Source organism: Alligator mississippiensis, chromosome 15 (genome assembly GCF_030867095.1).
Source record: "Alligator mississippiensis isolate rAllMis1 chromosome 15, rAllMis1, whole genome shotgun sequence".
In the NCBI taxonomy this organism is placed as follows: domain Eukaryota; kingdom Metazoa; phylum Chordata; order Crocodylia; family Alligatoridae; genus Alligator; species Alligator mississippiensis.
The window spans coordinates 6962389-7482245 of record NC_081838.1 but is presented as its reverse complement, the minus strand read 5'-3'; the positions used below and the strand labels follow the sequence as shown (position 1 = coordinate 7482245).

Genomic DNA, 519857 nt, shown 5'->3' with positions numbered 1-519857 from the left:
CCTTGCCAGCGGCCCATCTTTGCCCCTCTCAGGACCTTTGTTGGCTCTAGTGTCCCTGGTTTTCCCAGGGTTTATCATGTGCCTGGAACGGGTGGCGCTGCTTACAAACTGCCCCCCTCGAAGGCTGATCTGTTGTAGCCCCTGGGTGCAGGTTACCTACTGCCTCTGGGAGCAGTTCAGTCCTCTGCTTTCCTGGAGTCACACAGGGAATTTCCTTGACCTCTTTTTCCCACCCACTACAGAATTAGTTCAAGGGCTCTGAACTGTTGTGACTATGCCACGCATGTGCCTTGCATCAGGGAATCCCCTGGTGCTCCGGTGTGCCTTGCAAGGGGGGGAGGGGGTCCATGGTGCTCACGAGCGAGCAGCTCACGTGGGGGTGGGGAGGCTGTGACAGTTGGTATTTATATGAATTAGTTCTATGAAAAGCACATTATGAATTATGAATTAGTGACGTTTTCTACCTGCTCTGCAGACACTGCCATTCCAATAAAGGGCAGTGGGGAGGGCTTGGCCCAGCCCCGCTCCGCTCTTCAGGCTCTTGGCCCTGTCTTTGTCCAGCTGGCTGGGGTGGGGGGCCTATTCTGGATTGTCGCGGCACCAGGTGCGCAGGGAGGGGACGCCGATCGGAGTTGTGCCCAGCACGAAGGGATGGGGTGGTGAGTGAGAGCCGGAGCCTGGCTTGGCAATCAGGTGTTTATTTCCAAGGGGCCGTGACAAGGTACCCAATCTACAGCAGTGTTGATAGACACACAGCGCGGAGCCCCCCCAACCCCACCGCACCTCCCCCGCCTGCTCTGGTGCCTCGAGTGTCTGGGGTGGGGGTCAGGTCCAGGTCCCCATTTCATGCCAGGAACCTGCAAGCTGGGAGGCAGGCTCCCCCTGCTCCCGCCTGGCCTAGGGCCATGCCCAGTGTTAGCACTTGGGCCAAGCTTAGAGCCCAGCGCCTTCCCCCCCAGGCCACAGCATGAGTTCCCTGCTACCCTGTGGCAGCTCAGGACGTGGCTTCTAAGGCCGCATGACACCACGGGGGAACAGCAGGCATCTCCCTGGGCTAAGCACTGCCTAACTCCCACCAGACAGAGGAAGGGGCAGGGAGTACCCCCCTTCCCCCCCACCCCCCCATCAGTACTTCAGGGGGGGAAAAGGGGACACCTGCTGGGACTTGAGCACATCCATACCATGTCCTGCAGCTCCTCAGCCCCTGAGATGAGTAGAGCTGGCTGCTGGGAGACTTGGACAGGGGGTGGGGGATGCCACCTGCCCACTTGGGCCAAACCTAAGGCTTTGTCTGCTCTGCCCAGAAAGAGGTGCCAAGGGGCGGGGCGGGGGAGAGAAGGAGGGGGGTGTCCCAGTCCCCTGCACCAGGCTCAGCCAGTGCAGCCCCTTGCCAGGCTGGAGCTGGTGGGCAGGGTGATGGGGGGCAAAAGCCAAGGGTCAGAGGTCATGGGCTCGGGCAGGGCCCAGTCCCAGGCTTGAGATGACGCTTGGCTGCCAGTGACGCCGCTTGCCTAGCTCACTGACAACAAGACCCTATCTCCACTCAGACCCCCTAGCCCCCACTTCAAGCCTGGGACATCTCTGCCAGTTACCGAAGGCTTCATACCGCAGCCGGGGCCGCACTCGGCAGCTTGGGACCCTGGCAGAGGCCCCACACGATGGGCAGAGCCGGGCGCCCCTTCCTAGCAGCTATGGCGAGGGGCAGGGGGGCACGCAGGGGGCAAAATCGGCCTACAAGAAGGCGCTGGGGTTGGCTCGGGGGTCCTTCTGGTTGCGGTACCGCATGGCAAGCCACACACCCAGGATCTGGAAGAGAGACATGAGGGTGGGGGGGGCAGCTGGGGCATGGGCCAGCCCCCAGCTCCCTCCCACCCACCCTCCTGTACCCACCATACCTCCGTGAAGCTGAAGAAGAGCCCAACACCCCCCAAGATCTTGAGGGCCTCGTCCGAGTGTTTGAGCATCTTCTCCCCACAGGTGAGGCAGACAACACCCTGCTCCCGAGAGCCGACACATTTCTGCAAGGCAGGAGGGGCCACAGGGGTGAGATGCTGCCATGGGACGGTAGAGCCCCCCCCAGCCCCAAACTCCTCTCTCTGGTCCAGCCAAGAGAAGGCATCAAGGTCCTGGCAACCCCGGGCATCTCAGCCAGTAGCAGCACTAGCAGCTCAGCGGAGGCAGATTCCACCCCCCCCCAGACCCCCACTCACTGCGTGGCAGAGGCTGAGATCAGTCTGGAAAGTGCAGAGGGTGTCTGGGTCCCTGGTGTTGTTGAAGAGCCCGCAGCAGTCCAAGCTTTCCTCCACACTCTGCCGTGTCTGGTTGCTCAGCAGGTGCCAAGTGGTGTTGAAGAGGCTCTCCTGGGGCAGCCGTTAATTAGCGCTCATTAATTGGCATTCAATCCGGACCTGCAAGCCAGTGCCCTCCCTGCCTGCTGCCCCCACCCTGGCAAGGGGGTGTTGGGGTATAGCCACTACCAAGTGCTCATCTCTGCCCCCATACGGGTAAGATATGAGAAGGGGTGGCAGTAAAATCGGAGATGAGGGTGGGGGTGTCTGGCTGGATCTGGGGGGCTGTGCCCACCCTGCTGGGACTCACCTGCCGGCTCCGGTTCAGTGCCAGGCACGAGCAGGAGATGCCAAACTGGAAGATGAAGACGAGGCCCAGGATGATCATGTACTGGGGACAGAGTCAAGGAAAGAGGTGACGGCTCCCTGTCACCAGCCCCCCTCCAGGGTGCCTGGGCACAGCATCTGATGCCCATGGGCTTGGTACTCTGGCAGGACTCCTCTCATGATGATGGGACCTCTCTTCAACCCATAGAGGTCTCATCCCAGGGCTTTGTCCCCTTGGCCCAGGTGCCAGCTACCAGCTGCATAGTGCCCAAGTGACTTGCCCAAAATGGGACCCCTGCCTCATACCCAGCAGGGCCCTGGATGCCTGGGTTCTTGGGTGGGGTCTCCAGGGTCCCTTAAATCAGCACAGCTGCCCACAGGGCCACAGCTTCTACCCCTGCCACCTCAGGTAGGTGAGGTCCTCTGCCATCCATGGCATCACAGCATTGCCTAACAACCCCCATCCTCATTTTAGGGTATCCCCCCAACCCCCCTCTGGGCATCTGACACACCGTGACTGCATCTGCCATTGGCACAGCAGCCAGAGGGAGGTCAGTGCCACCTCCAGCACCCAGTGGGCAGTTTTGCCAGAGAAGCAAGGTGCCAAAGCTGGAACTCAGGACTTGTGCTGGTCCCAAGGGGGGGTGGAAGCAGCATCCCTGGGAGGGAAGAAGGGGATGGAGGTTTCATAGTTTCATAGTAGCTAGGGGCAGGAGGGACCTGAACAGATCATCTAGCCTGACCCCCTGCCACAGGCAGGAATGAATGCTGGGTTCACAAGACCCCAGACCATCCAACCTCCTCTTGAATTTGCTCAAGGTAGGGGCGAGGACCACTTCCCTGGGAAGCTGGTTCCAGATTTCGGCCATCCTAACTGTAAAATATTACCTTCTGATCTCCAACCTAAACCTATTCTCCATCAGCTTGTGACCATTGTTCCTCATTGAGGTGGCAGAGCTCTCCCCAGTCCGAGCTGCAGTAGGGTGTTGATTTAGGAGGTGCCAGGTCTGTGTGTTTATTGCCCCCCCCGGGTGCCTTTGGCCAGCTCCAGAGCCCCCCTGTGACATGTCACGTGTGTATGTGAAGGGGGTCTTCCAGGATCAGGCCCTGGTCACCAAAGGATACGAAGAAGAGCAGGACCTGATGGTGGTGGACGGCACCGACTAGGCCCACGACAGCAATAAGCAGCAGGAAGATGCCCACAGCAAGGACGCCGCCGATGATGCGAATGCTGGAGACAATGTCAAAGCCCTTGCCCCAGGCGGCCACACCAATCAGCAGCAGCCCCACCAGCTAGAAGAGACCAGGACAGGGGTCACCAGCATGACCTTGGCCCCCAGGCTGGGGGAGGGAGGAGCACTGCCAGGACCCTGGCCCCAAGACTGGGGGAGGAGGACTGGTAAGACCCCAGCCCTAATGCTGAGCTCTAGTCCCAGCCTGCCATTGCTCTTCTCGGTGCCTCAGTTTCCCTTAAGCTCCCATACGAGCTGCTCAGGGAGAGGAGTAGGGTGCTCACTGGCTGTGTGGAGCCCACTGTCCCTGGACTGTGGCTAAAGTGTATCCTAATAATGCTAGTTTGCCCCCAACCCCAAATGCCCCCTCCTGCTCTATCCCTGCCTCATGGGGGGAATAGCTCAACCCCTTCCAACAGGGCTGCTTGTGCAGACAGGCAGCACCAGCTGGATAGGGGCCTTGCCTCATGCTTTATGACTCCCTTTCTGCTTTCGCCAGGGGCTCCCCACCCTCCTCTCCTCCCCAGCCCGTCACACCCAGGCCTGAGCCCACATCCCAGCACTGCGTCAGCAGCTTAATTACTGACGCAGGCACAGGAGTGAGCCGGGCGGGGTGGGAGCCCCCAAGCCAGGCCCCCAGCATGGCCCCTTTGTGCTGCAATAGCTTTGGGTCTCATGAGGATTCAGCTTCTAGCAGTGGCCAGACCGAGCCGTGCCCTCCGTTTCCAGATACCCGACGTCCTAGCCTCAGGTCCTGGCACAAGGTGATACCAAGTACCTGCCTGCTCCAGTGCCCACATCATGGCTGCCTGGGGGGAGGGGGTCCTTGCCAGCTATTTTGACTCCCCTTCTTCGAGGAGGCAGACAGAGGCATGGGGGGGGTTAGGTCCCTACTGAGGTGCAGGGCAGGACACCACAGCCCCTGGCCCCTGGACTTTATCAAAGGTGCAAAACCCCCAGAGACCAAACAAGAGCTGGGGAAGGGCACGGAGGCAGCTGAAGACGTGGATGCCTTTGGCCAGGACTCCCTGCTGCCCGGGACCTTGGATCTGGCAAGAACGAGAAGCCTCCGAGCTCAGGCTAGGGGTGGGCAAGAGGTCACAGCTGGCACACACACAGCGCCAGCTTCTTTCCGAGAAAGCCACTTGTCTTCTTTGCTTGGGACTCTCCTTGTGTTGCTACGACGCAGGTTTCACTTCCCATTCTACGGCTGGACACTAAAAGCAACGGACTGCCCAGGCCAGGCATGGCAAGCCCAAGGGAAAAAGCCTCCTCGCCCCGAGCTCTGGCTCCAGCAGGACCCCTGCAAGCAACAGGGGCAAGCGCCGGCATTGCCGCTGAGTCCATGGTAGTGCAAGAGCTCCCTGGCACCGGGGTAGAGAACAGATCTCATCTCCCTGGAGAACAAGCCACCCCCAGCCACATAGGTTGCTTCTCCGCCACTGTTTTGACCATCAGGAGTCCCCTCTCCAGCCTGCGAAGACTGCTCCAGGCCTCTGGGTGCGGGTCCAGCTGCACCTGGCTCCGTCTCGGTGTTGGGGCCACGGCCATCAGGGCTGCATGTGCGGGCCCCAGCCCATGATACCCGCAGGCAACCGCAATAGGAGACACTGGTTGTGTTTGCAGGCAAGCGGGGGAGGATCTGGTTTTGCTCCCAACCCAGCCCCGCACCAGGTGCGGGCTCAGGCGCGACGGTCACACGAGGACCCTAGGGCCCCACAGGGCACTCCCCGCTGATGCCCTGCATCACAGCTTGCGTGGACCACCCCCCAGTCCCCAAGCAGAGGTGTGCAGGGAGCCCACCCCCCCAACCAAGGGCAAAGCCCTTTCCTCTGGGGAGCAAGGAGTTACCTGCCCCCCCCAGGTGAGAAGGGATCCCCAAGGTGCTTCAGGACTGCAGAAATCAACCCCCCTCCCCCCCAGCACCGGGGCAGGAAAGGGGGGCTCATCACAGCCCCACCCACCCCAGCAGGGGGAGGTCACAGGCCCCCCCTCACTCACCCCCTCCAAGCAGGGGGTTTGGAGCCCCCAGGGGGAGACCCTGAGCATCACCCAGAGCAGGGGGCCGAGGCCTCAGGGCCCCCCCAGCCCAGCCCCAGGAAAGGGCATCCACCAGGGCCCCCCACAGCCCCCAGCCAGGCCACTCCCCCCAAGGCTCCAGCCCCCCTCCCCGCACTGACCACGTAGACGACGTTGAGCGCGCAGAGCGCGTTGCGCGTGCAGGCGAAGCCGCCGCACCCCATCCCGCCGCCGGGGGGCGCCGCGGCGCAGGGGGCAGCACAGACGCGGCCGCTCCTGCCCCTTTAAATCCCAGCCCAGCGCCGCACCGCGCCTGCGCGTTACCACCGCGCCGCTTCCGCCCGCCCATGCGCCTGCGCTGGGCGCGGGGCCACTACGCCTGCGCGCGGCCCCGTCTTTGTCTGCTCCCCGCCTCCCCTGCGCCAAGCGGCGCGCATGCGTAGCACGGCCGCGCCCGGCCCCCAGGCAGCGCCCTCCTCCGGACCGCAGCGCGCCTGTGCAGAGCTGTCGGGCGGGCTGCGGCCGGAGCGGGGCGCGTGCGCGTGTGCTCTCCTGTAGCTCCTGCGGCTCTGCCCGGGGACCCGGATGAAAGTGGTTCAAAGCCCCGGATGATGGGGCAGCTGCCAATGCCAGACCCATTGCCATTCCCCCCCCACCCCAGTGTTTCCCCTCCTCCCATGCATGCCCTGATGGCCGCCCACTGCTGCCCCCACCCCATAGCTGCGCCCTGGTGCCCCCCCATCTCACAGCTGTGCCCTGATGCCCCCCCAGTACTGCCCCCCCACCCCACAGCTGTGGCCTGGTGCCCCCCAGTACTGGCCCCCCACCCCACAGCTGTGCCCTGGTGCCCCCCCCCACAGCTGTGCCCTGATGCCCCCCAGTACTGCCCCCCCCACAGCTGTGCCCTGATGCCCCCCAGTACTGCCCCCCCACCCCACAGCTGTGCCCTGATGCCCCCCAGTACTGCCCCCCCACCCCACAGCTGTGCCCTGATGCCCCCCAGTACTGCCCCCCACCCCATAGCTGTGCCCTGACGCCCCCCCAGTACTGCCCCCCCACCCCATTGCTGCGCCCTGGTGCCCCCCCCACAGCTGTGCCCTGACACCCCCCAGTACTGCCCCCCCACCCCATAGCTGTGCCCTGGTGCCCCCCCACAGCTGTGCCCTGATGCCCCCCAGTACTGCCCCCCCACCCCATAGCTGTGCCCTGATGCCCCCCAGTACTGCCCCCCCACCCCATAGCTGTGCCCTGGTGCCCATCTCACAGCTGTGCCCTGGTGCCCCCCCACCCCACAGCTGTGCCCCCCAGTGCAGCACGCACGCCCCCCTCCCCAGAGCAGCGCCCAGCCCTGCAGGCTCGTCTCCTCCCTAGTGCCAAGACCTAGACCCCGTCCCTTGTTCTCTCTGCCGCCCCTCGCTCCTGCCCCGCTTGGGGACCGGGGTTGCGTCACCCCGCAGCTTCAGGAGGCGCCAGGCAGGAGGAAGGAAGGGATCCCGAGCAGACGGCGAGGAGGAGACACCGGAGGGTCCTTATGGCACAGCTAAGGTTTGTTCGGAGACCATGGCGTGAAGGGCTCGGGGGAGCTTCCAGATTTCCTTCCGTCCTCCCCATCTTTGTACATCCCCTCTCTGTCTGTCTGCCCGCAGCCTGGCTAACCCCAAATGCTCAAAAGCCCTCAGGTAACCAAGAAAAAAATTCCCCACCCATGCAATGTCTTCAAAGTAATGAGCGTTTCCAGGTTGTGCAAAAACCGTCGGGTTTTGAGTCTTTCGAGTTCTCTCCAGTTGCAGCCGGGAGGTTTCTTTGCTGCCGCAAGGGCTGTAAACTGACTCAGAAAGAAAAAAGAGGAAGCTGAAATTCTCACGTAAGCACCTGCTGCTGGAGCCAGGGCTTCGACCAGCCCGGGATATGTCTGAGGGCTGCCAACGCTGGCATTTGGCTCCTTGGCACCCCGGGAGGAGAGAATCTGTCTCCAGCGCCACGGGGGGGACGACAGGCCTTCCCTGATGGAAAGAGCACTGACAGTGAAGGGGAAGCCGCGGCTGACGGGAGCAGAGCAGCTGCCTGGGGGGGGGTGTTGGATGGCAGTGCCAGGGCAGGGCCGAGGAAGGGACTTAGGCCCCTGCTGGCTTATTGTCACCAGCGCTCGTGTGCGGTCAGACCAAGGAAATGCTGAGCAAGGAAGATGAAAGGAGAGACTCCCAGAATTACTGATCTCTTCCAGGCTCTGTCCTCCCTGCTCGGGTGCCCTGTGCAGTGTCAGTCTCCCGGGGTGAAGCACAAAATGGGGGTCCCTGATGCTACCGACGGGACCTTGTCCTGTTTCCCGAGGGCAGTGCTGCAGCCTGGCAGGTTTCCAGGCACTGGCAGTGTCAGCGCAGCCCTGTAAACCCCGAGCCCTGGGGTAAAAATGCCGGCCTGGGGCCCCATGACAAAGGAGATCCAGCAAAATCTCCAGCAGGGCTGGAGACACGAGGAAGGGCAGGGTGAGGGAGAGAGGGGTGGGTCCTGCTATGAACCCAGAGCCCTTGGTGGGAAAGTCTCAAGCTAGTGGCACATGGGCACTTAAATATTAATCCAAGCTGGGGAGATAAGTTTGGACCTTCGCTGCTGCCAAGTAGAGGGAAGGATCATTTGCTCAGGGAATGACGGGTTGGGCGTCAAATGCCACCTAAGAGAGGTCCCCCTGCCCTTGCTCTGGTCCCAAGCCAGGGGGTTGGGGTAATTAATAGGTAATTAACTGGTGGAACTTCCTGCAGCCAGCTGTTGGGTCAACAGAGCATCTCAATATCTGTGGTCCCATGCCCTAGCTGGTCTGGGCTTGATTCAGAGACGGGAGAAGCAGACCCCAGATTGATGCCTGTTTCCAAGAGGGGCATATAACAGAGGGGCCCCCACAAACTTTCCCCTTTGAACTCGAACCCCCAGCTCGCAATGAAGCTGGGCGCAAAGGCAGCCCCCAGGAACCGGGGGTGGAGAAGAGGGCCAACTCGCCAGCCCAGCTCCATCCTGGCTCAGGGGACTGGCAGCGCAGCACCCGCACGGCGTGTCCCGGAAGCCGCCCCCGGGAAGCGCTCGCAGATGTGTGTCTCCCGCCTCCGCCTGCCAGTTTGCCGTGATTAATCGCTCTCAGGGCTAATCCCGGCGCGGAGCCGCATTGGCAGGACTCTGCTGGCAGTGGGTACATTGGGATCCAGCTCCAACATCAGGCTCTGGGGCCAGCTCCGGGATAAAGATGCTCCTTTCCCCAGCAGGCCTGAGATCCCCACAGCAATGAGTCTCACTTTGCCATGGAGAGGGGATTGCCCTCGTCATTTCCAGGACAAAAAAGACAGCTTGATGGGGCCCTTCCCGGCTGCATCGGGAACCCCAGAGCTGTCTCCCTGGCCTGCCGTGGTGGTGGGTTGTGATCCCAGTGTGGGCTGGACTGGGAGGTCATCGTTAGAGAAGGGAGGAGGCTCCATTTTCTATCCCCAGCTGCTGGACACCTCCCTGGACTCCCTTCTCCTGACCCCTAGCAGAGACTTCTTGTATCTTAGCACCCACCCATCCAGTCCCTTGGGCTTTCCAAATCCTCCTCTCCTACCCTCCCCCCCCCCAACCCCCAGGCACCCCAGCAGCTGCACCTGGCTTTATCGCCTTCCATGGACAGTGGCGCCACCTGTGAATTATCCCACGTGTGAATATTTCTCCTGAGTTATCTACGCGATATGACAAACCCATATAAACCCAGGGCTGCCCTGGGGCCCACACACTGGCCATGATGAAGGCGCTGCTGGCTCTGCTCTGTCTCCTGCCCTGTTTCGGGCATGGGGCTCACTTCACCTTCCTGGGTAAGGACGGATGCATCCGTATATGCCTGTTTGAAGCCCCGATGGGTATTGTTAAGTGGTGATAAGAAAGATGGGACTGGGGAGGTGGGGTTCCTCTCCCATCTTCCAGCCTGGCAAAAGAATCGGAGTAGTTTTGGAGCAAGTCCAGAGCTCTGGTTTGGTCCGGGGAAAACTCAGCCCTGTTCAGACCAGAGCAAAGCCACTTATTAAGATCCGCTGATTAATGAGGGAGGTTGTTCAAGCGCCTTCATTGAACACCTTCAAGATGAAACTGGATGCTTATCTTGCTGGGATCCTATGACCCCAGCTGACTTCCTGCCCTTTGGGCGGGGGGCTGGACTCGATGATCTTCCGAGGTCCCTTCCAGCCCTAATGTCTATGAAATCTATTAAATTTTCCTGCAAGCTGCCCACGCAGGGGTCATCATAGCCCCTGAACTAGCAGAGCAGCTTATGGGACTTGGAAGCTTTTGCCTGGAGACTGGGTGACTCTGGAAGCAAGCGTGGGAAGCCCAGATGCCCCCCAAGGACCCCTCCGGCCCCGGGCGATGCCACCACAGACAAGTGTCCAGAACAAGTTGCCTCTTGGCAAGGCAGGGAAAGACCACCTCACACATGGGCCAGGGTTTCTGAAGAGACCTCAACACCTAATTTATCATGGATTTCACCCATGGTCCCTGGCAGCAACTCTTGGGTTCTGCGCCAATAGCTTGTGAGCCAGCCTGGATCATCTGCTGGTACCCCCCCATCTTCCTCCTAGCATCCGTGTTGATCTCATAGCCTCTCCCCCGAGTGTCTAGGGCACTGTGGGGTGAAGTTGGGGGCAAGGCCATGCTGGGGGTCAGGATCTTCCCCCCCATCCAAGACCCCTAGGGAAGCCCCACAGCCGAGTGGCAGAAGAGCACCAAGAACCCAGGAGTCTGGGTTCCTGACCCCAAAGGGGATCCCAGGTGATGTTCAGTGCCCTGTGAAGGTGCCAAGAGCCATGGGGAGCCGTCTCTTGACCCAGCCAGGCATGGGGGATAGCTCAGAGGGCAATGCCTGGGTTGAGCAATGAGGAACAGTAGCTAATTAATCTCTAACTGGTGTCTCCAAAGACAGGCCCATTAGCCATGTGAGCTGGGCGGGCAGCAGGGCAAGGTCTGCCCTTGCTGCCCGCAGTCCCGTTCTAGCCCTCTGGCCTCCTTCCAGGGAGAAACAGCGGGCTCTCCATCTCGGACCAGGAGCTTCAGCACGTCTCTGAGGAGCTCTATGCTGCCGATGTGAACCGGGCCACTGGCCACCAGATCATCCTTGACCTGCAGCACAAGGTGCCTGCCTCAGAGACCAGCACCGGGCACGACTATGCCAGCCACAAGTGAGTGCAAGAAAGGGGGAAGGAATCCAGAGGCTGCCCTGAGCTGATCCATTGTCTTTCCTAGCAGGGGTAAGAGCCCCTGGAGTTGGGAAGACCCTGCCGGCCACTGCCCCGTGCAGAGGGAGAGGAGTAACATGGAGGATACACAGGCAATGGCGGTGGGAGGGGGAGGTTGTGCCAGGGCTTGGCACAGAAGCAGGAGGGCATATGGACCTTGCTTCTGCGGTTTTTCCGGGTGGGATTGGTGCCCAGCCTTGCTCTGGCTTCTCTGCACCCCAGTGGCATCCCTGTCATAGAGCCCCCCAGCCCCAAGGACCAGGTAGCCCCAGGGAGAGGGCACCAACAGACCTGGGTTCAGAGCTACGACCCAGATAAACTGCACCCCCTACTCCAAGCCCCAACCGCCCTGGCCCAGCCCTGGGTCTCAGCCCCATCTCCTGTGGCATCGCCAGGCTTTTCCGCTACGTGGACGAGGGCACGCTGTTTACCAGGCCCACCTTTGCCCGGCTCCAGGCCCTGCTGGACAACTACGACCGCCAGACGGGGCAGAAGGAGGTGGTGACGGCAACTGAGGCTGAAGAGCAGGAGGCCTTCCTAGCAGAGATCTTTGCCACCCCTGTGCTGGCCACCCTCACCCGCTTCTTCCTCGCCAAAGGTGAGGGGCACTGTCATGGGTACTCACCTGGACACATCCCCCCCGACAGTTCCCTTCACGCCTCAGGCCCAGTGCCCAGCTGTTCACAGGCAAAATACCAAGCGTGCCCTCAGCTGGCACCTGGCACAGCACATCTTGGCAGCTCCAGGCACAGGATGGGCTTTGCCCCTGGTGAATGCACAACTGGGCAGGCGTGCAAGGGGATGTTGGCACACTCAGAGCAGGGTGCAGAGGGAAAGGAGTTGCACACACAGCCCAGGCCCTGATGCCCACCATGCCCCAACCAGGCCTGTATGCTTCGGAGGCCGAGTTCCAGGAGGACCTGAAGACAATGTGGTTCGGGATGTACTCACGCTCCAGTGGGAAGGCAACCGACTCTTCTGGCTTCGAGCATGTCTTCCATGGTATGTGGCCCCCTGGGATGGGGGTTGGGGGTCTCTTTCCTACCCCTGCCAGGTTGCTTGGAGTCCAGCCTCTTCCTGCCCCAAGGTGAGATCAAGAAGGGGAAAGTCTCGGGCTTCCACAACTGGGTCCATTACTACGAGCTGGAGAAGACTGGGCAGATCAACTACCTGAGCTACAGCTACGATGGGCCTGTGAGTGTGCTGGGGGGGAGCAGGGGGTAACTCCTAGCCCAGTAGAATCCTTCCCATCCCAGTATAACCAGTCCAGTAACACCCAGTCTAGTCTGATTTCCCCCGTCCTAGCAGGCAGCAGGGGCTCCCTAACTCTCAGGCTGGGTTCTTGGGGGGGCACCTGCCCCAGCTGCTTCCCCTCCAAGCCCCTGTGTGCTTGCAGTGGACTGCCTACCCTGACATCCTGGCCATCCAGTACCGCTGGAACAGTTATTTGAAGAGCGTTGGCTCCCTCTTCATCGGCTCCAGCCCCGAGTTCGAGATGGCCGTCTACACGCTGTGCTTCAAGGCCCGGCCCGACCGGCTGTGAGTGTCCAGGGAGGGGAGCTGGGGCTGGGGGTTGTGGCCAGTGCCATCTGCCCTGATCCTTGCAGCAGGGGCCATCAGGTGTCAAGGCTCTTGGGTTCTCATCTCAGCTCCAGGAGGAAACTGAGTCTAGTGATTAAAGCACAGGGCTGGCAGCTAGGACGCCCGGGTTCTCCCCTGGGTGCTGGGAAGGAGTGGGGTCCAGTGGCTAGAGCTGGGAGCCAGGACTCCTGGGTTCTCACCAGTGCCAAGTCCCAACTTTGAGAGAAGCACAGAAAGCCCCAAGCTGGGGGGTCACTGCCTCTGAGACCCCCTCAGGTCCCCTCTTCCACCTCCTTGGTGGGCGGGGGGGTGACAGGGCCTGCTCCAGCCTTACGCCTGGCTCCCTCCAGGTGCACCCTCAGCCTCGCGGGGAAGCGGGCACAGATCCAGACCTACTCGTGGGCCAACACGGAGTATGGGCCCGGCCGGCACTACCTCGCCTCCTCCTACCCCTTCAGCCCCTAGCACCCGCACCAATAAAGCCTAGCTCAGCCCTTGGCCCCACCAGCTGTTTGCTGTGCCATTGCTTCTCTTCTGGAGGGTTTGGGGTGGAGGGACACTGATTTCAGTTGCATCACATGTACCAGTCCTGGGACAGCAGTGGTCATCGGCTTGTAGAGAGGCAGTGCTCTTGGCTGTGTCCGGGGGATCCAGGCCCTGGCTCTCCTCAGGGACTGAGCCCCCACCTTGCTCTTGCACTAGCCTCTGGGGAAGGGTGTGCGTTGCACAGTGGATGAGGATGTGGCAACCCAGTGCCACCTACCGGGGGGGGGCTGCACATCACACCCAGGCTAGGCCTGAGCCTCTGAGCCTACAATCAAGATGGGAGCCCTGGAGCCCAGCAAATCCCAGCTTCCCCAGAGCCCTTGCCTGGATGCTGTGACCCTCCCCCAACACACACACGCACTCACCCTGCAAGGCTGAGCCCCCCAAACCAAATGGAAGGGACCATTGGGCCACTTCGCAGTGCTGTCAGGGCCGAACGCCTGGCAGGGCCCCTTGTTTGCGGGCAGGGATGAAGCATGCCTGTGTGTGTACATGTATTTGTGTGTGTGCACGAATATGCGTTTGCATGCAAGTGTGTGCACACGCATGTGGGTGTGCATGTGTGTGTGTGCACATGTATGTGGATGCATGTGTGTGTGTGCATGCATATTTGTATGGATGCATGCATATGTGCACACATGTACATGTGTGTATTTGTGTGTGCACGCGCATGTGTGTATACATCCCTGTGCATGTGTGTTTGAATATATGTGCATGTGTTTGCATGCACACATGTTGGTTGGGTCTGTGTACATGTGTATGTGGATGCATACATGTATCATGCATGCTCCTGTGTGTGTGCATGCGTGTGGAGGTGCCGTCCCCAGCAGGGAGCAGGCTGCCTGGTGCTCTGGCTGCGGGCCCAAGCTGGCAGTCCTGCCCACGCCCCCAGCCCTGGCACTGAGTGATACCAAGAGCCAGGCCCACACCCCAGCGCCCGCAGTGCCACGTCACCCAAGCACAGGAAGCCGCCGAGACACCAGACGCTTCCTACCTGCATGCGCGGCAGGCCTGGCCCCACCTCCAGCATCGGGAGGGGGATGGGAGCCCTGGGAAGGGAGCCCCCCACCATGACCACCTGCCCCACACCCCGCTCCACAGCTTGCTCACAGCACGGGCCATGGGTTGGGGGGGGAAGGGGAGTGGGGGAGCGGCTCTGAGCTGCTCTCAGGATCGATCCCAGGGTGCCCAGTGATGGGCAGGCTCCTGCATTCGGGGGCTTCAGGCCCCACAGAGGCACTGGGTGAAGGGACTCACCCAAGGCCCTGCAGTGAAGCAGTGGCAGAGCCAGGCCCAGAACCCAGGAGTCCCGGGCTGTAGACGACCCCCAAGCGCTGCAGCTGCCCCCCTGCTGGGTGTGCCCTTCCCCACCCCCAAACCTGTTCCTGGGGCAGAGAGAGCCTGAGATAGGAGAGAACCCAGGAGTTTGGGCACCCAGGCCTCAAACCACTAGGCCACCCAGCCTGCCAGTAGCTGCCTGACTGGAGAGGCAGGGCCAGAGGGCAGCGCAGGACAGGGAGGGACTGGGGGGACAGCTACAGGGGTGTGAGCATGGGTGTCAGTATGTGTGCGTGTGCACGCATGTGTCTGTGTGTACATGTATGCACATGTATGTGTGTGTGTATATGTGTGTGTGCACACCTGTACGTAGGTATGCATGTGTGTGTGTGTGTGTGTGTCCCAGGCACAGGCCAGGCCAGGCCCGGGTGTGAGCATATGCATGTGCTTCTTCCAGGGGCCCGTGCAGAGGCCTGGCATGCGTGCATGTCCCAACAGGCCCATGCCGCCAGGTGCTCACACACGCACTCCCGCGTGTGCACGGGGCAGGGTGTGTGCGTGTGGGTGGGCCGGCCGGGTGCGTCCCTGCCCCATGCCGCGGCAGGTGTTTACCCCGTATGTTCGGTGCCTGCCCCAGCCACGGCGCTGCGGCTTGGCGTGACGCGCAGCTCAGGAAGTGCAGCCGCCAGCGCGAGGCCCCGGGCCGGATGGGCTGGGGGCAGGTTCTGGGGCTGCGCTGTGGGTGGCGCCACTGGGCTGAGCCCCACCAGGCCTCTGCGCCCCCCACGCCTGGGGCCCGGGCGCCATGAGCACCCCCAAGCAGGCGCTGGCCAGCGCCATCCGGGCCGAGGCCAAGCGGCACGAGGGGGTGAAGCAGCACCTGGCCAAGCTGGGGCGCCTGGTGGAGCGCGTGTCCGACCCCCAGCTCCGCACCAGCCTCCAGAGGACCGTGGCCAGCCTCCGAGGTGAGTGGGGTCCTTGTGGGGCCGGGGGCTGGTCTGCTTTGTCACCCCACAACTGCAATTGGCAGCATCCCCAGGTGGGCATCATGAGATCAATGCAGGGCTGCCCCCCACTTTTGCACCTGCTCTTGGGGAGCACCCCTCAGCTGGGTGTTGCCCCCCTCCCTTTTTGGCCCCTACTGTGTTTGGACCTGCCAGCCCGGGTCCTGGAGCCATGTTGGGTTTGGGTGCTGGGCTGGGATGGGGGGGAAGTGATGGGTGCTGGGCCCTGCTGGGGGTGGTGTTGCCAGGGGTCTGCGCCGAGCTGGGGGGGGCTGGACTGGGCCGTGCTGCGGGGGCTAGACTGAGCCGTGCCATGGGGGTCTGTGCTGTGCTGGGGTGGGAGAGGGGCTATGCCATGCTGGGGGGCTGGGACAGCTTGGGGAACGCCTCCAGGAAAGGACAGAGACAGCCCATGCCGGGGCACTCATGCCAACCCCGGGGACCTTTGCTTCTAGGGTTGGGGTACAGAGGGGGTGGCGTTGGCAGGGCCCAGCAGCTCCATGCCGGGTGGGGGGGCACTAGCGTATTGTGTCGCCCGCGGCTTCCTGCCGGGGACACCTGACTCCTGTGGTCTGTGACGTGGCCTCTTCCCCCAGTGCCGCCTGACATGGGCGGGAGAGGAACTGCCCTGCGCCCCGGAGCCTTGCCCCTCCCCCCCCCCCCCCGACCCCGTGCCAAGCAGGTCACTATGGCCCCAGGCCCAGCTCAGACCCCAACGGGGCCGCCCGACCCAGACAGCTCTGGGGGGCCCTGGGAGGCCCGATCCTGGGCTGCAGTGCTCTGGGGGCACAGGCTGGAGACCCCAGGAGAAGGGCGGGGGGGTCCCCATGCACCCCTCCCCTGGCATCGACCTCGCCTCCCCCTTGGAAACCATCACTAGCATCTCCCACGTAGCAACCCCATGCACGGCTGCCATGGCAACAGGGTGAGCATGGATGGTTGCTAGGGAGATGCCTGGCACCTCCATCAAGGTAGCAGCAGGCCCGGGGCTCCGGACAAAGGGGCTGCCCCAGCAAAGGGGGTCTTGCACACGCGTGTGCACATGCATGCTGAGTCAGCACAGCCCTGCCCGGCAGGGAGGGGAGCACCACGGGCGCGTCCAGCGCCACCCTGGCCGGGCGGGGCACCTGGCCCAGCAGGATGAGCCGGCGATGCCAGCACGGTGCCGCCTGCTGCACCTAACAACCAGGAGGGGCCAGGGGTCTGGTCCCTCGTGTGGCACCAGCAGCTGGCGTCACAGCAAGGACACATGTGGCCGGATCGGGGCCCCGTGCATTGAGCGCAGATGGGCCTCAGGGGGCCCCGTGGGGCCTCGGAGTTGCCCAGGGGCCCTTGTGCCACCCCACCGCAGGGCCACGGCCAGGCCTGCAGGGGTCCCCACTGGCAGGAAGGGGGGGCCCTTCCCCCCAGGCTCCGGCTGGCATGGGGGTGGGCGCGAGCTGCGCGTCAAGCTACAGCAGCACGCGTGGGCGAGTCGCCATGGCGACGCGCCCGGCTGTCACGCGCTGCCCGCCCATGGGGGCTGCAGGGCCTCGTCCCCCCCAGGGCACACGTGGCCCCAAGCAGCGCCCACTGCACCCTGGGGCTGGCACATGGCAGGGCCAGAGTGGGCGCCGCAGGGTGCAGACCTGGGCCCAGGCAGCCTGTCTGGGTGGGGGGTCTGGGGTGGCTGCTTCTGGGTAGGGGGGCAGCAGGGGAAAGGGCTGATTAACCCCACGAGGCCTGGCAGGGGCTAGCACAGGCCTGTCCCTCCCGCCCCTCTCTCCCATCCCCCAGCCCCTGGCCCTGCCAGTGCCTCTCTCCCCTGACCCACAGCTCCCTGCCCTGCCGGTGCCCCTCACTCCTGACCCACATCCCCCTGCTCTTCCAGTGCCCCTCACTCCTGACCCGCAGCCCCTGCCCTGCTGGTGCCCCTCACTCCCGACCTGCAGCCGCTTGCCCCAGCGCCCCCCACCCCCATACCAGGCTGCAACTCTATTTCTAGTGCCCGCTGGTCCCCTGCGGGGCAGCTGAGTCACAGCCCCGCGGGGCAGGTACCCGCCAATCACCCGCCCACGGGCAGGGAAGGGGTGGCTCCCCCCACCCGCTGGGCCCATCTGCAGCTGATGCCAACCCCCTTCCCCCCCATCTCCCCACCGCCACAGGCCGGGCGCTCCCCGGCGTAGTAGCAAGTGCTCGCAACGCAGTTCGCAGCTCGGGGAGGAGGTACCAGGCAGTGGCTGGCACCAGGCACCTTGCAGCCTGCGTGGGAGGGTGGAAGAGCGGGGTCGCATGTGGCTGGCTGTGTCGGTGCCCCTCACTCCTGACCCGCAGCACCATGCTGCTGGTACCCTAGGCCCAGCTTCCTCTGCTGGGCTGCGACCTCTTCCTGGCACAGCCCCTGGCACAGCCCATCCTCCCCAGCTGCCCCCTGGCACCTCGGCCCATGGGTGCCCCCTGCCAGCCATGCCCACCCCCCCAACCCGCCTCTCCCCTTCCTCATTTGCAGCCTCTGGGCTCCAGGTTCCTCCTGCCAGAGGCACATCTGCCTCCCGGGTGCGATGCCCAGCGGTGCCCGGCTCCGGCCGGCCGCGGGGGGTTGGGGGCGGAGCCGGGGGGCGTGTCTGGCCCTTTAAGGGGGGCGGTGTTGCGCGGCCGGTGCTATTTTTGCAGGGCGCTGCGCTGGCGCATCCCGCTGCGCGGCTATAAATAGTCCGGGGGGGCGCAAAGGGTTAATGATGAAGGACGGGGGGTCGGGAGTGAGGGGTACCAGCAAGGCTTGGGGGGCTGCGGGTCGGGAGTGAGGGGCACCGGTAGGGCTGGGGGGCTCCCAGCTGCCCCCCCCAAGCAGTGCCTGGGTACCGGTGCCCACCCCCGCAGCCTCGAGCCCGCCCCGGCTCCCTGATGCCCGGGGCCCTGGGGTGCAGCAGGGCTCTGGGCCTGCCCCCTTCCCCCCCCAGCATCTCCCCCCGCCCCCAATTAGCCCGGCTTTTGCTGCATTTCCAGGCCCGCTGTTGCCATAACGACTGAATGCAGATCCGCCCTCCCACCCCCAAAAAACCCCTCTAGGAAACGTGGTTGGCGGCTCGCCTGGCCCGGGGGGGGCCCTTCCCGCCGGCTCCCTGGTCCCTGCCCCCCATCCCTGCCCCCAGGCCCGCGTGCGTCCCGCCTGGGCAGCACCGTGCACCGCCCGGCCCGGCCCGGCCCCCGCACCGCCCGGGCGGGCCCCTGCCTCAGTTTCCCCACATGCACACACGTGGCAGAGCCGGGCGGGGGGGGGGGGCTGGAAGCTTTGGGTGCAATTAGCAGTGCTGAATGGCAGGAGGGCTGCGGGTCGGGACTGCGGGGCACCGGCGGGGCTGGGGGGGGCGGGTCGGGGCTCCCGCACGGGGGGGGGCCGCCGCACAGCCCGCCCCCCACCCCGCGCCCCGCCCCCCCGCTCCGCGCCCCCCCCGCGCCCCGCCCCGGTCCCCGCTCGGGCTCCGCCGCCGCCGCCGGCTCCAGTCCGGGTTTTGCTCGCGCGGCGCCGCCCGCAGCCGCCGGCTCCGCTCCCGCTGCCGCTCCGCTGCCGCAGCCGGTGCCGGTGCCCGGAGCGCGGGGCGCGGTGCCCAGGGCCGGTGCCCGGGTCCCGGCGGGGGAGGCCGGCGCGGGGCATGGGGCGGCGCTGAGCGGGGCCGGGGGCGCCGTGGCCGGTGCCGCCCCCCCGGGCCGCCCATGAGCAGAGGCGCCGGCCTGCAGCGCCGCACCACCTACCTCATCTCGCTCACGCTGGTCAAGCTCGAATCGGTGCCAGGGCCGGTGGTGCCCGGGCCGGTGCCCCGCGATGGAGCCGCCCTGGAGCGCAGCCCCCCGGCCCCCCGGCTGAGGCCCGACGAGCCGGGCAGGGCCAAGCGGCCCGAGCGCGTCTTCCAGCGCCAGGACGCTCTGTGGGTCAGTGCCGCCGGCCCCGACGCCTTTGCGCCGCTCTCGCCCGGCAGCCCCGTGAGCCTGTGGGCCCCCCCTGAGCCCGACGCCAGCCATGGGTCCCCGGCTGAAGCTCCCCGTGCGCCCCCGCCGGTGCCGCCCAAGCCCGATGCCGCCCTGCTGCCGCCGCCCAAGCCGGAACTGCCCCCCAAGCCCGACGTGGCCTGCACGCCCCCTGCGCCACCTGCCGTGCCCCCCAAGCCGGACCCGGGGCTGCCGCCTAAGCCAGACACTGCCGCTGTCCCAGGGCTGCCTGCACTGCCACCCAAGCCAGATGCTGCCGCTTTTCCAGGGCTGCCTGCGCTGCCACCCAAGCCGGATGCTGCTGCTATCCCAGGGCTGCCTGCGCTGCCACCCAAGCCGGACACCGCCACTGTCCCAGCGCTGCCTGTGCTCCCTCCCAAGCCGGATGCTGCTGCTATTCCAGCGCTGCTGGCGCTGCCACCCAAGCCAGACACCGCCGGTATCCCAGGGCTGCCGGTGCTACCACCCAAGCCGGATGCTGCCGCTGTCCCAGGGCTGCCTGCGCTCCCTCCCAAGCCAGATGCTGCTGCCATCCCAGGACTGCCTGCGCTGCCACCCAAGCCGGAGGCTGTCACTGTCCCAGGGCTGCCGGTGCTACCGCCCAAGCCAGACGTCGCCACTGTCCCAGCACTGCCTGTGCTGCCACCACTGCCGCCCCCGAAGCCCGAGGTGGCCCCGCTGCCCCTGGCACCCACCGTGCTCCCCAAACCAGAAGCTGTCCCGGGGGCCAAGGAGACGCTGGAGGTACCTGGTGAGAGGTCCCCGCCGCCGCTCACCAGCACCTGCTCTGCCACGGCCGCGGCTCCTGCTCGCCGCCTGCTGCTGAGCCATGCCAGCTGGGGGTGCCCGGAGGGGCGGGAGCCCGAGGTGATGGTGGGCCGTGCCGGAGCCTCGTCCCCGCACCCTGGAGCGGGCGCCCGGCGCCTGCGGCTGGCCAACAAGCCCTTCAAGACAGTGACCACCAGCGGAGCCAAGGTGGGGGGTGAGGGCAAAGCAGGCAAGGGCACGCCCAAGGCCGGCAGCAACCGGCTGTCATGGCCCGAGAGTGAGGGCAAAGGCCGGGCCAAGGCAGGTGCCAAGGCAGGCGGCGCAGAAGCTGCCCCCCGTGCCACGGCTCGAGCCAAGCTGTCGCCTCGCAAAGGCAAAAGCAAGACCCTGGACAACAGCGACCTGCACCCAGGGCCCGGGGGCTTGGCAGCGCCCAGCCCTGGTGCCCCTGAAGTGGGTGCAGGCCTGAAGCGGGGCCGCGAGGGCGGGAGGGCGTCCACCCGCGACCGTAAGATGCTCAAGTTCATCAGCGGCATCTTTACCAAGAGCCCTGCATCCACGCCCACCCACCCCGCACCTGGCTGGGGGCTGGGTGGCACTGAGTCGGGCAGGTTGGCATCGCCCAGTAAGTACCAGGCGTGCCGGTTTTGGAGTGGGGTGGGTCATGGTGAGGGCCAGGCTTCTGGGCTCCCTTCACAGAGGGGCTGGGAGCCTGGACTCCTGGGTCCTGTGCCCTGCCTGGCTCTGAATTCCCCATTCTGCCACCCTCTGGGGAGTGACAGCGCCACTCCCTGCCTCAGTTTCCCCTTCTGTGTGATGGTGGCATTGGTGGGGGAGGGGAAACAGGACTGTTGAGGGCCTTGACCTTCAAGGCTGAGGGGCAGGAAGTTGTCTCTAGGGTGGATCCGTGCTGGGGGGGCCTGCAGGGCAGTGTAATGGGATGCAATGGAACCGCAACCTGGACCTGCCCCATGCTGTCACCCCGGGTGTGTTTGCACATGTGTGTGCATGCAAGCATGTTTATGTGTGTAAACTCGGCTGCATATGTAAGTATACATGCTTGTGTGTGCAAGCATGTCAGTGTGTGCATGTAGATGTGATTCTGTGCACCCGGGTGCGCAGGCATGCTTGTGTGTGCCTGCGTGTGGGAGCATGTTGCGTGTATGCACATGCTTGAATGTTCCTGTGCGTGTATGCATATGTGTGTGCTTGCATACTCTGGGGTGTGCAAGCATGTGTGTGTGTGCACACATCTGTATATACACCCACTTGAGTGTGCTTGGGTATGGGTGCTTGCATGTGCAAGGGTGCTTCTGTACATGTGTACTTGCGTGTGCCTGTTTGCATGTGTGTGTGTAAGTATGTGGGAGCCATCATGTGCACTGGCATCTGCATGTGCAGGCCTGTGTGTGCCTCTGCAGGCAAGTGTGTGGGTGCTTCCGTGTGCGTGTGCATGCCTGTGCGTGCGCTGGCGTGTTCCCAGGCAGGCAAGCGTGGGGGGGAGCATCCGTGTGCACTTGCCCGTGTGTGCGTGGGTGCGTGCCCCAGTGTGCGCATGTATGTGTGGGCGTGCGCCTGTGTATGGCTGTGATGGCAGACGTGCGTGCGTGGGGAGGGCTTCCCCAGCCTGTGTGTTCACAGGGGGCGCCTTCGAGTGTGCACACACATGTGTGCATGCGTCTAGGGTGGGGGGCTCTGGCACTGAAGGTGCCAGCCCAGGGGCTGCCGGGGGTGGGGGTCCTGTAGGCTGCTTGCCCACAGACCTGGCCACGTGCTGCGCCAGGGGCTGTACACGTCTATGACAAGCGTGATCCCTACATGTTCCGGGGGACCAGCTGCAGGGGGCACCTTGGCTTAGAGCACACGGATCCATCGGGGCCAGGGAGACCCCAAAATCCACACACATGCACCCCCCCACACACACACACAGCTGCCCCTTGGAACCTCCCCCCCAGCATCTGGAAATTGCCATGGTGACTTGGTGGGGGGGGGTGTCTCCTAGGAAACCCTCCATGCATGAAATGGAGCAGGGGACCAGCCACTCCCTGTCATGTGTTGGCGGGGGGGCGTGGGGCAGCTGGGCTCTGTGTGTGTGCATGTGTGTGCTGTGTGGCACCTGGAGTTGCCATGTCACGACATTTGTGGCAGGACTTGAGCACCTGGGCATCACCTTCCGTGCCCCCCCCATGCCTGGTGGGGGGGCACATGCGTGTAGATTCACATGCTAGCATGGGGCAGGGGGCTGTAGGGGATCCAGGAGGGTGCCAGGGAGGGTGCACACACGTGTATATCCACACGCTGGCATAGGCTGCGCCAGGGCCCAGGACACGTTACGGATAGAAGCCAGGCATTCGGGCCCCACTTCCCTTCTTGAGCTGGGATAGGAACCAAGTGCCCGAACTCCACTCCTCTAAAGGAGTTGGGACACTGAGCACAAGTGTATGCCTGCAGTGTGTGCAGGCATGTGCCCTGTGTGTGCATGCGGGCGGCCTGCACTGTCTGTGTGCAGCAGGTGCACGTGCCCTTTGTGTGCCCTGGGTGAACACACAAGAATGGGCGTCATATGTGGGGGCTGCAGTAAGTGTGCATGAGCAGGCCCTATGTGTGAATGTGGTGTGTGCGTGTGTGCAGCACTTGAGTATGTAGGTGCATTGGGTGTGCTTTTGCTGTGTGCATATAATGTGCGTGTGCGCAGTGGTACTGCGCAGCATGAGTGTGCAGTGAGCACATGCAGTGCGTGTACATGTGCTCCGTGTGCATGTGCAGCACGCGTGCACAACACATGTGGGTGTGCAGTGCATTTGTAAGTATGCCAGGTGCATGCATCAGGCGAGTACATGGAGAATGCACTATATGTGCGTGCAGTGAGCGTGCCCTGCATGTGTGTGCAATGCAGGTATGTAGCATGTCCATGTGTGCAGTGTGAGCATGCAGGGTGTGTGCCCGGGCCGCGGGGCAGGGACGATGCCCCCAGCTCTGGCGGGGAGCAGCTCTGGCGCCGCACAGAACTGCAGCCCCCCATGAGCTGCCCCCTCAGGGGCACCAGGACTGTGACGGGCAGGGGGTACCAGGGCCCAGGGCCCAGGCTGGGCCCGGGCCACTCCATGCGCCCATGTCAGCCTGAGCCCCTCGGAGCTGCCTGGCCTGGGGGCTGGGGGGGCAGGAGTTGGGGGGGAAGGGGGCTCTGTCTGGTCTCACCCCCTCCGTTTTCCCCCCAGAGACCTTGGCCAGCAGCCAGGAATGGACCCTCGGGCGCTCGGTCCCTGAGATCCGGCTGGTAGGTGGCCCCCGCCTGCCCCTGCCAGTGCCCCTCACTCCCGAACCACAGCCCCCTGCCCCCCTTGGCATGCATCAGGCTTTCTGGGGGACACCCCCCGCAGCGACCACCTACCCCAGAGAACTGCGGGGGGGGGGGGGGCATTGGAAGCTTCAGCTTGATGGGGTGGGGGCTGGTCATGGCCAGGGGGTCCTGCCTGCCCATGACTGTCTCTGAACTCTGCCCTTTGACCCCGCAGGGTGTCCTGGGCAGCCCCAAGAGTGGGAGGTCATCCTTGGTGCATCGGTTCCTCACTGGCTCCTACCTGGGCCTGGAGCCAGCGGAGAGTAAGTGCCTGGGGCTGCGGGGGGGGCAGTTGGGGGGGCAGCAGGGGAGCTGAACAAGCACCCCTGCCTGCCTGCACTGCAGGGCCCTTGACCTTTGACCTCTGCCCTTTGCTCCCCACCCTTTAAAGACTTATCTGGAGCATGCCAGCCCCCCCCAGCCTAGCTCCTACCCCCCCACCCCCACCCCCCGCCACCCCAGCCCTGGCACCACAGAGCCAGGACAAAGCCCCATTGAGGCTGCAGCTGGCAGCAGAGGCTGGCACTGCCTGGGCACTGCACAGCCCCAGCCAACCCAGAATGGGCATGGGGGCAAGTCAGCAAAGCCAGGCCACAGCCCTGCCCCCTGCCCCCGTCCCTTGGCACCCTCCCCCCAGCTGTGCTGGGGCAAAAGCACCCGCAGGGGAGTACCTGGTGCCCCTCATTCCCAACCTGCAGTCTCCCCCACAGCCCTGCTGGTGCCCCGCACTCCCGACCCACAGCCCCCTGCACTTCCAGCCCTGCCGGTGCCCCGCACTCCTGACCCACAGCCCCCTGCACTTCCAGCTCTGCCGGTGCCCCGCACTCCTGACCCGCAGCCCCCTGCACTTCCAGCTCTGCCGGTGCCCCGCACTCCCGACCCACAGCACCCTGCACTTCCAGCTCTGCCGGTGCCCCGCGCTCCCGACCCACAGCCCCCTGCACTTCCAGCTCTGCCGGTGCCCCGCACTCCCGACCCACAGCCCCCTGCACTTCCAGCTCTGCCGGTGCCCCGCACTCCCGACCCACAGCCCCCTGCACTTCCAGCTCTGCCGGTGCCCCGCACTCCCGACCCACAGCCCCCTGCACTTCCAGCTCTGCCAGTGCCCCGCGCTCCCGACCCACAGCCCCCTGCACTTCCAGCGCTGCCGGTGCCCCGCACTCCCGACCCACAGCCCCCTGCACTTCCAGCTCTGCCAGTGCCCCGCGCTCCCGACCCACAGCCCCCTGCACTTCCAGCTCTGCCGGTGCCCCGCACTCCCGACCCACAGCCCCCTGCACTTCCAGCGCTGCCGGTGCCCCGCACTCCCGACCCACAGCCCCCTGCACTTCCAGCTCTGCCGGTGCCCCACACTCCCGACCCACAGCCCCTAGCAGTGCTGAGCCCCGGCCCCCTGCCCGTCTCTCCCCACAGGTGGGCAGTTCAAGAAGGAGGTGGTGGTGGATGGGCAGAGTCACCTGCTGCTGATCCGGGAAGAGGCGGATGCCCCCGATGCCAAGGTAGCCCCCTGGCAAAGTGGGGGCAGCCCCAGGCTGGGGATGGGGGTGGCACAGAGATGCCCCATGGAGCATCTGGGGCCATTGCAGGGGGCATCTCTAGGGCTGGGTTGTGCAGGGAGCAGGCCTTGACCCCCTGCCCCTTCCCCCCAGTTTGCTGGCTGGGTGGACGCGGTGGTTTTCGTCTTCAGCCTGGAGAACGAGAGCAGCTTCCAGGAGGCAGAGCAGCTCTATGGACTCCTGGCCACCCACCGCAGCCCCGGCGACATGGCCCTGGCACTCGTGGGCACCCAGGGTGAGAGGGGGTCCGGCAGGGGGCGCTGAGCTGTATGGGGGTGGGGTCTAGCAGGGGATGCTGGGCTGTATGGGGGGGGTCCCGCAGTGGTGCTCTACCCTGGCCAGCCACAGTGCCCCCAGCTCCTGGGCATGGGGGGCCATGGGGCATTAACCCTTCACATGCCATCATAGTTTTGACTCCTGGAGGTGCTGCCCACCCACCTTGTCCCTGAGCTCAGAGCCCAGGGATGTGGGTCCTGGGGGGGTGAGGGGAGCCTCTCCATGCATCCCACTGAGCCAGTGCTACCCCCCCCTCCACAGACAAGATCAGCGCCTCAAACCCGCGGGCTGTGCCCGACTCCCAGGCCCAGACACTCTGCGCTGACATGAAGCGCTGCCTCTACTACGAGACCTGCGCCACGTACGGCCTCAACGTGGACCGGGTCTTCATTGAAGGTGCCACGGGGCTGGGGGGGCGTGAACCTGGATGCTGCTGGCCATGGCCCAGATCACAGAGGCCCCCGGGCGGGGGGGACCGTGGCCAGAGCGACCCCCTGACTCCCCCCCACCGTGTCTCCACAGTGGCGCAGAAGGCCGTGGCCCTGAAGAAGCAGCAGCAGCTCCTGGCATCCTGCAAATCTCTGCCCAGCACCCCCAGCCACTCGGCCGGCTCCACCCCTGTGGGTGGGGTGCACCCGGGGCAGGTACCAAGAGCAGAGGGGGCATTAACCCTTGTGGGGCCCCAGGTGCCCCCATCCCCCCCACATCCCACTGCCCCCGCTCTCCACCCACTGCCAAGAACCCAGGCGTCCAGCCCACCCTCCCACCACCGCTGACAGCGTATCTCCCGCAGGCCAACAACGGGGGCCACACCAGTGACTACTCGTCCTCGCTGCCCTCCACGCCCAGTGTCAGCCACCGGGAGCTGCGGGGCGAGGCCACGGTTTCGGCCACGGCCACTCTGGGCACACCCAGCTCACTGCACCGGGGCGCCAAGCGCCGCACCAGCCTCTTTGCCGTGAGTGGCACCCAGTGCGGGGTGGGGACAGGACATGGGCACTGGGAGGGGGGAGCTGGGGTGTCCTCCAGGGCAGGGTGCCTGGTGGGGCTGGTACATGGGTACCATGCCCTGACCACCCCCTTTTCCCACCGTCTCGGTGCAGAACCGCCGGGGCAGCGACTCGGAGAAGCGGAGCCTGGACAGCCGGGGGGAGGCAGGCAGCGGCCGCGCAATCCCCATCAAGCAGGTGAGGCCCCTGCATCACCAGGATCAGGCCCTGCCCAGGAGGGAGCGCCTGGCATTGGCTTGGCAACAGGGACAGCCCAGGGGGGGCACGTGCCTGTGCACATGCCTGGGGCACACATTTCCCCCATGCATATGGATGCCTGGCACAGATACATGTACCTGGCACATTTTTATAGGTGCACACTTCTGCCTGGTGCATGTCTTTGTAGGTGCACATGCCTGGCACACACATCCTCTGTGGGTGCATACATCTGGCACGACCCCCTGTGAACGCACACCCCTGGTGCATGAACTCCACTGTGGGTACACACACCTGGCACCCGCTTCTCCCATGGGTGCAGACACCTGGCACAACCCCCCGTGAGCACACATGCTTGGCATGCTCACCCCTCTGTAAGCACACACACCTGGCACACGCACCCTAGTGTGAGCTCACACTCTTAGCACCCACACCCCACTGTGACCACATATGCCTGGCACACACACTCCACTGTGGACACACACCCGGCAACACCCCCCCCCCCCCGGGTTAGTGCGCACACCCCCATGCTCAGGCTGGGTCGCATGCCCGCGGCTGCCCCCAGTGCACACCCCAGGCTCCGGGCAGGAGCCAGCTGCCCCGGGGTAGGTCTCTCCTGCCCCTCCCGGCCTAATTGCCCCTCTTGCCCCCCCCGCCAGAGCTTCCTGCTGAAGCGCAGCGGGAACTCACTGAACAAGGAGTGGAAGAAGAAATACGTGACGCTGTCGAGCAACGGGCTCCTGCTCTACCACCCCAGCATCAACGTAGGCCGGGCCGAGTGGGCAGGGGGCACGGGGCAGGCCAGGTCCCCCCGGCTGGGCACAGTGGGGCACAGTCCCTCACTGGGGGACATGCCATGTGTAGACCCCCCCCAATGCACCATGTGCCCCCCCCCAGGACTACATTCATAGCACCCATGGCAAGGAGATGGACCTGCTGCGCACCACGGTGAAGGTGCCTGGGAAGCGCCCGCCCCGCGCCATCTCAGCCTGCGGCCCCTCTGCCAGCATCAACGGCCTCGTCAAGGATGTGCCCGTGCCTGAGGGTGCTGGTCAGTGCCATGGGGTGGGGGGTCTATGGGGTTGGGAGATGGGGTCTTGTGGCCCTTGGGGGCCACCCAGGCTCCAACCAGTCCCTACATGGGACTGGCACAAGACCCTGTATGGGTTCCAGACCCTTGTGCCCAGACCCTGTATGGGTCCTGTGGGCTGCCTGACGCCCCTCTCCCCGCAGCCAGCGCGTCGCCCGCCACGCTGAGCCTCCCACCTGAGCCCAGGGGCGGGGGAAAGGACCGGACCCTGCAGCGCTGCCACTCGGCCACCAACCCCAAGACAGGCAGCCTGGGTAGGAGGGCAGGGGGTTCTGGGGGTCGGGGGTGCTGGAGGGGCGCAAAGGGTGCTGGGGGTCTAGGTGGGGACACTAGGGTCTTTTTCAGGAGGCTCTAGGATTCCTCCCTGGGGGGTGGGGGGGTCCTCAGGAGGTGGGAGCTGCTTGGGTCTTTTGGGGGGGCTCTGGGGGATGGGGGGGGTCCCCGGTGGGTGGGAGTTACCTGGGTCCTTTTTGGGAAGTTCTTTTTGTGGCTGTCAGGGGGCACTGGGGGTTAGGGGTTGTTCGGTGGCATCGGGGGTATTTGGGGGGCAGCAGGGGGTACAGAGTCTTCAAGGGGGGACACTAGGGGTCTGTCTGCGGGTCCTTCATTGGGGGGGCAATGGCAGAGGCTCCACAGCCCTCACTCTGCCCTGCCCCCCCATGCCAGAGGGTGTTGAGGGGGTGCTGAGCCCCGGGGGCGGCTCCCGGGACCCCCTGCCCTCGCCCATGGTCGACCGGAAGAAGCACCGGCGCAAGAAGCTGACGACACAGTCCAAGACCGAGGGGGCGGCTGGGCAGGCTGAAGGTGAGGTGGCGGGGCGCGGGGCTCCAGGGGCCTTCTGGGATGTCTGTGGGGGGGGGCGGGTACCACAGAGACCAGCAGAGGGGAGGGGGCTTCCTCTCACGGCCACCCACTCCCACCCCGAGGATGCTCACGGCGCTTCCTGCTTCGCACTTGGCTTTCACCCCCGCTCCTCTCTGCCCTCCCCGCCCGGCCGGGGGGTCCCGCTTTGCCCCCTGCCCACCCGGGGACGCCGGCTGACGCTTCGCCTCTCTTCTCTCCTGCTGCCGGACCCGCCGCAGCCAAGCGCAAAATGTGGAAGCTCAAAACCTTTGGTAGCTTAAGAAATATTTATAAGACAGGTAACGGCCTGGCCCCCCTTGCCAGCCCCCCTGCATGCCCTGCACCCCCGTGGCCGGAGGGGCAGACGCTGGGGGTGGCAGGGGGTAAATGCAGGCACAGGCGGGGTGGAGGGGTAGACATCCAGGCCTGAGTAGGACTTTGCAACCTGCTGCGATTGCTGTACCCCCCCCCCACACCCCCCGCGGGCTTTTCCACCTCATCCGCCCCCACCCCAGCTCCGTGGGTGCTGACGTGTCCCCCCCACCCCTCGTCCAGCAGAGGAGGAGAACTTCGAGTTCCTCATCGTGTCCAGCACGGGGCAGACGTGGCACTTCGAGGCCGGCAGCTTTGAGGAGCGGGACGCCTGGGTGCAGGCCATCGAAAGCCAGATCCTGGCCAGCCTGCAGTGCTGCGAGAGCAGCAAGAACAAGGTAGGACCCACACCCCAGCCCAGCCACTGCCTCCACCCCCTGCCCCATGCCCGTCCACCCCTGCTCCCTGCCCCCTGTGCACTGTGCAGCCCTCTGCCCCCCTCCCACCCCCTCCCAGCTGGGAGAAGGGTCCGGGGGCACTGAGCAAGGAAGGGAACCCATGTCTGGGCTCCCCCGACCCCCCTACTCCCCATCTGGGGGTAGAAACCAGGCTTCCAGGCTCCCCCGGGCCCCTCCCACTTCCCAGCTGAGGGTAAAACCCAGGCGTCCGGACTTCTGGTCTAGGTGCAACAGCCCAGAGTGAGGGGGTGGCCTTCTGCCTGGTGCCCTTGAAACAGGAGAAAAATGCGACCACCTCTGGGGTGGAGCCTAGTTGACCACTGCCAACATAACCGTGTGCTGGGTGGGAGGGGGGACACAGGCAGGCTCTGGGCTGCCTGGGGGCCTGGAGCCTAGCTCTGGGCTTGTTGGGGGGTGGGGTGGGTAAAGGTGCCTGGTGCCCTCTGACCCCCTGGCCCGGTGCCCGCAGGCCCGGATGGACAGCCAGAGCGAGGCCGTGGCCATCCAGGCCATTCGCAACACCAAGGGCAACTCCCAGTGCGTGGACTGCGGGGCCCCCAGTAAGTCTGGGGAGAGGGGGCTGGGGGGGAGGGGCCGTCCTGGGCTTCTGGGGGCTGGCGGGGTCCATGCCCACATGGATGTCTGGGGCCTGGAGGGGCGGTGCAGGCTCCCGATGGGGCTGGGAGAGTCCAGGCAGGATCTAGGGGGGCCAGGGCAGTCTCAGGGGTAGGGGGTTCACAGGATCCGCGGGGCTGGAGCTGTCCTGGGGGGCCAGGATCCAGGGCTGTCTCTGGGCAGGGGGTTCGGGAGGTTCAGGGGAGCCCTGCCAGGCTCTCACTCTGCCCCCCCACGTGCCACAGACCCGACGTGGGCCAGCCTGAACCTAGGGGCCCTGATCTGCATCGAGTGCTCGGGCATCCACCGCAACCTGGGCACGCACGTGTCGCGTGTGCGCTCGCTGGACCTGGATGACTGGCCCTCGGAGCTGACGTTGGTGCTCACCACCATCGGCAATGCCACGGCCAACGGCATCTGGGAGGCACGGCCCCAGGGGCGCCGCAAGCCCACACCCGATGCCTCCCGGTGAGCTGGGGAAGGGCACGGCGAGGCAGTGGGCGTGGGGCGGCTCCGGGATCCCGGCCCTCACCCCTGCACCGTGTCCCGCAGGGAGGAGCGGGAGGCGTGGATCCGCGCCAAGTACGAGCAGCGCCTGTTTGTGGCGCCGTTGCCGGAGCCCACAGCCCCACTGGCCCCGCGGCTGCTGCAGGCGGCACAGGAGCAGGACGTGGGCACTGTGCTGCTGCTCCTGGCCCACAGCACCCGCGAGCTCGTCACCGCGGGCACCGGCGACCCCGACCGGCGCTCGGCCCTGCACGTGGCCTGCGACCTCGCCCACGTCGTCATCACCCAACTCCTCGTCTGGGTACGGCCGTAGTGGGCATGGGGAGGGGGGGGCCGGGGGGTTGATTGTGCCTGCGTGCCCCTGTGGCGGGGGCTGGGGGCTGGCATCACAGCCCTGCCCACTTCCCGCTGCAGTGATGTCATCACTGGGGCATGCCACCTCATGGGCACAGGGGGTGGAGGCTTTGCCAGGGGACAGGAACCAGGCCTGGGGGTGCTTGTTACCGCATGGCTTTTGGGGGGGTGGAGACTTCCTGTGGCAGCCAATGGGAGCTCAGGAGCAATTGCTCCCCACCACCACCGCCTGGCACTTTGCTAGGGGCAGGGGGCAGGAGCCAGGCCTGAGGGGTGTGGAGCCCTTATTATTTTAATGATGTCATCACTGAGGCTTGTGACCTCACAGCCCATGTCTCTGAGGGGACAGAGACTTCCCTGTGGCAGCCAATCGGAGCACAGGGCCCTGCCCCAGGGCTGTTTTGGGGGTGGGGGGCAGGAACCAGGTCCCCTATCACTGTAGTGACATCATCAGTGGAGCTTGTGACCCCACGGTCTGCATCTCCAAGGGCATGGAGACTTCCCCATGGCAGCCAATCAAAGCCCAGCTGCCCCCAGGGGCCCATGGGGCAGCAGCCAGGCTGGGAGGTGGGGAGGCTGCCCTGTTGCTGCCCCCCTCACCCCCTTTCTAACTACCCTGCAGTACGGCGCAGACGTGACGGCGCGGGATGGGCTGGGGCGCACGGCACTGTACTATGCCCGGCGCGCCGGCAGCCAGGAGTGCGCTGACATCCTGCTGCAGCACGGCTGCCCCGGCGAGGGCCCCGGCCCCGCTGCCGCAGCCCCTGGGCCTCCCGCCGTGGCCCACGGCCCCGCTGCCACACCCGGCGTGCGGCGCAAGAGCAGCTCGGCCAGCATGGGACGCTGTGACCTACGGACTGCCCTGGTATAGCCCCCAACCTGCCCCGTCATGGGGGCCGCGTGGCCTGGCATAGGGCAGCTCTGCTCTCTGCTGGCTGGGGGGGCCGGTGCCCCCCCCCCCACTCCCCTCCCACCCCCGGGCGACGTGGATGGTTTGTATTTTTGATGCTCTATTTATTATTCGCCCGTTGTCCTCAGCAATGCCAGACCCTGCCCCGTTTTCTGCCTGCCCCCCTGCACCAGCGACTTTCCCCAATCCCTGCCCCCCTGCCACCACCCCCAGCTTCATGGTAGCCTGGGCTGGATGCCCAGACTCCTGGGTTCTAGCCTTGGCCCGGGAAGGCAGCGGTGGCCAGTGGGTAGAGAGTGCGTGTGCATATGTGTGTGTGCGTATGTGTGGGCAGGGAGGGGCAGGCCCAGGACTCCTGGGGTCTCTGCCACTACCCCCCCCCACCTGGCTGCCAGCCTGGCTGGAGGTTTGAGGGCCCCTGGGCACGGGCTCAGCCCCCCCAGAGCAGCTGGGAGCCCGGACGCCTGGGATCTCTGCTACTGCCACTCCTTGCTCCATACCCCAGACCCCTCTGCCAGCCGGGGGGGGAAGAGGGGGCCACACGGTGCCCAAGGGGCACAGACGGGCATCGGGGACCCCTCACTCACCCCACCCCGGGGCAGCATCCGCCCGGAGCAGAGCGAGCCCCGGGTTTTAACCATCCCCTTTTCTAGACGGACCCTTTTGTACAGACCCCTCCCTGCCCCGCTCCTCCCCCCACCCCCGTGGGACCCTGTTTTAATTTATTGCTTCGTTTAGGATTAGGATAGAGCCAGATTCTCTCTCTCTCTCTCTTTCTCTCTCTCGCGGTGCCCTGGGGCCGTGGCAGGCTGTGCCCTGGCCCCGTGGCCCCAGGGCTTGTGGCTCCGTGCTGTGCGGTGTGTGGAGGCCGCAGACGTGGCCCTTGTTGTGAGTGATGTGGTCTCAGGCTTTATTTCAATCTGTGATCAGGGTAATTCCCCCTCCCCTCCCCCCACCCCTGCCAGGGGGTGTCCATGGGGCATCGTGGCTGGCACCCCCCAACCCCCCTGCCCTGCTGCCTTTGCTCCCGCCGCTCTGGAGGCTCGGGGGGCACAGTGGCCAGTGGCCCCCTTCCCCCTCCATTCTTCCAAGCCGCCGGGCTGATGAGCTCATGAATGTATCCGCGACCGTGTTGCACACAAGCACCCGCCCAAGCACCAGGCGCGGGCTGTGGCCCAGCCCACGGGAGGGCACCGTGCCCCCCGCCAGAGCCGGGAGGGGGCTGCCGTGGCCTAGGCAGCGGATCAGGGAGTGGAGGGGAGGATGTGGCCTCTGCCGTGGGATGCTGCCCCCCACCCCAGTGTGGAGGGGTGGGCCAGGGAGGGGGCGGGGGTGGGGGGGGACATCCAGCCACCAGTGCCCACCGTGGCCATGTACAGCATTTGAACCTCTTGGATTGTAACTGTAAGTACGTAATGTCTGACTTACGCCTGTGGCTTTTTCTTTCTGCTCCGGAAGTGGGGGGCAGTGAGGGAGGGCCGTGGCCATGTAGCATCTGGATGGTGCAGGGACCGGCCGAGCCCCCCAGGCCCCAGTACTAGGAACGAGGGAGATAAGTCACGTGGTTGTGGTTGGCACCACGGGCAAAGGGGCCAACCCCAGACCCCTGCGTCCGTCCACGCTCCGGCTGGCTCAGCTGCACACGGTCCTTGGTGGCAAGGGGAGTCTGCCCAGCAGGCACCGGCTGCCTCCGGGGCCGGTAGCCATAGGCGCGGAGGTGCCACGTGAAGTACTCCAGCTCATACATCTGCTCCGGGCTCACGTAATGGAAGGAGATGGTCAGGTCTGAGCAGCTCTGTGGGCCCTGAGGGGGCAAGGGGAGATGCCAGGCTGAGCTGGGGTAGGGAGGCAATAACCCCCCCCCCCAGCACTTCTCCTACCGCCTAGTTCCTGGTGCTACAGTGGGGACTCTATTACCCCCCACCCCCCATCCCTCACCCCATTGTGCTGAGTGCAGCCACAGCTGGGGATGGCACCACGATGGGGTCGTGAAGGGACTTCACCCCCCTGCCCCCATCACTCCAGACTTGGGGAGGGGGCTTCGCTTTACCCCAACCCAGGCCCTGTTTAGGAGCCCCACAGGGCATCACCGCCCCTCCCCTCCAGCTGGGCCTGGGGAAGATGGGGACAGTTGAGGATGAGACAAGGATGGGACTGAACCCTAGGGGCACAGACCCCCCCCCCACAGGGCACTGCCACTGGGCAGGGCTTATCAAGTGGGTGGAGCTAATGGAGGGCAGGTGGAGCCTGCTTATTAATGAGGGGCAGGGCAGTGAGCAGCCACAAGTGCCCTGGAAGCTCGGGGGGCAGCGGTGACCTGGGGGCACTTACCCCCAGCACGGGGTAGTAGGAGTAGCTGAGGTAGGAGGGATCCTTGGGGAAGGCGCCACGCAGGTGCCGCTCGGGCGGGAAGGCGTGGAAGGTCTCTTGGCCTGTGGCGTCCCGGGAGTCCCCAGCCTCCACCCCCATCTTTTCCATGCACCGGCCCAGGGCCAGGTCCTCCACGGGGCTCGTGTGGCTGCAGACCTGGGTCTGGAAGCCGGCCACAAAGCGGCGCAGGGCCTCGCGGCTCAGCACGTAGCCGGCCCCGCCGCTCATGTAGCCCTGTGCCACGAAGGGCCGGAAACGCTTGCCGAAGTAGATGGGGCGGTCGGGCGCATGGGCGGACAGCAGCCAGCGCAGGTTGTCCACAGCCACAAAGGTGTCATCGTCGGCTTTGAGGAACCAGTCGGCCTGGGCCAGGTAGTGCTGGTGCACGTGCTGGAAGGCCCGGATGGTTTTCCAGTACAGCTGGTCGCGACCCTCGCGGGTGCCCAGCCCCACGGCCGGGAAGGCGGCGTCAGCCTGCGAGCTCATGAACAGCACCACATTGCAGCGCCGTGCCCATGTGGCCCGCACGTGCCGCGCTTTGGTCTCCAGGCTCTGGGGCGCCGTCATCACCCAGCACAGGATGCGCACCTTGGAGAACAGCTCGGCCGCTGTCGTGTTGTCCTCTGGGGACACACAGAGATGCCGGCGGTGGCTTACACGGGTGCCCAGCTGGAAGCCTGCCCAACCCAGTGGCCTGCTTCCTCCCTCCCACCCCACAACAGGGCCTGGCTCATTTTCCTGGGTTTTGCCCACCATCATGTTGGGCTAGGAAGGGATTTTATCCCTTTCTTGGTGCTACAGGAGAAGATTTTTCACCTCCTCCCCCCACAAGTTTGGGGCTCTTGCTCCCATTCTGCAGCCCAGGAAAACTGAGGCAAACAGTTGGGAAGATGCCTGTAGGCCCAAAATACAACCCAGGCATCCTCTAGGCCCCCTACCCTGTGTGCATGGGTCTGGGTGGCAGGGAGGGTGGGCTCTCACCTGTGGGGTGCTCATGGATGACCCTATGGGCTAGCACAGGGAGGGACTTTAGGGTCAGCACTTTGGGGTCCAGCTGGGGCAGGAAGCTGAAGATGACAGTGAATCCAGCCACTATGCCCAAAGCCGTCCACAGCAGCTGCATGGCAGTACGGCCGGCCTGCAGAGGCAAATCCCGGCACAGGGAGCGGCTGTGTGGGGGGGGCACAATTAAGAGTCAGGAACAGCTGCTGCAAGGGTCAACCTCCCCCTCCCCCCCCAACATCAGAGACCCCCGCCCCAACCCCCAAAGCAGGTGCTCACACAGCAATCACCATGGAGTAACTCACCTGGGTTTACTCTGGGGTGAGGGGGCAGACGCACAGGTGCCCCCCCCCCCCCCCAACAAAGAGCTGCTATTGCAGCACACAGCCACTGGGGGCAGCCAGGGTGTGGGCACATGGGGTAAATGGCCCTGGGTGGGGGCAGGGGAGGGGGCACATCCCATGCTTGTGGCCCATAGCTTTAGCCACATGGGCCTGGCTGGGGTGGGGGGTCTTGTTGGGGGTCAATAGAGCAGAGGGCTTGGGGGGGTGAATGTGGGGGGGGGTGCAATGGAGACTGGGACCCTGACCATGGCCCCCTTCTCACCATGGCTATCTGTGAGGATGGGGGGCAGGACCTTGTGGTTCCCCAGACCTCACCTAGGGGTTGGGGGGGCTGTGGCTGGCAGAGCAGGGGGGCACCCCCAACCCCCAACCTCCCAGACCCTAACCCTGTACTGCCCCCCCCCCCCCCCCCACAACCCCCGCTCACCTGGCTGGTCTGCGCCCTGCTCCGTGCCTGGAGCCAGTTTCCTAGGCCCCTCCCGGAGCGGCACCTACTCCAGCGATGTCACTGGGTGCTCCTGGCTTGCGAAACCGGCCTGGCCCCGCCTGCCATGCCTGCGTACCGGGGGTGCTGGGCGGTGCTGACGCCAAAGGGCAGGCGGCAAAGGAAGGGCAAAAGGGCATTGCTTGCGGGGGGGCAGGATATGGGGTGGGGTTTGCACTTACTTATGTTGCAGGTGCCAGACAGGGCCTGAGCTGGACCTATTGCCCAACTGTGTGTGTGTGGGGGGGGGGCTGCCTCAAGGAGGTGTGGGGGTCTGCACCCACCTGTGATTAAGGGGAGGGGGGTGCCCAAGTGTTGCCAGTTGCAGGTGGGGGGGAACAGGAGGGCAAGCTTGGGTGAATGGGACACAGCTGGAGGGGGTTGGGGATGAATGCCCCTAAACCCCAGCCAGGTCCCCGAGGGGGCGCAGGGGGCAGCTCTTACCCAGTGTTGACACCGTGGGAGTAGTGCCAGGGCGGGGCTATCTGCCGGCTGTTTGCCCAGGGTGAGGCAACCCCGGGAACATCCCTGCCGTTGCCTGCCACCACCCTGCCCCCCCGGAAGCAAGACCTGGGCTAGGGCTCAACAGGGTGATTGGGGCTGGGGGAACGGATATGCCCCCAACCCTCCTGCCCCCATCATGGAGGCACAACCAGCAGCACCCTCTGTGGCGTGGCCAGGGGCATCAAGGCAGAGGCCAAACCAGGGATCCTGAGGGGAGGGCAAAAAGCCAGACACCAGGTTTATTCTTGTACCAAAGGAGCATTTATTCATAGAGACACCCCCACTGCCCCCCGCCCCCAGGGCAGGGCTGGACAGCCCCAGGTGCCACAGAGGGAACAGCCAGTGGGGCTGAGATGCTACAGATCAGTCTATGAAGTGCTATGATCCACAGTGCTATCCGCTTTGGTGTGGCCCATGGCAGGCCCCCTCATCCCCCATCGTGGGGGAGCTGTGGTCAAGTGGCCACTTTTGCCCCCTCCCCCCCACTTTCATCCCAGGGCAGATTCTCCCTGCAAGTCTGCCCCCCCAACCACCCTCCTTCCTTAGGAGCCACTCACCCTGGCATCCCAGCTCCCACGCCTCATGGCCCAGGGGAAAAGCCCCCGCTCTACTGGGTGCCACAGCTGGGGGGGGCCGCACACCAGGCTCACTTCTCTGGAGGGAGGGCAGGGGAAGGCACTGCTGCACGCCCTTGGCTCACATGCCATGGAGCTGTGCTGCCCCACTCTACCGTCTCCGGCTGCCCTTTGCCAGCTGCGTGGCATTGCCCCCATCCCAGTCCTGGAGGCGCGGGGGTGGCTGGTAGCGGGGGTGGTAGCCGTAGGCACGGAGGTGGTGGGCGAAGTACTCCAGTGTGTACATCAGCTCCCCATTCACGTAGTGGAAGGACACGGCCAGGTCTGAGCAGCACTGAGGCCCCTGCGGAGAAGAGAGGATGTGGCGGGGCAGTAAAACAACAGCTCCCCCACTCCCAGCAGCCACGTCCCAGGCCAGCACCCCAGGAACCCCCCACCCAGGATCAGACCACGGCTCATCGAGCCCCCTCCTGCTGGGAGCCCATCACCGTGGCCTCTGGGCTGGGGGTGTATTGTAATGGGAGGTAATGAGGGCCACGGGGAAGCCGCTGGGCAGCCACGTACCTCCACAATGGGGTAGTAGCAGTAGTTCCAGTACCAGAAGCTCTTGGAAAACTTCCCAGTAAGGTGAGATTCGGGCGGGAAGGGGTGGAAGGTCTCGCGGCCCAGCGTGTCCCGGGAGTCACCCGCCTCTACCCCCATCTTCTCCAGGCACTGGCCCAGGGCCAGGTCCTCCACGGGGCTCGTGTGGCTGCAGACCTGGGTCTGGAAGCCGGCCACAAAGCGGCGCAGGGCCTCGCGGCTCAGCACGTAGCCGGCCCCGCCGCTCATGTAGCCCTGGCGGGCAAAGGGCTTGAAGCGTTTGCCGAAGTAGATGGGGCGGTCAGGTGCGTGGGCGGACAGCAGCCAGCGCAGGTTGTCCACAGCCACAAAGGTGTCATCGTCGGCTTTGAGGAACCAGTCGGCCTGGGCCAGGTAGTGCTGGTGCACGTGCTGGAAGGCCCGGATGGTTTTCCAGTACAGCTGGTCGCGACCCTCGCGAGTGCCCAGCCCCACAGCCGGGAAGGCGGCGTCGGCCTGCGAGCTCATGAACAGCACCACATTGCAGCGCCGTGCCCATGTGGCCCGCACGTGCCGCGCTTTGGTCTCCAGGCTCTGGGGCGCCGTCATCACCCAGCACAGGATGCGCACCTTGGAGAACAGCTCGGCCGCTGTCGTGTTGTTCTCGCCTGGGGGCCATGGGAGCATGGGGATGCATCCAGAAGATGCCCATGGCCCCCTCCACCCACCCATATTAACCCTGCCACAGACTGGGCCAGACATCCGGAGATGGAGATGGTGATCAGGAAATGGCACTGGAGCTCAGTCCGATGTTAGTAAATGGAGCTGGCAGGGGTGCTGTGTGGGCCCCACCCCAGCTCAGGTGCCCACGTGTCCCCCCCAAGCAGGGCCAGGCACATCAAGCCACCCCCGTGAGCCATGGGGTGGCACTCACCTGGGAGGGGCGGGTGGAGAGCACCAAGGAGAGCTGGCCCAGGGGCAAGGGTGGCACGGCGCGGTGAGTCCTTGGGGGGCAGAGGGAGCGGCGCGCTGTGCAGCAAGTAGAAGGCGACGGCGAAGCCGGCCACAATGCCCGTGTTGAAGGCCAGCCATGAAGACTTGAGACCCAGCACAGCCATGGCACCGGCTGCTCTGGGCACCTGGCGTGGCTTTGTGAGGGGTGGGAACAGCGCTGGGTCAGATGGTTTGAGCCAGCACCACCTGCTCCACAGATTAATGGTTAAGCTGCTCGTTAAAGTGTCACCACAGCAAGCAAAGGAAAGTTCACAGCTTGCGCCAGCCTCGGATATACTCCCTTGCCCCTACCTAGGGTGGCATCGAACTAGCCCTGTGCCCAGCTCGGAACTGGCGTGCAAGTGAGGCGGATGCCCGTGGAGAAACCCAGAGTCATCGCAGCGGGCTGGGGGAGGGGGCACAGGAGCAGCCCGCCAGGCCTGGCAGTGCCCCCCTGGCAGGGATCTGGGCATCCCAGGCAGCTGGGCCCAGCCAATGCATTATTAATTAGCATTGAGCTGCTGCTAATGACGCGGCAGGTCCCAGGGGGCAGCTGGAAGCCAGCTGAGAATTGGGGGGCACCCCCTAGCCTAGATGGGGCAAAGGGTGGGAGCAGAGAGGATGAGGGGGTTGAACCTGCCCCGTGGGGGGTGGAGCACGACGCCCGCCCCGTATACCCCTCCCCGGGGGCCCCAGGGATGGAGGTGTTTGCATGGCAACAGACTGGGGGATGCCCCAACACACTCCTGCCCCCCCCCCCCGGGCCTTATACCCCTTCCAATGCAACTGCCCCCCCCACGACTTACCCCCCTCGTGCCCGCAGCCCAGCCTGGGGCGGGGATTGGGGGTCCCCGGGGGGGGGGAGGAAGGGCGGGTTACCTTGCCGGACCGGACACGCCGGGGGCTACATTGTATCCAGCCAGCAGCGGGGCCCCAGGGCCCCGCCCTCCCCCAAGGTCATTGGCTACCGCTGGCCGAGCCCCGCCTCTGATTGGTGCTGAAGCCCTGCCCCACAACCAGGGTGGGGGGGGGGCAGTGCCGTGATCGGGCCCCCCCCAGGGCAGGTGGATCCGGTCCGGCCAGATTCCCGCCTGGGGCTGGGTGCGGGAGCCGTCCAGCCCTGCCCCCGGGGCCTGGGCCCCCCCACAAGCTGGCAGGGCAGGGCTGGCACGGCACATGCCCCCACCCAAAAGGGCAGGGGAGAACTCCCCCTGCCGGTGGGCACAGCCTGGCACCCACTTGCCCCCTCTCCAGGCATTGGAGGTGCGCACTGCCCAGGTAGGCCAATGAGGGCAGAGCCCCGGCTTGCGGGATACAGCCTGGCCCGGGGGGCATGGGTCCAGATCTGGGGTGGGCATGGCAGGTTGGCTCCTGGCACCCAGGGAGCTGAGCTGGGGGGGGGAGGGGGGCACACAGGGACAGACCCATGCCAGGCCCCAAGGGACTGGGGGGGGGGGGGTACCAGTGCCATCCCACGGAGCAGAGATAGAGACAACCGCACTTTATTGATGGAAATCCGATACAGGCCACAGCTGGGGGAGAGGGAAATGTCCCCCTAGCCCTGCCCCTTCCCACCCACCCACCCCGAGGACTGGGGGGTAGACAGACCCCTGCCCCAGGCAGGCACAGCACCCCCATTCCCCTCCTCTCTCCCTGTGAGACCCCTGTGAGGGAGTGGGGGCCCCAGTCTAGCTGGGGTGGGGACCCAGCACCCCAAAACAGAGGCAACAAGTCTCCAGGAAGAGGTGCCTCAAACCCAGAAGAGGGGGCACCACAGGGTGATGGCCCCTGGGCACCAGCCTGGCTCAGCCATGACACCCTGAGTTACAGCATTGCCTAGGGATCCCCCCCCTCCATGATGCCCCAACCAAGCATGGGCACCCTGCTCCAGGCCTTGGCATGAGGGAGAGGGGCTAAGACACTCCCTCACAGCCCGCCCTGGAGCAAGAATCTCCCCCCACCATATCCCTGCCTGTGCCCTCCCCCAGGCTGGGGGGAGAAAAGGCCAAGGCCAAACCCCCCCCCAGCTCTGCCCAGACAAGCAGCTGGCAAGGTCCTGGCGCCCCTTAATAGCTGGCACCATCCTGGCCTTTTCATTAGTGCGTGCAAGGCAGATCACACCCATGTACAAATGCCACCATTGGGCATGGCGGGGGGGCTCATAGCAGAGGGCACTAGAGAACACGCTCCCCCACCCCCTCAAGCAATTGCCATAGTAACAGCCCGATCACTCCCCCCCCCAGCCCCCGGGGTGGGGGGGTGCCAGGCGTGGGTGCTCAGAAGTCCGGCTCCTCAGGGTCAGCACTGGTGGGCACAGGGGGGTCGTCCTGGCGCCGGCCCCACACCAGGCGGTAGTTGTCCTCCAGCTGCTGCTGCCGCCGGCGCTCCTTGTGGGCCTCCTCTGTGCCCTGGATCTGGAGGGCAGGGATGGCGGGGGGGGGGTCACAGTATGCTCCCCAACAGGCTATGATCTCCCCAGCCCCTGAGGTGAAAATGGCACCGTCCCTTTAAGCCTGGGTGCCAGGGCAGAGACATCCCCCCATAACCTCTTCCCAGAACCAGAAAGGGGGACCCCCCCACCCCTGCAGACCACACAGCCCTCCCAACAGCCCAGCTGCTCCTCCCCAGAGCTGGCCGCATCAGAAAGGGATTGTGGGGAAGGGTGGAAGGGGCACGGCTTTGTGGGTAAAGGAAACTAAGGATGCCCAGACTCCTGGATCCCTTCCCCCACTGCTTGGCTTGGGCCTGGTTCCCTGGAGGGGTCAGCCAGAGCCAAGGAAAAATCCCTGATAGAGGCCAAAAGAGGGGTCAAGGTCATTAGGAAGCCCCGCCCCCTGCCCAGAGGCCCCACCCCCTCACCAGGATGTTGAAAAAGATGTCCTTGAGATGGCGGGTGTCCTCGTCAGAGAGCCAGTGGGCATCATCCTCGTCCCCAAAGCCGCCCGGCGTCATGATCTTGATCTCGATCTTCCCTGCCAGGCAGCAGCACCCACAGGGTCAGGCAGGTCTGGACCCCCCCATGCCTGCCAGTGCCAGGTACAGAGCCCCGGAGCCAGTGCTGCCTGGATGCCAGAGTTCCCCAGGATGTGGCACCTCCCCATACACCCCCCCCCCCCCAACAAAGCCCAAGCCCAAGCCTTAGCTTGCCCCAGACAATGAGCAGTTCTGGGTGTCCCCCGGGCAGCACCAGGCCCCACGCCCATGCCCTCACCTTCAGCCTTGAGCCCCTCACGGTCCAGCAGGTCCCGGACTTCACGCTCGAGGTGGCGCAGCCGTGGGCTCTCATTGCCCTGCTCCCGCACGCGCAGCTCCTTCTGCAGAGTGCTGCCCGGGCGCACCCGGGTCACCCGCACCCTCACCCGCTCATCCGTACCATCTAGGGGAGGAAGAGAGGGGATCAGTGCCCGGGGCAAGGCCCAGGGGCCCCATAACTAGCGGGGCACAGGCTGGCACCCCCCAGCTCCTCCCCAGGGTGCTGTACCAGCCTCCGGCTTGGTAGCAGGGCTGATGTCATCTTCAGCCTCCTCCTCCTCCTTGTGCCCCTTGGGGGCACCGGTGCCCGTGTCCAGGCGGTCGATGAGCTTGTTGAGGGTGGAAGCCAGTGACTTGGAAGCCCGGGTGCGGTCAAACTCACCCTTCAGGCCCTCGGTCTCCAGCTCGTCCTCGACCTACAGAAGATGCAGGGCAGGTGAGAGGACTCCTGGGTCCCTCCCCCACCAGCCAATAGTGGTTACAGGTGCAAGTGGCACCCCCTTGGGGCGATGCCCAGGGAACAGCAGTCCCCAAGCCGGCTGAGGGGGGCTGGGGCTCACCTCGTCCAGGATGTTGTCAAACTCCTTCTCCACGCGGGCCCGCACCTCGGCCCCCAGCCGTGGGGAGCGGGCACCAGGCAGCAGCTCCTGCAGCTCCTTCTCGAAGGCGCCCAGCAGCTCCGCCTCGGCCTCATCCTGCTCCTCCTCAGGGGGTTCAGGCCCTGCTGTCACCTCCTCGGGTTCAGGGGGCTCTGGGCTGAGGTCCGCTGCCTTTGCCTTGGCCTGAGTGTGTAGGGTGAATCAACAGTGAACCTGGCACAGCATGCATGCACTCCCCCCGGCACAAATGAATTCAGGCCCTGGGCTGGGATCTACCAGCTGGAACAAAGAGCCGGCAAGAACCTAAACCCCCTAGGCAGGGCTTGGTCCCATAGCCTTGGAGCTGCGGGTGCTCAAACTGCGTCTCAGGGTGTGAACATTCCTGTAGGGAAACTGAGGCACGGGGCTGGGGTAGGCCCTGAAGCTGAGCTAGAATCAGTTCTTAAGGGATGGGGGGCACCCAAGGGGCATTAGCCCCAGGACTTAGCTGGACACCTGGCAGCAGCGCCAATTAGCATGGGCACAACCCCTCACCAGTGCAGTTTAGTCACCAGAGGGCAGGGGGCCGCACGGTTGGTTTGCAGCTCCTCCCCCCAGCATGCCCAGCCCCATGCCAGCCCCTCCCAGTCCATGCCCACCTTCCGGGCACTTGCTTTCAGCTCTTCGATGAGCTGCACCAGGTCCCCCGGGCTCCGAATCACCTTGAAATGGATTTTCCGGTGGAAATCTGCAAGGGGCCAAAGCCCCAGGGGTGGGGGAGGAAGGGGCACATCAGGGTAGAGCTGGTGCCAGGGACCCCAATGCCCCCAAATCCTCCAGCTGGATGAGGCCATGGCACAAGCCCTTGCCCCGTGCCCCCCACACCTACGCGGAGGCACTCACCTGCCAGGGGGCCATCAGGCGCCTTTACTGTGGGTTCCTCCTCCTGTGTGGGAGCCAAAACAACACAACATGGTGGGGGCACGGCTGGGGTCACATGCCACCAACACCTTTGCAGCCAAGGCTGCTTAACCCCATGCTGCCCAGCCAGGGCTTTGCCCCCCCCATACCTGGCTGGACACAGACACACAGTGCCCCCTGCTGGCCCTGCCAGGAAGGAAGCAGGAGCCAGGACAGGAGTCAAGGGCACCCAGAGGATGGGCAAGGCACAGCACCCATGGCCCATGTACCTTGGTGGGGTCCAACGGGTCATCTGCTGTGGGTGGGGGGTCTCGGGGGCCAGCATTCTCTGCCGGGCTGGGAGCAGAGGGCTCACCTGGAACCAGACAGAGCAGTGCTGAGCGTGGCGCTGGGAGTAGGGGGGCCGTGCCCGCAGCTGCAGCCCCATCCCTACCTGGCACCTCCAGCCAAGCCTCCCACCCCCACTCAGGGAGAGAACCTGCCCCGCCCCCCCACCATAGTGAGTGCCTCCAGGTGGGTGTGGGTGTCCTTAAAGGGGCAGCGCCCCATTTGCAACCCAAGGATGCTCTCCAAGTGGCCTACACAAGCCAAGGCTCTTCCCCATCCCACACAGCTGAGGAACCCAGGAGTCCGACTGCCGTACCATCGAGGGAAGGGTCTTCCCTGGGTGGGGGCTTGGCCGGGCTGGGGTCCTGCTCACTCCAGAGCCGTGTGTCCAGCGTCCGTAGCTCCTCCGAGATCTCCTCCACCTTGCGCTTAGTGTCAGCTGAGGGAGGCCGAGGGCAGAGATCACACATGGGTGGGGGGGCAACCAGGCCCTGCCATCCGTATTGCCCCCCTCCCCCAGTCCGGATACTCACAGACTTGGGCCTGGACATACTGGAGGTACTGGGCAGGGCTTAGCGCAGGCTGGCAGCGGATGGGCTGGGGTGTGGCAGCTGCGGGTGGGCGTAGGAAGGGGTGGTGGCAGATGCGGGTCGTGTGCACTGTCAGCACATAGGAGCACGACTGTGGCTCATCCACCCGCGCGATGTAGTCACCCGAGCCCTCCTCGCACAGGAACTGGGGGGGAGGTGCAGGGGACATTAGTGTGGCCAGATCCCCCTACCCCCCAGGACCCCCCCCAACAAAGCACCCAGCCCCCCCCCCCCCCCCAATGCCTCCTCTAGCCAGAGCCCCTCACCCCCAATGATAACCCCTGCCCAGAGCTCCCTGGCCCACCCCTCCCCTCCCCTCCAGCCAGAGGCCCCCCACAAGCCCCTTCCCAGCCAGAGCCTCCCTGAGCCCTTTTCTAGCCAGATACCCCCACCTCGCAGGGTGTAATGACTCCTGGCAGCTAATTAGCACCCCCCACCCAATCACCACCCCTATGCCCACCCCAGAGGCCAGGAAAGCAGCACTGGGGGAGGACGCTGCCAACCAGCCAGGCAGTGAAAAGCCAGACCCTACCCCCCACAGCTGTTCCCCACCTTACCCGGACCTCAGCCTCTCTGGCGCGACCATTGAGGTCACACTTGGAGCCGTTGACGTAGGTCTGGCTATGATAGCGCTTGAGACGGTGCTGCTTCGAGGCCTGGGGGTGGGAAACCACAAGTCACTTCCTGCTTCAGGTGGAGAAACTGAGGCACACAGGTCACGGAAGAACCATAGAAAGTACATAGGTTCTGCTGCCAGAAAGCCAGGCCCTGCCGCCACTCACGAGCCAGCCTGTCCAGTCCCCCCAAGCCCACAGGAGACCCCAGCCCCCACTTTGCCCCAAAGAGCCCAGCCCCTGCTGATGCCTTCCCCTCATCCCACAGAAGCCCACCCCCCCATAACCCCCTATGCCCCGCACCTTGGCAGTCTCATTGTCCCAGTCAAAGGCAGATTGATAGTAGCCCAGGTACAGGACATCCCCCTTGATCTCCGACTCTACAGAGCCAAGGGCAAACAGTTACAGCCCGCACACCTGCGTGCGTGCAGCACCAGCATGCACGTGCATGCAGGGACACGGGTATTGGCAAGCCAGGCTCAGCTCTGTTATGACACTCGGGGATCCCTCATCCCATCTGGGCAAGGGAAGGGGAACATTAAATAAAGTGCGTGTAGGGGTGGAAACTGGCCACACAGGGCAGGGACACACGCATGTATGCACATACATGTTGCTGGGCCGGCAACATAACCCTAGCAGGAGTGTGGCCGGCCCGTGGTACCTTCAATGTGGTACTGCTGGATGTGCCTCCCGTAGCAGAACTCATATGTCCACCAGTCCTTGGTCTGGGGGAGGGAAGGTGGGTAACACGTGTGACTCCGGGCCCCCTCCAGTCACACATCACCCACCCCCCTCTCTGAGCCTGCCACGGCCTGCCTGAGCCTCGAACCAGTGGGCGCAAAGGGGGGGGGGGGCGACCCCCACCCGCTCCCCAGCAGGCTTTGTGGTGGGCACCTCCCATCCCACGTCCAGCCTCCGGTGCAGGCAGGTGCCTTACCTTACGGAGACAGGGCGCAGCACCCATGGGCCGCAGCAGCTCCATGATGCCCAGCCCGCTGTAACCCCGGGGGTCATCTTCAGGCTCCCGGTGGATCTTGATGGCAGCCGGCGGCAGGCGGCATTCGTACTTCTGCTTGTACTTGGAGGAGATGGTCACCACGTCCTCGGCCCGGCTCTGGGGGAGTGGGATACAGGGCCATCAGGGTTCTCCTGGGCTCTGTGTCCAGCCACCGGCACCAGGACCAGGGCAAAGGGCACCATTGGCTCCTCCCTGGCCCATCTGACCCATGACCCTCATCAGCAGTTTGCTCGTAGCCTCATGCAGCAACCCTGGCTTCCCATGCTGCTGCCCCCATCCCTCTTGTACAACCCGGCCCAGAAGTGCAGCCACTTCTGGGGTGAAGCTCCAGGGGCAGAGCACAGGCCGGCCACCAAACCTGACGCGGCAACCTCAAAAGTCTTGCTTCTGCTTTCTAGAAAGATTTGCCTACAGAGCACCGCGATCAGATGACTTTAGGAAGGAGGAAGCAGGGGCCAGCAAGATACCGTTATCTCCAAACCCAGGCACAGTTCACCTTCTCTACCCTGCGCTTCCCCATCCGGACCCAGGCAGCCAGAGCCGCCAGCAACAGTCGCTGTTGGTGCCCAGCCCAGCTGGGGGTTTGCGCCCTGCCCTGCCACAGCCAAACAGGAGGTAAGGGACAGGGGGCACGGCACGTGGGGAAACAGAGGCACGAGGTGGGGGGGTTAGTGAGACCTAGGGTGGGCTCGGGAAGCAGCTAGTGATGGGTGCCCCCACCCCAGGGCACAGGGGAGACGGGGTGATGGGAGGTGCTGGGACCAGGTCAGGATGAAGCCCCCTCAGGGAGTGCCAGGGTTTCATAGACGGTAGGGGCTGGAAGGGACCTAGCAGGTCATCGGGTCCAGCCCCCCCCCCCCCGCTCTAGGCAGGAAGACGACTGAAGTTAGATAGACCGCAACCAGGTCCAGTCTCCTCTTGAAAGCCTCCAGGGTAGGCGACTGCATCACCTCTGGAGGAAGCTTATTCCTCAGTCGGGACTCCCTGACCGTGAAGTTTTCCCTGGAATTAAGCCTGAAGCGGTCTGCCGGGAATTTGTATCCAGTGGTCCTGCCCTTCCCCGCGCTGCCCTAGCGCACAGCTGTTCACCCAGCTCCCCACGCACTCCTCCTCCCGGAGAGCGGCAAGCCGCTATCAGGTCCCCTCGGCCGTCTCTTCTTCGGGCTACAGACGCCCGGGTCCCTCAGCCTCTCCTGGCGCGTCCCCGACCAGGCGGGTGGCTCTTCTCTGCACCCGCTCCGGTTTGCCCACGTTGAAGCGCGGCGCCCAGAATTGGACGCTGCCCTCCCGCTGCGGCCTCACCAGCGCCGAGCACAGCGGGGGGGGGGGCCCTCGGGCAGTCTGACACGGGGGGGGGGGGCGTGTCCCGGGGGGGGCGCCCACCTCCCCCACAACCCTAGCCCGGCCCCTTGGTCCCACCTGCCCGGCCAGCACGGGCTCGGCCGCGATCTCGATGCCGTACTTGAGGTCGCTGAGCTCCTGCAGGTTGAGCGCGGCCCCGGCGCGGCCCGGGCCCAGCAGCGCCAAGGCCAACGCCGGGAGCAGCACCCACCGCGCCGCCATCTTGCTCCCTCCCTCCTACCCGCCGCCGCCGCTGCTTCCGCCCGTCCCCGCAGGGCCTCGCGCCGCCTCTCCCGCGCCGCCGCGGAGCGCCGTGCGATTGGGTCTCTCTCCCTGCCAATCACCGCTGCCGCTTTTTCATTGGCCGCCAGCTAAGAGCGCGTGAGGCCGGACAGGGACTGTCACCCGGGAGGCTGGGATTGGTCCGCGTCTACCCTCGCAGCGGCAAGGAGGAGCTAGTGGCGTGATTCTGAGCGCTTTTAAAGGGCCAGCGGCATCAGGGAGCCGAGTCCCTGGCGGCCGCTCTGCGGCCGCGGGAAGGAGGGGATTGGTTGAACGAGATCACATGACCCAAAGGAGCTGTCACCGTGCTCAAGGGCTGGGACGAGGCACGTGGGCGGGGCCCTGGGGCAGAGGGCGATGGCCGGCTTGCATTCAGCCTGGGGCTGGGGCTGGGGGGCCACCAGCTGAGATGGAGAGGGGGTCTCTGGGTCCCCCAATGCCCTCTGACCTGACTCAGGGGTGGGATCCTGCTCCGGGGCAGTGGTGCTAGGGCAGCAGCCCTGGGGTAGGGGGGTGATGGCAGGCCTGAATCCAGCCTAGGGCGGGTGGCCCACCAGCTGAGATGGGGAGGGGGTCTCTGGGCCCCCCAATGCCCTCTGACCTGACCCAGAGGTGGGATCCTGCTCCGGGGTGGTGGCGCTGGGGGCAGCAACCCTGGGACAGGCTGGGCAGAGGCCAGGCGAGGCAGCTGGTTACTTCCTCCACAACTGCATGCTTGCTCGCATGCCAAAAAAAGAAGCAGCCAGACCAGGGAGGAAACACGGCCTGCTGAGCACACCTCACCATGGCCCCAGCCCGCTGTACCCAGAGGAAGGGCGAAGGCCGGCCAGGGCCCATCTCACCTGGGATCGGCCTCCGGGTCGTGGGGGGAACCCCCCACCCACACCCAGCGCCACCCCCTTGCCCTGGGCATGGGGTCACTGCGGATCCCAGAGTGCCCGAGGCCACGTGCTCACTCCTGGCCTGGCCACCCGGCTTCAGGGATGTAGCAGCTCCGCACTGCCGGCCTGGTAACTGGAGCTAACCCTGCTCCTGTCAGAGCCATCCATTAGGAGCAGCAAATTAAAAGCTTTTTTCTATGTAATGAATAGAAGATGCGGTTAGGGTCAGGGCCCGGGTGATGCCCTCACCTGCTGCTTCCCAGGCCCCAGATTTGTGGGCACCAGCTGGGCACCAAAGCTGTGGCTGAGCTGGGTACCCCAAGGCTCACGGGCCAGGCCCAGGGGAGCTCCCCTTTCTCCTTCATTCAGCAATAGGAAGGGAAATTCCTTCCCGCTGGTCCACCCCAGAGCTAGCCGCATTAGCAAAGCCTGGCCCCCGGTTCAATGCTAGGAGGATACATGGAGGGTTAAAGCCGGGTGTTCTCCACTCCAGAGACACCCGCCGCACAGCCTGGGCCCAGCCCAGGGAGCAGCCACCCACCCCCGGGAGCACAATGAACCCCTTTGTGCCCAGCCCCAGGGCCACTCGGCACGGACACAACGAGGGGGATTGTTATCTGGGGAGAACATCTGCATCCAGGCCCGGGCTCCCCTGCGGCTCTTGCCTGCCCGCGGCCTGCCAAGCCCCGCCTGGCACCCTGCCCGGCTTAAACACCCGGGCTCAATCCCAGCTAGTTATGAGACTGCGGTGGATCAGGGCCTCTGGGAGTGGATGGAGGGGAGCGAGCAGGGGAGGCCCCCGGGGCAGGGGAATCAGCCCCATCCCTGGCAAGGAGCCTAGGAGGTCTCAGCCCTGGGCCTTGCCCTGCCCTGCTCCTCCAGGCACCCATCCTGCTGCATGCCTCAGTTTCCCCACTTGGGACAGCTGCATTACACATCCCTGCATCCCGCTGTGTCCTCCCCAGCTGGGAGCTGACACGAGCCCCTACTTGGGGGTCCTGACAATATCTCCCCCCACCTCCAGCTACAGAGAGGGGCCACGCAGACCCTCGGGACACCTGGTCCCACTCCCAGCTCAGCACCCGCCCAGGGGATATTGTCTGTGCAGGGCCTGGCGCTGCACCCCTGGCTGGGGGCAATGCACCTAATAATACCCCAGCCCCCCCACCCCCCGGGGTGGACTCCCCCCTCCCCACCCTCTGGGAGCTCCTGGGGGGCCCCGATCCTGGGCACTGCCAAGCAGGGGGGCAAAGGGGGGGTGTCCCAAAATAGCCCCTCCTCCTCCCTTTGTGCGGGGATCCCTTTGTCTGAGCCCAGGAAGCCCCCCCCCCCGGACCCCCGGAGCCAGGCAGGGGCTGGGGGGGGCGGGGACCCGCAGTCAGTCCCGCCGGGGGCCGCCAGGGGCGCCGCCGGTCCCCGGCCGGGGCCGCGCATCCTGCATCCCTCCCGCATCCCGCATCCTGCATCCCGCCCGCGCCGGGCCCCGCCGGGAGGATGTGAGCGAGCCCGGGCGAGCCCCTCCGCAGGGCACAGGTAGGGCGCGGGCAGCGCGCCGGGGGGCTGCGGTATTGCCCCCCCCCCACATGCCTGGCATGGGGCAGGGAGGGGTGGCAGCACTGGGGGGGCTGGATTGGGTCCTACCTGCCCCCCCCCCCCCGGCCTTGCACTGGAGCCAGACAATAGCAGATCCCCCCGTACCCTCTCCTGGCACCCCCCCCCCCCCACACACACACACATAGTGGAATCGGGGGGGGGGGGCTTGCTGGGTACTCTGCCCTCCCCCTCCCCAAAGCCTGGCAGGGGGCAGGGGTGGTAGCAGCCCTGGGGAGGGCCTGGATTGGGTCCTACCTGCCCCCCCCCCAGCCTTGCATTGCAGCTAGACAATAGCAGAGCTCCCCCCCCCCCACACACACACACACACAAGGGGGGATTCACCGGGCACCACCCAAAGGCAGCCGCCATCCGTGCCCAGGCAGGGGGAGCATGGGAGGGGCATTTGGGGCTCTCCCTTCTCTGGTTGCATTCACCCTGGGGTGCTTCATGGGTTATCTGGGTGCCTCCCGCTTGGGTACCTGCCCCCCTTAGGTTCATCCAGAGGCAAAGGGGCATGGGAAGGTGCCTCCCACCAAGGTGGCACCAGGCACCCCCCCCATTTGCCATAAGCCAGGAGGCTGCAGAGGCTGCCCTGGGCCCCAGCCAGGCCCGGGGAGGCACAGACAATGCCGGGTTTCAGCATTGTTCCAGTGCCTGCCCCTGCCCAGGGGCACTGCAGGACTCTGCTGGTGGGGGGGCAGGGCAAGGAGAGTTGGCATCAGAGAGGGGCTTTGCCCAGCTCTGCTGCACCCCACTGAATGGGGGGTCCCCACTCCACCCCCCTGAGCAGGAGACAGGCACTGGAAGCCCAGACAGCCCCTGCCAGGCCCTCTGCACCCTGGGGCTGCACGGTCACCTGGCCCCAGAAGCCCCCCACCCAGCCCAGTGTCTTTCCCCCAGGCTGGTGCTGCCCAGAGGCCATGCCCGTGCCCAAGTGAGGTGAGGGGCTCCATGCCCACGGCCCGACAAGCCCAGGAAGTGCCAAGCACGCGGACCAAGGTGAGCATGGGCAAGGCTGGGGGGAGGGGGCGGGTGAGCCAACCCTTGGCAGGGATGGGGAGCACCCAGCACTGGGGGGGTGGGGCGGGTGGCTGGAGGAGGGTCAGCCCTCCCAGGGCCTTCCTACAATGCCCTGCTGCAATCGCCCCAAGAGCCAGGCATGAGTGAGCAAGGTGCCAAGGGAGATGCCACCCCCTCTGCATCCCACAATGCATTGCAGCTGTGCCCCCACAAGGCAGCAAAGGATGCTGGGATGCCTCCCCCAATGCACCATCGCCTATGAGCTCCTAGCCCTGCCTACTCCGTACCTGCTTGGTGGAGGGGGTCCCTGGGGCCTGGCTGCGGCCCTTGCCCCCCCACCTTGCCAGCCACACCCTCTGGCTGCCTCCCCTCCCCTGCATCCAGGGCTGGGCACTGATTTATTTGAATTGCAAACTCCAGGCTTCTCCTTCCTGCCTAAGCAGCGCAGGGCTGGGTGAGAAGGCATGGAGGGGAGACCCACCCACCCTGCAGGCCCTGTCACTGTCCTGTTGCCCTTGGTCCACCTCCTTCAGGCTCGTTGCAGTGGGTGGGAGAGCTTCTCCTCCCCAGAGCTGGTTGGTTGCATCGGGGTGCAGCACTGGATGGGAGCAGCATGATCCAGTGCCAGGCCACGTGCAGACCTCTTATGGGTGCCAAGGGAGAGTCGTGGGGAGGGAGGGTGGGAGCCAAACAACCGCACCAACTAATTAGCAAATGAGGGCATTTGAGCCAAGAGGTTGCTTGGCATTTTTGTGTCAGTCCCAACCTTCAGCAAACAGGATTGGGGGAAGTGGGGGGGGCTCACTTCCAGCAGTGGAAACTGAGGCACGGAGCAGGTCGGACGGGCACCCCTGGATTCCCCCCAACCCCTGTGGCTCTGGTTGGGGGCAGGGCTGTGCCACTGTTGCCCCTCGCTCCTCACCCCCTGGCAGGTAGGATCCCCTCAGGGAAGCGGACGGGTGACACCCGGGAGTCTGCAGCCCAAAACCTGGCACCTCCCTTCCCTGCCCCCCTCCCATGCAACACCCTGGGGGGTGCTGGGCACGGAGGGAGCCTGGCACACCCTGCAAAGGTGTCCTTGAGCCACAGTTCCAGTGGGGGGGTGAAGGTAATGTAATATGGGGGGGGCTGGCATTGCCCCCCTGGCCACGTATGGGGCGAATAGCAGGGAAGAGTGGGGGGCACTGGCGTTCCCTGCTCCAGCTGCTGTTCCCCTCCTGCCAGAGGCCTGTAGAGGAGGGGCAGCTGCCCCTGCCCAGGGGGCTCCAGCTGGGGCCGGCTGGGGGGGCCGGACAGGCCCATTAAAAGACTCCTGGCAGCTGGAGCAGCAGTTTCCAATTTCCTGTCTCTGTTGATCGCTTGCAGCAGCGGGGGTTGGGGGGCGGCCTCCGGCCTGGTGCCTCCCAGTCCAGTCCTGGAGCCAGCGGGGGGGGGGGGGCACCGCTCAGCTGCCGGCAGGGCCCGAGGCCGTGGGGCAGGAGGTCCCGATCTTGGGCTCTGGAACAGAGCCTGGAACAGCTGGCTTGGACTTGCCCATCCCCTGTGCAGCTGGGCTTGGCAGCGGGGCCGGGACCCATCCAGGTGGGTATGGTGCCAGGGGCAGCGGGAGCCGGGGATGGAACAAAGAGGCTGTGTTTGTACAACACCAGGTACCACGGCGGGGTCTGGGTGGGGATGGGGAGGCTCCCTGAGACCTGCTGGAGTGGGGGGATAGCTGGCAGGCCTCAATTTCCTGCCTCTCCCTGCGCAGTTTGGCGTGGAAGGGAGGGATCCCTCCTGGTGGGAGGGGTGGGGGCAGATCCAGCGAGCGGGGGCAGAAGGGGGAAGGCATTTGTGCAGCGTGGGGCAGAACTAGGCCCTGAGCTCGGGCCCTACCGTAATGCATCTAATACACACAGATTCCAGCAGGAGCTCCTAGTCCAAGCCAGTTGGCTCCATAGCACTGGGATGGAGGACTAGCAGCCAGGAGACACCCGCCCCCCTGCAACTCCCTGGCCAGCCCTGCTGTCCTCCAGCCCCTACCCTGGGCCCTCCAGGCCTACCCCCACCCCGCTCTGTGGGACTCTCACAGGGCTCCCAGCAGGAAAGATGATGGGAACTGGGAGGCGTTTCCCTCCCACGCCCTACCAGTCCTCATGGGGCAGAGCCCTTGGGAGCCAGAAGCAACCGTCCTGGCGCCAAGCGCATATCAGAGCCCGTGGTGCGTCTGTTGAGCTCTGCAGAAAACACGTGTAGGCAAGAGCAGTGCCCACAGGTCGGGTAAGAGCAGCACTCCCCATTGGACCTGCCCACCCCACCCCAGACTCATCCGCATTGCGCTCACCACACACGAGCTTCCCAAGGTCTCCCACTGGGCTAAGCAGGGACCAGAGGCCGCAGCAGGCAAGAGCCTTCCTCTCCCCCCCCACCCCGCAAAACTCCCCCCACCCCTCTCTGCTGCCCCCACCTTGGCCTTGGGGGCATTTGGGGGCATTCCTTCACCTTTTTGCTACCAGGAAAGGGCCCGGGGGGGGGGGGGGGGGGGCTGTAACTGTGCAGGCCCCAGCACCGGAGACCCCTAAAAGGGGCCCATCGGGATGCATGTGCATGAGGCTGGGCTATACAGACCCCCGCCACGGTCAGCCCCCCGGTGCCAGTCAGACTCCCCCCCACCACCCCCAGAGCCTGGCAGGCGGGGAGGAAGGGGGGAGGGTCTAGAGGGCACCTCAGCCCCGTGCCCCCAGGCCTGGACTCCACAACCCCCCGGACCTGCCCCCACCCCCCCCGGGGGCATCAGAGGGTCGCTACTCGGCAGGCAGGGGCAGATGGGCCAGGGGGTCCTGAGGGTCTATTGGGCAGTATCGGGGGGCTCTGGGGAGAACTGGGGGGTCCTGGAGGATATCAAAGGGTATAGGGCAGTCCTGGAGAGTACTGAGAATATAGGGGGGTCCTGGGATGTCCAGGGAGTCTGGGGGTCCCCGCACCTCGAAGTAGGTGTCGATGAACTCGGAGACGATGTGTTCAGACTTGGGCTTGTTCTGGCAGTAAACCACGTACATGTGCAGGCGGCGCTCCTGCGGGGCCAGGGGTGAGCAGGGACACGCCAGGTGTGCGCAGCCCCGCACCCCTGCTACACCCGCGTGGTCCTGCACTCCCGCTGCACCCCAGCACCCATGCGGCCCACACCGCCGCAGGCACCCATGGGGCCCCGCACCCCTGCTACACCCATAGCACCAGGTACCACGGCGGGGTCTGGGTGGGGATGGGGAGGCTCCCTGAGACCTGCTGGAGCGGGGGGATAGCTGGCAGGCCTCACTTTCCTGCCTCTCCCTGCGCAGTTTGGCGTGGAAGGGAGGGATCCCTCCTGGTGGGAGGGGTGGGGGCAGATCCAGCGAGCGGGGGCAGAAGGGGGAAGGCATTTGTGCAGCGTGGGGCAGAACTAGGCCCTGAGCTCAGGCCCTACCGTAATGCATCTAATACACACAGATTCCAGCAGGAGCTCCTAGTACAAGCCAGTTGGCTCCATAGCACTGGGATGGAGGACTAGCAGCCAGGAGACACCCGCCCCCCTGCAACTTCCTGGCCAGCCCTGCTGTCCTCCAGCCCCTACCCTGGGCCCTCCAGGCCTACCCCCACCCCGCTCTGTGGGACTCTCACAGGGCTCCCAGCAGGAAAGATGATGGGAACTGGGAGGCGTTTCCCTCCCACCCATGACCTACCAGTCCTCATGGGGCAGAGCCCTTGGGAGCCAGAAGCAACCGTCCTGGTGCCAAGCGCATATCAGAGCCCGTGGTGCGTCTGTTGAGCTCTGCAGAAAACATGTGTAGGCAAGAGCAGTGCCCACAGGTTGGGTAAGAGCAGCACTCCCCATTGGACCTGCCCACCCCACCCCAGACTCATCCGCATTGCGCTCACCACACAGGAGCTTCCCAAGGTCTCCCACTGGGCTAAGCAGGGACCAGAGGCCGCAGCAGGCAAGAGCCTCCCTCTCCCCCCCACCCCCCTCTGCTTTGTCCTGCTGCCCCACCTTGGCATTGGGGGTACCTTTTTGCTACCAGGAAAGGGCCGGGCGGAGGGCGGGGAGGGGCTGTGACTGTTCAGGCCCCAGCACCGGAGACCCCCAAAAGGGGCCCATCAGGATGCATGTGCATGAGGCTGGGCTATACAGACCCCCGCCCTCCCCACCCCACAACTGCACAGCAGGGCATTGCTGCTGGGAGTGGCCCTGGGCCCATGGGCAGCAGCACAGAGGCCCCTAGTGCGAGGCCTCGCCCATGTCTTTCTCATACCGGGAAGGCGCAGCAAGAATGTAGAGGGGGCAGGATAGTCCCCATGAGTCACAACTTGCAGGGGGCAATTCTGAGGATAGGACCCGGGTATCTGGATGCCAGGCGCTGAGGCCGAAAGACGCACGCCGGAGAGCAGCCATGGGCATTGCAAAGGGGAGGGGGAGGGCTTCTTGTGACTATGCAATGAGATTGTGGGCAGCCCCTTTCCACTGACCCTTGTCCCCCCCCAGGATGCGGGCGGTGCAGAAATCAATGTGCGTGCTGCTGGTGGCCGCGGCCTCGCTGGCTGCCCTGTACCTGCACGTCTGGACCCCTAAGGGCCCCGGGGCCGTGGACCTGCGCCGACGCCCCCTCGAGCCCCCCCCGGCACTCCCGGGCCCCTCCCAGCAGTATGCCCACATTGCCTTCCACCTCAAGCAAGACGTCCTCGAGTAAGGGCTGGGTAATGTGTGTGGTGGGGGGCGGGGGGCATGCCGGGGGGGGAGATTGGGCTGGTGGGGCAAGCTAGGAGGACTTCAGGGAGCATGAGTGCAGGGGGGGCTGGGCCTGGAGGGGTACAGGCAAAGTGGGGGGGATTTGGGGAGGTGGTTGGTGCAGGGGGGGCTGGGGCAGGAGGTGGGGGAGTCGGGGGGCAGGAGGGAGGATACTGGGGTGGAGGGATTGGGCTGGGGGGGTAAGCTAGGAGACAGCAGGGCTGGGGGGGCTGGGCCAGTAAAGGTGTAGAGGTAGGGGTGCAGGGGAGGCTGGGCCAGGGAAGGTGGGGGGGTAGGGGTGCAGGGGGGGCTGGGCCAAGGGAGGGGGTTGCAGGGAAGGTGGGGGTAGGGGGTGCAGGGGGTCCTGGCAAGGGGAAGGTCCAAGGGCGCAGGGGCCCAGATCTGGCCCAGTGAGGACCCCCCGTCCCCTCCAGGCAGCTGCCGCGGAACAGCTGCTCGTGCACACCAGGCCTGGGGCTGCGCCTGTTTGGGCCAAGCTACACACTGGATTTCACCACTGCCTTCGGCCCCTCCGAGCTGCCAGGTGTGCATGGCCAGCGCGAGCGCCAGTACCAGAGCGACCAGCTGCGGTGAGCCCCCCACCAGGACCCCCACCTCCCCCTGCTGCATCATGCAGACCCCCTGAGCACCACCCGCTACACGTCACAGCCTGGGGGACCCCCCTGTGAAGGCTCTGCCCCCATGGTGTCACAACTGGGGAGACCCCGGGGAGCCCCCCTACATCAAGGCCTGGGACCCCCCCAGACTCCCTAGGGAGTTCCCAACCCTGAGCTCCCCACTGGTCCCCGCCTGAGGGACCCATCCCCCAGGTATAGCCCCACCCCAGGGGGCTGGGTTGGGAGTGGGGGGCTCTCACTTCTCTGCCCCCCAACCTGCACCCCAGAGAGGCAGGGGCAGGTAGGGGTCTCAATCTCCACCCCCCCAGGGCCCAGTCTCCAATAGACCAGCTCCTCATCGTCCGTGCCAACTCCCCGCTCGAGTACCCAGCACAGGGGGTTGAGGTGCGGCCCCTCCACACCATCCTCATCCCAGGTGAGACACCCCTGGAGCCCCCTTCAGGAGGGGGGCAGCCCCTGCCTGGGGCAGGCCAGAGCTATGGGGCTGGCCTGGGGGGTGGACACAGGGGCTGGGCACCCCAGGGGGGCACTAACCCCCACATCTCTGCCCCCCAGGGCTCAGTCTGCAGGCAACCGGCAGGAAGCTGTACCAGGTAAGGAGGCAGTGCCGGGGGAAGGGCTCAGAGGGCACTGACTTTCTGTATTAAACCCACACTGCCCGGGCAGGTGAACCTGACGGCCTCCATGGGCACCTTCAACATGGCAGCCACGGTGGAGGCCGTGGCAGTGCAGGGTGAGGGCGAGCACAGCCTCTCACTGGCAGGCACCCACCTGGACCACCTCAACCGCCAGCTGCAGTTCATCACCTACACCAACACCCTCTACCACCCCAACACGGCTGACACAGGTGGGGCTGGAGGCAGGGGGCACTGCGGGGTGGGTACTAGGCTCGGATGCCAGTATAGGGGTTGTTCCCAGACCCCCTGTGCCCACCTCCTCCTTTGCTTTCCAGTGCAGTTTGCCACCGACGGGCACCAGGCCACGTTCTCCATCCGGATACGCCACACGCCCACCCCGAAGCTGTATGACCCCGGCTACCCAGCCGACGGGGGTGAGTACTGGGGGGGTCCCCTCCTCCCACTCCTCTGCAGCCTGGTGCACCTGGCACTGACCCCTGACCTCTGCCCTCCCCCTCAGAGGACTACAACATCAGTGCGCTGGTGACAGTGGCCACCAAGACTTTCCTGCGCTACGACAAGCTGCGGGCGCTGATCGCCAGCGTGCGGCGCTTCTACCCCAGCATCACCATCGTGGTGGCAGATGACAGCCCCCAGCCCGAGCGGCTGGTCGGCCCCCACCTCGAGCACTACCTCATGCCCTTCGGCAAGGTGCAGGAGGCAGGAGGGGCTCGGACGCCTGGGTCCAGGGGTCGGGGCCGGGGGGAGCTGGCCAGGCTGGGCAGGCACTGACCTCTATCCCCCACCTAGGGCTGGTTTGCGGGCAGGAACTTGGCCATCTCGCAGGTGGCCACCAAGTACGTGCTGTGGGTGGACGACGACTTCATCTTCACGCCCCGCACGCGGCTGGAGAAGCTGGTGGACGTGCTGGAGAAGACCAGTCTGGACCTGGTGAGTGGTGGGCAGTGCCCAGGCCGGGCATCACCCCCTTTGGACGCTGCCCGGCCAGCACCCCATGACTTTTGACCCTGCAGGTGGGGGGCGCGGTGCGGGAGATCACGGGCTACTCCGCCACGTACCGGCACAAGATCAGCGTAGAGCCGGGGGGACCCGAGGGCGACTGCCTGCGGGTGGTGCCGGGCTGGCACCACCCCATCGCCGGCTTCCCCGGCTGCGTCGTGGCTGACGGTGTCATCAACTTCTTCCTGGCGCGGACCGACAAGGTGCGGCAGGTCGGCTTCGACCCGCGCCTCAGCCGTGTCGCCCACATCGGTCAGTGCAGGCACCCGGATACCTGGGATGGGGGGGCGAGAGCAGGGGAGGAGGAGAGCCCTGGGGTGGGAGCCTGGGCGCTGGGAAGAAGGGTCTGGCAGGTTAGGAAAGAGGGGGGTCTGGGGGCCCAGACACCTGGGTTCCCTCCCCGCCAGGCAGGGAGGAGCAGGCTCTAGCAGCTGCCCTGCCCTGCCCTACCCTACCCTGCCTGCAGAGTTCTTCATCGACGGGCTGGGCGTGCTGCACGTGGGCTCGTGCGAGGACGTGGTGGTGGACCATGCCTCCAAGCTGCGGCTGCCCTGGCGCCAGACGGAGAGCGAGCGGCAGTATGCCCGCTTCCGCTACCCACCGCCCGCCGACAGCAGCATCAACACCAAGCACGGCCTCTTCTACTTCAAGAACCGCTTCAAGTGCATGGCAGGCAACTAGCCGCCCGGACGCCTGGGTCCCCTCCCTGTGGCAGGGCAGGCCCGCTCCCCGGATGCCTGGGTCCTCTCTCTGGAGAGATGGGGCATAATGCTGCTGTGGCTTCTTACCTGTTTTGTACCACCCGGGAGCATGGGCCTGCTGCCCCCTGCCCCCACTAAGGTGAGAGGGAGGAAACCCCAGTCCACTTTTCCCAGAGGCCTGGGGGGCGCTGGGCTGCCCGGAGCAGAGGCAGGACCCAGGTGTCCGAGCCCTCTCCCGTGCCCTGCATACAGGAGCCATGTGCCAAAGCCACCATGATGCCCATCATACCTGTGCATGTGGGTGGGGAGGGTCTTAGCAGGGACCCCCTGGGCTGGGGACCTTGTGCCAGGTCAAGCCCCAGGGCACCCAGATTGGGGGGGGGGGGGCAGTGCCAGCTACTCGCATGCCCCAGGTGTGTTTCACATCTGCGTGTCAGCAGGGGCAGGGGCAGATCGGGGTCTGAGCTGCCCCAGGGCAGCTCCAGAGCCCGCCACCTCCCCTGCCCCGGAGTTTTCTACCCTTGACCAAAATCGTGAGATTCTAGACAAACAGACGTTTGTATTTAAAAATGGAGAGTCTTATGTACAGAGGACCCCCCCCACCCCCCATTTGGGGTTAAAGTCCCGACTCCCTCAGCCCCGCCCCCTGCCTTGCTGCTCTCCCCGCCCCTCAACTTTCTACCTACTTTTTTCTTGTTTTGCGAGTAAAGGGGCGTGGCGGGTGCAGTGACGTCATGGGTGACGTCACCGGCAACGGCCAATCAGGGCTGGGTGTGCAGGCCTCCTAGGGGCTGCAGTGTTGCCCTCCAGTGGCCCAGCAGGGAAGTGCAGCTGGGGGGCTCGGACACCTGGGTCTTGCTTCTGCGGGGGGGGGGGGGGGGGGGTCACTGGTGCCAGCCCCAGGCTGCAGGCTTGGGGGGCAGTGACGGGCAAGGGGGAGCCCCCCAGGGGCCTGAGGCCTTGTACATTCCTTCTTGCCCCCGCTTGGAGGGGGTCTCCCCCCTGGACCCCCCCAGCAGGTCCAAAATAAAGGGACTTCCCTGCTCTGTGTCTTCGAGAATCCTTGGTGGGGGCACGGGGCGGGCAGGATTTCGTGGGGGCAATAGGGTCCCAGGAGTTGGGGGTGGGGCACTGGGAGGGTCCCAGGAATTAGGGGGATGGGGGGCAGGAGTTTGCAGGGCTGTGGGGTCCCAGGAGTTGGGAGGGAGACGGGGGGGGGGGGGGGGGGGCTGAGGAGTTGGTGGGGGGGGAGATGGGGCAGCTGAGGAGTTGGGGGGGGCAATTCCAGCTCCTACCTGCAGTAGGGATTGCAGCTGGATGGGGGGGCACCCATACACGTCTTGCCCTCCTACCCAGGGCTCCCCCAACCTGCCCCCGCCCTTCCTGGGTGCACACACTGCGCCCACAGGGTACGAATGAATGGAGACTGCCCCGACTGCAGGGTATAGCTTGCCCTGAGCCCCAGGACCCCGTCCCTCTTCACACACACCCCCCGAACTGGGGAAAGGGACCCAGGCATCCAGGCTCCCACCCCCAGGGGGCCGGCCCTGGGTGGGGGGCACTGGGTTCCCCAATACCCAGCGCAAGATCAGGCCCCTTGGAGAGGGGGGCAGAGAGAGACAGGATTGGGCCCTTCCCAGCCTCTGCCCCCACCAGGGGGGACTGCCTCACCGTCTCCCACCTCTGGGAGACCCCATGGCCAGAGCAGCGCAGGACATCTGGGTCTCCTGGCTGGGGGGAAAGGGGAGCAGGTCACCTGGGTTAAAGCCCCATCTCCGGTGGGATGTGGACCTGTGCCTCAGTTTCCCCAACACACATATGGACCAGCAACTCCCACCCTCCCCCCAGGAGTGGGTCCTGAGCTGCCCCCAGGGACCTACTGGCTCCAGAGGGGTCAGGGGTGGGAGCAGATCCTTGCAACCATCCCTGGCCCCAATCCTGTGGGCACAGGCGCATTCCCCCCCGCCCCCGCGGCAGGGCCTCACGATGCCCCCCCCTGCAACCCCCGGGGCTGCTGCTGGTGCCCCTCACTCCCAACCCAGGGCCCCCCATGACTCCTGTGTCTGTCTCTGAGAAACGAAAACCTTTATTATTAAACCCAAAGTAACGATGCTGTCGCGACTCGGCCTCTGCAGCCCCCCTCCCCCCCCACTGCATGCATGTACAGGTCCTGGGGGGGCATGCAGGGCCTGTGCACGCCCTCTGCTCCAGTAAGGAGCAGTCTTGCATGGGGGGGCAGGTCCTCGGTGAGGTCAGAGGTCCCCCCCCAGCCCAGCTGCTGGACCCGGGTGGGCAGGGTGAGGCAGACAGACCCCAGCTGGGGGGTGTCCAGGTCCTTCCCTTGCCCCCCCCAGGCCATGGGGAGGGGGTGCACTGCCTCCAGTCTCTGAAACAGGATCCAGCCGTGGTCTGTGCTCCACCCCTGTGGGGGCGGGTGGCTCCCATGGAGGGGGCGCTGTCCTCTGGACCCCCCAGCAGGCTCGTGTCGGGGGTCACAGCTCATCCTCATCAAGCTTGGCCAGGCGGGCAAGGCGGGGGGTGCCTGGGGCATCGGGGCCCAGCGTGGGGGGGGCGGCAGGCGGAGGGGGGACAGCCTGCAACGGACAGACAGGGATCACGTCCTGCCCCCCAGACCTCCCCCAGGAGGCCCCCTCACAGCCCAATGCCCTCCCGCCCCGCAGCTTCTGCCACCCACCACCCTGCCCCTGCCCCTCACTCCCAACTCTCAGCCCCCTGCCCCCCCCCAACCCTGCTGGTGCCCCTCCCTCCCTCCCTGCCACCCCCAGCCGTGCCCTACACAAGATCCCCCCACACTCCCTGCCCTCCAGATCCTCCTCACAGCTCCTGACCCCCCATCTCTCCCCTACCCCTCCATGCCCAGCCCCACCCCCAACACACACCCCCACCTTGCTGTGGGGGGGCTGTGGCTGGGGGCTGTCGGGGGGTTGCACATCAAGACGGTCGTGGGCTGTGGGGGTCCCCGTGGGGCCAGGGGAGCTGTGGCTGCGGGGAGGCTGCAGGGGGCAAAGAGGGGGTGAATTAGACATCCGGGGCCCCCCAGGCCCCTGCTCCCCCCAGCTCCTTCCACAGCCACGCCCCCCATTTTAGAGACCCCTGTACCTGTGTGGGGGCCGGGCCGAGGCGGGGCTGGCCCCCGGGCAAGTGTAAGGCGGGCAGGGAGGCGCGGGGCTCGCCCAGGCCGAGGGTCAGGGCCCGGTCCATGGAGGCCGAGGAGCGGGGCCGGGGAGGGGCCCGGGGGGTGCCTGCCCGGCCCAGGCTGTGAGACTGGCTCTCCCGGCGCTGGTACTCAATGGGTGACTGCAGCGCTGCGGGTACAGGACATGGCGCACGTTACACACCGGGCACCCAGGACACAGCGCATGTTACACGTTAGGCACGTGGGACACCTTGGACACCCAGGACACGGCACCCAGGACATGGTGCATGTTACACGCCAGGCACACGGCACATGGGACACAGCACCCGGGACATGGCACAGAGCACGTTACGTGCTGGGCACCTGGGACAGCACATAGGACATGGACCACATTACATGCCAAGTACACGGGACACAGCACACATTATCTGATGGACACACTGGGCACCCAAGACACAGCACACAGGACACAGCACATGTTACACACCAGGCACACAATACATGTTACATGCCAGGCACACAGGACATGGCACATGAGACACATTAAACACCGGGCACCCAGGACACACTGGGTACCCAGGACACATGCCAAGCACGTGGGACGTGGTGCACATTACCTACCAGGGACACAGACCACGGGAACAGCACACGCTGCCAGCATGATTCACATGGGTGTGAAAACCCAACCAGCATCACATGACCCAATGCACACATCATGCAGGCATCATGCAGGTGGGAACATGCTACAGACACGTTACAGACAGCCAACAAACAGCGGTGCCCCATACGGTGTGGCGTGCCACACGCCTCCCATACAGCTGGATGGGCCACGCCAGACAACAAACATCCTCCTCCCCCCACGTGTGCCCCCCCCCCCCCCCCCGGATGCACACGTGTGTGCCCGCACCATTGAGGAAGTCTCGCTGTGTGTCCAGCAGCCGGGCGATGTCGCGGGCCCAGGCACTGGCAACCTCGGGGGTGGCCGCCTGCAGCACATAGCGGGTGCAGGACCCGTCGGCCGCCCGCGAGCTCAGCGCCAGCCGCGTCCCGTCGCCGTCCACCGGTGCCTCCAGACCCAGACAGCTCATCTGCACACAGCCCCGTCAGACCTGACCTGGGACCTCCAGCCCACCCCCCATAACCCAGCCCTGCCCCCAGCCCTGGGGGGTGATGTCAGGGGTCAGGCCCCCTTGGTGGTCTTCTAGTGGATAGAAGAGGGGCTGGGGGTCGGGCACCCCTGGGTGCTCTTGTGCACAGAGGTGGGGGTAGGGGCAGAGATTTGGGCAGAGGTCAGGCCCACCTCGGTGGTCCTCTCGGTGGTCATTTGTCTCTACAAATGGGGCTGAGGGTTGGGGGTCAAGCACCCTGGGTGCTGTTGTGCATGGAGGTAGGGGGCGGGGGGCAGAAGTCAGGGCTGGGCCCAGCTCAACATTACCCCAAGGGTCATAGGGCAGGGGTCAGGGGTTGGGGGTCAGACCCACCTTGATGCTGCTCTTGTGCACGTAGGCCGGGGGGGTGAAGCCGCGGCGCCGGTCCACAGCCTCGCTCAGGATCACGACCTGCTCGAAGAGGAAGACGCGGCGCCGGCGCCCACGGGGCAGGAGCCCCCCGTCGCCCTCAGTCACCCAGAACGTGTCCTGCTGCAGCAGCTTCCCCTGCGCCGTCAGCTTTCCCTACATGGGAGTGGGGGGGTCACACCCTCCACACGGCCCCCCAACAACCCCCAGCCCCTCCCACCTCTCCGGGTCCTGCCATACCCCCGCATGCCCTCCCATCTCACCAGGCCTCCCCAAAGCCCCCCAGGCCCAGTGGGACCCCAGGGCAGCCCACCCCCCAACCTGGGAACAAGAGGGGGGAGTTAGGGACCCCCAGGGCCAGGACCCCCTGCAGCCCCAGCCCTGGTACCCCCCAGCTGTACCTCGAACCCCTGCAGGCGCCCGACGTTCATCATGTCATTGCAGCGCTTGGGCACGAAGCACATCACCTCCACCGCCCTCTGCAAGGGGGGGCAGAGGGGTGGGGGGGGCAGGCTGGTTGCCCCCAGATCCTGCCCCAGCTGGGGCCTTGGGGTGGCCAAGCTCCGCAGGGGCAGCAGGTGCTAGGGCTGTGGGTCGGGAGTGAGGGGTACCAGCGGGGCAGGCAGGGGGCTGCAGGTCGGGAGTGAGGGGCACTGGCAGGGACCGGTGGGGGGAGAGGGGCGGAGGGGCTGTGGGCCTTTGTGCTCCAGGCACAGCACCCGCCAGCCCTGCGACCGGGGGGGGGGGGGGCTCACAGGCTCGTTAGAGCCTGTTGTGACGGAGTAATTGCCGCCACGATTAGTGCCGTGATTAGCGCTTCCGTCTGCTGCCACCTCCCACATGGCGCTGAGAGTACCGGGATCTCCCCTGCAGGCTGGCAGTGGGGGGAGGCAGGATCGGGGCCCTGGGCTCAGCCCCTGTCTGCTAGCAACTGTCCCTGGCCCCATGGAAACACCCCCCCGGGTGACACCTGTACCGTGGCCCCCATCCCGCCTCCATGGAAACACAGCATCTCCCCCCGCCCCCACCCCCCATCCTGAGCAATACCTCCAGCTGCACCGTGTCCATCCCAGCCTTGCCATAGTACTTGAGGAAATCCTGGGGGGTGGGGGGGTGAGGAAGAGGCCTGAGATATGGAGCTGGACTCCCCCCAGGCTAAGAAGAGACCCCCAGGACCGACCCCTGGTGGGGGGGAACCCTCAGCCCAGGCAACTCTTGCCCCCCCACCCGGGCAAGCCTCCCGCCTCCCAGACACCCAGGTTTGCTGCTACTTTCCCCAGGGTCAGGAGAGCTGCAGGTCAGGAGTGAGGGGCAGAGGGGCTGAGCATGGGGGAGGGGGGCTACAGATGGCGGGGTGGGGAGGTGCACAGCACCCGGAGGGGTGGGGAGCAGGGCCTCACCTTGAGCAGCAGCTGGTACTTCATGATCCGCTGCACCGGCTTGATGAGCAGGTCGTTGAGCTGCAGCCGGTGCCCGAGCTCCTGCTTCAGCTCCTGGGGGCCCAGAGCCACGGTCAGCCCCACGGTGCCAGTCAGACTCCCCCCCACCACCCCCAGAGCCTGGCAGGCGGGGGGGGGGGGTCTAGGGGGTACCTCAGCCCCGTGCCCCCAGGCCTGGACTCCACAACCCCCCGGACCTGCCCCCACCTCCCCGGGGGCATCAGAGGGTCGCTACTCGGCAGGCAGGGGCAGATGGGCCAGGGGGTCCTGAGGGTCTATTGGGCAGTATCGGGGGGCTCTGGGGAGAACTGGGGGGTCCTGGAGGATATCAAGGGGTATAGGGCAGTCCTGGAGAGTACTGGGAATATAGGGGGGTCCTGGGATGTCCAGGGAGTCTGGGGGTCCCCGCACCTCGAAGTAGGTGTCGATGAACTCGGAGACGATGTGTTCAGACTTGGGCTTGTTCTGGCAGTAAACCACGTACATGTGCAGGCGGCGCTCCTGCGGGGCCAGGGGTGAGCAGGGACACGCCAGGTGTGCGCAGCCCCGCACCCCTGCTACACCCGCGTGGTCCTGCACTCCCGCTGCACCCCAGCACCCATGCAGCCCACACTGCCGCAGGCACCCACGGGGCCCTGCACCCACACTACACCCCAGCACCCGCATGACCCTGCACCCCCACGCATGCCTCCACTCACGTGCTGGATGAAGAGCTGAGCCAGGCGGTCGGGATCCTGCAGACACTTCTCCAGCTCCCCCATGAAATAGCTGGGGGTGAGGGTGGGATGGGGTAAAGATTGGGGAGGACACCTTGGTCTCCTCCAGCCCCATGGGCAGCCCCTGCCCCCCTAGGATGCCCCTCAGTTCTGACCCACATCCCCTGCCCCCTGCCAGCCTTGCCGGTGCCCCTCACTCCCGACCCACAGCCCCCTGCCCCCCCAGCCCTGCCAGTGCCCCTCACTCCCACTCCTCACCCCCGACCTGCATCCTCCTGCCCCTCCCCTGCTCAACTCACTCCTTGTGCCAGTCGTAGATCTGGTGGATATTGCCAAAGACAATCTGGTCCTTGCCTCGCAGGTCCTCGGGCACCCCCCGCACCTGCATGGCCGCCATGTACCCCTGGGAGGGCAGGGGGGTGTCAGGGAGGGGTCACACCAGCCCCCCCCCCGACACCTCTGACCACAGAGCGGCAAGCCAGGGGAGGGGGGCATCTGGACTGGCCAAGGTGGCCAGTGAATGAGCGGGGCTGGGACCCACAATGGGGAGCCCAGGGAGCAGGGTTTGGTGGCAGAAAGGTGCAGGGTTCTCCAGGGGCAGGGATCATGAGGGCACACCTCCACAATCTGGCCCAGATCCTCCACGTACATCTTCTCTGTCTCGATCAGCTCTGAGAGCACGAACCTGGGGGGTTGAGGGAGCTGTCACTGCTGGGGGTGCCTGGCAGGACCCCCACCCCAGAGGTCTCCAGGACACCCTCCCCTTACATGCCCCTCACTTACACGCTGTCCCCCCACCCCCGCTTACATGCTCTTCTCAAAGGCGGCCGCCTGCTCCTCCTCACTGCCCAGGCCCTCGCTGGGGGGGGGCATCTCAAGGGGGTCACCAGGTGCAGGGCAGGGGTTGGGGTCCTGGGGGGGGGGGTGGAGAGACCCACTGAGATGCCAGCTGGGGGAGGCAGCAGCTCCCTGGGGCCACTAACAGCCCCCCTGCCCCCTCTGCTTGTCTAGGCCACAGCCCCCACCCCCCCTCACCTGGGTACCGGCATCCTCCCCCTCCAGCAGGCTGGACAGCAGGGCCAGATCCGGGAGCTGCGGGCCCCCCGTGGGGCCAGGGTCCTGCAATACAGGGAGGATCACCCTTACCCAACCGTCCTTGGCCACGTGCCTCAGTTTCCCTCCAGCTGCCGCCTGGAAGGAGTGGGGGGCATCACTAGCCCCCAAGACCCCCCCCCCAGCAGCTTGGGGACCATATCAGTGCCCCTCAGAACACAACCCCCACCCTAGCTGTGCCCCCCCTCCCTCCGTGGTGCCCGCCTCACCGTGGCCAGGCTGTCGGGTGCTGCCAGCAGCCCCAGGTCGATGCCAGGGAGCCCAGGGGGGCCAGGGGGGCTGTGGCGCGGGCGCTCGGCCTTGCCCAGACTGCCGGCACTGAGCTTCCGTACTGGTGTCGTCAGCCACTTGCGCAGGGAGCGGACGGGGCGGGGGGCACCTGGCGAGGGGGGGGCCGAGCCCAGCAACGAGGGGGGCTGGCCCGAGGCCCCCGACACTGACAGGCTCCCATCGCTGCCCGTCGCTGCATAGGGCTCTGAAGGATGGGGAGGGGGCGGCTTCAGGCCAGAAGGGCTGCAAACTCCTGCCTCAGACCCAGCAGGATGCCCCCAGGCCTGGTGCCCCACAGAGCCCTGCCCCCCATACTCCCAACTGGGGGAGCTGGCAGGGCCTAGCGCGGCTGGGCAGACAGCCATCCCCCCCCACCGCTGTCAGTGCTGTTTACGCAGCACCCAGCTGGCACCGAGCAGACCCGGGCAACAGTGCCAGCTGGGCCGGGGAGGGGCTCATGGCCCCCCAGCCCCCATGTCCCAGCCCTTCCACACCAGGCAGTGCAGCTGCGGGTGGAACGAAGGTGTCTGGGAGCCCCCCGAAGCCCTGGGGTCTCAGCTGCTGGAGCCCCCCAGCCCCCAGGGAACTCCAGCCCCCCCCCCCCCCCCAAGCTTGCAGAGAGGACCCCAGCTCCGGTGGCTGGGAAGGGAACCCAGGAGGCCCCATCCTGAGATGGGGGGGTCTGGAGCCGAGGTGGGGTTGGAGGGCTCAGGGCCCCCTCGGGCAGCTGGCCCCCCCCAGCAGGCAAGGGGTTAATGGGATGCCCGGCCTGGCTGCCAGTGGTTTCCCATCCCGCTCTTGTTTATTTTAATGAGGCTGCAAAAAAATATTGCTTTTATTATTGTATAAACAGGCCGTGCTGTGGGGGGACGACAGGCCTGGGGGGAGCACAGCGTGTGATACTGATATCCCCCCCAGCTGTAGGGACTGGAGCAGGGAGCTGTGGGTCAGGAGTGAGGGGTCCTGTCAGGGCTGGATGGGGCAAGGGGATGCGGGTTGGGAGTGAGGGCCATGGACAGAGCTGGGTGGGCAGGGGGCTGCGGGGGGCACAGGGCTGAGGGTTGGGAGTGAGGGGCACCGGTGGGGTTGGAGGCAGCAATTATACCCACCCCCCACCATGGCACTGGAGCTGGGGGCTCCCAGGGGAGGTGGTGCGGAGGCTGCTTGACTCCACAGTTTGGGGCTCCCCCCCACACCGATCTCATTGGCTCTGCCCCTGGGGTGGCTATGGCAGACCTGGCCTCATGCCCTGTGACCCCCTATAGCGTGGCCCGCTCCCCACATTGGGACCCAGCAGAGCCCAGAAAACCCAGGCATACAGCCCCCCCAGCCTTGTGCGGAGGGCAGAACCCAGCATCCAGAGCTTGGGGGGGGGGGGGGGGGGGGCGGGAACCGGAGATGGCAGATGGAGGCCTGGGATGGCCTGGGCCAGAGCCAGTGCCTGCATCCGGAAGGGGGAAAGGGAGGGGTGGGAGAGTCAGCTGGTGCCCCCCACCGCCCAGAGCCCCTGCTAGTGGGGTTGGGGCACCCCCTCCTGGCTGCCCCTTGGACCTGCACCAGCACCCCCAAGTAGGGGCAGTCCAGGAGGGCAGTGACCTAGCACCCCCCTTCTGTCCCCACCCCTGCCCTGGCCGTGCCCCCAGTTGCCCCCAACCTGGCAACCCTCTCTTCTGGGCCTGGGGCAGAGGGCATGGGAGGGAGGGCACAGACCAGGGCAGGGATGGGGGGGTGTGGCTTAGAGAAGGAGCCTCCAGGGCAAGTCCATGGGGGCTTGTTCCCCCCCCCCCTGCCCCCCACAACACATACAGACAGCCCCCTCCAGCCACTGGGCACAGGGGCCATGTACACACACACACACACAGTCCTCCGCACATGCACACGCATGCAGACATGCACAGTGCCACCCACACTGGTCCCCCCCTCCCATACTGGGCCTCCTACACACGGGGTGCCACAGGGGCCCCTGGTGTCCCACACACGCGCGTGTGCCCACCCCGCTGCCCCCCTGCGGCCCGTGCCCATCGCTTTCGCCCCCTGCCCGCATCCCCGGAGGGCAGGGGAGAGGGTGCCAGGGCAGGGGCTGGGGAGGGTCAGTCCTAGGGGTCCGCACCGGAGTGGGGGGAACTCGGGGGAGGGGGCACTGGGAAGATCCGGCGGGGCGGGGATGTCCCGGGCGGGGGCCGGGGTCCCGGGCACTCACCGGGCGCGCGGGGCCGGCAGCAGCGGCACTTGGCCAGCACCTTGCGGACGAGGCGGGGGCAGGCGCAGCCCCTCGGCCGCCCCCCGCGCATCCTGCCCCATGGACCGGGGGGGCCGGGGCCGGGGGGGCCGGGGGCGCTGCGGGCTTCGCACCGGGCCGGGCCGGGCTGGGGCTGCGCGGGGAGGGGCCTGGGCGCCGGCCCCGCCCGCCCTGCAGCATCCTCCGGCCGGGGGGGGGGTCGGCTCGGCCCCGCCTCCCCCTGCAGCGGGTGCGGGGGGGGGTCCGGATCGGGATCCTCTAGGGACCGCCCCCCCAGCCCGGATCGGGCCCCTGAAGCGTGAATCCCCCCGTCCCAAGCGCCACGGATCGGGCCCCGGAACCCCGGATCGGGCCCCTTTGGGAACTCGCCCCCCCCCGTGTTCATCACAGCCCCCCCTCCCACAGCCCGGATCGGGCCCCCATAGCTATGAGCGCTGCCTCTTTCCCCAGCCCCCTCCCGGCTCCTCCCCGGATCGGGCCCATCTTGCCCCCCCGGTATTAGTCCCTCCCCCATCCCCCGGATCGGGCCCATTAGGGACCGCCCCCCTATTCATCCCCCCCCCCCCCCCCGAGCTGTTCCCGAGCCCACACGGCAGCGCCATCTGCGCCCCCCGCCCCCACCCGGGGCCGGAGCCAGCGCCTGAGTCACTGCCCGGCCCTGCCAGCCGGGGGGGGGGGGAGCGGACCCCCCGTGTGCCCCCCCGGCCCGGCCCCCCCTTGGGAGCCTGGCACCGGCCCTGACATCACAAAGCCACCTTGTGACATCAGGGGGCCACCCCGTGACATCACAGCCTGGCCCCGGCAGAGCACTGGGCTGGTTGTGGGGGGCAGGGGAGCGGGGAGGGAGCGGCACCGCCGGCTCTGCCCGGGCCACGGGCGTGAACTGAGTTCGGGCGGTCTCAGCCCCCCCGCCCGGCGAGCCCACAGACCCCCTAGGGGGGCACCCACCCCGCCCCTCATGGGCGCCCCCGGAACCCCCCCTCCCCGCGGGGGGGAGCTGGAGCTGGACTCACCGTCCTCCGGAGCCCCCGCCCCGCCGGGGGGGTCTCCGCCCGGGGGCTCGGCGGGGCGCTCCGGGGGCATCTCCCCCGCGGGCGCCTCGGAGCACAGGGCGGGCAGCTGGGGGGGGGGACAGAGGCGTCAGGGGGGCGGGGTGCCCCGCACTCCCAACCCGCAGCCCCTACCCCAAACCCGCAACCCCTGCCCCTCCCAGCCCCGCACTCCCGTGCCCTACCCAGTGCTGCCCGGGCAGTGCCAGCGAGGTGAGGATGTCGGCCATGGCCCCCAGGGTCCGGTCCGTGCGCCCCGTCGCCCGCTCCGGGGCCTTCATGCTGAAGCCGGGGGGGGGGGGGGGGGTCTCTCCGGCCCGGCTGCCCCACGGCTCCGGGCTCCGCGGTGGCCGGACGGGACGGGACGGGACGGGACGGGGCGGGGCGGCCTGGGGCTACCATAACTTCCCGCTACCAGCAGCTGCTGGAGCCCCCCTTCCCCTCCAGGTCCCGGGGAGGGGGGGGGTCTGTCCTGCCTAGGGCATGAGTGAGGTGAGCTCGAGGGGCCAGCGCCATGGGGAGGCAAGAGCAGTGTGGGGCCCTGCCTCTCTCCTGCGGTGACACAGCCTGGTCTGTGCCCTTTGCCCCTCCCACGCAGAAGATAGGGACCCCCGGAGCAGAGAGGGCCATGGTGGGCAGGGCTCTGTGCTTGGCTGGGCTATAGAGAGCAGCTGTGGTAGGTCCCAGCTCATCTAGTGATTATGGTAGGGGGCTGAGCTCCTAGTCCTATGATTACAGCATGGCCCCCATACCCCTGCCATTACGGTAGGAGTTGCCTTATAAAGGCCCTCCATACTCCTGCCATTACGGTAGGGGTTGCCCTAACAGGGCCCCCATACCCCTGCCATTACGGTAGGGGCTGCTCCAGAGTGGCCCCCATAGCCCTGCAATTACGGTAGGAGCTGCCCCAGCACGTCCCCATAGTCCTGCCATTACAGTAAGGGCTACCCCAGGGCTGGTCCTTTAGCAGTGTAATTGCAGTAGGGGCTACCCTAGACCCCATCGCAAGACCCTCTCTTCTCCCGGCTCCCCCACCCAGGGGGGGCAGGTCTGGCCGCCCCTTCTAGCCCTGCAGTTACGGGCGGCCCCATCGGACCCGCGCTTCCGCTTGCGGCTTTTTCCCACTTTCCAAGGGAAAAAAAAACACATTTTTGGAGCTGGAGCCCCCCCACCCCCCTGCCACGCAGGCACTGCCCCTCCCCGCCTGGTGCCTGCCTCCCATCCTTGGGGCCTTCATGCCCTGTCCTGGGGGGGCAGGGGGCTGCGACCCCTCCCCAGGGGCTGCAGACCCCCCCAGGCTGGTTCTGCCTGCAGGGTGCAGGGGTCCTGCCCCCCATGCACTCACCCTATCCGGTGGGAGGGGGATCCTCCTACCCCCTTCTGCATGGGCCAGCTAGGCCCGGAGCTAGATTGATCCCCAGGGGCACAAGGAGAGGGGGCACCCCCCTGCCCCCCCCCTACCCCAAGTCTCCCTTCCAGGCCATGGCTTGGTCCATCTCTGCCTAGCGCCAAGCCACAGGGTCCCCTGTGCCGGCCACTGCCAGGAAACAGGCCCAGGACCCACCACCCCTAAACGCCTTGGGCCCAGCCCCCCCACCTGGGCACCACCCCTCCAAATGGGGGATGACGCCAGGGCCTTGTTTTTCAGTAGCTCCAATCAAACCCAGGCCTCCCACGCCAGAGCCAGGGGAGAGAAGGAGAGGAATGCACTGGATTGGGATGGGGGAGAGCTGGCAGACAGCCCCCCCCTCCCCCCCCCATAGGGGGCAGGACTTGACCCAGGTGCTGGGGGAGCCTGGAAGGCTCAAGCAGAGGGTGCAGATCCAGGCCAAGCCTGTCCCATGGTCAGTGGGGGGGGGACCTATACACCCCCTGGCCCCCCCACCCCATGTCCCTAAACCCCTTGGCCCCAGCCCCCACCCACAAAAGTCTCTCTGTGGCTGGCTGAGAGCCAGCAGCACCCCCCCCAACCCCTCCTCCCATCCCAGAGCTAGGCACAGAACCCAGGCATCTGGGCTCTCCATGCACCCTCCTCCCTCCCCTTGCTGGGATAAACCCAGGCATCCTGCCACCCCCTAGTCACCCCATTGTGCCCCCCCAAACTACCCCCTCAACAATGGAGGGTCCCACTGCCCCCTAGGGCTGACACCCACCTGGGAAGCGCCAGGCACCCAGCACGGGGGTAGAGGGGCCACCCGGATGCCTAGGTTCCCCTCCAGGATCCACATGAGCGTGATAAGTGTGTTCCCCCCACACACTGGGTCCCCACCACGTTGCATATGTTTATTGGGGGCATCCCCAGCTCCTCGGACGGCCGGAAAACCCCAAAACTGACATGACTGGGCCCAAAATGGGGGGGTTTGGGTAGGGAGAAGGGGAGGGAGCCGGGCCGGGGGGTGAGGGTCTAGGGGTCTATGTGTCATCTCTAGCACAGGGCACACACGATCCCCCCGCACCACGGCGGCATGCGGGACACAAGCAACACAAGGGGGGCCCCCACATTTGTCCGCCCGGCCCTGTCTGTCCGTTCAGGGGGGCATGTCCATCCACTGGGGGGGCACGTCCAGGCCACGAGGCCACGGCGACGATGGGGGTCTGGCGAGGGCGATGTCCTGGGGCTGGGGGAGCGGGGGCAGGGCTCTGCACGCACACACACACGGCTCCTTTCACGCATGCACGCACAGGGGCACATGCTGCCAAGAGCTCACTGGCATGCACATACCCCCCGCCTCTCAACGCGGGCTGATTCGCACACGCGTGGGCACACATGGAACCCAGGCATCCGGGACACACACACACAAACACCCACACACAAAACCCAAATGTCTGACACGCACACCCACATGCGCACACAGAACCCAGGAGTCCAGGATCACATGCACACAGAACCCAGGCATCTGAGACACACACAAGTGTACACACAGCACCCAGGCACCTGGGACAACACATACGCACCGCTTGACACACCGATTCCCACACGCTACTGCACGCAGCCCTGGTTCACACAGCTCCCCCCCTCGCCCCCGTGTGCACGCAGACACACATGCCCCTTGCCCCCAGGCTCTTGCCCCCTGTGCCCCGCAAGCCGGGAGGGATCCTGCGGGGGAGTCAATCCTCAGTGATGCCCTTGGCCCGCAGCTCCTCCTGCACCCGGGAGAGGTACGTGGGGTCGGGGTAGCCGAACCTGTGGGCAGGAGGGAGCAGAGGTCAGACTGGTGCCAGGCCCCCAGCACCCTCCATGCCCCCCACAACCCCCTAGAGCCCCCAGCCTGGTGCCCCCCTACTCCCACCCATGCCCCAGCCTGGTGCCCCCCACGCACAGCTGGGGCCCGCCGGTACAGTTGGTCTTGTGGTGGATGTCATTCCAGGTGATGACGTTGGCGCGGCCTGTGGTCATGGAGGTGCCGATGGTGAAGGTGAGGCGCTGGTCGAATGCCTTCCGGAACAGCCCCAGCACCTTGTTGCCCTCGGGGCAGTCGGGCAGGTAGGCCACACGTGTGGTGCCTGGGTACCGCACGCCTGGGTTGGGGTGCTCCGCCTGGGGTGGGGGCACGAGGGCATTAGGGCCTGACACAAACCCCCACACCCCAGGCACCAGCATCCAGGGCTGGGGGAGGGGACAATTTTCCCCACCAGCCCAACACAACAGGCATCATGCCCCTGCCCCTGGTTGTCTGCCCATCGCCCAACACCCTCAGAGACCAGGATCCAGAATAGGGCCCATTGCTTTGCCAAGGCCAAGAAGGGTATCAGGGGAATAGAGAGAGTCTTCAGAGAGGGGAGAGAAATTAGCAAGGGTTGGGGGAGGCAGGGGCTGCAGGTTGGGGGTGAGGGGCACCAGTAGGACTGGGAAAGTGGGCAGGGGGATGTGGATGGGAGGGTGGGGTCCCATCAGGCTGAAGGGAGGCATAGGGTCAGGAGTGAGTGGCACAGGCAGGCCTGTGGAGGGCAGGGGGGCTGCAGGTCAGGAGTGAGGGGCATGGGTGGGACTGTGAAGGGCTGGGGGTCAGGAGTGAGGGGCACCAGCAAGGCCAGGGGGAGGCAGGGAGCTGCGGATTGGGAGTGAGAGGCACTGGCAGGCATTGGGAGGGGGGTGCTGGCTTACCCCCTGCACGCCGGGCGGGAAGACGTACTGGATGATGATGGTGCCATACTTCTCGTAGCCGGGCAGCAGCAGCCCCGAGTCCTTGGACACCAGCATGCGCCCGTTCTCAGGCTGGTTGCCCACCAGGCGCCCATAGAAGCGCCCACACATGGGGCAGGCCCGCTTGACCTGCAGGGCACGGGTGATGCAGCCCTCGCAGAAGGCATGGCGGCACTGCTCCAGTGTCTTGCGGTTCTGGATCTCGCCCAGGCAGATTGGGCACTGGCTCTCGGGCTCCTCCTCCCCGGAGCCACCCGGGCCCTGCCCCGCCGCCGGGCCCGTGCCCACGCCCGCGGCTGTCCCCCGCGGTGCCCGGGAGCCCAGAAGGGCCACGCAGCCACCCAGCTCGGCCTGGCGCTGGGCTTTCTTGAGCTCCTTCTCGGTCTCCTTGAGCAGGGCCTTAAGGGCCTTGCGGGCGGCATACAGGCCATGGGCAGGTGCAGGTGCGGGCGCTGTAAGCTGCAGCACATAAAGCTCAGCCGTCTCACCGTCAATGAGGATGCTGACGGGCGTAGCCTCGCGCAGCCGCGCCAGCTTGCCCGGGCTCTGCTGCGTCAGGAAGTCCCACACCGGCTTCGGCACTGTCAGGCGGCTCTTGGCCCCTGCACCCCCACAGGCCGCCATGCGGGACAGCACAAAGGACACTGTGGGGGGAAAGGGATCAGTGTGGGGCGTGGGCACACGCGTGGAGACACACGTGGCTATGGACGCACCTGTATATAGGCACCCACATGGACGTGCATGTGGCACAGGCATGGAGATGTCCATGGCCATGGGCACAAGTGCCCGCAAGGACTCACATGGGCACATGCGTGAATGGACACGCAAGGACACATAAATGGGCACACACACAGACACGCACACAAGCACATACATGTGGACAAGGGCACACATGTGGACACATACACGTGGATGATATGCACATGGACGCACATGCTTGGAGACGTGCATGGCCACAGGCACGCATGTGGACACACCTGTGGGCATGAGCACATATATGCACCCGCATGGACTCACATGTACATGGGCACATGCGGGCATTGGCATGCACAGGCATACGCATGGACATGCACATAGACGAGGGCACATGTGGGCACATGCATGGATTCATGCATGGACATGCACGTGGGCATATGCAAGGCCTCAACTTTACATAGCCACATACATGGATGGGCACACACATGGACACATGTAGGGATAGGCACATGAACACACATGTGGACACATTTCTATGGACTCACATACATACATACATACATGTAGGCACACACATGTACAAGCACATGCAGGGACATATGCACAGGGACACACATGGGCATGCATACGGACAAGGACACATGGATATGCACATGGGGACACACATAGCCTCATGCATGGACATGCACATGGGCACGTGTGTGGAGAGATACATGGCCATGGGCACACACATGGACATGGGCACAGGCATGGATGAGCACAAATATGGGTGGGCATACAGGCAAACACACCAACTCACGCATGGACTTGCACATGGGCACACATGTGGACGCACACACAGGAACATGCACTCACATGGGTTCACACATGTACAGGCATGTGAGCACGTGCATGGAGGGACATGTACATAGCCACATGCATGGACGGGGACACGGCACGGACTTGCACATGGCCGTTCACACACAGAGGCAGACATGTGCCCACATGAACACAGGCCCAGACACACACAGGGATATGGGCATACACAGACATCAACCCCATGCCCATCACCATCCTGTCTAGGCAGGTGCAGGGGGGACAGGACTGCGATGGGCACACAGCTGGTCGGGACCCCCAAGAAGGGCCCTTCTAGCCCCCTTGGCCTCCCTGCCCCTCCCCCGCCATGCAGAGAGGGCAATGACCCCCTCCCCAGCTGCTGCCATTCATAAGGGGGGCTGCCAAGGGGTGCAGAAAGGGACTTGATAGGAGGGGGCGCGGGGCAGAATCTACCAAGGCCCAGTACAGAGCCTTGCCCCGCCCCTGGCAGCCCACCAGCCTGGCCTAGACCCCCCCCGCCCCCCCCCAATAGGGCCCAATGGCATCACACTTGCGGGGGGCACGGTACCCACCTGGGGAGCCCATGGAAGAAGCTGCAGCCAGAGGCGCTGGGGAGCAGAGCTCAGCACAGCCGGGCGCCGGGAACCCCTGGGGGGACAAAAGGGGGTAAGGAGATGCACCCTTCCCCCACCCCAGACCCCTGTCCTGTGCAGGCCCCCCCAGGCCTGTGGGCAGAGCCCCCCAGCAATGAACTACCCATGCCCCCCAAGCCTGGCACACAAGGGTCCCCCAGGCTCTCCCCTGGGCACAACCTGCTCCCTGGAAACTGGCCCCTGGCCCGGGCTGAGTCGGTGCTATATGGACCACGGGGAGGGGCCTGGGACGGGGCCCTACCCTGCACCCGCCCCACAAGCCTGACAGCTCTAGCCAATCTGGGTCAGCAGCCACATGCCCTGGGGGCGGGACTATCTCATAGGCTCCGCCCCTGAGGCAGGGGTCACCCTCCCAGTCCATACAGCACAGACTGAGCCCCAGGGGAGGGTCTGCCCTAGACCCCCCAACCCACCCCGGAGACACAGGCAAGCCTGGACCCCCCAGGTGAGACGGGGGCACATGTGGGGGTCTCCACTTCCCCTCCCAAATGCTTGCGCGAGGACCCTGGGACCAGGCCTGGCACCACCCCAGAGCTGGCTGCATTTCAGCGCGGTCGGGGGGGCACTGGGGGACCACTGCCGCCCCCCCGGACCCCAGCAACGCACCCGCCAGCACCCTTGGCCCGTACCACAGCCCCAGGGAGCCACGGGGGGCACATCCCGCCCGCACCACCTGGGCTGGAGGCAGCTCCCCCCCACCCCCGGCAGCCTCATTGTAGGAAGGAGGGGGGGGGCTGTGACCCCCAAACCCCCCGGCACAGAGACCACCCCCCCTTGTGAAAGGGACCCAGGAAACCCCAAAACACCCCCGGCCAGCCTGTGCCCCCCCCACAATCCCTATCATAACAAGGCAGTGACTATGACCCCCCCAGTGCCCCCAGCCCATGCAAAGGGGGCAGGCAAAGCCCATACAAAAACGGGGGGGGGGGGGAGTGCAGGCCGCGGCCCAGAGCCGGCTGCATCGCGGGGAGGGGGCTGGGGAGGCCCCCCCCATACAACTACACCCCCCCGGGTGCAAATGCCCCCCTCCCCGGCTCGGGCCCCTCCCCCCGGCCTCCAGGCCTGCAAACGTGGGGGCTCCGAGCAGGAACAAAGGCCCGGGCCCAGCGCCCCCCCCGGCTGGGAGCGCCCCCCCCACTCCAGGGGGGCTGTCAATCATTCATCGCCCCCCCACACACAATGGAGCCCGGGCCGAGCCCCCCCGCCGCCCGCCCCGCACGGCCCCGCCCGGGCCCCCCAGCATCACCGACCTGCCCTCGGCGCGGCCATGGCGGGGGTCACGTGGCGCCGCGTTGCCGGGGGACGGGCCCGGCCATGGCAACGGGGGGGCGGGGGGGGGGGGCCGGGCCCGGATCAGGTGGGCGACGGGGCACGCGCGCAGCAGCAGCAGCAGCGGGGGGGGGGTGTTGCTATGGAAACCCCCGCGGGGGGAAGGGGAGGGGTCAGGGCAGCGTGGACCCCCCCGAAGTGGGGCAGCCCGGCGGCGGGGGCCCCAGGCCTCTGAGCCCTGCCCCCCCACAACCCTGCGGTACCCCCCATTGCTAACACCCCGCCAGCTGCTGCCCCCCCAAACCAAGGGGGACCCAGCTCCCCCCACCCTGCAATACCCCCAGCTGCAACTATTGCCCCCCATTGCTATTAGCCCCCAGCTCCCCCCCCACTACAGCTATTGCCACCCCCAGCTGGGAGGCACCCAACTGCCCCCCCTACCATTACTGCCCCCCCCACGTTCCCCCCAAAAAACCTAGGGGCAGTTACCTACCACCCAATAGCAGCTATTACCCCCACAGCTACTGCCCCCCCCCCCCCCCCCGGCACTGCCCCCCCTCCCCCACAACAGCACACACAGCCTCATAGTCAATAATTTATTTCTATCAATAGAGTGAACAGGAATGTGGCCCCCCTGCCCCCCCCCCCCAACAGCCCCCCTCCCCTGAGCATGCCCCCCCCAGGGCATAGCCCCTGCTCCCAACACAGCCTGGGGGGGCACTGGGACAGCTTCGTGGAGGTGAGGACTTGGGGGCAGCCCCAGGGGCTGGGGGGAGGTATTAGTGTTTGTCAGACCCTCCCCACTGCAGGGTGGCAGGGCCTTAGGACCCACTGCCCACAGGTGCTGGGGGAACCCCCTCTACCAGCAGCCCCACAGCCCATTGAAGTGGGCAGGTGGGGGCCTTTGCCTAGGCTGTGACCCCAGATCCAGGGAGCAGCGGGTCAGTGAGTCAATGGGGGGGTGGGGGGCAGGATTCCCCACCTCTCACTAGCAGCACAACCTCCTCCTCCTCCACCACCAACAGCAGCAGCAGCAGCTCTGAGTAGGGGGCAGCCCTCGCCCCCCCTCCCCCCCCAACCAGGGGTTATAAAGATAAGGCACTTGATCCACACCAGGACACTGGGATCCGCTGCAGCCAGGGCAGGGGGGGCCGGCTCCCCGCGTCTGCCCAGCAAACACCAGGGAGTGTGGGGGAGGGGGGGGTCTAGAGGAGCAGGGGAGTGACCCAGTGGCCATGGGGCTAAGCAAAGATGTTGGTGATGAAGTCCAGGAAGCGCTTGGCGTACTGCTCCGGGTGCACCGTCGAGATCTCAGCGCCGGCCTGTGCAGGGGGCAGCGTCAGCACCCCAAGACAGGCCCAGCCCCCACCCCAGCCAGCTCTTACCCCACTCCCCCAGCCACAGTCTGCACTCGTGCCCCAGCCCCTCCGCCCCTCACTCCAAGGCCAAATGCTAGCAGCTACCTGCAAACCCCCAGGCCCACGCACTGCCTGCCCTGGCCTCAATCCTGGGCAGCTTCTGGCAAACCAGGGATGCCTGGGAAGCCACAGCCCCTGCAGGGGGATCCAAACCTCCCCCCCGCAGCTCACCCCATGCTTGACAGTCTTGGCTGCGTGTGCCGCTTTCTTCTTGGCATCGTACTGGGTGAGGATGTCGATGAGGCCCATGAAGTACACCTCACAGCAGGGCCCGCCTGAGTGAGACGGGGGTGTGAGACAGGTACAGACCCCTCTTCCCCCGTGCCACCTGAGCCCCCCACCCACCTAGCACCCCGGTGCCTGCTCACCCTGGCTGCGGACAGCATACACATCCACACGCGAGTCGAAGTCGCCGGGGCCCAGGGCGCGGTGGGCGCCAAAGTCGCCGGCAATGCCGAGGCCCTCGGGGGAGGCGCCGTAAAGGCCAGCAGTGCCATTGTCTCCCCCGTCCTCATCCTCAGGCTCATCCTCCTCCTCGGCCCGCGGCACCTCGTGGATGCCCAGCAGCAGGCTGTAGTCCATGATCTTCAGCTGCACCAAGAACTGCGGGGGGGTGGGGATGATGAACAGGGGGAAGGGGGCCAGACCATGAGCCAGCACTGCTTCACTTTCATGAGGCCCAGTGGCAGATGCCAAAGGTCTTTCTTCCTGTCTGCCCCCACCACAGGCCTCTGCAAACCCCATGGGAGGTTTTTGCCCATGTGGCCATTTGCCAGGAGCCCCCAGCCCCACAGCCCCTGCCCATGTCTGCACAAACCCCTCATCTCAGGCTGGGACAAGCCCAAGGGCCCTTGCCCTCAATGCCACCAACCTCCACATCCCTCTTGAGCTTCTCCAGGAACTCCCGCTTGGCCTCCTCGCCCACGTAGACCCTCTCATTTTTGTTCAGGAAGTCCATGTCCTTCAGCGTGGGCAGGTCCTTTCCCTGGATTGGGAGGGAGGCTACACGTGAGAGCACAGGAGGAGCCCACAGCCTCACACAGAGCTGTGCAATGGGGGTGGAGGGGCACATCACTGCCCCTGCATCAGAGCCAGGCACCGCAAGCTGCACCCTCTCTGCCAGGAGACCTGGGAATGGGTCAGGCCACAGCCTAGGAAGGCAGCAACCTCGTTGTGGGGTGGTGGGGCCAGGTGGGCAGGGGGCAGCAGGGCTAAGAGCCCAGAAGCACTCAGCTTAGTCTGCAGTGTGGAGGGAGAGAAAAAGGATCCCCCCCCACCATTACCTTCTCTTTGTCACTGGCTTCTCGGGACACTAGGGAGCCCTGCAAAGGTGAGGGGGGAAACAGACACAGTGTTAGCTCCAAGGCAAGGTACTAGGGGGGAGTGCAATAAGGGCTGCGGCTGGCAGCTGCAGGGAAGGGGGTCATGGTGGGGACTGTTCCCAGAGCCAGCCCGTCCACCCCGGGTGTTACCTTGAGGTCATACTTCCGATGCACGGGCAGGCGGTGGCTGAACATGTTGCGCATGGCCAGCACGTAGCGCTCCTCGCTGTCCACGCCTGTGCGGAACATGCCCAGGAACTGTGGCAGCAGCGTGTTCCCGTGGCACTGCACCACGTACTGCAGGGGGAGGGGGGAGCACGTCAGAGCCAGGCACCTCGCCGCCCTGCTCCAGGCCCCAACCACATACCTCTGGACCCCTGGCCTGGCCACATCCAGCTGGCCCATCTCCCTGACCTGCCCCACTCCTGGTTCCCAAGCCCCACCCTGGCTGTACCTGGTGGTAGTGCGAGAGCAGGCTGTGCACATCAGCCACATCCTCACTCGAGATCTCTTTAACCACCAGCGTCCGGTCCCAGGAGAGCAGGAAGCGCCGGTCGCTGCCCTCACCTTCGTACTGGGGGGGGCTGCGGGTCAGTGACACCTGGGGGCGGGGAGCACATGAGCCCTGCTAAAGTCAACTCTGCCTGGAAAAAGCCCAGCCTGCCCCTCGAGTAGGCACAGACATTGGCATGGCACCAATGAGCCCGGAGAGGGGACACTGCTGCTACCTGGTTGGGAGGCTGCAGTGAAACCCAGGGAACCCCTAACCCCTCCCTCACCATCACACCACACGCCATGCCCAAGCATGGTGGGGTGGTGCATGTGTGCACACACATGTGCAGGGGGGTGCATGTGTGTGCGCATTTGTGTGCAGAGGGAGAGGCTGGGTGGTTCCTAGGGGATACTCACTGGGGGGGTCCATGTATGCATGTGAGCACACACACATGTGGTTATGCAGGAGGGGGCATATGTGCATGCAAGCGCACACACAGCCCCAGCATGACGCCCCCACCTGGAAGTCCTGGTCATCGATGCCAAAGCGCTCGCGCAGGTTGCGGAAGACTTGGGGGCAGTACTCCTTGAACTTGAAGTGGCTGGGCAGGTTCTCCCTGGGGTGGGGGGGTAGGGTCAGCATTCAGCTATAGGCCTGGATGCCACGGCTTGTGGGACCAATGCCAGGGGAAGCAGGGTTGGGCTGGCTCCGACATGGCCTGCGGTTGCCCCTATCCATCCCACGCACCCCCAGCCTGGATCACTGGGAGTGGGGGGGCAGATGAATGGACAACCCACGGATTCTGGCCTTGGGGGCACTCAGAGCTCAACCCTGCCCAGGGGTGGCAGAGGAGGGTGGGACTCACCGGTTGAAGAGGTGGTTGTTCACCTTGATCTTAGAGTTTGCCTTGAAGTCATCGGGCAGCAGCATGATGGGCAGCGGCACCTGGCTCAGCTCATTGATCTGCCAGGAAGGAGGTACCACCTGCTGACTCCCAGGCTTGAGCCCCAGAGAACAGATCCCCTGCCCTGCCCAGCTCATACCACACTGCCCTTGGCCGTGGGGAGACCAGGCCTTGGTGCCAGCATGCAGTTAGCGCCCCAGAGCAGAGGCAAATGGCTTTCCCCTCCCCACCCTGGAGACCCCACGAGCTGTTCAGAAGGCTCCTGGAGACAGAGGAGATGGGTCTGTGCCTAAGTGAGCCCAGCCAGATGCCAGGGGCAGGAGCTGGGTTGGCCCCAGATCTGAGCAGGCCCTGCTGCCCCTCAGCCGGGCACTTCACACGTGTTGATACATGGGTCACATGGCACCAGCAGGCACTTGGCCGAGCCCACAGTGCCACACAGGGAGCTGCTCTGGGGTGGTCCTGTGGGAGGGTGCCTATGGGGAGAGACCACAGTCCCAGCTAGCCACGGTGAGGGGGCCTCATGCCCACTCAGGGACCCACAGCTCCAGGATACAGGGGTTGGACAGACCAATTCTGAGGAGGCCAAGGCCTGGACTAGCCACAGGGACTATGGTAAAACTCCATACTTATTCCTCCCTCACAGGAATGCTCTGCTCAAGGCTATTCCACCACCGGCCCCAGAACCAGGCAAAGGCGAGGTGGCTTGCCTGGCAGAGGCAGTGGGGAGGGCACCCGACCCAGCCACGCCCCTCAGGGTCACGCTGTGGACAGTGTTAATGAGCAGAGAGGCACCATGCAGAGGCAGTGGCTTCCTCAGCCACTAGCAGGGGAAGTTACGCTGCCCGCTCTCCCCTGAAACCATTACTCTCCCCCCACCCCAAAACTTCAAGCCAAGCTCCCAGTTAGAGACAGGGTGTGGGGGAGAAGGGGAGACTGGGCGCAGGCTTCCAGGGCTGGCACAGCACCACACAGGGCCACATGCCACCCACCTCCTTGGCCGCCTCCAGGCTGGCCAGCACCGCTGAGCAGGGCCGCGGGGCTCCTGGAAGCAGAAGGGGGCACTGAAGGGAGCCTGAGAGCGAGAGCATGGGGCTGGGGGAGGGTTCCTCACCGGCAGGGCAGGCCAGGCTAGCTGCCCCTTTCCCGGAGAGCAGAGTCAGAGCCCGCAGGCACAGCCCCAGTCATCACCATGCCCCTGCCATGTTGCCAGGGTGCCTGAGGGCATGGGCACCCCCTGCTCACCCAGGACACAGTGATGTTCAGCTGTGCCCGTGTTGGCTTCGCTCCCTCAAGCTGCCCAGGGAGGGGAGCACAGACCTGGCTCCTCGTCACCAGAAACAAATTAAGCTGCTCCAAGTTTAGACCAAGAAATGCCTAGATGAACACCCCCCCCCCCGAGACACAGGGCTCCACATCCCAAGGAGATTCTGCCCGTGACCCCCACCCTGGCCAGGCACCGGACAGGAGGGGGGGGTCACGATGCTCTGGCTCCAGGACAGGAGACCTCTCCAGCCCCGAGGTCCTGCCAGAGCCCCCCGACGCCCATCTTGGGGCACCAGCCCCGCAGAGCCCAGGGCATAGAAGCAACACTTGCAGAATTGGGGCCGTGACTCACTGGAGTGATGGAAGCAGCGGGTGCTGGGGCAGGGAGAGGGGACACTGCCTCCGTTGCCCCTCCCCAGCCCAGGGCAAGGGGCAGTGGAGACCCCAAGCCCCTGGCACCTACCCCGTCACAGCCTGGACTGGGGGTGGGCAGTGCAGCCGGACGCAGAGCAGGCAGCCAGGCCAGGGTTGGGCGCAGGCCCAGAGTCTCCATCCTGCCCCCACCTGGGAGTGGGCACCCCAGGCCAGCACCATGCGGGGGGGGGGGATAGAGGTCAAGGGTCATGGATCACCCCTACTCCCTGCTAGATTCCCAGGCCAGCTCTGGGATGGGGCAAGACTCACCTGGGTGGGAGGGGATCTAGGCATCCTGGCACGGGTCAGAGGTCAGGGCGGGGTCAAGGGGCAGCCCGGCTGGGGGTGGATGCCCCAGCTCAGGAACAGCTTCCGGGGTAGGAGGGTCAGAGGTCAGCTCACCTGGGGGTGGATGCTCCAGCCCAGCAGCGGGCCCCGGGGCGGGGGAGGTCAGAGGTCAGCTCAGCTGGAGGTGGATGCCCCGGCCCAGCAGCCGCTTCCGGGGCGGGGCCCAGGGTCAGAGGTCAGGGGTCAGCTCACCTGGTGGTGGATGCCCCAGCACAGCACGGCCAGGAAGGGGTCGGCGGCGCGCGGCAGCTTCACTCGCTGCGGCACGAAGTGCTTCCGCTTGGTCTTGGTGCGCGCCCCGGCGGCCGTGGCGGGCCCGGCGGAGGCGGCCATGATCCCCACGAGCCGCTTCCGGTTCCGCTTCCCACCCCCGGCGCCGGAAGCCGCGGTCAGCTGATTCCCCCGGCACGTGACGTGGGCGCGGACGAAGCCGGGCGTAGCCGCGCATGCGCCCTGGAGCCTCGCGGGGTTCTTTGGCTTGGGGCGGATAGAGGGCATCGGGGTCATGACCTCTCGTGGCGGCAGGGGGTCAAAGGTCGTGTAGGGCCTCCACAGCCATGTCCATACACGTGTAGGGATGCACAGTGGCACGTCCACATATGCACACGTGTGTAGACATGACCAGCGCCATGTCCAGATGTGCCCAGGTGTCATTCCCCAATTTGGGGGACGATGACTCCTCAGGGAGGGAGGGCACAGTGAGAGCCGGAGATGCCCCTCCTGCCCCCGCCCCCTCCCACCACACCCAGAGCCCTCCAGATCCATTTCACAGCTGGGAAAACTGAGGCACAAGGGGCAGAGCTGGCCTTTCATACCGCGGCTTGCCCGCCCCCAGCCCCACCCCGCACTGGGGAGCCCCCCACTCCCCTGGGCTGGCCCCAGCGCACCAGGCGCTGTCTGAACCCAGCCCGGCCCCTGCCCCAGCCCCTCCAAGTCCCCACAAGACGCGGCACCGGGGCTGTTCGACTGGTTTCCTTTATTGGTGTACTATGACGGTGACAACGATTATAATTCCTGCTTAAATAAACACTCGTGGGAGTCCAACATGCAACATTTGGTGTGATCCCAGCACACGGGCCGGCGGTGGGGGGGGAGAGCAAGGGGGAGCTGGGCCCCGGGTCTGCTCATGCCCAGGGCCTGGAGATGACCCCCCCCCCCCAACCACCCCCCAGCTCTGCTCTGGGTGAATCGGAAGTGGCGACAGGATGGGGGACACACAGGGAGCGCAGCCCGGGGTGGGGGGCGCTCGGGGTGACGGGGATGTAGCAGCTTCAAGCGTTGAGGGTTCGAGCCTCGTGTTAAACCAGGGATTGGACCCCCCCAGGATAATTCAGAATGGGGGGGTTGCCCCCCCCCGAGCTCCAGGGACCTTCCCAGCCCCCCTAAGCTCCCTTGGGGGGGAGAAGTCAAGGAGAATCAAGGTGGCAGCCCCCCCCACATTGAGACACCCCAAGTGGGGGGTGGGGAATTGGGGTGGGGGGCCTGATCCAGCCCTGGACATTCACCATGACGTCTGCTTAAGGCATTGATAAATCAAGGGGGGCCGAGGGGGGGTAGGGGGCTCCCATGGTGCCCGCTTCCAGGCCAGGCACAGCCCCCATGCCCCCCTCACCCCACCAGGGGCTGCCCCCCCAGCCGCGCCGTGTGGGGGTGGGGGCGCAGAGCGAGCGTGAGCAGCAGCCGGACACGACACGGGACACGGAGCAGGACACAGGACACGGCAGCAGTGGCGGCATGCGGAGGCCTCGGCTGGTGGGGACCTGTGGGGGAGGGGGACATGAGACAGGCCCACGGGCACCCAACCCCCCTCGCCCAGGACATCCAGACCCCCCCTCCCGCCCTGGGACATGCAGCCCATGAAGGGCGGGGACGGAGGGAGGTGACTCTGTGGCAGGGAGCAGAGAGGATGTGGGGTCCTCCCCAGGGGCAGGAGGGGAAGGGGTGGGGGGGCAGTATGGGGTGCAGGGGGGCAGTATGGGGGGCAGTACCTAGCGCCATTAGCTCGCTGCTGCCTCCTGGTGCAGGGGGAAGAGCTTGGCCTGCTCCTCGGCCTCACAGCCGCACGGCAGGTCGCTTCTGCAGGCAGGGGAAGGGAGTCAGCTCTGCTGGGGGGCACCCACACCCCACCCCATGGACACTGCCCCGCAAACCCCCATGGGAGGCTAGGCAGAGCCCCCCAGCTGCAGGGGGGGCACCCCAGCCTCCCCCATGCTGCCCCCCCCCACACTCACCTGTTGTCATTGATGTCTGTGGCGTTCCCTGCAGGGGGGAGAAGCAGCAGTGTGGGAGGTAGGCAGGGGGGAGTACTCACTGGCCCTGCCAGGCTGGGTTGGACTGGGATGAACTAGGCTGAACTGGGACACACTGGGCCAAGTGGGCCTGAAGCCAGCCTCTGGAGCTCCCAAAGGTGCTGAGACTGCCCCCACTCCAATCCCATCCTGCCCCCCAGCCCAGTCATGCCCTCCCTCACCATTATCCACGTTGAGCTGCTGGTAGGCGGCCAAGGTGGCGCTGGCGGAGCTGGAGCTGCCTGAGGAGACGCTGGCAAAGCTGGGGCGGTGGGGACAAAGGTGTCAGGGCGGGTGGGGTGTCACCCCCCCCATTACCCTGGGCAGGCTCCTGGCTGCCCCCCTACCCCCATCCCACGGTCTGCAGGGCTGGATGGGGGGCAGCAATCCAGGGGGGTCCCAATGGCAGTGGTGCTGGGGAGGGGTCTCGGGGTGGGGGGCTGGGGCAGCGTGGGGCAGTCCGGGGGCACTCACTAGGCGTCGGCGGTGGTGCTGGGGGGAGCGCCAGGCTGGTAGCTCTGGAAGAGGCTGTTACTGTAGCTGACACACTCGGGGTGGCGCCCGAAGGGGCTGGTGGGCGACGCCACGGGGAAGTGCCCTGGCCGCACCGGCTTGGCTGTGGAGCGACAGCAGCCTCAGCCCCAGCCCAGGACCTCGGGCACGCGCACACGTGCGCAAGGACATGCGTGCACCATGTGCCTCCACCCTCAGGCCCGCCCCCCCGCCTCTTCTCCGCACACGCATGCCATAGTGCATGTATGCATGCCCACCCCCATGCAGGCACATGCCTACAACTTCCTACACGCCCCACAATGCACACACGTGTGCACAACTGTGGATACCACCTTGCACCCCCCCATCCCTCCCTGCCCACACACCTATCTACAACCACTTGTTGCACACCCAGGCCCTCTCCCGAGCCCTCAAACCCACACCTGTGCACGTGTACACGCCCCCACATGGAGGCAGTTGGGCACGCACCGTGGGGCACTCAGACCCACAACCAAACCCTTGGACACACGTGTACATGCACATATACATGGAAGCACTCACCCCCCCCCATGAAGCACACTCTCAGGGCTGCGTGTACACACACGCATGCAGTTGTGCACCCCCTGTTGGGCACACACATCTCTACACACACTCACACCCAGACCCAAGCTCTTGGACACACGTGTACACACCCACACACATACATGGAGGCACTCATGCACCCCGTCTCAGGTGCACACACACACACACCTGCATGCACACTTGCAGCACCAGCACATGCACGTCTGTGCTCGCAGGCCCCAGTGCCACACCCCTCCCCCCCCCGCACCGATGTGGGCGTTGTGGCCACGCCGGGTGGCACCCTTGTAGCGCACGGCCTCCTTGATGCGGTCGACCTCCTGCTGGTAGCGGCGCTTGTCCTTCATGGCACCCTCCTTGGCCTCCCTCAATGCGCCCTCCAGGGCCCGGACTCGCTCAGCCGTAGCGCGAAGTCGTTTCTCCAGCTTTGGAAGCTCGCAGCGCAGATCTGCATTGTCACGAACCAGCTGGGCCGCAAGGGCACCAGGCGTGGGCGGGCGCAGGGGCACGGGGCGCTGCCCCCCCCACACCCCGGTGACCTGGGGCAGGAGGGCTCCTGCCCTGTGGGGGCTGAGAGGGGTGGTAAAGCCCCCTCCCCTCCAACCCAAGCAACAGCCCCTCTCTGTGCACAGGTCCTCGCCGAGACCCCCATTGACATGGCGGGCCCTCCTCCCTGCCCCCCCCAGCACCGTGGAGCCAGGCCAGCCCTTCTCTGTGGGACTGGGGGGGACACCCGGAGCACCCCCATGCCGCCCCCCGGGTGGCAGGCAGCAGGCAGTGGGCACGGGGCAGGGGGTAGCAGCAGCTCAGGGGTGGGGGGTGAGCGGAAGCAAGGGGGGGCGCAGCCAGAGGCAGTGAGATGGGGGGGCCCATTTGCATCATAGGAAACAGGCGTGGGCACACACGTGTGCATGCGTGTGCTGGGCACCCCCCCAGCCCAGGCTGCCCCAGCTGGGGAAGGAGGGGAAGAAGGGGGGCTGGGGGGGGGGCTGGCAGCCAGGCCTCAGGGAAGGGGGGAGGGTCCAGGGGGCATGGAGGGGGGGCTCACACACGTGTCCTGCCGGCCCGGCCCTGCTGGGGGGGGTACGGTACCTTGGAGACCCAGAGATCCAGCTAGGGAGGCAGCGAGGGCGAGAGGGCACAGAGTGGACACTCAACAGGGGGCAGCACCCACGGACAACCCCCCACCCGGGCTGGCACTGGGCGCCCCCCCCCACCCCCACCTGGCCTCCCCCATGCCATGCGGCTGGGGGGGGGGGCAGGGGTAGAATGAGGCTGGAATGAGGGGGGCAGGACAGACAGGGATGGGTGGACAGACAGACATGGTGGGGCAGGCAGGGTCCTCCCCCCACATATTCACCCACCCAGGCTGCCAGAGGGGCAGGGGTTGCCCGGGGGGCACAAGGAGAGGGGCAGTGCCTGGGGGGGCTCTATCTGGGGTGGGCATGAAGCAGGGGGGGCACGGGCTGGGCAGCTGGGGGGGTCCAGGCATGGGAGGTGGGCAAAAAGCAGCAAACATGGTGACTCTGGAGATGCAGACAGATGGATGGCGGGGGCATGACCCTGGCGCTGGCACCTGCCCCTGCCCCCACAGCCCCCCCTGGGCCTCCCCAGCACCCACCTGCTTGTGAACCTTTGTAAGCTGCTCCAGGTTGTTCTCAAGAAAGGAAATCTTCTGCTTCTGGGAGTGGGGCCCCCCACTGTCCTCGGGCTCCATCTCCGCGCTCTGGGGGTGCATGGGGGGGCAGGGCTCAGGGGGCCGGGCCTGCCCCCCCACGGGCCCCTCTGAGCATGAGAGGGGGCGGCGGGCAAGTGCCAGCAGTGCCCCCCCCCAGCCTGGACAATGCCTGGGTCTGCTCTGAGGCCGCACGTGCGATGTGTTGGCCCGGTCTCAGCCTCTGAGCAGCAGGTTGGCACGGGGGGTGCAGATGGGGCTGCCCAGAGCAGGGCAGGGGGCTGAAAGCAGTGGTGGGGGCACATGGCTGGAGGCGGGGGGCGGTGAGGCTGGGAGGGATGGGCTGGGAGGTGCAGGGCTGCACTAGGGTGCAGGCAGAGGTCGAGGGGGCAAGGCTATGCTGGGGGTGGGTGTCAGGACCTGTGATGGGTGGGCTGGGGGCCGTGGGGAGGGGCTGGGGGGGCCAGGGAGTCACTCACTTTCTTGACTCGAGTCGTGACGTCTTGAACGAACAGCTTGCGAAGGTTGTGAAGGGTCTGGAGCTCACGGGCCTGGAGCAGATGGATGGGGGTCAGGGGGGCAGAGCCCCCCCACGCAGACCCTGGGGTGGGAAGGGGGCTAGGGGGTACTCACCACGGTCTCCTCCAGCCCCTTGAGGTCCTGCTTGGACTGCTCATGGCGCTCGTACAGAAATCTGGGGGAACAGGGCGGGTGTCAGCTCCCCGCAGGCACGGGGCTGGGGCACAGCACCTGGGGGGGCACAGCCCAGGCTTTACGGGCAGGGGGCTGCACCCTGGGAGAAAGGAGCTGGGGGTGGCTGGGCCAGGGGAGGTGGGGCTGCCCTGGGGGGTCCGAGGGGGCTCACGTCAGCTCCTGCAGCCGCCCAGCCTTCTCCTGCTCCTCGCTCTTGAGCTTCTCGTAGTCGGCGCGAAGCTTCTCCAGCTCCAGCTCCAGCTTCTGGTTCAGGCTGCGGGCAGGGAGGGTCGGTCAGGGGGGGCTGGGGCCTGCCCGCCGTGCCCAGCCCGGGGGGTCGGGTGGTCACTCACTCCTTGAGCTCGTCGATGACCTTCTGCTTCTCGTTGATCTCGTCGCGCAACCGCGCCAGCTGCTTGTGATGGGCCTCGCGCTGGCACTCCAGCTGCAGCTCCACCGCGCCCTGCGGGCACCCCCGTCACAGCCGGCCTGGACCCCCAGACCCCAGCCTGGACCCCCCACCCCGCATGCACTGATCATCACACCCAGCTCGCCCATGCCTGCCCCCCGGCTCGTGCCCACTCATGGGGCACAATGGGTTGGGGGGCCACGGGCCTGCCCCCACCTTGGCATCCTCCTTGTCCTGGGCGATGTCCTGCTCCTTCTCCTTCTCATGTGCCGTCTCTGCGGACACAGATGAGGTCAGGGGGGAAGTGCCCAGCTGCCCCCCACCCCCAGTGCCTGGCCGCCCCCCCTGCCCAGGCACCTTGGGCCTGCAGCCGGGCCAGCTCCTCGCTGAGGTTGTCGTAGGAGTCCTCCAGGTGCCGCTTCTTCAGCTCCACGCTCTGCATGTACTCGGTCAGCGACCGGATCTTGGCCTCGTGCTGCAGGCGGGCAGGCAGGTCAGCCCTAGCGACCGCCCTGGCAACCACTGCCCCGGCAACCGCCCTGGCGACTGTCCCCAGCTCCCAACCTCCCATGGTAACGTCCCTTAGCAACACTCCATGACCCTGGTAATGCTTCACAGCAACACCCCACTGCCCCATGGCAATGCCCTCTAGCCCTGGCAACAGCCCCTAGCAGCCCTCCACAGCCCTGGCAACACTTTCTGGCCCTAGCCATCCTCCACAGCCGTGGCAACACCCCACCACCCCATGGCAGCACCCCTCGGCAACAAGCTCTGGGCCTAGCAACTTTCCACAGCCCTAGCAACACCCCACCGCTGCATGGCAACACCCCTTGGCAACACCCTCTGGCCCTAGCAACCCTCCACAGCCTTGGCAACACCCCAGCACCCCATGGCAACAGCCCTCAGCAACACCCCTAGGCCTAGTCACACCTCACCATCCCCTGGCAACAGCCCTTAGCAACACCTCCTGACCCTGACAATGCCCCACAGCCCTGGCAACGCCCCTTGGCGACAGCGCCCAGCCCACCTGGGAGATGAGCAGCTGGCAGGCGGAGAGCTCGCGGGCGGTGACCTCCATCTTGCGGTGGCACTCAAGCTGCAGCCCCTCGAGCTGCCGGCACCGCTTCACCACCGACTTCACCTCCGACTTGATCTTGCTGATGTAGAGCCGCGCCACGGCAAACTCCTCCTCGATGGCCCCGCTCACCTCCACCGGCTGCCAGCCCAGCCGAAGGGGTCAGCCAGGAGGACCCCCCAGCCGTGTGCCCAGCCCACCTCCATGTCCACCCCACCCCTACCTGGAGGCGGGGGGGAGGGGGGAGGCTGTGGGGACCCCGTCATGCACTGCAAACACCTCCCTTTGCCCCCTGCCCGTGCCCCCCGCCTGCCCTCACCAGCTTGATCTCGCCGTTGCCCACGATGAGGCTGAACTCGCTCAGGTCCTTCATGAGCCCATTGAGCACCTCAGCCGCCCTCTTGCGCTGCTGCGCGCCCAGGTCCTGCAGCCGCTGCAGCTCCGTCTCCAGCGACAGTGTGGCAGCCTGGAAGTGGGGGCAGCTCGGGGGTCTGCAGATCCCCCAGATCCCACCCCCCCATGGTCCCTCCCGTGCAGGCAGAGAACCCAGGGGTTACGCGGGCATAGGCTGGTGCATGGGGCAGTGGGGGCAAAGGTCAGGTGTGCCAGGGGTACAGGGGTGTGGGGACCAGGAATGGGGGGTAGGGGGCAGGGTGGGGAATCAGGGGCAGGGGGTGCAGCAACTAGAGGTGGGGGACAGGGCATGGGTGCAGATGCTGGGTCAGGGTGCAGAGAGGTCAGGGTGGTGGGTGCAGAGGTCAGAGGACTACAGAGTGCAGGGGTCGGGATGCAGGGGTCAGTGGCAGGTGATGGGTGCAGAGCTCAGGGTGACAGGCACAGGGGGCAGGGGTCAAGGTGATGGGAGGCAGGGTGATGGGTGCAGGGGTCAGGGTACAAGGGTCAGGGATCAGAGTGCAAGGGGTCAGAGTGATGGGTCCAGAGATCAGAGGGGTACAGAGCGCAGGGGTTAGGGTAGATGAGCAATAGGAGCAGGTGTCAGGGTGATGTGGGCAGAGGTCAGAGGTCGCCCCCTCCCCCCCACAGCTCACCACTTTCTGGGCCAGCTCGTCCAGCAGGCGCTGGTTCTGCTGCCCGCTGTCGGCCGCCTCCTGCGCCTTCTGGTCGTAGCTGAGTGCCAGCTCCTCCAGCGCCTGCAGCACCTCACGCACCTCCGCCTTGGCTGCCTCGTTCTCGGCCTGCAGCCGCCCCAGCTCCCGCTGCACCCGCTCCCCGTCCCCGCGTGTTGACACTAGCAGCTGTGCAGAGAGATCAGGTCAGGGGGTCTGCAACAGCCCCCCACAACCGCCCCAAGCCCCCGCGGCCTCTCACCTCCTCCTGGTCCAGCATCTGCTGCTTGAGCTTCTCCAGGAGCTGGCTCTGCTGGTTGATCTCCTCGTCCTGGGGCACAGGGCAAGGATCAGTGCCCCCCCGGCTCCTCCAGGAGCTCCGAGGGACATCGGGGGCCCCACATAGCTGGGGAGGGGCACAAGAGGCCTGGCAGGGTATGGGCTGGGGGCAGTGCCCTGGGGTGGGGGTCCCGTGGAAGGGGACCAGGGGTGGGGGCAGGGGGCACCTTGTCATCCAGCTGGCGGTAGAGGCGCCGGATCTGCTCCTCGTACTTGCGCCGCTCATCGTCGGCGATGCGTACCACCAGTGAAGTGGCGGTCGCTGGCACCACCCCGTTCCTGTTGTCCAGCCCCGGTTCCTCCACCCCGGTCCCGGTCTCCGTCCCGGTTTCATCTGCAACCTCTGGCTCCGGCGTGGCCTCCTCCTCACTCAGCTGCTCCGTCTCTGGCACGTTCTCCCCTGGGGGTGGCAGGGGCTGGTTATCCCCCACAGCAGGCATCACAGCAACAGCCCAGCCTTGGAGACCGCCTGGTTGCCTGGGTTCTCCACCCTGGCATCACCATCCCTCCAGCAGCTGGGCACCCTGAACGCCTGGGTCCCCTGGGCCTCACCACTGCGCCAGCGGCTGAGCTCAGTCTCCAGCTTGCCCACAGTTTCCTTCAGCGTCTTGTTCTTCTCCTTCTCCTTCTCATACTTCTTCTTCCACTGCTCTGCCGTCAGCTCCAGGTTCACCGATGCTGTGTTCTTGATGGTCTTGGCCCTGGGGGGTCACACGGGGCAGGGGTGACCTCACTCCCGAATGCCTGGGTTCCCCACCCCAGCCTCTCCATCCCTTCACCAGCTGCTTGACCTCCCCACCCGGGACCCCACTTCTTTGCAGCCATGTCCCAACCCCACAGGGTCCAATCCTGTGACCTGGGGGGGATCCTGGAGACCCCTCCCTCCCCCTGGGGGAAGCCCAGAAGGGGCTGCAGCCTCTGACCCCTGACCTCTGCCCCCCGGTTACCGCTGGCCAAACATGAGGGTGGACTTGGTCTCGGCATCGTTGTAGCTGGACGGGGAACAGCAGATGAACATGGTTGTGCGGCAATTCCCACCCAACGAGTCCTGCAGGATCCGCGTCATCTTGCTGTCCCGGTAAGGCACGTAGGCCTTCTGCAGGGGAGGGAGTGGAGGGTCAGGGGGCCCTCAGAGCCCCCCCGAGAGAGGGTGTGGAAGGGAGATGGGGCAGGGACTTAGGGGGCTTCAGAGGCAGTAGCAGGGTCTGTGGCTGGGCCAGGGTAGGTCTGGGGGCCTGAGGGGGGTCAGAGGGGTGGGGGCAGGGGGTCTCAGGAGGCTGGGAGGTGGGGGGTCAGGGGTATTCAGGAGCTCAGGGCAGACGGAGGTCCTGGGGCAGGGTGGGGCCTCACCGTGCCCTCGGCCAGGGCTGAGATGACGTTCCCGAGCGCCGACAGCGACTTGTTGATGTTCTTGGCCTCATCCAGCACGGCCCCCTCAGCCCCCGTCTTGCTGACCTGCACAGGGGGACAGTTACTTAGGGCCAGCCCCCACCCACATACAGCCCCAGGCCTGGCTGAGGGTCCCCCAAGAGGCAAACTGGAGGCCTGGAACTCAGGCATCCGGGGACTGTCGCAGGCCCCCCACCCGCACCTTCTCGCTGCCGGCCAGGTCGACCAGGTAGAGCTTCCCGCTGAGCTTCTGCTCCGTCTCCACGTTCTCCTGCTTGATGTTGATGAGGAAGATGCTGTGGCTGCGTGAGCTGTGCTCGTTCATGTCTGCAGGGACACGCGGTGTGGGGCGTGAGGTGTGGGCCGTGGGACACAGGGCACACGACATGGCATATTAGGCCACAGGACATGGGGCGTGGGACACAGGGCACATGATGGCACGTGGGGCATGGGCCACAGGTAATGGGGTGTGAGATGTGGGGCATGGGACACACAACACAGGACATGAGACAGGACATGGGGCGTGGGACATGGGACACAGATCCCCCCCACCCTGGGCTCAGAGCCCCCAGCCCCTCCAACCCACCCATGCCACAGACTCCCCCCAGGGACCCTGCCAAACCACACAGACCCCCTCCTCAGGCTAGGGTCCCCCACCCCCATCCCCCAGCTGGGGGTCCCTGTGCTCACTGGTGACAGCCACGTGGCGGTTGGACTTGCCCTCATCGATCACATCTAGGATTTCCTCAGGGCTGGACACAAAGCGCTCGGTGCAGCCCTGGGGGGGGGGGCAGTGTCAGGGGGGGCTACAGGTGCGAGCCCCCCCACCCCCCCCAAGGGGCCAGAGCCCCCAGCCCCAGGGGCCCAGGACAGCCACAGCCCTCCTGCTCCAGGGGGGCAGCACCTCCAGCCCCCCCAGCCTCCCCCTGCCCCTGCCCATGCCCCATCCTGCACACCTTGACATAGGGCACCCGGTTCTTGTCCTCATGCACCGACAAATTGGTCTTGGTCACTGGAGGGGGGAGGAGAGCAGAGCTGTGGCCGTGGGTTGGGGGGGCCGTGGAGCAGCCCCAGCCCCAGCTTCCTGCCCAGCCTGAGCCCAGGACCACGGCCCCCACCGCCCCACCCCACTCACCATCCAGCAGGTCCCGGATTTTGTCCAGGTAGATCTCAAAGTAGGAAACCTGTGGGGGGTGGGGAAGACAGGGCTGTGGAGGGGGGGGTCTAGCCAGTGCCCAGCGACCTCCCAGCCCCTCCCAGGGACCGCCCCCCCCAGCTCCCAGACACCCCCAGCCCTCTCCAACAGATCCCCAGGACCCCCCTGCACCCACCCCAGTGCCCAGGGACCCCCCAAAAGAGCTCCCAGAGATGCCAAGCCCCTCCCAGGGCCTCCCCTCCAGCTCCCTCATACCCCCGAGCTCTCTGTAATTGGTGCCCAGGGCCCCCCAGCCTCCCCCCAATTATCCCTAGCCCCTCCCAGGCATCCCCACAGACACCCCCCAGCCCTCTCCAACCAGCACCCAGGGACCCCCCAAAGCAGCTCCCAGCGCCCCCAGCTTGGGCTGACTCCACCAGGAGAAGCGACTGCCACCCCCCCCCGAGGGTTTGGGCCCCCCGCCCTCCAGGGCCCCCCAAGCGGCACCTTGATGTGGAACTCGAGGTTCTCGTCCATGGCGTAGATGTGGTTGAAGATGTCGCGGGCGATGCGGGGGATGATGCCCATCTGCTGCGGGTCATGGAGCTTCCCCTGCGGGCAGCGCGGGCTGGGACCGGCGGGCTCCCGGGACCCCCCAGACTCCCTCTGCCACGACCCGCAGCAGAGGGGCATCATCCCCCCCAACTCCCGACCGCAGCCCCTGCCCCTGCCCCGCGCGGGACCCGCTCCAGCGCTGCCCTGGCCCTACCTCCATGGTGTGGGTCTTCCCTGACGAGGTCTGCCCGTAGGCGAAGATGGTGCCGTTGTACCCAGCCAGCACGTCTGCGGGGGAGGGGGGGGGCAAGGTCAATACTGCGACCGGAGCCCCCCGGCCTTGCCCCCCCACCCCGGGCCCGGCTCCCCCATCAGCCCCCCATACCCACAACCTGGTCTATCCCTGCCCCCCCCCCGCCCCAGACTGGACCCTTCCCCACCTCGCAGCCCCCATCGTGCCCCCACCAAGTACCCCAGCCCCCTCCGCGCCTACCCCCCCTCACCCTTGACGATCTGCATGGCGCACGCGTGGTAAACCTGCTCCTGCGTGGTGTTGGGGGGGAAGACGCGGTCGAAGACATAGGGCTTGCCCTGGGGGGCAGGGGAGGGGGCGTCAGGGCTGGCAGAGCCCCCTGCCCCCCCGCAGCCGCGCCCGTGCCCCTCACCCCCGACCGCAGCCCCCTGCCCCCCCCGGCGCCCCTCACTCCCGACCCGCAGCCCCTGCCCGTGTGGACGGGCCCCGGGAGCTGTCCAAGTGCTGGAGCCGGCGCGCCGCTGGCCCTGAGCCCCGCCCGGCCCGGCCCCGGGCGAAACCTGGGGGAGGGAGGGCAAATAGAGGCCGTGGCTGCCCCCCCGCCAGGCCTTGGGGGGCGCTCCCCAGCGACCCCCCCCACGGGGCTGCAGCCCCTCCAGCTCCCCACACCCCCCATCATTGCCGGGGGGCCCAGAGCTGGAGGAGCCCCTACCCCCCCGGGTGTGCTCAGGGCTGGAGGGGGCAGCCTGGGGTGGGGGGGATGACAAAGCAAGGCCGGGCGGAGCTGCGGGCACAGCCGGGGCCTCTGCCGCAGCCGCCGCCCCGGGCGCAACATCCCGGTTTGGGGGGGGGGCACAGCTCCAGACAGCGGGCAGGGGAGACCCCCCCTCCATGATCCCCCCTCCGAGATCCCCGGGTGTGTGTGTGTGGGGGGGGGAATCCCTCCGCATCCTGGCCCAGTGGGGGGGGTGGGGTTGAGCGGCTGGGCTCCCCGGTCCGGCCCCGATCCCCGCCCGAGCCGCTGCGGGGAGGGCGTCGGCGCCTCTGTGTAAACAACCCGCACCTGCCCCCCCCCCCGGGGGACCGGCGGGGGCAGGTAGGTACAGGCAAGGGTGGATGTCCATGGGGGGGGTGATGGATGCCTGCGGGGAGGAGGGGGGGGGCCGGCCACACCCAGCTCCATCCCGGCTGCAACAATGACCCCGAGCCGGTGCACGGGGGGGACCCGCCGCCGCCCCCCTCACTCACCCCCAGGACCACGCTGTCGTCCCCCTGGAAGACGGGCAGGAACCGGTCCCCGCGCAGGATCTCGGCCTGGTTGAGCGGCCGGAACCGGCAGAGCACCTTGATGCTGCACTCGTTGGCGGCCTCGGTCATGGCTGGACCGGGCTGGACCGGGCTGGACTGGGTCGGGCTGGGCTGGGCTGGGCTGGACCGGGTCGGGTCGGCCTGGGCTGGACCGGGTCGGGCTGGGCTGGACCAGGTTGGGTCGGGCTGGGCCGGGTCGGGTCGGGCCGGGCGCTGCGGTGATGCTCGGAGCGGCTCCCAGGCTCGCAGTGCGGGCGGCTGCGGCTGCGGAGCTCAGACCCTCCCCGCAGCGCTGGGGGCCGGGCCGGGCTGGGCCGGGCTTAAGGTGGCGCGGTCCTTAAGGCGGACGGGGGGCGGGGGGGCAGATCCCGCGTCTCCCCCGAGCGGAGCCCGCAGCTGCTGACTCATGGATGGGGGGGGAGCCGACTTTCGGGGGACACGACCGCCCCAGGCAGCAGGACGGAAAAAGTGCTGGCTAAATGGCTCCCAGCCCCACCTTGCAGTAACCACTAGTCCCCCCTGCTGTCCCCCAAACTGGAGTCCGAGCTGCGAACCCCTCGCCCCAACCCTCCGGTCCCAGAGCGGGGGAGACAACCCAAGAGTGTCGGCTCCCAACCCCCCTGCTGTAACCACTAGTCCCCCCTGCCCTCGCCCCAGGGCTGGAGAAGAGAGCCCAAGAGCCTGGGCTCCCAGCCCCTCCCTCCCCTGCTCTAACCACTAGTCCCCCCTGCTGTCCCCCGAGCTGGAGTCTGGCTGCGCACCCAACACCAGAACCCTCCAGTCCCAGAGCGGGGAGAGAGTCCCGGTTGCCAGCTCCCCTGCTCTAACCACTAGTCCTCTAACCCCCCACTCCCCTGCTTTAACCACTAGTCCCCCCCGCCCTCGCCCCAGGGGTGGAGAAGAGAGCCCAGGGGTCCGGGCTCCCAGCCCCCCCACCCCGCTCTAGCCACTAGTCCTCAAACTCCGTCCACTGCTCTAACTACTAGTCGTCTAACTCCCCCCGCTCTAATCACTAGTCCCCCCTACTCTCCCGGCGCCCCCACTCCAGTCCCAGGCCGGGAGAAGAGACCCAGGAGTTCCGGCTGCCTGATCCACTGCTCTAACCATTAGCCTCCCCCGCCCTCGCCCCAGGGCAGTGGGGATAGGACCAGGCTGCCCTAACCCCCCCTCTCTCACCCCATTCCCTCCCAGAACTGAGACCGGACAAACTCATCCCCCCCCCCCTCCGCGATGCTCTTCCCATGGACGCGTCCCACTTTCCTGGGTCCCCCCTGCGCGCCCCACTCGTGGGAGAGGGCATCTGAGGACCCCCAGCACCCATCAGGCCCGCCAGGACCGGCTCGGGGCAGGATCGGGCCCCTCTGTGGGGCGCAGCGGGCTCCTTACAATGGGCCCGTACAGCGCCGGGCACCGCGGGGCAAGCGCGGATGGGGGGGGGGCTCTGCAGCCCGGGCGTGTACAGCCGTGTGCATGAGTGTGCAAGCCCGGGGGTGCGGGCATGTAACGTGTGAACCAAGCCAGGGGTGTGCGTGCGTCTACCCGTGTGTGCAAACTCAGGGGCGTGCATGTGTGTATAGCTGTGCATGTGTACATGCATACATGTGTGTGCGAGCCCGGGCCCGTATACGAATGCACGAGGCCAAGGGCTGTGCAAATCCAAGGGTGTGCATGCGTGGATACATGTGTACGCGTCTGCAAGCCCGGGGGTATACATGTGTATGCGTGCGTAGATGCCAGCCTAGGAGTGTGCATGTGTGTGTACGCGAGTGTGCAAGCCCAGGACTGTGAACGCTTGGCCACACACGTGCAAGCTCGGGGTGTGCCTGCGTGCATACGTGTGTGTAAGCCCAGGGAGGGCACGCACGGGTGCAAATCCAGGGCCGTGGGGGCGTGTGCGTGAGTGCAGACGCGTGTGCAAGGCCGCCTGTGCCCGCCTCCAGCTGCTGCGATGCCGGGCCGGATCGCGCAGTCATCACGGGGGGGGGGGGGGGGGGGAGGGGGGTGCACGTGGCCCCCCTCCTCCAACCCTCCACTCCCAGCATCCCCCCTCCTCCAGCCGAGAACTACAACTCCCGGCCTGCCCTGCGCGGCGTTATTACCCCCGCCTCCCCACCCTCCCCGCTCTCGCGAGACTTGCGGCTCCGCCCGGCCCGGCAGCTCCAGCCCCGCCGCGCCCGGCCCTGCCCGGCCCCCCCCGCGCGACCCCCGGCCCCGCCGCCATGGCCGACCCCAAGTACGCCGACCTGCCCGGCATCGTGAGTGCGGGGCAACTGGGGGGGGTAGGGGCACCTGGGGTCCGGGCTGCAGAGGGGCTAAGGGTGACTGGGGGGGCACCCCCGCTCCTTGCCCCCACCCAGGGGCGCGGCGTCCACGGGGGTCGGAGCCCCAGATGCCCCCAGTATGGGGGGAGGAGGGAGGGAGCGGGGGGGGGGGGGCTGTGCTGCTCCCCCCCCCCCCCCCCCACAAGGGTCTCCCGGGCCTGACCCCCGCTCTGCCCCAGGCCCGCAACGAGCCGGACGTGTACGAGACCAGCGACCTGCCCGAGGACGACCAGGCCGAGTTCGACGCGGTGAGGGGTCGCGGGGCACGGGCATCCGGACACCCCTTAACCCCCTAACCCCCCTCCCGTCCCCCCCGCGCCCGGGCCGGCGGTGCTGAACGGGCCCTTTGTTCCCCTCCTGCCAGCCGGGCGGGCCCCGGGTCGCGTCGTGTGGTCACGCTAAGGAGCCGGAGCTGGGCACCGCCACGCGTGGCGGGGGGGCCGGGGGGTGGGAGCGAGCAGAGGCTGGGCCGGAGCAGCCCCGGGGTGTCTGGGGGGCCGGGAGCTGGGTGCCAGCCTTGGGGGCTTTCCCCCCGTCCTGCTCCTAGTGGGGTCGGGGGTCGTCACCCCGCAGCCCTGCCCCAGCCCGGCTGCAGCTGGAGGCCGGGGCGGCGAGAGCTGACTAAGGGCTTTGTCTTCGGGCCCGATCCATGCCAGGGCTCCCAGGGGAGTGTGGCGCATGCTGGGCTGAGGTGGGGCCAAGCTGCTGCCTCCTCCCCCCCCCCCCCCCCCCCGGCTCCTGCGGGGTGGGGGAAAGACAGGAACGATGCTCTTGCCCCAGAGGGTAGGAAGGGGGCAGCTGACTGGGGTCAAGCTGGGTGCAGCAGTGCTTGCCTGTAAGATGGGGGGCGCTTCAAGCCTGTACGATGAGGAGGGGCAGGAAAGAGCTCCCCTGGGGTAAAAGCAGGAAGCCAAGTTCTTCACAGGAGCGAGCGAGCTAGAAAGTAGGTCAGAGCCGAGGGGAGCCGGGGGGCTGCTGGGAGGAGAGAGATGCTCAAGTGGGGGGGGGGAATACGCCTGGCTGGGGGTCCCGCAGAGCCCAAGGACCCCAGGTCCCAGCCCTCCTCCCCGATACTGGTAGCCTGAAGGGCGAAGCAGGTGGGAGCCAAGCAGGGCTCCGGCCCCCAGCGCCCAGAGCCGGGCAGACATGCCACAGGGTGGGCTCAGCCTCCGGCTGCTTCGAGGGGGTTGGGGAGGCGGCTCGGGGAGCGCACTGCAATTGCAGCCCCTCCGGGCGATGCCGGTGCTTGGTGCATGCGACGCAGCTCTTGCAGGTTGGCACAGCTGGGCAAGGCAGCACGTTGCGTGCGTGTGCGTGTGCGTCCATGCCAGGCCCCGGGCTGCTGCCAGGTGCATGTCCCCTGTGTCCGGAGACCCTGAGGAGGCAGCCCCACACCCTTCAGTCCCGCCGTCGGCTTCAGCCTGCCCCGTGCCCAGCCCAGGGGTGCCATGAGCAGGGCAGGGAGTTGGTCCCGCTGTCCCTCCCAAGCCATTGCAGGGGGTCTGGGGTCTGAGCAGCACGCTGGAAGGACGGGGCAGGGGCTGGTGGGAGGAGCATAGAGGGGTTGCAGGAACCTGAGTTGGAGGACAATCCACATCAGTGGCTGAGTCAAATCCACATCCGTAGTCAGGGCTGAGCCAGGGGCCGGGGTATCCAGGACCCCCAAGCAGGGGAGGCCCACGTGCTGCAGGCTGAGAAACCAAAGCCCCCCACCAAGGCCTGGGCTTTTATCCCAAGCTCAGTCTCCTCTGCAGCCGACGAGCTTGCCCCTTGCAGCTAGGGCTGCTCTGAACCCAGGCATCCCCACTGCTGCGTGACCCGGGGCTCCATCAGGGCATTAGTCAGTGGCCTTGCTCCCAGCCCCTCGCCCCAAGCCATGCGCTGGCCCCTTCTCCGTGAGCCAGCCTGGAGAGTGGCACCAGGCCTCTTCAGCCTCATGCACCCCCCTTCGCCCACCCTAGCTGGTCCCTGCTCCCCTCCCGGGGGAGCCCCCCCACACCGCTAACACAGCTTAATTGTGTCTCTTGAGCGTCACGCAGTGGGACTTACCTGTGTTCCTCCGCTCTTCCCCCTCCACCACCCTGCTGGGACTAGTTTGCACAAGTAAGCCCCTTACAATGCTTCTCTCCTGCATGCCCCTGTCCCCTGGGCACGCATGTGCTGCCTGTCTGCCTCGCCGTGCTTTCTGCCTGCTCCCCGGTCATGTAGGACAGCAGGGGGGCGGCAGGTGGGGCTGGGGCTGTAATGGGGAGGGAGATAGCCAGGGAGTGAGCCGGAGCTGTGGGCACCCATGGTCAAGCCCAGGAGCTTTGTGAGGTCATGGGGGGAGGGGTTCAAGGGGTTTGGAAAGCTCCCAGCATGCACCTAGGCACTGTGCACCCCTGGCACAGAGCATGGCATGCTGGAACCCGGCCCTTGGGGGCACCTATGCAAGGGACTCAGGGTGAGGGACAGGGAGCCCCCCTGTCTGGGACGTTCCAGCTTCACCCAGGTTAAAGTCAGGAGCCCGAGGCAGTCTACCCACTCCTGCCAAGGCTGCCAGCTGGGCCAGGGCAAAGCCAGAGTGGACGTGGGTAGGACAGCAGGCGGCTGAGCTCAAGTGCCAGCCTGTGCCCCATCTCCTGGGACCCTCAGGGCTGATGGGGGTGTTGCAGGCAGGCAGGCGGGGGCAGAGGTGGTGGGAGCGCACCACGGCCTCTTGGCTCAGACTCGGGGCCCTTGGGTGGTCCTGGGGTTCAGCACTGGCTCCCTTCAGATCTCCCCTCTCCTCTGCTTGCCCCCCGCCCCCTCCCTGCCCTGGGCACTAGCAGCAGGGACCCTCCCACCAGCATTTCCTCTGGAAACACTGGGGGCGCTTGTTAGCAGCTGCTCATGAGGGCGGTCTGGCAGAGCCCAATCTTGGCCCAGGCTGGTGCCAGTCTGATTGCCCCTTAGCTGCCGTAGTCAGGCTGGGGGGGAGTCTGGGCCTCTGTGCGGGGTCTCTGCGGGCATTCTTCAGCCTCTTGTGAGAGCCCCGGCCCTGCCGCTTCCCTGCTCCTCTTCCTGCCCCTTCACCTCTGCTACCTAACCCCGTAACCCCCGAGGCACGCCGGACCTAACAGGCTCTAACCCCCCACCCCGGATCTCCCTACTAACTGGGCCGGGCCGCGGCGGGCACTGGGGGCACGTGACACGGGGCCCAGTGCATGATGAGCTGCTAATCCGGTTTTTGTCTCTCTCTTTCCCCTCCCTTCCCCCTCTTAACTCTCTGCCTCTCACCTCTGGGGACCAAGGAGCTGGTAAGGACCCGACTTCCCCTCTGCGCAACCCCCCTGCTGGTGCTGTGCCCGCTAACCCTGTCCTCCTGGCACCGTCTGCTCCAGGCTCCTCTAACCCCGCAGCACTAATGCCTCCTGAACCTAGAGCCATGGGCGTGCTGGTGACCTCTGCCTTGAGCCCTGGGATGCACCTGGGGCTTCTGCCAGCTGGCACCGGCCCTGCAGGTCACCCCCAGGCCTGGGAAGAAGCCCCCTCACCCTCCCCTAGTCCAGCAGGAACCTGGAGACTCTTGTGCAGCCATGACTCTGAGCTGGGGGCTTTCAGGAGAGATCCAGGTGCCTGTAGGAGACCCCCGAGTCTTCCAGCGGGTGTTTGGTGCCCTTCCTGTGAAGACCAGGCCCTTAAACTCAGGGTCTCGGCAATCCAAGCTCAGGGGAGCCTCACGGTGGTAACATCCCAGCCCAAGCCATGGGGAGCACCCTTGTGTCAGCCCCACAGGGTGTGGAAGCAGAAGTCTAGGCTAAATTTGTTCCACTGGTGGCATTTAAAATGGAGCCAGTGGGACCCGGGTTGGGGCCGGGGCCAGGGCCAGGGAGCCCTTCCCTGGCAGATGGTGATGGTCTGAATTGGGACCTGAAGCTGGCAGCACTGTGTGATTGGGGAACGGAGACAGCTCCTGCTCCGATGGGCTCAGGAGCTGTGTGGCTCTTAGCCTGGCAAGCGGAGGAGCTGGCCCAGGGGCTGTGGCTGGAGGGGTTGATGCCCTCCTGGCACTAGGGAACGCTGGGGGCTGGCTGGAAAGGGCCGGACACAGGGCCTCTCCCTGGCTGCTTCATTAAAACCCCCCAAACACACTTGTTAACCTTGATTAACCTTCCCTTAGCCACCTCACAGCTCTTGCCACCTGTCTGAGCACTGATGCTCTCAGGGCACTTCAAAAGCCCCTGGGGACCACCCTGCCCTCTCAAGCTGGCTCTGCCTCACCCCCCAGGCACAGCTTCCTCCCACCCCACTTGCCTAAGCCCTGGCCCCTCCTGGCAGCTGGCAGGCTCCCAGCCCGTCTGGCCAGCCCTGGCACTGCTCCAGGTGCGCCTCTGCAGAGGGACAGTGAGTGCCAGGTCTAGGCTGGCTCCCAGGACCACCCCCTCCGGCCCCCCCCAACATGCGGGGCACCTAGAGTCACCCCCCCATCACCCCACAGGAGCCAGCGTGGACATGAGGGCAGCAAGGAGGCGTTAGAGAGCTGGGGCTCACCCCAACTATCCTGGCCAGATTGGGGCATCGAGTCCTAGGCTCCCAGTCCCCACGGGGCTCTGCCAGCATCCACCTGGCCCTGGCTCTGGTGCTGGTCCTTTCCCTGCTGGCTGACGCCTTCTTCCACTTCTGTCCACAAGGGGCGCTGAAATAGCCCCTGACACGGGGTCCCACTGACCCTGGAAAGGAGGTCCAGAGGGCGCCAGGGCCTCAGGGGAAGGGGCAGGGTGATCCCGGCCTGCTAATGCCGCCTGTCCCTACAGGAGGAGCTGACGAGCACCAGTGTGGAGCACATCATCGTCAACCCCAACGCCGCCTATGACAAGTTCAAGGACAAGCGTGTGGGCACCAAGGGGCTCGGTGAGATGGGGGGCACCAGGGTAGGGGGGGATTGGCAGCTGTGTCTGTGGGCCCCGGGCACTGCCCCCACTGACTCCCACCCTCCCATCTCCTTCCCAGATTTCTCCGACCGCATTGGCCAAACCAAGCGCACAGGCTATGAGTCGGGCGAGTACGAGATTGTAAGTAGAGCCCGGCTCCTTCTGAACCAGCTGGGCGCATGCGCCCCGCTCCCTTCCCAGACCTACTCATGGCCCCCACAGCTTCAGCTCCATCACAGGAGCTCCTATGAGTGTCCTCTTGGGCCCAGGCCGAGGTTTATCCCCCCCGCTGTCTTCACCCCATCCCTTAATGGGGGGGCCAGGGTTTCTCTGTTACCTCATTAGCAGGCTGGCGCTTGCCCACTCTCACAAGGCTTTGGGGGCCTTGTGACAGCCACAGACCTGGCTCTGCTGTTCACATCCAGGCAGGGCCTGTTTCCCCCTGTGCGGGGTGTAGCAGAGCTGTTCAAACCCCCTCTGCAAGGAGCAGCCGGAAGTCCTGGCAGCTCCCGTGTGCCCCAGCTTCATCACGGGCTCCGTGACCCACTGCCCTCTGACCCCCAACAGCTCGGGGAAGGCTTGGGCCTGAAGGAGACGCCCCAGCAGAAGTATCAGCGTCTGCTACACGAGGTCCAGGAGCTGAGCAGCGAGGTGGAAAAGATCCAGGTGAGCACTTGGCCCTGCTGCACCCAGGGTCAGGGATCGAGGGTTGGCTCCAGGGCTTACTCACGCCCACCGCTGTTCATGGCAGAGCACTGTCAAGGAGTCAGCGGCCGAGGAGAAGCTGACGCCCGTGGCCCTGGCCAAGCAGGTGGGCGCCCTCAAGCAGCAGCTGGTCTCCAGCCACCTTGAGAAGCTGCTGGGCCCGGAGGCTGCCATCAACCTCACCGACCCTGATGGCGCGCTGGCCAAGTGAGTGGGTTTGACAGGCAGATCCCCCCTGCCAGGCCCCTGGAGGGCACTCAGGCAGGTCTTGGCACTCCTCTGATCACCCAGATGTCCCCTCATCCCCCACCAGGCGCCTGCTCATCCAGCTGGAAGCCTCCAAGAGCGCCAAGGCAGCGGGAAAGAGCCCAGCCAAGGGAGCGCCTGCCCCTGGGAACCTGGTCACCTACGAGCTGCACTCGCGGCCTGAACAGGACAAGTTCACTCAGGCTGCCAAGGTGAGGCCAGGGTAGAAGGGGTGGGAGGGCCCAGCTGCGTGGAGGTATCACCATGCCTCTTGCCCAGGCCTGTGCTTGGGGGCAGGGGCCCTTCCTCTATGGCTCTGGGCACCAGGCCATGGGCAGGGCGCTAAGTGGCCAATTGGATGCCTGCCCAAGGTTTCCAGGCAGCACTGGGCACCGCGTTCCTGGCAGGTACCAAGCCCTGGTACATCCTGACCTTGCAGGGCTGGAGGGAGGGGTGGGGGAAGGTAACCTGGTGCCTCTGATTTTGCCTCCACCAAGGTGGCGGAGCTAGAGAAGCGGCTGAGTGAGCTGGAAGCCACTGTGCGCTGTGAGCCAGATGCCCAGGTGAGCGCTGCCCTGCTGTGGGAGGCAGAAGTGGGGGTGTGTCTGGCCCAGCCTTGCAGGTGGGGGGGGGTCACCAGTGCCCCCTTCATCATAGCCTGTCTCCCTCTCTCCCCAGAACCCCCTGACTGTCGGGCTCCAGGGAGCTAGCCTGATGGTGAGTGATGGGGGGGGCTGAACCCTCAACTGGGGTCACAGGTCTGGCCTGGTGGGGTACAACCCTGCTGCTGTCCCCCCCAGCCCTGGGGGGTGGTATTTCTGATATACAGCCCCTCACCACCACCCCCATCCACCCCAGGAGACAGTAGAAATCCTGCAGGCCAAGGTCAGCACCTTGGACATGGCTGCGCTGGACCAAGTGGAGGCCAGACTCCAGGTGAGCAGGTTGTGGGGTGAAGTGCACAGGCTTGTGCTAACCTCAACCCCCTTGTCCCCCCCATCCCCTCCCCATGGGCCTGTTGGGGGGGGGGTCCCTAGGGTGAGTTTGGGGGCCTCACACTCTTTCCCCACCCCAGAGCGTCCTGGGGAAGGTGAATGAGATCGCCAAGCACAAGGCAGCTGTGGAGGATGCCGACACCCAGAGCAAGGTGCAGCCGGGGGGGGGGGGGGGGTAGCAGCCAGGATCTGGGAGCACAGCCCTGCATCTCCCATGAACCTGGGGAAAAGCAGGAGGGCACTAAGAGCTTCCCCTACTTACTCCGGTCCCCCCCCCCCACCAGGTGCACCAGCTGCATGAAGTGGTGCAGCGCTGGGGGCCACTAGCCAGTGCCCTGCCCCAGGTGGTACAGCGCCTGTGTGCCCTCAAGGACCTGCATGAGCAAGGTAAGCCCTGGGTGGGCAGGGATCCACCTCCCAGCTGAGAGGGGTGGAGGGGGAAAGGGGCTCTACCTGCAGCTGATGGTGCCTCCATGCCTTGCAGCCATGCAGTTTGGGCAGCTGCTGGCACACTTGGACACTACCCAGCAGCTCATCGCTGGCTCCCTCAAGGACAACAGTGCTCTGCTGGCCCAGGTGAGCGCTGAACCTTGTACCGCCCCCCCCCTCCTTCCTCCCCCCAGGGTCCTCCCTGACCCCGTTCTCACCTGCAGGTGCAGAAGACCATGAAGGAGAACCTGGTAGCTGTGGAGGACAACTTTGCTGGCATTGATGCCCGCATCCATCAGCTTGCCAAGTGACCCCCCCCCCCCATAGCCACCCCTGCTGCATGGGACACTGCCCCAGCCCCACTTTTCCTGGGAGGGAACAGACCCCTTCACCCCATGTATGCTGACAGCCATTAAAACAACTGTGCTCACCAGCCCTGCACCTTCTTTGTTGTGGGGGGACTGAGGACCGCACAGGATAGTTAATGGGGGGTGGGACAGGCCCTGCCCCAGGGCCAGGAGCTGAGAGATAAGTAGGCCAGGGCAAAGAGGCAGCAGGAGACTGGCCAAGGGGGGCTGGATCCCTCTACATCCATGTGCACTTACACACAGGCACACCATGTGCATGCATGCATCTGGGCACATGTATACATATGTAAGAGCACCCCCCCCACCCCACTGTGCACATATACAGGGGCACGCACATACACACCTGCGCATATGCAGGGGCACACAGGCACACCCTGCCAGCACAAACATGTGTGGGCACACATCAGAGGCTTTTAAATACATATTTTAATACTTGATACAAAAACGCAAAACCCCCGTGACCCCCAGGGAGGGGCCGGGGCCGGGACCTCAGCGACGCCAAAATAAGTCCATCTGTTAAATTAAAGCCGTGCCGGGCCTGGCCCCGGCTACCCCCCGCCCCGGGAAGGGTTTTTATTTCTTTTAAAAAGTCTTTTCTTCTGTGTACAAAACAAGGCCGAGTTGGTGCGGGGGGGACGGGGGGACGTAGTGTCGTGGGGCTGCGTCAGCCCCGCCGGTGTGAGACAACCTGAGTGTTCTCCGAGTGGGCCGGGCCCTGCCCCGGGGGGCCCTCCTGCACCCCCCCCAGCAGGGCAGGGGTGGCTGGAGATGATTATTGCTTTGTACCTTCCTCCCCCTGGCACCACCGGGCTGGGGGCTGCCCCACCACCCCAGGGGGGGCACCGGGGGGGATTTTTGGTGAGTGAACCTTGTGCTAAACTAAACCCTGAGGCGTTTTGTGCCCTGGGGCAAGACACCCGCAGGCCTGAGGTAAGGGGGGGGGCCCCTATCACACCACCTAGCCAGTACCAGCCCCCCGGGCCCGCTCTGGCCTCGCTGCCCCCCACCAGCCTGCGGCCTATTGCAAAATGGCTTCCGAAGTGCTTTATCCCTGCGTTGTCCCCCCCACCAGCAGTGCTGTGGGGGTGGTGGTGCCCATGTGCTGCCTCTTGCAGTGGGGGCCGAGCCAGGACTCCGGCAGTCTGCGATGTCCAAGGCCGGTGCCCCCCTTCCCGGGCAGGGGATAGAGATGGGGGGACAGGGCAAGCAGTCCAGGACCCCTCCGGCCCCGCGGCTGTGCTTCTGCAGGGGGGGCCGGGGCCAGTGCTACGTCAGCAGCTTCCTCCGGCGGTTCTTGACAGGGCGGCCAGGCCGCGGGCGCCGTGCCAGAGAGCTGTCCACCTGGAGGGCAGGGCAGCAAGTCTAGGCCTGGGGAAGGTGCCAAGCACTGCTGTCCCCCACTCCCATCAAGCTAAGCGGGGGCAGCCCATGACACTTACCGGCGGCACTGTGCCTGGCTCGGTGCTGGGGCCCCGGGCACGCGACGTGTCCACACGGGGGCTGGGCCGGGGTGCGCTGCAAGGAGATAGGGTTGGGGGGGTGAGAGTAGGACCAGAGGTCAGAGGTGACCCCCCAAGAACTCCCCACCACCAGGCTCACCTAGCTTTCCTCCTCCGGCCACGACGTGATGGGCGCAACCTCACAGGGGTCCCCTGCGGGCACCAAGGAAGCAGCTGGAGGGGGCAGGAGATAGGGACCCCCTCCCCAAACAGTCCCCCCAGACCCCTCCCACGTACCTTGCCATCCTCGGCTGCGAGAGGCCCAGGGGCACCAGGCACCAGCAGGTCACCATTGCAGCGCCAGGCGGGGTGGGGGGGGGCCATGGCAAGTGCTGCCTTCTCACCTGCCTGCCCATTGAAGCAGCACCGGCCCCCCCGGCCCCGCCCACCCCCACGCCGCGGCCCCTTGCTGCCCCGGGGGGGCCCAGCCCCATTCAGTCCCTCGCCACCCCCCCTCCGTCGTGCCCGCTTGAGCGGGGACCGGGGGTAGGCAGCCTCCAGGGGAGGCTCCGGGGGGGCATCTAAGGCACTTGGAAGGGCGATGTCCAGGCCAGGGGGGGCCAGGGGCTCGGGCTGCGGCAGGGGCGGGGAGGCGACTTCGCCAGGGGCCAGCAGCGGCTTCTCGGGGCCTGCAAAGCCGGAGCTCAGCTGGGGGAACAGGAAGGAGCTATGAAATGGGTGAATGTCTCCATTTCCCCATCCAGGCCCCCCCACAAAGCCCCGGCACCCCAGCTCATTTGCATATGCAGATGAGAGAGACCTCCCCCACCCACCCACTCACCTGCAGGCTCTGGAGCAGGTAGGCCAGGGGGCCAGGGGCTCCTGGCTGCCCCAGCAAGGGAGGCTGGGCCTGAAGCAGCTGCAGCCCCAGGGCCCCCCCCAGAGCAGGGGACAGTAGCGACGGCTGGCTTGGGAGCAGGGGGCCGGGGCCCAATGCTGGCAGGTCACCTGGGGGCAAAGCAGAGGTCAGCAGGGGCCGCAGCCTGGGGCACCCCCAGGCATCACCTGGGGACCACAGCCCAGACCTAGCCCCCAACTCCCCACTCACCCAGCAGCGTGGCGCTCAGCAGGGGGCTGACGAGTGGGGGGGGCTCGGCGCGGGGGCCCTCAGTAGTTGCGGCCGTTGCGCCAGTCGAGGTAGGTGCCGCAGGGGGGCTGGCCAGGCTGGGCTGGGGGGAAATTTTAAGGATCCAGCAAGCACCAGGGACCCCTACCCAACCAGTGTGGACCAGTCCCCCCTGCAAGACCCAAAATTGGGGGATACACCCCCGTGTGGAGCCCACCCAGGCCCACCCCCCCCCCGCCCATACCCTACGCAGAGCTTGTCCTAGAAGCAAGATAGACACCGCCCCCCAGCCCCAGCAGCACCTCACCTGGGGGGGACCAGGGCCAGCGTCAGGGGCCCCCAGGCCGGCAGCCAGCAGGGCTGAGTTGAGCGCCAGGAGAGCAGGGGCAGGGGGCAGCAGCAGGGGCTGGAGAGGGGCGTCAGGCAGCTCCGGGGCACGGGCAGGGGGATCGCCGGGGGGGTCAGGCAGGGGCAGCAGGGCTGACAGCAGGCCCCCGGGTGGGGACAGCAGGTCCAGGCCCAAGGGCAGGAGAGGCCCCGGTGGCTGTCCCTGGAGCAGCGCTGCCAGCAGGAGGGGCGGGAGCCCTCCCAGCGCCTCCGGCTCCCCCGGCAGCCCCAGCAGGGGCAGGGGGGGCTCAGGCGGCCCCCCCAGCGCCCCCAGCAGGGGTACAGCCAGAGGCAAGAAGGCGCAAGGTGGCAGCGCCGGTCCCAGTGGCAGTCCTGACTCCGGGCCCAGGAAGGTCAAGGGCTCAAGGCCCAGAGATGGCGCGGGGCCTAAGCCCCCCTCCTCGCCCCCGCCCAGCTCCATACAGGCTCTGGGCACCACAGGACACGTGCCAGCACCTGCACAGAGAACAGGTGGTTGGGGGGATCATAGGCCACCAGCCCACTGCCATCCCCAAACAGCCCACACCCAGCTTAGCTAAGGACCCTGGACCCCTCCCCATAGCCAGACCCCACCAGGACCCTTGAGACACCCCACCTCCAATGCCCCAATATCCAGCCAAATCCCCCTCCCACCCAGCTCTGCCAGTGAACATGGACAACCCTCCCCACAGCCAAACTCCAGCTCCCCACTGGGGACTAGGATCCCTCAAGACCCTCACCTCTGACACGCCCAACCCAGCCAATCCCCCCCCTCAACTCAGCTAGGGGCCCTGGACCCTCCTAACACCCCCAGGGAAAGCACAGCCCCCAGCCCCACTACCCAGCTGCAGAGCCTTCCCCCCACACACCTAACCCAGCTGGTGACAGAAGCCCCAGACCCCTGCCACCCTGCTCCACGTACCTGTGGCCCCAGGGGGGACGGGCGGCTTTGGCTGCGGGGAGCTCCCTGATGCCGGCTGCAGGCTGTCGGCAGGGTCCGGGCCAGGCGGCGGTGAGGGCAGGGGAGGTCCCAGCAGGCTCAGCAAAGCTGAGAGGGGCTGGGCGGCGGCGGGAGGGGGCGCCCGGGGGGGCTGTGGCTCACGCGCCCGGGGCCGGCGGGCATCGGGGCCCTGGAGCAGGCGCAGCACAGTGGGGGCGCGGCGGGGGCGCCGGGGGGGCCGCGCCAGGCCCCGGCCCCCCGCCACAGACAGCAGCACGCCGGGTAAAGTGCTCGAGGGTGGGGGCGGCTCCGGGGGGGCCTGTCCGGCCAGCTGGGCCTTGGCGGCCGCACTCAAGAGGTGGCTGGCAGGGAAGGCGACACCGGGCACGGGCGGGGGCAGGAGGGACGCCCCCACACCTAAGGCCACAGGTGGGTTATTGCTGCTTTGGTTGGTTAAGGCAAGGCCGGGGGGGACCGGTGAGGCTGGGGGAGGCCAGGGCCGCAGTGGGGGGGGAGAGGCCGTGGGGCCCCAGCTGGGGGGGGTGCCCTCCGGGGGCGGCGTGGCAGGAATGGGGGGGCCGAGCCGGGACACTGGGGGGCTGAGAGCCCCATTGGGGGCACTGGTGGGAGGCAGGAAGGAGGGGGCCGGGGTGCGCGGTTCGGGGGTCTTGGCCAGGCGCTCGGGGGGCCCCTGGCTCAGCCCTGGAATGAAACACACGAGGGGGGGATGAGCCCAAGAACAGCCTCTTCTCCACACCCCCCACCCCAGCAGAGCTAGGGGGCCGGACTGGGGAGATGGGTACCTGTGGGGGGCCGGAGGCCCGGGGGGGCGGCATTCTCCATGCTACGAAAGAGCGTGGCCATAGCGACGGTTTTCCGGCGGTGGTTGCAAAGCTTGGTCATGTCCTGGGCGCCTGGCACTGGCCCCCCCCGGCCCTGCACCCGTGCTCTGGGATCAAAGTTGAACACCTGCAGGGGCAGGGGGGCGCAGGTCAGGGCCATCGCTGCCACCCCCTGGCCTGGTACGTACCCTGACCCCAGGCCCTAGTGCCCCCCCCGACTCCCCCAAACCCATGCACCCTCCCCACCTCCCCGATACCTTGTGCATGTTGAGGGGACACTCGAGGCCGCACTTGCAGGTGCCGTCGGCCAGCAGGTAGGCCCGCGTCTGCTCCAGCGAGGTCAGACTGGTGCCGCTGGGGCTGGGGGGCAGGGACAGGGGTCAGGGCCCGGCTGGGCCACGAGCAGGGGGCACGAGATGGGGGCGGGGCAGGGCCCTACCTGACGTAGCGCACGGCGCCCGCCTCCACCTTCCGCTGCCAGCCCACGGGCACGGCGGGGGCGCACCCCCCCCCATCGCCATCGCCATCACCGCCGGCGGCCTCATCGCCGCCCGTCATTGTGCTGCCGCCAGGCACGGGCGCCTAAGCGTGGGTCAGGTTAGCGCGGGGGGGCGGATCTCCCCTACAGCCCCGCGTTGAGGGAGAGCAGGGGCAGGAGGGTGGAGCGGGGCATCGGGGGGGCTGAAGGGCAGGGATGCGCCCCCTGCCCCGTGCCCTGCAAGCGCTCTGCCCCGGGGCGGGGGAGGTGCCATGGGGGGGCGGGGGGGAGGTACCTACCTGCTCATGGCAGCAAACATGGTGGCTCAGGTGCGTGCGCGGCTCCCCGCGGCGCTCCCCGCCGGCCCCGCCACGCCAGCCCGCGCCTGCGACCGAGCGGGGATCAGGGCCGGGCAGGGGGCCGCTGTCAGCCCGCGCCCCCGCTCCTGCCCCGCGGCCGGGGCCCAGGCGTGCAGGCTGCCCCCGTGCGAGCCATCCCCCGACCCGGACGGCACCCGGGTGTCCGGGCTGCCCCTGGCGCCGCCCCCCGCCCCAGCCGGGCCTGCACGTGGGGCCCAGCCCCGGCCCCAGCGCCCCCCGGACGCGGCCGGGCCGGGCGGCACCTACCCGGGCTCCTGGGCCCGGCGCCTCCGGCCTCGGCCCCGACCCGCTGCAGGAAGAGGAGGGGGCTGCGCCGCTTCCTCCCCGCATGCGCACTGCGCCGGGGGCAGCCCTGGGGATTCCTCTCCCGGCATACCCCGCGCGGGGGGAGGGGGGGCGCTCCCGGCATGCACCGCGCGAAGCGCACCACCCAGGGGCTGACCCCCACCCTCCCGCATATGGGAAGGGCCAAGGTGGGGCCGCCGCAATGCATGCTGGGAATGGGAATGGGGGGGCAGGTGCGAACTTGGGGGGCAGCCGCAGTGCATGCTGGGAAGGGGAATGAGGGGCAGGTGGGAACCTGGGGGGCAGCTGTAATGCATGCTGGGAATGGGACGCGGCGGGGGTCCCAGTGGGCCCCCGCCATGAGTTTGACCGCTTCTGGCCTCCCCAGTCCCTCTCCTTCCCCTTTGGGGGCGCCGCACTGTGGGGGTCCTCGCTGCCTCTGGCCCTTTAAGCGGGAGGGATGGGGGGGCGCGGCGTGACGTCATGGGCCACCCCCGGTTGCCAGCGCTTGCATCACCCAGCCGCGTGACTTGTCCCCTTTAAGACCGAGGCCGGGCGGCCGCCGCTTCCGGGTGCGTCGTGGGGCGGGGCTCCCCGCGGACTATGCGGCGCGGATTGGGCGAGGGCAGCGGCGGCGGCCGCGGATTGGCCGGGGCTGGCGCAAGGGTTGCGTCATGCGGGGGTTCTTAAAGGGCGCGCGGCGACGACGCAAGGGCAGCGGGCGAGGCCGGAGTAGTGAGCGGACGATGCAGGCGAGGATGAGCCGGGGGCAACGGAACCGGAGCGGGGACGAGCGCTGGCCGCGTAGGAAGGTGCGGTTCCCTCTGACCCTCCCCCGCCACCTGGGTCCCTTGTCCAAGCTTCCGGGGGGGGTCCCTCCCCCCTGCCTAGATGACATTGCATGGGTGCCCCCCCAAACACCCCCCGGCTCCGCGCGATGCACCCGAGCCTCTCCCCACCCCTAATCTCCTCCCAGGGTCCGGAATGCCGGTAGCTTTGCACGGGGGGAGAAGCGGTGACCCCCCCCACCACGTGTTGGTCCCAACCTGGGGCCCCATTCCCCCCACCTGGCTGGGGCAGCTAATACAATTCCCGTGGCCATCAGTGGCAACAACTGCCCCAGGTCGGGGCGGAGGGGGGAGGAGGAAATGGCCCCGCTGGGGGAGCTGCACCAAAACACCCCCTCTTGTGTGACGTCACAGTGGGCGCGCCTGCCAGCATCAGGGGGGCTAAAAATAACCAGCCGGAAAGAGAGGGGGGGAGGGGGACTGGATCTCAGCAGCCGGCCTGATCAGAACCAGATGTGGGATCAGGACCAGATGTGCTGGCCTGGCCCAGCCCTGGGGGGAGCCAGATCAGGCTTAACTCTACCTCTTCCCCTTCCCACCCCCCCCCAGTCTTCACGGAGGAAGTGCATCTTCATACATCACCACACCTGAGAGCAGGTGAGGCATGGGGGCCACCCCAGGGAGGGTGGCTGGAGGGCCCCTAGGACCCCAAGGTGGGGGGGCAGCCACACTGACTCAGTGCCTTACCCGCAGCGAGGCTTCTTGACCCACTTGGACACAGAAGCTGCTGATGGCGGCTGAGCCGCTACCCCTCGGGGTGGGGGCCACAGGGCCCCTACCCAGCTGGGAGCTGGAGGCCTGGTACGAGGACCTGCAGGAGGTGCTGTCCTCAGAGGAGACTGGCAGGCAGCCCCAGCTGCCTGGGGTAGCTGAGCAGGTAAGTGCCAGGCCTGGGGTGGGTGGACTACGCCACTTCCATCCCACCCCCATCCCCATTCATCCTGTGTGCGCCTGCAGGAGGAGCTGAAGGACCTGGCCACGCTGGACACCACAGCTCTGTTATGGGGCCTGGACACGCCGGTGCCCGCCGAGACCCCCGAGTTAGACTCTGAGCTGCTGGAGCTGCTGAGTGTGACAGCCCCCATGCCTGCTGGCCCCCTAGGCTCTGACTCCAGCCTCAGCTCCCCGACCCACACGGGACCTGAGGATGAAGAGGGGGGTGCTGGATGCCGGCGGGGCAAGCAGCTGGTGGGAGGCCGAGCACGGCGTCGCCGACGGGAGCAGGAGCAGGAGGCAGAGCGACGCGTGGCTGAGTTGACAGCGCAGAACGCACGGCTGCGGGCTGAGATCGACCGCCTCAGTACCCAAGTGGAGGCCACGCGGGCTGCCCTCATTGAGCGCATGGTGAATCTCCGGCAGGCCTAGCACCCAACGGACAGACCCTGGCATGGCCCCTGCCACGGGGCAGCAGACTGAAGGCCCCTGTGGGACATGTTTCCCCACCCCCGCTCCTGCCAGAGCTGGGTGCAAGCGTAGGCACTAGGAGCTGTATTTATTGTACATATATATCACTCTTGGATCCTGGCTACCACCTCCTGCTGTCTCTGGGGGGGGGCTGTGCCTAGCCCACTCCCCTTTATTTCTTTCTCTTGCCCTTAGGGGCAGGGGGCTCCAGGGGACGCCCTTCCACCAATACCAACTGCCTCTTCAGCTCTAGCAGCTTGGCCACCTCTGTGTCGATCTGTCCCTTCTCCACCTTGGCAGCTTTCAGCTCCCGCACATGGGTGCCCTGGGGGGGACACAGACTGTATGAGCCTGTGTGTGGAGGGAGGGAGGGGGGGACTATGTGCTTAGGGTAAGGGAAAGGGGCACTCACCTGCTTAGCCACCTCCTCACTCAGCTCCTTCACCTTCTGGAGGTCCACACCAGGTGTGGGGGGCTTGGGTGGGGCAGCTTTAGCCTGCAGGGGGGCAGATGAGTCACCCCCAATACACAGCTTTCCCCTCCCTATGCTTAACTCCATGCACTGTTACCCCCCCACCCCCACCAAAATGGACCTGGCCCTGCCCCCTGGAAAGCAGATGGGGGCTTTACCTGGGGCTCTAAGGCATCGTCTTCAGGCTGGGAGAAGAAAGAGGAGTGAAGCAGAGAGAGCAGAGCAGAAAGGAAGAATGGGAGGGATGCTTCCCTAGCCCCTGCTGCCAGGGTGCAGATACCCCAGGCACCAGCCTAGACTGATGAGACCAGAGCTGAGGAGCAGAAGAGGGCGGGGTCCTGGGGCAAGCCCCACATTAGTGAAGGGGGCACTCACCTGCCCACCCCCAAAGCGCTTGCGCAGGGCTTCCACCTGGTCGTTCTCCAGCTTCTGGAACAGGGGGGTCACCTGGGTGGGGGAATGAGGATGTTAACCCTCCATGTACTGTAGCCCTTTCACTGCAAGCCCCCCTCACTCTATATATACCGTGCCAATGCGGTGCCCAGGGGGCAGGGTGCAGACGAAGGCAGATGGCAGCACACAGCAGGCAGGAGGGGCGCGCAGCTGGTCCTGGATACTGGCACTGATGCTGGGCATGTAGGGCTGCAGCATGATGGAGAGCAGGCAGGCCATGTTCACTGCCACGCCCGTCACTGTGCTTGCCCGGCCCCTGCAAAGCAAGGGGGCACTCAGTGCTGGCCTCGGGCACAGCCAAATCGGTGGCCCTCCAGGGCAGGGGGGCTGAACCTCCTACCTGTCAGCATCGTTGCCCTTGATGCGCTTCCAGGGCTCGTTCACCTGGATGTACTGGTTACCATGGCGGGAGATGTTGAGGACACAGCGCAGAGCATCCCGGATCCTGCAGGTGCATGGGATAGGGTGAGGCCAGAACCCAGAGGAGGGGACCAGAGGAGACCCCCCCCCTTATCCCCCCCAGCACTCACCGGACCTTGTCCAGCAGCTGTGTGTAGTGGCGCAGCTCCAGGCCCACCCGTGCCAGCAGCCGCTTGTCATCGGGGCTCAGCTCCATCTCTGGCACGCAGCCCCCAAAGAACTTGCACACAAACATCCCAGCCCTGGGGGAGAGGACAGCCCGTGAGCCCTGCCCAGCCCAGTCCCCCACGCTGCCCCTGCCCCCCACGGTCCCCTCATTACCGGTTGACGAAGTTGCCCAGGTTGTTGAGCAGCTCGGAGTTGTTGCGCAGCAGCAGATCAGCCCAGGAGAAAGCGCTATCCTGGCCCTCAGGCCGCAGCGATAGCAGGTAGAAGCGCCAGACGTCAGCTGGGATCCCCGTGTCCTTGGCCATGTCCCCAAAGACACCCACGCCCCGGCTCTTGGAGAACTTCCCATCCTCATAGTTGAGGTACTCTACGGGGGGAGGAGAGGGCAGGGGGACCGACCTGAGCAGGAGGCAGGATCCCCCTTCCCCGATAACCCCTCTACTTGGGGCAGAATTTGAACTGGGGGCTGGGTGTACCTGTGGCGACGAGGTGATTCACCAGGGTGTAGCCATCCTCAGCACCCAGCAAGGAACAGGGGAAGACGACGCTGTGGAAAGGGACGTTGTCCTTGGCCATAAAGTTGTACAGCTCAACCTAGGGGGAGAAGGGAGATCGGGGCTCAGGGCCAGGGATCTGGGGTATCTCCTTCCTCTGCCAGCCCAAGCCCCAAGACTAGTTTCAGCCATGAGCCGGAGAGAACCCAGGAGGAGTCTGTGTCTGGCCACATCCCCCAGGGAAGGTCTCACCTGCTCAGGGTTCTTCCACCACCGCTCCCACTGGTCTGTGTAGTTGGCTGTGATGGACAGGTACCCAATGGGGGCGTCGAACCACACGTAGAACACCTGGGGGGAACATATGTGAGCTCTACCACATGGCACCAGAGCTCAGCCACAAGCTGGGTGCCCCCTCCCAGCACCCACCTTGTCACGGAAGCCATCCAGGGGCACAGGTGTGCCCCACGCCAGGTCCCGTGTGATGCAGCGTGGACGCAGCCCATCCCTGAGCCAGGAGCGTGTGATGAAGCGGGCATTAGCTGTCCAGTCCCCTGTGGCCCATGACTGCTCCAGCCACTGCTCCAGGCGCTGCTCCAGCTGGGGGTGGGGGGTTGGGGGTCAGCAGGGCAGGGCTGGGCCCAGATTCCCTCCCTGGGAACCAGGTGAAGTCCCCCACCCCCAGTTTGAGTCTGAGGGGTGGCACTCACCTTGGGCAGGTCCAGGAAGAGGTGCTGGGAGGACTTCACCACTGGGGAATCGTGGCAGATCTTGCACTGAGGTTTCTGCCAGGGGCACAGAGCCATGAGCAGGGGTGGGAAGGATGGCAGGCCCCAGCCACCTCCTGTATCCCACAATGCCCCTTTCCCAGGCCAGGAGGGTGACTATCGAGTGTCACAGATGGAGGGTGATGCACCCCCAGCCAGATGCACCCCAGGCCCATTCCTGAGACTCCTGACCCCAAGGCAGCCACGGTCCCATCCCAGCCCCACCTTGAGCTCAATGGCGTTGATGAGGCGGCCACACTTGTCACACTGGTCGCCACGGGCCTCCTCGTAGGCACAGAAGGGGCAGACGCCTTCCACAAAGCGGTCAGCCAGGAAACGCTGGCAACGCTCGCAGCGCAGCTGCTCCACCATGTCCGACCGCAGGAACCCGCGCTCCAGCAGGCGCCCAAAGATGTCTTGGGCGATCCTGGAGTTGGGGAGGGGGCGGCTGAAGGGGGCCGGGACCACCCCTGCCTGCCCCAGCGAGGCTGGGACCAGAACCTCCCCTGGCAGTGAAAAGGGGGATGCCCCAACCCAAGACTGAGGGCACCCTCAGCATAGACCCACCCCCACCATGGGCTCCCTAATCCCCCAACAGTATTTACGTGGTCTGCTGCGGTGTGGTGGTGCGGCCAAAGTAGTCGAAGGAGATGCCAAACCAGCTGTAGACACGAGCGTGGATAGCATGGTACTTATCGCAGATCTGCCGAGGCGTTAGCCCCTCCTCCATGGCCTTGGTCTCTGTGGCTGTGCCGTACTCATCCGTGCCGCACACGTACAACGTGTTCCAGTTCCGCAAGCGGCAGTACCTGTGGGGGCAGAGGGCTAGCACATGCGGGCACCTTGTAGCCCCCTCTGGCCTGGGCACCCCTGGCATGAAGCCTCCCTCATAGGCTGCAGCCCAGGCTGGGGACAGGGACTGGGAAAGGAAGGACACGAAGGTCCATGTGGTTCTCCAGGAGGGGCCCAAGGGGGCTGGAACCAGAGGTGGGGGGAACCCATGGGGCAAAGTCCAGGGGCTCCCTGAGAGTTCGGGTGCAGGAGGCTTGGTGGGCCAAGGGGACTGTGCCAATGCTCCTGCTGGGCATCAACCCCAAAGGGTCCTGCTCCTCCACTAAGGGTCAGGAAGCAATCATCCCCCCCAGTCAGACGGCTACAGACTGGAGGGGCTTTGCCTTCCCCTGTAGCAGGGAGTACAGCCCCTGCCTGGAGGCACTTCCACATAAGGAGACTTAGAGGCCAGGCCTGTTCAGCATCACAGAGAGCAGGAGAAGAGTTTACAACACCCCGAATGGCGAAGAGCAGGTCACTAGGGATTTATTCCTGACTGTCTCACCAGACAAGGCCGTGGGGAAATGAGACCAGCAGGTTGCTAATTTAAAACTAAACACCAGGAAGTTCTTTTTCACCCCATGTGTAATGAAAGGGGGGATGGAAGGGACTTGTGGCAACCAGAGGTTGGGGGAGCTGAGAGTTCAGCCAGATTCCCAGAGCCTGGACCCCACTTCTCAGAGAAGAGGGATATTGATGCAGATGCCGTGTCTATCAGTCCCAAGCTCAGTAGCTCCCAGAGTGTCCTGGGCCTCCAAGGCTGGAGGTGAGAAAGGAATAGGGGGAAAAAACCCATGCTCAGACCCTGTCTTCCTTCCAGCCCCTGCTCTCCACCACTGCGCGACACAGGAGACAGGGAAAGTGGACCCAGGCTCTGATCCAGTACCCGACAATTATTTCTGGAGAACACATTAACAACTTTTTGCAACAACAGGCCGCTGTGGCTACCTGCTTTCCCTGTGGCAGGGCTGGGCATGATGACTCGTGTCAGGTCAGAGCTGACTGGTTTTACCACAAGTTCAGATCACAGACATGCCCGGGCTGGTTTACACAAGACTGATCCTGCCTCAGGCCAGGCTGGCACTGGTTACGGCCTCTGGAGCTCCCTGCCAGCCCTGCTTCTCTATGGCTCCATGTAAGGTGCCTATTGCCAGAGCCCCATGCAGCCCCAGGGAGAAGTGCCAGCTGCGCCCCACAGGCCTGGGGACCCCGGGGCAGGTGCTGGGCAGGACCTTACCTGGCGAAGACGTCGGCACTGAGGACGCAGCCAATGATGTTGCCCAGGTGGGGCACATTGTTGACGTAGGGCAGCGCGCTGGTGATGAGCACATTCTTGCGGCCGGCCACAGGCAGCCTGGGGGGGAAGGTGGGGGCCATAAGAAGTGGAGGGCTTGCCCCCCACATCCGTCTATGCAAGCCAGCGGGGAAGGACACAGGGCAAGGGGGCATGTCCCCGCACCCATGCCCCTGGATACTCACACGGGATGCTGGGGCTGCCAGGGTTCAGGCAGCGCGGCTGTGCCCTGGGCCCAGGCGTCGGCAGCTGCAGCGATGTCCTCTTCCGAAAGGGCATGCTCGGCTGACTCCTCCTCCTGTGGGCACAGGCAGCTGAGGGGCAGCACTGCAGACCGGCGAGGGCCCACGTGGGCAGGATACAGCTCCAGTGCCATGCTCAGTGAGGAGCCAGGTGCCCTGCCAGTGGGGCCCAGAGCCACCCGCTCTCCCAGAGTGCCAAGGTGGGACTCCCCACCCAGGGCTGGTACCTCGGGCTCATTGGTGGCCGGGCGCTTGGAGGCTGGGCTAGGCACCGGCTGCCGCTGCAGGTGGGCTCGGAGCTCCCGCGCCCCCTCAGGGGTCAGCACGGCTGCGGCTGCAGCGCGGCACGGCGCCAGCTGGCTCATGCTCCGGAACCAGCTGCCCAGCAGCCCCAGGTTGTCTGCAAGGGAGGGGCAGGGGGGTCAGCTCTGAGCACACAGCTGCCCCCCACAACCCCTCAGCCCCCACCCACCACCAACCCCCCCTACCTGGCAGGCAGGAGCCATCCTGGAACAGCGGGAACAGGGCCCCCCACACGACCACGTCGGCCACTGACTCCGCATCCTGGCAGGGAAAGTGGGGAGCGTCACAGGGCAGCGAGAGCCAGGGGATGGGGGTCATGGGAGTGACATCACAGGGCACATCGAGGATGTCATGGGGTGTCAGCTGACATTGTGGGAGGTATTCTAAGAATATCATGGGGGCAAGATGGCAATGCCACGGTGCTCTGGTGCCACCACAGCCCGAGGCCCCTTCCCAACGGGCACAGCCACTGTGCACACCCTGTGGCACCCAGACCTCACCCCCCCCACCTGCCTCAGTTTCCTCGCCCCGCTCACCCCAGTGAGGTAGGTCGTGCCACGCTGGGCCAGGCCCTGGTCCACGTGAGCCAGCGCCTCTCGCACGGGCGCAAGCGCCTCCTCTCCCGGCTTCCCCTGCACCAGCTGCAGATACAGGGCGGCCGAAACAGCCGGCTGGGGGGACACAGACCAGGGTGGGGGAATGAGGGTGGGCAGGGCTGCAGCCAGGGAGAGGCCCATGCCCCCCCCACTGGCCCCACACCCACCTGCAGCTCTGTGGCCTCCCACTCCAGCCACTGGTTGGCCACATCATCCTGCTCCTTCCCGGAGAGGAGGAAGAAATACCTGTGGGTGCAGCACAGCAGGGGTGAGCGCGGCCCCCATCGCCCAAAAGACCCAGGAGTCCAAGCCCCCTCCCCTCCATGCCCAACACCCCCAACCTGATGCCCCTCACCGGCAAATGGCGTTGGGTGAGAAGAGGACGGCGCCGCTGTCCAGCTGAAGGGCCGGCAGGCACGGCTGCGTCAGGAACGGAACCACGTGCTCTGTGGGGGGCCAGCGCCAGGCAGTGAGGGGGGGCCTATGGGCAGGGCCCAACCCAGAGACATGGGGGGTGCGTCTGAAGGGTGCTGGGGAGGGGGGTGGGGGGAGTCCAGGGCCTCCGAGGGTTGGGCATCTGGGGGACAGTTCCAGGGGGGGTCAGGGGCTTCCTGGGTCGGAGCTGGGGGGGCTCTATAGGGGGTCCTGTGGAAGTCCTGCAGGAGGGCTCTAGCAGGGGAAGCCATGCAGGGGGGCTCCCGGGAGGTGTGGGGGCGGAAGCAGTGGGGGCCCAGGGCTGTTGGGGGTGGGGCTGCAGGGGACGCGAGTGGGGGCGGACGGGGGCCTTGGGATTAGGGAGGGTCTCTGGGAGTGTCAGAGCAGCCAGCTGTCCCAGGGTAGTGGGGGGGGGGCAGTCGCACTCACTGTTGGGGGGGCCCCAAGCGAGGCCGGGGGGGGGGGGGTCTCACCGCCGGGGGGGGGGGCCAGGCAAGGCTGGGGGGGTCTCCCCGCCGGGAGGGGGGGGGCCAGGCAAGGCAGGAGGGGGGGGGTCTCCCTGCAGGGGGGTGGGGCACGCAAGGCCAGGGGAGGAAGGGGGGTCTCACTACGGGGGAGCCAGGCAAGGCCAGGGGGTCTCCCTGCTGGGGAGTGGGGGGGGATCTCACCGTGGGGGCCCCAGGTGAGGCCGCGGGGGGTGCGGAGGGGGGGGTTTCCCTGCTGAGGGGGCCAGGCAAGGCCGGGGAGGAGGGGGGGGGGTTCTCCCCGCGGGGGGGGGCAGGCGAGGCGGGGGGGGGGGGGGGGGGAGGGGGGTCTCCACGCGGGGGGGGGCGCAGGCGAGGCCGGGGGGAGAAGGGGTCTCCCCGTCGGGGGGGGGCAGGGCAGGCAAGGCCAGGGGGAGGAGGGGGGTCTCCCCGCCGGGGGGGGGGGGGCAGGCGAGGCCAGGGGGAGGAGGGGGGTCTCCCCGCCGGGGGGGCCGGGCGAGGCCGGGGGAGAGGGGGGGGTCTCACCGCCGGGGGGGGCCCAGGCGAGGCCGGGGGCGGTGCCGGGGGGGCCCCAGGCCGCGGCCGCGAGCACTTTGGCCCCGTGCGGCCCCGCGCCCACGTGCAGCCGCATCTCCGGGAGGGCGGGGTTGACCGGGAGCCCCCCCCCGGCCGGCATGCACCGCGTGGCCGGAAGCGGCGCCAGGCGGAAGCAGCCGCCGTCACCAGGGCGACCGAAACGGGGCGGGGCCCGATACGTCACACCCCTGCGCGTCTGGGAGATGTCACTGCAGCGTGATGTCACCATACGCCCTGTGACATAACCACCTTGTTCCATGACGTCGCCGCGGCGCCTGACACATCGTGACGTCACCAGCACTCGTCATGATGTCACCAGCACACCCCACCCCCAGTGTCGGCTGCCACCCCGTGATGTCACCAGAGCACTGTCCTGCCAGTGATCCTCACTGTCTTGTCCCATGATGCCAGTAGATCCACTGCATGACACCATCATCCCTCGCCATGATGTCACAGCACCCCATGACGTCACGATACCCTGTGATGTCACTCTGTGTACCCAAAAAGCCTCACAATGTCACCACAAACGTCATCCTAGAGTGCATGACATCACAGGGAAGCCTCCCCATGCCGACAACACACCACGGCTGGCTGCCACATCACCTATGATGTCACCGCGCCGGCTGTACACTGAGGCTGATGTCACGGGTTGATGTCACGCGTGGGCGGGGGGCGGCAGCCCCCTCCCCCCATGGCAGAACCCAGGTGCCCGGCTGCGGCCCCTGCTCCTGGCCCCCCACTGCGCCCCCGTGACCCCGGCGTCCGGGCCCGCTCTAACCACTGCACCTGGCTTCCCCCCAGCAGAGAACCCAGGCATCCTGCCCCCCCCCCCCCGCCGCGGGGAGCTGGGGGGGGAGGAAGTCGCAGCAGGCCTGGCAGCTGTCACATGGGGGGGCGGACCCTCCTCCCTGACAGACACGCAGGCGACGGGGGTGAGGTGAGTGGGGGGGGGGTTGCGACACAGGGACCCCCCCATGACGGGTCTGGTAGCGCCCAGCATCACAGCTGGCGGGGGGGATGCACACACGCGGCACTGAGGTCACGTCTCCTTTTATGGGCATCGGCGGGCATTGCTGCCCCCGCCCCTGCAAGTCAGGGCTGCCCCCCCAGCCTGGAGGGCCCAGGGGTGGGGCTGGGAGCCCCAGGGGAGACTCCCCCCTTGCCCGGGGAGCCCAGCAGGGCTCCGGGCCTGGGTGCCAGCATGCCTGGGTTCTCCCTCCTTCGCGGCCCCCTCCTCTCCCAGCCTCAACCTTGCCACCTACGAAATGGGAAGATGGGGCTTCGGGAATGGTGTTGAGGGGGCTGTGACCTGCTCGGGGCTGTGTCCTGGCCCCCTGCCAGGCTGGAGAGACCCCTGCCCAGCTCAGTCCCAGCACCCAGGGCACCCATGAGTGCATTAACCCTTTGGTGCCCGCCTTCCCTCCAGCCAGGCCCTGCCTCTGCACCCTGAACTCCCAGCCTCTGGCCTGCCCCCCACCATAACTCGTGCCCCCCAGCCCGCGGCCCTGCCCCCGCCAGCGGCTGCCACGCAGCTGAGACACAAAGCCGCAGCGCGTGCCGGCTTCCTCTTACAGCAGCCTCCGGCTTCCTGTAGCTTCGGGGCCCCGGAGCAGGGCCCCCCCTCCCCCCAGTGCCCCCTAGACTTAGCCGTGGGTCCCATTTCTCCCTGCAGGTATCCAGTCCACCCCTCCACCCCACCCCGGCCACGATGCTGCCCGCCCGGTGGTGGCTGGAGGGGCGGACGTGGCGCCGGGCACCAGCCCCGGCCATGGGGCTGCAGGCGCTGTATGACTACGCCTACGTGGGTGCGGACGGGCGCCCCGTGGCCATCGCGGCTGGCGAGCGCTTCCGGCTGCTGCGCCAGGCCAATGAGGACTGGTGGCAGGTGCGGCGAGAAGGTGCCTCCCGCCGCACCCGCCCCATCTTCGTGCCCGCTACCTACGTGGCCCCGGTGCCCCCTGAGGGCATGACGGAGCCAGGGAGTGGGGCCAAGAGGGCCAGTATGGAGCTGCCCAGCTCCGCAGGTGAGTGCTAGGGGTGGGGGGGAGCACCGGCCTGGCCTGACACAGCCCTAGGGGCACTCGGCCATGAGGCCAGCCCCAGGGTCACCCCGCAGGGGGCACTGGGCTGCGGGGTGTCCCACAGAGGCTGCAGGGAGCTCTGATGGGTCTCTGCCCCCCCAGGGCTCCCACTGCCACGGGTCCGGTCTCTGGAGAACCTGCCCACAGCCATGGTCATGGCCACAGCCCCCTGCCAGTCCCTGCCTGAGCGGCGCCGGTCACAGGGGGATGAGGGGGGCCAGGGAGTCTGTGCCCCGGAGGTGAGTGGGGGGTCTAGGCATGAACACATGTGCCACAGCTGCCCCGAGCCCCACCCCTGCCCCTCACTCCAAACCCACAGCCCCCTGCCCTGCCCAGCCTTACCGGTGCCCCTCACTCCCGACCCACAGCCCCCTGCCCACCCTGCAGCTCCCCACTGCCAGCCCTGGTTTCATATAGGAGCCTCCCCCCCACACAACTTCCTCTTCCCTATTTTCTATGCCCACGGAGGGAAATGCAGCTTGCGGGGGGGAGGCTCGCACAGGATGTGGGGAGTGCAGGGGAGGGGCAGTTCCTGGGGTGCTGCCCTACCAGGGCCCTGCTCAACTCCCCTGGCCTCATGGCCCCTCGCTGATCCCCGGCAAGGCCCAGGCCAAGTGAGCCCTTGCCCCAGACTCCGGGGTTCCCTGGGCTGGCAGGGTGCTGGGGTGGGGGCCAGGGCAGGAGGTGGCCATAGCACACAGGGGGAGCTGGGGAGGGACAGCAGGGCACTGGGGCGGGGCTGCGGGGCAGGAGTGAAGGGCATGGCACGGGTGGGGTTGAGGGGGCAAGGGGCAGCGGGTTGAGACTGAGGGGCACCAGCAGGGCTGGAGTCACTGGCTTAGACCAGATCAATGCCCTCACTTCTGCCCATCCCCAGCCCTGCCAGTGCCCCTCACTCCTGAGCCACAACCCCTTGCCAGCCCAGCCCTGCCGGTGCCCCTCACTCCTGACCCGCAGTCCCCTGCCCTCCCAGCCCTGCCGGTGCCCCTCACTCCCAACCTGCAGCACCTTGCTGTCAGGGGCCCCTTGTGAAGGAGTGACTGGTGGGAGGACAGGATTTGGGGCCCACAGGTAACTGCCCCTCCCCACAGGCACTGCCCCCCCACTCCGCCATGGAGCCCTCCCCGCTGTACTACAACCTGGCGGAGCTGCAGCGGCCACAGGGTGACCCCCCCACCCCCAGCCCCGGGTGCCCCCCGCTGCAGGTGCTGGATGCTTGGGAGCGGCACTTTGACCCGGACTCTGGGCGCTGCTACTTCTACAACCGCCAGACGGGCGACAAGTCCTGGAAGCCACCCCGGCGCCACCGTGAACCGGTGGGCATGGGGTGGGGGTTGCGGGCCCCCTAGCTTTGGGGGAAGGGAGGCTGGGGTGACCCACCCCCAGCACAAGGATTGGGCTGCTGGCCTGGACGCATGCACAAATGCATGCAAGCCATTGTCCCATATGCACACACACATGTGATCACACATGCATGCAGTGGACAGTCCCTGTGCACACACGTGTGATCCCATGTGCATGCAAGTCACTGCACCCATGTGAACATGCACAGGTGATTACATGTGCATATAGTGTACCACCCCATATGCACACACGTGTATTAGCATGAGTGCATGCAAGCCACCCCCCCATGTGCACACACATGGGATCCTGTATGCATGTAACAATGTATTGCTCCTGTGTGCATACATATGTGGGATCACATGTGTGTGCAAGCTACTGCTCCTGGGTGCACATGCGTGTGTGTGTGATCACAAGTGCACAGAAGCATCCCCAGACCAGACTGTGCACACCTGTCCTGTGGACTCACACATGTAGTGCCCCCTCTCCTGGCATGTGACAGCCCCCCCCCCAACCTGCCTGGTCACTGGCTCCCAGGCTGCCCACCAGGTGCTGGCTGGTTCTGTGCTAATTACTCTGCTGGGGAGCTGGGTGCAGGGTGCACTGGCAGGGCGGGCACCCGTTGTGGGGGCTGTGGGTCAGGAGTGAGATGCACTGGTGGAGAGGGCACCTGGGAGCCGCAGGCTGAGCTGAACTCTCCCGGCAGAGCCTGGTGCCCGCAGATCCCAGCAGCAAAGATGCCTGCTCAGAGATCCCCCCAGATACCCCCCCAGAGAGCCCCCCAGAAGCTCCTCTGCAGCTGGCAGGAGAGGGGAGCCGAGGCCGGCTGGGGCGGCTCAGCTATACCAGGTCCATGATCCTGCCTGAGAGCCGTACCCCCAAGGTGAGACCCCCGGGGCCTGGGGGGTATGGGGGACTGGGGGGTCCCTGGGGGGCCGGACCCATCACCCCTGTCCCTCCAGGCCACGCACCGCCGCAACCGCTCGCACCACGGCCTGGAGGCCTGGCTGGGGCTCGAGTCTCCCACCACCGACGCCAGCCCCCGGCTCCCAGACCTGCCCCATGTGAGTGACCCCTGACCCCTCTCCGGACTCACCCGCACAGGCCCCCCCCCAAGCCTGGGACTGGGGAGGGGGAGCCAGCCTGGGCAGCGGGGTTGGGGGGAAGAGCTGGGGGCCCATGGTACTGGCTATGAGGGTCAGGGGGGCTGGGCCTGATCCCTGCCACCCCCCCCCCCCCCCCCCAGGAGGTGGAGAGATTCGGGCTGCTGAACAAGACCAAGATCGCGGAGGGTGGCCGGAAGCTCAGGTACGGGGGTCTTCATGGCCACAGTGTCCCTGAGGGGCTGGGGGGACCAGGACCCCACAGCTGGGTGCTGCCCCACCCCCAGGACCAGGAAGCTGGGCCTGGGCTGGGGGCCAGGAGGGGGCCCTGCTCACATGTCTCCCCACAGAAAGAGCTGGGGGGTCTCCTGGGTGGTGCTGGCCGGGAACAGCCTCATCTTCTACAAGGACCCCAAGGCCCCGGTGCCAGCTACAGGGGTGAGTGGGGGGCGCTGGGGAGGAGGGCCAGGCAGGCTGGGCCTGCAGGCCAGGGGTCACAGACCCTGACCTCTGACATCTGCCCCTCAGAAGTCGGGCTGCAGCCGACCCGAGAGCAGTGTGGACCTGCGTGGGGCAGCACTGGACTGGGCACGGGACCTGTCCAGTCGCAAGAACGTCATCCACGTGAGCGGGGGCCAGGCTGGGAGGGGGCAGCCAGCCCCACCTGCCTCTGCCCCCCCACACCCCGCCCAGCCCTGACCCTTGACCTGCCCCCCCAGTTCCGCACGGTGACAGGCAACGAATTCCTGCTGCAGTCAGACGACGAGGCAGAGATCCAGGGCTGGTACCAGGGCATCCGTGCTGTGATCCGCCGCCTCGTGAGTCCACGCACCCCCACCTGCACCCCCCCCAGCTAGTGCCCCTCCCTCCGACCTGCAGCCCTCTGCTCCCCCGCCTGGCTAGGGCCCCTCACTCCCGACCCACTGCCCATCCCCCTCCACTCCTGCTGGTGCCCCTAACTCCTAGCCCTCAGTCCCCTGCCCCCACCCTCTGTCTGGCCAGGGCCCCTTACTCCCTGTCCCCACAGCCTGGAGGGTGCCCCTCACTCCCAACCTGCAGCCCCCTGCCCCAGCCCAGCTGGTGCCCCTCACTCCCCTGCCCCCCAGACCTGCCAGTGCCCCTTACTCCTGACCCGCAGCCCCCTGACACCCTCTGCCCCCAGGACCGGGAGAACCCCCTGGACTCCCCCCTGTCCTACTCGTTGCACCGGGCCGGCAGTGCAGAGCTGCTGGACTTCAGTGCAGATGAGGACGATGAGGGACCGAGGCTGAAGGACAAGGACGGCAGCAACTTCCCAGGTAGGCGGCAATGTGAGGGGTGTTCGGGGTGGGACTTGGGGGTCCCTGGCTACTCTCACGCCGCGGCCCCCCCCCCAGGCGCCCCCCGGAGCTCAGAGAAGAAGCGGGTCAAGAGCAAATTGCGGCGCTTCATCGCCAAGCGGCCGCCACTGCAGAGCCTACAGGAGAAGGGACTCATCCGAGGTGAGACCACCTCCAGACCCCCCCGCCCAGGGACCTTGACCGGGACCCCTCCCTCACCTCCCAGGACTCTCCCCGATCATCCCCCAGGACCCCTCCCCAGGAACCCCCCCTGGGACCCTCCAGGAATCCCACCTGGACTCCACCCAAACCCCCCCCCAGACCCCTCGGGGACCCTGCCTGGAGCCCCCGCCCTTCCCTGGCCCCTGGTCAAGCCCTCCCCACTTCCAAGCCCCGCACCGCCCCCTGCCAGACCCCCCTCCTTCACTCCTCCATCTGGACCCAGCCCTTGCCCAGACCCCCTGCCCCCCCCGGAGGGATTTCTATGCAAATCCTGCAACGAGCCCCCAGACTCTGGCAGGGGCAGGAGCGGGGTCTTGCAGGAAGGTGACCCCTGGAGGGGCTGCGACAAGGCGGGGGGGAAGGGTCCAGGTAGTAGGTGGTGGAGGCATGGGGGTCATGGGAGGTCTGTGGGGTGGTGGGTCCTGGGGGTCGGGGGGCTGCTTCAGGGGGGTCTGGAAGGCCGGGGGGGAGGGGGGTGCGGAGGGGATGAGGGCATACCCCTCAGTCAGCCCGCCCCAAGCCGGCCTGCCCCCCTAGACCAGGTGTTCGGGTGCCGGCTGGACGCGCTCTGCCAGCGCGACGGGGACACGGTGCCGCGCTTCGTCCGCCTCTGCGTGCGCGCCGTCGAGGAGCGAGGTACCGGGACCCCCGAGACCCTCCCCCGGGAGCCCCGCCCCCGGGCCTGTGCCCCCAGAGTGGTGGGGGGGGCGGAGACGGCTCAGGCGTCTCAGCAGTGCCCCCTCCCCAGGTCTGGACGTGGACGGGATTTACCGGGTGAGCGGGAACCTGTCTGTCATCCAGAAGCTGCGCTTCGCCGTGGACCGCGGTGAGCAACGGCCCCAGCCCGGGGGAGCGGGGGGGGGTGTCCATTGCCGCCCCCAAGGCCCGTGGGCAGCACCGCTCACCCCCCCTTCCCCCCCCCACCGTGTTGCAGAGCGAGCCGTGACCTCGGACGGGCGGTACGTGTTCCCTGAGCTGCCGGCACAAGGTAGGGACCCCGGAGCCGCTGGGCCCCCTGGGATCACCCCCTGGGATCGCCCCCTGGATCCCCCCTAGAGCCTCCCCGGAGCCCTCCTGGGACCCGCGAATCCTCTGCAACCGGCCTTGGAGCCCCCCGGACCCCCGAGAAGACCGACCCTCCAGGACCCCCCGAGAGATCCCAGACCCCCCTGGAGACTTGACCTCCCCAGAATCCCCCCCCCCGGGAGCCCCCAGGTCCCCCCCCCTCTACGGAACCGCCCCCTCCCCCCGATCACCCATTCCTACCTCCCTGAATCCCCCTAATCGCCGTCCCCCCGCCGCGCCCCCCTGCTCCGACCCTCCAGCCACCCTAGAGCGGCCCCCGGCCACTCAGGACCCACCTACCCCCGGGTCCCACCACATCACCCGTCCCCGTCGCGACCCCTCCAGGCGCCCCCTCCCCTGCCAGGCCCGGCAGGCTGGGGGGCAGGGTCCCCGGCACAGCTCGGCCCGCGGAGCTGGTGGGGTGGGGCTGACGCCGCCCCCCGCTCCCAGGGGAGCGACTGAGTCTGCGGGAGCCCGAGTGGGACGACATCCACGTGGTGACCGGAGCCCTGAAGCTTTTCCTGCGGGAGCTGCCCGAGCCCCTCGTGCCCACCGAGCCTGGCCTTGCCCTCGCGGCAGCCGCCAGTGAGTGCCGCGCGCCCTCCCGCAGGGCAGGGAACTCCGGGGAGGGGGGCGGCTGGAGGCACCCAGGCGTCCGGGGGGCGGGGAGCGATGATCGGAGGAACCCAGGAGTCCCGGCGGGGGGGAGAGGACGCGGGCCGGGGGTCCCAGGTGCAGGCTTGGAGCTGTCCCCCTCCCCGCAGAGCTGCCGGACGCCGAGGAGCGGGTGCTGCAGGCGGCCGAGCTGGTGCGGAGCCTCCCCGCTCCCAACCGGGACACCCTGCGCTACCTCCTAGCTCATCTCCGCAGGTGCGGGGGAGCAGGGGCTGCGGGTGGAGTGAGGGGCACCGGCGGGGCTGGGGGGGCTGCGGGTGGAGTGAGGGGCACTGGCCGGGCTGACCCCTCCCCCGCCCCCCAGGGTCACGGCCCACGCCGACACGAACCGGATGACGAGGCAGAACCTGGGCATCGTGTTCGGCCCCACGCTGCTGCGGCCCGAGCGGGACGTGTCCAGCCTGGCCGCGGCCGTGGACGCGCAGCCCCGCGTGGTCGAGCTGCTGCTCAACGAGTTCCCGCGTGTCTTCCCCGAGCCCTGACCCCCCCGCTGGATCGGGGCCGTGTTACACTCCCCGCCACCCCCAAGTAAAGCGGCGCTGCCGGCTCCGGACGCCCAGTCTCTGCTCTGTGTGTCTTGGGGGGAGGAGGGAGGAGAGGGGAAGAGCCCCCAGGGGCGAGGGGAAGGGCCGGGCCCGGAGCCATCCCCCGGGGGAGTCCCGCAGAGCCCAGGTCCGTGTCACAGCGGGGTGGAGCGCACCCCACCTAGGCCCCCGCGCAGCTGGGGGAGAACCCAGGCGTCCGGGGTCTGCCCTCCCCGCCCCAGACTCCTACTTCTCCCCAACCCAGGTCTGCAACTCCCTCCACCTGCAACTCAGGGAGAACCCAGACATCCTGGGGTGCCCCCCCGCCCCCACGTCCCCACCATCCCCGACCCAGGCTCCCCCGCTCTCCGCAGCTGGGGGGAACCCAGGCGTCCGGCCCGGGCCGCATCCGGAGAAAGAGCCCAGGCGTCCGAGCCGCTCACTCCTTTATTGCTCTGAACCATCGCAGACCCCTCCAAATCCCCTCCACGCGCGTCCGTGGCTTAGAAGAGCCCGGGGGCTGGGGGCGGAGCGGGGGGCGCCCCCCACATCCACTGCGGGGCGGCGGCGGCGCGCTCCCGGCGCCCCCCGGGCTCGGGGCCGGGGCCGGGGTCGGGGTCGGTGCAGGTGCCGGTGCGGGGGTTGGGGCCGGGCAGGTGGCGGCGTTTCACGTGCTGCGAGTAGGAGCCGGAGTGCGCGAAGCGGCGGCCGCAGCGCTGGCAGAGGAACGGGCGCTCGCCCGAGTGCAGCCGCGCGTGTTCCCGCAGGTGATGCTTGTGCTTGAAGGCGGCCCCGCAGGCCCCGCACTCGTGTGGCCTCCGGCCTGGGGGGTGGGGCAGGAGCAGGGTCAGTGCGGGCCGGGGAACCCCCAGCCCCAGCCCCCCACGGGACTCACCCGTGTGCTCGTACTCGTGCCGCAGCAGCGAGCTGCTCTTGTGGAAGGTCTTGGGGCAAAGCCCGCAGGCGTAGAGCCCGTCCCCGGTGCGCTGCAGCCTCCGCCGCCGCGGCCCCGATCCCGGTCCGGGCTCCGGAGCCGGAGCGAGAGTGGGCTGCGACGAGGGTCTCACGCCCCGCGCCGCCCCGGATCGGGGCCGGGGCTCGGGCAGCAGCAGCGCGGGGCTCGCGCCCGCCTTGGGCAGGGACAGGTCCAGCGGCTCGTCGGCGGGGACCCAGGCCCGGATCGGGGCCAGCGGGAGGCAGCGGCGGGCGCTCAACGGGCCCGAGGACGGGAAGCGGCGGCGGCTGGAGCGGGCGACCGGGTCCGGCCCTGCGGGGACCCCGCGCTCAGCACCCGCCCGGCCAGACCCTCCCCCCGGTGCGGGGCAAGGGCAAGGGAGGGTCTTGCGAGGGGGGTGGATCTCACCGCCGTGCAGGTGCTGGTGCTCCCGCAGCTCGTGCTCATCCTCGACGCCGGCCCCGCGGGCCCCGCACCTGAACTTGCGCGTCCCGGCCCCGCGGGGCTCGGCCTGGGTGCGGCCGCAGCCGCACTGACAGGACGGGGAGGGCAGCGGGGGCGGGGGGGGCTTCAGCATCGCGCCTGGCGGGGTGGGGGGGAACAGCCTCAGCGAGAGGCCTCCCGCACCGCCGGTGTCCCGCACTCCCGACCCGCAGCCCCTGCTCCCGCCCTCCCCCACCCCAGGCCCTGCTGTGCCCCTCACTCCCAACCTGCAGCCCTGCCTATGCCCCCACCTGCCTGCAGTATCTGTCCCACTCTCCCGGGGGCGCAGCCCCACCCCTACGACCACATCACGTGCCCCTCCCAGCCCAGCCCAGCCCATGCTTGGGGGGGGAGCACAGCTCCCTGGGGCCCCTCCCTGGCTGCCCTCCCCACGAGGGAGCCCTTCAGGGAGCAGTGTGAGGGACCCCCAGGCTGCTCCCTTGGCCTGGTGAGTGGGTGGAGGCAAGAGGGGCTTCATCTGGGAGTCCTGAAGCCCCTCACACCCCCATCCCTGGGGCAGGAGCCCTTCCCCACCAGAGGGCACTGACTAGAAGGGGGGGTGGGCATTGGCCTTTTCCTTTACAGCCCTTTGATGGGGCATCAGCAGCCTGCGGGTCAGGAGTGAGGGGCACCAACAGGTCTGGGTGCTGCAGGTCAGGAGAGGGGCACCGGCAGGGCTGGGTGCCATGGACTCAACCGGGCTGGAGCTGGGGTGGCCACGTCTCTGCCACCCCAGCTCCAGCCAGGGAGCTGCGGGTCTCCCAGGGTGGAGCTGCGGGTCCTCCCAGGGTGGAGGGTCTATGGGGCCGGGTCCCCCACTCAGGCTGATCTCCAGGGGAGGCTATGCAGGATCTCACCTCTCCCAGGGCCTCGAAGAGCAGAGCTGCAGCAGGTGAGAGCTGGGGGGTGGGAGCTGGTGAGAAGCCTGTAGCCCCTTGGGCCTGCACCCCCACCCCCTGCAGAGCCCTGGTGTCCTTGCATGACCCCAGAGGTCAGCACCCCCCCCACCACAGCCCTGTGATGCCCGCCTGCCCAGGGTGGAGCTCGGCAGGCATCCGGCCCCCGCCCAAGGCAGCGCAGTGGCTGCAGGTGAGAAAACTCCCCTCGCAGGAGCTGGCCCCACACCCAGCCTACGGGCCCCAGTGTGGGGTGGGGAGGGGGGGGGAAGGGCAGGAAACTGCCCTTGGCCTGGGGAGATGTCTGGGCTGGGCTCGGGTGGAGACAAACCAGGCCCTAGCCCTGGCTCCTGCCAGGCCTGGGGCATGGGGAGGCAGAGGAGCAAAGGATCCTGGGATTGCAGCCCCCCGACACCCCTACCCAGGGTTGGACAGGTCCCAGACAGCCTGGGAAGTGGAGGCAGGGGGGACCCAGCTGCAGAAGTGCATGCCTGTGGGGGCTGCTGGCAGGTCACACACGTGTGCGAGCACACACAGAAGTACACGGAGGGGCCTGTGCCCCCATTCCCGCTCCTCTCGGCCTCGGACCCTGCTGGCCTGGACCATGTGGACGGACACCCCTTGGCCCCCCTGAGGCCAGGAAAGCTGGTGCTGCCTCCCTCACTCCCAAGAACGGGGTCTTTCTCTGCGCACCATCACCCCTAGGACTGTGCCTAGGTGCCACACACCCCAGCAGCCCCAGCTGCAGAGACCCCCCCTGGGGGCCAGGCAGAGACCCTCTGGGGGCTGGGCATGGACCCTTGGTGCGCTTTCCCTCCACCCCCAGCTGCTTCTCTGGGGCTGCCCTTTACTGGGCCCTAGCCCTGTCCCCTTTGCAACCTCCACTGCAGGGAGCGGGACCTACAGGGGCTGCGGCTCGGGAGTGAGGGGCACCGATGGGGCACGGAGCTGCGGGTTGGGAGTGAGGGGCACTGGGGGAAGCCTGGGCCCAGCTGCCCCCCCAGGCTCCTTCCCTGTGTCCTCGAAGCCTCGCCTGCACCCAGGGGCAGCCCAGCCCAGCCTGCCCCGTCATGCTGGGAGCTGTGGGCGGGGGCTTCCAGGAGATGCGCTCTCACTTCCTGGCCAAGATGGGTTTGAAGCTGCTGTAGGGGGTGGGGGCCCCCCCCAGGGCAGCAGGGTGTCTGGGCAGGGGGGGGTCCCAGGGTTGGTGGGGGGGTCCCAGGGCCTGTTCTCTCTTCATTCTAGCTGCTCTGCTCCAGGGAGAGGCAGCTCTGTGTCCCTTGCTGCTGATGACATCACATTTCTTCCCCTACCCTTGGTGCCCCCCCCCCGACCATGGGAAGTACATGGGGAGCAGGGGCTGGACCTGACCAAAACCCAGGGGTGCAGGTGACACCTCCCCAGTCCGGAGTAGGAGCCTATGGTGGAGATGCCTTGGGGCCCAGGCCTGGGCCTGACGACTCCTGGGGGGCAGTGGGGGGACCATGAGCCAGGCCCCAGCTTCAACTGGGGAGGGGCGTGGAGGCCAGACCCAGCTCACCTCCCTCCCCACCCCGCCCCAGGCCACAGCTCCAGACCCTGCCTGGGCCTTAGGGGGCAGGACAGGGGCAGCCCATCACTCAGGCCTCTGGGTGCATGGGGGCAGCCCCAGCCGCATACGGGGGTCACTGTCAAGGGTGTCAGGAGGGGGGAGGAAGTCGAGGAAGGGCTTGGCCGGGAGGAAGTGGGGACCACAATTCACACCTCCAGCGGGACTGGGGGCGGGGTGCGGCCGTGGTTGTGATGGGGGGTGGAGGCAGGAGCGCGGGACCTCCACAGCCTGGAGTAGCCCCTGCCCCCGCCCCAGCTCTGCCGGTGCCCCTCACTCCCCACCCACAGCCCCTACCCACCCAGCCCTGTGGTGACCCTCACTCCCGACCTGCAGCCCCATGCCGGGCAGCACCAGAGCTCGGCCGGTATGAACCACCTCCACCTGCCTGGGTCAGCAGTTCAGCCCATCAATCAGGTGCCTGCCCTCCCCCTGCCCCCCCCCCCGGCCATGCCACCTCTGTGGCCTTGCACAGAGTGTGCCCAGTTCAGGAGGGGCTCATGGGGTGGGCACAGTGCCAGCTTCCACCAGGGTACTGGCAGGCCAGACACCTGGGTTCTCTGCCTGGCTCTGGGTGAGGTGTAGAGGGGGTGGGAGGTAGCAGGATTCCTGGGTTCTCCCCACCCCCGCCCCAAACCCGAGGCTGGCCGAGCCATGTTCCCTTCTGTGCCTCAGTTTCCCCAGCTGTGGGTCGGTGCTGGGTGGTGTGGGGGGATCCCAAGGCCGCAGCGGGCCAGGGCCCGGGTCTGCCCCAGGAGGGAACCCCCCACCCTCCACCATCCCTGGGAGTTTCCAGCAGGGCTCCCACCCCGCAGCCAGGAAAGTCCGAGCAAGATGGGGGTGGGGGGGAAGGTCTGACATGCATACACATGGATGCACACACATGTGCACACATGTACATGCATGTAACACACCCACCTTGCACACACCAGGCGCTGGTACCCACTGGTGACCCCCACCCCCAAACCCAAGGGTGAACCCAGGCATCCGGGCTCCCAGCTCCTCTGCTCTACCCCACTGCCCCATCCCCTGTGGCTCGGCCGGGGGCTCCACTGCTTCTGTGCCATCCCTGAGTGGCTCTTTTCCCCACTCCCACCCCTAGTGTCATGGCCTTGTGGGGGGGGGGCGGGACACCCGGGTCCCATCTGCCTCCCTGGGTGCTGCCACGATCTGTGCCTCAGTTTCCCCCTCTGTCAGATGGGTGCATGACAAGGTTAATCGCCACTGCCCAGTTGGGGGAAGGGGGGGGGCAGGGTAGCTGTGAGCCCAGTCACCTGGCTTCTCTCCCTGTTCAGCTCCGTGCCCTGAAGTTTCCAGCCCAGGCGGTGGGAAGGGCTCTGACTGCCCCCACCTCCCCACAAGCCGCCCCCAGACTGGTGGTGGGGCAGAAGCACGGGGGACAGGGATCAAACCGTGAACCAAGAACGGAGACACCAGCAAGGGTGAGGGCTGCGGGTCGGGAGTGAGGGGCACCGGGGACTGTGGGTCAGGAGTGAGGGCCACCTGCAGGGCTGGGGGCTGGGAGTGAGGGGCAGCAGGAGCAGGGGGATGTGGGTCGGGAGTGAGGGGCACCGGGGGGGCAGGAGGGGCAAGGGGCTGCGGGTTGCGAGTGAGGGGCATCAGCAGGACCAAACGCAGCATCCCTTTCCCTTCCCTTCCCTTCCTTTTCCAGGGCTGGGGAGAGAACCAAGCACTTGAGCTCCCAGCTCAGTCTGGATCCTGCCCAGCAGAGGCCCTGAGAGACTCCCCCAGGCCCCAGAGGCCCCCCCACACGTGGCCTGGTGACTAACCTCTGCTCCCCCGGGGGCAGTGGGCACCTGCGGGACCCATCAGCTGGCAGCTATGAGCTAGGTGCAGCCGAGGAGAGGGGGCTGGGACCCCAAATCCCTGGGTCCACTCTCCCCCTGCCCTCAGCCTAACCACATCCCCCCCCCCCCCCCGCCCTGCACTCCTGTGCCTCAGTTTCCCCCCCTGAGCTGACAGGATCATAAGGCACACGCAGCCATGGGGCTTCCCTGAGGAAATCTTTTTCATTTAATGGTGCCCGGCAAAGCCAGCAGGCGAGCGCCCTATGTACAGCGCCAGGAGCGGCAGGGGCTGGGCGAAGCCTGGCCACGGGCACCGGGTTTGGCCTTTTCCCTTCCTTTTCTTTGGCTTCTCTCCGCTCCCAGCGACCAGCTCACGACAGAGAGTTGAGGAACTGGCTCTCCCCGGCCAGCGAGCTCAGCATAGAGCTCATGTCACCCACTGCCATGTTGGGGGCACCAGGAGGGCTGGGGGGGGGCAGCAGCCCACCGGGCTCAGCCTCGTCCAGGATGGCGGTGAAGTCCAGCTGCGTGTTCTCCAGGTCCAGCGAGTCCAGGCTGGAGCCACCCGGCGCCCCCAGCCCCCACGGGCTGTCTTTGAGGCCTTCGGACCCCGGCCCGTAGCCAGGATCGGGGCCCCCGCAGCTGGGGGGATGGGTGCTGCCCTTGAGCGGCCCGTGCCCAGGGTAGCACATGAGGGGGGCATCCCCAGGGGGCGCCGCCAGTGGGGGCAAGCGCAGGAAGCGGCGGGGGCTGGTGCCTGGGGGCTCATACCCCGGGCTGGACTGGTAAGCTAAGCCGGTTGGGCGGGCAGGGGGCTTGTGCTGCCCAGGGGGGTGGGGGCCCAGCTCCGGGGGGAAGCCCTGGGCACTGGGGGGCTGGGCTGGGCCACGGGGGTAGCCAGGGTACCGGGGGCTGGGGCAGGGCTGGGGTGGGCAGGGCATGGGGCCCCCCCGTGGCTCCCCCCACAGCAGAGCCTGTTGGGACTGCACGTAGCTTCGCACCATCATCTCCTTGACCTGCAGCGTGGGCGTGGTGGAGCGGCGAGCACCCGGCACCCCCTCACCTGCATAGCCTCTGCTGGCCGTGGAGCAGGCGTGCCCGTAGGGCGTGGGCAGCTTGGCCGTGGGGCAGGGTGGCAGGGCTGGGCTGGGCGTTGCGAAGTGCTCGGCCTTGACAGGGGCTGGGGGGAAACGCGGGCCCCCCCCAAAGCTGCCACCCAGGCACGCGCCCGCCAGCCGGGGCGGGTCGCAGGTGCTGTATGGGGCACTGTGGCCCATGGTCCCGGCCAGGCCCGGTGGCCCGGAGCTCACGTCCATGGTGCCCCCGGGCTGGTCCCACGGCGCGGGAAGGCTGCCCCGCACGTGCTGGCAAGAGGGCAGCGAGTATTCGGGTGGCGCCAGGCCAGCCTCCCCGGTCCGATGTGAGGTGCCATAGGGAGTCTCACCCGGCAGCGCTGGGCCCTGAGCCGAGCAGGGGAAGCCTTGCTCAGGGTAGCCCAGGAAGGGCTCTGCATCCAGCAGCCCCTCCATGCCCAGGCTCTCCAGGAAGACTTGCTCGCTGATGCGTGGTGCACAGGGGGCGAAGCCAGGGGGCGCCAGGCTGGCATCGGGGGCCCGGACAGCGCCCGCGCTCCGGTACCGTGGCACACGGGCGGTGGCAGGGGGCAGCTGCCCGGGCGCCTGGGCGGGGTCACTGGCCCGGCGGGGCCCAGTGCCGGGCGCCAGGCCATAGCCCGGGTACTCGTTGGTGCTGTGTCTCCGCAGAGAGGTGCCAGGGAAGCCGCCAGGCCCCGTCAGGCCCGCACCTGGCAACGGGGTGGGTGGGGGGCCACCTGTGGCCGCGGCGTAGGTGGCCTTGAGGCGGTACTGCTGGGCCGGTGTCAGCCCCGGCAGTCCCCCGGCCTCGACACTGGCGTCGGGGGACACAGGGTCGTAAGCGTCGACGCCATTCGGGACCCCCCCGGCTTCACCTGGACGCAGGAAGGGGGAGGCGGCCGAGGACCGGCGGCTCACGGTGTAGGCCGAGCTCACCGTGCTGGTGGTGCTGGCCCGGCGCTCGCTGGCTCCATCGCCCGACGTCTCCAGGAGGCGGCGGTGCGGGGCACCAGGCAGGGCACCACACAGCCCTGGCATCTCCCCTGGGGGTGCTGTGGGAGTAGGGGGGGCATTAGCATGGAGATCCTGTGCTGAGCAGACCACAGCAAGGGGCACTTTGGGGGGTGTCTGGCACTGAGATGCTCCCCCCACCACACCCGGTGCAGCAGCCCAGGGAGGAGCGTGGGGGTCTCGCCAGTACCGGGCAGTGCGGGCAGCATGGGGGCGCGAGTGGGTGGGGGGCGGCGTAGTTGACGCAGCTGATCCAGGCGCAAGCTCTCCAGGCGGCGCAGCGCCGCCAGCCCTGAAGCGCCCATGGGCTCTGGCACTGCCTCGTCCAGCGCCGACAGGTCCTCGCAGCTGCCCCCAGGCGGTGCATTCATCTCCACACCGCTGTCCGTGCCCAGTGGCGACCGCTCACTGCTGCACGACGACTGCCCCCCAGGGCTGGGCTGCGGCTTCTGGGGGGCATGGGGGGTACTGCATTAGTGTGGCCTCCCCCGCCTACCAGCCTCCCCCCCCCCCCCCACATGGGCACTGCACCCCCTGGCAGTGACCAGGGCAGGCACAGCACCCCCGGGTGCCCCAAGTTCTTCCCCTCACCAGGGTGGCGTCTGGGAGCAGCAGCTTGGCCTCATCGCGACGACCCCCATCCCGCTCCGGCAGCGCCTCGATGGGTGGTCCCAGGGGGACCCCGGCCCGACCCAGCCCTGTGTCCCCCCGGTGCTTCTTGGTGACATGGGCATCGGGCCCGTGCACCGTCTTGACGTGCTTGCGCAAGGAGCTGGGGTCCGTGTAGCGCTTCGTGCAGCCCGGCAGCTTGCACACGTATGGCTTCTGGTGGGGCAGCTGGGGTTAGCATGGGCCTGTCTTCCCCACCCTTAACGCGGGCCCCGCCAGGGGTCCCCATGCAATATGAGAGGGATGTGGGGGTGTATCTCCAGCACAGGCAGGTGGGGGCTCTGCATGGGGTGATATCTGGGAGGGGGCAGAGGGTATCTCCAGCATGGGTGAGTGGGGGGTCTGCATATGGGGGTATCTGGGAGGGAGCGGGGAGGGTATTTCCAGCGTGGGCAGGCAGGCAGGTCCAGGCAGGGGTTTATCTTCTGCATGGGCAGGATTTGGGTGGCAGGGTATCTGGGAGGGGGTGGGCGGTGGGGTCCAAGTGGGGGGTTATCTGGGAGAAGGTGGGCAGAGGGGCCTGGGCAGGGTTACCTCATTGGAGTGGGTACGGTTCTGGTGCTTGGCGCGGTCGGAGGCGTTGGAGAAGGCCTTGCTGCAGCCCTCGTGCTCGCACACGTACGGCTTCTCGCCCGTGTGCGAGCGCAGGTGGGTCTTGAGGTTCTCCAGGCGTGAGTAGGCCTTGTGGCAGCCTTCAAACTGCACGGCACCACGTCAGCACCTACCCATGTTGCCCATGTGCCACTGTCCCACCACGCCATTGCCATGTCACCCATCTGCCCTGTGCAAGCCATGCCCGTGCTGCCGCCATGCCAGCATCACCCCGTGGCCACACCAGTCAAGCCACAGTCACACTTCCACCACCACAGCACCATCACGCTGTGGCCACACCATGGTCACACCATCATCACGCCATGGCCATGCCACAGTCACCACATCACCATCATGCCATGGCCATATCATGGTTATGCTACCATCACGTTACAGACACACGAGTCACACCATGGTCATGCCACCATCACACCATGGCCATGCCAGTCACACCACAGCTACTCCACTATCATGCCATGGCTACACTACTGTCACACCACCATCCCGCCATGCCCCTGCCATGGTCACCTACCCTCCACCTGCCAGCCCCATACCCCCGCGACACCCAGCCCTGCCTCACCGTGCATTTGTGGGGCTTCTCTCCCGTGTGCCGCCGCATGTGCACCACAAGCATGTACTGGGCCTTAAAGGGGCGGCGCTCCCGTGAGCAGGCCAGCCAGTGGCACACGAACTCCTTCTTCTCCCCGTGGATGTGCTCGTTATTGATGTGCTTCAGGGGGAGATGGGGGGGGGGGGTGTCAGGGAGCTGTAGCCAGGGGTCAGGGAGCAGTGGGGTGGGAGACACGGGGATCCCCGAGCACGGGATGGGCAGGCTCAGGTCACAGGTGAAGCGAGTTTGGCAGGTCTCAGCCCAGCTGCTCTGCAGGAGGGGCCCATTCATGGGCTTCCAAACCCAGGGAGGGTGGGCAGGGGGCTGCAGGTATGAAGTGAGGGGCAGAGGCAGGGCTGGTGGGGCAGGGGCTGCAGGTTGGGAGTGAGGGGCAGCGGCAAGAGAGGGGAAAGCAGGGGCTGTGGGTCAGGAGTGATGGGCACTGCTGGGCTGGGGGGACGGGCACCACAGGGTGGGGGGCTCACGTGGACGAGCTGCTCCTGGGTGTCGAAGTCGCGGGCACAGGCCTCCCAGCGGCAGCAGGTCTCATACACAGCCTCGGCCTCAGCCCGGCCCTCCTCCTTCTCCAGATCCTCCCGGGGGTCCAGCAGCCCCAGCAGCAGGTCCTGGCACAAGGGGGGGCACCATGACAGCTCCAGAGTGCCTCCCCCAAGCTGTGCCCCCAGGTGCTGCAGGGGGTGGGGCAGGGGCAGCCAACTGGAAGCACCCCCTGCTGCCCACAGCCGGTCACTGCAGGGGGGGTTGCCCAGTGGGGGGGTTGTGCATACCTGCGTGCCTGTAGAGGCCGGGCTGGAGATGTCGCCCTCAGTGCAGTCTTCCAGGCACGCAGGGCCCAGAGCGTCCAGGGGGCTGCCCATGCTGGGCTCAGCCTTCAGCTGGGGGGGAGAAGGGGTGAGCGCCAGCAAGGGGGGGCTCCCCCCACCCCACAGACTGGGATTCGAACCCCCCTCCCACCCAGAGCAGCTCCCCAGTCTTCCCCCCCCCCCAATCTCGCTGGCTGGAAGAGGGGGTCTGTCTTTTTAAATGCACTTGCATCGAGCGATGACAGTTCTCAATCATGATGCCCGGGGCTTTGCCACGTGGCCCTTGTGGGCTGGGGGGGTCTGCGGCCCCTGTAGGGCGAGGCGAGGGGGTGTCTATCTTACCTGGCAGTGCTTGAGGGCTCCACGGGGCAGGGGGGGGTGCAGGAGCCCGGGGCGGGGGGGCAGGTGCTCGTGGGCGCTGCAGGGCGGCATGGGGGGGTGGTGGCCGAATGCGGGGCCCTGCCCCTTCGGGGTTGCCAGGGGGCTCTGGTAGCTGAGGGATGGGCTGGGGGGCAGGAGAGCAGATGAGTAGGACCCCCCCCACCACAGGGAGAGCATCCAGGTGTCCTGGCTCCCAGCAGCCCCCCCGCCGCCATCCCAGGAGCCAGGCCTGGCCCCCAAGCTCCCCCTGCCCGCGCACGCACCTGATGGCGCCCACGGAGAGGTGGCCGTAGGAGCCGGCAGGCGCGGGGCAGCGGGCGCTGAGGAAGGCCACGAGGGAGCTGGGCGAGGTGCGGATCACGCTTTGCAGGTCCAGGCTGGCGTCGGACAGGGGCGAGATGGACAGCGCCCGCTTCTTGCTCAGCTTGGGCCCCCCCCGGGGCGCAAACCGGGCACTGCCCGTGGCCTCTGAGCTGCCTCCCGGCTCCCCCCCCAGCCCCGGCCCTGGGCCCGGCCCATTGGGGGGTGGGCAGGGGGGGCACAGCGGGTAGTCGCCCAGGCCTGCAAGACAGAGGCAGCCCCGGGATGGGGGTCAGTACCAGAGACCCCCCTCCCAGCCACCCAGAGCCGGGCCCGAGTCCTTGGCGCCTGCGGGAACCAGCCGACGTGGTGGTGCAGGACAGACAGACCAGGGGTGTGCAGGAGTGGGGGGAGCAGGGACAGACGGACACCCGGGGGGGACAGGACCCACCTTGCGCGGCACCAGGCCCGTGCAGGGGTCGCAGGTAGCAGTGCTCGGCGTAGCTGCCCCCCGGGGGGGCGGCAGGGTCGAACATGCTGCGTCACGTGTGGGCCGGCTCAGGCGTGCATCCGTGCTGGGGTAGGGGGGAGCCTGTGAGGCAGAGGGCAAGGGGTCAGCACCACACACACCCCAGCCCCCCCTCCCCGCTTGTGCAGCACACGCTCTGTCACGCCCCACGGTCTCCAGTAGAGGGAGCCCCATTGCCTCTGGAGTGGGGGTCTCTCCTGGGGGGCAGAGCCAGGACCCTCCCACCCCCTGCCGGCCTTCCCCACACTGCTCTGGTGCCTCAGTTTCCCTCAAGCTCCCCTCTCAGCCACCTGGAGCCCCCTCTGCCCCAGCTCCAGCTGTACTGGGGATGGGGGCCTCTCCCCTCTGGGCCTGGCCCTGCGGGGAGTTCTTCCACAGGCCCCAGAGCCCCCCCGAGGGGGCTCAGCCTGTGCGCAGGCCTAGCACACGCGTGCACCGCACCATGTCATCGCATGATGACGCCGCGCCACCCACTTCATGATAGCACGTGCACACTCGCGCGGACACCACGCCATCCCATTGCATGTTGATGCACGCACACACGCACGTGCACACACAAAGACACACATACGTGCAGCGCACCAGTCCATTGCATGACGACGCACGCACACATGTGCACACACAGAAATGCACATGCTGGCACCACACCATCCCATGGCATGATGCTACACACACATGCACAGACACGTATGTGTGGTGCACGATCCCAATGCATGGCAGTGTGTATGCCTGCACGCACAGGCACACGCACACGTGTGTACCGCACCATCCTGGTGCATGCCTGCATACACACACACACACACACACACACACACACACACACATGCACGCACATAGCACACCATCCCATCGCATGCTGAAATGGGCACGCGCACACACACGCACGCACACACATGCACACCCATGGTATGTCACAGCCCCCCCCCTGCAGCCCCCCTCCTGCCCCAGCTGGTCGCCATGGGAACAGGGCCTAGCGAGGGCCCGGGCCCGATCCAGCGGCGCGGTGGGTGTTCTCGCTCCTCTGTTATGACTTGGCCGCCGCCGGGGCAGGCGCTCGCCGCCCGCGCTCGTCTGGCCGTGGCCCAGAGCCCGTTTGCTTTGGGGCCAGGCCAGGCTGGGCGGGAGGGGCGGGGGGGGCTCAGGACAAGGCCCCCGGGGCAGGAGGGGCTACAGCCATTCAGAGACCCCCCCCCCCCCCGATCATGCTGGCAGCGGGGTTCAGAGACTCTCCCGGCCAGGCCCTGCAATACAGGGGCTAGGACACGCGCCCCCCTCCCAAGCGAGGCTCCGCCTGGGCCCTCCAGGGTGGGGCTGGCTTCCAGTGCAGCCCACGGCCAAACTGGGCTGGGCTGGGAGCTCCCCCAGGGTTGGGCTGGGCAGGATGCACCCCACATCTACCCCTGCTCCCCCCGCAGCCCACCAAAATGGGGCAGTCCCCATTCTCCTGAGCCTTTCAAGTGTGGGGGGGGGCCACAGCTGGGACACAGCTGGCAGACAGCTGGGCAGCTGGGGGTGGGGGTGGGAAGGAGCATGGGGCTGGGGGGTGGGGGTCACGGCTTGACCCAGCCCTCAGTGCCCCCCACTGCCACTGGCAGGCACTGGTGGGGAGGGGGGACCCTGGGGGGTGGAGAAGGGCTGGGGGGGTCCCCAGGAGGACTGGCCCCTGCAAACAGAGGGGAAACTGAGGCACTGAGCGAGCAAGGGAGGGCCCAGCCCAGCCAACCCCCCTGGGCGCAGATAGGATCCAGGTATCCTGAGACCCGGGGCTCAGGGTCTGACGCAGCCACGGCGCCCGTGGGCTTCACGCAAAAACACGCAACACAGACACACGTGCACGCCCCTCACGGACAGACATGCCCACGTGCACCCACATAGGCGTGCGCACACACTCGCGTCCCCTGGATGCACTCTGCACACGCAAACACCCCCATGTGCACCTACATAGGCACGCGCGCGTGCGCACACACACACACACACACACACACACACATCCTCTTGTATGTCCAGACATGCCAGCACACCCATGTGTGCCCATATAGGCAAGTAACAAGGGTGTAAGCTGTAGCCATGTACACACACACAAACGTGTACTTCTGTGAGCAGAGATGCCTCCGCATGTGCACGCACCATCACACATCGTCGCATGTGTGCACATGCTGGGAGAAACCCCCTCCCTCCATTTTACAAAGAGGGAAACTGAGGCACGGGGTGCCGGGTCCTGTCAGTAGTCAAGGGATGCAGCTCCCTGTGCCCCCAATCCCCTGGCCCTGGCAGGGCGGGCAGCACAGCCCGCACACGGAAGGGGGGGCTGCATGTGGGTGGCAATGGCTGGGGGGGCTGGAGCCCCCCGCCCCGCAGGGAGGGGGAAGGGGCGATTCTTCCGCTTGGTTTCCCCCTTTGAGCGCCCATCGCGGGGCTTTGTCCAGACGTCACCGGGGAAGAAAGGCTGGGAGGGGAGGGCGGGGGCAGCGCGGGGTGATGGAGGGGTTGGGGGGGCTGTGGGGAGGAGACAGGGTGGGGGGAGGGGGCTGGCGATTCTCTGGGGGTGGGGGAGGGCTCTTGCCACCTTTGGGGTAACAGCAGGATGCGGGGGGATTGCATGGGGAGAATGCATGGCACACACGTGTCACATGCTGTAGCTGTGTGGGCAGCAGGTCACGGGGGACAGGTTGCGTGTGGCAGGCGTGTCCAGGCGGCGTGTGACATGCCTGCACTCATGGGCTTCCTCGTGTCGGGGGGGTGTGGGGACAGGCTGGCGTGGTTGGGGCGTGGGGGGGCTCTTGTCCCTCTGCTCGGCCCATACCCTGGAGCCCCCTCCCTAAGCCCACAGGGCACCCCACCCCTTATTAACCCCTTCCATGCCCAAGGGGCAGAAAGCCTCAGGTGCCCCAGCCCCTCACCCTCCCGGCATTGGTTGGGGGCAAATAGAGGAGCAAGGGGCTTAGGTGGGGGGCAGGGGGGCTTGGGGCCTGTGCATGGCAGAGATGCTGCATCTCCAATCCCCACATTGCCTCTGCCCCACCAATCCAGCCTGGGCCCCCCCAGCCCAAGGCAGGCCCCAGCCTGTGCTCCCTGCATCCCATCAACTTGACTCACCCTCATGCCCCCCCCCGCCCCCTCCCAGCCCTGCTAGCACAATGGATGGGGAGCTAGGCATGGCAGGGGGGGCTGAGCCTTGGACTTCTCACCCCCCACCCCATCCGTCCATCCCAGGGTCCTGGGGGGGTGGCATCCACGGAGCAGCACCCTGCCCCCCCACCCCCCACACCCGCATTTTAGGAGCTGCGTGACCCATTAGGCAAATGGGGCTGGCAGGCCGCCCAGCCCGAGCCCAAGGAGGCTTCCCCGCGCCCGGGGCAGGATCACGCCTCACCCTCGCCCACGCTCACGGAGCCGGCCCGGAGCACGGGGTGGGGCTGGATCCATGCTCGGCCCGGCCTGGGGGAGCCTGACACAGCCCCCCATGCCCTCCCCGCAATGGCATATGTGTGGCACATGCGGTGCACACACTGCGGGCACGGAGCACACGCAAAGCTTGCACACAGCACACATGCGCGTGTCGGAGCACACGAGAGCTGCAAACCCCAAGCAGGCGAGTGTCGCCTGTGCCTGCACGTGTAGGCTGCGAGCCCTGCCCACAGAGTGCACGTGGATGCAGAGCTGATTGCGCACACGTGTTTCCTGGGCACTGCCCAGCCAGGCCTCTGGCACATGGCAGAGGTGGCACACGCAAAGTTCATGCTCGCACACAAATGGTATATGGTACATACACATGGCATCCACACATCAACTACACAGCACACACCCAGTTCACACACCAGGTGCACAGCACACCACATCTTGTGTATCACAAACACAGCACACACCTGGTTCACGCACCATGTACACAGCATGTGCACAGCTCACCCATGCCTGGTGCACAGCACACATATGGCTCACTTGTATCATGTACACAGCACACACATGGCTTGTGCATCACATACACAGTACACATTCAGTTCACATGTGCATCACGTACACAGCACACACACAGCTCACACGCATCACTTACACAGCGCACACATGGCTCATGCATCACATGCATAGCACACATACGGCTCACATGTATCACATACACAACACACACACAGTTCACACACATCATGTACATAGTGCACATGCAGCTCGCACGCATCACACGCAACACACACAGCTCACACGCATCATGTACGTAGCACACATGCGGCTCACACACATCACATATGCAGCACACACACCGCTCACCTGCACACAGCACATGCACAGCTCATGCATCATGTACGTAGCACACACGCGGTTCACACGCATCACCTACGCAGCACACACAGAGCTCACATACATCACACACAGCACACGCACAGCTCACGCATCACGTACACAGCATACATACAGCTCACACACATTGCACACACAACATATGCACAACTCACACACATCACCTTCATGGCATACACACAGCTCCTGTGCATCACATCCACTGCACACACACGCACGCATGTCCCGGACACTGCACACACTCAGACATGCAGCCACCGGCTCCCCCCGCTGCCCCCACTCCCCCCATAGTGCCCCCCCCCCCACTGCCTGGGGCTACGGGGAGCCCCGGAGCAGCGCCTGCCCCGGTAGCCAGGGGTGCAAAGCCAGCTCCGCCCCGCCAACTCCCATGGGCACCCCCGCCCTTCCCCCTCCTGCCCGCCGCCACGGCCCACCCACGTCGGGCCCATGGATATGAATTTGAGCGCGCGGGCGGGGGCTGGAGAAGCAGCCACCCAGAGCCCAGGGCCTGCAGGGAGCCAGGCATGCCCCCCCTCACTGCACACAGCTGCCCCAGGCTGTACTGGGGGGTCTGGGGGGGGCATGGCTGCCTTCAAACACCCCCGAAAGGCAGCAGCATCCGTCTGGGAGGACCCCAGAGAGGAAAGGGAGAGGCGGACGAATGGAAAGGGGGCGCCCAAGATGGATAGATGGAGGTGGGGGGGTCCAGTAGACAGACAGATGCACGGAGCTGGAGGGTGCGTGGACAGCCGGACAGACAGGCAGAGCCAAGGGGGGCGGTGGATGGGGGGCTGGACAGGGGGGTGTCTGGGACCAATAGGCAGAGGGTAGAGGGTTTAAATGGAGATAGATAGATAGATAGATAGATAGATAGATAGATAGATAGATAGATGAAGGGGTGTGCAGGCAGGCAGCTGGGTGGGGGGACAGATGGACAGGGGTGCCCAAGTGTGCCCAAGGGATGAATGGACGGACAGACAGGCCAAAGGGGTGTCTGCCCCAGGATGGAGGGACAGGCGGTGGGCAGACAGACAGCCTGCCCGGGTATCTGAACAGCTGGACAGGCCAGGGCAGGGGTTGGGGGGGTCTCTGGGGCCAGCAGGCACCTACAACTGTGAGCACGGATAGGAGCAGCCCCCCAGCACGGCCACGAGGCTAGGGACTGGGGAGGCCCTGTGATTCCTGGCTGGCATCAGGGCCCTCCCGGGGACACTGGCTCTGATCTGCCCCTGGGGAACTGGTCACTGACCTGGACCCAGACAGAGCCGGATGGGGGGGGCGGGGTGGAGGGGGGGCACTCTCGCTGGCCTGGCCAGGGCAGAGTTAACTAATGCAGGGGGGTTAGCCCAGACCTGGCTGCATTGTGGGGAGGCAGATGGGGACAGACAAGGGGGTCTGAGCACAAGACAGACAACGAGGGGGGGCCCAGACCAACAGACAGACAGACAGACAGAAGGTGCTTCCAGGATCAGGAGTTTCCTGGCATGTGCACACACCTGCACACGCGTGTGCTGTTCCCTGCTGAGGGTGCGGGGGCTCCCTGCGCTGGCAGGTCCCCATAGGGTACACCCTCCCCCCTGGTGGCGCCTGGCCCCCCGCAAGCCTGGGATCCCAGAGACTCTGGCACATGCGTGTGCACATGTAAAGGGCCAACACGCACACGGCTGCAGGTGGGGCGGGTGGAGGGGACCCCCCAGTGACTCTCACAGGGCAAAGACGGGGCCAGTCCGGCCCCAGGAGCCCCCCGGAGGTGGGGAGCAGGCCTAGGCCCACCTGCTCCACAAAAGCACGCGTGGGAGCTGGGCACATACGTGTGTCACGGGAAGGGCCAGGGGCCGAGGCGCAACACAGAGCCGCATACACGCAAGCAAAAAAGCCTCCAATGCAGAGCAGGGGCGGGTAATGACAGGTGACGGGGGGCCTGCCCTCGCCCTGCCCCCCTTTCCGTGCGGGGCGCGGGCCATGCCCTCACCCCGGGCGCAGCAGAGGCGGGCGGGTTTTCCCAGGCCCGGACGCCTGGGTTCCCTCCTGTATCGAATCAGACCAAGCCCAGCATCACCGGGGGGGGGGGCGCTGCCCCACCCAGTGTCCCGTCCCCACAACCTGCCCCATCTGCCCTGCCAGGGCAGTCCATGGGAGTGGGTGCTGAACCCAGGAGTCTGGGCTTCCAGCCTCCCACTCCTCTGCGGGCCTTGAAATCACCCTCAAGCCCCCACAAAGAGTCCCCCCAGCCAGGACCACGAGCCCCCCAGATTCCCCCAAGCCGCCTCGGGACCCAAAGCAGCAAGAGCCACCTCCCTGGGGCAGCCCAATTAGCAGGGCTGAGTGGAGCCAATTAGCTAATTAATTAAAGCGGGCGGTGCCCGGTTCTGGGGCAGGGCCCCCCCCTGCCTGGCGCCAGGCAGCTCTGGGGCTCCCGAGCAGCTGGTTAGGATGACGAGGGGAACGATCCTCCGTGGTGCTGGACCCAGGGCTCCCAGCTCAGTTGTGGGAGGCAAGGGGAAGCCCCCCCAGCATTGGCAAGGCCTAGAGTCCAAGGCCAATGCCAGGGTGAGGGGCACCCAGCCGGGACCCAGGGGATTGGACTCAGCGCCACAGCCTTCCCGACAAGCCCCCAGCCTCCAGGCTGGGGTCCAGCATGGAGTGGGGGGGCAGGCCCCGATCCTGGGCGGGGTCTGGTGATGCCCGGGTGCGGCCGTGGCTCGTGGGGCCGGGCAGGGCGGGACGATCCCTGCCTGCGTCATGGGGCCTGGGAAGCGCCTGGGGCCTATGAGATCCCCAGCCTCACCCCAATGGGACGCAGTGCCAGGCGGGGGGCAGGGGGGCCAGAGAAGCCAGGCAGTGGGCACCACGGGGGGAGGGTTAGGGTTAGGGTTAGGTGTCCTGGCAGTGTCCTGGGCCAGGCGGAGGGATGGAGAGAGCAGGCCTGACCCCAGGCATCACTGAACCCGTCAGCTCCCAGGACAGATGCTCTGCTGGTCCCAGTTCCAGCAGCATCTCCGGGCGCGGGGCAGGGTCCCCTTGCAGCCCCCCCAGCACCGAACCCCCCGCCCAGGCCCGGTCCCCCAGTAACATCCCAGCAGCTCCCCCCCTCCCCAGGCAGCAGGGCGGGCACGGACCGGCAGACTCAGCTCCTGGCGGGGAAGTGCAGGGGTCTGTGCGCACATCTACATGTGTGTGTGCGTGTACATACAGATGTGTGTGTGTGTGTGTGTGTGTGTGTGTGTGTGTGTGTGTATGTGTAGGGATCTGTGTACACATCTACATGTGTGCGCACGCGCATGCAGTGTGTGCACATAGAGATGTGCATGCCTGACTGCAGGAATGTGTGCCCACACATGTGTGCGCTTGCAGGGGTCTGTATATACATACACATAGGTGTATCTGCACATACAGATGTGTGTGTGCAGGGGTCTGTGTACGTGTCTACATGCATGTGCATGCGTGCGTGCGTGCAGTGTGTACACAGAGCTGTGAGGGCCTGCATGCAGAGATGTGTGCCCACACACATGCACATGTGTGCAGGGGTCTGCACGCACATACATATGCATGTGCACACACATCCACATGCATGTGTCTGCAAGCAGGGCCGTGTGCACACAAATACCTGTGTGTGCATGTGCAGGGGTGGGCATGTAAGGATGTGTGCACACATACACATGCATGTGTGCGCGTGTGTGCAGGGGGTGCATGCCCATACACCCGTGCACATCTGCAGAGATGTGTGTACACACAGACACATGTGTGCCTGTGTGCAGGGGCCATGTGCCCACACACACAGGCATGTGAGCTTGTACATGAGCGTGTGTGCACATCGCATGTATGTGAGCAGTCCCGTGTGTGCGCACGTGTGTGTGCAGGGGTGTGGGGGGTCCTTCCAAGCCGCAGCAAACACACGGGGCCCTCCCAGGTGGCTGCACACAGGGTCAGTGCCCCCCCTGCCATGGGGCTCCCAGTGTCGTGGCTCCAGGGAGCTGATGACTTTTCCAGGCCGAGGGGGGAGGGTTCCTGGGCTCTTCCCAGAGAGGGGGGTCTCCCCTTTCGCCCCCCCTGGGGCAGGAGAGCCGGGCAGGGGGAGCCTCCAGCTCCCCAAGAGGGCTCGTGGCCCCCGCGAAGCAAGTGTCACTCTCCAAACCCTCGGCATCACCCCCCTCTTTCCCCCCTCGGCCCACCCAGGAGCCTGGAGCCGAGACGCGGCCTCCGGGCCAGCTCCGGCGAGGACTTTCCAAACTCTGGCCCCCCCTCGCCCCTGCACGCCTGTCACCACAGTGCCCACAGACCAGGCATCCCCCAGCCGCCGTCCCGCCAGGCACCCGGGCACAGCCATGGGGACCCTCGCTCCTCTCCTGCTTCCTGGGGACAGGGTCTTGCGGCCCCCACTGAAACAGAAGACCCGGGGGGAGGGACAGGACCCCTATGCACCCCCTGAAACTTTCCCCTGCAAAGACGCAGCAGCCAAGCCAAGCTCGTACCTCCAAGCGCCGGGGCCGGTCTGAGCCCTTCCTCGACCCTGGGGGTAACTCCACTCTTCGGGGGCCACGAGGGTCTCCCCCAGCGCTGAACATCCAGGGAAAAGCCTTGCAAAGAGACGGGGGGCAGGGGGGGAGCACCCCCCCCGAGAGCCACCGGTCGCTGTGGCCTCCCGGCTCCCAAACCCAAATCTCCTCCAAACCCAAATCTTCGGACGAAGATGATGAATCAGATGAAGATTTTTTTTTTTCCTCTCCCCCCCCTGGAAATCCAGCAGGAGAAAGTCCTGGGGGGGGGACGAAGAGGGAGCCGGGAACTCCGGGCGCCTCGTCGCCACGCCGCGGCCCCGGTTATAAATATTCCTTCCCCGCGGCCGCCCCGGACCACCTCGGAGAAGGAAGTTTTGTTTTTCTTTCAAGAGAGAGAGAGAGAAAAAAAAACCCTTTCCCGATGCTTTTCCACCCGGGAGAGCGGCTCCGGGCCCTGCTCTGGCGCTTTGAAGCCGGGGCTGGGGCAGGAGGGGGGACAAAACTTCGCCCGCTCTTTCTGGGCTCTGCTCAAGCCGGTATGGGGGTGGGTTGGGGGGGGGGGGGCTTCGTCGTCCACCACCCCCCCTCCGCCCCTCTCTTTTTCCCCTTGCCCCCCTTGCCGCTTGCTCAGCTGCGAGGTCTCTGGGGGCCGGGGGGAAGCGGGCGAAGGGAGCCCCTGAAATTGGAGGCACGCACCATGCCGGCCGCAGTGCTGGGAAAACCTGGGCTGGATCTCCACGCCCACGCCCACGCCTGTGGGGCACACGCGTGTGCATGCCCGCCCAGCCCCGGGAAGCAACGCCTGGCCTGGATGGACCGGCTGCAGGGTGCTTTGGGCTGGGGCTGGGGCTGGGCAGGGAATGAACCCCTGCCCCACTCTGGAGGTGCCAGGATCGGGGCCTCCCAATGCAGGAGGGGTTTGGGGGATAGGGAGCGAGGGACACAGGTGCCCCCCCGCCATGTCCTAGGCTTGGGGGCCGCACATGCATGCAACATGCCCGCACACGCGGAGCACGGGCCATCCTGCGGGCCATGGCCCCGTGCCAGGCTGGGACCCGGCAGCTTGGGGCTTACCTGGCCAGGAGGCAACTTCACCGGCTGCCGTGACCTCACGGGGCACGGCAGTGATGTCAGGCCTTGCTGCAATGAGGTCATACGGCCATCAATACCCTCCCGACCCCCGTAACACTGAGGGTCCTGCAGCCGCCCCGCCCCGGGGGCTCACCCTCTGCACGTCTGCCCCCCAACAGTGAGAGCTGAGATACCCCTGTTGTCATGGAGACAGGTTTCGGATGGGGGGGGTGGCATTTGTGGCGTGGGGACATGGGTAGGACAGCCAGGAGGGGGGACCCAGCATCCAGGCTCCCAGCACCCCGCCCCCGGCTCTAACCACTTAACTCCACTGCAGACCCCCAAACCCGCGCTCCCAAGGGCAGGGACTGAACCCAGGTGTCCCGTCTTAGCCCCGCCCCTTCGCTAACCACTCAACCCCCCTCCCCCGCTGAGCACTGAACCCAGGTGTCCCGGCTCCCAGCCCCTCTCTCCAGTCTGACCAGTAGCCCCACCTCTGCTCTCCCCAGTCCCCCTGCCCCTGCCCCCACTCTCAACCCCTGGCTCATGACATCACAACACAGGCTGTGACATGACAGAGGGGCCAGCAGCCAATGAGGGGATTCCTCAAAGTTCTGCCCCCCCATGACGCAGTCGCAGGGGGCAAGGCGGGCACTGAGTGCGGAGACTGCGCTCCTGGGTGCCCCCCACCCCTGGGCCCTGCAAGGAGAGGGGGCAGGGCCGGGATTCCCGGGGTCTCTCCCCAGCTCCAGGTGCGCAGGGCACCCCCAGGGCATCCCCTGAGGGCTCCCACTTGCCCCCTTGGTACCCAGCTGCCCCGGTGGGGGATGCCCCAGGCCTGTGGCTGGCTCTGCCCAGGCCAACCTGTCAGCTTCTGGCATGACATCACTGCCCTGCATGACATCACAGCATGACATCACCCAGGGGGCGGTCCAGACGCAATGCCTGCTGCCCTCTGCTGGACTCAGCGGGCACCACAGCTGCCTGCCCAGTCCCTCCCCCCCTTGTCTGTCCACCCAGGATGACTGGGTTCGATCCCCGAGCCCAGAGCTTCTGGGCTTAGTCCCTGCTCCGTGCCTCAGTTTCCTCCTCTGGGCCCCCACAGCCTGGGCATCATGGGGGGGGCACCCTGGGCTGGCCATGCTAGGCCCCTGACCCCTGACCCTGCTGGTCCCCAGGCCTGAGGAGGGGGCTTCACACAGGGGATCCCCCTCGCCCCGGGAAGCTTCTTTAAGCATCATTAATTGCAGCTGCCCCAATTAATGGGGGTCACCTCTGCCTTCCCAGGACTCGTCTCGCACAGGCGCCCGGATGTGTAGGTCCCGTCGGGGCTGGGGCAATGCCAGGGCTGTGCAGACCCCCACTTCAGCTGGCACCGAGAGGCTGTAATGGGGGGACCTGGGCTGCCCTCGACCCCCCTGGCAGTGCCCTGATGATCACCCCCCCAGCTGTTCTGTCCAGCTCCCCCCACGTCCTTCAGCCGTGGCATAGCATTCACGTGGCTCCCCCCACCCCCGGGGAGTTTTCCAGTGAGCCGGCAGCCCCAGGATGGGGGGGGAGAGGGGGCTGGGCAGGGATGCCCATGGCCCCCCTGGGCGCCAGCCTGGGGGGCTGTGGAGCGTGGCAGGAGCCCAAGTCCAGCGCCACGTCGCGGGCACGGGGGGTAAAGGGTAAGCAAACAGCGGGGCTGTGGCAACATGGGCTGGGAATTGCGACTCCGGGCCCCCCCCATGCGGGACGGTTCGTTCCCACCCCCCAAACAGGCCCTTTGCCCCCCTGCCCCCAGGCCGTTTCTCCTCAGCCCTGGGGGACCTGACACTGCCACAAGAGGCCAAGGGGAAACTGAGGCAGGGAGCAGTCACCCACCTGGGGTGGCCTCCGGGGAGCCTGGGCTGACCTGGGACCACCCCCAAAAGGGGAACCACATGTCCCAGCCCCTGCCATGCACACCCCCACTCCATGCCTGGGCGGGGGACCCAGGCATCCAGGCCAGTCCTGCAACCCCCCCCTATCCCCTTCCAGTACAGAGGTGGCCACGGGACCCAGGTGTCCTGGGAACTTTGCAATGGGGTAAAGCTCAGCTGGGCGCTGCCCGGTTACTCTGTGTTTATTTTCACCCTCAAGGCTGCCCCCCCCGTGCCCCCCCATGCCCCGCTGGACAGTTGCCATGGTGACTGAATGCAGGGGAAAGGGCCCCCGGGGCCGTGCTGCTATTTCGGGGCCTGTGGCCTTTGCTTGCCGCGGCCACAGATGACATCACGCCCTGCTGGCACGAGGCGCCAGGGCGAAGGGCACGTGCTGGGGGGGCACGGGCTGGGCAGCAGCTGCACACCAGGGACCCAGTGCCCCCAGCCATGCTGGTGCCCCTCACTCCCGACCTGCAGCCCCCTGCCCCTGCAATCCAGGGCTCCCTTTGGCAACCTAGTTTTGGGGGTGGCATTAGGGGACATCTCCAGAAAAACCCTGGTCTGGGGGAGAGCAGGGAAGGTTTGGGGGGGGCACATGGACCTGGCCTGGCCTGATCTCCAAACTTCTTAACTGGATCACGCTGGGCTGGGGCTTTCGCCTGCAGCCTCATCACCTCCTGACACCCTCCTGGATGTCTTGGTTCTGCAGCCAGCCCTGCTCAGTGCCTCAGTTTCCCCTCCTGGCATGCACCTGTCCAGCCAGGGGGGGCTCCACAGGGCAGGGATCCCCATGCCCAGCCCTGCAGTGTCCCTTGGGGCTGCTGGAGCCCCCCACATAGGTGGGGCTGGGGAGGGCTGGGTCTGTGCCCCCCGCAGCCCCTGCCTCACAGGATCGGGCCCAGGCAGCAACTGCGGGCATGTGTTGTAACTGTCCTAAGCAGCTTAGCCCGGTTTTGGCCTGAGCTGGGGCCGGGTGGCCAGGACCCCCACCCTGGGGACCAAGACCCTCAACCCCCCACTCCCCTGGTCAAACTCTGCACCCAAGTGGGCTGGGGCAGGACACCGTGAGTGGGGGGGACTGGACAGACTGGATAAGGGAGGGATGAACGGATGGACGGATACTGCCCCCCCCGCCCCCCTCCTACCCCTAATCCTGAGCTCCTGCACTAAGAAAGCCCAAGCAGCTCAGGGGGAGATTAATGTCTTAGTGCCCCCCCACCCCCAGGGTTTGGGGTTAGTGTGTCATCATGTCACTGAGTCACTGTGCCACACACTGCCACCCAGCCCCCTGCCTGGCATCGCTAGGGGGCAGCAGGACAGGGGGCTTTGGGTCCGGAGCGAGGGGCACTGGTGGGGCTGGGGGCTGCAGGTCAGGAGTGAGGGGGACCAGCAGGGCTGGGGGATAGGGGCTGCGGGCCGGGTGTGAAGGGAATTTTCACTCTGCCCGAGCAGGTGCATGGTGCGGGTCCCGCTGGGCTGTTCCCAGAAGGGGTGGGAGGGGTAGGAGCGGGCAGGAGCTGCAGTGTGGTCCCTGCATGCCGGCAGGGGCTGATGAAAGCCGCCCTTTGCCCCCCACGACCGGGCTGGGGCCGTGAGAGTGGCCAGGCCTCGGCCCCAGATAACGCTTTGAGTTGGTGCTTGCACAACAGACCCCCAACGGCGCCAGGGCAGAGCAGGAGGGACCAGAGCCCCACACCAGGCACCCCAGGGACCCTGAGCAGAGGGCTAGAGGCCTTGGGCCAGGCTGGCAGGGGGCTGCAGGTTGGGAGTGAGGGGTACCAGCAGGGCTGGGGGCTGCAGGTCGAGAGTAGGGTGCACCAGGGGGACTGGGGGCTGCAGGTCAGGAATGAGGGGCACCGGTGCAGGGCATCAGCCCATCTCACTGCAGCGGACCCGATCCTGTTTACGTAAACATATGCACGCACAGACCCGAGGCCTCGTTAGACGCTTCCACATCTTTATTAGCTCCATGTAATAAAATAAATTAACCCTGCCCTGTCCCCCCCACCCCCAACACCAGGAGACCAAATGAAAGGTTGGGCCAGGCCTGTGCCCAGTGCTGCCCTGGCCCCTGTGGCACAGTAAAGCCCCCTTTTGACCAGCGATGCCACAGCAGTAACGTTCCTGGGCTGCAGGGACAGCACCAGCCAGGCCACAGCTGGGTTTCCGCAACCCCTGCCCACTCCCCTGCTGGCCCCCAACCCAGCTCTGGCCCCACTAGTCCCGGAAACTGATGCCCTCTAGTCCCGCCAATGCTGGGCCCACATACCATGACCTCTGCCCCACTTGGCAGCCAGCCCCGGCCTCCGGGGGGGGGGGGGGGGGGGTTGAAACCAGCAACCTGCCCCCCCACCACACTGTGAGCTGCATTGCATCAGCTGTCTGTGCACTTGGCCCATCGCAGGCACTGGGGACCCAACCTGGCCAGCAGGGACCCACAAGGCTCCCCCCACGCCAGAAGGCGGCAAGTCTGGCAGGCTCCCCCCATGCCCCATCCCCAGGGTCCGTGTCTATAGGGGGTCTGCAGGTGCCCCCATACCCGGGGGGCCATGTCTATAGGGGTCGTCATGTCCATAGTGGGGTTGCGTGTCTGTAGCAGTCCCCGTGTCCATAGTGGGTCCACCCCCCCGGAGGCCGCGTGTCCGTGGTGGGACCCCTCCACCAGCCTAGCTGCACCCACAGGCCTCCACAATCATGTCAGGGATGTCGGTCTTGACTATGTTGCTGCCACGGTCAAAGTAGAGCACGGAGAGCGGCTGGCGGTGCGTGGGCACGCAGCACGCGTGGCCCGCCCCAGCAATGCTGTTGGCCTTGACCAGGTTGAGCACGGCGCTGTGGAAGGAGGCGGCCATGCCCGGGCTGCCAGCCACATGCAGTGGGCACTGCCCCACACAGTAGTTGAGCTGGTAGCCCTCGGGCTTGATGATCCAGTCGTGCCAGCCGATGGCGCGGAAGTCCACGTAGTAGTCCTGCAGGCAGCACAGGGCCGAGTCGGGGGCGCAGTGCAGGCTGCGCTTACCCACCCGGCGCCCCCGCGCCCGCGCCTGTGCCCGGGCAGCCACGAAGGGGCGGCGGGCAGGGCCAGGGCTCAGCAAGCGGGCGCCGTCAGGGTGCAAGCAGCCATGGCAGTGCAGCGCCAGGTGCAGGGAAGGCAGGCTGTGCAGCCCGGGCGGCAGGGTGAAGGTGTGCCAGCCCCCCGTTCCAGCCGCCAGGCGCCGGGTGCTCAGTGCCGTGCCATCAGGGCCCATAACCTGCAGGGTGACGTTGGCACTGGGTGCCCGCAGCGGCAGCCACAGCTGGGCCTCCACAATCTCCACGTCGCGGGCCGGCGCTTGGGACAGCTCAAACCGCAGCTCTGGGCCAAGGGTGCCCGTCGTATCTGGGGGTGGGGAGAGGGCAGAGGTGAGTGGGGGTACAGCAGCATCAGTGCCCCCAGGCTTGGTCCCAGCTCAGCCCCTGCCCCCATCCTCTGAGGTCATTAACTAATGAACAGGCAGGGGGGCAGAGCCCTAATCCCCACAGCAGGCAGTACAGGGGAGAGAGGGGGGCAGCAGGATGGGGTGCCCTGGGCATCAAGAATGGGGTTCTTGGTTCTTGCCCCACTGGGGGTAGCTGCAACCCCTTTATCCAGGGCAGGGATGAGCTGCAGAGGGGACCCAGGTGTCCGGGTGCCTGGACCCCGACTCATAGCTGGGGATGAAACCCAGGCATCCTCCGGGGGCTCCCACCTCCCCCCTGCTGCCCTCAGGAGACCCCCTGCTTTCTTGGCTAAGACCTGGCAGCAGATGCTGTTCCCACAGCCGGGGTAGCAGGGAGACCGGGGGGGTGTGGTGCCCGTGGGAGGGGGCAGAACAGGAGCCCTCAGATCTGGGTACTAGGGAAGGTGACAGCATCCCCCCCCCCCCCCTTGCAGGGCACCCCAGACACTCCCAACCCCCTGCCCAACCCGGCCCTGGGCACCCGGTCTAGGACACCACCCCACCCCCGGCACAGCACGGACCGGTCTCGGCGAAGCTGACGATCTCGTAGCCCTGGACCTCAGCGGCGGGGCCATCCCAGGCGGCGAAGGGGCCCAGCAGACCCTGGAGGCGGGCACGACCTGGGTGCAGGTGGCGCAGGGCACTAGCCACTGCGGCACGGGGCACGGCCCGGGTCACGTTGGGCCTCTCACTCAGGTGCAGCCGGTCCAGCAGCTGCCGCTTGGCCAGCTCCAGCAGCGCGGGCCCTGGCACTGGGGTTGGCACCCCACACCCTGGGCACCCCACAGCTGTGCCGCCTGGCCCCAGCCAAGCCAACAGCAGGATCAGGGCTGCAGCCCAGGACCAGTGCCCACAGCCTGGCACCATGCCCACGCTCTGCCCCTTGGGCTCACACCCTGTCATGGGGCTGGAGGGGGCATGTGCCCTGAGCTGCACGTCCCGCAGAGCCCGGTGCTGGACTCCCTGCCCTGCTGCGTGCTGGCACCTGTCACCCACGGGGGCGGACCCTGCCCTGCCCTGCCACCCACTGTGATTGGCCAGCTAAGCTGCCTGTCAGGGCAGTGCCCCACACCTGCCCCGCCCTTGGGAGTGGGGGGGGGGATTGTGGCTGCATGATGCAAGAAGGGATAAGTGGGGAGGGCAAGGGGCGCCAGGGCTCTAGGAGGGCACCCCTGGAGACTGCTCTGGGGACCCCCTCCCACCCCAGAGGCGTGTCAATCGCGGGGCACAGGTGGCAAAGTTGGGGCCTGGTGGGACTCCACAGGGGCTGCTGTAGCTGGCAGCTCTGGGGGGCTTGAGGGTGTCCCTTGCTCTCTGGCCCCCTTGCACAGGGCTCCAGTTGCCCCCACCCTGCCCCGCCCCCTCCTTATCACCCTGCTAATTAACCCGGCACTTTCACCACCTGTTCCACGCCGTCCCGTGGCATCACCCGGCCAAGGTCCCCGCTGCGCTGCACCCGCTTGTGGCCTTTGCTTCCCTGGGGACACGGGCCCCCTGCAGCCTGGCCCTTCCCCCTGGCGGGGGTGGGGGCTCCGGGTATCTCCAGCTCAGCCCCCTCATGTCAGGGCACGACCCCCCCCCCCCCACCTCTGTGCTATGCTGGCAGCCACATGAGGTTGGGGGGGGTCTCAGGCTGAGCAGGGCTGGGGGGATCCCAACAGCCAGGACCCCCTCCCCACTGCCCCCCTTGGATGGGGGAGCCCATAGGGGGGTCTGGCAGAGACTGTGGTCCTGCAAGGGTTGGGGGGAGCCAGGAGACTGCAGGGGCAGGGTGGGCACCCCACACACACAGGCACGCAGGCCCCACGGTGGCACATGCCCGGCTGCCGGAGCCTGGGCCAGGCGAGGTGTAGGGGTCCCGGTGCTCCTCCTCGCTGCGTGCCCCCCAGCCTGGGGGGGTGGGCAGGGTAGGGGTCAGTACACTGCTGAGCGTGGTCTTGATACAGCACTGGACACCAGGGTGTGCGCTGCATGCCCCCAGTCCCAACAGGACTTGGGGTGGGGGCCTCAGTCCTGGAGGGGCAGGGGGATGGTGAGTCTGGGGGTGGTCCAGCTGTTGTCCCCCCAAGAGGCCCTGTAAGGACCCCGCTAGTCTGCCAGATGATGCTAGTCTGCCAGCAGCCCCCAGGCACACCCAGGCTGCCCCCCACTCCCCCACCTCAGCACCACAGCTGGGACAGGACTAGAGCCTGGAGGGGCACAGGTCCATGGCACAAGGGGAGCAGGCTGGCAGCCTGGATGCCTGGGTCCTCTGGGCGGGCAGGGTTCTAATAACTTGGAGCAGCAGGTGGGGAGGGGAGACTTAAAGTCAGGACTCCTGCGTGCTGGGAGGGCAGTGGGGCCCACTGGTTAGAGCAGCAGAGACCTGAGCCACTGCGGGACCCCAGGGACAGGGGAACGTACTGCAGATGGATGGGTTCTGCCTTTGCTTGCCCCCTGGGGGAGTGGATCTTGCTCCAGGAGGGCTTGGATCTTGCCCTGGGGGGTGGATTTTGCCCCAGGGTAGGGCTGCAAGCAAGGCAGCTCCATCATCCCCCACCCAGCTGCCAGGCTCCACCCCAGAAGCAGCTGCATCTCCGCTGGGTGAAGGGTCCTTGTGCCCAGGAGCCACGGGGAGGCAGCTGGCTCTGGAGGGGGACCCTCCACCCCTGCATTTCTGGCTCCTTGCTCCTGCTTACATCAAAGCTTCTCCAACACCCGCGGGCCCAGGCCCAGGCCCGTCCCACCACGCCGTTAGTCACTTTGCACGTGAAGCTCATTAGGGCTATAAATACACCGCCATCTGCCTTGCGCCCGGGCCTGCGGGAGGCCTGGCTGTGGGTGGGCTCTGCAGCCGGTGCCAAGAGGGTCTCAGCAGCCGTAGAGGGCAAGGGGGAGCAGGGCAAGGGCAAGAGCAAGGGCACCCCCCCCCCCCCCAAAGCTGGTGGCTAATGCCAGCTCAGCAAGAAGCTCCCTCCCCCCTCCCCCCCCTTGCAGCCATCTGTAGAGGAAGGGGATGCTTTGGGGGGAACTGAGGCACACACGGTGGAGGGGGGGTATGCTTTGCCCCGGGTGAGAACCCAGGTGTCCTGCAGCCCAGCTCCTTGCCTTGTGCTGCCCCCCTGCTATTAGAGACCCAAGTGAAGAGCCCACTCCCCTCCTGGCAGTGAAATGCAGCCACCTCTGGGGTGCAGCGCAGCAGCAGCTAGCTCCAGACCCCCGCCCCCCCCCCCCCATCCCAGGCCTCTCGGTGGCATGATGCCCGGGGATCCCCTGTGCTCCTGGCCCCTGCTGCCTGTGCCCGACCCCCCTAACCCAGGGTGTTTGCTGAGCAAACACAGACTGGGGGGGGCGCGTCAACATGCAGGCATGGCCTTGGAGTCCAGACAGTATCGACCCCCGGGCATGGTGCCACCTGGGCACTGGGCCTCAGACAGGACACATGCTCCCCCACTGGCTGGAGGGTCCCCCCAGCCTCCAGCCCGGCACTTGGGGCTTCCCAGAGCTGAATGCATCAGGCCCCCCCATCCTTGGCTCCCCACCTCTGATGTCATCCCTCACCTGTGATGCGATCCACCTGCTGCTGTGATGTCATAGCCCTTGCAGCTGCCCCCTGCCCAGGGCGGTGGGGAGAAGGCAGATTGCCCCCTTGGACAAGGAGGCAAAGGAGCCCTCCTTGCCCCCAGCTGTGCAGTGAAGCCCCCCCACTCCTGCTGGAAACCTACCTGGCCCTCGTGCCAACACGTGGCAGGAACCCAGGCATCCAGGCCCAATTACATAACAGTGGTGGGACTACAAAGGGACCCTTGCCCCCGTGTCCCAGACACAGCCCAACCCCAGCGAGCACCTGCCCTGAGCAGATAACGGGCAGCCCCGTGCCCCCTGCCCCGACTACCCCCCAGCGGGCGCTGCCCCCACGGCCAGGGACTGGCACTGCCAGTGGGCCAATGGGCAGGGGGGTGTGAGCTGGACCTGGTACAGAGGGGTTGGGGGGTGACCCAGACTCCTTCCCACTGGGGCAGGAAGGGCTGTGGGGAGTGGGGGTGTTCTGGGTCTGGGGTGGGGGGTCGACTGTGTCAGGTGCCCCCAGCAAGGCCCTGCCCTGGGGAGCCCTAGTGTAGACGTAGTCCTACCGCCCCCAGCGGGGATGACATTGGGCAGCTGAGCCCAGCCTGGAGGTGCCCTCCAGGCCCAGGACACCTGGGTCCCTGGGTTGGCGGGTGGCGGGCTGGGGCCTGGGGGCGGGGAAGCCTGGGAGGCAAGAGGGGCAGGTGCCCTGGGGGGCCAGGGGGAGTCAGGGTAACTTGGGGGGCTGGGCATGTGAGGTGGCCCCCCCTTTAAAGAGCCAGTCCCCATTTAAAGATCAGCCGTACCCCTAATTTAAAGAGCCCCCCATTTAAAGGGCCCACCCCCATATAGTCCTGACCTTTTAAAGGATCACCCCCCTCCATTTACAGCCTCCCCCATTTAAGGGGTCAGGCCCCCATTTAGAGTCCCCCCCATTTCAAGGGCCACTCCCCATTTAAAGGGTCAGCCGCCACCCCCCCCTAATTTAAAGGGCTCCCCAATTAAAGGGCCAGGCCCCATTTAAAGGGCCACCTTTAAAGGACCAGCCATCCCCCTAACATAAAGGGTCCCCCCATTTAAAAGATCAGCCTCCATTTAGAGACCTCCCCAAATTAAGGAGCCAGCCCGATTTAGAAACTCTCAAATTAAAGGGCGAGCCCCCATTTAGGGACCCACCCCAAATTAAAGGACCTATTTAGAACCCTCCCAATGAACGGGCCACCCCCCATTTAAAGAGCCTACCCCATTTAAAGGGCCACCCCCCTTTAAAAGGCCACTCCCCATTTAAAGGACCAGCCATCCCCTAACATAAAGGGTCCCCCTATTTAAAGACCCCCCCAAATTAAAGGGCCAGCCCCCATTTAGAGACCCCCCAAATTAAAGGCCAACCCCCCATTTAGAAACCTCCAAATTAAGGGGCCAACCCCTATTTAGAACCCCCCGAAATTAAAGGGCCAGCCCCCATTTGGAAACCCCCAAATTAAAGGGCCAGCCCTCATTTAGACCCCTCCCCCCATTAAAGGGCCCGCCCGCATTTCTTGTCCCCGCGGCTTCCCTCCTCCAGGCCGCCAGGGGGCGCTGCGACGGCGGGGGAGGGGGTGGGGCCGCTCTGGCTTGGCCGCGCGTCGGCCGGTCTCCCTTGGCAACGCGGCGCGAGGGGCGGGGCGAGCGGGGGCGCGGCGCGGCGCGGCGCGGTGACGCCACACGTAGGGCGCTGACGCAGCGCGCACGCCAGCGGGGGGGGAGGGGCCGCAGCTGCTTTTCCCCTTTTTTTTTTCCCCCCCCCCCTCCCGCGTCTCGCGGGTTTTTTTTTCCGGGTCCCCCCCTCCCCCCCCCCGTTTTTTCCCCCCCGCCTCGTCCCGCCCCGGCCCGCGCGCCCCGCGCCCCTCCCCCCGCGGCCACGCGCCCCCCCCGCCCCCCCGGCGCCAGGAGGAGGAGGAGGAGGGGCCGCGCCCCCGCCCCCGGGTGAGTCACCCCGAGGGGCCCGTGGCGGCGCCCCCCCACGTGGATGGTTTGGCCCTGGGGGGAGGGGGGGACCCCCCACGTGGGTGGTTTGGCCCTGGGGGGGGAGGCCCACGTGGGTGGCTTGGCCGGGGGGCCCCCCCACGTGGGTGGTTTGGGGTGGGGGAGGGAGAGACGCCCCCCCCAGGTGTGGGGACAGTGGCTTGCCCCAGCGGGAGCGGTTGGGGGCAGGGCTGGGACCCCTTTGCTGGCTGTGGGGTCAGAGGTCACGGCCCTGCGCTGGGGGTCCGTGGCCCCGGCACGGCTCCTTGCTGCCATGGGGCGCCGGGTCTGTGCCCGCTCCTCTCGCCGACCCGCCTGCCCGGCCTGGGCAACGGGCTTGGGCTAGGGCAGGGGCCGCCGGGTCTGCAGGCACCTGGAAAGTTAGCTGGCGGTCGGGGGCTGGCACCGTGTCGGGGGGTTTGTCTCCCCGGGGGCCGGGGCTGCTGGGCCCCAGTCGTGGAGCAGGGCCCCGGGTCTGTGCAGAGGGAGCTCCTTGCGTGTCGGGTCCCAGGTCCCTCCATGCAGCCTCCAGGACTCGAGCTCGTCCCCGGTCCCCACGCCCTGGGGTCTCGCAGGCACCCTAGCCCCAGGGGTCATAGGTCATGACCTGCTTGCTCAGGAGGCCGGGCTCCTCCGGCCACAAGTTGGTAAGACCCGGTCCCGGCATCTCCCCTCCCTGCCTCCGCGCGGCCTCTGCCTGCAGGCCCCCTTCTCTGTCCCGTCCCCGGATCCTGGCGGACGCGGCCCCTCGCCTCGGGCACACGTGCCAGATGCAAACGCAGCTGCCCCCGCTAATTTTAGGTTGCCGGCTCCACTGGCCGAGCTCCCCGGACTGGGCAGCAGCATCCCGGACACGGGACCGGCTGCAACCCGCAGGCTGCACCTGTCCTCTCCGGTCGCTCCCCCCATGCCTCGGCCTCCACCTAGAGCGCGGAGCCAGGGTCTCGCTCCATCCTGGGGGCACCACGGACGCCCGAGCCTGCCTCCACCCCGTCGAATATCTTCGACCACTGTCGAACCTCCCCTCCCCTTTTCCCCAATTTGCGCCAGCTTCTTTAATGAATGTCCTCCTGCTTTAATGAATGCCCCCCGGCAGGGCAGCAGGGACGGCACCCACGTGAATGCGGCCTTCCCTCGCACAGTGCCAGGGCGCAGATGCTGTCACGTTTCAGGGCAGGTCGCGCTCGCGCCAGGTCTGGCCTCAGTTTAGTTCAGGATGTCCCGTCCTGGGAGTGCAGCACGGGTTTCCCCCCCGTGTCGGTGTCTTGGTTGCTGGGGAAGAGGCACATGGGGTCTCGTGGCCCAGTGTGGGGACAGCATGTTAGTCTAACGACCAATGGTACCTGCTGGAGGGGTTTTTATGGCATGGGGCTTGCGTGGAGCCTGGGATGGCACCGCAACAAGAGTGGGTCTCTGGGGCCTGGTTCCTTGGTGGGTTTTGCCACCAGGCGTGAGCGTGGAGCAGTGCACAAGGCACCCGCCACTTCCCCCTGCAGCCAAGGGAGGCCAATCTCTGACCTCCGCTGCAGGAACGAACTCTGGTGTGACATCACACCACCATGTCATAAGCGTGAGGACAGAAACAGGGCCTGAAGTCCAACTGTGTTTAGTTGCCGGCACCTGGCCCTGCTCTGCAGAGGGGCTCCTCTCTGCCCCCACCCTGCTCAGGCCTGGTGTGCACCCACTCGCGGCCCCGACTTGGCTGGGGTGGCCCCAGGCAGCTTCCTTCTCTCTGCAGCTGGCCCCGTGCTGCTGGAGTGGGGATGGGGGCCACTGGCGGCATCCAGCAGGGATCTCCCAGGCCCCGATCTGTGCCGGCAGTGAGGCCGCCGGGCTGCGTGCCCGCCTGGGGCCCTGCCGGGCGGTTGCAAACAGGAAGTGCCGGTGCGCGGCAGGAAACGCAGCCGGGCAACCGGGTGCAGGCGGCTCCGTCGCGCACCTGCTTTCGTCTTCCCAGAGCCACCCTGGGGAGCAGGACCCTGCTGGCACTGCTGTCCCCCGGCCCCTCCGGCATTTCCTCTTCTGCCGTCTTCACTGGCAGCCGGGCGCCCCGCTGAACTGGGGACCCTCCGGCCTATGCGGGTAGGCTGTGGGGTTTGGGTTCAAATGCTGGCCTCCTGGTTCCTGGCCCTGGTGCACTGGAGCCATGGAGCGGGGGCGGGAGTAACAGTGGCCCTGAATCCACTCTTCCTGCCCTCTGCCTGGGAGGTCTCAGCCCAAGCATGTGGGGAGGATGGGGGCTTGTGGGAACCAGCAGGTTTGCTGGAGATGCAGCCCAAAGCCAGGCAGGAGCAGAGCCCCAGGGTGTCTGAAACCAAGATCTCCCTTGTCTAGCTCCTGGCAGAGGTTGGGGGGGTGGCTTTGGGGCACCTCCATGTTAGCCTGTGAGAGCCGTGGCATGTCCATGGGGTGCAGCCCTTCCCGGCAAGCGCAGCATCCCCTCATCACCGGGCGCCCATTCATTGCGGCGCTGGAGAGACTCCTTCGCCTCCTCCCTCGCTTTTGTGAATGAACCTTGCTCTTCCTGGCAGCTGCCCCTTTAAAAGCCGGAGCTTAATGAGCAGCAGCCTCCAGGCCTGGGAAGAGCCCAGCGCCCCTGCCCTGCCCTGGTCCAGGGAGGGGGGGCACTTTGGGCAGTGGCAGCACTGAGCCTCCCCCCTGCCCGGATCCACCTCAGCACCAGCTGCAGCCCCCAGACCCCATGACTCTGTCCGGGGGAAACTGGTGGTGTCCATCTGCCCCCCGCCAAGTGCCCACGAGGATGCAGAAGGCTGGGAGGGCCATGGCCCGACAGCAGCCTCCCAACTCTACCCCATCCTGGGTAGCAAAATGCCCCCAAGACGCTGCTTTCTCTTGGGCCCAGGTGTATGTTTGGCCCTTCCAGAGTCCGGTGGAGTGTGGGGCCAATGCCTCCATCAATAAGTAATCAACCCCCTCCTCCTCCCTCTATTGCTGGGCGAGTGTTTGAAGCTCACTCGGAAATTAGCTGCCTGGCAACACGCGAGTGCAGATATTCCAGGGCTGCGCCTGCCATTCCCGGCTAAATTTAGCCGGCGTGGAGCTGCCGCAGGCTGGCGGGTCCCCGAGGAGCAGGGCGGGCGCTGGGGAGCAGGGCTCCAGCCTCCCCCCACCCCAAGTCTCTCTGGCGTCTCCCATCCCGATTGCTGCAGTGACGCTGGGTTCAAGCACCCACATGTAGAGGCAGGGAGACCCCTGTCGTAGCTTCGGCCTCGGGGTGGGCAGGCAGATACCCCCGCAGAGCTTTCCTCTGCCAGGCACCCCAGTTCAGCCTCCTCTCTCCCGAGCTCCTGGCCCTCGGGCGCTGCAATGAGGAGACCCCTCCTGGCATTGCTTGATGCCCCTCTGGGCTGAGCGCACCCTGAGCCAGCTGGGAAGGGGCCGGTGAGTCCAGCATCCGGGGACTGCTGTGCCACGTGGCCACTGCCCTGCCATCCTCGTGTACAGCACCGAGCGCGGCCGGCCCTACTGCAACTGTCGTCTGTCACATGGCCGGGGTCCTAATGACCCCCCACTGTGCAGGTGCAGGGGCTGGTGAGGTTTGTTGACCACCCCCAGCAAGCTCCCTCAGGCTTCCTACCCTGGACTGCAGCAGGGCTCGCCCTGCATTTATGAGGGAGCAGCATGCTGAGGGGTCTGGGTCATGTCCTACCAGGCCAGGAAGGGGCCTGGAGCTCCCCGCGGCCTGTCCTGATGCCCCGGCAGCCTGGAGGGCAGGCTGGGACTTCCCTGTATCTTCCAGGAAGCCTGGAGCCTGCAGGGGAGCTGTCTCAAGGCCCCAAAACCAGGTTCCATGGGTGAGCTGCTGCCAGGCCCCTTCCCTGCCTGAGCCCTCGGTTCGGCCTCTCCTGCTTCCCTGCCCTCTACCCTGGCTCCATCGCCTGCGCTCGGTGGCTCTCGCTGGTCAGATGTGGGGTCCCCCAGCCGCCATCTGGCTGGTCCCCTGGGCCCGATCCTGCAAGTGTGGGGAGCTCCAGCCCTTGAAGCATCCCTACATCACTCAGGGACATGCTGGGGCCTCGGGAAGGGGCCCAGCTCCCAGGGAGGCTCATGGAGCCTGGGCTCAGCTCCCCGCTGCCCCGTGCAGCCATGGTCAGTCCAGAACAGGACCCCGGCAGAGACTTTCTGGACTGGTCTCTTCTACCACTGCTGCCCTGGGCTGGGAGCACAAGGGGATGGGACACCCGGCTGCTATCAGAAGGACCCGCCTGCTTCCGTGGGTTGCGAGTGGATCTGAGAAGCACTTAGGCCTGTGTGTGTGTGGCGGGGGGTGGGGTCTGTGTCCCGGCCCCGCGTGAAATCTCAGGTCCCATCAGCCTCGCAGTGACCTGCAGCCTCCGCTTTGGGGGGACTCCTCCAGGGTCTGGTGACATCAGCCCTCCCTGCGGGCTAGCATGCAGAGCTGTCTCTCTGGGTCCCAGGCTGGCTTCTCCCCCTGCTTTGCTGTGTCGGAGCGGCCGGAGCCCCCGGCAGCAACGCGGCGCCTACGTCTTTAAAGCTTTCCCCAGCCCCGTTTGAATGAGCGCGAGGGAGGGGGGCGCCCGGCTATTGGCAGAGCTCCCCGTGACATCCCTCCCGACAGCCCGGCTGAGCTGCGCTTCCCTGCGCCCGGCACAGCCGTCGGCTCCGAAGTGGCCGCGGATCCAGGGCCGGAGGGAAGGAGGGGGTCAACTTCCACCCAGCTGACCATTCCCCAGCAAGATCCCTCTCGGGGCAGGGCCGGCCATGGAGTCGCCGTTGAGCTGGGGGAAGAGGTGACGTGCCCGAGCCCAGAGCGCCGGTGAGTGAGTGGGTGTCGCGAGTGGTGTCTCTGGTGATTCGGGGCCGCGGCGCTTGCCTGGAGATGGGGAATCTCTGCTTCTGGGGCTGGGATACCAGGACATGGGGGCAGGGGCAAAGGCGTTTGACCACTGGGAATGGGCAGCTCTGGCTTTAATGGGGTTAATTCCCCCCCATCCTATCCTCAGGCTGGCATTGGGGTCTCCCCCCATATCCCTAATGGTCACATTACATTGGGGGTGCTGGAGCCGGAGCTGGGGCTGTGCTGGGTGAGGGGGGATGGAGGGAATCCCCCGCCAGCTCTCAGTGTCATTGGGATTCCCCGTGACGGGTGCTTCAGCCCGGCTGCGTCTCGGTGCTCACGTCACTCCTCCTGGCAGGCGCCGCTCGCTCGGGCTGAGCCGGGGAAGCCGCCCAGCCGCGGCGCCCAGGGGCAGCCGCACTGCAACCCGCCTCGCTGCAGGGCCCCCGGCTTTCTCTAGCATGGCCCCGAAGCTCAGGGCGCCATCCCACACACTCCAGCCTCTGTCCTCATCTCGCCTGGAGGGTGCTGGAGAGTCTGGGCTGGGGCTGCCTGGGCCTCGCTGCTTGGGCAGGGGGCAAGGAGGACACCTGTCATGGCACCCCCCTCTCCGCCTCCTCCAAAATAAGGCAAGCAAATTATGGGGGAGCATCTCTGGGGCTTGGTGGGGGGCTGGAAGGCAACAGAGATGTGCAAACCCCGAACTTGTCTGTACCAGTGCCATTCCCCCTGCCCTCCCCCTGGCTCCCAGCCCCTTGCCTTGTTTCTGGAGCATCCCAGACTCACAGGTGATCTGATTTCCACCCTGTCCATCCAGCCCTGGGTTTATTCATTGGACACCCCCCCTCCCCGCCCCCCACGTCTCCCGTGGGAAGCAGCCAAGACCTGGGGGACTCTTTAAAATGTCAAGTGGCCATGAGCAAGCTGCTACCGAGGTGGCGGAGGAGTGGGGGCGGCTGGCGGGGGCAGCTTCTCTATCAGCAGCAGGGGAGTTTCTGTGGGACTGTGCGAATGCCCGGGCCATAGCAGGGACCCAGCCCAGGGCTGCTCTGCGCCTGTGGCAGCAGCTCCCTCTGGCCGCGAAGGGGTTTGGAGCTATTTTTACCCGCTGCGGGCAGCTCTCCCGAGAGGAGCTGGCAGCGTCCACCAGCCCGTCCTGCCTGGCACAGCCTGGCTCTGCTCCCGCCTGGCTCCTCCCAGCAGGAATGGGGACCTTGCCCTGGTCCCAGCCCCTGAAGGGTTAAAGGGCATCCCAGAGCCATGACGTGAGCCGCTTTTCAGGAAACCCCGTGGTGGCTGCCCCCCCCTTCTGCATTGCACATGGTTGTTGCCAGGAGACTGCTCTGACGTCAGGGGAGCATTCCCGGCCTGCAGGCGAATCCCGGCGGAGGGGTGAGGTCTTTGGGGCAGGGACTGGTGGCAGCTCCAGTGGGTCATACAGCACCTGGCGCAGCAGGACCCTGGGTGCCGTGGGATGCAGCTGCCACCAGGCCTCTTCCTGTGGGTTTCAAGGTGCCTGCCCTGGCACCCCTGTGCCCCTTGCCCCCTCCCCCCCCAAGCCAGGATCCCTTCTCACCTCCCAGAGTTTTGGTGGGGGGGGCAGGGGCTGGCCGGCCTGAATCCAGCCCAGAGCCAGGCACCTTTTGGTGGGCCTGGGGGGCCTGATGGAGCAGGTGGGAGACGCTGCACTGTCTGCTCAGGGAGAAACCACCCGGTTCCCATTCGCCCTCAGCACTCCCTTGGCCCCACACCAATTCCCCCCAGCATCACTTGCCAGGTGCCCTCAGTGCCGGGACCCCCGGGCAGCTCTGCCTCGAAATCTGGTGCTGGCCACCACACAGGCCCCTAGGCATGTGGCTGCCCCAGCACATTTGGTTACTACGTTCTGGTGCAGGGGCAAGAGGGCAGGCGGGGGTGCTGGGTACCAGGCCTTGCCCTGCCCTCCAGGCAGCAGCACTGAGTTTCTCCCGATACAAACCCACGAGTTACAGCCTAACCGAGCACACCTGCGCAGGCAGCATGCAACGGCTGCCCACTCGCATGCCCGGCGTCGCTGTCACGCCAGCGTGCGTGGCGGGCGGCACCCAGTCAGGACCTGGGCAGGGCCGGGCTGTTGGTGTTCGAATGACTTGTGTCCAGGAGAGATAAGAGCTCCTCTCTTCCTCTGCAGCTCTGTCACTTCCCTCAGAGTTGCGGGTCCTGGCTCGTAGATTGAGGGGAGGGAAGGATTCCTGGGAGGCAGAATTATGGGTCCCCATGGGGACAGAAGGGTTAAATTGCTGGCTGGTACCCCCCCCCCCCCCCCAAAAAAAAAAAAAAAAAAAGATGGCTTGGCTGGCATCTTTGAGCTGGCTCAGGCAGCAGAGCTGAGGCTCGCAGGCCTGAGACTCAGGGTAGGGTCTGGCAAGGACCCCCTCCCGCCCATCCCGCAGCCTCAGAGCTGACCTGGCCCTGCCCCCGGGGTGGGCATTGCAGCTGGCAGCCGGGGCTGAGCCCGGCTGGAGCCCCCAAGCAGCAGCTGGCAGAAGGAGCTGGAGGGAGCGATCTAGCACGGGGCGCAGGCCTGGGGGGGCTCCACAAGACATCTGGCCCCGCGTCATGACCCTCCGCCGCACCTCGGGCCTCGTCAACCCGCTCGTTCGCCGCCTCTCGGCACCTGCCCGCATCCCTTCTGCACCCCCCGTCCGGCCATTCGTGGGTGGGGCTGTGGCCTCTCCCAGCCCATTAGTCCCTGCCCGGCCCTGATGTGCCGCAGAGTCAGTCCTGCCCCAGTGCATTGTGGGAAACTCCCTCGCCCTGGTCCTGTTGCCCCGACTCTCGGCCCAGCCCAGCCCTGGTGCCGGCAGCACCAGCAGCCTTCCCGCTCCCCCCAACTCTTTTTTTTTTCTTTTTTTCCTTTTTTTTTTAAAGAAAAGCGAAATCATCATCATCATCATAAAAAAAATCCTCAGCCTTGCCTGGTTGCTCATAGTAACTGCGCCCGTTGCCATGGCACCAGGCTGTAGATTGGCCTGCCGGAGGCCAATGAGCACTGAGAATGAGTGGAGGCGTCATTCAACCTTGCAGGATGCGCCTGGGAGGGAGGGGAGAGGCGGGGGGAGGTCGTCTTTGCCCCCCCTCGTTAGGGAGCTGTTAATTGCCTGGGGCATGTGGGGGGGGTGCAAGCTCCTGCCCCTCAGGACCCTCCTGGCATGTCTCAGTGGGGCTGAGCAGGGGGCTCCACTCATCCCAGCCTATTAACCCTGCACCAAACGGGGGGGGCACCTTGCAGTCCCGGCTCTGCCGCCCCCCATCACTTCCGCTCCTGACCCAGATTTGGCGGCTTCCCTCATGCTCCATCTACGTCATCCCGAGTCTCCCCGCCCGCCCCCAGCTTCCGCCAGGGGCCCGGGAGCTTGCGCTCCCTCCTCCCCCCCCCAGCCGCCGGCTGTCACCGTCACGGCTGCCGCGACCGCCCCCTCGCCCACCCCCGCGGCCCCAGGAGCTGCTGATTCATTCACCCCCAGCCGGAACACAGTGTCTCGGCTCTGCCCTGCGTGGGGCCATGGCTTTTGTGAATGAGGTGGAGGCTGCCAGGACCCTCCATGCCCGGGTGGAGCAAGGGGCTGGGGGGTGGGAGCTGCGCTGCGCAGCCCCTGGTTTCAGCACAGATGCACCCACAGCCGCTCCCAATTGCACAGGTTTATTTACCAGCGGGCCCCCCCCCTCCCGTCAAGGCTGAGCAGGGGATGGGCTAGCATTTTGGGTAGCAGCCACTGCCTTGCACCCAGTTGGCCCTGGCACGGAGCTAGCTCGATCCCTGCAAGCCACTGCCTCAGGGTGAAGCAAGGACCTTGGGTGACCCCCGCGGCCCAGACTGGCCCCTCGCTGGCTCCATGCCTGGAATGCCACCAAGGGCTCAGATGAACCAGCCTGGCCACCTGGAGCCCTCCTCCCCCTCCGGCTCCTGGCCCTCGGTCACCTCCCGAAGCTCAAAGTCGGAGGGTCCCATGTCCCTCAAGCCTGGCATGGCCTGTGTGGGCTAGCCAGGCCTTTGCAGGGCACCAACCATAGCCAGCACCCACCTTGGCACATGCCCAGCAGGGGCTCTCCCAGCATTTCCCAGTTGTTCATGCCTGGCCTCACCCAGCAGCTCTGGGGTCTGCCTCAGAGCATGCTCAGCTTTCCGCAGCCCCATCTCTGCCACTGGCCACGGAGTGGTGGCGCTGGCCAGTCCTTCTCACCAGGCCGGTAGCCACAATAAAAGTAAACTCGGGTTTCCCCCCCTCTCTTTCCTCCCATGTGGCTCTATCACAGCCTCTGGCTTCAGCAGGGCACAGACATTGCCCCAGCACCACCCTCCATCCTGGAGCCACTACTGCCCTCTCCAGGCTGCCCATCCCTTCCCCAAGCACAGGACTGGCACTAAAGTTTCCTCCCTAGACTGGTAACATCCAGCAGAGACGGGCAAGCCAGGCAAGGGATCCCTCTCAATTTGGGTGACTGGGACAGTCTGATTCCACCCTCCCTTCCTGCAGCTCCAGATCCACGTGGCTGCAGCGTGGCCTAGGCTAGGCTTGGCCTCAGGGCTGGGGGCATTTTGTCAGATTGTGTGTGGTGGCCAAGGGGTCTGCATTGGGTTGGGAAGGAGGATACAGCCTCATGCCATGCTGAGCCCCCCTCACCTGGAGCTGGTTGTCGGGGTGTCCTTGAGCAGGAGACGTGAATCTAGAGCTAGCTCCTGACAGCAGCGGTTCCTCTGTTCGCAGTTCGGGTGATGGGGGAGTCAGGAGGACATGACTGTCTTCCGCAGCCAGGGGCAGAACTGGGCATTGAGCCTCCAGGCCCTGATACCCGCAGCCTAGAGGCAGGGGGTAGCCGGCTGGGGGTGAGGGACCCCAGGTTTGCCCAGAGCAGGATGATGGAGCCCCTGCCTAGCCAGGAATATGGAGGTGGGGGTTGTGTATGTGTGTGTACGTGGTCTCAATCACTGCTTCCCCCCCCCGTGGTGAGGGCAGGGGTGGCCAGGGCACTCAGAGGTCCCTGGGTTGTCCTGTTTCAGCCCTGCCACCAGCTCTTTGGTCTTGGAGGGGCCCCAGCCTCATACCAGGAGCCAGCTGCTTCGAGGCATTGAGGACCAGGGGCACTGTTGCATGATGCCCCTGACACCCCATGCCCCGTCCCTGCAGGCGCCCATCACCGCGCCGCGCTGTGCCCGCCATGTCGAGCAGCCCTGCAACACCAGAGAACCTGGAGATCATGAAGGAGGCGGAGAAGCGGCTGGGGGACGAGCCAACACACAAGGCCAAGTTCGCGATGCGGTCACCGAGCAAGGAGGAGGCAGACAAGGACGGGGAGGAGCCCGGCGTGCGGCAGGAAGCTCAGGTGGGCCTGGTGGGGCAGGGGCAGTGCAGCATCCCCTACTTGAGCCTCGTGTCTGGGGCTGAGCCTAGCCCCAGTCACGGTGAGGAGGCTGCAACTGGCTTTGCGGGTTGAGGGCAGGTTCGGGAAGGGGTCTCAAGACCCCAAAGGCGGGGTCCGCACTGGGCTGGTCACTTGTGGCTGGAGACGGAGCCCTGTGGGGAGGCAGAGCTTGTGTGTGTCTGCTCCTCTGAGCACCAGGGCCTGGCAGGGTGGAAAGCCAGGCCAGTGTGGGGCCAGGCTGTTCCAGACCTACTCGTTTTGCTGCTGCCTGGGCAGCTCCGGGCATCCTGCTACCCACGCACTCAGCCCCCTTCCCCTATTGTCTCCACAGAGGCGACCGTCGAACCACGGGCACAACAGGAAACGAGCCAAGGTACGAGGTCCCTGGTGCTAAGTGCCTGAGACATCTGGCATCCAGCTATGGGGCGTGGGGGGCAAGGGGGCAATCTCACAGCTCACCCCCCTCCCTCCCCGGGTTTTTGCACGACTCGGCGACACTTCACCTCTGCTGCTACCCATGACGTGGCTCCAACCCAGTCCAGAGGCACTGGGGGTTTTTTATGCCCCTTTCCCCCCTCTCTTGGAGGCCTGCTCCATCCTGGCGTGGCCCAGCTGGCCCGAGGATAGGGCCAGGCTAGAGGCCTGCTGGCTGGGCCCTGCAGGCTCCGTGTGGTGAGGAGGTGATTGGGGGGCTGCAGACAAGCCTATGAGGGGCCGTGGTTCAGTAGGTTGGAGGTGTCCCCTGTGCACCCCCCAACGCCGACCATTCTCCCGGTCTCTTCCAGTCCAACTCGAAGCTGAAGCTGGTGCGGAGCCTGGCCGTGTGTGAGGAGTCCACCAGCCCCTTCGCGGATGGGCCGCTGGAGCCCCAGGTAAGTGTGAGCACCAGGGTTGGGGGCAGAGATGTGGCAGCTCCCAGCAGGGCCCCCCCAGCCATAGCCAATGGCTGTCGGCATCCATGTTCACCCACAATGCACCAGGGAGCCATGGCCATGGCAGAGGCACAGAGGAGACTTCTGGCCTCGGCCATGGGGGACATTATAGGCCCTCTCGCATTGCCCGACATCCCCTGCCCTGTGGCCCAGAAGCAGGGGTCCTTGGCTGTGTGGGGCCTTGGCGGCATAGGCCCTGGCTCCTGGCCTCCTGCAGGGTTGAAGGGGGTAGCTCACTCTGTTCCCTGAGTACAGATGTCCCCATCTCCCTTCACATCCTGCTCCAGCCTCAGCAAGCCCCACTTCAGTGGAAGCCAGGTCATTACCCCCACCCCAACAAGCCCCAGGCTGTGCGTGGAGCCCAGGGCTCAGCCCAGCACCTGTGCCCCCTGCCCTCCCGCAGGACATCATCCAGCTCCATGTCAGTTGCCCCTCGGACAAGGAGGAGGAGAAATTGGCAAAGGACGGAGCCGAGAAGGAGGAAAAGGGCAAGGAGAAGACGCCACGCAAGATGCTCTCACGAGGTCAGTGAGGCTCCAGGGGCTGGGGGGGCGTGCAAAGGCTTGGCTTGTTTGAGTGGCTCATTGAATGGGAGTCCCCTCCCTCTCCTGGCTCTGCGAAGCTCCCACGGGGCCCAGCACCCACCCCCAGGGCCCGGGTTGGGCAGGGTCTCTTCCCCCAGTTCACAGGCAGAGAAACTGAGGTACAGAGCCAACAAGCAGCTGGCTGAGATTTCACCAGGGCAGAGCTGGGTACTGAACCCAGGCCTCCAGGATCGCAGGCGGTACCCAGCCGTTCGTGGGACATGGGCACCACCCCTGCATCCAGGGCTCACCTGTGCTTCATGCTCTTCTTGCCCTCACCCCATCCCACTCTCGTTCCTTCAGACTCCAGCCAAGAGTACACGGACTCCACCGGCATCGACCTGCACGAATTCCTAGTAAATACACTGAAAAAAAACCCAAGGTCGGTACCGGGTGGGGGGGCAGAACTTGGGGGTGAGCATGGATGTCAGGGGGAGGCTGGGAGCAGGCACCTGGCTTGGGTTGGCATGAGATCTAGGGCACAGAGGCACAACCTGCCCAGCCCCTGCAGGGGTGGGGGGTTATCCCCTATGTTCGGGGTAGAACTGGCCTCCCCCCTGCTCCCAGAACCCAGGCATCTGGGCTGGGAAGCCGGGAGTCACCAGCAGGGAGATGGACGTGCTCCTGTCCCAGCCTCTGTGCCTGGAGCAGAGGGAGCTGCTGCTTTCTGGGGCTGGGGGCTGGGGTGGGGCTGGTGGCAGCTGCACTTCCTTGTTCTTGAGTGTGATTCCAACCCCCCACCTCTGGGCAGGGATCGAATGATGCTGCTAAAGTTAGAACAGGAAATCCTGGAGTTCATTAGCGATAACAAGTAAGTGGCTGCAGAGTTTGTACCTGGGGAGGCAGACTGGGGGGTGTCCATGTCTGGGGGGCATGGGGCTCTGCCTCCGGCCCCCTTCTTTAGTGGCCAAGCCCCACAGAGGGGTCCTGCAGCAAGGGGACTCTAACCCACACCTCCCGAGCCCCCATCTGGCACCCAGTGCAGCCTCTAGGCCTGGGGTGGAGGGTGCAGCTGGGAGTGTCCTTCACCTCCCGGCTCAAAGCTGGGCTGACTGACAGCTGTCCCTGTTCTCTCCCCACATGAGATTAAGTTGGGGGTCAGCTCGGTTCTCAGCAACCATGTGGACACACTGGAGCCGCCCCTGGCTGGCAGCCAGCCAGCCCCAGTCATGAGGGCAGGCGGGGGGGGGAGCATAGAGGGCATCAGGCCTCGGGGGGGCCCCAGCATGCATTTGGGGGTTAGTCTTAGGCTGGGCTGCGGTGAGCTGCAGCAGGTCCGAGCCTGACTGAACCCCACCCCCACCCTTCCCAGCAATCAGTTCAAGAAGTTCCCTCAGATGACCTCGTACCACCGCATGCTGCTACACCGCGTTGCCGCCTACTTTGGCATGGACCACAACGTGGACCAGACCGGCAAGGCCGTCATCATCAACAAGACTGGCAACACCCGCATGTGAGCGCCCCGCGAGAACCCAGGAGGCCAACCCTCCCCCACGCTCCCAGCCCAGGCCAGAGCAGCCCTCACTTTGTGCCCGGCCTCTGCAGTGCGGGGAGCTAGAGAAGTGCCCCCCAAATCCATGCACAGACCTGCCCACCGCTGCATGCCACTGATGGCACCCCCCCCCCCCCCCAATCTCTGTTCTATCGTGGGGATGGGGAGTGTCCCACTGGCCTCGGCCCCCCCCACTAACAAGGCCCCTTCCCCCACAGCCCGGAGCAGCGCTTCTCAGAGCACATCAAGGATGAGAAGAGCGCAGAGTTCCCCCAGCGCTTCATCCTCAAACGGGATGACGCCAGCATGGACCGGGATGAGAACCAGGTGGGATGTGGGGGGTGAACCGCTGGGGTGGATGGGGTGCAGATCCCCCAGAGGAGTGGGGGGTGGCCATCTGTCCATGTGCAGCCACCTGATGCCATGTGCCCAGCTCGTGTCTCGGGGTCCTTCCCAATGGGCGACCTCAGCCATCAGAGGCCCCGTCCCCACGTGCCAGCCCTTCCCATCACACCTGACCTGGGTGGCAGCCCCCCTCCTTACACATGTACCTCTGTGTGTGGATGTGTGTGTCTGTCTGTGTTTGTTTGTGTATCCGTGTGTATGTGTGTGTGCGCACACGTCCATGTGGGTCTGTGTCCACATGTCCGTGTGCAAGTGGCCTTGCGCACCAGGGAGCTTTAACGGTCGACTCCCCCCCACCCCACAGATGCGGCTCCCATTGCAGGATGGGCGGCGGAGCAAGTCCATCGAGGAGCGCGAAGAGGAGTACCAGCGCGTCCGCGAGCGCATCTTTGCCCGCGAGGTGAGACCCACTGCCTCTGCAGAGCACCAGACCCAGATGGAAGAGGCGGCATGGATGAGCAGTTAGAGCCGGGGGAGGAGTCTCCAGGACTCCTGGGTTCTACTCTCCACTCCAGCCACCCCCACACAAAATTAGGGGCTGGACTCGAAGATCTTCCAAGGTCCCTTCCAGCCCTAATGTCTATGAAAATAGCTGCAGGTGTCGTCATCGTCGTCGTCCCTCCCCCCCCCCCCCCCCCCCCCGCCCCTCTCAATTCCTGGAGCAGAAGGGGGTGGGGGGTGCCCTGATGCCCCAGAGTGGGGCTGGGTGCTGTGGAGCACCTCAGCCACTGACTGACTCCCCTTTCTCTCCCCTCCCAGCAGACAGGCCAGAATGGCTACCTGACCGACAGCAGGTGAGTGCTGGCGCTGCCTCCCCCACTGCCCTGTGGCCGCCCCCCGCGCCCCATAACAACGCTTCTCTCTGCTGTTAACCCACAGACTCGCCCAAGACGCCTTGTCCTGTAGCTCGCACAAAAGGCGCCAGATCTTTAGGTACCTGTGTGTGCCCCCCCATGCTGCCCCCCACCGCCCCCGCATGGCTTCTGCTTGCTCCGTCCTCCAGTCGCTTTGGCAGTTCCCTCTGCCCCATCCGGCGGCCCCATGGCCCCATCTCCCTCAGCACGGCTTCTCCAGCCCCCATGAGCCCTTCTCCTCCAGACGGACCAGGGACTCCACTCTGCCTTTCCTCTGCTTTCTGCCCCAGTCGCTTCCCAGCCGGTGAGAGGTGCCGGCTGGGGATGGATGTTCTGTTCAGCTGGGATGTGCTGCTCCCAAGTTATTCCACTGTGACTCCTGTCTATCCCAGGATAAACCCCTGCCACTTCAAAGCCACTGGGTTTTGGCTCCTCTTCTTGTGTCAGAAGAGCAGACAGGCACAGCCCTTAGATTAGAAAGGGGTATATCCGTATACGTGGTATTGGGGTAACGGCTACATCCGTCCACAAGCCTGGGCCAGCACTGACTGATGCCCACACTGGCCGTCTAGCTCCATGCTGTGCAGGGGACCCATGAGGGGGAAGCTGAGTCTCTGGCTCAAGGCCACGGCCCCAAGCAGGGCCAGCTGCACTGTGGTTATCCCACAGACAGTGCCCAGTGTGGCTCCAGGTCCTGGTGTTGTCCTTACAAAGCAGCTGCAAGGCTGGGGACTTGGCCTGTAGGCTGATGGGCACTGGGCTGGGTTGGGGGGGCAGCAGAGTGCGTGGGGGCTCTTGGGAGCAGAGCTGAGGTCCCTCAGTCCCCAGATGTACAACTGGGGGCCCCGTGACAGGACCCTGCTGTCCCAGGAAGTTGTGGCTGTGGGGCATCAAGACTGGCAGGGCAGACGGCAGTGGCTGGCGGGTCCCAGAGCAGCCTTGCCATGTGCAGAGGAGGTCCAAGGTCCTGGCTACAGGCAGCTTCTGTGCCCAGTACTGCCAGGACTCAAATGATTCTGGGGAAGAATGTCCCACACCAGGGGGAGTTACCCCAGGGCAAACGTGTTCATCCAGGGGTAACTAGTCCCTTAAGGCCTTATGGGTTCTTACCCACGGCCCTGTCCCCTAGGGACCAGGTGCCATCGTAGCCGCTGGGGACTACTGCTGCCCCAGGGTAGTGGCCATCCATTTGTGCCAGCCCGGGGGCAGGTGACGGGTTGCAGTCCTGGTGTGGGAGCTGTGCTGGGTCTGGGCCTCAGGGTCAGGGCCTGAGGTGGGGCTGGGCATCCTGTCTCTGCAGCCACAGAGCAGAAGGATGTCTGGCAGGATTGGGAGGTCATGGGCCCAAGAGCCCCTGGCCAGGCACATCTAGGGGAGCCCCAGCCCCCTTTACCTCCCCCACTTCCCTGCCTGGTGCTCGCTCTGCTTGCCGGCTCCAGCGCAGCCCCCGCTCTTGGCAGGGGAAACCGGGACGGGCTGCCCCGGCCCCCGGGCAGCCGGCAGAGCAGCACAGAGAGCGAGCTGAAGTCACTGGAGCCGCGGCCCTGGAGCAGCACTGACTCAGATGGCTCGGCCCGGAGCCTGCGCCCACCCGTCACCAAGGCCAGCAGCTTCAGCGGCATCTCCATCCTCACCCGCGGTGACAGCATCGGCAGCAGCAAGGGTGCTGGGGCCAGCCGGGCGGCCAGGCCAGGTACCGCAGGGTGGCGGTGGGGACTTGAACCTGTGCCCAGGTTGCCCGCGTGCTCCTGACCCGGCCCCAGAGGGATCCCAGCCCCGTCCCAGCAGTCTGGTTGCATTCCCTGGCTACCAGGTGCAGGGAGCCAGTAATTAGCCCAGCTCATCATGGACTAATTACCCATCTGGAATGGTGTCTCTCTGTGCTCACCAGAGCCACTGGGCATGGGGCAAGTGGTACCAGAGGGATTTTAGGCACGTGGGTGGGTGTGGTCTTGCCAAGGGCAGGACTTAGGGCTTGGGAGCTGCCTGGCAGGCCAATACCCCACCCCTAGCCTGACCCAGGATGCCTGGGTCCCATCACCAGCTCTGCCACTGGTCTCTGGGGCTGAGTCCCACTCTGCACCTCAGTTTCCCCATGTATAAATGGGGGAAAGAGAGATGAGTCCTGGGCTCTCACTCAGTTGTGGGAGCCTCACTGATGCCTTCCCCCTGCCCAGGTCTGATGCTGGCCACCCCGGAGCCTGGCAGCCCAGCGGCCACATCGCAGCCAGGGCGCGGGGGGCTCCTGCCCTGTTCTGCCCAGCCCCAACCACAGCCCCCGCCGCCCCCACAGCCGCCAGCGCTGCCCCCCACACCCCAGCAGCCGCCAGCGATGAGCAACCACCTCCTGTCGCAGGTGAGTCATTCACTGGGGGTGGTGGATCATGGGGCCACCGAGCCCTTGGCCTGGCAGGTGTGCCCCGCCCTTAGCCCCCGGGAGGCTGGGCTACCCCTCTGGGGATCTCAGAGGGGGGTTGAGTGCCCCACTCCCTTCGGCTCAGTCGTGCTCCTAACCCCCCTTGGCTTCCCTGCCACATTACTGCTTGCTACCTTGGGCCTTAACACGCTCTCTCTGCCCCTTCCCCATCCCCACTGCTCCTAAAAGGCTCCTGCCCCAGCCATCGGGGTGTAGGCAGCCTGGGGCTCTTGCAGGGGGTATCATGGCCTGCCCCTGCCCCCAGTTTGGGAGTGTGTGTGTGCATGGGTTCTCTTGGCAACGAGCCCCCCTCCCCAGCTTCCCCAAGCCCCTGGATCCTCCCCCGGCACCAGCTCTGCAACTAACCTTGTCCTTCCTTTTCTCTCCCCCACCCTCCCGGCTTTCCCTCCACCCCCCCATCTCTCTGTCCCCGCCTCTCTGCCCGACGCAGCCTGTCCCAGCCCTGCAGCCTGTTCAGTACTCTCCAAGCTCCTGCCCCCAAGTCCTCCTGCCCGTGTCTCCGTCCCAGCAGTACAACATGGTACCAGCTCCGCTGCCTCTCGCCTCGCTCTGTCTGTGCTGCGTGAGCTTTGCCACCCTGGGGGCAGGGGACACCAGCCTGGCCGTGGAGTGGGGGGGCTGTGGCAGGAGCTCCAAGCCAGCCGCGGCCTGCAGTGATTGGACCCCAGCATTGGGGTCATTCAGGGGTCTGGGCCATGGCTTACCCAGCCCCAGGGTCTTGGGGGGTGTCGAGGCAATGCAGGGCCCCCCCTCCAATGGGAGGAAGGGGGCCTAGGGTAGTGCCATCATGGCTCCAGATGCATCTGTTCCCCCCAGCCACCAGTAGGTGGCACCCTTGGCTGCGTGGACATGCACCACGCTCTGCCCGTGGTCCCGGGCACCCTATGGACACAGCTTTTTCTGCCTGGGGCTGTTCTCCAGGAATAGGGCCAGGCCCAGGCTGGGAGATCCAGGGCACTGCCAGCCCCACCCCCAGCTGGGATGCCGGCTGCCCTGGCTCGGGGGTCCCAGCCTGCTCCACTCCAGATAGGGAAGAGGATGCTGGTGCTGGGTAGCCCCATGGCAGTGCCCTGCCCAAGGACAGCCCTGGCCCTGGGGGGGTCGGGGCATTGGGGGTTGCAGGCAGAAACTGTTCAGAGCTAACATGCCCCCTTCTCCCCCCACCACAGGCCGAGGAGCTCAGCACCCCTTTCGGGCAGATCAGCCTCAGCCGCCAGGGGTCCACGGAGGCTCCAGACCCCTCCCCCAGTGCCCTCTTCCAGCCCCCGCTCCTCTCCCAGCCCCCGCAGCAGGCAGGCTTCATCATGGCCTCACCCGGGCAGCCTGGAGCCCCCTCCAGCTACTCCGCCTCAGGGCACACGGCCACCACCCAGCAGGTCCTGCAGCCCCAGGGCTACATCCAGCCGCCCCAGCAAGTGAGCTGGGGGTGTGGGGTGCGGGGAGGGGGCATGGGCGCAGCAGACTGGGGAGGCACCCACTGCTGGCTTGTGGCTGCAACAAGGCAGGCCCAGGGGCACTTGGACATCACCTGGAGCGGGAGCAGACAGATGGCGGCTTATCCCGGGGGAGCTCAGGGGCTGCAACTGCAGTGTCCCACCAGCAGGTGGGGGGGGGGGAAGGTGGAAGTTACCCTGCGGGGTTCAGACAGGCAAGTCTTCTTTGGGGGTGGAGGGGCTCCGTGCCACCCCACCCAGCCTAGTCCAACTCGTCCCCCTTTTCCTTCACAGATTCAGGTCTCGTACTACCCTCCTGGGCAGTACCCCAGCTCCAGCCAGCAATACCGCACCCTGAGCCATCCTGTGGCATACAGCCCTCAGCGCAGCCAGCAGCTCCCCCAGCAGTCACAGCAGCCTGGTGAGGGGCAGGGGGACTGGGGCAGCAGGGCAAAGGAGGTTGGAAAATGAACCTGATGTGGGTGGGTGGGCGGGCAGGGAAGGGGCTTAGCCTCTCTGGGGACCCCGTGAGACCTGCCCTCACCCAGCCACATGGCCTGTCTCCTGCTGCAGGGCTGCAGCCTGTGATGTCTGGCCAGCAGCAGCCATACCAGGGTGTGATGGGGGTGCAGCAGTCCCAGAACCCTGGCCTCCTTGGCAGCCAGCGCAGCAGCGTTGGGGGGCAGATGCAGGGGCTGATGGTCCAGTACACACCACTGCCTTCCTACCAGGTAAGCTGCAGGGCAGCTGCCTTATCCCCCCTGCCCCAGAGGTTTGAGCCCAGACACCCCCATTCTTTGTGAGCTGTCACCACCCAGAAAAGAGACCTGGGTGTCACGAACAGGTTTCCAAAACCATCAGCTCAGGACCCGGCTGCTACCAAAAAGGCAAACTGCTTAATAAGGTTATTAAGAAGGGAAAGTATCGCTACACCCCTTTATACATCCATCCCTTGCATCCTGTGCCTGGTTCTGGTCCATGCACCCCCAAATGGATCTAGAACCAGAGAAGGGCACCAAGGATAATGCACGCTGCGGAGAAGCTGCCCTATGAGGAGAGACTGAAGCCAGGCCTGGGCAGTGTCGAAGAGACACTGGAGTGGGGGGGACAAGAGAAGGGTTTACAACCCACTGAATGGCAAAGAGAAAGTGCCTGGGGATGTTTTCCTGACGGTCTCTCTCAATACAAGAACGAGGGGTCCCAACACAAGACCATGTTGTCAGTTGAGAACGAACACCAGGAGAGGCTTTTCCCCCCAGCGTGGCATGAAGTGGGGGGACTCGTGGCCACCATGTGTGGTGGAAGCTGAGAGCATAGCCAGGTTCACAAGGGACTGGACCCATTTTTGGAGGAAAGGGGCATTGGGAGCTATTGGGCATGGGGGAGAGGGGCATGGCATCTGCATCCGAGCATCCTGGCCCTTCAGTGCTGGGGGCTGCAAAGGGGAGAGGAGCAGGGAAAACCCTGCTCAGGCCCAGTCACTCTCCCTTCCAGCCTCCGCTCTGCCCCTGTGTGACACCAGAGACTGGGCACGATGGATCTAGGGTCCCCCCGCCACCAATCCTCCCTTTCATCAGGGTGCTGGGTGCTAATAGCCACTGTGGGTATCTATAGTCTGAACTCAGGCAGGTGGGGGGGGGCAGCTCTGGGCTAAGGGGTTCCCTGATGCCCACCCCATCTGTCTTCCTCCACCCATGGGCATCCATGTCCCTGACTGCCCCCCCCTGCACTGACACTGCCCACCTGTCCCCAGTGTCACTGCTGGGGTGTCATGTCCCCTGAGCCCCCCCAGCCTGGGCTAACGGGGTCTCCACCCCCCACCAACAGGTGCCAGTGGGCTCAGAGGCGCAGGGCGTGGTGCAGCAGCCGTTCCAGCAGCAGGTGCTGGTGCCTGCCAGCCAGTCGGTGCAGGGGGGGCTGCAGGCCGGGGGGCTGCCTGTCTACTACAGCGTCATCCCCACGGCCCAGCAGAACGGGACCAGGTATGGGACAGGCTAGCTGAGGCTGTGGTGGGGTTAGTCAGCCAGTGTGGCCCTGCTGGGCTGGGAGGACCTGGGGCGGGGTCTTGCCTGTGACCAGGGGATCTGTGCAATGGGGGCTCACACAGGAGCCCTTCAGCTCTCTCCCCAGAAGCAGCCGCATTCCTATCTCGAGGATGCATGAGCTGAAGGTGCTGCGGGTCCTTGTGGGGGGTGGGGGAGTTGGCTGGTGTTGTCCCCTGCTCCATCACCATCCACCCCCTTCTTTGCAGCTCGTCTGTTGGGTTCCTGCAGCCGCCCGGCTCCGAGCAGTACCAGCTGCCCCAGTCCCCATCGCCCTGCAGCCCACCGCAGATGCAGCAGCAGTATTCAGGTAGCGAGCCCACCTCATTGCACCCCGGGGGTCCCTCTGCTGCCCCTGCCTCAAGCAGGGGCCAGATAGTGATGCCCCCCGCAGCTGAGCCATTGCCAGGCCAGGGGAGTTGGGGCCACGTTGCACCAGCCCCTATCTCACCCCCCCCCCCCCCCCAATGTCCTCCCAGCAGGGGTGTCGGCGTCGGGGCCCGGCGTGGTCGTCATGCAACTCAATGTGCCCAACGGCCCCCAGCCCCCCCAGAACCCGCCCGTGGTGCAGTGGAGTCACTGCAAGTACTACGGCCTGGATCAGCGGGCACAGAAGCCCGGAGAGCTATACAGCCCCGACACCAGCGCTCAGGTACAAGGGGGAGCGGGGGGGCTGGGCCCAACGCATCCCTTCTGTGGGGAAGCCCTGGGCCCTGACCCACTCCCCCCCCCCCGCCCCCCCCCAGGCCAGCACCCAGCTGAGCAGCCCCATCACATCCCCCACCCAGTCCCCGACGCCGTCGCCTGTCACCAGCCTCAGCAGCGTCTGCCCGGGGCTGAGCCCCCTCCCCGTCCTCGCCCAGTTCCCCCGGCCCGTGGGCCCAGCACAAGGTAGGGGCAGGGGCAGGAGCTGTGGGGCAGCTGCCCCCGTGCAGGCCCAGGGGCTCTGGGACAAGGAGGGAGCCCCTAGTCTCTGCAGGAGGTGGGGCTTGGAGCCCAATGGGCCAGACCATTGGTCAGTCTCTGCAGGTGGCAGAGTTTGGAACCCCATGGGGCAGGGGCATTGGCTGGTCAGTGCTAGGGGGTGGAGTCTGGAGCCCCATGGGGTGGGGCCATTGGCTGTTCAGTGCCAAGGGGTGGGGTCTGGAGCTCCATGGGGCAGGGGCATTGGCTGGTCAGTGCCAGGGGGTGGAGTCTGGAGCCCCCTGGGGTGGGGCCATCGGCTGTTCAGTGCCAAGGGGTGGGGTCTGGAGCTCCATGGGGCAGGGGCATTAGCTGGTCAGTACCGGGGACGGAGTCTGGAGCCCCATGGGGTAGGGCCATTGGCTGCTCTGTGCCAAGGGGTGGAGTCTCCAGCCCCATGAGGTGGGGCTATTGGCTGGTCAGTGCCAGGGGGCGGAGTCTGGAGCCCCCTGGGGTGGGAAGCACAGGCTGCTCCTGTGGTGGGGAGCTGACAGGGACCCCCACCAATCTCTGCTCCCACCGGGCAGGCGACGGGCGCTACTCGCTGCTGGGGCAGCCTCTGCAGTACAACCTGGCGCTGTGCCCCCCCCCGCTGCTGCACAGCCAGCCCAGCTACACCTCGCACCAGGTACGGGCGCTGGGCGGGCAAGGGGTAGCTCCTACCATGGGAGGGGGCATCTTGAGGGATGGGGGGGAGCTTGGGGTCACCACTGCCCCCTCAGGAGCTCTGGGGAAGGGGGGACTGAGCCCTGCCACCCTGGCTAGCATGGGGGTGGGGGGCAAGTTGGCAAGGGAGTAGGGGGCAGCATCTTAGGGAACACCTCTTTTAACTCTTGAAGAGCCAGACAGGAATGAAGCACGGGAACAGGGGCAAGAGGCAGGCCCTCAAGTCCGCATCCACTGACCTCGGGACCAGCGATGTAGGCAAGTGATCCCCCCCCCGGGGTATGTCTGGGAGGGGCACGGGGTGTAGAGGCTGGTACCTGGACTCCTTTTCCCTCCCTGCCTAGCCAGGGTATCTTGGCCTGTCCCTCTCCTGCTCTGTGCCTCAGTTTCCCTGCCCACAAAGCTGCGCATGGGGCAGCTTCTGCCACAGCTGAACCCTAATGCATGGGCAGGGAATGCCACCCCCTCCCCCACTGTCCTTGCTTCCAGCTTGGGTAGGGGGCAGGGCATGGTCGGGGGCTGGGAGCCAGGATGCCTGCGTTCTCTCCTGGCTGGCTTCACCCTAGGAGCTGGCTCAGTGCTTGCTATTGGGACCATCCATGACACCCCTGTCCTGCAGGACAGCTGCGGGCCACGTTGCAGCGCCATGGTGGAGCCTCTTGCTCTCTCCGCCCCCTGCTCCCCCCCCCCCCAATGAAACTGGAGCCAGGAGGGGGAGTTTGCTGCGCCCGGGTTAATATTAGCAAGGAATTCAGCTGGCCGGGTCCGGGGCCAGCCGGGGCCACAGGTGGGGGTGGCTGGCACGGGCTCTGCTGGGATTTGTCCCCAGCCACAGCCGTCACAAAATCACCGCCGTGCCCAGGCCTCGCCCACTGCGCCGGGGGAGAACCCAGGCGTCTGGGCTCCTAGATCCCCTCAGGGCCGGGGATGGGCCCCCCGTGGCCCCCCTGGCTGACACCCGTGTCCCCACAGTGCCGGGCCGTGTGCTGGAGGTGACGGACCTGCCCGAGGGCATCACGCGCAGCGAGGCCGACAAGCTCTTCACGCAGCTGGCTATGGCGGGCGCCAAGATCCAGTGGCTGAAGGAGACGCGGGGCCGGCGCGGGGCAGGCGCGGGGGCCGGGGACGGGCGCGTGGGGCCTGAGAACGGGCGGCACCCCGACCTGGCGGCGCTCTACACGGTGGTGGCCGTGTTCCCCAGCCCCCTGGCCGCCCAGAACGCCTCACTGCGCCTCAACACGCCGCTCAGCCGCTTCCGCCTACGTGGTGCCAAGCGCCACTACGACCTGCGCGTGCTGGAGCGCGCCAGCTCCCAGTAGGGCCCCTGCCGGGCTGGGGGCTGCGCTGGACTTTGGCCCCCGGAGCCTCCCCGCGCGCCTCTGCTTTCGTTCACCCCGTTTCTTTCTGGAGATATTTATATGGACGCGATGAAGAGGAGACAGTGATTTGTTCCTGCCACTGCCCTTTGATTTTGGAGTGAGAGGTCCTCGCCCGGACCCCCATAACCCCCCTGGCCTGGCCTGGTTCCCCCTTGACCCAGCCTGGACCCCCCACAGACCCCCCCCTAGCCTGGGCTGGAACCCCCCAGCCTGGCTTGGTCTGAACCTCCCCACATCCCCTGTGTCCTGGTTGATCTCCCACAGCTCCTGGACACCCCCAAGCCTGGTCTGGTCTGAACCACCACCCCCCAACAGACCCCCTGGCCTGGCATGGATCTCCCAAACCACCCCTAGCCTGGCCTGGGACCCTTGCCCCCACAGACCCCCACAGCCTGGCCTGGACCCCCATAAACACCTCAGCTTACAGCTCCCAGATCTCCCCCCCCCCCCCCGAATCCCCTGGCCTGGCCTGAACCCAACCCCACACACAGCTGTGATCCCCACCCCCAGGCTCAGTCTGGACACACATCCCACCCTGGCCTGTCCATGCAGCCTCCAGGCCATAGCCAGGACCCCAGCCCCTCGCCTTTCTTTGAGCCCGTCACAGCCAGGTCCTGACCCTACAACCCTGGTCCAGACGCCCCTCCTCCCAAAGCCCCCAGACTCTCCCAGCCTGGCCTGGACCCTCCACCCCAGCCCAGATACCCTCTCCCCACCACCACCGCCACCACCCCTGGGCTGGCCCTGATGCCCCCAGCCCCATGTCCGTTGCTCTGTCGGGCGCCGCGTGGCCGCACTGGGTTGGTCACTGTACATTTTATTTAATGGGTTTATTATTATTATTGGGGGGGGGCGGGGGGATTTTTTGATTTTTAAATATAAAAAGAAAAAAAAATCGTCTGTCACCAAGGCGGTCTCCGAGTCTGACCCCTGGCCTTTGACCCCATCTGCAAGGGGCATGGTTACACTGTGGGGGGTGGAGAGGAGAACTGGGTTTGACACCCTGCCCCCCTCCCCCCATGCAAGGAGGGCAAGGGGGTGTGACCCCCATCCATGGGGTTATGATCTCATGACCCCCCCCCCCCAAGATGACATATGTCATGGGCTGGGCCCTGGCTGTGCCCCCCCCCCCATGGGGCAGTCCCCCAAGCTGTGCCCTGGCCCCCATGAGCGTGGCCAGCCCCCGCCCAGCTCGGGTTTCGCTGTCATGCGGGCGCAGCTGTCCTGGCCCATCCGCGGGCACCGCCTGGAGCTGGAGTGAGAGGCCCCTGCCCAGCCCGGCCACAGTGTGAGTGCCCCCTGCACCCCAGAGCCCCTGCACCCCTCCCCGTCACCCCCCTCGGCCTTACGAGAGCTGCGGGGGCCCCAGGGGTCTGCTGTCTGTCCCTGGGGGTGGGAGAGGCCCATGGGGGGGGCCAGCTCTGGCGCTTTCCTTGTACAAGCGTCTGGGAGAGCTGGCGGGGAGACCCAAAGGTGGGCACATTGCAGGGGGGGGGCAGTGACACTATCCCCCAGAGGGGGGAGCCCCTGCAGCCCTGGCAGTGCCTCTCCTGCCCCCCAGCCCCAGCCATGCCCCGCACTTCTGACCCGCAGCCCCCGAACAGTGGGACTGGGACTGGGGGGCCAGGTAGATCTTGGGAGTGGGGGGCACAAGAGCAAGGGAGCCAGAGCCGTGACCCCTACCCTGCCTTGGCAGTATGACGGAGAAGGAAGCACTGGAGCCACCGGCCTCACCGGGAGAGATGGCCGAGGGCCAGGTACGTTCTGGGGCCAAGGGGTCCTGGGCAGCCCTAGTGGGGCAGGGCAGGGCCTTGCCACTGCTCCCCCCCCCCCACTTGAAGGGCCCTGGGAGAGTGTTATTTGTGTCTTCCTAGCAGCCAGCATCTCCCCAGGGGGCCGAGTGGGCCGGAGGGCTTGGAGCCTGGATGCCTGGGTTGTACCCCGGCCTGGACGAGGGGGAGCGCCTGGTGCTTTAGGGCAGTGGGAGCTGGTTTCCGTGCCCAGCTGGGGAAGGGCTGTGGGGTCTCCTGGGTTCCACCCCTGCCTCCATCACTGCCATGCGGCCCAGGACACTCCCCCCATCTTCTGTGCCTCAGTTTCCCTGCTGAGCCCCATCTCCCCCAGATCCAGCGGCTCCGGCACCTCTTCCAGCGCAAGGCCCCGGAGCCGCCGCCTGAGACGCCCGAGCCGCAGCCCGAGAACGGGGCCCTGGTGAGCCCCTCGGGGGGGCCCCTCTACTACATCTACGAGGAGGAGGAAGAGGAGGAGGAGGAGCCCGAGCCGCCCCCGGAGCTACCGCCGCCCGTCAATGACAAGCCCCACAAGTTCAAGGAGCATTACTTCAAGAAGCCCAAGTTCTGCGACGTCTGTGCCCGCATGATTGTCCGTGAGTGGGGACCTCCTTCCCCTACCCACAATCCCCTGGGGCAACTACGGGGCCACTCGGCCCTGTCCACAATCCCCTGGGGAAACCATGGGGCCACTCAGCCCTACCCAGAATCCCCTGGGGCAACCACGGGGCCACTCGGCCCCACCCAGAATCCCCTGGGGCAACCACGGGGCCACTCGGCCCTGCCCACAATCCCCTGGGGCAACTACGGGGCCACTCAGCCCTGTCCACAATCCCCTGGGGAAACCATGGGGCCACTCAGCCCTACCCAGAATCCCCTGGGGCAACCACGGGGCCACTCGGCCCTGCCCAGAATCCCCTGGGGCAACCACGGGGCCACTCGGCCCTGCCCACAATCCTCTGCTCTGGCTGGGTGTCCGGGGGTGCTGGCAGAAGGGGGCTCAGGGCTGGGGTGGGGGTTGCAGGGGCTGCAGGGGACCAGGATCTGGGGGGTGCAGGGCACCAGGGACCAGGGGCTGGGGGACCGTGAGGGGCCGCAGGGCACCAGGGAACAGATGCTGGGGCTGGGAGGCTGCGGGGGCCATGACCTGGGCCTGGGGGGCCATAGGGTACCGGGGGCTGGGCCTGGGGGGCCGCAGGGCACTGGGGACCAGTGGCTGGGTGCTGGGGGACCAGGGCTGGGGAGCCAGGGGCTGGGGCTGGGGCTGGGGGACTGTGGGGGGCTGCAGGGTGCCAGGGGCTGCAGGGCTGGGGCTGAGCCGTCCCCTCCTCACAGTGAACAACAAGTTTGGGCTGCGGTGCAAGAACTGCAAGACCAGCATCCACCAGCACTGCCAGTCCTACACCAAGATGCAGCGCTGCTTCGGCAAGATCGTGAGTGCGGGACCCCGCATAGCCCAGGCGTCCGGGTGCTGCCCCGGCCTGCCAGGGCCACCACCTTGCAGGGCCGGGGGCAGAACCCAGGTGTCCGGGCTGGCCCCTAACCCCTATTCCCCCGCAGCCGCCCGGCTTCCGGCGGGCCTACAGCTCGCCCCTGTACAGCGACCAGCAGTACGCCTGCGTCAAGGAGCTGCTCTGTGAGTACCTGCCCCCCCCCGGGGGCGCTCGGGGACTCCCCAGGCCCTGCCCCACCATGCTCAATGCCCCCCTGGGGCATCCCCCCCCCCACAGCCGCCACCAACCGGAGTGACCCCGTGTTCGAGACCCTGCGCACAGGCGTCATCATGGCCAACAAGGAGCGCAAGAAGGGCCAAGAGGAGAAGAAGAACGTGAGGGGGCATTTGGGGGGTGCTGGGGCACTGGGGGGTGGGGGGACATCCATCTCCCCAAGGCATCGCGCTGTTGTGATGGGCCCTCCACTGACCCCCAGGGCATTGTGGGAAACTCCAGCCTGGGAGTAGGCTGGGGCAGGGCCTCCCCCCAAGTCTGAGAGGCCCCAGGAACCAGCTGCCCAGAGCTGCCTCGCCAGTACCCAGAATCCCCTGGGGCAGCCACGGGGCCACCTCCCCTTACCCACTGTCCCCTGGGGCAGCCACGGGGCCACCCCCCCTTACCCACCGTCCCCTGGGGCAGCCACAGGGCCCTATTCCCCTTACCCACAATGCCCTGGGGCAGCCACGAGGCCACCTCCCATGAGCCACAGTCCCCTGGGGCAGCCATGGGGCCACATTCCCCTTACCCACAATCCTCTGCTCAGCCTCAGTGCCCCCAATCTGGTTACCCAGGATCCTCCAGGGCCCCACTCATTCCCAGCCCCCCTCCCCCCTGACCTGCTACCCAGAATCCCCTGGGGCTCTCGCCCTGGCCATGCCCCTGCCCTGGGGCCAGAATACTTTGGGGCTGCCCCCTGCCCTGACCCTGCCCCCCTGCCCCCAGCCCCTGGCGGCCATGATGGAGGAGGAGCAGGAGCCGCCCAAGCCAGAGGGGGACAAGGCAGAGGGAGGTGAGTGTGGAGCGGGGGGGGGGTCCTGCCCCCCACAACTGCCCCAGGGCTGGGCCAGGACCCAACTGACCCGCCCCCCCTCCCCGGTGCCCCCAGGGAACCCTGAGGGCGACAAGAAGGCAGAAAAGAGCACCCCTGATGACAAGGTACCGTCCCCATGGGCTGGGGGGGGGCCCTGGAGGGACCCCCAGCCCCCAGCCCAGCCCCGACCTTCTGGCCTTGCCCCCCCAGAGCAAGAAGCCGCAGGCCGGGGTGCGCGGGGGCTTCGGGCAGTCCCACTACTTTGTGGCCCTCTATCGCTTCAAGGCACTGGAGAAAGATGACCTGGATTTCCCGTGAGCGGGGCCGAGGGGGGGTGTCTGGGGGCGTCACTGCCCGGTGCTTGGGTCACCTGAGGGAAGGGGGCAGGTTTGCTGGCCCCCGTGTGGCCGAGCTCAGGCCCATGGTGGCTCCCTGGCCTCTCCATTGGCCAATCCCAGGACTCCAGGGGCGGGGGATTGATGCTGGCGGTAGCCCCCCCCCCCCCCCCCCGGCATGGCACGGACCCCGGACCCCTTCCCCAATCGCGGTTCCTTGCCTTGCAGCCCCGGGGAGAAGATCACTGTCATCGACGACTCCAACGAGGAGTGGTGGAGGGTGAGGGGGCCACAGCCGTGGGCTCGGGAAGGGGGCATAGTGCAGGGGTCGCAGTGTTTGCAGAAGGAAGAGGGTGGGGCCCCCGTATCCCACCAGTGCCCCTCGCTCCCAGTCTGCAGTCCCTTGCCCCCATCCCACCAGTGCCCCTCACTCCTGACCTGCAGCCCCCTGCCCCCCCACCCCTGCACCGTGGTGCTTGTCACTCCCAACCCACAGCACCCTGTCCCCCAGCCCTGTTGGTGCCCGTCACTCTCGACCCACAGCCCCTGCCAGGCTCTGAGCCCCACCCCCTGCCCCCTGTATCTTATCCAGGGCAAGATTGGCGAGAAGGTTGGCTACTTCCCCACCAACTACATCATCCGGGTGCGGGTGGGTGAGCGTGTGCTCAAGGTGACCCGCTCCTTTGTGGGCAACCGCGAGATTGGGCAGATCACCCTCAAGAAGGACCAGGTGAGACCCCAGCCCCAGTCCCCTGCCCCTGCCTCGGGCACCCGCCAGCATCTTGGTGCCTCCCGGGGCCATGTGCCCCAGCCCCTGTGGGTGCCCATCCCTGCATCTCTGCTCCCCCAGATCCTGTGCCCTATCTTTGCCCCACCCTGGGCTCCTGCCAAGTGTAACCCTCCCCCCCCCATCACCCCCAGATCGTGGTGCAGAAGGGCGAGGAGCTGAACGGCTACATCAAGGTGTACACGGGGCGCAAAGTCGGGCTCTTCCCCGCTGACTTCCTGCAGGAGATCTGAGTCCCCCATGCCGGACGGGGGCCATGCGTGCTGGGCATGGACTCCCCCCCTCCCAACCCCCCCCGGCACTGGGGGCAGAGGCAGCTAGAACCACCCCCCTCCCCAGCCCCAGGTGCCCCCAAGATGTCCCTCCCAAGACTCCTGGCTTTGCTGGCAGGCCCCAGATCCGCCCTTCCCCCCTCAGGGCCCCATGCTATGTGGGACTGGGGGGCTGAGTGGGTGTGTGGGGGGGGTCTGGGCTCTGGTGCTGGGGGACTGATCCTGTAACACTTGAGCAATATATATCTGGTCCCAGCCTGGCCTCTCTGGTGGTGCAGGGGTGGGGGGCACAGGCCCATATGGGGGGGCCCAGACTCGCACAGAGGGTGAGGGGCTGTCCCCCCCCCTTGCAGGGCATTAAGCCAAGGGCAGTGCCAGGTGTGTGGGGGGCAGTGTTAGCCCCCCCATGCAGTTGCAGCCCCCCACTGATCCCCTCCCTTCCAGCCCTCTGTTGGGGGTCTGCCCCTGCCAAGTCCTGGCACCCCAGGAGCAAAGCCTTGCTGACCTTGCCCCCCCCCAAGGCCTGGGGTGACCTGAGGCGGGTGTCGGAGCTGAGTGCAGTTTAAAGCTCTGGCCACTGGGTGGCAGCAGGAGACTGCAAGTGCCGCCCCCCCCCAGCTCCAGGGAGGAGCCTGTTGGGGGGTGGGGGGGGGTCTCTGGGTGGTGGGGAGTTTCCAGGGAGCCCAGTTCTGCTCTTCCCCTTGCTTTAGGGCCAACCTCTGCCCAATGGGGCCCAGGGGTCATGACCCCTCTGCTCCCCCCCCAGCTGGGACCTAGGGAAATCCCCCCAGGGGCTGCAGGGAGCACAGGGGTGAAGTGGGGGGGCCCCAGGGGGCTGGTCCCAGGGTTTGTGCAGGCCTTACCAACACAGTCCAGTTGGGCTGAGACCCCCAAACTCATCACATGTGAGTCCTTGTCTTCAGCCAGTGCCACCCTCCCCACAGAGCCTGACTGCAGTCACCCCCTCTCCCCCCCCACAACTTTAATCTCCCAGCAATCAGGAGCTAATTCAGTTAGTAGCTGGGCCTGGCACTGATTGTGTGTGTGTGTGAGAGAGAGCAAGCAAGCATTTGGGGGGGGGGGCTCTGGACAGGGCAGGACCCCAACATCCCTATGCCAGGGCACCTGGGGGAGGTAGGGTCCTGGCAGTGCCCCTGGGAGCCCGGACACTTGGGTTCTGTGCCGGGCCGCGGAAGGCAGAAGGGTTTCGGGTCAGGAGCCCCGGGGGTAGGCGTTGGAAGGAAGGAGCTGGCGCTAATTGCTATTCCCAACTTTGGGGGGCCAGCTGGATGCACGTGTGCACGTGTGTGCACGCACGCACATGTGCAGGGGGTCCCAGCCCCCCCAGCAGCCGGGCTGCTTTCCGGCTCCCAGCTCGGCCCGGCTGCGGGCTTTGATTTCTCGATGCTTTGAGCCTCCGGGCTGGGTAATTGGAGGCGACGGGCACTTGAAAGCAGCGCCGCTCGGCACATCTATAATGCAGGGTGCCGTCGCCCCTCGTTAGCACCGGCTCATCCCAGCCCCGGGGCCAGGGGCCCCCTCCGGGCAGGCCCCACAGCGCAGGGCCCGACTCCCGGCTGCCTCAGGGACTGTGGCCTAGATCTGAGCTGGGCTCTGCCCTGAAGCTGGGGCATCTGCCCCCCTCAGCCCAGCCTGTGGGATTGGGGCAGGAAGGCGTATGCCATTTGCTCCCAGGCAGCCCCCCCAGTATCCCAGGGGGCCGTGTGCGGGGAGCGAGGCCTGGAGTCAGGCTCCCATCCATGCCTTGGCTTGGTCTATTCCTGCTTAGCGCGACCCTGGAGCATCTCCCCTGCATCAAGGAGCTGCTCTGGAGCTCGGCAACCGGTTGCTAAGGGTGGTTGTTGGGGGAGAGGGGAGCCCCCCTGGCTGTAATGAGGCCTGTAACGAGGCTTGTCAGGCTGATTCGCACCTGAGTGGCTCCCACGGCTGCTACGGTCAGGCCAGATGCAACCAGATTCACCCCCCCCCCCAAAAAAATCCCACCCCCCCATGCTCCCCTCCCCCCACAACTGGGCCCTGAGGTGGGAGGGGGCAGGGGCAGCTGATGTGGGGGGAGGCTTCTGGGAACCGCGGTGACATGCCACGGCAACAAGATGCCACAGCAATGGACACTGCTGGGAGCCATGGCAACCGCCGCACAGCAACCAGGATGCTGGGGTGGTGGCAGGGACCACGGCCACCTAGTCCGCCGGGTGCCATGGTGACGGATAGATGCGGCTAGGGGCCACGGTGGTGGAAGCCACTGGCACCCGGTGAGGGCATGGGCAGGGTCAGGCACTGCAGCACGTGGCCACGGGACCTCCGGTGACCACCGGGGGTGTCTGTGGGCACCGTGCCCCCCAGTGCCTGGCTCTGACCCCCCAAAGTCTGCCCCCGGGCCCAGCTCAGAGGCTGCAGGAGGGAGAAGGGCATCTCATAGGTGGGGGGCAAACAGCCGCTGCCACTGGGGGTGGGGGGCAGAAGAGAGTGGCCAGAAGGCAGCAAAGGCAAATAAAAAGCCGCTATGCAAATATTTTCATTTACATATGCAAACATGCAAATCAGGCCGCCGCCTCCTCGGCGCCAGGTGCCCGGCGGGGACGTGCCAGGCTGGCGGCTGCCCGCAGGGCCCGGCCCGGCCCCCCCCGCCCCGGCCCGGGGGCCGCAGCGGGGGGGGCGCGGGGCTGCTTGAGATGCAGGTGGCGGCGGCGGGGCCCGTCCTTGTCTCGGGCAATTAGCGTCAGGGCGGCACTGCCAGGCCCCGGGGCCCCCCCGGCCCACGGCACGGTTGCGGGGGTTCAAAGGCAACAGCAAGCCCCCCCCCAGCACAGGCAGCCCCGAGGGGCACTCTGCTGAGCGGGGCTGCAGGGCACCGGGGGGCCTGGTGCGGGCCGGGAGTGCGGGGCACCGGGGGTACTACCACCCCCCAGGCAGGAGGCTCCCGGGTCGCAGCCGATGCCCCCCCCTCCCCCGCGCTGAGGCCCGATCCGGCTCGGCCCCGGGCACGTCCCGCCGCACTGAGCGCCGCAGCCGCGCGGAGCTGATGCATTTATATCTCCTGATTACGGCGGGGCCGGCGCGGCCCGGGGGGCGCAGCGCAGCTCCAGCCCAGCCCCCGCCTCGCGGGCCCGGGGATGGGGTCCGCCAGCATCTCGGGGGGTGGGGTTCTCCGGGCCCCCATAATCCCTGCAGCTTCAGCCCCTCCCGCACCTGCTTCTGCCGAGGAAACGGCTTGACTGCGGAGGGGCCGCGTCTGGTGCCCCTCACTTTGGACCCGCAGCCCCCTGCCCCCCAGTGCTGGATGTGGGCTGGCTCCAAAGTGCCCCCGAGGGGCAGCAAGGGCAGTCCGCCCCCCATGCACACCGTGCGGGGGGGGACAGGGCTGGTTGCACAGGGCTGACACCGGCCTGCCGCCCCTCCCTTCCCGGGGGTCCCCAGAACCAGCCCCCCGGCAGAAGCCTTGCGGGGGGCCGGGGCTCGGCACCCCGCAAGCCCATGCCCCCCCGGGCAGCTGGGGCGGCCGGTGCCGGCTGCTGCCCCTGGGCCCGGAGCCGGGGCGGGTGGAGGGGGGGGGGCGAAGGGGACGACTTAATTAGCAGCATCTGGAAGCTCCCGGCGGGGGGGGGCGGCAGATGCCTCAATTACTGGCGGCGCTAATTGGATTGATCCGCGGCTAATAGGAAATTACACGCGGCCCCGGGGGGAGGGGAGGGGAGGGGGGTTGGCACCGGCTCGAGCCCCCGGCTGCCCCCCACCCGCGGGGCAGGGCAAACCCCGCTCGGATTGGCTGCCTCCCGCCTCCTGGGGCAGGGCAGCCAAACAGGTGCCCTCCTTCCCACTCTGCGGGGGGTGGGGGGCAGACAGACCCCTGGCTGCCCCCCATGAGCAGTGAATCAGCCCCAACCCATTGCCCCCCCGCCCCAGCTAGCCTGGGGGCGGGGCTGGGGGATGATTGACAGGCCGGTGGCCCCCGTGCAGTCCGCCCCACCCCCCAGGGGGCTGTCAGCGGCCCCGACCTGCAGATTAATGCTCCTGATTCCTCCCGGCGGCCCCGGAAAGGTCAAGGCCGGCGCGGGCCGCGCGCTGATTGGGCCATCCATCACCGGGGGGAGCCCCCCCCACCGCCCCCGCTGGGGAAACTGAGGCACAGCCCGGCAGAGCGAGAGGGCGCGCGGGCGGGGGGCTCATGGGGGGAGGGCTGGCCCCAGCGCCCCCCCGTAAATCAGCATAAACGCAATTTGCATATTCACGGCGTTCATCCAATGGCTGCCCTCGGCCCCCGGAGTCTCTCTCCTGGTGCCCCGCACTCCCGACCCGCAGCCCCCTGCCCCCCCACGCCCCCGCAGTGTCCCGCACTCCCGACCCGCAGCCCCCTGCCTCCCCGCCCCAGCCCTGCGGTGCCCCTCACCCCCAGCCCGCAGCCTCCCGCCCTCCCAGCCCCCGCAGTGCCCCCCACCCCCGGTCCGCAGCCCCCCGCCTCCCCAGCCCCCGCAGTGCCCCCCACTCCCGGCCCCCAGCCCCCGCAGTGCCCCCCACTCCCGGCCCCCAGCCCCCGCAGTGTCCCCCACTCCCTGCCCCCAGCCCCCCGCCCCCGCAGTGCCCCCCACTCCCGACCTGCAGCTCCCTAGCCCCTCTGGTGCCCCGCACTCCCGACCCGCAGCCGCAGCCCCCTGCCCCCCAGCGCCGCCGGTGCCCCGCACTCCCGACCCGCAGCCCCGCGCGGGGCAGGCGAGCGTGACGCGGGCACGGAGGGGGCCGCGCCGGGCGGGGAGACAAATTCCAGCCCCCGGCACTTAAATCTCAATCCATGAAGGGCCTATTAGTCTAATCGCGTCCCGGCCCTGCCCTACATCAGCAGCGATAGCAGCTCGCGGTTCTCCCTGACAGATCAATAGCAGCGGGATAATAAATATGCCCCGCACTTGTGGCCGGATTTAATTTCCACCGTGCGCCTGGGGATGCGCGGGGCGGGGGGGCGCGGGGGCCGGGGAGGGGGAGGGGGCTCCCAGGGCTGCTCCTACCGAGCTGGGGGGACACGAGGCCTTGCTCCGTCTTTGTTAGATTCAAGGGAGGAGGCCAGAAGCAGTCGGTGCCCCTCACCCCCGACCCGCACCCCCCTTCCCCCGACTTTGTGGTGCCCCTCACCCCCCCCAACCCTAAGGGTGCCCGACCTGCAACCCCCGGAGCTTGCGATGTCCCTCGCTCCCGACTCGCAGTCCCCCGCAACCTTACAGGTGCCTCTCAGTCCCTCCCCGCATCCCCCGACCCCCTCACTCCCGACCCGCACCCCCCAACCAACCCTGGCTGTTCCCCCCACTCCCGACCCGACAGCCCTACAGGTGCCCCTCATCCCGACCGCAGCCCCCTACTCCCGGGCTCCCCCCGGCCCGAGGAAGGCGGAGCGGAGCCCGCCCCAGGAAAGGCCCCGGGGTCCGGCCGTGCGGGGGCTCCGGGGGGGCTGCAGGGTCGCTCCCTCCCGCCCCGGGGCCGCGCTAATGACCAGTCGGGTCCAGCCGGGCCCGGGCCCAGGCGGCTCGTTAGGGCTGTTAACGAGGGAGGGAGCAGGAGCTGCCTCGGGCTGTTTGCTGTGACGGGGCCGGTGACAGCTACAAGCCGCGGGGGGAGGGGGAGGCCCAGCCCCCCCCCCCCCGCCCAGCCCCCGCCAGGCCAACCACCCCCAGGTCCTCTCTGCAGCCGCAGCCCCGGGGGGGCTGGTCCCGATCCTCTCCCTTCGCCCACGCTGCCCCGATAGGGGGGTCCTTTTCCCTGAGCGGGGGGGGAGGGGGGGGTGGCTGCCCCAGCAAGCGTGGACATTTGCATATATTTGCATACGCTATCGGCCCCCGCGGGAGTTTTTTTGCATAAATTCCCCGGGACGAGGCTGCCGCCGCCGATAAGCGCCGCGCGGGAGATAAAGACCCCCGCGGTGGGGACCCCCCCCCCTGCAGCGAGCGGGGGATTGGAAGACCGGGGGTGGGGGGTCGGGAGTGAGGGGCACCGCAGGGCTAGGGGGTGCTACGCCCGGGGGCAGACGGATAGACGAACCCTGGTGCCAGCCCCCGCCCGCCCCGCTGCAGCACCCTGGACAGCGCTCGCCAATGGCCCCGGCCCCGGTCTCGGTTGGTGGGGTATTTGCAGCCTAATTACCGCTGATTTGCATAGGGGGGTGGCAGAGAGTCCTAGCTGCCATAGGCTCGGACCCCTGGGTTCCGTCCCGGGCCGGCGCGGGGAGCGCGCGCCCGTCCGGTACCTGTTTCCCCGGCCTGGGGCAGGGGCAGGGGCAGGGGCAGGAGGGGAGTTCTTTCTGCGATGCATTAGATGAATTACGGTAGCGCAAGGGTGCACCTCCCACCTCCCCTGTCAAGAAGCCTGGCTACGCTCCGTGTGTGTCCTGGGGGGGAGGCGGTGGCCCTTTAAGAGGGAGGGGCCTGGCCTCACCTGGGCCAGGTGTGACCTGTGCGGCCAGATGGAGATAATCCCCGAGCCGAGCCGAGCTCAGTCGGAGCGGGGGTTGCTGGGAGTCGCGGAGGACAGCGCGGACCCGGGGGTTACAGATGAGCGGGGGTGGGGCTGTGCCCCTTGAGGTGGGGGTGTCTGGGGAAAGAAGCCAGGGGTCCGGGCGCCCCCCGCCCCACCCTGGGCACCCCCCAGAGCCGGGGACTCAGGGACACCACTGGTACCACTGGTTCAATCCCCCCATCCCAGCCCCAAGGACCCCGGCAGGGAGTGTGACCCCTGGCTGCTGTAATCTTGACCCCATGCCCCGGGGGGGGGGGCTGTGGTCTCTCTGGGGCAGGCCAAGGCTGCAGGACCAGTCTCCCCTGGGGGCTGGTTTGGGGTGGGGGGAATCTCTGGGTGCATTTTTTAGGTAGGAGTTTACTAAGAACCTAAATGGGGTGGGGGGTGTCCTGGGGAAACTGAGGCACAGGCTGGATTCAGGCCCTGTGCTCTGCACCGGCCTCCATTGCAACAGCAAGCGGGGACTGGAGCCCCCCCCGGCACTGTGGCGGGGGGGAGCAGGCGCCGCAGTGACACGACCCCCCCCCCCCCGCCTGCCACGAGCTGACGGCTATGACAGGTGCCCGCGTCGCCTGGGGGACGCGCGTGACAGCCGGGCCTGGCGCGACAGCTGGGCACGGCCCTTAGCAAGTCAAATGAGGCTGGGGGGGCAGGGGGATAGGCGGGGGGGGCGCATCCGTCTGTGCCCCCGCGTCTGTCTGTCTGGCAGCGCAAAGCAGCAGTGACCCTGTGACCTCTGCCCCCCCAGCCAGCAGTTCCAGGCCCGGATCTGGGGGACAAGAGGGGGCGTGTGAGCCCCAATCTGGTCTGTGGGTGTGCAGGGTCAGGGGGGCTCTTGCATACACGGAGGGGTGCACAGCAGGGCACGCGCACCCGGGCCCAGCCCATGGCTCTGGGCCTGGGGACAGGCGCAGCGAAGAGGGGGGGTCCCGTGCCCCCCGCATGGGTGTCACCAGCACACGGGGATGGGGCGGGGCTGCGGAGTGCAGGGTCCAGCCACCAGGGTCCAGGGTGAATCCAGACCCACCCCATGGGGCCCAGATTTGTGGGTGTATGGGGGGGGCATTCTGGACCTGTGTGTGGGTGGGGGGAGACAGGCCTGTGGTGGAGGCAGGGCAAGCCTGTGTCTGTTGGAGGGGTGGGGAGGGCCTACATGGGGGGGGGGCGGGGGGCTACAATCTGCCTCTGCCTGAGCCCACCCAGCTACGGGGCTGGGAGAGCTGGCTCCGCTATGTGTGTGTGTGTGTGTGTGTGTGTGTGTGTGTGTGTGTGTGCGCGTGCGCACGCGCGTGCAGGGGTGGTGCACAGTGCTGCCAGCAGGGGCAGCTGCAAACATCGCACATCCTGGTGCTGTCACTGCGGTGCGGTGCTGTCACTGGGGGGGGGACACACACAGCTCGTGTCCCCTTTCAGGTGGCAGCTAATTGGCCGGGACACTGTGGCAGCAACACAAAGCGCCGCGGCGCTGGGATCTGCATCCACGGGGCTAATTGGCTCCTAATTGCTGCCAGGAGCTGGCGGCTTTGAGGGGACATCTACCCCCCGCCCCCGGCTCAGACTACTCCTCGTGCTGCATGAGGAGGCCTCGCGCAAGGACAGATACTGGGCCGCACGAGAAGGCCTCTTGCACTACACGCTGGGGGGCTCCAGTGCCCAGAAGCTCACTCCAGGCCACGTGCCCTGGCACAAGTGTGCGAGAGCTGGTGCCCTGCGAGCCCGTGTGACAGGCAAGGCTGGGACCATGTGTCTTGCCCCTGCCTGTGCTGCTGTGGGGGGGTGACCTGGTGCCCAGGAGCCTCCAGCTAGGACAGAGAGCCTGTGGGGGCACCAGAACCTCTTGGTGGGAGCCCCCAGCACAGCCAGGCCCCACTCGGGCAGCGATGGATGCAGGGAGCCCCTCGGCTTTCAGCTCCTGTGGGGGTTTGGGGCTGGCTGTCATGACAAGGGGCCTACAGGGCACCAGTGGCAGAGAGTGGACTAAAAGCCCCCCAGCTCCCTGGGGCCCTGCTGGAGTCCCCCACCCCAGCTCCGAGCAGCCCTTCTCCCCCCAGCACCCCAGTCAGGTGAGCAGGGGGTTCATTGGTGCATGGAGCTGGGGGGTCTCGGCTCCCCCCACCCCAGCCTGCACTGAGGGCTGAGCCCCTCAGGCGACAGCTAGGAGCTGCGGCAGGAGGGAGGGAGATGGTTTTGCTTCTCCAGGGAGAGGAGCGAGGAGCCGCCGGGGGTTTATTATTATTTATTCCCCGGCGCGGACGATTCCTGCCTGCTGACGGCTCCAGCGGGCGGCTGGAGATGGGCACGCACATCCCCGCCGTGCGCCCACACACCCACGCTCTCACGTGTGCACACGTGCATGCACATGCATGTACGTAAGCACAGATGTGCATGCACATGCACTCGCAAATACACACATGGCGCGTGCTCACATATGCCTGGATGCATGCACACACACAGACATGCACGCATGTGCCCTCATGCACACACATGCAGACATGCACACACATAATGCATACGCACACATGCAGGCATGCACCCATATGCCCTCATGCATGTGCACAGTGGTGCGCATATGCAGACATGCATACATGCTCTCATGCATATGCACTCATATGCCCTCATGCACGCACACACACATGCACTTGTGCACATACACACATAACACAGACATTCACATGCTCTTGCGCACACCCACACGATGCATGCACACAGGCACATGCAGCTTCAGGCTCACACCTGTGTGCCGCCTGCACAACCACACGCTCGCACAACCACACACGCAATTGCTGGGAGAAATTCCCCCCCTCTTCCTCCCTTCGGGCCTCAGCCGGGCCCCCCTCCCCGCGTCTCCCTTCTCTCTGCCTTTGTTTCCTGACATATAAAGTCTGTCAAAATAAGTAATTAAGCGCCGGGGAAGCACCGGGCTCTTTGCTGCCTGTAATTGCCAGGGAAAAATACCGCGGCGCTGTCAGTGCGGCCCATCCGCGCCCGCACCTCCACAATGGACCTAATTGCCCAGGCAGGCCAAGGTCGCACGAAGGGCGCTGTGGGGGCCTGGCTGGACACCCCGGGGGCCAGGCACCACCCACGCCTGCTGGATGCGTCCTGGGGAGGGGGACGGGTGGTTGTGGGGGGAGCCGAGGTGGCATAAGCGGCTGGTGCTCAGGTGAGGCCTGGCAGGGGGCTTTGCTGGGGGCTGAGATGCGGCTGGTTCTGGGGTGGCCAGTGGTGCAGAATGGCTGTCCTCAGTCTCCAGCAGCCCCGGCTGTTTAAGCTGGGAGCGTGGCTTAGTTAGGGGGCTCCTGCTGCAGCTGGACACCTGGGTTTCCTTCACTGTTGTCCCGCCCCAAAAAAAATCCTCCCTTGGGCTGGGGTGGGAGGGGATGTCCTGGTCCTGAACCTGCTGGGGCTCAGGGGGTGCCAAGTTGGCTGCAGCCCCCCAGCTCTCCCAGCACCTTCCTATACCCCTGCTGTCAACCAGAGGGCACCACGGCCCTTTCCGACCCACCAGGCTGGGCCTAGGGGCCTAATTCCAGGTGGGGGGGTGGTAATTCCAGACCTGGGGGGTAATTCTAGGCCGGGCGGGGGGCATTCCAGGCTGAGCCTGGAGGGGGCAGGAAGGGCCTTTGTCTCCTTCTCCACGGGGGCGAGTTTGTACACGTGAGTGGGCACCTCTACTAGCATGCTCACACACATATGCTTCACATGCATGGGGTGGGTGCCGACCCCGTGTCCCCACATGCCGGTGGGAGCAGCCAGCTGGGGACGGCTCCAATTAACCCGGCGGGGGGCAATCGATGCCACGTTGTTAGTGCGCCGCCCTCCATCGATTTCCCCAAGCGCAAATTATTAATGACGAATTTGCCCTGGTAATTGAATTAACAGGAGGGCACGGACTGACACCTCCGCACCCCCCCCCCCCCCCGTGCACGTGGACACACAGTGCGCTCGGCACACGTGAGCACCTGCGTGAGCTGGGGTGGGGATGTCCTGGTCATTTAGACAAACAGGAGTCCAGATGTCTGGGTCTGGGAGAGGAGTTGGGGCCTGGTGGGTTAGAACAGAGGGGGCTGCGGGCTTGGATGCCTGGGTTCCTTGTGCACTGTGATTGGGGGGGGCTGCCAGGAAGGGGCAACAAGGCAGAGCTGCACATGAGATGGGTGCATGTGTGTGTGTCCTGTGTGCACCTGCAGAGTGTGTGCATGATCACACATGTAGCTGCTGTGTCGGGGCCTGTGCATGTGTGTGTTGGGCCTGTGCATGTTGCTGGAGGGGTGTGTGTGAGTGTGACAACTGCATGTCCATAGATGTATGTGTGTCTGGGGCCTGTGTGTGTATCTGGAGGTGTGTGGGTGTGTGCATTTGCCCATGTGTGTGTGCCTGGGGCTTGTGTGTGAGTGCACAACTGTACAGGCTGTGCCTCTGTGCGGCTCTAAGACACAGACGTGTTACTCTGGGCACGTGACTGTGCAGGGAGGGGGCATGAGCATGGCTGCCTGGGGTGCACACGTGTGTGTGTGTGTGTGTGCGTGCGCGTGGCCGCAGCAGGTCCCCCCCCCCCCGTCCGTGCCGCGGTGAAGGACGATGCTGTTACGTTGATTAAATTGTAGCAGCCGCTGCAGCCCCCGATTATGGATAACGAGGCCTCAGGGCCGCCGCGGCTTCTCCGGCGGAGGGCGGTGGGCGGTGGGCGGTTGGGGGGGGGCTGGGGTCATGGAGAGCAGCAGGGAAATGCAGCCCCCCCCCCCAGCTCTGCCGGTGCCCCTCACTCCCAACCTGCAGCCCCCTGCCCCACAGCTCTGCTCGTGCCCCTCACTCCCGACCCACAGCCCACTGTCCACTCCCCCCCACAGCACCACCAGTGCCCCTCACTCCCGACCCATAGCCCCCGCTCCCCCAGCCCTGCCGGTGCCCCTCACTCCCAACCCACAGCCCTTGCCTTCCAGTCAGCCCTGGGTGGAGAACGGGGGGCCCAGCCTGGCTTGGCTCAGCCCAGGGGGGCTGGCTGAGGTCTGGGCCGAGCTGGGGGGCTCAGGGTGACGGGGGCTGGGGCTGGGGGTGGGGGTGCATGAGGCGGGGCCGGCTCCCAGCCCCTGCCACGCGGCGCCCCAGTGATTAATGGGGGGAATTACGCTGATAATAGCCCTTTAAATGAAGGTGCCAGTTACAAACGATGCCGGCGCGACGCCGTGATGGATGGGGCGGCTGCGGCCTCGCCGCGTGCTCAGAAAGGCATTAGCTGGGCGGGGGCAGGGCAGGGCAGGGTCTTCCCAATCCCTGACCTCTGACCCCTGACCCCTGGGGGCCTGGCTGCTGGCCCGGGGGGTCTGGCAATGTGGGCACACAAGGAGCGCCATGGCCCTGGGTTATGTTGGCATAGACAGGGCATGACCAGGGTGGGCAGGTATGGGCAGTGACCTTGCCATTGCAGCTGTGACATCACAGTGGGCCATGACCTCGCCACCCAGCTTGTGACATCCTAGGCAGTAGGTATGCGTGTGGGCTATGACCCCGCCATCGTGGCTGTGACATCATGGCATGCTGTGACCTCACTATCCAGACTGCGGTATCCCAGGCAGCAGTGACACGGCAGGCCGCGATCTTGCCCTCGTGATGGTGGCATCACAGCGTGCTGTGACCTCGCTATCGTGTCTGTGACATCACAGCCACAGCAACAGTCTCCGGACTCAGGTGTGAGGGGGCAGGCTGGCCGGCGCCATCCACAATGACATCATCAGCGCACACATACGATGGCATCACTAAAGCCACTGCCATGACCTCAGAGATGGGGCTGGTGTAGGGGGTGCTTTTCCCGTCCTGCGAGCCTGGAAAGTCCCCCGCCTCCCCTGCCTCATCACCCCCAGCCCTGGGGCCCCTGAAGGCTGGGGCTCCAAGCCCCAGGTCTTGGCTGGGTGGTTTGGTTTGGTTTTTTTGGGGGTTGGGGGGCACCTTCCTTTGCCCCCCACCCCAAGCCAACACTATCCTGCTAGGGGGACAACCCAGGAGTCCAGGGGGCTTCCCAGAGCTGCCCCCCCACCCCAGGGTGCCAGAGCCCCATTCTGCTCAGCTGCACTGGGGGTCTCCCCCTATGTCAGCCCCCCCAGGCCCGCGGGGGGAGCAGGGGCCCGGCCGAGCTCAGCAGCTGGGAGGGGGGGCTGCACCCGAGTGGAAAACAGCAGCCGGAGGCAGATGCGGGCGCTGCTCCATCTCCCGCAGAGACAGCCCGGCCGCTGCGGCAGCCCCCCCGCATGGCACGGGGAGGCAGGCTCCACCCCAGAGGTGGCTGCATGTGGGGGGGAAAGGAAGTCCCCCATGCAACCCCGGGTGCATTTCAGTGCCGGGCCCCGGGGCAGTGGGCCGCGGCCGCCCCTGCCCTGCTCCCCCCCAGAGGTGGCTGCATCTCCCCCCGCGCCCGTCGGGGGAAGGCGGCGAACAGTGAAATACGTCCCCTTAATTCGCCGTTTAATTACGGGCGGGTTGTTTATTGCTTGTTTGCTCTCGTCTGGCTGCGGGATTTGGACCGGGGGATTTACGGCGCGCGGGGGAGGGGGAGTCGTCAGCCCGTGGGGAGTGCGGGGCACCGCGGGAGAGGGGGGTCGGCCTCGCTCTGCCGCCTTCTGCCTTCGAGGAAGCGGCGGTTGCGGGATCGCGGCGCTAATTGGGGAGGCGGAGCGAGCTCCCCCCCCCCCCCCGCAATCAGGCTGCCTCGTTAGCTCGGGCTGCTGCACGGAGCCGGACGCCGGGTCCTCTCCCGGCTCGTGGGGGGCGCTTTTGCTCCTCTTTCAAGCCCTGCCCAGGGCCCTGGTCGGACCTTCCCTGCCTCAGTTTCCCCCTCAGCGCCCTGAGCAGCTGGGTGCGCGGTGGGGGGGCGGGGGAAACTGAGGCAGGGAGGGACCGAGGCCGGGTCCGGGCCGCCTCCGCGGCCCCGCGCTGCGGGTTGGGGAGGGCGGGAGGGGAGTGGGGAGTGATTGAACACGGAGGGAAACCGAGGCACACGGAGGCTGCCCCCACCCCCCAAGAGTGGGGGTCTCCTTGAGGCCCCGGAGTACCGCCCCCCCCCCACCGCGGGTGCCCAAGGGGTTTAGGATCCCGTCGTGTTCCAGGATCGGGCCCGGCGGGGTGGGGGGGAGGGTCCGTCCCTGCACAGCGCCTTGTCTGTGGCTCCGTCCGCGCACCCGGGGGGGCCGGACACGCGTCTCCCGCTCCGCCTCCGGCCCCGGGGACCGCGGGGGTCCGGATCACGTCCGTGCGCGGCTGTAACGAGCCCCGCGCGGGGCCGGGCACGGAGCCGCCGCCGCCGCTTCGTCCCCGGGCGCGGGGGCTGCGCGTGTGCGTGTAACGGCTGTGTGCTGTGTAGCAGAGGTGTGTGTGTGTGTGTGTGTGTGCGCGCGCGCGCGCAGCGGGGCTGTGTGTGTAACAGCGGTGCGTGCAGCCCGGAGCTGCGGGGCAGGGGGGGCCGCGGGGACCGCAGCGGTGTGCGGGGGTGGAGCGGGGTCCGGTGTGTGTGCCTATGTCCCGGGCCGTGCGGGGCCGCCGCTCCCGCCCCAGGTCTGGCCCCGCGCGGCGCGAACACAATTAGCGCGCTCATTAGGGGGGGCGGGGGGGGCTGCGCTAATGGGGACAAATGGCTGGTTCCCAGATGCGCCGCGGCAGCTGTTTCTGCCGGGGAAATTTGCATATGCAAATCGCGGGCGACGTCATTTATCATCGCGGGGGGAGAGGCAGGTGGGGAGTCACTGCCATCGCTCCTGCCAAGGGGGTGACGAAAAAGCCAGGGCTTGTGCCCATTTTACAGAGGGGGAAACTGAGGCCCGGCGAGGCTGGGTTGCCCCGCAGGGGCAGCGTGGGGGACGTGGTACCCAGGAGTCCCGAGGTCCTGGCGGGACCCCCCCCCGCCCGCCCAACGAGGGGGGTGGATGGGGAGGGAAGCCAGGAGCCCCCGCCCCGCCCCGCCCGCGGCCGCGGGGACAGACGGGCCGGCCCGGGACAGCCGGGGGAGCCCCCGGCCCCGCCCGGGGGAGGGGCGGGAGCAGCCGCCGCCCCCGGCCCGACCCGCCCTGCCCTGCCCCGCCCCGCCCCGCCCCGCCCCGCCTGGGCCCCGGACTCGGACCTGCGGCGCGGAGCGGAGCGGAGCCGGAGCCTGAGCATGGAGGGCGGCGGCGCCCGGTCCCGGGCCTGGGTCATCTTCTCCCGGCATCTCAAGCGGCACCCGGGAGTGAGTCCGGATCCCCGTGTCCCCACCGCACCCGGAGTGACGCTGGGTCCCCCCCCACCCCCCCGCCCCACCCGCCCCACTCCCCGGACCCGGGAGTGAGTCCGGACCCCCGCGACATCGCCCCCCCGCACCCGGAGTGACTCCGGTTCCTCCATCTCCTGCCGCTACCTGCACCCGGAGTGAGCCCGGACCCGCACCCCTCCCCTCTCTGCATCCCCCCCATCCTCCTGCACCCGGTGTGAGTCCGGAGCCCCGTGCCCCCGCACCCGGAATGACGCCGGATTCTCCATCCCTCTCCACTCCCTGTACTCGGGAGTGAGACCAGACCCCCGTGTCACACCCCCGCCCTATACATACACCTGGAGTGACTCCTGATGCCATATCCCCTGCTGCTACCTGCACCCAAAGTGACTCCGGATCCCCACCTTATTCCCTACCCCGGAGTGAATGCGCCTTCCGCGCCCCGTAGGGTGTGCGCGCCCCTCAGGCCCCCACCCCCTGCCCTTCCAGTGAGGCCTCGCCCGGCCCCGGCCGCCGCCCCCCCATTCCCTGCCCTGGCCTGCCCAGCGTCCTTGCCCTGCCTCTGCCCCCCCTTCCTCCCTGCCCCTCCTGCCACTCCCCCCACCCCCTGCTCCCCAGCCCTGTCCATACCCCCCTGCCTCCAGCTCCATCCCACTGCCTCCAGCAACTGGGGAGGGGGAGGGTCCCCTGCCCTCTGCCCAAGCCTCTGCTGCTGCTGTCAGCCCCCCTGCGCGCGCACACACACAGCCATGCACATGCACACGCACGCATTGCAAACATGCAAAGTGTGCACGCACACATGGCACTTTCATAGTGTCACATATGACACGCACACACATGTGTACATACATACACAACCCCCATGATGCACATGCATGCATGCACATGTTCCTCCATATGCATACATGATGCATACACACATTTGCATGTGTGATGCATGCACATATTTGCATGCACATATGCACTTTAATGCATACACAATGCACGTGCATACACTTGCATAAAGTGCACACACATGTCCTTTCACACCCACACCTGTGATGCAAGTACACACACATACGTTCATGCCTACACATGGTGCACACATAGGCACAGACATATGCACAGGTGCTTTCATACACACATGATTTAAGTACACAGACATGCATGCACATGTTTGATGCGTGCACACTTGCATTTTCCTGCCTACATATGATGCATGCTCACATACGCAGACATACACATACACACACATTCAATGCATGCACACATACATGAATGCCCACTTTCAATGTGTACACACGTGCTTTCCTGCCTATACACGATGCACACACACATACTCAGACATGCCTGCATACACTCGATGCACACACACACACACACACATGCTTTCCTGCCTACACGATGTGCGCACATACATACTCAGATGTGCCCACACACACACACGATACATGAACACATATACTTGATGCATGAACACACACACACACACATATGCCTTCCTGCCTACATACAATGCACACACATAAAAACAGACATGCCCACAGACACTCAATGCATGCACACAGACACACGCTTTCCTCCCTGCACACAATGCACATGTACATAGGGAGCCATGCATGCACACACTTGATGCATGCACACACACACTTTCATGCATACACACAATGCACACCCACATGATGACACACACCCATGCATGCAATGTGTGCGCACGCACACACACATGCACACACACACACTTTTCCACAGGTATCCCCCAGCTGCCCCCACACACACGTGCTGCACGCAGCCCCCCGCCCCCCGTGTGTGCGCCGGCCGGCTCTGCGGCGCGGGACTGCCTCATACATATTTCATGCTCTGCATTTCAGTCCTCACCTTGGCTGTTCCTTGCAGCCGTCGCCGCCTGCTATTTACCTTGCTGCAACTCCTGCTGCCAAGGTGCTTGCTCCCTGGGGGAGCACAAGGCCTATGGGGGTCCTGCCGCCCCCCTCCCAGCTCCCAGGACATCCCCCCCCGGCTTTCCCAAGTCCCCCTTTGCCTCCCCCTACCATCCCCTGGGAGCCGCAAGGTGAGACCCCCCCCCCCCCTTTATCTCCCACCCGGCACCTTCCAAGGCCATAAAAAATTCATGCCCTGGATTTTGTTTACAAATATGAATAAACCCTGATGAATTATAAATGCCGGTGGCTGCCGTGCACACTGGTCCCCCCTCCCCTCCACTCCCTGGCCCCGCAGGCGGGCAACAGGGCCCAGCCTGGCCTGGCCTGGCCTGGCCTGGCTTGGTTTGGCCTGGGCAGGGGGCTGGCAGCCTGCAGCTTGGGCGTGGGGAGCTCCACGCCGGGAGAGTCACGTAAGCAGGCGCGGGGCCAGGGCCTGGCTGGAAAGCAGGGGCTGGCCCATGGGCAGCCCGGATGCCTGGGCTCTGTGGCTGGCTGGTGGGGGGGGAGTGGGGCGGAGTGGTTAGAGGTGGGGGGGGAGGGAGTGCGACAATTGGGTTCATTCCCAGTGGAAGGAGCTTCCAACGGCAGTGGGACTGGGAGCCTGGACGCCTGGGCTCTCCAGAGGCTAGAGTGGGGGGAGGGCAACCCCCTGCTCCTGCCATAGCCACAACGCCGCCCCCCCAGCTCTAACCACTCAACTCCACTCCTCTCCCCGAGCCAGCCACAGAACCCAGGTATCCGGGCCCCCAACCCACTACTCCCCTGGTGTGTGTTTGGGATCCATCCAGGCTAGGCCCTTCAAGCCCCAGCTCCTGGAGTCCTGGGATGGGGGTCGGGGTGGAAGGGGGGTACCATGGCTTGTGTGCAGCAGCCCTGGGGGTGGGGAGAGACACAGCCCTCCCCCACGTCCCCCCTCACCCCATTGCTGGGGCCCAGCCCAACCTGGCATGGAGCTGGCAGCATGAAGCTTGGGGAGTCTTGGCTGGAGGGGGGGATCAGGTGTAGGACCCAGGCAGGGGCCTCTGGGGTGCGGCGGGGGCTGAGGAATGGCTGATTGCATGAAGCAGCTCCCAGCCCCCCCTTCTCCCCTCCCCATGTTTTCTTTGCTGCGGCAGCTGCTAATGGGGCTGATGGAGAGCGTGGCTGGCAGGGCCCCTGGGGGGGTGCAGGGCTGTGAGAGGCTCCAGCGCGGGCACCGCAATCTGCCCGGGGTCAAGCAGCTACGGCTCGCGCCGATTGAGGCCGTGCACCCCGGGGCACTGGGGAGCTGGCGCGAACATGGGGGGAGGCAGCCGCACGCCGGGAGTGGGGGGGAGCTGAGCTGCAGCAGGGCTGGCGGGGGGCAGGGGTGGCAGCTCCAGCAACTGCCGTGGGGCTGGGCTGGGGATGGACGGAGCACTGGCAGGCCCACTCTGGCCCATTATGCCCCAGTCCATCCCAGCCTGCCCCAATTAACTCCAAACTGCTGCACTCTCCAGTCCAGCGCTCAGTCCGGGTCCCTAGAGCCTGAGCCCTGAACAGCCCGGGGCAGTGCTACGGGAGAGGGGCAGCTGGGGGCTAGGGTGGGGGATATCGAGTGAGCAGGATGGCTAGCTGGCTGAGTGGATAGATGTGGGTCTGGGTAGATGGATGTATATCCAGCTGGACGGCCAGGTGGATGGCCCTGGGGCCGGGTGGATGGATGTGAGGCCAGAGAGATGGATGTGGGGCTGAGTGGAAGGACATAAGACTGGATGGGTGGACATGGGGCCAGGGGGATGGATGTGAAGCCTGGTGGACGGACGTGGGGCCAGATGGATGGACGTGGGGCCAAGTGGCTGGGTGTAGGACCGGGTCGGGTGACAGACATAGGACCAGGTAGATGGCTGTGGGGCTGGGTGGACCGCCATGAGGCCAGATGGATGGCATGCAGGCCCCCTTGGATGGCACATGGGCTCCGCTGCCCCCCCAGGCCCCCTCCTTCCGCGGCTCTAACGAGCTGCCCTTGCAGCCCCCCCTGGCTCATCCTCCAGCCGTTCCCAGCGGGGCCAGGGGGCGGGGGGAGCCAGGGGCAGCGATTTCTCATTCCCAGCTCATTTCCTCTCCCGCACGGGGCCTATTTTTCTACCCCTCTTTTAATTCAGTCACTCAAGCTGACAGCTACAGTGTGTACGGCGCCGGCGACAGGCCCGCGCTGCCATATTCCCCCTGTAAATCTCCCGGTGTGTCAGCGCTGCCTTCACTCTCCAGCCGCCCTGATAAATATTCATTTTATTTGGGGATTTTTCATCTCTCTTCCCTCTCCCTCTCCCTCCAGCTGATCCCGCTCATCAGCTTCATCAGCCTGGGCATGGGCAGCGCGGTGCTGTACCTGCTGCGCCTGGCACTCTATAGCCCCGATGTCAGGTATGCGGCTGGGGGGGCGCCGAGCCCCTTCGAGGACATCTCTTCTGGTCAGGGGTCTGTACAGCTCCAAGCACACCTGGGCACCAGTGGGGGGTGTGCAAAGAGGCCTCCCCTGCCCCTCTTCTCAGGGTGATACAGCCAGGCCAGGCCCCTGGATACCTGGGTCCTGTTCATGTCTCTCTCACTGACCCACTCGGGGAGAGGGAGCCTTGGGCCTCAGTTTCCCCTCCTGCTCAGGCTGCTGGAGCAGGGGCAGTCCTCTGTGTGGCACAAGAGCCGGAGCTGGTGGGGCACAGGTACGCATGGAGCCTGTGTCCTCCATGTGCTAAGCAGGGTCTGAGCATGTTCAGCCCTTGGATGGGAGACCTGTGTGGGGGGGGCTGCGGCCTGGTTCCCAAACCCCCCCAAGCAGGGCCTGGTCCAGGAGCTCTGTCCATAGGCACCGATTGTTCGCGGGCCAGGCTGTGGTATGGGGGGGGGAACACCATACATGCGGGGGGGGGCTGGCTGGCTGGCTGAGGGATGGGGCGGGCAAGGCGGCGGCGGCGGGGTGGGGGCAGATGGATTTGTTGTCGGTGCGTGAGGATGGATGGAGGCAGGGGACCAGGATGGATGGATGCAGAAAGGGAGCGAGCGGAAGCGCAGGAGGATGGATGAATGGAGAAAGCAGGGATGGAGACGAGGGTGGGGGCATAGCTGGAGGCTGCATGGGGTTCCCTGTGCTCTATGGGGCTGTCTTGCCCCACCCCAGCCCCTGCCGGCTGTCTCAGTGCTGGCTGCTGGATCTCATCACCTGCCAGCTGTCGGGGTCATCAGGCTTTGACTGGGGGGGTCTGCAGGTGACAAATCCCAGGCCCTGCAGCTGGGCCAGGCCAGGCCAGGCCGAGACCCCCCCACCCAGTCTCCTCCCCCTGGAAAACTGTCTCTGTGAGAGCGTGTGAAGCTGTGGCCCAGGGCTGGGGGGGGGGGGGGGGCAGTGCCACTCATGTGCGCACACTCCCCATGGCATTAGGGTGCAGCATGATGTCACCGGCAGGAAGTGCTTTTGGGGAGGGTTGCACCAGGCCGGGGGGGGGGGCTGCATAGGAGGTGGGTGAGGGGCTCCCTGCAAAACGTGGCACCCTACGTTGGGGGGGGGGGAAGAGATGGGAGGAGACAGCGAGAGAGGGAGAAGGGAGACGGGGATGGATGGAGGGAGAGAGAGAGAGAGAGGGAGGGAGGGATGGGGGGCAGATGGATGGATGGATAAATAGATAAGTGGATGGATGGATAGCTGGATGCAGGGAAGGAGCGGGGCACACAAGGGGAGCAGAGGCTGGGGGTGTCCTGGGCTGGGGTGGGGGTAGGTCGATGAGCTGGGGCCAGGGCCTCACCACAGCTCACGGGGGGTGGGAGGACAGGGAGAGGGCAGGCAGATGGGGAAACTGAGGCAGGGTTTGTATCTCCCAGTCTGTGCCCTGCTTTCCCAAGGATTCAGCGCCCCCCCCCACCCCCCTCGCCTCCGCTTCAGCAGCCAAGCCAGGCCAAAAGGGGGGGCAGCCAGACAGTGAGAGGGATAAAGGGGGGTGCATGGGATGGGGGATGAATGGGGGGGGTGTCCCTGCTGGGGGGGGGCAGCTGGGGGCGGGGGGCAGCTGTACCAGGCCCGATGGGTGGCCTGCACGTCGCGCCCCGCCCCGGCACCGCCTGGGCCTGCTCCCAGCCGCTTTCCACCGTGTTGGCCAGACACATTTCCAATGACTCAGAGATCAACTGGGGCCAAGCCTGGCCTCCCCCCCCAGCATCCCCACATCCCTGGCACCACGCCCCCCCCCGGCACCTGTGGCAGCGTCCTGCACGTCTGCCCCCAGCTGCACTTGTGCAAAAGCACAAACAGTGCAACGTGCAAAGAGATGCAACCCCCCACCCCACCCAGCCACATGGGGGTGGAGGGGAGGGTAAGGGGGGGATGCTCCAATCCCCAGGGCACCAGGAGCAGGGGGGGCAATTGCTGCCCTTCTCTCATGGGCTCTGTATCGACCAGGTGATTAGCGCCCGCGCTGAGGCTGAGGCTAACGAGATGTGGCAGCTTGTGGCCTGCAGGCCTGGCCAAGGCAGCCCCCCGCCCCCATGCTGGATTGGGGGGGGGGGGGGCACAACCAAGAGGAAGGAAGCCATTGATTTCCAGCAAGCAATTACCTGGCTTGGCAGGCAGGCCGGGCCTGGGCAGGGGGGGGGGGGCAAACAGCTGGCAAGAGACACCAGCTCCATCACCCCCCCCCCCCCCGCAACCTTGGCAACAGGGGATGCAGGCGGTCGCTATGGTGATGGGCCCAGGCTGAGCTTTTGCCTGGACCGGGACTTGGGGTGCGGGGGTGTGCAGGGCTGTCCCCCTCCCCAGCTCTGACCCCACCCCCCATTGCTTCCCGGCAGCTGGGACCGGAAGAACAACCCCGAGCCCTGGAATAAGCTGGGTCCCACCGACCAGTACAAAGTAAGGGGGGGGGGTCAAGCTGTGGGGGGGCGTTATCCCCCCTGCCCCCAGACACCAGCACTGATAAGGGCCCAAGACAGGGCCCTGCCTGTCTGTGGGGGGAGGGGGCTTTACCACCAAGGCACTGGCTGGGGTGGAGACCCCCCCCACCAGGGGGTGCAGACTACGTGGGGGGGGGCATTTTCTGCTGCAACCCTCTCCCCACCCCCCCCCCCGCCGACTGCAGCCAGCTGTGGTTGGGGCTGGGGGGGGGGGGCTCAGCCTGGGGGCTGGGGGGCAGCCTCCCGTGCTGGGCAGGGCTGGGGGGGGGGGGTCGTACTGATGCTGACCCCGGCTTCTCCCCCACCCAGTTCTTTGCCGTCTCCACCGACTACAAGAGCCTGAAGAAGGACCGGCCAGATTTCTGAGGACCTGGGATGCCCCCCCCCCGCTTTGCACCTGGAGCCCCCCCACCCTGCATCCTAACCAGCCCCACAGCAGCAGCTAAGACCCCCCCACGGTGCCACAATAAAGAGCCCCCCATGCTGGGAGCTGTGTCTGATTGCTACGGAGCGGACATGGATGTGCCCCCCCTACCCCCCCCGCGTGGGACCCGGCCCCTGGGGCGCAGGTCAGTGGTTTCCACCCATCATGGCCTGACCCCGCGACCCCCCCGCGCCGCGTTTCCTGTCTCCCAGGCTGCAAGAGGGATGGGCTGGACTCAGGGACCCTGCCCCCCCTTCCCAGGGAGCAGGCAGGATGTGGGGGGAGGGCTAGAGCTGGGGGGGGTCATGGGGCAGGGTGGGGTTAGGGAATCCTGGGGGGGGGTTGGGCTCCTATGCAGATACATGAGTGGGTGCTCTCCCCCCTCCCATGCTGTAGCCTGTACTGGTGGGGGGACTCCCTTTAGCCTGTACTAGTCCACCCAGCACTGACAGCCTGGCCCCCCCATACCCCCACCCACCACACCCAGCTGGGCCTGTGCCCCCACCAGCCTATGTGCAGCTGCCTGCTGTGCCACGCAGCTGTACCGTTTTCCTGGCATGATGGGGATGGGGGGTGGGGAGCTGTGCCCATGGGTTGTTTTTTGGGTTTTTTTTGGGGGGGGGGGGGGCTGGGGCACCGGCCATGGCACATGGACAAAGCCTTCATGCCCACCCCCCCACTGGCCCAGGACCAGGCAGAGCCAGGAACCCGAGTAGGCAAAGACCAGGGGCAGGGGTGCATGTGTGTGCGTGTGGCTGGCGTGGGGAGGGGCAGAGGGCAGGACGCCCCCTCGGAAACCCCGTTGTACACAGCTGCTGCCCCATACCACCCCCAGGGCTTGGGAGACCCCCCAACTAACCTGTGCCTCAGTTTCCCCATTGCTAAAGAGAGGGAAGTGGGGGGGAGTGAGGGGCCCCACCCATACACTGACCAGAGCAGGGGCCCGCCCCCCATCACTGGGCAAAGGGGACCCCCCCCGCACCAGGGTGGACCCTAGCACCACCCACCCAAGGCATCCTAATCTGTGCTGCCCCCAGGGTGTAGACCGCCCCCCCAGCAAGATGGGGCTGCTGTTGGGCCGAGGATCGGGGCCCCTCCAACCCCCACAACTTAGCCCCTGGCTCTGGGGTGCCCTACAAGGGCCAGGGGGTGGAAGTTGTGTAGCAAAGCTCTGCTGTGTATCTTGGGGGGGGCCCTAGGCCTGCAGCTGGGGAATACAAGGGACCCCTCCCCCCATATGCACCCTGCCCAGACTGGCCCCCACCAATGACAGCAGGTTGGAGGGCAGGAGAGGGCGCAGAGGTCGGGCCAAGACAGCTCTGACCCCATGGAAGTGACCCCCACCCCCCAGCACCGAGACAGGGACACAAGCCAGGCTGAGAATGGAACAACTTTGTTACACGTCACCACCCTCCTGCCCCCATGGCCAGAGGTGGGAGGGGGGCATCGCCCAGGGCCAGGTCCCCCTGGAAAGGAGGGGTGGTGGTAGGGTGCGGGGGTCTCTCCTCATGTGCTACAGCCCCTGCTTGGGTGGGAGTCCCAAGGGGGTGGAGATCAGTGGTCGGTGAAGCCAGGCATGGGGAAGGCACGGGCAAACGTCTCCACGCGTTGCCGCAGCTCGGCCAGGCGGGCCTGGGTCCCCTCATCGCTCAGCAGGAAGGACTTGAACTCCTGGAGCTTCTCTGTGGGGAGGGGGGGGGAGTCAGAGGGAGGCTGGTGGGGTCCTAGCCAGCTCCCCACCCCCTGCAATGCGGCGGGAGCAGCATGGAGCACGAGGCAGAGAGCCCAGGCGTCTGAGAGCCCAGGCATCTGGGACCCCAGCCCCAACAGAGTCCCTGCCACGGAGCCCGCTGCCCTCCCCCCACACACTCTGGAGGGGGCAAGGGCTGGACCCCTGCACCCACCCAGGCCCAGGACTCTCCCCAGGCAGGAGGGAGGGATCCAGCCTGTCCCTGCAGGACCAGGGCGCTGGGTCCTGCTGCCACGGGGGGCAGCCCCTGGCCTCCCCACTCACTGGTCTGCTTCTTGGCATCCAGGGCAATGCCGATGCCCTCATCCAGGAAGGCGACGACCTGCTCGAAGTCACCCTCGCAGAAGCGTCGGGAGGTCAGCGCAGGGGCCCCTGGGGGGGGGGCATTAGGAGGGCTCAGCCCTCAGGTGGGGGAACAGGAGGCTTTGGGGCTCAGCCCCTCCCGTCCCCCCTCCACAGCTGGAAGCACCAGTGGACCAACCCCTTCCGCCCCCCCAGAAGGGAAGGGGTGCAGGGGCTAGCTTGGGGGTGCTGAAGGTGCTGCAGGCTCCATGGGCTGTCACACACACACACGTGTACACCAGTACATACAGATATATACATGTATACAGGCATACGTCAGCACACAAACACACACCAGTATATACACAAGCGCGTGCACATATATAAGTATACACGTGTACACACGGACGCACACATGCCTGTATACACATGCACATACAGGAATACACCCACACACAGACACACATCTGTACACACACACAGACATATGCTACCACAGACGCACACACTAACACACATGCACATGCAAGTTCACATGCAGGCACAGAAGCACATGCACTGCCCCCTCACCAAGGCGCAGCCCGCCGGGCGTGAGGGCACTGCGGTCGCCAGGACATGTGTTCTTGTTGGCCGTGATGGACACCAGCTCCAGCACCCGCTCGGCCCGAGCCCCGTCAATGCCCTTGGGCCGCAGGTCCACGAGCACGAGGTGGTTGTCAGTGCCGCCTGTGGGGGAGGGGGGGAGCAGGATGGGTCACCTGCCCATGTCCCCGGTGCCCCGCACTCCCAACCCGCAGCCCCGCCCCTCACCTGAGACGAGGGTGTACCCCCTCTTCAGAAGGGCCTCGGCCATGGCTTTGGCGTTCTTTAACACCTGCTGGCTATACTCCCGGAAGGCAGATGTCCTGGTCTGAGGGACACAGGGGTGGGGGGGGGTGGGGGTGGTGTCGTTGATTAGTACAGGCCTGGGATCACCCGCCCCAGGCCCCCTCCCCTACCATCTCCCCCTTAAGGTACCTGCTGCAGGGCCACGGCCACAGCGGCGATGGCGTGGTTGTGGGGTCCCCCCTGCAGCGAGGGGAACACAGAGAAGTTGACGCGCTCCTCGAGATCGTACAGCGTCTCCCGGCCGGACTTGGGGTCCACCGACCGCACGCCCTTGCGGTAGAAGATAAGCCCAGACCTGGGGAAGGGCAGCACGGAGGGGGGCGAGTGGCAGGCCCTGTCCCCGTCCCCCAGTGCCCCTTCCTCCACTTGTGCCCCGGAGGGGAGTCTCACCTGGCCCCTCGCAGGGTCTTGTGGGTGGTGCTGGTGACCAGGTCTGCATGCTCGAAGGGCGACGGGACCACACGGGCGGCCACGAGCCCGCTAATGTGGGCCATGTCAGCCAGCAGATAGGCCTTCACCTCCTCGCACACCTGTGTGCAGGTGGCAGGTGTGAGCCATGCAGGGGGGCACACCAGGAGCCGCCCCCACTGCCGCTGTGCCCTCCCTTCCCACCTCCTCTGGGCTAGGGAGGGCACCACTAGGCCAGGCAACACCACATGAGTCTGGCCAGCGTAAGTCCAGCCTATGCCAACCTGCCCCATCCAGTGCCCCTCTCAGCCCGGGCAGGGATCCAGCCCCCGTACCTTTTTGATGCGGGCATAGTCAATAAGGCGGGCATAGGCACTGGTGCCGGCGATGATGAGCCGTGGGCGGAAGAGCCGGGCCGTGGCCTCCAGCTGCTCATAGTCAATGAGCCCTGTGGCCGGCTGCAGGGGGGACGGACAGACAGAGACAGCCACTGTGAGCAGGCCCCAGCACACTCAGAGCACACGTGTGTGAGCTCTCCTTCCCCGCAAACACTCACGTTGAGCTTATAGGGCATGGACTCGAAGAAGATGGAGGTGGCCGAGATGCGCTTAGTGTCTGTCATGTAGCCGTGGGGTCAGGCTGGTGGGTGCAGGCGGGCACACGGATGTGGCGTCAGGCCGGATGGTGCCAGCACCCGTCAATCCAGGGGACTCCCAGCCAGCCCAGGCACCCCGATCCCTCTCCTCCCCAGGGACCCCACAAACCGAGCTCCCAGGTCCAGCTGTCCCCTTAACCCCCCCACCCCAAGGCCATGAACACCCCCAGCCTCAGCCAGGCACCCCCTGGGCAACCCAGTTACACCCTCAGCCCCTGCCCTCCTGCCCCCCCAGCCCCTCCTGCACGCACTGGCCACCGTCGGGCAGGTCAAGCCCCATGAGGCGGTCATGGGGGTGCAGCACGGCAGTGTAGGCGGCCAGGTTGGCTGGGGAGCCCGAGTACGGCTGCACGTTGACACCCCAGCATGCCGGGTCCAGGTCAAAGGCGTCCAGCGCCCGCTGCGCGCACAGCCGCTCCACACGGTCCACAACTTCTGCCCCCCCGTAGTACCTGGGGGTGGGGGGAGGAGGGAGGTCAGGAGCTGGCCAGGCACACACCCCAGAGCCCCTCCTGGAGCCCCTGAACTCCTGTGTCCCAGCCAGGACCCCTGGGGGCAAGGGGGATTCTCCTGCTCTGGCCTGGCTGCAGCTGGCGGGAATCGGGGCCCTTGTGGCCCCTCCCTAGGGCCCACCGCCCTCCTCAATGCAGACCCCTTTCCCCCCGTACCCACCCCGTACCCTGCCGGAGCTTACCTCTGCCCGGGGTAGCCCTCCGAGTACTTGTTGTTGAGGCAGGAGCCCAGCGCCTCCAGCGCCGCGCGGCTGCAGAAGTTCTGGTGGGGCCCAAGAGACACGGTCAGGCGGTGGGGCAGAGCTCCTCCCAGCCCACCCCGATACCCCCCAGACCTCCACCTCTCCAGGACCCTGGGACCACCCCCACCCTCCCCCAGACACTCAGCCCTGCCTGGACCCCCCGCATCCCCCAGCGGCACCTCGGAGGCGATGAGCTCCAGTCCACGGCACTGCCGGTCTTTCTCTTGGCGCAACAGGTCCCAGACCTCGGGGTCGCTCTGCGCCAGGCTCTCCTGCCCCGTCCAGCCAGGCACCTCCCCAGACCCAGCCGCAGCCGCTGCCGCACCGTGCTGGGCCCGCCGCCCGGGGCCTGCTGCCGGGCCACCATCGCCCCAGGGGCTGTCGGGGGTGGGGGAGGTCAATCACGGTGCCAAACCCCCCACCCCCCAGCACCTCTGCACGGGGGCAAAGAGAACCCAGGCATCCAGGCTGCCCCCATGGGCTGATGACATGCATGTGCGCACACATGTTCACACGTGCCCAGCCACGAAACTGCGTGTTACAAGACTGAGGGGCTGGGGGGGCATACCCATGCGCACACACAAGGCGTAGGGGAGCGTGCAGTGCATGCCCGCGCACACGCGAAGGTGAGGGAGGGAGTGCATGTCCGTGTGCCGGGGTGGGGTGCAGGTACGTGGTGCTCTGTCCCCCTTCCCCAGTCGCACAAGTGTGCGCAAAGTGCGGGAAGCCTCCCCGTGACCTCCGGAGACCCCGATCCTGCCTGGTACCCACCCATGGTGCTGCTGGGATCCGGCCCCCACCCCCCAGCACAGGATGCGACCAGGGGGTGGGGGCCGATCCCAGGACCGGACCCGGGTGATGCAAGCGGCCCGGCCTGGTTGCATCATAAGCCCATAATGGGGCCAAGCAGGGCTAAGCAGTGCTGTGGGCGCCGTGCCCGGACCGGGGGTGCCAGGCAGGCAGGACCCTGGGGTCAAAGGTTGGGGGGCGGAGGGGGGCAGGGCCGGGGGGGGGGCGCATAGCAGGGGGTTTATCGGCCGTGTTGGCCACCCCTGGCAGCAGGCGTGGGGCCAAGGGGACTTTGGGCCAGGGCTGACGGTTGCCCCTGGAGGGGTAAACAGGTGCGGGGGCAGAGTGGGACAAGCAAGGGGGGGGGCAATGGGGGAGGCACGGACAGACCCCCCCTGCCCCTCCCAACTTGATGCAACTTCCTTGGAGTTTGCCAGTGATGGGGCTTGCAACTGCCCCTCTCTGGGCAGGCGCAGAGAGAAGCCCCCTGCAATTGCCCACCCCGGGGCAGATGCAGAAAGAAGCTGCTGCGATTGCCCCCCCCTCCCCGCGGGGCAGATGCAGAGAGAAGCTGCTGCAATTGCCCCCTCCATAAATGCTCCCCTGGGCAGATGCAGAGAGACGCCCCCTGCAACTGCCCCCGGGGCCCTCCCGCACTCACCCCCGCCAGGCGCAGCGCGCGGGGCACCGCCATGGTGCAGGGCCGGAGGGAGCGGGGATCCGGGGGGACGCACGTGCCCCTGCCCCCGCCCCCGCCAGCTGCTTCCGGTCCCGCGCGGGGCATGCCGGGAGCCGTAGTCCGGCCGCGTGGCCCTGGCATGCAAATGAGCTGGTTTGCATAACGCACGGGGGGCGGGGGCGCTTGCGTGTGCACGGGGGGCGGGGCGGGCGTCTGTGTTCGTGTGCACGCGTGTATGCCTGCAGGGATGCTGGTGTGCACACGTGTGTGGGCATGGTATGCACACATGGGTGCATGTAGCGATGCTGGTGTGCACACGTGTGCGGGCATGTTGGTCTACACACGGGTGTATGTAGGGATGCTGGTGCACATGTGTGTGATGGTGTGCACGCATGTGTGCCTATAGGGATGCTGGTGTGCGCACATGTGTGCAGGCATGTTGGTGTGCACACATGAGTGCATGCAGGGATGCTCGTGTGCCCATGTGTGTGCATGCACGCACAATGCGGGGGGGTGCCCAGGAGGTCGGTTGCTTGTGCCCGTCCTTTGCCACCTGTCCCAGGGTCCGGGGGTCCCGATGCCGCTCGTGGCCTCCCCGTGCTGAGCTGGCCCTGCCCCCCCAGGCGGCTGGCACCCACTGAGCCCCCCACTCCCCTGCCCGAGCTGCGGGAGAACTAAGGCATCCGGGCTCCCGGCTACCCCCTGCTCTGCCCTAACCCCCTGGACTCTGCTCCCTTCCCGGACCTGGGACGAACCCAGGCATCCGGGCCCCTGCCCCCCATCTACCCCGCTGACCTCCCCAGACTGCCACAGGCCCCAGGCCACCTGGCTCCCACCCCCCAGCTCTGACCCATTCCCCCCCAGCTGAGCTAGACCCCGGTGTCCTGGCCCACAGCCCCGCTCTCCCCCCCCCCAGGCTGGACTACAATCCAGGCGTCCTGCCCCCACCACCGCCGATCCCTGCCGCAGGCCGCCTGCCGCAGCGGCGCTGATGGAATCCCATCCAATTACTGCGACGCCGGCCACGAACATCTGGGCCGGGAAATGAGCAGGGCGAAGCGCGGCGGCTCGCAACGGCGATGGTGCCCCCGGGACGGGGGGGCGGGGGGGCAGCTGCTGCGGGGGGGCGGCCACCGCGCTGTTAATTTGCCGCCTGGCTGCGCTTCACGTGCACTGAGGCCTGGGGCCTGCGGCAGAGCGGCAGGGGGGCGCCGCAGCTCCGCTTGGCCCCCGCCACCTGCCCCATGCCCCTCCGGAGGGGTCAGTACTGCGGTTGGGGGGGCGGCGGTGAACATCTGGACTAGGCCCCTGCAGCTGGCACCAGTGCCTGGGGGTGTAGGTGGGGCAGGGCACAGCAGGGAGGGGGGTGCAGCCTGCAATGACATCACGCGCACACGTGTGTGCACACACGCGCCACCCCCGGATCCGGGGTGCAGCAGAGGAGCTGGCAGGCTGCAGGGCAGGCCCAGGTGGGGTCAGGAACGAAAGGCCAAGAGGGCAGAGTGGGAGGGGCTGGGAGCTTCTAATCACAGTCAGGGGGTGGAGTTACATGCCTAGGGGTGGGGCTTGGGGCTGTCAATCACAGCTCAGGGGAGACAGAGCTGTCAATCAATGTACAAGGGAGAAGCTGCCACCAAGCCCCCCAAAACGGGTAGGCAAAGAGCTGCCAATCACAGAGGGGGTGGGGCACACCACTGTCAGTCACACAGGGGGCAGGGCACATAAGCTGTCAATCACATGGCATGGGCGGGACTCCACCAGTCCTTTTTATTGAGTTTCTTTTCCATCTTTTCTTTCCCACATTTTTGTTATAAAAATATGAAGAAGTCTCTGCCCAGTGCCTCCTGGGGAGGGGCTGGGGGCTCCCCGCACCCTCCAGCACAGCCTGGGGCAGGGCACCGGGGGCAGATGGCATCTGGGCACCCGCGTGCCCGGGCACAGCCCCCCCACCCGTGACACGCTGCTTCTTCACTTACACACACGCACATACATACATCCTATGGGGATGGGGGGGGGGGCTGCACCAGGCCTGGGATCCTGGGGGGGGGGGTGGGCGGAGCTGCAGGCCGGGGGACACACAGAGCCTGGGCAGGGGGCACTGCCCGCTGGGGGGGTTTGCATTGACCCCCAGGGCCAGTGGGTGTAGCAGGATCCCCAGGAAGGGGCAAGGAGTAGGGCAGGTCCTATAGCCCACAGAGCTGCACGTGAGGATACCCAGACACAGGCGCGTGCAGCTCCATGTGTGTGCACAGCTTGGGGTGGTCCTACACACATACATGCACATACATACATGCATGCACACAACCCCCCCATTCCTGGGTGTGCATGTGCACACACGTCCAGCTTGCGCCAACACGTGTGTGCATGCACACGCAGTGGCCCCCTCCTGTCTGGAGCTGGCAGGACTGGGGGGGCTTGGGTAGTGCAGCCCCCTGCCCCACCAGGGCCTGACGGGCTGCAGGGCCACCTCCCAACCTGGCAGGGATCCCCCAACACAGCCCCTGGCTTGAACAGTCCCCTCACACACCGACACACACCAATGTACACACGCATATCCCACGTGTGTCACCACCATGCCACGACTGCAGTCCCACCCCCTGCCCCTCTCAGCCCCCCCCTCCCCCTGCAGCATCCGTCCATCTGTCCATCTGTCCATCCCCCCATGGTGCCTGCGAGGGGGTGGGGGCTGAATGGAGTAGCACCGTCCATCTGTCTGTCCTCCTCCGGTGCCCAGGCTGTGGGTGTTAAGCTGGTCCATGGGTGTCTCCCTGCTCCCGGCCCGGTCTGTAGTCCAGGGTACAGCCCAGCCCCAGGCGGGCACATGGTGGAGCTCCCCCAGTGGCCCCCGTCCCTGCCCCACGCAGTGCCATGCAAAGCTCCGGGTGCCCACGGGGAGCTCACGTCCACTCCGCTCTGCCCCCGGGGCTGAGGGGAGGGGGGAGGGGGCGTTCAGCCAAAATAGGGGCGGTCACTCTGGAAGTTGTAGTCGGGGCAAACCTTCTGCACCAGCTTGTAGTCGAGACTGAGGAAGGAGACGAAGACGCAGATGACTTTGAAGGGCTTGGCGCAGAGCCAGGCAGCGTGGCTCTGCGTGTGCTCCGTGAAGCACGCCTGCGCTGGGTCGTACAGGCAGGGCCGCGGCTTACGGGCACGCTTGGTCTGCTCGTACTCCACATGGCAGTTGAAGGCCTTGGGCAGCGTGGACTGCGCCGGCACCGGGGCGGGCACGGGCACCAGGGGCCGCGGCAGCACCAGGTCGAACTCCACCACCTTGGAGGGCGGCACGATGCTGACCGAGACGTTGCCCAGGCTGGACGAGTTGTGGCGGAAGTAGACGCTGAAGGTGCCGTTGACGTGGTCCACAATCTTGCCTGTCACCAGGAGGCTGAACTTAAGCGTGCGGATGTTCACGTAGAAGTCGCCCCAGCCGAAGAGCTTGCGGGCACGCCCAGCCTTGCGTCGTGCCGGGCCACCCCCCCTCTGTGCCCGTCCGGTTCTGGGGCCACGGCCAGGCCCAGGGGCCAGCGGGCGGCTCGGCCTTGGACTCAGCACCCGCAAAGAGGCGCCCGGCTGGCTTGAAGGCGCCATAGGGGCCCGGCTTGAGCAGCCCTGAGGGGCCCAGCTCCACGTAGCCCAGCGTCTTGGGGGGCTGCGCAGCCGCGCTGGGCACCTGCAAGGGGGAGAGGGATCAGTGCGGCCGGCCCAGCCCCCACCCCTCTCCTGCTGCCCCCATCCAGACCCCCCACCCATTGGTATCAGGGGGCACTGAGACCCCCGGAAGCCCCAAAGCCGGGGGTCTTGAGACAGCTGCTCCAAAGCCCCCCCAGCAGCTGGCCAGGGCCAGCGCGGGGCAAGACGGATGGCTGCACTGATGCCGGCTGGCAGGCCGTGAGTTGCGCCTGGCACCGTGCCCCGTGCCGTATGGCACTGTGCAGCCCCCCTCCCTGCTGCAGCTGTGCCCCCAACCTCTCTGCTCCCCCTAGCCGGAGCAGAGCCTGGAGCAGGAAACAGGCAAAGCCAGCAGCCCCCCCCCACATGCCCCTTCCCAGCCATGCCCCCCAAAGAAGCCAGGGGTCCTGGGCCCCAGGCACAAGGATGGGGAGTGGAAAATACCCCTCCACACCACCACCATGCACACACATATGCACACCCCTCCATGCGCCCACACAGGGGCACCCCCCTGTGCCTCTCTCCCGAATGCAGCTGCAGGCTTGGCTTCCAGCTGTGCACACACCTGGATGCACACACACTCACACGTGTTCACACCAGCTCAGCCAAGCCCGGGAGGGGGAAGGGGGAGGCCGTGCTGCGCCAGTCGCGGGTGTCAGTCACAGGTACACGGCGCTGGCAGGGAGCCTTGTTAGCGGCAACAAGGAGTTTGGAGGAGGGAGGGCAGGGAGGGGGTGGCAGACGGTGCCCGCGGGTGCTCTGGCCTGAGGTGGGCCGTGCGGGCACGGGGCACCAGAGCCAGGCAACACAGAACCAGGGGAGGGGGCTGGAGCAGGGGCTCGGGCCGGGGTCTCTTGGGCTCTGGCAGCTGTGGGCACCACATAACAGGGTGGGGGCCTGGGCTAGTCCCACAGGTGTCGGGGTGCCAGGCCCGGGACCCAGGACCTGTGGGGAAGCTCATTAGCAGCGCCAGCCCCATTAGGAGGCAGGCAGCAGGCAGGGGGGACACCCTGAGCCGCTCGTTGCCGCCGCGCGCCAGAGCCTGTGATGTGCGGCCGAGGGCACCGGCGGCATCTCCGCCCCCCAGCTAATTGTGCCTGGCAGGGGGGAGCCTGGGGGGGGGCCATTGTTCCCAGGTGCGGGGGTCGCGGGTGCTGCCAGCAGCACTGCCTTGTTCTGCAGCGACGTGGGGGGAGCAAATCCTGCCTGCCCACAGCACCAGAGACAGGGTAAGCGTGGGGATGGGGGGCATCCGGGGGATCTTCTAGCACTCGCCTGTGCCACCCGCCCCCCCCCCCCCCAAACTGTATCTTAGGATCAAGTTGAAGGTTTGCACCTGGCACTGCAGTGCCCAGGTGGAGCAGGGGGAAACTGAGGCACGGGGCAAGGGCAGCAACCTAGTGTAGGCCCCTCCGGCCCCACATGCTGCGAACACCACCTCAAGGGTGGCACGAGGGGCGGGGGCCAACGGGGAATTCCTGGGTCTGGCTATTCCCTCCACATGCCCCCCCCTGTGGTGCCAGCTGTTCCCCCCCTGTGCCCAGCCTCCACCTCCTCCAGCCCCCCCATCTCTGCCAGCACTGCCGTGTTCGGCCTTATCTATATTTCAAGGCAGCTTCAAAGCGGCGTCTGAGCTGCGCGGACGAGACGGGGCCGCAAGATGCTGAGATACCCGGGGGGGGGGACAGGCCCCCCACTGCGGACAAGGGAGACAGTGCCGGGGGCGGGGGGGGCTGCTGCCTCATTACATCCCCGTTATCTCCCATCTGCTCCCAGCCGCCGCGGTTATTAATCCCACGGCTCATGCATATTCATGCCCCCCAGGGCCCCCCCAGCGGGGTGGGGGGGACGCCAAGCCGGAAATTACCAGGAAATGAGTGCAGGGCATGAGGCGCCCGGTGCCCAGAGGCTCCCTCCCCCATCTCATGACAGGTGCCCAGAGACCTCCCTGGGCCCATGACCAGTGCCCAGAGCCCCCCAGGCCCATGACTGGCACCCAGAGCGTGCCCCCCCCAGGCCATGACCAGTGCTCAGAGCTCCCCTCTCCCACCTGTATCCACCCCAGAATGCCAGGGCCCACCTACAGTGCACTGCAACCAGGCCAGGAGTCTGCAGGTCAAGAGTGAGGGGCACCGGCAGGCCCCCCCCGGCCGGCCCGGTCTGGGCTGGAGCCTGCGGGGGGGACGATGAAAGGGAATCACAAAGCAGGGAGGTGCCTGCCAGCACAGCCCCATCGATCGCAGAGGGCCGACGGGAGCCGGGCTGGGGGGGGCCCTGGGCAGCCGTGCCAGAGATGGGGCCTATCAGGGCCCCCGGCACAACCCACCCACAGGACAGGACCCCAGGGCAGGCCCCATCCAGCCCCCCCCTCCACCTGCGACCCTATAAACAGTACGTGCACACGTGCGTGCAAGGCAGCAAGAGGGTCCCTCCCTGTATACACTGCACCCACGGCCTCCCCCGTCCCACGCAGCGTGTGCAGAGAGGAGAGGCTCCCAGCACATTTGCATCATGAGTGTGTGCCTCTGCCCCTTCTCCGCGCCCCGCTGGTGCCCCTCACTTTTGACCCACAGCCCCCTGCCCCTCCGCAGCCCTGCTGGTGCCCCTCACTCCCGACCCGCAGCCCCCTGCCCCTGGTCTTGGCCTGGTTCATGTTGCCTGCAAGGCGGGGGGTCTACATCCCCCACTCCAGAAGTGCTTGTCATCCCACCCCCTTCGTTACCTGAGGAGATTAATTGGAGTGGTCGAGGGGCTGTCCCCAGGGCCCCCCAACCTCTCTCCCGCCCCCCCTCCCCAGCGGCCCATGGCATTTCCAAAGGTTAGCAGCAAACAAGGTGCCGGTGACAGCAGCCATTTGTCTTGGCGTTGGGGGGGGGGGGGGGCAGGTTCTTAGAGTGTGTGTATGTGTGTGTGTGTCTGTGTGTCTGTGTCCTGTATGTCTGGGTTGTGCTTCTGCATGTGTGCGTGCATGTGTGTGTGTGTTCTGGGTTCTGTGTACGTGCGCGCACACGTCTGTGTGTGAATGTGTGTGTCCCGGACACTCGGGTTCTGTGTGTATGTGTCCTGGATGTCTGGAGGGGGACGTGTGTGTGTGTCCCAGGAGGTCTGTGTTGTGTTTCTGCATGTGTGTGTGCGTGGATGCGTGTGACCTGGACACCTGGGTTTTGTGTGCGTGTGTCCTGGATGTCTGCAGGGCATGTGTGTGTCTGTGTGTGGATGTGTGTCCTGGACACCTGGGTTCTTAGAGTGTGTATGTGTGTGTCTTAGATGCCTGGGTTGTGTTTCAGCATGAGTGTGTGTGTGTGTGTGTGTGTGTGTGTGTTTGTGTCCTGGCTGTCTGGGGGAGGTAGTGTGTGTGTCCGCCCTGGATGCCTGGGTTGTGTTGCACTTCTGTGCTCAGCCTGTGAGTGACAGGTGGATAATGAAGGTCCCCAGTGCGGCTGTGGGTCCCTCCAGGGGGTGGGGGGACACATGGGCTTGCGGGCGGGGACACCGGGGCGGGAGTGGGGGCACCGGCCTGAGGCGGGCAGGAGCCGAGCCACAACCAGGGGTTCTGGCTCTCCTTGCACAGCCGTGCCCTTGCACGCCCGCACTTGCACACACAGCTGCCACGCGCCCAGCGCGGCCCCGTCGAGGTGCAAATGAAAGGAGCCGCGAGGTGCGAAGCGGGGGGGGGGGGGGGGTGAGTCATCGCGAAGGTGATGGCAGAGAGGGGGGAGGCAGCACAGGCAGGAGGGGGTTAAAGCGGGGGGGCAGGAGAGCAGCGCCGACCCCCTCCTCTCCCGGGGGGGGCGGTCCGTGGGGCAGAGGCAGGCGCCGCTCTCAGTTGCATTACGGTAATGGGGTGGGGTGGGACAGGGAGCAGGGCTGGGGTGTGCGGGAGGGGAAACTGAGGCACAGGCAGGAGCGTCACCCCGCCGAGAGCGGGGAGGGGGCGGCGGGGCGGGGCGGGAGTGAGGGGCACCGGCGGGGTTGCACCCGTCCTCCCCCGTGCCTCAGTTTCCCCTGAGCCCCCCGCCCCCCTCCCCCTCCGCCGCCGCCGCCACACTTTATTATCGCAATAAATGTCTCCATAAACCGCGGCTGGAAACGCGGCCCGGGCGGCCGCAGCCTCGTAAATCGCCCGACGGCCCGGCCCGGCCCCCCTCCCCCGGGGCCCCGCACTCCCGACCTGCAGCCCCCGGCCCCCTCTGCCTCCCCAGTGCCCCGCACTGGCGCCCGCAGCCCCTGCCCCCTTCCCCCGAGTGCCCCGCACTCCCGCCCGCACCCCCCCCGCGGTCCGTGCGGGGCGGGGGGAGCCGCCGGCGGCGGAGCCGAAATCCCCGCGGGCGCAGACAATCCCGGGGATAATTTGTTTCATGTGTAAGTGGCGCTGGGCGCGGATTAGGGCCTCGCACCGGCGCGGCGGATTGACGGGCCCGGGGGGGCGGGGAGGGGGGCGGCATTTCCCGGGGGCCCCGCACTCCCGACCGCAGCCCCTGCCCACCCCAGCGCCGCCGGTGCCCCGCACTCCCGGCCCGCTTCGCCCTGGGAACAGCCTGTGGCTGCAGCCCCGCTCCCCGCTCCGTGCCTCAGTTTCCCCACCTGCTCGGACCCAACCCCGGGCGGGGAGGGCGGGGGTCCCCGGGACCCCCATCGAGGCTCAGCTGGGTCCGATCCCCCCCCCCCCCCCCCCGCCGGGCAGCCCTCGGGTGCGATGAGCTGGAGGGATCTCAGCAGTGCCAGGACCCCCACCCCCCACCCCCACGTGGAAATCGCCCCCCCCGCCAGCCCCTCCCGCCCGTGTTAGCGCTGCGGACAGATGGGCCGCGCTGCAAATCCAATTACCGCGGCGCAGCTGCCCGGAGCGGACACACGGGAGGGGGAGCGGAGCCGGGGAGTGGCGGGGAGAGGAGCCGGGGGGCGGGGGGGGCAGAGCGGCGCGGGAGGGGGTCCCTGACCAACCCCCCCCCCCGCGCCATCCAGGCTCCGGGGGTCTCCGTGGCGTGAAGCCGGGATGGGGCCCGTGTGCCCGGCGCTGCACAGGGCAGGCCGGGCCCGGCCCCTGCGGGGGGGAAACTGAGGCCGGCTCAAGGTCAGGGCAGGGCTGGAGCTGACGCAGAGAAGCCAGGCGTCCTGCCCCCCACAGCCTGCGTAGGAGAGGCCGGCAGCCTGAGTCACTGGCGGCACGAGTTGGCGGGGGCTCAGCCTCGGGCGCCCGGGCCTGGGCTGGAGCGGGGGGATGCACTGATCTGCATCAAGCATCGGCCTCTTAGGCAGCCCCCCGCCCCCCAACAGCCCTGGCTGGGGGGCACCCGGGACGCCTGGGTCCCTTCCCGCCCGGTGCCACGGCCAAGGTGACAGGCCGCGGGGAGGGACCCAGGTGTCCGGGCTGCTCCCCCTCCCCGCGCCTCCTTCCCCCGCACTGCGCAGAGTCCGCACCCGGCACCGCAGCCCCGGCCAGGCCCAGGGGGTGGGGGTCCTTGCTGGGCAGGGGTGGGGCTGCATGTCACACACACGCACGCACACACACACACACGGACGCAGAGTCTTTCTCAGTCACACGCAGTGTCACAGTCTCACACTCATGCACACTCACACACGCGCACTCACAGTCATGCTCTCGCACACAGTCACACATTTTCACTCGCACATTCTGTCACACACAGAGTCACGCTTTCTTGCTCACACACAGTCACACACACTGTCACAGTCACACACGCCCTCTCTCACGCGCTCACACTCATACATACTCGCATGGTCACACATTCTCACTCACACACACACACTCTCTCAGACACAGTCACATACAGTCAGTCTCTCACACACAGTCACACTCAGGGTCACACATTCCCAGTCACACATGCTCTCCCATAGACACACACACACAACCAGTCACACAGCTCACACACGGTCACACATTTTCACACCCAGTCACAGATGCACACAAACACACACACACAGACTCCCACACACTCACAGTCACACATACAGGCACACACCCAATTACACACTCATGGGCTTGGACAAGCAGCAGCCCACAGCCCCGACCTCCTCCCCCTTCAGGATGCTCCCCACCACCAGAGAAGGGGCAGAGCACCCGGCCTGGCCCCGGGCTCCACAGCCCAGGACCAGCCCGGCCCCAATCCAGGCCCCACTCGGCTCCAGCCCGGCCCCCCTGGCCCCACACCCCCACCTCCAGCCCATCCCCAACCACACACCCCCGGCCTCAATCCCGGCCCCACACCCCCATCTCCACCCCAGGCTGGCCCCACACCCCGGCTCCGGCCCCGATCCCGGCCCCACACCCGCTCCAGCCCGGCCCCGGCGCCGGCTCAATCCGATCAAAACAAACCCATTTGTCTTGGCGGCTCCGGTGCAGACAGATGCTGTTCCGTGCCCCCCCCGGCCCGGCCCCCCCGGAGCTCCGCGCTCGCCCAGCGCAGCCCTGCGGGGTCCTGGGGGGCGACCGGGGGGCAGATCAGGGGGAGGGGGAGCGGGTCCGGCTGGGCCGGGAGCCCCAGAGACCCTCCAGCCCCCCCCCCCCCCCGGCAGTGGGAGGACCCCCTCGGGCAACCCCAGCGCAGCCCCCCGGCCTTAGAAGGCTCCGGGGGCCCGATCCACCCCCCCCCCCCCACTCGCGCTAATCCGGAGTCAACCCGAAGGCCCCACCTGCCCGCTCGGGATTTGCGCCTTCCAAGGGGGACGCGTCTGGCCTGGCCAAGGTCAAGGCGGGGGGCACCGCACCCCCACCCCAAGCAAGGGGCAGCTCCGGCCCACTTGCCCGGGGGTGGGGGCAACGTACGGCCGGACACGAGGGTCGTGGAGGACCCGGCCTGGGGGGCTCCCGGTGCCCCGGGGCAGCTACCATGCGAGCTCCAGTCGCGGCGTGGGCCCTTCCGGCGGGACTGGGGCCGCAGTGGGGGCGGGGGGGGGACCCGACAGGAACCCTTCCCCCCCCCGGGACCGCACCCGCAACCGCGCGTGGGTGGCGCGTGCCAGCCTCCCCCCCTCCCCGAGCGACGCGGGGCTGTTTATACGGAGCGTCTCGCGCGTCCCGCACCCCGGCGGCGCCAGACGCTCCCGCCGCCCGCACCCCCCGCACACGCGCTCACACTCACACTCACACACACACGCTCGGGGAAAGGCCGATTCGGGTCCCGGCACCTGCCGGCCTTGGGAGACGAATGAAACTTGGCGAGTGCCTGGGGCAGGAGACCCGCCTCCATGCACCCTCTATGCGGCACCCCATACAGCACCCCCATGCACCCCTACACACCCTTATGCAACACCCCTATTCCCCCTATACAAAACCCCTATGCACCCCCGTATGCACCCCCTATACTACAGCCCCATGCATGCCCTATGCAACACCCCATACAACACCCCATGTGCCCCCATGCACCCTTATGCAACATGCCCTATGCAGCACCCCCAAGCAACACCCCTATGCAACCTCCCATGCCCGCCCCACGCAACACCCCTAGCCAACCCCTATGCACCCCCACATACCCCAATGAACCCCCCTATACAACACCCCTCATGCAACATCCCTATGCAACCACCCTCACGCACCCCCCTACACTCTCATGCACTCCCCTATGCAACCCCCTAGACAAGACCTCCCATACAACACCCCACGCACCCCCAGACACCCTCATGCACTCCCCTATGTGACCGCCCTATACGACACCCCCATGCAACCCCTCCTATACGCCCCCCATGCACTCCCCTATGCAACCCCCCATGCATCCCCCAGACACCCTCACGCGCTCCCCTATGCAACCCCCATACGACCCCGCATGCAACACCCCTATGCACCCCATGCACGCCCCTATGCAACCCCCCATGCACCCCCATCCCTTGCCGCTCCCCAGCCCCAAGCGGCAGCAGCCCCCTCCGCCCAGCCGGGACCCCCGGCCCCCGTACCTGGAGCAGGAGGCAGGGGCCGAGCAGCAGGGGCAGGCAGCGGCACAGCCCCATGGCGGGCGGGGGGTGCGGGCCGGGCCGGGCCGGGCTGCCCGAGCGGCGGCGGCGGCGACGGAAGAAAGTTGGAGTCGCGGCTCGGTCCGCGCCGGAGGCGGCGGCAGCTCCTGCCCGCTCCCGCGCCGCCCCCGCCCGCCCCCCGCCCCGCCCCGCCCCGCCGGGGGGAGGGGAGGGGAGGGGGCGCCCTCGGATGGAGACACCCCCTTTAATACTGCAGGACCCCAATCTTGCAGACCCCCACTTCAATAGAGCAGACGCCTTTAATATTGCAGACCCCCCCCAATAGAGCAGGACCCCCATATAGCAGGACCCCCCTAACAGTTCAGACCCCCTTTAATAGAACAGACCCCTTTAATATAGCAGAGCCCACCTTTAATAGAGCAGGACCCCCCCCCTTAATAATTCAGACCCCCTTTAACAGAGCAGAGCCCTTTACTATGGCAGAGACCCCCCGTTTAAGATAGCAGGACCCCCCTTTAATAGAGGAGACTCCTTTAAATATAGTAGAGACACCCCCCTTAATATTGCTGGACCCCAATAGTGCAGACACCCCCCTTTAATAGAGGAGGCGCCTTTAACATTGCAGAGACCCCCCCTTTAATCGAGCAGGACCCCACCTTAATAGCTCAGAGCCCCACTTTAATGGAGCAGACCCCTTTGATATTGCAAAGACCCTCCCTTGAAGATAGCGGGACCCCTCCTTTAATAGCGGAGACCCCTTTAATAGTGGAGACCCCCCTTTAATAGAACAGATGCCTTTAATATTGCAGACTCCTCTTTAATAGAGCAGGACCCCCCATTCATATAGCAGCCCCCCGCTTAATAGTTCATTCCCCCCTTTAATAGCGCAGACCCCTTTACTATTGCAACCTCCCTTTTAAAAGAGCAGGACCCCCTATAGTATTGCAGCCCCCACCCCCGTGCCTGCAGGGGGGTGTCACCCTCTGCCCCCCCCCCCCGAACTGGGTCCACTGCGGGAGTTGTATTGGGGGTGAGGCTGGGGAAGGACTGTCCTCAATTGCCCCCCCCCCCCGTGGCTATTTAGCGCCCCCTCCCAAGGCTGAGGTACCCTTTTTTCAGCCCCCTCTCCCCAAGGAAACTCCCTTTTCTACGACTCCCCCCCAGCCATTCCCTTCACCCCGCTGCAATGGGGTTGGGGACAGCAGTGGCTCCAACGCCCGCCCCCCCCCCCCGGTATCTACACTGTGGGGGGAGGAGGAGGGGGTATATTCCCCCCCAGGTGCAGCCTTCAAAGGGTTAAAAGCCCCCACACCTCGGAGCTCAGAGCGGGGGGGGGGTTTAAACCCCCAGCTCTAGGGGCAAGGGAGGAGCCCCCAGGCACGCGGGGCGGGGGTCTGGCCTGGCTGCTCTGGGGTGGGGGTGGGGGCGGAGGTTCTTTTTTGGGGGAAAGCCCCCAGATTTGGCCTTAGGCCGATGGGTTTTTTCCCGCCAAGCAGCTGCGGGGTGGGGCTGGGAGCCAAGAAGAACAGATGGGCAATGTGGTGGGGGGAGAAGAGAAGAGCGGGGGGGGGGCAGGGGCTGCTACCAGGGCCAAGGGGTGACAACCCCCCCCAACATGGCACTGGGGGGGGTCAAAGCGGAGGGGGGGCCACCCATGATCACCTATTCAATGTGAGGGAAACAGAGCCCAGTCCTGCCCCCCCCAGTCCGAGGCTAGTAAACGCCCCCCCCCCGAGCCCTGCACCCAGGGGTGCAGCAGCAGCTGGGGGCTTCCAAGCCCCCCAGGTCCACCCCCTCCTCTGCACCATCTGGGGGGGCAGTAGCTTAGTCCCCCCCAGCTCCAGGACCCCCTCCCCCTCCCCAGGGTCAGACTAACAGTGGCAGAGGGCGGGGGGGGGGGCAGTGGGGAAGCGGCCCCCCAGCCGTGTGTGTGTGTGGGGGGGATCCCGTGCTCTTTTGGGACCCCCCAAATACTCCCCCCCAAAAGCGGCTGCAATGTCTCCAGCTGTCAGGCAGGAGCCCGGACGCCTGCCCCCCCCCCTCCCCCCCCGGGAGTGTGTATGTGTGGTTGGGGGGGCTGACAACCAGGACTCGGAGGAGGGGGGGGCGCCGTTTCAGGGCAGCTTCATGACCCCCCCCCACAAGTGCCCCCCCCCGGGCACCTGGGTCCGATTCCCACCCGTGCCCCCCCACCACGCCCCGATGCCAGGGGACGGGCGGGGGGAGGAGTGGGGGGGTCGCGGGAGATGGGGGGCTGGGTCCAGCAGGACCCCGACGGCTGGGGGGGTACCGCCCCCTCCCCCAAAAAGGTCTCTGGCCGGCAGGGAACCCGCGCTGCCACGCCGAGCCCGGGGGGACCCAGGAGTCCCGACTGTGTCTGCTGGGAGTGTCCCCCCCCCCGCACAGAGAGGGCCCAGCCCGTCCCGACGTGCCCCCCCCCCAGCACCGCGGGTGGGACCCAGGCGCCGAGCGGAGCCGGCTTCGTCCTCCCCCCCCACGCCGAGGAGCTGCAGAGCCGACGGGAGAAGCGGGGGGGGGCTGTGGGGGGGTCCGGGGGGGTCCTCCCCCCCCCCCCGCGCGCAGGGCGGCGGCCGGGGCAGTGATGAACAAAGAGCCGGGGCCGAAAATAGCTCCGGGGGGGCGGGATGAACCCGGGTGTCCGGGCCGCGTCGGGTCGGGCCGGCTGCACGGCGCTCTGTGGGGGGGGCATCCTTGCTGGGGTCCTTCTGGGATCCCCCCCCGCGGGGCAGAGCGGAGCCGTCGCGCCCGGCGCTGCCCGATCCATCAGCATCGATCCGGGGGCCCCAGCCCCCCCCCGACGTGTCCTTCAGCCCCGCACACCGACCCCCGGAGGGGGCTGTAGGGGCCACGGGGGGCAGGGGTGGCCCGCCCTGCTGGAGGCTCTGCCCATAGCCCCGGGGCACTGGGGGGGGGGGGGCGGGCTGCACCGCGCACCTCCCTGCCCCCCCATGGGCGGGTGCGGCCCCCCCCCGCACCCCCCAGCCTGGGCCTGCTGCGGCCGCGGGCGCCACCTGGTGGCCAACGCTAAGACTGCGCCCCCCCGCCCGGCACCCTAGACCCCCCGCCATCCCCAGCTCCTACCTGACCCCCAGACTGCCCTCCCGCCAGGACCCTCGGGCACTCCCCGTCCCCTGCCTGGCCCCGCAAGACCCCTCCCCGCAGCCACTAGCCTCCTACCTACTCCCTGGATCCCTTGCCCCAGCTCCCTGCCTGCCCCCAGACCCCCACCTACCCCCAGCTCCCTGCCCACCCCCCAAACCCCTACCTACCCCAAGACCCCACTACCCCACCTAGTCCCCCGCCTGCTCCCCAAAACCAACCTCCTCTGCCCTGGTCCCTGCCTGCCCCCCCAGTCCCTACCTGCCCCCAGTCCCTCATCGCTCCCCAAGACCCCCGCTCCCCGTGATGGGCATCGATGTGGGTGGGGGGCACAGGGGGTGGCCAGCAAGGCCCCAGGGGCTGCAGAGCAGGACGTCCAGGCCCAGGCGCAGCCCCCCATAGTGGCAGGCGGGGCTGGGGGCTGCAGGGCGTGTGGGGAGGGTCCAGGGGGACGTTGCTGGGGTGCCCCAGCCGAGGGTCCTCCCAGAGCCCCTCACTCCCCCCAGCCAGGAAGCACAGCCCCTCCTCTGAGCCGCTACCTGCCTACATACACGCGTTTACACTCCAGCCCAGAACATGCACACATCACTCGTGTGCACACCAACCTGGGACATGGGTGTGCAGAAACCTGTATACCTGGGGTGCACTCGCACAGATACACTTATACGCACACGCACATGTATGCCTACACACACACACTGAGGCCTGCCCAAGTTGTGCACAGACACACACACACACGCACACATGTGCATGCATGAACACATACACACACGTATGCACGCTCCAGTGCAGCGTGTGCACGCAGGACGCAGGAGCTGCGCTCAGCTGCAGGGACCGAGCAGGGGCACAGGGTGGGGAGGGGCAGAATGATCTTCCCCTGTGATGTGTGGGGCTGGGGGGGTTAGGGGGCACTGGGAGGGCTGGGCATCTGGGGCAATTAAGGGCTGTTTCTGCAGGGGGGGCATAGGGTGCTCATACACTCCTCTTGCCCCTGGGCACCTGCTGGCATGGGTGGGCTGTGGCAGCCTACCCTGCCCCCACCTCAACTCCCCCTTCCCCCAAGCCCCCTCCCACCCCCACCACTTCAGCAAAGCCCTAGGAGCTGCGCCCCCATGCCACCCTCCAGCCTGGCACAGGCAAGGAGGGGTTAATGGAGGGAGTCACCCTATCCACCCCTTCCCTGAGCACAGGAGCCACCCAGCTCTGCCACTGATGGCCCACATGGCCTCAGTCATGTCTCCCCCACTGCGTGCCTCAGCTTCCCCAACCCATCCTTCCTGTTAGTGTCAGCTGTGGGGAGGGGGGGCACCGCCAGTGTGGCACAGGGTGTGTGGGGGGGCCCATCATCCCACATGCCACAGCCTCCCTCCCCACCCCCCATGGCCCCCGTCAGGGGAAGAAGCCAGGCCGGGCCGGGGGACGGGCTCCGTTTTTACAAATTTTATTTATAACAATATCTGTGTGTTTAGTTGTAAAGTAAATCCAGCAAAAATTATTAAAACGTCTTATTTTTCTTTTTTTTTCTTCTTCTTCCCCCCCCCCCCCCAGTAAAAGGATGGAGAGAGAGAGAGAGAGAGAGAGAGAGAGAGAGACGCCCCCACATGCGTTATTGGCTCCTACTATAAAAGCTAGTTCCTTTTTTTTTTTGTTCTTTTTTTTTAAACTTTTTTTTTCCTCGTTAAAAAAAAAAGAAAGAAATCTGCATGTTGGAGAAACGGAGGAGAGATGGAGTCGGGGCCGCGCGGGGGGGCCAGGCCCCCTTGGCTCATGCAGTTGATGTGGCCTGAAAGGAGGGGGGAGGCTGAGCCTGGCCCCTCATTTACCCACGCTGGGGGGGGCAGTGCGGCCCCCCCCTGCCCCGGGGGAACTGCCCCTGCTGGGGGGAGGGACGGGGCAGCCCATAGCGCACTGGGGGGGGTGGGATGGGATTGGTGGGAGTGACTGGAGGAAGGGATGTGATTGGTGGGCATCAACTGGCGGGAAGGGATGAGATTGGTGGGAAGGGATGGGATTGGCGGGAGCAATTGGTGGGAAAGGACGGGATTGGTGGGGAGCGAACGGCGGGAAGGGATGAGATTGGTGGGGAGTGATTGCAGGGAGGGATGGGACTGGTGGGGGCAACTGGCAGGAAGGGACGAGTCTGGCGGGGGCGATTGGCGGGAGGGGATGGGATTGGTGGGGTCCGACTAGTGGGGAGGGAAGGGATTGGTGCAGCTGATGGAGGGTGTGAATGGGACTGGCGGGAAGGAATGTGATTGGTGGGGCAGGACAAGGCTCCCAGCAGCCCTGGGGCAGCCCCCAGCGCCCCCCCAGCCCTGCTGACGTTAACCCCTCGCTGCCCTGCCCCGGGCCCGGCCTCTAGCCCTTCGGTGCTCCGAGCCCCCCCCGCGCCCTTTAACCGCTCACTGCCTGCTCCCGTGGGCCCCGCTCAGAGCCACGGCCCCTTCCCCGCTCGTCCCCCCTCACCAAGGGAGCGGAGGGTGGAGGGGTCCTGCGCCCGGCTCCAGCCATGGGGGGGAGCCCCGTCCTCGGGGAATAGACAGGGAATAATACTGCTCACATATAAAAGTAATAATCCTTCATTTGTACATTTATACAGTGTCTCTCGGCTCCTCCCGCCCCCCTGCCCTCGCCCACCAGCCCCGGCCCCCTATGCCAGGGGGTCAGCCAGGTCGTCGTCCGCGCCCCGCGACAGCAGCTCGCGCTTCTCGTCCGTGCTGGCCAGCGAGTTCCGGCTGTTGTGGGCGCCCATGTACAGCGTGGCGTACACGGGGTTGGTGAAGTTGGTGGGCTGGGGGGGCAGCGGGTGAAATGGAGTAAGGAAAGGGGCTGGAAGTCTTCTCCAGTCTCCACCTCCGCTGCAGCTCCTGCTCCGGCAAACCCCCCCAGCTCCTGCCGCAGCCAGTCCTGCCCTACGGCCCCCCCCTCACAGCCCACATGGACCCCACAACCCCCACGGACCCCCACAACCCCCAAGAACCCCTCCCCCGACCCACGGACCCTCTACCCCCCCCTCACCTTGTCAGGATCAAGGGGGAAGTCAGCGTCCAGCAGCTCCCCGTCGTCCTCGGGCTCCCCCTCGTACATCTTGTAGGTGGGGTTCCCGATCTCCACGTTCATGGCCCCGTTCGTCATCCGCTGGTGCTGGAAGCCCTTGGCCCTGGGGGTGGGAGCAGGGAAGGGCAGAGGGTCAGTGTGGCTGCCCCGTGTACAGCACAGTCCGGGCCTAGCTTAGTGCCCGGGATCTTGGCAGCTGGACCCAGGGACCGCCCCCCCGCCCAGAGAATCAGAGACCATGAGGGTGGGAAGGGAGCTCAGGGGGGTCACATCGAGTCCAACCCCCTGCTCCGAGCAGGACCAGCCCCAACTACATCATCCCAGCTAAGGCTTTATCCTAAAAACCTCCAAGGATGGAGATGCCACCACCTCTCTGGGGAGCCTGGTCCAGTGCTTTACTACCCTCCTGGTGAGTTTTTCCTAATATCCAACCTCAACTTTCCTTGCTGCAGCTTGAGCCCATTGCTCCTTGTTCTACCATCTGCCCCCACTGAGAACAGTCCAGCTCCGTCCTCTTTGCAACCTCCCTACACGGCTATTCTTCAATCCCCGTCTTCTCTTCTGCAGCCTAAATAAGCCCATTTCCCTGAACCTCTCCTCACACCAACCACTGAACCATGTTTGTCACCAATTCTCCAATGTATCCACATCCTGTCTGTCATGGGGGGCCCACAACTGGACACCGGACTCCAGATGTGGTCTCGCCAGTGCCAAATAGAGAGGAAGAATCGCCTCCCTCCATCTCCTACCAGCACAGCCCAGGATGCTGTTAGCCTTCTTGGCACCAAGGCCACACTGCTGGCCCCTATTCAGCTTCTTGTCCCTTGTCACCCCCAGGGCCTTTTCTGCAGAGTTACTGCCCACCCAGTCGCCCCCAGCCTGTCCCGGTGCCCGGGATTTCTCCAATGGACACTGCAGGACTTTGCACTTGCCCTTGTTGAACCTCACGTGATTTCTCTGGGTTCAATCCTCCCGTGTCGAGGTCGCTCTGAGTCCTAGCCCTCCCCCGCAGTGTGTCTACTACTCCCCCCTACCCCACTTCAAGCCCCACGGGACCCTCCACCCCCCCGCCAGGCGCCTCACCCTTTAATGCGCCGCTTGTACCAGAGGAAGGCCAGCACAGCCAGCACAACTAGCAGGACCACCACGATGCTGATGACAATGGGTGTTGTTCCTGTGGGCGGGAGGTTTGTTATGGGGGGTATGGACCCCACACCCTGCCTCTTCCCCACCCCCAGCCGGCCAGATGGGTACAGCCCCCTGGGATTTGGAGGGTAGGTGGTGAGATCCCTCCTCCCCCTGCCCCCGCTGGCTGGGACCCCGACGAGTGCCATGCTGCCTGGGGTCCCCCCTCCAGGCCCTGGGTACGTACGGTTGTTCTGCTGCTCGCTGACGGCGAGCTCCTCGCAGCGCTGCCCTGTCTGCCCAATGATGCATCTGGGGAGAGGGCGGGAGTAAGGTGCAGGGAAGAGGCGGGTAGTGAGGACAGGCACCCCCCAGGCCCAAGCCAGCCCCCAGCACTTACTGGCACTCAGGCAGCTGCGTCTTGGGGTTGATGGTGCAGGTGCCCCCGTTCAGGCAGTAGTTGTCGCAACTCAGGCAGCTGGGAGCCACCTTGCCCCCAGGGCAGCTACGGGCAGGGAAGAGAGCGTCAGCAGGCATCGACACACCCCTCAATGCCAGTAGAGCTGGAGCTGCCCCCTCCCCAAGTGGCAGGAGACCCGGAGGTGGGACACCAGCCCCCAGCTGTGGCTGGGCACGGGCATCCCTGGGGCTTTGCAGCCCCAGGGCACCTACACGCAGGTGACGTCCCCGCTCTGCTTGTTGATGTTGCAGGTGCCCTCCTGGCAGCGTGAGCACTTGTTGTCTTGACAGCGGGCTCCCTCGTACTGCGGTGGGCAGCGGCACTGCTTGGTCCCATCCGGTGCCAGTTGGCACATGCCCTCGTTCTCGCAAAACCCAAAGCACTGGCCTGCAGGGAGCAGGGGTGAGCGTCGGGACTCGCCCTGCACCCTGCCAGGGCGGCCCCTGTCCACAGTGCACGGCCCTGCTCACCAGCGTCTCACCCTTGCAAGCGCACACATGCATTCACATGTGTGCACAAGTGCATGCGCATGCACATGTACACGCATATACAAATGCACACACATGCACATGTGCACAAACTCACAGGACAAGTACACACACACACACGCTCCTTCCTTGCCCTGAAAGCAGAGCTGTCCCCTCCCACGTTGCTGCTCTGACCCCCACCCTGACCGGACGGACTCCATTACCTTCCCATTGCTGGGAACAGAACCCAGGAGTCCGACCCGCCGCTCTTCCACGCGAGGAGCCTGCCCCTAGCCAAAGCCACGGGAAGAACCCAGGAGACCTGGCTCCCGGCAGCTCCCTCCCCCGCCCACCAGACCTCCCCTCTCTGCCCCCCGAATGCTGCCAGCTCCCACCAGCTGGACTCCCCACTCCCTGGCTGCAGGACCCAGGCCTCCGGTGGCACTCACGGAACTGGCACTTGTCACCACTGAATTCGGGCAGGCAGCGGCAGTTGGGCTGGTTGCCCTGGTTGACGGTGCAGGTGCCGTTGTGGTAGCAGTAGTCCATGCACACCTGCTGGTTGCACCATGGTCCCGTGAACCCGGTGGGGCAGCGGCACGTTGGCATCCCTGCGGGGGGGGGGCAGAGGCATCAGAGAGGCAGGGGCCCAGAGAACCCAGGTGTCCAGGCTACAGCTCCTCCAGTGCTCTGCTTCCCCTCCGCCCCCCTGCTCCCTCTTCTGCATCACCCTGGGGATCCCCCCTCCTTGCCCATGGGTGCTCACCGGAGCGGGAGGCGGTGCAGGTGCCGCCGTTCTGGCAGTACTCCCAGCACTGGTCGACCTGGCACTTGTCGCCGTTGTAGCGCGGCTGGCACCGGCACTTGGCCTGCTTGCGGGCATTGAGGAAGCAGCTGCCCCCGTTCAGGCAGACCAGGCTGCAGGTATCGCTTGTGGGCGCTGGGGGGAGAGGGCGGCGGGGAGCTCAGCCAAGGCTGTGGCTCGGTCCCGGACCCCCCACCCCCACGACAGCCCCCACGTACCGACGGGCGAGATGGTGGGGGAGGGCACGACCACACAGGTGCCATTGTCCAGCCGCTTGCCGTTGGGGCAGGTGCAGACGGGGCCGCTGGGGCTGAGCAGGCAGAGCCACTCACACTTCTTGCGGTCGCACGGGTTGGTCACTGCAGGGGTGGGAGGTGCGGGGCATGAAGGCCAGGCTGGGAGGGTCTTGCCATGCACCCCTCTGCTCCTGTATCCTCACCCCCAGCACAGAGCATCCCCTCCCTAGCCCAGATCAGCCACGCACACACAGGAGATGCCGGCGTGGACTGCCCCGTTGGCGCTGGGGGTGCCCTGGGGGGCACTCACCGTCCGGCTGCTTGTGCTGGTGGTAGAGCACCACGTCAGTGGCGTGGTTGAGGCCTGACGTCAGGTTGACCACGGGCTCGCGCCCAAACTTGTGGATGCGGAAGATGAGGTTGTTGATGTAGGTGACGCCATAGATGTAGTCCTCGAAGATTTCGATGCTGAAGGGGTGGCTCAGGCCTGGGGAGAGGGGCACAGTCAGGGACAGCCCGGGCCCACGGCGTCTCTGTGGCTCCCCACCCACCCCAGGCCCCGGCCCCTCACCCTTCTTGCTGTCGATAGCCACCACGGGGTCAGTGCCGTTGAGGCGGATGCTGCCGATGACAGAGAGCTTGGCATCAGCCCAGTACAGCCGCTCGTTGTGGTAGTCCACGGCCAGGCCTGGGGGGGCAGGCATGAACGTGAGTGCCATTATGGGCCCCCTGGGCGCTTGTCCATGCCCTCCCCCCGACTTGCTATGAGTGGGGAAAGTGAGGCAGGGAGCCCGGGTCACACTCAGAGTCCAAGAGGGCATTTGAGAATGGGACCCAGGTGTTCTCTGCTCCAAACCTTAGACCCTGCTGCTGTCCCAGAGCTGGGGATGGGACCCAGGTGTCCGGGCTCCCGATCCCTCTGCTCGAAGCCACTAGACCCCACCCTTTCCCAAAGCAGGGAGAGAACCCAGGTGTCCCGCTGGCATCACCCGTGGGCCACTGGATATTGTTCTGCACCAGCGTCTCCCGCAGGGTCCCATCCATGGCAGCCGTCTCGATTTTGGGGTGGTTGCCCCAGTCCGACCAGTACATGGTCCTACAGGGGGGAAGGGATGTCAGCACTGGGGGGGGTCAGGGTGGACCACCCTGTCTCTGCAGACCCCGGTGCCTCCCGACCTCACCCCCGTAGCGGGTCCACGACAATGGCGTGCGGCTCGTCGATCATGCCCGAGATGAGCGTCTTGCGGTTCTCGCCCTTCATCTGCGCCACCTCGATGACGTCGCGCCCAGCGTCTGTCCAGTACACGTTCCCGGCCACCCAGTCCACCGCAATGCCCCGTGGCATCTTCAGCCCCGAGATCTGCCAGGCACCCAGAGACGTGAGCACTCCGGCCTACAGCCTGGCCCCCCTTGCCCAGCCCCTGGGCCCTGGCTCACATTGAGGTGGGTGACGGTGCTGTCCAGCTGGCGCCGGTTGCGGTTGGCGGCAGTGGAGGCAGCAGAGGAGGCGGGCAGCTCACGGTAGGAGATGCGGCCTGTGTGCCAGTTGGTCCAGTAGATCTTGTTGCCCTTGACGTAGATGTCCATGGCATCGATGCGCACGTCCTCATCGCCCTGGAAAGCCGGCTCGTGCGCCGAGTTGGGGTTGAAGGGGAACATGCTGCGGATCTTGTTGTCGTCTGCGATGTACAGGATCTGGTGCTCTGAGCCTGGGGGCGGCAGGGGGGGTGTTGCTCTCTCTGTCCAGGACGGGGGGCACCCCCAGACCCAGCAGCCCCCAGGGTCTCTGCCCAGGGAGGGACAGGGAATGCCAAAGAGAGCGGTTATCAGAGGCTGGAAACCCCCACGTGCACAGACATGCCCCCCTGGGCTCACACATGCATGCCAAGGCCTGTACACAAGGCCCCTCACTCCTGACCTGCACGCCCTGGTGCCCAGCCCCCACCCCCTGGTACCTTCAGCCTTGCAGGTGTGGTGGGTCTTGACAAAGTTGCGGGAGCAGCTGCAGACGTAGGAGCCCTTGGTGTTGTTGCAGAGCTGCGAGCAGGTCCCGAACCGCAGGCACTCGTTGATGTCTGGGTGGAGCAGGGTGGGGTAGGGGGCAGCGGGTGATGGGGGGCACTGGATGCACCCAGCTCTGGGGTGGGACTGTCTGCCGCCCAAGAGTTCCCATGGCTCGGCCCAGGCCGGGGGCAAGGACTGCCTGGCCCTGGACCCAGAAGGCCAGAGGCCCACGGGGGTGCCCCAGCCCAGCCCCTGCCCTGGTACCTTGGCAGGCGTTTTTGTTGGGCACCTTCTGGAAGCCGCTGGGGCAGGCGCAGTATGTGGCCGTCGGCGACTGAACGCACTTGGCCTCATCCCTGCACATGCTCACGTTGGTCTGGCAGTCGTACATCTTGGGGTCTGTGGGCGGCATGCGGCGCCCGTTAGCAGGAGGGAGCCTATCCGCAGACCCCTACCCTGCCGGTGCCCCTCACTCCCGACCTGCAGTCCCCCACCCAGCTGGTGCCCCTCACTCCTGGCCCGCTACCCACTGCCCTGCCCCTGTTTGCAATGCCTTCCCACCCTGGTAGCAGTGCTCCTCGTCAGAGCCGTCGCTGCAGTCGTCAAAGAAGTTGCATTGCAGGCTGGCGCTCACGCAGCGCCCGTTATTGCAGCGGAACTCGCTCTTCTCCTGGCTGCAATTCCGGGGCTTGGGAGACTCTGTGGAGGGTCGTGCAGGGGGGCATTAGGGGGGCAAGAGGCAGCACTGAGGGCACTGACACCCCCTCTCAGCTATCCCTGCCCTGATAGACCTGGCAGGCAGGGCAGGGCACCCCCAAAGGTCCAGGGGGCTAGGAGCCGGGACACCTGGGCTCCATGCCCTGGGGTCTCACGGCTTAGAGCAGGGTGGCACAGGAGCCAGATGCCTGGGTTCTCTTCCCAGCTCAGTGAGGGGGTGGGTGTCTCTAGAGACTGGCACAGGGATTGAGACACCCGAACTCCTGGCTTCAACCCCTGGCTCTGGGGGAGTGGGGGGGTCTGGGAGCAGCGGTCCTGAGGCCGAGAGCCCAGGAAAAGGGTGGGGGGCATCCCGGGGACCTCACCACAGTCGTGCTCGTCAGTGCCGTCACCGCAGTTGTCAACGCCGTCACACTGGCGCCCGATCCACAGGCAGACGCGCTCGTTCTTGCAGCGGAACGGCCGGTCTGGGGGGCACTGGAACTTCACTGTGCGGGGGGGGGGGGCACACAGCAGCTCAGCTGGGGAGGGCCGGCCCCCCTGGAGTGAAGCCCACCCCCAAACCCCCGCCCTTGCCCTGGACTGTCCTGGGGGGCCGTGCCCAGCACCTCATTCCCAACCTGTCCTGGGGCTGCAGCTGCAGGGACCAGGCCAGAGGCTGCCCCGAAAAGTGGGTGCACGCACATCCACATGCATGTCTGCATGTATATAATTACCTGCATGCACACGTGTGTGTGTGTACGTGCATGTGTGTATGCACTCATGTGCACAAATATAAGTGCACATGCATGTGCGGGCGTGAAAGGGCACACGTGCACGGGCATGTGTTTTGTGTACATGCATGCATGGCGTCAGACTCATTCTTACCCTCTTCCAGGCACGGAGGGGGGAGGCTGGGGGCAGGGGGCACTCCTAGCCCTGGGAGCATGGGGAGGGGGTATGGGGGGGCACAGGGAGAGGGCACTCACGACACTCCTCAGGGTTCTCGTCCGAGTTGTCCCCGCAGTCGTCCTCGCCATCGCACTTCCAGGCCAGGGGCTTGCACAGCGTGTTGTTGCACTGGAACTCGTCCAGGGGGCAGGTGCGCACTGCAGGTGTGAGGGGGGGCATCAGGGCCCAGCTGCACCCAGGAATGCCCCCCCAACCCCAGCAGTTCCCCCCCAGCATGGAGGGGAGGGAAGAGCCCGGGGCAGCTCAGCCCACAGCACCCCCCACTGCCTCGCATGAGGGCATGTGTCCAGGGGGCACAAGTGTGTGCCCGAGGGGGGGGATGGAGGGGGTTACCCAGGCTGCTGCAGCTCTCCTCGTCGCTGCCATCCATGCAGTCAGCATCGGCGTCGCAGCGCCAGCGCATAGGGATGCAGTGCCCGTTCTTGCACTGGAACTGGTCGAACTCGCAGCGTGGCGTGCAGTCTTTCTGCGGGAGGGGAGGGGGACGGGAGAAGATGAAGCAGGGCACCCAGTACCCCCCCACCCCACCCCGCACCTCCCACACTCGCCCAGCCGTACCTCATCAGAGCCATCGGCGCAGTCGTGGTCCCCATCGCATTTCCAGCGCCCAGCGATGCAACGCCCGTTGGCGCAGGAGAACTCGCTCTCAGAGCAGGGCCGGGGCGCTGCGGGCACAGAGCACAGAGGGGGGGCAGTGAGGGGGGGAGCACAGCCAGGAGGTGCCGGGGAGGACAGCAGGGTGGCAGAGGCGCGGGGTGGGGGGCAGCAAGCAAGGCCGGGGGTGGGGGGTGCATGGCTCATATTTCCTCCTGATGGCCCCACGGCACGGAGGGGTCCAGACAGACCCAGCACCCCCCAACAAACCCCCCAGCCCCTTTGGCCATGCCATGGAGCCGCGACCCTTAGGGAGCGGGGGGTCACTACCCAGCCATGGGGCAGCTTGGTTGGGAGGGTGGGGTCATGCACCGTATCTCAGGTGGGGCATCCATGGCAGGGGGCAAAGGAGGAGGCACAGGATGGGAGGGGGCATCGGAGCTGATATGAGCCATGCACGCGCCGGGCCCTGCTGCCCACAGGGAGAGGCTGGGAGCTCCCAGGCGCCCCCCACCCCCCCGAGCGGCCCCCGGCCCCCACCCCGGGCAGAGACGACCCGCAGGAACCTACCTCTGAGCGCCCGCACGACAGTGTGAAATGAGAGAAACGGAGATGAGGTGAAATGGCACAGACCCGACACACAGCGGTGGGGGGCGGGCAGGAGGCCAAGGAGGGGTGGGGGGTCTGGGTCGAGCGCATCCACATGGGCAGGGCCCCGAGACCTCCCGCCCCCCCGCCGGCCCCTGGGCCGTGCTGAGCCTGCCCTGTGCCCCAATGCAGCCCCTAGCGCGCGGCCCAGTCTCCCCCCGCCCGCGCCCAGCGCCAGCTCTGCACGTACTGCAGCTCTCCTCATCCGAGTTGTCGCCGCAGTCGTTGTCGTAGTCGCACTGCCAGCGCCCGGGCACGCACCGGTTGTTCTTGCAGCGGAACTGGTAGGGCTCACATGTGCGCTCATCTGTGAGGTGGGGGGGCAGGCGGTTGGAGGTGGGACCCCCAGGGGTGTCGGGCCTGGGGTCCGGGGTTGGGAGGGCTCTTACGCCCCCCTAATGCCCGGGGAAAGGAGTGCCCCCCCGGCCCCCAGCTCACCACACTCCTCTTTGGGCTCATCGGAGCCGTCGCCACAATCGTCCTCGCCGTCGCACTTCCAGCGCGCTGGGATGCAGCGCCCCGAGTCCTTGCAGCGGAACTCGTCCAGGCCGCACGTCATCTGGGCTGGGGGAGCGGGCACAGGGGTCACCTCCCTGCGTGGCCCCCCACCCCTGGCAGCTGCCCCATGACGAGCTGCGGGGTCCTCAGCCCGTTCTTGGGGAGGGTCCCAGGCTCCCCCCCGGCCCCTTACTGCAGTTGGCGGGCTCATCAGAGCCATCGGCGCAGTCGTTGTCGCGGTCGCACACCCACACGCGCGGGATGCAGCGCTTGGTGATGGCACACTGGAACTGGTTGGGGGCGCAGGTCACCTCAGCTGCGGGCACAGGGGGGTCAGGAAGGGGCTGCAGCCGGGGTGGGGTGGGGGGGCAGGAGAGGGTGGGAAGTGCCTGAAAACCATGGCAACCCTGGAGTGACAGCAGTGACCTCATCACACCCTCCCCCAGCAGCTCTAGTGTCCAGTTGTGAGGTGTGGGGGGTAACATGGGTGTAATAACCCCCCTCCCACTGCAACCAAGCCCTGGATGGGCCTGGAAGGTGGGTCCCGTTAACCCATGGATCTCCCTGCTCCTGGATAATCCCCCCTGGGGATCCTCCTGCAGCACAGGGGTGAGGGGCACTCACGACAGTCCTTCTCGTCCTCGCCATCACCACAGTTGTCCTGCCCGTTGCAGCGGAAGATGCCAGGGATGCAGCGGTTGGTGTTGGTGCACTTGAACTGGCTGGGCAGGCACACGTGGATCTCTGGGGGGAAGTGGGGGGTAGAGTGAGATACCTGCCACGGCCTCCCCTGCTCCAGCCAGCAGCCCCCCACATCCTGAACACGGAAATCCTGCGATCTGCGGGCCAAGCAGGGAGCTCCGGGGGTCATGGCTGGTCCAGGCCGGAGGCAGGATCAGGCCTGTCCAAACCACCCCCGACAAACCCGGGGTCCAACCTTTTAGTCCAGCCCTGCAGTGCAGCACCAGGCACCACACCCGGCCCTGCCCCTGGGGTAAAATTCCTTCTTGACTTCCAATCTGGCATCAATCTAGCCCCGAGTGCAGGGGCAAGACCCTCCAGCCAGGACCTTGCAGGGCTGGTGCCAGCCAGAGCATTGGTACAGCCCAGTTGCCATCCCCAGCACCTCTGGGGGGGCTTCAAAGCCCCCTGAGACACGGAGCAGAAGCCAGGGGGATTCCCTAAACCCACTTTGCTGCAACTTTCAGCCCTGGCTCTGTCTTGCTCCCTGCCCAAAACGGCCAAGGCATCCCCCTCTCTGGGGACCAGAGGATGCTCTTGTGTCTCAAGTGCCTCTTAAGCAAGTTGAGGGTGCCCAGCTCTTCCAGGGTGCCCCCCCACCACCCCCCAGCCAGAGTGTGGGACCCAGGCATCTGGGGTCATGTACCGCAGTTGGCCTCATCGGAGTTGTCCTGGCAGTCGTTGTCGCCGTCGCAGATGAAGGCCGGGTTGGTGCAGATCCCAGTTGAGCACTGGAACTGGCCTGGGCGGCACTTGAACTCAGCTGCGGGGGGAAGGAAGGGCAGCAGAGGTGATGTCTCCGACCCCACAAACCCCCTCTGCCTTTCTCTAGGGCTGATGCCCCCCTGCGTGGCACTTGCATGGGCAGGACAGCACCGGCCTGGCCGCAGCAGGGAACTCATTGCGGGGAAGGAGTGTGGCAGCCCCCCACGACTTACGGCAGTCCTCGGGCTCGTCGGAGCGGTCCCCGCAGTCATCCTCCGTGTCGCATTTCCACCAGAAAGGGATGCACTTGTCATTCTTGCACACAAACTGCACAGGAAGATGCGGCCGTGAGGGGGGGTCCCGGCCAGGCTCCCTCCATGTCCAGACCCTATGTTGGTCCCCCCCAGCCTCCCCAGATGCATTCATGCATGATGCCCAACACGTGTCCATGCATACACGTGTGCACACACTTGCATGTGCCCCCCAGGCAGGAGGAGGCAGGGGAGCTGGCATTGCCTTGGCAAGAGGTACACACAGGTTCACACGTTTATGAAAACACACACAGCCCGCCTTACCCCAGCAAGTGTAAGTGTGTGTTGGGGGTGCTATCAGGAGAGGCTGCAGTGGCCACGCCTGCCACAAGGTGGTGCAGCTTTGGCAGAAGTGCACACATACCTGTGCCCCTGTGCGCATATGTAAGTGTGAATCCAGGCACACGTTTATGAAAACATGCATGCGCCCTGTCCCTGCCCAATGGGTGTGTGTGTGTGAGTAAGCGTGTTGTGGGGACATATTGGGTGAGGCTGCAGTGGCCAAGGCCTGCCACAAGGTGGCACCACTGCCTTGGCATAAGTACATACATGCCAGGAGCCCCATGCACTGGATAAGTGTGAATCCAGGCACACATGTTCACACGCATATGAAAACACGCACCCTGTCCCATCCCACCAGGTGTGCATATGTGTGCGCGCATGTATTCATGTGTGTGTGTTGGGAGGACACATCAGGCAACCTTGGCAAAGAGCTCCATGCACCCACCCACAGAGAAGCCTGAACACGCTCACGTGCAAACACACGCGTGCCCCCCCCTCCAGGGGTACCTGGCTGGCAGTGCAGTTGGAGACGCAGGTCTTGCCATCGCCGCCCAGGTAGAAGTTGGTGGGGCAGGCGCACTTGTGCCCCCCGCCCGGGGACAGCAAGCAGAGGTTGCTGCAGCCCCCGTTGCTCACTTTGCAGGGGTGGTCGGGCACTGTGGGGGGGAGGGGGCAGAGGGTCAGCACCACGGATGCCCCCCACTCCTAGGGACAGATCCTCCCCGCCCCACTGACGGGCATGTCCAGGTGCCACCCAGACCCCAGCCCAGATGCCCTGATCCCAGGCTGGGGGGTGGGGGGGACGGACACAGAGACCAGGGACACTCACCATCGGGCTGGCGGTAGGGGTGATAGATGTGGATGTCCATGGGCCGGTGCAGGGTGCTGATCAGCATGGTCTTGTTGGCGCCCGTGGTCTTGTGAGCCCGGTTGATGGACTTGGTCTCCCAGTCCGTCCAGTAGATGAAGTCCTCGAAGAGTGTCAGGGCGAAGATGTGCGGGATGTCCTGGCTCAGCACTGCGGGATGGGTGGGGGGTGCTCAGTGCTGGGGGGTGCCCGCTCAGCCTCCCCCACCACCCAGCACCAGGAGGGTCCCATGGGACAGGGAGCCCTAGGGCTGGTCCCCGGACCTCACGGGGCTGCCAGGGGCCCAGGGAAGGGAAAGGAGGTAAACAGGGATGTGCTAGGGTCAGGCACGGGGCTGGGGGTGCCCTCCAGCCCCTACATGCTAGACCCCCGCCCGCATAGTGGAGAAGAGAACCCAGGAGTCCTGGCCCCCAGCTCCAGGCCCGATGCCTCAGAAAACCCCCCTCTTCACACACACACACACACACACACACACACACAGGGAAGACTGAACCCAGGAGCCCCGCACCTGTGTGCCGGTTGGAGCCATCCAGGCTGGCAAACTCGATGTAGTCCTCGCGGGCATCGGCCCAGTAGATGCGCCCATTGATGTAGTCAAGCGTGAGGCCGTTGGGCCACGTGATCTTGGTGTCCACAACCACACTGCGCTTGGTGCCGTCCATCCCAATCTTCCCGATCAGGGAGTGGTCGCCCCAGTCTGTCCAGTACAGGTAACTGGGGCAGGTGACAGGGGCCCATCAGAGCCTGCGGCACTGGCCTGGCACTACTCGCTTCATGGGCAGGAAAACTGAGGCATGGAGGGGGCAGGGGGCAGCTGGGACACTACAAGGTTGGGGAGAGGAGCCCAGGGCCCTGCTACACGTTTAATTAAAGCTGGAGAGAAACCAGCTAGAGAGATGCTATGTGCTAATTACCTTACACATGTGGTGAGTGTACATTTATTACGCGATTCACCAGTTCATTGCATGCTAATTACTTTGTATGTGTGGCTGGCCTACATTTATTGCGCGATTCCCCTGTTCATCACATGCTAATTATTTTACATATGTGCCCAGCATAAATTTATTACACGATTCCCCTGTTCATCACGTGCTAATTACTTCATGTGTGGCCAGCGTACATTTATTGCGTGATCCCCCTGTTGATTGCATGCTAATTACTTTACATGAATAGCCAGCGTAAATTTATTGCACAATTCCTCCATTCATCACATGCTAGTTACTTTGCATGTATGGCTGGGCTAAATTTATCACACGATTCCCCAGTCCGTTGCGTAATACATGTAACATGTAGCAAGCATCCTGCCGGGATCCCAAGCTCTTGGCATTAGCTGGGTGGGTCCCAAGCTGTGGTGCGAGGAGGGAGGGTGCCTCCAGGCTTAGTGAGGGCACCGGGGTTGGCTTGCAGGGGATTTTGGGGGCACCCCCTGAAGCAAATGCCCCCCCAGCTCTCACCCGTTCTGCACGTCGACCACGAGGGCGCGGGGCTCGCGCAGACCCGAGTTCACCAGCACTGTGCGATAGGCTCCGTTGAGCTTAGACACCTCAATGGTGTCTCGGCCCTTGTCGCACCAGTACAGGTTGCCCCCCACCCAGTCCACGGCCAGCCCATCTGGGTTGCTGAGGCCCGTGCGGTGCAGCACCTGCGGGGGCGGCAACAACGCCGGGTCAGAGCTGGGATCAGGGCCCAGCCACCCCTACCATGCTATGAGCGCGGCGGGTCTCAGGCTAGGAACTGCCCGTGGCTGGGATCATGGGGCAGGGATCATGCCCAGGGGGATTGGGAATCACCTGCACATTGCTACCATTGATGTGCATGCGCCGAATCATGCTGCCCTGCGTGGTCACGTCGGTCCAGTAGATCATCTGCTCCCGGTAGTCAAAGTCCAAGGCCACCGCGTTGTTCAGGCCCTGCAGCCCCCCAGGGTGGATGTATTATGGCCCAGCACTTCCCTGACTCCCGGGGTTGCCGGGGGTGCAGGGGAAAATCAAGGGCCTGGGTGGGGAGCAAGGCACCCCCGGGGGCATGCTGAGGCCAGCTGCGGTGCTGGGGTGAGAACCCAGGAGTTCAGGCCCCAGTTGCTGTGTGCGAGACCCCCCGCCCCGGCTATCTGCAGTGGGGAAGGGAACCCAGCAATCCAGGCCCACCTGCTTGAGCAGTGTGTAGTTGGAGCCGTCCAGGTTGAGCTTGCGCAGGTAGTAGCGGTTGGCGAAGATGAGGAAGGGCTCATCACCTGCAAGGGGATGCCAAGGTCAGCTGGGCTGAATCGTGCCCCCACCAGGACACGCACAGATGCACGCGTGCGTGTTTGTGGCCTCTGCAGAGTGCAGGGGCAGCAAGATCCCTCCCCCAAACACGGGCAGGGCAAGGAGCTCAGCACCCCCTGAATGGGGCCTGTGGAGCCCAAGGGCATCGGGCACAAACACAGTGTCTGCTCTGGGCATGCCACCACAACTGTGCACATTCACCTGTGCACACACAGGCATACATGTGGACATACATGTGCATGCGAACATACACTTGTGCATGCACACACAGGCAGGCACATACATGCATGCATTCATACCTGCACATATGTACATACATGCCCGCACGTGTCTACCTGGGTGCACCCATGCATACATACACCCTTGTGCACACACATGCCTACCTGTGGACACAGGCATGCACATATGCCTACATATACCTGGACAGGCACACACACACACACACACACTTGTGCGCACACACATCTACATGTCCCCACACAGGCATACACACATGTGCATACATGTGCCTACCTATGCACACACAGGCAAACACGCATGCAAACGTATGTGCACATACATGCTTACATGTGCCCGCACAGGCACACACACACACAAATACAATGCCTACCACGTACATACATGCTTACACACATGCACATGCAGGCCAACATGTGCCTGCACAAACATACACCCACAGGCACATGCACTGCTCACCTGTGTGCATGCACACACATACACACACATTTACATACATGCCTACATGTGCCCACACAGGCATACACACACAGGCATACATACACACGTGCACACACATGCCTACCTATGCATACACACACATGTGCACAGACATTTATGTACAGGCATACACACACACTCAGAAGCACACGCACCGCCTTCCTATGCACAGAGGCATGCATGTCCACAAACACATGTGCACACAGGCCTCCAGGTGCCCACACACGCACGCGCACAGGCTCACCGGACACGGCCTTGCAGCTGGTGGGGTTGTCGGGCCGCAGGCGGTAGCCCTGGCGGCACAGGCACTTGTAGCTGCCCAGCGTGTTGATGCAGATCTGGCTGCAGGGGTAGGTGGTGGAGCACTCGTCCACGTCCACGCACGTCTTCCCGTCGTCCTTCAGCCGGAACCCGGGGCGGCACCGGCACTGTGGGGGTTGCAGGGTCAGGGCGTGCCATGCCAGCCCTCATGCAAAGCCCCCCCGCACCACCCCACTGCGCACCCATGAGCGCATGCACGGTGCCCAGCAGTGAGCATGTGTACAGGTGCAAGCAGTGCCCTGGACACATTACATGGGACTGCGTGCACCAGTGCATACCGCTTGGCACAGACTGGGCATGGGTGCATGCAACACTGGTGAGAGGAAGCCTGGGTAGTGTGAGCACACACACATGCAGTGTGCCATGGGATGGGTGACCCTGCTGGGGGCCTGCAAGGCGCAGCTCTGCACTGCCCCCACCCTCCCACCAGCTGCTCCAGGATGTGCTGCCCCATGGGAGCCGGCATGGGCAGGGCCAGGAGCGTGAAGCTGTGTTTGTGCGTGTGCGCATGTGCACGTGTGTATGCTGCCACCTGGTGGCTAATGTGGGCAGGACCGGGAGAGTGCAAGGCTGTGTGTGTGTGTGTGTATGTGTGTACATACACAAGCACGTACATTCTCTTGCACACACACACACGCACGCAAATATGTGTGTATCTGCTGCTCCCTGGTAGCTTGTGTGGGAAGGGCCAGAAGTGTGCAGGGCCATGTTTGTGCATGTGCAACCCCCGCACGTGCTGCCCCCGGTGGCTGGCGTAGGCAGGGCTGGAAGCTTGTGCCTATGCGTGTGCGCGCACATGTATGTGCTGCCCCCTGGTGGCTGGCATGGGTAAGGCAGGAAGCACATGTGTGTGTGCGTGTGTGCATGCACGCATGTGTGCATATAGCTGGCACAGGCAGAGCCAGGAGCATGCCAGGCTGTGTATGTGCATGCACATATAACTGGCATGGGAAAGACTTAGAGCATGCCAGGCCATGTGTATGTGCACATGCATGTGCATACCGCCCATGCTCTCAGCCGGGCCAACCTTGTAGCCGATGCGCAGGTCCTCACAGTCCTGGGAGCAGCCGCTGAGCTTACGATTGAGGCACTCATTGATGAAGCAATTGAGCTCGTCGGAGCCATCAGCGCAATCGGCACGGCCGTCGCACAGCAGTGCCTCGGGCACGCAGGCCCCCGTCTTGCACAGGAAGAACGAGTCGTTGCACTTGCTCTCTGCAACAAGGCCGTGGGGGGGAGGGGGTGTCACTGGAGGCGCCCTGATGTCAGCCCCCACAACCCCCTGTGGCAGCCGAACTGTGCCCCAGGCAGGCGGAGCCTGGAGCATGTGAGGCCATGTGTGTGTGAGCATGCATGTGTGTGTATGCATGCATGTGCATGCGAGGCTGTGTGTGCATGCGCATGCATATGTATGTGAGGCTGTGTATGCCCGTGCATGTGTGTGCATGCATGCATCTGTATGTGGGACTGTGTGCACATGAGTGTATGTGTGCATGTGCACACAGGCACATGCATGTCAGGCTCTGTAGGTGCATATATGTGCGCATGAGGCCATGTGTGTATAGGCATGTGTTTGTGTGCACACACACATTTGCTGCCCTCCAGTGGCTGCAACATGCAAAGACGTGTGCGCGCGCGTGTGTGAGAGGCCATGTGTGCTGCTGCCTGGTGGTTGGAGCAAGCATGTGGAGCCAGGAGAGTGAGAGGCTGTGTGCATGTGCACAGTGAGTGCTGCCCCCTGGCAGCTGGCTCAGGCACCAGTGCCTCCCATAGGCTGGCACGCACCGGAGCTGGTGCAGCGCGGGTTCTTGGGTGCCTCGTCCGAGTGGTCGTGGCAGTCGAACTCGCCATCGCACTCCCACTGTGCGTTGCTCAGGCAGCGCCCGTTGGCGCAGCGGAACTCGTGGGGGCCGCACGTCGGGTACTCTGCGGGGTGGGGAACAGTCAGGCCCGGAGCTCCCCTCACACCCCCAGAGCCTCTGGGGCAGTAGGCATGGCTCCCCAATGCCCCCCTTCCCACAGACCTGCCAGGAGCCCTCCCTTGCTTGGGGGGGGCACAGTCCCATGGGTGCTGCCTTGCCCCCATGGCACCTACCGCACTCCAGGGACTCGTCGGAGCCATCGCTGCAGTCGTGGTCATGGTCACACACAAAGTGCTTGGGGATGCACTGCCGGTTGGCGCACATGAACTCCCGCTCGTCGCATGTGTTGTTGTACACTGTGGGGGGGGACACCGCGGGTCATCAGCGCCCCCCCCCCCGCCCTCCTTGACTTGCTGGGGGAAACAGGTATGGCAGGCCTCGTCCGAGGCCGTGCAGGAAAGGACCCAGGTGTCCCGGCTGTCCCCTGAGAGCCCAGCCCCCCACGTGTATGTGTGTACAGGTGTGTGTGTGCACACAGGCAGGCAGTGCTGAATCCAGGGGTACCACGCTTGCTGGGCAGAGCCCCCCTTTCCCCCGCCCTTGCACTCACGGCAACCGGCAGCGAGGGTCTCGTCGGCACCATCGGCGCAGTCCTTGTCGCCGTCGCAGAGCCAGCGCTCGGGCACGCACACATAGGTGCCCGGGCACTGGAAGGACCCAGCACTGCAGGTCGTCAGGCCTGGGGACAGGGGGCAGAGGTCAGTGCCTGCTCCTAATACTAGGCCTCACCTCCTCCCAGGCCAGATGTCCTCGCTGCCACCCCCCTGCGGCTCTAACTGCTGCGCCCCACTCCCCTCCCAGGCCTAGGAGGAGAACCCAGGCATCAGGCCCCCCACCCCCTCCGGCAGCGCTCACGGCAGTGGGTGCCCTCGTCGGAGCCGTCCCCGCAGTCGTCGGCGCCGTCGCACACCCACAGCTTAGAGATGCAGCGGTGGTTCTTGCACTCAAACTGCACGGGGTAGCAGAACTTGTCTGTGGGGGGGACGAGGCGTTACGTTAGGGCCGTGCCAGGTTGGGCCAGAGTCCCCCACCCCCCCACCTTCCAGAGATCAGAAACCCCCTACTCCCAACTTCCCATGATGCCCTGCTGCCCCAACTCCAGGCACTGCAAGGGTCCTCCACGCCCTTTCCACAATGCCCTGCTCCGTCTCCCCCCACCCCCTGGCCTCTGTGCCCTTTCCACAATGCCTTGCTCTATTCCCCCAATGAGTCCTCCAAGCCCTTCCCACAATGCCCAGCGCAGCTCACTGCAGTGGGTCTCGTCCTCGCCGTTCTCGCAGTCGTCCTCCTTGTCGCAGGTCCAGGACATGGGGATGCAGCGCCCGCTGGGGCAGGCAAAGTAGTTGGCCGGGCACTTGGGCTTCCGCATGCCTGGGGGAAGGGGGCATGTGATGTCATAGGGGGCCCAGTGATGTCACAGGAAGGAGGCACCCCCTCCCCCAGGGCCCCTTGCATGCACAGCTTTGCCTGCCCCGCGCCCCCCATCAGCCTGAGTCCCCCAGGCTGGCAATGCCCCCCCGTACCAGGGCAATTGCGCTCGTCGGAGTAGTCGCCGCAGTCGTTGGCGCCGTCACAGACCCAGGCCGGGGCGTAGCACAGTGACGTGTGCTCGCACTGCTGGAACGTCATGCCCTTCACCCCCAGCTTAAAGTAGCTGCTGCAGTCGGTGGCGGCTGCAGGGAACCAGCCCCGGGGCCCAGTGTGAAGGGTGGGGCCTGCTGGGGCCCCGGGCACATGCACACGTTGCACACGCATTGTACGCAGCCCCCACACACCGTGCACAGAGCACACAAGCCTCCCAGAGTGGTGCAGATCAGGCACAGAGCAGCCATGTATTGTGCAGAGAGCACACACGCATGCACACGGGGCACGCACACAAGCACCATGCACACACACAAGGAGCGCACATACATGCACAGAAGGCAAATGCACACACATGGAATTTATACGTAAGCACACGGAGTGCACACACAGCTCACAGGCACTGCAGATGAAGAGCACACATGCTATGCATGGAGCACACGCACATCGCAGAGTGGTGCGTGTCATGCAGAGCCCACACGTCACCTGCACAGCACGTGTGCACCACACGTGGAGCACGCCCACACAGACTGTGCACTCACACACACAGAATAGACACGTCACATACAGAAACCACGCATCGCTCGCACAGTGCATGCACACCTCACATAGAGCGTGCCTATATGGAGTGCACACGCATACACACAGAGCCCATGCACAGTGCACTTTCATGGAGCACATCCACATGGAGTGCACACGCACAGATGCACACAGAACACACAAGCACACATGTGGAATTTACATGCATATACACAAAACACACGCAGCTCAGGCACGACAGACAGCACACACACGTCGTTCATGAAGTGCGAATGTCTCCCACGTGCATTACACACAACCTAAGAGCACCTCCAAAACTCCCACCCCCACAGTGCACACGTGCCCCCCCCCCACTCCCACCACCCCAGGACCCCGTTCCTGTACCCTCCTGGGGTCACATCCAGCCCTTGGCTCTGCCCGCCCCGCACCTCCTGCCAGCCAGGGGTGCCCTGCAGCCCCCTCCCAAATGTCCGCGTCCCTGCCGCACAGCAGTAGCCACATCAGGCCCGCATGGAGGCACCAGACATGGGGCTGGAGGGTCGGGGGAGTTCGGGTGGGCACTCACTGCAGTTCATCTCGTCGGATGCATCCTCACAGTCGATGATCTGGTTGCAGCGGCTCGAGTTCCCAATGCATCTCCCGTCACGGCACCGGAACTCCGTGGCAGCGCAGCTGGTCTCTGCAGGACGGGGGGTGGCAGAGACCAGTGCTGTGAGCTCTTCACTCGCACACGTGTGCTCACATGTGCATGCACACTGCCCTGGGGGCAATGCACCACAGCCAGGAGCACACATGCCATGCCCCCCTGCACACACATGCACAGATGCACACACACTAAACCAGGGCCATGCCCTTCGCCTGCTTCAGGGCACATGTATGTGCACACTTGCACACAAGACATCCTCATGCAAGCCCATGTGTGCACATATATGCACACCCCAGCCCAGGGTAGCACCCCAAGGGATATATTTGCACGCGGGATCTATGGCGTTAGTGGCAGGAAGCAGGACGCCTTGCTCCTGTCATGTGGCTGAGCTGGAGGCCTGCCCAGCCACCATGGAGGCTCCATGCCTGTGGTTGGGGGCCACCATGGCCTGCCCGGCAGGGAGCAGGGGGCACTCACTGTTGCACGGGACTTCGTCGGAGTTGTCACCACAGTTGTCGACCCCATTGCACCAGTTGCGCATGGCCACACAGCGCCCGTTCATGCAGTGCAGGTAGCCCTTCTTGCACTTGCGGCTGCCTGCAGGGGTGGAGGAGGGGCACAAGGTGTAGGGAGGGTTTCAGGGTCCATGGGGCTCCCAACCCCACTATGAGTGTCCATGGGGTGGGGGGGAATAGCTCAGGTTGAGCAGCCCCCTCCTGCTCCGTTGCTCCCACCCCTCCCCCTGGGAGTCCGGACTCGCAGACCCCTCCTGGCTGCACCCCCAGATCAGGATGGGACCCCCGAGCCCTGGCGGGGCCTTACTGCAGTAGGACTGCTTCTCGTCCGACTTGTCCTTGCAGTGGGCAACGCTGTCGCAGGTGAGCGCAAAGTCGATGCAGTCGCCATTGCCGCACTCGAACTCCTCGTGCGCGTTGCAAGTGGAGTTGGGAGCTGCAGCGGGGGCACCAAGCACCAGGTGTCAGCCACCAGCCCCAGCCCAGCTCCCAGGCACTCCCTTCCCTGCGCTCACCTTTGCACGTGAGGTCGTCCTGCAGCACCCGATCGCCACGGCACGAGCAGTTCACTTGCCCCCGGGGCGTGAGGAGGCACAGGTCCTGGCAGCCCCCGTTGTTCACACGGCATGGGGACAGCTCACCTGGAGGGGGTGCAGGGTCATATACATGGCCAGGGGGTGTCCAGCATCCCTCCAGGCCTGGCACACACTCCCATCGAGCCCCCCACCCTTGGAGAGAGTGGGGGAGAGAAGTGGCACAGGCTGGGGAGGCAGGTGGCAGAGCCACCAGAGACAGGAGGGGGTTGGTGGGACAAGACCCCCCCCGCACCTACTAGGGGCAGCACCGAGGGCAGATGGGCAGGGGTAAATCCCCCCCATGCAGGGTGCCAGGAGAGGGGTCAGGGGTGAGGGTGCCCCCCCATGCCCAGACTCACAGCTGTTGGTGTCGTTGGCCACAGCGATGATGCCCATGGGCTGCTGGGGGATGTCAACGCGCAGCAGCCGCATGTCAGAGCCCATGTGCTTGTTGGCACGCTGAACGGCGCGGCGCACCCAGTCCGTCCAGAAGATGTAGTCGCTGTACACGGCCAGGCCAAATGGGTGCACTGGCTCTGACTTCAGGATCACCTGCCCCGACGCCCCACAGCACTGTCAGCACCAAGGGCTGGAGGGGGGGCAACCCCCCTGAGTCCCAGCCCCCTGCACCCCATGACTCACGTAGCGGTGGGAGCCATCATACTCGCAGCGCTCAATCTTGTCCAGCGTGGCATCAGAGAAGTAGAGCTTCTCAGCCTGGTGGTCGATGGCCAGCCCATTGGGTGTGCGGATGTCCTGGTCGATGATGATGAGGACGTTGGCGCCTGCCAGAGTGGCCCGCATGATGCTAGGGTGCTGCTCGTTCCAGTTGGTCCAAAACATCAGGCTGGATGTGAGGGGGGGACACGGGGCTGAGCCAACCCTGCGCACGTGCAGGCTCCCCCCGCACCCCTGCCAGGACAGCGGGGGCCCTTTTTCTCCCCAAAGGCATCTCCAGCACCCGGCAAGGGTCTGTCCCACCGGCTGCGTGGCCGGGAGCTGGGGCCTGGCTGCGGCACCCCCTTCCACCCCACTTACTTCTGGCACTCATCCAGCACAAAGGCACGGGGGTGGTCGTCACTCGACATAGTGATGACAGTCTCGCGCTCGAAGGCGCCCACGCGGCTCTGGTCCACCGTGTGCCGCGTGATGGTGGACGTGGTGTAGCTGGTCCAGTAGAGCGTGTCCCAGCCCCGGTGGTAAGCCAGCCCCTCCACTGAGCCCACGTCTGGGGGGCAGAGGGAAGGGGTGAGATGATGGTATCTGCCACTCCGCTAGCGCCCCCCCCATGCTGAGAATGATGTCCCAGAAGCCAAATTCTGCTCCCGGCTGCACTAGCGGAAGCCGGAGATCAGAACTGGGCCCCCACGTGCTCTCACGGCCGTGACCTTCGGCCTCAGAAAGTATAAGTGCTATAGCCTGTCCGGCACTTGTGAGCTACCTTGCACGATGAGCGCGATGCACATGTGCAGGTAACTAGGAAAGACACCAGGCAGGAAGCAGGGAGCAAGCACCAGCCTGTGTCCTGGGGACCTTCCTCATGAGCTCCCTTGCACTGCCACACAACAGGTGACAGACATGGGCACGAGGAAGGTGCTGTGCAGGGAGCTGGAAGTACATGGTTGTCTCAAAGCCCCAGGGACCAAGGGCCCCACTCCCTACTGCCCAACCCACATGAGCTCCCTCACACTATTGCACGACGGGCATGAGCCATGGGCACGAGGAAGGTGCCATTCAGGGAGCTGGCAAGCACTAGGAACACTCCCACTGTCTCCAAAACCTGGCCTCCCCAGGCCCCGGAGGTCAGGGAGCAGAGGGGATGGGCGTCCTCACTCTCCACAATGGTCTTGCGCCCGGTGCCGTCGTCGTTGATCTGCTGGATGTTGCCAAAGTGGATGTCGCTGTAGAAGATGCGGCTGGCACCCTGCACCCCACCCTGGTAGTCAAAGGCCAATGCGATAACGTTCTTCATGTGCTCGGCGTCTTCAAAGGGCTTGATGGGCGCGTTGAGGTTGGTCTCGTCCGAAAGGTGTATGCTCTTGAGGATGGTGCGCTCCGAGTAGAGCAGGTAGCCATCATAGTCGCGGCAGCTCACACCATCCTCGGCCAGCATGCCATGGGCGCATGCGCACGTTCGCCGGCCCCCGCCCCGGAACAGGCACAGCTGCTCGCAGCCCCCATTGCTCTGGGAGCAGATGTTGGTGCCTGCAGGGAGTGCAGCATGGTGTCAGACAGAGCAGGGAAGGGGACTGAGCCTGGGCACAGGCGGAGAGCGTGGGCGGTGTCAGCGGCCCCGGGGAGCGGCCAGGGCCTTTGGGCTCTGAGCGAGGAGCGGTGCGTGGGATACTGGGGGTAAGAGTGTGTGTGTGATACTGGGGGTGAAATCGTGTGTGTGATACTGAGGGTGAGTGTGATACTGGGGGTAAGTATGTGTGTGATACTGGAGGTGAGTGTGTGTGAGAGATACTGGGGGTGAGAGCATGTGTGTGTGATTCCATGTGTGCAGGACCATAAGAGAGCACGGGAGATAAGGGGGAGACACGTGAGAGTGCGTGTGCAATGCTACATGCAAGATATGGAGTGTGTGTGTGAGGCACAGGGCACAAGTGAGAGGGCAGGTGAAGCTCCAGGGAAGGGAGTGTGTGACTGTGAGACACAGGGCATGTGTGTGTGTGTGTGTGTGAGAGAGAGAGAGAAAAGCCAGGGGGGAGGGGAGTGGGTTGACTGTGAGACGGTGCACATGTAACTCCAGGGCTGTACAGTGTGACTGCGAAACACAGGGAGCGAGTGTGTGTGTCTGTACATGAAATTCCAGGGGTTGTACACATGTGAGTAGGAAACATGGGGCATAAGCATATGCACACATGTGTGTGAGAAACTCGTGGGACATGGGGAGTGTGTGCATGTGAGACACCCTGCCTGGAAGTGAGGGAACTCCATGTGCACAAGAGCCAGGCTGTACACGCACGACAGGTGACACATGCACCCACGAAGGCACGCGTGAGGGACACTGCTTGCCTCGTCTGCAGCTCCAGACGCCTCCCCGAGCTCTGCCCTCCAGCCAGTGCCAAGGCACAGGAGAGGACCCCTACTCAGGAGGCTGCCATGCCCGTCCCAGCCCCAGGACCCCTGCTCCCCGGCCTCCTGCGCACCCTTCTGCCGGGCCCGGTTGAAGACTTTGATGTCCTTGAGCTGGACGCCGATGCCTGTGCGCAGAGACACCGACTCGGTGGCATTGTCCTTGCTGCCCCTCTTGATGGAGCCGTTCGCATGGGTCCTGCCAGGGAGGGGGGACACAGGTGGGCACTGAGTATGGGGTGCCATGTGCCTCTGGGACCATCCCCTGCATGCACCCACGTCCTGGGAAATGCCTGCGGGGTGGAGGACTCGGGATGCTTACCGGTCACTCCAGTAGATGTAATCCTCGAAGACAGAGACAGAGAACATGTCCATGTTGTTGCTGGCCAGCACAACCTCCCGGCCCTCGCCCGTCTCCAGGTCGATACGCTCGATCTTGTCTGTCCGGGCATCGCACCAGTATAGTTTCCCATCCTGGCAGGAGCACGGGGCTGGGGTTAGAGACTCTGATGCCCCTCACCCCCAAGCTGCGCAGCCCCAGCCCCATCACGCATGGGCCACAGGCAGCCCGGCCCACCTCGTAGTCCACGGAGATGCCGTTGGGCCAGCTGATGCTAACGTTGACCAGCACAACACGCTCGGAGCCGTCCAGGCGCGATCGCTCGATGCGGGGATACTGCCCCCACTCCGTCCAGAACAGGTACCTGTGGGCGGGGGACACGAGTCACCCGCTGCTCCACCGAGCCCCTCTCCCCCAGCTCTGGGAACCCGGGTGTCCTGCCCCCCACCACCCCTGCCTCACCCCTTCTCGGGGTGCACAGTGATGGCTCGCGGCTTGTCCAGCCCTTGGGAGATGACCACATAGCGGAAGGAGCCGTTGAGTCGCGCCACCTCGATGACATCAAAGCCCTGGTCCGTCCAGTAGATGTTGCCTGCGAGACACTGGTGGTTACCACGACAACCCCTCCCGGGCCACATCCCACCCCCACCCAACCCCAGCCCCCGGCCCTCACCTGCAATCCAGTCCACAGCAATGCCTTCCACGCGCCCAATGCCGTTGGTCACCACGTCCTCGCGCCACGTCTGGTCCCGCTTGGCCCGGCTGATGGTGCTGAGCCCCATGTCCACCCAGTAGATGGTGTCATTCTCTGGGGAGGGAGGGTGTAAGGGGCCAGGCCAGGCCCAACGCGGGCTCTGGGGGAGGCCCACATGCTGCTAAAAGGGCGCTGGGGGCAGAGAAGGGGGCTGGCGGGGGGAGCAGCAATCCGCCTTAGTGGGGCTGACACCTGCCCCCAGCCTGGCCCATGCCACTGGAGGGGGGGAAACTGAGGCATGGCACCAGGGGTCAGGGGCGGAGCAAGGACCAGAACCCAGGCGTCTGTGCTGAACCCCACTGGACAGGGAACCGGCGAAAGGGGGTGCTCTCACCTGCGTGGAAGTCGATGCCCACAGCCAACGAGGTCCCGGACACAGGCACCAGCGCGTCCGACTTGTCATTGGGGTCCAGGGGGATGCCGCGGATGCCCTCGTGCACCGAGTAGAGCAGGAAGGAGCCCACACCTGCAACACACATGTGGGTGCTGTCAGGGTCGGGGTCAGGGCCTAGAGCTCCAGCCCCCACTTGCCTGGGCCGTACACAGCTGGCACCGTTACAGGCGGGCCCCCCAAGGAGAGGGCACATGTCCCCCGAGGCCACAGGAGGGGCAGCCATGTGGTGCCGGTGATAAGAAGACACCCTGCCCATGATACACCCCAGCCCCTTGCTGCTCCTGCCATGTCTCCATCACACGTGGGCAGCAGCAAGACAGATGGATGCTGCCATGGGACAGACCCCCCCCCCCAACTGGACTCCAATCACAGAAGGGCCTGGGAAGCACCTTGCAAAGGTCCCAGGACACCCACTGGTGCCCCCCCACACCCCCGCCACGCGGCAACCGTGCAACCGGGAGCAATCACACCTGGCACCAGCAGAGGGCAGCAGCACTGCACCAGCAAGGCTTCATGTGCTCGCACAAGAGCCCAGCTGGGAGGGAAGGGGGGTCCCAGCGGGTGCGGGGGGGCTCTCACCCTCGCATGACTGCTGCCCACTCTTGAGGCTGTAGCCGGCCGTGCACATGCAGGCGCGCGTGGTCTCCGACGTGGGCAGGCAGAGCTGCGAGCAGTCCCCGTTGTTCACGCTGCAGGGGTTGGTGCTGGCTGCAGATGGGGGCAGTAGGAGGCTGAGGGGGGCCAGGAGGGGTCTATACCCCCACAAGTCCCCTCCCCACTGCTGGAGCCCCTGCACCTTTGCACCGGCCCCAGGACTCTGGCAGCGCCAGGCTCCAGGCTCTCCAGATGCCCATGCCATGGGCATCATCTCTGGATGCCCCAGCTCTGGGCTCTCTGGATGCCAGTAGGGCCCCCCCCACCCATCTCCCTGCTCCCAATACTCCCCCAGTGTCCCCCACTCACCCTGCTGCACACTCTCATCGTACACCTTCATATGCATGACCAGCGTGGTGCTGTTCCTCAGCACCACGGCGCCCGTCCCGTCCTTCTTGTTGCAGGTGCCCACGCGCTCCGAGGCCTGGTCCGCCCACCACAGCTTGTCGCCTACCCGGAGAGGGGAAAAAAGGGATGTGTCACGAGTGGGCACAGCCTCAGCACCCCCCCCCTGCACCCCGTGGCCCGTGTCCAGTGCTCACCCATGATGGCCAAGGCCGTGGCCTTGCTCAGCTGCCCTTTCATGGTGTCCAGGACCTCCAAGCCGGTGCCATCCAGGTTGCAGCGGCTGATGGTGCCGTTGCCAGAGCTGATCCAGTACAGTTTGCTCTCGGGGTAGTCGATGGCCAGGCCTGCGAGGCAGGGGGTGGTTATGAGGAGCAAATACAGAGCAGGGGGCAAATACAGCGTGCGCCGCTCTCCTGACGGGCTGCGCAGGGCCTGGTGCAAGATAGTGGCTGCTCCCCACTCAGCCCCGGGGAGACAGGCAGGATCTGGGGCACCCACGGGAGGGGGGCAGGGGCTGGCGGGGTGGGGTCCGTACCGACAGGCGCCTTCTGGTTGGTGAAGAGGAGGCTGCGGTTGGTGCCATCCATGTTGGCCACGCTGATGTTGTCACCGTCAGTCCAGTACAGCTTCCTGCATGCGGTGAGGACGGGGTTAATGGGGGCTGAGCTCCGCCCCCCCATCACTGAGCACTGAACTGGGGGCAGCGTGGGAGCCTGGGCACACACGTGGGTGTGTGTGCACGCGTGCTGGACAGCAACATGTCCCCCTCTTGCCTGGGGACATACGTTTGCACACACAGGACTGTACTCATTTCTGTCACACACACGTGCGCACATGGGACTGCACCCATTTCTTGCACACATGCAGATATATACATGCACACACAAGACCACCCATTTCTCTCACACACATGCATGCCTAGAGGCACACATGCACACATGCATATAAGTGCATGGGACTGCACTCGTTTCTCTCACACATGCACACGTACATGTTCACACTCCCACTCTGACACACATTCATATACAGCAGTGCAAGCCGTCTCTCACACACATACCCATACTGACACACCTGTACTGAGCTGCAGCCTGTTTCTGACACATGCACACATTCACACCCCCACTCCAACACACACTGTCCTGCCACCATCTCTCACGTGTACACATGCTCACACTAGCAATGCCTGAGCTGCTGCAGCCCAATTTTGCTCTTTCACGTGCAAGTGGATGCACATGCATGTGTAGCCAGGTGTGGGTGCACACCCACACAATCACACACAGTGGCATGCACACACAATCACACCCACCCACACCTTGTCATATACAGGTGCAGGCCACATGATTGAGCACATACACACACAGCAGGTCACACGTGCACTCATACACGCATGCACCTGTATGTAGTCATGCATGTGCACATGCAATCAGTGTGCACAATCTGGCATGTGTGCACATACACCATCAGCCATGCACATGTGCAAGCACATGCAATGTTGTGTGCATGTACACACAATCATTCTTGCACGTATGCCTGCACTTGCAATCAGTAGTATGCATGTTCATGCACAAACAATCATGCACAGCTGTATGCATGTGCATACACAGAATCCCAGAGTTGTGTGCATGCTCTTGCACACACTCCTGTACACACAATCACATGCACAGATGGACCCAGGCTGGTGTCCCCTGGCCCAGCCCCTCCCCATGGGCACATCCTCAGCCCCGCAGCCCAAACCCACTGCCCCTGTGGCCCGAAGGTCCAAGCTGGCAAGGACTCACCCGCGCAGGGGATGGACCACTAGGCCATGGGGCTTGTCCAGCCCCTGGATGACAGCATTCTTGAAGGAGCCGTCCAGCCGTGCCACATTGATCTGCTTCTTGTTGGTGTCATAGCTGGTCCAGAAGAGGTTCCTGGAGACCCAGTCCACGGACAGCCCGTGGGCATTGGGCAGGTCTGCAAGGCAGCGGGTGTGGGGATGCATTAGCGGGGCCCCACAGCTGCCTGCCAGGAGCACTGCATGCTGGAAACCCTGGGCAGTGACATCCCAGCCCACGGTGGAGGGGACAGGTTGCACCGTGGCCACAGGCCCCGTGGCCCTGGTGTCGGGGGGAACTGGGTGCAAGCCAGGCCATAATAGCAGGCACTGTGGCCCAGGGTGGATACGGCAGGCTGCACTGTGGCCTCCTGGGGTGGAAGGAACCAGGGACAGGCTGTGCCATGGTATAGGCCCTACAGTGGAGGGGGCAGGTTGCACCGTGGCAGCAGTCCCCAGGGTGGGGGAAGCCATGGGCAGGCCGTGCCATGGTATCAGGCCCCGTGGCCCAGGGTGGACAGGACAGGCAGCACCATGGCGGCAGGCCCTGTGGCCCTGGGTTGGAGCAGGCTGTGCTATGGTATCAGGCCCCGTGGCACCAGGATGGAGGGGGCAGGCCGCACAGTGGTGGCAGACCTGGTGGCCCTGGGGTGGAGCAGGCCATGCTGTGATACCAGGCCCTGTGGTACTGGGGCCAGGGAGAGGCCACACCGTGGCCCCAGGGGCCAGTGGGACCCACCTGCAGAGACCACGGTCTCGACGCCAGTGCCATTGATGAAGGCACGCTTGATGGCCTGGGTGCGCACGTCGGACCAGTAGATGCGCTGCTCGCGGGCGTCATAGTCGACCACGGTGACGTTGTCGATGTCGGGCACCGTGAAGGAGATGATGTAGTTGTAGTAGGGGCTGTCCACGTCCACACCGCGGATCTCCATCTGCCGCGCATACAGCAGGAACTGCCGGAACTCTGCGCGGGCAGCACGGGGTCAGTGTGGGGGACTCCCGGCCCATGGCCCGGGGGTGTCCCTGCCCCGACCTCCATTCTCAGCTGCCCCCTGCCCAGGGACACTGGGCAGGCAGTGGGGGCTGACGGTGAGAACAGTGGGCTGAGCCCGGACGCCTGGGTTCTCTCCCATTCCAGAAGGGGAATCGGGCATGGGGCTGGGGCCCGGATGCCTCGGTTCTCCGGGAAGGCAGCGCAAGTGACGGGGCGAGAACAATGGGGCTGGGACCTGGATTCCTGGGTCTTTTCCCCAGCCAAGCCAGATCTAGCGAACCCCCTTCCTCCTCCCCATCTCTGTCCCGTGGGGTCCCGGCAGCCTCCTGGGGCCGGGGTCACCCCCCACCCCTGGTGCCCTATAGACCCCCCCCTACCGTAGCACGTGGTGTTGTCTTTGTCCAGCTTCATGAGATGGGGGCAGGCACATGACAGCGTCCGGTTGTAGTTGATGAGGCAGAGGTGGGAGCAGGGCCCACGGCCCCCGTTGGCCTCGCACGGGTTGGGGGCTGCCACAGGGGCACAGTGGTGAGACCCCGGCCCAGCCCCAGGCCCCTCCTGTCCCTTCATTCCCATTTGAGACATCCCCCAGCCTCCTAGCTCCCCCAGTTCCCATCTGAGACACCCCCCAGCCCACCCAGCACCCCCCATTCCCATTTGAGCCCCCCAGCCTGCCCAGCACCCTCCATTCCCATCTCAGGCCCCATTCCCAGACCCCCAACCTACCCCACCAGGGCCCATAACTGGAGCCTGAGCAGGGGGATCAGGTCTGAGTCCCCTGGGGGGTATCAGGGGTCTCCAAGCAGAACAGGGGTGCTCCCGGCATGCACTGCTCCACCTGCCATGCCCTCCCTCCCCCCCAGTGCGGGTGGTGCATGCTCACCCAGAGGCTGCCGGGAGGGGTGGTAGACCTGCAGGTCGAAGGGCTGCGTGTTGGTGCGTTGCACCACCGTCACGTTGTGGCCTGTCCACTTGTTGGCCTTGGCCAGGGTGTTGGTGCGCCAGTCGGTCCAGTAGACCTCACCGCCGTACAGCGTCACCGCAAACGGGTGTGACAGGTACTCGTGGCCCCGCAGCACCTCCATGTGCCCCGTCCCATCATACAGCGCTGAGTAGATGGCGTCAGACCTGGGAAGCGGGCGAGAGACCCAGCAGGGATGGAGGAGGCTTGTCAGGGTCCGGGGGAGGTCTGAGTCCTGGGCTGGGCAAGGACTGGGGGGTCTGAGACCTGAGCCAGGGTTGGAGGGGGACCGGCAGGGACTGGGTTGTGGGGACTGAGACCTAGCAATGGCTGCAAGGGGCCGAGCAGGGACCAGGAGGGTCTGAGACCCAGCGAGAGTTGCAGGGGGGTGTCAGGAACTGGGAGATGGGACCTGAGACCAAACAAGGGCTCGAGGCAGGGTTAGGCAAGGGCTGGAGGTCCCATCTGAGCCTGCTCCAGTGCCCACAAGCCAGGGCCACGGGGTGGGTGAGCAGCCGTGGAGGACCCCAGGTAGAGCAGGGGGGTGGTGAGGCAAGGGTTGGGGGCGGCACCAGGGGTGAGGGCCAGTACCTGGCATCGATCCAGAGGATGCGCCTCTCCAGGTAGTCAACGGTGAGGCCGTTAGGCCACCCCCCCGAGCCTGTCTCCTTATGGATGGTGCGCCGGCCTGCGCCGCTCATGGAAGCTGCCTCAATGCGTGGCAGGCTGGCATCCCAGTCCGTCCAGAACAGGATCCTGGGGATCAGGGGACACCGAGGTCAGAGGCCACATACCACCCTCTACCTCTCCCCACAACCCGATCCTGGCGGCAGGGGGGGAGGGGGGGGGTGAAACAGAGGATGGAAATCAAAGGGCAGAAGTCACACCATCTCTCCCATGGGGAGGGGGCCAGGGGTCACCCAGGAAGACAGTGGTACAGCAGTGGTAGCTGTGGAGACCGTATCCCTCCCTCCCTGTTGCCATGGTCACAGCTCCCAGGCCCAGCATCACTGCTGGGGCAGGCTGTGGGGGGTCCCAGGGGCTTGGCCCACCCGTAGCGGGGGTCAAGGGCGATGGCGCGGGGGTGCTCGATGTCGCCAGCCAGCAGCGTGGTGCGCATGGTGCCGTCCAACTTGGCCACCTCGATCTGGTCCAGGTTGCTCTCCACCCAGTAGATGTTGCCGGCGATCCAGTCCACTGCCAGCCCCTCGGGCGTTGCCAGCCCATACTGGATCACCACCTCAAAACTGGTCAGCGCTGGGGGGGGACCGGGCTGTCAGCACCCCGAGGGGCTCCGGTCCACCCTGGCCCACCCCGTCTCCCTGCACCGCGACATGGGACCCCCAAACTGCGGAGGTGCCGGCAGCAGTAATCGTGTTAGGCTGGGCTTTGTGCGCTCGCAGCTGCTGGGCTGTAATTACCATTAGGGGCGCGCCGGGGAATGCTAATTAACGCCTACATAATGAGCGGCCGCCGGGAGCAGAAAGGTATCATTATATGGGGCTGAATGCGCCGGCGGTGCAGCCAGGGGGCTCATTATAAGCATCCAGCCCCCCCAGCCTGCCCCGTGCCCGGGACGTCCCAGCAACAGGGGGCCCTGGGGCGACGCACCCCCATTCTCCAGCAGTTTGCCCCGGTAGATCTTGTCCTCCACCACGTCGGTCCAGTACAGCGAGCTCTGGTTGAGGTGGAAGTCGAGGGCGATGGTATTGCGCAGGCCAGGCACCAGCACGCTGTAGTCGCCCTTGTGCAGGTCGATGCGGCGGATCTCATGGCGGTTGGAGAAGATGATGAAGGGCTTGAAGGGGTCTGTCGGGAGAGATGGGAGGTCACAGGGGGGCGGTCAGAAGGGGCTGGAGGGATGGACCAGCAGCACAATGGGGACTTTGGGCCTGACCCGTGGGGGCAGAGCAGGGGGGGTCACAGTCAGCCCTGTTTTGGGCCCCCTGCCCCTCCAGTGCCCCTCACTCCTGCCCTGCAACCCCCTGTCCACCCCAGCCTTGCCGGTGCCCCTCACTCCCACCCTGCAGCCCCCTCCTCACATGACTCCCATTCAGTTCCCCTTGTCTCTACAGCAAGGCCACGGGCCCTGACCTCCCCCTGCACCCCCAGCTGCTCTCGGTAGGAAGAACCTCCCCAGCCCGGGCCACCCACCACCCCTTGCCAGTCCTTCCCGGGCGCTGGGAACAGAGAGACCTTTCTTGTGCCACCCGCGCCTGCCAACAGCAGCCGGGAGCAGCTCCCGCGCAGGCGGGGGGGCCGTGCCCTTGGCAGGGGACAGGCCTGGTCCCCCCACACCAGGCCGGCCAAGACGCTCTGCGGGACCGGCCCCAGCTGCCCCCAGAGGGGCACAGCCCCCACCCCCTGGAGACAGGAAGCAGGGCGCAAGGCCGATGCGAATACCCTGCTTAGCATTCGCCTGGAACGAAGCCGCTGCCAGGGCAGGCAGGTGCCAGGAAAGAGCCCCCCCAACCCATCACCCCGGGTGGGGGGATGGAACAGGACAAGGGGAGGACAAAGGAGCCGTCCTGGAGCTGGAGAAGGCCCTGCGCAGGGCAGTGCAACCCTGAGTAACCCTGCGATGGGGGGTGGGACAGTCCCAGGTGCCCCTGCTCGGGCACGCGTGGCCTTGCTGCCTGGCATGAGCACATCCAGTGCTCTACATATGCATTGTGCACACGCACCCTGTCCTTTGCACACATGCAGCTCCCAGGCTGTGTGACTCTAGGCACCAGCTGGGTGCGGCCTGGCCCAGCACTGGGTGCCCGGCGCTGCACGTACCCAGGCTGCGGCAGCTCTCGCCATCAGGCTCCAGCATCCAGCCCTCGTAGCAGGAGCACTTGACGTTGAACTTGTCCTGCTCGCACTTCTGACTGCACTTGAGGTGCTTGGCGCAGTAGCTCTGGATCTGGCAGGTGCGGTTGTCGGTGCCCAGCTCCATGCCCAGGGGGCATGAGCACACAATGCCCTCGCCTGGCGCCACCGTGCAGTTGTGGCTGCAGCCGCCGTTGTTCAGGGAGCACTGGTCTGCAGGGGGGGAAGAGCACCTGCTCACATCCCTGGGATGGTGGGGAGGGACCCAGGGGTCCGGGTGCCCCCCAGCCCCTGCCATGAAACCCCTCTTCCTTCCCAGTCTGGGCACAGTACCCAGGCTTCTGGGCTCTGAGACCCACCTGCTCTAATCACAGCTCTCCCAGCACCCGGGAGAGCACCCAGGGGTCCTGGGATGAGACCCCGGTTCCCTGCCAGAGCTGGGAAAGGAACCCAGGAGTCCTGGCTTCCAGACCCTCCCCTGCTTTCCAGCCCCGTTCCCCAGCCCCTTCCCACTGCTTCAACCCAGTCACCCTCAGAAGGGAACCTAGCTGTCCAGTCCCTTCAAAGAGGAACCCAGGCTTCCGGTGCGGCTCACCGCAGAGCTCGCCCTCATCAGAGCCGTCAGCACAGTCATCAGTGCCATCACACAGCTTCTCAGGGGGCAGGCAGACAGTACTGGCATTGGCACACGCGTGTGCGGGTGGCTTGCATGCTAGCGCCTCGCAGCTCTCCTCGTCTGAGTTGTCCTCGCAGTCGCTGTCCCCGTCGCACACCCATGCCTTGCTGATGCAGCGGGCTGTGGGGGGTGGCAGGTCACAAGGGAACCCAGACACCCCTCCTGCCCCCCCACCCCCCCAGGAGAGCCCCCAGCCCTGGTGCCCCTAGAGCCAGCCCCCCCGGCAATACCTGAGTCCTTGCAACCAAACTTCACGTTGGGGTCGCAGACGTGGGTGACACCCTCGCAGTTCTTCTCATCCGACGAGTCCATGCAGTCAGTGTCGCCGTCGCAGCGCCAGCGCATGGGGATGCACAGCCCGTCCAAGCGGCACTGGAACTCGTCCGTGTGGCAGCCCCCGGGCGGGCGCGTGGCTGGAGGGGGTAGGGATGTTATTGGGACACCCCAGGCAAGGGGCATCCCAGGACCCCCCATATCCCTGCAGCACTGGAAGGGGGGGTCCTTGCTGCCGCTGCCCCGCTCCATCCACATGACATGAGCCCCACATAGCCAGGGCCCTCACCCTCATCCTGTGCTGAGCCCTGGCCAACTCACTGCACCCCAACACTGCCCCAGCTCAGACAGGCTGGGCTCAGCCCCGGAACCCCCTCCCTCAATATCCAGGAGCTTTGCAGGGGGGTTGAGGACCCCAAAGCCCTGGCCTGCCCTACAACTCCCAGCCAAGCACCCCCCAAAGCTGCACTGAGCCCCAGGTAACACACTGCACCCCCTGAACCAGGCCAGGTTCAGACTCAGCCCCTTCTCCTCCCATTTTGGGGGGCTGGGGGGCGCGGGGGGGAGGGGGCAGTCGCACCCTGGTTGGTGCAGTTGGCATGGGTCTCATCACTGTAGTCGCCGCAGTCATTGTCTCCATCGCAGGTCCAATGCACGGGAATGCAGCGCCCGCTGTTGCACTTGAACTGGTTGCTGGAGCAGGAGTGGCTGCAGCCGGCCTCGTCGCTGTTGTCCCCACAGTCGTTGTCTGCGGGCGCGGGGAGGGTCAGTGGGCACAGTGGGGCTCCCAGGACCGGGCAGGGTCAGGCCTAGCCAGGCTGCACGTGCCCCGCAGCCTGGGCAGGGGGGCACCGAGTTGCCCCCCACTCCCAAATCTCAGCCCCTGCCCCCCCATGCCCGCCCCCCAAGTCACCCCCTCCCTCCCCTCTCCCCCCCTGCCAGCACAGCAGGCAGAAACACAGAAACTGCATAGATCATCTCATGTACCGTGGGGGGGGGGCGGGGGAGGGGGCAGGAAGGGCGGCTCCTCTGCCCGGTTGGGGGGAAGCGGGACTGGAGGGGACCCTCTGCAAGGAGGGTCCAGACTGGGGGGGTTGGATCTGGCCAATTGCAGAGAGGCTCGGCCTGGGAGCACTGGCAATGGCAGCTCCTGCCTCAGTTTCCCCTCCTGGGTTGGGGTAGGGGCCTGATCCCTGTAATGTCCCTGCAGAGCTGCTGCTACAACGTCCCTCATAATCCTCCCCCCTGGAATAGAAAGTATCGCCTGTGCTGCCCAGTGACAGGAGGGTTCACATGTGCAAGGGGACATGCATGTTCCAGGATCACACGTGTGCCGGGCAGGGGGACAGGGTCCCTAAAATGCCTGAAGCCAGGGGACGGCTCTGGGGTGCTGGCGGGACGGTGCTTTGGAAGGGGGGGGTTCTGCTTTACCCCCCCACTAAAGTCACGTGCACCCTACAGCCTGATGGGCCCTGGCCCCAGCCCGGGGTTCCGCTGACCTCACCGCACTGCTAAGGCAAGGGAGGGGGAAGTGTGTGCATGTGTGCATGGGATGCCTGGGTTCTGTGTGTGTGGGTATGTCCTGGACATGTGGGTTGGGTGAATGTGTCCTGGATGCCTGCCTGGTTGTGTGTGTGCGTGCGCATATGTATGTGTGTGTGCGTGTGCGTGCATCTCAGATGCCTGGATTCTGTGTGCATGTCCTCCAAATGCTTGGGCTGTGCGTGTATTTGTGTGTATATGCGTGTCCCAAATGCCCAAGTTCTGTGTTCATGTGGGATGCTTTGGGTTCTGTGCATGGGGTTTGTTTCCGGGGGGGGGGGCGCAGCGCATCCCCCAAACACCTGGTGGGGGGGATGCCCGGGTTCTGTGCAGGTACATGTCCTGACACATGGGTTGTGTGCGTGGGTGTGCGTGCATCTCAGACACTTGTGTTCAATGTATACATGTCCTGGACATCTGGGGGGTGTAGGTATGCGTGTGTGTCCCAGATGCCTGGTTTCTGTGCGTATGTCTTGGAAACATGGGGTCCATTGAGTTCAGTGTGTGTGTGTGTGTGTGTGTGTCCCCTAGATGCCTGGAGGTGTGGGTGTGTGTGTTTGATTGTATGCACAGGCACCCACATGTATGTTTGTGTGTGTGTGCACGCATATGCGTGCACACATGTACATGTGCATCACTATCCCTTGGACCAGGCCCAACACCAGCTACCTCAGGCCCTGCCTCCCCTTCCCATCTCCTCCGAGCCCAGCAGACAGGAGCCGCGGGCTGTGCCGAGATGCTGGCACGGGCTGTGGACCCACCGTCATGCCTGACCACCAGCACCACCTACCCCCTGGAAGCAAGGGAGCCCCAAAGAGGGCAGCCAGGCCCAGGGGGTGGGCGGCAAACACCCCTGAGCGTGGAGCAGTGAGGCAGTAGGGGAAGTGCCATTGCCAGTGGGTGGCCACGTGGGCCCGGGGGAGCGTGGCAGCGCCAGGCCGGCCCATTTGGGGGGCGGGGGGCACATGGTGATCTATGCACTAACCGGCAGACTTTGGACAGTTCTTTTCGTCAGAGCCATCCCCACAATCCTTCTCTGAAACACAGAAACCAGCCAAGAGACGGGGAAGGGGACACGTGAGGACACAGCACGGACACGCACGAGCACACGGCGCCGCCGGCAGGGCAGCCACACACACGACACGGACAGCACACGGACACGGACACGAGACGGACATGGGCAGGGGGTGGCCTGGGCTAGAGATCAGAAGCAGCAGACAGAGCCTGTTCCCCTCTCCCTGGGGCCGGGGGGCAGCCACGTGGGGCTACACGCGTGTCCCTGGCTACAGATGTGGGGGGCAGGATGTGGGCAGCTGCGAGGGGCTTCCAGTTTTGGTCCCAATCCCTACATCCCCTTTAGACTGAGCATGTGCAAACCCCTCCCCCCCAAAACCAACAACCTCCAAAGCTGCTCCCACCCCCGCAAGCCGCCCGGGATAGGGGAGCTCCTCTCTCCTGGGCCTCCAGGGCACAGAAATGCCCCCTGCTCATTAACTTTGAACATTTGTTTGCAAATTAGCTCAGGGAGGGGGGTATGTGCAGCAAATCCTCTCCCCTGGCTCTTACCCAAAAGCCCCTGCCCTCCTGACCCCCAGGGCAGTATCTCCCTGCTTCTGATCTGGCCCCGGGCCGGCCGCGTGGGCATGCATGCAGGCACGTGTGCAGCAGAGGCACTCACCGTTGTCGCAGCGCCAGTTGATGTTGATGCAGCGCCCGTTGTTGCAGGTGAACTGGGTCAGTGGGAAGCAGGTAGGGTAGGCTGAGGGGGCACAGGGGCAGCCTCAGTGCCAAGCCCCCAGCTCCAAGGGATCCCGCCACCCCAGGGGCCTTGTTCTCTGCCCCACGTGCCCCTTTACAACCCCAGGTCTCAGTCCCTGCCCCCATGCAAGTCTCCTTACTGCACCCCGCTCAAGCCCCCGCTTGCCGCTCACCGCAGGAGGCCGACTCGTCGGATCGGTCACCGCAGTCATCGTCCAGGTCGCAGGTCCAGGAGATGGGGATGCAGCGGCCACTGGCACAGGAGAACTGGTTCGGGGGGCAGGTGCGAGCTGTGGGGGTGGGGGCAAGACATAAGTGGGGTGAGCCCCCTCAGGCCTGGCCCCCCGGATCAAGCTGGAGAACATGCACACGCAGAACCCAGGTGTCCAGGACACACACGCACGGGGGGGCCCTCACCAGAGCAGGTAGAGTTGGACTCATCTTCGTTGTTGCCACAGTCGTTGTCGCCGTCGCAGAGCCAGCGGTTGGGGATGCACCGGTTGTTCTCACACTTGAAGCGATCAGAGGGGCAGGTGTGCTGGTCTGGGGGGGAGGACGGGGATAAGGACCCAGAGGCCTGAACTCCCCCCGCAACCAGGCTCCCAACCCAAAGGTATTAGTCCCATGCTGCAGATGGGGAAAACTAAGGCACAGAGCCCAGGGCAGCGCCCCCCCACTCCTATCCCAGCAGCTACGCACAGCAGAGCTCAGGAGCCTCATCGCTGTTGTCCAGACAGTCGTTGTCACCGTCGCACTTCCAGCGCTCCTGGATGCAGCGGCTGTTCTTGCAGGCAAACTCACCCGGCTGGCATTGGGGCGGCGGCACATAGGATGGGTTGGCTGCGCAGGGCAAGAGCATGGGCTGAGCACCACCGGAGCAACCCAGGCGTGGGGCAGGGAGGCCTGGGGTCTGCACGTGTGGGTCCTGGACAACTGTTCTCTGTCCATGTCCCAGATGCCTGGGTTCTGCATGTGTGGGTACACTGTGTGTGTGTGTGCGCATGTGTGTGTGTGTGTCAGACATCTGGGTTCTGTGTGTGTGAGCATGTGTGTCCCGGATGCCCGGGTTGTGGGTATGTGTACATCCCCCAGGCACCCAGATTCTGTGTATGCGTGTGTATGTATCTTGGACACATGGGTTCTGTGTGTGTGGGCATGCGCATGTCCCCCAGATGCCAGCAGTGTGTGGGTGTGCATGTGCCCACCTGGGCTCTGTATGTGTGCATTCCCCAGGTGCCTGGATTGTGTGTGTGAATGTGTCCCAGACACGGATTCTGTGTATGGGTGTGTGCTCGCCTCGGTTGTGTGCGTGGGTATGTTAGGAGTCTGTGTGTGCCCTGGACATATATACGTGTGTGTGTGCATGCGCGAGCATCCTGGACACCTGGGTTCTATGTGTGTCATGAGTGTGTCCCCCAAATGTCTGGGTTCCAAGTGTGGGTATGTCCCGGATGCCTGGGTTCTGAACGCAGGCATGTGTGTCACACCTGTGCAAGGGGAGTGCACAACGCTCACACCCAACCCAGGGTCCCAGCCTTCAGGGGGGTGCAAGACCCCAGGTGTCAGGGAACCAGCGACATGGTTGGGTGGGGGGATGCGCTGACCCAAGGGAGAAGCATCGGGGCAGCGGACCCAGGGCTGAGCAGGGCCCAGAGCTGGGCAGAACCCAGGAGTCCTGGCTCCACACTGGGATCCACACACAGCGAAGCAGGGGAGGGGGGGAAACTGAGGCACAAGACAGCAGAAACACCTACCTTGGCAGGTGACCGAGTCAGCCCCCAGGATCTGGTCCTCAGCGCAGGCGCAGTGCCGGCCCTGCGGCACTGCCAGGCACAGGCTGCTGCAGCCCCCGTTGTTCACACGGCAGCTGTTGGAGCCCACTGTGGCCAGGGAGCAGGGGTGAGCACAGGGGGCATGGCTCCCTGACCCCCCACAACACCTGCCCCTGTCCGCCCCCAACCCCCCGCTACTGCACCACGCCCCCCCAGGCCCGGGCACCTTGCTGCTGCTGCGCATCGTACATGCGGATCTCGAAGATGGGCGGGCGCTCATTGCGCAGCAGGCTCACGGCCTTGCTGGCCTGGTCCAGGCGGTAGATGCTGCCGCTGCGGTACTCGGTCCAGAAGAGGAAGGTGCTGTAGTGACACAGCCCGAATGCGTGGTTCAGCTCTGGCCCCTCGTACACGATCTGTATCGGGGGGAGACAGCGGCTCGGGGCGGGCTCGGGGGGCGCGGGCCCAGGGAGCCCCCCCAGACAGGGCTGGGAGCAGGGTGGAGGGCAGGAGGAGAGGAGCCCTGGGGCGACTGCATGCACTGGAGTCTCAGCTGTGGGGGCCTGGAAAGGGCCTGAGGGGAGCAGTTGCCCCCTCCTCCCTGCCTGCAGGAGCTGGGCATGGCAAGTAGCAACCCCAGCACTAGGTGACATGACCAAGGCCACAGCAGGGCAGGGGATGCCTGGACCCAGCACGGGGCAGGCGGCTCAACCCGAGGCTGCGCAGGGCTGGAGGGAAGGGGAGAGGAGGCATGTAGCGGGCCTCAGGCTCGCCTTGCGCTCGGTGCCATTGAGGTAGACCATCTCAATGCGGTCGTAGAATGCGTCCACCCAGTAGAGGATCTTGCCGGGGATGTCGAGGCTCAGGCCGTTCGGCCACAGGATGGTCTTGGAGGTGATGAAGATGTTGCGGTTGGAGCCATCCATCCAGGCCCGCTCGATCTTGCCTCGCTTGCTGTCTTTGGGGTCCTCTTCCCAGTCTGTCCAGTACATCCACCTGGAGGGGGACCGAGCCCTAAGTCACGGGGCCCATCCAAAGACCACCCCCCCAGCAGTGCCACCTATGCAGGGGAAGAACAGGACCCCCACCCCCTGCTCCTACCCATTGAGGGGGTCCACCACGATGGCGCGGGGGTGGGTCATCTTGCCCTCGATGAGCGTCTTGCGGGTCTGAGCCGCCTTCTCCAGTCGGGCCACGCTGATGGTTTTCTTGGGGCCGTCATCCGTCCAGTACAGGTTGTTGCCCATCCAGTCCACAGCAATGCCCTCCACGTTGTGGATGCCTGTGGGGGGGGATGGGAGGGGCTGGCTTGTGAGCAGGGCCTGGGCCTCCTGCAGCTAGTACCCGCACCACTTCCAGCAGTCGCCTCTCCTTGAGGCTCAGGCAGGATCTGACCCCAGGCCCCAGACCCCGCTGCCCCACCACCAGCCGCACCGTCCTTCAGGATGGTCTCGCGCTCAGTGCCATCGATCTTCTGGCGCCCGATAAGGTAGCTGGTGGTGTCGGCGAAGTAGATGAAGCCATTCTCACCATGGAAGTCCAGGGCCCGGGGGTTCATGAGGTTCTCAATGGGGATCATATGCTCATCGGGTACCTTGGCACTCATGTCCATGCCCCGGATGATGCCTGGCCGGCCCTTCCCGTAGACCAGGAACAGCTCGTGCTCTGGCTCTGGGGGTAGGGAGTGGGGGTCAGCCTGCAGCCCCCTTCGTCCCACCCGGTCCAGCCCCAGGAGCAGCTTAGCGAGGCCGGGGCTGTGGGGACAATCAGTGTACCAAGCCCCCCGGCCCCCGAATCCCAGGGCTGGTGCATCTTGGTACCACTGGGCACTGAGAGGGGCAAGGACCCTCTCTGCTACTGCCTGATCAGCCTGGCTCCGGGAACCCCCCAGCTCGTGCAGGCCAGAGCCAGCCCCGGTGCCAGCCACGGCACTGGAGTGCTATAGCCAGGTGGCCATGCCTGAGGCCTGGTCCCGTGCCCCGTGGCCCCAGCGAAACTCCCAGTCAGCAAAGGATCCCCATTGTGCTGACTGCAGCCAGCATGAGACAGGGGAAGTGAAGCAACAGCTGGTGACTCACGACCCGCTCTCCCAGCCCGCGATGCCTTCCCCCCACCCCACCCCCCGGCAGGCCCCAAGCCACAGGGTGGCACTGGCTTTATGCGCTGCCCCTAGCCCCACTCACTCTTGCAGGATTTCCCATCGCTGCCCAGGCTGAAGCCAGAGCGGCAGCGGCATGTCCGTGTCTTGTGGCTGTTGCCCAGCAGGCAGATGTCAGAGCAGCCCCCGGGCTTTCCAAACTGGTCGGGCTCACAGGCATGGCTCCGCACTGGTAGACAGACAAGCCCTGGGGTCAGTGCTCGCGCCCCCACAGCAAGCCGGGGCAAGGGGTGGGCAGACGGGCCCCCTCCACTGTGCTCAGAGTACTTAGGGGGTGCAGGGAGGGTGGGGCTGGGGTCACAGCAGAGCCAGGCACAGAGGTCACAACCTGGTGAACCCACTGCTCTCAGAGCTCCTGGGGGACCCCCAACCTTGCCAAAGGAGCCTCTGAGGATGCCTCCCACCGGTGCAAACCAGGACAGGAGCATTGCGCCCTGGTCCAAGCCCCTCCCCACCAAGGTGAGTCTGTGGGTGTCCTCCACCCCACGCCTGGGGACCTACCCGTGGGCTGGCGGCGCTGGTGGTAGATGTGCAGGGCACCGCCCCTGTCCACGCGTGTGATCACATGGTAGTCGGTGCTGTTGAAGCGGTTCACCCGGATGACGCTGGTCTTCTGCTGGGTGTTGGCATTGTCTGAGTTGGTGGCATAGAGGTAGTTCTCGAAGACAGTCAGGCCATAGAGGTGTTCGATCTGTCGGAGGTGATGGGATTAGACATGCCCCCCATGCTTCACCCCACTCGTTGGCATTAGGGTGGCCATGCGAGTCACTGCCCCCTGCTCTGCCCTCGCAACATCCTTGTGTGAGCCTGGTGTGGGGAAGTGGGGTTGGAACCAGGGGGGAGGGAGGGGGCAGCAGGGGCATGTGTGAGCCCCAAGTCCTGCATCCAGATCAGCCCCGAGACAGACACAAGCACTATCGGCACGTACAGCACCAGGCGCACTGGGACTCGGGGGCCCCGTCCGGCTTGGTACCACTCACCAAGATGCCCTGGATGATGGTGTGCCTGTTCTTGCCCTCATAGTCCACCACCTCAATGTAGTCCAGGTAGGCATCGGCCCAGTAGACGAGCCGGCTGACCAGGTCCAGCGTGATGCCGTGGGGGAAGACGATCTTGCTGTCCACCAGCTTAGTGCGGTTCTGCCCGTCCATGTCGCAGCGCTCCACCTTGGGGATCTGCCCGTAGTCCGTGAAGAAGACTTTCCTGCGAGGCAATAGCGGGGGGAGGAGGAAGCAGGGGTGAGAACACAGCACACGGCCGTGCTCACACTGGCACACCCACACCAACACATGTGCATGGAGGCACGCATGCCGAGCAACACAGGCTCCTGCTCACACATGGACTCACGTGCTTAGGCTCATGGGCTCGTGCTTGCATGCCTGAGCATGGGGGCTGGGGCTCTCACACGCACATGCACGCCAGGGCTTGTGCTCACACACAGATGCTCACACACAGCCTCCCACGCTGCCCACACAGCTCCGGGCAGACTACTTTTGCAACACATGCACACCGTGCACACGTGCAGCCAGGCATGCGTTTGCACATGGCTGTGCGGCTCTTCCTGCCGGCTGTCAGCTGTCGCTGCTTGGCCTGGCTGCAACGGGGTCACCAGCCCAGGGCAGGTGGGCAGCCGGCTCTGCAGACAGCAGTTCCCAGCTGAGGCTGGCTCAGCGCAGCCCCGGGCAACTCCACCTGCTGCTGCCACGGCTGGAGCCCAGCTGGGCCAGTTCCTCATGCCTCCTGCTTGCAATCCAGCTGGCCACAGGCAGCCAGGAGCTTCCCCCGCCCCCATCCCCACCCCAGCCCTTACCCCATGGTGGGGTCCAGCACGATGCCCTTGGGGTTGTACAGCTCCAGGTCAAGCAGCGTGACACACGTGTCCCCATTCTTGTTGCACACGAAGATCCGGTCGTCGATGTCATCCACGAAGTAGAAGTTCCCCGTGAGCCAGTCTATCGCCATCTGCTCCACGTCTACGTGGGGGCACGGGGGCCATTAGAGCTGGGACCGGGGGGCGGGCAGTGCCACAAGCTTGGCGAGGTCTCAGCTGCTAGTGATGCCTCCCCAGCATATGGCCCTGCCCTCCGTGGCACCCCTCTCACCCTGGCTCAGAGAAATGTGGGTCCAGGAGGGCCACTGTGGGTAGGGAGCAAGGAAGGGGGGCCTGACACCAACTGGGGGAAGGACTCTATTCCCTAGATGTGGCCTGACCCTGGACCCCAGCGCACCCCTGTAGTGCCAAGGCTAAGCTCTATCAACTCCTGACAGCAGACGCGGAGAAGGGGACACGTGAACACAGACAGCCCCACTTTGGTGAAACGTGGGTCAGTCATGGGACCAGCGTGCAGAAGGGAGAGAGATGGGCCTTGCGGCCAGGCCCATGACAGGGGTCACAAGACAGACAGATACTCCCAATGCCCCCCAAATCTGCCCCCCCACCTGCAAGAGCCCAGGGTGCTGCACCCAGCACTTCCCCCTGCAGCAGGGGTTCAGGTCTCAGCTCCCAATGTCCTGGGATGAAGGATGATGCCCTGGTGCCGGCTGGGATGGGAGGGTGTTTCCCACCCTGGGACTGGGGTGGGGGGGGCTGCAAGCCCCTGTAGCCTCAGAGAAGCCAAGAGTAAGCCCTGCAGCAGCAGGCTTCACTCCTGAACGCTCAAAGCCTGTGGTGCAGCTCTCCCTGGCAGGGAAGGCTGTTGAGGGGGCCTGGGATGGGTCTTCTTTGCCCTTCCCCATCTGTCACAGCTCGAGAGGGGCCGTATGCTGCCCGCGCCCAGTGACACACATAGAACAAGGCAAGGCAGGCGCCCTTTGGGCCTTCACAGCCCTGGGGACCCCTTCCAACTCTGCCACCGATGGACTCGTGGACCTTAGGCAAGACCCCTCTCCTCTCCAGCCTCCATGACCCCCCCACCCCAGGGCAGTCGGTCTCTCCTGCTTTGCGCTGGCCCCACCGTGGATCTCAGCCAGGGGACCCACGCAGCAAGCCCAGGAAGGGTCCAGGTCCAACCCGGGGTGCAGAGCACCCCCCTACGCTGGCCCTTGAGCTGGGCCGGGCGGCGGAGCCACAGCGCCAGGGCTGTGTTGTCACAGCTGGAATGCATTAGGCTCCTCAAAGGCTTTTGTTTTCCGAGCTGTTCCTTTGTGCAGGGATCCGGGGACTGGGGCGGGAGGGGGGCTGGGGGCTTATTAGCACTATTATTATTTTCGGCTCCTTCCCGCAGCCTCAGCTAAGCCCAGATTTCCTCCCGGCTGGGTTATAGCAAGAACCTATTTTTAACCCCTCATGCTCACCAGGGAGGAGGAAGCCGAGCAGACCGCAAAACGCTGCAACATACCTCCCCGGGGAGCCTCGGCCGGCCCACCACCCCATTTTGACTCTCCCGACCCCGCGGGCTGTTAAAGCCACGCGAGCGGGTCAGAATGAGCGTGGGGAAGCCCCTTCTCCAAGCTCTGCGGAGGCCAAAGCAGTGGGTCCGGCCTGGATGTGGGGCCTGGGGAAGCCAGAAGAGTCCCAGGGCCCCATGCAGCTAAGCCCCAGGGCTCCAGACCCCACTAGGAAACACATTGGGAGTCTGGACACGTTACTTAATTAAGTGGCCCCTGCCCTGCTCGTTATGGGCCTGCCACCCCCTCTGCTATGGGCATGATGTGCCTGCCAAAGGTGGGCATATGGGCAAAGGGAAGGGGAAGAGCTGAGCCCAGCTGAGTCAGAAGGGCAGCACACGTGGACTATGACCAGCCGCCTCCTGCCAGCCACGCACATAGATCCAAGGGGGATGTTGAAATTTTTACGCCCCTCCGAAGCGTGCCCCTGGCATGCAACACGCATGCACGGACGGTGTTGAGCAAGAGCAGTGTTGCTCAATGCCGGGGGGTGGGTGAGACAGCTGGCCGGGGCAGAGGTCAGGGCAGACACTGGCCAGCTCAGACTTGGGCCACGTGCCCCAGGACAAGGCTTACAAACCTCCTGCCTTAGACAGAGTACCTGAGAGACCCTCCCCTGAGTGCGTCGGAGACAGCACAGATACATTGGACTGCAGCCACTTCTGGGGTGGAGCCGGGCAGCTGGTCGAGCGGTGCAAGCCTCTGGAGCAGGGTGGGCCCGCTCTGAGCCACAGACTCCATCACATCAGGAAGAGACATCTCAGCCAAGTCTCTCTGGCTCTTGTGTCCCCTCGGCTGCGTTGCTCAATCGTCCTGACTCAGTGTTCCCATGAGCTATGGGGCACTGAATGCTTTCTGACTGTATTTACACATCTCTGAGCATGGCCCTGTGGTTTCTCCAGCCCCCGCACCCACAAGAGCATTTCACAGGGACTATGCAGCCTGAGTCAGCTCCGTTCCGGGGACGCGGGGTCAATCCTGGACGCAGACGCAGGACGACCAGGAAAAACCTCTTTGCTGTCAGGGCAGGGAGGCAGCAAACAAGATGCCCCTGGAAGGTGCGGACATCCCTTCCCTGGAGGTGTCAGGGAGAGGATGCACAGGGATGATCCAGGCGTAGCGATGCCTTTGCTCTACTTTAGGAATTTCCCTGGCTTCTGGGCTCTGCTGGAAGGGAGTCCCCCCATCCCACAGCCACGTGTCATGGGTTTTTAGGCCTTCCTCAGAAGCACTGGGTGTTGGCTGCAGCCCAGGCTGGGGTGGGGACTGGGCTGTGCCAATGCTCCTGCTGGGAGTTAAACCCGGAGGGTCCTGACTAGAGGGTCTTGAGCCTAGACTGATGCTGCAATGGGGTCAGCAAGGAGTTTCAGACTGGTACGGACGGAGAGGGTGGCATAGCCTCTGCCTGGGATATCTTGAGAATATATTAACAGCAGCAGGATGTTGGTCCCCCTGCTTTCTCTGGGTTCAGGTGCGATGTCTGGTGGCGCGTCAGGGTGGACGGTAGTTTTGCTACGAGGTTGGGCAACAGGTTTGTCTGGGCTGCTCTGGACAGGGCTGATCCTGCCTCAGGCAGGGGTTGGACTGGATGCGACCTCCAGAGCTCCCTTCCAGCCCCACCGCTCTCTGACTCGTGGCCCTAACACCCACAGCCCTCGATCCGGGGACCTGCCAGACCAAGTAAACCCAACGCGGGCGGCCCTGGGAGGTGTTTGGACCAGAGCAAGAGGCAGCTCCGCTGACAGAGCCCGGGGAGCCCCGTGCTGACCCACCACCTCTGCAGGAGTCCAGACCAGATGATCCAACACAGCAAATCTCCATCTTTCTATGCCCCCTCAATGGACTGGAGGGTCCCCTAGAAAATGCCAGCACTTCGCTTTCACTCGGTATTTGACTATGGACAAACACTAGAGCAACTCGGCCATTGCAGGGACCTTGGCCAGCCCACGCCCGGGCAGGCAGCTTTGATGCCAGTGACTCCTATGTGAAACCTCCGGGTTCATCTCATGATTGCCCATAGCTGTTTGCATGCCTCACGCTACAAATGGACATGGCCTTTCTCCTGGGAAATGCCATTTTATCCCGAGACAAAGTGCGCACATCCGTGCGCTGTCCTGGGATAAATTTGATGGGATACTACCAGTCTATCACAAAGTGCATCGGACCAGCTGTCCCCGGGACTGCATCATTGAAAAGCGGCACTAAACCCCAATGCGAAGGGCAATGTGAGCACACAGGGGACTTCTCTCCGGGGCAAACCCATTGCCCAGGACCCCGCGGCCCCCCATCAAAGGATCTCACAGCTCCCCAGGTTGAGAGTCGCTGTTCTAACAGTTCCTTTCAGCCCAAGTCCTTGCAACAAAGCAAAGCACACGCGTGTGCACGGGCCCTCGCCTCCTGGGCCGTGAACAGCCCCGGGACCATGTGTTGGTGATGGACCCGGGCTCCTTTCGCTGCGCTATTCAGCTGGAATTGTTCCAGCTGCCCACATTTTCCGCAGTGGAGAGACATGTGTAAAGGGGTCCTTGCCACCCCCGGGGCAGGATCAGGCCTCCTTTACAGGGTAAAACCTTGGCTCTGATGAAGTTGAGCAGCGGTGAGGGATACCCCCCACACATTGCTGCAACAGGTCAGCACATGGAAGCCGATGCCCCGCTGAGCCCCCCCAAAAAACACTGCCAGAGGCCCTGGCCCAGTGTGGGCTGGTCCTTCCAAACCCAGGCCTGTTATTTGAGGGGCCTTGAACTTGCCAGGAGCCGCATGAAGCTGGCATGGGGTGGGGGGGGTTGGGACCGTGAGGTGCTGGCGCGGCCGAGGGGTTCTGGGTACCGGTTGCAGAGCAGGGCCGGACACAGGCCTGGGCCAAGGGGAGAGGAGGTAGAACAGCGGTTTCCAGACAGCCCGTCAGAGCTGGCAAGCAAGCGTGCTGGTGACTCGCCCCGCCTCCGCGAGCTCGCTAGGAATGCGATCCCCAGGGGCGCGCGGGATGCAGCCCGCCTTTAAGGCAGGATCCTTCGGATGTGTCTGCATCATGCCATCATCCAAAGCCATTCGCCTCCCCCCCGCTTGCACTCTCGCGCTCCCCAAAGAGAACAAGACGGGCTCTGTAGCAGCAAAAAAAATGCTCCGTGGGTAAACATTGCTCCCGGGTGCAATATTCCTTCATTCACAAGTATGTTAGCGGGACATGCGGGAGACACGCTCCGGCCCCGCAGGGCGGCCTGCCCTTCTGCCAGGCGCAAGTGCCTCAATCTAGTGGCTCTAATTCTTACCCAATGGCCCCTTTCTCTGGGCTGTCTGCAGGGAGGAGGCACTCAGTCCTTGACAAGCGGGGGCTGACGGAGAGGCCACGGGGTGAAGGAAGACACTAATGCACAGATAAATGAAGCAAACATTGCTCGCGGGCCCAGATTTCCAACAGTTGGCAGTGGGGGCTGTGCTGCACAGGTTTGCAAAGCCCACAGAAGCCCTCAAGAATAGCTGGACCCAGAACAACGCAGAGGGGAAATTGTGTTTAACCACGGAGGTTGCATCCGGGGAGCTTTGCACCACGGCTTTGCAAGTGCAAAGAGCATGCTCTGGAATCGCCGGCTGGGTGGAACAGGGTGGCCGGCAGCCAGCCCGCGAGCTGGGATGGCCCCGAGCTGCCTTCCGGCCTCCTCGCGTGTACTGCACACATGTGCAAGTGCACACGCGGCATGGCAGGCTGCTCTCCGGATGTCCACACTTGGCTCGCGGGCCAGGTGAGGGTGACACAGCCTGGAGTGGGGAAGAGTCCTGCAGAGACCTCTGGGCTCTTGCTGTGGGGTGCCGACAGCCCACGTAACACGCTATCGTGCAAGCTCCCCTGCGCTCCTCGCTCAGACAGGATAGGAGCATCGGTCAGGACAAGCCCGCAGATGCAGACCCCTTTTCTTGGCCCCAGAGCCAAAGGCGCTGGCGGTCACACCAAGTTGGGTCCGAGCCAGCTCCTAAACCAGGCACAGAGACAGGCTGTTCGCCTCGGACACAAGAGCCAGGGGTTGCCAGATTCCCCACCTGACCTGGGGCATGTCCCTCAGCCCGGGGACACTAGACAATAGTGCAGGGTTTTTGCCAAGGAAGATCAGAGGTACCTAAATCCTATGGGTTGCGGGGAACACAGGGGTTTCTGACAGCTCGGACATAGTCTGCGATGTGCAAGGGAAGCCTCTCGTCCTTCCCTCTGCGCACCGCAGGGCCCAGCCTCGCCGCCACGGCGTCTGAGGTGGGCAAGGGCCAGGCTACGGCTTCAGCTCCCCCTGCTATCAAGGAGGCTGTAATTATCCCCCCCCGAACGAGGCACCCACTCAGCACTGCCAGGCGGGGGGGCACGATAAAGCAAAGACCTTGCTCTTCAGAGGGGGCTGAGGAGGGAAGGACCGGGCAAAGGGGGAGGGGGGGGGAATGCCAGCCCTAGGGACACACAGACGGGCACACGGGACATGCTGCAGGAGGGGGGAAGCTAAACTCCTTCCCTCCCACACGAGCACGAAGCAGAGCCAAGGACTTATTTTTAGCCACCTGGAACTGGCACTTGCCCTACATGAAACACCGGCTGGGGTGGGGGGGGGGCATGCGGGACCAGCTCTTGGCGCTTCCTGGAGGGGTTCGGCCCGGGCCAGCAGGGATCCCAAGAGGGGGCCTGGCAAGCCTGCACCCCCACCAAGGCGCTGGCGGGCTCCTGGCAGCGATCTGGGAAAGCTCGCCCCAGGCTCTCTCACTTCCTCCTTTGCACGATTAAAAAGAAGCCCTTAATCTGTGCCGGATACCCAGGCTGTGACAGCTGGCACCCAGCCAGCCAAGGGGGGCTGCGTGCTACAGCCAGGGCATGGAGAAGTGCCTTCCCTCCCTGCCACCTCCCCCGGGGTCCCCGGCCCCCCACTTCTCCATGGCATGTGGGTGCAGCAGCTTGGGCACTGCAGCAGGGCTCTGGGGTGGCTGGGGGGGCAGTGGGTCACGGCGATCAGGCCCCCCCTCTCCCAAATGCTTTGCAGCGGCTAAGGACATCGCTGCATCTCAGCAAGCCAGGCTCTCTCCTGGCACGACCTACTTCGTTAGGCACAACCCACAGGCATCTCACCCTCTCTGACCCAGGAGCTTCCTTGGGAGCTGGGCAGAGGGATCCAGGCTTCGCTGGAAGTGTCCAGCCTGCCACAGCCCCCCTCCAACAACCCCATGTCAGGCAGGCACTAAGGGCTCAAGAGTCAAGTGCATCCCTCTCCATCTCATCCCCTTCACCTCCCATTACATGGCCACGCGATGACTGTCTCACGAGACCCCTTGGCACACGGGGCTCATGGGACGAAGGACTCACTCTGTCTGTCTTACGTCCTCCTGCAAAGCATGACACCTCAAGCCCATGGCATGGAGCACCGGCTTCCTCTGCCCTTCTCAGGGGCACTGCTGGCATGACCCAGCTGCTCCCTCTGTGCTCAGGGCACAGATTCAGGGGGTGAGATCTGTTACCAAACCAGCTGCAGGGCTGGGAGAGCCACGGCGGGGAGCGGAGGCCATGGCTGCAATTCTGCACCCGTCTGCCCTGAACGCAGAAGGGTGCAAGAGGCTCTGGGGGTTGGGAGGGAGGTATTTTTGGCAGCCAGGAAAAGCCACCGCTTTCCACGCAAAGTGCGGGCAGCCTTTCGGCCGATAGCCCTCTGAAATCAATTGGCCCGGAGCCCTGCAGCGCTTCTGCTTCTTGGCACCGGGACGGGTTATTAGTCGCAACGGGGATGAAGCAGAAGACGTGCCCTGCGGGACAGGCTCATTTCAAGAGATGCAGCCTAGGAAGGTATTTTAATAATGCCCAGATTGCCCGGGTTTAAAGGCAGATCAGATGTCCTGAGGGTCTGTCCCCCCCCCACCGCCAGCACTGGGGGGACTGGGCGTTTTAAACAGAAAGCAAAACAGCCCACAGAGGCGGGGGAAAGGGAGAATTTTGGCAGCTCTTCCCCCACCCCAGCCTGGAAGCCGGCCCGCAGAGCCAACAACGGGCCCCTCTGAAAACCAGGCCCGGCGCTCTCCCCCGGCTGGTTACTGTGGCTACAGATTTGCTGATACCCCCCGACCTCCTTTCTCGGCGGAAAATTCTTTGGAAGCCTCTTTAAATTCGATCGACTTAAAGAGCAAAACAAAACCCCGGGGCCAAGCGACGACGGCGGGCCAGGGCGAGAGCCGCGGTCGCTGGGACACGCGGGGCTTTTGCCAAGCCCAGCTCTGCGCAAGCCGGGAGCCGGGCTGCAAAATTAAAAAAAAAAAGGAGGTGGCAGGCACTGGGGAGGGGAGCGAAACAATAAATAAATCCATAATTAAAAAATAAATAAAATCAAATCAGGAGACTGGTTTGACAATGGCCCCAGCTGGACGGGCCAGTCACGTGGCCCTGGCTTCCCCTCCAAACCCGGGAAATGGAGGTTCTCGCTCATCATGTGACTCCGGGAGCTGGGGATTTAACTTTGGCAATGCATCGGTGCCAGGAGAGGCTGTTACTCACACATCTTTCCAACCCCGTTCTCACTGCGGAGGCCTCCAGTTTGCCCCCCATGAACCTAAGCCCCTCACATACCCCCTGGGGCATTACCGGGGAAAGGGGTACCGGCAGATGGAAGGACCAGGACCGAGGTGGCCCTGCCCCAGGCCCCAACATTCAAGCCATCCAGTTTTAGACCCACGCAGAATGTCTATAACCCCAGCCGGGAAGTGACAGGGAGCCCGGGGTGGGGGGCGGCGCTGGCAGGCGGAGGGTGTCCAGGATTAGCCACTCTCCCAAACCAGCCTGCGGATAAGCCAAGCGACACAAAAACCCGGGAGCAGCTTGTTCCCGGGCACTGCAAAGCCCCTGGCAGCCCCGGCCCTGAACAAACGGGCGCATTGTGGAGGGAGCACGTGCCAGCGGGAGCCCGGCTGAGCCGCCTTGCGGCACCCAGGGGCTTAGGGATTAGCCCCATGTGCAGGCACAAGAGCGGGGCTCAACCGGGCACGGACAGGAGCGGGATGGCAGGGAAGGCACAGGGGGTCCTGGGGCTGGAGGGGGAGTGTTTGCTCCCCCTCCGGCACCGGCAGAAAGCAATGCGGAGCCGGCCACCTCATGGGGCAACGCCATGCAGCTCTGCACCCATAAGGCCGCGGGGCCTGTTTTGTGGGCACCCCTCGGTCAGAGCCAGCTCCGAGTGTGACACAGGAGACTGGGCACGACGGACCCAGGGTTGGCCCAGGCCACGGCAGCTCTAACGTCAGGTCTCAGCTCCCTGCAGTCCCCAGGCCTCTGCAGGCAGTGGCTCCCACTCCCAGCCGACTGCCACCGCACAGAGCCCCCACCATGTAGCTGGGGCTTGGGAGAAGTCAGGCTGGGGTCTTGACTGGGTAGCTGGTGGGAGTTAGAGGCCTGACAGGATAGGAAGCAGGTACCTAAATCCCCTAGGCTACTCTGGAAATATCCACCCCCAGGGCGGGGAAAAGGTGAGATGCTTGGTCAGCCCCAATTGAAGGGGCTTATCTGGCCTCTGTGCATCCTGGAGTCTGTGCTATGCTCACCACCCCCTACCCGTCCCCCCACGCAAGAACCAAGAGGCTCAGGCTCCCAAGGCCCCTTCCCAAGGACATGCCCAAGGCCAAGCAGGCAGCCAGTGGCAGAGCACTGCAGGGAAGCTAGTCCCCACACGCCAAAGCAACCCTGAGGGGTCCAGCCCCTGTGCCCTGTCCCGCTTCCAGGCTAGCGGGGCCAAGCAGTGGGGCCTGGTCCCCACTTGGCCCCGGGCCGGCCCGCGGGGACGCAGCCGCACACGCGCTGCGGGAAGGCGGCTCCCGCCCTCCTTTCTGTCCTTGAGCTCAAGCAGACATTCGACTCCTGCCAGGCTGGGCCCTGATTAGAAACAGAACTGGAACTTGCACATACACGAGAGAGGAGGAAAGGGGGAGGGAAAGAAATAGCTTCTCCTGCCTGGGATCCAGGCTGCCAAGGAGAAAGAAAAAAAAAAATCAGTGCTCCCGAGTCCATTTCTGGAGCAGCAACCCCCCCTCCCATCACCTTCTACCCCCCATGACCCCCCTCTGGAGCTTTGTGGGCCCCTTCTATTCAGTCTGGACCCCCCATCTTTCAGCATCATGTGGCAGTTGTTATGAACAGCCCCAGGGGCAAGATTTGGGCAGAACCTGCCCCACCCCCTCTCCCTCCACCAGTTCTTGGGGAGCTGAGAGCTGCCCTGAGAAATCTGGGCAAGACTGGCCAGACCGCGAAAGGGGCTGGAGATGGGGCTGGTGGTGACCTCCAGTCCGAGAGAAGCCTGAACGGTGCCAATGTCCCCCCGCGCTCTGCCCTCAGCCAGGTGCCGGGGCATTGGAAGAGATGGGCAGCGCCAGCGTGAGCCAAGGGCATCTGCCCCCAGACAGCTGACAGCAGAGGCGGAGGAAGAACCCAGGCATCCAGCCGAAAAGGGACCCACTGCCCTGAGAGCCTGAGTTCTCCATCAGCCCCTGGGAGGAGCAGGTTGCAGGGCTCAAGCCGTGCACAGGGCACAGACAGAGACAGCCCCAGCCCCAGTGAGGGCTTCCACACAGCAGCCGAGGGCACAGCCTGGCATCGCAGTCGTGCTGCCCTGGCAGGGCTGTGTCCATATCCATCTGTCCATCCCAGAGCTCCTCAGCTCATCCCAGGACAGACGGGGAGGGAAGATGCTCCAGGAAGAGCGGCAGGGACCAAGCTGGGGGGCTGCAGCCAGGAGGGAACCCACCCGAGCAATTCTCTGCCTCCAGCACCCTGGGCTCTAGTGCCCAGCCGGACCCAGAGGACAGCAAGGTTCATCTCCTTGCTGGAGAGTCGGACCTAGACATCTCCTCATTCCAGACATACCAGGGGCAGCTGGAGGTCGGGCGCCCTCAGCCCTTCGGCGCTGGGATTTCCCATCCAAGCTAACGCAAACCACATTAGCGGCTGGCACTGGGGTAGGCTGGCTCCTGCCCCGAGGGTAAATGCCACCAAAAGGACCCACTAATTGAGTTTCCAGATCCATGGGGAGGCCAGAGATGCTCCCTCCACCAGGGCTGTCTGCTTCTCTAATGCCCCCCGGCGCCGGGCATGGGTGACGGGCAAGAGTCTGGCAGCCGCTAGAAGCCTCCCATGCCGATGCAGAAAACCAGGCCGTCAGCGGCTCAGGGACCAGAGCAGCCCTGTGGTTCACAACGCACCTCCCAGGGCTGCTCGTCTCACCTATGGGTGCTCGGTGCTGCATCACGTGGGGCGTCAGACCAGGACCTGGCTCCCCACGGCCAACCCAGTGCTGTCCCCTCCACCAGGGGACGTGGGGCAACTGAGAGCACAGAGCCCTGAGCCAGGGCCCATGGGGAGCCCAGACAAGCTCCCCCCCATGCCTCAGTTTTCCCACCCCCAAGCAGGGATAACAGGAAGAGTGCCAGGTAAGAGCTGGGGACCTTCTCTGTGCAGCTGAGGGGCTGAGGATGTGGCCAGGGGGCTTCACCACCAAGCAGGCACAGCAAATCATGGGCAGCAAGTCAAGGCCATACGTCCCAGCTGGTTTGGGTGGGGGGGACTGGCCCAGCTGCAAGGGGGCAGGGAGAGAGTTGGGCCAGGCCAGGCACTGGAGCTGCAAGCCCCAAATACATCCCCCCAGGTTGGCAGCGGAGGGTCTGCTGGGCAACTGGGTCCACGTGGACCAAGCCTGAACCCAGGGGGCCACATGGGGGAAGCTGACGGTCCAGCTAGTGCTGTGTAACACTGAGGCCACTGGCCTCTGCCACTGCTTTGGGGGATTCACCTTGGTCATGTCCCTTCGCCCCATCACACCCCTTTACTTCCAGCCTCTGGTCCCCCCCGGCTGGGGGAGTGAAGTGGGGTGGGGCCCCCCTCCCTCTCCTGGACTCTCTCACAGATGTGAACGAGCCTGACAAGCCAGCAGGGTGGGGCACAGCTGCTGGCAGGGAGCCTGCCCCCCCCCGCCCTTGCCGCCCTGTCGCTCTGATTAGACAGTCATCTCCGCTCCTGTTCTGACTCGACCAGGGCTTTGCTGACGGATTCCCTTCGCCCGTAATTAAAAGGCGCGGGGAAAGGCAAGAGCTGGGTGTGGCTCATAACCCTTCCCCAAAGCCTCACCGGGAAGGGAGTGTGGAAGGATTACCCCCCCACCCACTGCCCAGAGGCGCCAGCATGCAGCTCTGACCCTGGCCAGGCTGGAAAGCAAAGCCCTGCCTCAGCTAATGGTGCTCCAGCCCCGTCCGAGGGACTTCCATAGCCTAGTCATCATGGCATCCGCACCTTGTTAGTGCAGGCAGCACAGCTACCCCCTTAGCAAGGCACAAGGAGGTGCCCAAGGGCACCCAGGGCAGCGGTGGCAGAGCCAGGGGAAGCAGGCTCGGGCTCCCCTGGATGACCTTCAAGTCGCTTGATGAGCTGAGCTGAAAGGGCAGAGGCTTGATGAGGGACCACGAAAGGGCAGAGGCTTGATTGGCCCTGCCCGACTCCAGCCCTCACCAGGCTGCAGGCCAGAACCAATCCACGTGTGTCTCGATGCAGGCCATGCTTCAGCAGGGACGTGACTGAGCTCCCCCACAGGCATCCCCAGGGCCAGGGGCAGGGCTCACTCCATGATCCTGCTTCTTGAGATGGCAAAAGGGGCACTCAGCCTCTCATCTCCCTGCTCCCAGCCCCCTGCCTGGGGCCTTGAGCTGAGATGCCAGCTCCCTGCTCGTGTGCCAGGGCGAAGACCCGTTCCACCCTGGTATTACCAAAGGAAAGAGGGACCCGAGTCCCTCGATCAGTGCCAGAGCCAGAACAACCTCAGTCTCCTGGATCTCAGACCAGTGCCTCCAGCAACCCCTATCCCTGCGATCACCGGGCCTAAAGGCTCACTCCAGTTCTGCACTGGTGCAGAGTGAAACAGCAATCGGCTCGAAACCAGAGTGCAGGGAAAGGAGGTTGAATTCAGCAGCTCTGCTCTGCACCCTGCAGCCCCCCACACACACGCGTGCTCACGCTCCAGACTCCCTGCTGCCTCTCTCCTCCCTCCCAAACGCGGGCCCCATGAGCCCAAATGGGAGGCGCAGCTGCAGCCAGACTCATTACTGCCGTGGAGATGCGGGTGGGAGGTGGCCGCCAGCTGCTCCCCACCACTGTGATTCACGTGGCCTCTGCCTGAGGTGGCCCTTCTTTGGGCTGGTGGCTTTGCACCTGAATCGCCACTTGCAGGTGGGAGCCCAGGGCTGGAAGGGGGACCCTTGCACAGAACAGGTGCCTGAATCCCAGCGGCCTGCTAAGGACCCCCAAGGGGATTAGATGCCCTGAAGGCCAGGCTACAAAGAAGCCTAGTGCCCGAATCCCTTGGGAATTGGCTGGTCAAGCAGACAGACAGGAGGACACGCCACGTATCACATCGCCCGTGATGACTCGACCCCCTGCCCACCCCAGGATAGGGGTGGAGATCCAAGCAGACCCCTCGTAGCCCTTCAGGGACAACTGGGGTTGGCACGAGGGGAGACACGACCCCTCCAGGCCGCGGCATCGGCACTTACGGTGCAGGCTGAGGGAGATGTTGATGGATCGCTCCTCCACAAAGCCCTTGAGGTTGGGGATCTTGGCGCACTTGAGGACAGTCTGGGCAGCTGCATCGCCCATGTGCACCCAGCACACCGTATCCTCCACGTAGTTGAAGTCCATGGCCGTGGTGTGCTTGGCACTGGTGGGCGTAATGTTGGGCACCGGCGTCCCGCTCAGGAAGGTGGCCAGGACGTTCTGGGAGTTGGCGATGAGCAGCACCGGGGGTCGGTCCACAGGCTCTGGGGGAGGCCACATCCAGTCAGCCCACAAGGCCTCCAGCCTAACCCTCGTCATGCCAATGCTCACCCTGTCCCCAGGTCAGAGGGCAGCAATGCCACGGGGCTGGAGACTGAGCCATGGGGAGATGTGAGGGGACCCGCGGGGCTTTGCCAGCAATGCTGGGCACCCACAGAGGGAGTGAGCCCCCCCCCCCACAAGGGAGTTGGTTTCATGCAGCAAAGAACAGGGGTCGACAGGGGTAGTAGTTCCCCACACATGCATGCACAGAGATCATGTGCAAGGGAGACTGGGGCCTCCTCACACATGCCCGGGTCATGAGAGCCTCCTACCATTCTTGGCCTTGCAGGACCGGTTGTCAGGCTGTAGCAGGTAGCCCTCCACACAGCTGCACGTATAGGCACCCTCCGTGTTGGTGCATGTCTGGCTGCAGGTCCCATACACCATGCACTCGTCAAAGTCTGTAGGGCAGAGAGGGGTGGCTCGGATGGGCATTGCCAGCTTCCACCCCCCGCCCCTCCCAGCACGCATCCAGCCCTGCTGGACCCAGCTCCTAATGTCTACCCCCCTCCCTGCTCCCATGGGCTGATTCCTACAGCCACTGGCGAAGGCACCCTGCCAGGCAACCGCTCCCTGGGCCACCAAAGGGCAATGCTTGGTATGAGACCATGGCCCCAGAGAGCCCTTGCCACCCCCGGCACTGGCACCCACCTTTGCAGCTCTTCCTGTCCTCAGCGAGCTGGAAGGAGCCATTGCAGTAGCAGATGGGCCCGCTGAGCGTGGGCACACAGTGGTGCTGGCAGCCCTGGGCTGTGCAATTGGGCAGCAGCTCTGCGGGGGGAAGCCAGGGTCACACCCATGGGCACCAACAAGGGGCCCCCCCAGTCGCTCCCCCTGGATTCCAGCTGCAGCCTGAGGTGAGTGGGGGGCAAACGGACTGGCCTGGGGGACCCTGATACGACACCTCTGCCCTCCCATCACTCCTGTGACCCGCCCCCTGCCCCCCCAGCAGGGACTGAACTTGGCCGCCCATCTCCTCCTCTCTAGGCCAGCCCTCCACCCCTTCCAAACCCACTCGGCCACGGGCCCAGCCCAGCTTGAACTTGGGACTGCGGGGGCCATTTGCACAGAGCCAGCGGTTTGCAAAGGGGGTCAGTCCCCCAGCCAGAAGCAAGGAAGCTGTGTGAAGGGCCAGGCACCCCAGAGCCCCGCACGCCCCAGTGGCAACAGGCTGGGCCCGTTGGACCACGGCGGTGGCCTCACGGAGACACCCCGAGAAGAAGGGAGCATCTCCAACAGCCCAATTAGCACACAAAGGGCCTGGCTGCAGCCGGGACAGGCTTTGTGTACTGCATAAGCACCCGGCAGCCCACAAAGGGCTCTTTGTTGGCAGCTGGGGGCACCCCTGGGCTCCCAGGAACCCACCCCAGAGCAGCGTGACCATGGGGAGAACCCCCCCAGCAGCTCCCGCCCCCACCCTGGCCCTGGATCTGGCCCCGGCTCAACTTCTCCTCTGTGCTAGGGCTCCAGAGGGTTGGGGACTCTGGATACAGAGACTTCTTGGTCCCCAGCAGCTGCTCAGTGAGTCCTTTCTACTCTCAGTGCCTCAGTTTCTCTCCCAGCTTTGTGGGCATGGATGCATCGCTCCAAAGAGCGCAGACCATCCCCATCTGGCACAGCATGCGAATTGCGTCCCCAACCCTGCAGGCAGCTCCAGCCACCCCTGCCCTCCCATCAGACAGGCTGGAGCAACTCCAGCGCCGGCAGGTCGCAGCATGCCCTGCTCTGCTCATGGGACCCGGGCAGCAGGGCTGGGCTGCAGGCGGATCGGAAAGGAGCACACCAGCCACGCGGCTGTGCCAGGAGGCATTTCTTGGAGGGAGCAGGTGCGTGAGCAGAGGCAGCAATGCCCAGGCTCTGTGCCAATGCCTTCACCCAAAGGGAGACCCGCCCCAGGGGAGCAAGGCCCAGGCGGGTCATGCAGAGGGGAAACCAAGGCACAGAGCATTCATGTGACCAAGGTTACCCTGCATGGCAGCAGTGGGGTCTCCCCTGCCTCTTCGTGGCATCTCGGCCTCTCTATCACTGGGAGAAGAAGGCCGGGCTTTTGGCCCTGTGGGGCAGCAAGGCAGGCAGAGACGAAGGGACAGGGCCAGGGACACACAGGGGTGCAGGTCTCAGAGCTGGGAGCCATGCCTTGCTCTCCTACGAACACATCACTCCTGCCTTGTGCCTCAGTTTCCCCACGCCCTGTCTGGGTCTGGGCAGTCTGGGTGGTTTCCACCCAGTTTCTCACTCTTCCCACAGCTTCCCCCCCGCCCCCCCCCCCCCCCCAGCTGCTGTATGACGTTTCCTTCCCTGCCCCCCACCCCACAGCCTTAGACGGTGCCGGGCCGGTGAGCACTGTCTGCATCAGCTGCGGGAGGGGTTCCCAGCAGGGGCTCAAACTTGCAGCTTGCCCAGACTGGCCTTGGCCGGCCCATCCCTGCCTAAACCCTGTAGGCAAAACTCTCGGAAGGACTCAGCCCCAGAGCTGGCCGGGCCCCCAGATCCTCATTCCCGCCGCCTGCCTCACCACTGAGGTGCATCAACCTAGTTGGCCTCAGCTCGGACCCTTGGCAGAGCTCCTGCCCCTGAGCTGAGCACAGACCCAGACACCCAGCATTGCAAAGGGCTCTGCCCAGCCCTGAGGACCCCCAGGACACCCCCAAGGAGCTGGCATTGACCTCGCCTAGGATTCGGGCTCCCTGAGCCTGGGCAAGAGGGCCTTGCATGGGGCTGCACTAGTGCCAGGCACTGGAGACCTGTCCTGAAGGGAGTCACCAGGGAACCACTCCCACCCCCCACCCCATCCACTGTTGTCAGCACCCCCGTACCACGGCAGTGTGGCCCCTCGTCCGAGCCATCGAAGCAGTCGTGGGCGCCGTTGCACAGCTTGCTCATGGGAATGCAGAGCTCTGTGCCCAGGCAGTTGTACTCGTTCGGCTGGCACCGTGACACCTTGCTCTGGGGACCTGCAAGACATCACCAGGAGCAGGGCTGAGCAAGAAGCCAGTCCCTGGAGCCCCAGGCTGGGGGCATCTGCCTCCTAGCCAGGGCATCGCTACCCCCACAGCAGGCTCTGGCATGGAGCACACAGGCCAGATAAGGACCACGGAGGGTCAGGGGCTGCACCAAGCAGTTCCCGCTGTCTCTGGGCCTCTGGGTGCACACGCAGATCCCAAGGTTAGAGCGAGGCACCCGTGCATGCAGACATCCTTGGGACCAGGGGAACAACCCGAGTCAGGTGGAAGAGGGGGAATTCACTTCCATCCCCAAATCAAACACTGCCCCACCCCCCACCGCCGAGGCAGTTTCCCCTCTCCTCCAGCTTCCCCAGGAAGGACAGGAGCCGCTGATGCAAGGGAACAACTTCTATTCAAAGTTCCCCGCTCAGGGCTGCAGCCACCTCTGGGTTGGAACAGCTTGGAGGGCACGGGGGGCAGAGCAGCCAGGGCCCACTAGATGGGCCCGGTGGCATTGCCCAATGACCACATGGGACACACCAGGTTCACACCACATCCGGCACTAATGCTTCTCCCAGGGGCTTAGGTCAGTGATCCCCCAGGGAGAGCACCAGGCTGGAGGCTGCCGCAGCTCCAGGAGCCCTCTGGTTTCTGCCTTGTGGGGAGGAGGACTTCCGCCCAGCCTCAGCTGGCTGAGCTTACGAGCTCTGACAAGACCAAGGCAGGGCAGGGCAGGCTGCCCAACTGCAACCCCCCAGGCCAGGGGATGGGCAGAATGGGCCCCAGGGCAGGCCTGGGAATTGCAAACAGGCAGGGCAGAGAGCATGGCTGCTGCAGCAGAAGGGGCTCAACAGCCTGCATGTGCCCCTGTTGCTCACTCCGGGGCTCCTTCCTGTACCTGCCCGTGGACCGGGGGCATGATCAAAGACCCCAGGGGACTCACCCAGAGCCACTCAGGGCACCTGTGTCGGAGACAGGACCCCCTGGGGTCCCCCACCCTGATCACTGCCAGCAGGCACCCAGGAAGAGAAAGGGCCAGGGGCAGAGCCTGGCAGGGGGGAGACTAGCACTAAGCAAGGTGTGGGGGGGCATGCATACACACCCACGTGCACATGCGGACATGCACACTGATGCTGGCACGCACACATATGTACCTGCACACATGACCCCCCCCGCCGCCCACAGCGCTGCTCCCTGCCCTGGCGCGTTTCCCAGCCGACTTCCTCCAGAGCTGCCTGCGCCCATTTCCCCGCCTGCCGCTCCCAGCACTGAGGACCTTCTCGGCAAGCTCCTGCCTGCAGCTAAAACCCTGGAGGTGCAGGGAGAGGCTGAACAAGGGCTGGGGCAAAGCCTCTGTGGCAGGCGGGACTGGCAAGGCTGGATGCCCACGGTCCCAGCTGCTTCCAGGGGCCGGCCTTCAACCCCTCCGGCCAGGCTTTGGCTGGAGCGGGGGAGGGGGCACAGGACGCCTGGGTTCGGCTCAAAACTCAGCCCAGACTAGCTGCTTGGCCCCCCCCCCCGCAGAAAAGGCCACTACCAATTTGGCGGTTCTCGCCAGATAAAGATTTGGCCCTGAGCCGGGAGGGGCGGGGAAGAGAGAAGAGACTTGAGCCAGGCAGGCCTTACCACGCCCCCCCCCAGGCTAAGATGCTCAGGAAGGGGAAGGGGCAGAGCTCAGCTGCCTCAAATTTGGGGGGCCCAATTGAAGAGACCTGAAAACCAGCCCCCTGCACTGGCAGCTCCCACCCGCCCTCCATCAAACTGTGGCAGCTTTTCCTTTGCACATTTAAAAGAAAAATCAAATCCTGACATTTCAAGCAAGTACGACCCCCTCCCCCTCCCGGCCCCCAGCGCACGTGGGCAGAGACAAAAGCATCTCCCCGGCAGGGCTGTCATCACACAGGCGGCGGCAGGGCTCCCAGCCCCCACGGCCTGCACCAATGCGACCAGGGCTGGGGAGGACTGACCTGGTGGCAGCACCGTGGAACGGCCGAGACACGCAACATAGGAGGGGGCAGGCGAGCGTAACAGAGCCTTGTTGAGCTGGCAATACAGCTTGGTGGTGGCATGCGTGTAACAGAGGTTGGATGTGTGTGTGCATGTAATAGAGGGGGTATATGTGCTTGTGTGTGCATAAACAGGATGGAGGGCGCATAATAGAAATTGGATGTGTGTGTGCATAATAAAGGGCTGTGCACATGTGTGTGTAACCAGCTGTGTCTGTGTGTATATGTGTGTGTGTGTAGTAGAGAGGAGAAGTGTGTAATAGAGGCTGGAGGTTGTAATAAATCTTGGACTGTAATAGAGCTTGGGGGGTGTGGGGGAGTGTATGTGTAATACAGCTTGCGCAGATTTGTGTGTGTGTGTGTGTGTGTGTGTGTGTGTGTGTGTGTGTGTGTGTGAGAGAGAGAGAGAGAGAGAGAGAGATGCAGCTCAGGGAGTGTATGTGTATAATGAAGCTGGGGAGAAAGTTTGGGGGTGTATGTGTAATACAGCTTGAGCAGGTATGTGTGTATGTGTGCACACGTACATGCACATGTGCAATACAGCTTGGAGGGGTTGTGTGTGTGTGTGTGTGTGTGTGTGTGTGTGTGTGTGTGTGAGATACAGCTCGGGGGGGGAGTGTGTGTGTAATAAAGCTGGGGGCTGTAATAGAGCTTGGAGGTGTATATGTAATACAGCTTGAGCGGGGTATGTGGGCGTGTGCCTGTAATTCTGTAATACAGCTTGAGCAGATGGATAGGTGTATATGTAATAGAGCTTGGGGAGGAATGTGTGTGTGTGTGTGTGTGTATGCATGCATGTGTGTGCATGCATGCGTGCATGTAATACAGCTTGGGTGGGGACGGATGTGGATGCATGCGTGTAACATAGCTTGGGTGAAGGTGTGTGCATGTAAGTAGCACAGCTTGGGCAGGGATGGGTGTGGGTGTGTATAACACAGCCTGGGTGGGGGTGTGATACAGCTTGCGGTGTGCGCATGTGCGTGTGCACAGCACTCGCCCGTTCCATCTGCTCCCTACCATCAGTAGACCCCAAACAGCTTTGCAGGTGGGGAAACTGAGGCCAAGAAGACAGCAGCCCAGCCCCACACAGCATCACAGACATCCCGGGTGCCCAGTGTGGCATCCCCATGCCCCCCCACCCCCCAACCAGTGTGGCAGTCCCACACCCTCACCCTGCCACCGTGGCATCAGCTCGCCCAGCATGAGGCACCGCGGTCCAAAGGCCTCCAGTGGAGCCACCATTAGCGCTGGGGGAGGACAGGGTGACCTGACAGCATTTGACACTCAAAAACCAGAGCCAAAGGGATTTGGGCAGCACACATGCACACACATACGCACACTGGTAAGTCTGTTGTAAGGAGCTCGCACACACAGACATGGCTGTTATGAAGAGCTCACGCACATACACGTGCAAGTAAAGCTGTTGTGGGGAGCTCCCGTGCACACATAAGTGGGCACACACGGATAAGGCTGCTGTGAGGAGTTCACATGCACACCCACACGTGCTCATGCACATATGTACATGCACACACAGAGAAGGCTGGTGTGAGGATCTGATGCACATACATACATGGGTAAAGCTGTTGTCAGGAGCTCACACATGTGCGCACATGTGCACACATGGATATGGCTGCTGTGAGGAGCTCTCTCACATACACACATGGCTGTTGTGAGGAGCTCACACACATACATACACAGATAAAGCTGTTGTGGGGGGCCCGTGTGCACACATAAATAAAGCTGCTGTGAGCTTGCACATACACACGGCTGTTGTGAGGAGCCCAGCCTGCATCCTCTACCACATCCAGCATGGGCAGGAATGACCGGCCCCGCGGGCATCGGTCTGGGGGCAGGGGGCACAAGCCACGCAGGACGCCTACTCCCACAACGCCGCAAGTGCTTTCCAATCCCCACAGTCACATCCCCGTGCCAGGTACGGGCACAGACCCCAGGAGCCCAAACCCACTCCAGCCACTGGGGCACGGATCAGGCCAACTTCCCCAGGTGTCTACACACGTTCCCCACAAGCCCACAGCTCTGGGCACGCGTGTGCCACACAAGTGCACACACAGACCAAGCTCTCCACCCTCCTGAACAGGTGGGTTCTGTTTGCTGTGGCTCCTTTCCTGTTTCTCCATCCCCCACACATGCATGCACACACTCACACACAAGCCTGCACCTGCTTGCACATGCACACCCACACATGCCTTCACGCATGCCCATGCATCACACACGCCCACACGGGCCCATGCTGACACACGTGCATGTATACACTCCGGGCAAAGCCCCGCAGAGACCCCCAGAGCCCGCACACATGCCTTCACCTGTGCACACATGCTTACACACACACACACACACACACACACACACACATGCCCTGTCTCCTCCCTCACTCAGCCTCTTCACTTTCTGCCCAAGCCCCCCCTCTCCCCCCTGGGTTCCTGAGCTGTTCCCAGAGCCCCCTGCCCCTTTCCAGCTACAAGGACATGGCCCCAGCCTGCATCCAGCCTCCCTGCAGAGACGATGAGCTCCAAGGGGGCTCCTACTGGAAGGACCTCCAGGGCCGTGTGCCCTTTCCAAGCTGCCTCTGCTTCGAGGGTTTCGCCAAACTCAAATCCCCATGGGTGGGGGAGACACAATGGCCATGTCTAACCTCAGACCCCAAACCCTGGAGTTCAGAGACCTCCCAGCTCCTCTCCAAGCCGCAGGGGACCAGGGCTGCCCATGCAACAAGGAGGCCCCCTCCCCAGCTGCCTCCAGAGAGGTGCATGCAACACCTCAATTCCTCCATCCGGCAGTTATTCCTGAACCCTCCCAGGCCAGCTTTGTCCCATCGTACATGTGCAACAGGGAAGTGCTGGCCACCGCACTGGGGAAGCCAAAACCCCCGTGTTGCTTCCTTTTTTTCTCCTCCCGACGTAAGCGGCTTTTGCAGAAACCTCAGCTTCCTCCTCCTGCCACCCCAGGGCAAATACAGACCATGGGGAGTGATGCTGTATTTTCTCAGGAGCACAGGGGCTCCCGGGAGCCAGGCTAGCTTTAGAGTGCAGCAGGTTCAAGAAGCGCTGGGTTAAACAGGAGAGAAGTAGTTATAAATGGACGGCTTATATGTGCACCGCAGCTGCCGCGACAAGGTGCATGCCCCAACCTTCTAGGGAAAGAAAAGGAGTGAGGTAGCAAACTGTCCCGGTGCTGTCTGTAAGAACAGAAGGAATAGGAACCTTAGGAACAAAAGGGATACATACATATCTCGGGAGATTCATCGGAGCCATCCGGACAGTCCTTTTCCCCGTCGCAGCGCCAGCCCTTAGAGATGCACGTTATCTGATCTTTGCATGCAAACTGCTTAGGGCTACACGTCTTCGGGGCTACATGAGAGAAGAAATAAGACAAAAAAGATCAACATAAAACCCGGGGACGAGTGATTGGAACACACCAAAGCTGCCTTTCAGGGGGCTGGGGAGTTGCTTTTAAAGGAGAAAGAGGTTTGGGATCCACCAAAGGGTTTGGGATCCAGGTTTGGGATCCACCAGTCTTGCCCCTGCAGACAAAAAAAAAAAAGGGAAACTAGATCATTAATTACTGTGAGAAGACAAAGATCCAGGATGCGCTAATGACATTAAAGATCTTTTAAATTAGCACCAGGGAGCCTACGGCAGGCACGCTTTTCTTTTTAGTGCTAGGTCGCAAAAGAAAAATCATTCAGGAACCCCCAGGAAAAAAAAGGTGAGACACCACATTCATTTCAGTCCAAACGATCACACAAGAGGCGACCAGGCACTGGGGCACACGCGTGTAGGCACCGTGAACATGCACACGAGTTCAGCCACCCATGCCAGGAGCTTCTCCGGGCAGAAGTATCACCAACTCTCGTCCCTGTGCCAGGCAAGCCACACAGCAAGGTGGCTTTGGGGTTGAGGTCCCATGGCGGGTCAAATGCGGATGCAACTCACGGCTTCCCGTGAGGAATGCGACTAGCCTCAGTTTCCCCTCCTGCCCTTTGCCTGCCTCATCTCTAGCTCAGCAAGGTTCTTTGGGTGAATCAGGTATTGTTTATTTGACCAACTTAAATAGTTGGAAAACCATATTATAACAATATTATATCATATCAGTATCATCTCTAGCTCTGCACCTCGTGTTTAGCATAAAGTCAAGAGGTAGAGAGATGAGGCAGACAGAGTGGCAGGGGAAACTGAGGCATGGGGAGAGTTGCTAAACAGCCTGTTATCCCACAGCTGGGCAGCAGCAGAGCAGAGGATCTGCCTCACCCTGCTAAATGACAGTGCCCTTCTCATGGGGCATTTGGGAGGCAGGAGCTGACCTGAGCCCAGATGGGCCGGGGAGCTGGACCCCCACCAGGCTTAGAGGTTCCCCTGGATCTCTCTCAAGATCCTCAGAGGGGTCTTCCAGGCTGATTTCCCATCTCGAGGGGGGCGCAAATCAGTACAGCAGGAGCTAGAGGTGATCGTGGCATGACTGGCTTGTCTCAGAGAAGCGACAGCCCCGGGACAGAGGTGGTCGCAAAGGGCATGTAGGCACCTGCCTCTTTTGGGAACAGAACTGATTCCCCAACACTTAACACATGCTGCACAAGTGTGAGCTGCCCAGGCCCGCCCAGACAGGGAGACAGAGGCAATTTTAGCACACCGAGGAGGTCTGGACACTTCTTGCAGTGCTGGGATGTCATGGTGAAGCCCGACAAGCTTTGCTAAAGGTCTGCTACGTCCAGGGGTCCCCAGCCCTGGCCCCGTTCATCCCTCAACTAGGATTAAGCCCATTTCAGCATTGGGGATGGACTTTCTACACCGCCACTGTGCCCCGGGGGCTCGGATAAAGCCTGGGGAGCTCCGGGAGGGGGATATTAAGGCCCTGCATGCTACCAAGATAGCAAACCAGGCGCGTTTCTCCATCACGACCCCCCCCATGGAAGCTGCAGACACACTCCCGAAAGGCCAGGTGGGCAACCAGAGAAGGTGCCCGTTCATGGGGCGCCCGCCGCCAGCCAAGCCGCCCTTTCAGAGGTGGGCAGATGCGAGCAGAGGGGAGCCTCCAGGAATAATGAGCCCTTCACGGAGGGGATAATAGGCGTCTCAGACCACGGGCACGGCCCAGCTGCGAAAGCGCTCTCCTCTTTAGCAGTCAGTGGAGATGCCGCGCGCGAGTCATGGCGGCGGAAGAATAAGCATCCTCTTTTCTCGGCCGCCTATGAAGAGGCTCCATTGAGACAGTGTGGGGAAGCCAGGCAGGGACGCCGGGGAGCCGGGGTCGAATCCCTCTTCTTCTCCGTGCAACGAGAACAAGCCGGGCTTGAACTGGAAGCCCTTTGGGGCAAGGACTGGGTTTTTTTCCTTGAGGACATACAGCTCCGAGCACGGCGGCCTGCCAAACCAGCAGCCAGGGGGGATTTGGTCCTGCCCGTGGTGGGGGGTGTCTTTCTCCCTGCCCCTGCCTCCCTTTGGGTTTAAAGACCCCATTAAAACCCTGCTGGCTGCTTTGGGGTTTGACACTGCTATTTTAAAGGGCTCAAAGGGCTGGACAGGCCCCGGGGAGGCGTGAAGGGAAGAGCCCCCCAAACACAGGTAACCATCCGGCTTCCCCAACCAGGCCCTGCCTCGGCCTCTCCTCTCTCTTTGGGGGAGGCGGCTGCCTGCAGCTCTGGAAAGGAAACGGGGCTGGCAATAAATCCGGCTTGCAACGAGCCTGATTTGCAAAACAGATGTTCCAAGGGGGGGGGGAAAAAAGGGAAAAGCACGAAATCGACTCTGCATTCCTGAGGGTTTTTTTCTTTTCCCTTCCCCTCTTCCCCACCCGCCCCTTCGCAGGCTGGCGCGGACGATGCAACTTTTTTTTCCCTTTCTTTTGTGCCAAGCAACACGGCCTCAGGACCGGCCCGGGGTGCCGGTGAGCTCCCTCGCTGCAAACCGCGTCCGTGCGTGTGGGTGCATGGGGCAATGCTGCAGAGCCACCTTGATGGAGGTCACGTCCCTCCTTCGCCCGTCTCTGAGCCTCCCCCCCTGCCCCCCCATCCTGGTTCGGGTCAGAGTCCTCCCTGCTGTGGGAGGCCGGCGGCTGCTCTGTCTGCTCCGGCCATCTGCTAAGCCGCCCGCCCGCCCCAGCGCATTAATATTTAAGACCTGACGCAGCTCAGCGTTTCCGGCGAGGTTAACCCGGGGTTGCGGCACAGGGCGGCGTGGGGGGGATGCTGGATGCCAACGGCTGCCCCCCCAGTCCCTGGGGGAGCAGGGGAGGGGAAAAGCAAGGCCTTCGGGCCGCTTCTCTGTGCCCCACGCGGTCCGCGCATCCTGCCATGTGACCGAAATGCTAAGGCCACGCACATCATTGCAGTCACGTCGCGACCGCCCGCCTGCCAGCGAGCACGGAGACGGGGAACGGCGCGGCCGGGAGGAAGCTGGAGACACAATCCCGGCTCTTCTCAATTGATCTATTCATGCCGGGCTGACAGCTCTCGGCCAAACCCGACCCCCCACCGACCCCTTTCCAAGAGCCAAGAGCCACGGCCCCCGACACCTCCTGGAAGGGGTTCGGGCTTCTCAAGGGCCCGGCTCCCATCTCCACGGGGCGATCCCAGGCTCCCATTCCAGCTGGGGAGTACGAGGTATTTTCCATGAGCTGGGGCTCTAGCTATGCTCCCCCTCTACCAGCTCCAGGCAGAAGCCTCTAAAAACCACCTGGTTCCTCTGCACCCAAGCCCTGAACTGGCCACGATCCTGCCAGGCAACCAGAAAAGCCCACTTATCGCATCTGCGGGGCATGTCCGCATCGCTGGGAAGGGGGCGGGGGGGATTCCTGGGACTGAGGCCTCCAGTCTCAATCCAGCAGAGGCAATTAAGCACATTGACATGCTTCATTCAATCAGCACAAGCCCGTTCCAAGCTTTACAGAGACGTGGGACTAAGAAAGGGACTGGCCGCATCCTTGGAGGAAAGGGGCTGTGGTGGCTATTGAGCACAGGAGATGAGGATGGACCTGAGCATCCTAGACCTGAAATGCCTGTGAGGCGCTGGGGGGTGGCAAACAATGGAAAAAGCCCCATTATACCCTGTTCGCTCACCCTTCCAACCCCCGCTCGCTGCCCTGGACGCAGGAGACAGGGCAGCATGGAGCTATCATCTGCCCCAGGTCCATGGCAGGTCTTACGTAGACCAAACCTGGGACCTTTCTCCTACTGCTGCTCCAAAAACCACCCCCTCCAACCTCTTTGACCTGAAATTACGGGGCAAGGGGGCTCTTTCCAAAGTTCCTGGAAATGGCCCTCCTCCTCCTCCTCGGCTCCGAGACGCGAAACATGTCCAACAAAAAGCCCACAGGGTTCGGGAGCTTGCAGCCAAGGTCAACGCGGCTTTCGGAAATGAGGCTGGGGCTTTAAAGGGAAAATTTTAAAAACCCAGTTGAAAAATCTAGAGTCACGGTTTGGAGAAGGGAAGGGGGGGGGAACCCCACCAGATTTCTGAGTGGGTTCAGTGCATTCCTGCCATTCCTTCCGCGGCCCCGGTTGGAACCCGCGGGCCGGCCCTGCCGCGCCGGCCTCCATGAATGACGTTGCTGTTACCGCGTGCAATCATTCCCATGTGCAGAAGCCGCAGGTATTTGCTGTTTGTGGGGGGGAGGGAAGGGAGGGCAGGGGCGGCTTCCATTGCAAAGCAAATATTGGCTTTAAAATCCAGACTTTTCCCGCCCCCCACACACCCCGCTTTCTCCTTTCAAGTCCAGCAGCCACTGGAAAGCCGCTGGGCCTTCATCTTGGTCCGCTCTGGCCTCGCCATCCAGACAGAAGCAAAATGCCACTGGGGACGGAGAGAGGCACGTGGCCGGGGCAAAGATGGGAAACAGGGGGGCACCTCAACAGCCTCTCCCTGGCACTCAAGGCACTGGGACCCCAGAGCCCTGTAGGGCCCCTGACACCAGGCCCCCAGATCCACCTGGCCTCGCCGCCAGGGAAGGAGCTTCAGCCCCATTTCAGAGGGCTAAAGGGAGCCATGAAGCAAACTCCAGGGGTTTCTCCAAGGCTGCAATGCTGAAGAGGCCATTAGCAGAGACGGGAAAGGAACCCAGAAGTCCTGACAGCCAGCGCCAGCCCCCCTTGCATAGCCCATCTAGCAGGATCGTGGCCGAGATGTTTCTGCAGCCTCTGCGCTGCCCGCAGGGCCGTGCTCTCTGGGGGCTGAAGGAGAAGAGGGAGAGAAGGAGAAAGCTCTGGGCCCGGACGACAAGAGGCAGCCGGGGAGGACGGGGGTCAGGATGCCTGGATTCCAGTCCCGGGGCCAGGGCTTGCAAAAGGAGCGAAGCCTCGCAAGAAATGCACGTTATAGCAGCTTCCCCCGTAGCTCAGGGGCTGTTAACACTGGACACGAAAGCATCCTCTGCCCTGGTGCCCCCCACGCCGGTGCCATGGCAGCACCCACCCAAGCAGCATGCCCCTCAGCGCAGGGGGCCTGGGTCTCACGGGGGCACAGCAGTAGTACCCCCAGCTCTAACAGAAGGCAAGGCCCTGGGGCCAGGGACCCCTGGGTTTCTAGTGCCGCATCTGCTAGGTGTATTGTGACAACACCAAGGAAGACAGCTCCCGAAACAGGCAAAGGGTAGGAGGGGAAACTGAGGCACAGAGCAAGAAGGGACGCGGGGCAGGCACATCTCCAGAAGCCGGGGCTGCGGTTATTTATGGATGGCGGCTGGAGCCGATAACGCGGCCCCCAGAGACTGCGCGGCTCCGGGCAATAAAGCAATTTTGCGTTCTGGATTAATAGGCATTTCATCTGTGCGGCTGAGTCACGGTGCAGGCAGGGGGGGCATGCAGGGCGCGGGGAGGAGCCACCCCCAACCAGTGCATTCTGTTTGGGGTCATGGCCAACTGCCCCAGCTCCGCACCCTGGCCCAGGCAGGGGGGAGCCGGGGGCCAACCCCCTCCCCCAGCAGTGCCAGAGCTAGGAGCTGGCATCCAGGAGGCTGGGGACCTGCTAGGGAGAGCCCTCAAAAAGCTCCCCTCCCGGGAACAGGAGATGTCCTGTCCCCGGGGAACAGCTCACCACGTTCCCACTCCCACACGCCAAGAACACACCAAGCTCCTGATAAACCCACAGAGACCTGAGCCTCGCTCAAGGCCTTGGGCTCCCCCCGCCTCCATGAAGGTGAAGAAGCCCCAGGGCAAATAATGGGGGGGGGGCACAGACTCACCAGGCCACTAGGCATTGGGAGCCTGCGACTACCCAGCCCCAATGCACCCAGCTCTGGGGACTACAGCAACCCTGGAGCTGCCCCCCCCCAGGTGGGGTGCAGCACACACTGGGAGCTCGTCCTCAGGGCCCCGATCCTGCGGCATAGCTCCAGGGCTGGGGAGGGGGGCAGGACAAATCCAGCGGCATGCTGAGTGTGCAGCCCCATGCATCAGAATGAGAGCGCGTGCACACGTGTGCGCCAATGAGCTCCCCTGGAGCATTCGTGTGCCCCCCAGCCCCCAGCTGCAATCCTCCACAGATGGCACAGCCAGAGCCGCACCCCGCTGCCCGACACCTGGTGCTGCACGTGCTCCTGGGGCAACTGCCTGACCAGCTTCCAGGGCACACGGATGGGCTGTGTTCACCCCCATGGTATGGAGGAAGTGCCCACAGACGAGGCACAGCAGGGCTAGGAAGTGCCCTCTGACCCCCCCCCCCAACACAGGCGGAAGGGGGCTGTCCCCAGTGGCAGGGAGGGGCAGGGGTCCCTCCAGGCAGGGAGAGCAGAGATGCCCCCACCCTGCTCAGCTGTGGGGGGAAAAGGGGGGAGACAAAGGCTCAGAGCTGCAAAGGCTGCAACGAGAAGCAAAGCTGGTAGCTAGGAAACCCTCCCCCGGGCACTGCGGGCGTGTGCACGCGTGTGCAAAGGACACTGAATGCCAGGGGACGCGTGCAAATGCTCCCCCCCCCCAATCCCCTGCACCAGCCAGCAGCACCCACGCCGGGCCCCGGGGGGGGGCTGTGGCTGCTACAAACAGACGCTTCCTCAGCAAAGCCGTTGCCAGGGTCATTTTTTCCCCTGTTTTTCCTTCTGCCTCCAGCTTTTAAAACCCCTTCTGTGCAGCCGGGAGGATTCTCTGGGCTTCTCACCCCGCCCCCCCGTCCCAGCCCCAGCGGCCGGTGGAGGGGACGGGGACCCCATCTCAGAGCTCAGACAGAGGCAACGCCCCCCCACCAAGCAATGCTGTCCGTGCCAGCTGCCTCCCTGCCTCCTTTCCAGCTGGCTCCATGGCCCCAAGAGCAGCTGTGTGAGCAAGGACCAGAGTCCAGGTGGGACGGGCAAGCAGGGAGGCCAGAGACCCAGGAGACTGGGCACACGCACCCTGGCCCAGCTGCTTTCTGCCCCTGTGCATGCAGCGCCTGACACCCCTGCCCCGGAACTGCCCGAGCAGCCCACAACCTCCCTCGCTATGCTGTAAACGTGCTCTGCTCACGCACACGGATGCACACACGTTCACACCTAGTCACAGGCACACGCAGGCTCCCCACCCTTCTCCGCCCAAGCCCCGGATGCAAACCAGCGGCTTCTTGGCCTGGGCCGAGGGCACCCAAGCCAACTGCCCTGCCCCGGCCAGCATGGGGGGGCTTGGCTGGCAATGGGGCTGTTTATAACCAGCTGGAAGGAACAAGGAGGAACCCGATGCTGTGATGTCTGGTCTGGGGCATGGAGCAGACAGACCCGCCCGGCTTGGCACCTCTGCCAGTCCCGGCTGGCCCAGCCCTGCACTGCCAGGCACCGGTGTGGGGGGGCCATCCCTGCGTCCTCTTCTAATTCCCAAAGTGGAGGATGGATGGGAACCTCACCAGGAAACCTCCCCCCCCCACCAGCCTGCAGCCCAGACGGGCAGGGGAAGGGCATCCCTGCCACAGAGAGACGGGAGCTCCCAGGAGATGGAGGCACCATCGTCCCCTACCTCCGAGAGCAGGGCTGGAGGATGCACGGGGGAAAGAGTGCTTGGCCAGGCTGGGATTTTAACCCATGGCCCCCAAACCCAATCCATCCTCCTGCCAGCCCACAAGGGAGGGTGACTCGAGCACGCGCCTGGACAGGAAGGCATTCGCGCCTCCGGCCCCGGCGGAAGCACTCGGCTTGAGGGCTTTCCTAGTCCAAACAATGGCGGGGCCCCGTGGACAGTGCCAGAGGAAGCAATTCGCCACCTGGGCAACACTGGGGGCCCCAGGACGGGCTCAGAAACCACCTGCAGCCCCCGGTGCCGAGGCAAGCACCGGAGCCTCCTGCTGAAGGGCACAGGGTTCGGCGGGAGATGGGTCTGGCTGCAGGGAGGACCACCCCCCACGCGAGATCCCCACCAGTCACATTATGGAGCTGGGCTGTGCTTGGTGCTGTACACACATGGGACCATATCATGGCATGGACCATGCAGAACGAAGCCAAGAGGCCAACCCGCTCTGTGCCACCTTCCACCTGCAGCTGGAAACCAGGTGGCAACGAGTAAGGGAATCAGGATCGCACCCCCCCCCCACTCCGTTTTGCAAACAGCCATTTCCACAAACCGCTCATACTTCCAGGGCTCATGCTTCCAGCTGGGTTTCATGGGCTAAGCGGCAGCTTCCTGGAGCTAATTAGCAGAGCCAATTAATGCCGCCACTTCCAACTGGAAGAGGGTGGGTCCCGTCTCCCCACCCCAGGTCTGGAATACAGGAAAGCAACACATAGGGTAATGCAAAGGCTGCTCCTGGCCCGATCCGCAGGGAAGATCCTCGGATCCCAGCGCCCAGCACCTCCCGGCGGCAGGACTTAGTGAGCTGCCCAGTAATCACCAGGAGCTGCCTGGCCCTGGAGCCAGGGACGAGGATTAAATGTGCAAGGTGCAAGGCTGGGCCTGTTCCTCGCCTCGGCAGCAGCTTTGGGGTATCTGATTTTGCGGGCTAAGGCACGGCCACAAGCTGCCCAGGCCAGAGACCAACCTGCCCGGGGTTTGCCAGGACCCAGAGGCGGGCAAGAGGGCAGGGAAAGCAGAGTCTCAGAAGCCAAGTCACCAGGCAGGACTAGGTTGTATAGCCCCGTGCACAGCTGGAGCAGCAATTAGCACTTGTCCTCAAGCCGAGAAGGGATCGTTATTGCTTCATGAAAGGCTGGGCATGTTGGCGCGGGTTCTGGACAGCACGGGGAAGACAATGCCCATTGGGGGGCAGGGGGTATCTGGGCCCTGGCACAGCCCTCCCGCATACCTCTTGCACCACAGCCATGAGCTCCTGGGGACTGGGAGCACCTTTGTATAGAGCCTTGCACTGTGGGGTCCCGGCTATGACTGGGGCGCTGCCAGGGCCAGATTGGGTCCAGCCCGGGCACGGGGCACACCAGGCAGGGCCATGGTGGCAATGGAGGCCTGAAGGCGGGGAAGGCGCCCCCCAGCCGCAGCCCCCTCCTGCCCCACTTGAAACAACAGGAAATGCTAAAATAAACAGGATGTCATGGAGGTCAGGGCATTGGGGGGGGGCAAGCGAGCCCCCTGGTTTGGCTCCCAACAGTGCCCCCCGCTAGGCACGGGAGCAGTGTGCTTGAGGACCACTCAACAGCTCCCTCCACGGGGTTAATTACACCCCCACATCCTCAATCGCCCAGCTCTTGGCCCAACCTGGGAAGGCAGCTTGGGAGAGGGACCCAGGAGTCCAGGGCCGCACTGTGCCCAGCTCAGTCCTGCCACTCCTGCCAGATAGAAAGGGGACAGCACCCTGAGCCCTCTCCCCCTGCCAAGCGGGCACGCTTGTGGTCAAAATGGGCTCCCGGACTCCTGGGTCCACAAGCCAGTGGTCCTGGCCGCAGGGGTGTATGACCTCAGAGGGCAGAAGGACACAGAAGGGACCAGGCAAGCAAACGACCTGGGTGCTACCAGCCCTCTCGAGCACCTGGCAAGGCTGGCATCGTGGGAGCAAGAGAGGTGGCCAGGAGCACAGAGCAGGGAAATGGCAGGGCCTCCCCCACCACCGCCAAAGGGCTGAGATTTGCAGGAAACAGCCCCACCAGGATTTTGCAACCCCCAGCCGAGGCTGGATCCGGAGGGGTCTTGAACAACCAGAACCGCGGAGGGGGGGGGCACAGCCAGGGATTCAGGGCTGCATGGAGCCAGCCCCGTGCTTCCTCTGGGCGGTGCCCAGATTTCCCAAAACCTGGTGTCTGGCAGGGGCCATGTGCAAACAGGGGCAGGAACAAGCATTCCCCCCACCCCCCGGCTTGCACAAGTGCTGACGGCCATGCGATGGGCAGCAAAACACCCCCCACCGTTCCAGAGGTCACAGCATCCTGCTTCCCTTCCACCCCACACCCGCAACTCTCCAAGAGGAGCATATCGGGCCCAGCCAGGGATCAACCTCCCCTGCTCTGCCAGGGGTCTTCTGGGCAGAGCCCCCTCTTCTTCCCCGGGGCACTGTGATAGGCAAGAAGTCGCGTGGGTCAAACATGCCCCCCCGCCACGGGCCCACCAGGATGAGGCCCCCCGGGGAGGGGACAGAAACAGGGACCAGGCCCTAAAGCCTCCCCAGGAGCAAAGATCTGTACAACCCCCCCCCCAAATCTCCCTGCCAAGGACGTGAGTCACTGCCAGGCGCTAAATTGGGCTCCGCACGCCCGCACCTTGCTCGTGGCTCACCAGGCACAGGCCCTGGCTGCTTCTGGGGGGCATGGATCTACCTCCCAGGGGCCTGCGAGGGGTGTAGGGGGGGCTTCTGCCCCCCCAAACCTCTGCCAGGCTGGGAGAGGTTGACCCCTTCGATGGACATGGTGAGATCGGGAACACCGCGGCCCCAGACAACCAGAAAGGGACCCCCCACCATCCCACGGTCTCAGGGTGCAGGGGCGAGGGGGGGGCTGGGATGCTGGGTGCCCCACACAGGCATGGTCCTGGCTTTGTTAGCCATCCTAAAAAAGAGGCTCCAGCTGCCTGGGGAAACCGAGGAAGGTCCCAAGATCCTTCCTGAAATGCCAAGAGCACGAGCCGAGTTGGGGGCAAAATCCTGTGGCTTCCTGGGGGCAGGAGAAAGAGCCAGGCTGGGGGCCGGGAGGCCAGAAGGAGAAGTGAAACCAGAGCAAAGGGAAGATGAAGAAAGGACCAGGTCACTGACCCAGGGTGCAGCAATAGGGGCAGAGCCAGGCAGACGTAGCCCCCTCATCTTGGCCCCCCTCAGCTCCCAGGTTTGGGGACCACAAGGGCCTGATTTGCCCCCACCCATGCCCAGGGACACGTCACTAGCCCCTGCACCAGCCCCCTGGCACCGTGTGGGGGGGAGGCTGGCTGCCCGTGTCCTTTGTGCCACAGGGAGGGGGCAGCTGCCCCCTCCTGCCCCTGGACTTTGCCTCCTGCCTCCTCTGCATGCAGACCCCCACCCCAGGAGCTCACCCCAGACCCTGCTAATCAAACAACTGATAAGGGAGGAAGGTCCCTGGAGCAGGGCTGAGGGGGTGGGGCAGGACTTCTTGGTCCGTCTGCAGAGCCTGCTCCATGCCTCAGTTTCCCCACAGGGTCAGCCCTGCCCCTGTCGGCTGGGGGCTGCCCAATATGCCCCATGCTGAGGGGCTGCCAGCCCCATTACTCATTAAGCTTGCTAGGCTTTGGACCGGCCAAGGACAGTGCCCTCCCCCAGCTCCCCCTGCCCTGGCTTGCATCCATCACAGCACCGAAGGGGGGGGGGGGGGGGGCGGCAGCAAAGTCCCAATCCTGTCCCTGCTGGACGGTCCTCACCCCCCACCCATAACCGTGCCCCCCCTCCTGTCTGGTCCCTGGCCCCGATCGCACCCAGCAGAGGCAGTGCCAGCCAGGGAACCCAGGGTCACACCAAAGCACCTTTCAGCCCTGTGCCTCAGTTTCCCCAATGCTGCAAAGCCAGGAGAAGGCCTTGGACACCCTGTGGGCATCCGGAGAGTGGCCCCCGCCTGCTCGAGACGAAGCTTTGGGCCCGGCTGCAGCTGAGCCCCCATCTGTGGCACCCTCCGAGCCTGCAGCCCATGTTCCCATGCTGCCCGGGAAGCCGACCGCTGGTCCCACTCTACCCTGGCAAGAAGCAGCCTCTGCTGGGCTCTGGGTCTCACCCCCCACGCCCCCCACTCCCTGCATGACCCCGGATGACCCTCACTGCCCCCCACCCCAGCCCATGGTGCCACATTGCTCCCTGATTGCTCCGTGATTGCTCCCGGTCTCAAGAGAGCGCAAAGCGACGGAGCCTCCCCCGTGCCACCCAGCGGAGATGTGTACAGCCCCGATTGCGGCCCCGCAGGGAACAAGTTGGGGGGGAGGGGGGGAGGCTGAAAGATGCCCAAAATTCATCGCCTGAAAGCAGAGGTGATGTCCTGTCTCCTACCCACCCCCATGCTGGGGCCCAGCTGGGCAGGCTGGTGTCGCCCCAGCCCTGACGTGATGCAGGGGGGCAGCGGACGCCTGGAAAGGAGGACCCAAGCTGCAGCCCATGGGGCTTAGCCATGCTCCCTTCTCCCCCTGCCCCTGCAGCCAGACCAGGGGGTGCAGGGGGGGCTCAATGCAGCCCCCGCGACCGAAGGGACATCCCCCTGCTGTAGGGCCGGGGCCCCCAGGACCCGCCTGGCCGTTCCCCCTCTCAGCCGCGGGGAGATGCCATGTCACGCACAGCGGCGCAATGCAGCGCCGGGAGGGGGGATTTGATGGGGGGGGGGCAGATTCCTTCCCAAAGGCCTGGGGGGCCCCATCACCTGCCACCCCTGGCCCCCACCAGCCGGAGTTGGGGTGGGGGGGATAAATCCAGCTCCTCCTGCTCCACTGGAGTGCCTGTCATGGCAAAGCCCCCTCAAGCCCAGGGCCTCTGTCTCCCTGGCCCCCCGCTATCCCTGGGCACCCAGGGGTGCGAAGATGGGGCACCCACGTAGGGTCCAACACTCCTGCTTCGGGGGAGGCCTTGCCCACACCCCTACCCCCAAGCCCCCCAGCCTGGGCGGGTCCAACATCCCTGCCCCACGGAGGGTCCCTCCTGGGGTGGGGGGACCTTGCAGACACCCCCGTCCTGAAGCCCCCCCAGCCTGGGGGGTGCAATGTTCCCGCTTCACGCCCCACGGGGGGTCCCTCCCAAGGGGGGGCATTGCCAACACCCCCGTGCCCAAGCCCCCCAGCCTGGGGGGGCTCACATCAGCCGGCCCCACGGAGGGTCGCTCCCCGGGGGGGGGGGCCTTGCAAACGCCCCCGGCCCCGGGGGTCGCAGACACGACAAAGCCGCAGCCCCGCGCGGGGCACTCACCGTCCAGCGCCAGGCACAGGCCGGCCGCCAGCCCCAGCAGCAGCAGCGCGGGGCCGCGGGCGGGCATGGCCGGGCCGGGGGCTGCTCCTCACTGCGGGCTCATGCACGGGCCGGACCCCCCCACCCGCTCCGCGCGGACGCCCGGTGCACTGCGAGCGGGGGGCGGCGCGAGGCGAGCGGGGGGGCGGCTCCGCGCGGGGCGGGGGGGCTCGCACCGCCTTTGCCTGACGTCATGGGCTGGGGGGGCGGGCGGACCACGCATGCGCGGCGAGGGAGGGGATGGGGTGTGCGAAGGGGCCAGGGGAGCTCTGCGACTGGGGGGTTGGGCCCGGCCCACTGGGATGGTGCAAGGGGGCGGCCTGACCCCTCCCCAGTGTGATAGTGCAAAGAGGGAGCGCCTGACACCCCCCCCAGTGTGATAGTGTAAGGGGGGGCTGCCCAACCCCCCCGTGTGATAGTGCAAGAGGGGGTGCCTGACCCCCCCTCAGAGCGATAGTGAAGGGGGCATGCCTGACCCCCCCAGGGTGATAGTTTAAAGGAGTGGGCTGTCCAACCACCCTGCCAGCATGATAGCGCAAGGGGAGGGTCTGCCTAACCTCCCCAGTGTGATAGTGCAAGGGGAGCTACCTGACCCCATACAGTGTGATAGTGCTTGCACTTTGCAGCCAGGATGGACCACCCCACACCCCCCAGTAAAACCCAGCCAACCTCTGGGGGGGGGGCACTTGCACCCAGGTCTGGCCAGGACGGGAGGGGGCTGCAGCAGTACAGGGAACCCAGGAGTCTGGGGACAGGCAGAGGATCCCCCCTGCACGGAGGGGCCCAGCAGCCCTTAGGGCTGCTCTGTTTCTCCTGGAGATTAATGACGGCACCTTCCCCCCACCCCCCAGTTCCCCAGGACCCAGCCTTCCTTCCCCAGCGGCAGCTGCATGTCAGGCCAGGTGGCAAGGGCTCACCCTCCCAGCAGAGCATGGGACCCACCATGCAGCTGGGGGCTGGATGCATCAGCCCTGGGGGGCTCTGGGGCAGGGCAGCCCCCCTGCTGCGGCTGGCTGGGCAGGAGGGGCCACGGTCCTGGATGGGAGCCACAGCCCCGTGACAGGGCGTTTTGCAAACCTCCAGGCTCCTGGCAAAGCCAGGCCCAGGCAGGCAGGCAGCACCCCAGGGAGCAAGAAGCGCACAGCCCTTGTGCAACAGACAACTCCTCGTGCGACAGTACACCCCCCTCCTGCGGCTGGCCCATATCCCTCCTTGTGCGACAGACACTCCCTTGTGCAACAGGCACACACAGCCCTTGTTCAACAGGTGTGCACATCTTGTTCAACAAGCCCACATCCCTCCTTGTGTGACAGACACCCCATGCAACAGGCACACACAGCCCTTGTGCAACAGGTGTGCGTACCTTCTTGTGCAACAGGACCACAACCGTCCTCATGCGACACTCCCCCATGCTCAGGGCAGGAGACAGGGCAGGGGGTGGGGGTGGGAAGAGAGTCTGGAAGCCCCCAGGCCTGCGCTCCCTGCCCCAAGGCCTGGGAGGCAGAGGGGCAGGGCTGGGGAAACTGAGGCACAGGGATGCCACAGGGCAAGGGCAGAGGGGAGCGTTGGACCCAGGTGTCCCAACTCGCAGTTCAGTCTGGGGCTGGGGTGGAAAATCACAGCTCCGACCTCCAGGCCAGGGAATGTGGGATTGTGAGGGCGCGGCAGCAGGGGGATGTCAGGGCTGGAATCACAGCTGGGTCCTCTCTGCCCCCCCCAGCAGGTCACATGCTTGTCACCCCCCCACATTCCCCACCCCCGAGCCCCAGCTGAGCCCAGCTTCCAGCTGGGACTGGTTCCCAGTTCCCTTGACTCTGGGAACTGGGGCAGTCCCAACCTGGAGAACAGAGTGGAGAGGGGAGCCTGGGAGCAAAAGGAGCGACTGTTGTGTCCCCCCCTGGCGGGAGGAGGCGGCACAGGATCAGGCCCCCCCCTGCACTGGGCCCACGGGGCGTTCCTGGTGAAGGGTGCCCACCCCCCAGTTCTCAGAGGGGGTCTCAGCCCCTGCCCCTCACTCAGAGACCATGTGACTAGGGGGTGTCCTGCTGTGCCAGGGACTGCACAAGTCCCCCCGGACCGCCCCCCAACACCCCAAAAGCTCAAGCCTGAGGGTCCCAGGGGGAGTGGAGACCGCGAGAGTGGAGGGACTTGGTCGTGGGGCCCCCACAAAGTCAGACACCCGCAAAGTCAGACACCCACTTCGTGTGACAGGCATACCCCCTCTTTGTGCAACAGCCCCCCTGCAACAGGCACCCCCCTTGTGTGATAGGTACACACTCCGTTGGGCAACCAACACCACCTTGTGTAACAGGCACTCCCTCATGCGACAGGCACACACTCCCTTGTGCAACAGGCACCCCCCCCCCATGCACCAAGCACACAGCGGGTGTGCAACAGACACTGCCTGCCACAGGCCCATATCCCTCCTGGTACGATAGACAGCCCCTGGTGCCACAGGACCCCACCCCCAGCCCGGTGCAACACCTTTGCCCCTCGTAAATAGACATCCCTCCCCTTGTGCGCCCCGCCACTCGTGCAACACACACGTGCCCCGGGCGCGGGGGGCCGGCGGTGCACGGGTACCCCCTGGTGGCAGCGGGCGGCGTCGCAGGGATGAGGGAGTGGGGAGGCTGACCCCCCCCCCCCCCAGCTCCACGTGGCAGCGGTAGGGGGTCGTTATCCCCGGGGAACCCCCTCCGGATCGGGGCTGCCACGTCCACACGGAGGGTCGGCCCCCCCCCGCCACGGCCGGAGCCACAGGACAGGCCTGGGGGGGTCCGATCCTGACTGGTCCTGGGGGTCCGATCCTGAGTGGCCCAATCCTGAGCGATCCTGGGGGCCCGCTCCTGAGGCCCCTGATCTCGGCTAGTCTATCCCCGAGAGCCGGGGGAGGGGTCCTGCCTCCTCCCCCGGGCGCTGCGTTCAGACGCGGCGGGAAGCGGAGTCGCTCCGGATTAAGCGGCCAGGGCTGCAGTTCCCGCCGCCGCCACCAGGGGGTAGCAAAGCGCCGTCGCTAGGCGGGGGTCGGGCAGGGACCCCAACTGGGGTCTGGAAGCCCCCGGGGCTGAGCTGCCTGCCCCGAGGCGCCTGCGGGAGAGCCGGGGGGGCTGGGGAAACTGAGGCACGGGTGATCCCGCGGGGCGGGGCGGGGGTGGAACCCAGGTGTCCGAGGGGGCTGCGGGGCGGGGGGCAGAGGGGTGCGGGGCGAGAGTGAGGGGCCCGCGGGGGCGGGGCGGGGCGGGGTGGGGTGCGAGCCGTGCCCGGGGCGGGGCGGGCCTGGCCGTGCCCCCCCCCACCCCGCCCCGCAGCCTCCTCCCTCTTCCTGACTCTCGACTTTCGCTTTCTCGCTCGGTCCCGCGGCCGCGGCCGGGAGCAGCGCAGGTACCGGGGGGGGGCTTGGGGGGGCGGGACGCCTGGGTCCCCTGCGCAGCTCGGGTGCCCGGTGCCCCGGCCCGGCTGCGCCCCCGCTGCCGCCGCGCTCCTGCCTCAGTTTCCCCCCTGGCCTGGGCCCGGTGGGCGGGTCCCCGGGGGGGGGCCATGGGGGGTGCTGGGCTGGGGGGGGAATCCCCCCTTGTGCCCAGCCCCAAACCCCAAGGGCAGTGTCCCCCCACCAGGACCCGGCTGGGCCGGGCACGGGCACAGCTGGCACCAGGGGCCTGTTAGCTGGGGGGGGCACCAGGACTCATGGGTTGTCCTCCAGCTCGGGGCAGGGGGGGCGCCCGGACTCCTGATTTGTCCCCCATCTCTGGGGGCGGGAGGTCCTCCCAAACGCCTGGTTTCTCCCCCAGCTCCAGGCGGGCACCCGGGCTCTCTCGGGGGGGCACCCGGACACCCGGGCTCTCCCCAGCTCCAGCGGCCCTGGGCTCGGGTCCTCCCCAGCTCTGGGCGGGTGCCCGAGGTTCTTCCAAGCTGTGGGAGGGCACCTGGCCTCCTGGGTCCTTGCCCAGTGTGGCCCCAACTGGCTGACGTGGGAGCATGGGCAGGGGGCCAGGGCAGGCATGCCTGAACGGTGCCCGGCCCTACCCATTGCGCTTGCACGCTGGCACCTCTGGATCCAGCTGTCAACACCCCCCAGTGCCGCCCGGGCCTAGCCCAGGGGCTCCCCCTGCAGGTGGGGGGGAATGGGGGGCAGCAGGGGCCCTTTAAGAGCTGCTGGCAGCTCTCCTCCAATCACTGGGCTCCCTGTGAGCGAGACCTGCTGGGAGTTGTAGTTCAGAGTTGTAGGCCAGGCCCCAGTGCATGCTGGGAAGGGCAGCAGGGGTATAAAAGGGCAGCTCCAGGGGGCAGGGGCAGTGCTGGGTGGGGACAGGAGGGGAGCCTGGATCTCCCTGCAGCAGGGGCCTCCCTATCTGCCCCTTGGTAGGGTAGGAGCTGCAGGAGAGCCCCTGTGGGGTCCGGGGTGCCATACCCCTGGTGGCACTGGTGTCCTGCTGGGGTTGCCCAGCCCAGCAGCTGCCCCGCCACCCCCGGGGTGCCTATCGCCCAGACCAGACTCCCCAGTGACAGGTTGTCATGGGGGGGAAGCCCCAGCCCCACCTGCTTATCCCCCTTTGACTCAGCTGGGCTTTTGGTGCAGGGCAAACCCCAGCCCAGCTCACCCCCATGTGTGTCCCTGCTCCCCTCCACAGGCCTCTCAGAGAGAGAAACTGAGGCATGCCCCAGTGGCTGCTGGGAAGCTTGGGGGGGGTAGAGAACCCAGGCATCCTGCTGGGAAATCTCTCCCCTCCCCTGCAGACTCTGGCAGGATGAGACCTCCCTGCCCCCCCATCTGCCAGCGGGGCCCTGTGGGTGCTGCAGCATAAGGGGCAGATCCTGCACCCCTGTGACTGTGGGGCGGGGCTCGTGGCATCCTGCCTGCCCTCCCTTCCTGCGGTGCACGGGACTGGGAAATGCCGGGTGCTGAGCACCCACATTGCAGCCACCAACCCCCACACCCTGTGAGTCACCAGCAAGCCTGAGGTGGGGGCTGTCATGTGACCCCATGACCCCTGCCCCCCCCAGCTAGGGAATTCCCCCCGCCCCCCCAATCTGAATGGGAACTGAAACCAGTTGCATCACAACTGGGAAGGGGGCATGTGTCTCGGCCGCATCCAGGATCCCCAGCCAGGACCGGGCAGGATTTGACCCCAGGGGTCTCAGCTGGCAGCAGTAGAGCTTTTATTTCTCCCCCCTGCCCCCAGCTGGAGGGTGGCCTGCTCTCCCCGCCCCTGTTCGTCAGCAGCAAGCGATGCTGGGAAACCCCGCAAGGGATGCTGGGATAGCCCCTCCCTTCCCGGGAGCCAAATCTGGGGCCTCACAGGGCTGGGGGGGTCCCGGGTTCGAGTCCAGCCTCCTGCTCCACGTGGCCGTGGGGGAGCCCCCTGGCCCTGATGCTGGTGGGGGGGGGGTGTCCCCAGTGCTGGGGGTATTTCCAGCGGGGGGGGGGGTTGTTAACTCCTTCCTGGCTGGGCCAAGAGGGTGCACCATCCCTAGTCCTAGCTCTGGCACCAGGGTCCCCAGTTCAGGCCTGGCCCGGGGGGGTGTTGGCTGTGGTTTGCAGCCTCCCCCCATCGCCTCTGTCTTCCTTCCCATGGCTTCTCCCACCCATCCCCAGGCCTGGCATCTGATGGAGGCCATGGGGGCAGAGGTTACCCGTGGTGCTGAGGGTCATTGGTGCCTGCCCCCTGCTCAGCCCCTGCAGCCAGTGGCAGCTTCATGCCTCAGTTTCCCCAGGGAAACCCACGCTGTCCCCTCAGCCTCACGTTTGCTTTGCCTCAGTTTCCCTATTCCCCTTGCCCCCTGGGAATTCCTGCCCTCCGCCCCGTAGGGAAACTGAGGCCCACCAGCTCTGACTGCTGGGCCGCGCTGCTTCTTGCCAGGGCGACGCCACGGCTGCCATGTCGCTGTGGAGCCGGGTCTCATGCCTGCCCCCCGAGCAGCTTGCCAGCGCCTATGGGGAGTTCCCGCGCGGGCTGCGCAACCTCCTGGCCGACTGGCTGGAGAGCCAGCCCTGGTGAGGGGGGCTGGGGCAATGGCAGGGGGTCCCAGAGGTGATGGAGGCAGGGGCATGAGCGCCTTGGGGGTGTGACAGGGGGTTGGGGAGACCCAGGGGGTCTGGGGACCCCTTGGGTGTAAAGGGGGCTTTAGGGGGTCTGGATGGCCTTGTGGAGTGTGCAAAGGGGTCTGGGGGGGTCCTGGGGGCATGAGGTCTGGGAGGGCTCTTGGAGGGTGTGAAGGAGGGTTGGGGGGCCCAGGGTGTCTGGGGGCCCTTGGGGGGGGTGCAGAGGGGCATGACCTGGGGGTCTGGGGGACCCGGATGGGGGTGAGGGAGGTCTGGGGGAGTCTTTGGGGATGTGAGGAGGTCTGGGGGGGTCCTGCGGCCATACAAGGGGGTGGGGGGACCTTAGGGAACATGCAGAGGGGTCTGGGGGGTCCTGGGCCATGAAGGAGGGTCTAGGGGGGTATGTGGGGGGTGAGGGGGGTTTTAGGAGGCCTTGAGGGGTGATGTGAGGGGAGCTGCAGCGTCTCTGGGGTCCCATGCCCCCCGCAACCCCCTCTGTTTGTGCAGGGAGTTCGTGACGAGTGCGGATGCGGCGGGCACGTTGCTGACAGCACTGCTGGAGCGGCTACAGGCGCTAGCAGGGGGTGGCGGGCCGCAGGCCCAGCTGCTGCAGCACATTGCCAGCCTCGAGGTATGGGATGGGGGGGGCGCAGAGGGGCCACGGCTGGGGCCTGCAGCGAGTTCACCAGGTCTCAGCCCGCAGTAGAGGGGCGGCAGGGCCACGCAGGGGCTCATGGCACCCCCTGCATCCCCCAGGGCACCTACAGACATGACCCGCTGCGGCTCCTGGGCATTGTGCGCCGGGTGCTGCAGGAGGAGAAGGCGGCTGTGATGAAGCAGGTGAGACCCCCGTGTGCCCCCCCCTTGCAGGGCCCAGGGCTGTCCCCGGGTCCCGCAGCCTCACACTCCCCCTGTGCCCCCCAGGACCGGCACCTGCCCCTGGGCTTCCACCGGCAGCAGGAGGAGATGAAGTTTGGGCTGGAGCTGCAGCGGCTGCAGCACCGCGTGCACGAGCTCCAGGCACGGCGCCAGGCACAGCCTGGTGAGCAGGGCTGGTGGGGGGCTGTGCCTCAGTTTCCCCATCCCTCCCTCAGGGAATCCCAGCCCACAGCTTTGTGACACCCTGTGCCTCAGTTTCCCCATCCACTTTAGGAAATCCCAGTCCTCTCACTCCAGGTTGGGGTGGCCTGTGCCTCAGTTTCCCCATCTCCTTTCCACCCCAGCCTCCTGTGTGCCCTCTGCCTCAGTTTCCCCAGCCCCTAGTTCCCTCCCCTCCCCAGGCTGGTAATCCCAACAACCTTCCCCAGCCTCAAGACACCCCTTGCCTCAGTTTTCCCATTCCCTAGTCTCTCCCTCGGAGACTCCTGACCCTTCACCCACGCCTCGTGGCCCTAGGAGGCTTGCAGGGGGAGTGGAGGAACAAGGGAGTGTTAAGTTCCCCACCAGCCCTGCAGTCCCCGGGGTTCAGGGGTCTCCAAAGGGCAGGTTCATCCTGGTGCTGGGGTGACCAGGCTGCCCCGTGCCTCACCAGGCTGTGCCCCCACAGGTCTGCAGGGCTCCCAGCTGAAGATGGAGGTGACAAGTGCAGGCAGCGTAAGTGGCTCGGAGCTGGCGCTGGGGGTCGGAGCTGGAGAAACTGTAGCATGGGGCAACATGCAGCTGGGGATGCTGCAGGGCCAGGCTGGAGGTGTATGTGGGACCCAGGTGTCCGGGCATGGAGCTTGCTCAGGGCACTGGGACTGGGGCTGGCCTGGGGCAGGTAGGGGCACCCCCCCAGACCCTCTCCCCAATCCTGCGGCGCCAGGAGCTGCCTGCGCTGCTGCTGGAAGCCACGAAGGAGCTGGAAGGGGCCAAGCAGCAGGTGCTGAAGAGGATCCAGATCTGGAAGCGGCACCAGCAGCTGGCGGGAAACGGCGCCACCTTCGACGAGAGCCTGGACCCACTGCAGAAGAGGTGGGGCTGTGGGTCAGGGGCGAGGGGCACTGGCAGGGCAGGGGGCTGCGGGTCGGGAGTGAGGGGCACTGGTGGGACGGGGCTGTGGATCAGGAGTGAGGCACTGGCAGGGCAGGGGGCTGTGGGTCGGGAGTGAGGGGCACTGGCGGGGTGGGGGGGGGGCTGCGGATCGGGTGTGAGGGGCACCAGGAGGCCCCCCCCACACTCAGCCATGCCCTCCCACAGGTGCGAGGGGCTGGTAGATGTGCTCTTCCAGCTGCAGCAGGAAGCCGTGGCCTCAGAGACCGAGCTGGGGGCTGAGGCACTTGCCCGGCTCCTGGAGAGGCTCAACGATGTCCTCACCTCCCTCGTCAAAAGGTACGGGGGCAGAACCCAGGCATTCAGGATCCTCCCAGCCCCTTTCCCCTGGTACCCTGTGAGTCCTCGAGGCTCTCCGGGGGCAGGTCTGAGCCAGGGGATGAGGACAGTGGCCCCAGCAGCCCAGTGTGGGGGAGGGAATGACCCCCCCCCAACTCCACCCTGGCACCCCCAGCTCCTTTGTGGTGGAGAAACAGCCGCCGCAGGTGCTGAAGACACAGACCAAGTTCCAGGCAGGCGTGCGGCTGCTGCTGGGCCCACGGCTGCTGGCAACTGCCCCCCGGCCCTGCACCGTGCGCGCTGACGTCGTCACTGAGAAGCAGGCGCGGGACCTGGCCCAGGGCTCCAGCGCCCTCAGGTGAGCCCAGGCTAGGCGGGGGCGGGGGGGGGGGGGGGGGCAGACCCATCCACCTCTCCCTGACTGTGCCCCCACCCTGCAGTGAGAGCACGGGTGAGATTATGCACAACATGGTCAGTCTGGAGACCAACCCGTGCGCAGGCAGCTGCTGCGCCATCTTCAAAAATGCTGTAAGTGGAGAGCTGCGGGTCAGGAGTGAGGGGCACCGTGAGCACCCGCAGGGCTGGGAGGGCTGCGGGTCAGGAGTTGGGGGCGCCCACAGGGCTGGGGGGGCAGGGGGCTGGGGGTCAGGAGTGAGGAGCACCCGTAGGGCTGGGAGGGCTGCGGGGCAGGAGTTAGGGGCACCTGCAGGGCTGAGGGGGGAAGGCGGCTGCAGGTTGGGAGTGAGGGGCCCTGGCAGCCTGGGGTGACCCTCTCTCCCCCCCCCACCCCAGCTACTGAAGAAGATCAAGCGCTGCGAGCGGAAGGGCTCCGAGTCGGTGACGGAGGAGAAGTGCGCCGTGCTTTTCAGTGTCACCGTCACCCTCAGCCCCGGGAACCTCGCCCTGCCCCTCCAGGTACCACCCAACCCGGACACCTGGGTCCCTTTGCTCTGGGAGCCCATCAGCATTGGCTCCTTCCATGTCTGGGGGCACCACTACAGGGCTCTTGGCTTGGAGCCCCCCCTGTACAAGCATCAATGCATGCTGGGACACACCTGCCAAACCTGGTGGTGCCCCTGCCATGATGCCCCGGCCCCCCTCCAGGTCCTGTCGCTACCCATCGTGGTCATCGTCCATGGCAACCAGGACAACAACGCCAAGGCCACGGTGCTGTGGGACAATGCCTTTGCTGAGCCCGTGAGTGCCCCGGATGCCTGGGTTCCCTCCCAGTCCTGGGGGGGTGGTGCAGGGTCCAGCAGGGGGGATCTGGGGGCGCCAGCGGCCCAGATGCCTGGGTTCTTGTCCCACCCTGGGAAGGCAAGTCAGAAGGGCATGCTAGGAGCCCAGACACCTGGGTTCTGGCACCAGGGACAGGCATGGGGAGAAGCCAGGCGTCCAAGCCAGCACTGCCTCCCCACTTCTCCCCCAGGACCGGGTGCCCTTTGTGGTGGCCGAGCGGGTGCCCTGGGAGCGCATGTGCGAGACGCTGAACCTCAAGTTCATGAGCGAAGTGCAGACCACCCGGGGGCTGCAGCCCGAGCACTTCTTCTTCCTGGCCCAGAAGATCTTCAACGACCACAGCGCTGGCCCTGAGGCCTTCGCCGGGCGCCCCGTGTCCTGGGCCCAGTTCAACAAGGTGGGGGGCTGCGGGTCGGGAGTGAGGGGCACTGGCGGGGTAGGGGGGCTGCAGGTCAGCAATGACAGGCACCAGCAGGGCAAGGGGTGTTGCAGGTCAGGAGTGAGGGGTGCTGGGGGGCTGTGGGTCAGGAGTGAGGGGCACCAGCAGGATGGGGGTGGCTGCAGGTTGGGAGTGAGGGGCACCGGCAGGGCTGAGGAGCTGTGGGTCGGGAGTGAGGGGCACCAGCAGGACGGGGGTGGCTGTGGGTCAGGAGTGAGGGGCACTGGCAGGGCTGGGGCGGTTTCCTTGGTCTCATGCCCTCCCCACCCCCAGGAGATCCTGCCAGGCCGTGGCTTCACCTTCTGGCAGTGGTTTGATGGCGTCCTGGACCTCACCAAGCGCTGCCTCAAAAGCTACTGGTCTGACAGGTCTGTGTGGCCAGAGGGGACCCAGGTGTCCGAGCCCCTGCCTTGCCCTGTCTGAAACCCTTCCCTTCTGTGCTGGGGCGCAGGGGGTGGGTGACTCTTGACCCCTGACCCCCACCCGCCATCACAGGTTGATCAGGGGCTTCATCAGCAAGCAGTACGTGAGCCGGCTGCTGAGCACCGCGCCTGACGGCACCTTCCTGCTGCGCTACAGTGACTCCGAGATCGGCGGTGTCACCATTGCCTACCTGGCCCGGGCTGAGGATGGTGCGTAGGGGCAGTGGGGGTGGGGGGGCCCAGCTGCCCACAGCGGGGGCTGACTGCTGCCCCCCCCCCCACACACACAGGTAGCTGGCAGGTGGAAAACATCCAGCCCTTCTCGGCCAAGGACCTGTCCATCCGCTCGTTGGGCGACCGCATCCGTGACCTGGTACAGCTGCGCAACCTCTACCCCAGCGTCCCCAAGGACCAGGCCTTCGGCAACCACTACAACAGTGAGCCCCCCACCCCGGGACCCCCGGTCCCCCCAGCCCTGCTGGCACCCCTCAGTCCCTACCTGCAGCCCCTGCCCCCCGCAGCCCTGCTGTTGCCCCTCACTCCCAACCTGCTGCTCCTCGACCCCTCTCGTGCCTCTCATTCCCAACGTGCAGCCCCCTGCCCCCTCCAGCCCTGCTGGTGCCCCTCACTCCCATCCCTCAGCCCTTGCCCCCCCCAGGGACCCTCACTCCCAACCCACAGCCTTTGCTCCCCCCCACAGTGTCTCTCACCCTGACCCGCAGCCCCTGCCCCTCCCCCAGACCTGCTGGTGCTCCTCACTCTCAACCTGCACCCAGAGATCTCCTGCATCACCCCCTACACCCAAGAAGTTGAGGGAGCCTGCAGTTCAGGCTGGGGGTGTAGTGAGGTGTCACTTCCCTCCCACCCCCACCCCGCTGCAGCCCCCAAGGGGTCTCACTGCCATTTCCCCTGCAGAAGAGCAGATGGCCAAGGATGGCCGTGGCTACGTGCCCACCACCATCAAGATGACGGTGGAGAGCGAGAGGTGTGTGCACGTGTGCCAGGGAGCCGCTGGCCCTGGGAGTGTGTATGCGCGTGCATGTCTGTGTACATATGTGTGTCTCTGTGTGCACCTGTTGGTGTACATGTGTGTGCTTATGTGCATATTTCTGCATGTGTGCATTGGTGCATGCCTGCCTGCTTAGATGCATGTGCCTGGTTGTGAATGTCCATAGGTGTGCGTGCATGTCTGCAGGCACGTGCATGGGTAGCTCTGTGTGTGCATGGTTGTGCAAGCCTGCATTTCTGCATGCGTCTCTATGCATGTGCGCAAGTGCCCATGTCTGCCGGCACACATGTGTACAAGTACCTGCCCATCTCACCAGGTTGTGTCCTTCCAGGGTGTTGCAGCTGCAGCAGCCTGGCTCCATGGGGGTACCCCCAGTACCCTGGCACCCCAGCGAGCCCCTGCCCTCCAACATATGGTGAGTGCCCAGGCCCCCGGGGGGTGGGGGGGCGGTCAAGGAAGCTTCAGTTACCCATAATGCCCTGCACTGGGGCTGGGGTGAGGTGCTGAGCCATGCTCCCCAGCTAGCATTGCCCTTGCTTGCAGCCTCCAGGGCTTGGACCCCAGCACCCCCCTGACATGCTACTCCCACACGGAGATGACACACCCCCACTACCACAAGTGAGTACCACAGCCCCCCCAGTGGGGCCAGCTTTGGGGTCAGGGTCCCCCCAACCCCCCTCAATGTGCACCCCTGTTCCCCACAGCCCCTCACAGATGGTGTCTGTCACCATGACAACGGTGTCCAGGCCACCCTCCTGTCCTGACACCTTTGGCAACACACTGGACACACGGTAAGGACTGGGGTCCTGGGGGTGGGGGGGCTGCTCTGCTCCCCACCCCCCATACACCAGGCAGCACCCCAGGATCTGGCCTGGATCAGGGCCAGGGCCCCAGAGGGTGGGAGGGCACCACAGGCTGGCACCCCTGCTCAGTGCTGCCCTCCCCAGGATCCATCTGCCCTTCCTGCTGAACAAGTCCCCAGAGCCGCTGGACACAGAGATGCTGGACCTGGACCCCGGCACCTTCACAGGGGTCTCCCCAGCCCTGGACACCAGCTTCATGCCGCCCCCCTCTCCCCAGTGGTAAGAAGGTCGGGAGGCCTTACGGGACTGGGGGCAGCCCCCGCAAGGTCTCACACCCTGTGTGTCCCACCCCCCCCCCCACAGGATGGGGGAGGATGGGCTGGAGCACCTGGACCAGCTGCTGCAGGAGGGGCAGCACGAGGACCCCACCCCGCACGCGTCTGGCCCCCATGGCATCTTTCCTGGCCTGGACACTGTGGCCAACCCCAGCTGGTAGCGGCACCCCTCGCTGGATATGCATGAGGCCTGGGCCCCCATGGGGGCCAGGCAAGAAGGACTGGGTCCCACAAGCCCCCATGTACAGACACCTCCCCCCAGCCTGGGCCGAGCTTGCAGCTGGGGGGGGAAGGCATCCAGCTCCTTCCAGCCCCGCAAGCAGCTCTGCCCCCCCAGCAGCAGGATCCGGGGAGCCCCCCAGAGGGGGCAGCTGCTGGGCTGGTAGAGTGGCATGGGGGCCGAGGCCAAGTCACAGGCACAGGCTGGGACCACAAAGCATGCTGGGACAGGTGGGGGAAATGGGCAGTGCATGTGTTACCCCTCCCAAGTCTTGCTGGTTGCCCTCACTCCCGACCCGCAGCCTCTTACTTCCTCCCACCCAGCCCGGCCAGTGCCCCACACTCCCAACCTGCAGCCCCTTGCTGGTGCCCCTCACTCCAAACCCACAGCCCCTCGCCTGGCCGGTGCCCCTCACTCCCGACCTGCAGCCCCCTGCCCCCCTTCCTTTGCCTGTGACTCCTCGTAACCCGGGGGATGGACAGGACGTTGGGGGGGCAGGGACAGAAAATAACCCATAAAATAAAGTTTTATTCCAAAATAACAAAATAAATAATCTACTGTACACGTACAAAGGAGACGGCACTGAGGAGCTGAGGTCCCAGGCAGGTGTGGGGCCCCGCAGCTCCCTCCCCCCACCAGGCGCAGGCCTAGGCCCTGCAGTAGGGCTGGGGTCCAGGCTGAGGGGGCTTCTGCAGGGGGGTGGGGGTTTTCCTCCAATTCCTCCTACCCGTGATACCCCTCGCAACTGTGAGGTTGTGCGGGGAGGGAGGGGGAGCATCACCTACTGGAGGCATATGGGTGCTGGTGTGCCCCCCACCACCACAGAGGCAGGATGGGCACACAGCCAGGTTGTGTGCATGTGCAAGAGGTGTGTGTGCACCGGGGTGTTTGGGCAGTGGGGGGTGAATGCAGCTGCATTTGAGCATGTGTGGGAGTTGCATGAAGGTGGACACGTGCATGTGTGTGCACTGCACTGTGCATGTGTGCGTGTGTGCGTCTGTTTCTGCATTCATGTGGGTGCAGTGGGGGCACACATGGGGGTGCATGTGTCTGTGGGTCTGGGCATTAGGGTGTAGCATGTGCATGTCTACATGCATGTCTGGGTGCAGTGTGGGCCTGGGTGGGTGAGCCTGTGTGTGTGTGTATGTTGCTGGGGGCCGCGTGTGCACACGCATTTGGGAGCAGGGTCTCAGCAGGGGAGTGAGGGGCTGGCGCCTGTGGGGGCCTTGTGCCGGGTCCTGGGGTGGGGGGGCAAGGGGCTACAAGGGGTTAAATTAAAGGCAAGGGTGGGAGGGGGCTGGGGGCTCCATGAGGCAGTTGTGGGAGGTGGATTCCCCTAGGGGCCTTATTGCTTGGTGGGGGAGGGTGGGGGGGTCCGGCGGGCGGGGGGCCTTCACTGCCGGCTGGTCTCGGGCTCCACCTTGATGCTGCTCCGGCGGCTCTCGGGCTGGGCCGGAGCCCCCCGCTCAGGCAGGCCGTTGTCCAGCTCTGGGGGGGTGGGGGCGCGTGGTCAGCACAGACAGTCCCAGCCCCTGCCCCTGCAATGCCCATCACTCCCAACCCACAGCCCCTCACTCCCAACCTGCAACCCCTGCCCCCTACAATCCTTCCCGTGCCCCATTCCTGCCCCCCAGCCCCTGCCCCCCTGAGCTGGGGGGGTCACTCACCGGGCCCTGGGGCCTTGCTGGGTAGGCAGGGGCTGAGGTGCCCGGGCCGCTCGTGTGACACCAGCCGTGCCAGGCGCAGCCCCTCGTCCATCAACGTCTGCTGCAGGATGTGCCGGCTCCACAACCCGTGGGGAGGCAGGTCGGGGGCGGAGGTGGGGGGGGGCGTCAGCTGGGGGCAGGGTCCTGCTGCTGTGGAGATGGGGGGTGCTATTCCTGGGGCAGGACCGCCCTCCTGCCACTGCAGGCTGGAGCTGGGGCTGCTGCATGCGCCGTGCTCCCCCCCAGCCCCATGGCTGTGGCAGGGTTAATGCCCCCCTGCCCCCCCCCCAACTCACCCTGCAGGGGCCCGTCCAGGCTGTCCCCCGACAAGCTGCCATCGTCCTCGGGGCCCGCTCTGCCTGGGGCCACATAGGTCTCAGGCCCCCCTGGTGGCACCGGGGGCTCGGGGCGGCTCTGCTCCCCCACCTGCAGGCACAGCAGGGTCAGGGGGGCGGCCCTGGCCATGGTGAACCCCCCTCCACAACACATGCACCTTGCCTTGGCGTGCATGCATGCTCTAGGAACACACATGTGCAAGTGGGTTGCTGCAGCAGAACACATGGGTCACTGTACATGTACACACGCAGCGAGGCATGCATGGGCACATGTCTCCCCACGCAATGCACATCTTGCTGCGCGTACATGCATGCGGCTACACGCATGTCACATGCCTCATTGCACATGTACATCTCACTAGACAGGTGCGTGCATGCAGCACCATGGGCATGCGCCCATGGCTGCACGTGTTTGCACAAATGTGATTGCACACACCTCAACCTGGCCTCCATGTCTCAGTGCACAGGCGTACACATGCATCCCTGCGCCCCCTACGCATGCACTGCACCTCTGTGCACACGTCGCACATGCAGGCATGGAGCTGGGCACAGACACACAGCTGCACCCAGATGCCCGTCCTGGTACATGCAGACCTGCACATGCATACACCTGACCCGACTCACCTCCTGCTTCAGCCTCTTGGCCTGCCCTCCTCCACTCTCCTCCGGGTGCTGCCTGCTCAGGAGGGACAGGATGGGGTCAGGCCCAGCTGGGGAAGGAGGATCCAAGCCTCCCCCACCCAGCTGCCATCGCCTCCCACCCCAGAAGTGGCTGCATCCCCACAGGCCCTGCCCCGCCCCCCCCGGAAACTCCCGGCTGGGGAAGGGTGGGGGCGGGGAACTCCCCCGATGGGGAAGGAGGGTGTGGGGGAGGCTCCCACCTGGTTGCGGGAGCTGGGCCGAGCCCTGCGCTCTCCCGCGCCACCTGCCGTGCCAGTGAGAAGAGCTCCACGCGCCGCAGCAGCAGCGACTGGTCCCGCAGGCAGAACTGGGCGGCTGCCTCGTTGATGGTAAGCTGTGGGGGCAGAGCTGTGAGCGGGGGCGGGGGCAGGATCTGTGCCCCCCACCCCCACCTCCACCCCCAGGGCTGGGCTGGGAGGGCATCAGGCAGATGGGCGGAAAGATCCACAGGGGAAGTCCCAGTCTCCAGCTGTAATCACTGGGCCATGTCCCCAGGCCAAGAACCCAGGAGTCCTGGCTGCTGGCTCTGCAGGGGTGCAGCCTGAGTGTTCAGAGGACCCAAGTGTCCTGGCCTCCACCTGTGGACCCTTTGCCCCCCCCAGAGCTGTGCCAGCTACCCGTGGGCCCCACGGGCACCCGCTCACCTCCTGCAGAGACAGGCGCCGGCCCTCGCGGCGCCGGCCCTCGCCACGGCCATAGATGGCACTGAGCCGCCGGATCTCGCCCGCCTTGCGCCGGTCACCGTCGTCCATCTGGAAGACGTGGCCCACAGCCCGTGCCAGGCGCCGGCCCACGCGCTGCAGGGCCCCCGGCTCGGGCTCAGCTGCGGCCCGCGGGCCACCAGGCAACAGCCGCTCCACACCCTCGGCCACGGCCCTCACCAGTGCCGGCTCCAGTGCCTCGGGCTCCCCTGGCGAGGTGCTGCCCTCCTCATCCTGCTCAGGGCTGGGTGGGGATGGGGACCGTGGCTCCAGGGGCACGTCAGGCAGGACTGGGGGCACGCGGGCTGGCAGGGCAGGCGCCGGGGGCCCAAAGAGCCCGGGGTGTGCAGCCCACTCACGCAACGCCTTCTGCAGGCGGCGCACGTGCAGCGGCTTGGCTGCCATGCCCACCAGCGCCATGATCTCCAGGAACTCTTCCTCGCCCGCCTCGCACAGTTGGCGCACGTCGTCCCCGCCTTGCTGGATGAAGGTCTCATAGTACGACAGAAGGTTGGCGCGCTGCAGCACCCGGTACAGCTGCAGCTCGCCCAGTGTGCGTGGCAGCGCCATGGTGCGCCCGGGGCCTGTGGAGAGAGGAGTGGGCACAGGGTCATGGTCCGGCCCCGCAGTGTGCCTGTAGATCCCTGCATGACCCCACGCTGCGCTTGTAGATCCCTGCACAGCCCTGCATTGCGCTCCTGGGACACAGCACGGCCCTGTGCTGCACTTGTGGATCCGCGCCCAGCCCCATGCTGCACCCCTGGGTCCTGCCACAGTGCCATGCTGCACCCATAGATACCCCCATGGCCCTGCGCTGCACCCCTGGGTCACTGCATGGCCCTACATTGTGCCCCTGGGTCACTGTCCAGCCCCGCACTGCCCCCCCGGTCATGGCCGGGCCCTGCACTGCACCCCTGGGTCACGGCTCAGCCCCGCGCTGCGCCCTGTGCATCCAACCCCCACTGCTGCACTGCACAGCCCTGGACTATGCCCCCTCCCCCACTGCACCCCCAGGCTTGCCCTCTGCTTACCTCACTGCATGCCTGGCACTGCATCTCCACCAGCCCCCCAGCCCTGTACCCCCACTCCCATCCCCCCCGCGGGCTCCAGTGGCATCGCAACCCTGCACCCTGGCCTGGCCTCCCTGGTTGGTGCCCCCCCCCAGCTCCTGGCTGGCGCCGTGGGCATGGCCCCTACGTGGCACTGCCGGGCGGGTGCTGCCTGGGGGGGGGGCATGGGTGCCAGTGTGTCGTGCCCCCACCCCCGCACCTCCTCCAGGCACTGGGGGCAGGAGGGCACTGCCTGGGGGGAGGCCTGGGGGGCACAGACAGGCAACAAGCTGGCACAGGGAGCCGCCGGGGGGGACACCAGGCTGGCACGGGTGGGGGTAGGTGGCACCGCCGGGGCCCCCCCACTGCCCCGGGCCGGCCCAGCCCAGCCCGGCCCGGCCCCTCCCCCGGTGACTCACGGCGGTGGCTGGAGCCGGGCGCGGCGCCCCGGGCATGGGGGTCCCGGTCCCGATGGCGATCCCGGGGGTCCCGGCCCCGATCCCGGTCCCGATCCGGCGGGTCCGCGCGCGGCGCTCGCTCTGGCCCGGCTCCACGCGGCTGCGCGGGGAAATAGCGGCGGCCGCGGGTGCGCGGGGGCGGCTCCGGGGGCGGGAGCGCCGCCCCCCCGGCAGAGCCGAGCCGCGCCGCGCCGCGCCGCGCCGGGCCGGGCGGGGGGCAGCGCCGAGCACCGGGGCCGGACCCCACCCCCCCGCCCACCGGAGCGCGGGCGCCGGCGGGGGGCTGCACACGCGTGTGCACGATGGGGCACACGCACCCCACCCCCGGGGCTTGCACACGCGAGCACACCTCAGTGTGTGTACACACGTGTACGCTCACTCTCAAGCAGGCCTGCACACACGCAGCATGGGCACGCGAGCGCACGTGCGCACACACCACAACATGCCTGTGCGCGCGCACACACACGCACGCATAAAGATTTGCATGCACGCACATACATGCATGCACACGCAGATGCGTCTGCATGCACACACAGGCCGACCAGCACATGCACACACATATGCACACACACATACACAGACCGACCAGCACATGCACACACAGGCCGACCAGCACATGCACACACTCATGCACACACAGGCCGACCAGCACATGCACACATGCAGGCACACACACATGCACACACAGGCTGACCAGCACATGCACACACATATGCACACACACATGCAGGCACACATACATGCACACACAGGCCAACCAGCACGTGCACACATGCATGCACACGCAGGCCGACCAGCACACGCACACACACGCGCACACAGGCCAACCAGCATGTGCACACACTCATGCACACACAGGCCGACCAGCACATGCACACATGTAGGCACACACACATGCACACACAGGCTGACCAGCACATGCACACACATGCAGGCACACACACATGCACACACAGGCCAACCAGCACGTGCACACACGCATGCACACACAGGCCCACCAGCACATGCACACACAGGCCAACCAGCATGTGCACACACTCATGCACACACAGGCCGACCAGCACATGCACACATGTAGGCACACACACATGCACACACAGGCTGACCAGCACATGCACACACGCGTGCACACAGGGCAGCAGGGTGAGGGAAAGGGGTGGGTGATGCCGCCCCCTCCTGCCCTTTGAGGCTGCAGAGGAATGTTCCCCCCACACATGCTGCGCCCCTGCACCCACTCCCCATTAACCCCTGCCTGCCTGATTGCCCACCCCTTGAGACCAGGCCTCTCCCTGGCCCTGGCACTGGGCGGGCAATGCCCCTTGCACCAGCCAGGAGGCTGCTCTCCCTTGCCCCAGGGAATACGCTGTGGGGGGGGAGGTTAGGGAGAGGAGAGTTGGCAGCGCCCCCAGCCCCAGCACTGCCAGCTGGGCCGGCAGTGAAAGGGTTAACTCTGCAGGCCAGCCCAGGAGATCGTGTGCGGTTGTCCGTAGGTTCCAGAGTGAACGCAGTGCCCATTTCTCCCTCCAGCCAGCCGTAGGGCCCGGAGCCGAGCTTTCCCTCCCCTCCCCTGTGTATCAGCCCAGCAGTCGTGTCCCTTCCCAGCTGGGCCTGGATCCACGTGGGGCCCCGTCGTGTGGTCACACTCGCTAGTGCAAAGGTGCCTCACGCTCCCTCCGTACAGGATTTGCATTGGGGCCCAGACTGGTGAGACGTTACCCCATGACCTCTCAGGCCTTGTGAGACCCCGCTGGGCTGTGCCGAGACCTGCCTTGCACGAGTGTGAGCGCTCACACAAGGGGCTGTGCAACAGAGGACAGAGGTGGGGAAGACCCCAGCCCCGCGAGGCCCCCTCCACTCCACCGTGCTCACGTCCGGCTATTTATATGGCGGGGGCCGCGGCTCCATGCAACGTAGCCAGGGCGCCGGGCAGGGGGCCAAGCCGCCCACACGCCGTCACGCCTTGAAGCGGCATCTCTGCCTGTTCCCAGATCCCAGGGCCAGGGGAGCACACGCCAGCACCCGCCTCACACATGTGCATGGGCACATGTACCTCTTGGCTCAACACCTGCCCCTGGGGTGCCCCCACTCCACCCTGTGCCCCCCAGCCCAGCTGGGACCCCTCACTCCCAACCCACATCCCCCTGCCCCCCCCACCAGCCCTCCAGATGCTCTGCAGCCCTGACCTACAGCCCCCTGTTCCCCCAACCCTGCTGCTGCCCCTCACTCCCAACCTGCAGCCCCCGCCCCGACCCTTGTGTGCCAAGAACAGAGCACCGGCTTCCAGGTTGCATGGGGGGGGGGGGTCCCAGCTCCCGGTCACGTGACCCGCCTTTGGGTTCCCAGCCCCTCTGCTCTAACCACTGCACCTCCCCACTCCCCTCCCGAACTGGAGGTAGACCCCAGGAGTCCTGGCTCCCAGCACTGCCCCCCCGGCTCTCAAGTCTTGCCTAGAGCTGGGGAGAGAGCCCAGGCGTCCGAGCCCAACCCTTGCAGAGCCTGGTGGCTGTGGGTGCAGCCCCCAGGCTCCCCAAGCCCCGTGCTGCCAGAGACCCCAGAAATGGGCTTGTGGGGGCATCGGGGGGGCTTTCTGGGGGGACCCAGGTCCCTGGCTGGGAGTCTGCCCCCCCCAGGATTAGAGCCCTGCCCCCCCCCCGTGCTGGCCCAGCCGGGCCTGGCTGGAGCTATTTCGGGCCCAGCTGTCATCGGCTCCCACGCGCCGCCTCGGCCCCCGCGCTGACGCACATCCTCCACCCACACGCCCGCTTCCCGCTCCGCGGCCCACCCACACCAGGCCTGCCCGGCGCCCAGGGGCCAGGCTGGGGGGCTCAGCTGGGGGGGTTGAGCTGGACGGGCAGCTTGGCTGTGCCCCCCCTGGAAAGGGGGCAGTGGCAATGGGGTCTCCCCATGGAGGCCTGCCAGCCCCACGCCCCTCACAGAGCCCTGGAGAGCCCAGGCGTCCGGGCTCCCTGCCCCCCTGCTCCATCCCAGTCCCCTCCCAGAGCTGGAGAGAAGCCAGGCATCCCGGCTCCCGGCCCTTCCTGCGCCCCCCCTTACATCCTACCCTCCTCCAGAGCTGGAGGCATCCGAGCCCCCCTCCCTGCCCTTGCTCCATCGCGCACTCCCGCCCCAGGCGTCCGGCCTCCCAGCCCCCCCTGCTCACCCCCCACCTTAGTTCCCAGTCCCCTTCCAGAGCTGGACAGAAGCCAGGCGTCCTGGCTCCCAGTGCTCCCCCCCCACCGTCCCAGTCTGCCCCCAGGACCAGGGGGCCTGGCTGTGGTCTAGTGGTTAGAGCCAGCCCGGTGCATCAGGACCCCAGGGTCTATTTGTGGCTCCGGGAAGGGCGGAGGGACTAGTGGTTAGCTAGCGGGAGGAGCCCGCACTCCTGGGTTCTGTCCCAGCTGCGGGGGAGGAGAAGGGGGGCGTTCGGCGGGGAGGGGCGAGAGACAATGGCACCAGTCAGGAAACCCTTGCGGGGGGAGGGGGCAGCGCCTGGCAGAGTGGCTGGGGGCAGCTGGACGGCAACATCCACCCCGGCGCCCCCCACCGAGCCCTGGCACCCCAGGCCCTGCACCCCCCTTCCACCTGGCCCTCCCCCCCGCCCCGGCCCTGGCCCCCAACCATGCCCTACCCCGCCCAGGCCCTGTCCCCCCCACAGCTGGCAGCATCAGTGCCTGGACCATGGCACCCCCACAGGTGGCTGCACTGGGCCGGGGTCTAGCCGGAGTCTACTCTCCAAGGCGCCCCCTCGGTTGGGGAGGGGATCAGGCCACCCCGACCTCCCCACCAGGCTCCTGCTTCTCTCCGGGCGCCCCCAGGAGCGGCTCAGGCCACACCTGCCCGCACCCCACGGGGCTCCAGGGCCGATTCCGGGGGGGGCCGGGGCAGCGTAGTGTGGTCGGGATGCATGGCCAAGCACAGGGCATGCGTGAGCGTGCACATGTGTGTACACACGTGCACGGGTACACACATACACACACAGATGCACACACACGTACAAACACGCAGACACAAAGACGGACATGTGGACAAATGCACACGTATGCAGCTGGCACACACGTACACGCACGTGCGTACAAACACGTATGCAGATGGATAGTGTATGTGCACACATACATACAAGTACACACATGCACACTGAGAGGTGGACAGTGGACACACACACACACACTAAAGGGAGGGGAAACTGAGGGGTTTGGGATCCAGGGTCCCCCCCCCCCAACCAAGAATACAGGCGACCCTACAATAATGTCCCGCCCCCCCAACCCCCGCAGGGCGAGGCCCAAGAGTTGCCATGGAGCAGGGAGCGCTGCCGATAGGCGGAACGGCCTGTCCATCAGTCCCTTCCCCGCGCCGATAGGTAGGTAGGGCTGGTAGGGCGGGCGCAGCGGGTGCCATGGGAACGAGCGGCTTCTCCCATAGCTCGGAGAGCCTGGGCCGGAGGGCGGCTGTGATTGGCCGCCCGGCTCGTCAGTCAGCGTGAACGGCCGGCGGGAAGGACTGTTACCCCGCCTCCTCCCCGTCGGCTCCTGCTGCACTCTGATTGGCTGAGAGCGCGGTCAGTCAGTGAGGCCGCTTCCGGGTCCCTTTACGTCAGCGCCACCCTGCGCGGCTATTGGCGGAGCGGTGGGCGGGGTCTCCCGGTTGCCAGGGTCGGCGGGGGAAGGCGCGCGGCGCCGCCGCCATGGCGGGAGGGACGAACGCGGACCGCGCGCGGCGCCTCCTGGTGGCAATGCTGCTGCTACCGCCGCTGCTGGGCCACGCAGGTACCGGGGTTGCCATGGACACCGGGGTTGCTATAGAGACCAGGGGGCATGGCACGTGGCAACTGGGGGGGCGTTGCTATGGAAACTGGGGTTGCCCGGGAGACCGGAGTGTTGCACGGGGGCGCTGGGTTGCCATGGAGACGAGGGAAGCATCGGATGTTGCCGTGGAGACTGGGGGACATTGGGTGTTGCACGTGGAGGACGCAAGGGGGGGGCTGCTGGGTAGCTATGGAGACGGGGGGGGTGTTGCCATGGAGGCCGAGGGACCGGGTGTTGCACATGGAGGATGCAAGGAGGGGGGTATTGCACTCCGGGCCCCCCGTGCAATGGCCCCGGGGGGGTCGGAGCAAAGCAGGGGCGGGGGGTGCAGGGGCATTGGGGGGCAGCTCCCGAGTGGTCTGGGGGCCCCAGCGCTGCCAGGGCCGGGCGGGGGGGCACGTGCCCAGCCTGCCCTGTGGCCCCTGCCAGCTCTCCAGCACCCGCTCAGGGCAGGACAGGGCCCAGGGGCGAGGCTGGGCAGGGGGAGGGAGGCCTCTCCAGAGGGATCTTCTCCGGGCCCGCACCTGTCTGGGCTGGACGGGCGCCTCCAGCCTGCGCGCTCTCCGCCTGCCCCCATCCCCAAGGCAGCGGAGACCCCGCAGAGCCTCCTCTGCCTGCCCAGGGCCGCTGGGGACAGGCCTCCATGTGCACTGGCGCCCGCAGCATGGAGCCCTCTCGCCGCCACGGCCCCCTGGAGTTGTTTTCCTCCTCGCAGGGGGCTCGCTCCCTGGTCCCCGAGCCCCCCCGCAGCGGGGAGCCGCGGCAACGGTCATGCAGCGCTGCTCAGACACCCACGCGCCGCGGCTCCAGCACTGCGGGGGGGCCCCGGGCAGCTGTGCTCCTCCCCACCCAGGGAGGGGGGTGTCGTGCTGCCTGATGAGAGGTGGAGGGCTAACGAGGGATGAGGCTGCCGCAGCGTGAGGCTCCCTCGTTAGTGGCTCTAAGTGATCGGCGCTCCCTGCTCCCCCGCGGCTCCCTGCAGCAGGGTGATTAGCTGGGGTCTGGCTCTGGACCTGAGCAGGGGCAACGGGGGGGGGGAGGGGCTCCCCCTGCGTGGGGGTGCTTGGAGCTGCAGCCAGGGGAGGTGAGGAAAAGCTACTGGGGTTCAGTGCAAACCTGGGCCTGGTGCCACGCAGGGGCCTGTGGGTCTGCTGTCCCCGATAACCTCCCTCTCCCTCGGGCAGCAGCCGCGCCGGGGGCCGTGATCCCGCTGCAGGAAGGCCGCCCCCACCACAACAACGTCTCTCGCCAGTTCTGCTTCAACAATGCGCTGCCCCCCACCTGGCGCGACATCTGGACCCGCATGCAGGTACCGCCTGGGGGCTGCGGCCTGGCTTCTCCCTGCCCCGCGGCTGGCACCACAGCGAGGCCTCGGTTGCTGGCTCAGGACCCTTGAGCCCTCCATCGCTTGCCGTTTTGCCTCCTCCGGCTCCATGGCTAGCAGTAGTGAGGGGGACTCTGTGCACCCTAGAGCTGCAGGCAGCAAGCCCGGACGCCTGTGTTCTCTTTTCCGGGGGTTGCTGCCCCGGGTGCTGCTGGGATTCATGCCCCATCTGCACTGAAGTCTCGGAGCTGCCAGACCCAACTTGGGCAACCTCGAGTCAGTGAATTTTTCCCCCTGAGGCTCATCTCAGGCCTCTGTTCTAGGTCTGGACAGTGCCTCAGGATCAGGGCAAAGGGGGTCTCTGGGGCAAAGCCCTGACCCTTTGGTCCCAGCTCAGGGGGGTCCCTGCCATGGGCTGTGCTCGGAGCCTCGGCAGAATGGCCTACAGTGCCCCAGGCCCCACGCCATGGTTGCCCAGGGACACCCTGATGTCCCCCCACTCTGCTGACTGATTTCTTCCCCACCCAGATCCGGGTCAACAGCACCAGGGCACTGCGGGTGACACAGGCGGACAGCGAGGCAGACCTGCGGGAGCTGGAGCAATTCAGCATTTGGAACCTGCTCTCCTCCCTCTTCAAGGAGAAGATAAATGACACCTACATCGGCCTGGACCTCTACAGCCCCCAGACCTGCCTGCGTGTGGAGCTGCCTGAGCCAGACACCACCTACAGTGTCATCGTGCTGCGCTGTACGTGCCCCCTGCCCCCAGGAACAGCTGCAACCTCTGCGGCCCCATCGCCTCCAGGCCCCCAACCCTGGCTCAGCCATGGCGGTGGGGGGGGGGGGGTTAGAAGCAGCTCCCCACAGCCCCAGTGGGGAATGGGGGTGACCAGTCAGGTGGCTTGCTGGTTGCCCCCTCTCCTTTCTGTTACATGTCAGGGTGTTTCTAAGCCTCCCCCAGAAGCGCTGGGTGCTGTTGCAGCCCAGGCTGGGGCTGGGGGCTGGGCTGTGCCAATGCTCCTGCTGGCACCAACCCCACAGGGTCCTGGCTGGAGGGTCTTGCCCCTGTGCTCTGGCTCAGCCTGATGCTACACTGGGGCAGGAAGGGATTTCCCGTCTGGTCAGACTGGTACAGGCTGGGCGTGGGGGTTCGTTTGCCTTCCTCTGTAGCAGGGCACGGCCCCTGTGTGGAAGGCAGTTTGCCCAAAAGCTGAAGCTGCCCCTGGGTCTCTGGCTGGCAGGGGGGTGGTTGCAGGGGGCAGAAGAGGGCCTGAAGCCTTGCGGTGCCCAGCCTGCTGGGGAAGGGGCTGTGGTGGGCAAGGTGCCCTCTAGGGGCGTGCATCTAGCAGGGCCTCACACCCCCTGCATTCAGGGTCTAGCTTCCCTGGGTCTCCTCAATGGACACTGGGGGGGGCGGGGGTGCCAGGGTGATACCCCGTCATTGCCCTGACTGGGGTGGGGGCACTTGTCTCCTCCAGGGTTCGACCCCAAGCTCTTCCTAGTTTTCTTCCTGGGGCTGCTGCTGTTCTTCTGCGGGGACGTGCTGAGCAGGTGGGTCTGTCTTCCTCCCCACACATGGTCGAGTCAGGGGTGGTTGGAGAGCGTTGCCCTACAAATGCCCCATGCACCCCGCAGCTGCACTCAGGCTGGGATGGTCTCGAGGCAGCTGGGTAAGACCAGAGTCCTCGGGGATCCAGGGCTCGGTGCACTGGCCCAGTCCCAAACTCCGTGCTACGGGCCCAGGGCATCTCCCCAGCACCTTCCCCTCCAAGGAGCTCCTTTGTGGGCATGAAGCTGCTGCTACCTGATAACTGCCTGGTGTGTGTGATCTTGGCAGGAGCCAGCTCTTCTACTACTCGGCCGGGATCAGCGTGGGCCTGCTGGCCTCCCTCCTCATCCTCATCTACGTGGTGTCACGGGTGATGCCAAAGGTGAGAGCGTGGCGCAGGGGCCGGGGCTGCCCTCGCAGGTGCCCAGCTTGGGGCAGCGGGCATCAGAGCTCCCTACACATCTCATCCTCCCATCTGCTGTGCCCTAGAAAAGCCCCATTTACCTCCTGCTCGTGGGTGGCTGGTCCTTCTCGCTCTACCTCATTCAGCTGGTCTTCAAGAATCTGCGGGAAATCGGCAGGGGCTACTGGCAGTACGGCCTGGGTGAGTGCTCCCTGGGGCAGGGGCGAAGGGAGGGGTCAGGTGGACAGGCCCGTGCTGTCGGGGGCTGGGGCACACAAGGATCTCCAAGCCCTGTCTTGCATGTGATCGCATGCGGTCAGAGCCTGGGGAGCGGCATGTTCCCTGCCTGGTGGGGGCTGGGGGTGTCTGTGTCACTCCGTGGCCCACAGTATAGCCCCCGCTGACACTCACACACCTCATGCCCGCAGGCTACCTGCTGCTGGTAGGCTTGGGCAGCTTTGCTGTGTGCTACCGCTATGGGCCGCTGGAGGACGAGCGCAGCATCCGCCTCCTGGCCTGGGCCCTGCAGCTCCTGGGGCTGCTGCTTATGTATGCAGGCATCCAGATCCGCCCCATGGCCCTGGCCTTCGTAGCCACCGCTGTGGGCACCAAGTACCTGGAGTACCCGCTGCAGTGGGGCTATGCCGCCTACCGGTAAGGTGGGGCATGGGGCGAAGGGTCATGCGCAAATTGCAACCCCTGTGCCATGCCTGGGCCCTGGCATGTGTCCATGACCCCTGGCTTCCAGCCAGGGGGGAGGCAGGTGCCCGTGAGACCCAAGCATGAGCTCTGAGCTTCTCCAGATGCTCAGGTGATCTGAGGCAGGCCGCTAGGTGGAGCCAGCCACTGCCTTTCCCCACCTCGTGGCTGGTCCCAACTGGGGAGGGGGGTCCCAGAGCTGGCAACCACATACCACGCAGAGCAAAGCCAGAGAGAGGGGAACGGAGAGGGGATGCAGGGCTGGGAGGACCCTCCCCCCGCAAATCATCCCAGCCAGGGGCTGAGTGTGGCACGTGTCGGCAGGATGGCGCGGAGAGCCGCGACCAAGCCCAGCCCACCGCGCCTGCTGACAGAGGAGGAATACCGGGCACAGGGTGAAGCTGAGACGCGCCGGGCCCTGGAGGAGCTGCGCAGCTACTGCAACAGCCCCGACTTCTCTGCATGGACCGTTGTCTCCCGCATCCAGTCCCCAAAGAGGTACCCCCCACCCCCACCACCACGTGCCAGTTGTACCCCCTTCCCTTCCATGGAGGTGCCCCCCCAGCTCCTGGTAAGTGCTTGGGCTGCTTGATCTCCCAGCACTTTGGAGCAAGGGCTGCATTAGCCCCATTTCGCAGCCGGGGAAACAGGTATGGCAGGGGCTAGGATATGTCTGAGGTGCCTCTGGCCCAGATGAGAAGGGGGTCCCAGCCGCAGCTGTGCCCACTAGGCCACACTATTTCCCTCTGACCGCAAAGCTCCTCCGTTCCTCGGTTTTCCCCATCTGTAAAATGGGGCTGTGCTCATGGCACCTCTCCACTGGCTCCAGGTTTGCAGACTTTGTGGGCGGCGCCTCCCACCTAACCCCCAACGAGGTGTCGGTGCACGAGCAGGAGTACGGCCTGGGCGGCTCCTACCTGGAGGGACAGCTCTTCGAGGAGGAGGATGAGGCTGAGGACACCCCAGTGCCCCCCTCCCCCAGTGCCTATCTGTTCCTCAACTGAGGGGGTGGCGCCAGCCATGGGCCCCTCTGGCTCTAATCCCTGCAGGCCTTGGGGCTGGCCTGTGTGGGGTTGGGAAGGGGGCAGGTCCGTGGGGATTTCTGGAGCATGTGCTCAGTCTTGATGTCCCCCGTGGCCCCGTGCCCCTGGATTGTGGCCTTAGCGGAGAAGCTGAGACAATCTGATGGGCCTCAGGCCCTGTCCCCCCCTCCAGCCTGGCTGCTGGGGCTGAGGCTTGTGGGTGGGAGCTGGCTCTCACTCTGGGGAGGCTGGGGGCTCTGCACCGGTACCCCAGGGAGGAGGGGAATGCGGGGCCCCGTCCCCAGGGGGATGGGCATTAATTTCCAGGAGCAGAACTCGGGCCCTGTTCACCCGATGCTGGCGTGATCGGCAGGCAACTTCTCAGAAGTCGTGTGCGTGTGTGCAAGGGATGGGCATGGGTGTGTGTGTGCGTGTGCATGGGATGGGTGTGGGCAGCTCCTGCTCATGCTAACACTTACCAAAGACTCGTGGGCTCACCCAGGGCGGGCCTGAGAAGCCCGTGATTGTGTGTGACAACTGTGTCCACCCTGACCCGGGACACGGATCTTCCAGGGGGCCTCAGCCGCTCACACGGCCTCCGTCCTCATCAGGGCAAGAGCCTAAACCCTCCGGGCCCCCGGGCCTGGCCTCCCAGGGGCTTGTGATTGGGGCTGGAGGACATTACCCCCTCGCAGGCTAGCCTGGAGCAGCATCCATGCACCAAAGCTGGCTCTGGGCTCTGCCTGCCATGCGTGTCCCCTCCCCGGAAGGCTTTGCCCTCCTGGTCCCGGTGGCCAGGACCTTCCCCTTGACAAACGCAATGATAATGCAACTGTGTAAGCAATAAACTAGGCCTTAGCCCCTTCCCTTCCACCCTGCCCGGGCACCTGCCCTGGGGGCCACGAGCCGGCAACCTATGCAACCGCTCTGTTCCTTGCTGCAGTGAGAAGCTGAATGTCGGGCCAGGGGGCACAAGGGGGCTGGGCTGGGCCATTCCCAGCTGCCTGCACTCCCCCAGCCCCTCCTGGCTACCTTTCAAGTGTTTTTTTTCCTTTCCCTGCGGTCGGCAAAGCTTTTTGTTTCCTGCTTCAGTTCGTTTTTTTTAATAAAGGATTGGTTTGTAGGCGCCGAGTCCCTGCGTGGTGTGTGCCGGCTTCTGCGTGCCCCCTCCCTGGGTTAATGCCGTTCCCAGGGCATGGTGGGGAGGTTGTGCCAACCCAGTGCCCTCTGGATGGGAGCACGGGGCTGAGGCCTGTATCCCAGAGTCCAGGTAAGTGGCTCCCGCCCCAGCCTGCACCTGCTTGTGCCCTTTGGACCGCGGCTTCTCTGCTTCTTGCTCAGCCGCACCCTGGGTTTTATGGGCCCCAGGGGCTGGACTTGCTCCAGCTGCCAGGCAGCAGGGATTGAGCAGCTGGGGGAGGGGAGGTTGCAGCCCACGGGGTCCTTAAACCACAGCTGGGGGCTGCAGCAGGGGCTGGGGTCTGGGGTGCTTATACTCATGTACCTGCCTGTCCCTCTGCAGGCACTCAGTCAGTCCTGCCTCCACCATCTCTTGCCCAGGCAGCCTTGGGAAGTTGCATAGCCCCTGCCTGCCTCGGCTTTCCTGTCTGTAAAATGAGCAGATTTCCCCCCCACTCCCCAGGTGCCTGAACTGTGGGGCAGGGCCCGGTCTCCTCTCTCCTTTGCAGTCTCAGGGCTGCCGCAGCAGGGCAGGAAGGAGGGGTGGTGCCGGGAGGCGGGTCCTGCCAGGCTGAGCGAACCTTGGACAGCTCCATCCCAGCCAGGTCCCTGCCTCCCCCAAGCCGCTCTCTTCCTGCCATCGTTCGGCTCGCCCAGGGCAGGTGAGTGTGTGGAGCCTTGGGCAAACCCCCTCTGTCACCCACCCCGGGGTCCCAGTGGCCCCTGGCTCCAAGGGGGACGGCCCTGTGGTCCTGCCCTGGCCCCAATGCCGTAGGGGGGAGGAAAGGGGCTGGTTTTCCGTGGGGGCGACTGGCAGCCTGGGCCCCAGGGCTGCAGGGAGGGCTAGGGGTGCCCCCTTGCCCCCCGCTCTGGGCAAGGGGGAGCAGAGCCCCAGGTGCCAACAAGCCTCAACAGCTCTTCCCAGACCCCATCGCAGCTGCAGGTGAGGTTAGGGGCATCCCCGCGGGCAGGATTCCCTGCCGGGGGATCGCTCGTGACCTTGGAGCCACTAATGACCCGGCTTCTAGCAAGCCGAGCCCCCAGCTGCTGGCTCAGCCCTGCTCCTGTCTCCCAGCTGGGTGTCAGGGCTCCCGGGTGAACTTTTCCCAACTGATAAAGTTTTACAGCCGGGCACAGGGCTGGTGAACCAAAGGTGAAGGGCGCAGGATCAGAGGTGCAGCCTAGGGCCCTGCTGCCCCCCCGTTTTGGGGGGCTCGGGACAAGTGCAGCCCTGGCTGCAGCAATGGGGGCCTGGGAACCCAGCTCCGAGCCCTCACGAGCTCCACCAAGCCCTGGGGGGGGCAGGATTTGGGTGCGTTCGCAGGCAGCAGCTCCAGGAAGCGTAAGCAGGTGCAAAGCTGGAACGTTTCCTGGTCCAGGCGGCCAGGAGCTGGGCGGGGGGGGGGGATGGTTGGGGCTGGGGGGTTGTTATGTGTCCTTGGCCCCCACCTGCCAGCTGGAAGCGGCGGGGGGGGGATGACCTCAGCCAGGGAGCAGTGACTGGAAAGGCAACCAGGTGTGCCAGCCCCATGGGGCCGTGGGCACAGAACCCAGGCATCCGGGCTCCCAGCCTTGGTGGCCTGTAACCCCCGTGTGTCCCCTCCCTGCCCAGTGTTGGGGCAGAGAGCCCAGGCGTCCCGGCCCTCCCGGAGCTGGGCTCTGAGCATAGGAGACACCTGCCTCGTCCTCAGCCCGTCTGCCCGGTAGCCGGTTTGGAGCCAGGCTCCGGATTCCTGGGATCCGGCCCCCGCCACGTCCTGCCGGCCCAGCTGGGCCACGGCTCCCCTGCTTCCTGCGCTGAGTCACGCGTGGCGTCCTGCGTGTTAACCCTTCGGGCCCCGCCTGACACGGGTTTCCTGGCTCTTGTCCGGCTGATTTCCCCCGAGCCAGTCCGCGCCCCCTTGGACTGGGCACCCCAAGGGGACGTGCCCAGAGTTCAAGCCCTGCTCCAGCCTCTCGACACCCCCTCCCCCAGTCCAGGGGCCGGGAAACAGCCCGGGTGTCTGGAGGGAGCTTGAGCCCTGCTGCCATTAGCCACCCCCAGCCCCGAAGACTGAAGGTGTCCTCACTCGGTCCCTTGATGGGAACGGGCCCCGGGTGCCCTGGTCTGGCCTGGTGGGGACTTCACTGGCCTCCCGAAGTCAGGGAGGGAACCCAGGTGTCCTGGCTGCCTCCCCCCCGCTCATGCTCCCCCCCTCCAACCTGCGCAGGGACCAGGGCCAGGGCCATGGAGGCGGACCCACCAGTGCTGGCCACGGTGGGAGTGGGTGACCTGGTGCTGCTGGATCCCCTGAGCGAGGAGTCACTGCTCAGCAACCTCCGGGAGCGCTTCCTGCACAAGGAGATCTACGTATGGCTTGGGGGGTGTGGAAGGGGGGTGGCAGAGGCTGGGGGGGCACTGGGTGAGTGTCAGATTTGTGGGGGGAGAAGGGATCAGCTGCTCCCTCCCAGCTGCTTGGTGCCCAGGCCCTTGTGCCCTTCTCATCTGCACGTGCCCCCCACTCTCTGCCCCCCTGCACACTTCTGTGCCCTCTCCCTGGGTCTCCCCCAAGTGCTGCCCTTGCACACAGCCTCCCTCACACACTCGTGCCCTTGCATGCCCCCAGATGCTGCCCACTCGTGTCCTTGCGTACCCTCCCCCAGCCCCCTGCACTCTCTCCTTTGCACGCTTGTTCCTCTTTGCCTGAACCACTTCACACGCTCACAGCCCTTGTGCCTACCCAGACCTACATTGGCAATGTGGTGATCTCAGTGAACCCGTACTGCCCGCTGCCCATCTACTCGGCGGAGATGGTGGAGCAATACTGCAATGGCAATTTCTACGCCTTGAAGCCACACATGTGAGTGCCCCGGGCTGGTGGGGGGGAACCACTGAGCGAGGCCCCCACCCCTGCCAGGGAGGGACGTGTGATGCCCAGCATGGGGGTAGGGGTTGTCTCCGGGCCCCTGGGGCTAATACATCTGCCCCCCCAGCTATGCCATTGCTGAAGATGCCTATAGCTCTCTCCGGGACCGGGACAGGGACCAGTGCATCCTCATCACCGGCGAGAGCGGTGCTGGCAAGACTGGTGAGCGGGGGTACAGGGGGCAAGTGTCTCTGCTGCCCCTGGAGGCTCCTTGCTGCTAGGGGGGTCACAGACAGGATGGGCGGGGGGGCTGTGGTATTGTCCCCCCAGCTCTGCCCTGTCTCCCCAGAGGCCAGCAAGCTGGTGATGTCCTACGTGGCAGCCGTGTGCAGCAAAGGCGCTGAGGTGACCAAGGTGAAGGAGCAGCTGCTGCAGTCCAACCCCGTGCTGGAGGGTACGTGCCCCCCATCCAGCCCCTGAGGCTCCAGCTGCCCCGGAGGAGGGGATTGGGGGGGGTCTGGGGTGCCGGCCATGCCCCTAGTGTTCCCCTCTTCTCTCTGCAGCTTTCGGGAATGCAAAGACCATCCGGAACAACAACTCCTCCCGCTTCGTGAGTCGAAGAACAGGTTCCCCGGGGCAAGGGGGGGCAAAGCCCCACAAGGAGCAAGAGTGACCGTCATCAGGGCGCGGGGTGGGGAGGGGTCCCTGTGGCACTAGGATGCCCAGGGCTGTCCTGGAGGGCAGTGCCCAAGGTGTGGGGAGCCCCAATACATCTCTGGCTGCAGGCAGGGGTAGCACAGGGTGGTGAGGGAGTGGAGGGTTGTCCAGGGTCTGCCCCAGGGGCCGGGGCAGGAAGCCGTAGAGACACCAGCAACGAAGCAGGATAACAGCAGGCGATGTCCCAGCCCAGCCCTGCATTGCTGGGACCCCCCGCCCCAGCCCTCGATCAGTCCTTTTTTCCAGGGCAAGTACATGGACGTGGAGTTCGACTTCAAGGGCGAGCCCCTGGGAGGCCTCATAAGCAACTGTGAGTGCAACAGTCTTCCCTCCCTGCACATGCGTTGCACACACAATGCACATGTGCTGCACATGGCTTTGCTGCCCTCCAGCCGGTGAGGTCCAGGCGGCTCCCCCCAGCGCTGAACTGGGTGCCCGGGCCACAGCAGAGCCTGAGTTCAAGACTGGGGCTTCCCCACGATGCTCGGGCTGGTGCAGCTGGGCCTGGGGCAGGTGCAGCCCCTTGCGCAGATGATGGGGCGATGGTGCTGGTCCCCGTCCCACTGACCCATGTCTCCCCGGCCCAACCCAGATCTTCTGGAGAAGTCCCGTGTCGTGCAGCACGTCAAGAACGAGAGGAACTTCCACATCTTCTACCAGCTCCTGGCCGGAGCGTCCGACCCGCTGCTGAGTATGGCTGCACCGCTCCACCTGTGGTGCCGGGCATGGCAGGGCTCATGGGGGCTGGGCAGGGCCCTGTAGGCGTTGGGGTGGGGTTGGACACCGTAGGCCTTGTTGGCACAGGTTGGAGTCGGGTAGTACAGGCCCCATTGACAGGATGACGGAGGTTGGGTACCATAGACCCTGCTGGCGCAGGTTGGGGCTAGGCGCTATAATAGCGTGGTGATGGAGGTTGGGCAACATCGGTATGGTGATGGGTTCGGCAATGTAGGCCCTGTTAACGCAGGTTGGGGTTGGGCAGTGCAGGACCTGTTGGCATGATGATGGGTTGGGTGGCGCAGACTCTATTGGTGCAGGTAGGGGTTGGGTGGTGTAGGCCCCATTGGCGTGGCAAGGAGTTGGGTGGTGTAGGTCCTGTTAGCACAGGTTGGGGTTGGGCAGTGAAAACCCCACTGGCTTGGCAACAGGTTGGGTGGTGTAGGCTCCATTGGCATGGTGAGGGGTTGGGTGGTGTAGGCTCCATTGGCACTGCGTTGGGGCTTGGGATCTGGGGGGTCCACGTCACCACCGTGGCCCATCCCGTCTCTCAGAGCGGCTGAAGCTGCAGCGTGACTGCCGGCACCATGGCTACCTGGGTGACGAGGACCCACGCCTGCCGGGCATGGACGATGCCACCAACTTCCAGGCCGTGCAGGTACAGCCGCTGGCGCTGGGCCAGGGCATCCCAGTGGTGCTTCCTTCACCCCCGCCTGACCCCTGCCCCCTCTTCTCCGTGCAGGATGCCATGCGGATCATTGGCTTCTCAGAGGCGGAGGTGACGCAGCTGCTGGAGGTGACAGCCGTGGTGCTCAAGCTGGGCGACCTGCAGCTCAGCAGCCAGTTCCAGGCCAGCGGCATGGAGGCCTGTGGCATCCAGAACATGCAAGGTTGGGCGGGAAGGCACCCCAGGATCAGGGCCCCTGTGTGCATACCACACCCAGGAGAAGCCCTATATGGAGCCAGGAGCTCGTGCCCCCCTACCTGACCCCCAAACCGGTCCCCTGCAGTGCTGCGGGACATCTGCGAGCTCATCGGGCTCCGGGAGAGTGTCCTAGAGCAGGCTCTGTGCTCCCGCACCATGGAGGCCAAGCAGGAGAAGGTGGTGACAGCCCTCAGCGTTGCCCAGGTGAGCCCCTTCCTGCCCCCGGCCCCCTCAGGCTGCAGGGCTTGGCCTCAGTCCCCTGCTGTGGGAACCTCCCGTGGGGTCCCCAGGGCCAGGCCAGGCTGCGCTGGAAGGGAAGAATGGAGGGGCTGCATGGCTGAGTCCCGTCCGGGTGCGGGCCTGGGACGGCTGCCCGTAGGGTAACTCCCAGGTCTGCTCCCAGGGCTACTTCGGGCGGGACGCGCTGGCCAAGAACATCTACAGCCGCCTCTTTGACTGGCTGGTGACCCGCATCAACGAGAGCATCCAGGTGAGGGCGGCCGGGGATCGAGCCCCCCGTGGGGGCCCAGTTCAGCCCTGGTGGTCGCAGAGCCAAGCTGAGTGCCGTGGGGATCTGAGCACCACAGATCCCACCCCCCATGCAGGACCCCTCTGGATTTCACTGGCGCTGGGCTGAATCCACGCCCCCCCACCTGAGCCCATCCCAGAGCCCCAGCGATGGTTCCCAATGCCCCGTCTGCTTCCTAGGTGACCACAGGCGAGCGGCGGAAGGTGATGGGTGTCCTGGATATTTACGGCTTTGAGATTGTCAAGGTATGGGGCTGGGGGTCGTGGCAGGAGGGGCTGCTGGGAGCTGCCTCTGGGAGCAAGAGGAGACTGGGGTGCGGGGAGAGCCTGAGGCTGGGGATGGGCTGTGGGTCGGGAGTGAGGGCATTGAAAGGGCTGGATGGGCAGGGGGCTGCAGGGTGGGAGTGAGGGGCACTGGCAGGATGGGGTGGGCAGGGGGCTGCGGGTTGGGAGTGAGGGGCACCAGCAGGGCTGGGGGGGCAGAGAGGTGCAGGTCAGGAGTGAGGGGCACTGGCAAAGCTGGGGGGCACAGAGGGCTGCAGGTTAGGAGTGAGGGGCACGGGGAAGGGCTGCTGGGTTTCCCAGCCTCCCCTCCCTCCCCCCAGGACAACAGCTTTGAGCAGTTCATCATCAATTACTGCAACGAGAAGCTGCAGCAGATCTTCATCCTCATGACCCTGAAGGAGGAGCAGGAGGAATACTTCCGGGAGGTGACCCCATTGCGCCAGCCTGGCCGGGGGGCTCTGCCAGGCCCTGCTGCTTGCTCTAGCTCCCTTTGGGCTGGAGGGGTGTCTGTCCCGGCCCCCTCCCCCCCAGCAGGCAGTTCCTGGGGCAATAACAGGAAGCTGGGAAGGATCCGGATGGACATCCTGCTCCTGGGATCCAGAGCTGGATGGGGCGGAGGCTGTAGCCAGGCTAGAGGCAGCTGGGGGCTTTGTGTGGGGGCTGCAGACCCCATCAGTGCTGCCTTTGCTAGTGAAGCCCCCGCCCAACGGTGCGAGCCGGGGCCCAGCCTCATGCCCTCTGGCTCCAGCTGGGTTTCCCAGGGAGGGGGCTGCATGGTTGTCTGCTCTGCCCTGCGTTGCCCCCCGGCAGGGTGTGGGGGTCACTGCTGCACTGCCACATGGCGCGTGGGGAGGGGAGCCGGGTGGACCCTGCACCTCCCTGAACCCAGGGGCTGCCAGGGGACTCTTGAGGGCCTGAATCCCAGCCCCTGAACCCAGTGGTAGACCCCTGCCCACTACCACCCTCCCACATGTGCGTGCGCGCACACCCACAGACGCACACACACCAAGTCTGGAACACACATAGATACAGAGCCCAGGTGTCTGGGCCACACAGACACATGCACAAAACCCAGGTGTCACACACTAGGGGCGGTGCGCAGGGGGTGCACGTGCACCCCCTGCGTGTGGCGGTGCACCCCCTGCAAAAAGGAGCCACCGACAGTGTTGACGGCGTCTGTGAGTGATCGCTGCTCGCCACCCCAGCAGCATCCGCGGCTGGTCCATAATCATCCCTGGCTGCCGCCAACACTGCTGGTGGCATCTGCAGGTGGTCGCCAACCCCTGGTCAGCGCTCACCACCCCCCACCCAGCTTCCCACCGCCAACAGTGCCGGCAGCATCTGTGGGCGCTCCCTGCTCACGGCTGCTGCCAGCCCCCCCAGGAGCTGGGGGCACGGGCCATTTGTGTCGCACACCCACACCCCTTCAAATGTCTGGGATTCACACCCAGAACCCAGGTGTCCAGGACATACAAATGCACACATGCACACTCACTCCTTGTCCCCGCCCCTGCCCCGGGCTGGGCTGATGCAACCATCCCCTCCAGGGCATCGCATGGACCCCAGTGACCTTCTTTGACAACGGCATCATCTGTGACCTGATCGAGAGTGTGAGTGCTTCCGCAGGCAGCGCTGGCGTGGGGCCACCCCAGGGCCCTGGCGGGGCTGTGGGGGCAGCTCTGGGCTGGGCTGGACTGCTGCGGGGGGCCATGGTGCAGGTCTGGGGAGCTGTCATGGGAGCCCTGGGCTGGCTGGCAGGGGGTGAGGGGCCATGGGGATGCCCCTGCTGGGTCTCCCCAAGCTGCAACAGTGCTGGCTCCAAAGGGCAAGGGCGGGATCCTGGCGCTGCTGGATGAGGAGTGCCTGCGCCCGGGCACCGTGAGCCCTGCCACCTTCCTGGCCAAGCTGGACCAGGCCTTCGGCAACCACAAGCACTACGAGAGCCGGAAGAGCCAGAGTGACCGGCGCATCACCGACACCAGCCTGCCCAGCACCTGCTTCCGTGTGCACCACTACGCTGGCAAGGTGCGTCCGGGCTGGGGACAGGGAACAGTTCAGGGGTCCAGGCAACACAGAGCAGCCGGGTGTGGATACTAGGCGTCCAGCCTGCATCCCTTACCAGGGCTTGGGACCCCCGCCCCGTCCCATCCTGCTGGGTCCTGGAGGGAGCCAGGACTCCTGGGTTCTCTAGAGCAGGGTAGGTCAGGACTCCTGGGTTCCTCTCCCCATGCTGGGAGGGGAGCTGGGGGAGTTTGAGCAGTGTCTGGCCTTGGCACTCGTGAGTTTGATTCCCGGCGGGTCCCGGAGCAGCCCCAGGGAGCGGGCCCTGCCCTGCACCGTGACAGCAAGGTGCCTGCTCCCGGTAGGTGACCTACAATGCCACGGGCTTCATCGAGAAGAACATGGACCAGCTGTACCGGGGGCTGGCACAGGCCATGTGGCAGGCCAAGCACACTTTGCTGCGCAGCCTCTTCCCTGACGGCGACCCCAAGAAGGCATCACTTAAGATGCCCCCCACAGCCGGCTTCCAGTTCAAGGCCTCCATCAGCACCCTCATGAAGAACCTGTACTCCAAGAACCCCAACTACATCAGGTAGCCCACCGGCCCAGGGGCCTAGTACCTCCCTGGGAGGAGACTCCCCTGGACCTTCACCGTACGGGGCCTCAGACACAGTGAAATGGGGGGCGACTGTCCCCTGGACCTTCGCAGTACAGGGGCTCAGAGACTCAGTGGAGTGAGAGGAGACTCCACTGGCTCTTAGCAGTATGGGGGCTCAGACATGCAGCAGAGTGAGGAGAGTCTTTCCCTTGTTTCTTAGCAGTATGGGGGCTCAGACACACAGTGGAGTCAGAGAAGACGCCCCCAGCCTTTAGCAGTACAGGGGCTCTGACAGTGGAATGAAGAGAGACTCCCTCCTTGGTCATTTGCAGCATGGGTGTTCTGGCACAGTGGAGATATAGGAGACTCCCCTTGGCCCTTTGCAGCGTGAGGACTCTGGCACACACTAGGATGATAAGAGACTCCCCCTGGCTTGTAGCAGTATGGAGGCTCTGACCTCCGCTTTCCCTCCCAGGTGCATCAAGCCCAATGAGAGCCAGGCGCCGGGGCTGTTCACGGATGAGCTGGTGCGCAACCAGGTGCGGTACCTGGGGCTGCTGGAGAACGTGCGGGTGCGGCGGGCCGGCTACGCCTACCGCCAGCCCTATCAGCCCTGCCTGGAGCGCTACCGGCTGCTCAGCACCCACACCTGGCCCCGCTGGGCCGGCACTGCCAGGTATGGGGCATGGGGGGGCCAGGGCACCGGGGACCTGGAGCTCTCAGGGGGTCACCCTGCCCCCACTGGGCTCCTCCAGGCTTGGGGTCCCTGGAAGAGCTCGGGGGGGGGGCAGGACTTGAACCCGATGCCTGGCCGCAGGGACGGGGTCCAGGCACTGTTCTCTGACCTGGACATCCTGCCTGAGGAGCTGGCCTATGGGCACACCAAGGTCTTCATCCGCACGCCACGCACCGTGAGTCCTGGCGGCTCAGGCTGGGGGCAGTGGGGAGCAGTGGGCTCTGGCACTGAGAAAGGGGGGTGTTGTGCCCCCCCAATTCCTGACCCCCCCTTTGCGCCCCCCCAGCTCTTCGACCTGGAGGAGCGGCGCCGGCGCCAGGTGGAGGAGCTGGCCACGCTGATCCAAAAGACCTACCGGGGCTGGCGGTGCCGTACCCAGTACCAGCTCATGCGCAAGAGCCAGATCCTCATCTCAGCCTGGTTCCGGGGCCACGTGGTGAGCACCCCCCACCCCCCACTCCTGTCTGCGCCCAGGGCTGGTGGCCGGCCCACGTGGGGCTGGTGCGGTTCCTAGCACCGCTCAGGTGGTCCTTGCCACGGGGCCCTTGCATCTGCCCCGTGCCTGTCTCATTGGTAGTGTTTGCAGGGGATCCCCCCGCTAGCCTCCCGGGGGTCTCCCTGTCCTCACCACGCTCCACCCTGCAGCAAAAGAAGAGGTATCAGCACACGAAGAGGGCGGTACTGCTCATCCAGGCCTGTGCCCGTGGCTGGAAGGTAAGGAGGGCGCCGGGCCAGCCTGTTCCCACACCAGCATTGGGGTGGAGCCCTGTCCCCTGCCCCAGGCCAGTGTAGCACGTGTGTGTGCAAGAGGGGACCCTTGTGAATGCTCACGCGTACTCAAGCAGACCCAGCTCAGGGCCCCATCATCTGCCCCTTGGGGGTGGAGACCTGGCTGGGCTGTTCCCCAAGTTGGACTCGAGCGCAGGTGCCTAAACCCCCTGGGTGCCTCCAGCTCTCAGCCTCTCCAGAGGACGTGCATGGGCCGGGGGAGACAGAGGGGGTGGGAGCTGGGCTCTGGCATCTCGGGCTGTTGCTTTCGCTGTCCCCCTGCGCTGGTGTCTACTCCCCGGGGCTCTGCGGGACCTCACCTTTCCCCGTCCCCTCGCAGTCCCGCCGGCTCTTGCGGGAGCTGAAGCACCAGAAGCGTTGCCACCAGGCCGCAGCCATCATTTCTGCTTACTGGAAAGGGTACAAGGTACAAGGCTGGGCTCCCCTCACTGCCCAGTGGCTTCACCTGGGCCTTCAATGCCTGCCTCTGTCCTGCTTTCTCCTGCTTCTGCTCCCCCAGCCCTGCCCTGCCTGTCTGCTCCCTCTCCTGCGTCGCAGCCTGCCTGGGCTGGGAGGGATGCTTGTGGGGCCATGGGGGGATCTGTGCCTGCATGGGCTGGGGCAGGTGCCCGTGGAAGGAGCCACACCTCCTACCCTGACTTTCCTGGAGGGGCTGTTTAGCAGGGAAAAGTACTTGGATCCAGCTGGGGAGAGGGGGAAGCCCCCGTTGTCCCCAGAGGGACAGCTGTGGCCCTGGCCCATGGCTCACGCAGCGTCTCCATTGACAGACGCGGAAGGAGTACACAAAATACTTCCGCTCTGGGGCCATGGCCCGTCTGGCCAACTTCATCTACCGGCGGCTGGTGAGCTCCTTCTTCCCTGGCTTTTGGAGCGGTTCTGGGGGCTGGCGGTGCTCGAAGGGGGCTTGAAACCCATGGAGTGGGTGGGGAGATCCAGTCTGTCGCTGGCACGTGGGATGGAGCTGGGAACATGGGGCATTTCCACGCTGGGCCCGGTCAGGGCTAGTGTGGTGCAGGATGGGGGCTCTGCCTTTCTTGCCCCCTCTTCTGTATAGTCCTTTCTCCCTCTCCCCAAAGCTGCAAAAGTTTTTCCTGGGGCTGAAGAACAACCTGCCCCCGCTGACTGTGAGCGACCGGAGTTGGCCACCAGCCCCCTACCGCTTCCTGGCCAATGCCAATGAGGAGCTGAAGACCATCTTCTACCACTGGAAGGTAGCGCGGGGCGCCATGCTGCTTCCCCGCGTTGCCCCACCCTAGAGGTGGCTGCATCTCAGCCCGGTGGAACAACCCTGGAGAGCGTGGCTGCTTATGGGGGGGTCCCCAGCTGTCCCATCCCTCCCCAGAGGTGGCTGCAGCCAAGCATCTGCAGCTGCCCACCAGCCCCTTGCCACCCTGTCCTGGCACTGACCCCATTCTCCCTGGCAGTGTAAGAAGTACCGGGACCAGCTGAGCCTGGAGAAGCGGGCAGCGCTGCAGACCAAGCTGTGTGCCAGTGAGCTCTTCAAGGGCAAGAAGGCACGGTACGGCCCCAGGTGAGTGCGGGCACAGGGCTGGGGGTGTCAGGCTCCCACGGGGGGGGTGGCATGGAGTAGCTGGCCAGCTCACGGTTTCTCCCCCACTCCGGCTCAGTGTCCCGGAGCCGTTCCAGGGTGACTATGTGGGGCTGCAGAAGAACCCCAAGTACCAGAAGCTGCAAGCCGCGGCCCAGGGCAAGCTGGTGCTGGCTGACGCTGTGAGGAAAGTGAACCAGGCCAACGGCAAGGTGAGGTGTGGGGAAGCTGGGTGAGGGCTGGGTCCCACGGGGGCTGTGGGGTGGCTCAACCTGCTCTGCCCTCCGCACCAGATGACACCCCAGCTCCTGCTGCTCACCAAGGAGCACGTGATCCTCGCAGACCCCAAGGCCACCCAGCCCAAGGTCGTCATCAGCCTGAGTGACATCCGTGCCACCTCTGTCACCCGCTTTTCCGACGGGCTGCTCGTGCTACACCTCAAGGAGGTACCGGGGGCAGCGGGATGCTCTGTCCTTCCGGCACAGCATACGGGGAACATGGGGGCTTCCCCGCCCCCCACCCCCCAAACTGGGGTTGTGGGGTAGCCCTGGGCTCTGGGGCATTCCCAGCATAGGGCTTGAGGGGTTTCCCTCCCATGTCAATGCCCCTGCATGCCCCAGGGGAGCAGGTACACAACTCCCCTTGTGCCCTTGCACCCTGCCATGCCTGTGACCCCCCCCCACCTGGGTGCCAGCACTGAGCACTTGGAGGCCACGCAGGCTCCATACACCCGTCCTGGAGCTCCCTGGGGTGCTGGCGGTGCCTGCCCAGGGCGCTGTTGAGACCTGGTGCCTTCTCCCCCAGCAGACGGGCACGGGGGGGACCAAGGGCGATGTCCTGCTGGTCAGTGACCATGTCATCGAGGTCGTCACCCGTCTGCACCAGGCCCTGCTGGAGACCACGCGGCAGGCGCTCAACCTCCAGATTGCCGACCAGTAAGACAGGGCGGGGATTGGCCGGTGGGATGGGCATCGTGCCAGGGGAGCATGCTGATTGGCTCACACTCCAGGAGAGCGCTTTCTAGTGGCTGGTTCGGGGAGTGAGGATAATAGCTTACTACACCTGGCGTCGCGGGCACCATGGCCTGAGCACCACCATCCATCCCCACAGGTTCTCCACGCAGTTCAAGAAGAGCAGCATTGCAGTGACGGTGGTGCAGGGGCCGAAGGGGCACCTGGGGCCTGTCTGCAAAAAGAAGGGCAAGAAGATGGAGGTGCTGGTCTGCTGAGGGGCCGTGGCCATGGGCATGGAGAACCCGGCCATTGCTTGAACCTGGTCCCTGGTATTGTGGTGATTTAACATTAAAGCCTGGAGAGCCCCCAAAGGCCTCAGCTGTGCCCGTGCGTTGTGTTCATGCCAGCGGCACTGTCCTGGGAAGCTTGCAACCTGCTCAGACCAGGCTCTGTGGGAGCTCGACCCTGTCCAGGCCCGTCACAGCCCTGGCACCCATGAGCTCAGCTCTAGAGGCAAGCAGGAGAGGGAGGGTAAACTGAGTCACAGAGTGGGGGGCAGGGTGGATGGGACCCAGGCGTCCTGAGGGGCTGGATCCGGGTGGCTCTCCGGGAGCCTGGTGCAGACAGGGGCAAATGGGACAGGCACGCAAACATGTGGTGTGGCAAGACCCTGGCACATGCATGCAGTGGCATGTGCCCCCATGTGCCGGGACCCGGCCAAGCCTCGTGCCCATGCAAATGCCAGGCTCGTTATCCTTGGCAATTAACGGCCTGCAGCTGGAGCCCTGGCATGCACCCACCCACCCACCACGGCCAGCCAATGGGAAGCTGGCGCTTTGGCCAGGCCAGCCAGGGCCTGGGAGCGGGGGGCAGCTTCTTTCCCTCCCCTGGGCGCAGAAGCTGGCATTGCTCTGCGTAGCGGGGCATGGGGCAAGGCAGGGATCCTTTAGGAGCATGACCCCATGGCTGGCATTACCCAGAAGCCTTTTGGGCACCTTCACGTGGCTGCTGGGGAGCCGTGGCAGAGGGGGGGGTTGGTCACGCCAGCAGGCACCGTGCAGGCCGGGAGTGGTGCTAATTGGCCTCACCACATCCTACTGGGGGGGGCATGTGGTTCTTTGTGCAGGGAAATGTCAACAAGTTGGTGGGGGGTGCGGGGAGGGGGGTCAGGCCGACCCTGTTCCAATGAATGAGGCTGGAGCTGCTAACGAGCAGCTGCTAACGCGCCCCAGAAACACCCGAGTGGCGTAGGGGCCTTTATGTAATGGCTGGGGGGGGGTCGGAGGCAGCCAGTCTCAGCAGGTGACTCTCGGGGGGGGGGGGGGGGGGGGGGCAAGGAGGGAGGGACCCCCTCCCCCCCCTGACTCCTGCTACTCAGTGTTGCCCTTGGCAGGCCAAAGCCCCCCCAAAAGGCTGCGCAGAGCCTCCCTGGGGCTGGGCTGGGAGCCCGGACACCTGGGTTCCCGTTCTGGCTCTCATCAGGGAGCCCCACGCGCCAACCCCCGCCAGCTCCTCTCGGCCCCCCACCCCTATCCCGAGGTCCAAGCGGCTGCATCAGCTGCACGACAGTGGTATCAGGCTAACGGGCTCCCCCCGTGCCAAGCTGGGCCCTGATGCCCCTGCTTGGACCCGCGCGCTCTTCTCCAGTCGCCTGATTGCAGCTGTAATCTCATCTCTTGCAAATTGCTGCCACTTTCCCGGGCGAGCGCCAGAGCAATTGCCACAAGGACGTGCCGACGACAGTCGGGGGGGGGGCAATGGCTTCAGCCTCCTGCCCCCAAAACCCCCCTCTCCACCATGTCGGGCTCTGAGACTGGCCCTGGGTGCCCCCCCCCCCCCCCCCGCGACCCATTCCTGCTTCACCCTGGCCCAGCCCGTCGATTGTCCCTAGGACGCAGTTGGAGCTGGCGGATGATGATGATAACTATGATGAGGCCCCAGCCAGGCTGGATTGTGCTGTTCCCATCGAGTGCTGGCAATGCGGACGCTGTGTCCCTCTCCACCACGGCCACTAATGACAAGTAGGAGCTTCAAGCGCCATGGTACGTGTGTGTCGTGACTCTGACTGAGCTTCTTTCTCTCCAGGCCTCAGTTTTCCCCAGCTGTGAAATGGCTGTGGGCTCCAGTGACAAGCAGCTGCTGGGGGAAGAGGCAGGGGGGCCAGGCAGTGCCCAGCACAAGGGGCGCTGGTTCAGGTTAGGGGTGTCTATGCAGCCCCTGGCACAGAGGACCCCGGGGTGGGGGTGTCTGTGCTAGCCTCTGACACAGCTGTGATGTGCCAGCAGTCCTGTGCCCAGGATTGCAGCTGTTGGAGCCCCCAGCCATGGGCAGAGGGGTCAGTTCGGGGTGGGGGGCTCTGCGCTCAGTGCAGCTGGGGGTGTCGTAGGAGGGTCCGTCTGCTGGGCATGGGGCGATAAACAGCAGCTGTGGCCCCTATCCAGGCTCACATTTGCCAGCCCCTGCTGAGCTGAGATGAAGCAGCTGCACCCCCGCCTCGCCTGCTCGCTGCCTCAGTTTCCCCTGAGACCTCCAGGAGGAGCCATGCCAGGAGTTGGGAGCCGAGGGGCGGGGGGTGCTGTGCCTGGCCTGGGCCCCACGTGCCAGCAGCTCGGCGCTGGGGCTGCCGAGTCACACCACCCGCTCCAGGCCCTGGCTCCAGTGCCAGCTGCCGGTGCCCGGCCAAGAGTGCACAGCTGAGGATGAGCTGCGCGGTGCCTGCAGTGACAGCTGGCTTCACAGCCAGAAAGGTCATGTGCACACATACATGGGGGGACAGGGGGCACACAGCAACCTCCTGGACCTGGAGAGGAGTGAGGGGTTGGGGGGTGTTGAACCTCCATCAGGGGCCTTTGGGACTCAGTTGCCCCCATCCCGCAGTTGCTTGTTAGGGTGACTCTCCACCCCGGGGCCAGATACCAGGCCCTGGTGTTTGCACTAGCAGTGGTTGTGCAAGGTTGCAGGTGGCTTCAGGCTCTCTGCAAACTCCAGCAGGTGCAGGGGGCTGGTGGGGGACTTGGGGGGTGCAGGAGTTCTGCATCACCTGCACCCCCCGTGGTCCGAAGTGCTCCCCGCCACCCTCCAGCTGCAGCAGCTCCATGGGGACCTGCCCGTGCCAGGCCCCGGCATCTGCAGCAGGGACTACCAGCCCAGCTGGTTAATTAAAGCGCCCACATGTTTGGCCTGGGCCTCTGGACCCCTGTCCCCACCCCTGTGGCCGTGGCACGCGTGGCTGCATGGGCTCCTCCCGTGCTCTTCCTGGCCGCCCCCGTCCTTGCAGCAGGCGGGGTCGTGCCGCAAAGTGACGCAGTGCATTCCCGGGGCCCAGCTGGGGTTGGGGGTGGGGGGTCCCTGGGGACCTGCTCCCGTCACGGCACTGACATGTCCCATCACACCCAGGCCCACTCGCACGGTGGCTCCTGGCATGAGCAGCATGCAACAGCGCAGGGGGAAGGGGGCCTTTGGGGGCTTGGGGCCTCATTCGTGCTCTCCCTGCCCAGGTCTGGGCTTGTCACCACCACAGTTCGGGGCTGACGGATGCAGCTGGAGCTGCCATGGCTCCGGCACGTGTCACCTCCCACGCTCCCACACGCCAGTAGCAAGAGAGGGCGGCAAGGAGCCCCCCGGGAGCACCTTACCCCCTTCCCCGCCCTCCGCCTCCTGCCATGTGAGCCTGCTGCTGTCCTGGGCCCTGGCACCGGGTGTCAAGCCTTTCTGCAAGCTAGCACCCAGCACCCCTGCTTCTCTGTCGGACACTTCCAGCTCCCACGTGGGCTGGGACCTTTGAGGCACCTCGTACTGCTGCGTCCCGCCCCCCCCTACCCCCCCAGCATGGGAGTGCAAGGGGGGCGTGTTGCACAGGTGTGTGTCACAGCCTCCTCTGTGTGTTCACGCCTCTCCAGGCCCTGGATGACAAGTAGGGTCCCTGGTGCGGGGTGGCGGAGCTGGCAGCCCCAGCCCCCTGCCATTCACTGGCGGGGGGACACGATGAATTAATTAGCCCCCCCACCAAGCTCAGGCCTAATTAACATCCCCGCTGCTGCAGATGCGGCCCCTGCCCCAGGTCGCGGCTGAGTCACGTCCATTGTCCACGGCTCTGGAGACAAAGTGGCGCGGGGGTGGCGGGGGGCTCCGCAGCCTGGCATGGAAGCTGTGGGAAGTGGGGGGAGGGCAGAGATTGGGGAGGCCGAGAGTTGGGGCGGGGGCGCTGAGATTGTTTCTGGCACTGTGGGGCTGCAGGGGGCCAAGCCAGGCCCTGGTGTAACAGAGCCCTGGGAGCTGCTCTGAGTTACGGCACCCCCACCCCATGCCAGGCTGCACCAGGGCCAGGGGCTGGCAGTATAGGGGAGGGGGTCAGGCTTTAGGAGCAGAAAGAGGTGGGGGCGGAGGAGGGGGGTCTGAAGTGCTGGGGGGGTGTCCGGGGGGGGGAGGTGCACATGTCAAGTGCCTGGGATCTGAGGGGGAGATGGAGGTGGTCCTGGGTTCTGGGCTGTGGGCATGAGTCTGCATGTCCTGCACACCTGGGGGGGGGGGGGTGAACGGGTCAGATGTCTGGGATTTGGGGGGGACGGGGTGGTTCCAGACCTGGGTTCTGGGCCATGGACATCCCGGACATCTGGGGTGTGTGTGTGTGTGTGTGTGTGTGTGTGTGTGTGTGTGTGTACGGGTCAGATGCCTGGGATCTGGTGGGGGTAGAGGGCTGCTGACCTGGACCCCTGGGGGTGTCCGTGTCCCCGATACCTGGGTTCCATGTGCGTGTGCAGGGGGGATGTCGTGTAGGGTGGGAGTTGTGCGCTGTGGTGCAATCCTGCCTAGTGCATGTGTGTGCATCCCTGATGCTTGTGTGGGGTGGGGGTGCACGTATGGGATGCCTTGTGTCTGGAGGAGGGGGGGAGCCGGGCGCCTGGGTGCTGGGCTGTGGGGAGGGGGGCCGGGACACCTGGGTTAGTTGTGCGTGTACGCAGCAGATACCTGGGAGGGGGGGTCGCGGCGCCTCTGTGTGTGTGTGTGTGTGTGTGTGTGTGTGTGTGTGTGTGTGTGTGCGCGCGCACGTGCTGGATGTCTGGGATGTTGAGGGGGTGGTCCCGGCCGCCTGGGTGCGGGCGTGTGCGCGTGTCCCGGCCGCCTGGGATCTTGGCTGGGGGGTCCGGACGCCCCGGTTCCCCGTGTGTGCACCACGCGTGCAAGGGGCTGCGCGTGGGCGGGCGGGCGCCCCTCCTCTCCCGGCCCCGCCCCCCGGCCCCGCTATGAAAGCCGCGGCGGCGGCTCCCGAGCCCCAGCGCCCGGAGCCCGGCAGCTGCAGCGGTGTCCCGCACGGGCGCGTGTGTAAGGGGTGAGTGTGAGCGGTACGTGTGGAAGTGCGAACGTGCAAGAGTAAGGGTGCAAGGGGCGAGTGTGCATGGGGCTGTGCGCAGAGTGTGTGCAAGTGGAGGTGTGCACCAGGGGCTGTGAGCGTGTGTGGGAGCTATGAGCGGTGCGTGTGCAAGGAGTGCAGGCGTGGGAGTCTGTGTGAGCACAGGGGTGAGCGTGCACCGGCGATCGGAGTGGTGTATATGCAGTAGCAGCAACAGCTTGTGCCCCAGTCTGTGTGTGTGTGTGTGTGTGTGTGTGTGTGTCTGTGAACAAGAGCACATGAATGAGCCCAAGGGGTGTCAGTGCAAGCAGGTGGATGTGTGTGCAAGTGGAGGTGTGAGCAGGTGGGAGTGGGTGTGATGGAGTCCATGGGGCTGTTGCACACTGCACACATGAGCGTGCATGCATGAGTGTGCTAGGCTATGTAGCAGCATCCGTGCAGATGTGTGGGCATGGGTCCAGGCTGGTGTGTGCGTGTGAGTATGTGGCAGTGTGCACCTACATCAGTGTCAGCAGGCAGGTGAGCATGTTAGGGCACAGATGAGCATGAGCCCAGTCGGGTGTGAGTGTGTCTATTACTGTCCTGGCATGAGCTGTGCACGTGTGTGAGACCGTGTGCAAGCCACGTATGTGTATGTGCACATGCCACCCAGCTGTGTCATTCCCTCTCCCCAGAACAGAGGGAAACAGCCCTGTGCCCGGGCCCCTGCCTCTGCCATTCACACGCCTTGTGCGAAGGCTGGGACTGGCGCCAGCAAGGGGCACCTGCACCCACCACTGGGCAAGTGGGCACCTCCCCAGGGCCCAGCACCCCCACCAGCAGCAGCCATCATGACTTCCCCCTCCCCCCACTCCCGGCCTTCACTTTGCACGGGGGAAACTGAGGCACAGAACAAGGGGAAGTCCCAGAGGGCCGGGAGGAAAACCCAGGTGCCCTGGACGCTCGCCTAGCTCATCTCTGCTTCTCTCCCTCTCGCCTGCCTCAGCTCCAACCCGCCCAGGACAGACATGAGGGGCCACCTTGTGCTCACGGTGCTGCTGTCCCTAGCGGCCTGGCGGCTGTGCCAGGCTGAGTGCCGGGACCCCACGGCTGGCAGGACCCAGATCCAGGTAGGTGCTGTGGGGCGGCTGGGGAGGACACAGCCCTAATGAGCAGTAATTAGGGGCCCCCTGGTATCGCCCCCCTATTGCTTTCCTTTGGGTCTCATTTTCTCCCCTCTCTGCCAGCTGCTGCTCCTCGGCAGCAGCATTAATGAGATACCAATTAGGACTTTGTCTCCTGATGAGCCTGGCACAAAGTCACCTCTGCCAGACAGGAGATCACTGCTGCTGTCCATGGAGGGGGGCAGCCTCCCCGACAGGCTGGCTCCTGCATGGCTCTCGCTGGGCTGCGGGTCAGGAGTGGGGGGCACCAGCAGGACTGAGGGGGGGGAGGGTCAGGCATATGCTGGGGAGGGGTCAGGGGGATGCGAGTCAGGAGTGAGGGCACCAGCAGAGTTGGGGGAGCAGCAAGGGGCTGCGAGTTGGGAGTGAGGGGCACCAGTAAGCTGGGTGGGCAGAGGGCTTCAGGTTGTGAGTGGGAAGCACTGGCAGGGCTGGGGAGGGCAGGGGGCTGCGGGTCGGGAGTGAGGGGCCTCAGCCGGGCTGGGGGGTGCAGGGGTTGTGGGTTGGGAGTGAGGGGCACACCCCCAGGATGGGGGAAGTCCAGGGGTCTCGCCCACCCTCTCTCTTTTCCGCCCCTGCACCAGAGGAGCTCCGACCTGTTCAAGCTGCCCCCCTCCCTGCTCCGGCGGCTGTACCAGGGGGTCTCCTACGAGGCACTTTTGCAGCTGGCTGACAAAGCCCCAGTGGGTGAGTGTCATGAGCCCCCTCCCCACCAGCCAGCCTGGGGTGGGGGGCAGAGACCCTGGGAGGGGGCACAAGGCCCAGTGACTTCCTCCCACCCCTTCCCGTCAGCATGACTGACCCCCCCCCCAAACCTTCTCTGTCTCTTCCAGGTCTTCAGGCTCTTGCCCCCCCCCAGAAACGTGAGTCTGACCCCTCTCCCCTTCCCAAGCCTGCTCCCCCTTCCCCTGAACCCCGGGTCAAGCAGCCCCTTTGTGGGGGTGGAAGGGCTGGGGCAGGGGTCCGGGTGCAGCCCCCCCATCTGGCACTGATCGGGTCTCCGCTGCAGGCGACATGCACGACTTCTTCGTGGGGCTCATGGGGAAGAGGACGGTTGTGCCTGGTAGGTTGGAGCCAAGGGGGCCCTGATCCTGCCCCCCAGCCAGGCCCCCAAGGGGAGCTGGGGCTGGGGGTGTTGCGGGGTCCAGCCCTGGGGGGCCCCTCCCGAGCCACCTCTGAGCTGCACCTGCCCCCAGGGAGCCCTGTGGACGAGAGCCAGGAGCCCTTTGCCACCTTCGGAGACCCCTGGGACTCGCCGAGCGCAGAGTGAGGTAGGGGGGTTTGAAGGCCCCTGGTGTGATGCACACTTATGCATGGGGACCTGCCTGTGTGCACACCCCTGTAACCTGCGCCAGCCACGGAGCCAGCTAGTGTATTCTGCACATCCCCCTGGCTTGGATGAGGTGTGGGTACTTTGGGGTGCCAAGTCTGTTCCCCCCTGCAGCTACATGCCCAGGCTTGGGGAGTGGTCTCGGGGAGGGGGGGAGGATGTCGGCTTGGGCCCCCCCCCAGCCACAGGCAGGGCTGCCTGGACTGTGGCCGTGGTGAACGGGGAAGGGACCCGCGGTGCTGCAAGCCAGCGGCACATTCGGGACCCCGTGATGCCTGCCTGCCATGGCCCTGTGAAAGCCCTGGGGGCACGAGTGTGTGGTTGTGTGCGCAAGCATGTCTGCCTGGGTGAGAAGCATGCATGTGAGTAGACATGAGCCTGTGTGTGTATACATGTGTTCAGGCAACTGCACGGGTGCGTGTGAGCATGGGTGCCTGTTTACATGAGTGTGTGTGTAGGCAAGTGCTTGTACGAACCTGTGCATGTGTGCAGGCATCGGTGCGTGGATGTGTATGAGCACACATGGGGCTGTGTGTGTCTGCATCTGTGTCTGCGTGCAAGCATCTGTGCATGGGTATGTGTGAGCATGTGTCTGCCTGTGTGAGTGAGTGAGTGAGTGAGTGAGTGAGCAGGCATCTGTGCATGAGTGTGTGAGCATGCATGTGCACGGGCGTGTGTGAAAGCACACATGCTCTGACCTCCCCCCACCCCCTTCTCTCCCCAGGTCCCGCGTGGGCCCAGCCGTGCCCTCGTTCCCTCCCCCTGCCCAGCATCATGCCATGGAGGAGCCCTGCTCACGACTGCCTCATGCCCCTTGTGCCCCCAGTGCTCACTGTTGTCACGTGCCCTTGACCTCTGACCCCTGACCCCGGACCGGTCAAGAATAAAGTTTTTACTAACGAGCTGCCCTGTCTCGAGTCTTGGCTCTGCGCTCGGTGCTGTGCACGCGTTTGCTCCCGGCATGGGGCCACGGGCCTGCGCCTCCCCTGGGGGCACCCGGGCGGGCAGGAGAGGGGGCCAATGGCGGGTGGGGCTTTGCATGACATCACAAGGCAGGGCATCGCAGGGTGACGGGGCTGTGCGTGATGTCACAAGGCAGGGCATGACTTCACAGGGTACTGCAGGGCAAGGCATGACATCATGGGAGGGCATGATATCAGAGGGCGTTGCAGGGCAGCATGGGAGGGCATGACATCACAGGGCCTTGACATCACAGGCCATCCCGGCATGGCATCGCAGGACAGGATCGGGCGGGGCGGTGAGGTGCGGGGCGGTGCAGTTCCCCGCCGGGCCGCGGGGGCGCTGTGCGGGCGGCGGCGGCGGGCGGGGGGGGCGGGGCGCGCGGCGGCCGCTCCTCGGCGGCGGGTCGGAGCCTTTGTGTGGAGCCCGCGGCGGCGCCGGTGAGGGGGGAGGGGGGGCTGCGCGGCGCCCCCGGGCCCGGTCCCCGCCCCCACCCCGCCGGGCCCGGCCCCCGCGCCCCCCACGGGGGCCCTGCCTCGGCCCGGCCCGGCCCGAGGGGCTGCCACGGCCCGGGGGTGCCCCTGCGCCGGCTCGTGTCCCCAGAGACCCTGCTCCGCGCCCTCCCGCAGGGCCCCGCGTCCCCGGGGCCGTATTGCCTGGGCCGGGCCGGAGCCCCAGGGGTCGCATCGCCCCCTCCCCCCGAGCCCTTCCTGACCCGAAATGCATTGGGCCAAGCCCCCCCGCGGGTGACACGTGGGGGGGGGAGGCACCGGCAAAGCCCCCGCGGAGATAGCGACGGGTCGGCGCGAGCTCCCGGCTGCTAACCTCTCGCCTTTGCCCCCCCAGAGCCCTTCCGATGAGCGCGTGAGCCGGGCGCTGACGGCGGGGCCCGCGTGCCGCTGCCAAGATGGGCATGAGGATCAAGCTGCACAGCACCAACCACCCCAACAACCTGCTGCGGGAACTCAACAAGTGCCGGCTCTCGGAGACCATGTGCGACGTGACCATCGTGGTGGGCAGCCGCTCCTTCGCCGCCCACAAGGCCGTGCTGGCCTGCGCCGCCGGCTACTTCCAGAACCTCTTCCTCGCCGCCGGGCTGGACGCCGCCCGCACCTACGTGGTGGACTTCATCACGCCGGCCAACTTCGAGAAGATCCTCAGCTTCATGTACACGGCCGAGCTCTTCACCGACCTCATCAACGTGGGCGTCATCTACGAGGTGGCCGAGAAGCTGGGCATGGAGGACCTGCTCCGGGCCTGCCACTCCACCTTCCCCGACCTGGAGAGCACCGCCGTGCCCAAGCAGCCTTCCCTGGTGGCAAGTGAGGGGCGTCCAGGCTCCCTGGGTGGCCCCTCGGGGGACCTGAGCCAGCCCCCGGGGGATGCCCGGGGCAGCGGGGAGCCCTTGGGCTCCGAGCGGGGTTATGTCTTGCATGGGGAAGCAGCAGGCGGCTGCAAGGAAGATGCCCTGAGCGACGCCGGCCACGGGCTGCCCCTGCCGCACCCGGCGCCGTCAAAGGCTGAACAGGAGCAGGACTTGCCAGGACAGTTTGCCCCTGCCGTGAGCCTGGGGGCGCAGCCCGGCTTGGGCAGCATGAGTGTCGCCGTGAAGACGGCCGCTGGCTCCTGCCCCTCCTACAAGGTGCAGAGCAACGGGGACCCCGGTAAGGGCGGCTTCTTTGCCACCGACGCTGCGCTGGATGTGTCGGCAGGGAGCAACTCGTGCGCCAGCAGTAGCGAGCATGCCAAGGAGCCGGGTTTTGGGCAGCTGGACGAGCTGCAGCTGGAGGAGCTGGGGGAGGACGAGCTGGCCTTTGAGGAGGCCGGAGAGGAGCTGGGCGCACCTGAGGAGGTGATCGAGCTGAGCGACGACAGCGAGGAGGAGCTGGCCTTCGAGAGCGACGGGCGGGACGGCCGTGCTGTGCCCTGCCAGGTGTGCCGCAAGGTGCTGGAGCCCAACATCCAGCTCATCCGGCAGCACGCGCGCGACCACGTGGACCTGCTCACCGGCAACTGCAAGGTGTGTGAGACCCACTTCCAGGACCGCAACGCCCGCGTCACCCATGTTCTGTCCCACATCGGCATCTTCCTCTTTTCCTGCGACATGTGCGAGACCAAGTTCTTCACCCAGTGGCAGCTGACACTGCACCGGCGTGAGGGCGTGGCTGACGGCCACATCATCGTCCACCCCAGTGACCTGCTGCTGGGCAAGCTGGGCGCATTGCCTGCGGCACCTGGCGCAGAGCTGGCCTGTGCCGCGTGTGGTCGGGCGCTGCCTCGGGACTTCCATGCTGTGCGCAGCCATGTGCTGGAGCACGTCAATGTGAAAGGGCAGGCATGCGGGCTGTGTGACCAGCGGCACCTCTCACTTTGTGGCCTCCTCTGGCACGGCCTCTCCCACCTGGGCATCTCCGTCTTCTCCTGCTCAGTCTGTGCCAGCAGCTTCGTGGACCGGCACCTGCTGGAGAAGCACATGGCCGTGCACCAGAGCCTGGAGGAGGCTCTCTACCGCTGCCACTACTGTGGCCAGAGCTTCAAGCTGGAGGCCGCCTACCGCTACCACGTCAGCCAGCACAAGTGCAGCGGGAGCCTGGAGCTGCGGCCCGGCTTTGGCGACCGACTCCCCCCTCCCGGGCTTCAGAAGCGCAAGCTGCCTGAGGAGCTGCTGGGCGAGGAGCTGAGCCCGCCGAGCCAGCCGGGCCACAGCAAGTACAGCTGCAAGGTGTGTGGCAAGCGCTTTGCCCACACTAGTGAGTTCAACTACCACCGTCGCATCCACACGGGTGAGAAGCCCTACCAGTGCAAGGTCTGCCACAAGTTCTTCCGCGGCCGCTCCACCATCAAGTGCCACCTCAAGACGCACGCGGGCGCCCTCATGTACCGCTGCACAGTCTGCGGGCACTACAGCTCCACCCTCAACCTCATGAGCAAGCACATCGGCGTGCACAAGGGCAGCCTGCCGCCCGACTTCACCATTGAGCAGACGTTCATGTACATTATCCACTCCAAAGAGGCCGAAAAGGGCACTGAGAGCTGATCGGGGAGGAGCCACACGGGCACCCCAGGGCCACGGCCTTCTTTGTTCCTTCGCTCTCATGGGTGGCCTGGCTGGGACCCTCCTCCTGTGCCTGGTGGGGGGTGGGCAGGGGGGCCATCAGTTGGATCCCCCGAGAGGCCTGTTGCGTCGGTAGCTCTGTGTCGGGTCAGGGAGCAGCCACCAGGCTCCGTGTTGGGCACTCCCTGCTGGGTTTGGGGAGTACGTGAGGAGCCGTCTCTCTCCCTGCCCGCATGGCACAAGACCTCACCCAGGTTCCTGCTGCTAAGGCTCTGATGCCCGGCCCTGAAGGGCAGAGCTGGGGGATGGGGGGGCAAAGCTGGGCGCACACACACTACCCGGGTCTGGGCCTTTGCTGCTGCCAGAGGAAGTCCTGTCTCAGCCCTGGCCTTGGCCTTGCCTCTCTGGAGTGGGGGGGACCAATGGACCTGGGGAGGGTGAGCCACAGCCTCCCAGTGCCGGTGTCGTCGCAGTGCCAGTGCCGTTCGAGAGCAGGGGTGGTGGAGGGGAGACAGCGCCTGCCTGCTCCGTCCCTGTGGGGCCACCTCGGACTAGAGAGCTGGCTGCTTCCCCTGCTCCCACCCCATAGAATGGGAGATTATAATGTCGTACTTGCATGGCCTCGAAGCCGGGCCCCATCCCTGCCAGCTCCGCAGCGTTGGTAGGGGAAAGGGTCTCCGTGTGATGCCCCTGGGGGCAGGGGTGTGGGGGGAGGATTGAATGTTGCAGGTGCCCACCAGGGCCCGCCACCCTGGGTAACTCGTACTACCTCACGCAGGCTGTGCCTGGCCCCAGCGCCTGGCGCCTAGCCACATGCGCCATTAGGAAGCCGAGCGAGCTGGTCGCAGACCCTTTCCCTGAGGAGCCCATGGGAGCCACCCCTGCCCCGGGCAGCGCTGAGCCCGCATGGCCTGGGGTCCTCTCCTCTGTGGCTGTGGGGAGGCCGTCTCACCTCTTTTGCCTCAGTTTCCCCGTCTGTAAAACGGGGGCAGTAATACTTGTGGTACCTACCTACTGACCTACCTCCCTGGAGCGTGGTGCAGTGCTGGCCCCTATCCAGCTGGCAGAGAGCTCCTGTGATGGGCAATGTCCTAGGGTGCCCTTTATCCCACTTCAGCGCCAAGTGACCCCACTGGGTCTGGTCCCTTCCGGCCCTGCTTTCCCGTGATGCAAAGGACCAGTCCTGCCTTTGCAGGAGCCTCGGCGGGAGGGAGGGGTCTGGGGCTGTACATGGAGGCCCCTGCTGCTAAGCCCAGGGGCCCTCAGTCTCAGCCTGGCACTCTCCCTCCCTGCCCTGAGGTCCCCAGCAGCCCTTTGCCCTGGGTCCCGGATGAAGCATATGGCCCCAAGCTGGGCAAGGGGAGCAGGGAGTCTGCTATCGTGTTGTCCATGTAACACTAACCAGCTTGGGCCCCTGCCAAGACCAGCTTTCGGCTGGTAGATGAGCTCCTGGCAGCGCAGAGCTCCCACAGGCAGCCGAGTTTGGGGAGATGGGGCGCATCCTGCAGATGCCCACCATTCTCCAAGCCAGCTCCCAGGCTGGGCAGCTCCGTCCTCCCATGCACTGTGGAAGCAAAACACTATTGCTAACGGGGCAGGAAGGTGGGCCTGGGGAGGCCAGACTCCTGGGTTCCCTGCTTTTGCTCCGCTGCTGACTCTGCAGGGGTCTCTGGCCAGTCTGTGCACCTCTCTGCCTCGGTTTCCCTGCCTGTGGGCAACCAGAGGACAGTAAAGAATTCCTACCTCACGGGGGAGGCTGGGGCCACGTGGCCACGGAGCGCCGGGCCCTCAGGGCAGGGGATGGCAGGGTTAGCTGTCCGGGTCCTGACCCTAGCGGAGCCCTACCCTTGCCTCCCCCTGGAACGATGCTGCCCGGGAAGGGGCCGCAGCACGTGGGCCCGAGCTCTCTCCAGCCAGACATGGATGCCTCGCAAGCACTGCCCACCCCTGCCCTGCCCTGCCCTGCCCTGCCCCTCTGGCCCGGCCTCCTGCTGTGTACGTGGTTCCTCTTGGCTGTAGAGTTTTGTATATTTTGTAACCCCCCTCTCCCCCCGTCGCTGTCCAGCCGCCGTGTCCGTCGTGTTCTTTTCTACACCCCTCGCTCGGCACAAAGTGTGGGTTTATTTAGAATAATAAAATGGAAAACAGTGCCCACCTGGCCCAGCTTTGCTTCATTCTCGTGCCTGGCGGGGTGCTTGGAGACATGACTCAAGGGCAGTAGAGCCACCTCGGGGCCACTCTGTGCTACTGCTTTCCTTCCCACCCGCCCCCCCCCCCCCCATGCTCATCCCAGGGCAGGTGGAAACTGAATGCACCCTGGGCTTTTGGGGTTGGGACAGGGTCTGACTGCTTTGGGGCACGACAGACCCCAGGGGATGGTAATAGAGGTTCAGAGCCCATGCTGGGGGGCACCAGCCAGTCTCCTGGGGTTTACTTTGGAATGCATGATCTGCCAGGGTGGGATTTTCTGGGGAGGCTTCTTGGTGCCCCAGGCCTGGTGCTGCTCCACGGGGAGGGAAAGGACCATGTGGGGAGTGAGAGCAGTATGCCAGTGGCCTTGGCTGGCAGCCAGGCAAGGCTGAGAGCACTGGCGTGGCATGGCATGGCCCCCTTCCCCAGCTGGGGAGCAGCGCAGTGACCCTGAATTGAGGTCTGGTGGTGGCGGAGGCCTGAGCCTGGGGTACGGAGATGCCCACATGCCAGCTGGGCTTTCAGAAGAGACCTTTAATAGGTGAGATACACAGGGCTGTGACAGCAGGTGGGGGGGCAGGGGCAGCCGGGTCTTATAGGGAAGGGGGGGTCACAGCTCTGCTTGGGGACTACTCGTCACCGCAGAAGACCATGGCAAATGTAGGAAACGGTGGTGGAGCCAAGGCGTGTCCGGGAGGCACCAGTGGACAGGAGCTACACACCAAGGCCTGGTGAGTGCACCCCCCGCCCATGGTCTCAGCCACCCCCTTGTGTGACACAGAGTCCAGGCATTGGGCACTGCATGCACCCATTGCTGTGAAGCCTCTGCCCCAAGCAGCTGCTCTGCCCGGCTAACCTGGGCAAGGCAGGCCCCATTCTGCTACCCTGGGATTCCCTTCTGCCCCTTTGCCCCCATTTCCCCGCCCCCCAGCTTGCACACCACACCCAGCAAAGGGAGAGACCGTGGTGCTGTGTTGCCTCCCTGCACCCGGCGACATGTGCCAAGGAGCCCAGGGCTGCTGGCTGCATGTTATCTACGTGTAAGGGCTGGATGAGCCTGGGACAAGGTAACAAAAGGGGCTGGGGGTGGTTGGGGACCAACAGAGACTCGGTGGAAGGTCCCAGTGGCTGTGAAGCAGAGACCCTTGGCAGTGTGTCACGTATGGCCCTGAGCTAGGTCTTCTCTTCCTGCCCCGACCCCCAGCGCAGGGGGAGCCCATGGCTGTCCCCTGCCCCTAACAGCTCCGGGGCACTGTGAGAGCAAGGGGCCATTAGAAGCAGGTCCTATGTGTCAGGGCTGGGGTGAAAGCAGTGCCGCTTCCCCCAGCCAAGTCCTGTTGGGGCCACAGGGCTCAATTCTGCTCAGTGCTGGGAAGCAAGGGGGTCAGCTGCAGCTCTCTTCCACAGCCTGAAGCACGAGGGGGCTGTGTGGGCCTGGCCTGCAGGGGCTCAGGTGCCAGTGGAAGGCAGGAGCAGTGGGAGAGGGTAGGGTCAGATCCCAGATGGAGGAAAGGCTGCCAATAGTGGCTCTGAGCAGGAGTTGCCTCCAGCACCAGGGGTACAGGTACATCCTCTTGCCCTGCAGCTCCAGAGCCGGGAAGTTCCTGTCCTGCCCTGAATCAGAGATGTATGAGCTTTGGCGGCTAGCCTAGAAGGTGTGGCTCTACCCTGGCCAGCTGCCTCTTTCTGGCGCTGTGTTTCAAGAGGTCTGGGGCAACATGCCCGCAGCCCCCAAGATACCCCATCTTCCCTTTGCCTGTGGTCCCCTTTCCTGCCTGGCAGCGCCAATTTAAAGCAAAGCATTGGCCTGGTCCCCAGAAGCACGAATGGGGTGGTGGGGGGGTGCATCTCCCATCACCAGCAGATCCAGGACACTGGGGCCCCCCACTTCTCCCCCTACCCTGGACTGGCGCCCCCCACCTAATTGGGGCCCACGGCGTCCTTGGTGATGATGATGGAGTGCTGGGTGCTGGAGGATGAGGATGCGTCCCTGCCACGCGCCCGGACCTGCTCCTTGGGGATGTACTTGACCACAGCGGAGGCAAGGCGGGCGCGGAAGCCCTTGCTGAGGAAGTTGTAGAGCAGCGGGTTGACGACGCAGTGCAGCAGCGTGAAGCAGTCGATGATCTCGTAGAAGAAGTAGAGCACCTGGGCCACGTGGCAGTGCAGGAAGATGTGGCTGCCTTCCAGCGTCAGCAGTGTCAGCATGACATGGAAGGGCAGCCAGCTGAGCAGGAAGGCCCCCACATAGGCATAGACCACCAGCTGGTGCCGCCGGCTCTCAGGTTTGCAGCGCCGCATGTGCTGGGCCGTCAGGATGTTGCAGATGGCGATGATGGGGAAGGGCACCAGGAACCCCACCACGGTGGCCACCAGGCTGGCAGCCAGCGCCCACTGATCATAGGTCTCGAAAGGCGCCAAGAAAACGCACACTGGATCACTGCTGTTCACCAGCTTCATGTGAGTTACCTCCAGGAAGGGGATGAGGCCGGCCACGAGCCAAAGGCCGGCGCAGAGCAGGCGGCGGCCGCGGTGCTGGTGCTGACACCAGAAGGCGGAGGCGCCGGTGAGGGACACGTAGCGGTCCACGCTGAGCGCGGTGAGCAGGAAGATGCTGGCGTACATGTTGGTGAAGTAGAAGTAGTGGGTGAAGTGGCACAGGAAGCTGCCCCACAGCCACCTGTAGTCCAGCGTCACCTCCAGCATCCAGACGGGCAGCGAAAGCAGCACACCCAGGTCTGCCAGAGCCATATTGAGCACGTAGAGGTTGATGAGGTTGCGGCCTGCCCGGTGCTCCCAGTTAACCCAGATCACCAGCAGGTTCTCCACCAGCCCCACCACAAAGATGAGCAGATAGAGGACAAACAGCACCACCCGCTTGACATTCTCATCCAGGGGCACCTCGCAGTAGGTGAAGGTGAGGTTGAAGAGGTGCAGCAGCTCCGTCCAGTTGTGGTAGTCCCCGTCTCCCCACGGCAGCAATGTCTCTGCAGGCGTGGGTGTCACCTCCGCCATGGTGGTGGCTGGGGAGAGAGGGGGACACGGTGAACGGCTGCCGGAGCCAGGATCCTTCCTCCACCCCTCCATGCCCCCCAGCAACACCCCCCTGCTGCCTCCAGCACACTGCAGGTCTGCCTGGGTGCGGGTGGTCTATATGTGGGCAAAGCTAGGAGGAAGGACACGTCCCTGGCTGGAGCCTGACTTCTGTGAGACTCCAGGTTGCTGCATGGAGACACCCCAGGCACCTTGCAGGGCTGGGGAGGAACAGGGATGAGGAACTGCCAGCCAGGCCCAGCAAAGAGCTCGGCCAGACCCTGCTGCCAGCCACGCTCGCTCCGGGAACCAGCAGCAGCTCCAGCGCTTGGGGCATGAACCCGAGAGAGAGGAGCTCCTAGCCCGGGGGCAGTCTCCAGAGCTCTGTGATGGCTTGCAGTGGATGCACTCTGAGCCGCAGCCACTGCCCTGGGATCCAGATTGCCCTGGGATGGAGCCTCCCTGGGGGCAAAGGCAGCGATCCCTGCAGAGGAGGCACTGGGTGTTGCAGGGTGGGGGGCAGCATTGCTGCCCCAGGAGTCCTGGGGCTGGCATGGGGGGTTCTCACCAGGCTGCACGAAAGAGTTGCGGCAGTGGCTGGTCCTGGCGGTGGCTGGGGCTGGAGTCTGGTGCAGGGACTGCGGGGGGCCGGCTGCCTCCTCTTGGCAGGAAACGCACAGCCCAGCCTGACATCCTGCCCCAGCTGGGGTTCACCACGCTGCAGGCGGGGCCAGGGCAGGTGCTTGCTCTGAGCTGGGGATGCCTGGGGTGGGACTGGGGGAGAGTGGAGCTGGCACCCAGCCCTTGATCTCCAGCCCCCCTCCCTGGCTCCCTGGCCAAGCAGTCCCCGATCAGAGCTCTGACCCTGCTTCCTATGAGACCCGGCTGCCCCCCCATCACAGCCCTGTGTATTTCACTATTAAAGGTCTCTTCTGACAGCCCTGCTGGCATGTGGGCATCTCTGTACCCCAGGCTCAGGCCTCCCCCGCCCCGCTGGAAGGGGCTTTTTGCCATGTAGGAGGAAGCCAGCTGGGTGGCAGGCAGCCACTGGCTCCAGGCTGAGTTAGGATGGCTCCAAGTGGGCAAAAAAACCCAGCTCCTGGAGACCTGGGATGTCCCTGCTCCTGCCTCCCCCACTTATGGAGATCCAGTCTAGGGGTGTGTGCTCAAGGCTTTTTCCCATCCTCCCAGGGACTTTCATATGCCATCAGCACCTCCAGAGAGCCCTATGACACCCTAATGCAGCTACCTCTGGGGTGGGACAAGGCACCGCCTCTCTGGACATGCAAGGGAGAGGGGCCCTACGCTGCCCCCAGCCAGGCCTGCCTCAACCTTGTAGCACCTGGGAGCTTTGTCTGTGGAATGGGGTCCTGGCGCAGCCTGGAGAACCAGCGCCAGTGCCAGGAGGGAAGCAGCAGCCACCAGTCACTCGGACCTGCTGGCTCTGCAGTTTGGAGGGAAGAGGGTGGTGGAGGGGGGGTCCGGGCCCCGGGGCAAGAGAACACGGTTCACAGAGGCCCCAAAACAATTCCTGGAAATCTCCTTTCCGAGCACAGACAAGACAGCAGGAGTGGCGCCCACACGGAAGGAAGGCCCCGCTGGGAGGGACGTGCCAAGAGCCGGGACCATCGCAGCACTATGGCCTACGGATCAGGGCCAGCCCGGCTGCAAACAGGAACCCTTTGTTCCTCCACCAGAGAGGCAGTTCCCGGCCATGCCACCGTGTTCCTTGACCCATTTTGCTGTACCCGCACTGGCTCTCCTCCCCACCCGCCAGGCTGGGAAGCCCCTGGGGGGAAACTGAGGCAGGGAGCCAGGCAACACACTGCCCCAGGTAGCCTGAGTCCTGCCACGCAGAGGAACCTGGGAGTCCTTGCTCCTTGCCCCTCTCCCCTGCTCCAGGCTGCACCCACCTCCACAACCCCCATGGGCCTGAGTGGGGTTAAAGGGCTGGAAGGGGGTTAAAACCTGACACCCCAGCCATGGGGGCGGAGGGGGGCGGGTTGTGTTGTGGGGAGGTCTCGGCTCAGCTGTGCTTGGGGTCCCATCTGGTCCGGGGGAGACGGCTCCGAGCTGCCTGTCCTGGGGGGAGACATCCCACCCCGTGGCCTTCGGAGCTGGGCACTCGGTGTTTGCAAGAGATAAGTGGGAAGGGCGGTTTCCTCTCCGGAAAGCTCCTGTGGCCCCAGGCACGGGGGTCACGGGCTCGGCCTGCAGGAAGGCAAGAAGGGAAGGCTGATAAGGACCGGGGGAGCCTGACCTTGCCCTCCCAACCGAGTCAGCACTTTGGGTCAGGGGGGCACGGCCCAGCACCGGGCTCACTCCTTGCTCCCTGTCTTTGGACCCGCAGCCCCCCTGTGCCTACCTGCTCCTGGCAGCCAGCAGGCCCAGAGCCCCCTGCAGCCCCCAACAGTTGGCCCTGGCCCCAGCCTCAGCCCCAGCCTCAACCTCCATCTCTCTCCTGTGCCCCTTCCTCAAACAGTCTGAGCTGAGCTTCCTGGCTCCAGCATGGATCTTGCTTTGCTTTGCACTAATGATCTTCCTCCTATTGTCTTCCCGCATCTCTCAATTTCCACAGCTCAGCAGGGGTGCCAGAGCCCGGGCGGGAAAGGGCTGCACGCACGAACCCCCTGCAAGGCCTGGAGCACGGGACCCTCTACCCCGGCTTCTCCTGAGTCTCGGCCCAGCCCAGCAGCCACCACTGACCTCCTGCGCCCTGTACTGTGCAGGTGCCTGCAGGAGAGTGCACGGCTCTGAGCTGGGTCCAGACTGCCTGGCAGGTAGGAACCCAGTGACACAGATGTCCTGGTGGGGGGTGGGCCTTGGGAGCTGGGTGCTTGGGAGGGGTGTGTGGTGGGCCCACGGCTCAGCCCAAGACCGTGCTCATGCCCCAGGTTCACCCTGCCAGTTCTGTTCCAGGTGCAAGCTCCAAGACTTCAAGGTCAAGATCTCCATCGTTGAGCCAGGCAGCTTCTGAGGTGCCCAGCGTATGCAGAAAAGCCAGGAGCAAGTGCGGGGCCATGTGCCCCTCCCCAGAGACTTACAGGCAGCAGTACTTCAGCCACTGTGAGTCCACAGGGCAGGTCCCCGGCCCCAGGGTGCCAATGGGATGATGTCAGAGGATGTGACCCCATGCGGGGATTGTTGCCTGGAGAGGGCAGGGAGCAGCCTGGGGAGTGGGTTTCTGCTGCAGGCCCTAGCCCTGCGGGCACTGAGCTCAGCCACAGCAATAGGAGAGCACCAGACCCCCCAGCCCAGCTCGGTGCCCTCTGTCCATGCAGTATCCTGTGACACCCAGGGCCATGTGCACGCTGCCATCTGTGCACATTTGGGCTGTGCCACTGCTGCCCTCTGCGGGGCAGAGTGGGGATGGTGCAGCCATATGCATGGCCTCAGCCCTGCCCTGCTCCAGCTAGAAGCTCCCTGGGCTCAGGGCAGGAAGGTCCAGCAGCTGCCCCTGGCAGGGACAGGACTGCGCCCGCAGGCCTGGTCGGGGTTGAGGTGGGCAGGGCCCCTCTGAATTCCCCTAGGGACAAAGGCTGATCAGGGTCCCCAAGGCCATGGGGAAGCAGAGACCAGACCAGAGCTGCCTGTTGCCCGCAGACCCCTGGCAACATCCCTGCACGCTCCCAGCCCCTGCCCTCTGCTGTGGCCACTGCTGGAGCCATCGCAGCGTCATCGCCAAGTCCATGGTGCGGGCTTTGCCTGGCAGCAGGTGGGATCTGTCAAGGTGGACCAGTGGCATGGCTGGTTTCTCCCTGTCTCCTATCTCATTCAGGTCCTGTTGGAGGCACTTGGCTAGGTAAAGAGCACCCTTGGCACTGTGGAGAAGGGGTGGGCCCTTCCCAGCCCAGCTGCCAACCAGGGAATTTCAGCTTTCCTCGCTGCAAGGGTGACTCAGCCTCTATGGGAGACGTCCCAGGGCTCCAAGCAGCCCTCTATGAAGCCCACCCACACTCCCAAACCTGACCTGGCCCATCTGAGCTCTTCATTAGCCACTGGCATGGAGTTTCTGCCTCCGCCCCCATAAGCCAGAGCTGAAGTCCCATCCTGGGCTCGCTGAGCTCCAGCTCCTCTCTCCAAGCCCCTGGCAGGAGAGTGCAACACTGAGCTAGTGCTTTAAACCTCCTTCCTAGGGTCTTGCCAACGTACCGCAGCTTCCCTGGGACTGTCCTGGGAAGCACAAAGCTGCTGCCTTGAGGCAGGAATTCATCTGTGTTTCCAACTCCCTCGGATGCTGGAAGAGGTGGAACTCGCCCGGATTCAGCTGCCTGAACCCCTTCCAGCCAGAGCTGTGTGACAGACTGCCTGGGTCCTGCCGACCAGAGCCCAGGTGAGAGCCAGACCCTCTTACGCCCCATGGGGCCAGCCTGGGATACCTTCTCTAGAAAAGCACTAGTGCAGCTGGGAGTTACAGGAGGGCTTAAGCTGCTCCATTAAGCTTTTGTCCCTGTGGTTCTGGAGGGGCTGCAGATACAGGTCACCTGGAAGCCCAAATATTATGGCTTTCCTTCCTCTCAAAGATGTGGGAGCTTGGCAGGTGAGACCGGAGGTGACTGGGGAAAGCTGAGACACAAGGGGGTAAAGGAGTGACGACACCCAAACCCAAAAGGATCCAGACTCTGCTTTGAATTTATATATAGATATGCATGTTTCTGGGATCCCTTTGATGTTGTAATGGTGATTTATACCTGAATCCCTCCCCCCATGCCCCACGTCAGCCCAGTTCAACCACAGGAACTCCAGGGAAGCTAGGAGCTTTGCTACTTTATTTTTCATCCCAAAGCCCCATATACATATTTTTCCTCACTGGCGACATATGGCTTTTCACTGAGAAGCCAGACAGGAGCATGTAGCTAAGTACCTGAGACTGGGAGACACAGCTGTACAGACAGTAGACCCAGTGCTGACAGGCAGCCCACCAGGCTCGTGCCATCAGCAGCATCCAAGGGGCTGAAGTACATGAGCTGTAAAGACCCCTGGCTACTTCAAGCAGCTGGATTTTAAGGGATAAGAGAGGGGTACAGGGCTGCCATCTGTAGCTTCCTCGCTCTCAGAGCCAAGCCTCCGCTGTGGTCATGTGGAAGCCAGCGAGGAGACTTTGAGCATCACGTGCCTGGCACAAAGACACTCCCGTTCCAACCGAGGCATCTTCACTGCAGCTCCTGGCTCACAGGGACTTCGCTGCCTAGATGCCCTGGGCAGGCTTGGGCATACTGCGGGTCAGCAGGAAGTCTGCCCACGAGGCCGGCAGATAGGAGACGGGGAGGTAGAAGAGCTTGGCGTCCCAGCCGCAGGAGTAGCGGGTGCGGGGGTGTCGGGCTGTCAGCGCGTGCTCCATGGCGTTGCTGACCAGGCGGAGGTTGTGGCTGGCCGAGCGGAAGAACCTCTGCATAACCTTTTGGTCTGTGCAGAGGAAAGTCCAGCAGTGAGCAGCCTGGCCAGGCTGGGGCAAGAAGCACGAGGGAGAGGGGAGCCCTGGAACAGTCTGGGCACCGTCACAGCAGCAGGGACAGAGGCTGGGCCTCCTGGGCTGGGCTGGGCTGGGCTGGGCTGGCAGCTTGGGCAGGGCAGGGCTGAGGCCACACACATGGCTGCGTCATCCCAACTCTGCCCCGCAGAGGGCAGCAGCGGTACAGCCCGTGTGCACACGCATGGCAACATGAACACAGCTCTGCGTGTCACGGGATGCTGCGTGGGCAGTGGGTACCCAGGGTTGGCTGGAGGCTCTGGCATTGCTCCCACTGCTGCGGCTGGGCTTGGTCCCCATAGAGCTAGGGTCTCCACCAGACACCCTTCCCCAGGCTGCTCCCTGCCCTCACCCAGCACTGATCCCCCCCCATGGGATGCCTCTGGCATCATCCCATTGGCACCCCAGTGCCAGGGACCTGCCCCTCAGACTCACAGTGGTCAAAGTACTGCTGCCCATACGCCTCTCTGACATCAGCGGGGACGCGGCTCCACACCTGCTCCAGGCTCTGCTGCAGGCTCTGGGGACTGACAAGTGACGTCTCAAAAGCACCTGGCTCGATGATGGAGACCTTGACCCCGAAATAGTGGAGCTCACGCCTGGAATGGAACCGGCAGGGTGACCCCAAGGCTCCTTTACAGGCTGAGCTGGAGCCTCCTTCAATACCTGTCCCCCTCGGAGGCCCTGGGTGTTGGCTGTAGCCCAGGCTGGGGATGGCCACTGGGCTGTGCCAGCGCTCCTGCTGGAAGGCAAACCTGGCTAGAGGGTCTTGCTGCTCTGCTCAGGGTCAGATTTGGAGTCGGGAAGGAATTTTACCTCCTGGTCGAAGGGGTCTGTCTTCCTCTGCAGCAGGGCCACAGTCTCCCTCTGGGGTCTCTCAAGCATATATCGACACCCTTTGCAGCAGCAGGCTGCCACGGTCCGCCTGCTTACCCTGTGGCAGGTTCAGGTGTCTGGGGTTGTGTTGGGGTTGACGATCATTTTGCTAAGAGGTTGGATAAGAGATTCGTGTGGACAGGACTGATCCTGCCTCGGGCAGGGGGTTGGACTCGGTGTGACCTCTGGAGCTTGCTGCCAGCTCTGATTCTTTGCAATTCTATAATCTGATGGTACGTGATAGCGCGGCCCTCTCCATGGCGGCGGCTGCCCATGAGCAAAGGAGCTCCGTCCTTTGTATGCAGCGCACGTATGCAAATCGGGGAGCTGATGAGTGATTCATGCCGCACAAAGGCCAAGCAAAGAGAGCAGGCGAAGCAGCAGGTGAAAGCCTTGGGCCGAGGAAACAAAAGGACAGGGGACTCATCTGGGTACCTCAGGCTGTCGGAGAAGGCCTCCACGCCGTACTTGGCAGGGCAGTAGCCGCCTCCCATGCCTGACACTCTGCCCAGGACGCTGGCCATGTTGACGACGCGGCCCCGGGCTCTGTGCACCAGGGGCAGCAGGCTCAGCGTCACCTCGATCGGCCCCACCAGGTTCACGTCCAGCACCCTGACGAAGTCAGCCTTGCTCAGCCACTCGCTGGGGGCAGTGGGGGTCGCGATGCCAGCGTTGTTCACCAAGCCCCAGAGCCCTGGGGAGGGGAGACCGTGAGAGCTCTGGGGGGGCTCCGTCCGTGGTGTGGTTTTTCCCCTGCACTTGTGAGTGGAGCTAAGTGAACATCTTTGCTGGATAGTGTGAAAAATTGGATTTCTCAACCAATAAAAAGATATCACACTTCTTGTCTGTGAGACTGCTAGAACTGCCGTGCCTGGTCCAGGCCTCCAGGAGAGCAAGGCTGGCTTGAGCCACTAAAACCTTCCGCGGTTTCTCTTGCAACCACCGTCCCAGCCAGTCAGGCCTGGCTAGCCTCTTTTTTGTGTGCTTTCTAGAGTCCTGCACTTCTGCTACAAATCCTGCTCGGTAGGCATTACCTGCTGCTTGGTCCCTGCCTCCTGCTTTGCCGTGAGACAGATGGGACTGCATCCAGGGGCAGCCGGAGACAGTAGGTGGAGAGGAGCAGCAAAGCTGGGCACGAGGATGCAGCTGAGCTGCCTTCTCAGTTCAGCAAACCCAGCTGGGGTCTTGGGGGTGAGTGCAGCGGGGCGGCCAGGGCCTCGGGTCTGACAAGGTGGCCTGGCCCATTGCCCTGTCTCCCTAGGAGGATTCAGAGGGGCCAGGCCCAGGCCACCCTCCTCCCCAGCTGTGCTGACACGCACTCAGCCACCCACCCTCCTTCCAGGGAACGTCACTCTCCAATACTAGTATCCTCTTTTGGGACCTGGTGACCCCCTTCCCTGCTCCTTCCACAGCTGTAGCCTCTGCCAGGGCCACAGAGCCTGGATCAGGGCTCAGCTGGACGGGGACCAGCCCAGAACTAGCCCCCTGCATGGAGCACAGGACAGCGCCAGGCCTCACCTCGGTCCCCCACCTGCTCCTTCACCCAGGCAGTGGCCGCGGCAATGCTGTCGGAGCAGGTGACATCCAGGATCACCGTCTGCAGCCTCCCCGATGTCGTCTGCTGCAGCCGCTCGGCCCCCTGCTCCGTCAGACACGCCGCCAGCACCCGCAGCCCCCGCCCGTCCAGCTGCTTGGCCAGCAGGTGCCCGAAGCCGGAGTCGCAGCCCGTGATGAAGACGTGTTTGTCCGGGAGGTTCCCAACCATCTGCCGCTCCCGGTGCCATCGGCGCAGGAAGTACAGCGCCAGCAGGGCCGCCAAGTACAGCCACATCCTTGTGAGTGGCTTCCGACTGTAGGAGAGGCAAGAGCACTGCCAAAGCCAGAGCTTGGGTAACGGCAGAGTGACTCAACGTGGGAGAGCTCTTTATCAGCAGATCGCAGCCTTTGGCAGGCATCTTGTGACTCTCACCCGCCAGTTCCCATTTGAGCCACCCTTCCTGGTCCATACCGCTCACGTTGCAATGACGATGGTCCCCAGTGAGGCCTGGGGCAATGCCAGGGGTTGCACTGCTCCCCCGTCGCACTGGCAGGGGCTGGCCAGGCGCTCACCATGTTGAGGTTATCCATTTGGATGGCCTGACAGCACCTTAGAGCGTCCCAGGAGAGGGCCGAGCTTTGGGGGCCTGCGTGCTATGACCCCTGGTTAGAAACACCTGGTTTTCCACCATTGCAACAAGCAGCCACCGTTGTCCAGGCTTCAAATTATGCACCAGTCAAAAGGGGACCTTGTGGCTGTATAAAAGACAGGTTGGGGATGGAGTGGAGCAGGAGGAGGACATGCGCAGTGGGGCCAACAGACCCCTTCCTGCCTCCCTATTCTTCTTTTCCTCTCTCAGCAGCCCATTTCCCTCAGCAGAGGGGATGAGATGGAGGCAGTGGTCCTTGCAGGCCCAGTCTCGGGGGTTGTGTCGGGGGCTCCCTTTGCTGCTGGCAGCAGGGCTAGAGGCAGCTGAGCTCTGCCAGCTAAGCACTGCCCCTCTGCCCTCGCTCCCTCGTGGCCGCGGGGAGGGCAGTGGCTTGCCCAAGACAACCCTGCTCAGGGGGGCTGTGAAGAGAGTACGACAGGCCCCCAGGGAAGCATTGAACATGGGGGGGCACAGGCCCTCCTGCACAGCCTAGCGCCCTCCGCAAGGCTTGGGGCACAGAGAGGAGCGGAGCAGAGGGAACGGTTTCCTGCCAAGGACAGGTGCAGGCCTGGGATGTGGCCAGGGGGAGAGGGAGGCTTCCCTGAGAGCACTTCCTAGTCCAAAATTTGAAATAACGCAGTGCTTCTCAGAACCAGGCCGCGGGGAGAAGCGAGGACCTGCAGCGGCTCCATGGACCTGGGCATCCCCTTTCCCCCACGTCCGACAGAGCTGGTTCCAGCTAGCAGGTTGGAGGGTCCATGCAGGACTGCAGCACAAGGGAAATTTGGGGCTGGATGGCGCCTGGTAAGTCCCTTCCCCGCCAAGTGCCTCAGTTTCTGACGAGCCGCTTCGGGGAGCAGCAGTGACCTTGTTTGTTTGACCTGACCAGAGCAGGCTGATGTTAATATGGCTAATTGGGACCCATCCTGGCCCTTTGCCCTCTGCCCCCATACAGAAAAAGCTTTCTTGTTTTTAGTGGTTTGCACCTGAAGCTACTAATGGAGCCAGGGGAGTTCCCCAGCCTCAGCTGCTCCGCTTGTTAATTCTCTCCCTGTTTCCACATCAGATCCCCAGGGCTAATCTCGCTGCGTCTGGTTTCCCTTTTCCCACCGCTCAGAAGCCTCTGGCGCTGGTGCCCCAGTCACAGCTTATTTCCACAAGCTAAAACGTGGATGACGGGGTCTGGAGCACAAGGAGGGAGTGAAGATGGGCTCCCGGAGCCGTTCTCCGAGGGGAAAGGCAACAGCTATGGGCACCTCGGCATGACCCACAAACTCTTCCTGTGACAAAACCAACCTTGTGAAATGCTGGTCATTACATAACAGGAAATTTTGCAAATATTTGCCCCTTGCAAGCATTGGCGTTCCTTGATGAACCTGCAGCGTTGGCTCATTAACCGCCAGGGCTGAAGGTTGGCTCGGTCCTAAGCAGCCTGGAGACCAGTTATCCCAGAAAGAGGCGTGCTGGCAGCACGCAGCCACCGCGGCGATGTGAGGGGGTGCAAATGCACCTCTGCATTCAGACAGCGGTGCCTGGGTTCAGAGGTGGGGGATGCGGCCCAGGCCAGAGAGGGGTGTTAGAGAAATAACTTCATTTATTAAAAGCTCAGATTAAAGAACTAATGGCTTGAAGTTGCAGCAACGTAGGTGTGAGTTGGATCTCAGGACAAACTTCTTCACTGCTAGAACAGAGGCAGTGAGAGAGCCGTCCAGGGAAGCAGGGACTCTCCGTTGCTGGAGGTGTTCAAGGAGCGGCTGGACAGCTGCTGGGCAGGGATGGTCTAGGTGTAGCGATGCCTCTGCTCTGCTTTTGGGATTCACCAAGCTTCTGGGCTCTGCTGGCGGCTCCCATCCCCACTTTTTGTTGCCTGTCTCATGGGGGGTTTTTAGCAATGGGTATTGGCTGCAGTCCAGGCCGGGGATGGCAACTGGGCTGTGCTATTGCTCTTGCTGGGACTTGAAATTTGAAGGTGCTGGCTAGAGGGTCTTGCCCCTTTGTTCAGGGCCACATTTGGGGTCAGGAAGGAATTTTACCCTTTACAGACGGGAGGTTGCTTTCCCCTGTACCAAAATCCTTCTCCCCTTTGGGGTTCCCGTTCAATTGAAGGTGTCAAGCCAAGGAGTAGTCCACTTGTCACTGGCTCCAGAGAAGCACTGTCCAGTCATCGCAGGGCAGTTGCGTTACATTGCATTGTCTGTAATCAGACCCTGACAGGGTGACATTGCCACCTGGCAACCACGGGGCTTGACAGATTGACCCTTGCTGAGGTGTAACATGTGCCCTCTCTCCTGTATTGTGACACCGTGACCCACTGGCTCAGAGCTGGACCTGGTCCCTTTGGTTTGAAACTCCTTCCTGCCTACCCACTGCCTGTTGCATCTTGCTTTTTTGGACAGGCCCTGCCCTGTTCTGGTGTCCGTAGCATCCAGTGCACAAAGATTAACCCAGGGTTTTCCCTAATTAGTTATTTCTAGTGTCTGGACCTGGCAGCTTGCTTAGTCCAATGTCAGCTGTTACAACTAAGGTGGCTGAGCTGATGGCAGGCGGCCCAGAGGGCACCCAGAGGGTGGTCGTGACAATGAGGACCAGAAGGATGCCCAGAGCTGCGAATGCGGCTGGGACCCAGCTAGATAGGCGTAGGTTCAAGGTGGGAGGCAGTTTGGTTGCGGGGTGAGGAGACTCGGTCCCTGGGCGCAGGCAGGAAACAAACTCCCGTGCGACCAGAAGGAGCTGCGGAGACGATGCTTTGATTCAACTTGTTCAATTGACAGCACCTGCAGAGGCTGCGAAGCAGGCCCGACCCCACACCAGGCTGCACCCTGGCCTTCCCCAGGCTGATGGCTCATCCAGCGCCCTCCACCCACTGGATTCCAGTCGCATGTCTCTCCCTATGCTTTTTGGGCTGGCTTCGGATATGACCACGTTAGCACCAGATCCGTAAACGTTGTGGGCAGGTAGCTGAGTGGGAGGTAGAAGAGCTTGGCATCCCAGCCGCAGGAGTAGCGGGTGCGGGGGTGCTGGGCCATCAGCGCGTGCTCCATGGCATCGGTGACCAGTGACAGGTTGGGGCTGCAGGACTTCTGCATGTCATAGGTTGCCTTGATAACTGCGTGGGCAAAGCCAAGGGGTCAGTGCTGGGCTTCTCCCCTGCTCAAGCAGCGTTGAAGGAGGCAGAGGGTGAGGAGCTACCACTGCGGCTGCCCTGGGCGCTGGCTGTACAGAGCCATGGGGAACAAGGCCAGCAGTGTGGGCTGTCTCTGGCCCGATGGCCAGCAGCTCTGAGAAAGGGGAGTGGAAAGCAGGGCTGGGCTGGGAGGGCACGGGAGGCAGGATACTCACACGACTCTAAGTACTGCTCCCCGTAGGCTGCCTTGGTCTCCTGCGGGAGCAGCTCCCAGAGGCGCTTGAAGTTCTCCGTCAGGATGCCGGCCTCGGTGATAGCCGTGCGGAAGTAGCCTGGCTCAATCATGCAGACCTTCACCCCAAAAGGCAGCATCTCGCGACTGGAATGGGAGGAGCTGGGATTAGCTCTCCCACCCCGCCCCAGGGGACACAACAGCTCTCCCTGTCCTGGGAGTCCCCAAATGCCCAGGCACAGAGGGGTCTCTTCCACCTGCCCCAGGCAGGTGGGCATGGGGCTGGCAGGCGCTAACGCCAGGCACTCACTGCATTCGGGCGAGTTCTTTGGGGAGGCCTCAGCAGAGGCAAAGGCTCCAGGTACCTGCTCTGTCCCAGTTTGAATGGCTGTCCTTCTCATCACGGGTACTGGGTAGTGCTGGGAGCTACTGCAGTGGCAGGCAAAAGGGCTCTTTCTTGGTGTCATCCCTACCCCTGTGTAAAGGAGCCTTGGTCTGCACCGTGCTGGTTGCTGGCTGATCTGGCTGGTGCTGCCTCTGCCCCGCAGTGCTCCAGGACGGCCTGCCAGCAGCCAGCTGCCATGCTGAGGCACCATTCCTGGCCTCAGCCCAGGCAATCAGCCCATGGGGGCAGCGCTGATGAAGGGAAGAGCACTCCTTTCCCTCTGTATCCTCTTGAGCCTGGAGATCCCCTTTCAGATGTTGATTCCTAGCTGCTTAGGCATGAATTTAAGCCAGGAGAAGTGCTGCCAGTGGAGCGGCATGGCTAACCTGGAGTTGGTTTCGGGGAACGAGGGTCTAACCTGAAGTCTTGCAGCCTGGCAGCTGCAGCACTCCACCTGGACTGGCTTAAAAATGGATTCAAGCTAAGTCGACCATGGCCAGCAGCGTGGGGCTGCATCCTACGCACCATGACTGCCAGGGAAGGAGAAACGGCATCTCTGCTAAGCATTGTTTAATGTGCCTCCCCCAGTGGCAGGAAGCTGCAGGGAACTAGGAGTATCCACTCCAGCCTGTGGCAGCCTGAGCTTGGCAGTATCCACCAACAGGAAGGAAAAACCAGGGCAGCAGGGCTAGAAGCAAAGCTCTGAGTTACATGGGTGAACGAACCCATGCCAGAGTTTGGTTACTCACTGCAACAAGTACTTGACTGTACATATCCTTTTGCTGGCACACACTAGTGCAATGGGACTGCGGGCTCTGGCCTTTGTCCCCTCCACCCTCTGGACAAAGTTCCTCTCTCTCATCAGAGCACCAGACTGCAGCTGAGGCTGCGTTAGCAAGGACTCACCGCAGGCTGTCGGAGAAGGCCTCCACGCCATACTTGGAAGGGCAGTAGCCCCCTCCAAAGAAAGACAGCCGGCCCATCACGCTGGACACATTGACGACACGGCCCCGGGCTCCCCGCACCAGGGGCAGCAGGCTCAGCGTCACCTCGATCAGCCCCACCAGGTTCACATCCAGTATCTTGACAAAGTCAGCCTTGCTCAGCCACTCGTTGGGGGCCACGGGGATGGAGATCCCAGCGTTGTTCACCAAGCCCCAGAGCCCTGGGCACAGGGGAGCAGTGGAGGAGTGTATATTCCATCTGCCCAGGCCTGTTTCCATCCCCTCTGCCCTGTAACCCACATCTCAGCCTCCACGTCCCATCCTATCCTGGCTGGATGGGCACCCCCCCGGCAGCTAAGGGATGGATGGAGAGCACCCCAGGGCTGGGGACCGTGAGCTGTCCCAAGTAAGACCTTGGAAAGCTCCTGTGGGCACATTCTAGCTGACACCACTGCTCCTGCTGGGGCCTGGGGGACCTGGATTCAACTCCCTGTGCTGTCACAGTCCGTCTATATGGAGGTCCCCAGGGCTGGCGTCTGGTTTGGACACAGCTGTGTTTTTCACTGCTCGAGTGCCTGCTCCTTGAAGCCATGCAGGCTGGGGCAGTGAAGCTCCCAGGATCATACCTCCTTTCCCCAGAGCTCCCAGCAGAGCTGGCCTGGGGCGTTCTGTACTCCAGGGCAGTCCCCAGCTGGAAAACACTTTGCCTGTGAAACCAGGCTTTCCCACCTCAGCCCAGGAGGTAGGGGTCAAATGCAGGGGAACTCGCGGGCCATTAGAAGGACCCCGTCACCCAGCATCTCCTCTCTGAGCTGTTGTAGTCAAAGGAGCCCTATCCTCCAGTCAAAGGAGCCCTGTCCTCCTCTACCCCTGAACAGGTCCTGGCGGGAACAGGGGCACCCAGCTGCACCAAACAGGAGAGTCAACTCCTATGTGCAAGTAATGGGTGTCATGGAATGGGCACAACCACGGAGGGGCACAGGACAGCGCCAGGCCTCACCTCGGTCTCCCACCTGCTCCTTCACCCAGGCGGTGGCTGCGGCGATGCTGTCGGAGCAGGTGACATCCAGGATCACCGTCTGCAGCCTCCCCGACGTCGCCTGCTGCAGCCGCTCGGCCCCCTGCTCCGTCAGACACGCCGCCAGCACCCGCAGCCCCCGCCCGTCCAGCTGCTTGGCCAGCAGGTGCCCGAAGCCGGAGTCGCAGCCCGTGATGAAGACGTGTTTGTCCGGGAGGTTCCCGACCATCTGCCGCTCCCGGTGCCATCGGCGCAGGAAGTACAGCGCCAGCAGGGCTGCCAGGTACAGCCACATCTTCACGGTGGTTTCTGGCTGCAGAAGATGCAGGAGCACTGCTCAGCCCAGAAGAAAGGTAACTGGGGCTTGAATGAAAGGTCCCAGGTATGATATGCTGCTGGCTCAACACAGCCTAGCGTTTAGATAACAGCACCACCCTGGCCTTGACGCATTGGAGGCCCCGAAGTGCAGCCTGAATGATTAACTTGCCAGTTCAGCCAAGTCAGAGACTCAGGGGGCAGGGCCAGAGTTGCAAAACAAGCTGCAGAGAGGAAAAAAATACTCACTTGCAAGCCCCAAAGATACAGCTGAATCTACCAAATAGACCCAAAGCCCAGTCCTGCAGTTCCTCCAGACACCAGGCTTGGTGCCCAGCTTCTCATCAGTGCCTTGCTGTGCTGAGAGCAGAGGCAGGGCTTCAGCCCCTTTGTGTCCTGGGACTCTGTGTCCACTCCAGACCGCGTGTTTCCTAAGAAGTGTTGTGCACCAGGTGTCTGGCAGCGCGGGCCACCCCCAGCCCTGCCATAACCAGGAGCCAGCCAGCAGGAAGCTGTTTTGCTCAGAAACAGGGAGGAGCTCTCCAGCTGACTTCAAAGCTGTTTTGTATTTCTAGAGCAATTTGAGATTCAAGCCGTGGGCCAAGCAGGGCAAAGCTGGGCTCAGATCCAGCCTCTACAAGGGAAGCTCTCAGCTTGCACTGCAGCTTTTTTAGGTGGGGTCGCTCCACGTTGAGACGCCAGGTCACCGTCTCTGCACCTGAGGCTGATGTGGAGTATTTCCTGCGTGGCAAAGGGTTCTTCTTGCACCTCTGCGGCTCCATTTTTCCATAGAGCTATATCTCATGGGGCTGTCCGGTTTCTATGGGGCTGTGGGGTGAAAGTCCACAGCTGCACAGGTTGAGCCATTGCCGGCTTTGGCCACGTGCTGCCTGGATGCGCTCCTGCCCCACTGACCTCACCCTCACCCCAGCATGGCACAAGCATCAGGACACAGGGAGAGAGTCTGATCCAACTGAAACGTACTCTCCCTGGAAATCTCCGAGCCAGATCTCTATCATCTTCTGGATGATACTCGTGAGTGTTTCTAGAGCTAGTCAGCTCCCAGTGATGAGTTTGCATATCAAACGGCTACCTCAGCCAGACTGTTTTGCTCAATGGTAATCCCTTGATAGTGCTCTACCTCTTACCCTAGTCTAACCCTACCCTTTGTAACCAATAAAGTTCTCCTTTGTGACTGGCGTAGGAGACTTATTGAGGGGTGGGTTTAATTATGCCTAGGAGGCCCCTTAGGTCTGAGGACTAAGGGAGACTATCCTTTTTGGCCCCGACTTGGGAAGGAGCCCCAAGTGCTTGGATTGGGTCGAGTACCCATAGGACTAATAGGCCTGTGTTTCCCCAAAGGCACAGAACCTAGAAGGTCCCTTCTCGGGGTGGTGGCAGCACGTTACCCCTGGACTCTGTGGTGGGGCTCGAAAGGGGGTCTGCCAGGGCTTAGGCGCCCCTGGGGAGTCATGTGGAGTCTGGAAGGTGGATGGGCATAGTGAGGTAGGAGGCTCAATGAAGGAGCTCCCCCTACTGGCCAGCCACATGCACATGCACCATGACTTCAACTCAGCACGTCTGCACTGGAGGTGGGGCCTCAGGGCAGATCCCAAGGGAGTCTGAGTGTGAGTCTCTGACTTTTGGCATGCCCTAACATCGCCTTACTTGCCTTTCTACCTTCAGTGACTTTTCATCAAAGGGCACAACACCCCATCAGATGTCAGCAACTGGGGATTTTGACCAGACTGTGCCATGGTTGCTGCTGGGACTGACACCGGAGGGTCCTGGCTAGAGGGTCTTGTCGCTCGGCTCAGGGTCAAACCAACACTGCATTGGGGTCAGACACACCAACTGCTGAAGCTTCCTTAGCCTGACGAAGGGTTTTTGAACCCGAAAGCTTGTTTAATAACTATTCTCCAACCATTTGGGTTGGTCTAATAAAAGATATCAAATTCACCCAAGGAACCTTGTCTGCCTTGGGGTCAGGAAGGAATTTTACCTCTTGGTCAGATTGGTACAGACTGGGGGGGTTGCCTTCCTGTTGCAGGGGGCACGGCCTCTACCTGGGATCTCTCGAGTGTCTATTAACAGCCTCTGGAGCGGCAGGACATTGGCTGCCGTGGTCCCCCTGCTTTCCTTGTGCAGCGTCGGGTGCGATGTGTGATGCTGTGTCAGGGTGGATGATAGTTTTCTGAAGAGTTTAGATGCCCATTTTGTCTGGACTGGTTTGGACAGGGCCAATCCTGCGTCAGGCAGGGGATTGGACTAGATGGGACCTCTGGAGCTCCCTTCCAGTTATGCTTCTCTAACATTTCTATGATCAGCACTACTGCTGTGAAAGTGCCGTGCCCCTGACTCCTCCAGAGAGGATATGGACCATCCAACGCAGTTTGTCATTGCAGTCACCAACCTGCAATTGTCTGTCATTTTATTTCTTTCTTATGCTGCAAACATCTGTGCAACGTTCCCCATTCAGGAGACACCGCACCCACTTCTCTTACATTTCTGTAAAGTAGCTAAGCTGTCAGCACCCAAAAGAAGCTGCAACATGTGGAGAAAAAGGACCCTGTGCCCACACAGGAACCTCCCACCTCTTTCCACCCACCCCACCCTACTGCATGTCATTGATTGCTGAAGACACCTGCTAAAGCCCAAGCCACTGAATTCAATCAAGCAACATCCCCCTGGCAGGAAGATTGCGGGTTCATTTATTAGAGATGAGAAAAGTTGCACAATTGGGGTGCTGAACCCACAACTGGATTGAAGTGTTGAATCAAGAGCCTTTCACCAGGTGCCAGAAGGCTGCAGCCCCCCGGTCCATGGGCACATTGCTGCCTAGATGCCCTGGGCAGGCTTGTGCATGGCCAAGCTCACAATGAAGTCGGTCCATGAGGTCGGCAGGTAGCTGAGTGGGAGGTAGAGGAGCTTGGCATCCCAGCCGCAGGAGTAGCGGGTGCGGGGGTGCTGGGCCGTCAGCGCGTGCTCCATGGGGTCGGTAACCAGGTGGAGGTTGCTGCTGGTCCAGGTGAGGAACTTTTGGGCCTGCTCAACATCTGTGCAGAGGACAATCCAGTTGTGAGCAGCTTGGCTGGGCTGCGACATAGGAACAAACAGCGCGAGGGCCAGGGGAGACACGGAGATGACCTGTGGGAGCTGTTACAACAGCAGGACAGCCGCTGGACCGTCCTGCTCCACCAACTACTTGTGGGACTCTGCCCAGCCGGGGAATCTGGGCTCTGATCCTGCTCCAGACTCGAGCCCTCAACCTGTTGCCCTGAGGCCGCAGCCCCATGCACCCCCGCTATGGCCGGGCTCTACGCATGTGGGCCTGGGTCCCCTAGGGATATGGGTTTCTTGTGCTGTTCCCTGCCCTTGCTCAGCAATGATCTCCCTCAAAGATACCCAGCTGCACCACCATTGCCTTCACACCCCGGTGCCAGGGACCGGCCCCTCAGACTCACTGGTTTCAAAGAACTGCTGCCCGTAGACCTCCTTGATCTCGACGGGGGCACGGCTCCACGCCTCCTGCAGGCTCTGTGTACTCATAAGCAGGGTTTGGAAGCCACCTGGCTCGATGATGGAGACCTTGACGCCAAAGCTGTGGAGCTCACGCCTGGAATGGACCCAACGGGGTGAATCCGGAGCAGAAGCACGGGCTTGCAATGGCATATTGCACTACTGCAGCTTTCCCACCACCTTCAGCCCCGTGGGCCCTCGTGAGGAGGCTATGGGGAGTCACTGGGGCCCCCGGTGCCAGCAAGGATCCCTCAGCTGGGAGTCGCCGAGCACAGGGGCAGGGGCGCTGCTTCTGCTTTGGCCCTGTGTCTGTGATGCCCCGTGTGAGGAGCCTGTGCATGCAGGATGGGGAGCGCCTGGTGCAGCAGGAGCAGGGAGCGGAGGAAAGCATCAGGAGCGGACACAGACCACGGGGGCTGCAGCCCACGTACCTCAGGCTGTCGGAGAAGGCCTCCACACCGTACTTGGAAGGGCAGTAGCCACCTCCCGTCAAGGAGAGTCGGCCCGCTCCGCTGGCCATGTTGACGACGCGGCCCCGGGCTCTGCGCACCAGGGGCAGCAGGCTCAGCGTCACCTCGATCAACCCCACCAGGTTCACGTCCAGCACCCTGACGAAGTCAGCCTTGCTCAGCCACTCGTTGGGGGCTGTGGGGACCCCGATGCCAGCGTTGTTCACCAGGCCCCAGAGCCCTGGGGAGGGGAGACCCTGAAACCTCTGGGCTGGCTTGCTCCCCCCTCCCAGCCCTGTCCCAGCACCTGAGGGCTTGGACCTTGCTCTGGCTGTCCCCTTGTCCCTTCCAGAAGCCCAGGAAACCCTCATGTGAGGGCTGTTACCCTGACTGTCCAGGATCACCCCCCTCCATGGAGCTCTCCTGCAGAATGTGTCTAATCCCCTTGGGAACCTGCTCAACCGGCCCCTACAGCACCTGTGCCAGCGTGGCTCACTGGACAGAGGAGCTTCTTCCTCTTCGCTTCAGACGTGCTCCCTCCTACTGTCCTTGCTCCCAGAGACGGTAAAGAGCAGATCTCCAGTGACCTCCCCTCCCCATTCAGTGTCCTGCAGCCTCTCTCATGTCCCCCTCTGCCCCCTGCTCCCCAGGCTCAGAAGCCCTTAGTCGTTGCTCTCCCTGCCCCGAGCAGCCTGCCTGCCCTTCCCTGCCCCTTGTCAGCTCCAGCAGAGGCCCAGGCTGCACAAGGAGACCAACCTCCCTTTGCCCGGGAAGACAGTTCGGTCTTTTCCCTCTAGCATCTGCTCTGTGCTGGGTGTAATGGGGCAGACACTGGGCTGTTCTCATGCTCAGGGAGTTGCTGGACATGCATCATCTCAGCATTTGACCGGCCCCACTGGTGCTGCAGCCCACGTTTGCCAGGGCCATGGAGCTGCTGGGCAGGGAGCTGAGATCACGCCTCGACTGGACGGGCCAGCCCGGAGCCAGCCTCCACCATGGAGCAGAGGGCAGTGCCAGGCCTCACCTCGGTCCCCCACCTGCCCCTTCACCCAGGCAGTGGCCGCAGCGATGCTGTCGGAGCAGGTGACATCCAGGATCACTGTCTGCAGCCTCCCCGATGTTGCCTGCTGCAGCCGCTCGGCCCCCTGCTCCGTCAAACACGCCGCCAGCACCCGCAGCCCCCGCCCGTCCAGCTGCTTGGCCAGCAGGTGCCCGAAGCCGGAGTCGCAGCCCGTGATGAAGACGTGTTTGTCCGGGAGGTTCCCGACCATCTGCCGCTCCCGGTGCCATCGGCGCAGGAAGTACAGCGCCAGCAGGGCCGCCAGGTACAGCCACATCTTCACGGTGGTTTCTGGCTGCAGAAGATGCAGGAGCACTGCTCAGCCCGGAAGAGAGGTAACTGGGGCTTGAATGAAAGGTCCCAGGTATGATATGCTGCTGGCTCAACACAGCCTAGCGTTTAGATAACAGCACCACCCTGGCCTTGACGTATTGGAGGCCCCGAAGTGCAGCCTGAATGATTAACTTGCCAGTTCAGCCAAGTCAGAGACTCAGGGGGCAGGGCCAGAGTTGCAAAACAAGCTGCAGAGAGGAAAAAAATACTCACTTGCAAGCCCCAAAGATACAGCTGAATCTACCAAATAGACCCAAAGCCCAGTCCTGCAGTTCCTCCAGACACCAGGCTTGGTGCCCAGCTTCTCATCAGTGCCTTGCTGTGCTGAGAGCAGAGGCAGGGCTTCAGCCCCTTTGTGTCCTGGGACTCTGTGTCCACTCCAGACCGCGTGTTTCCTAAGAAGTGTTGTGCACCAGGTGTCTGGCAGCGCGGGCCACCCCCAGCCCTGCCATAACCAGGAGCCAGCCAGCAGGAAGCTGTTTTGCTCAGAAACAGGGAGGAGCTCTCCAGCTGACTTCAAAGCTGTTTTGTATTTCTAGAGCAATTTGAGATTCAAGCCGTGGGCCAAGCAGGGCAAAGCTGGGCTCAGATCCAGCCTCTACAAGGGAAGCTCTCAGCTTGCACTGCAGCTTTTTTAGGTGGGGTCGCTCCACGTTGAGACGCCAGGTCACCGTCTCTGCACCTGAGGCTGATGTGGAGTATTTCCTGCGTGGCAAAGGGTTCTTCTTGCACCTCTGCGGCTCCATTTTTCCATAGAGCTATATCTCATGGGGCTGTCCGGTTTCTATGGGGCTGTGGGGTGAAAGTCCACAGCTGCACAGGTTGAGCCATTGCCGGCTTTGGCCACGTGCTGCCTGGATGCGCTCCTGCCCCACTGACCTCACCCTCACCCCAGCATGGCACAAGCATCAGGACACAGGGAGAGAGTCTGATCCAACTGAAACGTACTCTCCCTGGAAATCTCCGAGCCAGATCTCTATCATCTTCTGGATGATACTCGTGAGTGTTTCTAGAGCTAGTCAGCTCCCAGTGATGAGTTTGCATATCAAACGGCTACCTCAGCCAGACTGTTTTGCTCAATGGTAATCCCTTGATAGTGCTCTACCTCTTACCCTAGTCTAACCCTACCCTTTGTAACCAATAAAGTTCTCCTTTGTGACTGGCGTAGGAGACTTATTGAGGGGTGGGTTTAATTATGCCTAGGAGGCCCCTTAGGTCTGAGGACTAAGGGAGACTATCCTTTTTGGCCCCGACTTGGGAAGGAGCCCCAAGTGCTTGGATTGGGTCGAGTACCCATAGGACTAATAGGCCTGTGTTTCCCCAAAGGCACAGAACCTAGAAGGTCCCTTCTCGGGGTGGTGGCAGCACGTTACCCCTGGACTCTGTGGTGGGGCTCGAAAGGGGGTCTGCCAGGGCTTAGGCGCCCCTGGGGAGTCATGTGGAGTCTGGAAGGTGGATGGGCATAGTGAGGTAGGAGGCTCAATGAAGGAGCTCCCCCTACTGGCCAGCCACATGCACATGCACCATGACTTCAACTCAGCACGTCTGCACTGGAGGTGGGGCCTCAGGGCAGATCCCAAGGGAGTCTGAGTGTGAGTCTCTGACTTTTGGCATGCCCTAACATCGCCTTACTTGCCTTTCTACCTTCAGTGACTTTTCATCAAAGGGCACAACACCCCATCAGATGTCAGCAACTGGGGATTTTGACCAGACTGTGCCATGGTTGCTGCTGGGACTGACACCGGAGGGTCCTGGCTAGAGGGTCTTGTCGCTCGGCTCAGGGTCAAACCAACACTGCATTGGGGTCAGACACACCAACTGCTGAAGCTTCCTTAGCCTGACGAAGGGTTTTTGAACCCGAAAGCTTGTTTAATAACTATTCTCCAACCATTTGGGTTGGTCTAATAAAAGATATCAAATTCACCCAAGGAACCTTGTCTGCCTTGGGGTCAGGAAGGAATTTTACCTCTTGGTCAGATTGGTACAGACTGGGGGGGTTGCCTTCCTGTTGCAGGGGGCACGGCCTCTACCTGGGATCTCTCGAGTGTCTATTAACAGCCTCTGGAGCGGCAGGACATTGGCTGCCGTGGTCCCCCTGCTTTCCTTGTGCAGCGTCGGGTGCGATGTGTGATGCTGTGTCAGGGTGGATGATAGTTTTCTGAAGAGTTTAGATGCCCATTTTGTCTGGACTGGTTTGGACAGGGCCAATCCTGCGTCAGGCAGGGGATTGGACTAGATGGGACCTCTGGAGCTCCCTTCCAGTTATGCTTCTCTAACATTTCTATGATCAGCACTACTGCTGTGAAAGTGCCGTGCCCCTGACTCCTCCAGAGAGGATATGGACCATCCAACGCAGTTTGTCATTGCAGTCACCAACCTGCAATTGTCTGTCATTTTATTTCTTTCTTATGCTGCAAACATCTGTGCAACGTTCCCCATTCAGGAGACACCGCACCCACTTCTCTTACATTTCTGTAAAGTAGCTAAGCTGTCAGCACCCAAAAGAAGCTGCAACATGTGGAGAAAAAGGACCCTGTGCCCACACAGGAACCTCCCACCTCTTTCCACCCACCCCACCCTACTGCATGTCATTGATTGCTGAAGACACCTGCTAAAGCCCAAGCCACTGAATTCAATCAAGCAACATCCCCCTGGCAGGAAGATTGCGGGTTCATTTATTAGAGATGAGAAAAGTTGCACAATTGGGGTGCTGAACCCACAACTGGATTGAAGTGTTGAATCAAGAGCCTTTCACCAGGTGCCAGAAGGCTGCAGCCCCCCGGTCCATGGGCACATTGCTGCCTAGATGCCCTGGGCAGGCTTGTGCATGGCCAAGCTCACAATGAAGTCGGTCCATGAGGTCGGCAGGTAGCTGAGTGGGAGGTAGAGGAGCTTGGCATCCCAGCCGCAGGAGTAGCGGGTGCGGGGGTGCTGGGCCGTCAGCGCGTGCTCCATGGGGTCGGTGACCAGGTGGAGGTTGCTGCTGGTCCAGGTGAGGAACTTTTGGGCCTGCTCAACATCTGTGCAGAGGACAATCCAGTTGTGAGCAGCTTGGCTGGGCTGCGACATAGGAACAAACAGCGCGAGGGCCAGGGGAGACACGGAGATGACCTGTGGGAGCTGTTACAACAGCAGGACAGCCGCTGGACCGTCCTGCTCCACCAACTACTTGTGGGACTCTGCCCAGCCGGGGAATCTGGGCTCTGATCCTGCTCCAGACTCGAGCCCTCAACCTGTTGCCCTGAGGCCGCAGCCCCATGCACCCCCGCTATGGCCGGGCTCTACGCATGTGGGCCTGGGTCCCCTAGGGATATGGGTTTCTTGTGCTGTTCCCTGCCCTTGCTCAGCAATGATCTCCCTCAAAGATACCCAGCTGCACCACCATTGCCTTCACACCCCGGTGCCAGGGACCGGCCCCTCAGACTCACTGGTTTCAAAGAACTGCTGCCCGTAGACCTCCTTGATCTCGACGGGGGCACGGCTCCACGCCTCCTGCAGGCTCTGTGTACTCATAAGCAGGGTTTGGAAGCCACCTGGCTCGATGATGGAGACCTTGACGCCAAAGCTGTGGAGCTCACGCCTGGAATGGACCCAACGGGGTGAATCCGGAGCAGAAGCACGGGCTTGCAATGGCATATTGCACTACTGCAGCTTTCCCACCACCTTCAGCCCCGTGGGCCCTCGTGAGGAGGCTATGGGGAGTCACTGGGGCCCCCGGTGCCAGCAAGGATCCCTCAGCTGGGAGTCGCCGAGCACAGGGGCAGGGGCGCTGCTTCTGCTTTGGCCCTGTGTCTGTGATGCCCCGTGTGAGGAGCCTGTGCATGCAGGATGGGGAGCGCCTGGTGCAGCAGGAGCAGGGAGCGGAGGAAAGCATCAGGAGCGGACACAGACCACGGGGGCTGCAGCCCACGTACCTCAGGCTGTCGGAGAAGGCCTCCACACCGTACTTGGAAGGGCAGTAGCCACCTCCCGTCAAGGAGAGTCGGCCCGCTCCGCTGGCCATGTTGACGACGCGGCCCCGGGCTCTGCGCACCAGGGGCAGCAGGCTCAGCGTCACCTCGATCAACCCCACCAGGTTCACGTCCAGCACCCTGACGAAGTCAGCCTTGCTCAGCCACTCGTTGGGGGCTGTGGGGACCCCGATGCCAGCGTTGTTCACCAGGCCCCAGAGCCCTGGGGAGGGGAGACCCTGAAACCTCTGGGCTGGCTTGCTCCCCCCTCCCAGCCCTGTCCCAGCACCTGAGGGCTTGGACCTTGCTCTGGCTGTCCCCTTGTCCCTTCCAGAAGCCCAGGAAACCCTCATGTGAGGGCTGTTACCCTGACTGTCCAGGATCACCCCCCTCCATGGAGCTCTCCTGCAGAATGTGTCTAATCCCCTTGGGAACCTGCTCAACCGGCCCCTACAGCACCTGTGCCAGCGTGGCTCACTGGACAGAGGAGCTTCTTCCTCTTCGCTTCAGACGTGCTCCCTCCTACTGTCCTTGCTCCCAGAGACGGTAAAGAGCAGATCTCCAGTGACCTCCCCTCCCCATTCAGTGTCCTGCAGCCTCTCTCATGTCCCCCTCTGCCCCCTGCTCCCCAGGCTCAGAAGCCCTTAGTCGTTGCTCTCCCTGCCCCGAGCAGCCTGCCTGCCCTTCCCTGCCCCTTGTCAGCTCCAGCAGAGGCCCAGGCTGCACAAGGAGACCAACCTCCCTTTGCCCGGGAAGACAGTTCGGTCTTTTCCCTCTAGCATCTGCTCTGTGCTGGGTGTAATGGGGCAGACACTGGGCTGTTCTCATGCTCAGGGAGTTGCTGGACATGCATCATCTCAGCATTTGACCGGCCCCACTGGTGCTGCAGCCCACGTTTGCCAGGGCCATGGAGCTGCTGGGCAGGGAGCTGAGATCACGCCTCGACTGGACGGGCCAGCCCGGAGCCAGCCTCCACCATGGAGCAGAGGGCAGTGCCAGGCCTCACCTCGGTCCCCCACCTGCCCCTTCACCCAGGCAGTGGCCGCAGCGATGCTGTCGGAGCAGGTGACATCCAGGATCACTGTCTGCAGCCTCCCCGATGTTGCCTGCTGCAGCCGCTCGGCCCCCTGCTCCGTCAAACACGCCGCCAGCACCCGCAGCCCCCGCCCGTCCAGCTGCTTGGCCAGCAGGTGCCCGAAGCCGGAGTCGCAGCCCGTGATGAAGACGTGTTTGTCCGGGAGGTTCCCGACCATCTGCCGCTCCCGGTGCCATCGGCGCAGGAAGTACAGCGCCAGCAGGGCCGCCAGGTACAGCCACATCTTCACGGTGGTTTCTGGCTGCAGAAGATGCAGGAGCACTGCTCAGCCCGGAAGAGAGGTAACTGGGGCTTGAATGAAAGGTCCCAGGTATGATATGCTGCTGGCTCAACACAGCCTAGCGTTTAGATAACAGCACCACCCTGGCCTTGACGTATTGGAGGCCCCGAAGTGCAGCCTGAATGATTAACTTGCCAGTTCAGCCAAGTCAGAGACTCAGGGGGCAGGGCCAGAGTTGCAAAACAAGCTGCAGAGAGGAAAAAAATACTCACTTGCAAGCCCCAAAGATACAGCTGAATCTACCAAATAGACCCAAAGCCCAGTCCTGCAGTTCCTCCAGACACCAGGCTTGGTGCCCAGCTTCTCATCAGTGCCTTGCTGTGCTGAGAGCAGAGGCAGGGCTTCAGCCCCTTTGTGTCCTGGGACTCTGTGTCCACTCCAGACCGCGTGTTTCCTAAGAAGTGTTGTGCACCAGGTGTCTGGCAGCGCGGGCCACCCCCAGCCCTGCCATAACCAGGAGCCAGCCAGCAGGAAGCTGTTTTGCTCAGAAACAGGGAGGAGCTCTCCAGCTGACTTCAAAGCTGTTTTGTATTTCTAGAGCAATTTGAGATTCAAGCCGTGGGCCAAGCAGGGCAAAGCTGGGCTCAGATCCAGCCTCTACAAGGGAAGCTCTCAGCTTGCACTGCAGCTTTTTTAGGTGGGGTCGCTCCACGTTGAGACGCCAGGTCACCGTCTCTGCACCTGAGGCTGATGTGGAGTATTTCCTGCGTGGCAAAGGGTTCTTCTTGCACCTCTGCGGCTCCATTTTTCCATAGAGCTATATCTCATGGGGCTGTCCGGTTTCTATGGGGCTGTGGGGTGAAAGTCCACAGCTGCACAGGTTGAGCCATTGCCGGCTTTGGCCACGTGCTGCCTGGATGCGCTCCTGCCCCACTGACCTCACCCTCACCCCCCCGGCTGCTCTGGGCCACACAGCCCTGCCCCAGCAGAGAAAGCCAGAGGAGACTCGAGCAAGAACCCCTCTTGACACTAAGATGTGGGGCGAGGTGGACACACTCGAAGGGGGAGAGAGGCTGCAACTAGATTTAGACAGAATACAAAAGTGGGCAGATGAGAATAGGATGGGGTTCAACGTCGATAAATGCAGGGCGCTGCACCTTGGGAGAAGGAACCCACAGCATACATACAGGCTGGGGAGCTCCCCTCTTGAAAGCACAGAGGCGGAAAGGGATCTTGGAGTCATTATTGACTCCAAAATGAACATGAGCCGCCAATGCCAGACCGCAGCCAGCAAGGCCAGCCAGACCTTGTCATGCATCCAAAGGTGCATCTCAAGCCGGTCCAGAGAGGTGATCCTCCCCCTCTGTGCGACTTTGGTCAGGCCGCAGTTGGAGTACTGCGTCCAGTACTGGGCGCCGCACTTCAAAAGGGATGTGGCCAGCCTGGAGAGGGTCCAGAGGAGGGTCACCCGCTTGGTGAGAGGGCAGCAGGACAGGCCCTACGAAGAGAGACTGAGGGACCTGAACCTGTTCAGCCTCAGCAAGTGGAGGCTGAGGGGGGACCTGGTGGCTGCCTACAAACTCATCAGGGGAGATCATCAGCAAATAGGCAGAGCCCTTTTCTCCCCAGCACCACCTGGGGTGACGAGGAACAATGGTCATAAGCTGATGGAGAATAGGTTTAGGTTGGAGATCAGAAGGCAATATTTTACAGTTAGGGTGGCCAAAATCTGGAACCAACTTCCCAGGGAAGTGGTCCTCGCCCCTACCTTGGGCAAATTCAAGAGGAGGTTGGACGATCACCTGTCTGGGGTCTTGTGAACCCAGCATTCATTCCTGCCTGTGGCAGGGGATCAGGCTAGATGATCTGTTCAGATCCCTCCTGCCCCTAGCTGCTATGAAACTATGAAACCCAGTGATCCCAGCTGGTGTTGCAAACAGAGCTATGGGGGGAGCATCGCTGGACAGGAGCTGGAAGCCTGCAATTAACTCCTCATGGGCTCCATGCCCAGGTGAACAGCCCCAGCATACAGCACAGAACTTAATACAAGCCATATGACGAAGGGCTCTGAGAAGTCCCAGTAACATTGTCCATAAGACCAATGAAGGCCATACAAGGTTATAAAACCTGTGAAAGGCCCTCAGGAACTTAGCACTGACTTACAGGGGGTGAGTATTGAATACCTCCCACCCATCTGGGCCTGAGCCAGGGTGACCTATTTAAGAAGCTGCAGTGGGTAGCAACAGGGCTATGAATCAAAGCTCCCAAACTTTTCCTTGGAATTGTGTTTGCATTTGGCAGATGTCTTGGACCAGGGCTGCCCAAGGGAAGCTCTGTGGTGGTCAGCAGCTTGGTGACAGCCACTTGGAAACAGAGACAGGTCCAGGTAGCACCTGCTAGACCCCTATTCAGCAGAGAGCTAAAGGAAGCCCTGGTTAGGTGTCTTGGCTCCTGTGTGGCTCCTGTCACCAGGCAGAGGGTGGGGGAGCGATATTGTTTCTGCAAATCAGCAGATTGACTTACCAAGATGTTTAGTGAGGTGCCTGGTTCCAGAGCCAGGAGCTAGGGAGGAGCTCCTGACACCGCTCCCAGGCTGAAGTTCCCAAATGAAGACAGGACAGCAGGGGCGGAGGCTCCAACATAAAATCTGAGCCAGAAGCCATATCCAGGCATCACCCAGCTCTGCATGTGTGCACGGAGCTGCGTGCAGGTGCACCAAGACCACAACTCAGCACATCTGCACTGGAGGTGGGGTCCCAGGGCAGATCCCGAGGGAGTCTGAGTGTGAGTCTCTGACTTTTGGCATGCCCTAACATCGCCTTACTTGCCTTTCCATGCAGAAATGCCACCATCTGTGTCTCTCTCCAGAGACCTGTCCTGGTCAGCTTGGGACACTGGGGTTGAATTCCTGAGGGAGAGGGGATTTTCCTCCCTGCCTAAGTGACAATAGCCTGGTGCCGAGGGTGGCGTCCCTCTGTTCACCTGAGTGGGGGAGGGAAAAGCCCCTGCTCCTCTGCCCAGGGAACCAGTGATGCTTTTTAAATTGGTTGGCTAGTTGCCAACACTGCTGGCTTCTATTGGACTGGGCTGCTGAGGTCAGAAAGGCTAGATAAGAGCTGGTCCAAGAAGAAGGAGAAGAGAAGCCATTTTTCCAGCATGGCACAAGCATCAGGACACAGGGAGAGAGTCTGATCCAACTGAAACGTACTCTCCCTGGAAATCTCCGAGCCAGATCTCTATCATCTTCTGGATGATACTCGTGAGTGTTTCTAGAGCTAGTCAGCTCCCAGTGATGAGTTTGCATATCAAACGGCTACCTCAGCCAGACTGTTTTGCTCAATGGTAATCCCTTGATAGTGCTCTACCTCTTACCCTAGTCTAACCCTACCCTTTGTAACCAATAAAGTTCTCCTTTGTGACTGGCGTAGGAGACTTATTGAGGGGTGGGTTTAATTATGCCTAGGAGGCCCCTTAGGTCTGAGGACTAAGGGAGACTATCCTTTTTGGCCCCGACTTGGGAAGGAGCCCCAAGTGCTTGGATTGGGTCGAGTACCCATAGGACTAATAGGCCTGTGTTTCCCCAAAGGCACAGAACCTAGAAGGTCCCTTCTCGGGGTGGTGGCAGCACGTTACCCCTGGACTCTGTGGTGGGGCTCGAAAGGGGGTCTGCCAGGGCTTAGGCGCCCCTGGGGAGTCATGTGGAGTCTGGAAGGTGGATGGGCATAGTGAGGTAGGAGGCTCAATGAAGGAGCTCCCCCTACTGGCCAGCCACATGCACATGCACCATGACTTCAACTCAGCACGTCTGCACTGGAGGTGGGGCCTCAGGGCAGATCCCAAGGGAGTCTGAGTGTGAGTCTCTGACTTTTGGCATGCCCTAACATCGCCTTACTTGCCTTTCTACCTTCAGTGACTTTTCATCAAAGGGCACAACACCCCATCAGATGTCAGCAACTGGGGATTTTGACCAGACTGTGCCATGGTTGCTGCTGGGACTGACACCGGAGGGTCCTGGCTAGAGGGTCTTGTCGCTCGGCTCAGGGTCAAACCAACACTGCATTGGGGTCAGACACACCAACTGCTGAAGCTTCCTTAGCCTGACGAAGGGTTTTTGAACCCGAAAGCTTGTTTAATAACTATTCTCCAACCATTTGGGTTGGTCTAATAAAAGATATCAAATTCACCCAAGGAACCTTGTCTGCCTTGGGGTCAGGAAGGAATTTTACCTCTTGGTCAGATTGGTACAGACTGGGGGGGTTGCCTTCCTGTTGCAGGGGGCACGGCCTCTACCTGGGATCTCTCGAGTGTCTATTAACAGCCTCTGGAGCGGCAGGACATTGGCTGCCGTGGTCCCCCTGCTTTCCTTGTGCAGCGTCGGGTGCGATGTGTGATGCTGTGTCAGGGTGGATGATAGTTTTCTGAAGAGTTTAGATGCCCATTTTGTCTGGACTGGTTTGGACAGGGCCAATCCTGCGTCAGGCAGGGGATTGGACTAGATGGGACCTCTGGAGCTCCCTTCCAGTTATGCTTCTCTAACATTTCTATGATCAGCACTACTGCTGTGAAAGTGCCGTGCCCCTGACTCCTCCAGAGAGGATATGGACCATCCAACGCAGTTTGTCATTGCAGTCACCAACCTGCAATTGTCTGTCATTTTATTTCTTTCTTATGCTGCAAACATCTGTGCAACGTTCCCCATTCAGGAGACACCGCACCCACTTCTCTTACATTTCTGTAAAGTAGCTAAGCTGTCAGCACCCAAAAGAAGCTGCAACATGTGGAGAAAAAGGACCCTGTGCCCACACAGGAACCTCCCACCTCTTTCCACCCACCCCACCCTACTGCATGTCATTGATTGCTGAAGACACCTGCTAAAGCCCAAGCCACTGAATTCAATCAAGCAACATCCCCCTGGCAGGAAGATTGCGGGTTCATTTATTAGAGATGAGAAAAGTTGCACAATTGGGGTGCTGAACCCACAACTGGATTGAAGTGTTGAATCAAGAGCCTTTCACCAGGTGCCGGAAGGCTGCAGCCCCCCGGTCCATGGGCACATTGCTGCCTAGATGCCCTGGGCAGGCTTGTGCCTGGACGAGGTCAGAATGAAGTCTGCCCATGAGGTCGGCAGGTAGGAGACGGGGAGGTAGAAGAGCTTGGCGTCCCAGCCGCAGGAGTAGCGGGTGCGGGGGTGCTGGGCCGTCAGCGCGTGCTCCATGGGGTCGGTGACCAGGCGGAGGTTGCTGCTGGTCCAGGTGAGGAACTTTTGGACCCGCTCAACATCTGTGCAGAGGACAATCCAGTTGTGAGCAGCTTGGCTGGGCTGCGACATAGGAACAAACAGCGCGAGGGCCACGGTGATGACCTGGGAGCTGTTGTGACAGCAGGACAGCCGCTGGACCGTCCTGCTCCACCAACTACTTGTGGGACTCTGCCCAGCCGGGGAATCTGGGCTCTGATCCTGCTCCAGACTCGAGCCCTCAACCTGTTGCCCTGAGGCCGCAGCCCCATGCACCCCCGCTATGGCCGGGCTCTACGCATGTGGGCCTGGGTCCCCTTGGGATATGGGTTTCTTGTGCTGTTCCCTGCCCTTGCTCAGCAATGATCTCCCTCAAAGATACCCAGCTGCACCACCATTGCCTTCACACCCCGGTGCCAGGGACCGGCCCCTCAGACTCACAGGTTTCAAAGAACTGCTGCCCATAGGCCTCCTTGATCTCGGCGGGGGCTCGGCTCCACGCCTCCTGCAGGCTCTGCGAATTTACGAGCGGGGTTTGGAAGCCGCCTGGCTCAATGATGGAGACCTTGACGCCAAAGCTGTGGAGCTCACGCCTGGAATGGACCCAATGGGGTGAATCCGGGGCAGAAGCACGGGCTTGCAATGGCATATTGCACTACTGCAGCTTTCCCACCACCTTCAGCCCCGTGGGCCCTCGTGAGGAGGCTATGGGGAGTCACTGGGGCCCCCGGTGCCAGCAAGGATCCCTCAGCTGGGAGTCGCCAAGCACAGGGGCAGGGGCGCTGCTTCTGCTTTGGCCCTGTGTCTGTGACTCCCCGTGTGAGGAGCCTGTGCATGCAGGACGGGGAGCGCCTGGTGCAGCAGGAGCAGGGAGCGGAGGAAAGCATCAAGAGCGGACACAGACCACGGGGGCTGCAGCTCACGTACCTCAGGCTGTCGGAGAAGGCCTCCACACCGTACTTGGCGAGGCAGTAGCCCCCTCCCATCACGGAGAGTCGGCCCGCTGTGCTGGCCACGTTGACGATGCGGCCCCGGGCTCTGCGCACCAGGGGCAGCAGGCTCAGCGTCACCTCGATCAGCCCCACCAGGTTCACGTCCAGCACCCTGACGAAGTCGGCCTTGCGCAGCCACTCGTTGGGGGCTGTGGGGACCCCGATGCCAGCGTTGTTCACCAGGCCCCAGAGCCCTGGGGAGGGGAGACCCTGAGACCTCTGGGCTGGCTTGCTCCCCCCTCCCAGCCCTGTCCCAGCACCTGAGGGCTTGGACCTTGCTCTGGCTGTCCCCTTGTCCCTTCCAGAAGCCCAGGAAACCCTCATGTGAGGGCTGTTACCCTGACTGTCCAGGATCACCCCCCTCCATGGAGCTCTCCTGCAGAATGTGTCTAATCCCCTTGGGAACCTGCTCAACCGGCCCCTACAGCACCTGTGCCAGCGTGGCTCACTGGACAGAGGAGCTTCTTCCTCTTCGCTTCAAACATGCTCCCTCCTACCGTCCTTGCTCCCAGAGACGGTAAAGAGCAGATCTCCAGTGACCTCCCCTCCCCATTCAGTGTCCTGCAGCCTCTCTCATGTCCCCCTCTGCCCCCTGCTCCCCAGGCTCAGAAGCCCTTAGTCGTTGCTCTCCCTGCCCCGAGCAGCCTGCCTGCCCTTCCCTGCCCCTTGTCAGCTCCAGCAGAGGCCCAGGCTGCACAAGGAGACCAACCTCCCTTTGCCCGGGAAGACAGTTCGGTCTTTTCCCTCTAGCATCTGCTCTGTGCTGGGTGTAATGGGGCAGACACTGGGCTGTTCTCATGCTCAGGGAGTTGCTGGACATGCATCATCTCAGCATTTGACCGGCCCCACTGGTGCTGCAGCCCACGTTTGCCAGGACCATGGAGCTACTGGGCAGGGAGCTGAGATCACGCCTCGGTTGGACGGGCCAGCCCGGAGCCAGCCTCCACCATGGAGCAGAGGGCAGTGCCAGGCCTCACCTCGGTCCCCCACCTGCCCCTTCACCCAGGCAGTGGCCGCAGCGATGCTGTCGGAGCAGGTGACATCCAGGATCACTGTCTGCAGCCTCCCCGACGTCGCCTGCCGCAGCCGCTCGGCCCCCTGCTCCGTCAGACACGCCGCCAGCACCCGCAGCCCCCGCCCGTCCAGCTGCTTGGCCAGCAGGTGCCCGAAGCCGGAGTCGCAGCCCGTGATGAAGACGTGTTTGTCCGGGAGGTTCCCGACCATCTGCCGCTCCCGGTGCCATCGGCGCAGGAGGTACAGCGCCAGCAGGGCCGCCAGGTACAGCCACATCCTTGCGGGCAGCTTTTGCCTTTGAACAAAGTGATTCAGGCTTTATGTGAAAGTTCTGGTTTTCCCTCTGTATCTAATCTTGCTCCATTGTTGGGCTTCTGAGTGTTGCAACCTCCTCTGGGTGAGTCACAGCCTGTGAATAGCAGGGAATGAGGGCTGGGAAGAACATCTGAAGGTGTACAGGGGTCATCCTGTTCATATAGCTGGGTGTCTTTTTAGAGAGCTATTTCAGGGCCATATAGAAACTGCTTGGCCAGTCAAGGCCACTGTTCAGCCTCTTCATTTCCTGGAGGGTTAGAAGTTGAGCCTCAATTCGCCCCTGCTTCCTGTGTGGCAAGGTGGAGTGAGTTGGGTGTTTCCTGGCATTGTGCCTCATATTGTGCAAGTGGGCTGGTTTTGCAGTGGTGAGAGCAGCGGAGGTAAACATGTGCATAGGATGGTTGGATGGGGCTGGTCCTGTCTTGAGCAAGGGGTTGGACTAGAAGAGGCTACCCTTCCCTGCCAGCCTGACTGTGCGGCTCTCCTGTAATTGCTGCCTGATCTGTCTACCCTACCTTCTGCTTCTCCGTATTAGATCCCTCCATAGGCAATGTGTAGAGTGGGCGCGGGTGCCCCCCCAGACTCAGGGGGCACCAGTTGCCCATGGATCCCTCCTTTCCCTGCTTGCTCCTGGGCTCTCAAACTCAGCCCACCCCCTACAGACTCCAGGCCAGTGCTGTAGGACAGTGTTTCTCAACCTGTAGGTCGTGACCCCAAAGTTAGTTGCAAGAATATATGAAAGGGTCATAAACAAACTTTAAAAATGGATTCTCCTGTAAAGAAGAAAAACATGGGAAACCGTGGCTTTTCCCTTGCAGGCTGGCAGAGTTGTAGCCTGCAAGTGGCTGCTTGGGCCCCCCCCCCCCCAACCCATCCCACACACTGCAGGGCTGGGGCCTGGGGTCAGTGGATCAGGAGTGAGATGCACCCGGTTGGGACTGGCCATTGATGTTTAGAAATGGGCCCTGGTACAAAAAGGTTGAGAACCGCTGCTCTAGGAGGTCACCGCAGCACCCTGCCATCACGTTTCAGGAGTTGGCGAGCCCCTCCCAGGTCTGAGCACTGCGCAGCTGTAAGCAGGCATCTCACGTGGTGCAGACGGGCAAAGCACCAGCTCTTACTGGCAGTGCTGCCAGTAAGAGCAGTACTGCCACCCAGAGAAGTGCTGGTGCACACAGCCAGGAGAGGAAACCCAGGACCCTAATGAGATGGTAGGAAATCCAGAGCCTGCAGACCCTTGCCTAACACGATCAGATCACACTGGGGGTGTCAGATCCCCTGGGTCACAGCCAGGAGAGGCTGGGGAGTGATGTGCTCAGCCCTAAGGAGGCCAGTATGGCTGGTGAGTGGCACATTGGTATGGACATCTGTGTGTCTGCAGCCCTTGAGACAACGTGGGGCCCAATGTCCAGCCTCTCATCAGACAAGTGTGAAGGGGAGTCCTACTTGCACATGAGGCATCAGTGCAGCTTGGAGGTTGGTCCCATCCAGCCATCCTGTTCGGCAGCAGGTGGCAGGAGCCAGGAGCAGCAGCTGGGGGAGAACGGAGAGCTCCCTTAGCAGGGAAAGGAGGCAGAGGTCATAGACTTGGCTAAGGGCCGGGGATATATATGGCGCAGAGCAAGAGGCGAGCTTCTGCCTGAGCTTCCAATCCTCTGCTAGCTCCAACTCCCAGCTGGGAAGCCTGGCTGTATTTGTTTTCTCATGCTCGCAGCCCCAGGGATGGGATCAGCGTCAAGGCCCAGAGATGGGCTGAAGACAGACAGGTCCTGCAGCTCCTCCCTGCACCTTCCACCTCTGCTTTCCCATGGGGAGGTGGGTGCTGCCTGTCCTGCTGCCTGTGCATCCTGGCCTAGGCCGTTATCTCTTGCAGGGAGAAGCCACATGTGTCCCAGCCTTTTGCTGGCTTGGCTTAGAAGAGAGCTGTTCTGTTTGGCTGTCCCCGGGGCTGAGCCAGAGAGCAGAGGTGGGCGCAGTTGCCAGACCGTGCTGGGATCTCTGTGTGGGCCCTTGAGGCACGCCACACATGCACATGCTCACTGCATGAATCCACCCCAGGTAACGTGCTATGAGCCAGCCCTTAATCTTGAGTAAATATCCCAGAGCAGCTATTCCATGCTCCTATAGCTTATCTGCTCTGTTCAGCACCCGTGAGGCCTCCCCTGGAGTCCTTGGGTCCCACACTTCAAGAAGGATGTGGATAGTCTGGAAAGAGTCCAGCACAGGGCAACAAAAATGATCAGGGGTCTGTGAGGCAGGACTGAAAGAGCTGGGGGTATTTAGTGCAGAGAAGAGAAGACTGAGCAGGGATTTGATCAGTCTGCAAATCCCTGACGGGCAATGGCAGAGAGGATGGATGGACATCGACTTTTCTCTGTGGTTGTACAGGACAGGACAAGGAGCAGTGGCCTTAAGCATCATATCACCCCATCAACTCATTAGGACCCTGGGTTTCCTCTCTCCTGGCTGCCCACAGCGCGGATGCAGCAAACGCTTGCCTGGGTGGCAGCGTTGGAAAAGCTTTGCTCTTGCTGGCAGCACAGGGCAGGTGGAGACTTGCCAGTAACTCCCTGCTTTCTCCCACATGCCGGCACCCGTGCTTTGCATAATAAGCTGGGGTGCCTGCTTACAGCCACATGGTGCTCTGGCCTGGGAGGGGCTCACAGACTCCGGAAAGGATGCCCTCATGATGGCAGGGTGCTGCAGTGACCTCCTAAAGCACTGGCCTGGAGTCTGGAGTCTGCAGGGCGCAGCTCTGTGGCTGTTTGAGATCCCAGGAGCAAACAGGGAAAGGAGGGATCTAACACGGAGAAGTAGAAGGCAGGGTAGATGGACTCCAGCTTCTGCCTGACTTCAGACTGACCTGCCTAACTATATCATCCCAGCCGGCTGGCATGATATAAGTCGAACTGGTCCTGCTTTGGGCAAGGGGTTGGACTAGAACAGCGGTTCTCAACCTTTTTTGTACCAGGACCCATTTGTAAACATCAGTGGCCAGTCCCGGCCCAGTGCCCCTCACTCCCAGCCTGCTGCCCCCAGGCTCCAGCCCCACAGTGTGGGGCAGGGGGTGGGCGTGTGGAGGTGGGGGGCATGGGGACCCCAAGCAGCCCCTTGCAAGCTGGAACTCTGCCAGCCTGCAAGGGAAAAGCCACTGTTTCCCATGTTTTTCTTCTTTACAGGAGAATCCATTTTTAAAGTTTGTTCATGACCCTTTCATATATTCTTGTGACCCTCTTTTGGGTTGCGACCCATGGATTGAGAAATGCTGGGCTAGATGACCTCCTGATGTGTCTTCCAATCCTCATACTCTATGATTTAAGCTGCAGCAGGGGAAACTGAGGCTGAGCATGAGAAGGGACTTTGTGACTCTGAGGGGGTTCAAACATTGGAACAGGCTTCCCGGAGAAGTGGTGGCTCTGGTGGGGGTAGCTTCCAGTGCCACTTTGAGGTCAAGCTGGAAGCACAGATTGGTATTCAGATCCTCCAGGAAAACATGGCCACCACTCCCCAGTCACTGGCATTTTGGTCTATCATCATTTTTTATTTGTTACAGAAAAAACAGCATCTACCCCATCCCCCTCGGCTTCTCTTGTGCTTTGCTGGAACATTAATAATTGAGCAAGGCGCAGAACAGGCATGTTGGATCTAAGGCGCAGGACAGATGTCCAAGATACCAGGCTCTTTGCAACAACCTCTCCCACCGGCCGAGCCACATAACGGTGAGTGATAAGAACCCCTGTGACTCCTTCCCCACTGCCCTTCACCCTTGAAAAGCTTCTAGCTATGTGCTCAGAGGTGTGATCTGCTACTGTCTGGGGCTCCCTCCCAAAGCTAAGCCATGCTGCCGCCTGGCTGAGGGCAACACAGAATCCTGCCTGTGCCAAAGCATGACATGAGGATGCTGACGTTCCAGCCAGAGCATCTCCACAGCACAGCTCCAGCTCCAGCTCCAGCTCCAGCTCCAGCTCCAGGGATGTCGCTGCCTAGACACCTTGGGCAGGTTTAGACTGATTCCGGGTCAACACGAGGTCTGCCCACGAGGTCGGCAGGTAGCTGAGCGGGAGGTAGAAGAGCTTGGCGTCCCAGCCGCAGGAGTAGCGGGTGTGGGGGTGCTGGGCTGTTAGCGCGTGCTCCATGGCGTCGGTGACCAGGTGGAGGTTGGGGCCAGCCGAAGAGAAGATCTTCTGGATGTTCTCAATGTCTGTGCAGAGGGAAATCCAGCAGTGAGCAGCCAGGCTGGGCTGGGTCATGGGAGCAACCAGCGGAGGCGCACAGTAGGACAATCAGGGTGCCGTCATGACAGCAGGGAATGGTGCTGGACCCTCCTGCCGCTCCAGTAGAGCCAGTGTCGTTGGCTTGGACAGGGCAGGGCTGAGGATGCACACACAACTGCGCAAGCCCCATTCTGCACCACCCAAGGGGCAGCAGCAGTACACCCGGTGTGCACATGGATGGCAGTGTGAACACAGCCCTGGCTTTCACTGGACTTTGCATGGGCAGAGGATGCGTAGGCCAGGCTGGGGCATTGGCGCAGCTTCCATTGCCATGGCTGGGCACAGTGGCCATGCGGGCTGGGGTCTCCCATCAGTCCATTCCCAAGACTGGTCCCTGCCCTGCCCCAGCAAAGATCCCCCCCACAAGGTTTCAGCCCCTAAAGCCATCACATTCACACCCCAGCCCCTGGCACCTGCCCCTCGGACTCACAGTAGTCAAAGTAATGCTGCCCATAGGCCTCCTTGACCTCCGTGGGAGTACGGCTCCACACCTGCGCCAGGCCCTTCTGGATACACTGGGTATCTAAAATGGGCGTGCGGAAGGCACCCGGCTCAATGATGGAGACCTTGACTCCAAAAGCACGGATCTCGCGCCTACAATGCAAACAGCAGGGTGAACATGGGGCGGAAGCACAGCCATTGCCTCCCAGACACCCAGCATCCTGGAGGTTGCAGGGCAGGTGTCTGCGGAGGCCAAGTGGAGATGCCAGGACCCGGCGGGGCCCAGGAGAGAACGCGGGACACAGGGACTGGACCTGGGTACCTCAGGCTGTCAGAGAAGGCCTCCACACCGTACTTGGCAGGGCAGTAGCCACCTCCCGTCACAGAGAGTCGGCCCACTGCGCTGGCCACGTTGACGACGCGGCCCCGGGCTCTGCGCACCAGGGGCAGCAGGCTCAGCGTCACCTCGATCGGCCCAATCAGGTTTACATCCAGCACCTTGACAAAGTCAGCTTTGCTCAGCCACTCGTTGGGGGCTGTGGGGACCCCGATGCCAGCGTTGTTCACCAGGCCCCAGAGCCCTGCGGAGGGTACAGCATGGGAGGTTTGGGCTGGCTCCTTACCTGGCCTGATTCTGCTCCCAGAGCAGGAGCTCCATGGCTCAGTTCTTGCCCTGCGCCTCCCCTGCGCTCTCTGGTGAGGAGAACAAACCCCTCCTGCCCTGACTGCGACATGCTGAGAGTCTGGTTTTGATTCAACAGCAGATTTCCTCGATCCAGCCCCCTTCCCGGGAAGAATTGTCCTGGGCAGAGGAAGGTTGGTCCCAACCTCTCCCGTCCTGCAGCCTGAGCTTCTGTTGGAGCTGACAAGGGGCAGAGAAGGGCAGGCAGGGGCTGGGGCCTGGAGAGGGTCTACAGGCAGCAACCAAGGGCCATGGACGTGAGAGGCTGCAGGAGACTGAAGAGGCAGAGGGAGGTCAGTGGGGACCTGCTCTTTACCATGGTGAGAGCTCCCCAGGGATGAGTGCAACGGTTAGGACAGCAGCCCCCTGTGAGGGTCACGTGGGCTCTGGGGATGGGCCACAGTGAGGCAGACAGGCAGGGAGCAGAGTAGTTTGAAGGGCCCTGAGTAAATACAGCATCTCTCTCCACCTGCCCCCTCCTTTATAGTCTGCCTTTGCCCCTGGAAAGAGCAGAGTCTGGGCTGCGGAGACCTCTGGGCAGTGCCACGCGGGCATTTCATGTTCTTATGTTCAAGGAGGCACTGGGCAGGGAGCCGGGATCAGGGTTTGGCTGCATGGGGACCAACCCAGAATCATCCCACCGCGGAGCACAGGGCAGCACCAGGCCTCACCTCGGTCCCCCACCTGCCCCTTCACCCAGGCAGTGGCTGCAGCGATGCTGTCGGAGCAGGTGACATCCAGGATCACCGTCTGCAGCCTCCCCGACGTCGCCTGCCGCAGCCGCTCGGCCCCCTGCTCCGTCAGACACGCCGCCAGCACCCGCAGCCCCCGCCCGTCCAGCTGCTTGGCCAGCAGGTGCCCGAAGCCGGAGTCGCAGCCCGTGATGAAGACATATTTATCCGGGAGGTTCCCGACCGTCTGCTGCTCCCGGTACCATCGGCGCAGGATGTACAGCGCCAGCAGGGCCGCCAGGTACAGCCACATCCTCGCGGTGGCTTCTGGCTACAAACAAAGTGACTCCTATGGAGAGAATCATCAAGGAGCACATCTGCGGGGGGCCTGCAGGGGAGATCATGCTCAGGGGCAACCAGCATGGGTTCATCAAAGGCAGGTCCTGCCAGACCAACCTGATTGCCTTTTATGACCAGGTAACTAAACCCTTGGATGATGGTGTTGCCGTGGACGTAGGCTTTCTAGACTTTAAGAAGGCCTTTGACACTGTCTCTCACCCCATCCTCATTAATAAATTAAGCAACTGTGGCATTGATGCCTGCACAGTTGGATGGGTAAAAAACTGGCTGACAGGGGCACCCAGAGAGTAGTGGTGGATGGGTTGTACTCAACCTGGTGAGATGTGAGCAGTGGGGTCCCCCAGGGCTCGGCCCTCGGGCCCGCACTGTTTAACATCTTCATCAGCAACTTGGACGAGGGGGTGGAAAGCACGCTGTCCAAGTTTGCTGATGACACTAAGATGTGGGGCGAGGTGGACACACTCGAAGGGGGAGAGAGGCTGCAACTAGATTTAGACAGAATACAAAAGTGGGCAGATGAGAATAGGATGGGGTTCAACGTCGATAAATGCAGGGCGCTGCACCTTGGGAGAAGGAACCCACAGCATACATACAGGCTGGGGAGCTCCCCTCTTGAAAGCACAGAGGCGGAAAGGGATCTTGGAGTCATTATTGACTCCAAGATGAACATGAGCCGCCAATGCCAGACCGCAGCCAGCAAGGCCAGCCAGACCTTGTCATGCATCCAAAGGTGCATCTCAAGCCGGTCCAGAGAGGTGATCCTCCCCCTCTGTGCGACTTTGGTCAGGCCGCAGTTGGAGTACTGCGTCCAGTACTGGGCGCCGCACTTCAAAAGGGATGTGGCCAGCCTGGAGAGGGTCCAGAGGAGGGTCACCCGCTTGGTGAGAGGGCAGCAGGACAGGCCCTACGAAGAGAGACTGAGGGACCTGAACCTGTTCAGCCTCAGCAAGAGGAGGCTGAGGGGGGACCTGGTGGCTGCCTACAAACTCATCAGGGGAGATCATCAGCAAATAGGCAGAGCCCTTTTCTCCCCAGCACTGCCTGGGGTGACGAGGAACAATGGTCATAAGCTGATGGAGAACAGGTTTAGGTTAGAGATCAGAAGGCAATATTTTACAGTTAGGGTGGCCAAAATCTGGAACCAACTTCCCAGGGAAGTGGTCCTCGCCCCTACCTTGGGCAAATTCAAGAGGAGGTTGGACGATCACCTGTCTGGGGTCTTGTGAACCCAGCATTCATTCCTGCCTGTGGCAGGGGGTCAGGATAGGTGATCTGTTCAGATCCCTCCTGACCCTAGCTACTATGAAACTATGAGATACCACTTCTGACTCCTGGTTGCTGTCAGCAAAAACTCCTCGTACCTGTATGGCAAAGTCCGGTCCCTCTAGCAAGACTCCCTGCCTGCTGCAAGTGAGAAGCTTGCAGACACTGGCCAGAGCAGATGTGTCTGTGTCTGGGCAGGAACCCACCCAGCACGGAGCTGGGCACCCGCACGCGTCCGCAGACTCCTCCGGGCTTTGCCTGAGTCCTGGTGTCTGGGAGGAACTGGACAGGTCTCCTGCAATTGCAAGCAAAACAAATCTTCCTGTGTGCCTCTCCCAAGGTACAACAGATGCCTCAGGGGAGGCTGTGTTTGCTCAGTGCTATGGAGCTGCTTTACCTCTGCACTATGCAGGCATAGTGCGCACACATGCACACACGTGCTCACACACACGGATCCTGGTGGGACTGTCCAACAGCCTCTTTGCATCCTTGTACATGGCAGGACGAGGTGGCAGCTGGGAGCAGTTGGCAAGTGCATCCCAGGCAGGCTGCCTCAGGCAGCACCTTACCTTGGAAATCCGTGTCCCAGCCCTGGAGACCCCCGGCAGTGCTCCCGTTCTCAGGTGCTCTGAAGGCTAACTGGAAGGGAAATGCTATCTGCACCAAGGTCTCTACCCTGGATTTCAGGTCCCGCCCGGTGGGTCATCCTCCTTCCTCTGCTGATTAGCAATTGTGAACAACTCCCCCAGATCAGGATGGAGGTGATGGAGGAGGGAGCTGAGACAGCAGCCAGGTGATGATAGAAAGGTGAGGCCCTTGAGTCGGTGCATGTGAACACATGTGTGTGCGTGAGTCCCAATGTTGGTATTTCTGCCTGTGGGGAGCCCAAGAGTAGATTTCTGTTTGTTCCTGTGCCCAGAACAGCCTCTGTAGTGTTGATTTCCTTGTGTCGGACAGACCTGGGGGCAGGCCTGAGGTCAAGTAGTAGGAAGTATCTGAAGCCCCAGACTTGGGGTGGAGGGGACTTGCGAGTAGCAGGACCACATATGGTTTTTGAATGATTCAAAGGATTCAGAACTGATCTGGCTAATGTGACCTGGAACATGAAAAGTTTTCCAAAATATTTTTAAAAAACCCCAACCCAAAAAACTCACCTGGCCCCTACTCAGGAGCTACATACTCAAAGGACGAGCAGGGAGGCAGGTGACAGGTTTCTTCCTATGTCCTGGTGTCCTTGCATCTTGACTTGGACAGCATAGAGGAAAAACCGGATGTCCCAAGCTCTCACTTGTCCTGGTGACCCCAAGGCACGGGAGGGAAAGAGCAGGGAGGAGCTGGAACCAGCCTGGTGGGAGTGGAGGAAGTGCAGTCCTGAGCCTGGGCATGGAGAAACTCCCTCCTGGTATCCAGACCAGAGAAGGTACTGGCTGCCAAGGGCTGCTGTGACCCAAGCCACCCATGTGCTGGCTTCAAAGGCCAGGGAGTTGCCTGGTGGGAAAGACGTGGACCAGGACAGACCCAGCAGAGGCAGGTGCCAGTGGCCGGGTGGTGGATTGGGCACAGAGCTGCAGGGATAACCTGAAGAGTGCAGGTAAAGGGGTCTGCCGCCACTGGTTACTGGAGCGTTACTCTGTTGTCGGGCTCTGTGGCCAAGGGGCTTGTGTGGCCAGCTAGGGACCCGAAAGTTTCATAGATTCCTAGATGCCAGGGTCGGGAGGGACCTCAACAGATCATCGAGTGCGACCCCCTGCCCTGGGCAGGAAAGAGCGCTGGGGTCAGATGACCCCAGCCAGATGTCTATCCAGCCTTCTCTTAAAGACCCCCGAGGGAGGGGAGAGAGTTGTGAGTTCAGTCCCGGGTGTGTGGCCCTGAGCTTCGCGGTGGGAAACTGCAGGTCTCTTCTCAGTGTTGGAGGCCTGAAACCAAGGCCCCTGCTTTGGGGAAGCTCTGAGCCCTGCCTGCTGGAGCCCAGGATGCTGCTTGCAGGGCCAGTGAAAGCTGCCTCCTGACTGCCTGGCTTGGATGGGCCCTGCCTGGGGAAGGAGGCCTGATCTGCCCTCGCTTGGGGAGGACAAACTTCACTGGACCCTGTCCCCCAAAGCACCTGCAGATGTCAGCTCCAGGGAGCAGCCCCTGTGCATACGTCCCAGGCAGGCCCAGGCTGGGGAGGGAGGAAAGGTCACGTCCTGGGAAAACATCATCCGGGCTCAGGAAGGTGGCTTTGTTTAGGATTGCCTATGGAGCAGGGTGTCTCCACACCTTGGGCTATCAATGCAGTGGCAAGGAGAGAGGCCTGCCCTAACAAGCCCGTGCATAGAGTCACCGGGAGAATATGCAGAGCTGCGCTCTCACCCCGCCTCCCACCAACCCCTTAGCATCTCCAGGGTTCGGTCTTTCACCCACCACCTTTATTTCTTTGTAACAAACAGACCAGCATCTGCCCCATCCCTCTCGTGGAAGCGTCGCCCCTGCTTCTCTCGCCCTTTGCTGGAACATGAGTCACCGAGCAAGGCTGCTGCAAGGAGCCAGGGAACGGGGTGAGTGTCCAACCTGCCCAGCTCTTCCAACACCCCCTTCTTCTGGCAACGGTGTGTAACAGCAAAAGACAAGGGCCCACACAACTCCCTCCCTACTGCCCCTCTTGTATAGCTCCCACGTCCCGTGCTCAGAGGTGTGGGCTGCTGCTGCCGGTGGCCCCTTGCAGAGCCCAGCCCCAGCGGTGTTTGGATTTCAGCTAGAGAAGAGCGGGTGGTGCTGGGACACCCCGGTAGCACCAGGGGCATCTCCCCTGCGCAGCTCCTGGCTCCCAGGAACTTCGCTGCCTACATTACATGCCCTGGGCAGGCTTGGGTTGGGAGTAGGTCAGCGCGAGGTCTGCCCACGAGGTCGGCAGGTAGCTGAGCGGGAGGTAGAGGAGCTTGGGGCCCCACCTGGTGGGAGCAGGAGTAAGTGCAGATATAATCCTTGGGGGGAGCAACCTCTCTGCCCGCTCCACTGCTCAGATGGTGGGGGCCCGAGGGCAGAGAAGGGACTGGCAGCCAATGGCTACTATGGCCCAAGCACTAGCAGCCCGTGCGCTTGTTCCAGGCTTCAAAGCTGAGGGAGTTGCCCGGTGGGAAAGATGTGGACCAGGATAGACCCAGCATAGGCACATCCCAGTGCTGGCATTGTGGATCGGGCATAGAGCTGCAGGGGCAGAGGGGGCTGCTGTCACTGGTTACTGGAGCATTGCTCCACTGTCAGCGCTGGAGGCTTGAAACCAAGGTCCCGTCCTTTGGGGAAGTTCTGAGCATGGGCGGCCTTGGAGACTGCGATGCTGCTTGCATCCAAAAGTTTACCTACCCGACCTGGGCCAGGTGAGAGGGGGTGGGCCTAGCTGTCTGGGCTCAAGCTCCTCTTGCTCTCGCAGGTGAGCAGTGATTCTTTTTCCATTGATCGGTTGGCACCCCACAACACATGGCTGTAATTGGGTCTCAGGGGTGATGTCAAAAGGACTATATAAACCTACGACTGCCCAGGGGGAGGCGAGCAGCCATGTTAAGGGTCACACAGCAACTGGAACATCTGCAGCTCTCAATCCCTCTCTCTCTCTCTCTCTCTCTCTCTCTCTCGCAAGATGCAGAAGTGACTAAGCTACCTGCTACTTACTATAGCTTACTGTAACGTAGAAGCATATCATCCAGCTACCACGCTGACGCTGTTTGCTCTAGGGTTATTCTGTGATCCTTCCCTATCCTGTACCCTTCCCCAAGCCTACCCTCTTTAACCAATAAAGCTCTCCACTATAACAAGTGTGGTGAGCTTCTGGGGAGAGGGATTGGGTCTGCCTAGATGCTCCCTGCGCTCAGCTGACTAAAGGAGGCTACTTTATGTACTATTCAGGCTAAAGGAAGCACCCCAGGTTCTCACAGTGGATCAAGCCACCCTCAAGGTCTACAAGGCCTGTAGGGCACAGGGCCCGAATAAAGATCAGACCCCGAGTGGTGGCAGTGGTTACCCCAGGCTTGTGGGTGTGCTCCAGGAAGGGCGACGGCCAGACGTGAGACACCCCAGGGGAGACACTCAGAGGTGGTCAGGTGCAGTGATGGGGGTGGCTCAGTGCAGCAGGCCCCTTGCTGATCCACCACAGGCCCTGCCTAGGAGGAAGCCTGATCCGCAATTAGCCCTGGAGCTCAGACTTCATTGAAACCTGTTCCCCAAAGTGCCGGCAGCTGCCAGCTCCAAGGACCAGGCCCTACACGCGTGTCGCAGGATGGCCCAGGCTCGGGAGGGAAGAGAGCTGAGCTCCTGGAAAAATGCCCGAGGTGGAGGCTGAGGAAGGTGGATTTGTCTGGCATTTACCATGGATCAGGATGACTCTACGGCTCAGGCACTACCTGCACTGGCAGGGAGAACAGCCTGGCCTAAAATGTCTGTGCATGGAGTCACCCAGAGAACGCCCAACACCCGCACCCACCACTCGCATAGAGCCCCAGAGTTCGGTCTTTCACCCACCACCTTTATTTCTTTGTTACACCCAGAACAGCATCTGCCCCATCCCTCTCGTGGAAGCATCGCCCCTGCTTCTCTCGCCCTTTGCTGGAACATGAGTCACCGAGCAAGGCTGCTGCAAGGAGCCAGGGAACGGGGTGAGTGTCCAACCTGCCCAGCTCTTCCAACACCCCCTTCTTCTGGCAACGGTGTGTAACAGCAAAAGACAAGGACACGAGCGACTCCCTCCCCACTGCCACTTATTGTAAAGCTCCCAGGTCCTGTGCTCAGAGGTGTGGACTGCTGCTGCCCGTGGCCCCTTGCAGAGCCCAGCCCCAGCGGTGTTTGGATTTCAGCCAGAGAAGAGCAGGTCCACCTCCCACAAGTGGCGCTGGGACACCCCAGTAGCACCCGGGGCATCTCTGCTCTGTGGCACCTGGCTTGCAGGGACTTTTCTGTCTAACTGCCCTGGGCAGGCTTGGGCTGGGAGCAGGTCAGCACGAGGTCTGCCCACGAGGTCGGCAGGTAGCTGAGCGGGAGGTAGAGGAGCTTGGCGTCCCAGCCGCAGGAGTAGCGGGTGCGGGGGTGCTGGGCTGTCAGCGCGTGCTCCATGGCATCGGTGACCAGGTGGAGGTTGTCACTACATGTCATGTGGAGAACCTTTCTGGTGAGCTCAAAGCCTGTACGGACAGAAAATCTGGCTGTGAGCAGCCCAGCTGGGCTGGGATGTGGGAACAAGCAGCACAAGGGACAGGGGAGCGCTGGGGACAATCTGAGCACCGTTGTGGCAGCCTGGACAGGCCCTGAACCCTCCCCATTCCCTGGGCCCAGGGGCGTCCCACTGGGACTCACAGTGGTCGAAGTACTGCTGCCCATAGGCCTCTCTGACCTCGGCAGGGACACGACTCCACACCTGCTCCAGGTTGCTCAGCATGTGCTGGGAGCTTAAAAATTGTGTTCGGAAGCCGCCTGGCTCGATGATGGAGAGCTTGACCCCAAAATTAGAGACCTCGCGCCTGGAATGGAACTGGCAGGGTGAATGCCTGGGGCTGAGCCGCAGCCCTGCCGCAGCCTCCCCGGTACCCAGCTGCCCATAAGCTCCAGGGCTGGTGCATCCTTGTGAGGAGGCTGTGGGGAGGTAGCTGGGCCAGGGGGGCCCCAGGAGAGGACCCAGGCCATGGGGGATGCAGGCCACGTACCTCAGGCTGTCGGAGAAGGCCTCCACGCCATACTTGGCAGGGCAGTAGCCACCTCCAATTAGGGACAGTCGGCCCGCTATGCTGGCCACATTGACGACGCGGCCCCGGGCTCTGCGCACCAGGGGCAGCAGGCTCAGCGTCACCTCGATCAGCCCCACCAGGTTCACATTCAGCACCCTGGTGAAGTCAGCCTTGCTCAGCCACTCGTTGTTGCAAGCACATCCAGAGATCCCTGCGTTGTTCACCAGGCCCCAGAGCCCTGGAGAGAAGAGACTGTGAGAGCGCTGGGCTGGCTCCTTACCTGGCTTGAGCCAGCTCCGAGAGCACGAGCTCTGTGGCTCGACCCTTGTCCTGTGCCCCCCGCATGCTCTGGTGGGGAGCCAGCGCCTCCTGCCCTGACTGCATGATGGTGAGAATCTGGGTTTGACTCAATGGAAGATTTTCTTGATCCAACCCCCTTCCCGGGCAGAACTGTCCTGGGTGGAGGGAGGTTGTTCCTGGCCCGAGCCTCTGCTGGAGCTGATACGGGTGAGAGAAGGGCACGCAGGGGCTGGGGCACAGAGAGGGTCCTCAGGCAGCAACTGATGGCGGAGGGGGATGTGAGAGGCTCAGGACACCAAAGGGGCCAGGGCAGGTCACTGGGGATCTGCTCTTTACCATCTTGAGAGCTCCCCAGGGATGAGTGGGACAGTCAGGGCAGCAGCCCCCTGTGCGGGTCACATGAGGCTGTGGGGATTTCATGGATTTCATAGACATTAGGACTGGAAGGGACCTCAGAAGATCATCGAGTCCAGGCCCCTGCCCCAGGGGCAGCAAGTCAGCTGGGGTCACAGGATCCCGGCAAGATAAACGTCCAATTGACTCTTCAGGAGTCCAGAGTAGGTGCTTGCACTGTGGCAGAAATGCCACCGTCAGTGCCCCTCTGCAGAGATCTGTCTCCACCAGCCTGGGAGGCTGCTGTTGAATCCCTCAGGGCAGGGATCCCCCACCTTGTCTGCATGACAAAAGCCTGGTGCCTGGGAGGCGAGGCTCTGGTCACCTGGGCAGAGGGGGGGAAAGGCCCGGCCCTGCGCGCGGGCCCAGGTAGCCAGGGATGCTTTGTAGATTGGCCGGTTTGTAGCCAGTATTGGCAGCTTCGATTGCACCGGGCTGCTGAGGTCAGAGAGGTTATTTAAGGGCCCGGTCCAAGAAGAAGGCAGCCATTAGCCATGCGGTCATCCAGGTGAATCTGAACCTGGCTCTCTCCTCATCACCGCATGCTCCAAGAGTGCCCTGCCTCCAGAGGAAACAACAACCCGCTCTGAACGATGCGAGTGAGTAAGCTGCTCGAGATCTGATTAGATATTTAGCTTCAGTAACTCAGATGCGTGTTGAAACGGCTACCTCAGCCACCCTGGTTTGCTCTATGGGATTCCTCTGATATTCCTGTAAGATTTCTATGATATTACTCTACCTTTTACCCTGTTTCCGCCCTACCCCCTGTAATCAATAAAGTTCTCCTTTGTGACCGGTGTGGGAGACTTATTGAGGGGGGGTCTAAATTATGCCGAGGAGGCCCCTTAGGTCTGCGGACTAAAGGAGACTTTCCTAATCAGCCCCGGACTTGGGAAGTGCCCCAAGTGCCTGTATTGGGGCTAGGACCCACTGGACGATCAGGCCTGCGTTCTCCAAGGTGCGCAGAGCCAGAAGTGAGTCCAGAGCCTTGGATGGTGGCAGCGGGACCCCAGGCTAGCGGGTGTGCTCCAGGGAAGGGGTCGGCCGGACGGGAGGCACCCCAGGGAGGCACTCGGAGCCGGGAAGGTGGGCGGGCACAGGGAGGTGGGCGGCTCAACACAGGAGCGCCCCCTACTGGCCCGCCACATGCACCACCTCCGGCGGCAGTCTGGTACAGGCCTTGGGGGCTCGCGCTGTAATGAAGTTCTTCCTTATGTCCAGCCTGAAATGGCCTTGGAGAAGTTTGTGACTGTTTGACCTTGTCGTCCCTTGGGGCGCGTTCCCCCAGATCCTGATGCACATCCCTTATATACTTATAGGCAGCCGCCAGGTCCCCCTGAGTCTGCACGTTTCCAGGCTGAAGAGTCCCATAGCTCTCAGCCTCTCATCATCAGGCCTGTTTTCCTGCCCTGTGATCATGCACGTGGCTCTTCTCTGGACTCTCTCCAGCTTCTCCACATCCTTTTTAAATTGTGGAGCCCAGAACTGGATGCAGTACTCCAGCTGCGGCCTCACCACGGCCGAGTACAGCGGGACGATGACATCCTGGGATTTGCTAGAGAAGCATCTCTGGATGCAAGCCAGAGTTTTGTTCGCTTTGCTGGCTGCAACATCACGTTGGTGGCTCATATTCATCTTGTGGTCAGTCATGACCCCCAAGTCCCTTTCGGCCAGTTTTTCTATAAGACGATCGTGGGATACCAGATCGAAAGCTGTTTCAAAGTCAAGATATATGACGTCAATCTCTTCTCCCTTGTCCCGGTGATATGTCACCTGGTCGTAGAAGGAGATGAGATTGGTCAGGCAGCAGAGCAGTTTCAAGGACTGGGAGTGAATAGGGTTTCTCTCGCAACCTGCCCCCTGCTTTAGGATCTGCCTTTGGCCCCTGAGAGACTGGAGTCTGGACTGCGGGGACCTCTGGGCAGTGCCACGTGGACGTCTCGGGTTCTTATGTTCAAGGAGGCACTGGGCATGATCAGGGCTCAACTGCATGGGAACCAGCCCAGAACCAACCCACACAGGAGCAGAGGGCAGCGCCAGGCCTCACCTCGGTCCCCCACCTGCCCCTCCACCCAGGCAGTGGCCGCAGCGATGCTGTCGGAGCAGGTGACGTCCAGAATCACTGTCTGCAGCCTCCCCGACATCGCCTGCCGCAGCCGCTCGGCCCCCTGCTCCGTCAGACACGCCGCCAGCACCCGCAGCCCCCGCCCGTCCAGCTGCTTGGCCAGCAGGTGCCCGAAGCCGGAGTCGCAGCCCGTGATGAAGACGTGTTTGTCCGGGAGGTTCCCGACCACCTGCCGCTCCCGGTGCCATCGGCGCAGGATGTACAGCGCCAGCAGGGCTGCCAGGAACAGGCACATCCTTGCGAGTGGTTTTTGCCTGTAAAAAATGGTAATTCCAGGATTGTTTCAGTGACAGTCCCATTCTTATTGCCCTTCATCTGATCTCCCCAGTTCCAGGCTTCTGGCTGGTGCAGACTCTGGACCCGAATGGCGCCCGCTCTGGGGTGAGTCGCAGAAGCCAGAGGAGAAGAACTGCTTGGAAGAACGCCTGGTTGTGCCAAGAGCTGCCATGTCGCCAGGTGTTTTTTCTTGAAGAAGAGGCCTCTCCTTCTCCAAGATGTTCTGTGTGCCAGCGGCGCTATTTGGGCAGGCCCTGAGGAGAGCTGACTACTGTTCTAGAGGCTGAAATTCAGGAGTCCTGCTGTGTGTATCATCTGTGATTTCATTCCATCGGTTTGGGTGTGAACATTTCTGGTACGGCTCTGAAACGCCCGTCTCAAACCCACTGTAAGGGCCGGGGGCAGGTTGCGAGACCTCTTGTGTTCCTCAGCACGCTCTACCAGCTGTGAATCTCTAGCACCCACCCAGGATGGAGATGGGCACCCACATATGCCTGCAGACTCCTCAGGCCTTTGGCTGAGTGAAGCCGAGGGACAAGACCGAGCCCCGGTGCCTGGGAGAAACGAAGGGACCCCGCTGCGCTCACATGCAGAGCTAAGCATCCCACGTGCCCCCGCCAAGGTACAACAGACGCTTCAGTTGAGGCTGTGTTTGCTCAGCGATGTGGAGCCTCCTTTACCTCTGCATTATGCAGGCACACGCACATGCATCGCCATAGGACTGGCCAACAGCCTCTTTACATCCTTGTACGTGGCAAGATGAGATGGCAGCAGGGAGCGGCTGGCGAGTGTGATGCCCCAGCGCCGGCCGGCTCGGGCATTACCTTGTGGTGGGCCAGCAGGGGGCATTCCTGTGCCGAGCCACCCACCTCCCTGCGCCTGGCCACCTACCAAGCTCTGAGTGCCTCCCTTGGGGCACCTCATGTTGGCCGACCCCCTTCCTGGAGCACACCTGCAAGCCTGGGGTAACCACTGCCACCACCCAGGGGTCTGAGCTTTATTCGGGCCCTGCGCCCCCGGGTACACAGGCCTTGTACACCTTGAGGGTGCTTGGCCCACTGTGAGAACTTGGGGTGTTTCCTTAAGCCTGAAGCACAGATAGTAGCCTCCCTTAGTCCACCAAGCAGCGGGAGCACAAGGCATGCCCCAATCCCTCTCCCAGCAAGTGCACCAAGCTTGTTATAGTGGTTAAAGAGCGTCGGCCTGGGGAAGGGGACTGGTTAGACAAGTATCACAGAATAGCTCGGAGCAAATGGTACTGACTCAGTCATCTTTCGACATGCTTCTACATTAGAGTCAGCTATATTTCTAGGTAAGTGTCAGGTAAGTTACTCACATGTTCATCTGGAGCCTAGAGAGCTCCAGAGGCCGTGTGCTTACTCCACATTCCCCAATATGGCTCTCCCCCTTCCAGGTAGACGGGACCCCTAAATAACTTCTTTGACCTCATCTTCCCGGGCCAGTCAAAGGCAGGGGTTGTTTGATCCCGACGAACCAATTTAAAAGGCATCGCAGTCACCTGTGCCATGGCTCAAGCCCCTGCCCCCGTGCCATGAGGTCAGTGCTTGAAACAATAGAGACTAGGTTCACTCCCCCTGGACCGGCTTGGGGTCAGTAGTAGCCATTAGCCAGGGTAACCAGGTTGACAGGCAGGTGAGAAGGCCAAGAAAAGGAAAGGAAAAAAAGCCATGTAAAAGCTGGAGGCTGGAAGAGGATTGTTCCACATCCCTTACCTGGCCGTCTGTGTCCCAGCCCTGGAGACCCCCGGCCCGGCTCCCGCTCCCGTGCGCTCGGCAGACCGACTGCAAGGAGAAATCTTCCCCGCACACAAGTCCCTGTGCCCTTCTAGTCAGGTCCTGCCCCGTGGATCGTCCTGGTTGGGACAGAGATGACTAGCGAAGAGTGAACAAGTGCCCCGGGTCAGAGGGAACAGAGATGGTGGAGGGAGGAGCTGAGGCAGCTGCCAAGAACAGATGTAAATGTGTGTCCCGGTGTTGACATTTCTGCCCGAGGAGGGAAGCGGATCGCAGGTGTCCTCCCATGTCCTCCTGTCATGGACTTTCACAGATTTCATAGACGTTAGGGTTGGAAGGGACCTCGGAAGATCATCGAGTCACGTCCTCTGCCCCGGGGGCAGGAAGTCAGCTGGGGTCACACGATCCCAGCATGATAAACGTCCAAATGTCCCTTGAAGGTGTTCAAAGTGGGTGCTTGAACCACCTCTGGTGGCAGTCTATTCCAGACCTTGGGGGCTCGGACAGTAAAGAAGTTCTTTCTTATGTCCAGCCTGAATTGGTCAGGGAGGAGTTTGTGACCATTCGACCTCGTCATCCCTTGGGGCGCTCTGGTGAACAGGCGTGCCCCCAGATCCTGGTGAGCACCCTGATAAACTTCTAGGCGGCCACCAGATCACCCCTGAGCCTGCGTTTCTGCAGGCTGAAAAGTCCCAGGGCTCTCAGCCTCTCATCATAAGGTCTGTTTTCCCAACCTCTGATCATGCGCGTGGCTCTCCTCTGGAGAGGTGAGAGCTGCCCCTTGACAGCGCAGCCTGGATGGGCCCTGCCTGGGGAGGGAGGCCGGGTCTGTCCTCACCCCTGGAGGACAAACTTCATTGGACCTTGTCCCCCCAAAGCATGTGTGGCTGCCAGGTCCTGAGACTGGCCCCTGTGCAGGTGTCCCTGGCTGGCCTGGGCTGGAGAGGAAGAAGAGCGCACGTCCTGGGACATCGCTCAAGGCGGAGGCAGAGGCGGAGGCTGAGGAGGGTGGCTTTTTTTGGCACTGCCCGTGTCTTAGGATGTTCCCACAGCTCAGGCGCTGCATGCGCTTGGAGCAAGAGTGGCCTGGCCTACCCAGTCTGTGCATGGCATCGCCCAGGGAACACGCAACCCCCTCCCACCGCACGCACTGCACCCACAGAGTTGCTAGGGTGCGGTCTTTCACCCGCCACCTTCATTTCTGTGTTACACTCAGAACAGCACCTGGTGTGCCCCCCATGGCGCAAGCATTGCGCCGCCTTCTCTTGCCCTTCGCTGGAACGTGAGTCACCGAGCAAGGCCGCTGCGTGGAGCCAAGGCCCAGGGCGAGCGTCCAACCTGCCCGGCTCTTCCAACACCCACTTCTTTTGGCGAAGGTGTGTAACAGCAGAAGACAAGGACGCACAGCGGTCGAAGTACTGCTGCCTGTAAGACTCTATGACTTTGCGGGGACACGGCTCCACGCCAGCTCTGGCTGTTCAGGGTGTGTTGGGAGGTTGACATGAGTGTTCAGAAGCTGCCCAGCTCGATAACGGGGATCTTGACCCCAAAATCACCGAGCTCGCACCTGGAATGGAGCTGTCAGGGTGAATGCGGGTGGAAGTATGGCCTCGGGCTGAGCCACGGTCCTGCAGGGCAGGCGTCAAGAGGCTGAGCTGAGTTATCTGGTCCAGGTGGTGCCGGGAGAGGACACAAGGGCTCGGGCGCTGCAGCCCGCATACCTCAGGCTGTTGGAGAAGGCCTCCATGCCGTACTTAGATGCTGTAGTCCCCTCCATTTACAGACAGCCTGCCTCCTATGCCTGCCACATTGACAATGCAGCCCCGGGCGCTCTGCACCAGGGGCAGCAGGCTCAGCGTCACCTCATTCAGCCCCACCAGGTTCACGTCCAGCACCCTGGTTAAGTTGACCTTGCTCAGACAGTCGTTGCAGCCAAAGCATCCCAAGACCCCTGCGTTGTTCACCAGGCCCCAAAGCCCTGGAGAGACTTACCCTGTGCCTCCCCTACGCTCTCTGATGGGGCAGCCAACGCCTCCTGCCCTAACTCTGTTATGATGAGATCCTGGTTTTGATTCAACAGAAAGTTTCCTCGCCCCAACCTGCTTCCCCGGCAGGACTCTCCTGGGCAGAGGGAGGTTGGTCCCAGCTGCTAGGATTCGACTTGGATTCTGTTTGCCAGAGCCCTCCAAGGACTGACACGGCACCTCAGCTTGTCGAGTGAACTTTCATAGGAACCCCTAGGCCTTATTACAAGTTTCCTCCCCGTAATCTGAACCTGGAGAGTCTCATTGGATTAGAATTAATTACTGTAATTAGCATTTGGCACATTGCCTATCTTCCCAATCTTCAAGAAAGGGAAGTGGGCAGACCAAAACCAGATTCATAGATCCATAGATTCATAGATGCTAGGGTCGGAAGGGACCTCAATAGATCATCGAGTCCGACCCCCTGCATAAGCAGGAAAGAGTGCTGGGTCTAGATGACCCCAACTAGATGCCTATCTAACCTCCTCTTGAAGACCCCCAGGGTAGGGGAGAGCACCACCTCCCTTGGGAGCCCGTTCCAGACCTTGGCCACTCGAACTGTGAAGAAGTTCTTCCTAATGTCCAATCTAAATCTGCTCTCTGCTAGCTTGTGGCCATTATTTCTTGTAACCCCTGGGGGTGCCTTGGTGAATAAATACTCACCAATTCCCTTCTGTGCCCCCGTGATGAACTTATAGGCAGCCACAAGGTCGCCTCTAAACCTTCTCTTGCGGAGGCTGAAAAGGTCCAGGTTCTCTAGTCTCTCCTCGTAGGGCTTGGTCTGCAGGCCCTTAACCATTTGAGTGGCCCTTCTCTGGACCCTCTCCAGGTTATCCGCATCCCTCTTGAATTGCAGCGCCTAAAACTGCACGCAGTACTCCAACTGCGGTCTGACCAGTGCCCGATAGAGGGGAAGTATCACCTCTTTGGATCTATTTGTCTGGCATCTGCTGATGCACGATAAAGTGCCATTGGCTTTTCTGATGGCTTCGTCACACTGCCGGCTCATGTTCATCTTGGAGTCCACTAGGACTCCAAGATCCCTTTCCACTTCCGTGCCACCCAGCAGGTCATTTCCTAGGCTGTAGGAGTGCTGGACATTTTTCCTCCCTAGGTGCAGCACTTTGCATTTCTCCTTGTTGAACTGCATCCTGTTGTTTTCTGCCCACTTGTCCAACCTGTCCAGGTCTGCTTGCAGCTGTTCCCTGCCCTCCGGCGTGTCCACTTCTCCCCATAGCTTTGTGTCATCTGCAAACTTGGACAGAGTACACTTCACTCCCTCATCCAAGTCGCTGATGAAGACATTAAAGAGTATCGGTCCAAGGACCGAGCCCTGCGGGACCCCACTGCCCACACCCTTCCAGGTCGATACCGAACCATCCACCACGACTCTCTGGGTGCGACCCTCCAGCCAATTCACCACCCACCGGACTGTGTAGTCATCCAAGTCACAGCCTCTTAACTTGTTCACCAGTATGGGGTGGGATACCGTATCAAAGGCCTTCCTGAAGTCTAAGTATACGACATCCACCCCTCCTCCTGTGTCCAGGCGTTTCATAACCTGGTCATAAAAAGAGACTAGATTAGTCAGGCATGATCTGCCTGCTACGAACCCGTGCTGGTTTCCCCTCAGCATAATTTGTCCTGCCAGGCTCTCGCAAATGCGAGCCTTGATAATTTTTTCAAAGACTTTGCCAAGGATGGAGGTGAGACTGACTGGCCTGTAGTTGCCTGGGTCCTCCTTCCTCCCCTTCTTGAAAATGGGGACCACATTGGCCCTTTTCCAGTCCTCCAGGACTTGGCCCGTGCGCCATAAGCGTTCGAATATTCCCGCCAGTGGCTCTGCAATGATGTCGGCCAGTGCCTTCAGCACCCTCGGATGGAGCCCATCCGGGCCTGCCGACTTAAAGGCATCCAGTTCTTCCAAGTGACTCTGCACCACCTCAGGATCTACGCATGGAAGTCTGGCGCCTTGCTGCTGCCTCTCTACAACCCCAGTGAGAGACTTGTCGTGCCCCTCGCTTAGGAACACTGAGGCAAAGCATTCAATGTAGAGAAATGCAGGGTACTCCACCTTGGGAGAAAAAAACAGCATCATACTTATAGGCTTGGTGGCGCTATGCTTGCTAGCCCCACAACCGAAAGAGACTTGGGGGTTTTGATTGACCACAAGATGAACATGAGCCCCCAGTGCGATGGTGTGGCCGGCAGAGCAAACCAAACTCTGGCATGCATCTACTGATGCATCTTGAGCAAATCCAGGGGCATCATCCTCCCACTTTACTTCACCTTAGTGAGGCTGCTACTGGAGTCCTGCATCCAGTTTTGGGCCCCCCACTTCAGGAGGGATATGGATAAGCTCGAGAGAGTCCAGAGGAGAGCCACCCATATAATCAAAGGCTTACAAGGAGAGGCTGAGGGACATGGGACTCTTGAGCCTGGAGAAGAGAAGGCTCAAGGGGGGACTTGGTGGCTGCCTATAAGTACATAAGCGGGGTGCACCAGGATCTGGGAGAACAGCTGTCCCCAAGGGATAACTAGGTCTAACGGCCACAAGCGTCTCGAAGGCTGATTCAGACTCGATATAAGGAAAACCTTCTTTCCAGTCCGAGTGTCCAGGGTCTGGAACAGACTCTCCCAGCGGTGGTGTGAGCACCTACTCTGGACTCATCCAAAAGGGGTTTGGATGTGTATCTTGCTGGGATCATCTGATCCCTGCAGACTTCCTGCCTTTGGCGGAGGGCTGGACTCGATCTCGCGAGGTCCCTTCTAGCCCCTAATGTCTATGAAATCTCTGAATACGACCTGGCAAGCGGTTCCTTAGATGTTACAGCAGCCCCCTTTGGGGGTACCAGGCCTCGGCCCTCCACCGCCTGTGCGGGAGGTTACTTTCTGGATTCCTCGTTGCTCCAACAAGAATTCCAGGGCTGCTCCTGTCTCGCCAGCGTGGCAACGCAAAACACGCGCTCTCTTCGCTTGTCTACTCCTTTTGCAACTTTCTTATCCCAAATTGTCCAATCCCCTGGCTCTGCACCAAGCATTTCTTCTATGGTGCACCCGTCCCCTTGCACTGGGCCAGACAATTTCTCATAGGGAAGCAGTTGTGCCTTGCTTGCCTTGTGCTCGATCACGGCACTCGCCTCTCCCAGTGGCACAGCAGGTGCTCTGTTCAAGGTTGTTGGCCAGCTTTGGGAAGGCCTGGACTATGGCTAAAAACCCTTAGCATAACTCAGTTTTCCCGCTATGCCAGCCTCTCCCGGCCCACAGCCTGAGCCTCTGCTGGAGCTGCCAAGTCGCAGCGCCAAGCCTCCCTTTGCTCCCCAACCTGCCCCTTCCCCCAGGCATTGGCTGCAGCAATGCTATTGGAGCTTTTGATGTCCAGGATCACCGTCTGCAGCCTCCCCAGTGTCACCTGCCTCCACGCCGTACTCAGGGATGCCGCAGCCCCCTCCACTTAGGGACAGCCGACCGCCTCCTTTGCTGCTCACACTGACAATGGGGCCCCGGGCTCCCCGCACCAGGGGCAGCAGGCTCAGCATCACCTCGATCAGCCCCGCCAGGTTCATATCCAGCTCCCTGGTGAAGTCGGCCTGGCTCAGCTCGTTGGGGCCAAAGCAGGGGCGGCTCCAATGCCAGCGTTGTTCACAAGCCTCCAGAGCCCTGCGGAGGGGAGACCACGAGAGCTGTGGGCTGGCTCCTTCCCTGGCCCAATTCAGTTTTTTGGGATTTTTTTTAGAGAGACTTTTTCGAGTTCCAGTCCAAATCAGTGAAATCAATTCCAAATCCACGAGTCAGTCATGAACCATACGTGACCCGACTACTGGCAAAGATCCTCCACCCCACCTGGGGCTTCAGATGTTTTCAAATCCTTTGGCAGGCCTCCTACATGCAGGCCCAAGCGCAGAGGCTTGGGGTTTGGATGCCCCCAAGTTTCACTTGCCCTCAGCCAAAAGGCCCCAGGGGCAAGCCAGGAAGGAATTTGCCATTTCCATAAAGTGGGCGTAAAGCCAAGACCTTGAACGTGGGAGAGTAAATACACATTACTTCCGCAGGTATTACCCCATATCAGAAAAGCGGTTTCACCCGGGTGCGACTAGGAAAACCGCCCAGGTGGTCACGGTATTTCCCCTGCCAGGGCTGGCTCCTTACCTGGCCCAACCCAGCTCCCAGAGCAGGAGCTCCGTGGCTCGGCCCTTGCCCCGTGCCTCCCCTGCGCGCTCTGGTGGGGCAGCCGACCCCTCCTGCACTGTGTCATGGCAAGAGTCCGGTTTTGACTCTGCAGCAGATTTCCTCGAGCCAATCCCCTTCCCGGGCAGGACTGTCCTGGGCAGAGGGAGGTTGGTCCCAGGCTGTCCCGTTCTGCAGCCCGAGCCTCTGCTGGAGCTCACAAGGAGCAGGGAAGGGCAGCAGGGGCTGGGGCACAGAAAGGGTCCCCAGGCAATGACCAAGGGCCGAGGGGCTGCAAGACACCAAAGGTGCAGGGGGAGGTCACTGGGGATCTGTTCTTTACCATCTTAAGCGCTCCCCAGGGATGAGTGGGGCAATCAGGGCAGCATCCCCCTGTGAGGATCCCGTGGGGCTTTAGGGATGGGCCGCAGAGAGGCAGGGAGCAGAGTGGTTTGAAGGGCTTGGAGTGAAGATGGCTCCTTTCTCCAACCGCCCCCTCCAACCCGCCTGCCTTTGCCCCAGGAGATAGCGGAGTCTGAGCTGCGGGGACCTGGGCAGCGTCACTCAGGGCCTTGTGCTCTTATGTGCATGGAGGCGCTGGACAGGGAGCCGAGATCAGAGCTTGAGTGCATGGGGACCAGCCCACGACAGCACAGGGCAGCACCAGGAGTCACCTTGGGCTTGCACCTGCCCCTTCACTCAGGTGGTGGCCGCAGCGATGCTGCCGGAGCAGATGAGGTCCAGGATCACCGTCTGCAGCCTGCCCAATGTCGCCTGCCACAGCTGCTCGGCCCCCTGCTCCGTCAGACACGCCGCCAGCACCCGCAGCCCCGGCCTGGCCAGATCCATGGTCAGCAGGTGCCAGAAGCGGGAGTCACAGCCCGTGATGAAGATGTGTTTGTCTGGGAGGTTCCCGACCGCCTGCTGCTCCTGGTGCCATCGGCGCAGGACATAGAGTGCCGGGACGGCCGCCAGGTACAGCCACATCCTCTTGGGCAGCTTCTGGTTATGAAAGAAGTTACTTTAAGCAGAAGCAGCTTCTGACTCCTGGCTGCTGTCAGCAAAAACTCCTTGTACCTGTAAGGCAGAGTCTGGTCTCTCCAGCAATGCTCCAAGCGAGAAGCTTGCAGATATGGGCCAGAGCAGCCACGTGCCTATGTCTGGCAGGGGGCATGCCAGGACCAAGGTAATGCAGTTAAAATGGCACTATGTAGTGGAGGGTTGCAGCCCTGTCTGCCTGCGGACAGGGCTCCCTATGAGAGTCTCATGGCCAGCTTCCAGTGGGAGGATCTCGGCTGCACGCCGACTTTATGGAAATGGGAGACTCCTCCCCAGCTTGCTCCTACAGCTGTACGGCTGAGGGCAAGTGAAATCTGGGGGCATCCAAACCCCAAGCCTCCAGGCTTGGGCCTTCAAGTAGGATGCCTGCTAATAGATTTGGAAGTATCTGAAGCCCCAGGCTGAAAAGTCTGGGCTGAAGGATACTTGCCGGTAGCAGGGCCACATATGGTTCTTGAGTGATTGAAAGGATTTGGAACTGATCTGGCTAGACCTGGGACACAAAAACATTTCCTTAAAAATAAAATTTTAAAAAGGCTGTGTCTGGGCAGCACAGAGCTGGGCACCCACGTGCGCCCACGGGGAACATCTATAAATGTGTGTCCTGGTGTCAACATTTCTGCCTGAGGAGGGAGGCAGGTCACAGGTGTCCTCCTGCGTTCTCCTGTCCTTGCATCTTTGCTCTGGCCACATATCCTCTGCAGCGGAAAGGATAAACAACTGCCCAGGTCAGGAGGGACCCAGCGGTGGAGGGAGAAGCTGAGAGAGCAGCCGGAAAGCCTGTAAAAGTGTGTCCTGGTGTCGACGTTTCTGCCTGAGAAGGGAGCTGGTCTCCTCCCCTGTTCTTTTTCCCTTGCATCCTGGCTCAGGCTGCTTATCGTCTGCAGTGAATCCTGAGCCAGGAGATGTCCAGGCCTCTCACTTGTCCGGCTGGCCCCGGGGGCTGGAAGGGACTTGTTCTGTGGGGCCTTAGCTGAGCCAAAGAGCAGAGACGGGCAAAGGCGCCAGAACCAGCGGACCTAGCTCATTCCCACCTGATGGGAGCAGGAGAAAGTGCCAATATAACCCTGGTGGGAAGCAACCCCTCTTCCCCACCCCCCGTACCGAGAGGGAGCCATGGGTCACAGAAGGCGCTGACTGCCAATGGCTGCTATGACCCAAGTCACCCATGTGCTTGTTATGGGCTTCAAAGCCAAGGGGGTTGCCTGGTGGAAAGATGTGGACCAGGACAGACCCAGCGTTGGCAGGACCCAGCAGCTGGGTCGAGGATTAAGCATAGCTCTCTGGGGAGAACCTGGGGACTGGCAGGCAGAGCGGGCTGTCATCGCTGGTTCCTGGAGCCTTGCCCTGTTGTCACCGCTGCAGGCTTGAAACCAAGGCCCCGTCCTTCCGAGGAAGCTCTGAGCCCAGCCTGCCTTGGAAACCGTGATGCGTCTTGCAGGGCTGATAAGAGCTGCCCCCTGAGAGCACGGCATGGATGGACCTTGCCTCGGAGGGAGGCCTGATCTTGCCCTCACCCCAGAGCTCAAACTTCATTGGACCCTGTCCCCCAAAGTGCCTAGAGCTGTCAGCTCCAGAGAGTGGCCACTGTGTGGGTGTCCCAGGCTGGGGAGGGAGAAGAGCTCATGTCCTGGGAAAATGCCCAAGGTGGAGGCTGACGAAGGTGGCTTTGTTTGGCATTGCCTGTAGATCGTGATGTCCCTAAAGCTCAGGCACTACCTGCACTGGCAGGGACAATGGCCTGGCCAACAAGTCTGCATGGAGTCGCCGAGAGAACATGCAACCCCCCTCCCACCGCAACCATAGAGTCCCCAGGGTTCAGCCTTGCACCCGCCACCTCTATTGCTTTGTTACACTCTGAACAGTCTCTGCCGCATCCCCCATGGTGGAAACGTTGCGCCAGCTTCTCTTGCCCTTTGCTGGGACATGAGTCACCGAACAAGGCCGCTGAATGAAGCCAACTCCGGGGCAAGGATCCAGCCCGCTTGGCTCTTCCAACATCCCCTTGTGCTGGCAACGGTGTGTAACAGCAAAAGACAAGGACACAAGCGACTCCCTCCCCACTGCCCCACGTTGTAAAGCTTCCAGGTCTTATCGATATGGGCTGCTGCTGCCTTTGGCCCCCTTGCAGAGCGCAGCCCAGCAGTGTTTGGATTTCAGGTAGAGAAGAGCGGGTGTGCCTCCCACAAGTGGCACTGGGACACCCTGGTAGCACCCAGGGCATCTCCGCTGCACGGCTCCCGGGGACCTCGCTGCCTAGATGCCCAGGGCAGGCTTGGGCTGGGAGCAGGTCAGCACGAGGTCTGCCCACGAGGTCGGCAGGTAGCTGAGCAGGAGGTAGAGGAGCTTGGCGTCCCAGCCACAGGAGTAGCGGGTGCGGGGGTGCTGGGCCGTCAGCGCGTGCTCCATGGCATCGGTGACCAGGCGGAGGTTGTCACTAGGTAAGATGCGGATGAGCTTTCTGGTGGTCTCAGAGTCTGTGCAGATAAAAAACCTGGCTGTGAGCAGCCCAGCTGGGCTGGGCTGTGGGAACAAGCAGTGCGACGGACAGGGAAGCCCAGGGGCAATCTGGGCACCATTGCAGCAGCGGGGACTGGCTGTGAGCAGCCCCACACCTGGGCCCAGGGACCTGCCCCTTGGACTCGCAGCGGTTGAAGTACTGCTGCCCTTGCTTGGGGCATGGCTCCATGCCTGCTCCAGGCTGTTCAGGATGTGCTGGGAGTTTGACATGGGCCAGGCTGGGCCACTGGTGCAGCTCCCATTGCCAAAGCTGGGCACGGTGCCCATGGGGGCTGGGGTCTCCATCAGTCCATGCCCCAGACTGGTCACTGCCCTGTCCCAGCAAAATTCCCCCCACAGGTTTCCAGCCCCCAAATCCATCACAGTCACACCCCAGCCCATGGGTACGGCCCCCAGACTCACAGCAGTCAAAGTACTGCTGCCCGTAGGCCTCCTTGACCTCGGTGAGGGCACAGCTCCACACCTGCTCCAGACTCTTCTGGATTCACCGGGCCTCTAAAATGGGTGTGCAGAAGCCGCCCGGCTCGATGATGGAGACCTTGACCCCAAAATTGCAAAGCTCGCGCCTGGAATGGAACCAGCAGAGTGAACGTGGGGTAGAAACCCAGATTTGGCTTGAACCACGGCCCCGCCACAGCCCTCACCGGCACCCAGCTTCCCATAGGGCTGGTGCATCTTTGTAAGCAGGCTGAGCTAGAAGGGGCCCAGGAGAGGACACAGTTCATGGGGGCTGCAGCCCACGTACCTCAGGCTATCGGAGAAGGCCTCCATGCCGTACTTGGCAGGGCAGTAGCCACCTCCAGTTATGGAGAGTTGGCCCGCTGCACTGGTCACACTGACGACGCGGCCCCGGGCTCCGCGCACCAGGGGCAGCAAGCTCAGTGTCACCTCGATCTGCCCCACCAGGTTCACGTCCAGCACCCTGACAAAGTCGGCCTTGCTCAGCCACTCGTTGGGGATAACTGGGGTCCTGAAGCCAGCGTTGTTCACCAGGCCCCAGAGTCCGGTAGAGGGGAAAGCGTGAGAGCTCTGGGCTGGCTCCTTACCTGGCCCAATCCAGCTTCCAGAGCAGGAGCACCGGGGCTCAGCCCCTGCCATGCAGCTCCCCTGCACACTCTGGTGAGGCCAGCAAAGCCCTCCTGCCCTGACTGAGTTATGATGACAGCCTGGTTTTGACTCACCAGGTTTCCTCAATGCAACCCCCTTCCCGGGCAGGACTGTCCTGGGCAGAGGGAGGTTGGTCCCAGCTTGCCCCGTTCTGCAGCCCGAGCCTCTGCTGGAGCTGACAAGGGGCAGAGAAGGGCAGGCAGGGGCTGGGGCACGGAGAGGGTCCTCAGGAAATGACTGAGGGCGGAGAGGGATGTGAGGTTGCAGGACACTGAAGGGCGGGGGGGAGATCACCGGGGATCTGCTCTTTACCATCTCGAGAGCTCCCGGGGGATGAGTGGGGCAGTCAGAGCAGCAGCCCCGGGATGGGCCACAGTGAGGCAGACAGGCAGAGAGCAAAGTAGTTTGAAAGGCTTGAAGTGAATAGGGTTTCTCTCGCAACCTGCCCCCTCCTTTAGGATCTGCCTTTGCCCCTGGAGAGACTGGAGTCTGGACTGCGGGGACCTCTGGGCAGCGCTATGCGGGAATCACCTGCTTTTATGTTCAAGGAGGTGCTGCACAGGGACCCGGGATCAGGGTTGTGCTGCACGGGGACCAGCCCAGAACCAGCCCCCCGCACGGAGCAGAGCACAGCACGAAGCTTCACCTCGGTCCCCCACCTGCCCCTTCACCCAGGTGGTGACCGCAGCAATGCTGTCGGAGCAGGTGACATCCAGGATCACCGTCTGCAGCCTCCCTGATGTCACCTGCCTCAGCCGCTCGGCCCCCTGCTCCGTCAGACACGCCGCCAGCACCCGCAGCCCCCACCCGTCCAGCTGCTTGGCCAGCAGGTGCCCGAAGCCGGAGTCGCAGCCCGTGATGAAGACATGTTTGTCCGGGAGGTTCCCGACCGTCTGCCGCTCCCGGTGCCATCGGCGCAGGAAGTACAGCGCCAGCAGGGCCACCAGGTACAGCCACATTATTACAAATCCCTTTTGCCTGCAACTGGAATAATCCCGGATTCTCTCAGTGACAGTCCCAGTCTTATCGCCCTTCATCTGATCTCCCCCATTCCAGGCTTCTGGGTCGTGCAGCCCCTGGAGAGCAATGACCCCCGCTCTGGGGTGAGTCACGGACGCCGGAGGAGAAGAACTGCTCGGAAGAACAGCTGGTTCTGCCCAGAGTTGCCGCCTTGCCAGATGTTGTTTCCTGAACAAGAGGCCTCTTCTTCTCCAAGACGTTCTGCGTGGACAGAGGAGCTGTTTCGGCAGGCTCTGAGGAGGGTCGCCTGGGGGCAAGTCGCAAGGCGTGTACCGCCACTTACCGCCTTCTCCCGGCTGCGACTCTGTGTCCAGGCAAACCCTGCTAGCACCCTCCCAGCACGGAGATGGGCACCCATGTGCGCCCGTGGGATCCTCAGGGCTTTGGCTGAGTGAAGCCGAGGGACAAGACCGAGTCCTGGTTCCTGGGAGGACCTGAAGGGACCCTGCGCTCGCGAGCAGACCAAAGCTTCCCACCTGCCCCCAGGCACTTGGCAGACTAACTGAAAGGGGAAATCCTATCTGCACACGGGTCTCTGCACCCTTTTACTCAGGTCCTGTCCTGTGGATCATCCTGGTCAGGGCTGCGATGACTAGTAAAGCATGAACAAGTGCCCCAGGTCAGGAGGGAACGGAGATGGTGGAGGGAGGAGCTGAAACAACTGCCAGGAAGACATGTAAATATGTGTCTTGGTGTCGACATTTGTGCCTGAGGAGGGAGGCGGATCGCAGGTGTCCTCCTGCGTTCTCCTGTCCTTGCACCTTTGCTCTGGTTGTTTATCTCTGCAGCTAGGAGGAAAAGCCAGGAGATGTCTGGACCTCTCACTCGTCCTCCTGACCCCAGCGGATGGGAGAGACTTGCTTTGTGTGGCCTTTGCTGAACCAAGGAGCGGAGAGGGGCAAAGGCACCAGAACCAGCCCAGCCCGGCTCATTCCCACCTGGTGGGAGCAGGAGTAAGTGCAGATATAACCCTGGGGGGAAGCTAGCCCTCTTCCCCGTCCCTGGTATGGAGGGGGCGCCACGGGGCAGAGAAGGCGCTGACTGCAATGCGGGGGATAAGGCAAAATGCCGTGTTAATTAAAACTACAAAAAGGTTAAAGACATCACATACATACACACACACACACACACACGCTCACAATCCCCCTGCAGATGTTATAGTTGCCAAAGTCCGTTGCTCACTGCTACGCTTAGGTGGCCAGCCTAGCCAGCATGAGAGATTAGGACGCATCTGTGTCCCAGTGAAGTTTTTGCAGAGTGTCTCCCACTTCTTGCTGCTAAGTCTCTCTCCTTTATAGGGGTTATCAGGTTGGTGTTGGGTGTCTGGTCCACCTTTCCTGACTAAAGTACAATAGTTAGTTTAATATATAAGAGCAAACTTAAAATTGCTAACTAAAAATCCCTACATAGGGAGGGCCTGATCTGCCCTCGGCCCTGGAGGACAAACTTCACTGAACGTTGTCTCCCGAAGTGCCTGCGGCTGCCAGTTCCAGACAGCTGCCCCTCCATGGGTGTCCCAGATCAGCCTGGGCAACCTGAGGAAGGGGGTTTCATTGCCCATGGATCAGGGTGTCCCTACAGCTCATCACTACCTGCACTGGGAGGGAAAGCAGCCTGGCCTAACCAGTCTGTGCATGCAGTCGCCCAGAGAACATGAACCCCCGCCCTCCAGTGCCCCCATAGAGTCCCCAAGCTTCGGTTTTTCACCCGCCACCTTTATTTCTTTGTTACACCCAAAACAGCGTCTGCCCCATCCCTGCATTGTGGAAGCGTCGCCCCAGCTTCTCTTGCCCTTCGCTGGAACACCAGTCACCGAGCAAGGCCGCTGCGCGGAGTCAAGTCTGGGGGTGAGCATCCAGCCCGCCTGGCTCTTCCAACACCCCCTTCTTCTGGCCAAGGTGTGTAACAGCAAAAGACAAGGACCCACACAACTCCGTCCCCACCACCCTGCCTTGTGAAGCTCCCACGTCCCGTGCTCAGAGGTGTGGGCTGCTGCTGCCCGTGGCCCCTTGCAAAACGCAGCCCAGCAGTGTTTGGATTTCAGGTAGAGAAGAGCGGGTGCGCCTCCCACAAGTGGTGCTGGGACACCCCGATAGCACCCAGGGCATCTCCCCTGCGCGGCTCCCTAAATGCCCTGGGCAGGCTTGGGCTGGGAGCAGGTCAGCACGAGGTCTGCCCACGAGGTCGGCAGGTAGCTGAGCGGGAGGTAGAAGAGCTTGGCGTCCCAGCCACAGGAGTAGCGGGTGCGGGGGTGCTGGGCCGTCAGCGCGTGCTCCATGGCATCGGTGGCCAGGCGGAGGTTGTCACTAGGTAAGATGCGGATGAGCTTTCTGGTGGTCTCAGAGTCTGTGCAGATAAAAAATCTGGCTGTGAGCAGCCCAGCTGGGCTGGGCTGTGGGAACAAGCAGCACAAGGCACAGGGAAGCCCAGGGGCAATCTGGGCACCATTGCAGCAGCGGGGACCGGTGCTGGACTCTCCCCACACCTGGGCCCAGGTACCTGCCACTCAGACTCACAGCGGTTAAAGTACTGCTCCCCATAGGCCTCCTTGACCTCGGCAGGGGCAGAGCTCCACACTTGCTCCAGGCTGCTCAGGATGTCCTGGGAGGTCGACATGGCTGTTCGGAAGGCTCCTGCCTCGATGATGGAGACCTTGACCCCGAAATTGTGGAGCTCGCGCCTGAAATGGAACCGGCAGAGTGAACTCGGGTTGAGCCACGTTCCCGCCACAGCCTTTGCCAGCACCAGCATAGCTGGTGCATCCTTGTGAGGAGGCTGAGGAGAGTTAGCTGGGCCAGGTGGTGCCCAGGAGAGGACCCAGGCCAGGGGGGCTTCAGCCTGCATACCTCAGGCTGTCGGAGAAAGCCTCCACGCCGTACTTAGAGATGCAGTAGCCCCCTCCATTTACAGACAACCTGCCTCCTATGCTGGTCACGTTGACAATGCGGCCCCGGGCTCTGCGCACCAGGGGCAGCAGGCTCAGCGTCACCTCGATCAGCCCCACCAGGTTCACGTCCAGCACCCTGGTGAAGTCGGCCTTGCTCAGCCACTCGTTGTGGCAAACGCATCCAAAGACCCCCGCGTTGTTCACCAGACCCCAGAGCCCTGGAGAGAGGAGACCATGAGAGCGCTGGGTCAGCTCCTTACCTGGCCGCATCCAGCTCCCAGAGCAGGAGCTCCATGGCTCGGCCCTTGCCCTGTACCTCCCCTGCACGCTCTGGTGGGACCAGCAAAGCCCTCCTGCCCTAAATGCATTTTGGCGAAAGTCCGGGTTTGACTCAAGAGAAGATTTCCTTCCCCGGCAGGACTGTCCTGGGCAGAGGGAGGTCAGTGCCAACCTCTCATGTTCTGCAGCCCGAGCCTCTGCTGGAGCTGACAAGGGGCAGGGGAGGGCAGGCAGGGGATGGGGCATGGAGAGAGTCCACAGGCAGCGACCATGGGCCGAGGGGGATGTGAGAGAGGCTGCAAGAAACCAAATGGGCCAGGGGAGGTCACTGGGGATCTGCTCTTTACCATCTTGAGCACTCCATGGGGATGAGTGGGGCAGTCAGGGCGGCAGCCCACTGTGAGGGTCCCGTGGGCTTTGGGGATAGGCCACAGTGAGGCAGACAGGTAGGGAGCAGAGTATTTTGAAGAGTCCCGAGTAAATACGGCATCTCTCTCCACCTGCCCCCTCCTTTGTCTGCCTTTGCCCCTGGTGAGACCAGAGTCAGCTGCGGGAACCTCTGGGCAGTGCCACGTGGGTGTCCTATGCTCTTATGTTCAAGGAGGCACTGGGCAGGGAGCCGGGATCAGGGTTTGGCTGCATGGGGACCAGCCCAGAATCATCCCACCACAGAGCAGAGGGAGCACCAGGCCTCACCTTGGTCCCCCACCTGCCCCTTCACCCAGGCGGTGGCCGCAGCGATGCTGTCGGAGCAGGTGACATCCAGGATCACCGTCTGCAGCCTCCACGACGTTGCCTGCTGCAGCCGCTCGGCCCCCTGCTCCGTCAGACACGCCGCCAGCACCCGCAGCCCCCGCCCGTCCAGCTGCTTGGCCAGCAGGTGCCCAAAGCCGGAGTCGCAGCCCGTGATGAAGACGTGTTTGTCCGGGAGGTTCCCGACCATTTGCTGCTCCCGGTACCATCGGCGCAGGACGTACAGCACCAGCAGGGCCGCCAGGTACAGCCACATCCTCACGGTGGCTTCTGTCTACAAACAAAGTGACTCTAAACGGATACCACTTCTGACTCCTGGTTGCTGTCAGCGAAGACTCCTCGTACCTGTATGGCAAAGTCCAGTCCCTCTAGCAAGACTCCCCGCCTGCTGCAAGTGAGAAGCTTGCAGACACTGGCCAGAGCAGGTGTGTCTGTGTCTGGGCAGGAACCCACCCAGCACGGAGCTGGGCACCCGCACGCGTCCGCAGACTCCTCCGGGCTTTGCCTGAGTCCTGGTGTCTGGGAGGAACTGGACAGGTCTCCTGCAATTGCAAGCAGAACAAATCTTCCTGTGTGCCTCTCCCAAGGTACAACAGATGCCTCAGGGGAGGCTGTGTTTGCTCAGCGCTATGGAGCTGCTTTACCTCTGCACTATGCAGGCATAGTGCGCACACATGCACACACATGCTCACACACACGGATCCTGGTGGGACTGTCCAACAGCCTCTTTGCATCCTTGTACATGGCAGGACGAGGTGGCAGCTGGGAGCAGTTGGCAAGTGCATCCCAGGCAGGCTGTCTCAGGCAGTACCTTACCTTGGAAATCTGTGTCCCAGCCCTGGAGACCCCCGGCAGCGCTCCTGTTCCCAGGTGCTCTGCAGGCTAACTGGAAGGGAAATGCTATCTGCACCGAGGTCTCTACCCTGGATTTCAGGTCCCGCCCGGTGGGTCATCCTCCTTCCTCTGCTGTTTAGCAATTGTGAACAACTCCCCCAGATCAGGATGGAGGCGATGGAGGAGGGAGCTGAGACAGCAGCCAGGTGATGATAGAAAGGTGAGGCCCTTGAGTCGGTGCATGTGAACACATGTGTGTGCGTGAGTCCCAATGTTGGTATTTCTGCCTGTGGGGAGCCCAAGAGTAGATTTCTGTTTGTTCCTGTGCCCAGAACAGCCTCTGTAGTGTTGATTTCCTTGTGTCGGACAGACCTGGGGGCAGGCCTGAGGTCAAGGAATCACAAGAGATTGGGACTGAAAGGGCATCTTCTTGGTCTCTTGTGGGCAAAGATCAAGTGTAGTCTCTGCGCTGGTCTAATGCCTGAGCCAAGATGGATTTCAAATGGCAGTGTGTAGTGGAGGGTGCACCCCGATCCACATGAGGACAGGACTGCCTATGAAAGCCTCCTAGTTCGCTTCCCACTGGCCAGCTTCTAGCAGGAGGAGCTCAACTACACACCAACTTCATAGAAATGGGGGACTCCTCTAGCTTGCTCCTGACGCCGTTGGCTGAGGGCAAATGAAACTCGGAGGCATCCAAACCCCAAGCCCCTGGGCTTGGGCCTGCACGTGGGATGCCTGCCAATGGATTTGGATGTATCTGAAGCCCCAAACTTGGGGTGGAGGGGACTTGCGAGTAGCAGGACCACATATGGTTTTTGAACGATTCAAAGGATTCAGAACGGATCTGGCTAATGCAACCTGGAACACGAAAAGTTTTCCAAAATATATTAAAAAAACCCCAACCCAAAAAAACTCACCTGACCCCTACTCAGGAGCTACATGCTCAAAGGATGAGCAGGGAGGCAGGTGGCAGGTTTCTTCCTATGTCCTGGTGTCCTTGCATCTTGACTTGGACAGCATAGAGGAAAAACCGGATGTTCTAAGCTCTCACTTGTCCTGGTGGCCCCAGGGCACGGGAGGGACTTGCTTTGTGTGGCCTCTGCTGAGCCAAAAAGCAGAGAGGGGCAGAGGTGCCCAAACCAGCCTGGTGGGAGTGGAGGAAGTGCAGTCCTGAGCCTGGGCATGGAGAAACTCCCTCCTGGTATCCAGGGCAGAGAAGGTGCTGGCTGCCAAGGGCTGCTGTGACCCAAGCCACCCATATGCTGGCTTCAAAGGCCAGGGAGTTGCCTGGTGGGAAAGATGTGGACCAGGACAGACCCAGCAGAGGCAGGTGCCAGTGGCCGGGTGGTGGATTGGGCACAGAGCTGCGGGGATAACCTGAAGAGTGCAGGTAAAGGGGTCTGCCGCCACTGGTTACTGGAGCGTTACTCTGTTGTCGGGCTCTGTGGCCAAGGGGCTTGTGTGGCCAGCTAGGGACCAGAAAGTTTCATAGATTCCTAGATGCCAGCGTCAGGAGGGACCTCAACAGATCATCGAGTGCAACCCCCTGCCCTGGGCAGGAAAGAGCGCTGGGGTCAGATGACCCCAGCCAGATGTCTATCCAGCCTTCTCTTAAAGACCCCCGAGGGAGGGGAGAGAGTTGTGAGTTCAGTCCCGGGTGTGTGGCCCTGAGCTTCGCGGTGGGAAACTGCAGGTCTTTTCTCAGTGTTGAAGGCCTGAAACCAAGGCCCCTGCTTTGGGGAAGCTCTGAGCCCTGCCTGCCAGAGCCCGGGATGCTGCTTGCAGGGCCAGTGAGAGCTGGCTCCTGAGAGCCCAGCCAGCAGGTGCCTGAAACCATAGTCGCAGCCCGTGATGTGTTTGTCCCGGAGGTTCCCGACTGTCTGCAGCTCCTGGTACCATTGGCGCAGGAAGTGCAGGGCCACCACGTACTGCTGCCTTTTGCCTGCAAACATCATCCAGGTTCTTTTGAGTGACAGTCCCAGTCTTATCGCCCTTCATCTGATCTCCCCCATTCCAGGCTTCTGGGTCGTGCAGCCCCTGGAAAGCAATGACCCCCGCTCTGGGGTGAGTCACGGACGCCGGAGGAGAAGAACTGCTTGGAAGAACAGCTGGTTCTGCCCAGAGTTGCCGCCTTGCCAGATGTTGTTTCCTGAACAAGAGGCCTCTCCTTCTCCAAGAAGTTGTGTGGACAGCGGGGCTGTTTGGGCAGGCCCTGAGGAGAGTTGACTGCTGTTTTTGAGGATGAAATTCAGGATCCCTGCTGTGTGTATCATCTGTGATTTAATTCCATCAGTTTCAGTGTGAACATTTCTGGTGCGGCTCCGAAATGCCCATCTCCGCCCCACAGCAAGGACTGGGGGCAGGTCGCAAGGCGTCTACCGCCACTTACCGCCTTCTCCCGGCTGCGGCTCTGTGTCAAGGCAAACCCTGCTAGCACCCTCCCAGCACGGAGATGGACACCCACGTGCGCCCGTGGGCTCCTCAGGGCTTTGGCTGAGTGAAGCCGAGGGACAAGACCGAGTCCTGGTTCCTGGGAGGAACTAAAGGGACCCCATGCTTGCGAGCAGACCAAAGCTTCTCACCTGCCCCCACCAAGGTACAACAGACGCCTGAGCTGAGGTTGTGTTTGCTTAGAGAAGTAGAGCTTCCTTTATCCCTGCGTTATGAAGACATAGTGCACACACACCCACGTGCACATGCACATGCACACATGTGCTCACATTCACAGATCACCTTGGGACTGACCAACAGCCTCTTTACATCAGTTTACATGGCAGGATGATGTAGCAGGAGAGGCTGGTGAATATGATGCCCCTAAGCAGCCCAGCTCAGGCAGTTCCTTACCTTGGCAGTCTGTGTCCCAGCCCTGGAGACCCCCGGCAGAGCTCCCATTCCCAGGCACTCGGCTGACTAACTGGAAGGGGAAATCCTAGCTGCACACGGGTCTCTGCACCCTTCTACTCAGGTCCTGTCCCTGGATCATCCTGATCAGGGCTGCGATGAACAGTGCCCAAGGTCAGGAGGGAATGGAGATGGTGGAGGGAGGAGCAGAGACAGCTGCCAGGAACAGATGTAAATGTGTGTCTTGGTGTCGATATTTGTGCCTGAGGAGGGAGGTAGATCACAGGTCTCCTCTCCCACGTTCTCCATTCCTGTCCTCTTTGCTCTGGTTGTTTATCTCTGCAGCAAGAAGGAAAAGCCAGGAGATGTCTGGTCCTCTCGCTTGTCCTGCTGGCTCCAGGGGATGGGAGGGATTTGCTTTGTGGGGCCTTTGCTGAGCCAAAGAGCAGAGAGGGGCAGAGGTGCCAGAACCAGGGAGACCCGGCTTATTCCTACCTGATGGGAGCAGGAGTAAGTAAAGATATAATCCTGGGGGAAGCAACCCCTCTTTCCTGTCTCGTACCGACAGGGAAGCGCAGGGCAGAGAAGGAGCTGGCTGCTGATGGCTGCTATGACCCAAGCCCCACTTGTGCTTGTTCCAGGCTTCAAAGCCAAAGGTGTTGCCTGGTGGGAAAGATGTGAACCAGGATAGACCCAGCATAGGCAGGTCCCAGCGGCCAGGTGGTGGATTGGGCATTGAGCTGTGGGGAAATCCTGGGGAGTGCCGGGCAGAGGGGACTGCTGTCACTGGTTACCGGACCCTTGCCCCATTGTGAGCGCTGGAGGCTTGAAACCAAGGCTTCGTCCTTCAGAGAAGCTCTAAGCCTGGCCTTGGAAATGGTGATGCTGCTTGCAGGGCAGGTGAGAGCTGCCACCTGAGAGCATGGCCTGGATGGGCCCTGCCTGGCAGCGAGGCCTGATATGCACCTGCCCCTGGAGGACAACTTCACTGAACCCCATCTCCCAATGTGTCTGCAGCTGCCAGCTCCAGGGAGCAGCCCCTCTGTGGGTGTCTTGGGCAAGCCCAGACTGGGGAGGGAGGAGAGCTCTCATCCTGGGAAAATGCCTAATGTGAAGCTGAGAAAGGGGGTTTTATTGCCCATGGATCAGGGTGTCCTTACAACTCAGGCACTACCTGCACTGGCAGGAAGAGCAGCCTGGCCTAACAAGTCTGTGCATGGTGTAGCTCAGAGAACATGCAAGCCCCCTCCCACCACCACCTTAGAGTCCACAGGGTTCGGTCTTTCACCTGTCACCTTTATTTCGTTACACCAAGAACTGTGTCTGCCCCGTCCCCCGTGGTGGATGCATCGCCCCAGCTTCTCTTGCCCTTCGCGGGAACGCCAGTCACTGAGCAAGGCTGCTCCGTGGAGCCAAGTCCGGGGGTGAGTGTCCAGCCCACCTGACTTCCAACACCCCCTTCTGCTGTGAAAGGTGTGTAACAACAAAAGACAAGGACCTGCGCGACTCCCTCCCCACTGTCCCACCTTGTGAAGCTCCCATGTCCCGTGCTCAGAGGTGTGGGCTGCTGCTGCTCGTTGTGGCAAACGCATCCAGAGATCCCTGCGTTGTCCACCGGGCCCCAGAGCCCTGCAGAGAGGAGAGTGTGAGAGCGCTGGGCTGGCTCCTTACCTGGCCCAGGCCAGCTCCCAGAGCAGGGGATCCGTGGCTCGGCCCTTGCCCTGTACCTCCCTTGCAGTCTCTGATGGGGCAGCCGAACCCTCCTGCCCCGACTGTGTTATGATGAGAGCCTGGTTTTCACTCAACAAAAGTTTTCCTCAAGCCAACCCCCTTCCCGGGCAGAACTGTCCTGGGCAGGGGGAGATTGGTTCCAGCATCACCCATTCCAGTGCCCAAGCCTCTGCTGGAGCTGACAACAGGCAGAGCCAGCCCTCACCTTTGTCCCTCGCCTGTCCCATCACCCAGGCAGTGGCCGCATGGATGCTGTCAGATTTGGTCACATCCAGGATCACTGTCTGCAGCCTCCCCGATGTCTCCTGCTGCAGCCGCTCGGCCCCCTGCTCCGTCAGACACGCCGCCAGCACCCGCAGCCCCCGCCCGTCCAGCTGCTTGGCCAGCAGGTGCCCGAAGCCGGAGCCGCAGCCTGTGATGAAGACGTGTTTGTCCGGGAGGTTTCCGACCGTCTGCCGCTCCCGGTACCATCGGCGCAGGAAGTACAGTGCCAGCAGGGCTGCCAGGTACACCCACATCCTCGCGGGCGGCTTTTCCCTGTAGACAAGATAATTCCAGGATTGTTTCAGTGACAGACCCATTCTTATCTCCCTTCGTCTGAGCTCCCCAAACCCAGGCGTCTGGGAGGTACAGACCCCGGACTTGAATGATGCCCGCTCTGGGGTGAGTCACAGAAGCCAGAGGACAAGGGGTGCGTGGAAGAACACCTGGCTCTGCCAAGCGCTGCCACATTTCCAGGTGTTTGTCCTTGAATACAAGGCCTCTTCTTTTCTAAGGAGTTCTCTGTGGACAGAGATGCTGGCTGAGCAGGCCCTGAGGTGGGCTGACTGCTGCTTTTGAGGATGACGTTCGGGATTCCTGCCATGGGTATCGTCTGTGTTTCGATTCCATTGGTTTCAGCATGAACATTTCTGGTACGGCTCCAAAATGCCCCCCGAGACAGACCCACTGCGTCCTGCCCAGTTGTGTTCAAGGAACATCTCAGGCCCACGGCAAGGACAGCTTGTGAGCCCTCTTATGCTACCAGCTGCAAATCTGTGTCCGGGCAGGCCCTGCTACCACCCACTCAGCATGGAGATGGGTAGACACGTGCCCACAGGCTCCTCCAGGCTTTGGCTGAGTTGATGGGCAGGACTGAGCCCTGGTGCCTGGGATGAACTGAAGGGACCTCCCCCCCCCCCCCCGGCACTCACAAGCCGAGCAAAGCTTCCCACGTGCCGCCACCAAAGTATAAAAGATGCCTGAGCTGAGGTTGTGTTTTCTCAGAGGTGTGGAGTCTCCTTTACCTCTGTGCTAGGCAGGCATAGTGCGTGCACTCCCACATGCACATGTGTGCTCACACATACAGATCACCTTGGGACCAGCCAACAGCTTCTTTACATCCTTGTAGGTGGCAGGATGAGGTGGCAGCTGGGAGATCCTGGCAAGTGCGAGGCCCCCAGGCAGGCCAGCTCAGGCGGTTCCTTCCCTTGGCAGTCTGTGTCCCAGCCCTGGAGACCCCCGGCAGGGCTCCCGTTCCCAGGCACTTGGCAGACTAAGTGGAAGGGGAAATCCTAGCTGCACACAGGTCTCCGCACCCTTCTACTTGGGTCCCGTCCCGGGGATCGTCCCAGTCGGGGCTGTGATGACTCGTGAAGAATGAACAAGTGCCCCGGGTCAGGAGGGAATGGAGATGGTGGAGAGAAGAGCTGAGGCAACACTCAGGAACAAATGTAAATGTGTGTCCTGGTGTTGACATTTGTGCCTGAGGGAGGCAGATCGCAGGTTTCCTCCTACACATTCCCCTGTCCTTGCATCTTGGCTCAGGCCATTTATCCTCTGCAACAGAGGGGAAAAGCCAGAAGATGTCCTGGCCTCTCACTTGTCCGGCTGGCCCCAGGGCGTGGGAGGGACTTGCTTTGTGGGGCCTTTGCTGAGCCAAACAGCAGAGAAGGGCAGAGCTGCTGGACCCAGCAGGACCCGGCTCATTCCCACCTGGTGAGAGCAGGGGCGTGTGCAGTTATAAGCCTGGGGAGAAGCATGCCCTCTCCTCCACCTCTGGTACCCAGCTAGGGCCACTGGGCAGAGAAGGTACTGGCTGCCAATGTCTGCTTTGGCCCAACTTGCCCATGTGCTTGTTCCAGGCTTCAAAGCTAAGGGAGCTGCCTGGTGGGAAAGATGTGGACCGGAACGGACCCAGCATAGGGCTCTGAGGATTACCTGGAAAGCCTTGGGCAGAGAGGCCTGCCACTACCGGTTACTAGAGCACTGTCCCATTGTCAGCACTAGAAGCTTGAAAGCAAGGCCCCATCCTTCCAGGAAGGTCTGAGCCTGGCCTGCCTTGGAAACTGCAATGCTGCTTGCAGGGCAGGTAAGCACTGACCTCCAAGAGCACAGCCTGGATGAGACCTGCCTGGGGGGAGGCCTGATCTCCCCTCGTCCCTGGAAGACAAACTTCCTTGGACCCTGTCCCCAAAAGCGCCTGTTGCTGCCAGCTCCAAGGAGCAGCCCCTGCACGGGTGTCCCCAGCTGGCTCAGGTTGGGCATCCTGGGAAAATGCCCAAGGCGGTGGCTGAGGAAAGTGGCCTTTTTTGGCATTGCCCATGCATCAGGATGTCCCTACATGTACTGGCAGGGAGAGCGACCTGACCTAACAAGTCTGTGCATGGAGTCTCCCAGAGAACATGCAACCCCCTGCCCCAGCCCCTCCGTAGAGTCCCCAGGGTTTGGTCTTTCACCCGCCACCTTTATTTCTTTGTTACACCCAGAACAGCCTCTGCCCCATCCCCCACATGGTGCAAGCGTTGTGCCAGCTTCTCTTGCCCTTTGCTGGAGTGTGAGTCATGAGCAAGGCTGCTGCGTGGAGCCAAGGGCCAGGGTGAGTGCCTAGCCACCCAGCTCTTCCAACACCCGCTTCTTCTGGCAAAGGTGTGTAACATCAAAAGACAAGGACCTGTGCAATTCCCTCCCCATGGCCCATTGTAAAACTCCTAGGTCCTGTGCTCAGAAGCATAGGTGACTGGTAGGAGGGGATAATGGGGAGGCACGTGCCCCCCCAACATGGCCATCCCCACCCCCAACGTTGATGCCAGTGTCTCCGGGTGCCCCTTGATAGGGCTGTTCCCACCACCACCGCCAGCACCTGCGGGAGCTCACCAGCTCCGCTGCTGACACCACCAACAACTTCTGCAGGTGCCCCCCCAGGCTCAGGAGGCACCAGTCGCCCATGCTCAGAAGTGTGGGCTGCTGCTGCCCATGGCCCGCTTGCAGAGCGCAGCCCCAGCGGTGCTTGGATTTCAGCTACAGAAGAGCGGGTCCTGTTAAGACACTGCTATTCGAACCAGGGCATCACCACCACCACATGGCTCATGGCTCACTTGCTGCCAAGCTGCCCTGGGCAGGCCTCAGCTGAGCACAGGGCAGCCCGAGGTCTACCCACGAGGCCACGAAGCTCAGCGTGAGCTAGAAGAGCTTGGCATCCCACCTGCAGGAGTAGCAGGTTCGAGGGTGCTAAGCCGTCAGTGCATGCTCTGTGGCATTGATGACCAGGCAGGGGTAGCGGTTGTTCCTGTGGTCTGTGCAGAGGACAGTCTGGCAGTGAGCAGCCCAGCTGGGCTAGAACAGGAAGCATGAGGGAGAGGGGAGCCCTGGATCAGTCTGGGCACCTTCACAATGGCAGGACAGCAGCTGGGCCTCCTGGGCTGGGCTGAGGCTTGGGCAGGGCAGAGCTGAGGCCACACGGTCGGCTGCACCATCCCATGCAGCCTGCGTGCACATGGTGGCAGCATGAACACAGCCCTGGACTTTGCAGGACTTTGCATGGGCAGAGGTTGCCCAGCCCAGGCTGGGACACTGGCACAGCTCCCATTGGTATGGCCAGGCGCGGTCTCCATAAATCCATTCCCCAAGCTGGTCCCTGTCCTGCCCCAGCATAGGTCCCCCCACAGGGTTCCTGCCCCAAGGCCATCACGTTCACACCCCTGCACTGGGGACCTGCCCCTCAGACTCAAAGTGGTCAAAAAACTGCTGCCCAATGGCCTCCTTGACCTGGGTGATGGCACGGCTTCATACCTGCTCCTGGCCCTTCCAGATGTGCTTGGCTTCTGCACTGATGTTTGGGAAGCGCCCAGCTCACGGATGAAGACCTTGACCCTGACATTGCAGAGCTTTGGAACTGGCAGGGTGAACGCGGGGCAGGAGCCCAGCCTTGGGCTGAGCCAGGGCCTGGCCACAGCCCCCCAGGCACCCAGCTTCCCGGAGGTTGCAGAGCTGGTGCATCCTTGTGAGGAGACTGGGAAGTGCTGTGTTGTTTTCTCGTGCTCGCAGCCCCAGGGATCTGTGTCGAGGCCCAGAGACGGGATGAAGACAGAGAGGTCCCAGGGCTCCTCCCCACAGCAACTGCCTCTGCCTCCTTTCGGGGAGGTGGGTGCTGCCATGTCCTGCTGTCTTTGCACCCTAGCCTAGGCTGCGATCTGCTACAGGGAGCCCTAAGCCAAGCGTGTCCCAGCCTCTTGTTGGCATGGCTTCGAAGGGAACTGCTCTGTTTGGCCCTCCCTGGGGCTGAGGCAGCGACCGGAGATGGGAACAGGTGCTAGACCCTACTGGGATCCCTGTGTGCGCCCTGACGTTCCCGCCCGCTGGGCGTGGGGGCACGTGCAGCTCTGAGCCAAGAGGGGCAGGACACACATCGCCCACCCCCAGGATGCAGAGACAGGGCACCGAAGGGCCTGGCCCCTTTCGCCTTCCCATGGTGTTAAACAGAGAAAACGCAGTGTCCCCCGCGTGGGTAACGCGTCTTTATTACACCAAGAACAGCTTCTGCTCTGGCCCTGCCAATGGCCCCCCCTTCTCCAGCATACCGCTGGACCACTAATAACTAAGCAAAGCCCACAAGATGCTGCCATGTGGAGACAAGAAGCCCGCAATGTCTGGACCTCCCAGCTCCTTCCAACACCTCCTGCCAGCCCAGGTGTGCAACAGTGAACGATGAGGACACCTACCACTCCCCCCACCGCTACTCACCACCCTTGGAAAGCTTGTAGGCTGCTACGTGATTGGAAATGTGGACTGCTGCCATCTGGGGCTCACTCCATTCCAGAGCTGAGCCCTCGCTGTGGTGAGATATAAGCTAGAAAAGAGTCATTAAGCATCGCGTGCCAGGCCCTGGGATGCTGGGGATCCACATAGAGCATCTCGGTGGCACGGCTCCAGCTCTGGCAACGTCGCTGCCTAGATGCCCTGGGCAGGCTTGGGCATACTGCGGGTCAGCAGGTAGTCTGCCCACGAGGTTGGCAGGTAGGAGACGGGGAGGTAGAAGAGCTTGGCGTCCCAGCCGCAGGAGTAGCGGGTGCGGGGGTGCCGGGCCGTCAGCGCGTGCTCCATGGCGTCGGTGACCAAGTGGAGCTTGGGGTTGGCCGTGAAAAGGAGCTCCTTGAACTTCTCAATGTCTGCATGGAGGGAAATCTGGCAGTGAGGAGCCCAGGCAGGCTGGGGCACAGGAACTAGTATCACGAGGGCCAGGGGAGACCTGGCGACAATTTGGGCTCCATTGCAATGGCCAGGACAGGCCCCGGACCCTCCTCCCCCACCAGCTCTCCAGAGCCTGGGGAGATTCTGGTCCCGGCAGAGCAGGGTGACGCCATGCACACGGCTGCGTCGTCCCCACTCTGCAGCCCTGGGGGGCTGACTGGTCCCCAGCAGGGACAGCCCTTGCTTGGGGTCTCCCCACACCTGTGCCCACAGCTGAGCAGGTTTGCAGACAAGCTCGGCTGCAGGGCACAGGGCTGCCACATCTGCCTGCAGTGTCCTGCGCTGCCCAGACGCTGCTTGCGTGCTAGGCCTTGGCAGGGAGATAGCTGCCAGGTCCCGGATGCTGCAGCCCAGTGCTGCCAAAGCCATGACTGGGCTCTGCGCTGCGGGGCTGGGATCTCTGCCAGAAATTCATCCCCCCAGGCTGAGCCCTACTCTCACCTCCCCAACCCCCCATGGCTTGCAGCTGTAATGTGGCAGGTTTAGGAAGGAAAAACTTCCTCACAGTCAGAGCAGGGAGGCCATGGGATAGATGGTAGGGACAGCAGGGGACTCTCCATCGCTGGAGGTGTTCAAGGAGAAGCTGGGCAGCTGCTGGGCAGGGAGGATTTAGGCGAAGCGATGCCTGTATTTTGCTATGGAGGCTTCTGGGCTTTGCTGGCTGCTGCATGGGGCTGGGAGAGAATTCTCCCCCTGCTTCTGCTCCATGTCCCAGGGCATTTTTAACACTCTCCCCCCACCCCAAAGGCACTCGGTGCTGGCTGCAGCCCAGGTTGGGGGTGAGGACGGGACTGGGCAAGTTCCCCTGCCATGACTCACCCCGGAGGGTCCTGGCTAGAGGGTCTTGCCCTTCCACTCAGGGTTAAACCGATGCGGCATTGGGGTCAGGAAGGAATTTTAGCTCCTGGTCAGATTGGTATGGACTGGGGGCTTTGCTTTCCTCTGTAGCAGGGGGTTTAGCCTCCACCTGGGATCTCTTGAGCGTCTATTAACAACCTTTGCATTGGCAGGATGTTGGTGGCCACAGTCCCCTGCTTTCCCTGTGGCCAGGCCAGGTGTGAAGCCTGGGACTGTGTCAGGGGCGACGGTAGTTTTGCTAAGAAGTTGAACAATGGGTTTGTCGGGTGGCTTGGGCAGGGCTCATCCTGCTTCAGGCAGGTGGTTGGACTAGATGCAGAGGTCCTTTCCCACCCCACTCCTCTACAGATCGATGAGTTGTCTCCCATAGTGTCCCAGCCTCTACCCCATCCCCGTCCCACCCTGGCACCAGGCATCTGCCCCATGGACTCACAGCAGTCAAAGTACTGCTGCCCATAGGCCTCCTTGACGTTGGCAGAGGCACAGCTCCACACCTGCTCCAGGCTCTTTTGGACACGCTGCACATCTACAATGGGTGTTTGGAAGCAGCCCGGCTCGATGATGGAGACCTTGACTCTGAAATCACGGAGCTCGCGCCTGGAATGGAACCGGCAGGGTGAACACGGGTGAAAGCACGGCCTTGGGCTGAGACACGGCCCCAGCACCCAGCTTCCTGGAGGCTGCGGGGCTGGGTGCGTCCTTGTGAGCCGCTTGAGGGGCATTAGCTGGTGGGCCCAGGAGAGGACACAGGCCATGGGGGATGCAGGCCACGTACCTCAGGCTGTCGGAGAAGGCCTCCACACCGTACTTGGCAGGGCCGTAGCCCCCTCCGAACAAAGTCAGCCGGCCCATCACACTGGCCACATTGACGACGCGGCCCTGGGCTCTGCGCACCAGGGGCAGCAGGCTCAGCGTCACCTCGATCAGCCCCACCAGGTTCACGTCCAGCACCCTGACGAAGTCGGCCTTGCTCAGAAATTCGTTGGGGCCTGCAGGGCCCCCAATGCCGGCGTTGTTCACCAGGCCCCAGAGCCCTGTGGAGGGGAGAGCGTGAGAGCGCCAGGCTGGCTCGTCCCTCCAGCCCGGTCCCAGGTTTAAGAGCAGTGCTTGGCTCTCACCTTCGCACTCTCTATGGGGTCCAGCAAACGCTCCTGCTCTAATGGTGCTTTGGGAGGAGTCAACAGAAGGTTTCCCTAAACCAACCCACATCCCATGGGACGTGTCAGTGCTTCCTCCAGACACAGAGACCCAGGGGGCTAGGAGGGCACGGGGATGCAGGCAAGGGGGCATGTGACCATCCCCACCAGCTCTGCTGCCCATGTCTGCCAGGGCCATGGAGCTGCTGCAGGCCACAGCTAGATGGGGACCAGCCCAGAACCAGCCCCCCGGATGGAGCAGAGGGCAGCGCCACACCTCACCTCGGTCCCCCACCTGCCCCTTCACCCAAGCAGCAGTTGCGGCAATGCTGTCAGATTTGGTCACGTCCAGGATCACCGTCTGCAGCCTCCCCGATGTCTCCTGCTGCAGCCGCTCGGCCCCCTGCTCCGTCAGACACGCCGCCAGCACCCGCAGCCCCCGCCCGTCCAGCTGCTTGGCCAGCAGGTGCCCGAAGCCGGAGTCGCAGCCCGTGATGAAGACGTGTTTGTCCGGGAGGTTACTGACCGTCTGCCGCTCCCGGTACCATCGGCGCAGGATGTACAGCACCAGCAGGGCCACCAGGTACAGCCACATCCTTGCAGTGGCTTCTGGCTACACACCAAGAAATACTCATTTTTGGTTGATTTTTCCCCCCTCTGTGACTGATCTCCCCATTTCCAGGCTTCTGGGAGATGCAAAACCTCAACCAAGATGCAGCCAGCTCTTGGGTGAGTCACAGGAGGTGTCGAACGGCATGCCACAAGCAGGTGCTTGTAACACTTTCAGCCCAGGGTCATCCTATGAACAGATACATCTTCTAACCTAGAACAAGACGTCCCCTTCCCCAGCGGTTCTTTGTGGACAGAGAGGCTGTTTGGGCAGGACCCATTTGGCATTTGTCAAATCAGGTTCCTGCCATTTTGGGGGACTGAAATTCAAGGTCTCTGACATGCTGTTCACCACGTTTACCATGTCCAAGCCACCGAAACTACCCAGCACAGAGCTGGGGACCCACGCGCCCGCGAACTCCTAAGGGCTTGGGTCACATGAAGCCCAAGAGCCAGAGCCCTGGTGCCTGGCGGGGGACTGAGCGGAGCCGCACTTCTCCGTGCCCCTGGGCAGAACAAAGCTGGCCATGTGCCACCACCAAGAGAAAGCCCCCGGGGCCCAGCTGAGCTTGCACTGAGAACGCACAGAGAGAACCAGACCCAGCCCGTAATTCAGTGCTTCTAGGGAGGCTGTGTTTGCTCTGCGATGTGAAGTCTGCTTTAACCCTTGGCTAAATGGGCGAGCAACATGCACACACAGGCATGCACACGTGCATGGATTGCACAGGGGGTGTTGGAACCCCCTCTTTGCCCTGGCGGGGTGGGGGGGCAGCAGCCTGGAGAGGCTGGCAAGGGCTGACCTCACCCTCAGGGAGGCAGGAGCAGGTGGTGAGTGGCACCATGCCTTGGATGTCCCTGTGCCCGTAGCCCCTGCTCTGTCCCCATTTCAAGGCACCCACCAGGACCCAGCCAGGGCTCCTCTTCAGGCACTCCCAGACAACCGCGGCAGGGAATCCTACCTGCACTCGAGGTCCTCACACGGCGCAGATATCTGTCCTGTCCGGCTGTCCTGCTCTGTGACCCACTGAGCGGCAAGGGGCTAACGACTGCCCTCGGCTGTGCTGGGACGAAGGTCGCGGAGGGTGGAGCTGGCAGGAGTGAGGGTGAGTTCAAGGTTCAAAGCTTCTGTCTGCAATGGAACCGGGAGCCGGTTGTGCTCCAAGTCCCTGCTGCCATCTCCGCCGTGTTGCCCGACTTGTGCTCCGCCAGACCCAGCAATGGGCTCAAGGTCACAGATCGTAGGGATGTAGGGCACAAAGCGCCATCGTGTACTCTGCTGTACCATCTTCTTCCCTCTGGGCCCCCCCCCTTATCTTATTTTACTCCTAGCTGCAGCTGGTACCCAGTACACAGACTTAATTTCTGCTTTTTTCTAACAAAATGGTTAAGGCACTTGACATAAGAAAATGGCTGGCTTAGCTATTATTCTGTCTTGTGGTCAGCAACATTGCTTGGCCACAGGTCATGCCTTGTGTTTAGCTACAAAGCTAATACTATTTAATAATTTAAATTATTGTTAACTTAACAGTATACTACAGAAAACTATTTTATTTCAGGGTAAAAACAAACTTGCCCATCACAGCATCCTGACCCAGGCTTTTATTACCTGCAGTGACTTGTAGTCAAGTGACATCCCCACTTTTTGTGCGTGTCCCTGGCTGCGGGGGACGGGAAGGAATTGCTCTGTGCGGCCTGGGCTCAGCTCCCCTCCTGTCCCCATCCCCCGCGCCCTGAAGGTCCAAAGGACCCTGCTGTCCTGCACCCCTGAGGTCAAGCATCTAGACACCCCGTCTCCCAGCCTGCCAGCACCAAACCATCCAAAAACAATGTGGCCTTCCCCACCGAGTGCCTGGGATTTGGGCCTTGTACCCCCTGTGTTGGGAAGGGGCCAGCGCTTTAAGTCCTTGCACCGTGTCGTCCAGAGAAAACGCAGGTGTCCCCTATAGTCACCGGGCTCGGGTCTTTCACCCGTTGGTTTTATCTGTTCATTACACCCAGAACAGCGCCTGTCTAACCCTCGTGGCTACAACCCCGCACCGGCTTCTGCATGTCCCTGGAAGGTGAATAATTGAGCAAGACCCAGAAGAGGCTTCTGCCTGCACACAAGACCAATGCCAGTGTACAGCCTGCCAGGCTCTTTCCAACACCTTCTCCTGCCAGCAGTGAGTGACAAGGACCCCCACGACTACCTCCCCACAGCCCCCTCTTGAAAAGCTGGGTTCTGTGCTCCAAGGTATGACCTGCTACCTTCTGCGACCCTCCACCAGAGCTCAGCCCTTGCACCATCACGGCAGCAGGGACTGGTCCCGGACCTCCCCCACGGCCCGGCTCAGGGTGTCGCAGCCCATGATGAAGACGTGTTTGTCTGGCAGGTTCCTGACCACCGGCTGCTCCCAGTGCCACCTGCACGGGACATACAGTGCCAAGAGGACCACCAGCCACACCCTCACGGGCACCTTCTGTTGGGGAACAAAGTCACTTGAAGCAGGAGCCACTTCTGACTCCTGGCTGCTGTCAGCAAAAACTCCTTCTTGTACCCACAAGGCAGAGCCCAGTCCCTCCAGTGACGCTCCCCGTGTGCTGCAAGCGAGCAGCCTGCAGACGTGGCCAGAGCAGGCGTGTCTGTGTCTGGGCAGGAACCCACCCAGCATGGAGCTGGGCACCCGCACGTGCCCGTGGGCTCCTCAGGCCTTTGGTAGTGTGAAGCTCACTACCCTGGTGCCCAGGGGGAGCTGAGCAGAAGCACACCTGACACCTGCTCCTGGGCCGAGCGAAGCTGGCCAAGCACCAGTGCCAGCAAGGCAGGCCCGGCTGCACCCTCGTTAGAGACCCAGACCTGGCCTGTGATGCAGGGCCCCTGTGGAGCCTGCTTTGTCCCTTGGTTGCATGGGCAACATGCACATGCACATGTGTGTATGCACGCACACACAGATCACAAAGGGGGTGTCGGACCCCATTTTTGCACTGACAGGGCAGTAGGAGCCCAGGCAGGCTGGGGGGTGCTAATCTCTTCCCTAGAGAGGCCGGTGTAGCTGGTGACGGGTGCAGTGCCTTGGATGTCCCATGTGTCCACAGTCCTCCGGACGGCCCCAGCTCTGTCCCCATCCCCATGGGGCACTGACTGCTCAAGGCACTGACCAGCACCCAGTCGCGGCTCCCGTTCAGCTGCTCTTCAGACAAACACGATGAGGAATCCTACCAGTCCATGGAGCCTTGTGCAGCTGGGAGGCCGGGTGGGTCACGTCAGGTCCTGGCTGGTTGGACCGTAGGGCTCAGCCTCGCCAATTGGTGAAAACCGAGCACCTCCCCCCGTCAGGAGTGGGGCCGAGGTCAGCCGGGATCTGGGGGCAACGGGCAATGATAACAAGAGTCTGTGTTTCTGGCCGGGCCTGAACAAACAAACACCTGATTCCAGGTTGCTCCCTGAAGGCTGCGGGGAGCAAAAGGGACTGGACGGACATCTCCGCCGTTCCCCAGGCTGCCCCTGGGCTTGTTCCCAGCTCCCCGAGAGCCTGAGCTCTAGGGCTCATACTGCCCCAGGATCCCAACTCCCCTGGGCACCTGTGCACCTGTGGCAGGGGCAGCTTTGGAGTCATTCATGTGCCGGGAACGTGGAGAAAGTCCCCAGTGGCAGAGCCGCAGCTCAGTCATCCCCTCTCCTCTGTGCTGGGGTCGGGGCACCCTCCCTAACAACAGGGCAATAATTAACTGCCCCGGACTCCTTCATCACTCCCAGCTCCAGTGGCCACTTATAATGAGGTTGCAGCCTTGTGCATGGGGCTTTCTATGGGAGGGAGAACAGTGTCCCAGCCAGCAAGGGCAATACGGCCTAGCCTGGTATCAAGGAGAGATCCAAGGGGGGCTTGTGCTGCAGACAGTAACAACTGTTTGGGGAGAAGTGGACACGCCGGAGGGCAGGGAACAGCTGCAAGCAGACCTGGACAGGTTGGACAAATGGTCAGAAAACAACAGGATGCAGTTCAACAAGGAGAAATGCAAAGTGCTGCACCTAGGGAGGAAAAATGTCCAGCACACCTACAGCCTAGGGAATGACCTGCTGGGTGGCACGGAGGTGGAAAGGGATCTTGGAGTCCTAGTGGACTCCAAGATGAACATGAGCCGGCAGTGTGACGAAGCCATCAGAAAAGCCAATGGCACTTTATCGTGCGTCAGCAGATGCATGACAAACAGATCCAAGGAGGTGATACTTCCCCTCTATCGGGCGCTGGTCAGACCGCAGTTGGAGTACTGCGTGTAGTTCTGGGCACCGCACTTCAAGAAGGATGCGGATAACCTGGAGAGGATCCACAGAAGGGCCACTCGTATGGTTAAGGGCGTTAAGGACCAAGCCCTATGAGGAGAGACTGCGGCACCTGGACCTCTTCAGCCTCCACAAGAGAAGGTTGAGAGGCGACCTTGTGGCTGCCTATAAGTTCATCACGGGGGCACAGAAGGGAATTGGTGAGGCTTTACTCACCAAGGCGCCCCCGGGGGTTACAACAAATAACGGCCAAAAGCTAGCAGAGAGCAGATTTAGACTGGACATTAGGAAGAACTTCTTCACAGTTCGAGTGGCCAAGGTCCGGAACGGGCTCCCAAGGGAGGTGGTGCTCTCCCCTACCCTGGGGATCTTCAAGAGGAGGTTAGATAGGCATCTAGCTGGGGTCATCTAGACCCAGCACTCTTTCCTGCCTATGCAGGGGGTCGGACTCGATGATCTATTGAGGTCCCTTCTGACCCTAGCATCTATGAATCTATGAAACCCCGTATCCCTACCATGCCCCCCACACATCAGTTAGGAGCTCACACACGACCTGCGTTAGCCTCTGTATTGCCAGACTGTGAGACGTGACCCTGGCTTTTGCTGTTCTTCAGGGAACACGGAAAATCAGACTTCCTCGGGGGAAGGAGTCCTTGCCCTCTTGGCCTGGCAGGCAGACTGGATTCAGCGGGGCACGTTCCTTTATTGTGGGCGCTGCTGTGAGCGGGATGCTGTGGCGCCAGGCAAACGGGACCGGGAGATATGCCCTGCCCCACAGAGCTTACAGTCTAGGAGCGAGAGCAGGTGGGCGCTGGCAGGCAGGTGGCAGAGGGAGCCCCAGGAAACAACATATCTTGGTACGGATGCAGGGCGGGGGGGGGGCAGATCAGGCTGCAGCCTCGTGCAGAGCTCATACGTCCCATGCCGCAGCCCCTCAGGGGAAGACACAGCCCCTGTCCAACGCGCCCACTCACACCACTGCTGCAGCTTTGTTGCAGAGGCTGCGGGGAGAATCGGTCCCCTGGAGCAGGGGCCTTTTGGGCCACAAATGGGCTGAGCTGGTTCTGCATGGCCTTGGACATCACTGGGGTCCCCAGCATTGCACAAGCTCCCCACTGCTTGGCTGTGTGTATATCAGGGCCCTGCCCAGCCCGGGAGCAACAGGGTCCCACCTACCCCAGCATAGTAAGTCCCCCATACTCAGCTGCTCTGCCTGTCTCAGCATGGCTAGCAAGCGTCCTGCAGTGCCCCTGGGAACTCCTTGGGGTTTTCCTTGCACACTAATTGCTTGTTAATCACTTGTTACCCCCTCCCCCCAAGTGTCTGCAGGGTTTGGTCAGAAGCATTAAGCCGAGGAACCCGGTCCCTGGCTGTAGGGAGTGAGGGGCGTGAGGGGCTTAGCTCTGCTGTGTTGGGGATACGGATCTGATGCCACCCACCTCCCAGACTCCCCCTACCTCCTCCCCTTACGCAGCCTGGGCTGGTTTGGGCCAAGACCAGGTCAGCACTAGGTCGGCCACAGCCGTGGGCATGTAGGAGAGGGGGATGAAGAAGAACTGGGCGTCCCAGCCGCCGGAGTAGCGGGTGCGGGGGTGCTGGGCGGTCAGCGCGTGCTCCATGCAGTCGGTGACCAGGTGTAGGTTGGAGCTGCACCCCTTCTGCAGCTTCTCCTGGGACAGCCTGTAGACTGAGCAGAGCCAGGGTGGGGGGTCAGCCCGGGGCAGAGCCTCGGGCATGGGCAGGCATATGCCTGAGTCTGCAGACAGCCTGTGGCCCGGGTCTGAGCAGGCTGGCAACATGCAGTCACTTCTCTCCCACCCACATGTACACAGACACGCTGCAGGGGCACTCAGCACGCAACACTCACACCCAGCCGTGTTCTGCTATGGCTTCCCCCAGGTCACTGCCGCAGGGCTCCTGGGAAGAGCTGCATCCTGCTAAATGAGGGTGAGCCCTCCAGCAGTGCTCACTGCGAACCGGCCCATGCAGCCTCGGGGAGGCATGACGTAGCATGATCTGGCGTGTTGTATGTAGCCGGCAAAGGGGGCTGTTTGGATCCTGCCATGCACACATGGTTCCTTTAAGGGGTGCTCGCTGCTTCAGGAGAAGAGGCCCTGGCTGCAGGGCGGTGGAGACAGCAGGGAGCAGACCACAGACAATGTGCTGGCCCCTCTATTGCCTCTGGAAGCACCCCCTCCCCGCTGACTCCCATCGCCCCGAAGAGGACAGAAGAGTGCTCACGGGTCTCGAAGTACTGCTGCCCGTAGCTCTCCCGGACCTCCGGCGAGGCACACTGCCATGCCTGCTTCAGGCAGCCCAGGTTGTTCTCAACGTGTGTCATGGGCGTGCGGAAGTAGCCCGGCTCCACCATTGCCACCTTCACCCCGAAGGACCAGAGCTCGCGCCTGGGACAGAGGCAGCCGTCACGCCTCGCCACAGCCCCACAAATGCCTCCCGTCCCACGCCGTGGCCTGAGGGGCAGCCCGTGGCCCCGCATTACCTGAGTGAGTCGGAGAAGGCCTCCACACCGTACTTGGAAGGGCAGTAGCCACCACCACAGAAGGCCAGTCTGCCCAGGATGCTGGCCACGTTGACAACGCGTCCCCGGGCTCTGCGCACCAGGGGCAGCAGGCTCAGCGTCACCTCGATCAGCCCCACCAGGTTCACGTCCAGCACCCTGACGAAGTCAGCCTTGCTCAGCCACTCGTTGGGGGCCACTGGCAGCACCACCCCGGCATTGTTCACCAGGCCCCAGAGCCCTGCGGGGTGAGGGCAGGGAGTGAGCCTGGGCAGAGATGGGACGGGAGACTCCCCCACTCGGGCACGAATCCCAGTGCCGCCAACATCCTGGCCCTGGGCTTACTGCTGAACAGACCCTCTGAGACCCTCCTCTGCCCTCAATGTAGCGCTTTCCCCCCAAGCTGCGACTCCACGCCGGAGTCCAGACCCCCCATCGCTCCCCTCCAAAGTGGGACACAGCACCCAGGAGTCCTCGCTCCCTTCTGTCGGCAGATCCTTTGCCCGTTGCCCCCACAGAGCCCCTCCTGTTGGAGCTCAGAGCTGCCCCGGGAAAGGCAGGAGGAAACACGGAGGATTTTCTCCCTGCACCCCAGTGTCACCCACCCCGGACTCGGGATGCATCGTGCCAGGGATACAGCAGCCTCACCTCGGTCCCCCACATGCCCCTTCACCCAGGCAGTGGCCGCGGCAATGCTGTCGGAGCGAGTGACAGCCAGGATCACCGTCTGCAGCCTCCCCGACGTCGCCTGCCGCAGCCACTCGGCCCCCTGCTCCGTCAGACACGCCGCCAGCACCCGCAGCCCCCGCCCGTCCAGCTGCTTGGCCAGCAGGTGCCCGAAGCCGGAGTCGCAGCCCGTGATGAAGACATGTTTGTCCGGGAGGTTCCCGACCGTCTGCCGCTCCCGGTACCATCGGCACAGGAGGTACAGCGCCAGCAGGGCCACCAGGTACAGCCACATCTTCACAGGCGTGGGGGAACAGCCACCTGAGGTCAGAGCTGTGTCCAAATGCGACCACCTCTGGGGAGGTTTCCAGCAGCTCCTCGCAAGTCATCAATAGCTGGGTGCCTGTCAGCCTGGGAGGAGCTGGCCCAGTCAGGTGGTTGCAATTCAGCACTGGACTTTTACCCACTATGGAGGAAAATATTGTTATTCCCTTCCTTCCCCAGCCTCGCTCATGGCCAAGAGACCAGCTGCAAGCTCTGGAGCGGGCATGGAGTATGGGGACCTGGAGCCCACCTTTACCCCAGGGTACAAGTGTGCCCCTTGGCAGTAACACAGGGCAGCTCACCGCTGGTAATCTGTATCTCGGCTTGCCCCAGGGATCCCTGCCCCTTCCCGTGCCCATCCCCTGGATGATCCTAGTTCTGGTCACGCCAGCTTTGGGCTCAAGATCACTCCTGCTTTTCCCTTTGGGGTCACCCCTGACGCTGGGATGTCTGGGGGAAACCAGACAGAACTGGGGCCTCCCCACCCCCCCCCACTTACCTGCCCCAGCTGCCTCCAGCCTGGAGCTGCCCAGGGCAGGGGTGGTTGATGCCTGTGCGAGGCCACCCCAGGTACGGCCTGGATGCAAACCCCCCATGCTCCCCCACCTGCCCCCTGTGCCACTTGGCTCCGGCTCCAACGCTTTTCCACAAAGCCACTCATCTGGTGGCGGGGACACTGTCCTGAGGGCTGCTTGGCTGGTGGCGGGGTCACGGCACTGCCCTGGGTGATCATTAATCACCCTGGAGGTCAGCAGGTCCTGCCTAGGGCCAGCTCTACCCGCGGCCTCGGAGCCAGGGATTCATGGGGGCACAGCTGCCCCGGGCTGGAGGGCAGCAGCTCCTGGGGTCGGTCCCGCGCCCCTGCCCCGTGCTGCATGTGGGAACGGGATCATGTTCACACCCCTGCACTGGGGACCGGCCCCTCAGACTCACAGTGGTCAAAGAACTGCTGCCCAATGGCCTCCTTGACCTGGGTGATGGCACCAGTCGCCCATGCTCAGAAGTGTGGGCTGCTGCTGCCCATAGCCCACTTGCAGAGCGCAGCCCCAGCGGTGCTTGGATTTCAGCTACAGAAGAGCGGGTCCTGTTAAGACACTGCTATTCAAACCAGGGCATCACCACCACCACATGGCTCATGGCTCACTTGCTGCCAAGCTGCCCTGGGCAGGCCTCAGCTGAGCACAGGGCAGCCCGAGGTCTACCCACGAGGCCACGAAGCTCAGCGTGAGCTAGAAGAGCTTGGCATCCCACCTGCAGGAGTAGCAGGTTCGAGGGTGCTAAGCCGTCAGTGCATGCTCTGTGGCATTGATGACCAGGCAGGGGTAGCGGTTGTTCCTGTGGTCTGTGCAGAGGACAGTCTGGCAGTGAGCAGCCCAGCTGGGCTAGAACAGGAAGCATGAGGGAGAGGGGAGCCCTGGATCAGTCTGGGCACCTTCACAATGGCAGGACAGCAGCTGGGCCTCCTGGGCTGGGCTGAGGCTTGGGCAGGGCAGAGCTGAGGCCACACGGTCGGCTGCACCATCCCATGCAGCCTGCGTGCACATGGTGGCAGCATGAACACAGCCCTGGACTTTGCAGGACTTTGCATGGGCAGAGGTTGCCCAGCCCAGGCTGGGACACTGGCACAGCTCCCATTGGTATGACCAGGCGCGGTCTCCATAAATCCATTCCCCAAGCTGGTCCCTGTCCTGCCCCAGCATAGGTCCCCCCACAGGGTTCCTGCCCCAAGGCCATCACGTTCACACCCCTGCACTGGGGACCTGCCCCTCAGACTCAAAGTGGTCAAAGAACTGCTGCCCAATGGCCTCCTTGACCTGGGTGATGGCACGGCTTCATACCTGCTCCTGGCCCTTCCAGATGTGCTTGGCCTCTGCACTGATGTTTGGAAGGTGCCCAGCTCGCGGATGGAGACCTTGACCCTGACATTGCAGAGCTTTGGAACTGGCAGGATGAACGCGGGGCAGGAGCCCAGCCTTGGGCTGAGCCAGGGCCTCGCCACAGCCCCCCAGGCACCCAGCTTCCCGGAGGTTGCAGAGCTGGTGCATCCTTGTGAGGAGACTGGGAAGTGCTGTGTTGTTTTCTCGTGCTCGCAGCCCCAGGGATCTGTGTCGAGGCCCAGAGACGGGATGAAGACAGAGAGGTCCCAGGGCTCCTCCCCACAGCAACTGCCTCTGCCTCCTTTCGGGGAGGTGGGTGCTGCCATGTCCTGCTGTCTTTGCACCCTAGCCTAGGCTGCGATCTGCTACAGGGAGCCCTAAGCCAAGCGTGTCCCAGCCTCTTGTTGGCATGGCTTTGAAGGGAACTGCTCTGTTTGGCCCTCCCTGGGGCTGAGGCAGCGACCGGAGATGGGAACAGGTGCTAGACCCTACTGGGATCCCTGTGTGCGCCCTGACGTTCCCGCCTGCTGGGCGTGGGGCACGTGCAGCTCTGAGCCAAGAGGGGCAGGACACACATCGCCCACCCCCAGGATGCAGAGACAGGGCACCGAAGGGCCTGGCCCCTTTCACCTTCCCATGGTGTTAAACAGAGAAAACGCAGTGTCCCCCGCGTGGGTAACGCGTCTTTATTACACCAAGAACAGCTTCTGCTCTGGCCCTGCCAATGGCCCCCCCTTCTCCAGCATACCGCTGGACCACTAATAACTAAGCAAAGCCCACAAGATGCTGCCATGTGGAGACAAGAAGCCCGCAATGTCTGGACCTCCCAGCTCCTTCCAACACCTCCTGCCAGCCCAGGTGTGCAACAGTGAACGATAAGGACACCTACCACTCCCCCCACCACTACCCACCACCCTTGGAAAGCTTGTAGGCTGCTACGTGATTGGAAATGTGGACTGCTGCCATCTGGGGCTCACTCCATTCCAGAGCTGAGCCCTCGCTGTGGTGAGATATAAGCTAGAAAAGAGTCATTAAGCATCGCGTGCCAGGCCCTGGGATTCTGGGGATCTACATAGAGCATCTCGGCGGCACGGCTCCAGCTCTGGCAACGTCGCTGCCTAGATGCCCTGGGCAGGCTTGGGCATACTGCAGGTCAGCAGGTAGTCTGTCCACGAGGTTGGCAGGTAGGAGACGGGGAGGTAGAAGAGCTTGGCGTCCCAGCCGCAGGAATAGCGGGTGCGGGGGTGCCGGGCCATCAGCGCATGCTCCATGGCGTCGGTGACCAGGTGGAGCTTGGAGCTGTTCGTGAAAAGGAACTTCTTGAACTTCTCAAAGTCTGCATGGAGAGAAATCTGGCAGTGAGGAGCCCAGGCAGGCTGGGGCACAGGAACTAGTACCACGAGGGCCAGGGGAGACCTGGCGACAATTTGGGCTCCATTGCAATGGCCAGGACAGGCCCTGGACCCGCCTCCCCCACCAGCTCTCCAGAGCCTGGGGAGGTTCTGGTCCCGGCAGAGCAGGGTGACGCCATGCACACGGCTGCGTCGTCCCCACTCTGCAGCCCTGGGGGGCTGACTGGTCCCCAGCAGGGACAGCCCTTGCTTGGGGTCTCCCCACACCTGTGCCCAGAGCTGAGCAGGTTTGCAGACAAGCTCGGCTGCAGGGCACGGGGCTGCCACATCTGCCTGCAGTGTCCTGCGCTGCCCAGACGCTGCTTGCGTGCTAGGCCTTGGCAGGGAGATAGTTCCCAGGTCCCGGATGCTGCAGCCCAGTGCTGCCAAAGCCATGACTGGGCTCTGCGCTGCGGGGCTGGGATCTCTGCCAGAAATTCATCCCCCCAGGCTGAGCCCTACTCTCACCTCCCCAACCCCCCATGGCTTGCAGCTGTAATGAGGCAGGTTTAGGAAGGAAAAACTTCCTCACAGTCAGAGCAGGGAGGCCATGGGATAGATGGTAGGGACAGCAGGGGACTCTCCATCGCTGGAGGTGTTCAAGGAGAAGCTGGGCAGCTGCTGGGCAGGGAGGATTTAGGCGAAGCGATGCCTGTATTTTGCTATGGAGGCTTCTGGGCTTTGCTGGCTGCTGCATGGGGCTGGGAGAGAATTCTCCCCCTGCTTCTGCTCCATGTGCATTTTTAACACTCTCCCCCCACCCCAAAGGCACTCGGTGCTGGCTGCAGCCCAGGTTGGGGGTGAGGACGGGACTGGGCAAGTTCCCCTGCCATGACTCACCCCGGAGGGTCCTGGCTAGAGGGTCTTGCCCTTCCACTCAGGGTTAAACCGATGCGGCATTGGGGTCAGGAAGGAATTTTAGCTCCTGGTCAGATTGGTATGGACTGGGGGCTTTGCTTTCCTCTGTAGCAGGGGGTTTAGCCTCCACCTGGGATCTCTTGAGCGTCTATTAACAACCTTTGCATTGGCAGGATGTTGGTGGCCACAGTCCCCTGCTTTCCCTGTAGCCGCGCCAGGTGTGAAGCCTGGGACTGTCAGGGGCGATGGTAGTTTTGCTAAGAGGTTGAACAATGGGTTTGTCGGGTGGCTTGGGCAGGGCTCATCCTGCTTCAGGCAGGTGGTTGGACTAGATGCAGAGGTCCTTTCCCACCCCACTCCTCTACAGATCGATGAGTTGTCCCCCATAGTGTCCCAGCCTCTACCCCATCCCCGTCCCACCCTGGCACCAGGCACCTGCCCCGTGGACTCACGGCAGTCAAAGTACTGCTGCCCATAGGCCTCCTTGATGTTGGCAGAGGCACAGCTCCACACCTGCTCCAGGCCCTTTTGGACACGCTGCACATCTATAAGGGGTGTTCGGAAGCCGCCCGGCTCGATGATGGAGACCTTGACTCTGAAATCACGGAGCTCGCGCCTGGAATGGAACCGGCAGGGTGAACACGGGTGAAAGCACGGCCTTGGGCTGAGACACGGCCCCAGCACCCAGCTTCCTGGAGGCTGCGGGGCTGGGTGCGTCCTTGTGAGCCGCTTGAGGGGCATTAGCTGGTGGGCCCAGGAGAGGACACAGGCCATGGGGGATGCAGGCCACGTACCTCAGGCTGTCGGAGAAGGCCTCCACGCCGTACTTGGAAGGGCAGTAACCGCCTCCAATTAGGGACATTCGGCCCGCTGCGCTGGCCACATTGACGACGCGGCCCTGGGCTCTGCGCACCAGGGGCAGCAGGCTCAGCGTCACCTCGATCAGCCCCACCAGATTCACGTCCAGCACCCTGGTGAAGTCGGCCTTGCTCAGAAATTCGTTGGGGCCTGCAGGGTCCCTGATGCCGGCGTTGTTCACCAGGCCCCAGAGCCCTGTGGAGGGGAGAGCGTGAGAGCGCCAGGCTGGCTCGTCCCTCCAGCCCGGTCCCAGGTTTAAGAGCGGTGCTTGGCTCTCACCTTCGCACTCTCTATGGGGTCCAGCAAACGCTCCTGCTCTAATGGTGCTTTGGGAGGAGTCAACAGAAGGTTTCCCTAAACCAACCCACATCCCATGGGACGTGTCAGTGCTTCCTCCGGACACAGAGACCCAGGGGGCTAGGAGGGCACGGGGATGCAGGCGAGGGGGCATGTGACCATCCCCACCAGCTCTGCTGCCCATGTCTGCCAGGGCCATGGAGCTGCTGCAGGCCACAGCTAGATGGGGACCAGCCCAGAACCAGCCCCCCGGATGGAGCAGAGGGCAGCGCCACACCTCACCTCGGTCCCCCACCTGCCCCTTCACCCAAGCAGCAGCTGCGGCAATGCTGTCAGATTTGGTCACGTCCAGGATCACCGTCTGCAGCCTCCCCGATGTCTCCTGCTGCAGCCGCTCGGCCCCCTGCTCCGTCAGACACGCCGCCAGCACCCGCAGCCCCCGCCCGTCCAGCTGCTTGGCCAGCAGGTGCCCGAAGCCGGAGTCGCAGCCCGTGATGAAGACGTGTTTGTCCGGGAGGTTACTGACCGTCTGCCGCTCCCGGTACCATCGGCACAGGAGGTACAGCACCAGCAGGGCCACCAGGTACAGCCACATCCTTGCAGTGGCTTCTGGCTACACACCAAGAAATACTCATTTTTGGTTGATTTTTCCCCCCTCTGTGACTGATCTCCCCATTTCCAGGCTTCTGGGAGATGCAAAACCTCAACCAAGATGCAGCCAGCTCTTGGGTGAGTCACAGGAGGTGCCGAACGGCATGCCACAAGCAGGTGCTTGTAACACTTTCAGCCCAGGGTCATCCTATGAACAGATACATCTTCTAACCTAGAACAAGACGACCCCTTCCCCAGCAGTTCTTTGTGGACAGAGAGGCTGTTTGGGCAGGGCCCGTTTGGCATTTGGCAAATCAGGTTCCTGCCATTTTGGGGGACTGAAATTCAAGGTCTCTGACATGCTGCTCTCCGTGTTTTACCGCATCCAAGCCGCCAACGCCAGCTGGAAACTACCCGGCACAGAGCTGGGGACCCACGCGCCCATGGACTCTTCAGGGCTTGGGTCACATGAAGCCCAAGAGCCAGAGCCCTGGTGCCTGGCGGGGGACTGAGCGGAGCCGCACTTCTCCGTGCCCCTGGGCAGAACAAAGCTGGCCATGTGCCACCACCAAGAGAAAGCCCCCGGGGCCCAGCTGAGCTTGCACTGAGAACGCACAGAGAGAACCAGACCCAGCCCGTAATTCAGTGCTTCTAGGGAGGCTGTGTTTGCTCTGCGATGTGAAGTCTGCTTTAACCCTTGGCTAAATGGGCGAACAACATGCACACACAGGCATGCACACGTGCATGGATTGCACAGGGGGTGTTGGAACCCCCTCTTTGCCCTGGCGGGGTGGGGGGGCAGCAGCCTGGAGAGGCTGGCAAGGGCTGACCTCACCCTCAGGGAGGCAGGAGCAGGTGGTGAGTGGCACCATGCCTTGGATGTCCCTGTGCCCGTAGCCCCTGCTCTGTCCCCATTTCAAGGCACCCACCAGGACCCAGCCAGGGCTCCTCTTCAGGCACTCCCAGACAACCGCGGCAGGGAATCCTACCTGCACTCGAGGTCCTCACACGGCGCAGATATCTGTCCTGTCCGGCTGTCCTGCTCTGTGACCCACTGAGCGGCAAGGGACTAACGACTGCCCTCGGCTGTGCTGGGACGAAGGTCGCGGAGGGTGGAGCTGGCAGGAGTGAGGGTGAGTTCAAGGTTCAAAGCTTCTGTCTGCAATGGAACCGGGAGCCGGTTGTGCTCCAAGTCCCTGCTGCCATCTCTACCGTGTTGCCCGACTTGTGCTTCACCAGACCCAGCAATGGGCTCAAAGTCATGGATTGTAGGGATGTAGGGCACAAAGCGCCATCGTGCCCGACCCTTGCCATGGGGTTACATGCTCGGAGGATCAAGCTCTGCCTGGCTGGAGGACCGGGACATAACCGCTAGACTTTGCTCCCTGGGCCAGGGTCCCCTCTGCCAGAATAGAGCTGGGCAACCTCATGCCCCGCATGCTGCGTCTACCCCTTGCTGCCTGGCACTGAGTACAGCGAGCAGTCCCACAGCAAGGGAAGCGGTGGCTACAGGAAGGGCCTGAGAGGTTGCTGGAGGCTCCAACAGCTGCCCTAGCCAGGGCGGAAGCCCCCCGCCAGGCACAGACACCTCAAGGGCCACCTTTCTGGCACCCTGCTTGCCTCCCCTTAGCTATGCTGCTCCTAATACCAGCACCTGGCATCTTGACATCTTGGCCCAGGCTTTTATTACCTGCAGTGACTTGTAGTCAAGTGACATCCCCACTTTTTGTGCGTGTCCCTTGCTGCAGGGGACGGGAAGGAATTGCTCTGTGCGGCCTGGGCTCAGCTCCCCTCCTGTCCCCGTCCCCCGCGCCCTGAAAGTCCAAGGGACCCTGCTGTCCTGCAGCCCCGAGGACAAGCATCAAGGCACCCCGTCTCCCAGCCCGCCGGCACCAAACCATCCAAAAACAATGTGGCCTTCCCCACCAAGTGCCTGGGATTTGGGCCTTGTACCCCCTGTGTTGGGAAGGGGCCAGCGCTTTAAGTCCTTGCACCGTGTCGTCCAGAGAAAACGCAGGTGTCCCCCATAGTCACCGGGCTCGGGTCTTTCACCCGTTGGTTTTATCTGTTCATTACACCCAGAACAGCGCCTGTCTAACCCTCGTGGCTACAACCCCGCACCGGCTTCTGCATGTCCCTGGAAGGTGAATAATTGAGCAAGACCCAGAAGAGGCTTCTGCCTGCACACAAGACCAATGCCAGTGTACAGCCTGCCAGGCTCTTTCCAACACCTTCTCCTGCCAGCAGTGAGTGACAAGGACCCCCACGACTACCTCCCCACAGCCCCCTCTTGAAAAGCTGGGTTCTGTGCTCCAAGGTATGACCTGCTACCTTCTGCGACCCTCCACCAGAGCTCAGCCCTTGCACCATCACGGCAGCAGGGACTGGTCCCGGACCTCCCCCACGGCCCGGCTCAGGGTGTCGCAGCCCATGATGAAGACGTGTTTGTCTGGCAGGTTCCTGACCACCGGCTGCTCCCAGTGCCACCTGCACGGGACATACAGTGCCAAGAGGACCACCAGCCACACCCTCACGGGCACCTTCTGTTGGGGAACAAAGTCACTTGAAGCAGGAGCCACTTCTGACTCCTGGCTGCTGTCAGCAAAAACTCCTTCTTGTACCCACAAGGCAGAGCCCAGTCCCTCCAGTGACGCTCCCCGTGTGCTGCAAGCGAGCAGCCTGCAGACGTGGCCAGAGCAGGCGTGTCTGTGTCTGGGCAGGAACCCACCCAGCATGGAGCTGGGCACCCGCACGTGCCCGTGGGCTCCTCAGGCCTTTGGTAGTGTGAAGCTCACTACCCTGGTGTCCAGGGGGAGCTGAGCAGAAGCACACCTGACACCTGCTCCTGGGCCGAGCGAAGCTGGCCAAGCACCAGTGCCAGCAAGGCAGGCCCGGCTGCACCCTCGTTAGAGACCCAGACCTGGCCTGTGATGCAGGGCCCCTGTGGAGCCTGCTTTGTCCCTTGGTTGCATGGGCAACATGCACATGCACATGTGTGTATGCACGCACACACAGATCACAAAGGGGGTGTCGGACCCCATTTTTGCACTGACAGGGCAGTAGCAGCCCAGGCAGGCTGGGGGGTGCTAATCTCTCCCCTAGAGAGGCCAGTGTAGCTGGTGACGGGTGCAGTGCCTTGGATGTCCCATGTGTCCACAGTCCTCCAGATGGCCCCAGCTCTGTCCCCATCCCCATGGGGCACTGACTGCTCAAGGCACTGACCAGCACCCAGTCGCGGCTCCCGTTCAGCTGCCCTTCAGACAAACACGATGAGGAATCCTACCAGTCCATGGAGCCTTGTGCAGCTGGGAGGCCGGGTGGGTCACGTCAGGTCCTGGCTGGTTGGACCGTAGGGCTCAGCCTCGCCAATTGGTGAAAACCGAGCACCTCCCCCCGTCAGGAGTGGGGCCGAGGTCAGCCGGGATCTGGGGGCAACGGGCAATGATAACAAGAGTCTGTGTTTCTGGCCGGGCCTGAACAAACAAACACCTGATTCCAGGTTGCTCCCTGAAGGCTGCGGGGAGCAAAAGGGACTGGACGGACATCTCCGCCGTTCCCCAGGCTGCCCCTGGGCTTGTTCTCAGCTCCCCGAGAGCCTGAGCTCTAGGGCTCATACTGCCCCAGGATCCCAACTCCCCTGGGCACCTGTGCACCTGTGGCAGGGGCAGCTTTGGAGTCATTCATGTGCTGGGAACGTGGAGAAAGTCCCCAGTGGCAGAGCCGCAGCTCAGTCATCCCCTCTCCTCTGTGCTGGGGTCGGGGCACCCTCCCTAACAACAGGGCAATAATTAACTGCCCCGGACTCCTTCATCACTCCCAGCTCCAGTGGCCACTTATTAATGAGGTTGCAGCCTTGTGCATGGGGCTTTCTATGGGAGGGAGAACAGTATCCCGGCCAGCAAGGGCAATACGGCCTAGCCTGGTATCAAGGAGAGATCCAAGGGGGGCTTGTGCTGCAGACAGTAACAACCCCGTATCCCTACCATTCCCCACACACATCAGTTAGGAGCTCACACATGACCTGCGTTAGCCTCTGTATTACCAGACCGTGAGATGTGACCCTGGCGTTTGCTGCTCTTCAGGGAACACGGAAAATCAGACTTCCTCAGGGGAAGGAGGCCTTGCCCTCTTGGCCTGGCAGGCAGACTGGATTCAGCGGGGCAGTTCCTTTATTGTGGGCGCTGCTGTGAGCGGGATGCTGTGGCGCCAGGCAAACGGGACCGGGAGATATGCCCTGCCCCACTGAGCTTACAGTCTAGGAGCGAGAGCAGGTGGGCGCCAGCAGGCAGGTGGCAGAGGGAGCCCCAGGAAACACAGCGTAGCTTGGTACGGATGCAGGGCAGCGGGGGGCAGACCAGGCTGCAGCCTGGCGCAGAGCTCATACGTCCCATGCCGCAGCCCCTCGGGGGAAGACACAGCCCCTGTCCAACGTGCCCACTCACACCACTGCTGCAGCTTTGTTGCAGAGGCTGCGGGGAGAATCGGTCCCCTGGAGCTGGGGCCTTTTGGGCCACGAACGGGCTGGGCTGGTTCTGCATGGCCTTGGACATCACTGGGGTCCCCAGCATTGCACAAGCTCCCCACTGCTTGGCTGTGTTTATTCCCCAGGCAGCTCCTAGAAGCCACCGTGCGGGTCCCCGTTTCAGGAGCTGCCCTGAGCTCTCCCTTTCTCCCTGTTGCAGAACAAGCCCAGGGGAACCAGAGCTGCTACCTGAGCCCGAGCACCAGGGCCCTGCCCAGCCCCGGAGCGACAGAGTCCCACCTACCCCAGTGCAGTAAGTCCCCCATGCTCAGCTGCTCTGCCTGTCTCAGCATGGCTAGCAAGCGTCCTGCAGTGCCCCTGGGAACTCCTCCGGGTTTTCTTTGCACACTAACTGCTTGTTAATCACTTGTTACCCCCTCCCCACAAGTGTCTGCAGGGTTTGGTCAGAAGCATTAAGCCGAGGAACCCGGTCCCTGGCTGTAGGGAGTGAGGGGCTTAGCTCTGCTAAGTGGGGGACACAGCTCCGATGCCACCCACCTCTCAGACTCCCCCTACCTCCTATTATGCAGCCTGGGCTGGTTTGGGCAAGACCAGGTCAGCACCAGGTCGGCCACAGCCGTGGGCATGTAGGAGAGGGGGATGAAGAAGAACTGGGCGTCCCAGCCGCCGGAGTAGCGGGTGCAGGGGTGCTGGGCGGTCAGCGCGTGCTCCACGCAGTCGGTGACCAGGGGTAGGTTGGAGCTGCACCCATTCTGCAGCTTCTCCTGGGACAGCCTGTAGACTGAGCAGAGCCAGGGTGGGGGGTCAGCCCGGGGCAGAGCCTTGGGCATGGGCAGGCACGTGCCCAAGTCTGCAGACAGCCTGTGGCCAGGGTCTGAGCAGGCTGGCAACATGCAGTCACTTCTCTCCCACCCACATGTACACAGACACGCTGCAGGGGCACTCAGCACGCAACACTCACACCCAGCCGTGTTCTGCTATGGCTTCCCCCAGGTCACTGCCGCAGGGCTCCTGGGAAGAGCTGCATCCTGCTAAATGAGGGTGAGCCCTCCAGCAGTGCTCACTGCGAACCGGCCCATGCAGCCTCGGGGAGGCATGACGTAGCATGATCTGGCGTGTTGTATGTAGCCGGCAAAGGGGGCTGTTTGGATCCTGCCATGCACACATGGTTCCTTTAAGGGGTGCTCGCTGCTTCAGGAGAAGAGGCCCTGGCTGCAGGGCGGTGGAGACAGCAGGGAGCAGACCACAGACAATGTGCTGGCCCCTCTATTGCCTCTGGAAGCACCCCCTCCCCGCTGACTCCCCTCGCCCCGAAGAGGACAGAAGAGTGCTCACGGGTCTCGAAGTACTGCTGCCCGTAGCTCTCCCGGACCTCCGGCGAGGCACACTGCCATGCCTGCTTCAGGCAGCCCAGGTTGTTCTCAACGTGTGTCATGGGCGTGCGGAAGTAGCCCGGCTCCACCATTGCCACCTTCACCCCGAAGGACCAGAGCTCGCGCCTGGGACAGAGGCAGCCGTCACGCCTCGCCACAGCCCCACAAATGCCTCCCGTCCCACGCCGTGGCCCGAGGGGCAGCCCGTGGCCCCGCATTACCTGAGCGAGTCGGAGAAGGCCTCCACACCGTACTTGGAAGGGCAGTAGCCGCCACCACAGAAGGCCAGTCTGCCCAGGATGCTGGCCACGTTGACAACGCGTCCCCGGGCTCTGCGCACCAGGGGCAGCAGGCTCAGCGTCACCTCGATCAGCCCCACCAGGTTCACGTCCAGCACCCTGACGAAGTCAGCCTTGCTCAGCCACTCGTTGGGGGCCACTGGCAGCACCACCCCGGCATTGTTCACCAGGCCCCAGAGCCCTGCGGGGTGAGGGCAGGGAGTGAGCCTGGGCAGAGATGGGACAGGAGACTCCCCCACTCGGGCACGAATCCCAGTGCCGCCAACATCCTGGCCCTGGGCTTACTGCTGAACAGACCCTCTGAGACCCTCCTTTGCCCTCAATGTAGCGCTTTCCCCCCAAGCTGCGACTCCATGCCGGAGTCCAGACCCCCCATCGCTCCCCTCCAAAGTGGGACACAGCACCCAGGAGTCCTCGCTCCCTTCCGTCGGCAGATCCTTTGCCCGTTGCCCCCACAGAGCCCCTCCTGTTGGAGCTCAGAGCTGCCCCGGGAAAGGCAGGAGGAAACACGGAGGATTTTCTCCCTGCACCCCAGTGTCACCCACCCCGGACTCGGGATGCATCGTGCCAGGGATACAGCAGCCTCACCTCGGTCCCCCACATGCCCCTTCACCCAGGCAGTGGCCGCGGCAATGCTGTCGGAGCGAGTGACATCCAGGATCACCGTCTGCAGCCTCCCCGACGTCGCCTGCCGCAGCCGCTTGGCCCCCTGCTCCGTCAGACACGCCGCCAGCACCCGCAGCCCCCGCCCGTCCAGCTGCTTGGCCAGCAGGTGCCCGAAGCCAGAGTCGCAGCCCGTGATGAAGACATGTTTGTCCGGGAGGTTCCCGACCGTCTGCCGCTCCCGGTACCATCAGCGCAGGAGGTACAGCGCCAGCAGGGCCACCAGGTACAGCCACATCTTCACAGGCATGGGGGAACAGCCACCTGAGGTCAGAGCTGTGTCCAAATGCGACCACCTCTGGGGAGGTTTCCAGCAGCTCCTCGCAAGTCATCAATAGCTGGGTGCCTGTCAGCCTGGGAGGAGCTGGCCCAGTCAGGTGGTTGCAATTCAGCACTGGACTTTTACCCACTATGGAGGAAAATATTGTTATTCCCTTCCTTCCCCAGCCTCGCTCATGGCCAAGAGACCAGCTGCAAGCTCTGGAGCGGGCATGGAGTATGGGGACCTGGAGCCCACCTTTACCCCAGGGTACAAGTGTGCCCCTTGGCAGTAACACAGGGCAGCTCACCGCTGGTAATCTGTATCTCAGCTTGCCCCGGGGATCCCTGCCCCTTCCCGTGCCCATCCCCTGGATGATCCTAGTTCTGGTCACGCCAGCTTTGGGCTCAAGATCACTCCTGCTTTTCCCTTTGGGGTCACCCCTGACGCTGGGATGTCTGGGGGAAACCAGACAGAATTGGGGCCTCCCCACCCCCCCCCACTTACCTGCCCTAGCTGCCTCCAGCCTGGAGCTGCCCAGGGCAGGGGTGGTTGATGCCTGTGCGAGGCCACCCCAGGTACGGCCTGGATGCAAACCCCCCATGCTCCTCCACCTGCCCCCTGTGCCACTTGGCTCCGGCTCCAACGCTTTTCCACAAAGCCACTCATCTGGTGGCGGGGACACTGTCCTGAGGGCTGCTTGGCTGGTGGCGGGGTCACGGCACTGCCCTGGGTGATAATTAATCGCCCTGGAGGTCAGCAGGTCCTGCCTAAGGCCAGTTCTACCCGCGGCCTCGGAGCCAGGGATTCATGGGGGCACAGCTGCCCCGGGCTGGAGGGCAGCAGCTCCTGGGGTCGGTCCCGCGCCCCTGCCCCGTGCTGCATGTGGGAACGGGATCATGTTCACACCCCTGCACTGGGGACCGGCCCCTCAGACTCACAGTGGTCAAAGAACTGCTGCCCAATGGCCTCCTTGACCTGGGTGATGGCACCAGTCGCCCATGCTCAGAAGTGTGGGCTGCTGCTGCCCATAGCCCGCTTGCAGAGCGCAGCCCCAGCGGTGCTTGGATTTCAGCTACAGAAGAGCGGGTCCTGTTAAGACACTGCTATTCAAACCAGGGCATCACCACCACCACATGGCTCATGGCTCACTTGCTGCCAAGCTGCCCTGGGCAGGCCTCAGCTGAGCACAGGGCAGCCCGAGGTCTACCCACGAGGCCACGAAGCTCAGCGTGAGCTAGAAGAGCTTGGCATCCCACCTGCAGGAGTAGCAGGTTCGAGGGTGCTAAGCTGTCAGTGCATGCTCTGTGGCATTGATGACCAGGCAGGGGTAGCGGTTGTTCCTGTGGTCTGTGCAGAGGACAGTCTGGCAGTGAGCAGCCCAGCTGGGCTAGAACAGGAAGCATGAGGGAGAGGGGAGCCCTGGATCAGTCTGGGCACCTTCACAATGGCAGGACAGCAGCTGGGCCTCCTGGGCTGGGCTGAGGCTTGGGCAGGGCAGAGCTGAGGCCACACGGTCGGCTGCACCATCCCATGCAGCCTGCGTGCACATGGTGGCAGCATGAACACAGCCCTGGACTTTGCAGGACTTTGCATGGGCAGAGGTTGCCCAGCCCAGGCTGGGACACTGGCACAGCTCCCATTGGTATGGCCAGGAGCGGTCTCCATAAATCCATTCCCCAAGCTGGTCCCTGTCCTGCCCCAGCATAGGTCCCCCCACAGGGTTCCTGCCCCAAGGCCATCACGTTCACACCCCTGCACTGGGGACCTGCCCCTCAGACTCAAAGTGGTCAAAGAACTGCTGCCCAATGGCCTCCTTGACCTGGGTGATGGCACAGCTTCATACCTGCTCCTGGCCCTTCCAGATGTGCTTGGCCTCTGCACTGATGTTTGGAAGGTGCCCAGCGCGCGGATGGAGACCTTGACCCTGGCATTGCAGAGCTTTGGAACTGGCAGGGTGAACGCGGGGTCGGGAGCCCAGCCTTGGGCTGAGCCAGGGCCTCGCCACAGCCCCCCAGGCACCCAGCTTCCCGGAGGTTGCAGAGCTGGTGCATCCTTGTGAGGAGACTGGGAAGTGCTGTGTTGTTTTCTCGTGCTCGCAGCCCCAGGGATCTGTGTCGAGGCCCAGAGACGGGATGAAGACAGAGAGGTCCCAGGGCTCCTCCCCACAGCAACTGCCTCTGCCTCCTTTCGGGGAGGTGGGTGCTGCCATGTCCTGCTGTCTTTGCACCCTAGCCTAGGCTGCGATCTGCTACAGGGAGCCCTAAGCCAAGCGTGTCCCAGCCTCTTGTTGGCATGGCTTTGAAGGGAACTGCTCTGTTTGGCCCTCCCTGGGGCTGAGGCAGCGACCGGAGATGGGAACAGGTGCTAGACCCTACTGGGATCCCTGTGTGCGCCCTGACGTTCCCGCCCGCTGGGCGTGGGGGCACGTGCAGCTCTGAGCCAAGAGGGGCAGGACACACATCGCCCACCCCCAGGATGCAGAGACAGGGCACCGAAGGGCCTGGCCCCTTTCGCCTTCCCATGGTGTTAAACAGAGAAAACGCAGTGTCCCCCGCGTGGGTAACGCGTCTTTATTACACCAAGAACAGCTTCTGCTCTGGCCCTGCCAATGGCCCCCCCTTCTCCAGCATACCGCTGGACCACTAATAACTAAGCAAAGCCCACAAGATGCTGCCATGTGGAGACAAGAAGCCCGCAATGTCTGGACCTCCCAGCTCCTTCCAACACCTCCTGCCAGCCAAGGTGTGCAACAGTGAACGATGAGGACACCTACCACTCCCCCCACCGCTACTCACCACCCTTGGAAAGCTTGTAGGCTGCTACGTGATTGGAAATGTGGACTGCTGCCATCTGGGGCTCACTCCATTCCAGAGCTGAGCCCTCGCTGTGGTGAGATATAAGCTAGAAAAGAGTCATTAAGCATCGCGTGCCAGGCCCTGGGATGCTGGGGATCTACATAGAGCATCTCGGCGGCACGGCTCCAGCTCTGGCAACGTCGCTGCCTAGATGCCCTGGGCAGGCTTGGGCATACTGCGGGCCAGCAGGTAGTCTGTCCACGAGGTTGGCAGGTAGGAGACGGGGAGGTAGAAGAGCTTGGCGTCCCAGCCGCAGGAATAGCGGGTGCGGGGGTGCCGGGCCGTCAGCGCGTGCTCCATGGCGTCGGTGACCAAGTGGAGCTTGGGGCTGGTCGTGAAAAGGAGCTCCTTGAACTTCTCAAAGTCTGCATGGAGGGAAATCTGGCAGTGAGGAGCCCAGGCAGGCTGGGGCACAGGAACTAGTATCACGAGGGCCAGGGGAGACCTGGCGACAATTTGGGCTCCATTGCAATGGCCAGGACAGGCCCCGGACCCTCCTCCCCCACCAGCTCTCCAGAGCCTGGGGAGGTTCTGGTCCCGGCAGAGCAGGGTGACGCCATGCACACGGCTGCGTCGTCCCCACTCTGCAGCCCTGGGGGGCTGACTGGTCCCCAGCAGGGACAGCCCTTGCTTGGGGTCTCCCCACACCTGTGCCCACAGCTGAGCAGGTTTGCAGACAAGCTCGGCTGCAGGGCACGGGGCTGCCACATCTGCCTGCAGTGTCCTGCGCTGCCCAGACGCTGCTTGCGTGCTAGGCCTTGGCAGGGAGATAGTTCCCAGGTCCCGGATGCTGCAGCCCAGTGCTGCCAAAGCCATGACTGGGCTCTGCGCTGCGGGGCTGGGATCTCTGCCAGAAATTCATCCCCCCAGGCTGAGCCCTACTCTCACCTCCCCAACCCCCCATGTCTTGAAGCTGTAATGAGGCAGGTTTAGGAAGGAAAAACTTCCTCACAGTCAGAGCAGGGAGGCCATGGGATAGATGGTAGGGACAGCAGGGGACTCTCCATCGCCGGAGGTGTTCAAGGAGAAGCTGGGCAGCTGCTGGGCAGGGAGGATTTAGGCGAAGCGATGCCTGTATTTTGCTATGGAGGCTTCTGGGCTTTGCTGGCTGCTGCATGGGGCTGGGAGAGAATTCTTCCCCTGCTTCTGCTCCATGTCCCAGGGCATTTTTAACACTCTCCCCCCACCCCAAAGGCACTCGGTGCTGGCTGCAGCCCAGGTTGGGGGTGAGGACGGGACTGGGCAAGTTCCCCTGCCATGACTCACCCCGGAGGGTCCTGGCTAGAGGGTCTTGCCCTTCCACTCAGGGTTAAACCGATGCGGCACTGGGGTCAGGAAGGAATTTTAGCTCCTGGTCAGATTGGTATGGACTGGGGGCTTTGCTTTCCTCTGTAGCAGGGGGTTTAGCCTCCACCTGGGATCTCTTGAGCGTCTATTAACAACCTTTGCATTGGCAGGATGTTGGTGGCCACAGTCCCCTGCTTTCCCTGTGGCCAGGCCAGGTGTGAAGCCTGGGACTGTGTCAGGGGCGACGGTAGTTTTGCTAAGAAGTTGAACAATGGGTTTGTCGGGTGGCTTGGGCAGGGCTCATCCTGCTTCAGGCAGGTGGTTGGACTAGATGCAGAGGTCCTTTCCCACCCCACACCTCTACAGATCGATGAGTTGTCCCCCATAGTGTCCCAGCCTCTACCCCATCCCCGTCCCACCCTGGCACCAGGCACCTGCCCCGTGGACTCACGGCGGTCAAAGTACTGCTGCCCATAGGCCTCCTTGACGTTGGCAGAGGCACAGCTCCACACCTGCTCCAGGCTCTTTTGGACACGCTGCACATCTATAAGGGGTGTTCGGAAGCCGCCCGGCTCGATGATGGAGACCTTGACTCTGAAATCACGGAGCTCGCGCCTGGAATGGAACCGGCAGGGTGAACACGGGTGAAAGCACGGCCTTGGGCTGAGACACGGCCCCAGCACCCAGCTTCCTGGAGGCTGCGGGGCTGGGTGCGTCCTTGTGAGCCACTTGAGGGGCATCAGCTGGTGGGCCCAGGAGAGGACACAGGCCATGGGGGATGCAGGCCATGTACCTCAGGCTGTCGGAGAAGGCCTCCACGCCGTACTTGGAAGGGCAGTAACCGCCTCCAATTAGGGACAGTCGGCCCGCTGCGCTGGCCACATTGACGACGCGGCCCTGGGCTCTGCGCACCAGGGGCAGCAGGCTCAGCGTCACCTCGATCAGCCCCACCAGGTTCACATCCAGCACCCTGGTGAAGTCGGCCTTGCTCAGAAATTCGTTGGGGCCTGCAGGGTCCCCGATGCCGGCGTTGTTCACCAGGCCCCAGAGCCCTGTGGAGGGGAGAGCGTGAGAGCGCCAGGCTGGCTCGTCCCTCCAGCCCGGTCCCAGGTTTAAGAGCAGTGCTTGGCTCTCACCTTCGCACTCTCTATGGGGTCCAGCAAACGCTCCTGCTCTAATGGTGCTTTGGGAGGAGTCAACAGAAGGTTTCCCTAAACCAACCCACATCCCATGGGACGTGTCAGTGCTTCCTCCGGACACAGAGACCCAGGGGGCTAGGAGGGCACGGGGATGCAGGCAAGGGGGCATGTGACCATCCCCACCAGCTCTGCTGCCCATGTCTGCCAGGGCCATGGAGCTGCTGCAGGCCACAGCTAGATGGGGACCAGCCCAGAACCAGCCCCCCGGATGGAGCAGAGGGCAGCGCCACACCTCACCTCGGTCCCCCACCTGCCCCTTCACCCAAGCAGCAGCTGCGGCAATGCTGTCAGATTTGGTCACGTCCAGGATCACCGTCTGCAGCCTCCCCGATGTCTCCTGCTGCAGCCGCTCGGCCCCCTGCTCCGTCAGACACGCCGCCAGCACCCGCAGCCCCCGCCCGTCCAGCTGCTTGGCCAGCAGGTGCCCGAAGCCGGAGTCGCAGCCCGTGATGAAGACGTGTTTGTCCGGGAGGTTACTGACCGTCTGCCGCTCCCGGTACCATCGGCACAGGAGGTACAGCACCAGCAGGGCCACCAGGTACAGCCACATCCTTGCAGTGGCTTCTGGCTACACACCAAGAAATACTCATTTTTGGTTGATTTTTCCCCCCTCTGTGACTGATCTCCCCATTTCCAGGCTTCTGGGAGATGCAAAACCTCAACCAAGATGCAGCCAGCTCTTGGGTGAGTCACAGGAGGTGTCGAACGGCATGCCACAAGCAGGTGCTTGTAACACTTTCAGCCCAGGGTCATCCTATGAACAGATACATCTTCTAACCTAGAACAAGACGACCCCTTCCCCAGCAGTTCTTTGTGGACAGAGAGGCTGTTTGGGCAGGGCCCGTTTGGCATTTGGCAAATCAGGTTCCTGCCATTTTGGGGGACTGAAATTCAAGGTCTCTGACATGCTGCTCTCTGTGTTTTACCGCATCCAAGCCGCCAACGCCAGCTGGAAACTACCCGGCACAGAGCTGGGGACCCACGCGCCCATGGACTCTTCAGGGCTTGGGTCACATGAAGCCCAAGAGCCAGAGCCCTGGTGCCTGGCGGGGGACTGAGCGGAGCCGCACTTCTCCGTGCCCCTGGGCAGAACAAAGCTGGCCATGTGCCACCACCAAGAGAAAGCCCCCGGGGCCCAGCTGAGCTTGCACTGAGAACGCACAGAGAGAACCAGACCCAGCCCGTAATTCAGTGCTTCTAGGGAGGCTGTGTTTGCTCTGCGATGTGAAGTCTGCTTTAACCCTTGGCTAAATGGGCGAGCAACATGCACACACAGGCATGCACACGTGCATGGATTGCACAGGGGGTGTTGGAACCCCCTCTTTGCCCTGGCGGGGTGGGGGGGCAGCAGCCTGGAGAGGCTGGCAAGGGCTGACCTCACCCTCAGGGAGGCAGGAGCAGGTGGTGAGTGGCACCATGCCTTGGATGTCCCTGTGCCCGTAGCCCCTGCTCTGTCCCCATTTCAAGGCACCCACCGGGACCCAGCCAGGGCTCCTCTTCAGGCACTCCCAGACAACCGCGGCAGGGAATCCTACCTGCACTCAAGGTCCTCACACGGCGCAGATATCTGTCCTGTCCGGCTGTCCTGCTCTGTGACCCACTGAGCGGCAAGGGGCTAACGACTGCCCTCGGCTGTGCTGGGACGAAGGTCGCGGAGGGTGGAGCTGGCAGGAGTGAGGGTGAGTTCAAGGTTCAAAGCTTCTGTCTGCAATGGAACCGGGAGCCGGTTGTGCTCCAAGTCCCTGCTGCCATCTCCGCCGTGTTGCCCGACTTGTGCTCCGCCAGACCCAGCAATGGGCTCAAGGTCACAGATCGTAGGGATGTAGGGCACAAAGCGCCATCGTGCCCGACCCTTGCCATGGGGTTACATGCTCGGAGGATCAGGCTCTGCCTGGCTGGGGGACCGAGACGTAACCGCTAGACTTTGCTCCCTGGGCCAGGGTCCCCTCTGCCAGAATAGAGCTGGGCAACCTCATGCCCCGCATGCTGCGTCTACCCCTTGCTGCCTGGCACTGAGTACAGTGAGCAGTCCCACAGCAAGGGAAGCGGTGGCTACAGGAAGGGCCTGAGAGGTTGCTGGAGGCTCCAACAGCTGCCCTAGCCAGGGCGGAAGCCCCCCGCCAGGCACAGACACCTCAAGGGCCTCCTTTCTCTCACCCTGCTTGCCTCCCCTTAGCTATGCTGCTCCTAATACCAGCACCTGGCATTGTCGTGGGAGAAAACTCCCTGGTGTTCGTTGTCTAGCAGGCTTAGAGACCAGACAACACGGGTGAAGGGGTAACTGCAGTTTATTTACTCGAGTAAAGACCATAAAACAGCAAAGAGGTAAAATGGCCTTGACTTAAGGGTGGGGCTGTCTTTTATACATTTTCTAACAAAGAAAACTACAAGGTTATTGAATATGCAATACTTATGGTAATCATCTTCTTACATGGTCTGTAAATCTCAGTACTTTTCCAGAGGAAAAAAGTTAGAGTTATCTTACACATTTCAATCTGTTTTCCTGTACTCTGCTGTACCATCTTCTTCCCTCTGGGCCCCCCCCTTATCTTATTTTACTCCTAGCTGCAGCTGGTACCCAGTACACAGACTTAATTTCTGCTTTTTTCTAACAAAATGGTTAAGGCACTTGACATAAGAAAATGGCTGGCTTAGCTATTATTCTGTCTTGTGGTCAGCAACACTGCTTGGCCACAGGTCATGCCTTGTGTTTAGCTACAAAGCTAATACTATTTAATAATTTAAATTATTGTTAACTTAACAGTATACTACAGAAAACTATTTTATTTCAGGGTAAAAACAAACTTGCCCATCACAGCATCCTGACCCAGGCTTTTATTACCTGCAGTGACTTGTAGTCAAGTGACATCCCCACTTTTTGTGCGTGTCCCTGGCTGCGGGGGACGGGAAGGAATTGCTCTGTGCGGCCTGGGCTCAGCTCCCCTCCTGTCCCCATCCCCCGCGCCCTGAAGGTCCAAAGGACCCTGCTGTCCTGCACCCCTGAGGTCAAGCATCTAGACACCCCGTCTCCCAGCCTGCCAGCACCAAACCATCCAAAAACAATGTGGCCTTCCCCACCGAGTGCCTGGGATTTGGGCCTTGTACCCCCTGTGTTGGGAAGGGGCCAGCGCTTTAAGTCCTTGCACCGTGTCGTCCAGAGAAAACGCAGGTGTCCCCTATAGTCACCGGGCTCGGGTCTTTCACCCGTTGGTTTTATCTGTTCATTACACCCAGAACAGCGCCTGTCTAACCCTCGTGGCTACAACCCCGCACCGGCTTCTGCATGTCCCTGGAAGGTGAATAATTGAGCAAGACCCAGAAGAGGCTTCTGCCTGCACACAAGACCAATACCAGCGTACAACCTGCCAGGCTCTTTCCAACACCTTCTCCTGCCAGCAGTGAGTGACAAGGACCCCCACGACTACCTCCCCACAGCCCCCTCTTGAAAAGCTGGGTTCTGTGCTCCAAGGTATGACCTGCTACCTTCTGCGACCCTCCACCAGAGCTCAGCCCTTGCACCATCACGGCAGCAGGGACTGGTCCCGGACCTCCCCCACGGCCCGGCTCAGGGTGTCGCAGCCCATGATGAAGACGTGTTTGTCTGGCAGGTTCCTGACCATCAGCTGCTCCCAGTGCCACCTGCACGGGACATACAGTGCCAAGAGGACCACCAGCCACACCCTCACGGGCACCTTCTGTTGGGGAACAAAGTCACTTGAAGCAGGAGCCACTTCTGACTCCTGGCTGCTGTCAGCAAAAACTCCTTCTTGTACCCACAAGGCAGAGCCCAGTCCCTCCAGTGACGCTCCCCGTGTGCTGCAAGCGAGCAGCCTGCAGACGTGGCCAGAGCAGGCGTGTCTGTGTCTGGGCAGGAACCCACCCAGCATGGAGCTGGGCACCCGCACGTGCCCGTGGGCTCCTCAGGCCTTTGGTAGTGTGAAGCTCACTACCCTGGTGCCCAGGGGGAGCTGAGCAGAAGCACACCTGACACCTGCTCCTGGGCCGAGCGAAGCTGGCCAAGCACCAGTGCCAGCAAGGCAGGCCCGGCTGCACCCTCGTTAGAGACCCAGACCTGGCCTGTGATGCAGGGCCCCTGTGGAGCCTGCTTTGTCCCTTGGTTGCATGGGCAACATGCACATGCACATGTGTGTATGCACGCACACACAGATCACAAAGGGGGTGTCGGACCCCATTTTTGCACTGACAGGGCAGTAGCAGCCCAGGCAGGCTGGGGGGTGCTAATCTCTCCCCTAGAGAGGCCAGTGTAGCTGGTGACGGGTGCAGTGTCTTGGATGTCCCATGTGTCCACAGTCCTCCAGATGGCCCCAGCTCTGTCCCCATCCCCATGGGGCACTGACTGCTCAAGGCACTGACCAGCACCCAGTCGCGGCTCCCGTTCAGCTGCCCTTCAGACAAACACGATGAGGAATCCTACCAGTCCATGGAGCCTTGTGCAGCTGGGAGGCCGGGTGGGTCACGTCAGGTCCTGGCTGGTTGGACCGTAGGGCTCAGCCTCGCCAATTGGTGAAAACCGAGCACCTCCCCCCGTCAGGAGTGGGGCCGAGGTCAGCCGGGATCTGGGGGCAACGGGCAATGATAACAAGAGTCTGTGTTTCTGGCCGGGCCTGAACAAACAAACACCTGATTCCAGGTTGCTCCCTGAAGGCTGCGGGGAGCAAAAGGGACTGGACGGACATCTCCGCCGTTCCCCAGGCTGCCCCTGGGCTTGTTCCCAGCTCCCCGAGAGCCTGAGCTCTAGGGCTCATACTGCCCCAGGATCCCAACTCCCCTGGGCACCTGTGCACCTGTGGCAGGGGCAGCTTTGGAGTCATTCATGTGCCGGGAACGTGGAGAAAGTCCCCAGTGGCAGAGCCGCAGCTCAGTCATCCCCTCTCCTCTGTGCTGGGGTCGGGGCACCCTCCCTAACAACAGGGCAATAATTAACTGCCCCGGACTCCTTCATCACTCCCAGCTCCAGTGGCCACTTATTAATGAGGTTGCAGCCTTGTGCATGGGGCTTTCTATGGGAGGGAGAACAGTGTCCCAGCCAGCAAGGGCAATACGGCCTAGCCTGGTATCAAGGAGAGATCCAAGTGGGGCTTGTGCTGCAGACAGTAACAACCCCGTATCCCTACCATTCCCCACACACATCAGTTAGGAGCTCACGCATGACCTGCGTTAGCCTCTGTATTACCAGACCGTGAGATGTGACCCTGGCGTTTGCTGCTCTTCAGGGAACACGGAAAATCAGGCTTCCTCGGGGGAAGGAGTCCTTGCCCTCTTGGCCTGGCAGGCAGACTGGATTCAGTGGGGCAGTTCCTTTATTGTGGGCGCTGCTGTGAGCGGGATGCTGTGGCGCCAGGCAAACGGGACCGGGAGATATGCCCTGCCCCACTGAGCTTACAGTCTAGGAGCGAGAGCAGGTGGGCGCCAGCAGGCAGGTGGCAGAGGGAGCCCCAGGAAACACAGCGTAGCTTGGTACAGATGCAGGGCAGCGGGGGGCAGACCAGGCTGCAGCCTGGCGCAGAGCTCATACGTCCCATGCCGCAGCCCCTCGGGGGAAGACACAGCCCCTGTCCAACGTGCCCACTCACACCACTGCTGCAGCTTTGTTGCAGAGGCTGCGGGGAGAATCGGTCCCCTGGAGCTGGGGCCTTTTGGGCCACGAACGGGCTGGGCTGGTTCTGCATGACCTTGGACATCACTGGGGTCCCCAGCATTGCACAAGCTCCCCACTGCTTGGCTGTGTTTATTCCCCAGGCAGCTCCTAGAAGCCACCGTGCGGGTCCCCGTTTCAGGAGCTGCCCTGAGCTCTCCCTTTCTCCCTGTTGCAGAACAAGCCCAGGGGAACCAGAGCTGCTACCTGAGCCCGAGCACCAGGGCCCTGCCCAGCCCCGGAGCGACAGAGTCCCACCTACCCCAGTGCAGTAAGTCCCCCATACTCAGCTGCTCTGCCTGTCTCAGCATGGCTAGCAAGCGTCCTGCAGTGCCCCTGGGAACTCCTCCGGGTTTTCTTTGCACACTAACTGCTTGTTAATCACTTGTTACCCCCTCCCCACAAGTGTCTGCAGGGTTTGGTCAGAAGCATTAAGCCGAGGAACCCGGTCCCTGGCTGTAGGGAGTGAGGGGCTTAGCTCTGCTAAGTGGGGGACACAGCTCCGATGCCACCCACCTCTCAGACTCCCCCTACCTCCTATTATGCAGCCTGGGCTGGTTTGGGCAAGACCAGGTCAGCACCAGGTCGGCCACAGCCGTGGGCATGTAGGAGAGGGGGATGAAGAAGAACTGGGCGTCCCAGCCGCCGGAGTAGCGGGTGCGGGGGTGCTGGGCGGTCAGCGCGTGCTCCACGCAGTCGGTGACCAGGGGTAGGTTGGAGCTGCACCCCTTCTGCAGCTTCTCCTGGGACAGCCTGTAGACTGAGCAGAGCCAGGGTGGGGGGTCAGCCCGGGGCAGAGCCTTGGGCATGGGCAGGCACGTGCCCGAGTCTGCAGACAGCCTGTGGCCAGGGTCTGAGCAGGCTGGCAACATGCAGTCACTTCTCTCCCACCCACATGTACACAGACACGCTGCAGGGGCACTCAGCACGCAACACTCACACCCAGCCGTGTTCTGCTATGGCTTCCCCCAGGTCACTGCCGCAGGGCTCCTGGGAAGAGCTGCATCCTGCTAAATGAGGGTGAGCCCTCCAGCAGTGCTCACTGCGAACCGGCCCATGCAGCCTCGGGGAGGCATGACGTAGCATGATCTGGCGTGTTGTATGTAGCCGGCAAAGGGGGCTGTTTGGATCCTGCCATGCACACATGGTTCCTTTAAGGGGTGCTCGCTGCTTCAGGAGAAGAGGCCCTGGCTGCAGGGCGGTGGAGACAGCAGGGAGCAGACCACAGACAATGTGCTGGCCCCTCTATTGCCTCTGGAAGCACCCCCTCCCCGCTGACTCCCCTCGCCCCGAAGAGGACAGAACAGTGCTCACGGGTCTCGAAGTACTGCTGCCCGTAGCTCTCCCGGACCTCCGGCGAGGCACACTGCCATGCCTGCTTCAGGCAGCCCAGGTTGTTCTCAATGTGTGTCATGGGCGTGTGGAAGTAGCCCGGCTCCACCATTGCCACCTTCACCCCGAAGGACCAGAGCTCGTGCCTGGGACAGAGGCAGCCGTCACGCCTCGCCACAGCCCCACAAATGCCTCCCGTCCCACGCCGTGGCCCGAGGGGCAGCCCGTGGCCCCGCATTACCTGAGTGAGTCGGAGAAGGCCTCCACACCGTACTTGGAAGGGCAGTAGCCACCACCACAGAAGGCCAGTCTGCCCAGGATGCTGGCCACGTTGACAACGCGGCCCCGGGCTCTGCGCACCAGGGGCAGCAGGCTCAGCGTCACCTCGATCAGCCCCACCAGGTTCACGTCCAGCACCCTGACGAAGTCAGCCTTGCTCAGCCACTCGTTGGGGGCCACTGGCAGCACCACCCCGGCATTGTTCACCAGGCCCCAGAGCCCTGCGGGGTGAGGGCAGGGAGTGAGCCTGGGCAGAGATGGGACGGGAGACTCCCCCACTCGGGCACGAATCCCAGTGCCGCCAACATCCTGGCCCTGGGCTTACTGCTGAACAGACCCTCTGAGACCCTCCTCTGCCCTCAATGTAGCGCTTTCGCCCTATGATGTGGCTCCACGCCAGAGTCCAGACCCCCCATCGCTCCCCTCCAAAGTGGGACACAGCACCCAGGAGTCCTCGCTCCCTTCTGCCGGCAGCTCCTTTCCCCGTTGCCCCCACAGAGCCCCTCCTGTTGGAGCTCAGAGCTGCCCCGGAAAAGGCAGGAGGAAACACAGAGGATTTTCTCCCTGCACCCCAGTGTCACCCACCCCGGACTCGGGATGCATCGTGCCAGGGATACAGCAGCCTCACCTCGGTCCCCCACCTGCCCCTTCACCCAGGCAGTGGCCGCGGCAATGCTGTCGGAGCGAGTGACATCCAGGATCACCGTCTGCAGCCTCCCCGACGTCGCCTGCCGCAGCCGCTCGGCCCCCTGCTCCGTCAGACACGCCGCCAGCACCCGCAGCCCCCGCCCGTCCAGCTGCTTGGCCAGCAGGTGCCCGAAGCCGGAGTCGCAGCCCGTGATGAAGACATGTTTGTCCGGGAGGTTCCCGACCGTCTGCCGCTCCCGGTACCATCGGCACAGGAGGTACAGCGCCAGCAGGGCCACCAGGTACAGCCACATCTTCACAGGCGTGGGGGAACAGCCACCTGAGGTCAGAGCTGTGTCCAAATGCGACCACCTCTGGGGAGGTTTCCAGCAGCTCCTCGCAAGTCATCAATAGCTGGGTGCCTGTCAGCCTGGGAGGAGCTGGCCCAGTCAGGCAGTTGCAATTCAGCACTGGACTTTTACCCACTATGGAGGAAAATATTGTTATTCCCTTCCTTCCCCAGCCTCGCTCATGGCCAAGAGACCAGCTGCAAGCTCTGGAGCAGGCATGGGGCATGGGGACCTGGCACCCACCTTTACCCCAGGGTACAAGTGTGCCCCTTGGCAGTAACACAGGGCAGCTCACCGCTGGTAATCTGTATCTCGGCTTGCCCCGGGGATCCCTGCCCCTTCCCGTGCCCATCCCCTGGATGATCCTAGTTCTGGTCACGCCAGCTTTGGGCTCAAGATCACTCCTGCTTTTCCCTTTGGGGTCACCCCTGACGCTGGGATGTCTGGGGGAAACCAGACAGAACTGGGGCCTCCCCACCCCCCCCCCACTTACCTGCCCTAGCTGCCTCCAGCCTGGAGCTGCCCAGGGCAGGGGTGGTTGATGCCTGTGCGAGACCACCCCAGGTACGGCCTGGATGCAAACCCCCCATGCTCCCCCACCTGCCCCCTGTGCCACTTGGCTCCGGCTCCAACGCTTTTCCACAAAGCCACTCATCTGGTGGCGGGGACACTGTCCTGAGGGCTGCTTGGCTGGTGGCGGGGTCACGGCACTGCCCTGGGTGATCATTAATCGCCCTGGAGGTCAGCAGGTCCTGCCTAGGGCCGGCTCTACCCGCGGCCTCGGGGCCAGGGATTCATGGGGGCTGGAGGGCAGCAGCTCCTGGGGTCGGTCCCGCGGCCCTGCCCCACGCTGCACGTGGGGCCGGGATCAGGGCGGTGCCCGGCGCTGCGCGGGGGCGGAGCGGTGCTCGGCGCTGCACGTGGGGCCGGGATCAGGGCGGTGCCCGGCGCTGCGCGGGGGCGGGGCGGGGCGGGGCGGGGCTCGGCGCTGCACGTGGGGCCGGGCCCGGACTACAGCTCCCAGCCGCCCGGGCCGGGGCCGGTTTCGCGCGCGCCGCCGCCGGGGCCATGGCGGGGTTCGAGCCGAGCGCCCTGCCCGAGCTGCTGCCGCTCTACTATCGCCGCCTCTTCCCGCACGGGCCCTACGGCCGCTGGCTCGGCTACGGAGGCGGTGAGTGCGGGGCTGCGGGCCGGGCCGGGGCGGGAGAGCGGGGCCGGGGACCCGGGCACCGAGCCGGCGGCTCCCCCCGCAGTGGAGAAGAACTACTTCGCCCGCCGCGAGTTCTCGTTCACGCTGCGCGACGACATCTACGTGCGGTACCAGAGCTTCGAGCACCCGCAGGACCTGGAGAAGGAGCTGCAGAAAACCTGCCCCTACAAGGTGGACATCGGGGCGGTGTACTCGCACCGGGTGAGTTGGGGCACGGGGCTGCCTGAGCTGGCATGGCGCGCTGCCCTGGCCCCGTCTGCGCTGGCAGAGCCCGGGCGTCGCGGTCTCTCCCCGTGTCGGCGCCCGGCGGAGAACCCGGAGTCGGAGGCCTGGGTTGCAGCAGGGGTCACGGGGCAGGCGTTCAGCTCCAAGGCAGCCGGGCGGGGGCTACATCTGCCCCCAGAAGCCAGACGGCTCCGTGGGGGACGTGCGGGGTGCGGAGCGGCGGCCCCCGGCGCTGACCTGTCGCTCCCGGCCCAGCCGAGTCAGCACAACGCACTGCGCTCGGGGGCCTTCCAGGCCCAGGAGAAGGAGCTGGTGTTCGACATCGACATGACCGACTACGATGACGTCCGCGGGTGCTGCAGGTACTCGCCGGGGCCTGGAGGCCGTGGGGGTGGGTCAGCACTGGTGTGTCCAAAGCCAGTGCCATCCCCATGGCCTCCCTCCCTGCAGCTCGGCCGAGATCTGCTCCAAGTGCTGGACCCTCATGACCATCGCCATCCGCGTCCTCGACCGAGCACTTGTGGGCAAGTACCCATCCGTCAGGGTCCGGGGGGTGCAGCACCGTGGTTCCTGGTTGTATCAGGGTAGTTGTGGCGGCTGCAGGAACCCAGTTGCCCAGTTGGGGCTCTCAGCACCGCTGTCCTGGGCCCAGCCTTGCTTACTGCAGGACTGGGGGCTGCGGGTCTGGAGTTAGGGGCACCAGAAGGGCTGTCCGGGAGGGGGGCAAGGGCTGCAGGTTGGGAGTCCGGGAGTGAGGGGCAATGGTCAGACTGGGGGGTGCTCCTCCCCCCCAGCAGGCCCTGCCTGACCCCACACCTTGTGCCCCACAGAGGACCTGGGGGTGCAGCACCGCCTCTGGGTGTACTCGGGCCGGCGCGGCGTGCACTGCTGGGTGTGCGACGACACTGTGCGCAAGTGGTCCTCCTCGCTGCGCTCCTCCATCGTCGACTACCTCAGCCTGGTCAAGGTGCGGCAGGGGGTCTCCTGGGGGCTGCATCTGACCCCAGTCCCCCATTGCAGCTGCTCCAGGCAGGCCAGGTGCTGGGAGCTGTCGCCTGGCACCCGGGCCTGGGGCAGATTTGCTCCATCCTGACCATCTCCTCTTGCTCCCCGCCCAGGGTGGGGCTGACACTGTCAAGAAGGTGAATCTCTCTGACCCTGTGCACCCCTTCATCAGGTTAGTGCCCCCCCATGAAGCCCCTTGACAGGCCCTAGTCGTGGGCCTGATTCACCCCAGTGCCAGGACCACTCTGCCCTGTGCTGGCAGCTCCCTCCTGCCTGACCTGGGTGCCGCTCCACCCCCGGGGACCAGGCGTAGTAGACAAGCTTGTTGGGAACAAGGCAGCAGGGATCCAAAGAGACCCGTTCCTCTCTGGAGGGCAGTAGCTCCCTTATGGCCTCCCCTCAACCAGGGTGGGGGTGCCCCCAAGGGACCCCTATTGGTACCCCCCACAGCTGGAAATGTCCCCGCAGTCCCAAAGTAGGCACAGACTTGGCCAGGGGAGGGTCCCAGCGTCCTGGGAGCGGAGGGCCGCAGGCATGGCCTCCAGGGAGCCAACCCCACCATCCCGTCTGCTTCTCCCCAGCAAGTCGCTGCGCCTGGTGGAGGAGCGCTTTGAGGAGTATGCACTGCTGGGGCAGGACATCCTGGGCAGCCGTGAGAGCTGGGACAAGGTGCTGGCCCTCGTCCCAGAGCATATCCTTCTGCCCAGCTCCAGCTGCCTTTCACTTTGCCTGGGGAAGGGGCTGGCAGCGGTGGGGGCTTGCATGTTTAGGGCCAGAGAAGCATGCAGGGGAGAGCTTGTGCCCGTGCTTGTGTGCACATGCTCACGTGTTGACACATGCTGCATTACAGGCTCTACATCTGTGTCCATCTAGTGCTTCGGTGCAGACCTCCGTGCTTCCACGCATGGTTGAGGGGGTGGGGGGTCCATGCAATGTTGTCAGTCCTTAGCTGGTGCCCACCCCTGCGCGAGCAGCTGCAGCAGGATTTTCCCCGGAAGCGTGACTCGGTGCAGCGCTGGGCCCGGCTAAAAGCCCTCGTCGAGAAGTCCAGGGTGAGAAGCTGGGGGGCAGGGGGCACTGGGAGGCTGTTGAGGGGGGCAGGCCACTGCTGGGTGCAGGGGGAATTCAACTGTCCTTGTTTCCCCGCCCCCACAGCAGTCCTCAAGCAGCTCGAAGAAGCTGCCATCCTACGCAGAGAAGGAAATCATGCTGCAGTTCTGTTTCCCACGCCTGGACGGCAACGTCAGCAAGGGCCTCAACCACCTGCTCAAGAGCCCCTTCAGTGTCCACCCCAAGACAGGTACAGCCCAGGGGAAGGGACCCCCAGGGCAGGGAGTGGACCCTGGTGAGCCTGGACATGATGTGGACTTTGCCCCCGGCAGGTCGCATTTCAGTCCCTATCGATGTTCAGCGGCTGGACCAGTTCGACCCCTTCGCCGTCCCCACCATCAGGTAGCTGTGGGTCACTAGCCCCTCTAGGCTGCTCTGCCCAGCCCCGAGCGGGCCACCCCAGCAGCAGAGTGGCCTTAGGGGCTTCTGGTCAGTCCCCTCCTACTCTCTGGAGTACCTTGTACCAGGTTGGGGGTAGGGAGTCTTACTCTTCTTCTCCTCTAGCTCTCTCTGCCGTGAGCTGGATGAGGCCAACGATGCTGACGAGGACAGGGACAAGGAGAATGAGGAGGATCCTGAGCCCAAGCGCCGTGTCCGGGGTGAGCAATTTGTGAGCCCCTGAGTTGCATCCTCGTGCCTCAGTTTTCTCTCCCAGCCAATCCCATTGGCTCTGACCGAGCTCCCCAGGACAGGTTGTGTCCCTTAGCCCAGCTGCACCGTCCCCAGAGCCTGGGGTCAGCACTGTGACACTTGGCATTGGCGCCGTGGAGATTTCTGCCCCGGCCGTGAGGGTCGGAGCCTGGCTGGGCTGTGCCAGAAGTCAGCCCAGAAAGGCAGCCTGGGTTGGGCATCTTGGCTACCTCCTGGTGGCATGGCCATGGGGCAGGTGCGTGGTGAGGCATCTTCACACAGCACCCCAAACGTCTCATCCCTCAGACTACAAGAGGACCAGCCTGGCGCCCTACGTACGGGTCTTCGAGCGCTTTGTGGAGGACATGGAGAGGGCTCGCAGGGGCGAGCTGCTTCGGAGGAGTGGTGAGAGACAGAACCAGGCTGGGCAGGGGTGCCTCTACCTCTCCCTTCCCCAGGACCCGGCAGGGGGCAAGAGATCCCACAGGGCAGGGGGCTTTGGCAGCTACGCAGGGTCTGAGCAGTGAAGGAGGCGTGGGGGGGGGCTCAGCCTGTCCTTGCTGCTGCTGCTGCTGCTGCAACCCCCTTCTCTTCCCTGCAGACCTGCAAGGAGACTTCTGATGTTCCCTGCCCCGACCTCTCCCATCTTCTGTGCCTTCCTCAGAGACTCGGGCATGGTCATCATCACTGACCAGCGCCTGCTCAGGCCTTAGCCACTTTTTGGATGGCTTCTCTGGTCTCCCAGCTCTACTCTTCTTCCTCGCTGGAGCCTGTGCCGTGGTCTCCGCTCTCTCCCACCCCCTCAGAGCGTGAGGCAGGCAGCAGCCCGGCGCTTCATCCCAGGCTTCCTCCTTTTGTACTTTTTGTATGCAAAAGCCATTAAAAGGTTCAGTGAAAGCTGCTGTGAGTGTGCGTCCGGTGGGCCGAGATCAACAGGATGCGTCTGGGACGGAGGGGACGCCATCCCCTGCGTCCTGGGAAGGAGGATGTGCGCGAGAGGAGCTCAGCGCCCGGGGGGAGAGTGTGGGGTAAGCTGCTCTCACCCCCGGCTGTTTTGGCCGCAGGCTCTATTTCCCTGCAGGGGTTTTCTCAGCAGGTGGCAGTGGGCCGTCTTGGTGAGGACAAGTGTGGGGGGAGGGGGGACGTACTGCCTGGCACCTGTGTTGGGGTGCAAGGTGTGGGCATAGCTCTGGCCTCCCTTTGGGGCAATTCCCCCCTGCAGGTTTCTCTAAGGTGGCACCCCACAGCGTTCGCACCTCTGTTATCTGCACGGGGGACTCGGGCCTGAATGCGAATGGGGCAGACAAGGCCCCGGGCTGGGGCGGAGCAACCTACACCCCTGGGTCCTCGAAAGGAGGGGGAGACAACCCCCGGCTGCAGCCCTTGGCTCTGGCCTCTGCTTCCAGCAAGGGGCAGGGGACAGCTCTGACCCATCCCGACCCTTGCTCTCAGCAAGGGACCAGGGGCAGGTGTGCCTCGGCAGAGGGTAGCTCGGGGTCGCCCTGGCCCTGGGGAGCAGCCCCCTTGGCCAGAGCCCGGTGGGGGGCGGCACGGAACAGCCGCAGCTGCAGCGCCCCGCGCGGAAGGACGAGGGCGCTGCGGGACACTGCCCCCTGCCCCGGAAGTCCTCCCTCTCCCGGAAGTCGCTCCTCCGCCAGTGTCTCGCTCTCTTTCCGCCGCCATCTTGGGCCCCGCTCCGCGCACGGTGAGTCCCGCCGCTTCCATCCGCCGCCATCCGCGCCAGGGCGGGCCGGGGGTAGCGGGGGGCGGCCGGGGGGACCCCGCCGGGCCGGGCCGCGCGGGTCTGGGGAGCGGGGGCCGGCGGGCGGGGCGGGCACAAGCAGCCGCTCCGGGCGGGGGCCGGGCCCGCTGCCCCAACACCGCCTCCCGGGCCGCTCGCTGGCTTTGCCCGTCTGCCCCTCCCGGCGGGAATGGACTTCCCGGGCCCGCGGCTGACGGCCCCTCTCCTCTCCCTTCTCTTCCCGCGGCCAGAAATGCCAGGTGAAGCCACAGAAACCGTCCCCGCCACAGAGCAGGAGCTGCCGCAGCCGCAGGCCGAGACAGGTGAGCTCAGTGAAGGGGGCCGGGCTCGGGCTGGTCTGGGCAGCGGTGCGTCCAGGCCGGGGAGGGCGAGCAGTGCGCCGCGCCCTGCCCTGCCCACGGGGACGAGCGCACGGGGTCTCGGCGGCACCAGGCGGTGGCGTCGCGTGCACAGACTGTGACCGTGGGGCCCCGCCTGCCGTGGTCCCGGGTGACACGCTGGGGCGCGGGTGCCGTCCCTCTGCCATCACCTCGCTGGGTCTCCTCTCCCCGTGGTCCCGGGCGTTGCTGCAGTTGCCGGGCCCCAGCGGCATGTCCTGCCCGTGGTAAAGGGGGTCTGCTCTCCCATTCGCGTCCGTGTGTGGCTGGCGCGCCAGGCTCCTGCAGGGGGATCCAAGATGCTTTTCTCTTTCCCGGCTCGCCCTCCTGGTGCCTCGGCGGGTGGGAGAGGCAGCGCCACAGGTCCCTTCCTGTGCAGTGTTCCCTGTTGCCTGCGACGCCAGGCCTCTTTGCAGCCAAGGGGCATTGCTGTAAAACCACGAGGGGCAGCTGGGGCTCTGGGAGCTGCCCCTGATCAAGGCGATGGCATCCCTGGTGGGGTTGGCTTTGCGTAGGACAGGGACACACGATGCCTGGTGACACCGTCTGGCTGTGGTGTCCCCGCACGGCCTGCCCGGGCCAGGCCCCACAGTGCTGAGGGTGCTGGCAGGAGGGCCCCGGGGCAGCTCCAACTCCTGCTTGCGTTTGCTGTGTGTGGGCTGGGGGCTGTGCCCAAACCCACTCCTGTCCAGCTTCTTCACTCTCTCGCTTGACTCTTGAAGGTGCCTTGGCTGCTGGATCCAGTTAGCAATAGTCTGGCCTTGTTGGCTGCCTCTGCCCTGAGGCTCAGGGACCCTGCATGACTGACCAAGCTTCCCTTCCCACCCCGCTCCAGGCTTTGGGAGAACTTAGTGCATGGCTGGCGATGGGGGATCCTGTGCGGTGGCCGTGTGGGTCCAACTCGGAGACCATAGGGGAAAGTGGCAGAGCCCCATCCCTCTCTGGGGCCCGACGGTCTCTGAGGGGACTCTGCGGGTCTGCCGCCGCTCCAGGACTAGGGGGGCGAACTCAACGGCTGATGCTATTGCAGTAACTGCCCCCTCTGCCCCTGGGGAGGCGCGTGGGGCTCTTGTGGGAGCAACGCTGGCAGCTGAGGAGACCAAAGCAGCTGCCACCAAGAGACCTGAGGTGGCAGGCGAAGGGTCCCCGGCTGAGGCTGCTCCAGAGCTTTCAGGTAGGTCCAAAGCGATGGCAGGAGCCAGGAGGTCGTCTCTGGGGGTGTTGGATGAGCTGGCAACTGGTCCCGAGGGCCCTGTGCTGGCTGGGGAGCTGCGCCGCCTTACCTGGGTAACCACTGTCCCTCAGCGCCCAAGCCTCCAGCGGGCACCACACCCACAACTCCTCTTCCTCACCTGCGCGGCACGGTGCGGGGGGTCGTGGCACTAGCAGTAGCTGTTCAGAGGGTGAGGCGCGGTGCTGTGTGACCTGCTGACGTTTCCTCCCTGGTCTTGGGCGTCATCCTGGTCCCTAGCACTGCTGCTTGCAAGCCTGGGCGTGTGGCCGCCCCCGCTCAGCCCAGCTAAGCCACCTCAGCAGCTTGGCATGTGCCTGAGGGTGGCACCAAGCTGCAAGGACTGGGCCCTGTTAGCACAAGTGCAGTCCTTGGAACTGGCCTGGGCCCAGCCCTGGAGGGTCAGGGTAGCCTGCAGCATGCCAGGGCTTGGGGCCTCTGTGGCCTGCAGCACCCTGTCACATGGACCTAGCCTTGGCAGGGCATGGGCTGCAGCAGCTCATGGGCATCCTGATGTCCTGGCACTCAGATGCTGCGATGGGTCACGGAGGCGCTTTCCCTGGTGCCCGTCTCGGTCCTGTCTCCCTCAGCGGCGGGGGGGCCATCGGTGACCTGGGTGTGCTGGTAGCTCTCGCCTTTTTTCCCCGTTTTTCCTGACCGCGCTGACTTGTCTTCTTTCCACTCCAGCTGCTCCTCCCGTCTCTCCAGCTCCCACGTCTGCTCCTCCCCCGGCGCTGGCCCCACCTCCATCTCCATCATGCGCTGCCCCTCCTGACTCTGCCCCTGCCCCACTGGGCCCTCCCAGTGCCCCTGCTAGCCTGGCCCTGGAACCAGGGCAGCCCAACCCACCCTGCCCCGTGACCCCAGCTCTGCCTCCTCCTGCCCCCTCTCCCTGCCCTGTAGCCACAGCTCTGGCCTCTCCCTGCCCCGTGGCCCCAGCTCTCGCTCCTTCCTCCCCTATGGCCTTGACTCTGGCCTCTCCTGCCTCCCCTTCCTGCCCCATGGTCCCACCTCTGGCCCCTCCTGTCTCCCCTCCCTTCCCCATGGCCACAGCTCCAGCCCCTCCTGCTGCCCCTCCCTGCCCTGTGGCCTCGGCACCGGCCCCTCCTGCCTCCCATCCCCTCCCCATGGCCACAGCTCCGGCCTCTCCTGCCCCCCCCCTTTCCCCTCCTGTGGTCCCAGCTATGGTGGCACCTGAATTATCATGTCCCATGAAGCTCCCAGTTCCAGCAGCTGGCATGGCCATGGCAGTGGCCAGCCCCTCTGCCCCAGCCCAGGTCCTTGGGGCCCCAGCTGCTTCTGCATCTCCAGGCTCTCAGCCTGTGGCCCCGGCTCTGGCCTCTCCTGCCCCTCCCCTCTCCCCTTCTGTGGTCCCAGCTATGGTGGCACCTGAATTATCATGTCCCATGAAGCTCGCAGCTCCAGCGGCTGGCATGGCTGTGGCAATGGCCAGCCCCTCTGCCCCAGCCCAGGTCCCTGGGGCCCCAGCTGCTTCTGCAGCTCCAGGCTCTCAGCCTGTGGCCCCGGCTCTGGCCTCTCCTGCCCCTCCCCTCTCCCCTTCTGTGGTCCCAGCTATGGTGGCACCTGAATTATCATGTCCCATGAAGCTCGCAGCTCCAGCGGCTGGCATGGCTGTGGCAATGGCCAGCCCCTCTGCCCCAGCCCAGGTCCCTGGGGCCCCAGCTGCTTCTGCAGCTCCAGGCTCTCAGCCTGTGGCCCCGGTTCTGGCCTCTCCTGCCCCTCCCCTCTCCCCTCCTGTGGTCCCAGCTATGGTGGCACCTGAATTATCATGTCCCATGAAGCTCGCAGCTCCAGTGGCTGGCATGGCCGTGGCAATGGCCAGCCCCTCTGCCCCAGCCCAGGTCCCTGGGGCCCCAGCTGCTTCTGCAGCTCCAGGCTCTCAGCCTGTGGCCCCGGCTCTGGCCTCTCCTGCCCCTCCCCTCTCCCCTCCTGTGGTCCCAGCTATGGTGACACCTGAATTATCATGTCCCATGAAGCTCCCAGCTCCAGCAGCTGGCATGGCAATGGCCAGCCCCTCTGCCCCAGCCCAGGTCCCTGGGGCCCTAGCTGCTTCTGCAGCTCCAGGCTGTCAGTCTGCTGCCACCTCCCTGGCTTCCCCCACTCCAGCCTCTCCCATTTGTCCTCTTATCCCCAGCTCCTCTGCTGTCCCCCTGGGCACCCCTGTGACAACAGCTGGGCCATTGCCTGCTCCTCCACTGGCTCCTGTCACCGCTCCTGTCACTGCAGCTGCTCTGGTAGGCCCTGCCCCCAGGATCCCGGCTGCTGCCGCTCTGTCTCAGAGTCCTGCCTCTCTGGCAGCTGCCCCAGGTCCCTTGTCTCCCCCCACGACACCAGCAGCAGGCCCTGCTTTGCCACCAGGTCCAGTCCTGGCCCCTGCAACCCCCTCCCCTCCCGCTTCCCTGACAGCCCCTGGACCACAGCCTGGGACACCAGCCACAGCTGCTCCCCCCTCTCTGCCAGCTCCTGCCCCTGCCCCCATGACCTCTCCTGCTCCCTTGGGAGCCCCAGCTGTGGCCCCGGTGACATCACCCATGGTGCCAACCCCCAGCTCTGCCCCTGCACCTATCCCTATAACCTCAGTAGTGGGGGTTCCACTCCCTGCCCCTGGGACCCCTCAGGTTCCCACCTCTGCCCCCAGAACACCTTTGGCAGCCACTTCTCTGCCATGTGCTGCCCCTCCCAAGTCCCCCACTCCTGAGTCTCTCCTGCCCCCCCTCCTTCCGCCTGCTTCCCCTGGGCTGGGGGCTCCGGTCCTCCTTAGCCCTGCACCCCCAGCTCCCTCTGAGGCTCCAGGCTCTCCCCTGTTCTCTCTCTCTCCTACCCTTACAGCTTCTCCCAGGGCATCTATTCCTCCTCCAGCTGCCCCAGCCCCATCTCTTTCTCCTGGGGCCCCTCTGGCCCCAGTTCTGGTCACCCCCACTCTACCTGCTGCCTCTCTGAGCCCTTTTTCTCCTGCTGGGGCTCCTGCTCCTGTCCCAGAGGCATTAGCAGAGTCTGCCACCCCCAGCTCTGCCTCAGGTGACAGCCTGGCTCCTGTCCAGCCCCCCAAAACACAAGCTGCCCCGTGTCCGGCCTCTGTAGCCCTCCCTGCTTTTCCTGTTACCCCAGCGAGTGCTGCAGCGCAGCCTCCTGCCCCTGAGAAGAAGCTGTCACCTGCCCCCATCCCTGCCAAGCTGTCTGCTCCTCCAGCCTCAGCTGCTCCCACTCCCAAAGCCCCACCTCCTGCCCCTGCCCCTGCTCCTGCCATTGAGGACAACGAGCTGCCGCCCCTGATCCCCCCGGAGGGGCCCGCTGACGAGCCGCCCCTGCAGCCCGTCCTGGTGGACCTCTCCTCTCCCAGAGCGGCCGCAGCCCCGGCCGATGTCCCCGCTCCTCCTCCTGCGGCCCCGGCTCTGGCCAAGCCGCCTGTGCTGAAGAATGACAAGGGTATTTGTTGCCTGGGTGTGCTGTGCGCATGGAGTGTCCCCAGCCACCCGCTGTGCACTAACCCACAACCCGGCTTGGTAGTCTAGAGGGTGGTATCCCCACAGCCTGCCTGGGCCAGGGTGGGCAGGCAGGCTGCGGGTGCTGCATGGTGTTGCGTGTCACTAACAGGGCTCCCACACACATGCACACAGCTTGGGGGGCGGGGGAGTTCAGCTCTGTTTCCCAGTCACCCGGTTTGAGCCCCAGGCAGCTGCTTTGCCAGCGTCTGCTGCGTGTCTAACCCATCCCTCCCTAGCCCACCTGCCTCTGCATCTGGGGCTGCAGGGTCACTCCAAGGCCTTCAGAGGTCAGGGTAGGATGCAGACACTGGAGCTGCCCATGAGGCAGGTGCTCACTGCTTTGGCTTCCCTCTGTGTCAGCCACATCCATCCACTTCCCTGCCTTTCGGGGGGGTGGGGGGTTGCAGCTGCCACTCGAGCGTGCCCTGCAGGCTGAGGGCACATGCCAGTCTACCTGTTTGTGGCTGTATCTAGACTATGGTGGTGCCAGCACAGGGCCACCAAGCTGCTGCCTTGCTCACAGGGAGATTTGTGCCAGCTTCACCCCTGGCAGAGCCTGAGTCCTGGGACTTCAGGGCCTGGCACAGCTACTGGCTTACAGGACCCAGAGCCATCTTGCCCGAAGGGGGTTTGACCTCACCAATGGAGCCAGCAAGAGGCCGGGCTCCAAGAGAATCGGATCTGGTTCCCATGAGCTACGCTGGCCTACTCCCTGGTGGGACCGGAGCCACCTTCACGCTGGCGTCTGGCACATGGCACTGTGTTGTCAGGGCTCGAGCTGGGTCCTGAGAAAGGCACAGCCTTTGTAATCCACTGGGCCTGGAGAACAAACTGGGCACCCAGCACCACAGATCCAACATTCACAGCACCACGGTGGGGGCCCAGCCTGAGCAGGTCTGGCTGTTCTGTCTGGGCCTGCCTGCCCCTCGCTCCGTGCTGGGAAACCTGACACCCATTTTCTCTCCCCAGGGTCTGGCACAGAGTCCGACAGCGACGAATCCGTCCCAGAGCTCGAGGAGCAGGACTCCACACAGGCCACAACACAGCAGGCACAGGTGAGGGTCCCACCAGACGGGAGGAGGGTCCTACCGCACTGGGGATGGGCGCAAACCTGGGAAAGATGTGGATGGCATGATATAAGCCCTGGGCTTCATGGGCAGCTCTCCAGCAATGGGAGCAACTGGCCTACCCCCACTGCTGTCTGATGGTCCTCTTGCCTGTGTTCCTGCAGCTTGCAGCAGCCGCCGAAATAGATGAAGAACCCGTCAGCAAAGCAAAACAGAGCCGGAGCGAAAAGAAGGCACGGAAGGTATGAGGAGGAGCTGACGTGGTCCAAGCTGTGCGGTCCCCCTACAGGCAGCCTGGGAGAGCCTGGCAGCAGGAAGTCAGGCCCAGCCTCAGCCCTGCCTCAGCCTGACTCAAGGGCGCTCGTGACCCCCCACAGCTCTGAGTTTCCCTGTCTGTGGGAGAAGCTAGAGCACACTGAGTCAGCCCAGGGTCCCATGGTAAAACGGAGGCCCAAACCTGGCCTCTACTTTCCCTCTTCACCCCCCCATCTCTGACCGTGGTTCTATAGCAGTCCAGTGCTGAGGCTGTGCCAGCCCTTTGGGACACGATGAGCCCCAGCCCGATACTTCCCTGCTCCCTTCGCTCTCTAGGCAATGTCCAAGCTGGGCCTTCGCCAGGTCACAGGAGTAACCAGGGTCACCATCCGGAAATCTAAGAACATCCTCTTCGTCATCACAAAGCCAGACGTGTACAAGAGCCCCGCGTCAGACACTTACATTGTCTTCGGGGAGGCCAAGGTGCGGGGGCGGTCTGGGCCATCTGTCTCTCACTGACCTATGTCTGGGTTGTGGTGGCAGTGGCGGGGACTTTTCTTCCGTGGGTGTGGGCAAGGCAGGAGTGTTCCTTGGCACCTTGTCTCGGGGTGGTGGCCGGGCTCTGGGGATGCCCGCAGAGCCCCCCCAACAGCTTCACTGCACCACGGCCTCTTCCCCCAGATCGAGGATCTGTCCCAGCAAGCACAGCTGGCAGCCGCTGAGAAGTTCAAGGTGCAAGGAGAAGCCGTGTCAAACATCCAGGAGAACACACAGACGCCCACAGTGCAGGAGGAGAGCGAGGAGGAGGAGGTGTGTGCCCACAGCTGGCCCTTGCGTCTAGCAGAGCATGCTGAGAACTGGGGCTCTTACTCCTGTTTGGGTGCCATTCCCCCTCCCTGCCCCTACCCTGGGTTGAGCGATGCTGTCTTCATGGGGCCAACCCCGTGTCAGCCTGATGCCCCCCAAGCCAACCCTGCTTCTCTCTGCTCAGGTGGACGAGACTGGCGTGGAGGTGAAGGACATTGAGCTCGTCATGTCGCAGGCCAACGTGTCCCGGGCGAAGGCAGTGCGCGCCCTCAAGAACAACAGCAACGACATCGTAAATGCCATCATGGTGAGTGTCCCTGTGGCCAGGCACCAATTGTGGGGCAGTGAAGAGCAGCAGGGAGCGGGTTTCCCCCGGGACATACAGCCATGGACAGTGGTGCCAGGAGCCCTGTGGGCCATGCCTCTGAGAGCCCATGCCTCCTTCCCACCTCTGCTCGGTAGGGCCAGCCTGGCACTGCCCTGCTCGGGCATTCCTCATTCTCCATCCTCACCACCTGGCAGGGATGGGGCAAACAGGACGGCTCCAGGCATCCCAGCCCCCTCTGGGCTTTGTGGCCAGGCAGAGAGCCAGTGGGGGGAGGTGCCAGGCTGCTAACTGCCCCATATCAAATCAAGAGAGCTCAGAACTGTCTGCCCCCTTCACAGGAATCCCCCTGCCCCACGTGGGGCAGCCTCTGATCCCTCTCTCCCCTTCTCTCCCCTTCTGCAGGAGTTGACGATGTAGCCGTGGGAAGGGAGGAACCTTTTTGGTGTTTCAAAGCAGAGTCGATCACAGCTAGATTTAACCTTTGTACAATTTCTATCAAGGAATAAACGTTGTGGCTTCTTGTTGGTGAAACCCTCCTATTTTCTTGGTTGAACTCTGCACTTCCCAGAGGAGCTGAGCCCGTGGGGGGCCGAGATGCGCCTTGTTCCCCTGCCTTCGTCCTCTGTGAGGCAGCAGGACCCCCGTGCATTAGCCCCTGGGTGTGTTTCCTGAGCAGGGAACACTGGTCTTCAACTTGACGTCCCAGCAGGCAGGTCTGTGGAGTGTCACTCAGAGCTGGGGCCAAGTCCCTAGAAATCTGGGCTGCCATACGTGAGGGGTTTAAACCCGACCCCTTTGCCTCCTGGCTCTCAAGCCTTCACATCGTGCTTTCTCCACGTCGCTCCAGACCCAGACGCCAGGGTTGTATGGATGGGAAATCCTCTCGGAAACGCGTGAGCTCACCCCAGGGGACGACGTCAGCAAACACTGAGATGCCACACGAGCCGGCGGCCCTGTAATTACACAAACAATTCCCCCCTGAATGCTGTCTTGCTGGGAGGTTTCCTCGGAGTTTGCTGCCAGCAGCCTGCTGAGTCACCTGCTGTGGTGTGGCCCTTGCCTGGACTTGCTGTCACTGTATCGTCTTTCTATTGCAGTGGCACCACGGAGCCCTGCTGCCCGAGGCTTGGACATGCGGTAAAACAGGTCCTGCCATTTTAAACGTGCCATGTTGGGGCGGTGCAGCGCAGTGAAAAGCCCAGCTCTTCGCTTGTCTCTCTCATTCCCCCAGGCCTGCGGGTCCCAGCTTGGCCTTATCCAGAAAGCTGTTGCCTGTGGTTCAGGGGAGAGTCCTCAGGGTTCAGAAAGGAGGTGGAGAAGGGTGCAGCTTTACCCCACAAAGTGTCTTAAGTATCCTGAAATGGAAGACAGGAGCTGTCTTAAACCCAATTAGCTCCAGTGCAGAGCATAGTGCCAGCCAGAAACCTCAAATGAAGTTGGCAGGAGGCCACAGGAAGCCCCTTGTTACCTTCCCAAGCCTTGCTCTCGTGGCCCACAGAACTACGAGGGCTGAAATGAGACGTGGTTGTGGTCTGACCAGCTTAATAAGAGGCGGTAGAGAAGCAAGTCCCTTATAAGAAGCCTTGGAGGAGGGGGGAGCCAGGCCGAGCGAGATGGATGTGGTGGCAACATTTGGGAAAGAAAGTGAAGTGTGAGGTGCAGGGGCAGGATGGTCCAGAGGGGAGCAACGAGGTTTGCAAGTGGCCTGGAGCACACGAGGTTGCGTTCGTAGGCCGCAGCAGAGGAATGAGAAGAGAAGAGAGCTCCCCATACCCCTTTGGTGGGGGCTTGAGGTGATTCTTGTCAGCAGGTGTTAGTCGGTTGTCTTCCTGCTGGTCCTTTGCCCTGATCGGCCTGAAGCCTGATTTGGCTGGGTGCCCACAGGGCTGGATCTGTGCACAGGCTCACTGCCTGGAAAAAGATGCAATGTTGGAGAACGCGGAGGAGGGACAATGGGCTCTGCTACGTCCTGTTCTAGAACAGAGGCGGGGGGGCTTTTCCTTTTGCTGCCTGGGAGCAAAACAAGGAGCTTGATGGGCACCCATGGGCTGTGTGGAAGACCCTGGCAGGCTGTGCTACATCCTGAGTAGTTCTACACTCAGGCTGCTTCATGGTCTGCTGAGGAAGAGCAGGCAACCGTGCAGCCCGCATGCGTCGCTATCTCTACTGGCAGCTGTCTTCGCGGTTCCTGCAGGAACGAGCCTCGCAGAGCAGCGCGTCGCTCGCAGCAGCAGCTCTTTGGCAAGGTCTCTGCAGTGGGAAGCTCCACTCCAACACAGACAGATGCAGAAGCTCAGGACAGACCAGGACCTGCAGCAGAGGAAGGTGGTTCTGAGCAACCCAGTGTCCTACGCCCAAAGCAAATAGGGAGGTTGCCCTAGCACTCCAGGCCATGTACCAGGCTGGGGCTGGAGTCCTAGCTGGTGCCCTGGTGTACCTACAGGAGACAGTTGGCCCTGGGGGCGCCAGGGAGGGGGGCAGGGGGCTATCCCCAGCTGTTGTCCCCGGGCCTGTGCACCCTTTCACCCCCTTCCATCGGCCCTGCTCCTACTTGCAAAGGCGGCAGAGCCGCCCACGCCCAGGGGACTCCATTTCCCAGCCTCCACCGCGCCCGGAAGGAGGAAGGGGGAGCGTTGCCGCGGCAACCGCGGCCGCCTCTCGTCCTTTCCCCCAGTGCCGCGCATGCGTGCCGAGAAGCTGCTAGAAAGGAGTGGAAAGAGCCGCGGGCCGTTGCGGCGCAGGCGTAGTAGGGTGGGGGGGGCGCCGGAGGCCGCGCACGCGCGAGGGGAGGCGGGGAGCGGAGGGCGGGCGCGCGGCGGGTATTTTGCTGCGTCACCAGCGCCGCGAGCCGCCGTTGCCCCAGCGCGCGCGGGGTATTGTGGGAGCCAGGCCAGGCCGAGCCCGAGCCCGAGCCCTGAGGAGCCGCCGCCGCCGCCGCGCCCTGCCCGCCCGCCCGGAGCCGGGCCCCGAGCCCCGACCGCCGCCAGCGCCATGTGAGGGGGGCCGCGCCCGCCCGGGGGGGAGAGGGGCGGCCTCAGGGGCCACGTGCGGGTGGGGGGGGGCGGCCCCACGCGGGAACGTGGCCTGTGGCGGTGGGGAGCCGGGCCTGGGCCTCCTCCCCGCGCGGGGCGGGGGCGGCCTTCGCACGAGGTCCGAGGCGGGGACGAGCGGCGCGACCTTGAGCCCCCCCCCCCACACGTGTGTGTGTGTCCCACCCCATGTAGAAAGGGGAGGGGCCGAGCCAGGCGGTTTAGGGCGGGGGGATGGGACGGATGGATGGCCGCCCCCCCACGTGCGTGGGGTGGGGGGTGTCCCCTCCCCAGAGGATGGGGAAGGCCCTACCCCCAGGAGTGGAAAGTTGCTGGTAGGCGTAGGGAGCCCCCACCGGGGTGGCTGCCCCCCCCCACACCTGAGGGTGGCTCCAGGCAGCAGCCGCCTGCCCACCCGCCTTAGCTTTTTTTACGCTGGGCTTCAAACTGATTTGAGGAGGCTGCTATGCCCAATTAGCTGTCCAAAGGGGGTGGGAGGGTTTGTTTTATTCTCCCCCCCATCGTTTCAAGTGTGGTTTCAGGCCCCCTGTTTGATGCCGCCCGGGTGGGGGGAGAAGAGTCGGCTCCAAACGCACGTGGCTCAGCACAGAAAGCGGCGCTGGTTCAGGCGCTCCCGTTGTCCAAAGGACACCGGCTCCACGCCTGAAGCAACTGGATCGTTTCCAATGAGTCGCGGCCTGTCCCCGGTGCCGCCCGGGGAGGCGTACGTGGGGTTGCTCGCGTGAAGAGCTTGCGCTCGGGCTTGGCCTGCCAGTGACGACGAGCTTCAGTCGTGTAGCGTTGTGACGAGCGTGTGGATTGAATTAGTAGCTTGTCCTGATTCTGGAGAAACTAAGGACCAAGACTCTTGCTTGCGCTGAAATGGGACATCCAAATGTCCCCGCAGTTGGTAATGCTGGTGCGGCTCCCCGGGAGCCGGCAACCTTGGGAGCGTTTGCACCGGCAAGTCTGCGGGGGCTGAAGCCGGGAGCAGTTCTCCCTGGGAACACGTGAAAGGCTCGCGGACTGCGTTTAGGACTCCCAGCATTGCCAGTGGCCAAGTCCCACCAGCGGAGAAGCACCGATTAGGCAAATTGGTGCTTGCGTCGTAGAGGCCCCTCAGCAGCAACCCGGTGTTTTGGGACTCTGACCTGGCCAGGACGGTTCTCGCCAGGCTTTGGGAGCCTTGATTAGCTGCTTCGTTATGAGTCTATTGCGGTTGCTTCTCTGACCCAAAACTGAAGTGTGCCATTCATAACGGAGCGACAGCAGGGCACGTATTAACTCTCTAGACGTACCGGTGGCAGGATCACTGAATTGGACGCTGCTCGACTTCCCTGAGTCAAGCGTTATTTCATAAGGGCAAATGTTGCCCTTAAAAACCCTGCAGTGCCTTGTGAACTGGGTGGGAGTTGAGCACATGGTGGAAATGGCTTCAGTTACTGCGTGTGATGATTTAATGGGTCTTTTTACTTGATGGTAGGAAGCAGCCTCCAATAGCAGGCATGGGACTGGCCACTCAATGTGTGGGATTGGTCAGCTTCCTTGGATTAGCTGACTCGTTCCAACTTCTGCCCCGACGATGACTCCTGTGCAACTAATCCAGCATCACTTTTTTTTTGTATTTCTCCTACCCAAATTTAATTGTAATGAGAAAGCTAGTAAAACAGGGTTGGTTTTTATCCCATCGCAACTTGATATAGTGCCATTATTGTATTATATCTGCTCACTTCCAAACTAGGGCAGGGACAAAGGCATGGCTGGTCCAAGTTGTGCTGGGAGATGGAGCAGGGAGGGAATATTTGGGGAACCAGCTAGGCCAGGCGGGCATCTCCAGATTGATAGCCTCTCCTTGAGCTGTATCTAGGAGCGAGTTCTCCAAAACGCGAGTGCCACCATTGAATCCCTGGCCTGGTTTAATATACCCCGTGCCCCGTTTCTTTGCTCCCCTTATTCTCTATACTGCTGCAGCTTCCAGTGATCTATAGACTGACGTGGAGTGCATCACAGCAGTCCAGAGCAGGCATGACACGGGCTTGGCTGTCTTGGCAGGGCTCCCATAAGTGGGGGAAACTGGTACAATCTTTATGCTAAATGCACAGTTAAAAAACAATGCCTAACTGCAGCAGCCAGCTGAACTTTCAGGAGCAGCATTCAGCATCACATCATTAAAGGTCACTTGGTAAAGTAGGAGTTCTGATGCTTGCCACACTGCAGTACCATCGCGCTCTTTGCTCAGGTTGAGTGTGTAAATTTGCCAGTCAGGCTGAGTTCTCATTTCAGAGCATAGGCAACCAGAAGCAACTGCTCTGATCCAGTCCTGTCAGCACCAAGCTTGAGTTTGTCTGATAAAGAACATCCCTGCCCAACATGAAACATGGGGACCCTAGGTAGGACAGGCTGCCTGTTGCATGAAGCTGGAAAGACTTTCTGGCTGTTTGGTTTTGGGACATGCAGGGTTTGTGGCATTATTAAACCACCTTGGGTGGAGCACTGGAACAAAACTAATGTATTTTAGACTTCTTACAAAGCCAGCATGGTGGCTGCACCTCATCTCTTGTGGCCCGAGTCACCTTCCTGGCAAATCTGAAGCAATATGAGAGCAGCTAGTGTTGCCTGCCTCTCGCAGCAGAGCACATTTCTGGTGAGATGCTCTGGGTCAGGCTGGGGGTGGGGGGTGGGTTAAATGATAGGTCTGCATAATAAATGCATACAGCTGGGAGTACTGAAAAGTCCTGAGGCTGGTCCTTGCTGCGAGTGGGGAAGTAGATAATGTGCTGCATAACAGCTTTGTGTGCGTGGTGGAATAACCCTCCCGCACAAGTGTTCAATCAATCTGACGTGAACGTGCGCATTTTACTACTGGTCTCTGTCCACGTCTTCCAGGAATCTTAAAATACAGGCGTGTAATGTAAATATGTTATGGCACTGCATTGCTTCCTCTGAAGCTTCTGCTAGTCATGTTGAAGCATCCTGTTGTGCATCACGGAGTGCAGCACTTCATGAGAGAACCAAAAACTAAGGTCTCTGTTAAATGGTTGAGGGTTTTTTTCTTTAGTCTGTTTTGAAGGATTTAACTTAATTGTCCTTAAAAAGGTCATCAGCGCTTCTTTAAAAAAGAAAAAGGTGAATTTAACCTGATTGCAGCAAGTATTTTAGGGGATTGCAGCCTACTTTAGTGTTTAACTGTCTAATCTTGGGTTAGAAAGGTGACAAATATGTACTGTATAATCATAAAAAATGAGGGTTGAAAGAGACCTCAGGAGGTCACATCTAGGCCAGACCCCTGCTCCAAGCAGGGCCAGCCCCAACTAGATCATTCCAGCCAGGGCTTTGTCGAGCCTAGCCTTAAAAACCTCCAAGGATGAGGTTTTTAGTGTATACAATTAAAATTTTAATTCTGAAGCTTTACCTTCTGCTACTGCCCTCCCCTTCCACTGAACAGCTTAGAATTGGGCTGTCCCCTTTTAAGTCTAGAGCAAATCCTTTCAAAGACATAGAGTGGTGACTCTCAAGCAGGGTGCCACGAACTCCTTTCAAGGATGCCACAGCATGCCACACAACGGCAGCACTATTAGGTGTGCAAGCATGGCTTGCAAGATAAAACCCTATGGCCTCAGACCAACACAGCTACAGCCAGCACCCCCAAAAGGCACACCCAGAGATTTCAAATAGGAACCTTAATTATTAAAAACGGCCTGACCTGTTGTGAGCTTTCTGACTTCTTTGCAACTGAAGAATTGCTCTATTTTATTTTTTTTGTAGTAAGAACAAAAAAAAGATGAGGGAAAACTAGAAGCTGGCACTTTCCAAGGCATGCCTAAAGCCTATCGAGGGGTACCTTGAGCCTATAAAGGCTGTGAATCCCAGATTTAGAGGGTCTCTATTATAGTGCAGTTGGGACCTTGTTCCTGTAAAAGCCTGTTAATCTTGGCAAAGAAGCCAAGGGAATATATCCAGCAGCCCTGGCTGAGGAAACGTACATAACTCAGAGAAGGCTGGTGATATCTCCATTGACATGCAGTACTTGCAAAATGTCAATAGAATTCAGCAAACTCTCTTCCTTAGGAAGAGCAGGGACACTGAGACTTCTGTTCTGACACAGCCTCTCTGCGTAACCATGTCCCATTCCATGCAGCTGAAACATTTGTGTCCTGGTGGCACGAGAAGTGACACAAAGCATCCAGAGTACCAAGTTTGGGCCAGAACAGAGTAGAAGCAGAGGGGGCTCACCCGAGTCCTCTGCTCTGTGGCTGTGAGCCCTAACTAGGGAGGCAAGGCTCATGGGAGGAACTGGGAATATCATGTGAAGGAGTTTCTGCTCTTGTGTTATGCGGTTTGCACTGAATTTTTGCATAAGTGGAAAGGGAAACTTCTTGCCATTTGCACTGTTTCTGATATATGCTATTCAAAGATGTTGGCCCTTCTGCCTGTGGATCAGAGTAAAGCTCTTTAAGTATCATATTGAGAAAAGGGCCCTCTGTTGTCATGACTGGAGAAGACTTCTGTCCTTAGAGAAGACCCCTCTTGACTTGTGCCTCTCTCTGGGTTGTGGTCCTGCGTGTTTACCTCATACACGGTACCAGAAGGCAACCTTGGACCTTAATGCAAATGGGTTTTTCTTGTGGAAAACAAAAGAGTAAATCCAGTCTGCATTGTAACAAGCTTGCTTCTCCCAAGTAGGTGCAAGAATTGCCATTTACCTGGCCCTCTTTGTGGTGGCAACCAGATGAGCGTGGCGAGAAGCCTTCGGAATTGTAGGCCGAGGGCACTGGAGGTGACACCTGGCCCTGCGGAGGAAGCTGTCAGTGTCCCCTTTATGAAACCGACTCGGTGCATCTCAGTTGATAGAGATTTGATTTCATGAGTGGTTCCAGTAACAGTGTCTGGCAGAACATGTGCTGCTTAGCCTGGCTGTAGAAAATTCTTGTACTCCTGAGGTTTTCTAAAAGGGAACTTCATTTGTGCAGACAGATGTAGCCAGCATCTCCAAGAGGGCACCAGAAAGCTGAAATGGCTAGAAAGATGACATGCGGAGTATGTTCGCCTTTGGCAAACAAGACCTCTCTCAGCCTCTCGTATTATTGGTTTCTCGTGGGTAAATCAAGTTGCTTTGGAATGGGACTGCATGAACTGTGGGGCAATGGAACAGAAGCATCTTGGAGTAAGCCGTGCAGCTTGTCAGAGCTGGGAAGAGCAGGTGGCTGAGCCAGAATCTGCCGTCCCTTCCCATGTACAGCAGGGGTCATCTTGACACATGTTCTGACGACTTGACATTACATCAGGATTCTGTTTTTTGTCAGGTTATCCTGCTTAGCATTTGGAGCGTGGCCTGCAATCCAAACCCGTCTCTCTCCTTGAAAGGAGGAGCAAAAGCTGATCTCCTGTGGGAGATTTGTAACTTTGAGCGTGTTTCCGCTTGTGGGTTACGAATACCCTGGTTTTCAGGGGCAGCTGAGCTTCCTGGGGTAGCGTTGCGCTAGTGATGGATATTGAGGCAATCAATAAAAATAAACCTTGAGGCCCTTCTGTTAAAGTTTGACGTTAACATGATCCTAACTCATGAGCAAGACACTGGGGTCTCTCCTGTTGGTTCTGCTCTGTGGCTGGGATCTGCCATCATTGTCTGTAAGTGGGTTAGGACTGGAAGAGCCCATCTTCCATGTCTCTGGAAGAAAATACCTGAACACCTACAATCTCGTTTGTGGCAGTAGTCAGTTATGAGGTGGCTCTGCACCTTCCTCCAGGATATGGAAATTCAGATATGCAGTATGGCTCGTGGTTGGGGTGGGGAAAGTGTTTCTACCTCTAGTAGACATGAGACTTCATTACAAAGCTTCAGGCATGCAAAGATTTGGGAAGTGATTTCTACACTTTGTTTGGGGGGCTAAGGCTGGTGAAAGATGGTTGTTGTACTGGTGTCTGTGGCAAGCCTGGTGAGACAATGTCTGCACTTAAATGGAAGCTGGTCACCCTAGTACCAGGACCTAGAAGCATGGTGAGCACAGACAAGGCAAGGGGGATATTCTGCTTCTTTCTCTTCCCTGCCTCAGAAGAGCTTCACATGCTAAAGCAATTCTGTCAGATCACAACCCAACTAGCATCTCCTAGAGATTGCTGCCATTGACCCCACAGCTTTTATTTGCAGCTTGACTTGAAATATATTGTGCAGATCCTACCCACCCTCTAGGCTTGTCACACGGTCACTGAGAGCCAAGACATTGGCCCTTCTATTGAGAGGGGCTTAAATGCTTTGCTACTTGACTCCTGATTGATAAATCTCAATGCCAATATGTAGCGATTGCATTTTTGTACTTTGTGATTCCGAAGTCTGATGGGCTTCTCCACAAGACTGCATAGCTTTCCATCCCCTTGGTGCCGATAATGGCTTTCATACATTTTTTTTTTTTTAGTGTGCATGCATTTTCTGTTCATCTTCAGAACCTTGAGTTTTCAGGCAACTTTGAAATAGCCCTAGAAATCAAAGAATTTTAATGAAAGATAACTAATAAAAGTGGACTGATAGAGATTTTTTGGGCCAATACTGATGGCTGATCTTTAAGGAGCCATATCTGCTGATACTGATCTGATTGCTGATATGCAGCCTGGCAGCTTAGATAGTAACATCCAGCTGGTAAGTCTGTAGGGGAAGGGACAAGGGGAGGGAGGCAGGTCAAGGCCCCCCACAGTGAGGGAAGGAGGAAATGGAGCTCGGACAGGGGCAGGCACTGCACAGCCAGGGCAGTGTGTGGGATGGAGCCACAAGCGGCTCGTTGGAGGCACGGGGAGGGAGCTGCAAGCATCCCGGAAGGGCATGAGAGACGTGTGCCCCCAGATCTGCACACAGGATGAGGGCGGGCTGCACTCAGGTGGGTGGTGGTGGTGCTGAAAGGGGCAGGGAAAAGGCCTGCAGCTGCCTCAAAATTCGTGGTAGCCTTTGCCTCCCAGCACTGCCATCACCCACCCTGAGCGCAGCCCTGGCCCAGTGCCCCACCAGGAAGAGCCTGGCACCAGCAGCAGCCCACCCTTGTCCTTCACGCAGCCCCTGCCCCACTCCCTCCTTCCCTCACTGCAGGAGCCTCAATCTGCTGCCTCCCCCCCTACTTACCAGCTGAATGCTGCTGGGCTCCACTCCTGGCCACCTGTGTGCTGCGCTGTGGCTCTGGCTGTGCTGATGCGTGGGGGGGCATTTATCGGTGACATAATCAGCTGCATCAGCCAAAAAAAGCTGATTGCCGATGCTGTCAACTACGTTGGTCTCATATCGGATCCGCGCCAATATATCCGTGCACCTCTAATAACTAACATATTAAATTTGGCTAATTGGTGCTGTTAGCAGTGGCAAGAGTTTGAGTCTTACTGTACAAGCGTCCATCAGGAAGTATGTCGCCTTCTCCTGGGGTTTTGCTCGTATTAAGTGTTCTCGTTAACCTTAGTGGGAAGTTATCAGAAGGCATGTCTAGACTTCATATTTACCTTGCCTGGCACTGGCGTGCTCAAACTTGCCTTCTGTTATTCCCCATATTGCTGTGCTGACCAGAAGCAGTGTAGTCACTTCCATGTGGTGCCAGGGGTGAGTTAATTGTCATTAGCTCTTACTCCCACTCCTAAAGCTTCGCTACTTCTGTACACGAGGTAGCGGAGGTGTTGCGGTGATGGCTGTAGGCGCTTTTGCTGGCCACAGTAAGGTTGGTCTAGACGTGGCCCTGGTTTTCCCTCCGTGCTGAAATGCTATTGGGTATCTCTTTTACATTTGTCTCTACTTTTCAACCTAAGCATGCTTTTAAATTCTTACTTATAAGAGGCTAATAGTATTGCCATATAGCTTATACTTGTACAAAAACCTGTTTTCCCTGTTCTAAGAAGTTGTCTCCATTACCATGGAAATTAGATGGATACTATTGAACCTGTCAAGGAGGGGAAATGTGCGAACATTGACAATGTCTCCTCTAGTACTTAATAGCAGGCTGGGACAGCTGGATCTTGGTCCTCAGCATCTTAAACAATTTTGTCAGGCTTAACGTTGACTTTTTATAAGTGACCCAGGTCTCAATTTTGATCTATTTCTCTTAAATGGTCTGTTTCTAGGCAGCCTGCTTCTGCGAAGTGGTATGACCGGAGGGACTATGTCTTTATTGAATTTTGTGTTGAAGACAGTAAAGATGTTAACGTAAATTTTGAAAAATCCAAACTTACATTCAGGTAAATAAATAACTGCCTTCTCTGTTAAGTGGAAGAGAATTTGCAATTTGAGTATCTAAAAGCTGAGGCTGACACTGAACAAGTAGCATGTGCTCTTAATTCAGTGCAGCTATCTATGCTTTGAGACTTGCTGTTGAAGCTGCATAACTAGCAAAATGCTTTTCTCTTGCAGTTGTCTTGGAGGAAGTGATAACTTTAAACATTTAAATGAAATTGACCTTTTTAATAATATTGATCCAAATGTAAGTATCTCCTGACTGCTTTTTCCCTTTCCCCTTGTGTCCCTAGCAAGAACAGGACCACAGGGGCTCTCTTTGGGAGTGTGTAACACATCTTTCTGAGGCAAGGAACTCCTGTCCATTCTCCTTTGCTACTTGAAGGGCAGTATTTCAGAAGCTGACCCTTCCAGTGGCTCCCAGCTCTTTTCCTAATCCAAAGAGTGCTGCTATGTAGAAACACATGGGGTTTCAGTCTTGTGGGTGGATAAAGATATGTTCCAAGATATAAAAAAAAAAAAAAAAAAAAAAAAGTTTTCCCCAGGAGCGGGTCACCTGATCCAACACTGCTGTATGTGCTTCATTCCTTGTCCCCAATCTTAACCAAGTGGCAGGACATCTTAAAAAATGGGATGCGAGAATCCTGCTGAAATTTGCTTCTCACACTCTGCCACGTTGAAAGACTCTTCTTCTCTTCCAGGAATCAAAGCATAAAAGAACAGACAGATCGATCTTGTGCTGTTTACGAAAAGGAGAATCTGGCCAGGCGTGGCCAAGGTTAACAAAAGAGAAGGCAAAGGTGGGTCCCCATTCTGTCTTTCCATGCTCGTGGCAGCAGTGCTCGCGGTCTCTCGAATTTAAGATCTAAATGTCACCCAGAGGCTGATTAGCCGGTATAAAATACAAACTCACCCTGGTAACTGGTCTCAAACACTAGTATTTCTTGGAGTGCTTGCCTGTGACTTGTATTTATGTGAGGGTAGATTCCTCCCACACATCCAAAATGACTTGCTTCTGAAGGAAATCCTTGTATTGTTTGCAGCTTAACTGGCTCAGTGTGGATTTCAACAACTGGAAAGATTGGGAAGATGATTCAGATGAAGACCTGTCCAATTTTGATCGCTTCTCTGAGGTAATGGGAGACAGGTTTGCAGTTCCCGCTTGCGTTGTGCGTGTTGGCAAGCAGCAGCTGACAGTGAGCTGAAAAGACCTCTTCAGCTGCGTTAACGTTCCAAGTGGTTCCTTGGCTATCAACACCAATGCAGACTATAGCATGCTGAATCCCAGCTGCTGCCAGCACCAAATGGGTGACTTGGCAGATGCAGACTAGAGCAAAACCCGCTTGGAGTTGTGGCAGCTTGATACGCAACGAGAATTGCTGCTTGACTGATGGTGCATTAAAAGCACTGCTTGGCTGCTTCCTCATTCGCTCTTTGCCTGTTGCGAGCGAACTGGTCCTTCAGGGCGTGGGGTCGGCATGCAGTTGTAGCTCTGCACTGTGCAGTAACATGAGGATGTGCACATAGGGTGACAGTGAGATTTGCCAGTCTTGCTCAGGCTCACTTACAAGCACAAACTTAGCATGAGTCTCCAGCAGGAGAGGGCTTCGTGCTAGCTTTACCTGAGCCTGGTGACGCTCAGGTAAAAGCAGTCCTGTGGCACATTCAGCTTGAAATAAACATCTGACTGGCTGGCTTCTTCCATGAAGAAATGCTTAATGAAGAGACACTAGCCCCTGCATTGTCCATTGTGGCTGAGCTTCACCATAATTTAATGGGCTATTTTTCGACATTGATTTAGTGTGCATTGGCTTAGGGAAATGGGAGCTGTTGAGGCAGTCTCCAGTCTAATTCTGCTTTTACCTTCAAAACAGATGATGAACAACATGGGTGGAGACGAGGGTGTAGATTTGCCAGAAGTAGATGGAGCAGACGATGTGAGTAGCTAATCTGCGGTTTGTTTAGTGGGGGACAGCCTCGGTCAGGTGTGAATGGCCAAGTTGGAATTCTTGGCCTAGTATAGCTGGGGGAGGACTGCCCCATGCCCTTGGCAAGGGCAGCAGTGCCCCAAGCTGCCTGAAGGGTGCTAGAGTTGCCCCTGTGAACATCTGCGGGGTTCTTTCCACTTGCCCCTTTGTGGTTCCTCTCAGGTTTGCCCTTGCTGTATATGGGGCTCAGCTGGGGCAGAGCTGGCTTCTGCAGGTCCTCAGAGTAAATCTAAGTCCTGATGGCCAGCGGCCTTGTGCCAGGCATCACAGACCTGACCCCTTGGCTGGATTAGCGTTGGTGTGTGGAGCACACCGCCAGATCTAATCAACTCTTCCTTGCCGTTTGTTTCTCCTTCAGGACTCACCAGACAGCGACGACGAAAGTAAGTGTGTTTCACTGTGCTAATCTGCAGTCTCTGGGAGTTGTTGCACTAGCTCTTTCCTCCAAACTGGGAACGCTCTATCAAGCTTGCCAGCACGTGCCCTTGTCTGCCAGGATGTGGCACTGGGTTCTAGCTAGGTCCGTGCTGACCACGCTATCCTAGTGGGTTACACTGAATGCAGAATGACCCATCCTTGAGCGGGGCTTGCAGACATCCCCTGGCTCTGCTGATTGCTGCGGCCACAGGAGTCGGAGACTGGAGCTGCCTCCTTCACGGAGGTCTGTGCATACAGCTAGTCTGACTCAACACTTTGAGTGTATTGGGTTTAATGTTTCGGGGGTGTTGGTTATGCCGCAGGTTTAATACAGAACTGAACGGAACCTGAGATTTGCATTCGATCTGCCCACTAGGGTGCAAAGAAGGCCGAGCGACATGTAGCTCAGCCTGGGTTAGGGCTTCTGTCATGGTGTCTGTATTGCAGCCAGCTCCAGAAGGGGCTCTGGGTTTCAATACAAAAGCATTAACGCATTGCCTCTCTTTTCAGAAATGCCAGATCTGGAGTAAGGAAAACTGTCGTCTTCAGGGTTTGGGGAAAGAACTTCATTACAGCATTTCATAATTGAGATAAGAATTCCTGAGTTGATAGCTCTAAAGCCAGATATTGCATCCTTTAACCCATTTTCAATCTGTTTTAAATGGCTTCACTGATGGTTGGTATGTACCATTGTACGGGGCAGTCTTAAGCCACAAGAGGCAATAACATTATGTGGGAACCTTTTTTTTCAGACTTCCAAAAAACAAAAAGCAATTGAGGTATAGGCAACCGAAACAACCGCTGCAGGACAAAGTTTACAGAACCCGGTCGCCTCAGACATGGTTACAATGGGGAAATCCTCTATTCGCTTGAATGGCAAATCTGCATTCCCCCTTGCAGTGTGGGCTGCAGGCAACTCTGTCAGAGACCTCCTACCTGGAGGTGACCTGGCTCATGCGATGTTTTAATTGGCTTACAGAATTAAATTGGTAACGCGCTATACCTCTGTAGTGTCTTCAGGTGTGTTCCACTAATGTGCTGTTAAAAAGGAGAACACTTCACTTTGTATTTAATGATCACTAGTTAGTGTTCCAGGCGTATTTTAGCTAAAAACTAGTGACCCCTGAACTGAAGTGGGTGAAGCCTGTACATTGGTATTGTTTGCCCCCCCCCCTCCCCCCCCAAGCTTTTACATCTCTTAGTCCAGAGGGGTGAGAATGGCTGTACATTGTTGCTTGTCAATCTGTACATTTAGACCAAAATGTATTTGCACTGTTGGTATGGAAACGAGTGACAAAACGGTATACACTATTGGGATTTTTTTGTTTTGTTTATTTGACCAGCTTATAACAAGGCTGAGAAACCTCAATTTGTGTTCAGAGCAGTGGGGATTTTTTTTTTTAATGTCTACATTCTTTCTAATAAACTGTTGAAGACTCACTCCATGGCTGTCCTTTTAACTGTCCGACTGTAACATCATATATTCTCATTTGCTGGAATGGATTTTTATTTTTAGTTGGGATAATTAGCACGGGCTTTTATTGCATCTGTTGGAAGGAGGCAAGTTGTAATGTGCCCAGCAAACCTTCAGGAAAGTGGATCTGTAATGGAAAATTGTAGATGCACTTTGACAATGGTTTAAACAGGGGGGAAAAAAAGCAAAGCGTTGTGATTTGACTCCAATAAAACACTGTTTTGTCCTCCTAAATCTTTGAGCTTCTGCATTTTGGCACCGAGGTCCCTGACATGGCAGGACAGGGGGGTGATGCTCTTTAGTTCCTGTTTTTCTCCTTTAACGGGTCTGGATGACTGCAGTCAATGGCACTCGGTCTGGGAGCAGCCTGCAGTGCCCTAGCCAGGCTCCGACGCTGCGGATCCTCCTTTCCTCCTTGGCCTGGGTGAGAGCATGTTCCCAGCCTGGTCTCTAGATATCTCCTCAGTGTGTGTATGAATTCAGTCAATGGGGTTTGTCTTCCAATGGGCAAAATTGGCCTCTTTTGTGAAGCTTTGAGACCGAGTCTCTGGGCTGAGACTTGAGGGCCATGGCAGGCAGGCCTGTGTGAGGTTATAAGCTGCATCTCCCCACCTTTGTGTTGAAGAGTGTCCCATGAGGTGGTTACTTGCACGGTCCTCTGAAGTGTCTGTGACTAGCACACAGGAACGTCTGCATTGCCAAGGCCTTTCAAATCCTTCCCGTTGGCCAACAAGGCCCATCTGAAGCTACTTTCCCAGGTCAGCACTTCAGCATAAAGTAACAAGCAGCTCAGTTGATCCCAGCAGCAGTGACCTGCGTTCTAGATGAGCTCTGCTGGAGTCGGGAACAGGAAGAGCCTACTGTGAAGATTGGGACGGTTGCCATAAAGCACGATAACAGGCCCTGAGGTGGTAGAGAATGCGCAAGGGGTTTGGTGGCCAAGGAATGTTGGAAGGGCTGGGAGCCTGGGAAAGGGCTTTTCCTTCTGTGATCAGCTTGGCTCTGATGAGCTGAGACAGCAGTTTGGAGCAAACTAAGAAGAATGGTGCTCGTATATGGAAGAGGTTATGTGCCCAGGCAGAAAATACATGGGCTTCATACAGGCCTCCCTGGAAAGGGCAGGAGTCTGCTGAGCTACTGCCCCTCAAGCTAGGCAAACCCTGAGCTAGGAATGACAGTGCTGATGTCATGTGGCCCTGCCAGGAATGTTGGGTATTTTCAGGGCAGTGCGTGCCCCTCCAGGCAGCGCTGGTAGCAGGCAGAGCTAATTTTAGACTCCAGGACATGCCGTCTTTTAGCCGGTGTCAGCTGGGATGCACTGCTGGAATTCTCTGGGTGAGACGGCAGATACAACCCAGCTGGGCTCAGGCTCCTGCCTGCTGCAGAGGCCTCTGAATCCCTGCCATTGTTTCCTATCCACAAAAGCCTGAGAAGGCGGAATCGTGGGCTTGGGTACGAGAACAGAAAGGATGCAGCTGCCGTGTGGCCTTGGGGATGCAGAGAGCAGCAGTTCCAGCACTCGCAAGCCCAGACATGGAGAATTGAGACCCAGAACAGCTGCTGCCTGGGTGCTGCTGTTAGCACCAATCCCATTAGCAGAAGCTTGCACGATGTGACAGGAAGAGCAGAGGGTCTGGTCCGAAGCCCACTGCAGTTGATGGAGACTGAGTGAAGCCATAGATACATTGTGCTTATACCTCAAAACGATGCAGCCTGTCTCCCCTTACAGCGCACAGTGAACATCCATCCCATTTGACCCCTGCCTTGGCTGTGCACAGCAGCAGCGTAACAGGACTGTGTGGGGGCTGTTGGAATGGTGTGCCCCCTGCTTCAGAGACCTAGGGCTGCTCTTGATCCTGACCAGCAGTTGTGCTGTTGGGGCTCTCCTCTTCTTCCAGCATATATTGATAGCTGGGGAGCGAAAGGGACCTGGCCTGTGTTTAGCTCTTTTTGTGCGAGCAGAGGACTTCTGCCAACACAGGGGAAGGGGCAGGGGCATTGCTGCTTTACAAAACCCCTCACCCTGGGACAAGGAGCTGTGGCACAAATAAAACCAGGCAGGTCTGTTTTATCAGAGCAGCTGTGTTTCTGTTTGAGCCAGGAGCAGCAGAGTGGGGCTGTATGTTCACAGCAGTGCCCATCTC

The 519857-nt window shown here is 63.7% G+C and overlaps 51 protein-coding genes, 4 long non-coding RNA genes and 4 pseudogenes across 108 annotated transcripts in view; 23 read left to right on the top strand and 36 right to left on the bottom strand.

The window, feature by feature from the left end:
* The window catches only part of CDK4 (cyclin dependent kinase 4), a 4198-nt gene extending 3659 nt beyond the window's left edge, over positions 1-539 (top strand). Inside the window, exon 8 of the mRNA XM_006266777.4 lies at positions 1-539. This exon is cut by the window's left edge and continues 905 nt beyond it. The gene's annotated coding sequence lies outside the window, so the exon portion shown is untranslated.
* Positions 540-682: 143 nt separating this feature from the next.
* Positions 683-6177, bottom strand: TSPAN31 (tetraspanin 31). Its single transcript, XM_006266778.4, has 6 exons — positions 6028-6177; positions 3741-3908; positions 2599-2679; positions 2211-2360; positions 1896-2018; positions 683-1806 (listed from the first exon to the last, which is right to left on the bottom strand). The coding sequence occupies exons 1-6, from the start codon at positions 6088-6090 to the stop codon at positions 1732-1734; spliced, it is 660 nt and encodes a 219-aa protein (XP_006266840.1). The 5' UTR covers positions 6091-6177; the 3' UTR covers positions 683-1731.
* Positions 6178-9629: 3452 nt separating this feature from the next.
* Positions 9630-13200, top strand: LOC102575453 (uridylate-specific endoribonuclease C). Its single transcript, XM_059719052.1, has 7 exons — positions 9630-9699; positions 10890-11055; positions 11508-11710; positions 11998-12114; positions 12200-12306; positions 12509-12651; positions 13044-13200. Exons 1-7 carry the CDS (start codon positions 9630-9632, stop codon positions 13156-13158), a joined length of 921 nt encoding a protein of 306 aa, XP_059575035.1. The 3' UTR covers positions 13159-13200.
* Positions 13201-19053: 5853 nt separating this feature from the next.
* Positions 19054-33144, top strand: AGAP2 (ArfGAP with GTPase domain, ankyrin repeat and PH domain 2). Of its 4 annotated transcripts, none has more exons than XM_059719229.1 (19): positions 19054-20880; positions 23474-23532; positions 23771-23858; positions 25009-25094; positions 25245-25386; positions 25689-25823; positions 25950-26071; positions 26221-26385; positions 26531-26614; positions 27292-27396; positions 27530-27683; positions 27866-27976; positions 28389-28526; positions 28805-28864; positions 29121-29275; positions 29805-29895; positions 30196-30418; positions 30503-30758; positions 31434-33144. In XM_059719229.1, the coding sequence occupies exons 1-19, from the start codon at positions 19215-19217 to the stop codon at positions 31680-31682; spliced, it is 4089 nt and encodes a 1362-aa protein (XP_059575212.1). In that variant the 5' UTR covers positions 19054-19214; the 3' UTR covers positions 31683-33144. The 4 variants fall into 4 exon arrangements, with proteins under 4 accessions (XP_059575212.1, XP_059575208.1, XP_059575211.1 ...); XM_059719225.1 differs by having other exon boundaries at positions 19143-20880; positions 29124-29275; XM_059719228.1 differs by lacking the exon at positions 28805-28864 and having other exon boundaries at positions 19143-20880; positions 29124-29275.
* A 22-nt stretch (positions 33145-33166) lies between these two features.
* LOC132245909 (glycoprotein-N-acetylgalactosamine 3-beta-galactosyltransferase 1-A-like) lies at positions 33167-36589 on the bottom strand. The gene is made up of 4 exons (XM_059719313.1): positions 35865-36589; positions 35073-35260; positions 34053-34714; positions 33167-33525 (listed from the first exon to the last, which is right to left on the bottom strand). Exons 2-4 carry the CDS (start codon positions 35212-35214, stop codon positions 33259-33261), a joined length of 1071 nt encoding a protein of 356 aa, XP_059575296.1. The 5' UTR covers positions 35215-35260; positions 35865-36589; the 3' UTR covers positions 33167-33258.
* A 74-nt stretch (positions 36590-36663) lies between these two features.
* Positions 36664-39514, bottom strand: LOC102575907 (glycoprotein-N-acetylgalactosamine 3-beta-galactosyltransferase 1-A). Its single transcript, XM_059719314.1, has 4 exons — positions 39434-39514; positions 38496-38709; positions 37565-38229; positions 36664-37343 (listed from the first exon to the last, which is right to left on the bottom strand). Exons 2-4 carry the CDS (start codon positions 38677-38679, stop codon positions 37152-37154), a joined length of 1041 nt encoding a protein of 346 aa, XP_059575297.1. The 5' UTR covers positions 38680-38709; positions 39434-39514; the 3' UTR covers positions 36664-37151.
* Positions 39515-40040: 526 nt separating this feature from the next.
* On the bottom strand, positions 40041-47454 carry OS9 (OS9 endoplasmic reticulum lectin). Of its 2 annotated transcripts, none has more exons than XM_059719283.1 (15): positions 47274-47454; positions 45774-45950; positions 45498-45561; positions 45140-45216; positions 44780-44878; positions 44166-44367; positions 43949-44071; positions 43575-43660; positions 43288-43330; positions 43044-43132; positions 42367-42588; positions 42036-42222; positions 41766-41930; positions 41414-41526; positions 40041-40968 (listed from the first exon to the last, which is right to left on the bottom strand). In XM_059719283.1, exons 1-15 carry the CDS (start codon positions 47415-47417, stop codon positions 40831-40833), a joined length of 1929 nt encoding a protein of 642 aa, XP_059575266.1. In that variant the 5' UTR covers positions 47418-47454; the 3' UTR covers positions 40041-40830. The 2 variants fall into 2 exon arrangements, with proteins under 2 accessions (XP_059575266.1, XP_059575267.1); XM_059719284.1 differs by having other exon boundaries at positions 43107-43132.
* A 4682-nt stretch (positions 47455-52136) lies between these two features.
* B4GALNT1 (beta-1,4-N-acetyl-galactosaminyltransferase 1) lies at positions 52137-59732 on the top strand. 2 transcript variants are annotated; one of them, XM_014608584.3, is made up of 11 exons: positions 52137-52620; positions 55470-55670; positions 56147-56302; positions 56659-56765; positions 56906-56943; positions 57017-57197; positions 57303-57401; positions 57488-57678; positions 57778-57918; positions 58002-58239; positions 58454-59732. In XM_014608584.3, the coding sequence occupies exons 1-11, from the start codon at positions 52559-52561 to the stop codon at positions 58666-58668; spliced, it is 1629 nt and encodes a 542-aa protein (XP_014464070.1). In that variant the 5' UTR covers positions 52137-52558; the 3' UTR covers positions 58669-59732. The 2 variants fall into 2 exon arrangements, with proteins under 2 accessions (XP_014464070.1, XP_059575273.1); XM_059719290.1 differs by lacking the exons at positions 52137-52620; positions 55470-55670; positions 56147-56302; positions 56659-56765; positions 56906-56943 and having other exon boundaries at positions 57030-57197; positions 57308-57401.
* Positions 59733-60756: 1024 nt separating this feature from the next.
* ARHGEF25 (Rho guanine nucleotide exchange factor 25) lies at positions 60757-70995 on the bottom strand. Of its 2 annotated transcripts, XM_059719273.1 has the most exons (17): positions 70374-70995; positions 70153-70258; positions 66840-67105; positions 66553-66636; positions 66326-66429; positions 66136-66202; positions 65817-65920; positions 65500-65569; positions 65213-65302; positions 64763-64855; positions 64410-64460; positions 63764-63841; positions 63327-63518; positions 62753-62933; positions 61809-62014; positions 61595-61702; positions 60757-61282 (listed from the first exon to the last, which is right to left on the bottom strand). In XM_059719273.1, the coding sequence occupies exons 1-17, from the start codon at positions 70467-70469 to the stop codon at positions 61181-61183; spliced, it is 1998 nt and encodes a 665-aa protein (XP_059575256.1). In that variant the 5' UTR covers positions 70470-70995; the 3' UTR covers positions 60757-61180. The 2 variants fall into 2 exon arrangements, with proteins under 2 accessions (XP_059575256.1, XP_059575255.1); XM_059719272.1 differs by lacking the exons at positions 70153-70258; positions 70374-70995 and adding an exon at positions 69101-69462.
* A 1462-nt stretch (positions 70996-72457) lies between these two features.
* On the bottom strand, positions 72458-77829 carry DTX3 (deltex E3 ubiquitin ligase 3). Its single transcript, XM_059719321.1, has 5 exons — positions 77748-77829; positions 76417-76492; positions 74294-74976; positions 73509-73726; positions 72458-73372 (listed from the first exon to the last, which is right to left on the bottom strand). The coding sequence occupies exons 2-5, from the start codon at positions 76427-76429 to the stop codon at positions 73297-73299; spliced, it is 990 nt and encodes a 329-aa protein (XP_059575304.1). The 5' UTR covers positions 76430-76492; positions 77748-77829; the 3' UTR covers positions 72458-73296.
* Positions 77830-78348: 519 nt separating this feature from the next.
* PIP4K2C (phosphatidylinositol-5-phosphate 4-kinase type 2 gamma) lies at positions 78349-84308 on the bottom strand. 4 transcript variants are annotated; one of them, XM_019489941.2, is made up of 10 exons: positions 84124-84308; positions 81865-81962; positions 81519-81615; positions 80961-81107; positions 80657-80803; positions 80468-80506; positions 80056-80169; positions 79553-79787; positions 79356-79459; positions 78349-79088 (listed from the first exon to the last, which is right to left on the bottom strand). In XM_019489941.2, exons 1-10 carry the CDS (start codon positions 84262-84264, stop codon positions 79008-79010), a joined length of 1203 nt encoding a protein of 400 aa, XP_019345486.2. In that variant the 5' UTR covers positions 84265-84308; the 3' UTR covers positions 78349-79007. The 4 variants fall into 4 exon arrangements, with proteins under 4 accessions (XP_019345486.2, XP_019345495.1, XP_019345488.1 ...); XM_019489950.2 differs by lacking the exon at positions 84124-84308 and adding an exon at positions 83986-84113; XM_019489943.2 differs by lacking the exon at positions 84124-84308 and adding an exon at positions 83854-83965.
* A 579-nt stretch (positions 84309-84887) lies between these two features.
* Positions 84888-97441, bottom strand: KIF5A (kinesin family member 5A). 3 transcript variants are annotated; one of them, XM_059719247.1, is made up of 30 exons: positions 97129-97441; positions 96131-96218; positions 95842-95915; positions 95580-95684; positions 95073-95121; positions 94894-94949; positions 94628-94715; positions 94140-94264; positions 93899-94003; positions 93496-93644; positions 93101-93249; positions 92716-92948; positions 92472-92540; positions 92192-92398; positions 91462-91608; positions 91095-91283; positions 90425-90542; positions 90284-90342; positions 90012-90121; positions 89831-89932; positions 89599-89659; positions 89445-89516; positions 88912-89016; positions 88383-88403; positions 87541-87757; positions 86694-86835; positions 86402-86481; positions 86163-86190; positions 85920-86007; positions 84888-85691 (listed from the first exon to the last, which is right to left on the bottom strand). In XM_059719247.1, exons 1-29 carry the CDS (start codon positions 97255-97257, stop codon positions 85929-85931), a joined length of 3156 nt encoding a protein of 1051 aa, XP_059575230.1. In that variant the 5' UTR covers positions 97258-97441; the 3' UTR covers positions 84888-85691; positions 85920-85928. The 3 variants fall into 3 exon arrangements, with proteins under 3 accessions (XP_059575230.1, XP_059575231.1, XP_059575232.1); XM_059719248.1 differs by having other exon boundaries at positions 90012-90103; XM_059719249.1 differs by lacking the exon at positions 88383-88403.
* Positions 97442-99331: 1890 nt separating this feature from the next.
* On the top strand, positions 99332-107209 carry DCTN2 (dynactin subunit 2). The gene is made up of 14 exons (XM_059719310.1): positions 99332-99443; positions 99689-99757; positions 104285-104381; positions 104481-104542; positions 104969-105067; positions 105153-105313; positions 105420-105564; positions 105850-105915; positions 106031-106069; positions 106211-106288; positions 106428-106499; positions 106632-106734; positions 106832-106923; positions 107001-107209. Exons 1-14 carry the CDS (start codon positions 99408-99410, stop codon positions 107085-107087), a joined length of 1206 nt encoding a protein of 401 aa, XP_059575293.1. The 5' UTR covers positions 99332-99407; the 3' UTR covers positions 107088-107209.
* A 343-nt stretch (positions 107210-107552) lies between these two features.
* Positions 107553-113700, bottom strand: MBD6 (methyl-CpG binding domain protein 6). Of its 2 annotated transcripts, XM_059719267.1 has the most exons (13): positions 112962-113700; positions 112635-112720; positions 112297-112439; positions 112115-112217; positions 111819-111984; positions 110998-111717; positions 110017-110552; positions 109692-109812; positions 109425-109591; positions 108881-109291; positions 108744-108796; positions 108584-108659; positions 107553-108485 (listed from the first exon to the last, which is right to left on the bottom strand). In XM_059719267.1, the coding sequence occupies exons 1-13, from the start codon at positions 113359-113361 to the stop codon at positions 108411-108413; spliced, it is 3057 nt and encodes a 1018-aa protein (XP_059575250.1). In that variant the 5' UTR covers positions 113362-113700; the 3' UTR covers positions 107553-108410. The 2 variants fall into 2 exon arrangements, with proteins under 2 accessions (XP_059575250.1, XP_059575251.1); XM_059719268.1 differs by lacking the exon at positions 112962-113700 and having other exon boundaries at positions 112297-112479; positions 112635-112713.
* Positions 113701-114578: 878 nt separating this feature from the next.
* Positions 114579-115507, top strand: DDIT3 (DNA damage inducible transcript 3). The gene is made up of 2 exons (XM_006266784.4): positions 114579-114725; positions 114806-115507. Exons 1-2 carry the CDS (start codon positions 114579-114581, stop codon positions 115211-115213), a joined length of 555 nt encoding a protein of 184 aa, XP_006266846.3. The 3' UTR covers positions 115214-115507.
* Positions 115326-122914, bottom strand: MARS1 (methionyl-tRNA synthetase 1). Of its 2 annotated transcripts, XM_059719269.1 has the most exons (22): positions 122735-122914; positions 121645-121735; positions 121457-121535; positions 121230-121364; positions 120879-120954; positions 120618-120790; positions 120334-120446; positions 120092-120208; positions 118629-118832; positions 118249-118450; positions 117967-118041; positions 117686-117856; positions 117512-117607; positions 117242-117359; positions 116919-117132; positions 116708-116839; positions 116518-116622; positions 116250-116433; positions 116100-116171; positions 115883-115909; positions 115665-115748; positions 115326-115577 (listed from the first exon to the last, which is right to left on the bottom strand). In XM_059719269.1, the coding sequence occupies exons 1-22, from the start codon at positions 122883-122885 to the stop codon at positions 115425-115427; spliced, it is 2772 nt and encodes a 923-aa protein (XP_059575252.1). In that variant the 5' UTR covers positions 122886-122914; the 3' UTR covers positions 115326-115424. The 2 variants fall into 2 exon arrangements, with proteins under 2 accessions (XP_059575252.1, XP_019346961.2); XM_019491416.2 differs by lacking the exon at positions 115883-115909.
* A 1511-nt stretch (positions 122915-124425) lies between these two features.
* Positions 124426-131185, top strand: ARHGAP9 (Rho GTPase activating protein 9). The gene is made up of 17 exons (XM_059719278.1): positions 124426-124809; positions 124969-125105; positions 125958-126182; positions 126914-127090; positions 127170-127271; positions 127454-127515; positions 127661-127748; positions 127839-127934; positions 128030-128128; positions 128473-128608; positions 128687-128791; positions 129389-129487; positions 129600-129677; positions 129786-129839; positions 130367-130501; positions 130681-130786; positions 130896-131185. Exons 1-17 carry the CDS (start codon positions 124494-124496, stop codon positions 131071-131073), a joined length of 2193 nt encoding a protein of 730 aa, XP_059575261.1. The 5' UTR covers positions 124426-124493; the 3' UTR covers positions 131074-131185.
* Positions 131186-131544: 359 nt separating this feature from the next.
* Positions 131545-132647, bottom strand: LOC132245865 (zinc finger protein 628-like). Its single transcript, XM_059719051.1, has 2 exons — positions 132011-132647; positions 131545-131938 (listed from the first exon to the last, which is right to left on the bottom strand). The coding sequence occupies exons 1-2, from the start codon at positions 132645-132647 to the stop codon at positions 131619-131621; spliced, it is 957 nt and encodes a 318-aa protein (XP_059575034.1). The 3' UTR covers positions 131545-131618.
* A 4401-nt stretch (positions 132648-137048) lies between these two features.
* On the bottom strand, positions 137049-152336 carry GLI1 (GLI family zinc finger 1). The gene is made up of 11 exons (XM_059719239.1): positions 151620-152336; positions 142777-142917; positions 142289-142586; positions 141987-142149; positions 141609-141716; positions 141306-141446; positions 140791-140940; positions 140154-140318; positions 139542-139775; positions 139141-139399; positions 137049-138991 (listed from the first exon to the last, which is right to left on the bottom strand). The coding sequence occupies exons 2-11, from the start codon at positions 142859-142861 to the stop codon at positions 137217-137219; spliced, it is 3378 nt and encodes a 1125-aa protein (XP_059575222.1). The 5' UTR covers positions 142862-142917; positions 151620-152336; the 3' UTR covers positions 137049-137216.
* A 4272-nt stretch (positions 152337-156608) lies between these two features.
* On the bottom strand, positions 156609-159484 carry LOC109283984 (inhibin beta C chain). Its single transcript, XM_019490899.2, has 2 exons — positions 158625-159484; positions 156609-158003 (listed from the first exon to the last, which is right to left on the bottom strand). The coding sequence occupies exons 1-2, from the start codon at positions 159004-159006 to the stop codon at positions 157291-157293; spliced, it is 1095 nt and encodes a 364-aa protein (XP_019346444.1). The 5' UTR covers positions 159007-159484; the 3' UTR covers positions 156609-157290.
* Positions 159485-163384: 3900 nt separating this feature from the next.
* Positions 163385-187971, top strand: R3HDM2 (R3H domain containing 2). Of its 15 annotated transcripts, none has more exons than XM_059719255.1 (25): positions 163385-163614; positions 173641-173836; positions 174207-174248; positions 174661-174747; positions 175211-175331; positions 175695-175773; positions 176143-176202; positions 176704-176844; positions 177102-177210; positions 177593-177688; positions 178048-178082; positions 178168-178221; positions 179603-179835; positions 180320-180498; positions 181010-181099; positions 181749-181994; positions 182307-182433; positions 182586-182743; positions 183840-183994; positions 184264-184364; positions 184534-184706; positions 184843-184945; positions 185545-185645; positions 185857-185941; positions 186656-187971. In XM_059719255.1, the coding sequence occupies exons 2-25, from the start codon at positions 173672-173674 to the stop codon at positions 187000-187002; spliced, it is 3087 nt and encodes a 1028-aa protein (XP_059575238.1). In that variant the 5' UTR covers positions 163385-163614; positions 173641-173671; the 3' UTR covers positions 187003-187971. The 15 variants fall into 15 exon arrangements, with proteins under 15 accessions (XP_059575238.1, XP_059575236.1, XP_059575235.1 ...); XM_059719253.1 differs by having other exon boundaries at positions 163389-163614; positions 178051-178082; positions 184537-184706; positions 184801-184945; XM_059719252.1 differs by having other exon boundaries at positions 163389-163614; positions 178051-178082; positions 184801-184945.
* Positions 187972-188055: 84 nt separating this feature from the next.
* STAC3 (SH3 and cysteine rich domain 3) lies at positions 188056-195390 on the top strand. 3 transcript variants are annotated; one of them, XM_059719299.1, is made up of 12 exons: positions 188056-188350; positions 188759-188819; positions 189187-189448; positions 190188-190285; positions 190413-190488; positions 190583-190680; positions 191288-191354; positions 191451-191500; positions 191586-191689; positions 191939-191990; positions 192303-192440; positions 192632-195390. In XM_059719299.1, exons 1-12 carry the CDS (start codon positions 188151-188153, stop codon positions 192728-192730), a joined length of 1305 nt encoding a protein of 434 aa, XP_059575282.1. In that variant the 5' UTR covers positions 188056-188150; the 3' UTR covers positions 192731-195390. The 3 variants fall into 3 exon arrangements, 2 of the variants coding, with proteins under 2 accessions (XP_059575282.1, XP_059575283.1); XR_009457605.1 differs by lacking the exon at positions 191939-191990 and having other exon boundaries at positions 192632-192717; XM_059719300.1 differs by having other exon boundaries at positions 188056-188819.
* An 11981-nt stretch (positions 195391-207371) lies between these two features.
* Positions 207372-214848, top strand: NDUFA4L2 (NDUFA4 mitochondrial complex associated like 2). Its single transcript, XM_059719347.1, has 4 exons — positions 207372-207500; positions 211740-211828; positions 214241-214301; positions 214652-214848. Exons 1-4 carry the CDS (start codon positions 207432-207434, stop codon positions 214706-214708), a joined length of 276 nt encoding a protein of 91 aa, XP_059575330.1. The 5' UTR covers positions 207372-207431; the 3' UTR covers positions 214709-214848.
* Positions 214849-216143: 1295 nt separating this feature from the next.
* On the bottom strand, positions 216144-218762 carry LOC102559094 (serine hydroxymethyltransferase, mitochondrial). Its single transcript, XM_019485710.2, has 8 exons — positions 218651-218762; positions 218430-218552; positions 218077-218216; positions 217816-217981; positions 217609-217708; positions 217369-217524; positions 216781-216888; positions 216144-216448 (listed from the first exon to the last, which is right to left on the bottom strand). The coding sequence occupies exons 1-8, from the start codon at positions 218714-218716 to the stop codon at positions 216321-216323; spliced, it is 987 nt and encodes a 328-aa protein (XP_019341255.2). The 5' UTR covers positions 218717-218762; the 3' UTR covers positions 216144-216320.
* A 188-nt stretch (positions 218763-218950) lies between these two features.
* LOC132245864 (serine hydroxymethyltransferase, mitochondrial-like) lies at positions 218951-221132 on the bottom strand. Its single transcript, XM_059719050.1, has 4 exons — positions 220954-221132; positions 219683-219881; positions 219444-219523; positions 218951-219201 (listed from the first exon to the last, which is right to left on the bottom strand). Exons 1-4 carry the CDS (start codon positions 221130-221132, stop codon positions 218958-218960), a joined length of 702 nt encoding a protein of 233 aa, XP_059575033.1. The 3' UTR covers positions 218951-218957.
* A 1592-nt stretch (positions 221133-222724) lies between these two features.
* On the bottom strand, positions 222725-232699 carry NXPH4 (neurexophilin 4). The gene is made up of 2 exons (XM_059719340.1): positions 232549-232699; positions 222725-224641 (listed from the first exon to the last, which is right to left on the bottom strand). The coding sequence occupies exon 2, from the start codon at positions 224557-224559 to the stop codon at positions 223921-223923; it is 639 nt and encodes a 212-aa protein (XP_059575323.1). The 5' UTR covers positions 224560-224641; positions 232549-232699; the 3' UTR covers positions 222725-223920.
* A 4412-nt stretch (positions 232700-237111) lies between these two features.
* On the bottom strand, positions 237112-316168 carry LRP1 (LDL receptor related protein 1). 2 transcript variants are annotated; one of them, XM_059719221.1, is made up of 90 exons: positions 316002-316168; positions 303015-303137; positions 297635-297772; positions 295470-295589; positions 295091-295219; positions 294497-294760; positions 281382-281544; positions 280552-280774; positions 280073-280262; positions 279597-279740; positions 278848-279084; positions 278515-278695; positions 278187-278409; positions 277640-277829; positions 277396-277521; positions 276341-276481; positions 276059-276184; positions 275815-275931; positions 275562-275642; positions 274869-274919; positions 272922-273089; positions 272299-272481; positions 271988-272188; positions 271360-271605; positions 270190-270387; positions 269631-269835; positions 269170-269334; positions 268501-268745; positions 267995-268126; positions 267360-267587; positions 266586-266760; positions 265343-265437; positions 265002-265151; positions 264769-264909; positions 264385-264513; positions 263746-263877; positions 263331-263465; positions 263120-263249; positions 262895-263021; positions 262640-262791; positions 262392-262516; positions 261073-261444; positions 260278-260467; positions 259882-260086; positions 259599-259791; positions 259180-259305; positions 258972-259100; positions 258627-258746; positions 258069-258182; positions 256906-257055; positions 256631-256753; positions 256238-256354; positions 255933-256061; positions 255556-255678; positions 255246-255386; positions 254488-254675; positions 253384-253567; positions 252303-252388; positions 251946-252065; positions 251610-251797; positions 250664-250869; positions 250117-250305; positions 249795-249943; positions 248928-249021; positions 248636-248752; positions 247873-247992; positions 247442-247564; positions 247189-247314; positions 246941-247057; positions 246067-246173; positions 245842-245974; positions 245526-245645; positions 244923-245045; positions 244402-244539; positions 244105-244239; positions 243792-243911; positions 243274-243545; positions 243018-243196; positions 242826-242932; positions 242408-242524; positions 242147-242323; positions 241819-241959; positions 241562-241735; positions 241245-241406; positions 240541-240715; positions 240269-240373; positions 240116-240180; positions 239827-239917; positions 238705-238846; positions 237112-238477 (listed from the first exon to the last, which is right to left on the bottom strand). In XM_059719221.1, exons 1-90 carry the CDS (start codon positions 316066-316068, stop codon positions 238337-238339), a joined length of 13659 nt encoding a protein of 4552 aa, XP_059575204.1. In that variant the 5' UTR covers positions 316069-316168; the 3' UTR covers positions 237112-238336. The 2 variants fall into 2 exon arrangements, with proteins under 2 accessions (XP_059575204.1, XP_059575205.1); XM_059719222.1 differs by lacking the exon at positions 274869-274919.
* A 3144-nt stretch (positions 316169-319312) lies between these two features.
* Positions 319313-329429, top strand: STAT6 (signal transducer and activator of transcription 6). 2 transcript variants are annotated; one of them, XM_059719271.1, is made up of 22 exons: positions 319313-319421; positions 321899-322032; positions 322588-322711; positions 322837-322920; positions 323005-323122; positions 323627-323673; positions 323885-324033; positions 324259-324390; positions 324566-324748; positions 324831-324918; positions 325183-325305; positions 325495-325587; positions 325820-326026; positions 326342-326436; positions 326564-326700; positions 326781-326927; positions 327406-327475; positions 327831-327914; positions 328043-328117; positions 328204-328290; positions 328447-328581; positions 328666-329429. In XM_059719271.1, the coding sequence occupies exons 2-22, from the start codon at positions 321917-321919 to the stop codon at positions 328796-328798; spliced, it is 2427 nt and encodes an 808-aa protein (XP_059575254.1). In that variant the 5' UTR covers positions 319313-319421; positions 321899-321916; the 3' UTR covers positions 328799-329429. The 2 variants fall into 2 exon arrangements, with proteins under 2 accessions (XP_059575254.1, XP_059575253.1); XM_059719270.1 differs by lacking the exon at positions 319313-319421 and adding an exon at positions 320369-320977.
* Positions 329366-335872, bottom strand: NAB2 (NGFI-A binding protein 2). Of its 2 annotated transcripts, none has more exons than XM_059719281.1 (7): positions 333749-335872; positions 332224-332864; positions 331780-331913; positions 331523-331574; positions 330860-330989; positions 330525-330713; positions 329366-330345 (listed from the first exon to the last, which is right to left on the bottom strand). In XM_059719281.1, the coding sequence occupies exons 1-7, from the start codon at positions 334563-334565 to the stop codon at positions 330251-330253; spliced, it is 2058 nt and encodes a 685-aa protein (XP_059575264.1). In that variant the 5' UTR covers positions 334566-335872; the 3' UTR covers positions 329366-330250. The 2 variants fall into 2 exon arrangements, with proteins under 2 accessions (XP_059575264.1, XP_059575265.1); XM_059719282.1 differs by having other exon boundaries at positions 330525-330710.
* A 2544-nt stretch (positions 335873-338416) lies between these two features.
* NEMP1 (nuclear envelope integral membrane protein 1) lies at positions 338417-344709 on the top strand. 4 transcript variants are annotated; one of them, XM_059719305.1, is made up of 9 exons: positions 338417-338550; positions 339777-339898; positions 340442-340661; positions 341392-341464; positions 341751-341844; positions 341952-342066; positions 342294-342519; positions 342889-343062; positions 343394-344709. In XM_059719305.1, exons 1-9 carry the CDS (start codon positions 338469-338471, stop codon positions 343566-343568), a joined length of 1281 nt encoding a protein of 426 aa, XP_059575288.1. In that variant the 5' UTR covers positions 338417-338468; the 3' UTR covers positions 343569-344709. The 4 variants fall into 4 exon arrangements, with proteins under 4 accessions (XP_059575288.1, XP_059575286.1, XP_059575287.1 ...); XM_059719303.1 differs by having other exon boundaries at positions 338418-338550; positions 339774-339898; XM_059719304.1 differs by lacking the exon at positions 338417-338550 and adding an exon at positions 339113-339575.
* MYO1A (myosin IA) lies at positions 344541-357783 on the top strand. Of its 5 annotated transcripts, XM_059719234.1 has the most exons (30): positions 344768-344856; positions 345229-345427; positions 346976-347115; positions 347490-347605; positions 347739-347833; positions 347961-348065; positions 348175-348221; positions 348575-348638; positions 348921-349019; positions 349600-349703; positions 349788-349935; positions 350056-350174; positions 350374-350460; positions 350679-350744; positions 351104-351208; positions 352331-352393; positions 352608-352808; positions 353150-353376; positions 353858-354058; positions 354200-354293; positions 354405-354554; positions 354764-354832; positions 355227-355313; positions 355675-355749; positions 355984-356118; positions 356332-356438; positions 356536-356668; positions 356750-356902; positions 357261-357391; positions 357567-357783. In XM_059719234.1, the coding sequence occupies exons 3-30, from the start codon at positions 346993-346995 to the stop codon at positions 357682-357684; spliced, it is 3222 nt and encodes a 1073-aa protein (XP_059575217.1). In that variant the 5' UTR covers positions 344768-344856; positions 345229-345427; positions 346976-346992; the 3' UTR covers positions 357685-357783. The 5 variants fall into 5 exon arrangements, with proteins under 5 accessions (XP_059575214.1, XP_059575213.1, XP_059575216.1 ...); XM_059719231.1 differs by lacking the exon at positions 345229-345427 and having other exon boundaries at positions 344541-344856; positions 357264-357391; XM_059719230.1 differs by lacking the exon at positions 345229-345427 and having other exon boundaries at positions 344541-344856.
* Positions 357784-362523: 4740 nt separating this feature from the next.
* Positions 362524-366154, top strand: TAC3 (tachykinin precursor 3). The gene is made up of 7 exons (XM_019480788.2): positions 362524-362738; positions 363745-363868; positions 364507-364609; positions 364756-364785; positions 364932-364985; positions 365119-365193; positions 365977-366154. Exons 1-6 carry the CDS (start codon positions 362653-362655, stop codon positions 365190-365192), a joined length of 471 nt encoding a protein of 156 aa, XP_019336333.1. The 5' UTR covers positions 362524-362652; the 3' UTR covers position 365193; positions 365977-366154.
* Positions 366155-366576: 422 nt separating this feature from the next.
* On the top strand, positions 366577-371417 carry ZBTB39 (zinc finger and BTB domain containing 39). The gene is made up of 2 exons (XM_059719280.1): positions 366577-366652; positions 367059-371417. The coding sequence occupies exon 2, from the start codon at positions 367120-367122 to the stop codon at positions 369247-369249; it is 2130 nt and encodes a 709-aa protein (XP_059575263.1). The 5' UTR covers positions 366577-366652; positions 367059-367119; the 3' UTR covers positions 369250-371417.
* A 554-nt stretch (positions 371418-371971) lies between these two features.
* Positions 371972-375161, bottom strand: GPR182 (G protein-coupled receptor 182). The gene is made up of 2 exons (XM_014594476.3): positions 375059-375161; positions 371972-374480 (listed from the first exon to the last, which is right to left on the bottom strand). The coding sequence occupies exon 2, from the start codon at positions 374470-374472 to the stop codon at positions 373378-373380; it is 1095 nt and encodes a 364-aa protein (XP_014449962.1). The 5' UTR covers positions 374473-374480; positions 375059-375161; the 3' UTR covers positions 371972-373377.
* A 754-nt stretch (positions 375162-375915) lies between these two features.
* Positions 375916-422091, top strand: LOC109286038 (uncharacterized). Its single transcript, XR_009457612.1, has 6 exons — positions 375916-377270; positions 377410-377556; positions 378627-378823; positions 410778-410943; positions 417345-417452; positions 419436-422091. It is a non-coding gene; the product is annotated as an uncharacterized LOC109286038 (long non-coding RNA).
* On the bottom strand, positions 379257-384528 carry LOC102571332 (17-beta-hydroxysteroid dehydrogenase type 6). The gene is made up of 4 exons (XM_019498941.2): positions 382355-384528; positions 381272-381530; positions 380396-380559; positions 379257-379896 (listed from the first exon to the last, which is right to left on the bottom strand). Exons 1-4 carry the CDS (start codon positions 382665-382667, stop codon positions 379679-379681), a joined length of 954 nt encoding a protein of 317 aa, XP_019354486.2. The 5' UTR covers positions 382668-384528; the 3' UTR covers positions 379257-379678.
* LOC102572166 (retinol dehydrogenase 16) lies at positions 384599-389535 on the bottom strand. Its single transcript, XM_059719326.1, has 5 exons — positions 389290-389535; positions 388708-389038; positions 387670-387928; positions 386362-386525; positions 384599-386128 (listed from the first exon to the last, which is right to left on the bottom strand). Exons 2-5 carry the CDS (start codon positions 389018-389020, stop codon positions 385911-385913), a joined length of 954 nt encoding a protein of 317 aa, XP_059575309.1. The 5' UTR covers positions 389021-389038; positions 389290-389535; the 3' UTR covers positions 384599-385910.
* On the top strand, positions 389658-391004 carry LOC132245923 (uncharacterized). The gene is made up of 2 exons (XR_009457615.1): positions 389658-390075; positions 390727-391004. It is a non-coding gene; the product is annotated as an uncharacterized LOC132245923 (long non-coding RNA).
* Positions 391729-394882, bottom strand: LOC132245917 (retinol dehydrogenase 7-like). 3 transcript variants are annotated; one of them, XM_059719332.1, is made up of 5 exons: positions 394615-394876; positions 394033-394363; positions 392991-393249; positions 392505-392656; positions 391729-392096 (listed from the first exon to the last, which is right to left on the bottom strand). In XM_059719332.1, exons 2-5 carry the CDS (start codon positions 394343-394345, stop codon positions 391879-391881), a joined length of 942 nt encoding a protein of 313 aa, XP_059575315.1. In that variant the 5' UTR covers positions 394346-394363; positions 394615-394876; the 3' UTR covers positions 391729-391878. The 3 variants fall into 3 exon arrangements, with proteins under 3 accessions (XP_059575315.1, XP_059575314.1, XP_059575316.1); XM_059719331.1 differs by having other exon boundaries at positions 394033-394876; XM_059719333.1 differs by having other exon boundaries at positions 392058-392136; positions 394033-394882.
* Positions 394983-396329, top strand: LOC132245922 (uncharacterized). The gene is made up of 2 exons (XR_009457614.1): positions 394983-395400; positions 396052-396329. It is a non-coding gene; the product is annotated as an uncharacterized LOC132245922 (long non-coding RNA).
* LOC132245916 (retinol dehydrogenase 7-like) lies at positions 397054-400206 on the bottom strand. Of its 3 annotated transcripts, XM_059719329.1 has the most exons (5): positions 399940-400195; positions 399358-399688; positions 398316-398574; positions 397830-397981; positions 397054-397421 (listed from the first exon to the last, which is right to left on the bottom strand). In XM_059719329.1, exons 2-5 carry the CDS (start codon positions 399668-399670, stop codon positions 397204-397206), a joined length of 942 nt encoding a protein of 313 aa, XP_059575312.1. In that variant the 5' UTR covers positions 399671-399688; positions 399940-400195; the 3' UTR covers positions 397054-397203. The 3 variants fall into 3 exon arrangements, with proteins under 3 accessions (XP_059575312.1, XP_059575311.1, XP_059575313.1); XM_059719328.1 differs by having other exon boundaries at positions 399358-400194; XM_059719330.1 differs by having other exon boundaries at positions 397400-397461; positions 399358-400206.
* On the top strand, positions 400308-403855 carry LOC132245913 (uncharacterized). The gene is made up of 2 exons (XM_059719323.1): positions 400308-402926; positions 403578-403855. The coding sequence occupies exon 1, from the start codon at positions 400513-400515 to the stop codon at positions 401485-401487; it is 975 nt and encodes a 324-aa protein (XP_059575306.1). The 5' UTR covers positions 400308-400512; the 3' UTR covers positions 401488-402926; positions 403578-403855.
* LOC132245918 (retinol dehydrogenase 7-like) lies at positions 404580-407549 on the bottom strand. 2 transcript variants are annotated; one of them, XM_059719334.1, is made up of 4 exons: positions 406873-407546; positions 405831-406089; positions 405345-405496; positions 404580-404947 (listed from the first exon to the last, which is right to left on the bottom strand). In XM_059719334.1, the coding sequence occupies exons 1-4, from the start codon at positions 407183-407185 to the stop codon at positions 404730-404732; spliced, it is 942 nt and encodes a 313-aa protein (XP_059575317.1). In that variant the 5' UTR covers positions 407186-407546; the 3' UTR covers positions 404580-404729. The 2 variants fall into 2 exon arrangements, with proteins under 2 accessions (XP_059575317.1, XP_059575318.1); XM_059719335.1 differs by having other exon boundaries at positions 404857-404987; positions 406873-407549.
* Positions 410937-415318, bottom strand: LOC102572659 (retinol dehydrogenase 7). Its single transcript, XM_059719327.1, has 5 exons — positions 415014-415318; positions 413293-413641; positions 412262-412520; positions 411929-412092; positions 410937-411425 (listed from the first exon to the last, which is right to left on the bottom strand). Exons 2-5 carry the CDS (start codon positions 413603-413605, stop codon positions 411208-411210), a joined length of 954 nt encoding a protein of 317 aa, XP_059575310.1. The 5' UTR covers positions 413606-413641; positions 415014-415318; the 3' UTR covers positions 410937-411207.
* A 1025-nt stretch (positions 422092-423116) lies between the features above and the next one.
* LOC132245919 (17-beta-hydroxysteroid dehydrogenase type 6-like) lies at positions 423117-423665 on the bottom strand. The gene has a single exon (XM_059719346.1). The coding sequence runs from the start codon at positions 423656-423658 to the stop codon at positions 423281-423283; it is 378 nt and encodes a 125-aa protein (XP_059575329.1). The 5' UTR covers positions 423659-423665; the 3' UTR covers positions 423117-423280.
* Positions 423666-426905: 3240 nt separating this feature from the next.
* Positions 426906-432631, bottom strand: LOC102568317 (retinol dehydrogenase 16-like; annotated as a pseudogene).
* A 2328-nt stretch (positions 432632-434959) lies between these two features.
* Positions 434960-437381, bottom strand: LOC102568084 (retinol dehydrogenase 7-like; annotated as a pseudogene).
* A 1655-nt stretch (positions 437382-439036) lies between these two features.
* LOC102567845 (17-beta-hydroxysteroid dehydrogenase type 6) lies at positions 439037-441525 on the bottom strand. 2 transcript variants are annotated; one of them, XM_019494881.2, is made up of 4 exons: positions 441213-441525; positions 440197-440455; positions 439867-440030; positions 439037-439696 (listed from the first exon to the last, which is right to left on the bottom strand). In XM_019494881.2, exons 1-4 carry the CDS (start codon positions 441523-441525, stop codon positions 439476-439478), a joined length of 957 nt encoding a protein of 318 aa, XP_019350426.1. In that variant the 3' UTR covers positions 439037-439475. The 2 variants fall into 2 exon arrangements, with proteins under 2 accessions (XP_019350426.1, XP_059575305.1); XM_059719322.1 differs by having other exon boundaries at positions 439533-440030.
* Positions 441526-441806: 281 nt separating this feature from the next.
* Positions 441807-444395, top strand: LOC132245921 (uncharacterized). The gene is made up of 2 exons (XR_009457613.1): positions 441807-442323; positions 444124-444395. It is a non-coding gene; the product is annotated as an uncharacterized LOC132245921 (long non-coding RNA).
* A 2103-nt stretch (positions 444396-446498) lies between these two features.
* On the bottom strand, positions 446499-447210 carry LOC132245863 (17-beta-hydroxysteroid dehydrogenase type 6-like). The gene is made up of 2 exons (XM_059719049.1): positions 446828-447210; positions 446499-446576 (listed from the first exon to the last, which is right to left on the bottom strand). Exons 1-2 carry the CDS (start codon positions 447194-447196, stop codon positions 446499-446501), a joined length of 447 nt encoding a protein of 148 aa, XP_059575032.1. The 5' UTR covers positions 447197-447210.
* Positions 447211-451438: 4228 nt separating this feature from the next.
* Positions 451439-456031, bottom strand: LOC132245911 (17-beta-hydroxysteroid dehydrogenase type 6-like). Of its 2 annotated transcripts, XM_059719317.1 has the most exons (6): positions 455749-456031; positions 454463-454793; positions 454163-454237; positions 453820-454078; positions 453478-453641; positions 451439-452104 (listed from the first exon to the last, which is right to left on the bottom strand). In XM_059719317.1, exons 2-6 carry the CDS (start codon positions 454773-454775, stop codon positions 451887-451889), a joined length of 1029 nt encoding a protein of 342 aa, XP_059575300.1. In that variant the 5' UTR covers positions 454776-454793; positions 455749-456031; the 3' UTR covers positions 451439-451886. The 2 variants fall into 2 exon arrangements, with proteins under 2 accessions (XP_059575300.1, XP_059575301.1); XM_059719318.1 differs by lacking the exon at positions 454163-454237 and having other exon boundaries at positions 455749-456029.
* A 3572-nt stretch (positions 456032-459603) lies between these two features.
* LOC132245914 (17-beta-hydroxysteroid dehydrogenase type 6-like) lies at positions 459604-465011 on the bottom strand. 3 transcript variants are annotated; one of them, XM_059719324.1, is made up of 5 exons: positions 463492-465011; positions 462217-462700; positions 461551-461809; positions 461292-461455; positions 459604-460737 (listed from the first exon to the last, which is right to left on the bottom strand). In XM_059719324.1, exons 2-5 carry the CDS (start codon positions 462527-462529, stop codon positions 460517-460519), a joined length of 957 nt encoding a protein of 318 aa, XP_059575307.1. In that variant the 5' UTR covers positions 462530-462700; positions 463492-465011; the 3' UTR covers positions 459604-460516. The 3 variants fall into 3 exon arrangements, 2 of the variants coding, with proteins under 2 accessions (XP_059575307.1, XP_059575308.1); XM_059719325.1 differs by lacking the exon at positions 463492-465011 and having other exon boundaries at positions 462217-463485; XR_009457608.1 differs by lacking the exons at positions 459604-460737; positions 461292-461455; positions 461551-461809 and having other exon boundaries at positions 462532-462700; positions 463492-463642; positions 463810-465011.
* Positions 465012-465105: 94 nt separating this feature from the next.
* Positions 465106-469509, bottom strand: LOC132245910 (retinol dehydrogenase 7-like). 2 transcript variants are annotated; one of them, XM_059719315.1, is made up of 6 exons: positions 469420-469509; positions 468122-468452; positions 467822-467896; positions 467479-467737; positions 467137-467300; positions 465106-465771 (listed from the first exon to the last, which is right to left on the bottom strand). In XM_059719315.1, exons 2-6 carry the CDS (start codon positions 468432-468434, stop codon positions 465554-465556), a joined length of 1029 nt encoding a protein of 342 aa, XP_059575298.1. In that variant the 5' UTR covers positions 468435-468452; positions 469420-469509; the 3' UTR covers positions 465106-465553. The 2 variants fall into 2 exon arrangements, with proteins under 2 accessions (XP_059575298.1, XP_059575299.1); XM_059719316.1 differs by lacking the exon at positions 467822-467896.
* A 344-nt stretch (positions 469510-469853) lies between these two features.
* LOC132245908 (17-beta-hydroxysteroid dehydrogenase type 6-like) lies at positions 469854-475999 on the bottom strand (annotated as a pseudogene).
* Positions 476000-478064: 2065 nt separating this feature from the next.
* LOC132245912 (retinol dehydrogenase 7-like) lies at positions 478065-483044 on the bottom strand. 2 transcript variants are annotated; one of them, XM_059719319.1, is made up of 6 exons: positions 482387-483044; positions 481089-481419; positions 480789-480863; positions 480446-480704; positions 480104-480267; positions 478065-478730 (listed from the first exon to the last, which is right to left on the bottom strand). In XM_059719319.1, exons 2-6 carry the CDS (start codon positions 481399-481401, stop codon positions 478513-478515), a joined length of 1029 nt encoding a protein of 342 aa, XP_059575302.1. In that variant the 5' UTR covers positions 481402-481419; positions 482387-483044; the 3' UTR covers positions 478065-478512. The 2 variants fall into 2 exon arrangements, with proteins under 2 accessions (XP_059575302.1, XP_059575303.1); XM_059719320.1 differs by lacking the exons at positions 480789-480863; positions 482387-483044 and having other exon boundaries at positions 481089-482380.
* A 77-nt stretch (positions 483045-483121) lies between these two features.
* Positions 483122-490076, bottom strand: LOC132245915 (17-beta-hydroxysteroid dehydrogenase type 6-like; annotated as a pseudogene).
* A 28-nt stretch (positions 490077-490104) lies between these two features.
* PRIM1 (DNA primase subunit 1) lies at positions 490105-494172 on the top strand. The gene is made up of 13 exons (XM_019477463.2): positions 490105-490266; positions 490349-490506; positions 490786-490892; positions 490981-491054; positions 491361-491497; positions 491649-491707; positions 492117-492226; positions 492496-492587; positions 492691-492835; positions 492918-492987; positions 493150-493244; positions 493582-493680; positions 493877-494172. The coding sequence occupies exons 1-13, from the start codon at positions 490164-490166 to the stop codon at positions 493894-493896; spliced, it is 1269 nt and encodes a 422-aa protein (XP_019333008.1). The 5' UTR covers positions 490105-490163; the 3' UTR covers positions 493897-494172.
* Positions 494173-494873: 701 nt separating this feature from the next.
* On the top strand, positions 494874-503139 carry NACA (nascent polypeptide associated complex subunit alpha). Of its 4 annotated transcripts, XM_059719223.1 has the most exons (10): positions 494874-494980; positions 495268-495339; positions 496445-496588; positions 497333-500092; positions 501121-501206; positions 501383-501460; positions 501810-501956; positions 502155-502283; positions 502465-502587; positions 503011-503139. In XM_059719223.1, the coding sequence occupies exons 2-10, from the start codon at positions 495270-495272 to the stop codon at positions 503023-503025; spliced, it is 3552 nt and encodes a 1183-aa protein (XP_059575206.1). In that variant the 5' UTR covers positions 494874-494980; positions 495268-495269; the 3' UTR covers positions 503026-503139. The 4 variants fall into 4 exon arrangements, with proteins under 4 accessions (XP_059575206.1, XP_059575207.1, XP_019332999.2 ...); XM_059719224.1 differs by lacking the exon at positions 496445-496588; XM_019477454.2 differs by lacking the exon at positions 497333-500092 and having other exon boundaries at positions 494878-494980.
* A 2120-nt stretch (positions 503140-505259) lies between these two features.
* PTGES3 (prostaglandin E synthase 3) lies at positions 505260-517679 on the top strand. Its single transcript, XM_059719337.1, has 8 exons — positions 505260-505601; positions 513726-513839; positions 514012-514081; positions 514536-514634; positions 514878-514967; positions 515709-515771; positions 516181-516205; positions 516750-517679. The coding sequence occupies exons 1-8, from the start codon at positions 505291-505293 to the stop codon at positions 516767-516769; spliced, it is 792 nt and encodes a 263-aa protein (XP_059575320.1). The 5' UTR covers positions 505260-505290; the 3' UTR covers positions 516770-517679.
* The last annotated feature ends 2178 nt before the right edge of the window (positions 517680-519857 follow it).

Coding starts and splice junctions, on each gene's coding strand:
- TSPAN31 (XM_006266778.4), bottom strand. CDS start 6,090: ATGGGGTGCGGCGGCTTCGCCTGCACGCGCAACGCGCTCTGCGCGCTC. Junction 2,680..3,740: donor ATCAGGTCCTGCTCTTCTTC/GTATCCTTTGGT, acceptor CTCTGTCCCCAG/TACATGATCATCCTGGGCCT. Junction 2,361..2,598: donor CACTGAACCGGAGCCGGCAG/GTGAGTCCCAGC, acceptor CGGCTGCCCCAG/GAGAGCCTCTTCAACACCAC.
- LOC102575453 (XM_059719052.1), top strand. CDS start 9,630: ATGAAGGCGCTGCTGGCTCTGCTCTGTCTCCTGCCCTGTTTCGGGCAT. Junction 11,056..11,507: donor CACGACTATGCCAGCCACAA/GTGAGTGCAAGA, acceptor TGGCATCGCCAG/GCTTTTCCGCTACGTGGACG. Junction 12,307..12,508: donor GCTACAGCTACGATGGGCCT/GTGAGTGTGCTG, acceptor GTGTGCTTGCAG/TGGACTGCCTACCCTGACAT.
- AGAP2 (XM_059719229.1), top strand. CDS start 19,215: ATGAGCAGAGGCGCCGGCCTGCAGCGCCGCACCACCTACCTCATCTCG. Junction 23,533..23,770: donor CGGTCCCTGAGATCCGGCTG/GTAGGTGGCCCC, acceptor TTGACCCCGCAG/GGTGTCCTGGGCAGCCCCAA. Junction 27,397..27,529: donor TCTACCACCCCAGCATCAAC/GTAGGCCGGGCC, acceptor GCCCCCCCCCAG/GACTACATTCATAGCACCCA.
- LOC132245909 (XM_059719313.1), bottom strand. CDS start 35,214: ATGCAGCTGCTGTGGACGGCTTTGGGCATAGTGGCTGGATTCACTGTC. Junction 34,715..35,072: donor CATCCATGAGCACCCCACAG/GTGAGAGCCCAC, acceptor GTGTGTCCCCAG/AGGACAACACGACAGCGGCC. Junction 33,526..34,052: donor CCTACTACCCCGTGCTGGGG/GTAAGTGCCCCC, acceptor TTGCCCCCTCAG/GGCCCACAGAGCTGCTCAGA.
- LOC102575907 (XM_059719314.1), bottom strand. CDS start 38,679: ATGGCTGTGCTGGGTCTCAAGTCTTCATGGCTGGCCTTCAACACGGGC. Junction 38,230..38,495: donor TCTCCACCCGCCCCTCCCAG/GTGAGTGCCACC, acceptor CATGGCCCCCAG/GCGAGAACAACACGACAGCG. Junction 37,344..37,564: donor GCTACTACCCCATTGTGGAG/GTACGTGGCTGC, acceptor TCTTCTCCGCAG/GGGCCTCAGTGCTGCTCAGA.
- OS9 (XM_059719283.1), bottom strand. CDS start 47,417: ATGGCGGCGCGGTGGGTGCTGCTCCCGGCGTTGGCCTTGGCGCTGCTG. Junction 42,589..43,043: donor TGAAAGCAAGTGCCCGGAAG/GTGGGCATGGAC, acceptor CTACACACTCAG/GCCAAGGCAAAGGCAGCGGA. Junction 42,223..42,366: donor TTGACAACATCCTGGACGAG/GTGAGCCCCAGC, acceptor CATCTTCTGTAG/GTCGAGGACGAGCTGGAGAC.
- B4GALNT1 (XM_014608584.3), top strand. CDS start 52,559: ATGGTGCCAGGGGCAGCGGGAGCCGGGGATGGAACAAAGAGGCTGTGT. Junction 55,671..56,146: donor CTCAAGCAAGACGTCCTCGA/GTAAGGGCTGGG, acceptor CGTCCCCTCCAG/GCAGCTGCCGCGGAACAGCT. Junction 56,766..56,905: donor CCACACCATCCTCATCCCAG/GTGAGACACCCC, acceptor TCTGCCCCCCAG/GGCTCAGTCTGCAGGCAACC.
- ARHGEF25 (XM_059719273.1), bottom strand. CDS start 70,469: ATGAAGGCCCCGGAGCGGGCGACGGGGCGCACGGACCGGACCCTGGGG. Junction 66,430..66,552: donor GGGAGGATGCCGGTACCCAG/GTGAGGGGGGGT, acceptor CCCCCCCCCCAG/GACCCCAACCCCTGCCCTGC. Junction 65,570..65,816: donor ATCTACGACTGGCACAAGGA/GTGAGTTGAGCA, acceptor CCTCACCCCCAG/CTATTTCATGGGGGAGCTGG.
- DTX3 (XM_059719321.1), bottom strand. Junction 73,727..74,293: donor TCCCGCCCGGCGTGCAGGGG/GTAAGCCAGCAC, acceptor CCCCCACCCCAG/GCGGAGCACCCCAACCCAGG. Junction 73,373..73,508: donor TGTACCGGCGGGCCCCAGCT/GTGCGTGGGGGG, acceptor TCCTGCCCACAG/GTTCGGCTACCCCGACCCCA.
- PIP4K2C (XM_019489941.2), bottom strand. CDS start 84,264: ATGGCCGCCTCCGCCGGGCCCGCCACGGCCGCCGGGGCGCGCACCAAG. Junction 81,616..81,864: donor AACAACCACCTCTTCAACCG/GTGAGTCCCACC, acceptor CCCCCACCCCAG/GGAGAACCTGCCCAGCCACT. Junction 79,089..79,355: donor CCAAGACTGTCAAGCATGGG/GTGAGCTGCGGG, acceptor CCCCCTGCACAG/GCCGGCGCTGAGATCTCGAC.
- KIF5A (XM_059719247.1), bottom strand. CDS start 97,257: ATGACCGAGGCCGCCAACGAGTGCAGCATCAAGGTGCTCTGCCGGTTC. Junction 94,716..94,893: donor ACCGGGTGCCCTATGTCAAG/GTGTGCAGGATG, acceptor CCCCCCCCCCAG/GGCTGCACCGAGCGCTTTGT. Junction 93,645..93,898: donor CAGCCCTGGCCGAGGGCACG/GTGAGGCCCCAC, acceptor CCTCCCCTGCAG/AAGGCCTACGTGCCTTACCG.
- DCTN2 (XM_059719310.1), top strand. CDS start 99,408: ATGGCCGACCCCAAGTACGCCGACCTGCCCGGCATC. Junction 99,444..99,688: donor ACGCCGACCTGCCCGGCATC/GTGAGTGCGGGG, acceptor GCTCTGCCCCAG/GCCCGCAACGAGCCGGACGT. Junction 99,758..104,284: donor ACCAGGCCGAGTTCGACGCG/GTGAGGGGTCGC, acceptor CTGTCCCTACAG/GAGGAGCTGACGAGCACCAG.
- MBD6 (XM_059719267.1), bottom strand. CDS start 113,361: ATGGCGGGGGCCCACTGGGACCCCCGCCGCGTCCCATTCCCAGCATGC. Junction 110,553..110,997: donor CGTCCCCCCTGGGGCCACAG/GTACGTGGAGCA, acceptor TTCTCTGTGCAG/GTGCTGGCACGTGTCCTGTG. Junction 108,486..108,583: donor AGCCAGGCACAGTGCCGCCG/GTAAGTGTCATG, acceptor CCTGCCCTCCAG/GTGGACAGCTCTCTGGCACG.
- DDIT3 (XM_006266784.4), top strand. CDS start 114,579: ATGGCGGCTGAGCCGCTACCCCTCGGGGTGGGGGCCACAGGGCCCCTA. Junction 114,726..114,805: donor TGCCTGGGGTAGCTGAGCAG/GTAAGTGCCAGG, acceptor GTGCGCCTGCAG/GAGGAGCTGAAGGACCTGGC.
- MARS1 (XM_059719269.1), bottom strand. CDS start 122,885: ATGCCGGCCGGGGGGGGGCTCCCGGTCAACCCCGCCCTCCCGGAGATG. Junction 118,451..118,628: donor ACCACACCGCAGCAGACCAC/GTAAATACTGTT, acceptor CCCCAACTCCAG/GATCGCCCAAGACATCTTTG. Junction 116,434..116,517: donor AAGGGCAACGATGCTGACAG/GTAGGAGGTTCA, acceptor CTTGCTTTGCAG/GGGCCGGGCAAGCACAGTGA.
- ARHGAP9 (XM_059719278.1), top strand. CDS start 124,494: ATGCTGCCCGCCCGGTGGTGGCTGGAGGGGCGGACGTGGCGCCGGGCA. Junction 127,935..128,029: donor GTCGCAAGAACGTCATCCAC/GTGAGCGGGGGC, acceptor CTGCCCCCCCAG/TTCCGCACGGTGACAGGCAA. Junction 130,502..130,680: donor TGCCCTCGCGGCAGCCGCCA/GTGAGTGCCGCG, acceptor CCCTCCCCGCAG/AGCTGCCGGACGCCGAGGAG.
- LOC132245865 (XM_059719051.1), bottom strand. CDS start 132,647: ATGCTGAAGCCCCCCCCGCCCCCGCTGCCCTCCCCGTCCTGTCAGTGC. Junction 131,939..132,010: donor GCACGAGTACGAGCACACGG/GTGAGTCCCGTG, acceptor CCCACCCCCCAG/GCCGGAGGCCACACGAGTGC.
- GLI1 (XM_059719239.1), bottom strand. CDS start 142,861: ATGTTCGACCCTGCCGCCCCCCCGGGGGGCAGCTACGCCGAGCACTGC. Junction 141,447..141,608: donor CGGCCTCTACAGGCACGCAG/GTATGCACAACC, acceptor CCCTTGTGCCAG/GACCTGCTGCTGGGGCTGCT. Junction 140,319..140,790: donor AGAAGCCCCACAAATGCACG/GTGAGGCAGGGC, acceptor GGTGCCGTGCAG/TTTGAAGGCTGCCACAAGGC.
- LOC109283984 (XM_019490899.2), bottom strand. CDS start 159,006: ATGACAGGGTGTGAGCCCAAGGGGCAGAGCGTGGGCATGGTGCCAGGC. Junction 158,004..158,624: donor CGTCAGCTTCGCCGAGACCG/GTCCGTGCTGTG, acceptor CCCCACCCCCAG/ATACGACGGGCACCCTTGGC.
- R3HDM2 (XM_059719250.1), top strand. CDS start 173,672: ATGTCGAGCAGCCCTGCAACACCAGAGAACCTGGAGATCATGAAGGAG. Junction 177,689..178,047: donor AGCGCATCTTTGCCCGCGAG/GTGAGACCCACT, acceptor CTCCCCTCCCAG/CAGACAGGCCAGAATGGCTA. Junction 179,836..180,319: donor CAGCCGGGCGGCCAGGCCAG/GTACCGCAGGGT, acceptor CCCCCTGCCCAG/GTCTGATGCTGGCCACCCCG.
- STAC3 (XM_059719299.1), top strand. CDS start 188,151: ATGACATATGTCATGGGCTGGGCCCTGGCTGTGCCCCCCCCCCCATGG. Junction 188,351..188,758: donor CTGCCCAGCCCGGCCACAGT/GTGAGTGCCCCC, acceptor CTGCCTTGGCAG/TATGACGGAGAAGGAAGCAC. Junction 189,449..190,187: donor CTGTGCCCGCATGATTGTCC/GTGAGTGGGGAC, acceptor CCCTCCTCACAG/TGAACAACAAGTTTGGGCTG.
- NDUFA4L2 (XM_059719347.1), top strand. CDS start 207,432: ATGGAGGGCGGCGGCGCCCGGTCCCGGGCCTGGGTCATCTTCTCCCGG. Junction 211,829..214,240: donor CTCTATAGCCCCGATGTCAG/GTATGCGGCTGG, acceptor GCTTCCCGGCAG/CTGGGACCGGAAGAACAACC. Junction 214,302..214,651: donor GTCCCACCGACCAGTACAAA/GTAAGGGGGGGG, acceptor TCCCCCACCCAG/TTCTTTGCCGTCTCCACCGA.
- LOC102559094 (XM_019485710.2), bottom strand. CDS start 218,716: ATGACAGACACTAAGCGCATCTCGGCCACCTCCATCTTCTTCGAGTCC. Junction 218,553..218,650: donor CCATGCCCTATAAGCTCAAC/GTGAGTGTTTGC, acceptor TCCCCCCTGCAG/CCGGCCACAGGGCTCATTGA. Junction 218,217..218,429: donor ACTATGCCCGCATCAAAAAG/GTACGGGGGCTG, acceptor ACCTGCACACAG/GTGTGCGAGGAGGTGAAGGC.
- LOC132245864 (XM_059719050.1), bottom strand. CDS start 221,132: ATGCAAACCAGCTCATTTGCATGCCAGGGCCACGCGGCCGGACTACGG. Junction 219,882..220,953: donor GCGCGCTGCGCCTGGCGGGG/GTGAGTGCGGGA, acceptor CACCCCCGACAG/CCCCTGGGGCGATGGTGGCC. Junction 219,524..219,682: donor TGGAGCTCATCGCCTCCGAG/GTGCCGCTGGGG, acceptor GGGCCCCACCAG/AACTTCTGCAGCCGCGCGGC.
- NXPH4 (XM_059719340.1), bottom strand. CDS start 224,559: ATGGCGCCTTCAAGCCAGCCGGGCGCCTCTTTGCGGGTGCTGAGTCCA.
- LRP1 (XM_059719221.1), bottom strand. CDS start 316,068: ATGCCCGCCCGCGGCCCCGCGCTGCTGCTGCTGGGGCTGGCGGCCGGC. Junction 271,606..271,987: donor TGATGAGGGCGAGCTCTGCG/GTGAGCCGCACC, acceptor CCCCCCCTGCAG/ACCAGTGCTCCCTGAACAAC. Junction 243,546..243,791: donor CCACACCTGCAAGGCTGAAG/GTACCAGGGGGT, acceptor TGCCGCCCCCAG/GCTCAGAGCACCAGATCCTG.
- STAT6 (XM_059719270.1), top strand. CDS start 320,930: ATGCCGGGTGCTGAGCACCCACATTGCAGCCACCAACCCCCACACCCT. Junction 322,033..322,587: donor TGGCTGGAGAGCCAGCCCTG/GTGAGGGGGGCT, acceptor CTGTTTGTGCAG/GGAGTTCGTGACGAGTGCGG. Junction 324,391..324,565: donor CTCACCTCCCTCGTCAAAAG/GTACGGGGGCAG, acceptor TGGCACCCCCAG/CTCCTTTGTGGTGGAGAAAC.
- NAB2 (XM_059719281.1), bottom strand. CDS start 334,565: ATGCATGTGTGCACGTGCTGGTTGGCCTGTGTGTGCATGTATGTGTGC. Junction 331,914..332,223: donor GGCGCCTGTCTCTGCAGGAG/GTGAGCGGGTGC, acceptor CTGCCCCCACAG/CTTACCATCAACGAGGCAGC. Junction 330,990..331,522: donor CCAAGAGGCTGAAGCAGGAG/GTGAGTCGGGTC, acceptor CTGTGCCTGCAG/GTGGGGGAGCAGAGCCGCCC.
- NEMP1 (XM_059719302.1), top strand. CDS start 339,491: ATGAGGCTGCCGCAGCGTGAGGCTCCCTCGTTAGTGGCTCTAAGTGAT. Junction 340,662..341,391: donor CAGTGTCATCGTGCTGCGCT/GTACGTGCCCCC, acceptor TGTCTCCTCCAG/GGTTCGACCCCAAGCTCTTC. Junction 341,465..341,750: donor TGCGGGGACGTGCTGAGCAG/GTGGGTCTGTCT, acceptor TGATCTTGGCAG/GAGCCAGCTCTTCTACTACT.
- MYO1A (XM_059719230.1), top strand. CDS start 344,541: ATGTCGGGCCAGGGGGCACAAGGGGGCTGGGCTGGGCCATTCCCAGCT. Junction 347,116..347,489: donor TCCTGCACAAGGAGATCTAC/GTATGGCTTGGG, acceptor GTGCCTACCCAG/ACCTACATTGGCAATGTGGT. Junction 353,377..353,857: donor AAGAACCCCAACTACATCAG/GTAGCCCACCGG, acceptor TTTCCCTCCCAG/GTGCATCAAGCCCAATGAGA.
- TAC3 (XM_019480788.2), top strand. CDS start 362,653: ATGAAAGCCGCGGCGGCGGCTCCCGAGCCCCAGCGCCCGGAGCCCGGC. Junction 364,786..364,931: donor TCTTGCCCCCCCCCAGAAAC/GTGAGTCTGACC, acceptor TCTCCGCTGCAG/GCGACATGCACGACTTCTTC. Junction 364,986..365,118: donor GAAGAGGACGGTTGTGCCTG/GTAGGTTGGAGC, acceptor ACCTGCCCCCAG/GGAGCCCTGTGGACGAGAGC.
- ZBTB39 (XM_059719280.1), top strand. CDS start 367,120: ATGGGCATGAGGATCAAGCTGCACAGCACCAACCACCCCAACAACCTG.
- GPR182 (XM_014594476.3), bottom strand. CDS start 374,472: ATGGCGGAGGTGACACCCACGCCTGCAGAGACATTGCTGCCGTGGGGA.
- LOC102571332 (XM_019498941.2), bottom strand. CDS start 382,667: ATGTGGCTGTACTTGGCGGCCCTGCTGGCGCTGTACTTCCTGCGCCGA. Junction 381,531..382,354: donor GGAGCAGGTGGGGGACCGAG/GTGAGGCCTGGC, acceptor TCCCCTCCCCAG/GGCTCTGGGGCTTGGTGAAC. Junction 380,560..381,271: donor GCCTTCTCCGACAGCCTGAG/GTACCCAGATGA, acceptor GTTCCATTCCAG/GCGTGAGCTCCACTATTTCG.
- LOC102572166 (XM_059719326.1), bottom strand. CDS start 389,020: ATGTGGCTGTACCTGGCAGCCCTGCTGGCGCTGTACTTCCTGCGCCGA. Junction 386,526..387,669: donor GCCTTCTCCGACAGCCTGCG/GTGAGTCCTTGC, acceptor CTCCCATTCCAG/TCGCGAGATGCTGCCTTTTG. Junction 386,129..386,361: donor GGAGCAGTACTTAGAGTCGT/GTGAGTATCCTG, acceptor TTGCCCACGCAG/TTATCAAGGCAACCTATGAC.
- LOC132245917 (XM_059719331.1), bottom strand. CDS start 394,345: ATGTGGCTGTACCTGGCGGCCCTGCTGGCGCTGTACTTCCTGCGCCGA. Junction 393,250..394,032: donor GGGGCAGGTGGGGGACCGAG/GTGAGGCCTGGC, acceptor TCCCCTCCCCAG/GGCTCTGGGGCCTGGTGAAC. Junction 392,097..392,504: donor GCAGCAGTTCTTTGAAACCA/GTGAGTCTGAGG, acceptor TCCTCTGCACAG/ATGTTGAGCAGGCCCAAAAG.
- LOC132245916 (XM_059719329.1), bottom strand. CDS start 399,670: ATGTGGCTGTACCTGGCGGCCCTGCTGGCGCTGTACTTCCTGCGCCGA. Junction 398,575..399,357: donor GGGGCAGGTGGGGGACCGAG/GTGAGGCCTGGC, acceptor TCCCCTCCCCAG/GGCTCTGGGGCCTGGTGAAC. Junction 397,982..398,315: donor GCCTTCTCCGACAGCCTGAG/GTACGTGGGCTG, acceptor GGTCCATTCCAG/GCGTGAGCTCCACAGCTTTG.
- LOC132245913 (XM_059719323.1), top strand. CDS start 400,513: ATGGGGCTGTGGGGTGAAAGTCCACAGCTGCACAGGTTGAGCCATTGC.
- LOC132245918 (XM_059719334.1), bottom strand. CDS start 407,185: ATGTGGCTGTACCTGGCGGCCCTGCTGGCGCTGTACCTCCTGCGCCGA. Junction 406,090..406,872: donor GGGGCAGGTGGGGGACCGAG/GTGAGGCCTGGC, acceptor TCCCCTCCCCAG/GGCTCTGGGGCCTGGTGAAC. Junction 405,497..405,830: donor GCCTTCTCCGACAGCCTGAG/GTACGTGAGCTG, acceptor GGTCCATTCCAG/GCGTGAGCTCCACAGCTTTG.
- LOC102572659 (XM_059719327.1), bottom strand. CDS start 413,605: ATGTGGCTGTACCTGGCGGCCCTGCTGGCGCTGTACATCCTGCGCCGA. Junction 412,521..413,292: donor GGGGCAGGTGGGGGACCGAG/GTGAGGCCTGGT, acceptor TACCCTCCGCAG/GGCTCTGGGGCCTGGTGAAC. Junction 411,426..411,928: donor GCAGCATTACTTTGACTACT/GTGAGTCCGAGG, acceptor CCCTCTGCACAG/ACATTGAGAACATCCAGAAG.
- LOC132245919 (XM_059719346.1), bottom strand. CDS start 423,658: ATGTGCCTGTTCCTGGCAGCCCTGCTGGCGCTGTACATCCTGCGCCGA.
- LOC102567845 (XM_059719322.1), bottom strand. CDS start 441,525: ATGTGGCTGTACCTGGCGGCCCTGCTGGTGCTGTACGTCCTGCGCCGA. Junction 440,456..441,212: donor GGGGCAGGTGGGGGACCAAG/GTGAGGCCTGGT, acceptor TCCTCTCTCCAG/GGCTCTGGGGTCTGGTGAAC. Junction 440,031..440,196: donor GCTTTCTCCGACAGCCTGAG/GTATGCAGGCTG, acceptor GTTCCATTTCAG/GCGCGAGCTCCACAATTTCG.
- LOC132245863 (XM_059719049.1), bottom strand. CDS start 447,196: ATGTGGGTGTACCTGGCAGCCCTGCTGGCACTGTACTTCCTGCGCCGA. Junction 446,577..446,827: donor AGGCTTGGGCACTGGAATGG/GTGATGCTGGAA, acceptor TCCTCTCTGCAG/GGCTCTGGGGCCCGGTGGAC.
- LOC132245911 (XM_059719317.1), bottom strand. CDS start 454,775: ATGTGGCTGTACCTGGTGGCCCTGCTGGTGCTGTACATCCTGCGCCGA. Junction 454,238..454,462: donor GGGGCAGGTGGGGGACCGAG/GTGAGGTGTGGC, acceptor GGGTTGGTTTAG/GGAAACCTTCTGTTGACTCC. Junction 454,079..454,162: donor ACCCCATAGAGAGTGCGAAG/GTGAGAGCCAAG, acceptor TCCCCTCCACAG/GGCTCTGGGGCCTGGTGAAC.
- LOC132245914 (XM_059719324.1), bottom strand. CDS start 462,529: ATGTGGCTGTACCTGGTGGCCCTGCTGGCGCTGTACCTCCTGTGCCGA. Junction 461,810..462,216: donor GGGGCATGTGGGGGACCGAG/GTGAGGCTGCTG, acceptor CTCACCCCGCAG/GGCTCTGGGGCCTGGTGAAC. Junction 460,738..461,291: donor GCAGCAGTACTTCGAGACCC/GTGAGCACTCTT, acceptor GGCTCTGCTCAG/TCTACAGGCTGTCCCAGGAG.
- LOC132245910 (XM_059719315.1), bottom strand. CDS start 468,434: ATGTGGCTGTACCTGGTGGCCCTGCTGGTGCTGTACCTCCTGTGCCGA. Junction 467,738..467,821: donor ACCCCATAGAGAGTGCGAAG/GTGAGAGCCAAG, acceptor TCCCCTCCACAG/GGCTCTGGGGCCTGGTGAAC. Junction 467,301..467,478: donor GCCTTCTCCGACAGCCTGAG/GTACGTGGCCTG, acceptor GTTCCATTCCAG/GCGCGAGCTCCGTGATTTCA.
- LOC132245912 (XM_059719319.1), bottom strand. CDS start 481,401: ATGTGGCTGTACCTGGTGGCCCTGCTGGTGCTGTACCTCCTGTGCCGA. Junction 480,268..480,445: donor GCCTTCTCCGACAGCCTGAG/GTACATGGCCTG, acceptor GTTCCATTCCAG/GCGCGAGCTCCGTGATTTCA. Junction 478,731..480,103: donor GCAGCAGTACTTTGACCGCC/GTGAGTCCACGG, acceptor CCCTCCATGCAG/ACTTTGAGAAGTTCAAGGAG.
- PRIM1 (XM_019477463.2), top strand. CDS start 490,164: ATGGCGGGGTTCGAGCCGAGCGCCCTGCCCGAGCTGCTGCCGCTCTAC. Junction 490,267..490,348: donor CTGGCTCGGCTACGGAGGCG/GTGAGTGCGGGG, acceptor CTCCCCCCGCAG/TGGAGAAGAACTACTTCGCC. Junction 490,893..490,980: donor GACGTCCGCGGGTGCTGCAG/GTACTCGCCGGG, acceptor CCCTCCCTGCAG/CTCGGCCGAGATCTGCTCCA.
- NACA (XM_059719223.1), top strand. CDS start 495,270: ATGCCAGGTGAAGCCACAGAAACCGTCCCCGCCACAGAGCAGGAGCTG. Junction 500,093..501,120: donor TGTGCTGAAGAATGACAAGG/GTATTTGTTGCC, acceptor TTCTCTCCCCAG/GGTCTGGCACAGAGTCCGAC. Junction 502,284..502,464: donor AGGAGAGCGAGGAGGAGGAG/GTGTGTGCCCAC, acceptor CTCTCTGCTCAG/GTGGACGAGACTGGCGTGGA.
- PTGES3 (XM_059719337.1), top strand. CDS start 505,291: ATGCGTGCCGAGAAGCTGCTAGAAAGGAGTGGAAAGAGCCGCGGGCCG. Junction 505,602..513,725: donor CCGACCGCCGCCAGCGCCAT/GTGAGGGGGGCC, acceptor GTCTGTTTCTAG/GCAGCCTGCTTCTGCGAAGT. Junction 514,635..514,877: donor TAACAAAAGAGAAGGCAAAG/GTGGGTCCCCAT, acceptor TATTGTTTGCAG/CTTAACTGGCTCAGTGTGGA.